This window comes from Homo sapiens, chromosome 14 (assembly GCF_000001405.40).
Source record: "Homo sapiens chromosome 14, GRCh38.p14 Primary Assembly".
NCBI classification, from domain to species: Eukaryota; Metazoa; Chordata; class Mammalia; order Primates; family Hominidae; genus Homo; species Homo sapiens.
Genome location: NC_000014.9, coordinates 95,034,820 through 95,598,448, shown reverse-complemented (window position 1 = coordinate 95,598,448; position 563,629 = coordinate 95,034,820). Strand labels below are relative to the sequence as shown.

At 46.3% G+C, this 563,629-nt stretch overlaps 4 protein-coding genes, 12 long non-coding RNA genes and 2 other non-coding genes across 62 annotated transcripts, besides 71 other annotated features; 11 read left to right on the top strand and 7 right to left on the bottom strand.

Moving 5' to 3' along the window:
- Nucleotides 243-537: a silencer, noted in NCBI's record as "tiled region #452; K562 Repressive non-DNase unmatched - State 24:Quies". NCBI's record gives its function as "represses a minimal TATA promoter and a strong SV40 promoter by Sharpr-MPRA in K562 cells {active_cell/tissue: K562}" and the evidence as "EXISTENCE:reporter gene assay evidence [ECO:0000049][PMID:27701403]".
- Nucleotides 395-444: an enhancer, noted in NCBI's record as "active region_8965". NCBI's record gives its function as "activates an Ori minimal core promoter by ATAC-STARR-seq in GM12878 lymphoblastoid cells {active_cell/tissue: GM12878}" and the evidence as "EXISTENCE:reporter gene assay evidence [ECO:0000049][PMID:35858748]".
- LOC105370643 (uncharacterized) lies at nucleotides 7,459-9,867 on the bottom strand. 2 transcript variants are annotated; one of them, XR_001750938.1, is made up of 3 exons: nucleotides 9,474-9,867; nucleotides 9,147-9,241; nucleotides 7,459-7,700 (listed from the first exon to the last, which is right to left on the bottom strand). It is a non-coding gene; the product is annotated as an uncharacterized LOC105370643 (long non-coding RNA). The 2 variants fall into 2 exon arrangements; XR_001750939.1 differs by having other exon boundaries at nucleotides 7,459-7,653.
- A 6,625-nt stretch (nucleotides 9,868-16,492) lies between these two features.
- Nucleotides 16,493-24,887, bottom strand: LINC02318 (long intergenic non-protein coding RNA 2318). 2 transcript variants are annotated; one of them, NR_146450.1, is made up of 3 exons: nucleotides 24,765-24,887; nucleotides 17,628-17,681; nucleotides 16,493-17,030 (listed from the first exon to the last, which is right to left on the bottom strand). It is a non-coding gene; the product is annotated as a long intergenic non-protein coding RNA 2318 (long non-coding RNA). The 2 variants fall into 2 exon arrangements; NR_146449.1 differs by lacking the exons at nucleotides 16,493-17,030; nucleotides 17,628-17,681 and adding an exon at nucleotides 19,768-21,020 and having other exon boundaries at nucleotides 24,767-24,887.
- Nucleotides 20,786-21,707: an enhancer, noted in NCBI's record as "NANOG-H3K27ac-H3K4me1 hESC enhancer chr14:96043079-96044000 (GRCh37/hg19 assembly coordinates)". NCBI's record gives its function as "activates a minimal SCP1, AML or CMV promoter by ChIP-STARR-seq in naive and primed H9 embryonic stem cells {active_cell/tissue: H9 hESC(naive and primed)}" and the evidence as "EXISTENCE:reporter gene assay evidence [ECO:0000049][PMID:30033119]".
- Nucleotides 21,708-22,630: an enhancer, noted in NCBI's record as "OCT4-NANOG-H3K27ac-H3K4me1 hESC enhancer chr14:96042156-96043078 (GRCh37/hg19 assembly coordinates)". NCBI's record gives its function as "activates a minimal SCP1, AML or CMV promoter by ChIP-STARR-seq in primed H9 embryonic stem cells {active_cell/tissue: H9 hESC(primed)}" and the evidence as "EXISTENCE:reporter gene assay evidence [ECO:0000049][PMID:30033119]".
- Nucleotides 40,278-40,777: an enhancer, noted in NCBI's record as "H3K4me1 hESC enhancer chr14:96024009-96024508 (GRCh37/hg19 assembly coordinates)". NCBI's record gives its function as "activates a minimal SCP1, AML or CMV promoter by ChIP-STARR-seq in primed H9 embryonic stem cells {active_cell/tissue: H9 hESC(primed)}" and the evidence as "EXISTENCE:reporter gene assay evidence [ECO:0000049][PMID:30033119]".
- Nucleotides 49,791-50,666: an enhancer, noted in NCBI's record as "NANOG-H3K27ac hESC enhancer chr14:96014120-96014995 (GRCh37/hg19 assembly coordinates)". NCBI's record gives its function as "activates a minimal SCP1, AML or CMV promoter by ChIP-STARR-seq in naive H9 embryonic stem cells {active_cell/tissue: H9 hESC(naive)}" and the evidence as "EXISTENCE:reporter gene assay evidence [ECO:0000049][PMID:30033119]".
- Nucleotides 52,340-52,630: a transcriptional cis regulatory region, noted in NCBI's record as "candidate enhancer chr14.2077 targeted for multiplex CRISPR interference". NCBI's record gives its function as "positively regulates GLRX5 gene expression with high confidence in K562 cells {active_cell/tissue: K562}" and the evidence as "EXISTENCE:mutant phenotype evidence [ECO:0000015][PMID:30612741]".
- Nucleotides 53,735-63,399, bottom strand: GLRX5 (glutaredoxin 5). Its single transcript, NM_016417.3, has 2 exons — nucleotides 63,065-63,399; nucleotides 53,735-54,502 (listed from the first exon to the last, which is right to left on the bottom strand). The coding sequence occupies exons 1-2, from the start codon at nucleotides 63,357-63,359 to the stop codon at nucleotides 54,324-54,326; spliced, it is 474 nt and encodes a 157-aa protein (NP_057501.2). The 5' UTR covers nucleotides 63,360-63,399; the 3' UTR covers nucleotides 53,735-54,323.
- Nucleotides 62,967-63,026: a silencer, noted in NCBI's record as "silent region_6049". NCBI's record gives its function as "represses an Ori minimal core promoter by ATAC-STARR-seq in GM12878 lymphoblastoid cells {active_cell/tissue: GM12878}" and the evidence as "EXISTENCE:reporter gene assay evidence [ECO:0000049][PMID:35858748]".
- Nucleotides 63,237-63,526: a silencer, noted in NCBI's record as "silent region_6048". NCBI's record gives its function as "represses an Ori minimal core promoter by ATAC-STARR-seq in GM12878 lymphoblastoid cells {active_cell/tissue: GM12878}" and the evidence as "EXISTENCE:reporter gene assay evidence [ECO:0000049][PMID:35858748]".
- Nucleotides 63,237-64,179: a biological region, named in NCBI's record as "H3K27ac hESC enhancer GRCh37_chr14:96000607-96001396".
- Nucleotides 63,390-64,179: an enhancer, noted in NCBI's record as "H3K27ac hESC enhancer chr14:96000607-96001396 (GRCh37/hg19 assembly coordinates)". NCBI's record gives its function as "activates a minimal SCP1, AML or CMV promoter by ChIP-STARR-seq in primed H9 embryonic stem cells {active_cell/tissue: H9 hESC(primed)}" and the evidence as "EXISTENCE:reporter gene assay evidence [ECO:0000049][PMID:30033119]".
- Nucleotides 63,577-65,537, top strand: SNHG10 (small nucleolar RNA host gene 10). Of its 2 annotated transcripts, NR_001459.2 has the most exons (2): nucleotides 63,577-64,756; nucleotides 65,388-65,537. It is a non-coding gene; the product is annotated as a small nucleolar RNA host gene 10 (long non-coding RNA). The 2 variants fall into 2 exon arrangements; NR_003138.3 differs by having other exon boundaries at nucleotides 63,577-65,537.
- Nucleotides 63,667-64,126: an enhancer, noted in NCBI's record as "active region_8964". NCBI's record gives its function as "activates an Ori minimal core promoter by ATAC-STARR-seq in GM12878 lymphoblastoid cells {active_cell/tissue: GM12878}" and the evidence as "EXISTENCE:reporter gene assay evidence [ECO:0000049][PMID:35858748]".
- Nucleotides 64,180-64,969: an enhancer, noted in NCBI's record as "H3K27ac hESC enhancer chr14:95999817-96000606 (GRCh37/hg19 assembly coordinates)". NCBI's record gives its function as "activates a minimal SCP1, AML or CMV promoter by ChIP-STARR-seq in primed H9 embryonic stem cells {active_cell/tissue: H9 hESC(primed)}" and the evidence as "EXISTENCE:reporter gene assay evidence [ECO:0000049][PMID:30033119]".
- On the top strand, nucleotides 64,820-65,094 carry SCARNA13 (small Cajal body-specific RNA 13). Its single transcript, NR_003002.1, has one exon.
- Nucleotides 73,938-74,340: a transcriptional cis regulatory region, noted in NCBI's record as "candidate enhancer chr14.2067 targeted for multiplex CRISPR interference". NCBI's record gives its function as "positively regulates GLRX5 gene expression in K562 cells {active_cell/tissue: K562}" and the evidence as "EXISTENCE:mutant phenotype evidence [ECO:0000015][PMID:30612741]".
- Nucleotides 74,363-74,657: an enhancer, noted in NCBI's record as "tiled region #6741; K562 Activating non-DNase unmatched - State 5:Enh". NCBI's record gives its function as "activates a minimal TATA promoter and a strong SV40 promoter by Sharpr-MPRA in K562 cells {active_cell/tissue: K562}" and the evidence as "EXISTENCE:reporter gene assay evidence [ECO:0000049][PMID:27701403]".
- Nucleotides 79,970-80,119: an enhancer, noted in NCBI's record as "active region_8963". NCBI's record gives its function as "activates an Ori minimal core promoter by ATAC-STARR-seq in GM12878 lymphoblastoid cells {active_cell/tissue: GM12878}" and the evidence as "EXISTENCE:reporter gene assay evidence [ECO:0000049][PMID:35858748]".
- Nucleotides 80,538-82,329, bottom strand: SYNE3-AS1 (SYNE3 antisense RNA 1). The gene is made up of 2 exons (NR_188030.1): nucleotides 82,229-82,329; nucleotides 80,538-81,445 (listed from the first exon to the last, which is right to left on the bottom strand). It is a non-coding gene; the product is annotated as an SYNE3 antisense RNA 1 (long non-coding RNA).
- Nucleotides 81,544-82,353: a silencer, noted in NCBI's record as "silent region_6047". NCBI's record gives its function as "represses an Ori minimal core promoter by ATAC-STARR-seq in GM12878 lymphoblastoid cells {active_cell/tissue: GM12878}" and the evidence as "EXISTENCE:reporter gene assay evidence [ECO:0000049][PMID:35858748]".
- Nucleotides 81,544-82,397: a biological region, named in NCBI's record as "Sharpr-MPRA regulatory region 11978".
- SYNE3 (spectrin repeat containing nuclear envelope family member 3) lies at nucleotides 81,799-191,183 on the top strand. 6 transcript variants are annotated; one of them, NM_001363692.2, is made up of 18 exons: nucleotides 81,799-81,853; nucleotides 122,614-122,771; nucleotides 130,482-130,654; nucleotides 132,209-132,518; nucleotides 141,111-141,272; nucleotides 142,725-143,072; nucleotides 146,066-146,202; nucleotides 148,344-148,518; nucleotides 152,358-152,540; nucleotides 153,821-153,964; nucleotides 155,160-155,294; nucleotides 158,374-158,535; nucleotides 158,665-158,837; nucleotides 159,287-159,416; nucleotides 161,483-161,629; nucleotides 165,040-165,189; nucleotides 166,332-166,370; nucleotides 180,423-191,183. In NM_001363692.2, exons 2-18 carry the CDS (start codon nucleotides 122,628-122,630, stop codon nucleotides 180,621-180,623), a joined length of 2,913 nt encoding a protein of 970 aa, NP_001350621.1. In that variant the 5' UTR covers nucleotides 81,799-81,853; nucleotides 122,614-122,627; the 3' UTR covers nucleotides 180,624-191,183. The 6 variants fall into 6 exon arrangements, with proteins under 6 accessions (NP_001350621.1, NP_689805.3, NP_001371210.1 ...); NM_152592.6 differs by having other exon boundaries at nucleotides 161,468-161,629; NM_001384281.1 differs by lacking the exons at nucleotides 155,160-155,294; nucleotides 158,374-158,535; nucleotides 158,665-158,837; ... (3 more) ...; nucleotides 166,332-166,370; nucleotides 180,423-191,183 and having other exon boundaries at nucleotides 153,821-154,334.
- Nucleotides 82,103-82,397: a silencer, noted in NCBI's record as "tiled region #11978; HepG2 Repressive DNase unmatched - State 1:Tss, and K562 Repressive DNase matched - State 4:PromP". NCBI's record gives its function as "represses a minimal TATA promoter and a strong SV40 promoter by Sharpr-MPRA in HepG2 and K562 cells {active_cell/tissue: HepG2 | K562}" and the evidence as "EXISTENCE:reporter gene assay evidence [ECO:0000049][PMID:27701403]".
- Nucleotides 94,400-94,449: an enhancer, noted in NCBI's record as "active region_8962". NCBI's record gives its function as "activates an Ori minimal core promoter by ATAC-STARR-seq in GM12878 lymphoblastoid cells {active_cell/tissue: GM12878}" and the evidence as "EXISTENCE:reporter gene assay evidence [ECO:0000049][PMID:35858748]".
- Nucleotides 94,900-94,949: a silencer, noted in NCBI's record as "silent region_6046". NCBI's record gives its function as "represses an Ori minimal core promoter by ATAC-STARR-seq in GM12878 lymphoblastoid cells {active_cell/tissue: GM12878}" and the evidence as "EXISTENCE:reporter gene assay evidence [ECO:0000049][PMID:35858748]".
- Nucleotides 97,318-97,897: an enhancer, noted in NCBI's record as "H3K4me1 hESC enhancer chr14:95966889-95967468 (GRCh37/hg19 assembly coordinates)". NCBI's record gives its function as "activates a minimal SCP1, AML or CMV promoter by ChIP-STARR-seq in naive H9 embryonic stem cells {active_cell/tissue: H9 hESC(naive)}" and the evidence as "EXISTENCE:reporter gene assay evidence [ECO:0000049][PMID:30033119]".
- Nucleotides 97,318-98,478: a biological region, named in NCBI's record as "H3K4me1 hESC enhancers GRCh37_chr14:95966308-95966888 and GRCh37_chr14:95966889-95967468".
- Nucleotides 97,763-98,057: a silencer, noted in NCBI's record as "tiled region #2313; K562 Repressive non-DNase unmatched - State 7:EnhWF". NCBI's record gives its function as "represses a minimal TATA promoter and a strong SV40 promoter by Sharpr-MPRA in K562 cells {active_cell/tissue: K562}" and the evidence as "EXISTENCE:reporter gene assay evidence [ECO:0000049][PMID:27701403]".
- Nucleotides 97,898-98,478: an enhancer, noted in NCBI's record as "H3K4me1 hESC enhancer chr14:95966308-95966888 (GRCh37/hg19 assembly coordinates)". NCBI's record gives its function as "activates a minimal SCP1, AML or CMV promoter by ChIP-STARR-seq in naive H9 embryonic stem cells {active_cell/tissue: H9 hESC(naive)}" and the evidence as "EXISTENCE:reporter gene assay evidence [ECO:0000049][PMID:30033119]".
- Nucleotides 102,712-103,213: an enhancer, noted in NCBI's record as "H3K4me1 hESC enhancer chr14:95961573-95962074 (GRCh37/hg19 assembly coordinates)". NCBI's record gives its function as "activates a minimal SCP1, AML or CMV promoter by ChIP-STARR-seq in naive and primed H9 embryonic stem cells {active_cell/tissue: H9 hESC(naive and primed)}" and the evidence as "EXISTENCE:reporter gene assay evidence [ECO:0000049][PMID:30033119]".
- Nucleotides 102,724-102,823: an enhancer, noted in NCBI's record as "active region_8961". NCBI's record gives its function as "activates an Ori minimal core promoter by ATAC-STARR-seq in GM12878 lymphoblastoid cells {active_cell/tissue: GM12878}" and the evidence as "EXISTENCE:reporter gene assay evidence [ECO:0000049][PMID:35858748]".
- Nucleotides 117,820-118,219: an enhancer, noted in NCBI's record as "active region_8960". NCBI's record gives its function as "activates an Ori minimal core promoter by ATAC-STARR-seq in GM12878 lymphoblastoid cells {active_cell/tissue: GM12878}" and the evidence as "EXISTENCE:reporter gene assay evidence [ECO:0000049][PMID:35858748]".
- Nucleotides 121,962-122,847: an enhancer, noted in NCBI's record as "H3K4me1 hESC enhancer chr14:95941939-95942824 (GRCh37/hg19 assembly coordinates)". NCBI's record gives its function as "activates a minimal SCP1, AML or CMV promoter by ChIP-STARR-seq in naive H9 embryonic stem cells {active_cell/tissue: H9 hESC(naive)}" and the evidence as "EXISTENCE:reporter gene assay evidence [ECO:0000049][PMID:30033119]".
- Nucleotides 122,848-123,734: an enhancer, noted in NCBI's record as "H3K4me1 hESC enhancer chr14:95941052-95941938 (GRCh37/hg19 assembly coordinates)". NCBI's record gives its function as "activates a minimal SCP1, AML or CMV promoter by ChIP-STARR-seq in primed H9 embryonic stem cells {active_cell/tissue: H9 hESC(primed)}" and the evidence as "EXISTENCE:reporter gene assay evidence [ECO:0000049][PMID:30033119]".
- Nucleotides 145,898-145,947: an enhancer, noted in NCBI's record as "active region_8959". NCBI's record gives its function as "activates an Ori minimal core promoter by ATAC-STARR-seq in GM12878 lymphoblastoid cells {active_cell/tissue: GM12878}" and the evidence as "EXISTENCE:reporter gene assay evidence [ECO:0000049][PMID:35858748]".
- Nucleotides 146,338-147,130: an enhancer, noted in NCBI's record as "H3K4me1 hESC enhancer chr14:95917656-95918448 (GRCh37/hg19 assembly coordinates)". NCBI's record gives its function as "activates a minimal SCP1, AML or CMV promoter by ChIP-STARR-seq in naive H9 embryonic stem cells {active_cell/tissue: H9 hESC(naive)}" and the evidence as "EXISTENCE:reporter gene assay evidence [ECO:0000049][PMID:30033119]".
- Nucleotides 158,693-159,892: an enhancer, noted in NCBI's record as "BRD4-independent group 4 enhancer chr14:95904894-95906093 (GRCh37/hg19 assembly coordinates)". NCBI's record gives its function as "activates an origin of replication core promoter dependent on BRD2, P300/CBP, MED14 and CDK7 cofactors, and independent of BRD4, by STARR-seq in HCT116 cells {active_cell/tissue: HCT116}" and the evidence as "EXISTENCE:reporter gene assay evidence [ECO:0000049][PMID:35650434]".
- Nucleotides 166,836-166,975: an enhancer, noted in NCBI's record as "active region_8958". NCBI's record gives its function as "activates an Ori minimal core promoter by ATAC-STARR-seq in GM12878 lymphoblastoid cells {active_cell/tissue: GM12878}" and the evidence as "EXISTENCE:reporter gene assay evidence [ECO:0000049][PMID:35858748]".
- Nucleotides 170,974-171,043: an enhancer, noted in NCBI's record as "active region_8957". NCBI's record gives its function as "activates an Ori minimal core promoter by ATAC-STARR-seq in GM12878 lymphoblastoid cells {active_cell/tissue: GM12878}" and the evidence as "EXISTENCE:reporter gene assay evidence [ECO:0000049][PMID:35858748]".
- Nucleotides 191,184-193,342: 2,159 nt separating the features above from the next.
- On the top strand, nucleotides 193,343-202,286 carry LOC105370640 (uncharacterized). Its single transcript, XR_944174.3, has 3 exons — nucleotides 193,343-193,507; nucleotides 199,617-199,851; nucleotides 202,170-202,286. It is a non-coding gene; the product is annotated as an uncharacterized LOC105370640 (long non-coding RNA).
- Nucleotides 202,287-204,570: 2,284 nt separating this feature from the next.
- LOC105370639 (uncharacterized) lies at nucleotides 204,571-208,719 on the top strand. Its single transcript, XR_944173.3, has 3 exons — nucleotides 204,571-204,763; nucleotides 205,847-206,134; nucleotides 208,244-208,719. It is a non-coding gene; the product is annotated as an uncharacterized LOC105370639 (long non-coding RNA).
- Nucleotides 225,305-228,372: an enhancer, noted in NCBI's record as "VISTA enhancer hs1486". NCBI's record gives its function as "enhancer in: limb[5/8]" and the evidence as "EXISTENCE:transgenic organism evidence [ECO:0001131][PMID:17130149]".
- Nucleotides 225,305-228,823: a biological region, named in NCBI's record as "VISTA enhancer hs1486".
- Nucleotides 226,515-227,067: an enhancer, noted in NCBI's record as "H3K4me1 hESC enhancer chr14:95837719-95838271 (GRCh37/hg19 assembly coordinates)". NCBI's record gives its function as "activates a minimal SCP1, AML or CMV promoter by ChIP-STARR-seq in primed H9 embryonic stem cells {active_cell/tissue: H9 hESC(primed)}" and the evidence as "EXISTENCE:reporter gene assay evidence [ECO:0000049][PMID:30033119]".
- Nucleotides 228,324-228,823: an enhancer, noted in NCBI's record as "H3K4me1 hESC enhancer chr14:95835963-95836462 (GRCh37/hg19 assembly coordinates)". NCBI's record gives its function as "activates a minimal SCP1, AML or CMV promoter by ChIP-STARR-seq in naive H9 embryonic stem cells {active_cell/tissue: H9 hESC(naive)}" and the evidence as "EXISTENCE:reporter gene assay evidence [ECO:0000049][PMID:30033119]".
- Nucleotides 228,824-229,325: an enhancer, noted in NCBI's record as "H3K4me1 hESC enhancer chr14:95835461-95835962 (GRCh37/hg19 assembly coordinates)". NCBI's record gives its function as "activates a minimal SCP1, AML or CMV promoter by ChIP-STARR-seq in naive H9 embryonic stem cells {active_cell/tissue: H9 hESC(naive)}" and the evidence as "EXISTENCE:reporter gene assay evidence [ECO:0000049][PMID:30033119]".
- On the bottom strand, nucleotides 229,448-251,862 carry LOC107984710 (uncharacterized). Its single transcript, XR_001750863.1, has 3 exons — nucleotides 251,595-251,862; nucleotides 248,958-249,117; nucleotides 229,448-229,547 (listed from the first exon to the last, which is right to left on the bottom strand). It is a non-coding gene; the product is annotated as an uncharacterized LOC107984710 (long non-coding RNA).
- Nucleotides 236,169-237,103, top strand: LOC105370638 (uncharacterized). The gene is made up of 2 exons (XR_944172.1): nucleotides 236,169-236,376; nucleotides 236,576-237,103. It is a non-coding gene; the product is annotated as an uncharacterized LOC105370638 (long non-coding RNA).
- Nucleotides 237,220-237,839: an enhancer, noted in NCBI's record as "OCT4-NANOG-H3K27ac-H3K4me1 hESC enhancer chr14:95826947-95827566 (GRCh37/hg19 assembly coordinates)". NCBI's record gives its function as "activates a minimal SCP1, AML or CMV promoter by ChIP-STARR-seq in naive H9 embryonic stem cells {active_cell/tissue: H9 hESC(naive)}" and the evidence as "EXISTENCE:reporter gene assay evidence [ECO:0000049][PMID:30033119]".
- Nucleotides 237,840-238,460: an enhancer, noted in NCBI's record as "H3K27ac-H3K4me1 hESC enhancer chr14:95826326-95826946 (GRCh37/hg19 assembly coordinates)". NCBI's record gives its function as "activates a minimal SCP1, AML or CMV promoter by ChIP-STARR-seq in naive H9 embryonic stem cells {active_cell/tissue: H9 hESC(naive)}" and the evidence as "EXISTENCE:reporter gene assay evidence [ECO:0000049][PMID:30033119]".
- A 6,898-nt stretch (nucleotides 251,863-258,760) lies between the features above and the next one.
- LOC124903371 (uncharacterized) lies at nucleotides 258,761-263,969 on the top strand. Its single transcript, XR_007064319.1, has 2 exons — nucleotides 258,761-258,855; nucleotides 259,356-263,969. It is a non-coding gene; the product is annotated as an uncharacterized LOC124903371 (long non-coding RNA).
- LINC02292 (long intergenic non-protein coding RNA 2292) lies at nucleotides 262,945-268,865 on the bottom strand. The gene is made up of 3 exons (NR_110127.1): nucleotides 268,781-268,865; nucleotides 265,665-265,804; nucleotides 262,945-264,420 (listed from the first exon to the last, which is right to left on the bottom strand). It is a non-coding gene; the product is annotated as a long intergenic non-protein coding RNA 2292 (long non-coding RNA).
- A 711-nt stretch (nucleotides 268,866-269,576) lies between these two features.
- LOC105370637 (uncharacterized) lies at nucleotides 269,577-272,280 on the top strand. Its single transcript, XR_944171.3, has 2 exons — nucleotides 269,577-270,613; nucleotides 271,612-272,280. It is a non-coding gene; the product is annotated as an uncharacterized LOC105370637 (long non-coding RNA).
- Nucleotides 270,510-270,579: an enhancer, noted in NCBI's record as "active region_8956". NCBI's record gives its function as "activates an Ori minimal core promoter by ATAC-STARR-seq in GM12878 lymphoblastoid cells {active_cell/tissue: GM12878}" and the evidence as "EXISTENCE:reporter gene assay evidence [ECO:0000049][PMID:35858748]".
- On the top strand, nucleotides 278,541-416,509 carry CLMN (calmin). 5 transcript variants are annotated; one of them, XM_011537158.2, is made up of 14 exons: nucleotides 278,541-278,738; nucleotides 368,316-368,377; nucleotides 374,594-374,689; nucleotides 376,675-376,758; nucleotides 382,716-382,808; nucleotides 385,040-385,230; nucleotides 387,570-387,763; nucleotides 388,972-389,054; nucleotides 393,986-395,611; nucleotides 401,755-401,951; nucleotides 403,853-403,913; nucleotides 404,530-404,600; nucleotides 405,034-405,130; nucleotides 406,721-416,509. In XM_011537158.2, the coding sequence occupies exons 1-14, from the start codon at nucleotides 278,657-278,659 to the stop codon at nucleotides 406,883-406,885; spliced, it is 3,102 nt and encodes a 1,033-aa protein (XP_011535460.1). In that variant the 5' UTR covers nucleotides 278,541-278,656; the 3' UTR covers nucleotides 406,886-416,509. The 5 variants fall into 5 exon arrangements, with proteins under 5 accessions (XP_011535460.1, NP_079010.2, XP_011535461.1 ...); XM_017021646.2 differs by lacking the exon at nucleotides 278,541-278,738 and adding an exon at nucleotides 278,843-279,210; NM_024734.4 differs by lacking the exon at nucleotides 405,034-405,130 and having other exon boundaries at nucleotides 406,717-416,509.
- Nucleotides 278,561-278,820: a silencer, noted in NCBI's record as "silent region_6045". NCBI's record gives its function as "represses an Ori minimal core promoter by ATAC-STARR-seq in GM12878 lymphoblastoid cells {active_cell/tissue: GM12878}" and the evidence as "EXISTENCE:reporter gene assay evidence [ECO:0000049][PMID:35858748]".
- Nucleotides 279,451-279,530: an enhancer, noted in NCBI's record as "active region_8955". NCBI's record gives its function as "activates an Ori minimal core promoter by ATAC-STARR-seq in GM12878 lymphoblastoid cells {active_cell/tissue: GM12878}" and the evidence as "EXISTENCE:reporter gene assay evidence [ECO:0000049][PMID:35858748]".
- Nucleotides 279,551-279,670: an enhancer, noted in NCBI's record as "active region_8954". NCBI's record gives its function as "activates an Ori minimal core promoter by ATAC-STARR-seq in GM12878 lymphoblastoid cells {active_cell/tissue: GM12878}" and the evidence as "EXISTENCE:reporter gene assay evidence [ECO:0000049][PMID:35858748]".
- Nucleotides 283,531-283,590: a silencer, noted in NCBI's record as "silent region_6044". NCBI's record gives its function as "represses an Ori minimal core promoter by ATAC-STARR-seq in GM12878 lymphoblastoid cells {active_cell/tissue: GM12878}" and the evidence as "EXISTENCE:reporter gene assay evidence [ECO:0000049][PMID:35858748]".
- Nucleotides 294,962-295,463: an enhancer, noted in NCBI's record as "H3K4me1 hESC enhancer chr14:95769323-95769824 (GRCh37/hg19 assembly coordinates)". NCBI's record gives its function as "activates a minimal SCP1, AML or CMV promoter by ChIP-STARR-seq in naive H9 embryonic stem cells {active_cell/tissue: H9 hESC(naive)}" and the evidence as "EXISTENCE:reporter gene assay evidence [ECO:0000049][PMID:30033119]".
- Nucleotides 332,073-333,272: an enhancer, noted in NCBI's record as "P300/CBP strongly-dependent group 1 enhancer chr14:95731514-95732713 (GRCh37/hg19 assembly coordinates)". NCBI's record gives its function as "activates an origin of replication core promoter dependent on BRD2, BRD4, P300/CBP, MED14 and CDK7 cofactors, with strong dependence on P300/CBP, by STARR-seq in HCT116 cells {active_cell/tissue: HCT116}" and the evidence as "EXISTENCE:reporter gene assay evidence [ECO:0000049][PMID:35650434]".
- Nucleotides 332,503-332,552: an enhancer, noted in NCBI's record as "active region_8953". NCBI's record gives its function as "activates an Ori minimal core promoter by ATAC-STARR-seq in GM12878 lymphoblastoid cells {active_cell/tissue: GM12878}" and the evidence as "EXISTENCE:reporter gene assay evidence [ECO:0000049][PMID:35858748]".
- Nucleotides 332,793-332,842: an enhancer, noted in NCBI's record as "active region_8952". NCBI's record gives its function as "activates an Ori minimal core promoter by ATAC-STARR-seq in GM12878 lymphoblastoid cells {active_cell/tissue: GM12878}" and the evidence as "EXISTENCE:reporter gene assay evidence [ECO:0000049][PMID:35858748]".
- Nucleotides 332,993-333,052: a silencer, noted in NCBI's record as "silent region_6043". NCBI's record gives its function as "represses an Ori minimal core promoter by ATAC-STARR-seq in GM12878 lymphoblastoid cells {active_cell/tissue: GM12878}" and the evidence as "EXISTENCE:reporter gene assay evidence [ECO:0000049][PMID:35858748]".
- Nucleotides 336,532-337,158: an enhancer, noted in NCBI's record as "H3K4me1 hESC enhancer chr14:95727628-95728254 (GRCh37/hg19 assembly coordinates)". NCBI's record gives its function as "activates a minimal SCP1, AML or CMV promoter by ChIP-STARR-seq in primed H9 embryonic stem cells {active_cell/tissue: H9 hESC(primed)}" and the evidence as "EXISTENCE:reporter gene assay evidence [ECO:0000049][PMID:30033119]".
- Nucleotides 338,360-339,030: an enhancer, noted in NCBI's record as "H3K4me1 hESC enhancer chr14:95725756-95726426 (GRCh37/hg19 assembly coordinates)". NCBI's record gives its function as "activates a minimal SCP1, AML or CMV promoter by ChIP-STARR-seq in naive H9 embryonic stem cells {active_cell/tissue: H9 hESC(naive)}" and the evidence as "EXISTENCE:reporter gene assay evidence [ECO:0000049][PMID:30033119]".
- Nucleotides 338,360-339,049: a biological region, named in NCBI's record as "H3K4me1 hESC enhancer GRCh37_chr14:95725756-95726426".
- Nucleotides 338,980-339,049: an enhancer, noted in NCBI's record as "active region_8951". NCBI's record gives its function as "activates an Ori minimal core promoter by ATAC-STARR-seq in GM12878 lymphoblastoid cells {active_cell/tissue: GM12878}" and the evidence as "EXISTENCE:reporter gene assay evidence [ECO:0000049][PMID:35858748]".
- Nucleotides 339,031-339,702: an enhancer, noted in NCBI's record as "H3K4me1 hESC enhancer chr14:95725084-95725755 (GRCh37/hg19 assembly coordinates)". NCBI's record gives its function as "activates a minimal SCP1, AML or CMV promoter by ChIP-STARR-seq in naive H9 embryonic stem cells {active_cell/tissue: H9 hESC(naive)}" and the evidence as "EXISTENCE:reporter gene assay evidence [ECO:0000049][PMID:30033119]".
- Nucleotides 342,434-343,359: an enhancer, noted in NCBI's record as "OCT4-NANOG-H3K27ac-H3K4me1 hESC enhancer chr14:95721427-95722352 (GRCh37/hg19 assembly coordinates)". NCBI's record gives its function as "activates a minimal SCP1, AML or CMV promoter by ChIP-STARR-seq in naive and primed H9 embryonic stem cells {active_cell/tissue: H9 hESC(naive and primed)}" and the evidence as "EXISTENCE:reporter gene assay evidence [ECO:0000049][PMID:30033119]".
- Nucleotides 343,360-344,285: an enhancer, noted in NCBI's record as "OCT4-NANOG-H3K27ac-H3K4me1 hESC enhancer chr14:95720501-95721426 (GRCh37/hg19 assembly coordinates)". NCBI's record gives its function as "activates a minimal SCP1, AML or CMV promoter by ChIP-STARR-seq in naive and primed H9 embryonic stem cells {active_cell/tissue: H9 hESC(naive and primed)}" and the evidence as "EXISTENCE:reporter gene assay evidence [ECO:0000049][PMID:30033119]".
- Nucleotides 344,286-345,212: an enhancer, noted in NCBI's record as "H3K4me1 hESC enhancer chr14:95719574-95720500 (GRCh37/hg19 assembly coordinates)". NCBI's record gives its function as "activates a minimal SCP1, AML or CMV promoter by ChIP-STARR-seq in primed H9 embryonic stem cells {active_cell/tissue: H9 hESC(primed)}" and the evidence as "EXISTENCE:reporter gene assay evidence [ECO:0000049][PMID:30033119]".
- Nucleotides 364,330-364,649: an enhancer, noted in NCBI's record as "active region_8950". NCBI's record gives its function as "activates an Ori minimal core promoter by ATAC-STARR-seq in GM12878 lymphoblastoid cells {active_cell/tissue: GM12878}" and the evidence as "EXISTENCE:reporter gene assay evidence [ECO:0000049][PMID:35858748]".
- Nucleotides 386,414-386,463: an enhancer, noted in NCBI's record as "active region_8949". NCBI's record gives its function as "activates an Ori minimal core promoter by ATAC-STARR-seq in GM12878 lymphoblastoid cells {active_cell/tissue: GM12878}" and the evidence as "EXISTENCE:reporter gene assay evidence [ECO:0000049][PMID:35858748]".
- Nucleotides 398,663-399,591: an enhancer, noted in NCBI's record as "NANOG-H3K27ac-H3K4me1 hESC enhancer chr14:95665195-95666123 (GRCh37/hg19 assembly coordinates)". NCBI's record gives its function as "activates a minimal SCP1, AML or CMV promoter by ChIP-STARR-seq in naive H9 embryonic stem cells {active_cell/tissue: H9 hESC(naive)}" and the evidence as "EXISTENCE:reporter gene assay evidence [ECO:0000049][PMID:30033119]".
- Nucleotides 401,967-402,133: a silencer, noted in NCBI's record as "fragment chr14:95662653-95662819 (GRCh37/hg19 assembly coordinates)". NCBI's record gives its function as "represses an EF-1alpha promoter that drives an FKBP-Casp9 reporter gene in an ReSE screen in K562 erythroleukemia cells {active_cell/tissue: K562}" and the evidence as "EXISTENCE:reporter gene assay evidence [ECO:0000049][PMID:32094911]".
- Nucleotides 416,510-418,515: 2,006 nt separating the features above from the next.
- On the bottom strand, nucleotides 418,516-440,761 carry DICER1-AS1 (DICER1 antisense RNA 1). The gene is made up of 4 exons (NR_015415.1): nucleotides 440,591-440,761; nucleotides 440,215-440,256; nucleotides 439,414-439,573; nucleotides 418,516-418,945 (listed from the first exon to the last, which is right to left on the bottom strand). It is a non-coding gene; the product is annotated as a DICER1 antisense RNA 1 (long non-coding RNA).
- DICER1 (dicer 1, ribonuclease III) lies at nucleotides 440,439-512,221 on the top strand. 33 transcript variants are annotated; one of them, NR_172717.1, is made up of 31 exons: nucleotides 440,920-441,219; nucleotides 456,701-456,766; nucleotides 457,690-457,790; nucleotides 464,946-465,134; nucleotides 465,772-465,934; nucleotides 466,810-466,940; nucleotides 468,257-468,391; nucleotides 468,817-468,977; nucleotides 471,701-471,869; nucleotides 473,781-474,253; nucleotides 480,695-480,827; nucleotides 481,754-481,996; nucleotides 482,628-482,782; nucleotides 485,225-485,357; nucleotides 486,202-486,277; nucleotides 486,993-487,132; nucleotides 489,946-490,125; nucleotides 490,356-490,569; nucleotides 490,688-490,841; nucleotides 492,226-492,408; nucleotides 492,666-492,771; nucleotides 493,203-493,378; nucleotides 494,323-495,103; nucleotides 498,514-498,669; nucleotides 501,736-502,624; nucleotides 504,293-504,561; nucleotides 507,084-507,246; nucleotides 507,340-507,415; nucleotides 507,786-507,936; nucleotides 509,441-509,600; nucleotides 511,220-512,221. NR_172717.1 is itself a non-coding variant. In NM_001395682.1 (30 exons), the coding sequence occupies exons 5-30, from the start codon at nucleotides 464,991-464,993 to the stop codon at nucleotides 507,949-507,951; spliced, it is 5,769 nt and encodes a 1,922-aa protein (NP_001382611.1). In that variant the 5' UTR covers nucleotides 440,920-441,219; nucleotides 456,701-456,766; nucleotides 457,690-457,790; nucleotides 463,946-464,088; nucleotides 464,946-464,990; the 3' UTR covers nucleotides 507,952-512,221. The 33 variants fall into 33 exon arrangements, 27 of the variants coding, with proteins under 27 accessions (NP_085124.2, NP_001278557.1, NP_001382606.1 ...); NM_001395682.1 differs by adding an exon at nucleotides 463,946-464,088 and having other exon boundaries at nucleotides 507,786-512,221; NM_030621.4 differs by lacking the exon at nucleotides 440,920-441,219 and adding an exon at nucleotides 440,439-440,518 and having other exon boundaries at nucleotides 507,786-512,221.
- Nucleotides 440,450-440,519: an enhancer, noted in NCBI's record as "active region_8948". NCBI's record gives its function as "activates an Ori minimal core promoter by ATAC-STARR-seq in GM12878 lymphoblastoid cells {active_cell/tissue: GM12878}" and the evidence as "EXISTENCE:reporter gene assay evidence [ECO:0000049][PMID:35858748]".
- Nucleotides 440,560-440,659: an enhancer, noted in NCBI's record as "active region_8947". NCBI's record gives its function as "activates an Ori minimal core promoter by ATAC-STARR-seq in GM12878 lymphoblastoid cells {active_cell/tissue: GM12878}" and the evidence as "EXISTENCE:reporter gene assay evidence [ECO:0000049][PMID:35858748]".
- Nucleotides 440,750-441,209: a silencer, noted in NCBI's record as "silent region_6042". NCBI's record gives its function as "represses an Ori minimal core promoter by ATAC-STARR-seq in GM12878 lymphoblastoid cells {active_cell/tissue: GM12878}" and the evidence as "EXISTENCE:reporter gene assay evidence [ECO:0000049][PMID:35858748]".
- Nucleotides 441,270-441,629: a silencer, noted in NCBI's record as "silent region_6041". NCBI's record gives its function as "represses an Ori minimal core promoter by ATAC-STARR-seq in GM12878 lymphoblastoid cells {active_cell/tissue: GM12878}" and the evidence as "EXISTENCE:reporter gene assay evidence [ECO:0000049][PMID:35858748]".
- MIR3173 (microRNA 3173) lies at nucleotides 460,463-460,530 on the top strand. The gene has a single exon (NR_036131.1). It is a non-coding gene; the product is annotated as a microRNA 3173 (primary transcript).
- Nucleotides 541,782-542,282: an enhancer, noted in NCBI's record as "H3K4me1 hESC enhancer chr14:95522504-95523004 (GRCh37/hg19 assembly coordinates)". NCBI's record gives its function as "activates a minimal SCP1, AML or CMV promoter by ChIP-STARR-seq in naive and primed H9 embryonic stem cells {active_cell/tissue: H9 hESC(naive and primed)}" and the evidence as "EXISTENCE:reporter gene assay evidence [ECO:0000049][PMID:30033119]".
- Nucleotides 552,439-552,973: an enhancer, noted in NCBI's record as "H3K4me1 hESC enhancer chr14:95511813-95512347 (GRCh37/hg19 assembly coordinates)". NCBI's record gives its function as "activates a minimal SCP1, AML or CMV promoter by ChIP-STARR-seq in naive and primed H9 embryonic stem cells {active_cell/tissue: H9 hESC(naive and primed)}" and the evidence as "EXISTENCE:reporter gene assay evidence [ECO:0000049][PMID:30033119]".
- Nucleotides 552,974-553,507: an enhancer, noted in NCBI's record as "H3K4me1 hESC enhancer chr14:95511279-95511812 (GRCh37/hg19 assembly coordinates)". NCBI's record gives its function as "activates a minimal SCP1, AML or CMV promoter by ChIP-STARR-seq in naive and primed H9 embryonic stem cells {active_cell/tissue: H9 hESC(naive and primed)}" and the evidence as "EXISTENCE:reporter gene assay evidence [ECO:0000049][PMID:30033119]".

Sequence of the window (563,629 nt, the reverse complement as noted above, 5' to 3'; positions counted from 1 at the left end):
TAAAATACACACTACACATCATTTAAGTTTTTCTAGTACCCGCATTAAAAAAGGAAAGAGAAATAGGTGAGATTTATTTTAATAATATATTGTGTTTCACCCAATATATCTAAAATATTATCTTCTAACATGTAATATTTTTAAAATATGAATAAGATGCCATACACTCTTTTTTTTGTACTAAGATCTTTGAAATTCAGTGTGCATTTTCCACTTACAGCATATCTCACTTCAGATTGGCCACGTTTCTGGTGCTCACTCACCACATGTGGCTCCTGGCAGCTCTGCACCAGACTGTGTCTTTCCCTCCCTGAGCTTTGGTTCCTCCGACCACGCAGTGATGGAGAACCACGTGATCCCCTGACCTCACCAGCTTGCCCTCCAGCTGCAGCCACCTCACCGCTTTGCCGGCTCCTGCCTGATTAGCAGGGAGTCCCCACTGTCGGCAGAGAGAATAACGCACAGCCGTTGCTGGGAATTAATGAAGCAGAGCCGCACCAGGCTATAAAAATGTCGTTAGGCAGCCCTCCAGCCACCGGGTTAACCAGGGAAGCGCTGAGCGCGGGCATTGGGGAGATAATCGGCTGATAATTGCGGCAGAAGTGAAGCGACTGCTTTGAACGCTGACAGCACCAGGAGCAGCCCCTGGAGGCTGCGGCTCCCCTGAGGAGGGCCACAGGAGACAGGGATTACTCCTCTAACTTTGGTTTTAAAAGGGTAAGAAGAAACACCTCACCAATGGCCAATAAACATTGACAGAGCAGGAGCACCTTCATCTCGGACAAACACCACCACGTTAAGTTCCAGCTCCCTTTCTAGCCTCATGCATTTCAAGGAAATCATTTCTCTTCTAACTACAAGCAGCCAGAAAGAGCAGACAGTAAAACACAAATAAAACAGCCAGGGCACGAAGGAAGGTGGGGAGAAAGTCTCCAGGGTAACTACAACACTTCACCCTCATACAATGGGCCCCAGTAAAACAGTGGGCCTTACTTAATAAGCACATTCCTTTCCCTTCAGGTGCATTAAAATAGGGAAGCTAAAAGCAAACTCGGTGGGGTGGGGTATGCCTGAAGCTGCCAAAAAAAAAAAAAATGTATAGAAACAGACACACAACTCTCCCTCCCAAATAAGCACAACCAAAAAACACAGAAGCTGTCCAAGCCTCTAATAAACCCTCCCATCCTAAATCCTTAAAAACTCTTAGTCTGGGTCAGGCGCGGTGGCACACGCCTGTAATCCCAGCACTTTGGGAGGCCGAGGCAGGCAGATCACGAGGTCAGGAGATCGAGACCATCCTGGCTAACATGGTGAAACCCCATCTCTACTAAAAATAAAATAAAAAAAAAATTAGCCGGGCGTGGTGGCATGTGCCTGTAGTCCCAGCCAGTCGGGAGGCTGAGGCAGGAGAAGGGCATGAACCCAGGAGGCAGAGGTTGCAGTGAGTCGAGATCACATCACTGCACTCCAGCCTGGGTGACAGAGTGAGACTCTATCTCAAAAAAAATAAAATAAATAAATCTTAGTCTGTAAAAAAGTGGGCCTCTAACCTAACTTGGCCAAAGGCTCCTCTCAAGTTTGTTTTCTCTAAAATAAAACTTTCTTAACTGGCAAGCCACCTTTCGTGTTTCTTTCCTCCTTAATTCTTACAAATATGAAAACAGGATTCAGCTCTGCAATAGTCAAATAAATGCAAATTGAGCCTCAGCAATGCTTATGTGTTTTCACATAGCAAGCTGGCAAAAATGTTTTAGAATGCTAAAACCCAGTATGGGTGAGGATGTAGTGAAATGAACATTCTCATATATTGCCAGTAGAGATATGTGGATACAGCCTTTCTAAAAAGTGACTGGCAGTATGTATTCAGTGTTTTCTAAATATGCAGAAATCCTTCCCCTCTTTCCTGGAGTCTATCCTTAGGAAATTATCAAAGAGGTTTATCATTTAGCCTGTGCTATGAAATACACCATCCCAGAACTTAAGGGCCTAAGCACTACACTTATCTCACAATTCTCTGAATTGGCTGGGCAGTTCCTCTGGTCTTGGTGGCTTGACTAATCTTTCTTACGCATCTGTAATCAGCTGAAGGCTCGGATGGTGACTGCATGACCGAGAATAGTGAGGCAGCCAGGAGAAAGAGCCTCACAGACCTCTACGACATGGAGTTTAACTCACCAGGGACCCAGCTGCCGTGCCCTGAAATCCACCAACATGTTCCACTGAGGCCTTGTTGCCCGTGGGCCACTCCCTTACCAAGGCCCCCCCACAGCATGGACACTAAGGCAAACCCTCTCCCTGAGAGACACGGGACACCTCTGACAGCCAGCTTCAGCTTGGGGACTCCCCGATGGCTTTGCCAAGCCTTCCTTAGTTTGTGCAGCAGTCTAGAACAATTCTTCCCAACATTCTGTCTCTCCTCCTTAAAGGGCCAGACTTGCATGGCTGTCTGACAGCTCACCCAGCCTTTCCCTGCCTCTGCTCCATTTTCTCTCACACAAGCATTTCCCCTAATACAATCCTTGCACACACTTAATTCTGGTTTTTGGAAGACCCAGACGAACACAGAAAACCCAACTCACGTGTCTGCCTGGCTGTTCACCACGGTTCTCTCCCACTTGGCCTTTCATCCATTCAAGGCTAGCTCAGCGCATTCTTCTGGTGATCTCAAGGAACAACACAGCTACAACTTATCAAGTTGCATTTTCTATGTCCCTTTGGCCATGCCCAGAATCAATGTGGTGGAAACAGACTCAAGGACTGGGCGTAAGATTATGGCTGCATTTGCAGGCAGCACCACAGAGACATCCAGAGATGAGTCTGCGAGGGCATCCAGTGTGCTATTCATTTACTCATCTAACATATGGGTACTGAACACCCACTACAGGCTAGGTGTCATCCAAGATGCTGGGAATTTAGTTGTGACCAAACTGGCAGGCTCTGCATCCCCCTGGAAACTGTATTCTAGTGCAGACAGACAGGTGTACGAACAAGCAAGCAAACAAGCCAGAAAAAATATCAGATAGTGATAATAATTATTCAGAGAATGCAGAGAATCAAAGTGTGGTGACATGATGATAAACCGAGGGGAAGGAGCAGGCCGTGTAGGCAATCCAGGCAAGAGAACAGATTAGCCAAGGCCCAGAGGCAGGAAAGAGCACAACAGGCTGGAGGAAGAAAAGGAAGACTGTCATGAGGCTCAGCCCCAGGAGGTGGGCGAGGAGGAGCGTGTGACAAGGGCACCGAGGTAAGCCAGGCTGGGACGACAAAGGCCTTCATACACCGGGGAACAGGCTGGACAAATGGTGAGAAACCACTGGAAGTGGTGTGTATTAGTTCTTACACTGCTATGAAGAAATACCCAAGACTGAATATAAAGAAAAGAGGTTTAATGGACTCACAGTTCCGCATGGCTGGGGAGGCCTCAGAAACACAATCATGGCAGAAGCGGAAGCAAACATGATCTTCACATGATGGAGGAAGAGAGAAGAGCCGAGTAAAGGGGGGAAAGCCCCTTATAAAACCAGCAGATCTCATGAGAACTCCCTCACTATCCCAAGAACAGCATGGAGGAAACCACCCCTATGATTAACTTAGCTCCCACCTGGTTCCTCCCATGACATGTGAGGATTATGGGAACTATAATTCAAGATGAGATTTGGGTGGGGACACAGCCAAACCATATCAGTGTGTAATGGGGGCAGGGGACATGATCTAAGTTACATTTTTAGAAGATCACTCTAGATGCTAGGTGGAGATGGGAGGATAGAGCAAGCGTGGAGGCAGGCAGAGCAGTGAGGAGGCATCTGCAGCCATTCAGTGAGACCAGATAAAGGCTTGGACACAGAGCTGAGGAAGGAAATGAGAGAAGCTGGTTGCTTGGGGATACATTTTGAAGGCAAGAGTTGATAAGGTCTTGGATGTGAGAGGTGGGTGAGGGAAAGGGAGAAATCAAGGCAAAGTCCTAGGTTTGGGGGCTTCATGGTTCCAGAGGGAAGGATGAAGAAGGAGCTGGTCTCAAGGTGGCAGCTGGAATGGAACGTTCTGTCAGGCACTTGTGGAATTTGAGTATTGTTAGGTTCCCAGGTGCAGCTGTCACTTATTCTGTTGAGTGTACATGTCTACAGTTCCAAAGAGGGGGCAGAGCAAGGGATAGAGACTGAGGGACTCTTGGTGCATGGTGGGGATATAATGCCATGGATGAGATGGACTCAACAGGAGAGTGTCACCAAGGGAACCGGGACCCAGCACCAAGGGACTCCCCCACTGGGAGTCAAGCAGCAAAGGAGAAGCCATCCAAGGTGGGCGAAAGGATCCAACAGTGAGGGGATGAGCCAGGAAAGTGTAGAAGCTGAGGAGAGAAAGAAATTCCAGAATCAAGGGTGTGCACATGTGGGCCCAATGCTGTTAAGGCATGAACATCATGAAGAGAGAGAAATGATGACTGGCTTTGGCAACTCAGGGATCACTGCTGCCCTTGTCTAGTGCAGGCTCAGAGGAATGGTGGTGACTGGAGACAGATGGGAATTGGCTAAGATAGGAACCCTGCAGGTGGACGTGGCAACTATAGGCCACCCAGAAGTGCTATTATGAGGGCAGCAGAGAAGTGAGACCCTGGCTGAAGGGGGAGGAAGTGTCACAGGAATATTTCTTTGTTTTTCTTTTTTTTTTTTTTGTAATACCAGAGTAGGTTTCTAACCTGATGGGATTGACCGGCTGAGATGGAGAAGGTGATTATTCATGAGCTGCAGGAGTGCACGTGAAAGAGGCCCTTGGAAGTGTCTGTGGAGCAGGATGCAGAGCATGAGCCCAGCGCTTGGCCCCTGATGGAGCAGGAAGGGCCGTCGTAGTCATGTGCAGTGAGACGACGGCATGGGCACACTTGCCAGGGGCTACTGCATTTCTCACCCTGCCTGAGAATCCTGTTTCACATGTTCCATCCATGAGACTGGAACTTATAAACTGGTGGGCACGTGTCACCCCATTCCCAGCAGCCAGCCCAGCACAGGGCACACTGCACCTCCTCAAAAGATGTTTGCAGAATAAGCAAATTCCAAATCAATTTCCAATGTCGATGTTCAAAGGTAGGGGAATTTTGCTGTACAAATAAACAATATTGGAGATATAGGTGATTCTATTTTTTGCAGGGCCTTCTTCACCCCCAACATCTGCCTGTAAAAGTGCTCCCAGGCCCTTAGCCAGTGCCACTTCTTCCAGGAGTGTTTTTTATTCTTCCCGCTTCAGGGGCCAGCTCCTGTTCTCACACCTGCACCAGAATGTATTTAAATGTCTCTTCTGGCAACTCTTCCATTTGGCCTGGATTAGACTTGCTGTATTTTTCTCCTGATGGGGTCCTAACCTAATGTTTGTGAATGAATGAACAGCGGGGCCCCTAAGGATGGAGTCGTAGCCTGTTGCTTAGTAGACCTCAATACATCTTCGCTGAATTGAGTTGGATATCTAAGACTTGGCATGGAGTCTTCCTTCTTTCTTCTTCCACAGAGCTTGAAACTATACACATGCTCTGCAAAAAGAGAAGGAGGCTTAATCACCAGCTCTGTGCATACAGCAAAGAGATGGGTTCTCAGTTTTCAGTGTATATGTCTAACGGGGAAGTTAAGTTAAATAGGGCCCTGCTATAAACCCAGCCAACAAAGGCAGGTGTTCCTCTCTCATCATGCCTCAAGGTGCTTCGAGACAGGGTCAACCTGAAAGTCTGCTGTTCCTTCTTGTATCCCCCTCACCTGGCACACAGCCTGGCCCAGGGTAGGTCTTCCAAGTATTTGCAGAAGTGTTGAATCCCAGAGCCTGAATGTGGTATTTCCGCCATTGTACTCCTTGCATATTAAGTAATCGATGTTTACTGAAATATATGCTTGAAAAGGATATTTTAAAGGCCTGACATGAACTCAACTCTACCGAAGTGCAAGGCAAAAAACAGCTTGGTTAGGACGGACAAGCTGACTTGGCTGATTTAAGAGAACTTCATGTGGACAGAGATTAGATCAGTTCCATGTGGTTCCAGAAGGGAGAGGCAGGACCCAAGGACAGGGAGAGAACTTACTCAAAGGCAGATTTTGGCTCAGACCTGGGATCAACTCTTTACCAATCAAAGTTTTCAGGATGGAGCAGGAAGCCTTACAGAGGAGCATCCTCTCTTTGGCCCTCCAGCAGAGCTGGCAAAAAGTGACTCCATGAGTCTTTTTGGCTTTGGAGAGAAAAGGTAGACACCTATGAGGGTCAGCAAGTGCACAGTCCCTGTGCTGAGGGGACCTGAGGCCTCCTCCTGTGTGTATCCTCATTGTTATCAGGCTTTAAGGGAGCATCTATGGCATTACCTCTGAACCTCTGTGACGTCAACACACTTTAATAAACTTCATGATATCCTCAAGCTTTTTTATTTCTTTTTAATTTTCTTATTGAGAGAAGGTCTCCCACTCTGTCACCCAGGCTGGAGTGCAGTGGCATAATCATAGCTCACTGCAGCCTTGAACTCCTGGGCTCAAGCTATCCTCTTGCCTCAGCCTCCCTAGTAGCTAGGACTACAGGCACATGCCACCATGCCTGGCTAGTTATTTTTGTTTTTAGTAGAGATGAGGCCTTACTATATTGCCCATGCTGCTCTTGAAACCCTAAGCTTAAGTGACCCTCCTGCCTTGCCTCGGCCTCCCAAAATGCTGAGATTGAAGGCATGAGCCACTGCACCTGGCCATTTTGCACTTCTTTTATTATTATTATTATACTTTAAGTTCTGGGATACATGTGCAGAACATGCAGGTTTGTTACACAGGTATACACATGCCATGGTGGTTTGCTGCACCCATCAACCTGTCATCTACATTAGGTATTTCTCCTAATGCTATCCCTCCCCTAGCCCCTCACCCCCCGACAGGCCCCGGTGTATGATGTTCCCCTCCCTGTGTCCATGTGTTTTCATTGTTCAGCTCCCACTTCTGAGTGAGAACATGTGGTGTTTGGTTTTCTGTTCCTGTGTTAGTTTGCTGAAACTGATGGTTTCCAGCTTCATCCATGTCCCTGCAAAGGACAAGAACTCATCCTTTTTTATGGCTGCATAGTATTCCATAGTGTATATGTGCCACATTTTCTTTATCCAGTCTATCATTGATGGGCATTTCTCATTAGGCTCAGTTCCAAGTCTTTGCCACTGTGAATAGTGCTGCAATAAACATACGTGTGCATGTGTCTTTATAGTAGAATGATTTACAATCCTTTGGGTATATACCCAGTAATGGGATTACTGGGTCAAATGGTATTTCTGGTTCTAGATCCCTGAGGAATCAACACACTGTCTTCCACAATAATTGAACTAATTTATACAACAGTGTAAAAGTGTTCCTATTTCCCCACATCCTCTCCAGCATCTGTTGTTTCCTGACTTTTTAATGATCACCATTCTAACTGGCATGAGATGGTATCTCATTGTGGTTTTGATTTGCATTTCTCTAATGACCAGTGATGATGTTTTTTGGCCGCATAAATGTCTTCTTTTGAGAAGTGTCCCCTGAAGAAGGAGGTCTGCAGAGCGTGAGTGCTGGGAAGTTCAGTATAGGGATGAAGATGATGCCTGTGTCAGGAATCAAGCTGACAGCTTGATCTCCTTTCGTCTGCCTCTCATTTCCTGTTTCTCTGCTGGGTCTGAAGGCAGGAGAGGAAAGCAGAGTATTATTTCGTAGCCCCTGGCCCTGAAAAATAGAAATCACAGATGTTTCCCTGCTATGTTACAGCTGTTACAGATATCCCAAAATATCATGTACATTGATCTCTAGTTTGAAATTATGCTAGTTATTAGATTAGATCTGGTTGTTTAGTGTGTAAGAAGCACAAAGGGGCCAGACATGGTGGCTTATACCTGCAACCTCAGCTCTTTGGGAGGCTAAGGTGGGAGGATGGCTTGAGGCCAGGAGTTTGAGATTAGCCTGGGAAACATAGCAAGACCTTGTCTCTACAAAAAATTTTTTAAAAATATTAGCTGCGTATGGTGGTACATGCCTGTAGTCTCAGCTACTTGAGAGGCTGAGGTGGAAGGATCACTTAAGTTCAGGAGGTCAAGGCTGCAATGAGTCATGATTGTGCCACTGCACTCCAGCTTGGATGACAGAGTGAGACCCCGTCAAGAAAGAGGAAGGAGAGAAGGAAGGAAGGAAGGGAGGGAGGGAGGGAAGGAAGGAAAAGAAGCATATAGTAGCAACTATGTTACATATTTTTGTATTTTGATAACTTTATTTTGATATAGTTGGTTTCTTTTTTAATTCAATACATTTTGCATTATGCAGGTAAAACCTTGATTCTGAAAAGAGACTATAGGCTTCACCCGATTGCCCTGAGGGCCCATGGGACAAGAACCCCAGGTTTAGATCAGTTTTGTTTACTTAACAGAGAAACCCAGAAAGAGTTTAAGAAAGCAACCATAATGTTTAAAGTCTTGAAAAGGCACAAGGTGCTGCCTATATGCTAATATTTCTTTAAACCTTTTTATTATTTTCATATTTATAAGGAGCAATTAGATACTATCTAATTACTACCAGCAATTAATTAGGTACATCTAATCAATACCAATAAATGTTTCCTTGTTCACATGTTTCTAGAAAGCCTAGGGAGATAGGATTCCAACAAATCCTCATACACAGTGATGCTGGGAAAGGTTTAACTGGCTCTTCTGAGGGAAGAGCCTACATTTGTCATGTTTACCAATTGCTGTGGTGTAAGTGCTCCCACTATAGTGGATTTCAGGCTACCAACCAACATGACAACCACCGCACACACAGTTGGAAAGAGAGGTGTGCAGCAACACAATATTGTACAGTATAGTATTTCCACCATATAGATACAATCGATGTAAATAAATCCAAAAGCACAGGTAATACTGACATAAAATACAATAACTAGGAAGTGAGGTATTTTGAATATATATTACTTTGGAGTGCAGTGGTACCACCACAGCTCACTACAGCCTCAGCTTCCCAGGCTCAAGCAATCCTCCTGCCTTGGCCTCCCAAAGTGCTGGGATTACAGGTGTGAGCCACTATGCCTGGCCTATATAACTTTGCTTTTAAAATAACCTATTTAATTGTAAATTTATGTAATACATTTTTCAAAATGACCATTTTAATAATCAGCTTGCAAAATACCTCATCATGTAACCATCAGCTCTCACGTGCTGGTTGGGGCAGCTCCAACGCACCACTGTTAGAAACCTTTTCTACCGTACTGAGAGCAGCAACACCTGGGAAAAATTCAGAAGGTGAATTCAGCTGTGGGACAAATTCAAACAGATAACATCTGCTTCTGGCATGCGGCTGACTGGGGAGAGCCCAGGGTAAATGGGGAGCAGGAGGCCGATGCCCCTGCTGCTTCCAAGGGTTTGTTACCAGCACCCTCCCATAATTCAGATCATCCCACCCCCATCATGGGTGCTCAGCACTACAGCCAGGGAGGCCTCGAGGGTCTGACTGTACCTGAGTCAATTCTTGTGCAGACATTAGTCGCCCTGGGGACAGGTCTTCTGAACCGACAGCCACTTGGTGGGATGCTCAGAGAGCCTAAAAGTCCGGTTTCCCTGCCCCTCACCCCACCAAAGTTCATCCCTCTCCTGCCCACATGATCATCAAAGTGTTGCTTTCTGTTCACGTCCAGAAACTCCGGGAAGCGAGGACCTTGTGCTCCTTGCCTGACTCCTGAATGTTCAGGGCCCTCTGTGTTCTGCCGCCGGCTGCTTCTCCTGTTATGACCCACAGCTCTCCTCACTCGGTGACTCGGTCGTCCTTTGTGTGATGATGCCAGCCAGATTCCCCCTTCCCGGGCTTTCTGATGCCCACCTCCGCGCCACGCAGTTCCAGTTCAGTGCCCTGCAGGCCCTGCAGGTGTGTCCCAGACGGAGCTCACCACCTGGAGCTCACCGCCCCTCCCCATCCTCCTCCAGCCCCCAGGAAGGGCGCCAGGTGCCCTGAGGCTCAGCCAGAAATCTCACCCTCACCCCACCCTGTCCCCTCTCATCCTCACACCCCCTCCTCATCCTGGTCTCCCCTCATCCTTCCCCCGTCTTCATCCTCATCCCCTCCCCAGCTATACCTTTTTCTCCTTGACCTGCCCTCCGTGCCTCAGCCACTCACTGCACCCAGGCCTGGACCTCCAGGGCACCCTGCGAGGTCATCCCACCCCCTATCACGGGTGTTCAGCACTGCAGCCAGGGAGCTCCTTCATTCCCTTCTCTCACACCCTGGCTCCGTCCCTCCCCACTCCCGCCCTCACCACCCGTAGCCTTTACACTCTGCTCGCTCATTCCACCTTTCAGAGGCTCTTCCCTCCACTCACCACCTCTTGCCTCCAGTCTCCTGGCCATCTCTTGCCTATCCTTTATGGCTTCCACTCCTGCCATCTCCTCCAGGCAGCCTTCTGTGATCCGTCAATCCGGGTTAGGAGCCCTTTCTCCATGTTTCCATATCACCTGACCTGAGCAGCACCCACAGGACTATATATCATAATTGCCCACTTTTTTTCTCTGCACCTTCCCCTAGACCATTAGTTCTGGCAGGCCAGGGACTTTGTCATGTTCATACGGGATCCTCATGCCTTACACAGTGCCTGGCGGCTATTAGGTGCTCATCAAATCCTTGTTGATAGAAGTCGAGTTTTGCTAACGGTAAGAGGCAGAATCTTCACAGTTCTTTATCCTTGGCACCATGTCAGGCACTTCATAAATAAAAGCTCATCAAGGGCCAGGCGCAGTGACTCACGCCTCTAATCCTAGCACTTTGGGAGGCCGGGGCGGGCGGATCACGAGGTCAGGAGATCGAGACCATCCTGGCTAACACAGTGAAACCCTGTCTCTACTAAAAATACAAAAAATTAGCTGGGCATGGTGGCGGGTGCCTGTAGTCCCAGCTACTCGGGAGGCTGAGGCAGGAGAATTGCTTGAACCCGGGAAGGCGGAGGTTGAAGTGAGTGGAGATCGCGCCACTGCACTCCAGCCTGGAAGACAGAGTGAGACTCCATCTCAAAAAAAAAAAAAAAAAAGAAAGAAAAGAAAACTCATCGAGCTCTCACAACAATCCCATGAGAGAGGCACAACTCTTATTCCCACTTTACAGATGAGAAGACAGTGGCATGGAAAAATTAAGTGATTCACACAGGTTCACAGGGCTGTTAGTGGCACAGCTGGGATGTGAGTCGCGGCAGCCTGACTCCACAATCTGTGCTGATCATAACCGCTGTGCTGCCCAGCCACGTGGGGAGTGGGAAGAACATAAAGGCCGGGGTGCTTGTCAACTGAGGGGACAGCCCCCAGGGAGGAGGGAGCAGAGCCTGCATCAAAACGAGGGCAGGCCAGGAGTTCCAGGCTGCAGTGAGCTGTAATCCCGCCACTGCACTCCAGCCTGGGCGACAGAGCAAGACCTTGTCTTTTTTTTTAAAAAAAAAAAAAGGGGGGTGGGGGTGGGAATGATAACAACTGACATGTGACATGTACATGTTCCTTCCACAACACGTGGGGATTATGGAAACTACAATTCAAGATGAGATTTGGATGGGGACACAGCCAAACCATATCATGTAGTTAATAACCATCTTACAGGCAGATATTTGGAGAGTATGTAAATATCTCGTTTCTCATCAAACTTTCACCCCCTCATTTTTATCTGCCATTGGTAAGTCTTACCAGCATCCATTGTAACTACGATGGTTGTCAAATGGTGAGATGCAGTGTAATTAGTTTCCTGTTGTGGCTATAAAAAATTAGCATACGTTTATTGCCCTAAAACAGGAAAAACGTATTATCTTACAGTTCTGGATGTGAGAGTCCCAAAACAAGTCTCACTGAGTTATAATCAAAGTTTCTGCAGGGCTGTGTTCCTTCCGGGGCTCTAGGAAAGAACCCATCTCCTTGTCTTTTCTGGTTCTAGGGTTGGTCCTCCTTCCTCAGCCTGTGACCACATCCCTCATCCCTCTGACCAGTGATTCCATCACTGCACAGCCTCCTCTCACTCTGACCCTCCTATCTCCCTCTTATGTGGACTTTGGTGATTATGCTGCGCCCACCCAGATAATCCAGGATCATCTTTCCCTCTCAAGATTCTTAGTTTAATCACATCTGCAAAGCTCCTTCTGCCATGGAAAGTAACATATTCACAGGTTCCAGATATTAGGAGGTGGACAACTTTGCAGGCTGGGGGTGACATTATTCTGCCTACCACATATAGTAATTTCTTAGAAGAGTGCTTCGCTATTTTCTATGGTTCACCCACACTCTGCAAGCATTGATGTGTTCAAGAAGGAATGACTGCAACCACCCAGTGACTGTAAGATGCATTCCAGTCTCAGAGATGTTGAAATGTGATGATAAGCGCCTCACCCACATAATGAGGACATGATGGGGATCCCTCCCATTGATGTCTTTCGTGCCATGGGTTGCTCACCTTTCAGCAAGGTGTCTGAGCACCTCCTGGGCATCAGCGATTGCACTATATGTTGGGTGTGCAGAGATGAGACACACAGCTCTTACTCTTGAGGGGGTTCTATCTTTCAGTGAGAGAGACAGAAGAAAGTCAAAGAAGTGATTTAGCACAGAGGAGAGAAGTGGGAAGAATGAAAATTTAATTTCCTTATTAATCTGGGGTGAGGGATTGTTCAGCTGGGAGGGGCTCTGCAAATGTCCATCCAGGCAGGTGGGCAGAGTCAGGGTAGCCCCAGAGAGGCCAGGTTTCAACCCAGTAGCCTGGCTGCAGAGCCTCAGGCGTAACCCCTACCAAAGGGTCTTCCTGTTTGGTGAAGCTGATGTGGAGGAGATTCTTGCAAATGTAAAGTGACCTTGCTGGGTTTGGTGGCTCAAACCCATAATCTCAGCACTTTGGGAGGCCAAAGTGGGTGGATCGCCTGAGGTCAGGAGTTTAAGACCAGCCTGGCCAACATGGTGAAACCTTGTCTCTGTTAAAAATACAAAAATTAGGTGGGCATGGTGGCGCATGTCTGTACTCCCAGCTATTTGGGAGGCTTCATTTTAGATCCAGGCCAAGAGGCTCATTGTGTGGGCTGATATGGTTTGGCTGTGTCCCCACACAAATCTCAACTTGAATCCTATCTCCCAGAATTCCTATGTATTGTGGGAGGGACCCAGGGGGAGGTAATTGAAGCATGGGGGCTGGTCTTTCCTATGTTATTCTCATGATAGTGAATAAGTCTCACGAGATCTGATGGGTTTATCAGGGGTTTCTGCTTTTGCTTCTTCCTCATTTTTTTTTCAGCCTCCCACCATGATTCTGAGGCCTCCCCAGCCATGTGGAAACTGTAAGTCCAATTAAACCTCTTTTTCTTCCCAGTCTTGAGTATGTCTCTATCAGCAGCGTGAAAATGAACTAATACAGTAAATTGGTACCAGTAGAGTGGGGCATTGCTGAAAAGATACCTGAAAATGTGGAAGCGATTTTGGAACTGGGTAACAGGCAGAGGTTGGAATCGTTTGGAGGGCTCAGAATAGGACAGGAAAATGTGGGAAAATTTGAAACTTCCTAGAGACTTCGTGAATTGCTTAGACAAAAATGCTGATAGTGATATGAACAATAAGGTCCAGGCTCAGGTGGTCTCAGATGGAGGTGAGGAACTTTTTGGGAACTGGAGCAAAGGTGACTCTTGTTATGTTTTAGCAAACAGACTGGTGGCATTTTGCTCCTGCCCTAGAGATTTGTGGAACTTTGAACTTGAGAGAGATGATTAAGGGTATCTGGCGGAAGACACTTCTAAGCAGCAAAGCATTCAAGAGGTGACTTGGGTGCTGTTAAAGGCATTCAGTTTTATACGGGAAGCAGAGCATAAGAGTTTGGAAAATTTGCAGCCTGACAATGTGATAGAAAAGAAAAACCCATTTTCTAAGAAGAAATTCAAGCCAGCTGCAGAAAGTTGCATAAGTAATACGGAGCTGAATGTTAATCCCCAAGACAATGGGGAAAATGTCTCCAGGGCATGTCAGAGGTCTTTACAGCAGCCCCTACCATCACAGGCCTGGAGGCCCAGGAGGAAAAAGTGGTTTCATGGGCTGGGCCCAGGGTCCCCGTGCTGTTTGCAGCTTAGGGACTTGGTGCCCTGTGTTGCAGCCACTCCAACTGTGGCTGAGAGGGGCCAATGTAGAGCTCAGGCTGTGGCTTCAGAGGGTGGAAGCCCCAAGCCTTGGAAGGTTCCACGTGGCATTGAGCTTGCTGGTGCACAGAAGTCAAGAATTGAGGTTTGGGAACCTCCATGTAGGTTTCAGAAGATGTATGGAAACACCTGGATGCCCAGGCAAAAGTTTGCTGCAGGGGAGGGGCCCTCATGGATAACTTCTGCTAGGGCAGTGCGGAAGGGAAATGTGGGGTCGGAGCCCCCACACAGGGTCCCCACTGGGGCACTGCACAGTGGAGCTGTGAGAAGAAGGCCACTGTCCTCCAGACCCCAGAATGGTAGATCCACCAACAGCTTGCACCGTGCACCTGGAAAAGCCGCAGACACTCAACACCAGCTAGTGAAAGCAGCCAGTACTGAGGCTATACCCTGCAAAGCCACAGGGGTGGAGTTGCTCAAGACCATGGGAACCGACCTCTTGCATCAGCATGACCTATATATGAGACCTGGAGTCAAAGGAGATGATTTTGGAGTTTTAAAATTAGGCTGCCCTGCTGAATTTCAAACTTGCCTGGGCCCTGTAACCCCTTTGTTTTGGCCAATTGCTCCCATTTGGAATGGGTGTATTTACCCAATACCTGTACCCCCCATTGTATCTAGGAAGTAACTAGCTTGCTTTTGATTTTGTAGGCTCACGGGCAGAAGGAACTTGCTTTGTCTCATATGAGACTTTGGACTGTGGGCTTTTGGGTTAATGCTGAAATGAGTTAAGACTTTAGGGGACTTTTGGGAAGGTATGATTGGTTTTGAACGTGAGGAGATGAGATTTGGATGGGCCAGGGACAGGATGATATGGTTGTCTCTGTGTCCCCCCTCCCCAAATCTCAACTTGAATTATATCTCCCAGAATTCCCATATGTTGTGGGAGGGACCCAGTGGGAGGTAATTGAATCACGGGGGCTGGTCTTCCCCTTGTTGTTCTCATGATAGTGAACATGTCTCATGAGATCTGACGGTTTCTCAGTGGTCTCTGCTTTTGCTTCCTCCTCATTTTTCTCTTGCTGCTCCCATGTAAGAAGTGCCTTTGACCTCCTGCCATGATTCTGAGGCCTCTCCAGCCACATGCAACTGTAAGTCCATTTAAACTTCTTTTTGTTCCCAGTTTCAGGTATGTCTTTATCAGCAGCATGAAAAACGAACTAATACAGAGTGTGATGGTCAATACTGAGTGTCCACTTGATTGGACTGAAGGATACAAAGTATTAATCCTGGGTGTGTCTGTGAGAGTCTTGCCAAAAAAGACTAACATTTGAGTCAGTGGGCTGGGGAGGGCAGATCCACCCTTAACCTGGTGGGCACAATGTAATCAGCTGCTGGCAGATATAAAGCAGGCAGAAAAATGTGAAAAGCAGAGACTAGCCTAGCCTCTCATCCTGAATCTTTCTCCCTTGCTGGATGCTTCCTGCCCTGGAATATCGGACTCCAAGTTCTTCCGTTTTGGGACTCAGGCTGGTTCTCCTTGCTCCTCAGCTTGCAGACGGCCTATTGTAGGACCTTGTGATCATGTAAGTTAATACTTAATAAATTCCCATATATATATAAAGTATTTTTATATATAATATGTTATATACATGTTATACATGTTATACATGTTATATATACACACACGTGTGTGTACATATACGTATATGCATACACACACGTGTGTGTACATATACGTATATGCATACACACACGTGTGTGTACATATATACATATATATGTTATATACATATTATATATATTATATACATATATATGTTATATAACATATATGTTATATATATATATATATATGTTCTGTCTCTCTAGAGAACCCTAATACACAAGGCTTCCCTCCTGGAGCAAGGACTCCATTCCAGAATGCAAACACAGCTTTGAACTTTGAAAGGAAAGTATAGCCTGGTATAAAAATTATTCTATAGACCAGTTTCCTCTGGACACCCCATCACACTTGTTGAGTATGTAGTGTGTATCAGGCACTTTCCAGGCAATGCAAAAATGATGATATCAAGAGGTCTGGTTATTCATGTTGGCATGGTACATCGCACGGTGACCTCATTAACCCTCATAGCACCCCTGTGGCTCATGTCATATTCCCACCCCATTTTACAGATGGCTTGGTGGCTGGGCTGTGGGCCCCTTAGCTCAAATTCCAGGCTGTTTTCTCTCCTTTCTCCTCTTGAACATTCTGGGAAGTTTTACAATCCATTCCTACTATGAGGAGCAGTGAGGAAAGTTGAGGTTGGAATATAATATATATACATATTCACTCCCAAATTTCAAGGGCCCACTGTGTGCCAGCTTCCACGCCATGCATTTAGGGTATCGAAGCAGACAAAACATCTATTGCCTTTGCTGAGCTCAAAGTGGGAAGTCAGGCAGTTGAGGGGAGGACCCAGAGTGGGCACGGTTAGGGGTGGGGTGACATGATGGGTTGTGAAGTGACCAGTCTAAATAAAGACACAGAGGCCAAGTGCATACCAGAGGCACCATCCAAGGGCAGAGGGGACCGAGAGCCTTTGTCTCAATCGCCTCTGAAGTTCATCAGCTGAGACTGCACTTGGGTGCTTTTCAATGGACATCTGCTTTCATGAAGATGCCTCAGAGTAGAATGAGGAGGTCACTGTGGGGTGCAGCCTGCTGCTCATAGAGGCCCAAGACCATCTGCGCAAATGATAGTCTCCAATGTTCAGTGAACAAGCTCCAGACTGAGGGTCACTGCGTCCACCACCCAAGTCCTTTAGTAGGCATCAGGCTTTCTCTGAGAGGAGGTGCAGATGTCCTCTTCTCTCCTTCCACGGCTAAGGTCCAGGGACTGGAGGCTGGTCCCATTAGAATTCCACCTGGAGCCTGCTGCAGGGATGCTGAATGCAGGCATTTAAAATCTGTGGGTGTAAGAATTGCTGGCTGTTCTCCCAAGGCAATCTAAATGTCAGTAGATTGAAGTCCTCAAGTGTTCTAGTCTGCTAACAAGGGACTAAATCACCTCTGAGAAACCAATTATGGTTCTGTAATAGCATCCCCAGGACTGAACCCCAAGTCAAATCCACCCACACATAGCCTAACAGGGTTTGACACCTGATCCATTCCCGGCGTCATTGAACAAACATTGGTGGAGTGCCCCTCACAGGTCGAGCAAGGTGTGGGCTCCCAGGCAGGGTGCTGCATAAGACCAAAGGGGGCTGGTACAAACCAGAAATGGCTTTATTTTCCCCAAACACTCTTTTGAATGTCCTTGTTCCTTTCCCAAAGGTCTCTCAGCAAATCCCACAGCTTTCCAATCACTTTCTCTTATTATAAAGTCCAGCTCAGCCCAAAATTTCCCTCTCATGTGTAGTCTACTTCTCATTTACACCCAAGATACTTTGAGTAGGGCAGTGCACGGTCTGCTCCATAAACTCCAGAGGATAAATCCAGGAGCGTCCTGGTTCCTCCAGAACTAGCACCAGTCTTGGAGCAAGAAGCCCAGCCTTGGAACTTACCAGCTGTGTTACTTTGTGGAAGTGACTCAGCCTCTCGGATCTTCAACCCGTCTTCTGTAAAAGAGGGAAAGTATTATTTCCTCTTTCCCCACCCTGGAGCTGTGGGGACACCAAAGTTGATAAATGGAAGGGACCCAGTGGGAGGTAAATGAATCAGGTGGGGCTGTTACCCCCATGCTGCTGTTCTCATGATAGTGAGTGAGTTCTCACAAGACTTGATGGTTTTCTCAAGGGCTTTTCCCCCTTTGGCTCAGCACTTCTCCTTGATGACGACGACATGTGAAGAAGGACGTGTTTGCTTCTCCTTCTGCCATGATTGTAAGTTTCCTGAGGCCTCCCCAGCCATGCTGAACTGTGAGTCAATTAAATATCTTTCCTTTATAATTTACCCAGTCTCGGGTATGTCTTTAGTAGCAGCATGAGAACAGACTAATACACTACAAAAGGAAAAACTGTTACGTGACAGCAGTGAAATCTGGCAGATACCACCTTAGCCAAGTGATCAAAATTAGCCTCCTCTAAATGGGACAAATTGAAATCATGTGTCTCTTGACATACTAAGCTGAGAAGGCCATATATGTACCTTTGTGGTAACTGTGCCCCGCAAAATGCAAAACCTGAATCTACTCATAAATACCAGACAAATCTGAACTGAAAGACTTCATACAAAATGACTGATCTGTACTCTTGAAAAAAATATCAAGATTGTGAAAGATAAAAGAAGTCTGAGGAGCTGTTCCAGATTGAAAGAACAGACACAACAACTAAATGTAATGTATGATCCTGGATTGAATTCTGGACCAGAAAAAAATATACACGCATATTTATTTATTGTATAATAATTAACATATAAATATTATATTTAACGAATATATTTATATTATTTATGTATTGTAATAGACATTATTGATAAAATGGTGAAATCTGAATAAAATCTGTAGGTTATATAATAGTATTGTATCAATGTTAATTTCTTGGTTTTAATCATTGTTCTATGGTTAGATTAGAAAATGTCCTTTTTTTTGGAGACAGAGTCTCACTCTCTCCCCAAGGCTGGAGAGCAGTGGCGTGATCTCGGCTCACTGCAACCTCTGCCTCCCAGGTTTAAGCGATTCTCATGCCTCAGCTTCCCGAGTAGCTGGGATTACAGGCGCCCACCACCACACCTGGCTAATATTTTTATATTTTTAGTAGAGACGGGTTTTGCCATGTTGGCCAGGCTGGTCTTGAACTCCTGACCTCAGGTGATTTGCCCACCTCAGCCTTCCAAAGTGCTGGGATTACAGGCATGAGCCACTGTGCCTGGCCAGAAAATGTCCTTTTTTTTGAAATCATGCTGAAGTATTTAGGAATAAAGGGACGTCATGTCTGCCGCTTACCTGAACTGATTCAGAAAATAATAACGTACATGGACACATACATGCATACATACACACACACAGATAATGATAAGGTGATGTAATCAGATAAAAAATGTGGGAATCTGCTGAAGGGTATAAAGGAAATTTTTGTACTATTCTGGCAATTTTTCTCTAAATTTGAAATTGTTCCAAAATATAAAGTTTTTTTTTTTTTAATATTGCATTGCCAACACCCTTGATCACACAGAGGATATCTGTAACTCTGAGTTGGAAAGTTATTTAAAAGAAGTAGGATTTCTCGGCTGGGCGCGGTGGCTCAAGCCTGTAATCCCAGCACTTCGGAAGGCCGAGGCGGGCGGATCACTGGGTCAGGAGATCAAGACCATCCTGGCTAACACAGTGAAACCCCGTCTCTACTAAAAATACAAAAAATTAGCTGGGCATGGTGGCGGGCGCCTGTAGTCCCAGCTACTCGGGAGGCTGAGGCAGGAGAATAGTGTGAACCCGGGAGGCGGAGCTTGCAGTGAGCCGAGATCGCGCCACTGCAATCCAGCCTGGGCGACAGAGCAAGACTCCTTCTCAAAAAAAAAAAAAAAAAAAAAAAAAGAAGTAGGGTTTCTCTATTGAGATAATCATATGATTAAAAACAATATTTAAAAAAAGAAGAAGGGTTTGAAGGTGAAGATATTTTTAAAATAATTAACCAATTTATTTCACTCATATTTTCTTTTCTATATATGCAAAAGCACAATAAATAAGCAAAGCCTATGTCTAACTGAGTTTAAAAGAGCTCTTTATAATGAGTTTACAACAAAAATTCTAAATGCGAAGGAAATACTGTATTATAGTTTAATAGTTAGCTGTTTTTCTTTCTTCGTGGTACATAAAATAGTGATACATCCTTGAATTATAAAAACAAAAAAAAGTACATAAATATTTTTAACTCTGACTTTGCCACTGATTAAATGTGTGACCTTGGGCAAGTCCTGTGCACATGTTTTCCCCATTAGTAAGACTGGATGACAATATTTACTGTGCAGAGCTGTTAGTGTTATCAAACCCCAAATTTTGGGTTCATGTACCTGATATACAGCAAACCTAACACCGACACATCAGCACTTAGAAGCAGAGGAAGGTTTATTTGACTCGGCTAAAGCAAGAAGGCAGGAGAAGCAGCCTCTCAAATCCAATCTGCCTTTTAACATAACTGGGGGCTTTTATGAGCAAAGCAGGTATGCAGGAGATGGATTCCCCCAATACTCAAAACTGTTTGAGTTCCTCGGCCCAAACAAACTCCTAGATGCTATCAAGGAGGTCTGCATGACCTAAGGATCATTGTTCTTTGAAAGAAAAACAGTTCATCAATCTTGCAGGCAGCCCTGGGGGTTAGGGTAGGAAGTTAATCAATTACTAGTGACTTCCCTCGTGCAAGCAAGCATGCACGGAGGAAGAAAAGGACAAGGAAATAAGTAAAGTGAACATCTTATGATCTTTATAATAAAGGCTTAATTACATTGGGAGGATTAAAACATCATTGTAACAATAATACCAGTAACAATGACATTTAAGCCAGTGTGTCTACTTGTCAGGCACTGCACTATCAAATACCAGCAGCAAGTCTGGCACAAAATAGATGCTCAATAAATGGTAGCTATTGAATCAGGGCCACACATTTAATTGATATTATGATCAAGATGTTCAAGGGAAAAAATACTATTACTTATTTAATGTGGAACAAGTCTAGTCTTTCTCTTGAGCTCCCACCTGCTGGTTAGGAGGCAACAATGTTATTTGGATCCTGTTTAGAGTATTCTCAGAGCTGAGCCCTCAAATTGTATCAGTCTTACTTATGCACCTGTCCTGTTGGCCGTCCTTGTGCTGCCCCTGACACCTGCCTGCTCCCTAAGGCGATGTGGGGAGAGGAGCATATACATTCCAACGTGCTGTAAGGATAGAGATCCTGGCCGGTCCCTGTGAGGCAGGAGAATAGGGCCTGGAGGCCATGAACGTAAGGCTGATCCATGCTGACTTCCTAGAACAAAATCAAATGGAATATAAATGGCTTTGTAACCTCACTTCATCCTCTCCATTTACACCGTTTACACTTTGTAACTTCACATTCATCCTCTCCATTTACATAAACCGCACACACAGTGACATCCTCTCCATTTACATAGACCACACACGCCAAGTGACATCCGCTCCATTTACACTTTGTAACTTCATATTCGTCCTCTGCATTTACATAGACCGCACACACCAAATAACATCCTCTCCATTTACATATTCTGGGCACATTCTGAGTAAATGACTTTGTAACTTATCTTCATTGTCTTCATATACATAGAACATATACCAAGTAACCAGTGGAAAACGTCTAGAGAGTATTGAAACCCCAGAAAATTCTGTAACCAGGGCTCATGAGCCCCTATGCTCCGGCCTGCTCCCACACTGTGGAGTGTACTATCATTTTCAATAAATCTGTGCTTTTGCTTTCCTCACTTTGTGCGTTTTGTCCAATTATTTGTTCAAGACGCCAAGAACCTGGACACCTTCCACCAGTAACACCTGGATGTGCCCCTGGCATGCATGGGTCCCCACAGTCACCTCTGCCCCTGGAGCCCCTGGGGGCCAGGGTAACTCTCAGTCTGATCTTGGGGCTTGTTAGAGGTGCAGGATCCCTCTTGGATTGCCATTGCTGTCACCTCCAGCCAGCCCGTTGGCCTGAGTGCCACCTTCCCTTGCCCAGGCCAGGCCCTTGGGCAGTTCATTCAGCCTCTGTACCACTCAGGAGAAAGCGAAAACTTAAGGTTCCTCAGCTGACCCTCCTGGCACCTTTCTGAAGGTGGGCTCCAGGGCCAGAGGCAACAGCCTCCTCCTTGCCATGAATATCCTCATGGATCCAACACCCTATCTTCCAGACTTGGGCCCAGGAAGAAAAATCAGAAAACAAGCTTCTGCCTCATTGGCCTTCCAACCTCTAGTACCTCCTCCTTTCTCTCCCATGACTCTCTAGGTTCCCATGGGGCTGGCTGCTCTCCCAGAGCCTCCCTGACTCCACTCTCAATGGTGGCCTGGTCTTCCCCAAGCAGACCATGGGGATCCCTAAGAGCCTCTAGGCTTTGTCCTTGATATGCTAATGGAGGAGATAAAGGAATCCCAGCACTTCTTCTCTTCTCAAAGCTTTCAAAACCAGGTCTCACACAGCCTCTCCTGCCTTGGGACAATAAGCCTTCTGGCTCCCCTGGAGGGAGCAGCTGCAAGAAAACCAAATTCAAAGCAAGAAGTGAAAATGCAGTGGTTTAAATTTACAGAAAGATTCTCGTTTGTACATTATTATGATAATTATGGCCCTGGGAATCCGGGTGAGGTCTCCAGAGCTTCAGTACACACTTCAGGCAGAGCATTTGCAAATTCATGGTCTTAAATCCTTAGGACAGAAAGATGTGAAGGAAAGCCAGGGAAGCAGAAGTCCTTAGGAGACCTGGGTCCTGAACTCTCCAGAGCTCATGGATCTTCTTGGATAATGAAATTCAGGGGTTGGAAGAGGCTATTTCTAAGGGAGGGCTTTCAACTCGGAGAGTCTCTGGCCAAAGGTTCTAATTCCAGTACTTCCAATTTTTGATTAACACTGCCAAATACAATCACAATTTTAAAATTCAGGGTACTTAAGGAGTTTAGGATATTAGGTTCTGCCAGAATAGCCTCTGCAGGGATGTGGAATGGCTGCATCCATCTGCCCAGGAGAAAGAGGGATGGGTACTGGGGAGGGTTCATTAGCAGGAAACTTTCCAGGGCAGATGAACACGAGGACAGAGCCCAGCTGAAGGGAACCAACAGGGAGTAGGAAAATCCAGAGCAAGATGGCAGATGTGAGGAACTGAGTGGGGTCAGTCTGGAGAATCTCACCAGCAAGTACAGAACCAGTTTTTGTCCCTTCCCATGCTCAGCAAGCCAGTAGCATGTTGATCTGCTAAAATAGCTGCCTACAGGATTTTCTGCCTCAATTCCTGACCCCTCCAATCACTTCCCCACCCTACAGCCAGAGAACCCACCACCTTTTGGGATCTTCCCATTGATCAGGATAAAGATCATGGCTGACAAGGCCCTGCATGGTCAAGGCCCAGCGGTTCTCAACCCTGACTGCATATAGGAATCATATTGGCCCAATCCCAAGGGATTCTGATTCAGTTAATCTGGGATGAGGTCTGAGCATCAGTATATATATAATATACTAATATATATTTATATATACTGGTGTATATATACATGTATACTGATATATTTTATCAGTATATATTTTTATTGATTTTTCTATATTATATATAATATATATCTATAAAAATATAAAATATATCTATATATTTAAATATTTGTTTCTATATACTGATATATTAAATATATATTTATACTGATATATACTTATATCAGTATAAACATATTAAATATATATTATATATAAATATATACAAACTATATGTTTATATATATTTAATCTCCAGGTGATTCTAACTGGCACTAAGGATTGCCAGCCCCCTGCTTTGGCCCTGCAAACTTCAACCTTATCTCATGACAGTCCCCCTCTCGGTTTCTTTGTGGCACAGCAACATTGCCCACTTTGCCCCAGTCCTTTTTTTTTTTTTTGAGACGGAGTCTCGCTCTGTCGCCCAGGCTGGAGTGCAGTGGTGCAATCTCGGCTCACTGCAAGCTCCGCCTCCCAGGTTCACGCCATTCTCCTGCCTCAGCATCCTGAGTAGCTGGGACTACAGGGGCCCGCCACCACGCCCGGCTAATTTTGTTTTTGTATTTTTAGTAGAGACGGGGTTTCACCGTGTTAGCCAGGATGGACTCCATCTCCTGACCTCTTCATCCGTCCACCTCGGCCTCCCAAAGTGCTGGGATTACAGGAGTGAGCCACCGTGCCCGGCCTGCCCCAGTACTTGTAATATGTCAATCTGCCTTTCCCTCGGGCCATTACACTTCTTTATCTCCTATGCCCGGAAAGCCTAGTCATTTCTGAGACCTTGACTCAAACACCCCTTCTGGAGGGAAACCTTCCTTGGCCTGCTGGACTAGACTATGTTATCCTCTTACACGCTGTATCCTCCAGGGTCAAATTAGGAAAACAGAGGCCACTTTAGGTGTTTCAAGTAGAAAGAATTTAAATCCTAGAAGTCGGTTACACGGGTGAGGAAAATGATGAGAAGCCCAATGGGACGGTGTAGCAATGACAGTGAGCTGCTGCCACCCCTGAGGCTGGAAGGGTAACAGACATTTGCCAGGAGCTAGAAGCTGGGGCAGCCTGGTAGGAGCTAGAATACAATGAGAGCTGCCCCCTGGGGGATGGAACCACAGAGGGAGGGTCTCTCTGAGGAGACATAGATTCAAGGAAGAGATACAGCCATTGCAGGAGATGCCAACAAAAGCAGAGAGAGAGAAAGAAGCAGAAAAGGAAAGAAGGAAGGTTTCTTCCTTCCTCCCACCTTTGAGTCTCCCACTAGTGCTTCCCATTAGCCCAAACTACCAAGAACCCAGATGGCAAAGGAGCCCGGGAAATCTAATACTACATGATACCGAGCAAAGCCGATGTTCCAGCTGGCTGCGTCCATTACAGTAGGTAGTCAGGCAGACATAAGCAGGGCAGGAGAGGGCTCCTCCCGACCAGGAATGTCAGCTGACCGTCAGGTGATGGTCAGGTGGTCATTAACTGTCTCTCTAAAATAATAATTGGTTACAGCTAGCATCAGGGAAGGGCAGTCTCCCAAAAGATAGAAACACCTGAAACTGATGATCAGCAGCTTCCCAGTAAGATCTCAGGAGTTGGATGCGTGGGCTCAAGCTTGAACACTGAGAGGCAAAATGGCGGAGTTTAACTGGTATATGCCCTTCGTCTAGAAACTTTCAGCTGGTAAGGGAAGAACGCCTTAAGTGAGCATGCGCACAACTCCAGTTAAACACACTGCGCATGTTCCTGTCCCAGGTGCTGGCAGACCACTGTGCATGCAGACAGCCCACCTCAGGGAAGAATCAGGGGAGAAGAGACGTAGACCTCACAAGCATGCCAACAGATAAAACCCCAAGTCAAGAGTCAAACCATGCACTTGAATCAAGTCACCCACTTGGCCCTCTTTCAAGTGTATTTTACTGTCTTTCATTCCTGCTCTGAAACTTTCATTTTTTATTATTTTGATTTTATTGATTGATTGAGATGGAGTCTCCCTCTGTCGCCCAGGCTGGAGGGCAGTGGTGCAATCTCTGCTCACTGCAGCCTCCGCCTCCTGGGTTCAAGTGATTCTCCTGCCTCAGCCTCCTGAGTAGCGGGGATTATAGGTGCCTACCACCATGCCCAGCTAATTTTTGTATTTTTAATAGAGACGGGGTTTCACCATGCTGGCCATGGTTGGCCAGGCTGGTCTGGAACTCCTGACCTCAAGTGATCCGCCCACCTCGGCCTCCCCTAGGATTTCAGTTGTGAGCCACCTGGCCCAGTGCCTGGTCTGCTCTAAAACTTTTAAATAAACTTTCACTCCTGCTCTAAAACTTGCCTCAGTCTCTCACTCTGCCTTATGCCCCTCGACTGAATTCTTTCTTCTGAGGAGGCGAGAATTGAGGTTGCTACTGACAAGTATGGATTTACTGCTACTAACACATCAAACCACCCCAAAACGGAGTCGCTTAAAACAATTTATAATTATCACCCATGGTTCTGTGGGTTGATGTGGCTCAGCTAGGGAGTAAGTTCTCACATGGGCCCTCTCACAAGGTTTCAGTCATATGGCGATCTAGGTGCAGTCACCTGAAGGCTCAACTGGGCCTGCTGTCCAAGTTGGTGCAGACACAATGCTGTCAGTTGACACTGGCTGTCAGCTGGAAGCTCAGCTGGAGCTATAGGAACCAAAAGTCCCACACATGGCCTTTGTGTGGGCTTGGGGCTGTCTCACAGCGTGGTGATTGGATTCCCAAAGGGTATATACCAAGAGCAAACTTTTCAGGAGACTCAGCTGGCAGCGATAAAGCTTCTTATGACCTAGCCTTGGATATCATCTCTTGTATCTATTGGTCAAAGCACAAATTGGATTCAAGGAGTTAGAAGAAGAGACTTCACTTCTCGATGGGAAAGTAGCATGTGCATACAGGTAAAATAATTAATAGTGGTTATCTTTGGAGGCAAGCTAGCATCATCCAGCCTCTAGCCACTATGTACATTCTTTTCACATGCAAAATTGACTCGTGGCCTCCTAAGACATCCTGACTTTCAGTCCACCATGGCATCAGGTTCAGGCTTAAGGTCCAGGACCTCATCATAGAGATCAAGTGCAGGTGTGGATGAGGCTCTTCAGGTACAACTTCTCAAGTGCTGTTCCTCTCAATCTAAAAATATGAAAATGAAAGAGACAATTATGTCTCCCCTCATGTACCACTGCTAGTACACAATGGAGAGAGAGTAAAAGGATAAATAAAATAGCATTCCCATCTAAGGGGTATAGTGAGGAATGAGCAGTACATACCTAGGTGTTCCCAGTCCATAACAAGTCTGAAATGCAGCTGGGCACCCATCAACAGTGCCTTGACTAAAGCCCATGGGCCATGCTGGCAGCACCAATGAGAACAGCACGATAGAGGAAGGGATTATAAAACAAAGCAAAGACCAAAAAATGAGACAGGGGCTGTCTCTTGAGGAAGACCTCCCAGAAACTAACATGACATTTTGGCTCAGATCCCACTGGGTGGGACGTAGGCACATGGCCTCACATAGCTACAAGGGAGCTGAGGAATGGAGTCTCTATTCTGGACTGCCCTGTGCCTGGCAAAAACCTATTATACAAAAAGGGAAAGGAAGAATGTTGAGGGACTTCACCACAAAGAGGCTAAATAATTCACCTAAGGCTCCAGAGGCAAAAAGTGCCAGAGCTTGGTTTCGAATCCAAGCAGTCTGGCTGAAGAGTCTCCCCTCTGAGCCATTCCTTTCTGCTAGGGTTGGCAATCTATGGTCTGTGGGCCAAATTCAACACACTGAGTGTTTTTGTAAATGTTTATTTGAACACAGCCATGCCCATTTGTTTACGTATTGGCTATGGCTGTTTTTGCACTATACAAGCAAAGTTGAGGCTGGGCACAGTGGCTCACGCCTGTAATCACAGCACTTTGGGAGGCCAAGGTGGGAATAGCACTTGAGCTCAGGAGTTTGAGACCAGCCTAGACAACATAGCAAAACCCCATCTCTACTAAAAATACAAAAATTAGTCAGACGTGGTGGCACATGCCTGTAATCCCAGCTACTTGGGTGGCTGAGGCAGGAGAGTTGCTTGAACCTGGGAGGCAGAGGCTGCAGTAAGCTGAGATCACGCCACTGCACTCCAGCCTGGGTGAGAGAGTGAGACTCTGTCTCCAAAAAAACAAAGAAAAAAAGAAAAGAAAAAGAATGTTGAATAGTTGCAATAGAGAACGTATGGCCAGCAAAGCTGAAAATATTTATGCTTTTATGCTTTACAGAAAAAGCTTCCAACTCCTGTACCATATTGACTACATTAGAGGAGATAAAATATGTAAAATGATTGGCACAGTTTCTGACCCAGAACAAATACTCAAAAAATACTATTCATGTTGCTGTTATTATATAACTGATAAAATTGGCATTGGCGTTAGAATCAGCACCAGCATCAGATCAGCATCACTATCAGCGTCTCACCAGACTGCCTTTCAAAGGAGAAGCAGAAATCCCACTGCCAGGGTGAGGCTGATGGAGAGATGAGCAAATCCTCCCAGAGTCCTCAGCAAGTTATTTTCCCTTTGCCAGGTGCCAGCAGAGAGGTGAGGCTGGTGACCACTGGCTCTCAGAAGGTGAAAGCGGAAGCATCTCCTGCCAAACGCCGCCCATGTTTTGCAGGGCTGAGGACAGGCTGAAATTGCGGCTATTTTTCAATGCCTTGAATGTGTGTAGGTGAGCATAAATTAAAAAGAAAATCTGTTGACAAAATGATTCTAAAGTTCATCGGGAAGAGGAAGCTGGAAAGATAACCAAGAAAAGTTAGAAAAAAGAAATGAAGCCTGGGTGCGGTGGCTCATGCCTGTAATCCTGGCACTTTGGGAGGCCGAGGCGGGCAGATCACTTGAGGTCAGGAGTGCAAGACCAGCCTGGCCAACATGGTGAAACCCTGTCTCTACTAAAAATACAAAAATTAGTCTGGTGTGGTGGTGCCTACCTATAATCCTAGCCCTTTGGGAGGCCGAGGTGGGTGTATCACTTGAGGTCAGCCTGGCCAACATGGTGATACCCTGTCTCCACTAAAAATACAAAAATTAGCCAGGTGTGATGGCAGATGCCTGTAATCCCGGCTACCAGTTACTTGGGAGGCTGAGGCAGGAGAATGGCTTGAACACGGGAGGTTGCAGTGAGCTGAGATCGCGCCACTTCACTCCAGCCTGGGCAACATAGCAAGACTCCATCTCAAAAACAAACAATCTAACAACAACAACAACAAAAATGAAAAACATGAAAGAGGAAAGATACTCTGCCAGGATTTTTAGATTATGGTATCTCATTTAATCCTTACAGTAACTCCATCAGGGAGAGACTGTTATTAAACCCACTTTAGAGATGAGAAGGCAGAGATTCAGAGATGACAAAGAATCTCCAAGGATTATAGATTTAGGTACATCTATATCTATACATATACCTATACCTATGCCTACACCTAAATCTATGCTCACACCTGTACCTAGATAAATGGTTTGAGAATGCATTTGATTGCAGGTGTTTTTTTCAATCAGATCCTAGATCTCTGCCTTCCGCCTGATGCCTCCGGAAACGCTGGTCCCCTGGGAAATGCCATGAAAGTGGTTAGTGTGATTACCTCAGTTTGCTAAGAAAACCCATCATACTGCCAGCACACTGTGATCTCTGGCTATCAAAAATGGTTGATTTGAAGACACCTGTATTTTTTTGGAAATGTTGATATTTAACAAATAACCCCCAGCCCCCTAAATGTTGATATTTAGAAAATAATTCCCCAAACTTATTTTACACACATACAGTGAGATAGAGAGAGAGAGGAGAGAGAGAGAGAGAGAGAGAGAGAGAGAAGAGAGAGAGAAAAGTTGTTTAATGCCCAGGATCAAGAAGGCCTGCATATATTCAGCAAGAAGCTTTATCATCCCAAACCCGAGGCTGAGCCATGATTATTACATTCTAAGCCTCTTCTTCTCCCTGCTATTTATTACTAGGGCTTAGAGAATCTCAAACTGTTGGGTCAGTTATATGATCCAAATGGCAGGACTGATCAAAGACTCCTACAACCTGTATGCTAATTAAAATCTATTTCACACACCAGTGGTGATTAGAAACTGCAAGGGCTTCCAAGCCCCTCTCACATGACTAGACTTGATGAATAATTCCTGATAGTGGCTAATAGCACTTGGCCCCCACAGTCTGCATACTAGATGGGTTTCAAGTCATCTTAAAAAAAGATGCCGGGGTTTATCTCTTAGAATTTCTCTCCCCACTCCCCACTGTGACCACACAAATGGAAACACCACTCCATTGCACGTGCATTTGTACAGTGTTGATGAACTCTGTCATTAGGCCAAGGAACCCTAGGCAATAGAAAAGTGTGAAACCCACCCATAACTGGCCCAGGGAATGCCAGCTCCGAGGCCACGGTGCAGAAAGTTGGACTTTATACTCAGCTTCTGCTTCTCCCTTATCTCAACATCTCCAATTCTATCTTTTAATTATGTCTCACACCCTTTGTCTTCACCACCACAGTCATCATTACACTCAAATAACTTAAATGCATGGCAGAGTAGGAAAAGTAGAATAAGTAACATCTTAGGTATTCAATTTGCTTGATATCTCCGATGTGCTAAGTACATTATATATAAGCTCTCTTTTTATTCTTTTCACAACTCTATAGGCAGAAAGATATTATTACCACCATATTACAGATGGTGAAACTGAGCCTCAGAGATGTGAAATAACAGTTCCATGGTCCCCAGAGCTAGAATCAAAACTTAAATCTGAGTTTTCTATTCAAAGTCCAATATTTGGACTCAATCCAATAATATTTTTGAGCATCCACTGTGTGCTAAATATTCTCCCAGGTACTGGGAAAACAGCAATGAACAACAACAAAATGGCTTGTCCAACTTTCACCTCTGTATAGAATGCAGTAGGTCACAGCAGCCTGGGTTCCTGCTGTAACAATTAGGAAAAAAATGGAAAAGTTACCAAAATTATACTCTATAGACATTGAAAAGCTGTGGAATCAACAAAGGACAAGATGAGCTAACGTTCATAGAATTGAGGAAATAGAGAAACTTTACATCCAGGAGGGCCATGTTCAAAGACCAGATATAAACCAGAGGTGGGCTGAACCTACGTAAGGTCCACCCCAGCCATGATCCAGCCCAATTGCTGGGGAAAGAGGAAAACTCTCTGGTGGAAAATAGCATCATCTATAGCCTTTATGGATCTCTTACACCAAACAGTCATCACACAATTTTAAAAAAATGTGACCTTCAAAGAAGAAGAAAAAGTAACCAGAAGGAAAAATGGACAATAGAGGCAGACCCAGAGATGCCTCATATTCTGAAGTTAGTCAAGAGGGATGTTGAAGTACTGATTATGAATACATTAAAAATAGAAGAAATTATGCACAAAAGATGAAAATCGAGAATTTAAATCAAGAATTTGCAATTTATGAAAAAAGCAGCCGGGCGCCTGTAATCCCAGCACTTTGGGAGGCTGAGGCGGGCGGATCACCTGAGGTTGGGAGTTCGAGACAGCCTGACCAACATGGAGAAACCCTGTCTCTACTAAAAGTACAAAATTAGCTGGGTGCAGTGGTGCATGCCTGTAATCTTAGCTACTCGGGAGGCTGAGGCAGGAGAATTGCTTGAACCCGGGAGGCAGAGGTTGCAGTGAGCCGAGATCACGCCATTGCACTCCAGCCTGGGCAACAAGAGGGAAACTCCGTCTCAAAAAAAAAAAAAAACAAAAAAAAGAAAGAAAAAGAAAAAGAAAAAAGCAAATAGCATTCTAGACCTGAAAAACATAATATATAAAACTGAGGACTCATTAGATGGGTTTAATAGCAGAATGCACACAGCTAAATACAGAATTAATAAACTTGAAGATAGGTCAATAGAAAATATCCAAACTGAAGCATGCAGAAAACAAGAAGAGTGGAAAGAACAGAACAGAGTAAAAGAGACATGCAGGACATGAGAAAATAGCGTAACATTGTGTAACTAGAGTCCCATAAAACAGGCCAGAGATCGGGGCAGACCTAGTATCTGGAGAGATAATGGCTGAGAATTTTCCAAAACTGATGAAAGAGATCCACCTACAGGTTCACAAAGTTCTATGAGCTCCAGTGGAGCCTTGGGCTCTTGGCCCACAGCTGCCCATGTACCTATTCTTTCTCAGGTGACTGGTTTTCTAGTTGGTTCCTGCCAGCTTTGTCTTTAGATTTTAATCACTTAACAAACACCACCAAGCATTTTTTTTCTTAGACAGAGTCTTGCTCTGTCGCCCAGGCTGGAGTGCAGTGGTGTGATCTCAGCTCATGCAACCTCCACCTCCCGGGTTCAAGCAATTCTCCTACCCCAGCCTCCCTAGCAGCTGGGATTACAGGCATGTGCCACCACACCCAGCTAATTTTTGTATTTTAGTAGAGATGGGGTTTTGCCATGTTGGCCAGCCAGGCTGGTCTCAAACTCTCGACCTTGGGTGATCTGCCCGCCTCGGCCTCACAAAGTACTGGGATTACAGGTGTGAGCCACCCTGCCCGGCCCCACCAAGGCTTTTATAGGCCTGGCACTATGCTGGGTGGGGGACACGGCCAAACAGACTGGCCACTGCCCTTGGAAGCTGCCCAGCTCCTGGTGGATGGCGGTAGGCCATGCAGAGTCAGAGCTGGACTCCCAATTCGCTGGTTTCTAATCCAGTGCCCTTCTAGGGCCCATGAATGTATGTTAAGATGCGTTGGGGAACGCTCACCAAGGCACCAGGTCAGAAGTGAGAAAAACAAGGTCTTCTTTGCTGTGATCCTTATTTCTTGGACTCTCACAGCCTTGAGACAATATGAGCCAGAGTAGTGTTGGACCTGGAGCGCCCCCTCCAGTTTTGTTGCTGAAAATGCAGCCCCCATTCCATGTCCACAAGAGACAGTGTCTCCCATTCTGCTCTGGGGTCAAGGCTGATTTGGCTGCTATTAATGTCCCTGGTGTGAAACAGGTTCCTCTTACAACATGCCCAGAGTCAAAAGAGAGTGCCCTCCTTTATCCCACCCCAGGGGGTTCCAGCTCTTGCAGGGCCCTGCCTTCCTCCTTCCCCTTTCCTCTTGTGTCCAAGTCCTTTCCACTCATCCCATGTGTCCTTCCAGTTTCACCTGAAGCATAACTTCCTCCTGGAAGCTTTACTTGACCACCCCACGCCCAGGTCTCCTTTCATGGAAACAGCCTCCCTGTCCTTCAGTGCCCTTCTATCATCAATGGGATGGTCTGATTAAGGCCTGGCTCCCACTGGCTACCTGTGCACAGCAGCCATGCCCGGTTTAGCTCTCTATTGTGTGCCTGATGTCTTGCACAGTACCTGGCATCAAGTATATATTGTATATAAAAGTGCTTTGATGAATGAATGAATGGAGGGATGGATGGATGAATGAAGACACCTAGACCCATACTAGATAGGCAGGGTTGTTGAGCAAAGGTGCCAGGGAATCCCTCTTCCATATTTCCTGATACAGCAACACCAATTAAAGGCCCCGGGTTAAACAGCAGCAGTTCCTGGCCATTTAACAAACACTCCAGCACTGTGTTAGGAGCTACCATTGAGAAGGGCTTGGGGATAGAGTGGGGGCCAATGTGTTTTCTAGAAAACTTCTTACAAACAATTGATATCAATTTCTCAACAATTGTTCCCACTTAATGATGATGATGATGATGATATAAGATAATATTTATTCAGAGCTTCCAATGCACCAGGTTCTGTTCTGGACATGTTACATGCATTTTTTTTTTCTTTAAAACTCACAAATACTCCCTTAGGTATTACTCTTTTTTTTTTTTTTTTTTTTTTTTTTTTTTTTTTTTTGAGATGGAATCTTGCTCTGTTGCCCAGGCTGGAGTACAGTGGCATGATCTCGGCTCACTGCAACCTCCCCCTCCCGGGTTCAAACGATTCTCCTGCCTCAGCCTCCTAAGTAGCTGGGATTACAGATGCACACCACCACACCTGGCTAATTTTTTTTTTTTTTTTGAGACGGAGTCTCACTCTGTTGCCCAGGCTGGAGTCCAGTGGTGCGATCTTGGCTCACTGCAAGCTCCGCCTCCTGGGTTCTGCCATTCTTCTGCTTCAGCCTCCCAAGTAGCTGGGACTACAGGTGCCCGCCACCACGTCCGGCTGATTTTTTTTGTATTTTTAGTAGAGATAAGGTTTCATCATGTTAGCCAGGACGGTCTCGATCTCCTGACCTCGTGATCCGCTCACCTCGGCCTCCCAAAGTGCTGGGATTACAGGCGTGAGCCACCACACCTGGCCACACCTGGCTAATTTTTAAAAATCTTTAGTTGAGATGGGTTTTCACCATGTTGGCCAGGCTGGTCTCGAACTCCTGACCTCAAGTGATCCACCCACCTCAGCCTCCCAAAGTGCTGGGATTACAGGTGTGAACCACTGTGCTTGGCCTACTCTTTTATTTTATTTATTTATTATTATTAGAGACAAGGTCATATTATGTGGCCCAGGGTGGTCTTGAACTCCTGAGCTCAAGCAATCCACCCTCCTCAGCCTCCCAAAGTGTCAGGATTACAGATGTGAGGCATTGTGCCCAACCAGATGTTACTCTTCTCCCCTCTGACAGGTGAAAAGGCCTGTGGAGTAGAAGGGAGGGGCAGGTTTGCCCAGGGTCTCACAGTAAGAGACAAGCACCATACCAGGTACTGCCTGATCCCAAACCCACAGCGAGGGGAACCCGCGATGCTCGATCACCATGGCGGCACAGCAGTGAGCTTGGACCCTGGGGCTCAGACCGCACCCCCACATGCAGTTTTTTGTGACGCCAATAACACCATCATCACTCTGACCCCACAAACACAGCACAACCCAACAGAAGCTGGTTAGCAAGACTGTTCTCAGCAAGCCACTCCCAGCAGGGACACAGCCGCAGCTGGCTACTTTTCTCCCCAAAGGCCCTGTTCTGGGACATTGACTCATTGACTTTGCAAACTGCCAAGGAGGAAGGCAGCCAGCCAGCATCCTTGTCTTTATTTTCCCTGACACCTGGGCCTCTGAATCCCACACATTAACCAACATCTCTGAGGGTGTCTGGGCCAGGCCTTTGCAGCTGCCAGCAGATTTCCACGGGCATTTGGAAGGACTGGGAGGGTCTACCCCTACCACTCCCTGCCCATGAGATATCCCGGGCACCTTCTCAGCAAAGCTCAGCCTCACGGGTGTCCTTTCTGGGGACATGGCAGCGTGGGGAGAACTAACAGCAAGTGTGCAGCCACCGGCAGGTCTCGGCCCCATTGGGTTGGAACTAGCTCAAGGACCTTAGACAAGGCACTTCTTTTTCTAAGCTTAAGTTTTTAAAATTGGCCTGTTATTAAGAACTGAGTCACCAAATAAAAGTGATGATTTGCTGTGATTTTCTTTTTATTCGTTCACTCACTCATTCAGTATTTACTGCGTACCTTTGCTAGGCTTCACACTCAGTTTGTTACCAATAGGGATTTTTTTTTGTTGTTTGTTTGTTTGTTTTGAGATGGAGTCTTGATCTGTCGCCCAGGCTGGAGTGCAATGGCGCGATCTCAGCTCACAGCAACCTCTGCCTCTGGGTCCAAGCAATTCTTCTACCTCAGCCTCCCGAGTAGCTGGGATTATAGGCATCCACTATCTGGTTAATTTTTGTATTTTTAGTAGAGACGAGGTTTCACCATGTTGGCCAGGGTGGTCTTGAACTCCTGACCTCAGGTGATCCGCCCGCCTCGGCTTCCTAAAGTGCTGGGATTACGGGCGTGAGCCACCGTGCCCGGCCCAGTAAAGGATATTGACTGCAAGTTGTCCAGGTTCTTGGCATTTTGAGCAAAGAATTGGACAAAATGCACAGCAAAGCAGGGAAAGAATGAAGACATGAAAGCAGAGATTTATTGAAAGTGAAAGTACACTCCACAGGGTGGGAGTGACCAGAGCAGCGGCTCAAGGGCCCTGTTACAGAATCTTCTGAGGTCCAAGTACCCACCCACTGGAGGTTTCCCATTGGCCACTTGGTGTTCACCCCATGCAAATGAAGTGGCAGCCCGTGATCAGTCTGATTGTTGCAGAAAGTGCCCACAGGGCTGGGCTTGATGTGTTACGTCCTTGGTCCTCACAACAGGTATTGTGAGTGCGTCTGTACCATGACAAAGCCTGGGGCTCTGAGGCCATGTGTACTTTGCCTATGATCACTCAGCTAATAGGAGGGGTGCAGGACTCGAACCCAGGCTCGCTGCTCCTAAGCCATTCTCCTAACCATTGTGCAATGGTGCTTTCCTAGAGCTCTTACAATCCAGTAGTGTTCACAACACTCATACAGCTAAGCCTGATGTCGGGCTGGTCATACAGAGCGAGTAGGATTTCAGAGGAGAGAGGCAGCAGGTTTTATCTAGATGGACCAGGCAAGACTTGGAGGAAGACGCCACATTGAGCCTGATTTTACAGCAAAGCAAAGCTTCCACCTTCCCCCTCCACTCCTACTGCTTTGGCTATGCCAGGTCCCTCTGGGAATTTTCATTCTAGTGGAGGCGACAAGTGACCTCCCAAGGGCTGAGATAGTGAAGGGATGGGGACCCAGGAGACACACGTCAGGATAGGGAGATGTGACCTATGCTAGGGGGTCAGGCAGGCCTCCCCGGAGACAGGTGTTTTCAGCTGAGCCCCATGGGATGAGTACTTTTATCTGGATGAGAGAAGGTTCAAAGAGAGGGAATGAGCTCCCAAAGAGGACAGCATTTTTTAGACCCAAGGGATGAGAGAGCCTGGAGCCTGCAGGAGAATGAAAGCAGCTGAATGTGAGGGAGCACAGACAGCCAAAGAAGACATCACCAGAGTGGGCCCAGAGCCACAGGGCCTCAGCAGCTACTGCCGGGGTCGTCCTGAGCTTTCTGGCACAAAGGGAACCACTGCATAGTTGAATCCAGGATGAGTTACAGGTGTGTGGTTTCTTAAGCACGGGTAATGGACAGGTGGGGCTAGTTAGGAAATACGGGGTATGGTAAGGGGTTGGTGTGGAGAGAAGAAATGCAATTCAAGAGATATTTGGGGGCAGATACCAACAGGACTTGTTTGGATTGGAAGAAGGAGGCAAATGGGGTTTCCAGGTGTCTGGCTGTGGCAACCAATTTGGCAGCAGCTTTCGACAATGAACTACTTGGAAATTGCAATTTGTGTGCGGCGTGTCACATTTTCCAGCACAATATCATGTGTATTCTTAGAGTCTTCAGTCAGGTGGGAAATGAAGGTGCTATCAAAGGACCCTGACAGACAGCGCAGGGATAGCCTGTCTTGAATATGGCAGAGTCAAACCCACAAGCTCTTGGGGAGTCCTTAAACAATTGAGATTACCTTCTTTGATGACCACCCGCAGCCCAAGGGGAGGATACTTTGAATACCACCTACTCCACATCCCAACTAAGGAAAGGAAAACAAAGTTGGCTACCCCCAACTGTCTGGGATTTTTCAATTTTTGCCTTTTTCCCTCTCTCTTGTGTCTCCTATATAAATCCTACCCATGTAGAAGTCAATCTATCATTTGTTTCCCTCATAGATAAGCAAATTAATTGGCTTATTATATTACCTATGTCTTTTATTTATTCTTTGATAGGAGGCACTATTATTTTCTCCTTTTTACCGATGAGGAAACTGAGGCTCCGAGAGCTTGAGTGGTTTGTCCAAGGTAAATGGGAGCCAGGTTCTGATTCTGGTCTTCAGTGCCCAAATTCCTGCCCCTCTCTCTAGGACAGCTCGAAGCCCTATTCTGGCCTATTAAAGGGAGCATTTCCAGAGAGAAAAAAAAATGGATGTGGACACATTCGACGTTTCTGATATGATTGTGTTGTCTGGAGCCCAAACGCTCTCCCTCGGGCCCTTGAAATGATGGGAAGGATGCAAGGTCAGAAAAAATGTGGAATGTACGGGACTCGGGCTCTACCTGGGGACATAGAGAAATCTCCCTGATTTGTTTTTCACATAGAGAATTTACTTAGGGAAGGTGGAGAGTGCAGAACGCGGCTCCGCGTGGTGGCGAAGCATAAGAAGTGCACCTGCAGGCAGAAGGGAGCCAGATGGAGGCCACCTGCAATAACGGGGCTCATTCCCGGAGAAGCAGCGCCATCTGCTGGTTTCCCATGATATGACTGTGTCAGACCAGAACAAAAGCATTTAGAACAGGCCATCTCAAAGAAATGCTAGCCTGATATTTTACCTTTTGGAGTAAAATTTCAGACTATGCAAGGATTTGATCCACTTAGCATTGAAAACAAAACCAAAAGCAACCTGCTGTGGTCCGAATGTTTGTGTCTGCCCTAAATTCCTATGTTGAAATCCTAACTAACCCCAAGGGTGATGGTACTAGAAGATGGGGCCTATGGGAGGTGATCAGGTCGTAACGGTGCAATCCTCAGCAGAGGGATTAGTGCCCTTATAAAAGGGACCGCAAAGACACCCTAATCCCTGCTACCATGCAAGGACATAGGAAGAAGCCGCTAGCTATGAGGAAGTGGGTCCTCACTAAACACCAAATCAGCCGGGGCCTTGATCTTGGACTTGCCAGCCTCCTGAACTGTGAGAAATATATATATATATTTGAGACAGAGTCTTGCTCTGTTGCCCAGGCTGGAGTGCAGTGGCACAGTCATGGCCCATTGCAACCTCCACCTCCTGGGCTCAAGCAATCCCTTCACCTCAGCCTTCCAAGAAGCTGGGACTACAGGCATGCACCACCACACCCGGATAATTTTTGTATTTTTTGTAGAAACAGGTTTTCGCCATGTTGTCCAGGCTAGTCTTGAACTCCTGGCTTCAAGCAATCTGCCTGCCTCAACCTCCCAAAGTGTTGGGATTACAAGCATGAGCTACCACACCCGGCCAAAATTTCTGTTGTTTTATAGCCACCCAGCTTACAGTATTTTGTTATGGCATCCTAAACAGTCTAAGGAATGAGCTTTTGTTAATTATTCAATAAATAGTGTTAAGCCCTTAGAAAAATAAGACAGACATAGTTTCTGCCCTTTTGGAAGTTGCATTCTGGCAAAAGGTAAACATGCTGTACCATCTCTCACACACACATGTAGTTATATACATACATGCTTGTGTACATACATGCATTTGTATACAAGCTCGTTTTAGGTATTGGTAAATGTCATGAAGAAGGAAGAAGAATAAAAGATGATACTGGGCCAGGCGCGGTGGCTCACACCTGTAATCCCAGCACTTTGGGAGGCTGAGGTGGGCAGATCATGAGGTCAGGAGATCAAGAACATCCTGGCTAACATGGTGAAACCCATCTCTACTAAAAATACAAAAAAAAAAAAAAAATTAGCTGGGCGTGGTGGCAGGCGCCTGTAGTCCCAGCTACTCATGAGGCTGAGGCTGGGGAATGGAGTGAACCCGGGAGGCAGAGCTTGCAGTGAGCCGAGATCATGCCACTGCACTCCAGCCTGGGTGACAGAGTGAGACTCCGTCTCAAAAAAAAACAAAAAAAAGATGATACTGACTGGGGTTCTGGTGGAATAAGCTGGGGTTTGCTCTCCAGCCAGGACAATAGAAAAGACCTCTTTGAATTAAGATCTGAATCATGAGAAGAAGGTAGATGTGTAGGAAAGAAGAATTTCCAAAGAGAAGGAACAAGAGCAGAGGGTGGGTCCAAGCCTGACAGCGTGAGAAAGAAGCCACGGGGGCTGGGGCACAGCCAGTGCATGGCCCAGCTGAGTTCTGTAAGCAAAAGGCCTGCATCAGCAAGATTCACGTTTCCCAAGACTATCTCTTGAAAAGAATAGGTGCTTATTGTTTAATCTTTCCAGATTCTTACATAACTGGGCACTCTTTCAATTACTTTAGTTTAAATAACTACAGTCTTTCTGGGGAAGCCACATTAGCCTGAAATGACCTCAAGGTGAGCTGTTTGGCCAAACACGTTTAAACCAGATACAGCTAGTAATCCCAGCTGGAATGTTGAACGACATTGTAAATAAGCCTTTTAAAAAATATAGAATTTCGGCAGGGCGCGGTGGCTCATGCCTATAATCCCAGCACTTCGGGAGGCCCAGGCGGGCAGATCACGAGGTCAGAAGTTCGAGACCAGCCTGACCAACATGGTGAAACCCTGTCTCTACTAAAAATACAAAAATTAGCCGGGTGTGGTGGTGCATGCCTGTAATCCCAGCTACTCAGGAGGCTGAGGCAAAAGAATCACTGGAACCCAGGAGGTGGAGGTTGCAGTGAGCTGAGATAGCACCATTGCACTCTAGCCTGGGTGACAGAGCGAGACTCCGTCTCAAAAAAAAAAAAATATATATATATATATACACACACACACACGTATATATTTTTATATACACATATGTATATATTTTTATATTTATATATACATATATATTTTTATATTTATATATAATTTCAACTTTTATTTTAGATTGGGAGGGTACATGTGCAGGTTTGTTACACGGATATATTGAATGACACTGAGGTTTGAGGTAGGAATGATTCCATCACTGAGCATAGTACCTAATAGGTAGTTTTTCAGCCCTTTCCCGACTCCCTCTCCCCGCTTCTAGTAGTCTCCAGTGTCTACTGTTTCCTTGTTTACATCCATATGTACCCAATGTTTAGTTTCCATTTGTGAGGACATGTGGTATATGGTTTTCTGTTTCTGCATTAATTCACTTGGTATAATGGCCTCCAGCTGCATCCAGGTTGCTGCAAAGGACATTATCTCATTCTTTTTTATGACTGCATAGTAGTCCATGGTGTATATATACCACATTTTCTTTATCCAATCCACCTTTGATGGGCACCTAGGTTGATTCCATATCTCTGCTATCGTGAATAGTGCTGTGATGAACATACAAGTGCATGTGTCTTTTTGGTGCAATGATTTATTTTCCTTTGGATATATGCCCAGTAATGGGATTGCTAGGTGGAATGGTAGTTCTGTTTTAAATGCTCTGAGAAATCTCCAAACTGTTTTCCACAGTGGCTGAACTAATTTGCATTCCCACCAAACAATGTAAACTAATTTACATCCCCACCAATAAGGGTTTCCTTTTCTCTGCAGCCTGGCCAGTATCTGTTGTTTTTTGACTTTTTAATAATAGCCATTCTGGCTGGTGTGAGATGATACCTCATTGTGGTTTTGGTTTGCATTTCTCTGATGATTAGTGATGTTGAGCATTCTTTCATACGGTAAACAAGCCTTTTAAAGATCACTTTAAAAAGCAAATCGATGGGTAGTTACATCATAGAGACCATGGTTAAACACCTACAGAAAAAAAAATTCAGTGTCCTAATGTGCTTAAGATAAAATGCTCATGGAAGTGGTCATACATGGATTCAAAACTGCTCCAGCTCAGAAAACTTAAATAAAAGTAAAGGTAGTCTGAGTGTAGTGGTTCCTGCCTGTAATCTCAGCACTTTGGGAGGCCAAGGCGGGTGGGTCGCTGGAGCTCGGGAGCAGCCTGGGCAGCCGAGACTAGCCTGGGCAGCATGACAATACCCTGTCTCTACCAAAAATACCAAAAAATTACCCGGGCGTGGTTGTGTGCACCTGTAATCCCAGCTACTCAGGAGGCTGAGGCGGGAGGATCGCTTGAGCCTAGAAGGCGGAAGTTGCAGTGAGCAGAGATCACACCACTGCACCCCAGCCTGGGCAACACAGCAAGACCCTGTCTCAAAAAAGTCAAGGAAAGGCACTCTTGACGTTGATTCTCATGCTGTGGTGTGTGGACCAGCAGCAGTAGCGGAGACACCTGGGAGCTTGTTAGACATGCGCGGTAGGAATCTGCATTTGAATTAGATCCCTAGGTGAGTCACATGCACAATCACGTTTGAGAAGTTTGAGAAGCGCTGCTCTTGGAAACTTGTGGCAGAGCTCAAAAAGTGCTCCAGTCATGAGAGACACTGATGCTGAAAATTCCAGCAGAGCATTTTAGTAGTTGTTTCACAAGCTGAGAAGAAAAGCAACATTTGTAAATAAATGTATTACTTGATGATATATTAAATGTAGCTAAATTAATAGATTGTGGGCTCCAGCGCCAATTGCCTGGCCTTATATTTTCTAGTTCTTCCGCTTTTTCAGCTGTGTGTCCCTGGTCAAGTTACACATCTTCTCTGTTCCTCAATGCTCTCATTGGTAAAATGTTAAGCGTGTGTTAAAACACATTTAACATAGTTGGTGTACCATATATTTAATATAGTTGACTATGTCATCCACATCCATAAAGGTTTTTATATTTAAACTATCAAAACGTTTTCAAAAGTCCTCCCATTGGGAAAAAATGGGAAGCAGTGTTTTCCCTTATACTTAGAAACACAAAAAGCGGTTCCATGAGAGTTGGAGTTCAACTAGCTAGTATAAGTTCATTTCAGCTCTTAGTTCTCAGCTGGGTTCAGCCCAAGCTCCTGCTTTAAATCAGTATCTCTAGTGGCCAACTCTGCTACCATTAGTCAACACTGGGTAAAGTCTTCAAATGTAAATATTAAATAAATAGGCCCAGTGCGCTGGCTCATGCCTGTAATCCTGACACTTTGGGAGGCCGAGATGGGCGGATCACTTGAGGTCAGAAGTTTGAGACCAGCCTGGCCAACATGGGGAAACCACATCTCTACTAAAAATACAAAACTTAGCCAGGCATGGTGGCACCTGCATGTAATCCCAGCTACTCGGGAGGCTTAGGCAGGAGAATCCCTTGCACCTGGGAGACAGAGGTTGCAGTGAGCCAAGATCGCACCACTGCACTCCAGCCTCGGGGACAGAGTGAAACGGTGTCTCAAAAATAAATAAATGAAAATCCAGATGTCTTTGAAAGGCAGAGAAGAGAAGCAATTTGCTCAATGTCCTGCTACAAAACAATCCCTCCGCAGTCTCCCTACTGTGTGTTGATGAGGGTTGGGGTTACCACGTGGCACAGAGGTCAGGCGTCTTTCCGAAGGACACTGGCCAAGGGAGGAGGCTGAAGCCTAGGCAAGAAATCCCTGCTGAGAAACGCTCAGGTAGGTGGAAGAGAGGAGTTAGAAGTGTTTCTCTTAGCTTGGATCCTTAAAGGAGTAGAGATGCAGGTGTGAGCTTCTGGGGGTGGGAGTGAGGGGTCTGAGCTAGGAAATAAGTCTAACAAGTGGGCAGCAAGTCCAAGGTGAGTGAACCGTGTCTTGTAAGCCCATTTCTCTACTCTGTTCGTTTCTCCATGGTCATTCCTGAGTTAGAAAAGACTTTGCCTGCATGTTCCAGTCTTGACCAGCTATGCACCAGGCACAATGGGAAAGTTCATGGGTCCAAGAATCACGAAGTCTGCCTGGTAGTGGTAGAGGTAATTCGTAAGAAGTTACCAAGAAATGATCCCTGGGCCGGGCGCGGTGGCTCACGCCTGTAATCCAAGCACTTTCGGAGGCTGAGGCGGGCGGATCACGAGGTCAGGAGATCGAGACCATCCTGGCTAACATGGTGAAACCCCGTCTCTACTAAAAATACAAAAATTAGCCGGGCGTGGCGGCGGGCGCCTGTAGTCCCAGCTACTCCGGAGGCTGAGGCAGGAGAATGGCGTGAACCTGGGAGGCGGAGATTGCAGTGAGCCGAGATCGCGCCACCGCACTCCAGCCTGGGCGACAGAGCAAGACTCCGTCTCAAAAAAAAAAAAAAAAAAAAAAAAAAGAAATGATCCTTCGGGGGTTCCAAGCCCAGCCACCTGGAGATTCTCCCTCTGTGCTGGGGGTTCCCAAGACCACCTCAGACTTCATGATTCCGTAGAAGGATGCACAGGACTCAGAACAGCTGCTGTCTGGTTTAGTAGAGTGAAAGGATACAGATTTTTTTTTTAAGCAATGGTAAATGGTGCATAGGGTGGAGTCCAGGAGAGACCAGGCACGAGCTTCCAGATATGCTTCCCAATGGAGTCAGACAGCGTGCGTTTCTTCCAGCAGCAATGTATGATGACACACTCAAAGTGTTGACAGCCACGGAAGCTCACCCAAGAGAGAGATGTGAGACCGAGCCGTGGTATCCAAGGGTGTTGCTGGAGCGCCCATATGACTGACTTAGGCCCCAGAGTTCACTTCTGACCCTTATTTTATTTTATTTTTTGAGACAGAGTCTTGCTCCATCGCCCAGGCTGGAGTGCAGGTGTGCGATCTCAGCTCGCTGCAGCCTCTGCCTCTTGGGTTCAAGCGATTCTTGCGCTTCAGCCTCCCAAATAGCTGGGATAACAGGCAGGCTCCACCACACCCGGCTAATTTTTGTATTTTTAGTGAAGATGGGATTTCACCGTGTTGGCCAGGCTGGTCTTGAACTTCTGACCTCAAGTGATCCACCCGCCTTGGTCTCCCAAAGTGCAGGGATTCCTCAGTTTCTAGCCCCTCAGAGGTCAAACTGACCCAATGGGGCCCAGGGCCTTGGGCACACAAAAGCACTCTTTCCTAGGCAGGGTATTCCCAGGTCTGCTGGGTTATCTCCCAGAAGGAGATAAAAAGCCAGTTCTTTCTTTGAAAGGGGCAGGGTTTTGGGAACTCCCAGCTTGTTCAGTTAGCCCTTTACTGCCTACTCCCAAATGCCTCGCTCTGAGGCTCCCACTGTGACTTCATGAAGGAAGGGGGCAGACTCCTTCACAAAAGCCCACACCACTGGTTTGTGGAGGCAGGAGGAGAAAAGAGACTGGTTAGCGTGATTGATACCAAATCCAATGCCCCAGTCCCAGTGTCCCTCTGGCTGCTGAATCCTGCAGATGCTTACATCCAAGTTGAGCCCACCTGCCTGTAGATACAAATAGCCAGTCCTGTGGCTGTCCACTTCTCTTTCCAGAGCTCCCAGGCAGCCATCCTAGTGGTGAAGCTTGTTCTTGGCACAGACCTACCAAAAGAACACATACCCAGAGACAGAACCAAAAGGAAGCCCACGGCTCAGCCCAGAATGCCCCAAGCCAGTGATCTCCCACCCCTCTGTGGGTTCCTCTCAAACAGTCTTAAATCCCATTGAACTGTTCCTCAAATACTCTCCCCTGCAATGGCAAGAGAGACCCCAAGGTAGAAGCATAAACAAGCATGCAAAGTGAGGCAAGAGAGACCCCAAGGTAGAAGCATAAACAAGCATGCAAAGTGAGGCAAGAGACACCCCAGGTCACATCCTTAAGCGGGTATAGGGAGAGCAACCGTGTTTCCATGTGTAACTGGGCAGCTTAACTTCAAAATGCATTTCAAACTTTTTTCCCTTTCTCTTGGGTTTCAAGACACAATCTTGAGGGAAACTGCAAAAGCCTTTTTCCTTAGCCTCAAAATAGACTCCATGCCCCTCCCTTTCCCACCATCCATACTCTCTTTACGTTTGTCTAACTGTATGTTAGTATCTAATTGTGTGCCTTCTTAGAAGTTCCAGGGGCTGATCTTGAAACAGACCAAGTCTGGAGACCCAGTTGCAAAGTTTCAGGGATGACCTCAAGGCGGCTGATGAACAGCCCGGCCATTATGGAGATGATGTCAGCCCGAGGTCCAGGTGGACTGGGACCTGACGCAGCCACCAAAACAAGACACACAGACATTATGCTCAGCCCAAGTCTTCCATGCCTTCCTTATCAAGTTTTTCTTTTTTAAACTCTTGCCTTCCTGCTAAAAATTGAAGTGGTTAATTTGGACAGGAATTCGGCTGCCTCCCCTCTACTAGTTTGGGTAATAAATTCACTTTCTTTCTATCAGATGTCACTCTTGTTAGTTGGGCTCGGCCAGCAGTGAGCGTCCAGACCTGCTTTGTTGGGTCACACGTGCAGCACCCAGAGGGGTCTGAGTGTGAGCAACAGAGCTCTGTGTTCAGGCTCTGTCCACAATACCCCACACCCTTCCCGCAGAGGGGTCCTTACACCCAGGGTGGTGGTGCTGCCTTTCTTCAGGAGCATGGACTGGGTTAGAAGCTCATGGGCCTGGACGCAGATCCTGAACATTGGGGCAGGGAGTTCCTAGACCCTGTTACCTGTATTAGGGTCTGGGGAGGAAGAGAGCAAGGGCTCAGGTGATCACAGCCCTTGGACCCACTGACTCGCTGTCCTGCGGGCAGGGGAGCAACCAGAGAGGGCAAGGGTCCCTGAGTGCATGGGTCGAAGTGTGGTGCTGGTGTGTCTGGGGTCCTGTGGCTACTTGCAACTCAGCAACACACACACCTGCAGTGCGACATGCCTAGGGCCTGCCACACATTCAAGGTCTGGCTCAATGTAAAGGTACAGGTTCTACCAGCATAATCACTGCTGAGCACAACACATGATCTTGTGGGACCCTATCCACTTAAGACAGGGCCACAACTGTCAGCTGCACACCATCTCCTTAGGGTGTGACAGCAAAGATGACCTACTAAGGAACGTTGTCTGCTGCTGCCTGGTGGTCCCAGGCTCATTGTCCTCTAAGACTCATGCTGGCATCGCTTCTCAATAGCCCTCAGCCCCAGGAGACCCCCGCTCTGTGCCTCCCGATGCCCAGGCAGACTCTGCTGTCATGGCAGAGCTTTCTGTGCTCTCAGCCACGCCCCTCACTTGCCTACGAGGAGCCATGTCTGGCTACAGCTGTGGCCCTAACACCCGTCTATCCATTCAATAAGTAAATAGCGAGCTCCTACCTCTGTTGGGCGTGATTCTAAGCACTTGGAGTGCACCAGGGAACAAAACAGGGCCCCCTGGTCCCATGAAGCTTCCAAGGGAAATTCGAGGCACCAGCTAGCTCTAAGAATTAAGTAGGCAACTTGGTGAGCAAGAAGGTAATAGCAGCCTAAGCTAGTAGCCAGGAAGTTAGCCATGAGATATTTGGTTCCCTATAGAAACTGAGATACCATCTTAACATATGTCTGAGTTTTTTAGAAACCCGGACCCCCACCCAACAAATCACTGGCACGTGTATCTCAGATAAGGGAACTGGGGACTGAAGTCTGGACTTCATTCTTTGTTCTAAGTTTTTTCCTGAGGGGCCTGGAGGGAGCCACACCCATGAGCCTGAGATAATATTCTTTTCTACGGACCCCAAAGTTGGAAACAAAGCTTCTCTTCCTTAACCAATTGCAAATCAGAACATCTTTGAACCTACCTGTAAGCCCCACCCCTCCTTCACAATATCCCACCCTTCAAGGCCAAAACCAATGTGTAATCTCTATGTATTGATTCATGATTATGCCTGTAGCTTCCACTTTCCTGAAATGTACCCCACCTCTAAAAACCCTTACCCACAAGCCATCAGGGGAGTCAGGATTTGAGCATTTGCTTCCTGGTCCTCCCTGCATGGTGCCCTGCAAATAAATGGCTTCCTTTCTACTGCTGCGAAGCCTCAGTGTGGATATCTGGTCTTACTGTGCTGAGCAGGCAGACCCAAGTTGTGTAACAGTATGGGAGTAAGGAAACCTTTTCCAACGACCTGGTCTCAAAAAGTGAACCACCCATGCATCTTCTTTAGGAAGCTTTGGCAGGATGTGCTCCAGCAGAGCAAAGGAATAAAGCACAAAGACCAAGATGCGGGACACAGGGAACAGAAAACTCAACACAGGAAGAGCAAGGATGATGATAGACATCAGAGGGCAGCTGGAGGGTGGAGGATTCCAGGAGGGAGCTTGGCAGGGGGCAAGGGCTACTATGAGTTATCTGATGCTTCTGTTGAAAAACTTTATTGACAGGTATTTGGCAGATGCCTGTGCACTGTATAAAAATCCAATACAAAATAATCAAATAGAAAATAAACAACTAAAAAAAGGCAATTTTTAATAAATGGAGATAAAAGTTAAAAAAAGGAATACAGCATTTGCTTATTTATATATATTTATTTCACTAACATATATATTGTCAATAATAATGTAAAGACTGATGATTGCGCTAATTGTATAGGGAACAGTGAGAAGTAGGGTAGATTGATGATTATATGAGAGCATTCTTATCTATCAAAATGGCAAAGAGATTAGATAATATCTGATTTATTAGCAAAGAAATAGCAATATAAGCACATTAAAAAATATTGGCTAGGTGCAGTGGCTCACGCCTGTAATCCCAGCATTTTGGGGTCCACCCAGCAGGTGGGTGGATCTCTTGAGCCTAGGAGTTTGAGGCTAGCCTGGCAACACAGTGAGACCCCATCTCTTCTAAAAATACAAAAAATTAGCTGAGCGTAGTGGCACACACATGTATTCCCAGCTACTTGAGAGGCTGAGGTGGGAGAATCGCCTGAGCCTGGGAAGTCGAGGTTACAGTGAATCGTGATTGCACCACTGCACTCCAGCCTGGGCAACAGAGTGAGACCCTGTCTCAAAAAACAAAACAAAACAAAAAAAGAAAGGAAGAGAAAGGAAAATGAAATATGGAGGGAAACAGAAGAAACTGCTTAAGAAATGGAAATTTGTTTCCTATAGAGAGCAGGACCCATGGATCAAAAGGCAGGAGAGTGCTGTTTTTCATTATTACTGTAGTTTTTAAAGTATCATTTGACTAATTATATGCATGCATTGTTTTATTAAAAACGAGGTTAAAATTTCAAATGAATGGGATACTAAAAGCTTATACCCTATTTGACCATGTTTCTGATAACCGCAGGTAACAAAAGGACAACTGTGACCAAGGAAAAGGCTGGGGGGTGGCGGGCAGACAGAGGAAGGTGGGGGCAGCAGCAAGGGCTAGCAGAGGGACACTGCCAGGAAGTGAGAACTTGGGGCAACAGGTGGCCCTGAGTATGGGTAGAAATATCTGACCCCACCCAGGGCTGTGACCGAGGTCGGACGGAAGTGCAGGGAAAGACCAGCAGACCGCGGGAACTCGCTCGTAAAGCACTTTGTTTACTTCCTGCTGTCTGGAATTTCAGAGTGAAGTCCAGTGGGACCTCTGGCCTGGCCACCTGTCCGCACAACACACGGGGCCCAGGAGGCTTTCCCTGGCATCATTTGCAAGGAGGCATCATTTGCATTCACCTTCCATTTGTCTGACCTCAGAGGTGGGACCCTCTGCTTCCTTCACATACTTGATAGTGGATGGCCAGGGGCAACTTCCAAAATTCCTGGCCTCCCTGGCTCTTTCAACAGGCAACTGAAGCTCAAATTCAGTTCTTCTCAGGGCTGCAGGGCGAACACTCTGGACACCACAGCCAGAGCTGCACTAAGCGGCTGCACTCACTGAGCCGGCCCTCCGAAGGGTGCTACAATATGGATCTGATCACAGCTCAAATTCCACCAGGTAGTGACCTTGGACAAGTAACCTGACCCCCTCCCAGTCTCTGTGTCATCATCTGAAAGGAAGAGAGAATATCCCACATTTGCAGATCTTTGGTGAGAAACAAATTACGGATCTAAATGCTCAATAATTGTTTGACCCTTCCCCCTGTCTGCTTATACCAAGTAAGCATCCACCATAAAATCCAGGCAGCCAGGTGTATTAGTCTCCTTTTGCCGCTGTAACAAATGACAAGCTTAGTGGCTTAACACCAATTTTTAATCTTACAGGGCAGGAGGTCAGAAGTCTAAAATGACTTTCACTGGGCTAAAATCATGGCCTGTGTTCTTTCTGGAGACTCCAGGGGAGAATCCGTTTCCTTGGCTTTTCCAGCTCTAGAGACTGCCTGCGATCTTTGGCCTGTGGCCCCTTCCGCCCTCTTCAGAGTACATCACTCCAACCTCTGCTTCCCTCCTGCCCAGGACACCTGTGATTACATTAAGCCCACCCAGGTGATCCAAGACAATCTCTCTATCTCAAGATCCTGAACTTAAACACAGCTTAAACTTACCCCAGGTAACACAGTCACACATTCCAGGGATTAGGACATGGACATCCCACCACACTTTGTACGAAGTGCACCTGAACTGAAGTAACTTAGTCAGGTGTAACTGACACTGCCCCTTGCCCTCTGCTCTCCCAAGAATCATTTTAAGGAGACTTTACTAAGGAATCATGGAAAAAAGTTAAAAAACAACTTAAAGGCCAGGCGCGGTGGCTCATGCCTGTAATCCCAGGGCTTTGGGAGGCCCAGGCGGGTGGATCACGAGGTCAGGAGTTTGAGACCAGCCTAGCCAACATGGTGAAACCCCGTCTCTACTAAAAATACAAAAAATTAGCTGGGCATGGTGGCAGGTGCCTGTAATCCCAGCTACTCAGGAGGCTGAGGCAGGAGAATAGCTTGAACTCAGGAGGCAGAGGCTGCAGTGAGCCGAGACCGCGCCATTGCACTCCAGCCTGGGTAACAGAGAGAGACTCCATCTCAAAAACAAACAAAAAACAAAAGAATTTAAGAAGCCAGAATAACAGGAAGTGTGCTGCTAGTTTCCCAGGATTACAATTTACTTGTAAATGTACTGAAGAACTCTGAAGTTCTCCTTGAGATTTGAAATATTTTAATACCTATGTCAGACTCTGACAGCACCCTAACGCCCCCAAGATCAGGGCAAGGGGTGAGGGGTATCTGACACCCAGCTGAAGTCTCAGCCTCTGCCCAGCCTGGGTCTGGAGCCAGAAGAGGTCCCCATAGACTCGGGCTCAGCATGGCCTCCCCAGGAAGGTTGCTTCATCGGTGGTGGTGATGATCAAAGCTGATAGCTTGCTCAGGACTAGTGAAGACACATCAATAATCTGGAAATACTTTCCATATTTGCTCACCAAATTTCCTAGGAACCGGCGAACATTTCTACCTCCTTTTTCTGGCAAAACGAATCCCTGTGAAAATGGCTAATGAGGTACAGTAGAACCCAGTGTCACAATCCTTGCTACTGCTAAATTAGAATTAGCTCAAGGTTAAACTGCATTCTTTGAAGCATAACTCAACACAATAACTGTCTAACATATCGGTTCAGAAAAGACTCTCCACTTTGGTATGAAATAGAAGCAGTATTTTTAAAAATAAAACTCGGTGGCAGTAAGTCAAACTATAATCGTAGGAAAGATACTTTACAGGGAATTCTTTCTGGCTGAAGGCCCTGCCGTCCCCTAGGGCTGCTGGGCAGTCCACTGATAGATCATCACAAGGATTAGATCTGTCCTTTGCCTTCAACAATGAGTCTCTATGTTCCAGGGGCAACCAAACATGAACGATGTTGTGTTCATCAGCCTGTCCTTCTCTGCTCCCTTAAACCCTCCGAACGGTGGTGGATACCACAGCGCGGTACCAAGTCCAGGTGTAATCCAACATTAACTGTCAAGGTCAACTTACAGTGAGAGCTCATTATGAGCCATGGTCTCGACAGGGTGCTGTCATCTAAGCTTGTAACACGCCTGAGGTCGGTGGCATCTGCTATTTGCCCACTTAAGCAGGAAGGGAGGTTACTAAGTCGTCTGAGGTCAGTAGCACACCCAGCAAGTGCTGGGATGCAAACCCAGGGAGGGTGACTTGAGTCCCGGCTCTTAGCTACTGCGGTGTTGCGAGGCTGTAACCTGTAATAGCCTAACATTTCTTGTGACTAATCCAAAAGGAATGAAGAAAGGAAATTCTTCACTCTTTTCTAAATGTATTTTTTGGGGCACTCTGTATGCTGGCCAGAGGGGATCTGAATAAAGCCAAGTAACAGGCAGTTAGGTCCTGGAGTGATGAACAAAGAACAGGGCTGTAGAGTGGATTAAAGGGTCTGTTCCGTCTGGGGTCAGGGAAGGCTTTCTGGGATAGGAGAGACTTCACTGTGACACAACCGGGTGCCCCGGGAGGTTCACAAGGAGGAGAATAACATGGCTATTCTGACTGAATCCAGGATAGGGATCTTTGAGGTGAGGTGCACCTTCAGTGGCATCTCTGCCCTAAGGGAGACTCTGCCCTCAGCTCACCTGCACTGGGCTCCCAGGGCAACCGCCAAGAAAACAATGCTCCCCTCACGCAAAATGCCCACATAGCTTTCAGACCTAAAGTGATGCTACTCTCAGGAAATAAGACAGGAATGTGGCTTTACAAGAGTCCACCTGGTCACCCCATGCGTCTCTGTAAGCCCCTGGACCTTAAAATGGCTTTTCTCTTCACCATTCCTCTGCTCTGCTTCATAGTAGCTATTATATGGTTCTTAGGCACAATTTAAAGCTGCTTTTTAGATTTACTAAACAATTCTTAAGTGGAATGTTAAATTTTTAAAACAATCAGTGTTTTGTGTGGCCATCCCCTAATATATATCTTTTCCTGTCGGTGGCTCTCAGGAACCCACATGAAAGCTTTCTCACCTCACATTTAAATTTGTTTCTGCTGGGCGCAGTGGCTCATGCCTGTAATCTTAACACTTTGGGAGGCCAGAGTGGGAGGATCGCTTGAGCCAGGAGTTCAAGACCAGCTTGGGCAACACAGAGACCCTGTCTCTAAAAAATAAAAAAATTAGCCAGGTGTTGTGGTGCACATCTGAAGTCTCAGCTATTCAGGAGGCTGAGTGGGAAGGATTGCTTAAGCCCAGGAGGTCAAGGCTGCAGTGAGCCATAATCAGGCCACTGCACGCCAGCATGGGCAACAGAGCAAGACCCTTTTTCAATCAATCAATCAATCAATCAATCAATCAATCTGCACCAATGAAACCTTGCCGACACAAGTCATTCCTCTACCCTTAGCACAGTCCCTCCTGTCACAAACAAGGGACCTGATTTCTCAAAATATAATTTATGTCAAAATATCTAAGTAAACCTAACAAATGTAACAAGAATTCTCTCTTAAGCTGGCTGCTATGGCTTGAAAAGTTAAAGGAAAGCTTCGGTTCCCAGATTCTACACAAGTGAATTAAACACTGCCAACAAAACGAAACCCAACTTAAAAGTTATCTTCTGTCCTAAGATATCTCTAAAACTCATAGCTTAATGAAGCAGAATGCCATTTATGTAACTACCAATCCATGAAAAAAATAAAAACTACCTGAAATCATAAAATGTTTAATCTTCTAAAATAACTTGATTTCTAAGGGTCTAATCACACAGACCCTGAAGCTATGACAAATATCCAATATAATCACACTAATACAGGCCTAATGTATTTTAAATAGGTGCATTTAAACCCGAGAAGCAGTCCTTGCATTTTAAATAGGTGCGTGATACTGCTGTTTGCACAAGGAACCTCTGTGTCTCTGCTCTAATTCTCACAGTGAATTCTAATTATGCAGACCATCAAAATTATTCAGACTTACACTAGATAGCATCTTCAATTTTCTACTTGGTAGAGATTTGTTAGGCATATAGAAAAAAATTATTAATTAACTCTGAGAAAGAAGACTTACATTCCTCGTAGAGCCCAGTGATTCCTTCAACTTATAAGTTCCCTAGTGACTTTGATATGATCTCACTATGACTCATAAGCATGAGTCAAATTATTCACTTGGCAGCCTTTTCCTAGCTCCAATCATATTCTAGAGAGGTTTCTTACATTGATGCTTCCCATCAATAAGTTTCTCATCATTTCGCTTTTCAGATGAAACCTAAGGGCACACAGGCAGATTCAAGGAAAAGCCAAAAGAAGCAAAATTGTGAAAACGTATCACACTCCTCACTAGATGTGATGGCAAGGGACAATTTTGCAGACCCGGCCTCTGGTCCACGGCCTGTATCCATCCAGAGGCAGTATGAAGTGACTTATTCATGGTGACTCTGTCTACAGGGCAAGGTAGATCCTTCTAGTGCTCCTGCTTCCCTCATTTCTAAACCAAATGGCTCAAATGGATGTGTTTTAACCTCCTCTTAGATCCTAAGGTCCCTTAGCTTACAGAAGACATAAAGGTATCATGGGATGTAGCAGACAATTAATGTAATAACCTTTTTCTGAGAATAATCTATTTTTCTTTTCTCTAACACGGTGAGGTGGGTGACTGCTGAGGAGCAGTGCTCTAATCTGATGGGGCAGTCCCCAGGGTGGGGGCGTGGGGCTACAGCTTTCCTTCCCCTTCCAAAACCTCTGGGGAAGGGGAGCAGGGGCAACTCCATCAGTTCTAGCCTGACCTCATGGAGGAAGTCTGTTTTTAGAGTATTCTCGAGAGGAACTCAAGGAGATTAAATAAGCAACGAAGAACAAGCCTCTAGAATAGCTCTGGGGAAAAGAGCCGTTCTGTCCTTTTTGCCCTTATTATGAGAAAATGCATCCTTCTTCCCACCTCTGCCACCGTAAAGATATGTTTCTAGACAAGCGCTCTCTTTAAGTCCCTGGAGATGAACAAAGCCTCCATGCCACACCAGGCGGGCTTCCTTCCCATGGGCCTCTGCACAGCCCCAGGCTCTACCAGGCCCCAGTCTCGGGATGCAGAACTCATGGAAAGGTCTTATAAAGACACCAGACACTGGGAGAATCTCTGCCACAATTCCAAATTATGTCCTCTTTTAGAAAGTCCCCACTTTTTAAGAAGTAAAATACTCATTAAATCCCCTAGCTCGGTGGACTGTTGACGATGTCTCCCTATCTAACTGTAGCAGTGTGCCAAGCACAGGGCTCCAGAGATAGGCAGGTGGGGCCGCCTCCTCCGGCCTCACCCACCTCTGCTCCCTCCAGCCCACCCACGCCTCCAGCTGCACAGTTGACTCACCATCCAAACAGCTGCTTCCCCCAGAAAGTAGACCAGGGCTCGACGGCAATTCTTGTGGCAAATTTAATAGAAGAATATGAGACTCACCCTTACTTCCCACACATAAAACACTGCAGGCACTCCAAATCCTTACAGACATATGCACTTCGGAATCAACTCAGGCATGCACAGCATCCCTGTGCTGGAGTTTATTTTAAAAAACAACGCCCCAGTTATCACAGTTTCTTTTTTTGTTCACCATTTTCCATAACAAAAGAAGCTACACAAAATTTGGGGGGAGATACTCTCTTTGGAGACTGACACATTTGCAGAGGGGTCATGAATAATGATTCCAAAGCTCCTATTTAACTTCTGAATCAGGCAAAGAATAAGTGACAATATAAGAATGAATTTTGTTTACAGCAATATCATAATACAGCATTGAATCATTACAGTGCAGTGGTTGTAATTAAGTCCACAATAAAATATTCTTAGCCCGAACACCAGACCAACTAAAATCACCAACTGCTCACGAACCAAAATGATCAGTGCAAGCAGTTGCGGTCTCAATAGTGAAAACCAAAATGGGTAAGGCTTTTCTGGCAGTGAGTCTCTGACATGAACGGCTCCCTCTCTGCTCAGCGAGGACTTGGCCGCCCTCACTTGGAGTCTTGGTCTTTCTTTTCATCTAAAAGGGCGGAGTGGATCCCCAGCTTTTTCAGTTCTTCCACCAAGTCCCCATTCTGGTGCATCTGCAGAAGAATGTCACAGCCCCCTACAAACTCGCCATTGAGGTACACTTGCGGGATGGTGGGCCAGTTGGAATAGTCTTTAATGCCTATGGAGAAAGAACATTTATTTGTTATTTAAATGGTAAAAGCTGAACCATTCATGACTAAATATGTAATTTTGACCCACTAGTAGCAGACAACCCACTGTCCCTCCCTGGCTTCCCCCAATCTTGAGAACACTGTGCTTGCCACTAAGAGCATGAGTTTTTGTGTCAAAGAGACCAGTGGTTAGGCCCTGACTCTTCCAATTACAAACCGTCAGCCCTCAGACAAGTCACCTGACCTCTCATCCTGTTTCCACCCTCATCTCCCAAGGTTTTTTTTTTTGTGAGAATTAGGTAAGCAAGATTCTCAGTAAAATACCTGATACATTGCGGACCTTAGATTAATGGCAGAGGACTGGACTGGGTAATGCAAGTCACATAAGATACATAAGGCCAAAATTCTCCATCTACCAGTCAAGCTTCAAGCGAAACAAAACTTGAAGAAATGTCACAACCAACTTCATTTCCAAATGGATCCATCACGGTAATTCATGGCCAACTCGGGCAATCCCACCTGTGCACTTTTCATGACTGTGACTGTCTAAGTTGGTGCAGGCCGTCAGTCACTTCTCCTCGAGATGATGAGTTGTTGAGTTTTTTTTTTTTTTAATTTTTAACAATTACTTTTACCCAGGGAAAAATCCCTGTCCCACAGCTATGGGTTGTCAGTTCCCATCTATCCAGCCACTGTGATGGGCTCTCTGTGGAGTGGATGATGAGGCTCTGTGCAGAACCCGAAGTGACTGGTGAGTCTAATGAAGGCCCAGAGCTCAGCAAGGTCCCTGTCCAGGGCTGAGGGGTGGGGGAGTGAGACCCGCTCTGCTCTTAAGCGCTCACAGCAGCCAAGAAACCAACCAGCATGCATGTGATCAGTCCTGTGTGCAAATGGCTCTGAGGACACACATGAGATGAGGGACACTCTGTGACAGCGCAGCTGTGCAACTACTCTGTTCAATTCTGAGCCACAAGGATGATGACTGTAACAAAATGGTAAGAAAGAAATGTGGCTTCAATCTTAAGACATAAAAGATTACTCTTAACATTCCTCTTCATCAGTCTACTTCCTTTTCTACTTGTATGTTGAGATGACTGTGCTTTCAAAAACATAGTCGGCCATTAAAAAGCCTGTATTGGTCATGTTAAAAACGAAGATGGTCAAAGCATGGCATATAATAACTAACACTTATGTGACACTTTTATATTTACATAGATAGATATTTTTAAATGGCCAAAATGAGCATATGGATAAACAAAACGGAAAAGTCAACAGATTGTTCAAGTCCAGTACAGTTTACACAAATCGATTTTTATGTAAACAAACTAAAAATACAAAAACTTGCTCTTGATACCCTATAATTTATTATCAAACATTTTCCAAATAAAATTACTGATTTCAGTTATATCACAAGTCCCAATATACTATTTATTTTTTTCTTAAAAGTTATTGCCTTATTAAAAAAACTGACTTTGCTCTAAATGACAGCCCTAAAGAAAGCCCCTGAACCAAGGGCTTTATCTTCCTTCTCCAGACTTCACATATTAAGAAAGGGTTACATTGCTCTAGGCCTCCAAAAGGACACCTCTCAGCCACTCTGGGTGCTAGTAAAGAAACAACAGCTAGCTCTTTGGCAGCTGCCAATAAAGGGTAAATTCCATTAATCATCAAAATGTCTTTATAATGCCAAATATCTAGACATAGTAGAATACCCTGATGAATTCAAGTTGTTCATCATGGTGATGTTTGATGCTCCATCAACAAAAACAACTAGCATAATTTGTGTGTTTTTTTACTTTCTTCAAACTCTGTCCTCAAATACAAAGTCTATCAAAACTCACTTTTTACAATGATGCCGATTACAAAACTTTTACCTTTATGATGACTGAGAGCTGGGTGCGAGAATTAAGAAATATTTAAAGTAAACGTGAGCTTCTTTTCATTATCTTCAACTTTCTTAAATACCTTTTATACAAATGAATCATTTATGTGCATGAACGACCTGTTTTGTTTCAATGAATAATATATTGTGTGAAGCTTTCCATGATAATCAATTTTTACTGATTTATTTTGATGGATGTCTATAATTTCTGAAACACACCAAAAATGGAAATGTTTGCTGCCTGAGAACTACCCAAAACTACATGTTTTACCCAAAAAATACATGTTTTTAAAGTAAAATTGCTTTTCATCAATCACTTTTATAGTATCACACTCAATCGAAGCATTGGGCTTGCCTCATTGATTAAACTTTATGTTGCTGTTGATCATATGTCCTGACTACGAGAGAAGGGGAGACCCCCAGAATCCTTACCACCAAAATTATCAAAACAAGCAGGCTTTCAGACATTCTCAACACCCAACACACACAGCCACATGCAAGTGATACTAACTTCTCATGAGCCACCTGCCTGTTCTTGACAGCAGCTGACGGTTTATCAAAATTAAACTTAGCTGCTTCTTTAATTTTTAGATGAATAGGTGTAATAGGCAGCTGGCATCAAGGCCAAACGTTGGCACCCTTCTTAATGACTATGCTCTTTTCCATTTTTAAGAAAGTTGATTACCAGTTTAAATATTTAAGGAAATACCCAATTGCTTCCTATAGAGTGAAGTGAGAAACTCCTAATAATAATAAAAGACTACTCTTCATAAGTTGAATATTAAAATGAATCCTGCGGATCCACAAGTAACTGTTTACACATGGTTAATCTCTCTCACACTTTAGTTTTCAAAAACTGCAATATGCAGTGGTAGTTCTTACAAATATCACTTGAAATTAACTCAGAATCAGAGAGCTACTCCTGAAAATTAGAAAATCACATCCAAGAATGAATTTTAATGATAATCATTATTTCATATGTGATAGACGGTGGTGATTCCATCTGGGGCAGAAAATGCTGACTGCAAAGTTATATGGCAGAGTAACACTAGGAACTGGGAGTTAGGAGGCTATCTTACAAAGTCAGTTTACACGCATCTAATGCTCCACCAAAAAAACCCATACAAACAAATTCATATTCCAAAGTATCAACCCAGAAAGAGTACAGAAATGATACTTTAAAATTCCCTTCCAGAACTTTCAAAAGGTATTTTTCAAAATTCATCACATTCAGAACACTGGGCATTACTCCTGATTTGGACACTAAATTACGAGAGCAGCATAATCATAGTTTTCTTTCTTTTTATTTTTCCTGGTAGAACCTCACTACAGTAGCTTCAGAATCTGATATGAGTTCCAACTCTGTCTCTTACCTACTAGACTCTGTGATCTTGGGCAAGTTACACCACCTCTGAGAGTCACAATTTCTTCATATTCTCTAATTTAGAGAATGGCGTTAAGTCGAGATAAGATGATCTGAGCTGAAAGCACGGAAATCAGTAGACCCTCACTAGAGGAAAAGCAAGGCACGGGGCAGAGTGGGCAAGGCACAGGCTTAAGGATCAGTAGATCTGGTTTGCTAGCCTGTAAATGTAGCCTCAGACAAATCTGTTAATCTTTTAGCCTCAGTTTCCTCATCTGTAAAATGGGAATATACTCTACGCCTCACATATTATGAAGATTCCATGATATCTAAGGAATGAAATGAATTGAGCTCCCAGCATAGTACCAGGTACAGTGTGGACATTCTCTCCATACCAACATGCTCCACCACCCACCCTTCACAGTAATGCTTTTCTGAGAAAGGCAACAGAAAAAGCATAGGAAAATAAAGCAGGAAAAAGTGATTAAGTATACCCTAAAGTAATGAAAACGCCATTCAGGCCAGGTGCGGTGGCTCACACCTGTAATCCCAGCACTTTGGGAGGCCAAGGCTGGTGCATCACCTGAGGTCAGGAGTTCAAGACCAGCCTGGCCAACATGGTGAAACCCTGTCCCTACTAAAAATAAAAAAAATTAGCCAGGCATGGTGCCAGGTGCCTGCAATCCCAGCTCCTTGGGAGGCTGAGGCAGGAGAATCGCTTGAACCCGGGAGGCAGGGGTGGCAGTGAGCCGAGATTGCCCCCTGCACTTCAGCCTAGGCAGCAGAGTAACACTCTCTCAAAAAAAAAAAAATATATATATATATACCATTTATTGAGTTAAGGATTACTGAGTTTCATACTCTTTAAGCGTTTTACAAAAATAATCTTATTTAATCTTTACAAAAATCTGACAAGGCAGGTACAATTATCCCTACTTTACATAAGATGAAGAAACTAAGGCTCAGAAGGGTTAAGTAACTTACCGAAACTCACAGTGACAGCGCAGTGAAACCAGGATTTATATCCAGGCTTCCAGGAGTACAAAAGCCCAGACTCTTAACCACATGCTACCTGAGTCCCTCACCAGAGGTGGCCTCTACCCTCTAGCTGCCATCTCACTCCTGCCCAGGAGCTACAAGTGCACTGCACACATATCTGCAATATATGGGACTGTTTTATGCCTTTAACATTTACATATACAAATGGTATTATGCCATAATTACGTGTTTGCAACTTGCTTTTTGACTAAATATTGTATTTTTGAGATTCAGCCATGTTAAATACATCTAGATCTAGTTCATTTTAACTACAGTTTAGCTTTCCATCATGTGACTAAAGTTTATTTATCTGGTCTGCTGCTAATAGACCAAGATCCCTTCCTGTCAGTTTTTCATTATTGCAAGCCATGCTGCAATGAACGCGCCAACACAGGTATCCTAACACAGAGGTCCCCAACCTTTTTGGCACCAGGGACTGGTTTTGTGGAAGACAATTTTTCCACGGACCAGGGAAGGGTGGGGATAGCTTCGGGATGAAACGGTTCCACCTCACATCATCAGGCATTAGTTACATTCTCGTAAGGAACGCACAACCTAGATTCCTCACATGTGCAGTTCACAATAGAGTTTGTGCTCCTATGAGAACCTAATGTCGTCACTGATGTGGCAGGAGGCGGAGCTCAGGCGGTAAAGCTCACTTACCCACCGCTTACCTCCTGCTGTAAGTCCTCGATCCCTGGCCTGGGGGTTGGGGACCCATGTCCTAACACACACATGCAGAAGTCAGTCTCTAGGCCAGGGACAGATAAACTATGGTCTTCAGGCCAAATCCAGTCTACTTCGTAATTAAAGCTGTATTTTCATAAATAAAGTTTTATTGAAACTCAGCCTGCTCATTCATCTACATATTGCCCATGACTGACTTCAGGCTATATAACAGCAGAGTTGAATAGATGCAACAAAAACCACACAGCCCACAAAGCCTGACGTACTTAGTCTCTGGCCCTTTACTAGGGTAAGTTTGCAGATCCCCCTCTCTAGAATATATACCTAGGAGTCACGCAGCTGGGTCTTAGGCTCTGTTCACCCATAGCTTGACTGGGTACTGATAGTTACTCCTCCAAAGTGTTGGTACCATTTTATACTCCCATCTGCAGCATACATGTGCACCACACAAGCACATACACACAACTTGTTATCCAACTTTTAAGGTTCACCAGCATGACATGTTTCACTACTGTCTTCAATTCCCTGATACTGAAAAGGTGGAGCGTATTTTCAAATGCTTAATAAACATTCAACAACAGGATATGGTTATTTATTCAACAAATCATTTGAGTCCCTATTCTGTCACTGTTCCAGATGCAAGGACTACAATGATGATCTAAATCGGCAGCAAATGTTTATAATGCCTTTAAGGCCGCAGAGTTTGCAATATAATGATAAATAAAAGCAGTATTTATTTATTTATTAAAATGCTCACTGAAAGCTTGCTTTGCATAAGCGGTACACACAGCACCACAGGCAGTGGCATAAGACATATTCCCTCGTCTCTGGAGGGCAAAATACTATGTATAGACAAGCATGGTCTCAATGTGTTAAAAAAAAAAAAACTGTTAGGAACTAGATCTAAATGTTAATACAATAGTTTCCATAAATTACAGGTGATTTTCCTTCTTTAAACTTTTCAGTGTTTTCTACATTGCTTCCATGAGCATAAGTTCCTTTATTAAGACCAGGATTAGGAAATGATGATGTCAGTCTACTGGGACCTGATCCCTTTGTGACTGTCTTCTGTGTGCACTCCAGATAAAAAGAGAAGGACAAGAAGGTCTTGAGAAGGCCAGAACACAATGCTGCCTCATAGTCACCTTTGTTCCTTGGGTCACAGTCTCAAGATGTGTCTGTATCACACTCCTGGGAACCCAGTACTCAAAACTAGGAAAGAATGTTTTCCTCCGGTTTAGGCACTTTGTAAAGTTCAGGTCTCCTTGGCATAAGAACCAACAAAAGGCCAGTTTTGCAAGAGCTCCGTTCCTATTACTAGAAATGACCTTGGATCTGGTGTACAAACATAGTTTCGGCTGGCAAAAGCAAGCATCGGACAGCCCGTTAGTTGCTCTTGGTAAATAAAGCTGTATAGGGAAGAGGGGAAGAGTCTTAATAACCTGGCTGAACTAATCCCCATTTGGGGAACGTGCTTTTACCACCCTGCCCAGTCCAAATGTTAATACTTACTAATCTTTACTTTTCTAATCAATAAAAGAGGTATGTTATATTCAATATATATGCAACGCGTTTATTAACCAAAATAGCAATCTGATGAAACTCAGTGGTCAAGGAATGTAAGGGTTAAATTCCTGTCGCTGCTGTTTGAAAACTTAAGAAAGTAAGCTCAGAAACCAGACACCAGACGTGGATAAAAGACAGAAAAATAAAATGTTATCAGTACATATTCGTATTTTTGCTCCTATTTTCCGTTTACTAGCTATATTCCAGCATATCTCATTTCCAGTTATATTAAACAAGAGAAAATAAATTCACAAACCAAAGACCCTCGAAACATGATACTAAGCGAGATAACAACACCACTTTTTTACTAGTGCCATATTGGCAATTTGCAGGGGACTCCCTGCAAGGTCTCTGTCAAAAGACTGCAAAATAGTTACTCCTCTTTTAAGCAGAGAAGCTGTCTTCGAAGGAAGACTGCAGGTCCCTTGCCTTGCACATGATAAAACTGAGCCCAGTAACTGGTGGCATACTAGTTGACAAGGAAGACAAAAGGGTCATGAGAATAACACATGGTAATATTACATATACGTGGTAATTTGAACCTGCCCTCTCGACTCCTCAACTCAACATGCTTTCTAGGTCCCACCCACCACCACTATCACCTACAGCAAATGGAGGATCAGTTATCCCCAAGAGTCTTTAAGGACTAGATAATCTGGGAAAAAATACATTTGAAAACCATCAAGTGCTAATACGAAGCCAGCTACCATTTACCGGGTGCTTTCTGTGCCAGGTAAAATAATACACACTTTCTATAATTTTTACTTTGGCTTCCTAACACAAACTTTGCCAAATTGTCTCATTATCCTCAAATGCAGGTGAGTGACTTAAGTTTTACACCTGATTAGCCACAGAAGAGGATGTCAACCCAAAGCTTTTCCAAACACCAGCCTGTCTCATCATTGTAAGCAATGACTATGATTAGTAATTTCGAATTTAGAGTAACAGAGAACCTGGCACCTATTTTTAGCACACAACTGGCACCTCTTTTTAGCTAGGGACATGCAGGGACTCAGTCACTGAAAGTCTCTAACTGGGATGCAGGTATCCTAAGTCACTCTCTAGAAGGAAAAGGTACAGCCTTCCCAGTTTTCCACCAACCCTGACCATCCTGGCCAAGGAGCAGGCCCTTGTGCCTGGCCTCTTCCTCCTCCCCTACTCAGATAAGACTGGCGAATGCACGTGGAGTACTTGGAAAAGATGCTTATTAGCTGCAGCCTTCCCTCTCCCGGCCTAATCCATCTGGTCCCTGGTGCCCTGGCCCCCTGGGCTCCAAGGCTGAGCCAGTGAGTTAGCCCAGGGCCCAGGAGCCAGGGCTGCTTCTTTTCCCCACAAACCTCTCCAAGCCCTGGCCCACATAAATTCAGCCCTGTGCTTGAGTATCTAAAGCCAAATGTCATGACTCTTCCCCGACAACATAGATCCCGACTAAGGTCAGCCGACAGCTGTCCCAACCCTTTGCTTGTAGCAACCACAGAGGATGATGCTTGACACCCTGAGCCGTGAGCCAAGCGAGATCAGCCTCCGACCTCACTAGCCTCAAGGGCAACCTCAGCCCTCTCCCCACCATCGACAGCCCTAGACCTTACCCACGAGTAGGCCAATGGCTTCCAACCTCCCCAAAGTGTCCGCGAAAGTACCTATCTCACAGTGGGTCCTTACTATGAGTTTCCTAACCGTGCAGAGCAGTCAGGCAGCGGGCCACCCTCCTCCGAGTCAGTCATTGACAAATCGCCCCGAAACGCCTATATTAGCTCGAAGTGAGGATAAGTGAACCTTTAGGACTTTACCTACTGCTCAAGTTGGCAACAGTACAGAGCCCCAGATCCTCAAGACCCAGTGAAATCAACTACACCCTCAGCCCAGACTCTACTCCAGGGCAGTACTCCTCGCCCTAACCCGGCTCGAACCTTCAGACAGACCCCGGCGGATGGAGCCCCGCTCCCCAGCCCGGCGCGGCGGAACCCCTCGGCCTCGTGCAGCGATGCTCCTGGGCCCGGGGCGGAGGGCGCCTGCCCGGCACACTGGCCTGACCTTGTCGGAGCTCCGGGTCGTCCAGCACGTTGTAGGCCGCGTAATCGCGGACGCCGTGCAGCCGCAGGATCTGCACCACGGCGTTGCTGAAGCCGCACTGGGGCTGCTCCGGCGTCCCCTTGAGGAAGACCACCACCTTGTCCTTCTTCACCAGCGCGTCCAACTGCTCCGCCGAGCCGCCGCCGCCCGCGCCCGAGCCCGCCGCCCGCACGCCCGGACCCCAAAGGCCACCGCCGCCCGCGCCGCGCCCCCAGCGGAGCAGAGCCGCCGCAGCTCGGCCGAGGGACCCGCTCATCTCCGCACGCAAGCCGGAGCCCACGACGGCCCGGGCCCACAGCTGGCCACCCAGAGCGCTCCCCGGCCCGCGGCAGTCCGACCCGCCCCCTGGAGGCCCTCATTGGGCCGGCTCTAAACTGCCCTCCGTGATTGGACAATACTGATCAGTAATTACTCGATTCCACCAATCATGTTGCTCGTCCCGCCCGGCAGGTAGGAGGTGGGCCTTATGCCGGAGCCTCATCCTACTGCCTTACTATTGGTCGTCGGCAACCGCTTTGTTAGTTAATTGGAGAGACTGGATGTCCATCAGGGTCACGCTTGCAGGGCAACGAGAGGCAAAACAAGAGGGAAGACGACTTTCCTCCTGTGAGCCAATGAGGCCAGCTGGACTACGCCGAGACAACTGGGAGAGGCGCGGGACTCGCCCGTTCCGCGGAACGCCGGGAAGGGGTCACCTCCTGATGAAGTTTCCGGTTCCGGTGTCAGCGGCGGTTGAATTGCCATGGCAATGCGGTGGGCGCGCGCTTGTCGTGTTGGTCTCTTGGGAGGTAGCGGGGCTAGGCCGGGCGGGTATCCGCCTCTCCCAGCTTAGGTGAGCGTCCCCGGGCGCCTCCGGAGCGCCGCGGCCGCATGCAGTTCGTCGTGGCGGGGAGCCGGAGCCTGACCGGGGTTCCAGCGCTCGGGCCGTAGCCTTGGCTCCTGGACTTTCCCTGGCTCCGCCGCCACGTGGGAGCTGAGGCTCTGGGGCTTCCGCCTCCGGCGCGCGATTATTTCTCTAGAACAGTTTTCATTTTTAAAATTTGTAAAGCGCTTTTGCCTGTGTGATTTCCTCTGGGTTTTTTTTTTTTTTCTTCCTTTTTGTAGAGACGGAATTGGCGGCGGGGGCGGGGGGTCGATGTCTCACTTTTTTGCCCAGGCTGGTCTCGAACTCCTGGCTTCAAGGGATCCTCCTGCCTCGGCCTCTTAAAGTGCTGGGATTACAGGCGTGAGCCACCGCCCCCGGCCGCCTCTGAGTTTCCAGCCTCGTTGGCCCTCCAGCCTTTTAACCTGTTGGGCCTAGGATCAGGAAAGGTTTGTTGAATGGGGAACTAAGAAGTGAATTCGTTCGTTCGACAAACGTTTCCTGAGCAGCCGCTGGGTGCTAGGCGCAGTGCCAGCGCGGAATGTCCAGGGAGACCTGGTGCCCAAAGCTTGGACCCATCGTGAGAAATGAGAAGCAGATACAAAGCAGTGTGGGAGTGCAGAGGAGACAAAGCAAGCCTCATCAGGCCCATTGCTTGCTCTGCTCTCCCTTGTACTTACCAGTGCTTGACAATATACAGTTATTTACTAGCTTGGTTATTGACTTCCTACCCAGCACTCAGTTTTATTCACTGCTGTATCCTCAGTGCCTAGGACGATGCTTGGAACGTGGTAAGTGCTCCTATTGGCGGGAAGAATAAATCCGGAAGAGCAGGACCAGTGGACTTGCTACATAATCTGTAGTCTTGGAGCCGCACAGGGTTGGTGGTACCCTCGAGCACACCAGACTTGCAGAAAAAGCATACTCCAGAGGAAGCTGAGGCATGCCTGCTCGAGAGCCAGCTGTTCCATGTGCAATTTTCCTCTGATAGTTTCTGGTCACTGTTGCCACGGTGATAATGACTGGGCTATGTCATTATCTATCCGCCAACAGTAAGAGAAGCTTTGCAGTCGAGATATTGTTTAGCAGATGGAGTGTTTTCTGTTGAACACTAAGTACTGCCACAAGTTACTTTTTTTTTTTTAAACTTTGAGTATTTTTTTACAATGTTGCTGGAGGTGATCTGTTTATGCTTTGAGAGTGTTCGAATTTAAAATCAGAAAATCATGTCAGTGAGTGAGTCTTTCAAATAATCCTTCGGCATGAAACCTGAGCCTAGTAAACTATGAAAGTAAACTCGGCACATTACCCGAAAGTCTCAATGTCATATTTTCACCCCCATCAATATTATTGATGATTGCTCATTTTCTAATGTGGGACCTGAAATTTACCAGGTGCTTAAAGAATCTTTTTGTTTTTCAGATTCATTGATTCCAGGTAAATCAGAGGAACAAGCAACATGAACAGAAATATGTAGAAAAAGCTATTATGCAGAAGCATAATTGTTGTTTCAGAAGTCCAGCATCTGGTGCACTTAACAATAGAGAATATATTAAACTCTTTCCAAAATAACCTGTTGTTCCTACCTGTGTTGTAAGTGTTTTGTTTGTTTTTAAGTAAATATTGGTGATTTGTTGCCAAAAACCTAAACTGTTTGTTGCTGTCAACTTAAATAACGAACAGAGAGAGGCTCTCTAAAAGAAAATGGCATTTATTCAGGAATAGAGCACTGCAATGAGAAAATGCATGCGATAGTTAACTGTGTGTATCCTGGGAGATAGAGGAAGACAAAGGTCTTTAAAGGAAAAATGAGGAGGGTTACATAATTGTTTTGAGATAATTATTTTTGACTACAAGGATCAGTAACAAAGGTGACACCAGTCCCAGGTTGGACAGGCAGGTGCTCGGCAGGCATTGCAGAAGTATTTTTTGTGTAAGATTGAGATGGCCTTTGTGCAGGATTGTGGTTTTGGAATCTTCTGTGATCGTTTTTGCTATCAGGCATTTATGCTTGCGAACTCTTTATGGCCTTCCCTGTGTCTATTTTGATTCCACCTTTCTCATTGCCCACTCTAAACTGTAATTCTGCTTTTATGTTGACTGAGATCAGGAGAAGAATTTGCAAACTTATATCCTGAGACAGAACAGTAATGAGGAGTATCGTGTTCCTTACCTAATGTATAATATTGGGCTCAGAAGCAGTTGTCTTTTTTATTTGTTGAACGTTGTATTAAGTTGAGAATGCAGCTGCCATTAAAGATTAAGAGTAATCCTTGAGAAGGAAGAGTACAAAGCCTGTGTTTTGCTAAATCATAGTGAAGTTGCCGTGTTTTTGTAGAATATGATAAGAACATACAGTGTGTGAAATGCTAAGGATATGGAAAAGCATGTTGGTGCTCTTTCAAGGAGCTATTTTGATAGCATGAGCAAGGGCAGGAAACAGATCATGTATCTGAACCAAAGAAATTGAAACAATACATCTAAATTTAAATTTTTAATAAAACAACCCAAAATATAGTGAAATACTTAGCACCAAACATCAGTGATCTTAAGAAGCAAAGAAAACAGTATTCAAAATACTTCGTCCAAAGTATCAGACTTTTGCATAAAGTTTGGCATTTTGGTTTTGAGATTCCTCTTTAGTCCTATGATGAAAACATGACAAAATATACATCTTAAATAAACAGTTGTCATCAGTCTGCATCTATGACCAGATGTTTTGGGTGTTTTGAGTAAATGGCCTGTCTTAGCATGTGATGGCTTCCTGCCTCGTGAACATTAGTGAAGAGGTGAGGGTGGGAAGTACTCAGGAACTTCTGAGAATCCTGGGATTTGAGTCACAGGATTGGTTAAACCCCAAACTAAATAATCATGCCGTGTAAACATGCTGACTCAGGCATCCTAAAAATGTTTTTCTTCCTTGTGTTTATTTATAGATAAGGCTTTACTATATTTGGTAGAACTCCTGTTTTCTATCCACTTCTCCAAAAACAAATTCGCCATTGAATTCATCGTGTAAACCTCCACATATCTGAGATAGCTTCTTCCGTTTATCAGCCCCAAATGAAGAACTAGAGTTCAGATTATTGAACTGAAGGTGATGCTTTATCTGAGCACTCCACATGTCAGTGTTTCTGTACCTTTACTTTTTTAAAAAATTATTTTTTAAAAAGATGAGGTCTCAGTAGGTTGCCCAGACTGGTCTCCAACACCTGGTCTCGAATACTCCTCCCGCCTTGCCCTCCCAAAGTGCTAGGGTTACAGGTGTGAGCCGCCGCACTGGCCCTGTTCATTTTATGCTCAGTGCTGCATTCTTGTTTGTTCTTAGAAAATGAGAGGGTGTGTTTGCATGAGAACGTGTGGTACAGAAGTGTCTATCTGAGCTGGCCAGAACATTCTGCAAATGTCATATTAAGGGCAAAATGGCTGCTTGGATTGTACAAGGGGCCGAACCACCACGCATTCCTAAGCTAAAATAGCAGATTCTATTGACCTGAGCTGGAACCTGAAAGCTTCCTCTGTGATGCACTGAGCTATCATCTAGTAGTTTTAGAGCATCACTGCAACCCTGGAACTACCTGGATTCCCTGATAACACCAAAAATAATGTAATGTATAAGAAACTGAAGCAAAATGCAGCCCTCAGAATTTTTCTAGTCCCTATTGTGGAGATAGAAATGCTTGTTGGATTTCGACTACCTCTATCTGACAAGGCAGCTGGTTTATTAATACTTCTTTGGCCGAGGCTTTGCTCATCCCTGCCGCCCACATCTTGGAGACAGGAAGGCAGGCCAGCCTCCACTGTGTCACACAAGTCCTGCTCCCTTCACCTGCCCTGAGTCACTGGGTCACTGAAGAGAAAGGGCATGCTGTAGATCTGGTTAGTTCAGTCTAGAATAGACCGTGGGAGATAGGTGAGCATTTATGAAAAGCCCAGATGCCATGACAACCCAGTTTTGTCCTGGAATTTGGGTGGAGGTGTAGTCCTGGGTTCTGGTCTTAAACGTCGCTGAGTACTTGAGTTCTTTTTGATTTTCCTCAGATTTTTCCACATCTATTTTCCCCTTTCTGGATTTTGGAAAAATCCAAATTGATGTCTGCCGAAGTTTGTATATAATTGAAGAATTTCTTCATATAAAGGCTGCAGCGTTGTAAGAAATCTGTGTGTACTTTCTCTGCTCATAAATATTTACCCCCAAATGTTATCATCTTGCATAGATTGTACTTTTTTGTTAAATTTTTGTGTGTATACATGAATTCATTCGAAGCATACATTAACCCTAGGATAACAGTTCTCAGACATTTTGGTCTCCAAATTATGTTTTTTTCTAATATAATATGTTGATAGACATTAGCACTTGTGTCTCTAAGTTTTGTTGCCTTCACATGCAATTTCTGTTTTCCTGCTGATTCATAGCATCACCAACAAGTCCTGTAGAAAATCAACTATCCCAGTTATCTTTGCTGGCTCTGCATATATACTAGATACACAGATGATTTTTGGGCTTTGTAAATTAAAATGACAAAAGTTCAATCCAGAGATCTAATAGCTGGACGTGGTGGCTCACATCTGTAATCCCAGCACTTTGGAAGGCCAAGGCGGGCAGATCACCTAAGGTCAGGAGTTCAAGACCAGCCTGGCCAACATGGCGAAACCCCATCTCTACTAAAAATACAAAAAATTAGCCGGACGTGGTAGCGGGCACCTGTAATCCCAGCTGCTTGGAGACTGAGGCAGGAGAATTGCTGTAACCCAGGAGGCGGAGGTTGCAGTGAGCTGAGATCTCGCCACTTCACTGCATACTCCAGCCTGGGCAACAGAGCGAGACTCCAACTCAAAAAAACAGACAAACACACAGAAAACCAAAAATCTAATAAAAAAAAATCTAAGCCTATAGCCTGCTGTTTCTGAAAGCTATGTTCCTCTTGTCCCCACGCTGCTTTCTCGCATTGAGGGCCAAGCTCCTCGGCTGCGTGCCTTGAAAGTCATACACCTGTTGGATTTCATTCTGTTGCAAGCCTTATTTAATAACAAGGACATGGGCCTGAATCATATCTCCCGGAAAGTGGTATTGAGAATTAAGTGGTAATCGTAAAACTTGTTAAGCCTTTTGGTTAAAGGTGATGAAAGAATTGTTTATTTTCCCCAACTGCCTGTTTAATGGCAGTGTTTTGTAGTATTATGTGTTTCTTTTTTTTTTAACCAGCAGATAGTTTCTATAACTCAAATTATTACATTCCAGAGACCTGAAAAGGTCCCTAGATCGCAGAATAGAAAGAGTAAGGAGGCAGTGCTGTTGTGTATCCAACCTGTTAGGAAGATTTATCTGTTAGCAGAAGTTTATGTCTCCCTCTGATAGTCACTGAGTTTGCAGCCAGAAGAACATTTAGGAAATTTAATTGTTTTCTTTTGAATAATTGCTAAGATGTATTGCCAAGGCCATAAATACACTTTATCATGAGTCAGAATTTCACTTTGTACTTCAGTCTTTGAGCTTTAATAATTTCATGCCTTCAAAATGCAGTCTTGCTATTGTGGGAACCCATTGCTCCAGCCTTCTTCAATCGTTCATCTAGGCCTGGCGCAGTGGCTCATGCCTGTAATCCCAGCACTTTGGGAGACCGAGGCGGGTGGATCACCTGAGGTCAGGAGTTCGAGACCAGCCTGGCCAACATGGTGAAACCCCGGCTCTACTAAAAATGCAAAATTAGGCGAGCATGGTGGTGGGTGCCTGTAGTCCTAGCTACTTGGGAGGCTGAGGCAGGAAAATTGCTTGAGCCCAGGAGGTGGAGGTTGCAGTGAGTCAAGATCGCACCACTGCACTCCAGCCTGGGCGACAGAGCAAGACTCTGTCTCAGAAATAAACAAATAAATAGAAAACAGTTCATCTAGCAAAAAAGAAATTCACCCCAGTTTAATTGCAGGGAGGGGAGGGATGATTCAAGTTAGAAATGGGATGAGGCATTAATTATTCATTTTCCTTTGCTGGCAAAAAAAAATGGAGGATTTTAAATTTTTTTGTTCTCCTTTTACAGCCAGAAAAATCCTATTTGCTAATTCTAAACTTAATATTTTTTGAAAGGGTATCCTAGTGAGATATTGTTCATTGATATCAAATTTTAGTGAGCCACAGTTTCAAAGAGTTTTAATAAAAGACTATCAAAAGACTGGGTGTGGTGGCTCATGCCTGTAATCCCAGCACTTTGGGAGGCCGAGGCAGATGGATCACCTGAGGTCAGGAATTTGAGACCAGCCTGGCCAACATGGTGAAACCCCATCTCTACTAAAAATACAAAAAATTAGCCGGGCGTGGTGGCGGGTGCCTGTAATCCAAGCTACTGAGGAGGCTGAGGCCGGAGAATCACTTGAACCCAGGAGGCAGAGGTTGCAGTGAGCCAAGATCACGCCATTGCACTCCAGCCTGGGCAACAAGAGCAAAAGTTCATCTTAAAAAAAAAAAAAAAGACTATCATAAAACAATTACATTTTGTTTAAAAAAAAAGGAGTTTTTTTTGCATAAGCTTTATTACATAGGCAAAATTGGGTGACTTGAGGAGAAGCTGTTATATTGGCAAACCTTCTTCCCTCTCCAGATAGACGGTGATCTGGCATTTTCATATCATAGCTGTATGAGTGCAGCCTTGAGGGGACATGCCAGTCTAGTCGATGTGAAATCAATGGGATATTCCCGTTGGTTCATCTCTTCATACCATGCAGCCACAGATCCGTGATAATCCACACATACTATTGGCTGTCTAATTACAGAGCAAATAATATCCTCTTACTTGAAGGAATTTTTACTTGTGTTCAGAAAAATAACACATCTTTCAAAGTCATTCTGGTTTTGAGAAATACATTTTATAATAGAATGAGTCTCTGTCTTTCCTGGCAAGGCAGGTAGGGGGCACTAGTCTATTTTACTGAGGAAGCTGGGGCAAGAGCCAATAAGGGCTGCCCCTGTAATTATACATTCTCTGGGAATTAATCATTTTGCTCAATTCTAGGAAAAGTCTCTCAGTTCTTACCCAAGTGCTATTCTTATTTTAGGGAATAGCTAACTTACTTAGTTTTCTAATATAACCACAACAGATCAGAAGCAGTAAATTTTAAAAGGCTAACACTAAAAGCAGAAAGAAACAATGACTGAACAGTAAGTGAAAGGTGAAGCACTAAGAGGCAGACATTCTGGGATTCTTCTTAAAAAGCAGCATTCTGGGGCATTCGATGTAAGGAGGGGCGAACAGTCTTCACCCGTGACTGTTCCTTGTGCACTAGTGCCTTGTATTATGCTTCCGAGCAAGAAAAAGAAATTCTTTTCCCCATGCTCTGAATAGGAAGTCAAGGAAACATGCAGTTTATTTTAGCTTGCCAACAAAAACTACACACACACACACACACACACAGCTTAAGGTTATGTTAAAAAAAGGAATACTTTACTCCATTGTGCCAGATAAAGTTATTCTAACTCTGTTACATACTTCATGTTAGTACTTGGAAGACACCTTGGAAATACCTAGTACATTTCATCAGGTGTTGAGGGACTGAATAATACTGGTGTAAAGTTGAATTTTTCTAACTGTGTAAACCAGTGGGCTTGATAAGAGAGCTCAGCCGACGTTACGTCAGAAAGGGCCGTCCATAAAGTGGTTCTGCAAATGCTGATGTCAACCCAGGACACACAATTAGAGGCCTCAAAGAATATAACCACCTCACTTGTGCTACTACCCAGCCCTGTTTCACAGTGGTTGGGGATCAGAACCTCTTCAGGGAGTGTATGCATTGTAATTGTATCTGTTTATTCCTCCCCCCACCCCCACCACGCACACACTAGGCCATCAACTTCTAGTTGGGTAGGATTCATTTTTGTAACCTGGTGCCCTAGTGCCATCCCTGGCACTTACTATATGTTCAATAGATAATTCTTGAATAAAGAATACATAACCTGGTGAACAATACAGAGCAGGATCTCAGCAAATCCCAAATTGTGTGAAACTCATAATATCGAGCACAGGTGCCATAGGAGGTGGAGAAACATTCAGTGAGGCACCCACAGGCTCTGCGCTAAGCAGGATACAGAGTGGAGTAAGAGGCTGCCAAATCCCAAGGACCTCGCAGTCCTGTGATGGGGACAGATGCAAGAATGCCCCCGAGAACTGGAGAAGGGAATGGAGCTCTCGGAAAAAGCTCAGTCAGCGCCTAAGGGATAGGAAAAGCTTAGTAGGGGGTGACACTTGAACTGAGTTTTGAGAGAAGGGTAAAGTGCTTCTATATAAAAAGGAGGGACATTCCAGGAAGAGGGAGCAACCAGGGCAAAGGCACAGAGGCCCCTGGGTCCACTGGGAGAATGCCAGGCCGTTTCTTGAGAAATGCAGGACTGGACATAGCTGAGGGGAGGACAGATGGTAAGGGACTGGGCTCTCCTCCTCTGGATGAGGGAGAGTCCCAGGAGGAGTGTAAGCTGCAGAGTGCTTGAGAGATCACCCTTGCGGGAGTGTTGATGGATTGGAGGTGGCCGAGCTAACGGGGCCACTTAGGAGAGGGTCATCAGATTTAACCTTTGCAGGTATTGGGGTGGGGGCATGGGGGAAGGGCACTGCTGCAAGCTGAGTTCTTTGAAGGTAGGGATGACAGCATTTGGTGACTGGCTGACTGTGGGGAGGGGGCTGGGAGGAAGAGGGGAAGATTCAGGCTTATTCCTAGGGTTTTGCTTAGCCACTGACTGCACTTGATGATGCAGGGAATACAGCGGGAGGGGGAAGGAGGATTGGAAAGGTAAGTTCAGGAATTACTTTTGGACATTTCTGTTTCCAGGTGCCTGAGGAACATCTAAATCATCAGGTTATGTCTGAAATAAAGGGAGAGAGTATGCAGATTATTGCCTCTACGGGTCTGGATCTATTGATAAAGGAGATTTGGGCGGGTGGGGGGGCAAGAAGGAGTGCAGAGAAGAAAACCTGGGGAACGCATATCGCTGGGGAGGGACAGGCCATGAGGAGAACTAGGAGCAAGTGCTTTAGGGAAGAGGAATTTACCAGAAGCCACAGAGGGCCTGAGCATGAGGGCTCACACCTGTAGTCCCAGAGCTTTGGGAGGCCGAGGCAGGAGGATTGCTTGAGGCCACATGCTCTAGACTAGTCTGGGCAACATAGTGAGGCCCCATCTCTAGAAAAAGTTTTAAGTTAGTTGGGAGCAGTGGTGTGTGCCTATAGTCCTAGCTACTTGGGAGGCTGAGGTGGAAAGATAACTTTAGCCAAGGAGTTCTAGCCTGCAGTGAACTATGATAGTACCACTGCACTCCAGCCTGGGCAACAGAGCAAGGCTGTCTCTTAAAAAAAAAAAGGAAGCCACAGAGAGAGGCCAGGTAAGGACCCAGGGTCTCGTGGATTTTGCAATGGAGGTAAACACAGTGTGGGCTGATGCAATCAGTGTTTGCTGCCCTTGGGCGCTTCGCTTCACCTCTAAGGGGCTCTGCAACGTGATAGAGTTGGGCCAGTGAATTTGTCAGGTGTCTTCTGGCTGTTACTTTTGTCTGTGTGTGAACCTTTGTTTTAGGCCATTTCTGTAGTTAGTGAACAGAGCAGATAGAGTCCAGTCATTTTGCAGAAATGTTTCCATTTGGATGATGAAACAAGCTTGATTGCTGAAGCTGGTGCACTCATCCCATTGGCATGGTGCTAGCCGAGACCTTTGAAATACCTGAGGACACCTCTTGCCTGTTTATAGAGGTTGCTTCTGTCTGCTGAATAGGGCTTTGTAATTAACCAGGAGGTGCATTTAGCGACACTGGCCATTTTTCTCTGCATACCAAGTCTACAACATCAAAGAAGAAATTTAGGATGAAAGTTCTTTAAAATCTTAGGCCAGGTGCTGCAGCTATTGCCATTGCAAGGACCTGCGGCAGTCCTGTTGGAAAATGTTTGTTCTGCATGTGTTCCATGCCAGTTGTTGGCAATAAGATTCTAAGGTTTTGGAACTAGACTACTGCAATGAAACAACTTTCTCTGTTAGGGAAGTGTCCTGGGCTGTCAAGAATTATCATCAAGAGCAGCAGGTTTTATAAGATACATGGACCTATTTGGCATTTACCAGCCCATGCCGCTAGGATAGAGGGACAGGGCTGGGCCCCAAGTGTGGGCTTCCCGGAAGAGCCAAGCACCGGCTGCTCATATGGGATGGGTGGGGGTGGTGCAGGTGCCCTGCATGGGTTCCACTGCCCTAAAGAGGGTACAAAGGCCACACCTCCGTGTGTCTGCCAGGGCTGGGTTCAGAGCCTCCCTGGCTTCCTGGGCACTCTGCCTATCACACAGCGATTCCAATATGATCACATGTTCAGAACAGCCACACTTGTCAAAGCAAGGAGAGAACACTTCAGCAACGTTCAAAAACATGTCTCCAGGGATTAAAAAAAAAACACGGAAAGCTTCATTTTCCTCCCTAGTGGGGAAGTCTTCCTTACTCACAGCCTCTTCCTGAGTTGGTGTCTGTCGTGAAGCATTCTTTGGAAGCATAGTAAGCGGAGGGTTTAATTTACCATAGTCGTACACATTTGCACAGAATCTAAAGTTTGCAGTGCGTTTCATCATCTTTATGTGAATCTCATGCAGCTCTTACAGGGAAAACAGGAAGAACTGGCCCCATTTTCTAAATGTGGAGACAGGAGGAGGTGAGATGGCTCGCCTCTGCCCAGCCGACTGGGAAATGCAGAGCTCAGAGAGACAGCAAGTCAGGAGATGTTGATCCAGGGAGCTTTTCACTCTGCCACCCACCCCATCGATGGAAGCACCGACATTATCAAGGCTGCATTTAGATTTCAAAACAAAAGCAAGCAAACATGCCGGGCTCGTGGTATGCTGTTGTTTTAACCGAAATGATACAGCTGAAAGGGTGAGCAGCCATCAGTGCTGTGAGCGAAGCGTGATCACACATCTTGTATGTTTAGCAACTCAGGAGGTAGCTGAGCCTGGAAGTGACTTTCCTGGTATGTAGCAATTCAGAGAATACAAAACCACATTCATTATCTGAAATGGGCTCAGCTGCTTCTGTGTTTTATCATATAGAGCTGGGAACTTTGATGTGTGTGGTGTGTGCGTGTTTTGCTGCATATACAGATAATCACACAACTGGAGGCTTCAGCCTTGCTGTTTACACACACACACACACACACACCCCAGCAGATACATCACACACAGACTTCTCACCTGTTACGTTACTAACAGTGGTGCTGGTTTGTTTGAACAGTGTTTGAACTTATCAATAACCTTCCTCCAGAAGGCTCAGCATAGCTATAGCATATGCTGTGTGTGGAAAATATAACCTAAGAAACAGAATGGAATTGAATCATGACCACTATTGCTATGAGACAGAATCCACAGCGATGGAGTGGGTGCTGGGGTCAGACTGCCTGAGTGTGTACCCTAGGTGAGTCACATAATAGCTGGGTGAATGGCCAAGTTTTCACCTTTTTTCCCTCATTTGGAAAATGGGATGATAATAGGAGCTATCCTGAAGGGTGATGATGAGGGTTAAATTAACAATATAGGTAAAGGCTTAGAACAGTGTGTGGCAGATGGTAGGTAAGCCCTTAATAAATATAAAATATCATTATTTGTGTCCATCATTTGAGATATATCTCACATCTTATCCAGAGGACTCCCCAAACACTCGTGTTGTCACTTCTCTTTCCTGTCTCTGGGTTCCTCTACAAGTCAGTTTTGTACCATGCAGTCTCGCATTTGATGACATGCAGCATTACTTAGTTCTGTGAATGATTCGTGTGTCTTAATGTCACTTCCCCAACAGACTGTAAATTTCTTGATGGCAAGAACCATGTAACTGGTTTTTGTTAGATTTCTGCAACTCAAGACCCAATCCTGGGCAACTGTTGGACACTTAAACATCCTTCATCACTAGCTGCGTTCATCACTAGGAAAAAGTAAGAGAAATCTGATGGTATGGGATTGTAAGTGGGTATTAGATCCAACAGCTGAAACTTAAGATGTGAAGATGTATATTGACACACATGTGCGTACAAAATGTTTATAGCAGCTTTATTGATAATAGCCAAAAACCAGGAACAACCCGGATGTCCTTCAACAAGGGAAGGGTGACCCAGCCCGTGATGCATCCGTCACACTGTGGATTGCTGCTCAGCAACGAGGAGGCACAGACTCGATACGGGAGCCAGCCTGGGTGACGCTCCAGAGAACTACCCTGAGTGGAGAAGGGCAGTCCCACCGTGTGATTCCATTATTATCACATTCTTGAAATGACAGAATTATAGAAAGGAGAACAGAGGAGTGGCTGCCAGAGTTTAAGGAGGGAATGGGGAAAGGGGGAAGAGCAGCATGCGGGATCCTTGTGACGGAAGCGTTTTGTGTCGTGTGGGTGTCTGTCAGTTTCCTAGCTGTGATACTGTACCATTGTCTTGTAAGATGCTGCCATCGGTGGAAACTGGGTAAAGCATATAGGGGACCTCTCTGTATGATTTCTTACAACTGCATGTGAATTTACAGTGGTCTCAAAATAAAGCATTTAATTAAACAAAAAACCCACATGCATTTAAAGTAGTCCCAACAGAAGCAGAAAGAATAGACCAGGCTTCCCACTGTTGGGAGAAACGAGAAACATGGCAGACCTCTTCCAGAAGAATTTTGTATATTTTCTTTGTTTTCTGTTTTTGTTTTTTCTTTTCTTTTCTTTTTTTTTTTTGAGATGGAGTCTCACTTTGTCACCCAGGCTGGAGTGCCGTGGCCTGATCTCAGCTTACTGCAACCTCTGCCTCCTGGGTGCAAGCAATTCGTCTACCTCAGCCTCCTGAGTAGCTGGGATTACAGGCACCCACCACCATGCCCGACTAATTTTTTTTTGTATTTTTAGTAGAGATGGGGTTTCACCATGTTGGCCAGTCTGGTCTTGAACTCCTGACCTCAGGTGATCAACCCTCCTCGGCCTCCCAAAGTGCTGGGATTACAGGCATGAGCCACCGCACCCAGCCAGATTTTATTTTTTAGGAATAAAATTTATCAATTTTCCTTTAACACTTTTGTTTATCTTAGTATTTATTCCTTGGAGTATAATAGTAGTGGTGTTTAGTTATGTTAAATGATGATTGTTTAATACAAACAAGATCTTCTTTTTTCAAAAAGATATATAATGGAGAGAGAGAGAGACAGGGTCTCACTCTGTCACCCAGGCTGGAATGTAGTGGTGCAATCATGGCTCACTGCAGCCTTGACCTCCCAGGCCTAGGCAATCCTCCTGCCTCAGCTCCAAGTAGCTGAAACCAGGCATGCACCACCCTGCCTGGATAATTTTATTTATTTATCTGTAGAGACGGGGTCTCACCATGTTGCCCAGACTTGTCTTGAACTCCTGGGCTCAAGCGACCCTCCCACGCTGGCCTCCCAAAGTGCTGGGATTACAGGAGTGAGCCACTGTACCTGGCCAGCCAATACAATATATATATGTATGCGTGTGTGTGTATATATATATATATATATATATATATATATATACACACATACACACAATATATCATAATGTATTATGTATATTACATTACATATATTACATTGTATATAATACTGTGTGTGTGTATATATATATTTCTTATAGTTACTTAAATTGGGGGAATAATTTAGAGAAAATCTTTTTTAATTCTCTCATTTCACAGATTCAAAAACTTAGAAGTGACCCAAGGTTACACAGCTAGTTAGCAGCCTTAACAAGAGTTAGAACCCCATCATCCGAGAATCCAGTCCTGTATGTTATATATAATTGTATTTTATAAATGCAGTACAATTAAATGTATGTAGAGGAATATTCCAAGTTACTCCAGTTCCCCTGCTTGGTACTGAGATGACTCATTGCCACCCAGAGGGGTACCTCTGCTCAGTTGATGGGTGGCAGCTGCCCATGAGGAAGTGAACAAACCAGGGTGCTGGCTGTGCTCACCCTAGAAGCACATGTAGCACCCAAGTGGGAAAGGACAGGCTAACACTTGGAGAACCGGCAAGGAAAAAACAAAGAAGAAGGAAAAGTTCAGAGCAGAACTGGGTTGAGAACGAGCTCTCCAGGCTCAGACCAAGACCTCTCTGATGGGGCACCCCAGAAGTGGGCACCCTTAATGTGAGCTTTTCATCCGTATTAAGCTGAAAGCACTTATGTACTTCACCACTAAGTGGGAAGCCAGGCTAGAGATGGAGAGATGGGAATGTAAATGTTCTGAACAGCAATTCCTATCCTGGAACCCTGGGCAATGCCCCTCGTCCCTACTCTCTTGCCTCAGTTTACCCATGAGGTGTTTTATTAGCCAGAAAAGCCATTGCAGCTTTTGTTGTAATCTATCTGTGGAGACTGAACACACACACACAAACAACTGAAAAAATCATGCTTACAAAATGAGGATTGTGCAGATTGCCACTGAAGCTGGCTAACCAACAGCAAATGTGAAACAGACCCAGATAATTTCCCCAGGCTTATTAAATTGATTCCTGCTTCCCCATGAGTGGTGGTGGAGATGCTGGCTGCAGGGAAGGGACAGAGGGAAAGAGTGGTAAAAACTTCGCTTTTTGGAGGACATTTGGTACGTTGCACAAACAGCCCGCGCTGCCAAGTGAGTCAGAACTTCCGAACAGCATAATTTTAGTGCCCTTCTTGTGGTTCCCTCTCTGGGCTGCTTCTGAAAGGAAGGTCTCAGGGCGGGGTTTCCTGTGTTCAATTCCAGAGATGACAAAGGGGCTCTTCCCCCAATCCTTTGCCAGATTTTTTTTTCCAGATGGGTTTTCATGTCCACCCCCTTATGTAGCTGCAGGTAATGCTGAAGACGAAGGTATTGTGGACTTCCTAGTTGTAAACTGCCCCATCCCTTCGCATTGCTTACTCAACTTTTGTTTTCCTTCCATGTGGACTACTTTGGAGAGAAAAAGATTGGCATCAAATAAAAAATAGGGTTCTGTTTTTGATGTGATGTTTATGTCAGGCTTAAGAAAAGTAATGGATGGCCGGGCATGGTGGCTCACACCTGTAATTCCAGCACTTTGGGAGGCCAAGCAGGCAGATATCTTGAGGTCAGGAGTTCGAGACCAGCCTGGCCAACATGGTGAAATGCTGTCGCTACTAAAAATACAAAAAATTAGCTGGGTGTGGTGGTGTGTGCCTGTAGACCCAGCTATTCAAGTGGCCGAGGCACAAGAGTTGCTTGAATCTGAGAGGAGGTTGCAGTGAGTCAAGATTGCACCACTGCACTCCAACCTGGGTGACAGAGCGAGACTCTAAGAAAAGCAATGGAATGGGAGAGTATTCTGAAAAGCAGCAAGCCCTGTAAAGCCCAAGATAATAACAATCACATTGATAATAACAAAACTATCTGCACAGTATTTTGTACTTTATAAAATATGTTTATCACATGTGTTTTCACCTATGAAAAATTATTGCTATCCCCATCTAACAGATGAGAAAAACCAATGTTGTAAGAGGTCACATTCAGTGTAAGATTAGACTGTATGTGCACACTGTATGTGTAACAGAATCTTACAGTGTAAGATTCACTCAGCTAAATAAGTAGCAAAGCTGGGCCTGGAAAGTGAATATCTCCACTGCTCTGAACTGGTGCTCTGCACTGCACCGGCAGCAGGAGGGACAGTTCATCTCTGTGCACCATGGTCCCCTGACACAGAATTATTACACCCTGACCTCCTTGGAGGTAGTAGTCTATGCCTCATTCTTCTTCATATTCCCAGAGACTAGCACATAGTAGATACTCAGGAATGTTTGACGAAAGACTGAATAGCTGTATGGCAGAAACTGTAGCAATCATACCATTCCCAGAACCATAACATAACAGCTCGCCTGAGTTGGGTGCTCAAATACCAGGCACAAAACCATACAAGATAAGCTCCTATTATTAGATCTATTCAACAGAAAAGGAAACCAAGTATGAGTAATCAGCTGAAAGTTGCAAATTGGGCACTTTGGCACTAGAGCCTGAGCTCCTAACTGTACCCAACCATCTCTTCCTGCAGGACATTGAGTTACAGTGGCCAGCTCCACCCTTGGAGCAGCCTGGGGGAGCCATCTCTCTCCTTGTGCAAGTCACCTGCCCTCTTTGTGTCTTGGTTTCCCTTGTCAGGCAAAACTCATTAAACTTTTCCTAACTACCTGGAGGATGTTTGCAGAGATTTAATGAGGAGACACATTTGAAAGCATTCTGAAAAGCAAAAAGCGCGATCCAGATGCAGGCATTATAATCATTGTTACTCGCTGCCTGCACCTGCAGTTTGACTGTGGCAACCTCAAGGCCTTCGGCAGCACTTCTAATTGAGCCACAGTGATAATAACACATATAATAGCATACTTGGAACCAGTCAGTCGCAGGGAGATGGGAGGGGCCCTGTGTATATCTTCAGCAACGCTGTGAATAATTACAGCTTAATAAATGGGATCTAACTAAGAGGTGTGGGTCTACCTCAGAGTGAATCCTGGGTTTTGGCTAATTCTTCTACCTCCCTCTCAATTTGGAAAAGACATACACACACACACACACACACACACACACACACACACACCGTTAACTATCTTGTCCTGCTTTACAATTTAATCTCTTAGGATACTGACTTTTACACGGATCTGTTCTACAAACATCTGCCATCCCTGCTAAGAAACAAAAAAGGAAAACAGCATCCCGGAAGCCCTGGATTTGGGCCAGTTACTAACCCCGCATCTGTAAAATCGCTAGCCGCACCTAAACTGTGATGACTGGAGTTCACATAAAACCTAGTTTTACAACTTGTATCCTTCATTAGTAGCGCTCATCTGATCCAGAGGCGGTGAAGCCAATCATGCAACCATGTAATTACTCGGAAAAAGATAAGGGTTGGGGCCCAGGACTGTTCAAAGCTGGGCTGGATGCACAGGAAGGCCAGTGACTGCTGACCTGGGAGGAGAGCGCCAGGGTGCGAAGGCTTCCAGCCATCAAGCAGTAGGAGTTTGGCAGAAGGCTGTGGAGCAAACGCCGGGCCAAGGCAACTTCATGTGCACAGGCACAGAGGCAGATACAGTTTAGACATTCTGGGACAAGGTTAAAGGGTTGGCGTGGCTGGAGCAGGGGTTGGGAGAGTGGGAGGATGTTTCTGCTGGTGGGGAGGGAGAGGTGAGGCGCATTCTGAGGCCTTGGGTTTGTTGGGGGTTCACATTATGCCTGGGGATTCACATCCCTTGTGACTCCTGGACTGTGGGCCCGGACTGTGGGGGTGGGAGAGGACGGGCAGGGTGCCACTACCCCCCACCCCGCCCTTTCTCCCCGCGCGAGGCTGGCTGATGAGTGTCATTTTCTTCTTGGATTTCGCGCCTACGGGCGGTGTGCCCCTTCCAAGGCCCCCACCTCCGCTCTGTGAGGGCAAGATCTGCCGGTGTCCTAATCCCTTTTCCATGTCTGGGCGCACAGATCCAACTTTCCCGGAGAGGCAGCTCCGCGCCATCCCCTAGGATGAGAAGAGGGTGGGTGGCTGTGTGTGTGTCGGGGAGACAGACAGGGGCCAGGGCTCCGGGCTGCTTTCCAGGCAAGCGTGGACAGGACCCCCCCCTTAACCCCCGCCCCGGGTCCGCGACAGGGAGCGGTGAGGCTTTTCTTCGGCCCTGGTCCCCGGGGCCACGCAGGATGTCCGCCGGGCTGGGGTTGCGCACCCGGGGCCTCCGCTGAGCGCGTGCGGAGAGGGGCGCGGCCTCTCCCGCGGGGCCACCGGGCGGGTCCCGGCGGGGGCGGGGGTACTCGCGGTGTCCGGGCCCGCCCCAGCCCTGCCCCGCCCCGGAGCCGCCCGGGACGCAGGGAGGAGGGAAGGAGGCTCGGCCCCAGCTACCCGCGGCGCCGCGCTCCTCCACGCTCCGGGAGGGTAAGTGGCACGGGGCCGGGAGGCCAGGCCTGGGGCCGGGGGCCGGGGGCCGGGGGCCGGGCGGGTGGGGTCCTCAGCCCCTGGCCCAGCTCTGACACAGCCCCGGGAATCGGGGGCGCCGAAAGTCTGGGGGACCTGGGGAGGCGCGCCCGGCGCGGGGGCGGGGGCCCCGGCGTGACAGCTGCGGGCGGGCGGGTATTTTTAGTTTAAATCCAACCGTTCTGTGCTGGCTGCGAAATTCCCGAGCCTTTCCTTTCAACCCCGGGGAGCTTCGGCCGGCCCACAAGAAAAAGCCCTAAAGCCCCGGGCAGCGCGCCCCAGCGGGCCGGGTGCCTCCTCGGGGCTTCCCTCTGCCTCCCCTAGGGGCGGGCTGACCTGTCACCAAGGCTTGCGCGCGGCGGGGGCCCAATCCGCTCCTGGCGACCGCGAGCGCGCTCAGTAGTGCCTGGGAGAGCAGAGCAGGCGGCGAAGAGGGGAAGTCCAACCCCGAATGCTCAGTTTCGTTCAGACGCCTTTTGGCTATGCAAACTTGGCAAGCAGCTCAACCTCTCTGAGCCTCATTCCCACATTTCTAAAGGGGAGGGCAGTGAGGCCAGAGATGGCTTGCAGGGCCTGAGAGAGCCTCAGATGGATGTTGACTTCCCCTGGGGTCTTGGGATCTTGACCCCAAACAGCAGACCCATTGATGTGGCCCATTGGTCAACCCGGGAGCAGTGTCCTACACCGCCCAGCTGACCTCTGCTTCAAAACTGGAAGCCAGGGGCCTCCAGCCTGGGCGGGGTGATAATGAATATTTTCAGTTAACCACTTTGGCCCTGAAGCTCCAACCCTGGGCTTTCCTGGGACTCTCCCAGGTTCCTGGTCACCCCTTTCAACTCTGAAGGGTCACCCTTATCCCTGCACTGGGTGGGGGGGCTTTCTACAGCCAAGGGCTGCTAGTGGGATAGCTTGATGTGTCTTGGGGGCATGCCCCATCCCACATGAATGAGGGCATGAGGAGAATGGACCGTCCTCCCAGAAAGGAGAGCATGTCATAAAATCACTGCCATTCTGAGCTTGGCAGGACAGCGTCCTTCATCCACCAAGAGAAGCAGAAACAGGCCCAGAGAGGGGGAGTGATTTGCCCAGAGCCACACTGCCTGGCTCTCTTGAAGGGCCTGGGCTTGCCGCCTGCACTTCCAGGGCAGCCAACAGCCCATAGGAGTCAGGAGCTGGGAGGTGGGAGGGGCATATCAGTGCCAACGAGCTGTTTTGCTCAGTTTCCTGTCACTGTGCCCCAGCGGGATGCTCCAGCACATGTGGGTCTGCACATTCCTCAGGCCGGACGGTGCTCGGCAGGCTGACAGCCACAGCTGTGCCAAGCCTGCTGGCCCCAGGCGTTGTTTTCAACCAGAGAGGCCCCTCTGGGGGTGGCTGAGCGGGAAGTGGGCTGGGATGTCTTATTTCTGGAACTCGTGTCTTGCTGGGGGTCCTGAGAAGAAGGCCTGAGGATGTGTTGGTGGCACAGAGGGAAGTGGTGAGAATCCAGGCTCAGGTTTCTGCCTCCAGGTACAGTCTGGCACCTGGCTCCCTGCAGGTACACTTCAGAGTGAGTTGGAGTCCTTTCTGTCTGTCTCCATGGGAACAAGGCTCCTGCTCGGGTGCTTTGCATGCTCTCCAGCAGCCATGGACCTGGCCATGCCTGGGCAGCCCCTTTGCCTTGTGATGCAGCCTGGAGCGGGCTGCCGGGGGGCCCTGGCTTGGCGGCCCCGGGAGGCAAGACTGGGCAGGCCCAGCTCAACGTCAAAAGCACCCTGGAGCCTTTGGGAACCCACTGGGCAGCTAGGCTTCCCGCATTGTCCAGCTGTTAGGAATGGGGCAGTCAAGTTGGATTGCCTGAGTCCAGTCCTGCCTTAGCCCGTTCCTGGCTGTGTAGCCTTGGGAAAGTTGCTTCACCTTTCAGAGCTTCAGCGTCCTTCCCCGTGGAAAGGGGCTAACCATAGCACGGCAGGTGTTGCCTCGCAGGGCCTCATGAGCACTAAACGAGCTTTGCCCTGATCAGCATTTTGTATGGTGTCAGACACAGCACATGTGAGAAGGTGTCACAGTTTGAGGCGAAGGGGCCTCGTCGGGATACCTGGGTTCCCCTCTGCTCTGCCTCTGCCCCTCTTCTCCCTGCCTTGATTTCCCCTTGTCTGTCAATGGTGGGTAGTCCTGGCTCACCCCCCTCATGGTCCTCCCAGCACTGAAAGCTGGCCCTTGGCCCCAGGGAGGGCAGGAGGCTCTTGACCCCAAACAGCTGACCCATTGATGTGGCCCATTGGTCAACCCAGGAGCAGTGTCCTACACCGCCTAGCTGACCTCTGCTTCAAAACTGGAAGCCAGGGGACTCCAGCCTGGGCGGGGTGATAATGAATATTTTCAGTTAACCACTTTGGCCCTGAAGCTCCAACCCTGGGCTGCCCTGGGACTCTTTCCCAGGTTCCTGGTCACCCCTTTCAACTCTGAAGGGTTCTAGAGAAGCCTACAGAGGGACTCAAATGTGTTCGTGGGGTCTTCCAAAGCTCTTCCTGCCTCTCACCTCCTAGGATCTGGTAGTAGGCAAGGCTGTCATTGCTTGCCCATTTACAGATGAGAAGGCTGATATCCAGCGGCTGGATGTGGTACAGCCAGGATTAGAACTAAGGGCTTTTGACCTGATGCTCTTCCTGGCACCACATGGCCTATCTTAGACAATCCAAGGACAAAGTTGTACGTTCATCACTGGGAAAACAGTACTGACCGGACAGGATGCTTGTCTTCATTAAGTCATCAGTACTTGCTGGAAAAGAATATGGATTCTGAATATATATATATATATATATATATATATATATATAATCTAAGCAGCCTGACTGGACCACAAAGATAGGAACCCAGGAGCAGCAGTGTTTCCTGACCCTCCCATCCTGAAAGGAACCTTTGCTTTAGGACTTAGGGATGATGTTCTGGGGCTGAGCAGCTAGGAAGCTAGGAAGTGGACGGGGGACAAGTTTGGGAAGCTGATGCCCTAATTTTGACCTCTTGAAATACTTCCCTTTTGGGGTTGCTGCGAAGATAATTGAGGTAACTGGGGATGATGCTTTAGCAGAATGCCCGGCATGGTGCGGGCACACCATAAATAGGACTGATGGTTTTTATTATTACTAACCCTCTACTATCATTGTAACACCAGAGTGCAGCCTGGATCTCTCGCCTGGGTTTCTAGGCTGCAGACGTGGTATAGAGAATCCTAGCATCTCCATGGAGAACTGCTAAGGCAATTATAAAAGCTCAAAACACAACCAAACTAAGCAATGAGTTGTTTAGTGACACATAGCTGAGAAGTAAAATGACGACAAAAAGCAAGAAGGTGATTAGCTTAAATAAAAGCCAAGCATTACCACGCGTGCTGAGGAAAGGTGAGAGAGGATCAGGAGAGTCGGGGGGGCAGTTACAAAGGAGATCACTTTGTAGTTACTGGCTAATTACATGTATGTTTTATACATGCCTTTATACGTAGATTCTATTTCACAAAGTTAAGCTGGTTTAAAAAAGAAAAAGGCAAGGGAATGATAATGCAAAATCAAGGTGATTATCTTTGGGGAGAAGTGGGTAATTGATCAGGGAGATGTCTGTTTCACTCTCAGTGGGATCCATTATGTTCTGTTTCTTCAGTCCAGTGGTAGGCTTGTGAGTGTTATTTTTTATTTATTTTATGTATGTATTTATTTATTTTTTGAGACAGAGTCTTGCTCTGTCACCCAGGCTGGAGTGCAGTGGCCTGATCTCGGATCACTGCAAGCTCCACCTGCCGGGTTTACGCCATTCTCCTGCCTCAGCCTCCCGAGTAGCTGGGACTACAGGCGCCCACCACCACGTCCGGCTAATTTTTTGTATTTTTTTTTTTAGTAGAGACGGGGTTTCATCGTGTTAGCCAGGATGGTCTTGATCTCCTGACCTCGTGATCTGCCCACCTCAGCCTCCCAAAGTGCTAGGATTACAGGCATGAGCCACCGTGCCCAGCCTATTTATTTATTTTTTTGAGACAGAGTCTCACTCTGTTGCCCAGGCTGGAGTGCAGTGGCACAATCTCAGCTCACAGCAACCTCCACCTCCCAGGTTCAAGCCATTGTTCTGCCTCAGCCTCCTGAGTAGCTGGGATTACAGGCATGTGCCACCATGCCTGGCTAAGGGCGTTATTTTTAAATATTTTTATGCTTCATTATTTACAAATAGGAGGCGCATATATTCCATTATATATATATAATCTTACATAATACAAATGAAATTAAAAGATCATGTGGAGCATTTTCAGATGCTTTCTTAGAAAATCTGCCTCTCTCCTCAGATTCCAATGTTAATCTGGCTGGATTTAAAAAATAAAGCAAAAAATTCTGTTGTATGACACATGATTTTATGTGTCATAAATCTTTATGTAGGAGACACGATCTTTAATGTAGGAGACATGATCTCTGTCTTCCCAAATCATACAACAAGTAAGATAATAATAACACTCTATGACCTCAGATGATCAACAGGATTTTTAAAGGTCCTGGCCTAATGATTTATGCTTCTGAATCATAAAATCCTGAAATATTTGAGCTGGAAGGAACCTCAGGTCACCTGGACCAATCTACTGGTTTTATAACAAAACGAAGTGTCCTGGCCGAGGTCACACACGTAGGGAATACACTTCTCTCCAGGCTGCCACAGCTGTGTGACTCTCATGCAGACACCACCCGACAGACAGACCAGTGAGAGTCTTGGGTCACAAGGCTCCTCCTTAGGGCACTCAGGGAGAGAGACGGGAAGTATACCTGAGATTAAACTGATAGGATCATTTTATTTATTTTATTTAATTTATTTATTTATTTATTTTTTGAGAAGGAGTCTTGCTCTGTCTCCCAGGCTGGAGTGCAGTGGTGTGATCTCAGCTCACCGTAACCTCTGCCTCCCGGGTTCAAGCAGTTCTCCTGCCCCAGCCTCCTGAGTAGCTGGGACTACAGTTGCATGCCACCATGCCCAGCTAATTTTATTATTATTATTTTTTTGTATTTTTAGTAGAGACAGGGTTTCACCTTGTTGGCCAGGATGGTCTCAATCTCCTGACCTCGTGATCCACCCACCTCGGTCTCCCAAAATGCTGGGATTACAGGCGTGAGTCACCGCGCCTGGCCCAGGATCATTTTATTTTTAAAAAGTCAGAAGAGAGTTACATTTTACGATGGAACCACACATTTCTAGAACTTACATGAACAGAAACATCCTCAAAGAAAACACAGAAGCAGTGCTTAGAATCTTCTTTCCTACAGGAAGTCCTCTTAGGAAAGAGCTCCTCTCACTCATCCTATTTTTTGCAGGCGTACTTGATTCCCAAAACAATTGAGTGCTGCAGTTATGGTTATTTCCATTTTCCAGTGGGGGAAGCAGGTTCAGAGAGGTTCAGTGCCTTGACCCAAATCACGCAGCAGGTGAAGATGGAGCAGGACTTTCATCCAGAGCGGGAGTGGAAAGGATGAGCCACTTTTGTTTTCAGTGCATTGTGCTATGAGCACATTCTTCACTCCTTAGATGCTGAAATTCCGCAGCCCAGCCCAGCCTGGGCGGGCCATGGGGAAATGCCCTGGTGGAGGACAGTTGGGTGATGGCTTTCCAGCTGTCAGATCACAGAGATGATCTAGAGGCTAAAGCTCTACCTCTGTCTTGCTGCTCTCCTGCAAGGAAGCCCACTGCCTTTGTGGCATGGGCAGTGGTGCATCGGGAGTTGGGAGAATCCATCCCATTTTGGTCCTGCACTTTTTTTTTTTTGAGACGGAGTCTCACTCTGTTGCCCAGGCTGGAGTGCAATGGTGCAATCTCGGCTCACTGCCACCTCCGCCTCCCGGGTTCAAGCAATTCTCCTGCCTCAGCTTCCTGAGTAGCTGGGACTACAGGCACCTGCCACCACGCCCAGCTAGTTTTTGTATTTTTAGTAGAGATGGGGTTTCACCATGCTAGCCAGCTTGGTCTCAACTCCCAACCTCAGGCGATCCACCGGCCTCGGCTAGGATTACAGGCATGAGCCACCAAACCCGACCAAGTGCTGCACATTTTGATTCTTGGCCATCTTCTTCTCTCATCAAAGATATTCTTCCTGCCTTCCCTCTGCAGAAGTGCCTGTCACAGACAACAGGGCTCAAAGAGACCTGTGTTCCAGGACTGCTTGGCTTCAGATGGTGGTTTTCCTAATGCACGGTTGCTGTGTCCCAGTATGGATGCTCCCCTGGGCAGTGGAGACCTGGGCCCAGGTCTCAGCCCTTGCTCTCTACCCTCTGCTCTGTGAATCCATTTCCTGGTCAGTTGCTGCACTGTGAATCCATTTGTTTCCCATCTAACAGGGTTGGTGATACCTCCCCATGGGGCAGGGCTTAGTAAGGACCTAATAAGAGAGAACTTTACATGGGTAAGGCAGCTTTCAGAGACTAGGAAACAAACGCTCATGTACATGCCCAGAGAGATTGTGTGTGGGCGCTGGAGAAGTATTTAGGAGTCACAGCTGCAGTGGAGCCAGCCTGAGCCTCAGAGATGATTTACGCTTATACTTTTACATATGGGGAAACTGAGTCTCCACAGCAGAAATGGCTGGCTCAAGTCTTGCAGGTACTTCAGGGCCAAGATGGTATCTCCTAACTCCCTGACCAGTGCTCTTACCTTACAACCACCTTCCCTAAGAGTTTGTTTCACTGATATTCATGGTGTAACGCAACTCGGGCTGGTTGCTTGATGAAAATGAAATGGCAGGCTTTCAGCGTTCAGCCTGTGTGGTGATCACCAAGGCATGGACAGAACAGGGTGGGCCACCATGGCTGGTTGGATTCTAATTTAAGCCAACAGTTTTATTTGAGATCTGAAAAGGGCTGAGCCCCTCCCAAGTGACATTTGCTGAAATAATGCAGCTGGCTGACGCACTGGGGTAGCCTCGTTCCTTAAGGACGGGAGGAGCCTGCATTTGACCTTCACCTGGGCTAGTCTCTGTTTCCTGCTCTTTAAAGAGGGAGGTTGAGATTAGGAGATTTCTAAGGTACCTTGAAGTTCAGATGTTTTCTCATTCAAGGACCACAGCCTCAAAGTAGGTGTTTGGGGACTTGGGTCTGGCCACTATAGTTCACCCCCTCAGCCCAGGAGGGTCCAGATCACTGGTAGGTGACTCCCTGCTTATCCGCCTTGCTCTGAGGATTAGGTCCCACGTTCCCAGCTGGCCCAGCTTTCTACAACCTGGGCCACCTCCAAGGACCATAAAGCCCCTAGCTCATCGTGGCCTTTCTCACCTGGACACCTGTGCTCAAGCTGCTCCCCCACTCAGCTCTCCTTCTCCCTGCCCCTTCCCACCAACACCTGGGTAGACATCACCTCCTCCTGGAAGTCCTCCTCAGTCACCTCCTACAGGGTTGGTGATCTCTGTTTCCCTGTTCCCGTTGCACTTTGCCATTGATACTAATCAACAGTTTCAAGAGTGATTCCCCACTAGCCTGTGCCCGCCTTGAGGGCTGGAGACAGGATTATCCTCACATCCCTGCTCCCAGCCCAGAGAGAGCACGCTATTATTACTACTATTATTAAATTAAAAGGCTTTAAAATAGGATCTTATTAACTTTAGGGGTGTTTACAGCTCACTTGAATGTAGTATGAAGGACAGATCCTAATATTTCCAGGACACAGGAAAAAAGTGAGCTCTGGAGCCGTAACCTGAGGCTGGGGAGAGAAGGTGCAATATGTGTCATCTCCCTCTGCGGCCCCCTTCAGGGGACTGTCCTCTTGGAGATTCTCCATTCTCCTGGGTTCTCTGGGGGTTGGCCCCGGAACCTTGCAAATATCTCTTGGCGTCCCTGGGACTCACATCTGATGTTCTCTCTCCTGCTCATGCCAAGTTTCTCTCCCTCTAGCTTGGCTTCTTGTTCTTTCCTTTTCCTAAAAAGTGCCTCCCCCGGCCACACCGTCTCTGCATTGAGATCTCAGCTCACAGTCACGGCCTCAGAGGGACCCTCCTGCCCACGCAGTGGCACTTATCCCATCCTGCCAACATGCTCTGTCCTGTCACCCTGAAATTATTTGTGTTAATTATTTGCAGTTGAGTGTATTGTCTGTCTTCTGTACCAGAAGAAGATAAGGCCAGGGATTGTTATCTGTCCAGAGCCCAGCCATCAAAGCTGCTCAATACTGTCCATATTTCTAGAATGAATGAATGAACGAGTGAATGGGCCGATGGAGTCCATTGGGTGCCATCTAAGATTCCTGCATGGTTCATCTTTACAGCTCATACCTGTTCAGTGCTTACTGAATGTCTAAGTGCTCTCTGCCTTTTTTGTCTTTATCCTCACAACAGCCCAATGAAGGATGCTCTGATGTTGTTACCATTTGGCAGAGAGGTTAAGTAACCCACCCTCAGCTACCTCAGTTAGCAGTGGAGTTGGAAATTGAACCCAGGTTACCTGATCCCAGAGTTCTGGCAGGTAACTCCCAGGCTACACTGGCCTTTCCATGCCAGGAGTGCTGTGGGCTGGAAGTGGTGAGTCACTCAGCCTCCTAACCAGACATCTGGCTCTTTCTCCACAGCCCCCAGTGGCTCTCACACTGCCAGGCCATTCCTCAAAGGAAATCCTTTCTGTGGGACCAGTGTCACATGGGCTAGGAACACCAAAGGTTTTCCAGAGCCAGGGCCCACCCCGGAGCACCCTACCCTGTCTTCTCTGACCACATCCTTTTCTCCTAGGGAAACCCCTCCGCCACTTGTTCACTAGCTGTTGAGAACTTGGTGACCACAAGCCAGTGGCTGTAGGGTTGGGTGTGAGCCAGTTGGGGTTGCCAGGTTAATTTCTGTCATTTATCCAGCACCAGGCAGCGAGCAGGCCTGGCTTCTGTGATTTGCCTATGTATCTGTTTGCTGATTTCAAACTCAAGTTTGCTCAGGCATAATTTTAGAAAATTAATTTTTAAAAAAATTTCATCTTGTGGCGTCTCTTGTCCCACCTCCATCTGGGTAAAAACACCCAAATGCCCAGGGAGGGGGATCCAGGCCAGGCTCTCCTGGCCGCAGTCTTCACTTCCTAATGTGCTCCTTTGAGCAGATAAGAGGATAGCCCCGTAAGTTCCTATCTGGGTCTCCTGCAGGAAGCTGCAGGGTTAGTCATGCAGCACTTAGCTGGAGCCAACTTTGGTTTGGGAGCCAAAGAAGCACGTGTTTGCGGCTGGGATCTGGGCTCTTCCGCTTTGTAACCAGTGCCTTGGGCAATGGCATTTCTTCAACGTACTGACATTGGCTGAGGTGGACACGAACTAGGAAGATGCCAGAGACACAGCGCTGCCCAGTGGGAGGAGTCCAGTGGGTGAGGTGTGTGCTTTAAACAGTCCCATCCTAGGGGACTGTGACTCCATGATAGGGAAGCTCAGGGGGCTGGGCGGGGCACCAGGAAGGACCCTTAAATTTTGCCCAGAGGCACAGTCTTTCTGGGCCTCAACTCTCTTTGCTGTAAGGTGGGGGTGCAGGTGCCGCGCTCCTCGCCTCGCTGGATGTGTTGTGAACTGCGGACCACCCCATGGAGGTAAGGGGTCATCACTATTGTTAGTTTAGCCAGCAGAGCAAGGCGTCACTGGTGCCATCTGTGCAATGGAAGTTTGACTTTCGACTTTGATGGAGTTTCTCTGTGCTCCTGGACCTCAGGTGGAATCCTGCAGATCTGAGCTGGGACCCTGATTTTGTCGCCTGTGGCAAGTCACATAACCTCCATGGGCCTGGGTATCACACCTGTAAGATGGGGCTGGCCACACCTTCCCTGCAGAGTCACTGTGAGGCTCATATGAGATAACAGATGTGGGATTCCCAGCAAGCAGAAGGTGCTGGGTCACGCCCGTTCCAATGGATTCCCTTCCCAGCCTCTCCAAGTTCTCCCTCTTTTCCTTGGGTGCTCCTTAGCTGAGGACGTGACTTTGCCATTTATGCAGGTCACTTGGAAGGGAGCTCAGCACTTCTGCCTGCCTCTGTCCCCAGCACGTGCAGTGAGTTGAACAGGGCGCAGCTGCTGGTGGGTCAGCCCTTGGCTCAGGTGTTGCTGGCCGATGCTCATGCCCTGGCAGGTCTAGGAAGGCATGATGGGCCAGAGTCGACCCAGCCAAGCCTGCGCCCGTGTGCACAGACAGTGTCCTCCTTTAGAGGTATACAGGGTGCAGACCACACACCTTGACCATTCATTGCCTGCCCGGAGCACCAGCCATCTGCAACTGGCCAATGTGATTTTTTTCTTTTATGGAATTAACTATGCAGAAAATAGTCAATATCACCACAGCAGGTCCTGCTGTTTCATTCCCAACCCTGAGCCTCAGGATCCTCCTCAATACAGTGGAGGGGCTTAGACTAGATTAGATCTTGGTGAATTTGGATTAGGGGCTACTAGTAATTGCCAGGATAAATTTGGTGGTACAAGCCCAGGGCACTGAATGACAGCCACTCCTTCTTCATCTCTTTATCTCCCCTCCATTTTTTTTAAATTTTTTTAACTTGTTCTTTTAATCCTTCTGATTATATGGCCTTCTCATAACCACCTGGGCTCCACCCTGGACCAATGAGTTAGAGAGATCTCTAGATGTGGGGCTGCTTATCTGTAGCTTTTTAAAGCTCCCCAGGTGATCCTGATGCACAGGGATGGTTGAGAACCTCTGGATCTTGTCTAGGTGAACATCTCAGTGACATGCTAATCTGTTTTTAACAGCTCTCCAACACTAGCCTCTCTCTGTCTCTAACCATGAGCAGGCCCCAGGTGTAAACCAGCACCATTATCCAGATAGAGTTAAACATTGTTTATGTTCATTATCTTATGATATATGGCAATTGATCCTGACCCTGTTTTTTTATTTAAGGTAAAAATATATTTCTTAATCTAGCTATAAGAAAAAAAAGAAAAAGGTAAAAAGAAAAAAAAAACTTCTTTTAAAATAAACAAGTTTAAATGGGTCAAATTAAAGAATATTAATTAGAAAAGATGTAGATGTGTCTGCATGGCAGATATAGTCAAAATCATGACCGTAATGCACAAATGGCCACACTGTGAAGAAGCGGAACTAGATGACCTCTAAGGCCCAATATTCTGACAGATCTGAGGGCTGCCCAATGAGATCGCTAACCCAGGACTGTTGGCACTAGCCACCTGGCCTGGCAGAGAGTGGGGTAAGCAGGCTTGAGAGTGGCTGTATGCATAGCAGGGTTTCCCGGTGTGGCTTTACTCAGAGCTCTCCAGGGACAGTGCAGCTAGATTATCTCTGTTTCAATGCATTTGCCCTCTTGCTCCACCTTCCCCAGACCATAGGGTCAGCCTGAGAAGCAACCTGTCCAGCAATCAGGGCCATTTCCCGGGGTTCAGCGCTGCCGCGTAAACTCAGCGAATGCAACGTTAGGACCCCGGTGCCCACAGGAGCCCGGCTCCTTCACTTGTGCTTGGGCGAACCAAGCCATGGCGGGAAGGGAGTTGCCCGGAGTCCCAAGGCAGGACCCAGCACTGCTGCTTCCCAGGCCTGGACTTCGTAGATCGAATAGGGTCCCTTCCCCCAGGTCTTAAGCTCCCCAGAAGGGAAACAGGAACAGAATGTGATATAAACAGGCCCTGCCTGGCCCTAGCCAGCTTTTTCCACTTGTGTCCATTGGCCCCTACCTGTTATTACTGGAGAGTTGGCCGGTGAGCCTTTCTTTTGTGAGTGATTGTGTGAGGCTCCTATTGTCTTTTTTCTTTTTTCTTTTTTCTTTTTTTTTAGATAGAGGTGGAGTCTTGCTATGTTGTTCAGGCTGATCTCGAACTCCTGGGCTCAAGTGATCCTCCCTCCTTGGCCTCTCAAAGTGCTGGCATTACAGCCATGAACCACTGTGCCCGGCCTCCTATTGTCTTTTAACTGATGTAGTAATTCACACCGTGAGGCCCTGGGAAGGTGGGACCCAGTCCAGCAATGATTCAGATAGTGCTTGGAGGATGTGGGGAGATGGTTTCAGCAGAACAACTGTGACAGTGTGGGGGGAACTCAGCTTAGTGGCAAAGGCCCCCTAAATGACTGTAAGTAGGATAAATGCCAGAGGGAAAGCCTTGATGGAGACACGATTCTTAGCATTTGGAAACCTTTGCCCATCAGTAAAGCTGGCTATCCAGATTGTGTCACAGTTTGCTGAAAGGACTAGTATAGAATTTTCTAGGATAATGGACCAGGAGGAATGCTGTGCTGATAGGCAGAGGGTAGGGTGAGGTAATTCCCTTGGGCTGATAAATAGCACTGGCCTCTGGAGCTTCTAGAACAAACTTTTGTGGTAAAAGGCCAGAAAGGAAATATGTAAATATATTTTGGCTCTCCATCATATCGAGAAAGCAGCCACAGATGCTATGTAAATGAATGGGTGTTGGTTGTGTTCCAATAAAACTTTATAGACACTGGAATGTGAATTTCACATAATTTTCATATGCCATGAAACATTATTATTCTTTTGATTTTTTCCAACAACTTAAAAATGTTAAAAAACATTCTTAGCTCAACAGCTGTACAGAAACAGGCAGTGGGCCATGGTTTGCAGCCTCCTGTTTAGAAGCCGCCTCTGCAGTGGAGGGTGAGTCTTGCAGGTTTGAGCTAGTCACTCTTCTAAGCATTTCAGTTCTTAAAAACGTAGGTCTGGCCGGGCACAGTGGCTCACACCTGGAACCCAGCACTTTGGAAGGCTGAGGCAGGAGGATTGCTTGAGCCCAGGAATTTGAGACCAGCATGGGCAACATGGTGAGACCCATCTCTACAAAAAATATATGAAAATTAGCCCAGCATGGCGGCCCATGCCTGTGGTCTCAGCTACTCGATAGGTGGAGGCAGGAGGATCACTTGAGCCCAGAAGGTCGAGGCTGTAGTGAACTGTGATCACACCACTGTGCTCCAGCCTGGGCAACAAAGAGAGACCTGTCTCAAAAAAAAAAAAAAAAAAAAAAAAAAAGGTAGTTCTGAAACAAGTCTCAATCTCGTGTCTACTGTTTAAAATAGAACCTAGTGTTAATTTGTTTGCTCATTCAGCAAATATTAATGGTCTAGTGGTTAAGAGCAGAGGAAACTTGTCATATACTGGCTGTGGGACTTAGGGCAGGTGACTTAGCCTCTCTGAGCCTCAGTTCTTTCATCTGTAAATAGGCAGGAACAGTAGGACCTACGGCATCAGTGAAAGAATCCTTGTAAGACTGAGCCCAATGCCTGGCAGATAGCATGCCCTTGGTGAAGGTTTACTATTACTCTCTCATGTCTGTAAAGAGTTAGAGACTGGTATACAAAGGGGTGGATGGCAATGCTTACCCTGCATGGTAGGTGAGGCCCAGAGAAGTTAAGGAGCATTTCCAAGGTCTCAGGCTAATAATAAATGGTTGGACTAGAAAACAGTGTGAGCTGCAAAACCCAGCCCTTTCCATGAGATGCCCTTGCAGGGGACTTGAGGGTAGATTACATCCACTTTTCTAGAGGCTTGCTAATGGGATTAATTTAATCATTAGCACCTTTCCCATGAGAGCTAGGGCTCTTGTAACTCTTCATCCCCGTGCCTTAGATTCTTGGGGAGACCAGCATTGTTTGGGGGGCCTCCAAGCTGGGAGTCCGACCTCCAGCAGCTTGGAGTGGCACCACTCTGACTGTTTTCTGTGAATGTCTTTGGTGGAAACTCGCTGCTCGACATGGAGCTCTACTTTAGAAACCTAGAAACAAGCATCTGGGGAAGACTTTAAGTTTTTCTGAGTCCTGTGGTTTCTGAGTCTCTGCGGGGCTAGCGGAAAGGGCTCTAGAAGGTTCTGGATGTCAAGATTGTGAGTAGCTGCTTTGGAATAATGGAATCCTCAGGGCCTTGTGAAACGAATGCCAGAGGTGAGTTCCTGACCGGTTGTACGTGCTGGTTTTCCTTCTGCAAAATGGAGATGGTGGTGTCGTAATTAGTTGCTTGTTGCTTCAGTTTGGCACGTGGGCTTGCGGGGCACCCACAGTGGATCTCCTGAATGCACAAAGACAGGCCCGGGAGGAAGCCTGTCCTTGGATTGTGGAGGCTTCAGGAGATAAAGCTCAGATAAGGAAGACAGTGACTGGATCTGAGAGCCTGTGGCAGCTGTGATTAGGAGCCAGCCGGGGAAGATGGGGCCTCAAAGGCAGGACACACAGGCTGTAGGCGGCTGTCCCGTCCATAACCCAGAGCAAGTCTCCCTCTCCATCCCAGAGGAAAGGCTGCTCGTGACTCTGGCTAGCTCTGAGGACACAGGCTCTGGGAACCCAGCCCCTGTGAGTGGCTGGAAGGTGGGGGTGGGGGTGGGGGGTCAGTAGAGTGGGGGACAGTCTGGGAGTCTTGGAAGGGGATATGAGGGTGAAAGTTGGTGTGACCAACTGTCCCTGGTTTGCCCAAGACTAAGAGGTTTCCTGGGGTTTGGGACTTTCAAGGTTAAAACCTGGATGGTGTGCGTCAAATCAGGATAAATTGGTCATCCTAGGTCAAAGTCATGCTACTTTGACCATGGCACTGGGCGGTCAAGTCATTGGTAGAAGGAGTAAAGGTGGAATCATCTCTCCCCTGAGCCTTAGTGCACCCTCAGACTAGATTGCCCCTTCGCAGTGTTCCCAGAGCCCCTGTGCTATCCTTCAAGGGTCTGTGTGCCCCCGCAAGAGTCTGTGAAGACAGAAAACCTCCTTGTGCTTGGGGCCAACCCCTGCCTGCTCTAGGCCAGAGTGTTTTGTAAATGCTGTTGGATGAATGAATGAGGCTTGAGACTCTCCACCTTCATTTCTTCCCCGCTGGGGACAAACTACTCAGATGCTACTTCATGCTTTGCTGCGCTGCACATCTTGTTGCTTCCCCCCATGCCCTTCCCTCCTGTGGCCACCTCCTCCACTGTCCCTTCAGCTCAGGAGTCTCCTCCTCTGTGACTGCTCCTGACCAGCCCTCCCTTTGAGTGGAGTTTCTCCTGCCCCTGCTGTGTCCCCTCTGAACCAAACCTCACTGAGCTCCCTAATCGGGCCTGTTTGTGGATGCATCTTTCTTCCGCATGCGCTGTGAGCTCCTCGAGGGCAGGTCTCCAGCTTAGTGTTTCCTCTGCTGCACGTGGCACCTGGATGCCCCATGGAGGTGCCTTGAGAGAATGAATAGAGCTGAACACACGGAGCAAAGATCCGTTCATTCCCTCAGTCACCAGCTCCTCTACGAGGCCTCCCGTATGACAGGCACGGTCCTGGGCAGTCAGGTAGGAGTCATGGACAAGATTGGTAAGGACTTTGTGCTGTTGGAACTCACATTCTAGAAGGATCTAGAGTCAACAAGCAAGCAAATAAATAAACAAGAACATATCAGAAGGTTGCGTGTGCTCTGAAGAAAATGCAAAGGAGAAGATGAGTCACCTGAGCCCCTGCCAGCAGCTTGCAGGCTGGGATGGAGTCACCAGCTCCACAGAGTGGACATTGCTGAGGCCCAGCACATGTGGTGCCCATTCTATGGAGGCAGAAGGCATGCATTGTCCCCTGGGTCGTAGCGTAGTCAACTTGGGCACAGTGGCATTTGCCTTTCATGCAAAGCGTGTGGACCATCAGTCCCTTTAGAGAAATTCATTAAAGCCAGTATTGTCTGAGAGGAGAGAGAAAATATTTTAGAAAGTCAGACGGGATTTTGTGCCTGGTGTGGGAAGCAAGCGTGTGTCCCTCCCGCTTCACCGCCCCCGATCCCCCACTGGGAGTACAAAGAATGGGGCTCGTGTGCTGACCGTTTGCTTCTTCCAGTTGGGTGGGTGGCCTTGGAGCTGTAGCTGCAGCAGGAAGGGTCAGTGACTCTGCTATGGGGCTGCTGGGGACAACCCAGGGTCCTGCGAGGGAAAAGATGTTAAAATGGCTGGCCACTGTCCCACGGGTGGTCAGGGAGAGGATCAGCGGGAATCATGAAGGTGGTTGCTCAGCTTCCAAGTGCTGCACACAACAGTGGGGCATTGTTCTCTGGGTCTGATGGGGAGCTCAGCCCCGGACACAGGCCAGCTCCAGGAGGAAGGCAGCCTCCTCCCGCTGAGTCCGGCTGGGCCAAAGCAAAGTCCCAGAGGGCAGCTTCTCCCTGCTGCCTGGCTGTGGGCGGCCGCTGGTGCTGAGGTCTGGGGACTCAAGAGGACACCTACGCGTCTGCAAGGTATCACTCACTCCTGAGGGTAGCCCCTTCAGGTTGGGATCCATAGAGAGCAGCGGGACAAAAGGCAGTTCCTAGGCTGGATGCCCGGCTTCTCACAGGCACGTCGTAAACCTGGCGTCTCAAAGTTCTGGCAGGAACAAGCAGGTACTAATTATAACCTGTACAGCCTGTTAACAGTCGACCTTGGACTCCAAGGAGGTGAAGGTTCTGGGGAGAAGGTCTCAAGGGTCCTCTGGATATCTCAGATATAAGACAGGAGGTAGGCCGGGCGCAGTGGCTCACGCCTTTAATCCCAGCACTTTGGGAGGCCGAGGCGGGTGGATCACCTGAGGTCAAGAGTTCAAGACCAGCCTGACCAACATGGTGAAACTCCGTCTCTACTAAAAATAAAAAAATTAGTCGGGTGTGGTGGCAGGTGCCTGTAGTCCCAGCTATTCTGGAGGCTGAGGCAGGAGAATTGCTTGAACATGGGAGGCGGAGGTTGCAGTGAGCTGAGATGGTGCCACTGCACTCCAGCCTGGGCAACAAGAGCTAAACTCCATCTCAAAAAAAAAAAAAAAAAAAAGACAAGAGTTAGTGATACAGGGGATTCTTCTAGGTAACTCAGTGGACATCATCCTGCAGCCCCAGCAGAATGAGGACAATTTAAAACAGCCTGGGCTCTGCTAAGGGACTGCTGGGGAGAAGAAAGGGGCAGGATTGCTTGCTGTGTGACCTTTGGCAGGTTACTTAGCCACTTTGAATCTAACCTCAACTTCTTTATCTACAAAAAGAAGCCAGTCATTCTGGTTTAACGGTGGGTGGGAGGACTCAATGAGCTGATGTGTACAAATACCTCATGGGTACTTAGTAATGTTAGTTCCCAGTCCTCTACACTATGAAAAATCCTGGAAGGCTTTCTGGAGGTGGTGATGCCAAAGCCAATGGGTGAATGTAGCCAGGCAGAGAAGGGCAGAGGGACCAGCAGGAGCAAAGGGGAGAAATGATGCATACAGGGAGCCACAGGTGGTTCCTACTGCAAGTAGAGGAGGTGGGAAGTAGGGGAGGCTGAGGCTGCAGAGATGGATGGAGAAGGACTTTGAATGTCCTGTTAAACTTCTTGGACTTTCTCAGGTGGAGGCTGTGAGGCACAGGAGGCGTTCATTCAGAAAAGCCTTTGACCCTGAGCCGTTAGATGCTCCTTTCTGCCAAGAGAGGACTCTGGTCCCCCTGCCTCCTGCAAAACTGGCAGGTTTCCCGGGAAATGAATGGAAACATCCTCGTGCCTAAGCCTCTGGATCCAGGAAAGGATTTGGCTCTGCCAGTCAAGGGCCCAGGCACTGCAGGGCCATGGATCTCCTTAAGGGTTCAGTGAGTACAGCTCTGAGATTCACTCCCGCCAAGAACTCCCATTTGAAATGAACCCTGCCGTTTCTCAGGCTGGGGTGCCAGTTATTAAATTAAAAGTGAGATTCGAATGGTTCTGTGTTGTTTTTGTAAACCAAAGCTGAAAACTGTGGAGGGTATTTTTTTTAGCTGGAAAGTAAAGCATGCCAGGCTTTCTAGTCCGCCTTGTCCTGCTGCCATAGACCCAGGGCCAGCCGGATCCAGCCTGGGGGGGACTGAGAGGTGGCTTATTTGTGTTGAGGGCCTATGGTGCACCAGGCTCACTCAGTGCCAGGCTCTTTGCATGCTTATGGGTGCCATTGTCATCCTCATTTTACAAATGAGGAATCTGGGGAACAGACAGGTGAATACACTTGCCTGAGTCACACAGCTAGTAGATGGAGAAGACAGATGCAGTCCTATTCTATACATACTTCAAAGTCTGTACCTTTTCTGTCTCATGTAACTTGAATGCTGGACTTAATACTCTTAACTTTTTCTGAAAGTCTAGTGGAACTATGAAATCTTTGAATTTGTAGGCCCAGAGCGGTGGCTCACGCCTGTAATCCCATCACTTTGGGCGGCTGAGGCAGGCGGATCACCTGAGGTCAGGAGTTCGAGACCAGCCTGGCCAACATGGTGAAACCCTGTCTTTATTAAAAATGCAAAAATTAGCTGGCTATGGTGGTGCATGCCTATAATCCCAGATTTCTGGTGAAATGAATGGAATCCCAGCTACTTGGGAGGCTGAGGCAGGAGAATCGCTTGAACCCGGTAGGTGGAGGTTGTAGTGAGCCAAGATTATGCCACTACACTCCAGCCTGGGTGACAGAGCAAGACTCCATCTCAAAAAAACAAAACAAACAAACAAACAAAAATCTTTTAATTGTGATTAAAATGTAACTTTAAAAGCCTCTAATTTTTTTAAAAAAAATTGTTAATACCACTTTAAGGAAATTGAAATCTTAGAAATGTACACATGATTTCACTGCTCTATGATGCTACTTTTTTCCTTTTTTTTTTTTTTAAGAGTTGGGATCTTGTCCTGTCACCCAGGCTGGAGGGGAGTGCAGTGGCGCTCCTGTCACAGCTCACTGCAGCCTTGGATTCTGGGCTCAAGAGGTCTTTCTGACTAAGGCTCTCTAATTGTGGGGATTACAGGCACGTGGCACTGCATCCGGCTTCATTCTTCATCTTTTTTTGACAGTTTTTGAATGATTTGCACAGGAGGGGTTGACAAACTGTGGCCTGCTGGTCAAATGCCACCTGTTTTTGTAAATAAAGTTTTGTTGGAACGCAGTCATGCTCATTTATTTACATGCTATCTGTGGCTATTTTCATGCTACCATGACAGATTTGAGGAGATGTGACGGAGACCATATGGCTTGTAAAGCCTAAAAGCCTTGCTCTCTGACCGTCTCCAGAAACAGTCTGCCAACCCTCGCTCTAGAGTGCAGCGCTTTGCAGTCTGCTCTTTTTCTCTGCAGACCGTGCATTATTCTAGGGTGTTAATTTCTCGTTGTAAATGGCCAGATTATGCTGTAGAGTGGGTGGATGTCACAAACTTTCCTTGCTGGACTGTTATATTGCATCTTTTTTTTTCTCCCCTCGGGAAAACTGTCACATTTGCAAATTTATTATTTATTTGTTATATAGCACCTACTGTGTGCCAGCATTGTTCTAAGCACTTTACCAATATGAACTCACCTAGTCTTCAGATCTGCAGTGAGAAGTTTATGCTAATACCATCCCCATATTACAGATGAGAAGGCAAAGTCAGAGGAGTTAAATATACTGGGCTAAGACCACATAGCTTATTTGGCAGCAAAGTCAGGTTTGAATCCTTAGCAGCTGTTAGGAAGTGTCCCAGGAAAAGCAGGCCTTTGTGAATCCCTGTGTGGGGGGACAGGGGCTGGGGCAGTGACTCACCAGGAGTGAGCCCTGCCAGGCCCCCTCAGCCCAGCCCTGGAGCCTCACACCATCCAGATTTGAATTGGCCCTAATCTTCCAGCTCGGGCCAAGTGACCACAAATTTTATTTCTTTGTTTAAAATGGCCCTGAAAAGAGGGCCAGCAGCTGATGCTAAAGAGCAAGTGCAGAGCCCTAAGAAAACAATGGCTCCGGATCAGAAAAATACCATTTGGGTGTAAGAGTACGAGAGTGGATAGTTGAGCCCGGCAGGAGTGCTGCTTCATGGCTGGAAGACTCCACAGCTTGCTCACTTGCTACATAAATGATAACTTTGCAAATATTTGAGTTGCCTGGAGAAAACATAAATGCAATATAACTGTCCAAGAAAAAGGAAGTGGTTCAAGAAAGTTTGTGACCTTCACTCCATAGAATATTCTGAGCTGTTTACAATGAGAATGTAATGATGGACACTGTGGATTGCTTGTGGCAAACATATTCTTATCTTCTGTGAGATAGGGGGTCTTAGGGGAGGAGGAGGGAATTCCAGACGTTCTCACCAGGAGAACAAGCTTCCTAAGATTTCATGGAGCCCTCGTGGCCCATCCAGGTCCCACCCCCGATCCCAGGAATGATGTCAGAGGAGGCTGGTTAAAATCCCCAGCTCACAGACACATTTTGGAATGTGAATTTAGCTAGGGCTTCCCACAGGACATTCATAAATGGGTGGATTCCAGAAGGTCCCATGTTAAGAAATGCCATGTTAGAGAGACTGGAGTGGAGGGATCAGGGGAGGGAGTCCACAGTGTTGAGAATCCTCCAAATGCAACACTCACTTTGCAGAAGAAGAAAGAGACATTGAGCTTTGTCAGGGCAGGATGCTCTTATCTGTTTGGTTCATCTCTGTGATCTTCAACACTGACCACAGTGTCTGGCATAGGCTTTGAAGGATTTGTCATTAAGTGAATTAAGCATCTCCCAAGCTTTGGAAAGGAGAGAAATTGGGTCTGGTATAGTTCTTGATCAGAAGACAAGACGACCACAACCTGACTCTCTGCCCATCCACTTAGGGTCCTTTTAGGGCATGGCCTTCATCTTCTCCCGGCCCCTCTGAGTGGAATGAGAGGTGGGAGAGACCTGGGTTTTGGAGCCGCTGCCCTGTCAAGGTGCTCTGCCTGATTCATTTCAAGCCATACTCTTGAGAGGCCCACTGGGGAAGGCTTCGCAGGCCCAGCTGCCATAACCCCAAGCCTCACTGGCCCCTCGGGCTTGTCCCAGGCTTAGGACTGTTCACGGGGGACAGTCCAGCATGAGCCACTGGGGCTCACCCTCCACCCCGTCTGTCTCTCAGTCAGTTGGGTGTGAGATGGGAAATCCTGTTCTGAGTCAAAAAGGAACCCTCCTCCCTTGCCTTCCTGATTCACTTCCTCATTCTGCCGACATTTTACAGCCTGGCACAGGTGCTGGAGCCATGCAGGCCTGGCCTTGCTTCTGACTTGGTGCCTCAGTCACTGTCTGACGTGGGCAGGAGAGCCAGCTTCAGTTTCCCCATCTGTCAGGCAGCACGATGACCCCTGATTTGAAGGTTGATGGGGGCCTTCATGGTGTCTGCCCAGTGCCTGGCACACAGCAGGCCTCACCCATGGGAACTATTGCCATTGTGAGTAGCATTTGATAACATTTTACCCAACCAACAGGAGTCTCCTTTGGCACCCTAAGATCAAGACCCAGTGATAACCTTGACACCTACCAGGACAATCATAGGGTCGCAGATGAACCCAGAGCAGGAGACAGGGTAGCAGCAGGCAGGAGACTCCTTAACTGTCAAACAGCATTGTCCAAGGTGGGCCCGGCTGGGCATTTTGCTGGGAAAAGGACTGTAAGGACAGACTGGGCACAGACACTCTTGGAAGGAATGGAGGCTGCTCTCACAGTTCATTAGACATTGGCAAGCTTAATCAGTTCTTGAGAAAAGACCCTTCTATCTGAACCCATGGCCTTTTTTTTCTTTCTTTTCTTTTCTTTCTTTTTTTTTTTGAGACTGAGTCTCGCTCTGTTGCCCAGGCTGGAGTGCAATGGCATGATCTCGGCTCACTGCAACCTCCGCCTCCCAGGTTCAAGCGATTCTCCTGCCTCAGCTTCCTGAATAGCTGGGATTACAGGTGCCTGCCACCACGCCCAACTGATTTTTGTATTTTTAGTAGAGACGGGGTTTCACCATGCTGGCCAGGCTGGCTCGAACGCCTGACCTCAGGCGATCCACACACCTCAGCCTCCCAAAGTGCTGGGATTACAGGCATGAGCCACGGCGCCCAGCACCCATGGCCTTTTTTTTGAAGAGCAGGTTTACAATAAATAGGATGCCTTAGGGTTAAACGGCACCTTACAAGGCATTTCCTAGCATGTGACTTAAGGTGCCCTGTTGCAAGGGCCCTGCTTGGTCCAGTGTGGTTTTCACACCATTGAGCAGATGCTGCCCTGACTGCTTGTGGGTCCTGTCACTGAGTAGGCTGTGCCACTCTCTTGCTCACAAACCCTCACTGGCTCCCTATTGCCCACAGAGTAAAACCCACACAACCCTTTGGAATCCTGTGCTGTTCAGTCCCCTCAGCCTGCTCTCCAGTATGGCCTCCTCCCGTCTCTCTTTGTTAACAATTGCCAAACCCATCCTGCAGCCTGAACTTGGCCTTGCACTTCCCCATCTCCCAGCTTTTGGTCTCGCCAGTCCATCCACTCGTTATGCCCTTTCCCACTTCTCATCTTATTCAGACCCTGCTCATCCTTCACATCCCAGCCAGGGTATCCCTTCCTCTATGAGCCTCTCCTGGAATCTTCATAAGAATCATTGCTCCTTTCTCTAGGCTCTGTGCCTCTGCATTTAACACCCATAGCACTCTCATTTAGAGCTTGTGATCTGGAGAACCCGAGCTTGAAACCTATAGGCCCTAGTGGCACCGCGCCAGGCACATCTGGATGTGGAAGTCAAATGGTCTTTTTTTTTTCTTTTTTTTAAGAGTCAGGGGTCTCACTTTGTTGCCCAGGCTGGCTTCAAACTCCTTCTACCTCAGCCTCCTGAGTAGCTGGGATTGCAGGCAGGCACCACCACACCTGGCTAAATGGTGTTAGATTTGAATTCTCGCCTCCCAGCTACTATCTCTGGAATCTTGGGCAGGCCATGAAACTGCTCAGCTTCAGTATTCTCATCTATAAAACAGGAATGAATATTAAGACCTACCTTTCAAGTATAAAATTAAAAAAAAATTATCTCAACAAATGCTATTGAATTGGATTGAGTAGCTTTCACAGGGGGAGTTTATTCCTCACCGGAATTCCAAACACCAAATGATGGGCTGTTGGGTTGAGAACCCTGGCGCTCAAGGCTATTTGTATGCCCCTGAGGGCATCACTCAGCTTTATTTTCCTCTAAGGCTGTCCGTGGCGGCTGGCTTCCCACAGCGATGCAGCCACTGGTGGCCACCCCTCTTCTCCCAGGCAGGCATTTTGCCCATCCCATGGGGCTGCATTCAGCATCTCTTTTGGGAGGCAGAGTTTTTTTCTGTTTGTTCTGTTGTTTGATTCAAAAATTTCATGTCATTTATATAAGGTCTATAAGACCCATAGGGATGCTGAAATGGTGTCAGGCTCTCAGAAGCAGTCTGGCTCAGCAGCTGGGACAGCTGCAGCTCCGGAGTTCAATACACCTAGGTTCAAATTCCAGCTCTGCCTCCTGGGCAAAACCAGTTCTGAAATTTTATACTCAAGTTATCTCACCTCTCTGAGCCTCAGTTTCCTTATCTCTGATACGGGGATGATTATACCAACCATTAAAGTTGTCTTAAAAAGCAAGTGCATTAATAAATGCTTGGAGAGGGAGGGGCATATTGACTAGCACCTAATACCTGCTCAGTAAATGGAACGTACTGTTCTCCATTTGGAAAAAAAGGTCTCAAGCAGCTTCTTAGCTTCCTTTACATTGGCACCCCATTTATAAGGTACAGGTTTTAGCTTCCTGGAAGGAAAAACTTCCTTTGAGCCTGAGCTATGTAACAACAGAATAGGCTGCCTGAAGAAGGCAGTGAGCCACCCATCACTGAAGGTGTTCAAGAATCTTGGCAGCCTTTGGTGGGTGTATTTTTAAGGAAATTCAAGCAGAGATGGTTGATTAGATTAGGTCAGTTTTAATGGCCCTCCTAGTTTTGGGATGCTGATGTTTTAAAAAACAGCTTTATTGAGATATAATTCATATAATATACAATTCACCCATTTAAAGTGTACAATTCAGTGCTTTAAAAAAAAATAGAGCCAGGTTCTTACTGTGTTGGCCAGGGTGGTCTCAAACTCCTGGCCTCAAGCAGTCCTCCCACCTCGGCCTCCCAAAGTGTAGGGATTACAGGCATGAGCCACCTCGCCTACCCTCAATGCCTCTTAGTATATTCACAGAGCTGTACAGCCGTCACCACAATCATTTTTAGAATATTCTTACTACCTCCAACAGAACCCCTGCACTCCTTCACAGTCAACTCCCAACCCTCCCACCTCCCTAGCCCTAGGAAACCACTAATCTACTTTCTGCCTCTGTAAATTTGCCTGTTCTACACATTTCACATCAATGAAATCATACAATACATGGGACCTTTGTGACTGGCTTCTTTCATTTAGCACAACGTTTCCAAGGTTTCTCTATATTGTGGCATATGTCAGCACTTCATTCTTTTTCACAGGTGAATAATATTCCATTGTATGGATAGACCACGATTTCCTTATCCATTTATCAGTTGATGGACATTTGGGTTGCTCCCACTTTTTTTGGCTATCATGAACATTTGTGCACAAGTTTTTGTGTGGACATATGTTTTCATTTCTCTTGAGTATATATGTAAGAGTAGAATTGCTGGATCTGATGGAAGCTCTATGTTTAATATTTGAAGAACTACCAGGCTGTTTTCCAAAGTCACTGCACCATTTTCTGTTTCTACCAGCAGCATATAAGGGTTCCAACTTCCCTACATCTTCACCAACACTGGTTATTATCTTCCTTTGATTATAGCTATTCTAATGGGTGTGAATTAGTATCCCATTTTGGTTTTAATTTGCATTTCCCTGATGGCTAGTGATGTTGAGAATCTTTTCTGTGCTTTCTGGGCTTCTCAGTGTGCTCATTGGCCATCTTAGATGTAGGTATGATTTAAAGAAATGTCTATTCAAATCATTTGCCTATTTTATAATTGGGTTGTCTGTTTATTATTGAGTTTTAAGAGTTCTTTGGATTTTCTAGATGTAAGTCCCTTATCGGATATGTGATTTGCAAAAATTTTGTTCCATTCTGTGGGACATCTTTTCACTTTCTTGATGGTGTCACTTTTTTTTTTTTTTTTAACATTTTTGCCTTTGAAGTACAAAAGTTTTAATTTTGATGATGCCTAATTTATCTATTTTTTTATTTTGTTGCTGTGCCTTTGCTATCACATCTAAGAAACCATTGCGTATTCCAAGGTCAGGAAGATTGATGCGTATGTTTTCTTCTTCAGAGTTTTGTAGCTTTGGCTCTTACGTGTAGGTCTTTGATCTATTTGGAGTTAATTTTAGTATACGGTGTGATGTAAGAGTCTAATCTCATTCTTTTTCATGTGGATATCCAGTTGTCCCATCACCACTGTTGAAAAGATTATCCTTTTCCATTGAATTGTCTTGGCACCCTTGTTGAAAATTAACTGTCTGTAAATACAAGGGTTGATTGTTTCTTTCTCTGTGAGTCATTTTGAAGAAATAGAATGATCCTTCTCAGAGGCACAAGATAGGTCTTGGCCATCACTCTACACTGAGCTGCTGCCAGATCTTGGGCGGGTCTACTTCCTTCACTAAGTCTCCTCATCCATAAAACGGCACAGCTAGATAAGAGAATTCCGAAGGACAAGTCCAACTGTCACATGTTACCTGCAGGGAGGTTTCCACAGAATCTTTCATTGGCTCACTGGAATGTCCTGTCATCCCGTGAGGCTTACCCCGCAACCCGAGATCTAGAGCCAGCCTAAAATCTGGGGGCAGTTCCAGCAACTCCCTACCCTGACCTGGCCCCAAGAACAGCCAGTCCTGCCTTTCCAAGAAGTTGATGTTGTGTGTATTTATTGAATAAGCAGCACTGCCCTCCTCCTCTGTGCCAGCTGTGTCCCAGGCCTGAGGATACAGAGGGGATGAGACATAGCCTCTGCCCTTGAGCGGGACATTCTAATGGGAAGGTAGACATATCAACGGATGATGCAGAGCTGAGTGGGGCATGCTGGCTGGTACTGCGTGCCACAGCCTGCAGGTGTGAGAAGGTGGATGGCAATGCATGGCTTTGCCGATAGGGCCACAGGCCTGGCCCATGTGGTGAACACTTGCCCTGGGCCATATCTGAAGAGTGTCAGGTTGAGCTGTGGAGTCAGGCCACCATGGGGAACTCTTCATAGCTCTTTCACCCACCAACCAGCAGCAGCTCTTACTTGACTTACACCTTTGGCTCTGCAGCCAGCCTCAGCATGCTGACCAGGGGCTTGCTGGACACTTGTCTACAAGCTCAGTATAGTTCAGGGTAACAGGAAGCCTCTGCAGCTGGCCTGCCTGAAGTTCAATCTTGGCTCTGCATGCTTTTGGGAAAGTTATTTAATATCTCTGTGCCTTGTTTCCTATCTGTAATAAAGGGCTGGCCATGGCATCTACCTGATAGGATGTTTGCTTCTGAAGCCCTGTATGGTGCTGTAGAAAATAGCTGGGCACAGAGCTAGCTCCTGCCAAGGTCTCCAGCTGTTACAGGTTGGAATTATAGCTTGGAACAATATAGCATTTACTCCAGACTGCTGTGCATGCCATAATCGGTTATAGCCCATGGCTATTATGCGTTATAACATGGAAATATGGTATAATTAGCCTTTAGCTTGCCAGAACAAGAGATGACGGTGATAGTCCTTTACATTGGGATAGGGCAGGGCCTCTCAGCAGCGTGTATTTCCCTTACTAACTGATTCCGTTAGAAAAAGCCCCAAGGTGAATCGGACGTTGCCTTGTCCTTCACAACAACCTTCCAACTTAAAGCTCACTCGTCTCAGAGTGGGTGGAAGTCAGGTGTGAACTATTGCTCCACTCTGACCATTGAGGAAACTGGGGTTTGGGAGCAAGTTGGCGGTGGAGCCCACGCTGGAACCATGACTCCTAACCCCATTCCAGAGCCTGTTCTGCCCCCACTCGTGGCCTGAAGGAAGCCTCTTATTTTGGGGTTACAGAGTCTGTGCTGAGGCCCACTCTTGCCTCTGATTCCTGCCTTTCTCAGTTCCCCTGAGCCAGCAGCATGTGAAATCAAGGACTAATGAGGGCAGAGAGATGTCCATCCTGGCTCCACACTTCTTTCTTTTCAAAAAAAAATAAGCCAGGCATGGTGGCTCGTGACTGTAGTCCCAGCTACTTGGGAGGCTGAGGCAGAAATCTTGGGCCTAGAAAGTTTGAGACCAGCCTGGGCAACATAGCAAGACCCTGTCTCTAAAAATAATCAAATAAAAGAACACTTTCTGAGTACCTACTAAGCACCAACCGAGGTAGGTATTGTAGTTTATATTTTCCAGATGTATCTTTCATTCACAAATGTGTGTGAGCACTTACTGTGTGTCAGTAAGTGCCACGTGTTGTGATCAAAATAGGCAAGGGCTGTGCCCAGAGGCAGTTTATGTTCAAATGAGAACAAAAGGCTCAGAGTTCAGAGGAGTTGGACTGGATTCAGGTCCCTGAACTCAAAAGTTGTTGATTTTCAATCCTTATTCCAGGAGAACCCCTGGCAGCTGCATGAGTTGTTCAGAAATTCCAGGCCCTACACAGGAATCTGTCTGGGACCTGTAGGAGATGGGAGAGAGGCCCCATGGATGTGCTGCTGGGGAGCTCAGAAAGCCCCATGCACCTGTGGGTGACTCCATTTGTCTTCTGCTTTTACTGGCTTTGGCTGTTGCTTCATGGTGCTTGGTTCTGTCCTCAGAGAGTTGCCTGCAGGGAGTTGGCTGGCAGCACCCTGAGAATTGGAGCAGGTCCCTGTTGGCCAAGTGTCTTTGTCACTCAGTCACTCAGCTGCTCACCCCCTTAGCCATCAGCCAGCAGGCCCGGTGCTCAGCACACCAAGGAGCTTTCAAGGAGGAGATCCCTGGGAAGTGCTCAGCACAGAGTCTGGGAGCTCAGTTAGGCCGTCCTACACCACAAATGCCAAAACCAGTGAGAAATGCAAGCCACAGTGAGCCAGCATGACATGCTACCAGAAGGGCTAAGATGAAAAGACTGACCGTACAGTGTTGTCAAGGCCGTGCAGGAATTGGAATTCACACATGGCTGCTGGGTATGTAAAGAGGTGCAGCCACTTTGGAAAACAGTTTTGCAGTCCCTCCTCTCCTCTCCTCTCCTCTCCTCTCCTCTCCTCTCCTCTCCTCTCCTCTCCTCCCTTCCCCTTCCCTCCCCACCCCACCCCTCTTTTATGAAACAGGATCTCCATGTGTTGCCCAGGCTCATCTCAAACTCCTGGGCTCAAGTGATCCTCTCACCTTGGCCTCCCAGAGTGCTGGGATCACAGGTGTGAGCCACCACGCCTGGCCTTGGCAGTTTCTTAAATATACACCTACCATGTGATCCAGCCATTCCACTCCTAGGTATTTACACAAGAGAAATGAAAGCATATGTGCACACACAAGTATTCATCACAGCTTTGTTGGAAACTATCCATCCGTGGGTGCATGAATCCACAATCTGTGGCACAGGAATGCTATGGAATAGTACTCAGTAACAAAAAGGAACAAACCACTGATACAGGCAACGACATGGATGAATCTCAAAATAACCATCCTGAGTGAAAAAATCAGACCCCTCTCTCTAAAAAGAGTACAGTTGACCCTTGCACATTGCAGGGGTTAGGGGTACCAGGCCCTTGCACACTTGAAAATTTAAGTCTAACTTTTGAATCCCCCAAAACTTAACTGCTAATAGCTACTGTTGACTGGAAGCCTTACTGATAACATAAAGTTGATTAATACATACTTTGTATGTTGTATATATTACATACTATATTCTTACAATAAAGTAAGCTAGAGAAAAGAAAATGATATTAAGAAAATCATAAGAAAGAGAAAATGTATTTACTGTTTATGAAGTGGAAGTGGGTCATCATAAAGTTCTTCATCCTTATCGTCCTGATGTTGAGTAGGCTGAGGAGGAGGAGGAGGAGGAAGAGGAGGGGTTGGTCTTGCTGTCTCGAGGGTGGCAGGGGCAGAAGACATCTGTGTATGAGGGGACCCACACAGTTCAAATCTGTGTTGTTCAGGGGTCACCTGTATTTTCTGTGTCATCCCATTCCATTCATGTACAAAACTCTAGGAAATGCAAACAAATCTACAACGACAGTCAGCAGATCAGTGGTGGCTGGGAGAGGGTGTAGGTGGGAGGTGGGAATTACAAAACCAGCCAGGGAGCTTAAAGGGGAGGCGGGTATGTTCATTTTATGGACGGGTGTTGGCTTTATAGGTGTATATCTAAAACTTATCAAACTGTGCAGCTGAAATATGTGAAGTGTCTTATTTACCAATTATACCCCCAAGAAGGTGGTTTAAAATAATGGCAGCTCCAATCTCCAGCCGATCAGTCAGGAAGATGAACATGACAAACCCCTCCTCAGGGAGCTCCTGTGGTTCGTGCCAGCAACACGGACAGTGAAACACGGCATCGCGGTGGAAGTGCCGGCTCCGGGTCTCACTCTATCCCTCACCTTGCCAGGCCTCCCCAATCCTTGGTCTTCTCACTGAGAAATGGGAACAATAACAGGACCTACCTCCAAGGTGTAAGAAATATAAGAAAGAATGTAAGAGAATATAAGAAAATCATGTCAAATGCTTAGTAAACATGTCATAAATGGCAACAGCCACTGGGCCCTGTGGGGACCCAAAGAAAGGAGAAGTCGCTTCTACCAGGAGGAGCAGAGGCTGAAAAGATTTCTCCTCTGCACCTGCAGTGGCTGTGAGCTGAAAGAGACAGGGAAGAGTCAGCTAGAAGCAGGTGCGGAGGGGCGGGTGGGGCAGAGTGGGGGAAGGACTCTCCAGGCAGAACTAACTGGAGCTGTGGCACCCAGACTCTAATATTCTGGAAACACAGGCAGTGTGGTGCAGCTGGCATGCAGCGCAGGGAGCACCCTGGCCAGTTAGGACTGTAGGGCTGGCAGGAGGCACCGTCCTTGAGGGTCCAAGGAACACTGACTTTATCCTTCAGGCTGGGGTCCCTCACCTTGGGGTGTCAGGAGGATTTCTTTGGAGACCATGAGTTTTATGTGAAGTTTAAAAACTTGCGTGTAATAAAAACAAAAAAGTGTAAACCCTATATTTTGGCACAGTCCTTTTCAATGGAAAGACATGTTCATCTAGTAGAAGGCTGTCATTTCTCAAGTCCTTGTTGAAAAGAGTACATTCTGAGGATGTGTTCTTGTGCAGCCATAATTTTGCTTTAAAAGCGTCTGTCCATGGGCCGCTGGGGTTTAGGGCTGAGGAGGACTGTGGTGACGTGTGTGTGGTCATTGAACCATTCTTGCTCCCTTGGGCTGCAGTACAGATGGCCCAGGAAGAGGGAGATGTCAGGGAAGGCAGGGCCAGCCAGCCAGGCAGGTCTGGGGGGTTCAGGGAGGGTCCCTCTGTGGGGAAGACCCCTGCCTGAGAAGGCATGAGGCGCTGGCGGGGAGGGTAAGGCCTGGCACCTCTGACTCCCAGGGCCAATAAGACATTGGGAGAGGGGTGGGGGGTGGCCTGGGGGACAGGTGTCAGTGCCATGTTGTCAAGGGTGCTGGGTGGGTCACTGAGGAAGGTGCAGGCAGATGCAGGGACCAGGGGTCAGACATCCTGGGTGGCACTGCCCCACTGGGCCAGATCTTCTTGGGGGTGATGGGGGCCTGGGGGCTGGCTCAGTACCTGGGATTAGCCTTGCCCCAGAGCAGATGGGAGCTCTCCTCAGGGGCCAGGGCCCTGGAGATTTCATCTATGGGCACTGGGGAGTGTGTTTCCACTGAAATGTGTGGGGTCGGGGAAGGGCCGCTTTCCCAGGGCTTCCAGAGGACACAGCCCTTCTCCCTTCTGCCTGGCATCATGCGGATGGAGCTGATAAGGGGTGGTGGGGGTGCAGTGTACCCCTTGAGTGCAGGCTGCTGTCTGCACCTCTGTCCCTCCCCTGACCCTTGTCCCAAATCAGACTCTGCTGGTCCTCAGGGGTGAGGTGGGAGAAGTTGCATTCATTAATATTGACTCAGAGCAGGTGCTGAGCTCCACGAAGGAGGTGAAGTGAGGAGCAGGAGAGATGAGGGGACAGATATTTATAGTCCAGTGGGATCCAGGCTGAGATGGATGTCTGCATAGGAGTGGCCATGGCTGTGTCAGTCATTCAGGGAAGGCTTTCTGGAAGAGGAGCCATCTGAGCTGAGCCTGTGGGGATGCTGGGTATCCTAGAGGGAGTGGTGTAAGGGGAGAGGGAGAGGAGACAGCCTGGTGAGGGCAGAGGGAAAAAAACGCTGAGCATTTCGGCATTCCTGGGAGGTCTAGGGGCTGTGGGGCAGGGGTGGCCATCAGAAGGTGGGGTTGCAGAGCTCCTAGCACCTGTAGGTTAGGGCGTCCTGTCTTTGGTCGGGGAGCAGCCGACTCTCTCAGTTTACCTTCAGGGCATCTGAGGAATGTGTGCGTTCTCACTCTCAAGTGAATGCCTCAGGTCTATTGATTAAGGTGGCTCCAGGGAAGCTGTGTGAAGTGAAGCCCATTGGAATGTGGGGAGGGGGCCAGCAGCCCCGCCTCACTCTGTCCTTCTCCAAGAGGAGGAAGCCTGCTCTGCTCTTCAGAAACAGAAGTGACTGATGCAGTTGAGGCAAGAAGGGCAGGGGTTCTTTGCAGTTTCATTGCTTTCTGATTTCTAATCTTGGCCTACATTGACTCAAAGCTAATAGGACCCAGCCCCAACCGCCCTCCCACCGTGTGGATGAATTTGCCAAATACACACTCACGCCCATGGTTAGAATCATCTGTTCTCATCTACGGGAGGCTGAGACATCCTCCAAGCCCATGGTTCTCAAAGTGAGGTCCTGGAGCAGCAGTGTCAACGTTACCTAAATACTCATTAGAAATGCAAATTCTTAGCCCCCAGTTTTATAAATTGGGGGTGGGATCCAGCCATCTGTGGTTTAACAAGACCCCCAGGTGTCTCTGAGGCAGGCGCCAGTGTGAGAATCACTGAGCGAATCCACCGTTCCTCAAAGGATTTTGGTTTTGTTTAAATCATAACTCTCAGTGAAATACATTCTACATTTATACATATGCAACACATCCATCAAACAAGCAACAGTCTCATGAAACAGTATTTATCCTTCATCCATGAGAGGCACTGTGATATTTTTCATTCTATTCTATCTTCTTTCCTTACAAAGCACTTTTGATCAAGACCCCTGAGTAGATTTCACAACCCATGCATAAGTCACACTCCCAGTGTGAAAAGCCAGTACCAACCCCGCTGCATTGACTGGCTTGTCCACACACCAGTGGCCCATGGCACTCAATGTTCCAGCCAGGCTGGTACCTGTGCCCTGGTACCCTGCTCAGTGCTCTCTGACCTGCAGCAGATGGCCAGTGCCCTGCCTGCCTGCCCTCTGACCGGCTCCGCCCACACTGCCAGCAGCCCCTGTTACTCCGTGGCCAGGGTTCCCCTCAGGAGCCCCCTTGAACCTCCTGGGAGCCCTCCCCTTCAAAGTGTCCAATTGGAGCCTGAGACGATCACACCTGGTCCCAAGAGCTAAGGCCCCACCCCTTGGAGCCACCCACCCTGCCCTAGGAACATATCTCTGCAGCAGCCTGGCCTTCATCCCTACCACGGCTGGGGACCTCTTTTTACCTTGCATACACTCTGCCCCCTCCACTCTGTCCCATTTCCCTCTTAGCTGCCCTGGTGTCTTCTCTCCCTCTCAAACACCTGTATTTGTGTGTTGCCAAGGCCAGCACTTCCCAGGTGGAAATCCTGGCATCCTCCAGACTATGCCTAGGGAACTTGGGTTTCATTCATTGAAGAGAGACTGGAAATGGGTTTTATGGTTGGCGTATCTGGAGAAGCAGGTGCATCAGAGAGCAGCTGGCTTTCCCTACCAGACACCACCGGTCTGTGACAGTGGGACTGACTTAAAATGGCTTCGGGACCGCTTGCCTCCAAAGCAGTCCCTGGCCAGTGTCCTTTGTGGCTGTAATTGTAGAGTAGACCTCACAACCCTTTCCAAGGTGGGACTTCTTGTGTAACCATGCCTAGCTGGTGGACAGAGGGTGGCGTGGCCCTGCAGCCCGCATGGCTTTGGTGCAGTCCCTTAACCTGCCAAGCCTCTGTCTGCTCACCTCTAAGGCGGAATGAAGCCCAGTAATTGCTCCTCACTTTGGATTAGCTGCCTGGCAGGGTTGTTGTGAGATTAAATGAGATAATGCATGGGCGCTACCGTTGAGTTCCTATCCCTCCTTTCACACACTTTGTTCTGAGAATCACCTTCTGCCAGTGCCACAGAGGAGAAGATTGCCAAGGTCTATCCTCTTGGTGCAACCTCCTCTGTGATAAATAAACAAAATTGTGTTCCCAGAATCCATTGGAAAAAGCTTTGGGATTAAGACCAGCTGTAACTCAGTTCCTGAAATAACATCCAAGCATAAGAGAGCAGTGGGAAAGAGAGGATAAGGGTGGGAATGTGTGTGGCAGGGCAGGAATGAGTCACAGGACAGCCGAGTGAGTCACGGCAAGCGAGCACGCCCATGCCAGAACTCTGGGTCAGCTTGTGGTGGGCGGCCCCGGCCAGCTTGACAGAGCAGGGGCACCAGGCTGTAATCGCTAATGGGGCCTGCCATGGGAGCTGGGGTTTTACCTGGGTTTACCTGGGTCTGAATCCCAACGCCTTCTGAGTTCCAGAGCAGAATGTCAGTGGGCAGCTGGGTTGGCACAGGGCTGGAGTGAGCGGGCACAGTGTGACGGAGGCTGCCTGGCAGCTGGGGGGCTCAGTTGGTTTCCCTGAACTCTAGATTCTTGAGCTGCAGCTCAAGATAGATTCCTGCCCTGGAGTTACCTTCCTGGAACTCGGCAGTTACCAGTGGGGTTCTGGGAGGGACAGAGAGGGCCGTGGAAGCTGTGTGGCACCAGGGGATTTAATAGCAAAGAGTTTAGACTCAAGTCATCCTTGGTTCAAGTCTTGCCTCTGCTACTTAGCATCCCGGTGACTTTGGGCAGCGTTGTTAGTATCATTAAACCTGTTTTCTCAGCTGTAAAGTAGGGATAATGTGAATGTGTCACTGGGCCTATGTAGGATAAGTGAGTTAATACCTACAAACCTTTTGTCATACAGTCAGGCACCTGCAGAACACCGGGTAAATGTCGGCTTTTACTGTCATTGGTGGACCTGGGTCCACCACTTTTCAGCAGACTGTTTGTGTCTCCGAGTCTCAGTTTCCCTCTTTGTAAAATGGGACAAATAATGCCCGCCACATGACAGTCACTCCCTGAAACTGACGTTGCCGCTTTCTTTGCTCGGGAGGGGCTTGCTCTCATGTTTCAGGGGAGTTCGCTAACGAGATTGGGTTAGGACCTGAGCAGGATTCTTGGAGCCTCTGGATCACTGAATGACAAGAATTAGTGTTTTCAAATTCCCAGATAATATTAATTAATTAATTTATTTTGAGATGGTGTCTCGCTGTCACCCAGGCTGGAGTGCAGTGGCGCAATCTCTTCTCAGTGCAACCTCTGCCTCCCGGGTTCAAGCGATTCTCCTGCCTCAGCCTCCCAAGTAGCTGGGATTACAGGCGCACGCTATCACGCCTGGCTAATTTTTGTATTTTTAGTAGAGACAGGGTTTCACCATGTTGGCCAGGCTGATCTCAAACTCCTGACCTCAGGTGATCCGCCTGCCTTGACCTCCCAAAGTGTTGGGATTACAAACGTGAGTCACCACGCCTGGCCCCAGAGAATTTTAAAAACTGCTGTTAGGGTGTTGGAGGGATTGAGACAGAGGTAAGAACCTGGTCCTTATGGGGCATCAGCCCCTCACCAGTGGCATTGCAAAGCCAAGTAGGGGCCCCACCCAGCACCCTGAGCTTTGGAGAGCCGGGGAAGGGGAAGGGAGGGAGAGAGGTCTGGACCCAGCGACCCCAGGACACAGGGCCCTCAGCCTCAGTTGGCAATCCACGTGCTGACCCAGCAGGCGATCTGCCTCGGGCGTTTTTTCAGTGCCAGGTGCCAGTATCCTTTCCTTCCTGCAAGCCTGGTCCCCCAGAGACCAAATTGCATCTCGGCCAATTGCTTTCAGGCCTGGAATCGGGCAAAGGGAGCTGGTGTCCAGATGGACATTCACAGTTACCCGATGGACCACAGGGGCAGCCCTGGCCTGGGGGCCCACACATCTATTTCTCCCCGTCCTCTGCTCTGCCCTGGGTCACAGGAGAGCTGACCCCCTGCGGGCTGCATTGTCCCGGCTCCCCTATACTGGCTTCTGGCAGGACCAGAGGTAAGTAGTCGGCTGGGGGTTTCTCTGACAGCCTCTCCGCCCTGGGTGGTGTCTCCTGCAGCAGATGTATCTCCTTTGGGGCTCTAGTTCCTGCTGCTCAGCGGCCCCCAACATGGGTCTAGGAACATCTAACATTGCCTCCCCGCCTTGTCTCTCTAGCGTAGGGGTTGATCTCTGGGCTTCCTTTTGTCTCCTCGCAGCTTCTCAGCTCCTCCTCCTCATTACACCCTCCTGGTTCATAGCTGGACTCGGAGGGGCTTTACTCTGCTGATTGGACCTTGACTCACACGGGCTTGCTTTCCTCCCAGGGGCAGTTCTATTGGATGCCCCACGGTAGGTGAAGTTCAACTTTATTTTGGAGTCAATATGGTCTAGTGAGAATCTCGGGCTTCAGAATCCAATAGAACAAGGTTTAAATGTCAGCACTACTGCAAGTGCCTCCATGTCCTGGGCCAGTGACTGCAGTCTGCGCATTCTTATCTAGGGTTGTGGAAGGTAACAGCCGCTCCTGTGCCCCACGCACCTATTACTGACCAGGTGCTCCCACACCTGCCCCAGTCAGCCCCGCAGCATTCTAAGAGGTAGATGCCGCTGCTGTGCCTGGGGTCGGGGGTGGGGAGGAGGCTCTGCCCAGGCCGCCAGCTAATGGGCCACAGAGCTCAGCTGAGAGGCAGCCCCGCTACTCCCCTTCTGCTGCTGCTGAGATGGGCTGGGGCTGCCTTTCAGACCGGGATGCCAGGAGGCCCAAACGGGGTGGCTTTTGGACAAGGGCCTCACGTGGTGTGGGCCTGTCCTTATTTCATGAGTGTTAGCACCTTCTCTTCCATGGCTGGCCTTTTTTTTTTCAGTTTGCATCACGTTTTCCAGTATCCCTGAGTCAACCACACTCTTCCTTATGATATTTCAGCTTCTTCAAAGCACTCTGAGCTTTCTTTATGACTCAAATTAAGGTGTCCCATTTTGAGAAGATGGCTAAAGCCTGGAGCTCAGATTCTGGAAGATTCCTGTCCTCTCCCAAAGTGCATCCTTACTGTCCATTCCTGGGGAGGCTGTGTCTCCAGCCATGCCCACAGACCTTATCCACCTCTGGGGGACTGGCTGGTCTTCCAGGCCCATAGCTTTTGACCCAGGTTCTGTGTTCTGAGCATGGGCTCGGTCTCAAGCCTGCCACATCATCTGCCCCAGCTCGGGGGTTTCCATCATGAAAAAAAAATCACTTCTCTTCCGCTGTCATTTGTGATAACCACATGGACGCTGAAACCCAAACCCAAGGCTGTTTCCTTTCTGTCTCCTCCATACACCAGCGCCAGCATGACCCAGAAAGGGTCAGCACTCTCATGGCCAGCCCTCTCACTGACTCAGTGGGGACAGCTCAGAGACACGCCTAGAGCCCTACTCTCCCGCTGCCTGCAGCCACACCCCAGGGATGTCCCCAGACAGGGCTTGGAAACAGAAAATACTTTTTTTTGCTTCTTTTTACCCCTGAGCACATTTCTTTTGCAATACTGTTTGGAAACTGCACAGTTCTTTTTTATTTATTTATTTATTTATTTTTTAATCCTATCTCCATTCAACCAGTCCAGAGACGAAACTTCTCCCGTGCCAGAGAGGCATGCTGGCTCTGCTCACTCCTGCAACCTTTTCTCATTGTCCTTGGCCGTGTGCGTCTGCCATTTCTGCAGTGACCCCAGTCTCAGCCCACCTTTGAGTGCAGAGTGCTTCCCTCCTCCACACACCCTGGCCTGGAGCTGTCTCCTACCCGCCCCTTCCAATGCCTAACCCTTGCCAGCTCTGGTGCCCTCAGCAGGCAGTGCCTCCCAGCCACCTTCCTCAAGCCAGGTGACAACCACTCCTTTGAGGTCCCGTGGCCCCTGTCCTCCTGTCTCAAAACTCATGCTGGCCTCACTGTAGCTGCCTTACTGTGCGTCCATCCCCGCCCTCCACCCCCACTGCACTGGACATGGAGCCTCACCAGGCCAGAGCCACACTTGGTCTGTCTCTACATCCTCAGCACCTGCACTCAGCAGCCACTTAGTGCACTGATTCATTAGTCTATCAGCTGGTAACCCAGTTCCTATGCTCCCCCAACCTTGAGCTGGTGAGACAGCTGCTGTCTGGATGCAGGTTCCCAAGGATGGAAAGCCCTCCACCCAACACCTGTGCGTTTGGTAAAAAGGAACTATTTCCAAGCATGGTGTGTGCTCCAGGTTCTGGGCAATTTTTTTAAATTTTTATTTATTTATTTATTTTAGAGACAGAATCTCTCTCTGTCACCCAGGCTAGGGTGCAGTGGTACCATCATAGCTCAATGCCGCCTGGACCTTCCGGACTCAAGTGATCCTTCCACCTGGCTAATTTTTTTTTTTTTTTTTTTTTTTTTTTTGGTAGAGACGAGGTCTCACTATGCTGCTTGGGCTGGTCCTGAGCTCAAGTGATCCTCCCGTATCAGCCTCCCAAACTGCTGGGATTACAGGCATGAGCCACTGCACCTGGATGGGTTTTTAAATTAATTAAATCTAGGTGTTATCCCCATTTTCCAGATGAGAATATGGACACCCAGAGAGGTTAAGTGACCAGCCAGATGCCACACAGCTAGTGAGTCATGGGGACTTGACCACTGGGACCAATTCTAGGTCCTTCTGGCCTCATGGCTGACTCTTTCCCAGACATGTGCCGGTGGGGTCACTTAGCCAGCTAGCTTTGCTGCCTGCTGGGCTTTCTGCAGTTGCTGGTTGTAGCCTTGGACCACCTGAGATAGGGGATGGCTCACGACAGCCTATAGGCCAAGTGCCCTCGTGGTGTGTTTTTGTCTAGCCAGTGAGCTAAGAAAGGGTCTGACATTTTCAAAGGGTCGTAAAAGCAAGGGAGACTATGCAACAGAGACTGTATGTGGCCCGAGACAGCTAAAAACATTTTCTACCTGACCCTTTACAGGAAGAGTATACCTCTGCCAATAGACAGTGTCCCCCAGACCATTCTTCCTTGCAAGGGGTTCAGGGAGTGACCAGCGCCTGTGCAATGGCTGTGGGAGGCTGGCTTACCTCGTCCTGCCTTACAGGGAGTGGTGACACAGGAAGCAGTGCTCTAGGCTGGCTGAGGAGGGGTCCGACGGGCAGAAAAAGGGAGGACCCAGAGCAGTCTGGTAGTCCCAGGGCAGAAGCTGGTCCCCAGGACCTGGCGTGCAGGGGTCACAGTAACATCGACCCTCTCAACCCACAACCTCAGAGGTCCCTCACAGACTCCCTGTTCAACTGTCCCTGATACCACATTAGGTGGTAAAGAAGCTCCTCTGAGAGCTTCTTTAGAGTAAGATAGTGTCTGCTGTCTGCTTATTGGATGCTACGATCATAGCATCAGGCCTGCCTCTTAAGTCCTGTGTTTCATTGAACTGAAGCAAAATAGGCAGAATTGCAGAGGAGGCTCAGGTCTCCTGAACTCTGCCTGCAGCCTCGCCCAGCCCACAGTTCGGTTGGTCTGAGCATCCCCGCCTGCTCAACCCCACCGGGTCCCTGGGTTTCATCTGCTATACCCTCCAGACACCAACCACTGAGCCTCACAGGTCACGGGCATTGCCAACAAGAAGGGGTGCTCTAAAGCCTCGCTGCCTCTTGATGATTAGAGCCACGCTTCCCCACTGTCCTGTCATCTGAGACTCAGCAGGACTCGTCTCTGTCCCTCCCATTCTTTGCTTAATAAAAATAAAAGCTGAGTTTTTGGAAGCCATTCAAGTCACACACTAGCTGAGAAATTAGAGCCACAACAAATACATTTAAATGCTTGCACATCCAATGCACTTTTCAAGTAAAGCATTCAAAGGCAGGGAGTGGCTACAGGGAACATATTAAGTTGTTACAAAAAAAGTCAAAACAGGTCTGAAAGGAAAGCAACTCACTGGGAGAATCACAGGACGGGTTTCCAGAGCACAGCCCGCTACGTCGCCCACCTCCCCCTGGCCAGCCCACATCCTTTGGCCCAGCACGCGTCTGATGGCCTCTTCCATTTTCTCCTTCTCTCTTGTGGGTTCTCCCCGAAGCTTCTTCTGGCCCCGTGCAGGGCCTGGGGATGGTGCCCAGCTTCCCAGTAGATACTTACTAACTGATGAGTGAAGACAATTTTTATTTTTAATAGTGATGATTTTTACTGTAATGTAATAAAAATTGTAAAGTAAATTCTAAGTGCTTAATAGAGAAAAATAAGGGAAAAAAAAACAAACTTCCAATGGTGGTCCTACCCATCTCAACCAAGTGGCCTTCAAGGTTACTGTGCCTCTCCCCCAATGCCAGGGAGAGAGAGGCCTGAGGTTCCCATGGAATGTGCTTAAAAGCCAGGCCTGGAAGGGGCTAAGGCCACTGCACACAGCCCTGACTTGATCACATAGACCCTTTAATGGCAAGACATCCTGGCCTTTTTCTTGAACTCCTGGGCTCAAGCGATCCTCCTGCCTAAGCCTCCCAAAGTTCTGGAATTATAGGCATGAGCCACCATGCCCGGCCCCAGCCTTTTTCTATGAGTGTAGTTTTTGTTAATGTTTTGTTTTGCTTTTACTAGTTGTTGAGTTGTGACTACCTAATATATAATTTTGTCTCTTTTTTGGTATTGCCATTATATCCTAAAAATTACCATTCACAAATTCATTTTAAGCCTCCTTTTTGCTGGCTGCATAATATTCTAAAGTGCAAGTGTACCATAACTTACTTAAGCAATCCCCTATAATTAGGCATGTGGGTTGTTTCTGGTTTTGTTTTGCCATTTTAAATAATGCCATGTTGAGTTTTTTGATGTGTTAAACTTTATACCCATTCTGGGCTCATTTAACAACATTGGCCTTACTCTGTACAAGGTATTGTGGGAGACTGGAGGATAAACCAGACACAATCCCTTTGAATAAAATGCAAATACAAATAACTTTAGTTCAAAGCAGTCACATGGTTGCTATATGCAGACAACTAGAACTGGAATACAGAAGAGTTTTGCCTGGACTAACTGGGATTTTAAGAAAGTCACAGGAGAAAATCTGAGGCTTTGCAGCCATAGCCCAGGGGAAGTCAAATGGACAGTCCAGCAAAAGGGGTCTCTGGTGGGTGACCTATGCCAGCAGGCAGGTGTTACCTAGGGCCGGCATAGCAAGCGGGTTGCATCTCGAGCATTATGTTCGTTTTCAGTGGTTGCGAGGAGTGCTGCGCAGAGGTCAGAGGGGAGTGGCTCAGTGGGTAACTTTAGCAGGACCTGCCCATGGACCCAGGTTGGTGGAGTGGTGGGGATGGCATGAACCTAACACGACCATCCCCAGCCTGAGAAGTTCATCTCAGGGAGAGCTCAGGGCTGGTGTCAGCTTGGCCCATGCCCAGAACAGTGTTCCTTAGGTTGAGGCCTCTTTGATCCATTCAAATCAAGATCATTATGGGTCCAGACGTTTCGGACTGCAGGTTTTGACGTCCTCTTTTGGAGAGCGTGCAATCTGAATAGACAGACGAGAATTGCCTCCGGGCCTCAAGCTTCGAGAAGAGGAAGCAGGGAACCTGAGAGGCCAAAGACAAAGCAGTTTTGCCAGGCCAGAGCCCTAGGCCAGTTTTCCCAGAGGCCAGACCTGTTTTCATTCCCTGCCTAATTCCATTCCTGACAAACGTGCTCACCTCTGGCCATATTGCCCAACTGGGAGCACCAGGGGAGGGTTGGTGGTGGGAGTGGGCCTGTCCCAGGTGTCCTGCCGGGGGTCTTTTTGCAGCCCCCTACATTCCTGCCTGTTGGCCTTATCTGTGGCCCTTTCTTCAGCCCCTGCAGGTGCCATGACTCAGCAGCCCCAGGACGACTTTGACAGGAGCGTGGAGGATGCCCAGGCATGGATGAAGGCTGTGCAGGACCAGCTGCAGGTCAATGACAACACGCAGGGACCCCGCGCGGCCCTGGAGGCCAGGCTGTGGGAGACCGAGGTATGCAGAGGCGTGGCCTCAGATGGCCCTGTGGTCTTGGCCCCATCCCACCCCGCCCTCAGACCTCAGGTTTCCTATCTGTGAAAGGCAACGGTGGACTAAACCAATGTTTCTCAAACTCTGATGTGCACACAGATCTCCTGGAGATTTTGTTTAAGTGTAGACTCTGATCGGGTCATGGAGGTGAAGTCCGAGACTTTGCTTTTGACAAGTTCCAGGTGATACCATTTTTGCTGGTCCTTGGAACACACTCTGATGACAAGGAACTAGAGCCTGTCCTCTCATCCTCCTGTCCCTGCAGGGGGGACCCGTGCAGCCTGGTGGGTCCCCAGCCCTTGCTGGGGGGCTTCCCACCCCTTCTCTGCTTCTGCCTGGTTGGGGTCCCTGCCAGATCTGGGTTGGCCAAGGTCTTCCTCCAGAGGAGCGGGGAAGGGGCTCTGCCCAGCAAGGAGTGACTTCCTGAGCTTCTCCAGAACCATAGTCTGGCTTTACCCACCCCACCTGGCACAAGACCATGTAGCACTAAGTGCTGGTGCCCAGTGCCTGGCCTGGCATCGTGGTGCCCCTGTCTGAGGGTGGGTCGCCCGTGGCCTGGGGACAAGAGGGAAGAATACTGAGCTAAGAGTCGGAGGCCGGAGTTATAATCTCCTTGCTGATGCTAGATTGCTGTGTGACCTTGGTCAAATCCCTGCCCCACTCTGGGCTTCAGTTTTCCCATCTGCAAATGGAGCAGTTGACTTCCACACCTCTGGGGTCACATCCATTTAGATATCCCATAATTCTAATTTATCACCCAACAATGGTTGCTCTTAGTGTGGGGTGGGGTGCTGCCTTCTCCCGCAGCAAACCAGTCACCCAGCCAGGCTGGAAGCAGTGGTGACCCCACAGCTGGTTCCTTGTGTGTTTCCTTTGTGTGTGCTGTCTTCTCGATTCTGTGCACTGTGCACCATATTGCATATATCTCATGCCCTTTCTGGAAGTGGACCGTGGGAATTAACAATCCTCATCACCTTTCCAAGTCAGTGTTTGATTTCAGTGTCACCGCCTCATCCAGAGGCAGGAGCCATTGTCTGCATTTGCAACTGGGGAAATGGAGTCTCCTCACACCGTTTCCTGTGCCTGCAGAGCCCTGTCACGTTCAAGCTCTCTGCTGTGCTCCCTTCACCTTCTGTCTGGGAAGCTCCCTCACAGATCACCCAAGAGTGGAATACCCCCTGCTTTCTGCCATCCCTATGCCAGGGCTGGGGCTGTGCAGGTGGGTGAGGCCCACCCTGCTCTTGAGGGTTCCCAGCCTCATGGAGACACGTATGCAAACAATCAGGGCAACTGCACAAGCATGTATGAGGCACACCCCTAACGTGGGTCCCATGATGTTATTCTCTTCCTCTAAAACCTTCCGTGGCTCTCACTGTCCACCAAAGGAAAAGCAAACTTCACCTGGCTTCAAAAGTCCCCCACTATCTGCACCACTCTCTTTTCCAGCCTTAGCTCTCCATGCTGTCACACCTCCCAAGATCACACCAGCCTTAGCTCCAGCCACTGTCATACCTCGCAAGCTCATACCAGCCTTAGTTCCAGCCACTGTCACACCTCACAAGCTCACACCAGCCTTAGCTCCAGCCACTGTCACACCTCGCAAGCTCACACCAGCCTTAGTTCCAGCCACTGTCATACCTCCCAAGCTCACACTGGCCTTAGCTCCAGCCACTGTCACACCTCGCAAGCTCACACTGGCCTTAGCTCCAGCCACTGTCACACCTCACAAACTCACACCAGCCTTAGTTCCAGCCACTGTCACACCTCACAAGCTCACACCAGCCTTAGCTCCAGCCACTGTCACACCTCGCAAGCTCACACCAGCCTTAGTTCCAGCCACTGTCATACCTCCCAAGCTCACACTGGCCTGAGCTCCAGCCACTGTCACACCTCGCAAGCTCACAACAGCCTTAGCTCCAGCCACTGTCACACCTCGCAAGCTCACACCAGCCTTAGCTCCAGCCACTGTCACACCTCCCAAGCTTACACCGGCCTTAGCTCCAGCCACTGTCACACCTTGCAAGCTCACGCCCTCCTTTGATTGGCAGAAGACCTCGTAGACCTTCCACCGCCAAGCCTTTGTCCATGTGTTGCCTCTGCTTGGAATGCTTTTTTGTGTGGGTCTGGGTGTGCACAAGAAATGAAACCCTCCTGTCCGTGCATCTCTCCTGACCAGTTTCCGCCTTTCTCAGCCCCAGCTCCTGACCTTACCTGTCTGTGAGCATCACAGCCCTGCCTGTGTGCCCACTGTGTTAGGGTGCTTAGCATTTTAAACTTTCTACCCTTTGCTGGTGGGTCTTTCCCTCCAGGTGGTGGTTCTGGTTTAAGCAAAGTCAAGGGTGGTCCTTAGGAAGACACATTGGCAGGACCAGGGTGGATGGGCCCTGGAAGCCAGAGGCAGCACTTCTGTGAGCCCCGAGGGGGTGGGAGTCCAGGCAGAGGGGAGTCATGGCCTGAGCGTTCTGCCAGTGTCTCCTCCCACGGGGCTCCGGCATGCTTCATTTACTGTGTGTTTTGCCACTTCAAAACCAATTTCACAATAAGAAAGAAAACGTTTTCCTGTTGCCAGCTGGTAAGAGGGGGCAGCTAGTGCCTCTCGACCTACCCATGGGACCTGCCCCCGGGTGCTGGGGTCTCTCTTGTGCTTCCTCCACCAACTCTGTTGGCTTGTCTCCAGTGCCTGTTTGCTGCAGTGACAGGGACGTGGGCTCTGATCCAGTTCTGACTCTTAATAGCCATGCAGCCGGGAGGATGTCCCATGCCTTCCCGGGACCTCATGTTCCCATCTGTAGAGCAGGAATGAACCCCCTCACCCCTTGTGTTCCCGAGGGGTTAAGGGAAACTCCAGAATCCTCGTGGGGTGGGGGCTTTCTGTAAGGTGTGATTGGAGAACCCATCGCTCCTGGGTTGAGAGCTTGGCTACTGGGTCTGCAGGCCCGGGCTCCAAAGTCTGCCATGGCTGTGGCACCTCAGGAGGATTTCCCAGAGCTCTCTGAGCTTCAGCTTGCTTCCGGGGAGAGTGATAGCTGCTGCCTTTCAGGAAGGAGGGAGGATTAAGGAGGATCATTTATAGACATGCTTGTATGCACAGTGCAGGGTATGCTGGCAGAGCTGGCGAAATGGAGGCGATCGTTTCTTGTGGTTTTAGAAGCTGGGATACACAGCATACCAAGTGTCCCTGCCCATCCCCAGAGCCTCCAGCAGTGGGTCTTAGGAGCTTCCAGCCACACTCCCAGGTTCCAGCATATGTATTTATTTGTTTATTGAGAGGGAGTCTTGCTCTGTTGCCCAGGCTGGAGTGCAGTGGCACGATCTCAGGCTCCCTTGTCCTGTATCTGGGTCCTGGCCTGAGCCAGGCAGCTTCCTCACCAGCTTCTGGGCCACCGTCTTGGTCAGGAGCACCCTGGTGTTTCTCAAGGCTTGGATTCCCAATGCATTCATCCTTCAATATATCTTACTTCCCTACCTTTGCTCAAATATCCTTCTCCAGTTGTCTTTAATTAGAGACCTGCAGGCTTCATGCCAATGCCACCTCCTCCACAAAGCCTTCCTGGATTTCTCCCATCCCTCCCTGAGCTCTCATACTACTTTGCGGTCTCTCCTGGCCCTTTTTGCAGTCGTCTGCGCTCTTATCTGCAGCCCTCTTTCCTACCAGCTTGTTCATCCAGGACCCTAGCACTCAGCATAATGCTCAGCTGGGGGTCACCTGGTCTTGGCTGGGTTGAGGGAAAACCCTGATTAACCCCATTCCTCCACTTTCCTGGTCTCCTGATACTTCTCTCCAAGGTGTTTCCTTACATCCGATCCCCACCTTCCCCTTGCCCTCATTGGCTGCGACAAATTGGAATAATTCTGTGGCTGCAGTTCAAGTACTTTCTCCCAGCTGGCCACGCAGACCTTGCCAAGCACTCCTGGACTGTGTCCTTGCTGGTGATGGGCTATAAAAGAATCTCACACCAGCCAAAGAGTGTAATCATCAGCGCAGTGAAAAAGAGTGGAATCTACTTCTCAAAATTCGGCTTTTCCAGCCTAGCCACAGCCTCTGGCCTCCCCTGGCTTCAAGCCTCCAATAAACTTCCTACAGGTTGATCTTTCAGGGCAGACGTTTCTTCTCCAGGTCGGGGAAGGGGGCTTGGTGTCTTGCCTGCCTTTGGACCAGCCAGCTCCTCTGCCTTGGTAAAGAAGCATCAAACTCACTCCCTTGAAAAGGCAGTGGGTCTCGGGTCTTTGTGTCCCCTTCTGTCCAGCCTGTGCCTCTTTCATGAGGATAAGAAGGACGAAGGTCCAGGGGTCTGGGGGGACCACACAGTCAGGACACCAGGCTTTGGAGAAGGGGCCATTGTCCGCATGGGACATTCCAGACCTGGCTGCTCCTTCTGGGTGTGGCCAAGGGAGATGGAATTTCACTTCTTCCCCAGAGTTGTTGGCTCCTGTGATTTTCAGAGCTGGACTCCATCTGAGCTGAAGCTGGGAGCAGGTGTGGAGGAGGCTTCTCTGGCAGCTGTAGAGAATCATTCCTCAAGGCTGGTGGTTTCTGTGGGTCCCCAGCTCCCTTGTTTGTAAATTTGGACTTATTGTGTTGCTAGCTTGGGGAATATGAAGTCTCCTTTCACATTTCTGGGAATCAGAAATATCATCTTACTTTCTTTTTTTTTTTTTCCTGAGACGGCGTGTTGCTCTGTTGCCCAGGCTGGAGTGCAGTGGTGTGATGGCTGGAGTGCAGTGTTGTGATCTCGGCTCACTGCAACATCTGCCTCCCAGGTTCAAGCAAGTCTCCTGCCTCAGCCTCCTGAGTAGCTAGGATCACAGGTGTGCGCCACCATGCCCGGCTAATTTTTGTATTTTCAGTAGAGACGGTGTTTCACCATGTTGGCCAGGATGGCCTCAAACTCCTGACCTCGTGATCTGTCCGCCTCGGCCTCCCAAAGTGTTGGGATTACAGGCGTGAGCCACCACATCCGGCTCTTTTTTTTCTTATTTTTAGTTTTTTAGTGACAGGTTCTTGCCCTGCTGCCCAGGCTTGAGTGCAGTAGTGTGATCATGGCTCACTGCAGCCTCAACCTCCTGGGCTCAAGCAATCTTCCTGCCTCAGCCTCTTGAGTAACTAGGACTACAGGCATATGCCACTGTGCCTGGCTAGTTTTTTTTTTTTTTTAATTAAAAAAAATGCTTTTGGAGAGATGGGGCCTCACTGTCTTGCCCAGAGTGGTTGCATACTCCTGGCCTCAGCGATCCTCCTGCCTTGGTCTCCCAAACTGCTGGGATTACAGGCATGAGTCACCACGCCTGGTCTACTATTATTTTTAATCAAATTAAATCTCTCTCTGAATGGCAACAAATTCATCCTCAGCCATGCTGTGGAACCCTGCCCCTGGGTGGTGTGAAACATCCTGGGTGGATAATCGTATTCAGTCTAGAACATTCCACACTGGCCCTTGGGTCTTCAGGCCACACTGGCCACTATGGTACTTTTGTTTTCCCCATCACTGCTCGCTGCTGAGAGGGACTCGGGGTCCCTGTGTGGGTACTTGCTGTGGCCACCACCCCCTGGGCCCCTGCCACATCCTGCTACTTGGCCAAACAAACCCTCTTTCCCTCTCTTGAGGAATCTCCCCATTCTTCACTCTCCCTGAGCACCTCCCACTCACATGCACACAGAGACAGCCTTTGGAAGGAGCTTGTTTGCCTCACTCTTTGATAACAAAGGTAGGAGGGGAAGTCCTTCTATACTATTATCATCATCGTCATCATCATCGTCATCATCAACGATTATTGTATGGAGTAAAAAAAGGATGGGGACCATTGCCCATTTGCACACATTGGGGAAGGGTCTACATAATTGTTCAACAGTTTACAAAGTACACTAACTTATACCCATGTTTAATTCATAGTGTTTTTATTTTATTTTTATTATTTTTAATATTATTTTTTGAGACATGGTCTCGCTGTGGCACCCAGGCTGGAGCGTAGTGGTTTGATCACGGCTCACTGCAGCCTCGACCTCCCAAGCTCAAGCGATCCTCCCACATCAGCCTCCCAAGTAGCTGGGACTACAGGCATATGCCACTACATCCGGCTAATTTTTAATTTTTTTTTTTTTTTTTTTTTTTGTAGAGACATGGTCTCACTGTGTTGTCCAGGCTGGTCTCAAACTCCTAAGCTCGAGCAATTCTCCTGCCTCAGCCTCCCAGAGTGCTAGGATTATAGGCATGCAGCACTGTACCTGGATAAAAGTGTTTTTAAAATTAATATTATAACCCTGGGAGGTGGACAAGCAGAGACTGTTATCGTTGTCTCAGGATGAAAAAGGGAGACCCAGAGTAGCCTAGTGACCTGCCTGGGGTCACACAGCTGTCAGTGGGGCAGCATTCCACATGGCAGGAGCTCTCCTTCACCCCAGCCATGGGGAAGGGTCAGAGACAAGCAGGCTGCTGGGAAGCCAGTCTAAGGACACTGACCACCAGCCCTCAGGGAGACGGGCTGGGGATCTGAGCTTGAGCTTTAGGCCATGCCTGCTGTTAGTAAAGACAGATCCAAAGATAAGGATAATAATAATAATAGTGAGCAGGTAGTGACTGGGTTGCGGTGTGGGCTGGGCAGCGTGCTCATGGCTCTCCCTACATTACCTAATGCTTATCTTCCCTCATTCTTAGGCCTAGAGAATGTAACTCCTGTGACAAAGGTCACAGCAGCAGTAAGGAGTGGCCCTGGGATTGGAATCCAGTCATATTTGCCTACAGAGACCAAGCCTTAGCTGCCCCTGAACTGCAATAGTAACAGCAATGACAATAGCTAGCATTACTTGGACACTTACTATTTGCTGGACATCATGCATTGGTCTTAGTCCTCCAAGAAGCTGACACCAAGATGAGATGAAATGTGCATGGTATTTATTAGGGGGATCCCGCTGGGAGAATATGGGGAGGAAGGGAGCCAGGAGAGGCTGGTCAGAGGGATGCAGATATGATCCCAAGGCCAGAAGAGCAGGGAGGAAGGAGCAGGGTCAGGAGGGGCCATCTCAGACAGCTGTGGGTTCTAAGGCAGTTTGCAGGAACATGAGCTGTTTGTGAGTTACAGTCACTCACTCAGCATCTCCCAGGAAGGGAGCTGCTTCAGTGTCCCAGCTGCTCTTGGTCTCTGGTGGGAGCAGCCTCAGGAGCAAGGCTCTGGTGCAAACTGCGAAAGACAGAGATGATTCTGGAGGCTCAGCTGGGCCCTGGGTTGGGCCAGCTCCTCGCAGTCCCCCTGAGAGGTAGATGCTCACGCTGCACACTGAAACATGTACCTCACATGCATTTTCTCATCGTTTAATCCTGAAAAAAATCTGAGAGATAGATACGATTAATACTTGCACTTTACAAATGAGAAAACCAAGTCCAAGGAGAGAATGAAACTTGTCTGAGTTCACACTCTAGAAATGGGCCGAGTGGGGAAGGAGAGAGCCATTCATCAGACAGCACCCAGCATGCTAATCGCCTTTGCTCCCGCCTCCTACCCTCAGAGCTAGTAGCAGGTTGCCCAAGACCCCACAAGAAGGGGTGCAGGGGCTGTGATGTGAATCCCAGATCCTCTGGCCTTCGAGTCCTGGCTCTTTGCACCATGCCACTATCTTCCCAAGGTTGTGCCTGTCTGCCTTTTGCCAACCCTGGAAACTGGCTTGTGTGTCCACAACAGAAAATATGCCAGCTGGAGCCCGAGGGGCGTGTGAGGGTGGACCTCGTGCTACGGATGGCTGAAGCCCTCTTGGCATGCTGCCCTGGGGACCAGAAGCCCGGGATCCTGGCCCGGCTGAAGGACATCAAGGCCCAATGGGAGGAGACAGTCACCTACATGACTCACTGTCACAGGTAGGGCATCCAGGGCCTTTGTCCACAGCTGCCATTTACCCTCCTTGCCCACTGTGACACTAGCTTGGGCCCTCTGCCCAAGAGACATTTCTCCAGTCCTGGGATTCTGGGGGACAGGATATTCTCTTGGGATTAGGGCCAGCCCTGCCTGCCTCTTTCTAATTATAATCAGGTTGAATGATGATAATAGACACTGGGAACCCAGCGTGTTTTGTCAACAATTCCTAAGAGACTTACCGTGTGTGCATCCTCCAGAGCATGGCACAATGGCTCTGGAGAAAGAAGGCCTGGGGCCCTGCTAGCACTGTAGCCAGAGTCCCTGCTTGTACCAGGAAGCTGGGTGGTGGTTGGCCGGGACAGGGGGTGGTGGGGAGCAAACACTCGGACAGACCTGGCATTGACTCTTGTCCTGCTGGTTACTTCCTATGTGGTTTGGGAAAGTTACCTGACCTCGCTGAACCTCAAGCACCTCTCTGGACAATGGGAGTAATCAAGTGCTCCTTGAAGGTTGTTAGGAAGTTAGGAGGGGATAGCAAATATCAAGAGCGAGGCACACTGCTTGGTACAAAGTAGGCCCTCAGTAAACAAGAGCTGCCAGGATCATCTCCATTTTTATAAAGCAAGGATGTGCATGGAGATGGGAATGACTTTGCACAGTGCTTCCTGCTTTCTAAATCCTTGCGCTGGAAATTCCTAACACAGTGACTTGATGTTGGCTGGGGAGATAGAGCCACCTCCATGTTAGAGATGGAGAAACTAAGGCATGTGAAGAGGCAGGGTTGCAGAGTGAGTTCACAGCACCCCTGGAACGCACACGCAGGCTCCCAGCCTTCCGTCCCCATTGGGTGCAACGAGCCCACAGATGCAGATGTCACAGATGTCAGTGGGGCAGCATTCCACATGGCAGGAGCTCCTCCTTCACCCCAGCCATGGGGAAGGGTCAGAGACAAGCAGGCTGCTGGGAAGCCAGTCTAAGGACACTGACCACCAGCCCCCAGGGAGACAGGCTGGGGATCTGAGCTTGAGCTTTAGGCCATGCCTGCTGTTAGTAAAGACAGATCCAAAGTGCTCTGCAGGTGACTGGACACATCCCAACCGCAGTCTGCTCCTAAAATTAGTGGGTGTGCGTGTGCCAGCGGCCTGGAGAAACTGTGTTTAGAGCCCCAGTGCCAAAGAGAAATGACTGGGGGTGTCTGTGCATTGACAGTGGGAGTTCAGGGCCAGGATTTAAGGTGCTGGAGGTAAACGGCTCCCCAAGATGCATCCCCAAAACTGGTGGTTCTGGGAGGAAGTTTGGAGTCTGAGCTCCCCTGGCTCCTACCCTCACGCAGGGAGCTTATTTACTGGGCAGAGGGTCTTATCCAGTAGGACTGAGGGAGGGTCTAGAATCTGGAGTGTCAACAAGCTGCCCAGGTGACTCAGAGGCCAGAAAGGGCATCATCATGCCCCCAGACCACAGCCCCCTAGTATTGGGGAGGGGGTGACAGCACAGACCCCCGACCCAGGAGGCAGGTGGCTGGTTCCCTCACAACCTTGAGGTCTCTGTGCCCACAGCCGCATCGAGTGGGTGTGGCTGCACTGGAGCGAGTACCTGCTGGCCCGAGATGAGTTCTACCGCTGGTTCCAGAAGATGATGGTCACACTGGAGCCCCACATCGAGCTCCAGCTGGGCCTGAAGGAGAAGCAGTGGCAGCTGAGCCACGCCCAGGTGCTGCTGCACAACGTGGACAACCAGGCGGTGCTCCTGGACCGGCTGCTGGAGGAGGCAGCCTCCCTGTTCAACAGGATCGGGGACCCCAGCGTGGACGAAGATGCCCAGAAGAGAATGAAGGCTGAGTACGATGCAGTGAAGGCCAAGGCCCAGGTGAGGGTGAGGCTGAGTGGGCTACATCCTCACCCACCCATCCATGTATCCACCCTTATCTACCCATTCCAGCCACTGTTTGCCTACTATCAAGCTATTTACCTACTATCAATCTATCTTTCTACTATCAATCCATCTACTCACCTGTTCACTATCCAACCACCCTCCCATCCATCTGTCTACCTACTCACCCATCTACCTCCCCACTAAATCACCAAATCTCCCCTTCACTATCCACCCACACACCACCCCATTCACCTATCTACCCCACCATTTGTTCATCCATGTATTCTCCCACCCATCTGTTGACTCACTCATCCATCTACTTCCCCACCAGCCTGATCAATCTGCTATTCATCTCTTCAACCACTTAATCGCCCACGCATTCATCTATCTACTCATTCACCTACCCATCAACCCAGCCACCTCTTCCTCACTCACCCATTCACTCATCCATCTCTCCACTGCCTACCCCTTCACCACCTATCTACCCACTATTGACCATCACCCACTCGTTTATCCAGCCATCCACCCACCTAGCTACCCATCCCCCAATCCTCACCTACCAACTCTTCCACCACCCACTCACCATTATCTACCGTCCAGATACCCAGTGTTTCGCAGTGCTTAATATACATATAGGTGTGTTGACCGACTGACTGATGGACTGTGATGTTCACTTTGATCCAAACAGCTTCCCCCTTCTCCTCCTTTCTCTCTCTTCCTCTCTCCCTCCTCCCCTCCCTTCCTCCTCCTGCCCTTTAATCCTTCTCCTTCAGTGTTTCCTCCTTGCTCTCTCTTGCCCTTGCCCCAGTCCCTCTGTCCATTCTCTGTCTGCATTTCCTCACCCCATTCTTGCCTTATTTGGAAACAGTTCATTGAGTTATCAAGTTCAATTACATTTGTTAGAAATTTTATTTGGTTCTGTATTATGTCTCCCTGTTCTTTTTAACAAATTATGTCATTTTCCCCCTGAGATTTTGCATTCCTCCCAGATATAGCTTATATTTGCAATCATTCTAAACATATGTATTTTACAGTCCCCATCAGATTTTTCTAGTGGCTGAGGTTCCAGGTCTAAGGCTGAAGTTCCACGTCAGGCACCTATGTGTCCCCTGACATGGTAGATTGTTTCCTTGGGGGGTGTTGTCCTTTTGAGCTCTAAGCTCAGCCTAAGCAGGATGCATCTGCAGAAGCCTGCAGCTGGGACACCACCTGAGAGTGGCTTTCTGTTGGCTTCAGCTGGGCTCCTCCTGAGGTTTATCTTCACGACTCCTATTTTCATGTCAGTGAATTGGCTTGGGGGTTCCCAGATCAGGCGGATATTCTAAACGTGAACCCCAAGCCAGAATCATACAATAGGCCCCAACTCCATATTCTGAAGGGTGATTGGTTTTTTTTGTTTGTTTGTTTTTAGGCCCAGGCTAAAACATGCACATTTCCTTCTCAGATTGCGTTTGTAACAATATTTTTTTTCTACTTCACCCTTTGGCTAGTGGGGGCGGGCAGCCACTTGAGGCTCTGTCTTTTTGCAGTGGTCTCTGTTGCCTCTGAGCCCAAAGTCTCACTTCTTACTCCAGCCTGAGCATTAAACCCAAGCTTCTAGTAACTAAGACTTCAGGCACCTGTGTGAGCTTAACAGGGTGGTTTCCCGGGCATCTTTACTTCTGGCCCATGGGAATATCCCTTCCCTTGGTGTGACGTGGGTCTGCATTGAAACGGTGTTTGTTATGTTACATTTTATCTGGCATTTCTGGCTCTCTAGTTGGCTATAGCGCTGAAACTGAACATCTCCTGGGTTCTTCATGCTGACAGTTTAAGGGAAATAAGCTCTGTGATAAGCAGAACTAGAAAATCCACCAGGAACAAGGCTCTGGCGCTTGGGAAGGGACTTGGATTCCAGGCCAGGCACTGCTGCTTCCCAGCTGTGTGGCCTCAGGGCAGCTCACCTGACCTGCACCCAGGTTGTGGGGGCTGTATGGTTACATGTGAGCTCTTTGAAAACTGGCAAGCATTTTGCCAATATAAAGAACGACTTCTACTCTCAGTAGCAGTGAGAATAAATAGGAACAACAATGGCTGTTTGCCATGCAGCAGGTGCTCAGAACTATCTGTTGAAATAATGAGAACTCCACCCCTGCAGTTTGAAGGCAAGCAACCCGCAGGGCCCCAGAGAGGAGCCACAGGAGGCTCCAGGAGACTGCGCAAGGCCCAGAATGGATGGGCAAGGCGGGGATTCGACTTGGCTCTTGCAGAGGCAGCCAATTGGCCCTCATCCAGCCCTGCCAAGGCCCGTGTGGCATGGGCAGGCTTCATGGCAATTCTCTCTCCAGGTCTGCCCCTCTGGCCCAGCTGGGACAGGTGCCTGGCTCCACAGCCTCTTTGCTGTGGCTTTACAGGAAACAGGTGCTTGTGCCAATCAGCAGAGAGCGCCTGGTGCAGGGTGTGGAGGAGATGAGATAAAAAGTTGTTGGTGTGTGTGCAGGTTTGCATGTATGTGCATGGGTGTGTGTGCATGTTTGTACGTGAGGGTGGATGCTGGGGTGCTGAGTGAGCATCAATTCTGGCCCAGATGCTGAAAGGATTGCCTCCAAGAGCCTCATTTTCATTCCAGGGAGTTCTCCCCTCACACAATCCAAAACGCTATAGACATCACAGCTCTTATCAGTGAGAGCTGTTTTTTCTAACCTTTTCCTGTCTCTGACCTCATCTGCTCCCCCAGTCTTTTTATGAAGTAGATGGAGAAGTTGTTATTGGACTCTTTTTTTTATTTTGAGACTGAGTTTCACTCTTGTTGCCCAGGCTGGAGTACAATGGCATGATCTCAGCTCACTGCAACCTCTGCCTCCCGGGTTCAAGTGATTCTCCTGCCTCAGCCTCCCGAGTAGCTGGCATTACAGGCATGTGTCACCATGCCCGGCTAATTTTGTATTTTTTAGTAGAGATGGGGTCTCTCCATGTTGGTCAGGCTGGTCTCAAACTCCCGACCTCAGGTGATCCGCCTTGGCCTCCCGAAGTGCTGGGATTACAGAAGTGAGCCACTGTACCTGGCCTTTTGGACTAATTTTTTAGATTAAAAAACATTCTGTGCGTCAGACACCAGCGGCCCAGTAGAAAAAGCCAGAGGTGCTGATGACTTCTAAGGTGGCGCTCCCTGCAGCTGCGACTCAGGTCCTGCGTTAGTGTCTGCACCTGTGACCATCAGGATGAGCTGGGGCCCCGGGTGCTTCTGTGGTCAGGCTGGGACAGTGAAAGGCAGGTTTGAGCTGCTGAAGAGGGAGCCCTTGCATCCAGGGCTCTCAAGAGGCAAAGGCCCGCCTGGCAGTGTCCTGGGGCAGGAGCATGGAAGGCTGTGTCATGTGCGGAGACAGCGGTGATGGGGGAGGTTTGGGGTGCGGTGAGGGGGAGACTCCCTCCATGGTGGAAGCCCTTGGAGTTGCCAGATGGCTGGTCAATGCTGATGCCAATGTGGAAATGGGGCGCTGTTGTTTGTGGGGTGGCTGGACCCTGCATGGAGAAGTGAATTCAGTTTTGGCTTTCTCAGCTGTTGGCTGAAGGCCATGGCCCCTCATGAAGTCTTCCTGCAAGCTTGAGGACTTTGTTCTCACTCACAGGGAGCCCGGTCAGCTCTTAGACAGGAGGGCTGTGGTGTACCCTGGAGGTGTTTCCTGTCTCTCTAGAAGCTGGCCATGGGGAGAACTGAGGGGTAGGTGGGGAGGGGCCACGCGGACCCCTGCAGCCTCTTTGATCTTGTATTCAGAAGGTATGAGTGTGCATTTCTATGGGGCGAGGAGCTATAGCATCCACCAGATTCTATGGATGGAGCTTTCGTGGATCCAGAGGGTGCCATGTTCTTCCGAAGCCTGAGAGGCTCCTGAGCGGGGCAAACTTCTCCATCGCCCTTGGCCAGAGATCCAACCACTCAATCCTAAGCTCCTCATCAGCAAGGTGGGATGCAGCCCCCGGCATTGACCTCCTGGGTGTCCCCAGCCCTCCAGCCCCAGACAAAGGGGGAAGATTCTAGCCTCATCCCAAGGTGGGTGGGCACTCCACATACCCAGCAGCCTGCAGAGATCCTTGGTGGTCCCAGCCTCCCAGTCCCTGCTCTGAAAGCTTGATGAAGACCTCCCCTGCATAAAAGGTCTCTCTTGGGGCAGTCGTCTGACTCCAGCGATGGTTCTGTCCTCGTGCCTTCCTGGGGGTCGAGGCCTGGCCTCGGGGTGGGATTGGTCTCTAGGTTCAGGTTAGTGCCCCTACTTTTACCTATGAGAGCCCATTGCCACTGCTTGCCATGCTAGAACAGGCCACTGCTCCAACGAGGAAAACCCATTTTTGACGTCCATCATGTTAATTAGCACAGCCTCTAGGGTTGATGGGGACGGAACCACAGAAGCACCATGGGGTCCTCCCTGAACTGGAGCCTCTGTGACCACCTGCTAGAGGGAGATTCTTGACTAGGGCCAAGGCTAAGCCCAGAGGGGAGCAATGGCACATTGTCAGCCCGCAGTGTTTGCAAGTGAAATGTAGACAGGGCAGGCTGGCTGCGGGGAGGGGCTTGTTTGTTTGTTTTTAATCCCGATTTAGTCTTCCCAAAGGCAGGCACATGGAAGCATCCTCACCCCCGCTGCTTCCCGTGGCGGCCCTCACAGAAGGCGCGTCTGTCTGGCATCTTGGCCGTGAATCAGAGCTGCTTGTGATGAATCAGAGCTGCTCGTGCAGCCCTTTGCAGAGGCATAAATCCGCACCACCCTTGTTAATTGGTTAGGTTTTGACATTCCTGACAGCTCTGCCCGCCGCAGATGGTGTAATTGCTGGGTCTAACGAGAAGGTTGAGCACCTTCCCGTTTGTCACCCCGTCATTCTCCAGCACGGCTGGATTCTGCCCTGTGACTGTTATGCCTGGCACGGATCTCAGCTGGATCCCTGCCCCTCCTGCCGAGGTCCTCTCTGAGCACCTGCTCCCCATCACACAGACTTTTATTTACCCTGGACTTCTCCGGGTGCCAGCACCTCATCCTTCACACACTAGCAGCCACGGCCGGCACTTCCATGGGAGAGTTCACTCCCGGCTGCATCTATCACCATCAGCGCGGCCAGGGGCCCAGCATCCAGCCTCTGTCTGTTACTCCTGACCCACTTTGTTTCATGAATGAGCCTTTCCTGTTGATGGAGGAGGCTCCAGGAGAGTTTTGACGGATTTAAATAACCCTGCAGGAAGGGGAAGCCAGCAGGGGAGCTTGCCGAAGCCCCGGAGCCATCCTTAGGGCTGCAGGCGGGAAGCATGAAGGGGACTGTCCCCTCGCTTGCTCCACTTTCAGATTCAAGCAGGGCCCATGTTTTGTAAGAATTTTGTCTTTCTTGATTCCAGTTGTAAGCCATTTCAGTTACTATAACTTTAAAATAGGCTTTTGACTGGGCATGGTGGCTCACGCCTGTAATCCCAGCACTTTGAGATGCTGAGGCAGGTGGATCATTTGAGGTCAGGAGTTCGAGACCAACCTAGCCAACATGGTGAAACCCCGTCTCTTCTAAAAATAGCAAAAAAAAAAAAAAAAAAAAAAAACTAGGCATCGTGGTGCACCCCTGTAATGCCAGCTACTTGGGAGGCTGAGGCACGAGAATCGCTTGAACCCAGGAGGCAGAGGTTACAGTGAGCCAAGATCAGGCCATTGTACTCCAGTCTAGGCAACAGAGTGAGACTCTGTTTCAAAAAATAAAAAATAAAACTAGGTTTCTAAATAAGAATGTATGGTGCCTCCAATGTTATTTCTCTTTTTCACAACCCCAGTTGGAGTGCTCAACAATTTTTGTTGTTGTTGTTGCTGTTTTGAGACAGGGTCTTGTTCTGTCAGGTGAGGTAGGCTGGAGTGCAGTGGTGCAGTCACAGCTCACTGCAGCCTCCACCTCCTGGGCTCAAGCGATCCTCCTGCCTCAGCCTCCCAAGTAGCTGGGACTACAAGCGCCCTTCACAAACCCAGCTAATCTTTAAATTTTTTGTAGAGATGCCATCTCACTGTGTTTCTCAGGCTGGTCTCGAACTCCTGGGCTCAAGCAATCCTCCTGCCTCCACCTCCCAAAATGCTAGAATTATAGACACGAGCCACCATGCCCAGCCTTGAGAGAACTTCTCAGATCTCTACTGAAGAGCTTGGTCCTAAGCCTGGGCTTCCCCATTTCTAAAATCGGGATGTTTTCTCCTACTTGCAGTGGTGGTTGCAAGGTTTATATGAATTCATATTTCTAGATTCGGTGAGGAGCTTCCCAAAGAAGAAAAAAGCATATGTGAAAGAGCTAAGGGGTTTTTCAGATGCACTTACCCGTTCACTCTTCCCAGCTGAGAATGTCTGACTTAGATTTGCAGATGGTCAGAACCCTCCTGGACAGGGCCTGGCTCCATGGTGAAGAGCTGAGGTCAGCCAGCTATGGTTCAGACACCACATCCAGCCCATTCCTAGCTTCAGCCTCAGCCTCCCGAGTAGCTGAGACTACAGGTGCACACCACCACACCCTGCTAATGTTTTTATTGATTTTTTGTAAAAATGACGTCTGACCGTGTTGCCTAGGCTCGTCTTGAACTCCTGGGCTCAAGGAATCCTCTTGCCTCAGCCTCCCAAAATGCTGGGATTATAAGCATGAGCTAGAATGGCTTTCACATTTTCAAATGGTTGGGAAAAAATGAAAAGCCAAATATTTCTTGATGTGTGAAAATGATATGAAAAACCTGTCAGTGTTCATAATTAAAGTTTTATTGGAATGCGGCCATTCTTTTCACATTATCTGTGGCTACTCATGGGCTACAACATAAGTTGCATGCTGGCGGTGGAGTAGCTCCATATGGCAGGCCAAGCTAAAAGCATTTCCTGGGTGGCCCTTGACAGAAACAGTCGATGATTTTGGAGTCTGACACTTGCCATTGGAATCTTTTCTGTAAGACCAAAAGAGTTCTGCAATGTCCCAGCTCCAGTCTGGACATTTGCAGAATAGGAGGGTTTTGTGATTGTTTGAGTGTTAAATAAGATAACTCTTTGAAGTTCCATGCACACCTAGCATAGGTGCTTATTAAATGAGTCTCCTTTTTCCCTTTTCTTGGCTCTCTTTGGAAACTTTCCTCTGATGGCAAACACTCCAGATTTGTGCTTCCTGCCATTCAGGAAGCGTTCACAGGGCGTGCCCTGAGCTAGACCCTGGGAGATGAAATAACAGGGGCAGCCTTGTTTCTAGGAACCTCCTGGATCCCCCAGTGGGTGACGATGCCATGGACAACTGCTGTGATGAAGTTGCATCCCAGTGGTTTGGGAACTCAGAAGGAAGGCTGTTAATTCAGCCTGGGGCAGTGGGCATGGCCTCAGAGTGAGAAGGGGGCCTGGGGTTAGTACTGCAGTTGGTTACCCGCTGGAGGTGTGAGAAGAGCTTGGAGAAGGCAGGAGACAATCAGCAATGCCTCAAGGTTGTTAAGCACTTACCAGCTGCCAGGCTCTGTTTTAGGGGTGAGCTCTGGCCCATTTCATCTCACTTTCTCCCAATGAGGCAGGTGTTATTAACCATACCATATGGATGAGGGGACTTGGGCACAGAAGGGTTTAATTAGGTACCCAAGGTGGGGCCAAGGTTCAAGCCACAGGCAGTGGGATCCCAACCCCAGGGTCTTGACTGCTGGACCACAGAGCTACATCATGGACACCTGTCCTTGAAGTGCTAGGCTGTAAGGACTGGACTTGGGCCTGGGGCCAGTGGGGAGCCATGACGGGATATGGGGAGACAGCACTGTGATCAGGGCATGTTTTGAAAAACCTAGTCTCTGGGAGTACAGTGGGGGCTCATAGCAGGACACCACTGTTTTTCCAAATGTCAGCCACCCTCAGGACATCATCTTACCCCTGTGTTGTTAAGACCTTTGGTGGGACTGGCTGAAAATAGAGATGATTCCAACCCATGCAACACACATCACCGTATTCATGGGGAAATGGGGCAGCTTGCCATTGATTTGCATACCCTGTGGACACTGTTGTGTAATGGAGCTAGAAATGCTGGTTTCTAGCATTCAACCCAGCTCGGATTGAATCTTGGCACTTTCCTAGCTGGGTGACCTTGGGCAAGTCACTTTACCTCTCTGTATCTTGGTGTCCTCATCTGTCACACTGGGACTGTAATGGTACCCCCTTATGGAGTGGTCAGGAGACTTCACTGAGCTCATATATGTCAAGCTCTTAGAGCAGTGCCCAGCACCTTGGCGAGTGCTCAGAATGACAGTGTGATGTAGTAGTAGTCGTGCTAATGTTGTTGCTGTTGCCGCACCTCAGTCTTGAATGCCATTCCTAGGATGTGGCAAACAAGAAAGCCAGCTGCATAGTGACAGGGCCCAGTGCCAACATGCTCTGGTCTCCAAAGCCAACTCTCTTGGCATATTGTTTGTAAGGCAGAACAGAGTATCTGAGAGCTCTTTGTGTCTAGAGAAAGGGCTAGAGGTTGGTTGCACCCCCTGCTAACACACACACACACACACACACACACCCAGGCAGGCTACGGGCTTTCTGGCCTTTGGGCTGTCTGGGCTGGGGACCCTCATGGCTGGTGATTCTCCTCCTCCCACAGAAGCGTGTAGATCTGCTGGAGCAGGTGGCCCGGGAGCATGAGGAGTACCAGGCAGGTGTGGACGAGTTCCAACTGTGGCTGAAGGCGGTGGTGGAGAAGGTGAATGGCTGCCTGGGGCGGAACTGCAAGCTGCCCATCACGCAGCGCCTCTCCACACTGCAGGTAATCCCCAGCTGTGTCTCAACCAGAGGGACCCTAGGGACAGTCACAGAGGGTGGGTTCTATGTCATAGTTCCTTTTTTTTTTTTTTTTTTGAGATGGAGTCTTGCTCTGTTGCTCAGGCTGGAGTGCAGTGGCGCGATCTCAGCTCACTGCAAGCTCCACCTCCTGGGTTCACACCATTCTCCTGCCTCAGCCTCCTGAGTAGCTGGGACTACAGGCACCCGCCACCATGCCCAGCTAATTTTTTTGTATTTTTAGTAGAGACAGGGTTTCACCATGTTAGCCAGGATGGTCTCGATCTCCTGACCTTGTGATCTGCCAGCCTCGGGCTCCCAAAGTGCTGCGATTACAGGTGTGAGCCACCACACCCTGACCTATGTCATAGTTTCTTTAATAGGACAGTGCTTGGTGCCACAGAATATATAAGAACCCATGGCCCACAGACCCCCGTGAGGAGAAGTGTGGAATCTAGTCTAAACGCTTGGGTCCTCAGAGGCTTTATGGAAATCCCTGGCCAGCAGAGCATTTGGAAACCCAGGACCACAGAAGCATGGTCTAGGCTGGTGGGTCTCCAATGGGGGGCATTTGGCAGTGTCTAGAGACTCCTCGCCCTGAGGAAAATCTTTGGCAATGTCCTAAGAGGGTAGAGGGGGTGGATGTTGCTACTGCCTCTGGGTGGCGGCCAAGGATGCTGCAAAACCATCCTACAGTGCACAGGACAGCCCCACACAGCACAGAGCGATCCAGCCCACGTGGCAATGGTGCCAAGGGAGAAGAACCGTGGTGCAGGCGCCAGGTCTGCCATCGGGAGACGTGGGCTCCCCACTTTTCACCTGCTGAATGGCTTTCAATGAGCCTCTGACTCCCTCCATAAACTGAGTGGGTAAAATGTCTTTAATAATTCAAGAACCACTTGATACATTTTGCCACAACTGTGCAGTATCTGAACTATTTCTTTAATATTTGTATTTAAATGGACTCATTTTTAAAAAAACTGATGATTATTTATTTAGAAAGAAAACATATCACTGTCATAAATGGAAAAGATGGTGCCAATTCCAAATAGGTAGATAACCACACAAATAAATACAATGAAACCGAACGGAGCCATTTGGTTCTATTTGGCTCCACACTGTTTCCAGCTGAAGGCATGGAAAGGAAGATAAACAAATGTCAGAAAGTGTTCAAGACAGAAGCACCCAACAGAGACTTTCTCCTTGACTTAATCAAATGGCTTGAAAAAGACTTATGGGGAAGGAATAGGGTTCTCAGGTTGTGAGTCCATGCTACTTAAGGCAGACAGTCCAGCCCTTGGGAAGGCCCCTCTCTGGCTCTAACGCAGGACTCCAGGAATCAGTGTTTTGCAGGGCAGTCCCAGGTCTGCTCTGGAAAATGCAGCAACTGTATTCTTTTTCCCTGCCTGTTTTTCCCTCACCCCTCTACCCTCTTCAGGACATTGCCAAAGATTTTCCCAGGGGCGAGGAGTCTCTGGAGACGCTGGAGGAGCAGTCTGCGGGTGTCATTCGGAACACCTCTCCTTTGGGTGCAGAGAAGATCACCGGAGAACTGGAAGAGATGAGGAAAGTTCTGGAGAAGCTGCGCGCCCTCTGGGAGGAGGAGGAGGAGCGGCTGCGGGGCCTGCTCCGGTCCAGGGGAGCCTGGGAGCAGCAGATTAAGCAGCTGGAGGCTGAGCTCAGTGAGTTCAGGATGGTCCTGCAGAGGCTGGCCCAGGAGGGCCTGCAGCCTGCGGCGAAAGCGGGGACCGAGGACGAGCTGGTGGCACACTGGAGACGCTACTCGGTAAGCGTGCTTGGCCGAGTCATGGAGCCCAGGGTGCTGTCTGTGCCCAGGGTCCTGGCACTCAGACCTCCTCTGTGATGGAGAATCGGGCTGAGCCCTGAGCACACTCACTCTGTTTCTCCGGGATTCTTGGTATCTCAGCTCCCTGAGCGGGGAGTAGACAAGTTGGGTGTTTATCCCCATTTTCTAGATGAGGAAGCTGGGGCCTACAGAGACTTTTTTCCCCAACATCCCTAGAGTCACATGGTAGGTCTGTGAATAAATAACAGCAGAGGGGGATTGGGCAGCCAGGTTTGGGCCTCAAAGCTACTCTCCTGCCCAGTGGTGGGATAAGGTGTGGGCTTCCTCTGCGTGGAACAGGGAATATTGGATCAGAAGGGGAAACTCTTAATGTGGAGATCATGGGGAACAAACATGGGCCTTTAGGAGGCCAAGCAGCAGAGGCCCACGGTGGTGGGGGGTGCTTCCCAGACCCCGACATGACATCCCATCAGAGGCTCCCCAGCCCTCCCCCGAGGTATACGAACTGAAGCTTGACTTGTGGATAAAGAGAGTTTTAAAATAAGAAGCAACGGCCCTCCCCACCTCTGTCTTTATTTATTGTTAACTCAGGATCACGACTTCATGAGAGGAGATACCTCCAAGGGAAGCCATCCCAGATCTTACCTGCACTCTGCCACTGTTGTTATATGTTTTCTCTTCCTTCTAATCTCTGCTCATACGCAAAAATATTTTTAGTAGGGAGAAACAAAGGGCTGTCTTCTCATTCGATCTTGTAGCAGAACAGGTTACCCTGCAGTTATCACCTTCCTCCAAAGGGAACTGTCCCCTGCTTTAGGACTGTCTGCCTCAATGCGCCTTGGAGGTGGTGTGGCACAGTGGTGAGGGATGGGGACTTTGGGGCCAGACTAGCTGGGTTTAAGTCCTAGTTTCTCCCCTTGCTAACTGAGTGGCTTTCGGAAAATTACTTTAACCTCTGTTATGTGTGAAATGAAGCACTGAGAGGCTAGGAGACTTGCCTGTGGTTATACATCCAATAGGTGGAGACAGGGATTTTAACTTGAACCCAGGCAATCTGACTCAAGGTCATATGCTTCCAACCACTGGGCCAGCTCAGGCTCCCAGTTCTAGAAAATTAACATAGCAAGAGGAACAGACCAGGAATCCAGACATCAGTGGATCCATCCCCCCTGGGACTGCAACCCTGGGATGCTCCCGAGAGAGCAGAGGGCTGGGTATGACTTGTGTTATCCCTCTGCTGACGGGAACAGGACCCTCATCTGTTTCAGGGAGACTGTTTGCAGCAAAGGTTGAAGTCAGGGTGGATTTGTAGCTTATCCAGCGTCTGGTCAGGAAATGCAACTACCTGGCAGGGTCCACCCTCCTGAGCCTCCCAAGGAATCAGCAAACTAAACCTGACAACATTATAGGTCCCAGCATGGCATGTCAGAGCTGGAAGGGATGTGGTCTTATTTTACAAGGAGGGAACTGAGCCTAGAAAAAGGTCATGCTTAGCCAGGCCACCCAGCCATGGGGCAGCGTCCTTCCCAGGAATGAGGGCCCTGGGTGTTCCAGCACTGCTTCAAGTTGATGATGGGCCTTCCAGTGGCCTGGACAGGCCTCTCTCCAGGGACAGCCCCCAGTCTTGCTCACCCTCTGCACCCTTGCCCTTCCTGCTGAATTCCTGCAGGCCGGCCAGCTTTCCTGACCACTGATGTGCTGGGCTTCTTCATGAATGATTTTCAACCTGCCAGTTCCCACAAACCAACTGTGTCTGGTCTTCCGTGAAAACTTTCATAGACGTCATTATGTTTGCTAACTAATTGAATAGCAATAGGAACATTTTTGAGAATGAACAGGGCTGGCTGGGCAGATTCTGTGTCCTTCTGCCTACATAGTGGCCCCTATTGCCCCAGCTGCTGCCTAAAATCCTTCCCTCTATTTGTGCTTTCTCCCTTGAGCTTAATACTCTAAACCCTGTTCATCCGTGGGTCACCCCAGGCTAAGCCTAATTGGAGCTGCCCCTGGTTCCCTGTGAATGGAGGATCGGTCAGAGGTCGGTATGGTCAAGAAGGACAGAAGCACAAGGCTGCCTCCTGGGATTGAGGGAGCTGGGGATGGGGAGGGACTAATGCATCCCTGCTCTGTACCAAGTGCCTTGTCAATATCACCCGACCCACGTGGTTGGTGAGAGTGGCCCCATTTATCAAAGAGGAAACAGCCCAAAGTGCACAGCTAGGAAAAGACAGAGGTGGGTCTCCAGGCCAGCTCTGTGTTGTGGCAAAGCCCAGCACTTTCTACTACCCCACCCTGCCTCCTACTGAGCAGGGCCAAGCAAGGGGCTGAGAGTCCTGCAGATCAAGGTCAAACGTGGAACTTCCCAGGACAGCAGTGAAAGGCTGTGTCTGGAGTGTTTGCACATGTTGAAGTGAAGCAGCTTAGGAATAGTCCATGCAAATAGCTTCTAGGCCTGCCGAGAATAATAACCGGGTTCACAAAGCACCTTTAGAGGCATGAAGAGGCCCTGCTCTGATGTCCGGTCCACCATCTACAGACTCTGCAACCGTCAGAGAGCTCTTAGCCCAAGTTTCCTTGTAAATAACATTGGGACACGGAGACTAGCCTTTCAGGACTGTTGTGAGGCTTAAACGAATGGGACACCCAGGGCGCTCAGCCTGGCATTGGTGTCCCCTGAGTATTAGTTATTTGTACCATTAGGAGCTAGTGTTTGCCATGGCAATGCTGGGAGGTAGGGGGCAATAAAGAGCAGAACTGTAGCCCAGCACCAGACAGTAAAGGCTGAGTTCCAGGTCATGGAGCTAGAGATGGGAGGGTAGGGGCTGAGCTCAAGAGTGGGGCCCCAGTTCCTGCCCCTGGTGACAGTTTCTTCCTAGCCTAGCCCACCTCCACTGGCCACGCTCACCCTCCTGCACACACACACTTATCCTGTTGAGGAGCCTCACCTCCCGCTGCGGTGTCGTCATGTGCTGCAGGCAACACGGGCGGCGCTGGCCTCGGAGGAGCCCCGGGTGGACCGGCTGCAAGCCCAGCTGAAGGAGCTCATCGTCTTCCCTCACAACCTGAAGCCACTCTCTGATAGTGTCATCGCTACCATCCAGGAGTATCAGAGGTATCTGGGAAGGCCAAGGGTGGTGGGACTCAGGGTGTGCTGGAACCCACATTTCCCCATCTCCAGAAGGCGGGCTTGCTTTCTCCTACAACATAGTAACTTCTAAATCATTCTTTGTACCTCTCAATGACTGGCTTTTAGAGGTTCTCACTTGGCTCAGACACTGTCCCCTTTGACTGTTTTGCATTTGCTCCCAGAAAGAGGCCTGAACTTTGCATTTATCCAGGCTAGTGGCTCAGCCACCCATCCTATCATGACTCTTCATGCAGGTTAGCATTGGGGAGGGGTGATGGCCCAAAGGGAGGGCTTTTCAATAGACAGACTCCATTCCCCTGCCTTCGGATGCTGACTTCAACATCTGAGCCGTCTCCAGACCAGCCTCCACGTGTCCCTCAGCCCCCGGGCTCAGGCACAGCAGGACCTCCAGCTTCCTAGTTTAGCAAATGCAGCAGCCCTGTATCCTCCCTGTGTGGAACCGAGCAAAGTGTTGATTTGAAATCTGTTACCTGTCTTCACTGCATGAGCCTCCGAGGTGTTCTGAACATGGTACAACTGTCCACGCAGCTGTCGTGCATCTCCTACCTCTGCCTGGTACAGGGAGCTCCTTCAGAATGAACAAAGGGAGCTCCTACCTTTGCTGTGTGGCTCTCATCCCACAGCGTGCTCAGGCCTACATCTATAAAACTGGGGCAGTGGCCTGGATCCCCCGTGGGATGCTAAGGTAGGGGTCGGGCTGGGGTTGGGGGGTTGGATTTCCTGTGCACAAAGTAGGCAGGGAGACAGAGTGGCCAAGGGTCTTCCTCTCCCTCTGGTTTCTCTCACTGAGATTTCAGGTATTGGTTTCCTATGACTTGGTGCTGGACATTGTGTTTGAAAAATTATTCGTAGAAATTAAATGGGCCTAGAATGACGGTATCTTACTCAAGAAAGGGTTTTGTTTGCTTCTTCCAGGTGCCTGGGGGCAGGCAGGACTGGTCTAGGGTCTCCATAATTTATCTTCAAGGCTTGTATTCCTTGGTCATGAAGCTGGGCCATCCGTCTGTTGGACTGGCTTGCTTGCAGTGCACTTTTATCCTGAGGGCATGGACCTTTGCGATCCCAGCTTCATGTGAGGTGCTGTTTTCAGAATCTGCCCATTTTTGATAGACCCTTATCCTGAGTGGCTGCCAAAACCCTAACTCAGTTTTGTAGCTATTTCTTCCAGATTGGCAAATGCCCTCAGGGTCAAAGTTGGTTAGACTCACATTTCTATTATTTGTTTTTTAAAACTTTGATCAAGCAATTTTTTCATCTTTTGTTTTTGTACTCAGTGGGAGGGCCAGTCTGAATGAATTATTTTTCCGTTACTGGAAGAATAATGTCTCCATGTGTCATCTCATCTAACACTTAGAATGATTATATGAGAGGAGCACTGTGTTGCCTATTTCATAGGTGAGAAAACTGAGGCTTGTTAATATTGAGCCACTTAAGGTCATATAGCTGGCCTGTCTGGCTCCAAACTCCCAGCTCTTTATACCTACTATAGAATCAGAGAACACTCGTGCCTTTTATTTATTTATGTATTTATTTTGGAGACAGGTGTCGCTCTGTCACCTAGGTTGGAGTGCAGTGGTGCAATCACAGCTCACTGCAACCTCGAACTCCTGGGCTCAAGCAATCCTCCTACCTCAGCCTCCCGAGTAGCTAGGACTACAGGCATGCACTATGATGCCTGGCTAATTTTTAAATTTTTTTGGGGGGGATGGGGTCTTGCTATGTTGCCCAGGCTGGTCTCGTACTCCTGGCCTCAAGTGATCCTCCTGCTTTGGCCTCCCAAAGTGCTGGGACTACAGGTGTGAGCCACCGTATCCTGCCCATGAATGTAAATTATATGAGACTACAGGTCCCAAGGAGCCCCAGTGTCTGTCCTCAGGAAGACCCCAGGCCTGCTGCTGATGCCTTTTCATAGTGATATTAATCAAAGTCCCTTCCAGCTACATCTTCTGTCTACTGCTGCAGACATTCCCAGCAACTGAAACAGGAGAAGGCCCACCCTGGGAGCAGTGCATGCTGGGCCTCTTGAGGGTCTTGGCGGAGGCCTCATCCCTGGACTGAACCCACTCTCTCTCCTCCCTCATTTTCTCCCTCCACGCTCCTTGCAGCCTGAAGGTGAAGAGCGCGAGGCTGCGCAATGCCGCGGCGGTGGAGCTGTGGCAGCATTTCCAGCGGCCTCTGCAGGATCTGCAGCTGTGGAAGGCCCTGGCCCAGCGGCTCTTGGAGGTCACTGCCAGCCTGCCGGACCTGCCTTCCCTTCACACCTTCCTGCCCCAGATCGAGGTAACCGTGGTCCTGCCAACTGGGTGGGGCTGGGGTGGGCCACTGGCGGGGCATGGTGTTTCAGTCTCTCTCCCAGGGGAAGGTCCGTTTCCGGGTCCTCCGGATATCTGGGGAGAGCTCACTGCGCCCGGTCTGCTGAGTCCTGGTGCACAGGGAGCGTCCATGCTTGCTTGTTACACTGACAAAGGTCAGCTCGGCTCCTGGGGGTTAACCCGGGGCTCCGTACGGACGCTCCCCACCCGCAAGCATCTCCCAGGTGGAGGCATTAGCACTCCTGAGAGAGCAGCGTTCTCAGGCCATTGCCTTTACTGCAGCTCCAAGTGGCAAGAAACCTGACCTGACCTGCGGTATCTTAAAACAGCGACATTCAGGCAGTCCAGGGTGCCAGGCCACAGCTCAGTGGTGTCACCAGGACCAAGCCCTTTGTAGTTCTAAGCCAGGTCTCGCCTCATGGCCCCAGCATGGCTGCTCCGGCTCCAAACGTGCATCTCCCATGAACAACAACTGGCTCCGGATGGAGCCGCGGATGCACAGGGCTCTCTCCACCTCTACTTCCGCCTTTCAAATCTTCCCCTGACACCCGCACACTCCCCTCACATCTCATTGGTTGGTCAAGGTCATATGATTGATTATTCCTGGCCCAATCATCGGCAAGGATGATGGGATTACCGTAACTGCTTTGTACCAATTAGACTCAGTGCCTCGGAACTGAGCACTTTGCATCCCAAAATGCTGGTTGTTTGGGAAGAGAGAAGGAGGTATGGCTGTGGGATGAGCAGAAGACAACATCTTTCATGATGCCCGTCACTGTGGTGTCCCCAGTGTGCCTGTACATACTGTCTCTGGCATCATTGAACTCTGAAGTCCATAAAATGATTTTGTGTCTAGAGATTCTTAGACACAAAGAGTGGGAAAAGACTCAAACGTGTGTGAGATGTATAATCATTCTGATTATAAAAGGCACACCTACTTGGAGAGTGTAAAGGTGTGTGAAGAAGAAAACAAAAAGCTCCCATTATCCCACAAGCCACAGGGATGAACATGTTGGGGCAATTTCTCCATCCCCTTTTCTGCCACCTTGGTATGACCGAGGAGAACCAATAACCAGGGTTGGCCCCTGCTCACCCTTGGGTACACTACTTGGCCATGTGCCTGCATTTTGAAACGTCTACCCTTGTGATTTTCCGCTTGGGGCTTACATTGGGACAATAATTTGTTTTCTCTCTTCGTGGCTTTTTGTTTGGAGACGAAGTCTTGCTCTATCACCCAGGCTGGAGTGCAGTGGCGCGATCTCAGCTCACTGCAACCTCCGCCTCCCGGGTTCAAGAGATTCTCCTGCCTCAGCCTCCCAAGTAGCTGGGATTACAGGCATGCACCACCATGCCTGGCTAATTTTTTGTATTTTCAGTAGAGACGGGGTTTCATCATGTTGACCAGGCCGGTCTCGAGCTCCTGACCTCAAGTGAGCTGCCTGCCCCGGCCTCCCAAAGTGCTAGGATTAGACAAGAGCCACTGCACCAGACCTCTCTTAATAGTTTTTAAGCTGCAGGGCATGGCCTTTCTTTCCAAGGGTCCAGTGGGCCCCTTCTCCCAGCCCTATGCTCCAAAGGATGGTGGGCCATCTTTTCTAGGTACTCCTCAGGGCATCCTGGAGTGAATTTCATATGTGTCACAAAACTCAATTTTAGATCAGAAGATCCCAAATCTGTCCTTTATATCTGATTAAATCCATTTAGATATTTCCATGAGATATGGTCACCAAGAGACAGAAGATTTAATTACAATTTTTATGTATTTGGGATCAAGTTCTATAATTGTATATTCTGATATTCTCACTCCACACATTTGAGCTTTTGTTCTCAGCATCATTTAAAATCATTCAAATAAAAGTGATCATTTTCAATGGCTGGATCATATTCTGTTCTGGAGTGTGACATAATTCGGTGTATCCACAATTAAAGGCTTAGGTTGTTTCTGATTTTTTATTGTCATAATTCACATATTTTGAATATCTATGCACAGGTAGTTTTATTTCCATTTCTACTATGATCTTTCTTATTTTGCAGATGAGGGATCAGAGCCAGGGAACCTATTTGACAAAAGAGGAAACTGAGGCTCAGATCTGCCCATAGCTTCCCAACTAGTACATAATCCAGACTCATGATCTCAAGTCCCCAGCCTAAACTCTTAACTCCCATGATATTGTGTCTGAGCTTGGTGAAAAGGGGGTAAAGGTGACTGACTCCCCTACAGTGAGAGGCTTGACCTCTGTGTGACTGAACACAAGCTAGATGCCCTGGTGTGCAGGTCATGCCAGTACAGCTGTATCAGCTGTGGTTACACTGCCTCTTCCAGAAACACCTGCCCTTCAAGGCCTGTCTTCAGTACTGCCTTCTTCAAAGTAGTACTCGATTTCCCCAACCAGGAGTGTCCACCTCTGCCTTGAACTCCCACGGCACTAGCTCCAGCTTTGCTTAAAGAATGACCACTTTCTTGGCTGGGCACGGTGGCTCACGCCTGTAATCCCAGCACTTTGGGAGGCCGAGGTGGGCGGATCACGAGGTCAGGAGATCGAGACCATCCTGGCTAACACAGTGAAACCCCGTCTCTACTAAAAAAATACAAAAAAATTAGCCGGGTGTGGTGGTGGGCGCCTGTAGTCCCAGCTACTCGGGAGGCTGAGGCAGGAGAATGGCGTGAACCCAGGAGGTGAAGCTTGCAGTGAGCTGAGATCGTGCCACTGCACTCCAGCCTGGGCAACAGAGTGAGACTCCAGCTCAAAAAAAAAAAAAAAAGAATGACCACTTTCTGTCTTGTATTGAAGTGACTTACCTGGGTTGGAATCTTTGTTCTTTCTCTCCCAACCCCGTGCCTAGCTCAGTGTTTTAAGTCTGAGAGTGGGTTCTCAGCAACATCATCAGGTATAAAATGAAAGAACTCTGGGCGAAGACAAAACCTGTGGCTTCCAGAACCCCAGACTCTCGATTAGAAATGCAAGAGGTGCTTACCTGAAACAGCTGGAGAGGCAACAGGAGTCGGAGGCTTGGTTCAGGCTCTAAGAGTTGCAGGGCTTTGGGGGCAAGAAGAGTGATTGTAGGCTGGGAATGGGGTCAGGGAAGGCTTCCTGGAGGAGGTAGGGCCTGGGCTGCGCAGAGTTCGGGCTATATGGCAGCCTGCTGCCATTGTAGGAGGCCTCTGAGCCCCCTTAGTTCTCCTCTTTGCCTGGCAAACTCCTGCACATCAGTAGTCTGCTGAGTATCACCTCCTCTGGGAAGCCTTCCTGAATTCTCTCTGAACATGCTCCTACAGGCCTGTAGCTCCCTTCAAAATGTCCAAAACACTGTTGCAGATAGCGCTGGGGGGTGTGTCCACTGTTGTTGGTGACGGGGGATCACTGAGTAGAGGATCAAGCTGGCTGGGTCTAGGTTCTGCAGCAATGTGGTGGGCCAGTGGTGGGGAGCCAACTAACTGGGAGGCAGCAGCCATTCAGGAGCTGTGTGGTCCAGGTGCCCAAGGCTGAGGGTGCACTGCAGTCGGGGCAGAGGCCATGGAGAGGAGACAGACTTTTGAGGCCTGTAGGAGGTGGATATTACTCAGGCTTGAGTATCAAGACAGATGTGGGAGGGGAGAGAGGAATCAAAGTTGACCCCGAAACTCAGGGCCTTGCCAGCGCATTCCTGCCAGCTCATTTTGTTTCTACTTGAGTTTGCTGCTTCCTCAGACACCTGCACAAAGGTGAGCTTCCTAAGCAGTTGCAGCCAGAACAGTTGTGCCCCTGGCTCTGTTTCTGAGCTGTGTCCTGCCCGGTCTGTGGTTCACGGAAGCCTTGTCTCCCACAGGCAGCCCTGATGGAAAGCTCCCGCCTGAAAGAGCTGCTGACGATGCTGCAGCTGAAGAAAGACCTCCTGATTGGCATCTTTGGCCAGGAGAGAGCCACGGCACTCCTGGAGCAGGTGGCAGGTTCCATGAGGGACAGAGACCTGCTGCATAACAGCCTCCTGCAGAGGAAAAGCAAACTGCAGGTGTGCAGCACCAGGCATCTGCTCGGGACTTGGCTTGGCCACGGGGCTGGAGCACCCACTGGGGAGGCAGATGGCCTTATGTTCTAAACTCAGCTCTGCCGCTTGCCACTGTGTGGCCCTGGGTGTATCCCTTTGTCCCTGACCATCTCAGCCTCCTCATGTGTAAACTGGGTAGGATTCTTGCATGGTCCCTCTAACTGGTTTCCTAGCCACCACCTGTCTGCCTCCCAGCCCTGTCCCCAAACCCCCTGCAATCAAATTGAATCCAGTCCAGTCTTCTGCAGAGAGTGACAGGAGGGTCAAATAAGAAAATGGTGATAAAAGTCCTTGTAAAATTTAAACCACCCTGGAGCTGGAAGCTCATATTAGTGACACATTTCAAAATGACTACACTACATCAATGACATGGCATGGCATGTTGTGGACAGCTTATTCTTTTAGGTAACAAATGTTTGCTGAGCATCTAATGATGATGACAATAATAACTATGATCTATGGGGCACTGGCTATGGGCCAGGGCATTGCTAAGAGCTCCAGATCCTTGATCTTATCTAATCCACATAAGAGCACTATGAGGGAGGTACTGTTATTTTTCTCGTTTTACACACGAGGACACTGAAGCAGAATGGTCAAGAAGGTGGCTCATGGTCCATATGGGGTACAGCCAGGACCCAGCCCATGATTTCAGCTCCCGTGCATGTTCCCTCCATCCACAGGGCCTGGTGCAGTTCTAGGAGCTGGGGGGATGAAGAAAGGAAGCCAAGGTCTTCACCCTCAAACACTCACAGCTTTTGCTGGTAGACACAAATAAGTAGGCAATTACTAGAAGACATCAAAGTGCTGTTTTACAGCAAGGGTTGGCAGACTGTTTCTGTGAAGGGCCAGACAGTGAAGGTTTTAGAGTCTGCAGGGCAGGCAGTCGCTGTCGCAGCTCCTCAGCACCACCACTGCAGCTATAAATGTATGGGCATGGCTGGGTTCCTATAAAACTTTATTTACAAAAACAGGCCTCTGGTGGGATTTGGTCGGTGGGTGGAGGGGTGTAGCTTGCCCCAGTTCTGGAGGGATGTGGCCAAAGTGTTCTGTGAGGACGCTGTAGTGACCCTAAGGAGAGGCACCCAACTCCATCAGGGCTCAGGGAAGGCTTCCTGGAGGGGGTGGCGCCTGAATGAGCATGAGCTGGCCGAGACGAAGAGCAGCCTGGCTGAACGGGTCGGGTCTCACAACACGGTGCTCATGAGGAACGCTCTTAATGTGCACACTGTCCTGTGTCTCTGCAGAGCCTGCTCGCTCAGCACAAAGACTTTGGAGCAGCTTTTGAGCCCCTGCAGAGGAAGCTCTTGGACCTCCAGGTCAGGGTCCAAGCCGAGAAGGGGCTTCAGCGGGACCTTCCTGGAAAACAGGCCCAGCTCTCAAGGTTGCAGGTGAGGGGTCTGTGAGGCCTGAATCACTCCTGCCCAGGTGCTCAGCTGCACCTGGAAGCAGCGTCTCCCTCTAGCAGTAACCAGCAAAGCAACAGCTGCCGTGAGCCAGAAATTTAGACCCTTAGTTGAGATCTGACCTTTCACCTCAACAGAACCTCTGCTTATTTATCTGATGGTTCCTGACCTCAAACAACTGAGTCTTGAGCTCAGCAAAATGACAAACTGTCTTTCTGTTTACTCCTCAGTTCCAAAGTCTAACATTGGTATTTGTTTTTAGAATTGCTTTGCTAAGTATTCTTAATGAGTCCAGAGGTGTTCAGTTAAACCAACTTTGGGATTAAGAATAAATGTTCTGAAACGTGGACTGTAAGTAGGCTGACCGTTGATCATTGTTGGCTGGATAAGGAACTTGATGGTTTTTTAAAATGCGCGTGATACAATAGTTCTCTCTTTAAAACCCAAGCACAGCTCATACATAAATTGAGAGTGTTCTCTAGAAGACATTAAAAATAGTGCATTTTAGGCCGGGAGCGGTGGCTCACGCCTGTAATCCCAGCACTTTGGGAGGTGAGCAGATTGCCTGACTTTAGGATTTTGAGATCAGCCTGGGCAACATGGTGAAACCCTGTCTCTACTTAAAATAAAAAATTTTTTTTAAAAAAGCAAAAAATTTAGCCAGGCGTGGTGGCGGGAATCTGTAACCCCAGCTACTTGGGAGGCCGAGGCACCAGAATCACTTGAACCCAGGAGGCAGAGGTTGCAGTGAGCCCACATTGTGCCACTGTGCTCCAGCCTGGGCGACAGAGTGAGACTCTGTCTCCAAAAAAAGAAAAAAAATAGTGCATTTTGGGTTTTAAAACTAAAATTGGGACGTGTTTCCTCATAATGAGAGGTGGTCATCAAGTATGAGTCCCAATGTGAGTTTGTCCCCAGAGATGCCATCTGTCTTGTAGCAGAGTTTATTTTCATGGTGTCCCAGAATATTTTTGTCTGATTTTTAAAATCTCTCCAGCCCTGAGAGTGGGCCCATCAGACCAGCCATGTGGTTGGTACTTCCGCTGGTATGAAAGAGCCCCACCGCCTTGGGGAATTCACCCCTCCCAGGCTCTCCCACTCAGAGGCTCTGCCCTGATCGGCCACCCCAAGGGAGGGAGAGGTGGGAAGATTAGCCTACCTGTTCCCTTCTCTACTGCAGGGGCTGCAGGAAGAGGGGCTGGACTTGGGGGCACAGATGGAGGCTGCAAGGCCTCTGGTCCAGGAGAACCCCAACCACCAGCACAAAATGGACCAGCTTTCCTCCGACTTCCAGGCCCTGCAGAGGTCTCTGGAGGTAAGGGGCTGGCAGAAGGGCCTGTGCTTTGACAGAGAGCCGGCCCCTGTCATCCAACACGCCTGGGGCCTTTCTTCCCCTTTCCTGCCTTCATTCCTTCTAACCTCTCTTTTTTCTTTCTCCCTGTTTTCTTCCCTTCCTCATTCATACAACAGACAATTATTGAGCACCTCCCATATGCCAGGCAGTGTTCTAGGTGGCCCTAAGGATGGAGGTAGCAGAGCATGACAGCCCAGGCCCCTGCTCTCCTGGGAGTTACGCCCCAGTTGGGTAGATGGACAATTAATCATCAAGCAAACAAGCCAATGCACAATTACATATTGAGATTAGGGCCAAGCGGCAAAAGAAGAGAGCAGGCTGCTGAGATCCTTAGGCAGCCCAGAACACAGGCGGCCTCGGGTCCCTTGCAGCCTGCACAAGGCCTGGAGGCCACAGAGCTTCATCGCCAGTGCCCTCTAGTGGCCACCTCAGCTCTTTCTAGGGTTTGTCCAGGATTCAGTCCCCTTCCAGCAGTAGGGATGGAACTCAAAGCTCCTTCAAAACTGGCCTGAGGACAAGTGGAAATGCAGACTCCAGGCCCCACTGTGACACTGATTCAGATGGAGTCCTGGGTCTGCCGTTGTAACAAGCCCTGAGGAGTATAAAGCAGGGTCTCTGGTGCTCACACCTCAAGAAAACCCAGTGAGGCAGTGAGAGCTCTCCCTCCTACCTGACATTGCACGCCCTATTTCATACCAAACATTCCTAACCTCCTCTTTACACTCCTGAAATTCATAGGGAATATACCCACCCAGGAAATAGAAAAGAGAAATCAAAGGAAAGTAATTATAATACAATATTGTCCAATATGTAAGTACTCCCAGATGGCCACACTCAAGACATAAGGAGGTGGTCAGAACGTGCCCTCCCTGTGTGACAGCCGCAAATGCTGTGTCAGGTGGCACAACCATCACGGCCTCTAGTGATGTGGTTTTCTGAAATGGGAACAACGCTTGATAGCACTTTGATCAAACCCAAGAGCAGTCTTCCATCCACTTACACAAAGGGTGCAGCTCTAGAGAAGTCAGTATGTTTGTTAAAACTGCAAAATCTTCCTTGTGTTTGTGTGTTGATTGGAGTGACAGTCTGAGCTCAGGTCATGCCAAGCAGGTTTTTTACTGCTGTAGATATTAGGAGGACATGAGAAAATCGTGTGGGATGTGGGCAAATTCTGCATTTGTGGACTATCCACCCCAGGGTGGAATGCGAGCACCCATCCCTCTCACTCCACCTAGTATCACCCTCACCACCTCTATCGCAGCAACTGCAAACCCTCCCCACCAGTTTCCAGGACATAAGGCATCACCTGTGGAGCCCCATTGGTGTAAGTGACGATTAATGTCTGGTTGAATTCATTTAATTACATTCAATAAACTAGCAGTTAGTAGTTTCAAGGTCGAGGCAGTAGAGAAATAGGACACACTGTCCTCACTCCTCAGGAGCCCATAGAAACCCGTAGAAGCAGCAAAAGTCTCCTAATACCTCCATCCAAATGATGGGCTAGATTAGTCGTTACGAGAAGCAGCGTTAACTGAGCATCACTCGGTGTTGCAAAATGATGATATTCCAATTCTTATTGATTGTTTATATTCTTCTTTAAAGAGAAATTGCCCTTTTATTATTTTGGTACCCAGTGCTTGTTAATCTAATATGTCCTTCCCCACAGCGAGGCAGTCTCTGTGTCCCCCTGGGGGGCAGGTATCTGATGTTGGAGATCACAGCTCTATGTACGGGAAGCCCTTGGAGGCGTCTGGTCTAATGTTGGCACACAGGGACCAGGAGGGGACAGTGGTAGGGACAACTCAGAGAAGTGGAGTTTTAGATAACTTCTCAGGCCCTCATTGATGGCTCACTGAGGACAGAGGCAGCAGTCTCCCCAGCCCCTGGTATGGGCCTGGTATCCAGCGATCTCAGTCAGTGTCTGTGGAATGTAGAAGGCAGGGCCTATGGTAGCCCTGCAGAGAGTCATGATGACCTTATTCAAGGAACACAGCTGGAATGGGAACGGCAGGCCCTGGGGTCTGACTGGTTCATGGCAGGCTATGTAAAGAAAGCTCCAAGGGTCTCAGGCTGGGTGGCCAGAGGCATAGAGAATGGCTGCCCTTCTGGGGACAGTGTCCACCTTTCCTGGTGACAGAGAGCTGAACAATAGATTGGCCCAGGAAACAGTACTCAGGAAAAAGAACAAAGAAAGACTGAACGTGAATATCTGAGTGTGCAGCTCGATTACTTTTTTTAAAAATTAAATGCATCTGTGTTACCAGCACCCAACTAAAACACAGAATATTACCAGCCTCCCAAAGCCTCTGTGCCTGCGGTCATGCCCAGCTCACCATTCCCGACCCTCAAGGGGGGCTCTGACTTCATGCTTCCCGCAACATAGCTTGGGCTTGCCTGATGTTATCCTTCATTTAAATTGAATTGGACAGAATGTTTTCTTTTGTGCCTGGCCTTTAGCTCTCCAGATGATGGTTGTAAATTCATCTGCTGTATTGCATGTGGTTATAGACTGTTCATTCTTGCTGCTGTAAAACATTCCATTGTGTGAATATACCACCGTGTATTTATTCATTCTACTCTTGATGGGCACTTGGATAGTTTCCAACTTGGGGCTGTCACATGTATGACCTTGGGTGAGGATATGTTCCCATTTCTGGGACATACACCGGGAGTGGAATGGCTGGGCCATCAGCTACAGCCACGTTCCATTTGGGTAGATTCTGACCCGTGGTTTCCACAAGTGGTTGAGCCAATTTACACTTGGATCAGTGGTGGACAGGAGATCCAATTTCCCCCACCCTCACCTAGACTTGGTCGTTTTCCTAAAAGTAAGATAGGCTTTAAACCAGATTTGATCTTCCAAGGGTAAATTCCTTGTGCTGTGTGGAGGGAAGGGCCAGCCCAGCCTCTTGTGGTGCTACTTGGTGGGGAGCCCTGGGGTCCCCAGCGGGTGTGAGAGCCCTGCAGGGTGGGGGTGGTGCGGGGGTCTCCCCCTCGGCCAGCACTCAGGATGCCCTGGGCTCCCCGGGCTGTGCTGCAGGACCTTGTGGACAGGTGTCGGCAGAGTGTGCAGGAGCACTGCACCTTCAGCCACCAGCTGCTGGAGCTGCGGCAGTGGATCGTTGTGACCACGCAAAAGCTGGAGGCACACCGGGGAGAGGCGGGCCCGGGGGATGCCGAGTCCCAAGAGGCCGAGTTTGAGGTAAGGCGGTGGTTCCCTCACCCACTTCCCAAAGAAGCAGCCTTGACAGGCCAACGTTCCCACACCAAGGAGCAGAAACCTCCCTCCACCCTCACCGTGTGTGTGTCTGTGTGTCCGTGTGTCCTTTAGAGGCTGGTGGCAGAATTCCCGGAGAAGGAGGCCCAGCTGTCCCTGGTGGAAGCGCAGGGCTGGCTGGTGATGGAGAAGTCTTCTCCGGAGGGTGCTGCCGTGGTGCAGGAGGAGCTCAGGGAGCTGGCAGAGTCGTGGCGGGCCTTGAGGCTGCTGGAAGAAAGTCTGCTGAGGTGAGAGTGCCTCCTAGGCTCTGAGCGTTGTCTGGGACACTGCCCCTTCTCACTCAGGGACACTCAGGTGCTCGTGGAGCAGAGGGCCAGGGTGCTGCCCAGTGTGGAGCCAGGGGCCGTGGGCACCTTCACACTTTGGCCCAGTTGGCTATTCTAGCAGGAGCAGGAGGAGCCAGGAAATGTCCCCGTCTTGGGAGTTAGCCTCCAGTCTATACTGGCTTGAGCCTCAGTTTCCCCATCTGCATCTATGGGCGTACGCACGTTCATGACAGGTTACTCTGAGTTTAAAGTCAGAAACCGGATGTGAGCATGCCTCAGGAACATTCTCACAAACTTCAGTGGGGGGCACTGACTCGTGACCCGTGGTTCCCCAATTCTATTACTTTTCCCATGTCCTGGTGGGTCCCCACCACATCTCTGCATTGACTGGGCTGAGTTTGTCTTCTCAGCCTCATCAGAAACTGGCATCTGCAGAGGATGGAAGTGGATTCGGGGAAGAAAATGGTTTTCACCAACAACATCCCAAAGTCAGGATTTCTCATCAATCCCATGGATCCTATTCCCAGGCATCGTCGACGCGTGAGTCTGTCTAGCAGGGCTGTGGGAGAAGGGGCCAGGCCCCAGGTCAAGAGGTGGGTAGGGGTCTCCAGCACAGGCCCCTCCCTGTCTGGGGCAACATGCTCTGCTCTGAGGACTTGGCCACGTCCTGTCTCATTTGAGCCTGCCCCAGCTGTGGCCAAAGAGCATTTGATCCTACTCCACAGAGGACCTCAGAGATCCCAGAGTCTGCAGAGCCAGGCCACCAGGGCAGTAGGGGTATCCCTTAGCCAGTCAGATACTCACCTCTGTGAGCCACTAGCAGCAGCTCCTGCAGGGAAGAGAGTGTCGGGGCTGAAAGCTTCCTGCTGGCCCCAGATTGGAAACCGAAACCATACAAGATGGGAAAACTTTTCTGCCATGTTTCATCCATCCCTTACTGCCTCTAAACAAACTTGAGCTTTGTGGAAAAGAAAGTTATTCCTTGTTATTCAAATACATCAAATTATTCATTTTCCCATTCATTCTTTCATCCACTCCTCCATTTGCTGAGTGCTACTTTGTTCCAAGAACTGTGCTCAGAGCTAGGATACAGCCGTGAGTAACGCTTCTGACCCTCAGAGAATTTGGAATCCGGCATAGAGCTTTTCAGTGGGCACACAGCCTTGTATTAAAATGCAGGTTCTGGGCTGGGTATGGTGAGCTACACCTACAATCTCAGAACTTTGGGAGGCTGGGAGGCCAAGGCAGGAGGATTGCTTGAGGTCAGGAGTTTGAGACAAGCCTGGGCAAGATAGCAAGACCCCATTTCTATAAAAAATATTTAAAAATTAACTGGACATGGTGGTGTGCTCCTGTAGTTCCAGCTACTCAGGGGCCTGAGGTGGGAGGATCACTTGAGCCCAGGAGTTTGAGGCTGCAGGGAGCTGTGATTGTGCCACTGCACTCCAGCCTGGTGACAAAGCAAGACCCCATTTCAATCAATCAATCAATCAACAAAAAATAATGAAATAAGATAAAATGCAGACTCTGAGTTAGTAGATCTGGCTAGGGCCCACAATTCGATTCTGCATTTCTAACAAGCTCTCGGGATAGGCCCATGCTGCTGGGCCCGGGAGATACTCACCTCTGTGAGCCACTAGCAGTAGCACCTGCAAGGGAGAGAGCATCGGGGCCGAACACTTCCTGCTGGCCCCAGAATGGAAACTAAAATCATACAAGATGGGTCTATTTTTGTGCCATGACTATATTTTATAAAAGAAAAAAAAAAGAACTAACTACATTGTTTTACCCATCACTTTCCCTTACTGCCTTTAAACAAACTGAGCTTTGTTGAAAAGAAAGAAGCAAGGGAGTGGCATCCACAGGCTGTTAAATAAGGATTTACAAAAAACAAAAAACAAACAAACAAAAAAAACATGGTGCACCTTGGCAGACAGGCCAGAGGCTATGGGAGCCTGCAGCAGTTCCTAGGTCCAGGACCGGGAAGCCTCTCCTGGAAGATAAGACATCTCAGCTGAATTTTCACGGCTGAGTGGCAGTGAGGAGAGGAGGGAGAGAGGTGTGTTCCCCACAGAGGAGACAGTATGTGTGAAGAGCAGAGGGAGAAATTCGAGTGCCAGTTTGAGGGGCCAAGACACATCTGCAGGCCCAGGCTCAGAGGACAGGGAAGACAGCATGCGCAGTGGAACCAAGACTCCCGGGTCACACTGGGGAGTAGTGAGAGGCACCAATGTGGATAACCAAGAAGTTAGCTGAATGGGCTTGCATCATAGACAGAGCACTCCGGTCATGGAGCCCCGAGGGGGCAAGCATGGTGGAAGGGTGACTATTTGTATAGCCATCCTGGTAAGAGATGGTGGTGGCTTCCGTCACCTCTCAGGGGACCAGAAAGGGGACAGTGAGGAATGTTCTTGGCCCTTAAATGTGACCATGTTGAGTAGAGATTCATTGTTCATCCCCCAGGCCTCTCCCGTCGCCATTTTGGGCATCTTGTCCTGGTCCCTGCCCCTCTGCCTCAGGTGGAATTCCCAGGACACATGGCCAGGGGGGCTCTTTCACCTCTGACGCTTTGGCCGTGTGTGATCCTACAGGCAAATCTTCTACAGGAAGAAGAAGGGAGCCATGAAGATTTCTCCCAGCTCCTGAGGAACTTTGGGCAGTGGTTGCAGGTGGAAAACTCCAAGCTGGTTAGAATCATCGCAATGAGAACTTCTACAGCTGAGGACTTGAGGACCAGAAAATCGAAGCTGCAGGTCTGTTCCCCAGGAAAGGTCCCTCATCCATAAGGTTTGCACCCACAGAGGCATTTGCCACCAGGGAGTTCTTCAAAAGAAGGAACACACCCACAGTTTGTGAGCTGTTCTCCCTTGTGTATAGATAATCGCTTTTAAACTTTTTTGGTTCAAAGATTTTAGAACTTTTTCTGGCATTCATTCGTGTGTTCAGCATGCTTATGTAGTTCCCTACTTGGAAAATATCACCACTAATCACTTGACTCCTGTCACTTAGCTATTGCTGTGTGACACACCATCCCAACAGTTTGTGGCTGATAACAATAACTATGTATTTAACCCATGGTTCAGAAGCATGGCAGGTTAGGCTGAACTCAACCGGGCAGTGCCTCCAGTCCGTCTGCTGTCAGTTGTAGGTCAGTTGGGTGTCTCTACTTCTAGGGGCTGGTGGGCTATTAGAGATGAGAATGACATGGACTACACATCTCGTATACTCCTGTGGCACAGCTTGGACTTCTCATAGCAGAGGCAGGGCAGAAAAGAGCAATAGCAGCAGGCAAGGACTTTTGAGGTCAAGACTAGGAGCCAGCATAACATTAATTCCCCTGCATTCTGTTTGCCAAAACCAGCCTAGAGTCAAGGAAAGGGAAAGAGACTCCACTACTTGATGGAAGGGATGGCAAAGTCATATTGCAGTGGGTATGGATATGGCTGGGGGGAGGGAGATGGGGAAAGTCACAGCCATTTTTGCAACTGAACTACTACTTCTCTCCTGTCTTCTTCACTCCCACATCTAATCAGTTGCTAAAGCTCCTTGATTCCACCTCCTAGATATTTTGTGTTTCTCTTCCCTCGCACTACCATTGTCTTAATTTAGGCACTTACCATTTTTGGCCTTGACTATGGCTGTAGCCTCCCAGCTGATCCTCCTTTCTTCCTGTTGGGTCCCATCTAGGTCATGGCTCATCCTGCAGCCAGAATAACAAATATGACCCTGTCCTCCCCCTAATGAAAACCTTTCACTATAGAGTTTAACCCCTGAGTTTATTATTCAAGGCCATTCTCAACCAGGCCCTAGCTCACTTCTGTTTCCCTATTTTTATGCAATCTTACCATGATATGTTTAGGTTTGAATTTCTTTTTATTTATCTGGGTTGGGATTCATTTTAACTCCCGAATCTGTGGTCTAGGATCTTTCTGGAAAACTCTCTAACCTTATTTTTTTTTCTCTTAATTCCCAAACTTGTTACTTGTATTTTTTTCTACTAACAATCTTTCTTAAAATATCACCTCTGCCTTGTTCCCTTTCTCCTCTCCTACTGTGATATCATTTAAACATATGTAACTACTTCTCACTGTGTGCTTTATGTCTCTTACTCTCTCCTGTGTATTTTTCATCCTTTTCTCTCTTCGTTTTGCATTCTGGATAGTTTTTCTGATTCATCTTTCAGTTTACTAATTCTCTCTTTAGCTGTGTTTCATCTTCTGTTACACGTGTCTACTGAGTTCTTAACTTTGGTTGTTGCAGTTATCAGTTCTAGAACTTCTATTTGGTGCTTTTAATAATCTACTCTATCATTTTTCTTATCTTTTTTTTTTCTTATTTTATAGCTCCTGTCTTAACTGAAACTCTATCATTTTTCATACCTTCCAGATACTTGCTGAAATTTTTAAACCTATCTTTTAATTATTTGAACATAGTAAACATAGCTTTTTACAGATTGTATCTAATAATTCTAACATCTCAAGGCATTTTATGAATGTTTCTGTTGTATATTATTTCTGCCTGTTCTTACTCTTGGTTTCTTGTGTCTTCATGTGGCTGCTTTGTGTGCTAGACATTGTGTTTGCCAAAATATGTATAAGAGGGATTTAAGATTTAGGATAGGCAGGGCACGGTGGCTCACGCCTGTAATCCCCGCACTTTGGGAGGCTGAGGCGGGTGGATCACCTGAGGTCAGGAGTTCGAGACCAGCCTCAACATGGAGAAACCACGTTTCTACTGAAAATACAAAATTAGCTGGGCATGGTGGTGCATGCCTGTAATCCCAGCTATTCGGGAGGCTAAGGCAGGAGAATTGCTTGAACCTGGGAGGCAGAGGTTGCGGTGAGCCGAGATCGCGCCATTGCACTCCAGCCTGGGCAACAAGAGCGAAACTCTGTCTCAAAAAGAAAAAAAAGATTTAGGATAATCTTTTCCTCCAGAGTTGATTTTATTTGCTACTGCCAGGCGAGTAGGGACCTTTCATTCTGGGACCACTAAATCCAAGTTCAAGGCTTGAGTTTCCCTGGTCTACTAAGATGACTTTGAACTGGGCTGCAAGTCTACACAAGGTCCAGGTTTACTTCTGGTTCATTTTTAATAGGGTGAAGGCTTTAGGAGCTCAGCAAAAGGGTGAATGAACCCTATCAGAATCTCTACCTCTGCAGGCCCCAGACTTTGGCCTTTGTCTCCCCAGCCCAGTGAGGCTGCCAAAAGCAAAGATGTTTTACAGCTATTCCTTCCAAATTGGCAAATGTTCTGTGGGCAAAAGCAGATCTGAACACAGCACTGACTGCCCTGGGTTTTCATTCTTTCCCAAGTTGTGGCCCGGTGTGCCTCACATTCTTTTGTTAATACTTTTATGCCTTTAAAATGCTTTAAATATTTTGTCCTTAGTGGGAGGTTTGGTCCCAATTATCTAGTTGGCCATTACCTGGAAATCTTCCTTGCCTGCCTCTCCTGTCTCATATCTGGCTACTCCTCTCATTCCCCCCACCGCACCACCACCCAACTCCAGCCATATCAGAAATGACTTTCCGTTCCTCAAGTTAAACCCCCTTGCTTTTTGTACAGCATACATTCCTGTGGGCTCTGAGAAGCTAAGCAAGGTGTCCCATATTACATGCTAGTAGAATGGGGCAGAGCCAGGATCCAAAGCCAGGATTTAAAACTGGGCTCCCGGATTTATAGCCCCGCTCCTACTGCCCCATCACACCACCTCTCAGGAGTCCTGAGAATAAAAGTTTCCATCCCAAGGGAACACAGTACTTCTATTTCCTGAGAAAAATCTGCACATTAAAACACCATTCTGCCAGGCTCAAAATGCTAACAGAAAGACATGTTCACAATGACAGCTTTTAGAATGATGCGAACTCTAGTCAAGCCCTCTGGAGGACTTGGTCCTGGAATGTCATATTTGGAAGTGACCACTGGAGGTCTGCAGCCCAGCTGCCCGTTCCATGCAGGAGGCCATCCTGTAGCATTCCTGAGAGCAAGGGCTAGGCCTTGGCTTGAATTGCACAGATGGGAGTCCCACTTTATGGATTCTGTCTGCCTCCTCCCTGCCTACCTGTCTGTCAAGTGAAATTTGATGGACCCATCCTTACCATTCAGGTGGGGCTGTCTGGGCCATTTGGAAGCCGCACCATGACGCTGCTGTTTCCCCCAGGAGCTGGAGGCTCGGGTGCCAGAAGGTCAGCATCTCTTTGAGAACCTCCTTCGTCTCGGGCCAGCAAGGGGGACCTCGGATGAGCTGGAAGATCTGCGCTACCAGTGGATGCTGTACAAGTCCAAGCTGAAGGACTCTGGCCACCTGCTGGTAGGTGCCAAGGATGTGCAGGTCCCAGATTCCAGGGACAGGACTATAGCTGGGCCGTATTTGCCTGGGGATACAGTGCTAAGCCTGCATCCACCCTGCCCTGTGCATTCACACACCAGACAGTGGTGACCACTCAGGCAGAGGACAGGGACACTCATGGGTTCTGGGCACTTAGGTGACGCCATTTGGCCATCCAACCACCTCATGAGGCTGAAGTCCCAGTCAGGACAGCAGTGACCTCATAATTAATGTGTAAGGAGTGCTTCCTATCTCCCAAGCCGAGGGCCCTGTGTGCACCGTCCCATTCAGTCTGTACGGTTCCCCTCTGCTCAAGTCATTGTATCTCCAGACTGCAGAGGGGAGCTGAGACTCCAAGCAGTGAAAAACCTTGCCCGAGGCCGCGTGGGTGGTCAGTGGCAGAGCCAGCCTGCAGACACACCCGTGTGTTGTAGGCGTGACCTGGGGAAGCACTGGAGTGGCATCAGGAGCCCTGGGGTCCAGCCCCATGTCTCTAACTTGCCCTGTGTCTTAGTTGAGCAAGCACCTTCCTTTTCGGGGGCCCCTGTGTCTCCTCACACCAAATAATAATAATAATAATAATAATAATAATAATAATAATAATAATAGCAAAACTAGTAATGATCATAACCTTTGCTCAATGCTATGTCCTTATAACAGCCCTTTAAAGGAGGTGCTGTTATATGCCCTGTGAACCAATGAGGAAACTGAGGCACGGACATTAAGTTTCCTAGGTCCCTAAGTCTGAGGAGGGTGGTGAGCTGGCCCTTAAGGGCCCTTTCAGCCTCAGACCCCAGCCCCAAGCTGGGCGCCCCAGGCTTTCCTGGCCCGGGAGCAGCCGAGACGGCCACTAGGTGTCAGCCCAGCCCAAGCCAGGTTGGCCATGGCCCCCGCCGGCCTTGGCCACGGCCTTTCCAGACAGAATCCCAGCTGGGCCTGAAGTGTGTTAAAAAGCTCATTAAATCGAATCATCTGCTGGCTCAGGCTGTCCAGATGACCAGAAGTTTTAAAGAAACACTCCCCTGACAAAACGAATATTCCATTACAGGCTCTGTTGGGATTTAAGTTTCACTCACTTAACTTATTTTTTTCCCCCCTTTTCCTCTCCTTCCCTAAAATAACAGACACAAAGTTCTCCAGGGGAGCCGACTGGATTCCAAAAGGTACAGTGTCTGCCATCTGCTCCACACGGCTAGCAGGCAGGGTGCCTGGAGGGTTGGTGGGCCCGTGACACTGGGGCAAGACTCGTGGGCTTTCTGGAAGGTTCCAGGAAGACCAAAGAACATTTATGGGGGATCAACTCTGGGCTGCGCTGTGCTGGGCCCCAGGATTCTTGATTTCAAGAAGCCCCAGGCTTGGGGGGAGGCTGGCAGGGTGTGCAGAGTCCTCCGCTGGGACAGGCACATAGCAGAGAGGGGATCTTGGAGTTCACCCTCCTAAATCAGGACACGCTGGGGAGTGGACAAAGATGCTACCAATGATTATGCTGTGACAGCAGGTGTGAACCGGGACTGTCCCAGGAAACCTGGGTTGTTGCGGGCAAACTGGACGGTGTGGCCACCCTGGTGATGGAGAGTCTATGGGGCTCGGTAGGGACAGGAGAGGGAGGGATTGTGCCTTTGAGTTCTACTAGGCAGGTGTTTCCACTTACCCTACTGAGCCGTGCTCAGAGTCACTCCCAGGGTCTTTGCAGGCTGAAGCAATAACAATAACAGCAGTAATAACGACAACAATGAGTAATAGGTATGATTATTACTCGAGATGCTATGTATTGGCCATCCACTGTGTGTGCCAGGAACTGTGCTAAGTTGTGGTTAGGGCCTCTCCTGTAACTCTCCCAGTGACACCTAGGAGGCAGTATAATCTCAACTTTCAGCGCGAGGAAACAGAAGGGGCAAGCCTGAAGTGACTTGTTCAAGGAAGGCCTCAGCCCCTCAGTGGTCTCTGGCCTCTGAATCCAAAACTCATGTTGTTAAACTTCCACGTTGTGACTTGGAGAAGACTTCCCTGGGGCCTGGGGTGTCTCCCCATTTCTGGAAAAGCCAAGTGTAAATCGGTGTCTCCTAGTGCCACTGTTTCCAAGGGAATGAATGCTGTGTTTTCCTGCTAGGCATTGGCCCGTAATGACACGAGCCTCCTCCGGCATGCTCTGATCCAAGGAGCTCTGAGTTCCTTGAGATCTCTCATTCTTTGGAATCTGTGTTTCCTAGAAATCTGTGATTTCTTCTTGGCCTCTGGCTGGTGTCATAAGTAACATCTATAGGAGAGTGGGTAACCAATGGACTGGGCAGGGCAGTCACAAAATCAAGGCTGGGCTCTGGGCCCAATACCAACTGGCTTTGTGGCTTCGAGGGAGTTGTTTGGCCCCTTGGGGTTCACTTTCCCCATCTATAAAATGGAGCTTTTTTTTTTTTTTCCTTTGAGACAGAGTCTCCTGTCACACAGGCTGGAGTGCAATGGCACAATCTCAGCTCACTGCAACCTCTGCCTCCCAGGTTCAAGCAATTTTCCTGCCTCAGCCTCCCAAGTAGCTGGGATTACAGGCATGCGCTACCACACCCGGCTAATTTTTGTATTTTCAGTAGAGACGGGGTTTCACCATGTTGGCCAGGCTAGTCTCAAACTCCTGACCTCAGGTGATCCACCCTCTTCGGCCTCCCAAAGTGCTGGGATTACAGGCATGAGCCACTGCACCCAGCCTAAAATGGAACTATTAATGGCAACCTTATTTACTTCATGAACTTATTTTGAAGATCGTGTGAACTGTTGTATATGAAAGTAGAAATGCTTCTGATCACTTAAGCCCTGCCCCCAACACCCCCCAGTTTAGAATAACAAACACACTTCTCATGAGAAAGGGAAAATCATCAGGAAAGGACAGGTGCTCTACACAGGCCAGCCTGGTGGGTCCTGGTGGGAGACGGGGGACCTAGGACCTTGTGTCCAGACCGACTCTAGCTCCTGCACTTTAAGCCTCTCTCTGGTTGGAAGCCCCCACCTATGCAGCCCCTAGGCCAGGATCCATGTGGGTGTCAAGTCTGGTCCCCCTGGTGTCTAGCCATGGTGCCTAGCACATAGTAAGTGCACACTAAATGTTTTTGAGTAGTGACATTTGCTGGCTAACACCAGCCCTCCAGCACAGCCTCAGGTTCCTACAACCTGTAATTAATGTGTTACTGTGGTATGTTCACAGCCATAGCGTTCATTGCTGTCTCTACCCTCCCTCCCTCCCTCCCTTCTTTCCTTCCTTCCTTCCTTCCTTCCTTCCTTCCTTAGTTCTGACTGTGCCAAGATCAGTGAACAGAAGAGCAGTGACCTGTCCTGTAGACTGTACATCCTGCTTGGGTGGAGAGAGGGGGATGGGACCAGAGCGCACATGTCCAGCTGATGTTGCTCAGTAGCACAGTGGGAATCTCTGGGTCAGAGAGCTCTGAAGGTCACACCACTTGTGATCCATGTAGCCCTGAGGTGTATCTTGTCTATGACCAGAAGACGTTGGGCACAGCTTGGTGGGGTATGCAAAGACGGAAAGCCCTAAATGACTAAAGAATCTGCTTACTTGGGCTATGTTTAAAACAATTGGATGTGTAAAAATCTGACTTTGGTGCTTGCTGCCTTTTGAGCTAACGGATCTCAGCCCACTGTGAAGAAGTAAACAACATGGGGGCCACTACACGGAGACCATCTGTGGCTCATTTATAGGACAGCTTGATAAAACATAGATTGCTGGACCCCACCTCCAGAGTTTTCGATTCATCAGTTTTAGGGTGGCCCATGAACCTGCATTTCTAACACGATCCCAGGTGATGCTGCTGCTGGGGGCCTGGGGACCACACTTTGAGAACCACCACTTTACACTCTGGGTTCAAACCCAGGCTCCACCATTAGCGTGTGTGACCTTCAGTGAGTCATTTAGCCGCAGTCTTCCAAATTTAAATGCGAGTCCACTCAGCTCCTGGTAGCAAAGTTCCTGTTGTAACCATGGCACATAGTAGGTTCTCAAGTGCTGTGTGAATGGGGACCTGGGAGACTTCTGCAGACACCGTCCTGCTTTTCTTTCTGAGAGCGAAGGGAGCAACGACACATCCAAGGGGGAAATCCTCCTTTAGCTTTGGTGTGTGCGTGATTCTTCACGGGTTGGAGTGTGGCGTATGCCTGTGTGGTTATGCGCACGCATGCACGTATGCACATCCACAGGCCTGGCAGGTAGCAAGTAGGTGCTGTCTTCAGAGGCTGTAATCTTGCCAACTTGAAAACATTCCACATATTATTTTTGGTCTAAGGGGAAAGGGGGAAAAATACTTATCCCAAAGCTAATTATTTATGAGCAGTTGGTTCTCCACACTTTTTTTCCTCCCTCCATGCTCCAAGTCATTGAAAGCCCCAGCTACGTCAGTGGCTTCAGCCTGCTTGTTTGTATCAACAGAATAATTAAGATTTATTAAATTTGCAGCTGCCTAGGCACTTGCCAACTCACTGCTGCGGGTGTGTTTGCCTGCAGCATTGAGACACGTGAAATGGCATTGCTTTTTGAGTTGCAGTTGTGCTGTGAGTCAACTATATTGCATTCCTTGCATTGGCCCAGGGAAGCGGCATAGCCCTACCTGAGACAAACTTTTAGTTGGGGATGGATTGGTCAAAGGTTCTGTGAGCCAGGGTGAAATAGGGCAGTGCTAGTTTGCAGAAGCAGAGAGCAGGCATCTCCCATCCATTTCATATGTGGGCTCTTGGAATATAGACCCAGATGTTGTGTGACCTGACAGTAGCATTTTATTTATTTGACTGTGTTTCATAGGTTTTAAGACTCATAATTTTTCACATTTTCACATCTCTGGAATTCGGGTGTCTTATTACAATGTAGTTCTTCCAGTGAAGATTTAGGTTTACTGCCCGTCACCCCCAACCTGAGATTCCTTTAAATTAAAATGTCTGCTTGCGGGTTGTGTTCTATTTGGGTTTCCTTTGGACCACACTGATTGTGTAAACCGAGACCGCCAACCTTGGGGAGCTCCAGCCTGTGTGGTTCAAACTCTTGAGGAAGAGTTTTGATTTCCTATCCTTCACCCACTGCCAACAGAAGACCTGGAATTTCCTTGCCTCCTCTTTCTGTGAGGTGGGTTTATTTCTCATTTCTCCTTACATTGAAGGTGCAGCTCCCTTGGTCCCCCATATTGATGTGGGCTTTCCAATCAGATGCACCATCTTGGTTGCTGTTCTTTTCTTTCTTAGCGGTTTGTAAAATAATGGTGCACTTTATAATCAGCGTCTTAGATTGAATGAGCTACTGTAATACCAAATCTCAGTGAGTATTCCATGTTAGATCATAACTTTCTCTCAAAATTTGTAGGGAACAGCCCCACAGGGTCGGTGAGTTTTTCTCCCCATATGCGGAGACGAGAGATTGTAGAAATAAAGACACAAGACAAAGAGATAAAAGAAAAGACAGCTGGGGCCCTGGGGACCACTACCACCAAGACACAGAGACCGGTAGTGGCCCCGAATGCCAGGCTGTGCTGTTATTTATTGGATACAAGGCAAAAGGGGCAGGGTAAGGAGTGTGAGTCATCTCCAATGATTGACAAGGTCACATGAGTCACATGTCCACTGGACAGGGGGCTCTTCCCTGCCTGGCAGCCAAGGCAGAGAGAGAGAGGGAGAGAGAGGGAGAGAGAGAGGACAGCTTATGCCATTAATTCTGCATATCAGAGACTTTTAGTACTTTCACTAATTTGCTACTGCTATCTAGAAGGCAGAGCCAGGTGTACAGGATGGAACATCAAAGTGGACTAGGAGCGTGACCACTGAAGCACAGCATCACAGGGAGACGGTTAGGCCTCCGGATAACTGCGGGCGGGCCTGACTGATGTCAGGCCCTCCACAAGAGGTGGAGGAGTAGAGTCTTCTCTAAACTCCCCTGGGAAAAGGGAGACTCCGTTTCCCAGTCTGCTAAGTGGCGGGTGTTTCCCCTTGGCACTGAAGCTACCGCTAGACCACGGTCTGCTTGACAATGGGCGTCTTCCCAGACACTGGCGTTACCCCTAGACCAGGGAGCCCTCTGGTGGCCCTGTCCGGGCATAACAGAAGGCTTGCACTCTGTCTTCTGGTCACTTCTCACTATGTCCCCTCAGCTCCTATCTCTGTATGGCCTGGTTTTTCCTAGCTTATGATTATAGAGCGAGGATTATTATAATATTAGAATAAAGAGTAATTGCTACAAACTAATGATTAATGATATTCATATATAATCATATCTAAGATCTATATCTAGTATAACTATTCTTTTTTTTTTTTTTTTTTTGAGATGGAGTCTTGCTTTGTCACCCAGGCTGGAGTGCAGTGGTGCGATCTTGGATCACTGCAAGCTCCGCCTCCTGGGTTCACGCCATTCTCCCGCCTCAGCCTCCCAAGTAGCTGGGACTACAGGCGCCTGCCACCACGCCTGGCTAATTTTTTTTTGTATTTTTAGTAGAGACGTGGTTTCACTGTGTTAGCCAGGATGGTCTCAATCTCCTGATCTCATGATCCACCCACCTCGGTCTCCCAATAGTATAACTATTCTTATTATATATATTTTATTATACTGGAACAGCTCGTGCCCTCGGTCTCTTTCCTCGGCACCTGGGTGGCTTGCCGCCCACAAAAATTATGATTTTTTTTTGCAAAAATCCCTCTTGTGTGTCAGGCACTGTGCTGGGAACACGTGTGCTTGGTCTTTAACACTCACAACTACCTTCTCCTTTTATAGTGGGAGGAAATGGTTTCTGGGCCCCTTGGCCCCTTCTCTCTCACGTGGGATGGGGTCAGATGGGAGTTGGGAGGGGCAACATAGGTTGAGTTTTTACCCCTGTGACTTACTGTGGAACTCCGGGGGCAGGTCAAATCTGCTTCTTCCCTGGTCACAACTAAAGGCCTGGGCTTTGCTAGGGCCATGCAGTCTCTGACCTCTAAAAGGGAGAGCCAGGGACAGGCTTCAAACCATGCTCTGTGTCATCCCACGGCCTCGCCACTCCGTCCGTCTACAGAGCCCAGAAGCAATCAGTCTTTGATGATTTGTGAACAAGTTGGTGCTAAAACTTTGGTCATGAAGTATTTGAAACTAGTCCTTGACTACTGAGATCCAGAGAAGCATTCTCTACACTTGCTCTTTCTATTTCTTCGTCTTTCTGTCACTCACCTTCCACCCCACAACTCCTCTGAAATTCACCCCAGTGAGGTACCCAGTAGCTACTTCTTCACTAAGACCAGTGAACTGCTGTTCTTATCACATTTGGCCCTGGGGCACTGGGGTCGATGACCACGGCCTCCTCTTCCAGCTGCCTCTATCCTGATACTTCTGTCTTTGTTTTATTGTTTGCCAGCTATCTAGGTCAGTGTTGATAACACTCAATGTTGATAAAATACTGTTATTTAATCCACAGTCCATATTTTAAAATTTTAAGCTGTCTCAATAGTCTCTTTTGAATTTATAGACTTTCGTTTTTGAGCAGCTTTCGGTTTATAGAAAAATTGAGCAGAATGTACAAAGTATTCCCATAGACCTCCTCTCATCCCAGCCTCCTCCATCTTCCCCATTAATTAACATCTTACATTAGTGTGCTCCATTTGCTAAGGCTGATGAACCAGTTGATACATTGTTATTAACTCAGTCCACAGCTTGCATGAGCGCCAACTCTTGGTATTGTACAACCTATGGGTGTGGACAAAGGTCTAATGACCAGTAGCCACCACTAAAGTATGTTGCAGAAGAATTTCACTGCCCTGAAAATCCCGTTCTCCACCTACTCATCCCTCCCCACCTCTCCCCAGGCCCTGGCAACCACACATCTTTCTGCTGTCTCCACGGTTTGCCTTTTCTAGGACGTCCTATGGCTGGATTCATACACTATGCAGCCTTTCAGACTGACTTCTTTTACCTGTCAACATGCATTTAAGGTTCCTCAGTGTCTTTGTGGCTTGACAGCTCATTTCTTTTTTCTTTTTCTTTTCTTTTTTTTTTTTGATGGAGTCTCACTCTGTTGCCCAGGCTGGAGTGCAGTGGTGCAATCTCTGCTCACTGCAACCTCCATCTCCCAGGTTCAAGCGATTCTCCTGCCCCAGCCCCCTGAGTAGCTGGAATTACAGGTGCCCACCATCACACCAGGCTAATTTGTTTTTTTGTATTTTTAGTAGAGTTGGGGTTTCACCATGTTGGCCAGGCTGGTCTCAAACTCCTGACCTCAAGTGATCCACCTGCCTTGGCCTTTCAAAGTGCTGGGATTACAGGCATGAGCCACTGTGCCAGGCCAATAGCTCATTTCTTTTGACCACTGAATTATATTCCATTGTCTGGAGATGTACCACTTACAGTCTTACTGGTAGATTTTTTTTCTCAGTCCAGGATCCAATCCAAGATCACACATTGCATTTATTGCCACATCTCTGTTTTCCTCCAGTCTGTCCCAGTTCCTAGGTTTTTCTTAATTCTTCTTGACCTTGACCTTTTTGAGTACAGGCCGGACAGTTTGTGGAATATCCCTTGGTTTGGGTTTCCCTGCTGTTTCCTTGTGATTGGATTTGGTGGCAGGTTCCTGGCAGGAATGTCACAGAGCGGTGCTGTGGTTTACTTGTGCCTCTTATCAGGAGACACATGTCGTCAGCATGTCGCACATGGGCTGTGCTCACTCTGACCATCAGTTAAGAATGGCCGCCCTTAGAGAGGCTTCTCCCTGTGAAGTTGCTACCATTGCTTTTGTAATGGATAAGTGACCTGTAGGGGCTGGGTAGAGGCACTAGAAATACAATGCCTCTTTCTTCATGGGTGGCATCCTCAGGTTCTCCAGGACCTGTCCCTCTCCTGGGTCACTCTCCCTGGCACCTCCTTCCAAGCCTGTGGTTTGCACACTATCTCATGGGTAACTCTCCCTGGCATCTCCTCCCATGCCTGTGGTTCATGCACCATCTGGTGGGTGGCTCTCCCTGGCATCTCCTTCCAGGCCTCTGGTTTATGCACTGTCTCTTGGGTCATTTTCTCCTTGGCATCTCCTCTCACACCTGTGGCTTTCTGCACCGTCTCATAGGTGACTCTCCCTGTCACCTCCTTCCACGCCTGTGGTTATGCACTGTCTTCAGACTGCGTGAGCTCTTGCTTCATCTGTAATGCAGGTCTCTCCTTCTAGCCTCAGTCCTAAAACCTCAACTGCCCATTAGATGTTTCCTTGGGGGTCCCACAGGCACCTCCCACTCATCACATCTAAAGCTGACCTCCCATGCCCATCAAATCCCCATCCCCATCAAATCCCCATCCCCATCAAATCCCCATCCCCATCAAATCCCCATCCCCATCAAATCCTCATCCCCATCAAATCCCCATCCCCATCAAAACCCCATCCCCATCAAATCCCCATCCCCATCAAATCCTCATCCCCATCAAATCCCCATGCCTACCAAATCCTCATCCCCATCAAATCCCCATCCCCATCAAATCCCCATCCCCATCAAAACCCCATCCCCATCAAATCCCCATCCCCATCAAATCCCCATCCCCATCAAATCCCCATCCCCATCAAATCCTCATCCCCATCAAATCCCCATCCCCATCAAATCCCCATCCCCATCAAAACCCCATCCCCATCAAATCCCCATCCCCATCAAATCCCCATCCCCATCAAATCCCCATGCCTACCAAATCCTCATCCCCATCAAATCCCCATGCCCATCAAATCCCCATCCCCATCAAATCCCCATCCCCATCAAATCCCTATGCCCATCAAATCCCCGTGCCCCTATCAGCAAAAAGCATCATGATCACCCAGTTTCCCAAACTAGGTGCCTGTGAGTCAACCTAGACCCTCACTGACCTTGGTCTCCATCCTAGGAGCAGAGCCTGCTCACAGGGGGATGGCAGATAAGGAAAGGTGCAGAAGGGAAGTGGCGGGAGGAGAGGAAGCCTATGGTCATACATCCGCTCCTGGATGAGGCTCCGTCCTTGCTTGAGTAATGACAATATCACTCCATCATTACATCCATGGGCACTTCTCACCTATTAGCTAAACCACAGGCCAGCTCAGATCGTCCCATCCCTCTCCCTCTCCAAAATCAACTGAAAAAATACATCTCTGTGTCCTGACATCCACGCAGAGCCACCCCAGTGAGGAGGCAAGACGAACCCAGCCCCCTGCCCAGCCACTGCCATCGTGTCCACGTGTGGGAAATTCCCAGAGCCTCTGAGTTCTTACGGGGAGCGAACGCAGGGCTGTAATTCAGTGCTTCTGGTGCCCAGAACTTAGCAAAGACAACATCCAAGTCAGAAGTGGCAGGGCCCAGTCCGGGAAACCAGGGCTGCCCTAAGACCTGCTGGCACTGCCAGAGCAAGACAGTGGTCCTGGCCACACCCCCTTCCTGGGAGTCTTGGGGACACCCAGGAGGAGGAAGCCAGCAGGGACTGAGTAGTGCTCAGAGGGGCCTTCAGAGGCCAACACGTGGCTCAGTGAGGGTTTCATGAGAGGCAGTGGGGCGGGCGCACCCTCCATGCCAGAGAGCAGCTGGCTCAGTGGGCCTCCTCCCACCGTCCCACGCTTGGTGCCTGCCTGGAAGCATCTTTGTAGTGGGTACTGAGACCTGGCCAGGTCCCAGTTAAGACCCTTAGCCTCAGTGGTGATGGGATGTGACTTCCTCCCTCCAGGCCCCAGGTCAGAGCACACCCATCCTCCACAGATCCCGGTTGAACAACAGAGGCCCCAGAGACTTTTGTTGTCGTTCTAATTGCTGTTTCTTGTGAGAAATGCCACGTGGGATAGTAGGAAGAGCCTGGGCTCTGGAGTGACACTGGAGAGCTGAGCCTATCTGTGTGACCTTGGACTGGGTACTCTCCCAGACTCAGTTTCTTCCTCTGTAAAATGAGCATAGGAAAGTCGGCCTCACAGAGATGCTCAAGGTGCCTAGGAGGCCCCTGAGTGAGGTGAAGAGTGGAGCTCAGGACCTTTGGTCCTGAGTTAGTGAGTTCACTAACAAGTGGAGCCCAGATATCCTGGTGAACCATGGGCACAGTGAGAACAGCTCGCAGACAGCAGGTGGCCCATGTCTCAGTGGTGGCCTCCGATGTATTGAGGGAGAAGCTGATGGCCAGAGGTGCAGGGAGGGAAGGAGCCTTATATTCATGGTTTCATTCATTCAGCAAATACTTACTGAGCACTGCTGAGGATACGGTAAAGCATAAGACTAATGTGGACCCCGCCTCCGAGGAGTTAAGGGCAGCACAGATCTTAATCAGTGATCCAGAAGAAAGGGTGCCCTGAGGATGTGTAAGGCCAGGGAGGGTCTCCTGGAGGAAGTGACTCAGGGTGAGATTAGAGTGATCAGTCAGCGCTAACCAGGTGGAGTGGAGAAAGAAGGGCAATGAGCATTCCAGACACACGGGACAGCCTGTGCAAAGGCCCTGTGGCGATAGGACGTGAGGGTCTTTAAGGAGCTGAGAGATAGCGTTTAAGGAGGGCAGTGCTTTCTTCCCTGATGGGACTGGAGGTGATGATGGTGCCTAATCCCTGCATCCCTGGCAGAGGGGAAGCTTGTGGGGCTTGCAGGAGCTGCCTCTCTGCCCCACACCCATCAGCCAGAGGAGAAAGGAAGTGAGCCTTTATTGGGTGCCTACTGTGCACTTTATGCATAGCATGCGTGGCCTCATTTATCCTTCCTACATTGGTAGGCAAGTATCACTCTCTCCCAACAGAGAAGAAACTGAGGCTCTGAGAGGCTAAGTGACATGCCCTAGATCACACATCTAGGACGTGGTAGAGTCAGGGTTAGAACCCAAGACTCCAAACCTTATATTTCCCCCACATCCCCTTTCACCAATGGTAGAAGATTAGGTCTCATGGACTGTGATGAACTCTAGCCTGCGATCCCCAGAAATCTGGAGTCTCAGATTCATCATGTAAGACCTTGGAGGACTCTTGGTCAGAGCCTCTGTTGGGTATGTTAACTCCTCTACACAACATATACTCCCTCCCCACCCCCATGGGCTCATCAACCCCTGCTTCCCTACCTTCAGGGATGATGTATTAGTCCGTTTTCATGCTGCTGATAAAGACATACCCGAGACTGGGTAATTTATAAAGAAAAAGAGGTTTAATGAACTCACAGTTCCACGTGGCTGGGGAGGCCTCACAATTATGGCAGAAGAAGAAAGGCACATCTTACATGGCAGCAGACAAGAGAGAATGGGAGCCAAGTGAAAGGGGAAACCCCTTATAAAACCATCAGATCTTGCGAGACTTATTCACTACCATGAGAACAGTATGAGGGAAACTGCCCCCATGATTCAATTATCTCCCACTGGGTCCCTCCCATAACACATGGGAATTATAGGAACTATAATTCAAGATGAGATTTGGGTGGGGACACAACCAAACCATACCAGATAGGGAGCTTATAACTTCCTGAGGAAGCCCCTTCTCTCTTTGGAAGAGCCAAGATTGTCATTTTTCTTGTTGGCTTCTTAGAAGGTTGTGTGTATGTGTGTGTCTGTGTGTGTGTGTATGTGTGTGTGTGTGTGTTTTCCTAAGCATTTGGGAAACATATTGAAAGGTGTCTTATTTTTAAGAGCATTTTGGAATCCAGGGCCCTCTAAGTGAGGACGTGAGGTCTAAGTAAACAGGCACTGGGCAGGCAGCAGGAATCCTTTGAGAAGACCATCCCTTGTCAACACTTGTATGTATAAACACTTTTTGGACCTTCAAAGACATTTTCCCCAGAGGATCATGGCCAAGGCACAGCCCCTCTCTTGAATAAGCAAAGTGTTAACTCTGAGAATGAAGGGGCAAATAAAAAAGGACACTTGTAAGCAGACCCTCCATTTGGGAGAACCTTAATTACAGGTTGTTAGTTGCAGTGGAAACCCAGGCTGGGTGGCCCTCCAGCTCATTGTCTTGCCCCTTTTCTCTCTCCCTGGGTGGGTCTCATGGGTCAGAGATTTGGCCCCACCCAACCCAGCAGCTATGGGAAGAACCACCTTCTCTGTGAACTCACACTCATTCAGCCGCTTAAACAATGTGTCACCCACCCCCACCCTCCACTCCCGAAGTCACTGCTGAAATACATGCAGCCAAGAGTACTTATTCATGGTTATAATCAGCCTGTTTTATAAAATCAGTGTCTAAAGACTTTGGTGAGTGAACACATTTGAGACTGGAGGCACAGGGTTAAGCGTTATCATCTGGAGGGGATACTTGGAGCAGGGGAATACATGAGTTGACTCAGAGAGGAGAGGTAGAGAGACAGAACTGCCCAGGTTAGAACCTCCCAGGAACATTTACATTTAACAGTGCTTCTTCATCACCATCATCACCCTCACCATCACTACCACCACCACCATCACTATCATCATCATCACCATCACCATCACCTCCATCACCATCATCACCATCACCATCATCATCTCTATCACTCACACTTACCATCACCATCACAGTCACCATGATCATCACCATTATCACCATTTCCATGATCATTATCACCATCATCACCACCTTACTCTCACCACCCCACCCCCACCCCACCACCATTAGCGTCATGATCATTATCGCATCACCACCATCATCAAGCATCACTGCCATCATTGCCATCACCTCCATCGCCATGGTCACTATCACTATCATCATCACGGGACTGTGGCTTTTGGTGCCCTGGAGGGTGAACCTTGGTTCTTTAGGGAGCCAGCAGATATATTCTATAATAATAGTACTAGTGCTATGATTACTAATATTAATAGTGATGAATGTCACTAACAGTTACTAATAGTGCTAGCACTATTATTATAAATAAGTATTAATAGTACTAATAGTAAGAACTGGTACATTTATCAATCAAGGTATATATATACCTTTGCTTTGAGCCCTCACCACAGCCCAGCAAATAGGGGTAGGTGTTTGATCCCCATTTTGCAGAGCAGATAACAGAGGATCCAATATTGATTTGCCCAAGGTCACATAGCTGTTGAGTAACAGAGTCTGGGTGGGGACCCAGTCTGCTAGGATCCTAAAAGCTGGGCTCGTCCTGCACTCTGCAGCATCTTGACCATGAGGGCCTCACTCTTCTGAGTGACCAGCTCTTGCCCCTGCACTCCTTGGCAGTCAGACATCCATGAAGCCACAACCTGGCCAGTCCCTCCAGAACTTAGGAAATGTTTTCTTGGCCACTTTCAGGGACATTGTAGCAGAGAAGTCCATTAGGCATTTGGACTTGTGAGACTAACCTTCATGTGATACTGATGGCAATAGTGATGGTGATGAAATTGATGATGAAATAAAAGGAGGAGGAGGAAGAGAGGGAGAAGAGGGAAGGAAAGAGGGAGGAAAAGAAGAGAGGGGCCAGGCGCGGTGGCTCACACCTATAATCCCAGCACTTTGGGAGGCCAAGGAGGGTGGATCACGAGGTCAGGATTCAAGACCAGCATGGCCAACATGGTGAAACCCCATCTCTACTAAAAATACAAAACAATTAGCTGGGCATGGTGGCAGGTGCCTGTAATCCCAGCTACCCGGGAGGCTGAGGGAGATAATTGATTGAACCTGGGAGGTGGAGGGTGCAGTGAGCTGAGATCACACCACTGAACTCCAGCCTGGGCGACAGAGCGAGACTCCATCTCAAAGGAAAAAAAAGAAAGAAAGAAAAGGAAGAGGGGGAGGAAAAAGAGGAAAGGGAAGAAAGACAAGAGGAGGAAGAAAGTGACGATGATAAATTTGATGCTGGTGATGATGGTGATGACGAAGATTTAGATGGTGAAATATTAAGGATGCATACTAATCATGACAGCAGCTGGTACATACTTACTATGTGCCAGGCTCTGCCTCATTGGATCCTCATGACAATTCTGTCATGTAGGTGCCATTATTGCCCCATCTGAAGATGAGAAACTAGAGATTCAGAGAAGTCAAGTGACCTTAGGATTCACAGCCAGCACTCTGCTACACCAGGCAAAGATATATGTCACAATGGCAGAGCCTGCAACTGTGTTTTCTATTCTTCCTTTCATGCCTTGAATGCTTTGGGAAAACTGCAGAAACCCTGTTTCTGTTAAAACTTACATTAGCCCTGTTTCACAGATGAGAACCTGGAGATGTGTACTGTCATACAGTCAGTTCAGTGCTACCACCGCTCCTGGCATCCTCCTCGCCCCCTGAACCTGCCCCCCACCACCAGAGCCCCCCAGCCCACTCACCTGTGCTGTGTTGGTTCCGCAGACTCGGCGGTGGCGAGGACTGGGCTCCCTCTTCCGGAGGGCGTGCTGTGTGGCGCTCCCACTGCAGCTGCTTCTGCTGCTGTTCCTCCTCCTGCTGTTCCTGCTCCCAATCAGGGAAGAGGACCGCAGCTGCACCCTGGCCAACAACTTCGCCCGCTCCTTCACGCTCATGCTGCGCTACAATGGCCCACCACCCACCTAACCCACTGGGGCACACAGGTGACTTTCTCCTCCAACCTCCATCAGTCCCAGGGCCCCTCCTGAGGATGCTCGCCAGGGAAACTGGAAACAGGGGCAGGGCAAAGACTGCAGAGCTGCATCCATATCAGTGCTGTGTCAGCGTTCCCAGAAGACACTTACTTTTTATACAGTGTTGTCTTAGTCTATTTATACTAAATGTGTACTACATGTGACTAGGGAATAATGTCTAGAATTTTTATATGATCTGTATGTAAATGCTCAGTATGTATAATTTCATATACGAGTTCTATTTGGAGTTGGGAAAATTCCTAGCAATGGCTCCCTCCAATGGGATTTTGTGGTATTGTTGACTTGGTCTGCAGTCAACCCTAGAAAGCAAGAACAATAACATGTCACTTTCATGGCAACCTCTTCTCCAAAGCGAATCCCAGAATTCAGATGTAATGAAAGGCCTCTGAGCTGCAACGTGGAAGAGCGCCATAGACCCTCACTTGGTGCCCAGCGACTCTTGCTTTATGCGTAATGAGAACAAGTATGCTTGTCTAGTTTTAACAACCACAAAGAGTAGCTGCCACGTGTCAGAAGTAGAAATGGCAATGACCAGAGGCAGGTTCAATGATAGCAGTGACAAGTGACAGAGTGATATCGAGGGAGAAAAAGAAGAGCTGCAGAGAGCAGATCCCCGAACTAAGAAAGCACAGCTGTGTGGAGGCATTGCATGCCGGAGCCCTAACCCCAGCTCTCAGCGGCTTCTGATCACACAGACCTATGAGGACTGTCCCTGGTGATGACACCGAGCCCCCATGAAACGGTGAGATCCTGCTCTGTGTGTTTCATTCAGGGAGAAAGGGAAGAAGACAAGCTTGATTTTTAAGATTTCCATGCAGAATGGTGAGGCACACTCGGTGGGCAGCACCCACTGGCAGTGCCCAGGAAAGATGTGTTTCCTCTGTTGCTCCTGGACTGAGTTTTCATCGTCGAGAGCTCGAGCTGCAGGTGAGAAGGGAAGCATCTGCCACGCCAGGGGCCAGGGATCGAGGGTCCAGGACAGAGGTGAGAGAATCTGCTTTGGAGTTCAGCCTGTCTCAAGGGCTCTCCTTCCGCTTCCCAGAAAAGACTCTGGAGACAGCAGGTCTATGGGGCCAAGAAGGTCTCATGTGCATCCCCATATGGGACTAGGGCCCAGGCCACCCAAAACCAGGCCCTCTCCAGCCAGGTGTAGGCGAGCTGGGCTCCATGCACCACCTGGGCTGGGGCCGCGGTGACTCCATGTGAGTTCCCGAGGCCAGAAACTCATCCCTTCCTTGCCAGGGAACTCTGGGATGGTTCCTAAGTGCTCTACAACTGGATCATGTTTTTCCTAAATCAACACTAAATTTTCCCCTTTAAAAAAGTACTTAATGCCCACTCTCTACAAATGGATTTTGTCTGTTCAACTACAAATACGAGGGGATTTCCTCGGACCTTCTGTCCGGCTTTGGAATCATAAGGTATTATAGACCCAGAAAGGCCCTTTAAGTAGAGGGGAAACTGAGGACCTAAGAGGGCCTGATACCCAGCACCATTGCTGTCTCACACACACTGACCCTTTGCCTTTCACTGTGAGCTCTGCCCTTGGGGACCCGGGTCCTAGGCAACTAGGACATTTCACCGGCAGGAAACCCGTGCTGCCAAGGAGAGCCCTTGGGGCTGACTCAGAAAGCGTACTTTTTTTTTTCTTTTAACTCGTCTGTATTTGTTACAACTTTAAGCAGAATGTGACTTGGGCACTATATTTCCATCCACAAGCCTGGCTCTGAGTTATTATTATTATTGTTATTATAATTATTTTGAGATGGAGTTTCGCTCTTTTTGCCCAGGCTGGAGTGCAGTGGTGCGATCTCGGCTCACTGCAACCTCCGCCTCCCAGATTCAAGCGATTCTCCTGCTTCAGCCTCCCAAATAGCTGGGATTACAGGCATCTGCCACCATGCCCAGCTAATTTTTGTATTTTTAGTAGAGTTAGGGTTTTACCATGTTGGCCAGGCTGGTCTCGAACTCCTGACCTCAGGTGATCCGCCCACCTCAGCGTCCCAAAGCACTGGGATTACAGGCATGAGCCACCATGCCTGGCCATTTTTTTTTTTTTTTGAATAGCTTTATGATAAGCTGTAGGCTTATAATTATGCTCCTCCAAACAACACTTTTCTTTGGAAAACAAGCCCTGTAGACTCTCCATCCTTCCATCAAGTTCCTTCCCTCAAGCTGCTTCAGTTTAACTTATTTCTACAAGACTAGTACATGCAGAATTGGCAACTACAGGGGATGAAAAGTTCAAAAAGTAGATCCTACAACCCTGTGACTTGGTTTCCAAATATCTAGAGAAATTTGTGATTTCATGGAAGAAGAGAAAGCACACTTTTCTCCAGATATCTGGAAACCAAGCCATAGGGCCGTTCTCTGCAGGCGACCACCTTACTGGAAAATCAGGAGCTGAGTGAGCCCAGGCAGCCAAGCCCAGATGTCCAGTCCTGGAAGTCAGAGCAGTGGCAGGGTGGGTGGGTGGGGGGGCCTTGCCAGGTGTCCACTTTCCTATGTCACAGGTGAGAAAGCTGAGGCCCAGAATGGGGAAGAAACTGATCCATGGCCACACAGTGAGAGGCAGCAAGGCCAGAGCCCAACTGGCCACCATGGCCCTCAGGTGGTACCCTGCTCATTGTGGTATGATCCGCTCATGTCAGCAACTACATGAAAAAAACAGCCACTGGGCATGTATGCAGCCTGTCACATATACCACATGTTGGGGAAGGAGAAGCTGGAACATGCGGGCGGGGGTGGGAATATCTACCTATATTTTTTAAATTTTGATAATGATGCCATCAAGTCTGTTTGTTTGCATAACTGTTTTTTAAAAAAGAATTGATATTTTCAGTATTTTCATATAAATATACTTGTAATATAACGTAACAGCCCAGTTACTGGTGCTTCCAAGCACAAGTGCAATCTCCTTTGCTTAAAGGAGAGCCAGGCAATTATTCTTATGACTTTAGTTTCCAGCCTCTTTAACAGCCATGCAGAGCTTTAAGGTGCTACTTGAGAAAGGTGGCGCTGTGGCGTGTGTGTGTGTGTGTGTGTGTGTGTGTGTGTGTGTGTGTGTGTGTCAGAGAGAGAGAGAGGAGGGAAGGAGAGGAGGGAGAAAGGACCACCAGTGGGTCGGTTGATGAATTAGTTATCCCTGCTTACCTGTCCCTCCCACCCCTTTCTTTCTTAGCCCGTTCTCTGCATGTGGAAAGGCACATGCAGCACCCAGAGGGTGTTTAAAAAGAAAAGCTGGGAGCGGGAGGGATGGGCAGGTACTGACAGCAGACGAGGCGAGGAGACCCTGGGAGGTGCCCAGTGGTGGCGGGACAGAGGGAACACCGACAAGGGAGACAAAGAATGTGCTCGTTTGGTGCTCGTGGGTGCTTGAGCCCCTTGGGCGGCACTTTGCAGCCTTGCTTTATGTAATTCCCACATCGACACCTGCCCCCAGGGTTTGATACTGTTTTACCCCCATGTTTGAGATGGAACCCTGAGGCTTAAAGATATAAAGACCCTTGCTCATGCTGAAGTGGGTCCAAACCCACAACATGGGGCAATGAGGACCCCAAAGCCCAGGCTGGAGGGGGGCTTCAGGCTGGTTCTACCAGGTTGCAGTCTCTGTAGCCTCTGGGAATGGAGTTCCCTGGGCAAGCAGGCAGAACTCTCTGCCCATCAGCTCGCCTGGGACATGGCCAGAGCGGAGCATCCAAATGTTTCCCTGAGGGACTGCCCTCAGCTCTGAGATGAGTCACCACCAGCAGCACATTCCCTTGGGCCATCTATCATTATCTTCACATTGCTCACCTGGAAGATGAGCCCCTCTAATGTCTCATGATGAGGTCCTCGGTCATGAATGACAGAACTCCACACCCCCAATGCCCAGCACAGGATAAGAGCTTCAGCTGTGGTTTGTTGAATTACATTAAAAACCCAAAGGCAAATGTGTTTCCTGACACCCGACTCCCTTCCAGAGGAAATGGGTCAAGGATGACCTGACCCAATTCCATCTCTCAGGCCCCGTTTGCTTCAGGCAGCTGGCTGGAGTTCCCTGCAGGGACCGGGGGTCCAAAGATGCTTGTCTCCGGGCATCTTCAGGGGAAGGAAGCTGGGGACCCTCTGCACCCTGGGGGCCAAGGAGAATGACAGGCAGAGGGCAGGAAAAGGCCTGAAGGCGGGTGGTTTGTGCTGGATGTTCCCTAATGGATTTTACAGCTGGCAAACTGGGACCGGTGGCATCATCCTGCCCTGCCTTGCAGGGGATGGGAGGCTGGGGCTGCCCACAGTTAGGGAGTAAAGAGGGGATCTTATCTCTTCCATTAGACTGGAGCCAGGCCTGACTGGGAAGCTGGGAGGCTTTGCAGAAGCTTTGAGGAACTGCACTTTATGGTGGTCTGGCTGGAGAGGGCGGACGGGGAAGTGGGCCAGAGGGAGTCAAAGGCCAGAGGTGATGTCAGGCTTGATTTACTGAACTGTGTGCTTAAAAGTGGTTAAGATGCTAAATTTTATGTTATGTTTATTTTACCACAATTTGAGGGTGAGAGGAGAGAGTGAGAGCAAAAGAGACAGAGAGAAGAGAGAGAAAAGGAGGAAGGGAGGGAGGGAGGGAGGGATAGAGAGAGAGAAAAAGAGAATGGGAATGGCAGGCTGTGCCTTCATGGTTCCCAACTTTCCTCTGAGGACAAGCGCTAGTGGCAAAGCTTTCACTGACCAAAGGCAAGTGAAACAATACGAGGGAACAACTTGAGTTTTTCTTTCCATAGGATTTATTTTGCCCAAACGCTGGCTCTTCATTCTGGGATTATGTCCCTCCTACTTCAAGGGTGCTCAATGGCCTTTAGGAAATGAGGGATAGGTAAAGGTGGCTCTGTCTTCTTTGATGGTTTCTATTGTGTTTTGGGAGCCCTCATTGGACAAAATAAAAAGTTGCCAACTCTATGTTGGTTTTGCTCCCCATACAGTATTCTTCCTGGAAAAACATGCTGTCTGAAAGTTTGGGAACCCAGGAGATGGTTGGGAGAAGAGAGCAGCTTGAGGATTGCTTAGTGCAGGAGTCCCCGAGGGAGAGAAGGAAAGAGAAATGGGAAGAGGGACATCGTGGAAAGTTGTGGCAACTGGGTTCAGGGGAGGCCAGGAGCCTGCCAGCTGTGGCCTCTAAAAAAATAAAACCCAGGTGCTCACTGGCCCTGCCTTCCCACTGGCCATTCGGATGCTGTCCGGGGTCTGCGGCTTTCTCTCCCCTGGTTGGTGGGCAGAAGTGCCCTGTGCCTCTTTGCATCTTAATCCAATGCAACAAGCATTCTCCAGCCTGTGCCAGGCTTTGTGCTGGGAGATTCGGGGTGAACAAAGCCCAGTCCCTGCCCTCAGGGAGCTTGCAGACGAAGAAAAGGGTTTGTGCCATTGAAGATGCCCAACGGGATTGCAGTCATTGCCCTTGACTTTGCCCATCTGCCTTTCCAGAGGGGGCAGGCCCACTGTCACAGAAACTGGAAGAGCCACACAGGGGAGACAGTGGGAGAGCTCGGAACAGGGCATGAGAGTGTCTTGCTGCCTCTTGGAGGCCACCATTGTGACTATGAACCATACCGGGCAGAGGAAGTGGGTCAAGGAGGCCAGGGCAGCTGGGCCGGGCAGGGAGAGGACCTGGGCATGGCAGAGGAGGGGAAAATAGACTGACCCAGCCTCAGGAGGTCAGAAGTGTGTTGGGCTGTGCTGGGTCACAGAACAACACAGCTTGGGAGGCTCCTGGAGGCTTCAAGGGGAGGCTTAAGGCTAAGGCTGTGGATGTTGATTGTCGTGTCCATTACTAGCCCAATTATTAGTCTGTCTTCCTGGTAAAAATGTGTGGTTGGAAATGCCAAACTGAGAAGCCCACTTTTCCCCACTGGGGATCATCTGGGTTGGCGTGTCCATGCTCAAGGATAATCTCTTGCCCTTTCCTGCCCCCTGCCTAGGATTTCTCCCCAGAGGAGAGGAGCTGAGGGACCCCCCCAGGGAGGCTGTGCCTGTGGCTGTCACCCTATGATGCCAGCGGCTTCCTTTGGATTCTGTAATCAGAGTGTTTTTCACCGGTGTCTGCAGTGATTGCCAGGAAGCCTCTGTGTCCATAGCCCAGCGGGATCCTGCCCTAATTCCCTCTCTCATGGGCACTCAGCTAATTCTCACCCCAATCTCATTGTCACCAGTCTAGGTCAGCATTGGAGGGAGGTGTGGGCAACTACAGCCCTTGCTGCTTCCAAGACAGACATCAAAATAGTTGATCACCAACCTTTCCCACTCCCCACTCTCTGACCCAATGGACCTCACAGTCCTCAAAACTACTCCAAGCTACTGCCAATCAATCATTTTCTTATGTGAGCAAAACCTGTTTGACATCCTTACACCTGTACCAGCCCTCTCAGAAAGCTCTCAATTCTGGTCTCCTTTTCTTTTTTCTTTTTTTTTTTTTGAATTTATGTTAAAATTAGGATGTTCCCAATCAAAAAATCATTTTTCCTTCATCTAGTAATTGGGTGAGACAAACTAGCCCCAGAAAGCAGACAATGGGATGAACTGCCAAGTAGGACTTTTAGGGGAGGCAAAATGGATTAGGAAATGCTAAGTTCTCTGTTGAAGGAGGATACCTGGATTCTTCAGGCTGTCAGAGTTGGAGGGCTTCCATAGACTGTCTTGTTCCAACTTTGTACCCATTTTACAGGTTAGGACTCTGAGACCTCAGCAGTTCTTGTTTGGCCAGTGAGCTCAGGGAGTTAGTTCCAGGAGTGGGGGTCGGTCTCTGCACCCACTGGATGACAGCTTGATACTGCTCAGCACTAGACAGGGTTGAGTTGGAACTCTGCTGCTGATGGGCTGTGTGACATTGGTCCAGTTCCTTACCACCTCCCCCCACCTATTGGTAAGGAGGGAAGTCAGCCCTGGAGCGTTCAGTGCTCCCTGAAATATTAGGTATCCTAGGATTGTGCGCGTGGGCTCGCATCTGGAAGAGAAATCCCTAGATTCAGCCACGAGTAACAGAATCCCTCCTCCCCCGACCAACTTTGGCTTAAACCAGTCAGAGACTTTACTTTTCTCTCCTCCTGAGAAGTCTAGATATAGGCGGTTGCTGGCATCGTCTCCTCAGGTTATGGATGTCAGAGCCAAGGCTTTGCAACTGTCCTTCCTTTATATCACAGTCACTTCATGGCCCAGGATGCTTGCTGTACCTCCAATTTTTCATCTGGGTTCCAGGTAGGAAGAAGGGGAGTGAACTAGACGAATCTGCCCTCCTCATTAGCAGCTTTCCCAGAAGCTCCACCAGCCACTTCCGTTCTCATCTCATTGGCCAGGACTGTGTCACATGTTTTCCCCCACATCTGCAAGGAGTCTGGGAACATGTGCCCCAAAAAGATGGGGGCTCTTCTAGTAAGAATGAAGGGTAGGGTGGCTTGGAGTGGCACTTCGCTGTCTCTGCTACAATTGGAGGAGAAAACCAGAGTTTGTCCTGACCCTCCATGCCTTGGCTGTATGCTCCTTGTGTGGAACTCGAAGGCATCATCCTTGCAGTGTGAGAGTGACCTGCCACCACGGCCTGCCACCTCCTCTCAGGGGACCCTGAGTCCTTCAGGTCTACCCAAAGGCATTGTAGACATTCTTCCTGCAAGGCTTGGGAACCGACAAATAGATCTGCCCAGCTTGCCAGAGTTTTTGTGCAGGAACAGCCCCTCCCGTCTTTGTCCTGGCGGTGAGCACCCAGGGCTAAGCTTTTGAACACTTTCTTTGTGTTTGGATTCAGCCCAGGCAATGCATATTTGCTTTCATTTCTTCTTGAGCTTGAGGAGCTCCTGGGTGCAAATCTTGGAAAATGAGGATCTCTGAGCCTTTCCAGGCCAGCTCTTTGTTTTGTAGCAGACAATTGAGGCTTTGAAAAGGAAAGTGGGTGGGGGCACCCCACAGGTGGCCCTCATCACCCAATTGCCAGTGCCTGCAGGCTGCTTCAGCAGAGGCCCAGAGTCAAAGAGGACTTAAAACCAGCTGTCGTTTCTCCCTTAGCTTCTGTGTATGAGAGAAACGACTTCTGTTTTTCAAAGTAAGAACAAGGAGGAATTTGTTTCTAAAAGAACATTAAAACACAGGCTCGTGGTCTAAAAGCAAATGGTTCAGCAGGATGTTCAGGGCCTTAAAGCACAGTCAGCAGGACTCAGCATCTCCCAGCACCTGCTCTCCGGTTGTCATGGTAACATCATCCCCAACCCAACCACCTTGTCCAGCCGAGAGACAGCAATCATAAGGAGGGACCTCGGTTTCCCCCGAGGATCCTGGGCTTCCTTTCTGAAACGCTTGCTTCTGAGCTCAGCAACCAGGAACACCAGGCCAGCCCATCCCCAGCACCTCTGTGGAGATGAGGGACAAAGTCCTACAGTCCCTCTTCCTGTTCTGATGAGAAAGGGAGGGAAGAAAACATACCCCGAGCGCCTGCAATATGGTCATGACACTTTCAAAAAGCCTGTGCTATGGAGTCATGATCAGAAACCAGAGTGTGGAGAGGGTCAGCAGCCTGCCTCAGAGCAGCCAGCTAGGCGGGGAGTGGTAAATTTGGGACTTGTACCCAGGCATGACTGGCTCCGAGCCCAGTGCTCCACTCTATGGAATGTTCCCTGGGCCTCAGTTGCTTTCCTTTCCTTTGCAGGCCGCGGGCTGCTGCCACTCTGGCAGCTGGTGAGTTAGCTGGAGGGCAACATTCCAAAGCAGGGGCAGCATGCTGCTTTCCTCCTGTGCCCACTCCTGCGGGGAAGTCCGTTGACTCCCACCGCTGAAGGGAGCTGGCAACACCAGGATGAGGTCCCAGGGGACGGGAGCAGGTACCCACTGTCTGTCTACCTTCCCACTGGAAAAGCACGGACAGGCCAGCCCTTGCGGGGGCAGGCAGAGGACAGAGTTGGCTTTGCGCGGTCTCTGCCTGCTGAGCAGTTCCAATTCCTCTCATGGGAGAAACAAGGAGGCAGTCGCTTGTGCATGTTCCAGAAGTTTTACTGGGGAGGAGGAAGCGGACAGAGGAAGCTGTGTGTGCATGTGAAGGGGTGGGCAGGGTGGGAGGGATGCACGCGTATGTGAGCATAGCATGTGTGAGTACTACACACATCTCCATGCAGAAGCACAACTGGGCAGCCCTGGCTTCCAGCTCTGGGCTTCAGCACAACAGACACCAGCCTGTGGTCTCTCAGAAGCCAGGGAGACCACATCGGGCTCAGGACGTTTTACCCAAAGTCCAGAGTTTTTATGCCTCTCCCTGGCATTCTCCATAAAGAAGGGAAGGTCAGATGACCCCTTAGATCTGTGTCATCTGGGAATTTCCTTGGGCTGGTTTAGACACGATGCCCTCTTTTTCTCAGGATAGCAGATAACCTGCTTTGAAAGAGGGCTTAATTCTGTGGGTCCTAAATTTTCTCCTTTCTCTCTCTCTTTCTGTGTGTGTGTGTTGGGAAAATGGCAAGTTTCCAATACCAGCTTTGGAGGAACGATTACGTTTTCCCTCCAATTTCAAGTCCGAAAGACCAGAGCCCTCATTCCAAAGCCCCCCACCCAGATGGATTTTTTCGTTTCATTTGTCATCCGTCCCATGGGAGGGCCCCATGTCTCCTCAGAACCCATCCTGGAGGCAGCAGGTCGGGTAGAGTGAGTTTGGCCTGCTCATGACCTCCACCCCTGAGATTGTGAACAAGGATGTCTGGGGCGATGCTGAGAATGTTTTTGAAGCTGCTCCCAGATGACGCTGATGATCACACCAGATTGAGTGCTGCGATCGCCTTGAGTCCAACCTCTGCATAAACGAGGTTCTCATAAACAAGTTCACTCTACCCTAAGCTAAGTCTATGTGAGCAAACCCACTTCATCCTTTGTACCTGGAGACCTGGTTACACTAACCTGATACTGACCTGTTCATGTAGCTGGAATGGTGTGTTTCATGCAGTGTGGACCAAGCAATGGCATGGGGTGTGTGTGTGTGTGTGTGTGTGTCTGTGTGTGTGTGTTTGTGTATGCGTTCACACTTGTGTGTGTATATGTGCATGTAGATGCTGCATAAATGATTTTTGATGTCAAAGACAAACACATTCCATTGTTTTAAATATTCTATTATGTAAACAATACGCAGAGGGACCATATCTACTCTTGTCATATTATTTGTGATGGTAAAACATGCATTTGCAATAAATTAAGCTTTCTGGGAAGGCAAGCAGTATTGGAGCCAAACGACTGTCTCGGAACATGTGTGTGTTATCTCGGTTCATATCAAGTCCAAAGCTAATGGAGCCTTCCCCGCCATCCAGGGAGGAACACCAGGACCCCGGAGTTTCTTCTTAGTGCTATATTTTAAAGTTGCATTGACGTTTTCCTCCCCTTCCTTTTGTGCAAGTTGGAAGTAGCAGTGTTCTAAAAGATGGTTTGACGTTTTTGCTGTTGTTTTATGTTTTTAAAAATGTATCTGCTTTGTGTTTGGAAATAAAAATCTCTATTTTGGTCTATGAAATACTGTGTGGTTTGGAAATTCGTTTTCTGAAGTAAAGGAGTTTGTCCAAGAGGTTATGAGAAGAAAGATGACATGTGGCTAAGGCTGACATTGTAAAATTCTGACTTCCAGTTCAACCTCTTTCATGCAGAGGTTGAACTCAGGGCGACAGCAACACTCAATCTCATGTGGATATCAGCCTCATCTGGGAGCATCTTCAAACACATTCTCAGCATCTCTCCAGACCTCCTCGTTCACAGTCTCAGGGGTGGGGGTCATGGGCAGGCCAAGTGGATACTGAGAATTCCAAAATGCACTCTGGGTGCATTTGGTAGAGAAACAGCACCCCCAGTAGATCCAGGCACTAGCCCAGATAGAGGTAAAAGGACGCCTTTCCAACCATTTCACTCCCAACCCCAGGGATCAAAGCCCCACCAGGACAGTTTATTTCACAAAGAATTCTTGGGTTTGGCTATCTGGTTTCGTAACTCACAGTGCACTGGAAGCTGCAGAGGAGAAGGGGAGGACACTGCGAGATGCAGGAGAAGCCAGAGACACCATCCTGACTTTTGAGGGCAGGTCTAAGAAACCGGCAAGTAAACCCAGGAGCTGCCACAGGCTAACAAAAGCTCCTAACAAGGACCTTGGTTTGCCAAGAAAAGGAAAATGTATGTCAGAATCTTCTGCTTACCAAGGAACAGAAGTGTACCCTTCAATTCAGAACACTGTCATTAGAAGGATTTAAAATAAAATGGTTTTGCCTCTAGTATAATTTGTTCTCCCAAGTGAGAACTTTTAAAAAATTTGCTATTATTTTAATAATGTGTGTAATACGTTTCCTAAGTTTTTTCCATCTCTGTGATCTTAAACCCTTCTCACCCTTTGGGAGGTGAGGCGGGATAGGGGGTGGGGGGACTTGAGTGAGAAGCATTATATCTGTAGCCCCTCACTCCTTACATGACTGGTAAAGGAAGAGACAAAGTTTTAGTCTCCATATGAATCCAAGTGGAGTCCAGAGCCGTGCATGAGACTTTGAACTGTTGGTGCAAAAGTTGTTACAGGCTGGAAGCGGTGGCTCATGCTTGTAATCCCAGCACTTTGGGAGGTTGAGGTGGGCAAATCATTTGAGGTCAAGAGTTCAAGACTAGCCTGACCAATATGGTGAAACCCTGCCTCTACTAAAAATGCAAAAAAAAAAAAAAATAGTCAGGTGTGGCAGTGCACACCTGTCGTCCCAGCTACTTGAGAAGCTGAGGCAGGAGAATCGCTTGAACCTGGGAGGTGGAGGTTGCAGTGAGCCAAGATCACGCCACTGCACTCCAGCCTGGGCGACAGAGTGAGACTCCATTTCAAAAATAATAATAATAATTATGGTTTTTGCCATCAAAAGTAATAGATTTGGATCTGGTTCAGTGGTGCATGCCCTAGAGTTAAATGTCATTCAAATGAGTCTCTGAGTTTTTGACTTGGTGAAGCAGTTCTGCAGAGAAAGGGCAAAGGGTGGGAAAGTCTGTTCTTTTAGGAAGGAGGAGCGGTCCTTGGTTTTTCCATCTGCCTTGTTTAGGGCAGATGAAGCCAGGTTGCCAGCACTCCTATAGAGGACCCTGCAAATGGAAGAATCACTTTCCACTATCAGGCCGCAGCAAGACCACTGCTGGCTACAAGGAGTTTACAACTGAGGGAGGTGATTTCACCCAGCATATCGGGATCCATTGTCTAAAGTCTTAGAGTGGTGCTAAGTACCCTCACAGAAACACTTGTGAGTCTTGTGGCCCCGAATAACAAGAACCCTTACCTTCTAAGTAGTTGTCCAAAAAATAAAGCAGCATGCTTTTTGAAGAAAGACAGAACTCTGTCCACGGGGATGCTCTGCCTTTTAGGTCTATATGGAATTGATCACGGCATAGCCCTGTTTAGCTGATCTGAAGAAGCCTTAATCCGTATAACATAAAGGTATGCCACGTGTCATTTATGTTAACTAAACGTGGTATACATGTTTATTTCCACAGCAGAAGCATCAAACCTGGGGTCAGGAACTTCAGGGTTAAAACGCTGTTTCAGTGAGAAAACTAGATTTACCCTTCCTTGTTTTAATTTAGCACCTTTTGTGGGAACCCAGCCCACTGTGAGAGTAGCATTAAACACACACGGTTTCTAAATCTTTACTGAGTTCTCTAGTGTTTCTGGCTGGACGACTCATTCATTTTTATGACCGTGTGATTTTTTTCACAACCAGGCGTCCCATGGAAATAATTATCTTACCTCAGTTTTCATCCACGGCTTCCAAGCCCAACCATGACATGGTTAATTGGAGAGATCCATCACCTTCTCGTGGAATCCTCTTGGTGAGAATGTTACTCAGCTACTTGGCCCTGCCAGCCTCCTCTGTCACTGCCTCTGCAGCCCTGGCTCTCCGTCCTGCTACCTTTCATTATGCTGCAAAAGGAGAGACCCCAACTTGCTCAGGGCTTCCGGGCTGGAATTCCGTATTGCAGTTGCATACTGGCGTGCATCCTGGTCCCTGCTCCCCGCTCCAGCTTGGTTTTCACTGTGGCCTGCTGCTGCTAATTTCTAATAGGAGGGCTCCTCTACCAATGGACAGCGAGGGAAATTGCTCTAAATTGTTCTGAGACATGGCCTGTCTCATGCTATCTGTTTCCTCTCTTTGGGCTTGTGCAAATCACTGAGGCCCTTTTCCTTTGGAATGAGGTGATGGGATAACAAAAAGTAAAAAGCAACAAACCACAATGCTGAATGCAATGTGGAATCCTGCATTGCATCCTGGAACAGTGAACAGGCATTAGTGGAAAGGCCAATGATACACAGATCAAGTTAGCAGTTTCATTAACGCTATTGCACTGGTGTTAATTTCTTGGTGTTGACAAATTCCCCATGGACATGTAAGATGTTACCGTTAGAGGAGACTGGGTGTGTTTGTCTATTTTTGTGTAGCTATAAAGAAATACCTGGAGCTGGATATTTATAAAGAAAGGAGGTTTAATTGGTTCACAGTTCTGCAGGCTGAACGGGAAACATGGTGCTGGCATCCACTTCTGGTGAGGTTCTAAGGAAGCCTACAATCATGGCAGAAGGTGACAGGGAGCCAGCATGTCATATGGCCAGAGTAGGATCAAGAGAGAGAGGGAGAAAAGTACCACACTCTGTTAAACAACCCGATCTCTGTGAGCAAGCATTCACTTATCACCAGGGGGATGATGGCGCTAAGCCACTCATGAGCAATCTCCCCCGTGATCCAATACCTCCCACCAGGCCCCACCTCCAGCACTGGGGATTCCATGAAATCTGGAAGGACAAACATCCAGAGTGTATCACTGGGTGAAGGTTATGGGAACTTTGTGCTGTTTTTGCACCTTTTCTAAATGATTCCAAATAAAAATTTTATTTATTTTTTTTTGAGACGGAGTCTCACTCTGTCGCCCAGGCTGGAGTGCAATGGCGCCATCTCAGCTCACTGCAAGCTCCACCTCCCGGGTTCACTCCGTTCTCCTGCCTCAGCCTCCTGAGTAGCTGGGACTACAGGCGCCCGCCACCACACCCAGCTAATTTTTTGTATTTTTAGTAGAGACGGGGTTTTACCATGTTAGCCAGGATGGTCTCGATCTCCTGACCTCGTGATCCACCCGCCTTGGCCTCCCAAAGTGCTGGGATTACAGGCGTAAGCCACTGCGCCTGGCCAAAAATTTTATTTATTGTTTGTTCCATTTTATTTCATTTCTATTTTCATTAGAATGAAATGAATAGAATCTTATCAATAATCTGTTTTGCCAATCTAGTAAATGAAAAGATCTGAATTTTTAAAAGCATTGAACATTTCAAAAACTGATTTTGCAGTTTTTAATGATATCTTTATAATCAAGAAATAGTAAAAAGTTACATGCTAAATAATGGCATGTTCCAAAACAGATTAGTCTTCCCTTCCAAGTGGCAAATTCAGCAGTATTTAGGACAAGCACTGTATGATTTGAACACTAGAAAAATGTCTATTTCCTTCTTTTTTCATCAGCTTACATATTTTCTTTCTTTCCACACTTAAAATTCTTTTCTTTTAATGGACAAATAGTAATGTTATATATTCATGGGGTACACAGTGATGTTTTGATACATATAATGTAAGTGATCAGATCAGGGTAATTAGCATATCCAGCATCTCAAACATTTATCATTTCTTTGTTTTGGGAACATTCAGCATCCTTCTTCTAGCTATTTGAAACTATATACTGTTGTTAACTATAGTCAGCCTACAGTGGTGTAATATTCTAGAACTTATTTATCCTATCTAGCTGTAATTTGTATCATTTAACAAGTCTCTCCCTATGCTTCCTTCCTCCTACTCTCCCTAGCTTCTAGTATCCCATTTTACTTTTTACTTCTATGAGATCAACTTTTTTTAGCTATCACATATGAGTGAGAACATGTGGTGTTTAACTTTCTGTTCCTGGCTTATTTTGCTTAACATAATGTCCTCTAGTTCTATCCGTGTTGCCACGAATGACGAGATTTCTCTTTTTTTAATGGCTGAATGGTATTCCATTGTGTATATATCCCATATTTTTTACATCCATCTGTTGTTGGACACCTACGTTGATCCCATATCGTGGCTATTGTGAACAGTGCTGCAATAAACATGAAGGTGCAGATGTCTCTTCAATATAATGATTTCCTTTCCTTTGGATAAATTCCCAGTAGTAAGATCACTAAAAATTTTATTTTTAAAAATATGATTTTTTATGGCCCTGGAAAAAAAATGTGAAGTTTCTCTTTTGCTCTTAACTTACTCCCTTAAAAGTGACGGTGAAACTGTTCTAGGAACAGGCTTGGAATCATCCTGATCAGTGTTTGGCTCCAAGCAACCAAATCTGCAAGGCATTGGACCTTAACAAAGTTCTCCCATCTTCTGGAATACTTATCTCAAAGGAATGTGGTTGGGCGGATTAAATGGGATAGTATGTGTAAAGGGCTTTCACAGTGCTCAGCCCATAGGACACACTCCATAACTGGAAGCTATTTATACCACCCCATCCCAAATGCCTTCCTGGGTCATGCTAGGCAGGTTCTGAAGAAGTATCTTCTTTTACATTCTCTAGGATGCATACTCTGACCCCAAAGTACTGCCCTGCAACTACTGCCAGGAGTCCGGGATCTCCCTTATGGGCTTACAAGTGTCCTGAAGATGCTTGTTAAGGGGAGAGTCTAGAATCAGTCAGCAGTCAGTTGCAAAAAACAGAATCCACTCTAACTAGCTTAAGGAGAAAGGGATTTATGATGGGGTATAAAATGGCTCACAAAATTGTTGAAGAACAGACTCTAATCTGAGATTTCAGGAGGAGCTCAGCCTCAGGACCATGCTGCCTCTTTCATGGTGGAGAAAGTTGCTGCTGCTGCCCCGCAGGAGGCTGCCAGACAGGGAGAATACTGCAGCTGCGGACTAAAGGCCTCGCCTCCGTTGCACTGCAGCAAAGGGGTGCCCATGTCAAGCTGTCTCCTCATGCACCTCCCTCCCACACTCAGCATCATGAAGGAGAGTTGGAATTGGAAAAACCTGGTTCACATTTAGAACACAGCAGCAAAGGAGGCAGGGATATGCCATGTTATTTATTTTTTTAAAAAAATGATTTTTTTTTTAGAGACAGTCTCCCTATGTTGCCCAGGCTGATCTCGAACTCCTATCTCGGCCTCCCAAAGTGCTAGGATTCCAGATGTGAGCCACCACACTCGGCCAATGCCATTTTAGCTTTACCCTTCTGCATTATGGGAAAACATCTTGCAAGGAGTTTAATGGGCAATTAATAAGCAAATCTACAGTATCCCCCACGGCCCATGCCTCTGGATACTTCATGTCCCGGTGTACCCCAATTTCCATATTTAAACTTCCAAGCAAAAACAGCAGTGGAAACAATAGCTCCCATATTCCACCTAATGCACCTACCCCCGTATGAGCAAGTGAGTGCTTAGCAAAACGTCCCATTTATCAATATATCCATTTCTGTGCTCTGTTAGTTTTCCTCTGGTTCATTCACAATTTTACTTGATGTCCTGAAGTCTGTGAACTAAATTATGAGGTTAGCTGTCGCATCCCTGCCACCAGGCCTGCTTGTTCATGGGCAACTGAACTGACATCCAGTGATGTCTGGACACCTGATTATCAAGAGCCTTCTCTCCACAGATGGACTTTTGATGATCATTCAAACAGTACATACATATCGTTATACCCAAGATCTCGCTGAAAGGGCTACCCATATATATTTTCCTCAAACTTCCATGTTATCAATCCCCATTCTTGTCCTTTTCGAGCCCTTGACCATCCTTAAGGAAAGAATCAAGTAAAGAATATTTAAATAAAAAATATCACTGAGCTCTTTTTTTTTTTTTAATTTTTTTTGAGATGGAGTCTCACTCTGTTGCCCAGGCTGGAGTGCAGTGGCGCGATCTCGGCTCACTGCAACCTCCACCTCCCAGGTTAAAGCGCTTCTTCTGCTTCAGCCTCCCGAGTAGCTGGGAACTACAGGCGGGTGCCACCACACCCAACTAATTTTTGTATTTTTAGTAGAGACACGGTTTCACCATATTGGCCAGGCTGGTCTCGAACTCCTGACCTTGTGATCCACCCCCCACCCCCCCACACCCGGCCTCCCAAAGTGTTGGGATTACAGGTGTGAGCCACCTCACCTGGACTATTAAGCTCTTATTATACATCAAGAATAAATAAAATGGTGAACAAAACAGAAACCCCCAAACCCTGCCTTCCTGGAGCTTACTCTCTGGTGCTGGGTACTGCCCATTCTTCTGTGTAGATCTGTACTCTCAGTCATTTCTCCTTCTAGGCAAAATGAACTACTAAATACACATTTCAAAGACAGTGGGGGACGTTCCTTCCCCATTGTCTTTCATCAGCAGCCTTCACGGGGGCTGTAATCCTATAGCATTATACATCTGACTAGTTGCATTATATCAGGCAAGGTCAACTAGGCTCAAATACTTTTTTTTTTTTTTTTTGGAGACAGAGTCTCACTCTGTCACCCAGGCTGGAGTGCAGTGGTGCGATCTCAGCTCACTGCAACCTCCGCCTCCCAAGTTCAAGCGATTCTCCTGCCTCAGCCTCCAAAGTAGCTGGGACTACGGGCACCTGCCACCACGCCCGGCTAATATTTTGAATTTTTAGTAGAGATGGGGTTTCGCCACGTTGGCCAGGCTGGTCTTGAACTCCTGACCTCAAGTGATCCGCCTGCTTGGCCTCCCAAAGTGCTGGGGTTACAGGTGTGAGTCACCATGCCTGGGCTCAAATTCTTTATTCTGATGCCAAGTGAAGCTGTGAATGCCAAGTGGATGCCAAGTGAAGCTGTGGGGTGGGCTGAGGGTTAGGGGTTTTGCAGCAGAAGTAGTCATCCTGGGGGCTGTGGACCATTGGTAAGGCCTGCATGTTTATTTCCCCCAACTCCCAATTCATACGTTGAAATGCTAACCCGCAAGGTGATGGTATTAGGAGGTGAGGCCTCTGGAGGGTGATTAGGTCATGATGGTGGAGCTGTCATGCATGGGATTATTAAAATGACCCCAGAGGGAGAGCTTGCCCCTTCAACCATGTGAGGACACAGCAAGAAGGCACCATCTATGAACCAGGAAACGTGCCCTCACCAGACACCGAAACTGCTTGTGCCTTGATCTTTGACTTCCCAGCCTCCAGAACATGAGAAATAAATTTCTGTTGTCTATCAGCCACCTAGGCTATGATATTTTGTTATAACAGCCCAAATGGACTAAAACACCCACATACACATGCAGCTCACAAAATGACCAAATAAGACACTGGGCAAAGATTTCAGGCCTGGGCATTCATTCAGCAAGTGGACCATGGCACTGAGGACAGGCAGTGTGAGGTTACCACCCATGAGAAAACTGGACAAGCATCTGCCGAGGTCCCTCCAGCCTACAGGGCTCCTGCTCCCCTGAGCACTGCTCCTGCTATGGAGTTCTTCTCCGTTGCCTCATTTTGGACCATCCTGGAAAATGGACCCTCTCTCTGACCACAGTCTGTGATTGAGCGCCATACACCTGGGATTCCAACCCCCAATCTCTGCAGGCCAGTTTGTGACCTCAGCTCCGCACTTCTCACACAACACCGCCATGGCTCTTTGTTTGCTGCCTGTTCTGTGCTCTCGGCTGCTGGCACTGACCTTCTTGTGTTTGCTCCTGTTTGGGGTTTCGTAAGTTCAGATTTGTCTACTTGTTTGTTTTGATTCTCAGCGCCTCGGACAGGAGTAGACCTGTGGGTCAAATCTAGCTGCCACTAGTTTTCACACAGTTCAAGGAGTAAGAATGGTTTTTAAATTTTTAAGTGGGTTACATTTTACATGGTTATGTAAGTACCAACAAAATAGCTTTAATTTTGCCTCTTGCGCTACAAAGTCCTAAAATATTTACTCTGGTCCTTCACAGAAGCGTTTGTCAACTCATGCTCAAGGACATCGCTCGTGCAGTTTCCCACCTGATTAATCCATGTAGCCAAGCTGTCCATCCCCAAATCCCAGCAAGGTCCTTCCCTATGACCAGCTCCCCAGCAGGCTGGCTGTGACCTCCCTGAAGGGGTCCAGGGAGAAAGCACACTGGCCGGGGAGGCAGGAGAAATCGGTTCCAGCCTCGCACTCATCACCAACTTGCTTTGTGACTTTTGGTAAGTCCCATTCCCTCTCTGTACCTCAGATCCCTCTCTGTCAAACGGGGAGTTTCGATGTGAATCACCTTGGAAATCTCTCACAGCACTGCCAGTCCTCGCCAAACCATTGTTCTCCATAACCATGAGGAACATGGGAGAGAACAAGGCATGGGACTGTCCCAGGGACCCCAGGATCGAGCCCACGATCAATTCTTCATCCTAGGGCATGGGTGACAGGTCACGCGGGCACACAGACACACATGCTATACACTGTAGACACGTGCACGCACCTGAGTGCCTATGCACACACACCCCTTATTCATGCACCACACACACAGAGGCACACATAGACACAGACACACTCCACACACACACACCTACACATACACCACATAACTGTGTGCAAGTACACGCACCACACACAACCATGCACCACACACAGAGGCACACACGGACACGGACACACTCCATACACACACACACACACACGTACACATACACTACACACCTGTGTGCAAGTACATGCACCACAAACAACCATGCACCACACACAACCATGCACCACACAGAGGCACATATAGACCTAGACACACTCCATACATACACACACTTGCACACATACAATCACACACACCATGCATACACACACATGCCACACAGACAAAACACACACCACACACAGATATATGCACACATGCCAAACACACCCACCACACCACATACAGGCATACACACATGGATGCACCACATACAGACACACACATACACATCATAGACACATGCACATGCTTGCACATACCCCCCACCTGCATACATGTGTGTACACACCCCCCCACACACCAAACACACACAGATGCACACATACACTACACATACAGATACACTACATACCACACACAGACACCACAGAGGCACATATGGATACAGATAGAGACAGTCAACATACACAATTGCCAGACATGCAAGCCATATACACAGGTGCGCACCCACACCACACACACAGAGACCTACATAGACACAGGCACATGGTGCTCTGGGCAAAGTGTTGTGACCGTGTCTCACGGCTTGTCAGGTTGGGAGCCGTAGCAGAGCTCTGGGGGTACATCCCTGGGGGATCCCTCCTCGACTCTGGTCTGATTAAGTCAGCTCTGCAGAAACCAGAAAATTAAATTTGGGGCCATGTCTGTCTTCCGGATATGGTGCATAATTTCAGGATTACTCTGGGTAAAGAAAAGAGAAAGGGCTCTTTTCTTTTTTTAGGGTTTGGAAAGGAAAACATGGTTGTGTGGGCTAACGTGTATTGCTGGGCGAGGTCTTCAGGGGTATGGTTCGGAGCCATGAGGGAGGCGTCTGTGCAAGCAGCAAGCCTTCCTTTTTGGGGCCAGGTAGGGGGTCGGTAATGCAGAGGTTATAAAGAAAGAGATTGCATTTGATTAATGAAATATTTTCTTACAATCATGTTTTTGCTGAAATGCATGTTCAACCCTGACCAAAGGCCAGGGAAGCCAAATGCAAAACATACAGTGTGCGGTTGCCAGAATATCTCCCAAGCTACATTTTAATATATGTCAAAATTCAAATTTACCCTGGAGTCAAGGAAGTCAGAGAGGGAGACCTTTGCCTTATGGGTACTGCATACCATGCCTAATAAAATGATAATGCAACCTTCACAGTTTGCTAGGCACTTCCACCCACAGTCTTTCATTTGATTCTTACAATAATGTCAAATGCTTTTTCGTCTCTTCCACTGAAGAGTAAAACAAGGCTGAGAGAGGTAGAAAGGTGACCCCAAGATCATAGCCTGAAAATGGCCTTGCTGCCGTCCAGCCCTGCCCTCCAGTGATCTCTTGTTCCAAACCTGCAACACAGCAACGAAGCAAACCCACTGTTTATGTCTCCTCATTTGCAATCCCAAAACTATCAAGAGCAGATGAGAGCAAGCCCTTAAGGTTAATAGAGCAGAGTTAGGGAACCCTGAGCAAAATCTCTTATCCCTGAGGTACCTGATTGGTTATCTGAATGGCTGCCAACACAGAGCACTGTGTTAAGAGGGATTCTGAGGCTGTGATCAAGGAAAGAACTGCATGATCTCTTGGTGATATCTCCCATGACCGTCGTAGGGAGGGGCTTATTGTCATCTTCACTTTGGCCTCAGTTTCATTATCTATAAAGGGGAAGGAATTGCTCTCAATCTGGGTCTGTGAACTAACATGCCTACAGAACCCAAACAGGAAACATCTGAGCAGACCAGATGTATTAGTTTGTTCTCGCACTGCTATAAAGAACTACCTGAGACTGGGTAATTTATAAAGAAGAGAGGTTTAATTCTCTCACAGGTTCTACAAGCTCTACAGGAAGCGTGGATTGGGAGGCCTCAGGAAACTTACAATCATGGCAGAAGGTGAGGAAGAAGCAGGCACGACTTACGTAGCTGAAGCAGGAGGAAGACAGCGAGCCTCTGCTACACACTTTTAAACAAGCAGCTCTCATGAGAACTCACTATCACAAGAACAGCAAGGGTGAAGTTTGCCCCCATGATCCAGTCACCTCCCACCAGGCCCCTCCTCCAACATTGGGGATTACAATTCGACATGAGATTTGGGCAGGGAAACAAATCCAAACCACATCCCCAGACCAAGTGTAAAAACATCCTGAAAGAGGGAAGGTTGGGATCTTTGTCCAATCATTGCCATGTGGGGATGTGGGCTTTGGATTAGAGTGACAGTTTCTCAATCATTCAAGATTTCACATTATAATGTTAAAAAAATTTTTTAGGTGGCAACTAATTTGAATATTGTTAAAAAATACCTGTGCTAACATGCGTGTGTACGCATGTGCTGTCAGGCTGGGTGTGGCCCACGGACCATTGCTTTTCAAGCTTTGGTTTAAATAGTCCCCAAGATTCCTTTCATTTCAAAAATTCTAAAATTCTGTGTGGGATGCAGGTCCACAGACTAGGTGCATGTGAAATGTTTCTCAATAGATCTAGAGTTCTAAACTCAGTCCCTCACCCACGTGGGCCGAGATTAGTTTGAGCACCTGCTGTGTGCCTATTGGGCTTCTACAGACATTGTCTCACTCAGGCTTCATGACTAGTCCAGCTGGCTCTTCTCCCTTATTTTGCAGCTGAAGACACAGGCTCAGAGAGATGACTAATTTATCCAAGGTTGCCCAGCACATAACCAAACTGAAATTTACTCCTTGGTGATTTCTCAAGATTTTGGTTTCATGATGGAAATCCCATGACATAATCAGCACTCGGTGGAAACTCAATGATAAATGGGTAAAGCTTGGGAGGGCTTCACCCCAATATTGTATCTAGATCCACTGTGGAATTTCCAGCATTCCCAAGGATTGTAACTTGATCGTCTTCAATGAAGAACCCAGCAGGCATTATCAGGCTGGGCCGGTACTGGCAGCCCCTGGGTGAGCAATTTCTGGCAGGCATCCAGCCCATAAAGTGTTCTAAAAGGTCGCTTGGTTTTGGCTGTTGGTAGAAAGTGGGAGAGATGGAGAGGCCCCGAAAGCTGGGGTCTTTCCCATCTGTTCCACATTACAATGCTGTTAAATATGTTATGATGTCCATTGTACCAACAAATACAAGCAGAACTAATCTCTTTGTTTAAGGTTCCTTGACTGACATCATTGGTAATTAGATGACATACTTATTTTCTCATGACAAGAGTGGACTGGTTCAGTGAGAGGTTTGGAAAGAGTACAGGCTCTCACCCACGAAGTTTAGTGGGAAGTATCTTGATGCTGATGGATGTGAAAAACGACAGCTCCAGGGATGGGGATGGAAAAGAGAAATGCTTTGCCATTGTCTCAGCCACAGAGATGAAATCTAGAGGAGACTAAAGACTTTCTGAGTGTCTATTCATTCATTCATCCATCCATCCATCCATCCATCCATCCATCCATCCATCCATCCAATTATCCATCTATCCATCCATCCATCCATCCATCCATCCATCCATCCATCCATCCATCCTTACATATATCCATACATCAAGCCAGCCATCCATTCACCCATCCATCTATCCAACCATCCATCCATCTTTCCATCCATTCATCCATCATCCATCCATATATTCAACCATCTATTCATCCATCCATCCATCCTCTGTTCATCTCTCCAACCATCCATCCATCCATCCATACATACATACATACCTTCAACCCTCCATTCACTCATCCATCCATACATCCACACATCCATACATCCATTCATCCTTCCATTCATCCATCCATCATCCAGCCATCCATTCATCCAACTATCCATCCATCCTTCCATCCATCCATGCATCCATCCATCCTTCCATTTGTCCATCTTTCCATCTACCCTTCCATACATGCATCCATATCCCCATCCATTTTTTTATCCTCATTGCTGGAAGGGAGCCACAAGCTGAGGGATGCACACGGTTTCTCGAGGCTGCATAAGGCAAGGAACAGATTTTCCTCTAGATCGTCCAGAAGGAACATAGGCCTACTGACTTGATTTTTAGTACCATTTTAGGACTTCTGAGCTCTGTAAGTGTAAGAGAATAAATTTGTGCTATTTTCAGACACCAGGTATGTGGTAGTTTGTTACAGCAGCAATAGGAAACTCATACACAAACTCATGGGGTCACCAGAAGCATTAAATTAGCTAATATATAAAAATGCAGTTAGCACCATGCCTGGAGCATAATAAATGCTCAAAAAAGTAGTACTGACTCTTATTTTTGTGGGTGCTCTTATGATATATTTTGGGGATGTGGCCTTGCCCTCTGAGGAGCCCTCAGTCTATTGTGACACAAGAGAAGTAAATTTCTGGGGGTTGGATAAAGGGGAAAGCAAAGAGAAGCCCTCAAAGTGAGGAGGGCTGTGGTTTTGCTGCCTGAAACTCATTCACCATGCGAGCACTGGGGCTCCAGAGGGATAAGGGGTGAGTTAACACCTGATCCTAACGTCAGGGTGATGTCGCAGCAGCATAGCCAGATCCAAAGCAGACTGCAGGCCTGATGGAGAGGGGGCTGTTCACATCTAGCTGGGGGCCTGATTCTTAGCACATCATCCCCCAGGCTTCTGGGCAGCTTGTAATGTTCTTCCTCATGCATTGACATGTTTAAACCTTGTTTACTCCTCATAATAATCCTCTCTTGTTTTCTAAGCACTATTTTTGTTTCAAAGTGATAATAGCTAAATTTGTTTCTGATTGAAAGTGTAATGCACGCTCATCGAAGCAAATTTGGTAGACAAAGACAGTGAACTTTGATATTTTCTACAACAATACTTATGATTAGTCCCAAATCTTCACACTCCCCCTACCAGCTCCCTGTGGCATGTGCTTAATCAGGGGCTACTGCTCCAGGTGGGATGCTCGCCATGTCTTGGCTCTAGGCTCAGCTATGCAATTTGTTTTGACCAATGAGATGGGAGCAAACGTGACAGTAAGCACAGGCCTGAAAGCACTGGCACCTCTGCCACCTCCATGAGAACATGCTGGATTAGCATGTTCTCATGGCACATGGGGCAGAGATCCTCACGCCCATTTTCAGAGACACGTGGCCTATTTGCCCCATCATTTCATTGGACAGCCAGCTGGCATTGAACCTGTTAAGTGAGCCCAGTTACAACCAAAAGAATCACAGCTGAGACCAGCCTGCCTCACTGAACTGCGTATTCCTGGGATAAACAAATGCTTATTGTTTTAAGCCACTGGATTTGGAGAGAGTTTGTCATGTACCACTATTGTTGTAATAATTAGAATAATGATTACAACCGCCACCAATGACATGTACTGAAGACTTACTGTGTGCTGGGTTTGTTACTAAACCCTTTTTAAACATCAGTGTTTCTTACTAACATATCTAGATAAAAGAATCACCTAGAAGTTTGCAGGAAGGCCCCACCTTTACTTAATCAGAAAATCTGAAGAGATGCCTGGGAACCTGCATTCTAACATCTCTCTCTTGACTTTTGGGCACCATACGCCTGGGAACCATTAACACTTGTTATCTTGTTTCAGCTATACAGCATTCCCATGGGGCAGAGATCCTCATGTCTGTTTTACAGACAAGGAAAGTGAGGCTCAGAGGAATTAAGTTTGCTAGCTCGAGGTGGAGCCAGAACTTGAACCCAGGCTTTATGATAGGCAGAGATCAAGCCCTTGGTTCATCATCAAGGCTGCCTGCTGTGGTCAAGGGCTAGCTTGGTATAGCTCCCCTCTTGGCCTGACATTCTAGGGGCTGCCTCTGGTGACCAGCAATAAGTGCTGTTCCGGGCTCAACTGAAGCTGGGGTTGCTCCAGAAAGAGGTGAGAAGTGGCAGGGGATTAAAGTCTGCTTTCTTTGCTAAAATGGAAATTGTTGTTAAATAAGAGCATAAATATTTAATTACCCACAGTGGCTACTCTTTGCATAACAATTTCAAGTCCAGATTCAATATGAAGCAAGCTTAACACAAACACAACACCTGGGTGCGAGTCCCATACCTTCTGGCTAAAGTCAGCTCTTCCTGCTTACTCACTCCAAGGCTAGTTTCCCATGGTCTGCCCTGAAGAGAAGGCTTTTATTTTATGCTCACTTCTGCTCCCAGGTGATGAAAAGTGCCAGCTACCTGTCCACAAGGGCTTCTCACACCACAAATGGCTCCAACATTTAAAATCTCACCTTTTTGCTGCTAAAAGCCCTTAGAGCACAGTTCACTGTCTGAGGTAGAGGTGATGGTGGTGTGGTTTCCCCATGCCATTGGCTGTACCTCATGACTCCCAAAACAGCAAGTTTCAGGGGCTACTTTTCCCTGTTCTCTCCATGACTTATGTCCCTTTGCCTAGATTTTCTCCTCTTCTAAGCTCAAAGCAGAAAAGATGCAGCCATCTTGCATTACGTCTGTCTCTGCGTGCTATACGAAGGCTAATATACAAATCCCTGCCCATGCTGGGATTCTTTCTTCTGACTTAGGCTCCAGCCTGTCCTCTTGCTCTCTGAGCTGTTCTCTTGCCCCTCAGATGGTCTGTGGCAGCAAATCACTTCTCAGGAAAGCCCTGCTGCGTTTAACACTTCATCACCTCCTCTGAGAAATATTTCTGGGATCTGCTACTTCAAAATGGCAGGCTTATTCTCTGTCTAAACACTTTAAAGATAAGAGCAACAGAACCTTGAGACAAATTCCATAGAAATTATTTCAGCTGGGTGAAAATGTGAAATGGCTTAGCATTTGAGAGGCTCACAGATGGCCAAGGATGACTGGAGTGTTGGGGCAAGAGACAGGGTGGTGAGACATGAAGATGGAAAGAAAGACAACAACCAGATCATGAATAGGAAAGTAACAAAACGAAAACAACCACATTAATAGTTATAGTAGCTAATTCTCACACTGTGCTTATCATGTATTGGATACCTATAATAACTCATTTAATCCTCACAATGCCTCTATGAGGCAGGCACTGTTATTACTCCCATTATACAGATGAAGAAATGGAGGCTTCCTTGGTTCCTGCCATTTCTAAGTCAAATCTTCCAGCCTCTTGTTACTAAGGAATGTCCCGGCTACCTCTACCATAGCCTTTCGGTACATCTCCTTTTGGGAATTATCTTAGTTCATTGTTGTGCTGCTATAACAGAATACCTGAGACTGGGTAATTTATAATGAACAGAAATGTATTGGCTTATGGTTCTGGAGGATGGGAAGTCCAAGAACAAGGTGCTGGCATCTGGTGAGCGCCTTCTTGCTGTGGCACCACATGGCAGAAGGCATCACATGGTAAGAGAGAGAGGGAAGTAGGCCAAACTCATTCTTTATAAAGAAACCAGTCCCACAATAATGGTGTTAATTCATTCATGAGGACAGAGCCCTCATGACTTAATCACCTCTTAAAGGTCTCACCTCTCAACACCATTGCATTGAGGACTAAGTTTCTAGCCTGTGAACTTCTGGGGACACATTCAAACCACAGCAGGAATGTTAGCAAAAACTGACATTCGCCGCTTGCCACCCAAGATCCTAACCAATGTGGGGCAAGCCAAGGAGTCACCATTTATTCCACTAACTAGATCTTTGTTTACTCCCTTGCTCCTGAGTCTGCCTCCCAAATCCCAAACGTGTTCATTTTCCAGATCCCTCTCAGCCTCAACAGGAGACAATTTTGCCTCCCTGCTCTATGGACATTTGGTGATGTCTAGAGATATTTTTAGTTGTTACAACTGGGGAGGGGGTGTTACTAGCATCTAGTGTGTGAAGGCCAGGAATGCTGCTAAATGTCCTACAACACATAGGACTGTCTCCGATGACAAAAAACTATCCAGCCCCAAGTGCCAGTTGTACCAAGATTGAGGCATCCTGCTCTAAGCCTGGGGTTTTGCTTTGTTCTTGGAACTGGCCCCTAATATGAGGGTCCTATTTCTAAATTTCCCCCTTTAACTAGAACTACGAGAGCTCATTCCTGCCTCCACTTAATGCCAGCAAACTACCTTTGGGCATCCCATGGCTCTCTGTGGATCCTGACTACTTGCTGGTGTGGTCACCTGTTCCTTGTCAACATTGCCACATGCCACTGGCCATCTGGACATCCTCCACCACCCACAGCAGGTCCACTCCACCAACCTGCCCTCCCACAGTGCCAGCCTTGACACATGGGCACAACTTGCACCCAGCTCTTGACCAAAACCAGCTGCTCTGCCAAGACACAAAAGGGACCCCTGCCGGAGTGAGGTCATCTCGCTCTAGGACACAGTGTCCAGCTCAGACAGAACACCACCCACCAGCTTCCTGCTGAAGCTATTCATTGCCCAGGCTTCCAGAGACCCAATTCCCTGGAGTTCCAGTGCGGGGGCGAACCCGGCAGCAGAAAGAAAAGACTCTGTGACCCGTGCCTAAAAATAAAAATATTATTCAATTTCATGTCTGACAGACTGAATGTCTGACGCAGAAAGCAAACCCATGGCAACCGGAAAACACATTGGAAACCTTTTCACTTGGGTGGATCAGAGTGAAGTAAGGCTGGGCCTTCTGGAGGCAGAGAGTTTCTCAGCTCAACCCTCTGGTTTTTGGGCTGGGATAGGGGGTGTCTGTGGGTATGTGGGAGGGAGAAAGGGAGTGGACCCCACTCGGTGGGTCTCATTTGTTTGGGCTTGCCCTGCCTTCCCAGGATTGCTCCCTCTCTTGAAGGACACGCAGCTTTAGAAGTAAATTTCCGGCCGGGCGCGGTGGCTCACGCCTGTAATCCCAGCACTTTGGGAGGCCGAGGCGGGCGGATCACGAGGTCAGGAGATCGAGACCATCCCGGCTAAAACGGTGAAACCCCGTCTCTACTAAAAATACAAAAAAATTAGCCGGGCGTGGTGGCGGGCGCCTGTAGTCCCAGCTACTTGGGAGGCTGAGGCAGGAGAATGGCGTGAACCCGGGAGGCGGAGCTTGCAGTGAGCCGAGATCCCGCCACTGCACTCCAGCCTGGGCGACAGAGCGAGACTCCGTCTCAAAAAAAAAAAAAAAGAAGTAAATTTCCACTAGAACACAGGGACCTGGAGGGCAAGTCAATACAGATACTTCATTTGGGTCCCCAGTTCAAGTGAGCCTCTTTCCTTTTTCACCCACGTGAAACTGTGGGCTACGGACAAGCCAGACAGAACCACCTTTGTACCCCAAATACTTCCCTGGCTTTACGTCTTGCTTCTACTCTCTGCCTTGTTGGAAACATCCTTCCCTCTCCTCTCTGCCCCACTAAATCTGACTCATCTTCCTGGATCTAGCTAAACTGTCACTTCCTCCACGAAGGATTTCTAAGTTTTTTCTCTCCACCAGCCTTATCCCAACCTTTGCAGGCAGCAGTGGTCTCTGCCCACCCAGGGTTCCCATAGCATTTTGTCAATGTGTATATTGGGCCTTCTAGCTCAGCAAGGCAGGGCCAGGAGCAACTTGGAGGAGAAGTCAGGTGAACCTGCTCAAATCCCAACTCTGCTCCTAAGTGGGGATGTGTTACTTTTAGCATTTCACCTCTGCATGCCCTAATTTCCTCACCTAGAAAATGATGTCCCCAGTGCCTACTTTGTAGGGCTGTTATGAATTTTAAGTAGTAAGTATGTAAGGAATTGCCCATACACCACAGTCCCCTGAAAACACTGGCTGTCATTATCATCAGCTTCAGGCAGAAAGAGCATGGACTCTGGAGTTGGACATGGGTTTGAGGCCTGGCTTCACCGCTTAACGGGTTTTAGGAGTTGAATTGTTTCCTCCAAAAACAACGCAGTGAGCTTTTACTCCCAGTAACTCAGAATATAACCTTATTTGGATATAGGGTCATTGCAGATGTAATCAGTTAAAACGAGGTTGAGCTTTTAATCCGATATGCCTGGTGTTCTCATAAGAAGATGGCCCTGTGACCATGGAGACAGAGGTTGGAGTCAGCAGCTACAGCTGCAAATGCCAGGATCACCAGCAACTACCAGAAGCTCCGAGACAGGCAGGGAGTGGGTTCTCCCTCATGGCCGTCCAAAGAAACCAGCCCTGCTAAGACCTTGATTTTGGACTTCTGGCTTCCTGAACTATACAAGAATAAATGTCTGTTGTTTCAAGCTACCCAGTCTGTGGTCATTTGTTACAGCAGCCTAGGAAACTAAGACAACAGGTGTTCACCTCTTTCAGCCTTGGGCTCCCCAACCATAATCCAGGGCTTAAGGGAGATAATGGATGTGAAAGTACTGGACACCCAGAAGATGCTGAATTAATATTAATAGAATCTGAAACCCAACAACCTTCAGAAAAAGGAATACAAAAGTGGGAAGATACATGCATTCCCAGCCCAGGCTAGAAGGAGGCAGTGTGGACCCCAAACGAGAAATCCAATGAGCAATGCCTGCTTTATGTTTATGCATGTATTTATACTCTGTGACCTTTCACAAAGGCAGACAGTATGCTGGAACACTCGCCAGACAATAAGACAGAAAGGGTACCAGCCGGAGAGAGTGCAGATAGCATAGAAAGATGAGGTGGGGAAGAAATCTCTCTGAACGATCCAGGAGTCCTGCCAACCTACGCCCCCAAACGAAGTGGTGCGGAGGTCATCTGCTGTTTCTATTTGTCCAACATCCCTTCCTACATCTTGAAATAGGATCGTCCTTCCTCCTGCTGACTTATCCTCTGTGCATGTGATTCTAGTACAGCTGCCAATCAGTCCCTGGGCAAAGGAAGGGGCATGTGACCCAGGCCTTGACAGTCAGAACCTCCCACCTTCCTGAACATAGTAATGGCAATAATACAGGAAACACAGGTGACCCAATTGACCAGTCCCAAGCTGGGATTCTACCTATGGAGGTTGGAGAAAGAAGACGTAAGCTTAGCCTGAGACTAAGTTGGGATGACATACACCTGAAGCTCCTGCAGCTGTGGCCCTTTCTCCTACTGCGCGGAGGAACTCATCTACAGTAGGAAAAGCTGGGCCCACATGCAGAGGGGAGCAGAGGGTGTGTGTGTGCAGAGGGGAGCAGAGGGGGTGTGTGTGCAGAGGGGAGCAGAGGGTGTGTGTGTGCAGAGGGGAGCAGAGGGTGTGTGTGTGCAGTGGGGAGCAGGGAGAGAGAGAGAGACAGAGAGAAAGAGAAGAGAGAGAGACAGAGAGAAAGAGAAGAGAGAGAGACAGAGAGAAAGAGAAGAGAGAGAGAGCAAGAAAGAGAAGAGGTCTGATGACATTATTTCCGTCCTAAGCCAGCTCCACTCACGGACTTCTCAGTTACATAAGTCAATAAATTCCCTTTTTCACTTTAACCAGTTTGAGTTAAGATTCTGTCATCCACAGTGAGAAAGTCCTGCTCAGTCCAGGAGGGCTGGTAGACAGGAAGGGGGATCAAAGAGTGAAGCCTCACAGGAGGGAGCAGCCCCAGGGCGCCCAGAACCCTTTGAAGGACGGAGGATTCTGTGCCTAAGAGCAGGCGCAGGGAGGGGCTTGTTTGGGGAGTGTTTGGAGTAGCTCCCAGGGTGGGGGGCTTTTCAGAAATGCTTACCTGGGGCCTAGCATGGTGGCTCAAGCCTGTAATCCCAGTAATCCCAGCACTTCGGGAGGCTAAGACAGGCAGATCACCTGAGGGCAGGAGTTCAAGACCAGCCTGACCAACATGGCAAAACCCTATCTCTACTAAAAAAAAAAGAAAAAAATACAAAAATTAGCCGGACATAGTGACATGTGCCTGTAATCCCAGCTACTTGGGAGGCTGAGGCAGGAGAATCGCTCGAAATCAGGAAGGCAGAGGTTGCAGTGAACCGAGATCGCACCGCTGTGTTCCACCCTGGGTGACAGAGTGAGACTTCATCTCAACAACAACAACAACAAAAGAAATGCTTACCTGGGCATCCTATCTGTGTTCTGGCAAGGAGGCCTCAAATCTGTGTTCTGTGCACCCTGCTCAGAACTGTCACCATCACCTCCCTAGGCCGGCTTTAACCCGCTCATTTTAGTAAGTGTCTAGTGGAAGAGTCCGTTCAGTTGCCTGCCAGGCTCACCTCTGCCTCCTGACTCAGCTGTCCGGGAAGCTTCCATATGGAATCTTCTTCCATAAGCCCTGAAAGGGGCTGAGGGATTCAATACCTATCAGAGCCTTTTGGACTCTTTCTTTCTTGAGAATCTCAGCTAAGTGACATGAAGACAGTGGACAGTAGAGTTGTGTCAGAGCCAGCAGGGAGGGAGGCTGGGACTGTGAGTAGGCTGGGAAAGCCAGTCTGTGGTCAGTTGAGGGGTGCGGGGGGATGGAGCCACCAGGAAGGGGCAGATGAGCATCCAGGTGGCCTCTGGAAAATGCGTCTCGATGTTGTTCTAGTTCCCACAAGGCCGTGCTGTCCTTCCCACGCCTCCTTTCTGGGAGATTCCTTTCCTCCTTCAATAACCTCTCTTGACTTGAGTTAGTTGGATGGGGGTTATATTCCTCGCAGCTGAGACACAATGGCCACGCCTTCTCTGCCTCAGGTAGGCATGCTGGCTGCCAGCAACAGAAACCAACTCTGCCTGACACAAGCAAGAGGGAATTTATTGGAAGCCTGGCAGCTAAACTGTCTGGCTGGGAATAGATAGGTGCTGGCTGTTCTGGAAAGTCTGAGAGCATGAGCTTCTCGACAGTCTCCCTGGGCAGTGGAGGTGGAATAGATGAATTCTAACCCGGTTCCTGTCCCTGGGTCAGAAGAGTGGAGCCAACTGGTCTCCCTGAGACTGTGCATCAACTATTTGCCTGGGCTTGGTGGTGAGGGGAGGATCTGGCCCAAGAAGCTCCTGGGTGCTCTTAGGCTTCTGTAGGGAAAGGGAGGTACATTAACTTACACCCCAGCAATAAAGCCCAGGGTTTGGCAGATGTGAGTTCCCCAAAGGAACTGGGAAGCAAAAACACACACAGATGCAGCTGTCCAGCCTCTATGCGTCGGGGTCATTCTTGCCCCTTCCTCACTCTGGCCCCCAGTTGCCCAGACCTGGGCCAGTGGAGAAGGAAGAGTTCAAGATACACAGCTTATATTCCATACAACTCAGAGACAATGGTGCCATCTTCATCTTCCGGAAGAATGGGCAGGGGTCCATGGAGAGACCTTCCAAGTGGGGAGGAGGGACAGATGAGGAGTGCAGAGGGCAGGATTGGTACCAACTTAGAGGACGGATGCTTTTTTCTGCTGAGACCGGTGGGAGGGGAACAAGTGGCCATGGTTGGACGTGGGCTGCAGGTGTGCGGAGGTCAGGTGTGAGTGACACGCAGGAGCCCTGCAGTTCCTTCTATGAATTGGGTGTCAAGTCTTCTCCTGAGAGTGGAGAGGCTGGAAGAGAAGGAGGTGTTTGTGGTTTAATGGAGGCTTGAACACGCTGATGAAGGATGAAATGCAGAGAATGGCCCAGAATCAGTCCAACACTCACCAAGGCATGGAGGGCCCTGGTGGGTAGAGACCACAAGTTTTTGGTGGCATCAGTTGCCCTTGGCGGCCAGGCAAGAAATAAAGCGGGTAGAGGGCTGGGTGTTTACAGAAATGTAGGAAGAAGGCAAAGGAAAAAGACATTGAGGATGGGGGATAGGAGACTCCAAGGAAGGAGGGTGGGGCTGATGGAAGAAAATGGGGGATCCAGATACTGGCGGTGCAGATGGGCAGGAGGCTGCTCAGGGAGGGGCACTGGTGATCTTCCATATGATGATAGTCTCAGGTGTGCAGGGAGTGGTGGCCAAAGTGGAGTGGTGGGGCCCTGGGAGCCAAGGGCTGGGTCGTGCACATGTCTCCTGAAGTCCTCTGGAGAAAGACAGGCCTGGAGAGGAAGAGAATACCGAACGCCAGGGTGAACTCCTCATTCTTTGGAGTCTCCAGTTATTTATTGGCAAAGTGAGTTGAGAGAGGTGAGACAGGGGAAGGCCCCTCTGAAGCGTTAAGCCTCATGAAGCTCCAGGGTGCTGCCCAGAGGGTGAGTGGCCACACCCAGGTCCGGTGCTGAGAGCCCAGCAGATGTCAGGAAGAACAGAAAACTTGCAGCCTGGGCCCTCTGCCCCAGCTCAGCTGTACCTACACCACCCTGGCTCAGGAATGCCTCCTGTCCCCTTGTCCCAGAGGCCCGCCTGGCTGGCCCTTCTCAGAGAGCACCCAACAATCACATGGCTGGCCGCCCGCCTAGCCTTGTGCATCCCCCACCTTTTGTGTAATTATGCTCTTGAATATGCCTGATGTGAGCGGCAGTACACGCAGTGGTTAAGAGCCGGGAGCCAGACTGCCTGGAATCAGACTGTAGCGCCACAGTCACATGCTGTGTGACCGGTGACAAGTTAATTAACCTTGCTGTGCCTCAGGACCCCATCTACATGATGGGGGTTACATCAAGAGCATCTGCCTCATGGGCTTTTTGTGAGTGAGCATTAAATAAGACAGAATGCAGAAGGCCTTAGCAGAGTTGGAGGACAAGCTGGAGAGGGGGGCTCCTGTAAGCCAAAGTTTTCATGGAGTGACTGTCACAGAGTAAGACAAGGGCCTCGCAGGACAAGGCCTGAGGAGTGGCCACACGATTTGGGGACAAGGAAGCAGCCTGGTACTCCTGGTTGAGTTTTTTTAAAAAACAGGACAGACTTGTGAATGGTCTTAAAAACTTTGAGAAGAAAGGCACCTCCCTCTGCTTTTCTCTGTGTCTGCAGGTGGGCTCCCAGTCTCAGCCTCCCCAGCAGGTCTGCATGGGAGCCTCCAGAGTAACAGACCTCCCAGGCTGGCTCTGCCCGTCACCGGATTCTTTCTTGAGCACTCCTTCTATTGCACACTGGACGGCCTCTGCTTTGCAGGAAACTGAGGAAGGGCCAAGGTGATTCTGATGCAGCCAGACTCACAGTGGAAACAAATCCATGGAGCTGAGGGTGCACCTGCTCCCACCTATGCCCACCCATGAGCTTTCAGAAGCATCCACTGCAAGGATCACTCCCGCAGGAAAAAACTGATAGACCTGGAGATCGTTTGAGCACACTGACCTTGCGCATGGCTCACCCTGGGCCCACCCCATCTTTGAGCCTGGAGGGCTCCCCAAACCAAGGGCTCCTCCAAAGTCACCATCAGGGGCCCTCCTTCTGCAGACCATGCCCTGCCCTTTGCCCTTCACGCCCCACTCCATTCTGTCTCTTGCATAATGACTGGCAATCACATCGCATTTACCCTTCACAAAGCTCTTTCAAGTCCATTATTTCATTGACCTTCTGTCTCCCATCCAAAGACTGTTGGCTTCATGAGGGCTAGCACCAACAAGTAGACAGCTGCTGCAAAGGATGCTGGGCTGTGGCAGAGGTGCTGGGGCCATGCAAGCACCATGCCAGGAGCAGGAGGTCAGCACAGGCTTCTCGGAGGAGGTGACACCTGAGATCCACTGGATGAGTGGCATCTTGACTATAGAAAGTTTTTATGCAATCATGACTTTGCCACATGTTAACGTGCTTCTTTGGGTTATATAATGAATAGAGGAATTGAGACATGTCATAATTACTGGTGGCCTCATTGTTTCTGGACAACTTCACAGAAAATGCCAGAATGTATATAGTAGTGTCAGGAAATACGTGTGTGTGTGTGCGTGCGCATGCATATTTTAATCATATAAAGACTACTGGATTTTTCAGACTCCTCCAAGCCAGAGACAAATTATCTGCTATGAGATTTTCATTTGCCCCCAACATTTTTATGCTGAAACTTAAGAAGAGGCTTGTGCTGCTCCGCGCAACTACCCCCAACCCAGGTTTTTTCTAGGTAGAAGCTATGGATTCAGACAGACCTGGGCCTGACTTCATGTTTGACCTCATGACTTCACGTTTGACCTCCTGACTTCACATTTGACCTCAGTCAACTTCTCTGAACCTCCAGTTCCTCCCTTGTGATTCTTCCTGGGGTTGCGATGAAGCCCTGTGTGTGGAGGCATCTAGCCACATGCCAGGCCCATAGAAAGTGGCCAATAAGTGTTGGTTTTCTCTTTCCCTGCAGCTTGCTTTTAAACGCTGGCACTGTCTCAGCTCGGTAGAATGCAGCATGGTACCTGCACAAAGATGGCGCTGAAAAAATGCTTGGTGAATGAAATAGACTCAGGGGGAGATAAACCACTCAGAGAACACAGGTTGATAAACGAATCCTATTTAGGAGTCTTTTGCTTTACCATTTGATAGAAACCACGATGCTAGGCTTTGAGGACACTCTCATCTTCCCCAGTGGCTGTAAATCCTGCCAACAAGTTATCAGATAGTAAACGTTTTTCTTGTGAAGTTTTAGCATTCTCTTGAACAATAAAGGTGACCCTTTGGCCTCACTTATCACATTTCATGATAAAGTCAGGCCTCAATGATGGGCCAGTTTGGAGATGATAGACACATCTGCTTGAAAGCAGAAGGTAATACCCATTCAAGACAAGGGCTTCAAATGGGAGAGTTCCATGCTATATAAAATCCCAGCTCCGTTTCCACCACAATAAACTGCTTTAGAAACTCAAATCTGATTTGGGCCTCAAAGGAGAAAATTAAAACCAGAAACAGAGATGTGAATGCCATATTCTGTTTGGTTTGTTTTTTTGGGTATGTGTGGCAGCATTTTAAAAGGCAGAAATGCAAACATCCTCCTGTCAGGATTCTACTCCAACAAGGTTAAACTTTTCACTGAGCTATTGTTCTCAACAGCAAATCTGTGACTTCACAGACTTATAAATATTTTGCTGATGTGCGTGAAGTTTCAATTACATGAACAGAGGAATAGGACTGGAATTTCTGTAAGCAGAGACTGCCTTGTCTGCCACTGTATCCTCAGCCCCTTGCACAAGACCTGGCCCATAGCAGATGCTCATCCAATATTTGCCCAACAAATGAATTAAGCCATAGCCTCACACATAATCATAACGCCATAATCAGTTTGGCAAACATTTTAGAGTCACAATGCACTTTCACCCTGTCTCAAGCAGTTCAGCCTACTGTAACACAATACCATCGACGGGGTGGCTTATTAAACAATAGAAATTTATTTCCTACAGTACTGGAGGCTGGGAAGTCCAAAATCAAGGTGCAACAGATTCATGTCTGGTGACTGATTACTTCCTTATAGACAGCTGTTTTTTCACTCTAACCTCATGTGGCAGAAGGGGCAAAGAAGAGGCACCTTCATCAGTGAACCAGTCCTATTCATGAGAGCTCTGTTCCCACAATCTAATCACCTCCCAAAGGCCCCACCTCCTAATACCATCAGTTTAGAAGTAAGGATTCTAACATAGAAATGTGGGGTGACATAAAACATTCAAACCACTGCATACCCCTGTCAACAGAAAACCCAAAACAGTTTAAATCTGATACGTCCAGACTTCAGAACAGACACTCATCCAAAGGCAAATACTTGAACACCTCAATTTCCTATCAGGTCACAAGTCAGACTCTGGCCAGCCCTATATCTAGGCCGAACATGCCTCCCTATGGTGAGTTAGCTGTCTTCTTATCATTTCTCATTTGAGAAGTGTCACATAGAGTGATGCAGTGGCCTTCAATTTATTCTTTGTCAGTCACACGCAGTATCTCACCTGCATAAACAACTCCATGAAACTCTTAAGAAGACCTGAAAGTTAGTGCTCCATCCACCTCCAGCTGTCTAGTGTGGTGTATTAGAAAGAGCGCAGGACTGGGGCCTATACTGAAAAGAAACTGCTGGAAGGAAATAATAAAAGCTGAGTCATAAGGAACAACTGAGACTACAGAACAAGAAAGGCCAGATAAGAGTGGGGAGCTGAACAGAGTCAGGGGACTCAGGCAGCGGCACACTATATTTTAAAATATGACATGAAAACAACAGAAGCAGCAGCTCTGTGAAGTTAGGAGCATTATCTGAACCAAGCTTTCTTGTGCAAGTTCAAGAAAAACTAAATTGGCACAAAAAGGAGCAACAGAAAATAATCATCTTATACCAAATTATTATAAGAAAAAAGAGAATAAGAACCTGAATAATATCCCTACAGACAATGAAAGCACACCAGAGACACTCACAAAATACATCAAACTGAAACCTACTATTAAAAAAAGAAAAGCTAAAAGCCACTGGGGATAAAATACGAGACACAATGGAAAAACATAAATTAGAATTTAAAAAACTAAAAAAAAAATGAGAACTAAGAACTAGAAATAGAAGAAAAATTCATTTTAGAAATGAAGACAAAACCAGAATAACACAATAGCAAACAACACAACTAAACATGCCCTAAGAGAAATCAAAGATAAAAAGCAGTTAAGTTTTTTTAAAAACAACAACAAAAAAATAAAAATGAAAGAAAGAGACAAAGTGTTGAGAGGATGTGACCAGATATTGAAAATAGTCAAAGAAGGTCTAATATATGGATAATGGAAACTGAAAAGTAGAATGAAAGCAAGAGAATGGAAAATACTGAAAACTGTGATTCCAAAACTCTCTTCTAAAAGAAAAACATACAATTTGAAGATATGTATTGAAAGAGCACATTGTATATCTAGGAAAATTTGCCAAGAACAACCAATGCCAAAAGAATCTATTAAAACCACAGACTTTAAGGAATAAGTCCTTTAAAAGCTTAGGAAGAGAAAACGATCAGATTTAATATCAGATTTTTAAAAATAGTAGTTTATGCTAGAAAATGGAATAACTTAATATATGCAAGAGGAAAAAATGCAAAGCAAGGATTTTATACCCAAGGAAACCAGTTTTCAAGAATAGAGGGTGTAAAGATGACACAAACTGTCATCAACATGTAGCAACCAGAAAATTTTGTTAGCTGGGTGTGGTGGCTCACCCCTGTAATCCCAGCACTTTGGGAGGTCGAGGCAGATAGATCACTTGAGCTCAGGAGTTCAAGACCAGCCTGGGCAATGTGGCAAAACCCTGTCTCTCCAAAAAAAAAAAAAAAAAAAAAAGCAAAAATTAGCAGGGCATGGTGGCGTGTGCCTGTAGTTCCAATTACTGAGGAAGCTGAGATGAGAGGATCATCTGAGTCCAGGAGGTCGAGGCTGCAGTGAGCCATGATTGCACCACTGGACTCTAGCCTGGGTGACAGAGCGAAATTTCTCTCAAAAAGAAAAAAGAAAAAAAAAAGAAAAGGAAAAGAAAAGAAAAGAATTGTTCCTGTAGTCCTTCCTAAGGAATCTACCAGAGAATCAGCTGCAGATGACCAAAACGATAGAGAGACATTAACATGAAATATATATACTTACCAGTAGAACTAGGGACAAAAGACAGCTTAAAGAAGCAGGCAGTCCAGGTGCAGTGGCTCATGCCTATAATCCCAGCACTTTGGGAGGCCAAGGCGGGCAGATAACAAGGTCAGGAGATCGAGACCATCCTGGCTAACACGGTGAAACCTTGTCTCTACTAAAAATAAAACAAATTAGCTGGGTGTGGTGGCACGCACCTGTAGTCCCAGCTACTTGGGAGGCTGAGGCAGGAGAATCACTTGAACTCAGGAGACGGAGGGTGCAGTGAGCCAAGATCATGCCACTGCACTCCAGCCTGGGGGAAAAGAGCGAGACTCCATCTGGGGAAAAAAAAAAAAAAAAGGCACGCACTGGCCATATGTCCTGACAGTGGAGACACAGTACAACAACAACAAGTGAGAGGAGAGGGAAGCACATGTACAAAACATTCTTAACAGTTTTCAGTTATCATAATTGGTCATATCAATGTTATGAGACTGTTGTGTGTGAAAGATGAGATAATACAAATGAGTAATTATGGGGTATTTAAATTCCCATCCCTTGTGCCCTTCAAAATCAAGATGCTCAGATATGAAAGAAAGTAGATATAGATGTAATCAAGAGAGGTTAAGTTAAAAAACAAAAACCTATAGTCTTGATTTGAATTAGAAACATCATCATAAACTTATGAGGCATGTTTTGCATAGTCTAGATATCCTAGCTCTGGCCACTGAAAAGACCTAGAAACAATACTGGTCACGACATGCAAACATTAACCCAGAGACTTAAATGTGAGAGCTAAAACTAGGAAACTTCCAGAAGAAAACATAGGCAGCGAAAAATATTTGTGACTTTGGGATAGAGAAAAATGTCTTAGGAAAAAAAGTTTTGATAATCTAAGAAAAAAATGGATCAACTGGACTTCATTAAGTTAAAACTTTCTGCTTTAAAATAACACTGTTAATATCCTCTTAAAATGAGTGAATTTTATAAAATGTAAATTATACTTCAATAAAGCTGTTTAAAATTTAAAAGCAAATAAAAAGATACTAGAAGCAAATAGAGCTTTCTTATTGTTTAAAAAATAACAAAACTCGAAGACACGAAAATGAGCTGTGTGTGGTGGTGCACACCTGTATTCCCAGCTTCTCGGGAGGCTGAGGCAGGAGGATCGCTTGAGTCCAGGAGTTTGAAGCCAGCCTGGGGAACATAGTGAGACCTCCATCTCAAAAAGGAAATAAATAATTTTAAAAAATAAATTTTTTAAATGTACAAAAGAAGGAATTGAAAATGCAAGACAGAGTCTGGGAGTAAATATTCACAACACATGTACCTGATAATGGACTCATATTCAGAACATATAGAGGACTTCTACAACTCAATAATAAAGAAACAAAATGCAATTTTTTTAATTGGCAAAATAACAGATGCTTCACGAAAGAAGGTATGGGAATGGCCGATAGAGATGGATACAACTACACACCCACTAAAACAACTAAAATTTAAAATCCTGAAAATACCTGATATGGTTTGGATTTGTGTCCCCACCAAATCTCATGTCAAACTGTCTCATGTTGAATTCCCAGTGCTGGAGGTGGGGCCTGGTGGAGGTGACTGGATCATGGGGGCAGAGTTCTCATGAATGGTATAGCACCATTCCCTCGGTGTTGTTCCCGTGATAGTGAGTGAGTGAGTGAGTTATCATGGGATCTGGGTGTTTAAAGGTGTGTAGCACCTCCCCACGCTCTCTGGGTTCTGCTCCTGCCATGTGAAGATGCCTGCTTCCGATTCGCCTTCCCCCATAAGTAAAAGCTCCCTGAGGTCCCCCAGAATCTGAAGCCACTATGCTTCCTGTACAGCCTGTGGAACTGTGAACCAATTAAACCTCTTTGCTTTATAAATTACCCAGACCCAGGTATTATTTCTTTTTTTTCTTCTGGTTTTTTTTTTTTTTTGAGTTGGAGTTTCGCCCTATCACCCAGGCTGCAGTGTAGTGGCATGATCTTGGCTCACTGCCACCTCCATGTCCTGGGTTCAAGCGATTCTCCTGCCTCAGACTCCTGAGTAGCTGGGATTACAGGCACATGCCACCATGCCCGGCTGATTTTTATATTTTTAGTAGAGACGGGGTTTCACCATGTTGGTCAGGCTGGTCTCGAACTCCTGACCTCAGGTGATCCACCCGCCTTGGCTTCCCAAAGTGCTGGGATTACGGGAGAGAGCCACCGCAGCTGGCCTTCAGGTATTTCTTTATAGGAATGCGAGAATGAACTGATACAATACCCAAAGCAGACAAGGATGTGGAGCTGGAGTAACTAATTCTCATAGGTTGCTGGTAAGAGTGTATGATGGAACAACTCCTTTGGGAAACAGCTCAGAAATTTCTTTAAAAAAAAAATAAAGTTAAACATGTACCTACCATATATCCCAGCAATTTTACTCCTAGGCATTTACCCAAGAGAAATGAAAACACATAACCTTGCAAAGATTTATACAATGATGAGTATGAGTCAGTAAAGAAAGGAAAGAACTAGAACCCAGAATGAAAGAAGTCAGTCATAGAGGGGATCATTCTATATGTCTGACTCCATGCATAGGAAGTTGTAATATGGATAAATTGATTTCATAGTGATTCAGATCAGATGAGGAGTTGCCTGGTTGGGAAAAAATGTGGATGTTTGACCAGAAAAGGACAGAGAGGACCTGTCTGGGACTTTGGAATGTTCTCTATTTTGATCAAGGTGGTGGTCACTTAGGTATACAATTTGTCACAATTTGTTAACTACACATTTATTGTTTATAAAGTATACCTCAATAAAATTGATTAAAAATAATAGAGTAACAGGCTAGTCAATATACATTTGTATAAATATGGGGGTTTGAGGAAATTCTAAGTCACAGCTCTTCTTTCCTTAAGAAACATTGAGAAGTAGATGCAAGAACCAGGCAGATGGAGATTTTTTAAAACCAGTTTCATTACTGAAGTTGCAAAGGTCACAGTTTTGCCTGGAGACCACAGCTGGGCTCCTTACTTCTTTCCTCTTGCCCCTCAACCCAATGCTGGCAAAGCAGGTGCAGTCAGGCTCATGCCCACACCCGCCAAACCCAGCACTGGGCAGAGACGTGGTCTTAATTTGGGTTCAGATTAAGCACAGCCTGAAGCAAGGACTCAGGTGCCGGCAGTTGATTTGGGAGGTGATTTCAGGAAGCAGGAGTGACAGGCGAGGAGAGCAAGGCAGTGCATGGGGAGGATCCAGCGTAAGAGAGACCCATGGTGGTGGCTGCTGCTGCAGGCAGGGTGGCAATTCCAAGGCACCCTCTGAGAGGCACCCATAAGGACTCACAGAGCTTTTACAAAGGAAGCAAAGCCGTGCCTTCATCCACCACCCCTCTCCCACATGACTAGTGCCTACTGAATTTACCTGGCTTTCGATTCTCAGAAGGCAGGGTGGCTTGGGCTGGGAGGGTCAGTGTTTGCAGAAGGAGCCGACCAAAGCTGGCTGTTGCCATTGATGGTGAACCCCTCAAGGGCAGAAATGCTGAGTTACTCATCTCAGTGGCCCCCAGCACACTGATTGGTACAAAACAGATGGTACACAGTACATACTGCACAGTAAGTAAAGGAGGGAGGGAGGGAGAGAGGAAAGAAGGAAGAGGGGAAGGAGGGAGGGAGGGAGGAAAGAAGGAAGAGGGGAAGGAGGGAGGAAAGGAAGAGGGGAAGGAGAGAGGGAGGAAAGAAGGAAGAGGGGAAGGAGGGAGGGAGAGAGGAAAGAAGGAAGAGGGGAAGGAGGGAGGGAGGAAAGAAGGAAAAGGGAGGAAAGAAGGAAGAGAGGAAGGAGGGAGGGAGGAAAGAAGGAAGAGGGAAAGGAGAAGGGAGAGAGGAAAGAAGGAAGAGGGGAAGGAGGGAGGGAGGGAGAGAGGAAAGAAGGAAGGGGGAAGGAGGGAGGGAGGAAAGAAGGAAGAGGGGAAGGAGAAGGGAGAGAGGAAAGAAGGAAGAGGGGAAGGAGGGAGGGAGGGAGAGAGGAAAGAAGGAAGGGGGAAGGAGGGAGGGAGGAAAGAAGGAAGAGGGGAAGGAGGGAGAGAGAGAGGAAAGAAGGAAGAAAGGAAAGAGGGAGGGAGGGAAAAAAGAGAAGAAAGGAAAGAGGGAGGGAGAGAAGAAGAAAGAAAAGAAGGAGGGAGGGAGGAAAACAGGAAGGAGGGAAAAGGAGAGGGAAAAAGTCTTATCCCTATGAAGGGGCAGGTCCTGGGACAACTTCACAGTATCAAGGAAGATACAGGGGTCACACTGAGCTGGTGAGGGATGGGGATGGGGAGTGTCCAGAAGTGGGAAGGTCTCTAGTGAGAGAGGACTCCTGTTCCAGGGGGAGAGCACAGGATTCAGGCTGGAGAAACAGCATGTCAACAGACCCAAGGGTTAAGTGTGTGCAATGCTGTGATTTAAGAAATACATATTTGGTCCCTGCCCCAGGCCCCTGACACACAGCTCCTGATGCCCTTGGACTCTCTGGAGTGATGAGTGTCTTTTTTATGCTAATGAGATGACTGGTGGCTGGCAGCATAGACCAAGGCAGGATTAGAGGGTTGGGACTTTAAGCCCCACCTCCAAACCTCTGCGGAGGGGACAGGGGCTGAGGGTTGAGTTGATCACCAATGGCCAGTGGTTTAATCCATCATGCCTACCTAATGAAGTCTCCATAAAACCTCAAAGGGACAGAGCTGGGGTGGGTCTCCAGATAGCTGAACACGTGGAGGTTCTTAGAGAGTGGTACAGCTGGACAGGGTGGGAGCTCTGTGCCCCTTTCCCCATGCCTTGCCCTGTGCTGCTCTTCCACCTGGCTGCTTACGGGCATCCTTTGTAATACCCTTTATAATAAATGGATCAATATATGTAAAGTGTTTCTCTGAGTTCTGTGAGCTGCTCTAGCAAATTAATCAAACCTGAAAAGGGGGCTGTGGGAACCCCTATTCATAGCCAATCAGTCAGAAGCTCAGGCCACAGTCTGGGGCTTGTGATTGACATCTGAAGTGAAGTGCAGTTTTGTGGGACTGAGCCCTCAGCCTGTGCGATCCGATGCTACGATCTGATGCTATCTCCAGGCAGACAGGGCCCGAATTGAATTGCAGGACACCCCGCTGGTGTCCGCTGGAGAACTGCGTGGCATGGGGGGAACCTCCCTGCACGTCTGATGTCAGAAGTGCTGTGCTGAGTGCTGTGCTGAGTGCTGTGAGAGATTAGGAAAAATGCCTTGGTTTTTCCCATCCTTGGTTAATGTAGAACCAAGAAAATCAAGCATGACGTTGGTGCAGGAAGGAGCAGAATCAGACCCACTGTGAGGGGCAAGGTGGCTGAGGGCCTCCATCAGCAAGATTAGGGATTGGGTTCTGGCCAGCTCTTGGGTTAGCAAGATTCGTGAGAGAGTGGGCAGAGGCCGTTGGTGCCCCATCCTCAGCTGACCCCAGGGAACACATTCCCACCCCCTCAGGCCATCTCCCGTGTCCTGTGCCTGACGAGCTTCTCCAGCAGCTGGAATGACCTTCACCGGGGCATAGCCTGGGTGGCTGCAAAAACTCCTTGGCTTCCTGCCCTTGGTGGGACGATTCCGAGGGGCACCAGATAGACTCTCAGAGGGTCCCTGGTGCACCGAGCTCCTGAGGCCCACCCACCACAACTGTCTCATGACCCTCCCTGGTTTTGGCTTTCCTCCCATCCCTGTTCCCTCATCTATTTCCTGGAACAACTTCCCAGATAAACTACTGACACCTAAGTCTCAGGACCTGCTTCATGGGCACCTCAAACTGTAAGTGAATAAAGGACAGTGGGCTGAACTGCAGGCTGAGTTGGCTCACATGGAGGTGAAATGAATGGCCCCGAGAGCTGGACGCACTGGTGTCTCTGTGATCACACTCTACTACAAGTGTGCGGCCACCTTCTCCAATCGGCCGAGTATAAAAAACAAAATTAAGACCCGCCCTGATCATTTCCTTCTTGTGGCTACCATATTTGTTTGCTTGGGCCTCGGCAACAAAGTACCACAGACTGGGGGGTGTAAACAACAGAAACTGACTTCCTCACTGTTCTGGAGGCTGGAAGTCTGAGATCAAGGTGTCAGCTGGGCTGGTTTCTGTTGAGGCCTCTCTCCTTGGCTTGCAGACGTCTGTCTTCTCCCTGTGTCCTCACATGGACTTCTCTGCGTGTATCTGTGTCCACATTTCCTCTTTTACGAGGGCATCAGTCCCATTGGATTAGAGCCCACCAGTTTGACCTCATTTTAGTTTAATTATCTTTTTAAAGACCCTATGTCCAGACTGGACACAGCAGCTCATGCCTATAATCCCAGCATTTTGGGAGGCCAAGGCAGGTGGATCACCTGAGGTTAGGTGTTCGAGACCAGCCTGGCCAACATGGCAAAAACCCATCTCTACTAAAAATACAAAAATTAGCTGGGCATGGTGGCGCACACCGTAGTCCCAGCTACTTGGGAGGCTGAGGCAGGAGAATATCTTGAACTTGGGAGGCAGAGGTTGCAGGGAGGTGGGGACAGTCATATTCTGAAGTACCTACATTCACAAGGACTTCATCATATGAATTTGGAGGGGGACATAATTCAGGTCAAACACTAATCCTGAATCTTTTTTTTTTTTTTTTTTTGAGACAGAGTCTTCCTCCATCCCCCAGGCTAAAGCGCAGTGGTGCGATCTTGGCTCACTGCAACTTCTGCCTCCCAGGTTCAAGCAATTCTCCTGCCTCAGCCTCCCGAGTAGCTGGGATTACAGGTGCCCACCACAGTGCCAGGCTAATTTTTGTATTTTCAGTAGAGATGGGGCTTCACCATCTTGGTCAGGCTGGTCTCAAACTCCTGACCTCGTGATCCACCCGCCTCGGCCTCCCAAAGTGCTGGGATTACAGGTGTGAGCCAATGCGCCGGGCCAATCCTGAATCTTTTATTACAAGCCGGCTGGCTAGTCATTTGGTTTGGTGGCCCACATGGGCTGACCTGTGGACAGCAGGGGACCCCCCGGGACAGGCACTCTCTCCCCAGGCATTGCCTTCCCCGCCTCAAACGCCAAGGTCACTCTGGCCATCTGCTGCCCAGAGCTCACTGTGAGCTTAACCCCCACTGGGGTTTTAAAATTTAAATCCCCTCGCAGAATATTATTCCCTGCACCTCTTTCCTATTCCGGGTCCCAAAGAAGGCGGCAGTCATTGAGACCCGGCCATTCAGTCCTCCCACGAGTGAGCTTGGGCTTTCAAGGTGCAGACGATCTGGAGTGGTTTGCACTTGTGTTTTAACGTCCTCCAACTCCAGAGCATTTCCCCGAGCACAGGAGAGGCCTGAGCTCCTTCCCTTCCACCTGCGTCTGCCCCATACAAAGCTCCGTTTGTGTCCCTGCGGCTGAGGAGAAACGGCTACTCCGCGCCACCTCATCCACCGACAGGCCACAAAAGCCCAAGCACGAGGTGAGGCTCAAAACAGGCCAGGCCCAGGCGCTGCCAAGCCAAACACAGAGGAAACGGGTGCGAGCCCAGCAGAGAAACCAGATTCCCCTGGAAATCGCTGCTCCCCGCCGTGTCTGGAAGGCCAGCCCCAATAAAGCGGCTCCGGAAGACCTGAAGGACCCCCATGGCCCTCATCTTGATGGAGATGCCAATAAAAATCTCAGAACATCCAGCCTGCAGGCCCTGTAGGCACTGCCCCGGGGCTGTAAACCCGGATACGAGCAGCTGGGGAGCCGGAGGGAAGAGGCCTGCTCCCAAGAAAGCCCACCAGCCAGCCCGGCCAGGCCCGCAAGTAACCGAGACGCCTTCAGGGAGAGGCAGGCAGGGCAGCCTGGACGGGAGGGAAGCCTGCAGCCGGGGCCCTGCTCCAAACCAGGTCCAAAGCTGTTAAATCCATGGGAACTTCAGGAAAGAGTAATGGCTGCCCAGAACTGCAGGTTCTTAAAGAAACCCGGGAGGAACCCGCCTCAGGAAGCAGCAACAGACCCTGCGGTTGTAAACTCAACTCGGAGGGCACCTTGGGGACACAGCTGTGCTCATGATAGAGGAGGAAGTGTGTGTGTGTGTGTGTGTGTGTGTGTGTGTGTGTCTGAATCCATGGCAAAGGACAGCCAAGTTATGCATACGTGTGCACTATTTGTGTCTCTGTATCGGGGGTGTTGTGGAGGCATATCCACAAATGTGTGTATTTGTGTGTCTGTAGCATTCTCAGATTTATCAAATAAAAATACAGGATGTCCAGTTAAATTTGAATGTAGGCAAAAAGCAAATACTTTTTGAATGTGAGTATTCCCAAATATTGCCTGGGACGTACTTATGCTAAAAAGTGCTCGTTGTTTATCTGAAATTCAAACGTAAGTGGGTGTCTTGTATTTCTCTAGCAACCCTATGTGTGCATGAATGTCTAAATTCAGAGTGACAATGACATTTGAGATCACAGAAGTGGTCTTTAATAAAGAGACAAATATATATACACACTCATATACTTTGCCTCCTTACACACACATATATAAAATGATACTATAATAGTCCTCAAAAGTTCTCCTAACAGGTGATTAGTCATTCTTTGTAAGAAGAAAATTAGGTGCCTTGTATGGTATGGTTGTAACCTAAATGCATTTAACTTGCAAATTCATCTACAGGAGCTTGCACAGACAGAGGCATAACACATGTAAATGGTGTGGTAATAGCTCCTGCTGTTCCACTCAGAGTTGAGGTTGGGAGACTTGCCTCTGCGCTCCCTCCACCATCTCAGCCCCAGACACCGCCCCAAGGGGAGCACTGGCTATCCAGGCTTCTCTAGGGCTTAAAGTCATACATATTTTTCTACCCTGTGACTCTGAAAGGTAAGCCAGTTCCTTCATTTGGGGCATCCCACAGAGACAGAAATCTGTTTGAAGGGGATGGAAAGAACTGGTTTGAACCTTCCGGACGCCAGAGGAACTGAACATTCAACACAAAGACTTTTTTTTTCCCCTTCAAAAATGGTCTGAGCTTGCAAACTCCCAAACACTAAACATCTTTCAAGGATAACTTATTCAATGGTATCACTACATGCCCCACTTGATGTAATAAACATTTCCCAGGCCATTCCTTAGCCTTTTCCTGGGTAAGGATGTGAAGGACAGGAGTTCAGGAGATGGGTAAGGCACAGGTATGGTGGGTAGGAAGAGGGGCTGTCAAACCAGACTGGGCCCTAGAAATCCTCTAGCTGAGGGATCTCAAACTGGCACCCTGCTCGCCAAGTCTGCCTGGTCAGCAGCGCACGGTCATCTTTAAATGTTTGAATTTAGTGCTTACAGGCAGGGCACGCACCCTCCATTTTCACCCCTACCCTTTACCCTCTATGATCTGAGGATCAGCTGTTTATTATACGTGGGCCGCCTGCCTGCTCCTGCGCAAGACAGACTCCATTCGTGAGGACACTGGGTCCCACACAGAGTGGGGCTCATAGCAAGGCAGGGCAGGAACTCAGGTCTCCAACTCCCAAGCCAGGGCAGGACTCTGTTTCCCCTCCATTCTGCAGCCCTCAGGCCATGGAAGAGTGAGTCCTGCTAGTTGAGAACGCAGAAGTGAGACATGATCCCTCAGTCCATGTCACCTTGGGAAGCCTCCTCAGCCGTGGTGACACTACTCTCAAATCTGAATCTGATCAGGCGGAACTCAAAGGGTTACCCTGATCCTGCTCTGTTTACAGACCTCGATCCCAGCTCCTTCATTTAATTTGGTTTTTGTTTTCCTGGTTTGTTTGCTTGTTTGTTTGAAACAGAGTCTCACTCTGTTGCCCAGGCTGGAGTGCAATGGAGCGATCTTGGCTCACTGAAACCTCCACCTCCTGGGTTCAAGCCATTCTCCTGCCTCAGCCTCCCCAGTAGCTGGGATTACAGATGCATGCCACCATGCCCAGCTAATTTTTTTATTTTTAGTAGAGACAGGGTTTTGCCATGTTGGCTAGGCTGGTCTCGAACTCCTGACCTCAGGTGATTTGCCGCCTCAGCCTCCCAAAGTGCTGGGATCACAGACGTGAGCCACCGCACCCAGCCTCAGCTTCTTCATTTAAATCCACTGATTGGAATCCCAAGCATCTGCAGAGAAAAGAGAAAAAGAAGAACCACATTTTTTTCTGTGGGTGTGTTTTTTGATATCCAGGGATCCTGTAAGAACCCATTGTTAAATTTTCAAGATTTTGAAATTGCTAAGCACAATAAATATTAAATTTATATACTTAAATAAATTATATTAAAATGTGGCAATAAATACTTAAAACGTATCCCTTCCTGATTATGTCATGAGATTTTACTGTTACCTATGCTCTCGAGGATATGGATGTTTATTGCATCTGTGTGATGATATTTTTTTTTTTTTTTTTTTTTGAGACAGGATCTTGCTCTGTAGCCCAGGCTGGAGTGCGGTGACACAATCAAGGCTCACTGCACCCTCCACTTCCCAGGCTCAGGTGGTCCTCCTACCTCAGCCTCCCGAGTAGCTGGGACTATAAGCGTGCACCACCACACACGGCTAATTTTTGTATTTTTTGCAGAGACAGGGTTTCGGCATGTTGCCTAGGCCTGTCTCGAACTCCCGGGCTCAAGTCATCCACCTGCCTCGGGTTGGTAATATTATATAATGGCATGCTACTGTGCAGCTCTTTCCAACTCCATGTTCGATAATATCGCACACATTAGTAGCTTGAAATTTGTTGCTGTGGAAGTATATACACCATGGAAATAGGCAAGTGCTACACATGAGACTTGGATTTATTGTTTTATTGATTGTCTAGACTTAAGAAGGTGATGAAGAAAGTGTTAATGATCAAGATTGTGAGAGGAGAGTTTTCACAAAAGGTTAAAATTATGACTCTCAAGCAGGTATAATATGAATACAAGTCAATTATTTTACCTAACCCATTAATTAATGAGGGACCAGTAAGAAGTTACAACTGGGTTAAACGAGGATTTGCCTTGCACAGATTTACATTTTCTACCTGGTAAAATTCATTTGCATAACCTTGGACAGGTATCATTTGCTTAGCCATGGACATAAAAGATTTGCCCACTATCAATTTTTTATAAGTTAACATCTCTGCAAGGTTGTAAAATAAAAAGACAGACAAAGGCACATACCTCTATAGCATGAGATAATCCCTGGAGGCCCCAGAGATTTACTAAAAGAATATCCAGTAATCTTTTATCCACCTCAAAATCTTCCACAATTTTTCCTCAAGAGATTATATTTAAAGTATGTTATACCTGTAGCCATTATATTGTGAAAAGCACTAAAAAAATTAAGAAAATACTCTTAGAATTTGAAAACTATTATCCAACTTAGTAAAGAAGTGACATAATATTGATGAATAAGTGAAGTTCTTTTTTTTTTTTGAGACAGAGTCTCACTCTGTCCTGGAGTGCAGTGGCTTGATCTCAGCTCACCACAACCTCTACCTCCCGGGTTCAAGTGATTTTCCTGCCTCAGCCTCCTGAGTAGCTGGGATTACAGGTGCCCACCTCACAGCTAATTTTTGTATTTTTAGTGGAGACGGGCTTTTCCATGTTGACCAGGCTGGTCTTGAAATCCTAACCTCAGGTGTTCCGCCCACCTTGGCCTCCCAAAGTGCTGGGATTACAGGTGTGAGCACCATGTCCAGCCTGATGAGTGAGTGAAGTTCTGACGTAAATCTTTGTTGTTTTAGTCTTCTCTCACTCATTAGAGTAAATGAAAATACCAACCAACATACATGTTGAAACTATACTCATTCATCAATGATGTGAGTCACTTCTTTGCTGACTTGGACAGTATTCAAACATTTACTTGTAGTTTAATCTTCTCAAATCATGACTGAGATGCAACCATAAGTCAGCTACAGATAAGAATTTAGCAAAAGTTCTCAAAAGCATTCTATGAGAATCAACTGGCTCTGTGGAATTTGCAATAAAGAATATTATATATTTTCTTATTTGTAAGTTGTGTGCTACAATCCTTCATATCAGTAAAATGCACAATAAACATGTACACATATGAATGCCTACTTTTTTTTTCTTAGCCAACTGTTAAAAAATTTAACTACACACCACTGATGGAGATCCTCTGGATTCTTATCTGGATCATAGAATTTCCTTTAAAAATTTCTTTTTAATTTTACTCTATAAGAGTAAGAACATTTTATATCAAGAACCAGCATACACACACAGACACACACACACCTTTAAAACAATCATAAGACAATTATTTTTCCCTTTAACTCTAGACACATTCCAATCTATTCCATTCCAGTCCAGTCCATTTCAGTTAAAATAGTTGCCATTTCAGTATGATCTTACTATAGATCTCAGGAAGATTCCCATCTGCAGTTTGAAAAACTCTTACCTAAACTCAACTTTCAGCCCTCCCTCATCTCCCAATCTTCCTCCTCCTCCTCCTCTTCTTCTTCTTCTCCTCCTTCCTCACCCCTCACCCTCCCAGGCTCAGTCAATCCTCCCACCTCAGCATCCGGAATAGCTGGGACTACAGTTGCGTGCCACCACATCTGGCTAATTTTTGTGTATATATATATACATATATATATATATATATATATGTGTATATATATATATATATGTATATATATATATTTTTTTTTAAATACAGGGTCTCTCTGTGTTGCCCAGGCTGGTCTTGAACTCCTAGGCTCAAGTGATCCTCCTGCCTCAGCCTCCAAAAGTGCTGGGACTACAGGCATGAGCCACTGCACCTGGCCCCCTCCCAATTCTCTCCTTATTCCCACATCACACTTGAATTTGAAGGTCTGTCTCAGATGTCTTCTCCCTGATCAGTGAGTGGGCTAATCTCCAGAATTAGCTCTCTTCCCCAGTATTTTTTCACACTGGTACAATTGTATGTTCCTTTGTGTCTGGCCCTCCTGACTTACTCTACACAAAGGTGGGAACAACTTTGTACGCATCTCTGGAGCTTCAGCACATGACACAGTGCCTGGCACAGACAAGGCTTTTGAAAGTGTGTGGAATGAGTATATGAATGAACAGCTGAATGAATGAAATTCAGAATGCAATGCCTCTTATGAAAAGACAGCCTTCAGTAGAGTGATCACTCATTCAGTCTCATGAAATCTATAGGAATCAGACGAATCATCATGCCCTTTTCACTAGACAGAGAAACTGAGGCATCAAGGAGCAGAGTGACTTGTAGGGAAAAATACACACAGCTTATTCTTTGACCATCCTGTCAGCAGAAAAGGGAGGGGAAAATAGTTATGATGATTCTTGCTCAGAAGAAATCAAAAAAATCTCTCCCACACTGGCTGAAATAGGAAGTAAAGCTGAATGCTGATTTGCAGATGTTGGAAATCAAATTGCATCATGTGTAATGGAATTCTAGAAATTTGTAGGGTCAAAAAACAAACAAAATAACCAAACACACACTTTTCATTTCTTAGGCAATAGTACCAATAAAACGGTGTTAACCCAAATCACATTGCTTTATTTCAGCTTCAGTTACCCTGAAGAAAATTCCAGCCAACAACTTTCCACACTGTTGTTTAAGTAAGCTGACCCGGGTCTGGCTTTTATGTGAATTGTGAATTAGACATGGACACTTGTATTTTATTTATAGCAAAACGCCATTATTTATCGAGGGCTGATGATTGTTATGTCAACTACGTATAGTCTTTGGTAAATCTCCCATCACCCATAGAGGGATGTTACTATTATTATGCCTATTTCGCAGATGAGTAAACTAGATTTAACGCAGCTCTTCAGCCAGCAAGTGGCCAAGCTGGGGTTTGAACCCAGGGCTCCAAAGCCAAGATTTCCTCCAAAACATGTGAAGAGCCTCAGGCAACATGGCGCTGAACTTACCAGGAAGTATCAAAGGAGTCTGCAGGACTGAGCCTGCACTGTGTCTACTCCACCACAGGTGAGTGTACGGAGATAAAGAGGGAGTGCCTGGCAACCTGACCTGTGGCCCCTGGCTGGTGACCTTTGCCTTGACCCTCTGCTGTGTTTTTGCTTAGTGATTACAGATGGTCAGGGTCAAGGGCAGCTTGCCTTTATGGGTGATCTAGTGGAAAAAGTGCAGGTTTTGAAGGCAGACAGAGCTGGGCTTGAATCTGGACTTTATTATTTAACAGTTACGTAGATCTTCGACCTGGGACTGCCTCTCCCCGAACCCCAGGCTCCTCATTAAAAAGTGTGGCTGCATAAGACTTTCTTCACAGGTGTACTCTGAGCATGAAATGAGCTAACATGCATGGAGGCATGCAGTGAGGGTTGAATGACGCTAGCCCCTTTCCTTGCCACTCACAAGTACAGCCCTAACTGCTGAGAGTGCTGGGCCACCCAGAGAGAGAGAGAGAGAGAGAGCAAGGGCCTGCAGAGAAGGTCATCACAAGGACAGCAGCACCTTGCAGGTGTCAGGGGGACAAGGGACCAATGCTTTCACCTGCCCCGTGCTGCTTGATTTTGCTCAAACCCATTTACTCAGGCAGGGAAGAGATTGTCATTCTTTCTATATGAGGAAACTGAGACTCGAGTTGGATGACCAAGTGTGACGCCTCCCCCTCCTCCCCCCACACCCCAGGCATTCTCGAACCCACTTCATGAATTTGCCACTTCCATATACCACCCATAACGCAGTTTACTAAATATGTGTCCTCAAGTCTACTTGGTTGCTTACTTAAATTCATTGTCAAAGGAAACTTGACTTCACCACCATAAATGGGAAGCCAGCAGTGCAACTGTGGCCATAACAAAGAATACGATGGAAGTAAGTCCACTTGATTAAATTCCAGATAAACACACTATTGCCTGTGAACCTGGAGCCTGCCTGCTGTTGATGAAAAGGGAGATAAACAAAAGTCAAAGAAGCGTTCAAGACAAAGTAGCACCAGAGACTCTCTTCTTAACAGAGGCTTGAAAGCAAACTGAAAAGGGAAGAATCATTTCATATGTGGTCTGTGTTACCTAAAGGTACAGTCCCTGCATCATCAAAATCAACTCTGGGCTTCTAAAATCTCTCTAGTCAGGGAAACACTGATAGACCTGGTCCTACTTTTTGGGCTCTGAACTGTTGAGTGGCTTGCCAGCGGCAAGAGGGCTGAGAGGCACTGTCTCAGGCTGGCCTCGACCACTGAGCAGAGCTGTTTCTGCTGCTCCACGGGTCCGGAAATGCTCAGGGAGGGATGTGGGGGCTTTGCTTGCTCGGAACTTCCATTTCCCAGGCTCAGCAGCTATCAACTTTTCTCCCACAGATTGTTCTAGAAATGAGTCTGTCTGGACCCCCCCACACACACGTGGTTTGGCAGCGGCATGTTCACGCCTCTGTGTCTATTGTTGAGACCAGGGTTTGTCAATCTCAGCAGCGTTGGTGTTTGGGGCCAGAAAATCCTTCACTGTGCTGGGGCTGTCCTGGGCACTGCAGGACGTCTGACAGCGTCCCCAGCCTCTGCCCCCTGGGTGATGTTCATCTCCTTCCAGGAGTGACAACCAAAAATGTCTTATGGGGGACAACCCTCCCTCTCCCACCCCACTTGAAAGCACTGCTTTTGATGGAAAAAAACAAATGTGGTTTTTAGTCCCTGGGGAAAAGTCTACTATTAGTGGGATTTAGTTTGTTTGTTTATTTTACCTTCTTAGAGAAAGACTTACCTTTATAGATAAATTTGTAAGTTATAGTTATTATTCTTACCTCCTGACTAAAGACTAATAAAGCAGTTGGAAAAAAAGGGGGCATTTATTGTTTATGTCACTTGAGGCCAACTGAAAGCCAAGATAATGGACCAGAGGGTAGAAGAGGGAGGGAGAGGATAGGAGGAGGGAAGGAGGGAGGAAGGGAATGGCCACTGATTAAGCATCCCCCCGGGGTGCTGGGACCTCAAAACATTGTCTCCTTTCACTCACAGAATCCAACAGGGAAGGTTGGATGAGGACGGGAGACTAGAAAGGTCAAAGGGCAGGCAAGTGACTAGCTGGGTCCTCTCTCTGGCTGGGGAGCCCACACTCCCTTTTCTGGGGAGGAGAGAGGAGGAAAGAGTCAGTTCCAGGATTGGAGGGACTTGGAGCTCAGCTAGTCCTACCTTCCCAAACTCAGAGCTGTGATGTGAATTCCTTGAGGGCATCAGCTAATTGTCACTAGAATCCAAACTGTCACCAAGAAGACAGGGAAGAGGTAGACCTAGTGGATGTTGGTGAAGAGGGGCAAAGCAGGCTTCAACCCACACAGCCTGTCTCTTAGCCCTCTGCACTGCCCACGGCTCAGTCACATAGTCCTTCTCTGCATATGTGCACAGATAGGCTGGCCAAAGGGTGCTAAGAGCAATTAGCAAGGCAGGTAGTCAGCTGTCACGAACGGGGCCCCAGTGGGAGATGCTACAGGCTTGACATGAGGTCTTCTCAGACCCCTGTATCTTTTCTTCTATTTCTCTATCCTTCTAACTTAGCAAACTGCTACCTAACTGCAGCCAAAAGTGGACGTCTCATGGACCAGCCCCTTGCACCTGGAAAACCAGAGATCACACACAGGTCACCCCTCAGGTCAGAAAAGCCCATCGAAGTAATCTTAACCCTGCTTGGGTGATAAAGTCCAGCTCCCAGAGCAAGGGCCACATTCGCTTGTTTCATTAAACAGCATGGAAAGATTCAAGACTCGTCTCAACTGGCCATCCCCAGATCAGAGCAAGCCAATGAGCAGCCCCGTTACTGCCCTCGCCTTCTGCAGAAACGCCAGAGGACTAGAGAGGTTCATCAATTGTGATGGAAATTCTATCTGTGTGGCGTTTGTCTCTCTCCAGGTTTCTCTGCCTGCCGGATACCCAGGCTCACATCTGCTCCATGGCACACTTATTGAATATAATCCGAAAGAAAGTTGCTGGCAATCTGGAGAAAGACGAACCCTTCCCGTTTCTGAGACGGAAGGACTTCTCAGGTGAGAAGCACTTTTACATGCATCGCCCCCTTCCGAGTGCCCCAGTGCCTCCAGGAGGGCAGGTGACTGTCGAGGCTGTGGCTCTGTTTGCGACACAGAGCCGCCATCTACTCTCCTGGGGTCAGAAAGTCCGTTGGCAAGTTTCAGATAATAACTCAGCTAATTTGGGTGGAGCTCTCTCTACTTTTGTTTCCCAAAGGAAAGACGCCAGAGATGGAAAGATGTTAGAGAAACAGAAGAATGAACTCGGCTGAACTAAGAAAGGCAGTCCTTGGCAGGATGTGGGGAGGGTAGTGCCTCCGGCCAACACAATAGGATTCACCTGGGAGAGGGGCCAGCTCCGGAGATTTCTGAGAGGCTCCTCCTCCAGAAGGATCAGCCAGGTCCCGGCAGCTCAACCGGGCCAAGGTGCCGGAGACCCTCGGACTCTGCAGACTGTCCAGTAGGGGGCACTGTTGCCTCCACACTGGCCGACCTCAAACACCTTCTGCTCCTGGTGTGCCCCTCCCCAAGGTCCTCCCCCAGGAGTGGAAGGCCGTCTCCAGCCCTGAAGAGACTCAAGGATCCTACCTGTCTGCAAGCCACCCCAGGCTGGCCTACCTGGCAGAGCCTGGGTGACATCCTGCATCCTCAGGGATGACACAGCAATCACTACAGCTGCTGTTTACTGAGCACCTACTATGTGCCAGATGCTTTCACTGTGTGACCTCATTAAAACTCCACCGGAGCCCTCTGACTGGGGTATTATTAGTCCCACTTTACAAATAAGAAAGGCAGCTTCAGAGGCCACACAGTCCATAAACATCAAAGCATAAGCGTCTCAGGTCTTTCCAGGTGGGAAGTTTGGGCCCCTTCCACTGTCCCCGACAGTGTCAGATCCTGTGGTTCCAGAGGGCTGCCTGTCCCCTGGGATCCAGGGCTGGGCGTGTATTATCTTGTGAGCTAGGTAATATTTTATACAAAAGCACAGAGCGGTCAGACGCCTGCCCAAGATTGCATAGACACCGCAAGTAGAGCCAGGATTTGAGCCTGGACTTCCGGGATCCAAGGCCCATATTCTTTCCATTACCTGGCCCGCCCCCTGTAGAGGGCCCATCAAAAACACCGCGTCCTTGCTTGCCCAAACCAACAGGAGGCCTCTTCCATGATCTCTTTCACTATGGCTTTCATCCCCTATTAATGCATTCTTGTGAATTTGGGGCTTTCTAGGCCTTCTCAGGTTGGCCAGGTCCACACAAGCTCATTGGCCTCTCTGGCCTCAATTTCCCCACCGGAAAATAGAGATTTCAAGGCATGGGCGGGCAGGGCTGCTGGTATGGAATAAGACCCCGATTCTGGTTCTGGTTGGGGGTGGCCGGCAGGCTTTTTCCACCGCCAGGGTCAGGGAGGCTTTGCATACTTGTGTGGGCGGCGGAGCAACTGCCCCCACGTGAGCCCCTGAACAAAGAGGCCTCAGAGCACCTCTCCTCGCACCACTCGCCGCCTCCAGCGCCCGCCGCCAGCCGGCTCAATAGAGCGCTTGTGGCCGCGCTGAGGAGCTGCGGCCCAGGCTCGGCGCATTGTGCATTGTCTGAGTCCCGGCGCCGCGGCCAAGGGTCGCTCCATCAAGGTCGCGCCTGGGAGGACGGGGGCTGGGGGGCGCGCGCGGGAATTGCCGGCCGCTGGGCAGCGACACGGTGCATTTGTCTCAGCGCTAGGGGTCACGGGGACTTTCAAAAGAAAGGCTTCCGGGCGCCCCTCTGCCCCTGATAAAGGCACCCATTGCTGCTCTCAACCCAACCCAGGCAAAACCCCACATTCCTCAACAGAGCCCTGAACTGAAATGACCCAGCAACCCACGGTGGAGTGAACCTCAGCTGAAGCCAAATGTTCGCTTTTCACTGAACTGAAACAACACTTGGGCGTTTTCCAAAATCATTCACTGGGAACATTTGTGCATTTGTTTATTCATTTAATAAACGCTCACTGGTCACTGCCCTGTGGTCCAGGCACAGTTCAAGGCGCCAGGGCTCCTTGTGGGGTAAGCAGTGAGGTCTGCCTGGTGGAGTCACAGATACGGAAACAGGATGGCACAGTCAATAAATGGTTGCCACTCCACATTCTCAGGGCAAGCACAGTGCCTGGCTCAGGTAGGGACTCAGCCTGTTCCCTGGAGGAATGAAGACAGGGAGGGGGCGAGGTGGGGACCCTAATAGAAGCGTGGCTCTGGTCTGTAATACAAGCACTTTAGGAGGCCGGGGCAGGAGGATCATTTGAGCCCAGGAGTTCAAGACCAGCCTAGGCAACATAGCAAGACTCCATCTCTACAAAAAATAAAAAAAACTAATTCGCCAGGTGTCGTGGTGCGTGCCTATAGTCCCAGCTACTCCAGAGGCTGAGGTGAGAGGATCGCTTGAGTCTGGGAGGTCAAGGCTGCAGTGAGCCATGACGGTGCCACTGCACTCCAGCCTGGGCCACAGAGCAAGACTCTCTCTAAAATAAGTAAATAAAAGTGTGGCCAGGTGCTGCGGGATCAGAGAAGTAAGGTCTGCTACTTTTCCGGGCAGTCAACATCTGAAAGAAACCTGAATTTACCCTACCTGAACTACGTGTTTTTAAACTGAAAGAAATCAAGTAATACAAGAATAACGAGAGGTTCAATTGAGTTTTCAAAGGTCCGGAAGGTGTCCTGAGCAAAATGCCAGGTTGGTCGTTAATCATGCATTCATTCATCCATCATTCTTTCATTCAACCAACACTTATGGATGAAGCACCCACTCTAAGCTAGAATCTGTGGGGATTTACCCACACCCAGGTCCTTCTAGTTTCTTTAACAATGAAAAAGCAACTCTTAAAAAGCCCACTCAGGGGCCGGGTGCGGTGGCTTACACCTGTCATCCCAGCACTCTGGGAGACCGAGGTGGGCAGATCACTCGAGGCCAGGAGTTCAAGACCAGTCTGGCCAATATGGCAGAACCCTGTCTCTACTAAAAAAAATTAGCCAGGTATGGTGGCGCATGACTGTAATCCCAGCTACTTGGGAGGCTAAGGCACAAGTATCGCTTGAACCTGGGAGGTGGAGGTTTCAGTGAACCAAGATCATGCTACTGCACTCCAGCATGGGTGACAGAGCGAGACTGTCCCAAAAAAAAAAAAAAAAAAAAAAAAAAAAGGAAAGGAGAAAAAGAAAAAAAGCCCACTCAGGGATTGGGGCCTGCAGAAGATCTGGACTCAAATTTTATAGCAAGTGGCTTAAATAAGAAATGGAATTTGAGCTAATTTCCTCACTTACAAGGCTGCCTGCCTGCCTTACAGGGATTTGGGGAGAGTAATGTATAGAAAGTGCCTTCCTCAATGGAGCCGGCATCACCATAATCTGCTATGTGTGCCCTGGTCTTTACAGTTAACAAATCTCCTTCACTTGCAAAATTTCATTTTGTTTTCACCATAATCCCAGGAGTTCAGCAGGACTGCTATGTTTAATAGTCACCTTTACAGAGCAGGAAATTGAGGGTCAGAGAGATGAAGCAACTTACCAAGTTCACACAGCAACTCAGCGTTAGAACTGAGACGAAAACACAGAGTTTGAATCTAAAGCTTTGAGGGTTGGTCTGATTCTGTTGACAAAGCTTCATGACAATGCCAGAAGACTCTGGGGACTGGTATTTCCAAAGTAATTAGTCACATCTAACATAGGAGAGACTTAGGATCAAGCACCAAAGATCTGCCACCTATTTTGGGCATGTGAGTAGCCCAAGGAATGTTCTAGAAGGAATACCTGGTGAGAGAAATCATGTTTCCCAAAGATGGCCACAACAGTAGCTCCCATCCCACATGCTGTACCTGTAGTAGGACTGTCTCATTCTCTCATTAGGATGTGGGGTCTAATTTGCCTCCCCTGGAATCTGGGCTGGCCTTACAGACTTGCTTGACAAATATAAAGTGGTCATTAGTGGTATTCTGGGACTTCTAGGGCTAGGTCATAAGAAGCCTTGCAGTGTCCACTGGGGTCTCTGGGGTTGATCTTGGAGCACTCTGTGTTGTAAAATTCTTTACACAGAGAGGCCATATATGGATGTTCCCAGGGACAGCCTTAGCCATGCTCCCAGTTGACGACCAGCAGGTCATCATGCTGTGTGAGCCATCTTGGACGTCCTGCAACGTCAAGCCCTCAGATAATTCCAACCCCAGCTGAATCCAACTACAAACAGCATAAGAGAACCTACGCAAGAACTGGCTGAGTCCAGTCAAATCCCAGAACCACAGGAGACAATAATGCATCCATATTTTAAGCCATACAGCTGTGGATGGTATATTATAAAGCAATGAATAACTGGAATACCTGGAGTGGTTTACAGGGCTCTTCATTTAAAGAGAAACTGAGGCTAAGAAATTAATCAAGGCCCTTCCTCTGGGCTCTCAGAACGCTCAGTGTAATTGCTATAAGGGTATCTGAGCCCAAATCATTGGTTTACTTGTCTGTCCTACGAGACTGTGAGCTCTTGGGGGATAGAGAATATATTAGGGCTCTGGAGTTGCTAGTAACGGAAATAAAACTGGCTTACTTAAGCAAAGCAAAATTGATTGGGAGGATTTGGGAGAGCTCAAAGAATTAGAATAAAAACCAGACTGGGTTCAGAGAACAGCAGTGATCCAGGGCAGGGGCACATGGAGAGTCTCTGGGGGTGCCAGGGCTATACATGAAGAGTAATCCTTTGTCCCTGTCATGTTATGCTGCTCAAGATTCCAATTCCAGGGGGAATACTCTTGACTGGCCTGCACTGGGCCACAGAAGGGCAGGCCCCACTTGGATGTGGGCCCCACTCAGGCTCTGTCCATTGGATGGGCTGTCCCCTAAACAAATTCAGGATGTTGATGCCAGAAGAATGGGGAGTGGGTATTGAAGAGGCAAAGTTGGGCCATCACATTTGCCCCAGCAACCCCAGTACCCAGCTCAGTGTCTGGCACATAATAGGTGCTCAAGAAATATTATTTTGATGTGTGAACAAATAAACAATCTAATGAATAAATGTGCATGAATGAATGAAGCAACACATGAACAAGTGCATAGTTAGACAATGCGTGGGCCATGTGCAGGCCTTTGAAGACACCTGCTAGATATTACAGCACTTTAACTCCCCTCCACCAAGCCAGGCATTTTTTTCTCAAGAGAGTTTCTGATACCTGGATTCTAGAATGTATACAATTTTAATCCCCTAATCCTGTCAGTTTAAGAACATTATACACTTTGAACAGGGCCTGTGATAATTCCTGAAAACACCCCAGGAGCGGTGACTCCCTAGCCCTGCTTGATTTTAAATTCAGTTTTCAGGGGAGGGCTGGTGGAGGAGATAGATGTGAGGGAGGCTTGTCTCTGAGGCAAGAGCTGGGAGGTCTGGCATTTCCTTTTATGGGTCCACAGCTGTTCAGCAGAAGGCAGCTGGACGAGGCTTGGTCTGGTGGCCGCCACACTACACCCAAGGCAGGTAGATGCGTCATCTGCACATCTGCCCAAAACCTGCACGTAAAGGACGACAGACCATGTTGTCTCACGCCTTACACAGACTCACTAAGGGTAAAAGGTCAGACTTCACCAACTCCTGAAAACGTCGCCACTTCTATTTTTGGTACACTTTCAAGGCACTCATCCTAGGTGGATAAGCTTTGGGGAGACAGGCCAGAACGAGGTCCCGGGTCAGGAGCCCAGCTGGTTGGGCCCAGTTGCCGGTGTGAGGCCTTCCAATTTGTTCTGAGACCCCCATCCCATGAACCAAATCCAAATAAAGTGACATTCCCAGCCTGCTGGTCCTGTCCTGGTGACTGGGGAGAGAATGGGTTCTCGCTCCGGCCAGGACTATAGAATTTAATGTTAATGATGGCCAATAGTGCCCCCTGGGATGGGCAATGGACTTTATTGGCCCCAGACATAGTCATTCTGGTGGGGGACTCAGGACCAGAGCTGATTCAGCCTAACGGTGGCAGAGGGGGGTGGCCAAGGAACTGGAAAGTAGTGAATAGAATCTTTGATGCCTTTACAATTTGTTAGCACACGCACAAAGAAAACTTAAAAAGCAAATTGGCTCAAATATATATTAATACCTCGACACACCCTGATTTACTCATCTGGAGGTAACTTACCAGTCAACAGATATTCTCCAGGACAGGAGGGAAAGGGTTAAGGAAGGAAAGGTCATTTGTGCTGAGCACCAGGGGGTGCCAGGGGTGATGTTAGGAACTTTCAATATATTATGTCCTTTAGGCCCTACAGCAGTCTGGAGATTCAATGCAACCTCATTTCACAGGTAAGGAAACTGAGTCCACAGAGGTGAGGTACATTGCCCAAGGTCATGATACTCCTAAGTGGCAAACCTAGGATTTGAACCTCGGTCAAGTCAGACTCTGTGGCCCATCTCCATTTCATTACATCATACCATCTCCTGGGAAGTAAACAAAAGAGGTGTTTGAATGGAAACGCACAGACCTCATTCACCAGAGAGTCTGCCAGAGCCACTGATTCTGGCTGTTATACAATTCTCACAAGTATGATTATTCGATCTCCTGGCTCACAGACAATGGGAAACATCAAATAAGTAGGAGAGAAGGCTACAGAAGGAAGCATACAGTGTGACAAGTAGCTATGGAAGCCAGGGTTCCAGGTACAGTAAATGGTGGGGTGGCTTGAATCTGACCAAGCCTCCTGATTGTAACCATTAAAATCTCTGAATAGCAAATTTTTAAAAAACCATTTGAAGGCACTGGAATGCAATTCAGAACTGGTGGGAATACAACTCTTGGGAAAAAAAGAAAGCATATAATTTTATGATTTTCTCAAAGAAAAAGCTTTTGTTTCATTCTCTCCTTTTTAATTTTTTATTTGTATATTTTTGGGGGGTACAAGTGCAGGTTTCTTCCATGCATATATTGCATAGTGGTAAAGTCTGGGCTTTTCCTATACACATCATCTGAAGAGTGAACATTGTATCCAATAGGGAATTTTCTATCCCTCACCCCCATCCCCACCCTCCCATGTTTCATAATCTCCAATGTCTACTATTCCACTCTGCATGCCCCTGTGTACCCATCATTTAGCACCCACTTATAAGTGAGAACATGCAGTATTTGACTTTGTGTTTCTGTCTCCTCTTGGCTTTTCAATGTCACTGATACCTAATTTTACTTTATTATTTCCTTTCTTCTTTTTACTTTGGACTTGATTTGCTCTCTCTTTTCTTGTTTCCTAAGGTAAAAGCCTAGGTCATTGCTTCGTGACCTTTCCTCTTTTTTTTTTTTTTTGAGACGGAGTCTGTCTCTCTCACCCAGGCTGGAGTGCAGTGGTGCCATCTCGGCTCACCGCAAGCTCTGCCTCCCAGGTTCACACCATTCTCCTGCCTCAGTCTCCCAAGTAGCTGGGACTACAGGTGCCCGCCACCACACCTGGCTAATTTTTTTGTATTTTTAGTGGAGACAGGGTTTCACTGTGTTAGCCAGAATGGTCTCAATCTCCTGACCTCGTGATCTGCCCACCTTGGCCTCCCAAATTGCTGGGATTACAGGCATGAGCCACCAAGCCTGGCCCTTTCCTCTTTTTTAATGGCAATTCATGCTATGAATTTTCCTCTGAGCACCACTTTAGCTGCATCTTGCAAGTACTGATAATGTCAGTTTTTATTTTCATTCACTTTGAGTTACTTTTGATTTCTTCTTTTTTTAATTTTTTTTATTATACTTTAAGTTCTAGGGTACATGTGCACAATGTGCAGGTTTGTTACATATGTATATATGTGCCATGTTGGTGTGCTACACCCATTAACTTGTCATTTACATTAGGTATATCTCCTAATGCTATCGCTCCCCTCTCCCCCCACCCCAATTTTTAAATTTTGTGGGTACATAGTAGGTGTATATATTTATGGGGTACATGAGATGTTTTGATATGGGCAACTTTTGATTTTTGCTTTGGCCCATGCATTACTTAGATGTATATTATTTTGTTTCTAATATTATGTCATTTTCCAGATGTCTTTTGGGTATTGATGTCTAATTTGTGAGCACAGAGCAAATTTTGTAAAGTGGGGGTTCATTTACATTTATCAAGACTTGTTCTGTAGCCCAGAATATGGCCTACTTTGGTACATATTCCATGTGCGTTGGAGAGGAGTGTGTATTCTGTTGTCCTTGGGTGAAGTGTTTTATAAATATCAGCTAAGTCACGCTGGTTGATAGCGTGCCATCTGTTGTTTCCTTTTCCTCTTTTTCTGCCGTCTTTTAGGTTGAGCTTTTTTTTTTTTTTTAATGGAGTTTCGCTCTTGTTGCCCGGGCTGGAGTATAGCGGTGTGATCTCAGCTTCGCTGCAACCTCCACCTCCTGGGTCCAAGTGATTCTCCTGCCTCAGCGTCCCAAGTAGCCAGGACTACAGGTGCCTGCCACCACGCCCAGCTAATTTTTGTATTTTTGGTAGAGATGGGGTTTCACCATGTTGGCCAGGCTGGTCTTGAACCCCTAACCTCAGGTGACCCTCTCATCTCAGCCTCCCAAAGTGCTGGGATTACAGGTGTAAGCCACTGTGTCCGGCTGAGAATTCTTTTATGATCCTATTTTATCTCTTGTGGGCTTCTTGGCTACCCCTCTCTGTTTTCTTTTAGTGGTTGCTTTAGGGTTATAGTACACATTTTTCCCTTATTACAATCTACCTTCAAGTGATATTATAACACGACATGTGCTATATGAAAACTTTATAACAGTATACTTCCATTTCTCCTCTCCTGGCCATTGTTCTAATTTGTCATATATTTTTACTTCTATGTATGTTATAAACTCCACCTTACAATATGTTAGTTGATAGTAGTTTTACTTTTAATAATTACCTTTTAAAGGATTTATTTATTTATTTATTTATTTATTTATTTATTTTACAGAGAGGGTCTTGATCTGTCACCCAGGCCATCTTCCCACTTCAGCCTCCCAAATATCTAGAACTAGAGGTGTGCACCACCACACCTGGCTAACTTTTTTTATTTGTGTTTATTTTTGTAGAGACAAGGTCTTGCTATGTTGCCCAGGCTGGTCTCAAACTCCTGGCCTGAAGCAATCCTCCTGCCTCAGCCTCCCAAAGCACTGGGATTACAGGCATGGACAACATTGCCAAGCCGTTAAAGGGATTTTCTAAAAGAAATAATATATTTTATATTTACCAACATACGGTATTTATCACTTCTAAAGCTCTTCACTATTTTAAACAGACAGACCATACCAAGTATTTCTAAGGATGGAGAGCAATGTAGGGTGTCCAGCACTGCTGGTGGGCATGTAAAATGGAACAGCCACGTTGGAAGCACAGTTTGGTGGTTTTTATAAAAGCTAAATACATACCTACATATGATTCAGCCATTCCATCCCTACATATTTACACAAAAGAAATGCAAGCACGGCTGGGCATGGTGGCTCATGCCTGTATTCCCGACACTTTGGGAGGCTGAGGCGGGCAGATCACTTGAGGTCAGGAGTTCAAGACTAGCCTGGCCAACATGGTGAAACCCTGTGTCTACTAAAAATATGAAAACTAGCTGGGCGTGGTGGTGGCACCTGTAGTCCCAGCTACTTGGGAGAGTGAGACAGGAGAGTCGCTTGAACCCAGAAGGCAGAGGTTACACTGAGCCAAAATCCCGCCACTGCCCTCCAGCCTGGGTGAAGGTGAGACTGTGTCTCAAAAAATAAAAAAAGAAGGAAAGAAAGAAAGAAAGAAAGAAATGCCAGCATATTTCCACACAAGGATCATTACATGAATGCTTATAACAGTTTTATTTTTAATAGCTAAAAACGAGAAAAAGCCCAGGGGCCCATCAGCAGATGAGCAGATCAACAAACGGTGGTGCATCTATATAACAATAAAAACAGGCACGTAGTCAAGCAGGGATGCCTGTGGCACCCCGCAACAACATGGATGAAGTGCGTAGCTATCATGCTGGGAGGAAGAGCCAGAAAAAGAAAAGATGCATGAAATTCCAGAAAATGCAAACCAATCAGAAAGCAGAGAGAGAGGAATGGCTTTCAAAGTAGCCCAAGGAAGCTTTTGGGGATGGTGCCCTTTGTATAGTCATAAACCTATGTCAAAACTCCTCCAGGTTTACATTTTAAATATGTGTGATTTATTGTATGGCAATTATACATCAATAAATCTGTAAAATCTATTGAATGGGCTTAAAGCAGATCAGAAGTGGCGGAAGAAATGAGCATGACCTTGAAAAAAACACACGATGTAATGATCTGAACTGAGAAAATAATATTGAAAAAAATAAGGAAGAGCATCTCAGTAATTAGTGGGACAACACCTGACAGGTTAGCATATGTCAACCAGGGTCCCAAAGACGGAGGAAACGAGACAGAAAAAAATATAGGAAGAAATAATGGCCATTTTTTTTTTCAAATTTCCAGCATCTACAGGCTCCCAAAGTTCAACAAACCCAAGAAGGAAAAAATAATAATAATACTAAAATAAAGAAATCCACATCATAATCAAATGCCTGAGAAGCAAAAATAAACAGAAAATCTTAAAGACTCCAGAAGTTAAAAGATATATGAAATCCGGGGATACGATAAGAATGACAGCTGCCTTCTCCATAGAAACAATGGAGGACAGAATGGTGCCATGTTCTTTAAAGTGCTGAAGCAAAATAACCACCAAGCCAGGGTTCTACATTCAGTAAACATTTTCTTCAGAAATACAGGAAAATAAAGATGTTTTGAGAAAAACAAAATCTAAGGAATTCAGTGCCAGCAGAGCCATGCTACAAGAAATGTTTTTAAAAATTCTTTGGGCTAAAGGCAAAGGATATAGTTGGAAATACAGGTCTCAAGGAAGGAAAGAAGATTACTAGGTAATTAAATATATGAACAAATGACCATTTTTTTTCTTAATTTCTTTAAAAGATATGCGTGTATGTTTTATTTTGTTTTTTGAGACGGTGTCTTGCTCTGTTGCCCAGGCTGGAGTTCAGTGGCGCAATCTCGGTTCACTGCAACCTCTGCCTCCTGGGTTCGAGTGATTCTCCTGCCTCAGCCTCCTGAGTAACTGGGACTACAGGTGTGCACCACCATGCCCAGCTAATTTTTGTATTTTTAGTAGAGATGGGGTTTCACCATGTTGGCCAGGCTGGTCTCAAACTCCTGACCTCAAGTGATCCCCCTGCCTTGGCCTCCCAAAGTGCTGGGGTTATAGGCGTGAGCCACCTCACCTGGTCAATATATGCATTTAAAGTGAAAAAATTTAAAACATATTGTAGCATTTATAACTTATATAGAAATAAAAATATGACCATAAAAGCTCAAAGGACAAGAGAATAATAAATGGATTTATGCCATTGTAGTTCTTGTAGTTTACATGAAGCAGTATAGTATTAATTTATGGTAAATCAAAATAAATTAAGGGTGCATATTGTAATACCCAAAGTGTTAGTGGTAAGGTATTACTACTAAAAAAAACCCAACAAACAAACAAACAAACAAAAATAGATACAGCCAAAATGGCAATAACTGAAGAGAGTAAAACTGGAACACAAAACAATACTCAATTTTCCCAAAAGAAAGCCTGAAAGAAAGAATAAAGAATGAAGAAAAGAAGAAAAAGAAAATAAGTAGGAAATGGAGGCTTACATCCAACCACATCAATAATTACTCTAAATATAAAATAAACCCCCCAATTAAAAGACAGCAATTGTCGACTGGATTAAAAAGTTAAAAATCAAAGCAAGACCTAGCTCTATGCTGTTAACAAGAGAGAGCTTTTAATATAAAGAAGAACACAGTTCTGAAATTAAAGTGACAGGAAAAAAATCTAACACGAAAACAGGGAGGATAAGTAAGCGAGTGTGAATATAATAGTGTCAGAGAAAGTAGAGTTCAAGACAAGTGTGTTGCTAGAGACGAGGAAGGTTTTTGATGTTAAAAGGGTAAATTCATTTAAAAAAATCTTTAATGTGTATTTAGGAATAATAGAGCTTCAAACCAGGTAAAGCAAAAATCAACAGAATTAAAGGGAGAAAGAGGCAAGTCTATGATCATAGTTGGAGATTTTAACACATCTCTCTCAGTAACTGATAGAACTTGGGCCAGGTCTAGGGCAAGGCAAGTGAGACACTCGCCTTGGGTGCAAAATTTAAGGGGGCACCAAGAAACTTTGTAGCTAAGTAATATTTTAGAAAATCAACATTACTGCAGAAAAATCCCATATGAACAAAATATCAATGAAATTTTTTTTTTTTTTTTTGAGAAAGGGTCTTACTCTATCACCCAAGTTGGAGTGCAGTGGCACAATTATAGCTCACTGCAGCTTCAAATGCTGGGACTCCAATGATTCTCCCACCTCAGCCTCCCAAGTAGCTGGGACCACAGGTGCACGCCATCACACCGGCTATTTTTTTTAAAGTTTTTGTAGAGATGGGGGTCTCACTATGTTGTGATCCTCCTGCCTCAGCCTCCCAACTCTTGAGATTACTGGCATGAGCCACTATGCCCAGCTCTCAAAATTTTAAATAAAGATAAGTGCTCCATGCCACCATCCATCAGACCTGTCCTGAGTGTAGACAAAGCCACCTTCTCTTTCTTACCTGGCCCCTGGGGAGCAAGAAGCTGCTTTGACAGGACAACTGGCCAGCCACAAGGGTCCCGAGAACACCCCCCTGCTTCTGCTCGGAGTCCACGCCCACGTACAGTGCAGAGTCCATTCACATCCACCAAGCAGCGCCGTAAAATATTGAGGAGAGGGAGCTGTTTGCAGGTTTGGAATACAATATCTGTGTCTTTACCTGTGCATGCATATCACTACTTGTAAAGCCCTATCCTGTATCTCATCAGATCTTCACAGTCACCTTCTGAGACCTCAAAGTAAGAATCACATGCCCATTTTACAGAAACTGTCCATCAAAAGGAAGTAGAGACTTGTCCCAGGGTCCATGGTAATAGGCACAACCGAGACTCAAATCCTGCCCAAATCTTTGTCCTTGACTCCATCAGGCTGTGCAGAATTCACTTATTTCCCTCCAGTTGGAGGGAATTTGCACCCAAGACAAATGTCTCGCTTGTCTTACCCTGGGCCAGGTCTAGGGTGAGGCAAGAGAGATATTCAGTTTGGGTGCATGAAGTACATTCGCTGGGGATGCTGAAGGCTTGGCTGGGGCTTTTTGCCTTATATTGACACTTGTAAATATCTTTGGAGCCAGGTGAGGCCAGTAAAATGTTACACAAATAAGAGCTGTCTCCTAGAATCTACAGGTCATTTCCTGGAGTCAAGACCAAGCGGGCATGGGGGGCTGGGTGCACCTTCTGTTGGAAAGAAGCCCAAAGCACCCTTTGGAGGGCAGTGAGTTTTTAGGGATGGGCCTTTGCTTTCCTCTCCAAACCTGTGTCGCATCTGAAAGGATGTCCAAAGGCTAGATCGGTGTTTCCCAGGGTGGGTGACACAGACAAAGATGGAACTGAAGCGCAACTTGTTCAATGATGACCTGTCTCCCACCCGTGACCAGCGAGGGGTGCTGAGGAGCTGTTCGTGGCCAAGGTTTTCCCATTCTTGTGCTGTCTCCCCTAGCTCCTGCCTCCACGCTCCTTGGGGACTGCTTCTCTGGGCTGTGCAAATGTCAAAGGTGCCCAGTCCTCATTTTCCAGGGCTCATGTTTCTAGATGCCTCATGCCCCCTCCATTTGTTTCTCTGAGGCTGCCTGATGCATGGTTGTTTGGCTTTTTCTCCCCATCTCCATGAAAGTTGCTTCTCTTTGGAAGCAGAAATGTGGGTGTCTTCCTGTAATCCCTTTTTTCCTGAATCCTACTCCAGGGGAAATTTCTGACCTTTCGCTTCTCCTGAATTCCTCCTGGCATCTCCATCCCAAGGGCAGGGTCCAAGTACCCAGACCCACCCCAGGACTGTTGCAGTTGCCTCTAAAGGGGTCTCTCTGCCTTGGGTCTCACCCACTGGGAGCCCCAAAACCAGCTTGGGAGGGTGCCTTAACTACCTCCACCCCTATCTCCATCAGCCTCCTCCCTCCCAAGCCATTCCCATAGACTTCAGTCCAGGAGGAAAATAGCTGGCTTGTTATGGGAATAGCTTCAACACAAATATCGTATCTCCTCCTCCACTTGAAGGGAGATGCATTGTCCTGGCCTATATTGAAATTCTGGAGCTGCCATAAGACCTCTCAATACCTGTGTGCCTCATATTGCTTATCTATATAATAGGAATAATAATAGAATCAACCTTTTAGAATTGCTGGAAGGCCTGTAACTATTGCATCAAATGAGGAGAATTCATAAGGTGCAGGCACTGAACATTCTCCCCTACCCTAACACCCCCATTCCCCTTCCACCCTAGTGCTTGCTCCAGTCTGCTCTTGGGGACTGTTCCCTGCTCCTTGAAGAAATCTTGGGGAATCTTCATGCTCACTCTTTTTTTGTCGTTTTTCTTTTTCTTTTTCTTTTTTTTTTCTGAGACGGAATCTCGCTCTGTCACCCAGGCTGGAGTGCAATGGCATGATCTCAGCTCACTGCCACCTCTGCCTCCCGGGTTCAAACGATTCTCCTGCCTCAGCCTCCCAAGTAGCTGGGATTACAGGCACGCGCCACCACACCCAACTAATTTTTTTGTATTTTTTAGTAGAGACAGCGTTTCACCTTGTTAGCCAGGATGGTCTCGATCTCCTGACCTCGTGATCTTCCCGCCTCAGCCTCCCAGAGTGTTGAGATTACAGGCGTGAGCCACCGCACCCGGCCCATGCTCACTCTTAGATACTGCTATTACTACTAATAATCCTGCTATTACAGTGGTCTCCTGATCTCATTTTAGTAAATATTACATTCATTTGAGATAGTGGCCAACATTCCTAACTTCATTCAGAATTAAAGCTTCTTCAGTCCCTTGGCCAGGGCCTGATGTAGGGACCTAAGGGCCAGACAGCATCTTGGCTCCTGGGGACTCTTCTGCATCATCTGCCCCTTGTCAACAGGAGCACAGCTGTGCTGCCCTGCTCTGTTGCCAAAGCCACTTCATGCAGCCTTGTAAAGGTCTTGGGATTCTTCAAGGGTGAGTCAAACAACAGCCCACTGTGTCTCTGAAGCTGGAGGAAACAGGTATTACACTCTCTGAGGCTTCCTCAAAGCCCCCTAACTAGCTTGGATGAGAGAAAAGCACTACCCATGCATCCCTGATTGGATGTGGGGTTGGAGGTGGGGAGGTGGAGCTGGGAGGGGCCACTCACAGCTCAGCATAGAGACCGCTTCACTTAGGAATCCTCCAATCCCTGGGCCTGTCCTTTGTGTCTGTCCTGCGGTGGATGAGCAGACAAAAGTCACAAAAGCAGTCTTCAGCCACTTCCTTTGCAAGTTCTACCTTCGTGGTCTAGTCTCCACTCCAGAGTTCAGCAGTCCATTCATTTGAGTCATTATCTAAGGGCCTTGATAAAAATGAATAAAATATTCCCAGCTAAACACTACAAGACAGAATATTCTTTCCACTTAAAGGGCCTGACACACAGCAAGCACTCAATAAATGTTATTTTTCATTTGTTTAAAAAAACGTGGTCTCGTTCTGTCACCCATGCTGGAGTACAGTAGCTCGATCTCGGCTCACTGCAGTCTTGGCCTTCCCGGCTCAAGCGATCCTCCCACCTCAGCCTCCCTAGTAGCTGGGACTACAGGCGCATGCCACCATGCCAGGCTAATTTTTCTAGTTTTTTGTAGAGATAAGGTTTCACCATATTACACAGGCTGGTCTTGAACTCCTGAGCTCCAGTGATCTTCCTGCCTTGACCTCCCAAAGTGTTGAGATTACAGGCTTGAGCCACCACGCCTGGCCAATAAATGGTATTATTCAACTAAATAAGTAAGTGTTAGCCAGTGCTATTCTTACTACTAATCATTACTATCCATACCTGTCCAGGCTCAGCCCTTCCAAGTCTTCTCTGCCTTCATGCCCCAAGCTCTCCCAAGGCTTTTGATTTCCTGCCTTTGCCTATATTGTTTTCGCCCTGGATGCCTGCCCATCCCACTCCCAGGCTAGAACACTTAGGCTCTTTCTTCAAGCCCCAGTCAAGCCATGGCCACATTGGCAGGCTGTTCCCACCTCTCCAGATGAAGCTGACCTCTCTCTTATTCTGCGCTCCCTGTAGCGCGTCCTCTGCCCCTATCCTGGGCACTAATCCTACTCACTGCAAGGTCTTCAACCTGCTGCTGTCATACCCCCTCACCCCCCGCCCCACACACACACACACACACACACACACACGACTTCAAACCATGGCTTATGCATTTCCATAGCCCTAGTGTGCCCCTATTCTGCAAGGATAATTGAATGAATGAGTTACTAGTGAATGAATGGATGGATGCATCAAAAAACCGCAAATTAAAAAATAAATCTGTCATCAATATGCTAGGAAAAGAATGAAATCCTCCTCAGTGAATCTTGCGCTAAGTTACCACCTCTGCTGAGCAGTTTTAAGGGGGCCTTGATGGCTAAAATGATGATGGGATTTTCCCTGCATAAAATTTTATCTATATTTTTCTACCCCATTCACCTAGAAATAGAGACTGATGAATAGTAGCAAGAGTGTGGTTCATGTTAGGTCTTTGCAACAAAGTGTCAAGTGCCTTGCAAATCCCAAGGTTCTGAGGCCACTGTGACCATGTTTTGAGTGGCGATGGCTGTTCCTTCACTCTTTGCTGGGCTGCCATTTCTGTGACTCCAGAGGTGCAAAGGACCTATTCTCAGTGGAGCAACAATAACTGTGATTATGAGCCCTCCATCAGACACTGTACATGCCCTGCCTCAGACAGTCTATGAAGGAAATCCATTTACCCAGTCTCACTTGTCTCACTTTTAGTCAATAGTCTTTACACTTTCTTTTTGCGAATTCAGTGGTCGATTCTTACCCTTCATGGTTAATAGTGATTAACCATGTTAAATGCTTCTCGGCGGCATCCATCTTGAAACACTTCCTTCACTTGCTTTCTGGACCACCACATTTCTCTGGCTTTTCTCCTTAGCTGGCTGCTCATTCCAGATGTCTCCTCCTCTCCCCATCATTCTCTTCTCTTCCCCAGTCATTCTCTCCTTTCCTCTCTTGTTCTCTCCTCTCCTCTTCCTACAATCACTCCCTTAGTGACCTTGTCCATTCTTAAGGCATTAAACACCATTTATACACTGGTAACACTAAGGCATTTATCTCCAGCTCTGTCTTCTCTTCTAAGCTTCAGATTGACAATGCCAAATGCCTATTTGACACTTCCCTCCCCTTGGATGTCTTAAATTTTGAACTCATGATTGCTACTGCTTACCTCACCACACTTAGACCTGTACCAGCCCCCTGGCCTCACCCATCTCAGTGATGATGTCACTGATCATCCAGATGGTCAGGCCAAAAACCTTGCATGGTCATTATTGCATTCTTGTTCTCCCTCTCCTACTAGCAATTGCTGTCAATATCTTCAAAATATCTCTGGAATCTGATTACTTCCCTCCTTCCTGTTTCCACCCTGATCCCCATCATGATTACCTTTTTCTTGGATTATTGCAAGAGTCTCCTAACACCTCCTTGCTGCCACAACCTGCCCCATTTGCTCGCCATGCAGCAGCCAGACTGATCTTTAAAAACAACAAGTTATATCATTCCACTCCTTTGCTTAACACTCTCACGTGATGTTCTAGTTCATTGTTGTTTCTCTTTATCCCCTTCAATCTGGAATGGATCCTTATTCTTTTTTTTTTTTTTTTTTTTTTTGAGATGGAGTTTTGCTCTTGTTGCCCAGGCTGGAGTGCAATGGCACAGTCTTGGCTCACTGCAACCTCTGCCTCCTGGGTTCAAGTGATTCTCCTGCCTCAGCCTCCCGAGTAGCTGGGATTACAGGTGCCTGCCACCACACCCAGCCAATTTTTGTATTTTTAGTAAAGACAGGGTCTCGCCATGTTGGCCAGGCTGGTCTTGAACTCCTGACCTCGGGTGATACACCCGCCTCGGCCTCCCAAAGTGCTGGGATTACAGGCATGAGCCACCGCACCCGGCCCTGGATCCTTATTCTTATTCTTTCCCTATCTTTCATGTTCTCAATTATTCTGTAGGATTATCCTCAACCTGGGCCCATCTGATGTGTATACTAATAGGGTCTATGTATGTCCAACTTTAGTAGAAACCACAAGTTTTCCAAAGTGGTTGTATTTAATATGCTGTCCCACCAGCAATTGCTGCACATCCTCATAAACACTTGGTATTTTCTATGTTTTGTTTAATTTTAGTCATTTTGGTGGATGTGAAGTGAAATCTCATATAACTTAAATGTATACTTCTTTGATAACTAATGATGTTGCAGACATTTTTGTGTGCTTATTGGCCATATGAATGTCCCCTTTTGTGAAGATCCTATTCAATAATCTTACTCATTTAAAAAATTGGCTTGTCTTTTTCTTTAAAAATGTTTTATTAATATTATTTTAACTGACAAATATTAATTGTGTATACATATATACACATATATATCCATATATATACACATATATATACTTTTTTTTTTTTTGAGATGGAGTTTTGCTCTTGATGCCGAGGCTGGAGTGCAATGGCATGATTTCAGCTCACCGCAACCTTTGCCTCCTGGGTTCAAGCGATTCTCCTGCCTTAGCCTCCTGAGTAGCTGGGACTACAGGCATGTGCCACCACACCTGGCTAATTTTGTATTTTTAGTAGAGACAGGGTTTCTCCATGTTGGTCAGGCTGGTCTTGAACTCCTGACCTCAGGTGATCTGCCTACCTCGGCCTCCCAAAGTGCTGGGATTATAGGTGTGAGCCACCATGCCTGGCCTAATTGTATATTTTTTTATGGGGTGCAATGTATATGTATACAATGGGGAATACATAAATTAAGTTAATCAGCATATATAACACCTCACTTATTATTTTTTGTGGTGAGACATTGGACATTCACTTTCTAAGTTATTTTAAAATATACATTATTATTGGCTGTAGTCACTGTGCTATACAATAGATCTCAAATCTCATTCTATCTGAAACTTTGTGCCTTTGACCAACAACTCTCCATTCTTTTTCTTTTTGATCTGTATCAGTTCATTAAATATTCTCTATACAAGTCCTTAAATGTTGAAAATAAAACAATAAAGCTTCTAGAGGAAAACATAGGAGATTACATTTGTGATCTTTGTAAAGATAAAGATTCATTTAACTGAATACAAAAGGCATTAGCCATAAAGGAAAAAGTTGAGGAATTGAATTACATTAAAACCAAGAACTTCTGTCCACTAAATGACACTTTTTTTTTTTTTTTTGAGACAGGGTCTCACTCGGGCTACAGTGCAGTGGTGTGATCAGAGCTCAGTGCAGCCTCAAACTCCCAACTTCAAGTGATCCCTCACACCTCAGCTTCCCAAGTAGCTGGGACTATAAGTGCATAGCACCACACCTAGTTAATTTTCAACTTTTTTTGTAGAGACAGGGTCTTGCTATGCTGCCAGGGCTGGTCTCGAACTCCTGGCCTCAAGCAATCCTCCTGCCTCAGCCTCCCAAAGTGCTGGGATTACAGGTGTGAGCCACCACGCCCAGTCTTCACTGAGTGACACTTTTAAGAGTCAAAAGGCAAGCCATACAGTAGGAGAAGACACTTGTTTTATACCTTTATACATCTGTATAACACATAGTAATATATATTGTTATATATTATGTAATATATTAATATACTGTTTTCTATATTAACATATATAATGACATTTATTGGCCATATTTACTAAAGCTGACCATACATATACCCTATTAACAGGTACATACACACTCCTCCGTATATACCAAACAGAAATGTTTATATCTGTGCAGCAGAAAACACAAACAAAATATTCTTAGCAGGATTATTCTTCATAGCCCAAAACTGGCAACTACTCAAATGTCCATCAACAATAGAAAAGATCAATAAATTGAGGTATAGTCATATGATGAATACCATACAGTGATAGGGGAGGATATAACTGCTCCAGGTGAGGACATAGATGAATCTCACAGACATAAAGCTGATCAAAAGAAAACAGGCACAAAGGAATATGTACAGTTTAATTCCATTTATATAAAGCTAAAAAAAGTCAAAACTAACTTTTCACTTTCTAAAAACTTATCATCGAACTGTATATTTAACTAATATTTGTGTGCTTTATAGTATGTGATATATGCCAATTAAAATTAAAGGAAAAAAACCAGCCTCCAGTGGCTTCCCATTACACTTAGAATAAGTCCAACTTCTTATCAAGGACATTTATGAAGTGGCTGCCATCCAGGTCCTGACCTCATCTTTTCCCCTCTCCGCCTCATTCACTCCACATTGGCCATCCCGACCTTGTTGCTGATGCTTCAGCACACAAAGCTAGTTCCCACTTGTGGCAGACAGCACTGATGTTCCCAATTCTTCACCCATCTCCCTGTCCATGCCCTCTGCCATTTGCCATTCCTACTACTAGAGGTACAGTATACTTCTCAGCTCCATGGATGTTAAGCTTGGCGTTGTGCTATGTCTTGGTCAGTAAAATATGAGTAGACTCACGGTGTGTCAGTTCCAAGTGAGGCCCTAAAGTGAATCACTTCTTTCTGTTTGTCCTATCCCTCTGCTGCCACCAACCTGAGAACATGCCCTCCCTAGCCTGCTGATGCAAAGAGGATGAGAGACACAGATATGCAGCTTGAAGTCAAGCCCAGCTGAGCCCATCCTACATCAGCCGCTCACTAGTGGACCTGCAGAAGCATCATCAAGAACAAATAATTATTGTTTTCAGCCACTGAGTCATAGGATGTGTATTATGCAGCATCATTGTAGCAATAGCTGACTAATACACCACCTCAGTGTCTTTACATTTGCTGTTCCTCACATAGGTAACATCCTCATTCAAGTCCTTGTTCAAATGTCACTTCTTCAGAGAGCCCCTTCCTAACCACTCTATCTCAAACAGCACCATCTCTTCCCTTCATTTCTCTCCATCCTCCTGCCCTGCCTTACATGTCTTCATAGCACTTACTGCTACCTGACATTTTATTTGCTTATTCAGCCTCCATAAGAGAATGTAAGCTCCATGAGGGGAGGCACCTGTTCATTTCCACATCCCTGGTGCTAGCACCATGTCTGGCACTTATCAGGAGCTCAATAAATATTTGTTGATTGAACAAACCAATCTCTGCCCTCTCCCTCATCCCCGCTCACAATGTTTCCAGCATATAGAGAAACTGACTCAAAAATCACATCCTGCTGCTGTTTACCAAGGTGGGGCTGGTGAATGACAGGTCACTAGCAAAGTGACCCATCATTAAGTTGGTGGAAGGAAATAAAACCAAAGCAAGGAATCCACAAAATCTACAATCTTTCATACCAGCCCTTGGGAAAACCATTTCATCATGATAATAATTGGGTGTGAGCTAGTGTGGTCCATAAAAGCTCACTTTCTCAGTGTGTCTCTTCCTGGAGTTCTCTCCGGGGCCTTGCTGTGAGAGAACACGCCCCAGGCAGGAAACAGACTGGCCGGATCAGCATGGCATTGTGCCTTTGTCCGGCTCCGCCCACACACCTAATCTTTCGGGAGTCAAGGCACAGCCCACAAAGAGAGTTGGGCACCATCTGTGTGTTGGCCTCTGTGCTGGGACCTTTGTGAGCTTTATGACACCAATCCTCCCAAGATCTTGCCAGGTAAACATCATCAGGGCAGTTTAGGAACATGCCCAAGGACACTGGCAGAGCTGGAATTTGAGTCCCCGTCCTTCTGATGCCAAAGCCCATGTGGTTTCCACCCCCTGCACAGGAGGGGAGGAGGGCGAAGGCTCAGAGCTGATGAGGCTCAGGGCCAGAACTTTGATTCTCCCCACATTTTTCTGCAGCAGGAATTTGACTTTATGGAAGCTTCACATTGAACCTGACCTGCTCTCTGTGAATTATTTTCTAGGTCTTCGATGAATAAACAGGCAATTCTCCGTATCCATATATCTTATGTACCACACAAATATATATACCTACTATGTACCCATAAATATTAAAAAACAAAAAAACTAAAAGACCCAGATAATTCTCACTTTTTGGCTTCAGATCCTGGTCCTCTGTTGAAATGCTTATAAATAAAGGAGAAAGAATAGCACCTACATACACCTATAAATAAAGGAAGACATAGTTATAAAGATATATAGTTATAAAAAAGGAAATGGCCATAGAACTATTTAGAGGGATCTACATAGAAGGAAGAGAGACTAAAAATCAACTTGACTTCTATGAGCAAATAGCAGAGCAGTTTGCAGAGTTATGTATACAGAAGCCTCTGGCAAGAGGACAAGAGAAGTACAAAAAGTTTCTCATTAAATAACTTTTCAAACGGCAGTGCAAAGGTCTCTGGGCGTGTGCCCAGCGCACCTCAACCTGGAAGGCATTGCAGTGGGTGCAAGGCAGGACAAGCCCACGGAGCAAGCACTTCGGGTCGGCACTCACCTGCCCAGGAACTGAGAGGTAGGTCATGGATCAGCCTAGAAAGAAAGATCCACGTGTGACTTCCCCGTGGCTCTGCAAGTCTCCCAGGCTGTAGTGCAGTATAGTGGCTAAGAACATGGCACTTTGGTGACAGACAGACCTGATTCCTGTCTTGGCTCTGCCCTTCACTGGCGGTGGCACTGTGAGCAGGTGGCTTCACCACCCAGCCTGTAAAGTGGTGACAGTAGTACCTACCTTGCAGGACTACATGAAAAAGAAGTGAGATCATCCATGTAGCACGCATGGGACCAGATCCCAGAAAGTGGAGGAGGAGTGAAGCTCAACTCTGCTGGTCTGGACTTTTTGCAGTTGAAACGGGGCCCTTCCTTAGTTCTGGCTAACATTAAAAATGATCTGGCCAGGTGCTGTGGCTCATGCCTATAATCCCAGAACTTTGGGAGGCCAAGGCAGGCAGATCACCTGAGGTCAGGAGTTCGAGACCAGCCTAGCTAACATGGTGAAACCTTTTTCTACTAAAGATACAAAAAATTAGCCGGACGTCCTGGCGTGTGCCTGTAATCCCAGCTACTCAGAAGGCTAAGGCAAGAGAATCGCTTGAACCTGGGAGGCGGAGGTTGCAGTGAGCCAAGATAGCGCCATGGCACTCCAGCTTGGGCAAGAAGAGAAAAACTCCATCTCCAAAAAAAAAAAAAAGAAAAGAAAAGAAAAAAAAAAGATCTGCATCCTTTGAGCTCACACCAATGGATGAGAAAGAAGCAGGTGAAGGAATTTATTGTTATATTATATTAAATAAATAATAATAGTAACAGCCCTTATGCCACTCTCAAGGAGCATTCTCGTGTGCATAGTTGCTTCTGTTGAGCCCGCTGGAATATCTGCTTCTGCAATGAGGATGTTGGGCCCTGGGCAACCTGAGAACCTACCCAGTGCTGGCACACAGGAGCACAGAGAGAGCTGGGACAGACTGTCTGGTGGAATCAGCCCTCGGTGGACACCCTCGCCAGAGTGCAGCGTTACAGGCACTATTATCTGCATGTCTCTAGACAACATAATAGACAGACTCAGGGTTCAAAGCTTAGAACCAATGATGCCTCCTTCTGGAAGCCCTCTCCTTCCAATGGTTGGAATGAGTCCCCTCTGCCCTGTGTTTCCATGACCATGCTATGGCCTTTATCATTCCATTCACCATAGCAGTCCCCTTTCATGAATGACAGGCACTATGTCAGTGGCCTCAGTGAATCTCCCCATGGGAGAGATGAGGGGCCACAAGAGGGCTGGGGCAGAGAAGCATCATCACCTTAGTGGTTAACAGGATGCAGGGGAGCAGGGATGGATGTAGGCAGACAGGTCAGGAAGCCATGGCAGTGATGCCAGTGAGAGCTGATGGTGGCAGTGAAGGCAGGAAGAACTAGTTGGATTATAGATTTTTTTTGAGGTTAAACTGACAAGATGTCCTTGTGGATTGAAGGTAAAATACCTGAGAAATGAAGGAGATGAGAATGACCCCACGGTTTTTAGCCAGAGTAACTGCAAAGTTAGAGAACCCAAATACAAAGATCAGGAAAATTGTGGAAGAGCTGGTTTTGGAGAAAAAATAAGGAGGCCAGTTTGGGACGAGTTGAATTTGAGACACCTGCTAGATATCACACCTGCAGTTGGCTATGGGAAGATGTAAAGGTGGGAGTTATCAGTGTATAGGTGGGGAAATAAAGCTCCGAGCTTAGATGAGATAACCAAGGAGTAAGTGTAACTGATAAAAGAAGAGGACCAAGGAACTGACCCCTGGGCTTGACAAGGGTCGGCTGAGCATTTACACCACACCCAGCTCTGTGCTAGCAGCCCTGGGAGGCGGTGGATCCGAAGGACACCCAGTTTCTGTCCTCAAGGAACTCAAGAGCCTGTAGGGAAGGTGGAGCGTGCGTCTCATTCACAGACCCGGGGAGCTGTGCCACATGGAAAAAGCTCTGAACCTGAGCCCAGCACCCAGGGCTGAACTGCCCCCACCACCCACTGGCCATGCCTGTGACTATCTCTGAGCCTGAGTTTCCTCCTTCGTAAAATGGAGATAATAATATATCCTGGCAAAGGAGTTGCTTAGAGGATCAGAGAAGGCATGTGCCTAGCACAAAGGAGGCGTCTGGCAACCTGTACAGCCTGTGCTTGTTAGTATCTGCCGGCATGCTCTCCACACCCTCAGCTGGGGGGCCCATCTTCACACATAGTAGCAGTGGGGTTTCCAGAAGCACCAACCCCATGAATGGGCCTGGGGACTCCCCTTGTCCACGGCCCAGCCTCCCTCATGGCTGCCACTACCCCATGTGGGCTGGGGACGTTGGTGGCGAGGTCAAGGCCACTCTGTCCCTTGGAGTAATTGAAGATGACAACATTATTTTGTGTCTCACAGAGACTGGTAGAGATCAAAGGCAGCAAGAAGGAGCTGCTGGGACAGGCAGGAATTCCCTGGCAAAGGCCGCCAATTATTGGAAATTGGCTGTAGTTACAGCTATTACCATTAAGGGCTGCCTGGCTGCCCTACGCTGCTGGAGAGGCGCGTTCTGACAGAGGGTGTGAAAGTGGCCACAGCAGGGTTGGGGGCAAAGAGAATTCCATGGGTTTGCACCTACCACGACTCAGACTTCTCTGTGGATTGCTGTCCCAGAGACAGGCAAAGGCGAGTCTTGGAATATTCTCTGGACAAATAGGAAGAGGCGTCCTGGAGAGATATGTGGGGAGAGAAAGGGGGCTGTAGAGCCCAGCAGGGAGAAAAGCCATGGGCTCATGAGGTCCAGGGAAGAAGAGCTCCAGCAGAAGGGAGAAGAGCACAGACCAGCAGGGAGAAGAGCCATGGGCTCATGGGCTCCAGAGACCAGCAGGGAGGAGGGCTGTGGGCTCATGAACTCTAGAGACCAGCAGGGAGAAGAGCCATGGGCTCATGAGCTCCTGGGACCAGAAGGGAGAAGAGCAGAGACCAGCAGGGAGGAGGGCCATGGGCTCATGAGCTCTAGAGACCAGCAGGGCGAAGAGCAGAGACCAGCAGGGAGGAGGACCGTGGGCTCATAGGATCCAGAGACCAGCAGGGAGAAGAGTCATGGGCTCATGGGCTCCAGAGACCAGGAGGGAGGAGGGCTGTGAGCTCATGGGCTCCAGAGACCAGCAGGGAGAAGAACCATAGGCTTATAAGCTCCAGAGTCCAGGGGAGAGAAGAGCCATGGGCTCATGAGCTCTACAGACCAGCAGGGGGAAGAGTCGTGGGCTCATGACCTCTAGAGACCAGAAGGGGCAAGAGCCTTGGGCTCATGGGCTCTGGCTCATGTTAGCTGAAGCTGTGCCATGGTAGGCATGGGCATCAACGCTCTACTCCTCGATCCTGACCAGAGAGGCACAGCTGTAAACAGTGTGCCAAGGTTAGCTCTCACTTTGGGCATGAGAACAAAGCAAGGCACCTTGGCAGGAGGCAAGACCCTGAGCCAAGCTGAAGGGCCTTGCTGGTGTTTGAAGCCCACTTACTGCCCTGTCCTGGCAGCAACCTAGAAGAGTGGGTCCCAAGGAAGAGGGCAGCCAGTGACTCCCAGAGCAACCCAGGGTGCAGATGAGAATTCCAGCAGGTACCAGGGAGGAGGGGAGGGCATGGCAAAGGAGCAAGCTATTCTTTCAATAACTTCAATAACCTCAGGGATCTTATCTCTGTCTCCTTCGCTTACGAGCTGTGTGAACTTAAGCAAGTTACTTAGCCTCTCTGAGCCTCAGATTCCACATCTGAAAAGTGAGGAAATCATACAAACTAGAATCATACAAGATGGCACGGTAAAATAAGTCATGAAATTATGGTTGCCATTAGTGAAAGGTCCAAGGCTAACCACTTGCTCAGTAATCTGAGAGGGGCCCTTTCTTTTCAAAGTGTCAGTAAAAAAAAGTATAGCCATCAATCACTGGGGGTCTAGTGCATCATCCTGAGATGGTGTCACCTCACCCTCATAGAACGTCAATACTGCAGCATTATTAAGCAAAATGAGGGAGGCTGTTTCAGGAAGGCCTCCATTTTTGCTTTAAAAAATACATGATGAACTAAGGGCTTGGGTAGCAAAGAAGCTCACTGACAGGAACAATATAGATGTCTCATTAATTATGTCAGAAGCAGGTGTGTGGCCACACATGGCTTTCAGGCTCCTGTCATCTGCTTCCGTGGATGCCTTCAAAGCTCTCCTCCAGCATGTTGGCCTCCATGCAGGCTCCATGACCATGAGGCCATGCCATGTGTCTTTCCATCACCAGGTCTTTGATGATAATCTGCCCCCTGACCCATCTCAGAAAGCTCTCCCTATGGCAGGACCACCCCAAGGCCAGCCATGTGGCATGATGGAGAGAGCACTGGCTTGAGAGCCTGGTGACGGAGGGCTTCCTCTGACTATGCCACTCATGGGCTGGATGACCTGGAGGAGTCACTTCCTGTGTCAGGCAGAGTTTGAGGGATGCAAGCAACAGAAACCAATCTGGCTGTAACCTACATGGGAAAGGGCAGACCCAAGAGGGTCTCAGAATTTAAAGGAAAGCAAAGGACCAGACTCTGAAGGCAGAATAAGGCTGTCTGGGGGTGGGGTGGGGCTGGGATCCAAGGAGTCCAAGAAGCAGGGTCCCACAAGAGCGTCTCCTCAGGACACGACCCCACCCTCCTCCTGGGGCAAATCAGCTTCAGCCATTTCTAATCTTCTGTCCTTATGCTTGAAACAGAAACTCCAGAGACTGAGAGAGATGGGGAGAGCTAGAGGAGGTGGGCACCTTGACTGATAATCCCACCAGTCAGCCCGTCACAGAGAAGAGGGAGTTCTCCCAAAGAAGTCAGGGCACCATGATCAGAAGGAATGGGAATCAACGTTGGGCAGGGAAAAATTAACTCATCTACACTTTCCTCTTCTGGAGGCTGTTTTCTCATCTGTGGAATGGAGACAGTGACACCTTAAAGGAGTGGTGTAGATTTGGTGCATATCGTGGCATAGATGAACAGCAGTTGTTGCTATTAGTGATAGCACACAGGGCATCGAGCAATATTGAGAGCATTCCTTATGTTGATGACTGTTACGCTAGTTGTATTGTCATGCAGTTAGGACTGAATAAAGACTAGATGTTATTGGCCATTTGTCTGAGTCCCAGAGGTGTCTTCCTTTCATGAAGAAAGGGGTGAGGCATATGGACATTCATCCTCATTTAATACTCAGAGCCAGTCCATTTTCCACATGGAAACTGAGCCTCGGAAAAGTGAAATTGTTGGACAGTTGTGGGCATTGCTGGATCCACCTCAGGTCTGTGCTGCTCTGAAGTCACAGTGGCAGACACAGTTCCGGGTGATGCAAGTTCCAAGTGAGCGTCCCCTAGAGTCCACCTGGGGTGTCACATCCCTCCGCGTGGGCCTCCTGTGGAATTCCTCACTGTGTTTCTTGGTCCCTCAGCCCTGCAGATGGTTCTGCTTTCCCTCTGGAAGAGTATTATGTCGATTCACTTGAAGTCATGTTTGGGGCAAACAAGGCACCAGATGCTGGAATGTGGTCCCCTCCACTTTTCCAGAGAGGTATGAGGATTTAATCTTTGCTTTTCTTAAAAAAAAATAATAATGGTTCTGAGGGCTGGAGGACATGTAAAATCAAAGGGAAATTACAGGCAATGTGCAGAGAATTCTTAGTTTCCAGATGCTTGTCAACCCACCTTGGGAAATGAGCCCCTCTCACAGGTAGGGGCTGCCAGAAGCCCTTTCTGGCTGGAGAACATCACGGAGGAGAACTAGCAAGACCCCTGCCTTCTCCCCTGGGACCTGGCACTGCATTTAGCAGCATTTAAGAAACAATCCCCCCATCACTGCTGATTAGGAGGAACATCAATTTTAATGGAGAGGTGTTACCTAAGTCTGGCCACATGGCCTAGCTGCAAAGGTCACCCTTTCTCAGAAGGTCTGCATTCCCTTCCTCCCCAAATCAGGCACTGGTGTGTGGGAGACAGCCAGCCTTTGCTACTGAGTGGCTGACCTCCATCACTCCACAGGGCCTGGGGTCCTCTCAGCAAAGATATCCCAGGGCAAGCAGAACCTGTCCATTTGTACAGGGCTGTGGCTGTGGGTCAGGTGAAGCGGGGGTTATAGATTTTTCTGGAACTAAAGCCCACCTAAAGCCTCTGGGAAAATGATCATCCCTCCCTTAACCACAAATTCCACTGACATGATATACCCTAATAAGCGATTTCATGACTGTGTGTGATTTCAGCAACCAAGCAAACTTCAGTGCATGCACATTGCAAGTTGTGAAAACAAAGAGAAGCTGGATATTTGTGTGGAGGCCCAACTCTCTCGGCTGCAGAGCTTCTGCCAGTGTTCTTTCCCTAAGATTCACTGATGCTGTCAGGGAGGAAGACATGGACTCATGCCTCTGCATCGGCCGGGCTGGATAATCTAAGATGGCCTCATGTGTGTGCCAGTTAGTATCCTGTTGCTAGGGGCACCTTGGTTCTCCTCCGTGTGACCTCTCAAGTAGGCTAGCTTGGGCTCTTCCCATCAGTGTCTCAGAATTCCAAGTGCCACAAAAGAGGGCAAAAGTCTGAATGCCCAAGCACTTTTTAAGCCTCTGCCTCTGCCATGTTTGCTAATGTCCATTGGCCAGAGCAAGTCATGGCCAAGCTCAGAATCAAGAGGTGAAGAAACAAACTCTACCTTGGCTGGGAAGAGTTACTGAGGCCTTGTCTTTGTAAACAATCTACCACCCTGCCCCACCCACACCCCACACAGAGAACAGTTTCCCTGTTAGATATTCTCACCACTCCCTGAACTTTCTCTCCAGGGCACTTACCCACTGTAGTTGACTATTTGTACACCGAGTTGTTTGTTGTCTTTCTCTCCCATATCCCTGTTCCACCATGCGGGCAGGGGCTGATGTGTGTCCATCCGTGCCCAGCACAGTGGCTGGTACATAGTGGGTGCCAGTAACTACTAGTGAAGGAAGCAGGAAGAAGAGAAGGAAAAAAAGAAAAAGAAGAAAGGGAGGGCGGAGGGAAAAAGAGGCAGGAAGGGAGGAATGAGGGCAGGAGAAAAGGAGGGAAGGAGTCCTGGAACAATGGGGGCACTTCTTAGGCGGAGGACTAACTGGAACCTCTCTGGGCAGCGGGTGCCCTGTGCATCCCCCAAGCCCACTGCGCTGCTTTCAGCCTCCATATCTTGGCTCCTCCTGCCCTCCCACCTGGCTACCCTCCCACCCTCTTTCCTCTGCTGGCTCAGCCCTGGGTTCCTTCCACGTGCATCTCAAGTGTCTCTCCCCACTCCCAGCAGCTTCCCCTCTACCCCTTCCTCCTGAGCATCTGCCCGGCTCAGGCAGCTCCCCACACCCCCACCTATTGCTGCCCACGCTGTCCTGCACATGCACCTCTCAACTGAGCACCACACCGGCCCTTTGAGAAATCTAGGACAGGCATATTGATCTTTCCATCCCATTGATGAGAACTCAGGTTCAGGGAGGGTCGATGTCCACGGTCACCCTCCAGGACCAGAGTCAGTCTGGTTCAATAGTCCCCAGACTGCAACGACTGTGGTGAAGCCTCAAGGCCCTAAGGAAGAGGCTCCATCCTGTCTGTCTTGGTGAGAGTGGATGCCCGTGCCAGAGGACCCAGGATTCTGATCTCTGGACAGTGGCAGACAGAGGGAAACCAATAGGTCAGAGGCGGAGCCTGCCGTCTCCTAGCCCACAAGGGCTTCCTCCAGAATGACTGGGCCCTAGGGCAGGCCTGCAGCCTCCCAGGTGACACTCCCATGGCACCACCTCTCCCATGGAATGTCTTCTTTAGAAAAGAGATGAGCCCATTCTTAAAAGGGGAAGGGGCTTTCAAGGTCACACAGCAAATTAGGGCAGCCCAAACTCCAGACTCAGGCTCCTGCTGTCCCTGAAGTCACATCGTGCCCTCCCTCACTGCCTTCCCAGTCCTGTCTCCTTCCCACCTCCACAGGGCTTGTGACCAACTGAAGGGGATTAGACTAGTTAGCAAGGGGCCAGTTCCCCAACCCAGGCGCAGGTGGGAGGGGAGTGGTAGAGGGAGCAGGCCCATCCAGCAGGTGATGGATCTCACAATAGGTATTTGCCGCGTATTGGTGACTGTCTTCAGAACTGCGCCTCCGCCTACACTGCTTGATGTACATTAGTGTGCTGGTTAACTTTAACCTGCACCCTGGGGATGGGTGCTTGAAGTAACATAATTAGGAAGCAGCTCCACAGGGCAGCGAGCCTCGGATCTGGTCAATCATGGCTTTGCTAAATCGGCACCGGAGGCTGCGGCTAATCTGCATAGGAGATGTTGCCAGTGCCTTTTCATTGGTGAAATGAGCTGTACAAAAAAAAAAAAAATGTGGTTGGCTCCCGAGATTGTGCAGTACCCTCCTCTCTTGGTGAACCAAGCTCAAGAATCCACCCCCGGCTCCATCTGGGCCAGCGGCCGCCCACTGAATGGAAGGCACTGAGTTCACTGGAAAACTCAGGACCTGACTTCACCGGGGATCCTGCCCTCTCCAGGTCCTGCCTTCGCTAGCGATGCTGCCTTCAGTAAACAGTTGCACTTGCCTGGGAGTGACACTGGCCTGTAGGGACTGGTCAGATGCCCCCAAGGATAGCACGTGGTCCCTGCTGCGTGCCTACTCTGTGCCAGAAAAGTTCTCCACATCACGTGTATATTACTTCATTGAAAAATCACTGCTATCTGGGCGTGGTGACTCATGCCTGCAATCCCAGCACTTTGGGAGGCCAAGGCAAGAAGATTGCTTAAGGACAGGAGTTCGAGACCAGCCTAGCCAACATGGCGAAACCCCGTTGCCACTAAAAATACAAACAATTAGCCAGGTGTGGTAGCACATGCCTGTGATCCCAGCTACTCAGGAGGCTGAGTCATGAGAATCACTTGAACTCGGGAGGTGGAGGTTGCAGTGAGCTGAGATCATACCACTGCACTCCAGCCTGAGTGACAGAGTGAAACTCTGTCTAAAAATAAATAAATAAAAAATAAAAGTCACTGCCACCTCCATTTTACAAGAGGTACCGAGTGGATATGTTACTTCCCCAGGGCCTCACAGGGAGGAAGTGGTGGAGCTGGGATTTGAACCCGGGCTGTTGTTTTTGTAAAGGATCGAATAAATGCTGTGAATGTACTGATCTATGATAAGCTAGCTGCATGAGATGGAGACTCAGACACAGATGAAGCCAAAGCTGAGATGCAGAATTTACTGAGAAATCGCATTGTATCTCACAAGAGCAAATTGCTAAGCCCACCACGTATCCAGGCTGTGCCGTCCGATTGAAGAGCCTGTGCTCTGAACTCCATACAGCCTCCTTCCTGCAGCTGAGGAGCTGGAGGCCTACGGGAAAATGGGCTCTAGATGGCTGAGTTTCAACGGGAGCCTACCAGTGTCCCTCCCCAGCCTCGCACCTGCCGTGGCTCCATAACCAAGAACCCACTCTCCCTCTGGATCCGGCCCTCCACCCTTCCCTCCCAGCTCATATGCTTGGCCCAGGCTACACTGAGCTCCTGGACCACACCAGGCAGTTTCACACACAGCAGCTTTGCTCACCGGGCTCCCTTCACTTCCCTTGACCATTGCCCACCAGGAAAACATCCACTTATCTTTCTTGGCTTCATTAGGCCTCATCACCTCTACCAAGAGAACAACACTGGACACCAGATGCCCTTTGGGACACACCAGTGTGAGGCCACCCTCACCCTGCTGTGTGACCTTGGACAAGTGACTCAACTTCTCTCAACATCAGTTTCCCCATCTACAAAGTAGGAAAATGTTGTTTACCTCATGGTTTGTTGTACAAGTTAGAAAAAATGCACATCAAGCCTCTGACATGGCTTCTACTAAAAACATGGTACTTATTTTTAGAACGTTTTCCTGCCATCTGCCCCAGAAGAATTGAACTCTGTATACCTGTATACACCTCAGACTCTCTGGACATACTTGTGTCTTTTTTTGCTAGCACTTCTCACAAGCTGGCATCTTGTGTATTTTCCTCTGTTTATGTTCTGTCTCCTTCATTGCGGGACTTATTAAGGTGCAGCTCCTTGGGGGCAGGAATCTTGTCTGTCATGTTCATCACCGGATTCCAGGGCTCAGAATGCTGCCTGGCACTTGCTAGGTCCTCCATTAAAGTTGGCTGGTGAAATGAATGAACAAATAAAGGAATAAAAAAAGGAACAAATGAACCCATACCCACCTCCTGCATTAATCTTATCCATCAATCTGTCCCCAGCTCCCAGCCCAGTAACTGACATGTGTGTTCAGCGGGGATTATAGAACAAATCTTATCAATTCTGTGTTTATGCATTTATAAAACACAATTTAACGACGCACTAAATCAGATCAGCATGAATGAAGCTTTCCAGATGGGCACTGAACCAGGATTCTCTTTCTTCGTGTCTTGCTTTCTCAAAACTGGTCCACATTATCCTCCCCAGCAGCATAAGAACTGCCCAAATTGCCAGCCTTAGAATCATGAGCTAATTAATGAGACTGCTTTGAGTCACTGTGCTTTGCTTGTAGGTATGATCGCCCCACAGCCAAGACTAACTGATGCAACAGAGGAAGGGCTCCCCGAGGAGGGGAGGGCTGAGCTGGATCTGAATAACCAGAAGAAGACTAAGAGAAAGCAGTAAATTCCCGGTGGAGGAATTTCGAAGGTGTGTGTAGGAAAGTCATTTGGAAGGAGATAGGACAGCACTTTTTTTTTTTTTAACACCTTATTGAACATCCAGCCAGAAAATGTACAATTGGCAAACTACCCCCTAGAGAATAACACGCTTGTACGACCAGACCCATATGAGAAACAAAGCATGACCGGCACCCCAGAGGCACTCCTTACGCTCCTTCCATTTCCCACCTCCCTCCCAGGCTAACCACTATCCTGACTTTTCTCATCACAGATTGTGTTATTTTTGTAGCGTTTTTTCAACTGGACTCTGCATTGTGCATTATTTTGTATCTGGCTGCTTTCACCCCATGTTAGAGTTGTGAGACTCATCCGTGTTGTTCTCTCCTTTTCCTCTTGATAAATCGTATTCCATTATTTACCCATCCTCCTCCTGATGGATCTTTGGGCTGTGTTGGCTATGGAGAATAACACTGCCATGAATACTCCTGAACACATCTTTCAAGGAATATATTTGTACACTTTTTTTTTTCTTTTTTCAAGACGGAGTCACGCTCTGTCACCCAGGCTAGAGTACAGTGGCGTGATCTCGGCTCACTACAACCTCAACCTCCCAGGTTCAAACGATCCTCCTGCCTCAGCCTCCTGCCTCAGGCCTGGGATTACAGGCCTGCATCATGATGCCCAACTAATTTTTGTATTTTTAATAGAAGACAGGTTTTCGCCATGTTGGCCAGGCTGGTCTCAAACTCCTGACCTCAAATGATCCACCCACCTCGGCCTCCCAAAGTGCTGGGGTTAACAGGCATAAGCCACCACGTCCAGCTGATATTTGTACACTTCTGGTGAGTGTAGACCGCCAGTGAAATTCTTGGGTCATAAGGTTTGCACAAAAAGCAGCTCTTTTGAGGAACTGAAAGGAACAGGTGGCTTGAAAGAGGAGCGGGGAGCTAATGAGATGAGGGGTCAAAATTTCTCAAGCCCTGTGAACACGGCAAGGAGGCTGATTTTCAAGAGATGTGCAGGGGGAGGCCAGGGAGTGACATGCTCCAATGACATTTTAAGATCACCCTGGAGAGTGAGGTTGGAGACCACCATGGGGGACAAGGAAACAGGTAGGTGGTGGTGGAGGGCATCTAAGGGAGAGATGACCATGGCCGGGACCAAGATGCTGTGGAGATGGAGAGGAGAGGATCGTGCTCTAGTTAGCTAGTACCGCATGACAGAGCTGAGCAGCTTAAAACTATGCAATGGATTTTCTCCAAGGATTTTGGGGGTTGACTGAGCTCTGCCGGGAAATTCTTGTATGGGATCTCTCATGCTGTTGCAGTCAGGTGATACAGGTGATAGCTGGGGCTGTAGCTCCAGCCAGGCCAAAAGCTCAGCTGGGCTGAAGATGAGCTCTTGTCCGAGGTGGGTTTTTCACTCACCTGCTTGGCTCCTGGGCTGAGATGGCTCAAGCAGTTGGGGGCTGGTGGGACCTATGTCACCCCATATGCAACTGACTGGGCTTCCTCATAGCATGGCACTCTCAGATTGATTAAATGGAAGAAGCCTGTGACCAGAGCAAGTGTTCTAAGAGGCTAGGACAGACGCTGCAAGGCTTCCTATGACCCAGCCTCAGGGGCCCCCAAATATTGCATCCACTACATTCTCTTAGCCAAGCAAGTCATTAAGTCCAGCTGAGGTAGGAAGCAGGACTCAACTCTGAAGGTGGGGCTCAGATACCGGAACAAACTGAGGACTAGCTGAAACAGGTTGGGACAGAAGCACTTCCCCATAAGACACCCCACCAGTTTGCCATGTGAGTTTACCATTGCTGTGGCAACACCTGAAGGTTACCACCCCCTTCCATGGCAATGACCCAGCAATCCAGAGGTTACCATACTTTTCCTAGAAATTTCTGCTCAAACTGTCCCTTAATTTGCAATATAATTAAAAGTGAGTATAAACGCAACTGCAGAACTGCCTCTGAGCCACTATTCTGGGTATGCTGCCCATGGGGTAGCCCTGCTCTGCAAGGAGCAATGCCTTTGTTTCTGCTGTTGTACACTGCTGCTTCAATAAAAGTTTCTGATTAACACCACCAGCTCACCCTTGTATTCTTTCCTAGATGAAGCCAAGAACCCTCCCAAGCTAAGCCCCAATTCTTGGGCTCACCTGTCTTGCATCACAGCCCACTTTCAAGGGAGGAGAAAAGAGATTCTCCTGTTTCATGTGAGGAGCAGCATGCCCCTGTGGGAAGGGAAGAGTTGGTGGGGGTCTTCTTTGGATGACACTGGCTACCAAGGATGGATTTGGACTTATTGCTGGCTTGGATAAAGGCTTTTTGTTTGTTTTTGCTTTGTTTTGGAATCTACATGTTGAAATCAATTTGAACAGCAGGAAACATACATACTTTTCCAGCACAGCCACAGTGTTTGGGATGCTCAGGGGTCAGAGGCAGAAATGTCCCCAGCATTTCACACACACAGAAGAAAGCTTTCTGCAAAGGGCAATGGAGAGACTTTTTGCTCCTGGCCTAATAGGGAAAACTTGCCCCTTGTGATCTTGTTTACCTAAGACCAACAATTGCCTGAAAGTATTTCTTAGTGAATTTCTAACTTGAACTATTCTCCTCAAAGGCTGCTGCTGCAGAGCAGAAAGATCAGACTTGGTTTCCGCAAAACACCTGGACTCCAGTTACTTCTTGGCTAACCTAATGACTTATGTGACCTTGGGGACATTACTGAACTTTTTTGTCCTTTGTTTCCTCATCAATAAAATCAGGATGATAACCGTATCTCCTTGGAAGAGTTGTTGAGAGGATTAAATTAGATAATACATACAAAGCACTTGGCCCAATCCTTGGGAAATAGTGAGTTCTTGGTCAATGTCAGCTGCACAGTAATAGATGCACAACAAATCTGTTGTAATTGAGTTGTCCATGTAAGGATTGTCAGCTCGAAGCACTGGCTCAAGGATTTTATCTGTGCCACACTTTAGTATTTGTTTGTTTGTTTGTTTATTTATTTATTTAGAGACGGAGTCTTGCTCTGTCATCCAGGCTGGAGTGCAGTGGTGCGATCTTGGCTCACTGCAACCTCTGCCTCCTGGGCTCAAGCAATTCTCCTGCCTCAGCCTTCCGAGTAGCTGGGATTACAGGTGCCCACTACCATGCCTGCCTAATTTTTGTATTTTTAGTAGAGATGAGGTTTCACCATGTTGGCCAGGCTGGTCTTGAACTCCTGACTTCAGGTGATCCACCCTCCTTGGCCTCCCAAAGTGCTGGGATTATAGGCGTGAGCTTCCTGGGACTATTAGCCATAAAGTTTGCTTTTGATTCCAAATGTTAAAAAATTATATCTATGTATCTATCTATCTGCAATGCTGTTGCAAATATCTCATACACAGGGCTTTCTCTCCCTCCATAGTACCGTATCTCTCTTCACATCTTTACATTGCCAATATCTCACACTTTGTAGGTGGGAAAGTTTATCATTTGCTTCACTAGGAGATGTACACTCTTTAAATAGTGTTCTAATGTCTGCAAAAAAAAAAAAAATTAGCAGAGCTGTCTCTAGGGAAGCAGCCTTTGTTCAAACCTGGAAGAAATGAAGGGTTTTATTTGTGGAAATTGGGGCATCCGGTGCTGTCTACTTAGGGAAGCAGGATTTTTTTTTAACCACCCACCAACACCTACACACGCCAAAAAAACTAATAAAATCTCAGAGAATATATTAATCTTTTACTTATAGGTAATCTCCCAAGTTCAGGGCAAGTTTTTCTTCTGAATGTTGTTCACTCTGTACGATGGAAATGATCTGACTCTTACCAAAGAGACTCACTGAAAATCTCTTCTCTATATGCACAGCTTTGATCTCACACAATCCTTCCAGGTAGGGACACCGGGCCCCATTTTACAGATGACAGCACAGAGGCCAAAATTAATTAGGAACTTGCCCAAGTTCACACAGCTCATGAGTAGCCACTTCTGTCTGTTGTCTACTGCACCATACCCACCATTCTTTTGCCTGAGCCTGGATTCTTTCTTCTTTTTCCTTTTTTTTGAGACAGAGTCTCGCTCTGTCACCCAGGCTGGAGTGCAGTGGTGTGATCTCGGCTCACTGCAACCTCTGCCTCCCAGGTTCAAGCCATTCTCCTGCCTCAGCCTCCCGAGTAGCTGGGACTACAGGTGTGCACCACCACACCCAGCTAATTTTTGTATTTTTAGTAGAGACAGGGTTTCACCATGTTGGCCAGGATGGTCTCCATCTCTTGACCTCGTGATCTGCCGGCCTCAGCCTCCCAAAGTGCTGGGATTACAGGCATGAGCCACCGCGTCCAGCTGAGCCTGGATTCTTTCTATGTCTCAGCATCTCTCTCTGCTACCAGCCTTTGCGTTATATCCCACAGGATTCCTGGAGGTAGGTAGCAATGGGTAAGAAAAGTTTAGCAGGCAAAACCTCAGCAGACAGGCTGACACCCAGCATTCCCAAGCACAGATGAGACCCTGACTCTCTTGAGGAGCTTGGCACTCAATGAGTATTAGGAGTTACTGCTTGGTGAAGTTTAAATATTTGTTTATTCACGTATGCAACTAACATTTATTGAGCTCCTACTATGTGCTCAGCACGGTGCTGGGCTCTGGCGATGCACAGATGAATTAGACAGCTCTGCTTGCAAGGCATTCTTGAGGAGTTTGCAGTATAGTGGGTGTAACAGACATACAGAAGTCCTAGAAGCAAAAGTGTGTGGACAGGGCGTTGCCAAATTCCTCAGCCAGCTGCCAGGTACTGCTAATTCCACTGCCTGAACAGCTGGAGAATCCATCTCCATGACCACCACTCCGGCGAAGGCCGCCACTGCCTGACACCTGTATCACCGAGGCCAGCAGGGCCGCCTGACAGCCTGCCTCACTCCTCTGATCACTTCTCCACACCACAACTAAAGGGACAATCTGATCCCTGTTTAAGTCCTCCAAAAGCTCCTTGATGTCCTTTCGATAAGGTCTAAAAAGCAGAGGCAGGCTACACTGTAGAGAGTTGGACTCCCTCCTCACAGGTGGATTCTGGGTCTTGTTCACAGTTGGGTGCTAGCACAGGGCCAGACCCTGGGTGACCAATGATTCCAGGGGGTCTTTATGATACAGTGCAGTCTGGTGACATCATAATGCAAGCCCCCTGCCCAGGAGAGGTTTTTGGTCCATTTGAAGGACAATCATTGGTCAATCCAGCTAGGATCCACTATCATCACTTAATCGGACTTAATTTGAAATTTCTAAAGATTTTTATATGAGCACTCTGATTTAAAGGAGTTAAGACTTTTTAAAAAATACAACATAAACATATGACTAATACCAATTACGAAGCGTCAATCTGGCCCATAGCATGAGCCCTTATGCAGTCATATTTGGGAGAGATGTGGGTAGGCGGTAAGAGCTACAGGACAAAGATTGGTTTTGCCTTGCTCTGCGATCTTGGATGGGTTACTTACTAGCTTTAAACCCCGTCTAAAACTGATCCCTGCCTCCTTGGCCTCATGAAGTCACTGCAAAGACCAGATGAACACTGGCTAAGAAAGGGCTGTCCAAACCCTAAAGGGTTGTACACATGTGAGGGCTTGAGGCCGTGACCAGAGAAGGCAGCATCCCCCTTGCCACAGCCCCCAACACACTCCTCTCCCGGAAGTGGCTGGGAGGGTGTGCTGGGCTTATCTTCATTGTCCTATTCTTCCCCAAAGTGGGTCTGGGATGAGGAGATGCAAACCTCTACCTGGGTTTCCTGCCAGAATTCATCAGTTCCCATAAGCAGAGGCAGGAAGACCATTGGGCCATCCATCATGAGACAGGTTGCAGGGAATCTGGACCTGTCTGGACCATGTTTTAGAAGCCCTTACATGGGAAGAGATGTTAGACTTAGCGATCTTTAAGGTTCATTTTGGGGATTCTCTACAATTCTCTGACTCCAAGTCCTTTCCCTCAGCAGAAATCGGTTGTAAACAATGACAAGGATTCTAGCAGAATTGGGCAATTTCTATAAACTCAGTTTCTGGAAACTCCCAGGAAGCCAAGCCTTCAGGCAGAATACTTCTCCTTCCCCCAAAGAAGTGCAAAAGAAAAAGAGTACTGTTGATTCATGCAAGATGCCAAATACCTAATTCCTTCTGAAAGTCACACACCCTTCTCTCCCAGCCAGAACTCCAGATCCAGGAGGCTGCACACACCCAGAGGAAGGGACATATCATAGATTGGTATGTACCTGGTTCCCAAAAGCACGTGCTTTGCCTATCGCACATATGCAAACTTTTTTAAAATCACCTTTCCAGGAGCGTACTGGGGCCTTGGACATGAAGGTCAACTGTTTTTTTCACTTTGGTCCCCTGGTTTCTGGGTTCAGGCCTATAGTGAGAGTCATTCATTCATCCATCCATTTAATTTCGACACCTCTCCCTGTGCCAGACACAGAGCAGCCCTTGTTTTCACGTACTTCACAATTTATTGGGGAAAACTGTCAAGTAAACATAATTGTAGTACGATGCAATCAGGAAACAGAATTGCAGAGTTCATGGAATATTATGTGATTGTACTTAATATTACGGGAATTGTACAAGACAGGCACCCAGCTGAGCCTAGTGGTGTTGGAGAAGTCTCTGAGGTGCACATGATTAAGCAGGAGTAAGCTAGGTAAAGGTGAAGTGCAGGGAGCAGGGGAAGGGCGTTTCAAAGGGGACAAATGAGCAAAGGTCTGGAAGTGACTGGATGTGGCCAGGACCTGAGGCAGCTCAGCACTGCTGGGTCAAAAAGTGTAGAGCCAGGATTGAGGGGCACAGATCAATCACAGATGACTTAGTGTGCCCCACAGAGGAGCCCAGAGACACTCTAGGAAACAGGGGTGATATTGACACATGAGTTCAATGAATATTCAAGTACCTTTTAGAGGCCAGCCTCATGCTCAATACTGGCTTCTATTCCTTTTTGAAAAACACCTAAAATTCTTTCCACCTTACTGAAAAGCAAAGAAGTTCTTTAGGCTGAGAGTCGTCCAACAACTGGTATACAGTTGGTGCTCAATCGATGGTGATCATAGTCCCTCCCTGCCAGGGAGCTGTTGCTGACTGGGTAGTGTTCCCCAAATGATGTGGCTGTCCATTCCCAGGATCAGACATCTTTGCATCATGAAAAATGGCCCAACCCTGTAGCTAACATCCACAGGGCACATTGCTTAAAGACAGATTCCCTGCAACCTCTCTCATGATGGAGAAGAAGGCTGATTCTCTTAGCTCTCTGCTTTGTAAAGAAAATGGTTTTCAGCACAACTTCACCCCACAGCAATTATGGAAAATAAATTGAAGTGTAAGAACAGGGAGATGGCTAGCAGATGGGGCAAAATTAGCCTGGCTGCTACTACCACCCTGGCTCCACAGGACGCAGAAAGAGATCCTGCTCCTTGGAGTGTGAAATGACCACAAGATTAAGAATCAAGGCAGCAGCAAGGAAGCTCCTGCCTCAAGCCCAAGCACCAAGGAGCCCCTAATGGGGCCTCCACTTCTGTCTCCACTGATCCCACCTTTCCCCGCCCAAACTGCTGTCCCTGTGGGGGTTCCTCTCCTCCTTCTGGGCTCAGCTCCAAGGTCAGTCTTTAGAGACCTCTGCTGCCCTCCACCCGCATTCACAGTTCCTTAACCCAAATTGACTTTCTCCTTTCTGGAGTCCACTTTAGAAATCTCCTTTCCTTGTTTAAGGGCCACACGATAGCCCCTGCCCCAATGGATGACTGGAGGGTAGACTCACCCTCCTTCAGGGCCCTGCCTCAAGGGCACAGGTCTGTCCTTCGGGGGACCTCCATAGTTACTGGGTAATTAGTGAGCAGCCGGGTTTCCGGGATTCATTGCTGTGAACAGAGCAGCGATGCACACAGGCCCATGTGTTTAAATGCCCAGTGAGCCCTGTCCATTTTTTTCCCCCTCTTGGAACACTGAATATTTAAAGCCATTTTCTTTGTGGCCTTAGTTGTCACAGAAAGGGCCCAAGCACTGAGCTGGGAGCAGGGGGCTGGGACTTCCTGCTCCTAAGTCATTCCTCAACCTTGGGCAAATTCGGTAACTGTAGGGTCTCACTTTTAAGGAGTGTAAACCACATGGTGGGCACCAAACAGGATAAGATCCTGGAATTCTCTAGAGTTCAACAGTGGAGGTGGGGAGGGAGGGGACCGGAAGGCCTGTCCTGGCATTTTCAGTAGTCTCCACAGGAAGTTCTGTCCTGGCATTTTCACTAATTTCCAGTGACCCCACAGAGGGTCACTTGGAGACTCAGTGGCCAGAGACCCCACAGCGTACCCCAGCTCCTAGGAGTTGGCCTGCTTCTTGTTCCTTCCTAGAAGCTGGAGTCACATTACTGGACCGGAAAAGGCTCCTAGTATCTAAACCAACGAAGAAGGCCCTTCTTTCACAGCCCCCCCGCACTTTGGAGACTCCCACAACTTTACCTCCACACTAGTTTGCCCCCCGACCCAGGCCCTCGACACTCCCCACGCAGGGCTCCCAGGATTCGGGGATGGGCAGGGCTCGGGTCCTGGTCCCTCCAAGTGGGGGCTGCCTCTCCAGAGTGGACAGGGGACCCGCGGAGGGGGTGTCTTATCCCGGACGGGAGGGAGACGCTGCCTCCTGGACCAGGTACTGGGACCCACGGGCCCACCCCCAGTTGCGTCACCCGGCCCACCGCCCCCTGAGACATCACAATCTGGGGGCCGGGACCCGCGCCTCATCACAGCCGGTTTGTAACCAAACAATCCAACCTACAAACACCCCGGAAAGAAAAAAAACACAAGCTGGCCTGACCCAGCCTCCCGCCCCTGCCCCGCCCCGCCCCGCCCCTCGCCCCTCGCCCCTCGCTCCTCAGGGCCCCCGCCCCCGCACGGGGGAGTGAGAGCGAGCCCGCCGCCCCGCACCCGCCGCCCCGCGCTCGCTCGCGCCAGCCCGCGGCGGGGGCGGCCCCGACCGCGCCGCCCGCCCCTCCCCGCCCCGCCCCGCCCCGCCCGCGCCCGCGCCCCGCCCGCGCCCGCCGCGACTCCAGCTCCGCGGCGCCCTCGCCGGGTGCGTGCCGCTCGCGCGCCCGCCAGCCAGGCTCTCCGCGCCCGCCGCCCGCGCCGCGCTGGCCCGGGCTCTCCCGCCCGCGCTTCATGGCTGCACACGAGTGGGACTGGTTCCAACGCGAGGAGCTCATCGGGCAGATTAGCGACATCCGAGTGCAGAACCTGCAAGGTAACGCAGCCCAGGCTCGCCCCGGGATGGCTGGGCGCTCGGGGGGCCCGGGGCGCCGCTCCGACACTTGGCAACTCCCCCGCGCCGCCCCCGCTCGCCGGCCGCTCGTTGTTCCTGTCACTTGCCTCGAGGTGGGAGGCTGGGGTTGGATACCCGCCCCCAAGCCCCAGGGCGGCCAGCCGCGGCCAGGTTTACAGTTGCCCAGGGGGTGGGGCGCCACACGTGTGTGTGTTGTGGGGCGAGGGCTCGCATTTTCATTAGGGGGACGTCACCACCCCCTCCAGTCACCGCTGCGAGTTTGGAGAAGTTTGTACGTGGGCTCTTGGGGGCGGTGGCCCAGGTTAGGGAGGGGAGGAGACAGTGCGACTCTGTGTGTGTGTGTGTGTGTGTGTGTGTGTGTGTGTGTGAGTTCGCGCACTTCCTAAGTACCTTCGAGGCAAGGGGAATTGAATGGTGGGCGGCGCTTCAGGGGGTGAGTTGGGGAAAGCGGGGCCAGGGGTGCGGATCGGATCGGTGGGGTCAGGCAAGCACCCAACTCCAGCGGCCACTTTGCTTAGGGAGCTGCCCCTCCCCTGCAGGATCAGGACTCTAACTGGGGAGAGGGCGAGAGCCCCACCCTTCCCCCACGCTGGCCCCCAACTCCGACCCTGCCTGGGCACAGGACACTGGGACCAAGGCTTCTACCTGGGAGGTAGCTGAGAAGAGGTGAAAGAGAAACTCCAGTGGTGGAGAGCGGCTGGGTATGGCGGTGCCACACATGAAGTGTGTTTCTCTTTCAAAAGAATTTATTCAATGTGGAAACTTAGAAAGCACAAAAATATTTGAAGGAAAAAAGTCACCCATAATTTCCCCTCCACAACCTATCCACCCAACAGACAGGTGTTCTTCATGGAACTGTATCTCCAGCTTCTTTTTTTTCATATATGGGCTTTGCAGAACTAGACAGAACACCACTTCCGGCCCTTCTTCACCCACATTGACCTGTGCAGGTGAAGTTTCTGTAGCTGCTTCCCCTGCTGGCTTGGGTTTCTAGAGGGTTCAAGGTTAGGAGTGGCTAGGAGCGAGCTGGGAGGCCTGGGCAGAGAGGCGATGGGGCTGTGGGTGCCCTCCCCCAGCCAGGGCAGCGACTTTACTGTTATAGGGTAGGGAGCCCCAGCGCTGGGGGATGGCCGAGCAGTCAAGTTTAAACATTACACCTGATTGAATGTTTCCTGGGAGCCCAGGGTCTGCCCCACCCCTAGGTTGGGCAAGGACAGTGCCGGCAGAGGTGACCTCAAAAGGACTGGGGAGCCTCCTGGGGTGGACACTGGAAACTGAGTTTGCTCTGGGCCGCTCTGATCTCTTCTGGCTGTGATTTGTGTTAAAGGAGGAGGCTTGGGCTGGGATGTTGAAAGTGATCTCTTTTGATAATAAGCCAAGTGCCTGGATCCTGTTGCCTGAGAAGAACTGACATCCTGTTTGGGGGTGGGCATTAGTGTCTTCTGCTGGACTGTGAGGGTGTGAGTGTGTGTACCTGTCTGTCTTAGGCAACCATTGAGTGTTTAATAAGCACATACTAACCAATGCTTCGTGCAACAAGTTCCTGCATTCCTCTAGGATTAGCTCCTGGTTTAGAGAAGATTGATTGTTGTGAAGAGATGCCCCGCAATATGAACATTAGGTTACAACCAGAACGGTGGGAGAAGGCTTTACAGAATAGGGACAATTTGAGATGGGTCCTGGAGGTTGGGTAGGAGTTCACTGAGTAGGCTCCTCTCCCTCAGCTCCCAGTGAACTGTCCTCACTTTTAGGCAAACATCAGTTACAATTTAAGCATCAACAGGCTTTGCCATTAAAAAAATAAATTTTTAAATGTATGTATATGTTTAAATGTGCACTTATTAAGTTCAACAAAACTTTATGTATGAGTACATCTATGTAACAACCACCCAGATCAAGATGTAGATTTCCAGTACCCTAGATGGTCGATTCATCTTCTTTCTCAGCCAATAACACTGCCCCCTGACCACCAAGGGAGCAAACTTGATCCATTACTGAAAGTTAGTTTTGCCGCTAGAACCTGATATACAACTGGATCATACAGTATGTACTCTGGCCTTTTTTTTTTTTTTCCCAGCATTGTGCTGGTGTGATTCCTCTGTGCTCTCGCCTGTATCTGGACTTCCTTTCTTGCTGAGTACTATTCCATGGTATGGATGCCCCGCTGTTTGATGATTCATTCACCTGTTGAGGGACCTTTGGGTTGTGTGCAGTTTGGGGCTATTATGAATGAATGAAGCTGTCCGTGTCTTTTGGGGGCATTAGCACTGTAGAGTTACCGTGTCGGGCGTTGTGCTTTGCTTAGCATTGCTGAGAAGAGGCTGGGAGTGGAGATGGGGGCAGGCATCTGTCTTCTCTTGATTTTTCCCTTCTCTTGATTTTTCCTTTGGTCAGTCTCTTGACTGAATGCTTAATAGGCATTTTCTCTCCTTGCTCCTGTGGTACTCAGGAAGTCTCAGCCAAAGGGCCGAGTCCAGAAGGTGCTCCACGCCGAGCTTAGTTAGAGCATCTGCCATAACTGGCTGTCAGATGTCAGATGGCCCGGGATGTGCCTGGATGATCGACTTTGGGGGCCACCAGCAGGGGCCTTGTTCTTCTGAACTCAGTGCAGAGGGTAGTCAAGTTATGGGAGGCAGGAGGAGTCCAGGCAGAGGGGCTGCCATTGAAGCTGTGTGCCTGCTTACAGCACAGATAGCCGCAGTTGTCGTGGCGATGGAAGGAGGGCTACAGTGGGATCTTACAGATCTCTAATCATAGGGATTGAGAGGGATTCCTGGCCTCCATCTGTAGGCAGCAGCTGCTGTCAGGGTCAGGCATTCCTGATTCTTTTCAGAAAGCTTTGACTCTCTTGGGGCCCTGGGATGGGGTGATCCTGGGGTCATTAATGAGGGGTAGCCCTGAGCTTACAACCTCTGGGATATTGCATTTCAGGGAAGAATAGTTTAATAATAGAGCTATATCTTTGTATCTTTCCATATATCCATAAGTTTAAGTTGACTTAGAAGTATCTTGGCCTCTGCTCACTTGCTCATCCAAGGCTTTTATCTCTCACGCTGAACTGTAGGATTCTGAAATCCATGCAATGTGATTGTGATGTCATAGGTCATCCCCCAAAAAACATTGGAATGAAGATTTCTCGACCTGTCTTTGGAGGTCCGGGTGAGCTGGGCAGAGTGATGGCCCCTCCCAAGAGGCCTGCCACTCACCTTCCTGTGTCTGATACTTGAGCAGATGCAGTGTTCATGGATATGTTCACATGCATAGCTCAAAAAGACGTTCGTCAAGGAGGAGCCCTCTGGCAGAGCATGGGCATGTCCCTCTGGGCAGACTGCCTGTGCCACCCTCACAGGGTCCCTTGCAAGGAAACAGGGGTGGTCCAAGCTGTTGACCTTTTTGGAGAAGAGAAGATGGAATTGCAGGATGCTGGCAGCTTCTGCCAGGTGGTCCCTGCTTCCTTGGAGCCATGTGGGAAGGCAGGGACATATTTTCTAGAACTGATGTTAGAGGTGGTGTGTTAATAGGTCTGCGCCTTAGTTCCGTACCTGGCTGGGGGCTCTGGTGTCCTTCGAAAGACAGGCTAGTCTGGCTGCCCCCTCTCCCTCTTTGTCTGAGCCTCAGGGTCCAGCTCAGTGTTCCACCAGTTCTGGGGGTCACTGTACTGTTGGACAAAAAGGGGTGTCAGGCCAGGATTTAAAGAAGGCTCCATTCATGTGGGAAGCCTCCACCACCCAAAAAACCCACAACCCTTCTCTGAGCAGTTTAGCACATGTGTGTCGAGCACGTAGCATCTTGCAGACATTGGAGAATGAAAGCTGGTTCTAGTCTCTGCCTTTCAGGAGCGTGAAACTGTCATGGGCACCCAGCCAGACTGTAGCTTGAATTTTCTGATTCTAGCGGTGCAGAGGTCAGTTCTGCTTTGGGCCATCCCCTGTCATTCTGGTGCTTTTGGCGTTTGATGCTGTAATTCTGGACCTGGACTTTGAAGGCCAAGCAGAAACTTGACTGCGTAGGTTCTGGGTTGCACAGTGCAGAAGGGAGAGAAATGATTGGAATCCCCTCAAGGCAGGCTCAGAGGCAGGGCAGGGCCTGCGTTTTCCGAAGGATCAGCCCCGGCCCATGTGGCCCACTTTCTCCTTTTGTTCCACTGGCTCAGGCCCAGGTGCAGGTGTCCCTCATGCGAACTTGGACTCCGCAGTCACTGACTTCTTTACGGCTTTCCACCCACCACCCAGCCACTCGAGCATGTTGTTGCTAAAGCCACCAGTAGGTTTTGTGACCTACAGCAGAGCTTCCCAACCCATGAGCTAAGGGCAGCAGAGTGGGGGCCTGGGCAGCTCTTTGGCCCATCCCAGGACAAATGGTATCATGGTCCCATGTGACCACGAGAAAAAGGCTGGGTTGCACTGGCTTACAGGATGAAGTCCAAGCCCCTTGACCTGTTGTGCGAGGTCACCTGTGGCCTGGCTCAGGATGCCACACCAACCTTCTCTCCCATAACTCCCCAACAATTCCTGCCCCCACAGCCCACCCCTCCAGTTCCTTATCGCTCCATCTTTACCTCCCTATCTCTAGACCTTCCTTTCACACAGCAGTGGAGCACACAGCAGTGGGATGGGATGCTGCCATGGTCACCGTTATCCAGCAGCCAGAGAAGGGATGGAGCCAAGGAGGGACCGTTCCTGTTCCCACCTCCGCCAGCTCTTAGAGGGCACAGCAAGTGCACTGAAGGTTTCTATATAAAAACCCAAAGAAAACCAAATGCACAGGTTTCATGTCAAGGAACTGCCTGCCAGGGCACTACCCCTGGGGCTGTGTGCCTGGTTCTAAGGGATGAATCATCATGTAGAAAGTTTCTTTCTGACTGTGGCTGGGGTCAGGCCACGGGCTTTGAGTTCACTCCTGATTACAACAGGCAAAAGGCCGTGTTCTAGTGCCAGCTCCATCCCTATCTCATGGTGTGGATTTTTCTTGAGGGGCCTTTCCAGGTGGAGCATTGTGCGGCTGCGGAAGCCACAACCAAGACCCAAAGGCTGAAGGCCTGAGCCAGGGTCCTGGCTTTGTTGCAAACTCGCTGTGAGATTCTGAAAAATCTCTCTCCCTTGTGGTTCCTTAGTTTCCTCATTTGCAAAATGAGAGGGTTGGATTATCTGGGGCTCAAATCCACCCCTGGGAAGGTGGTCAAGGAGTGGTGGGCCTGGGCAGGTGCCCACCTAAAGCCGTCTGCCTTCCAGCCCGGCATGCATGAGTGGATGGCTGGTGTGTGACTCTGGGCTCTACTAAGCACTGCTGGCTGCATCCTAGATTCTTTTCACTGTGGAGTGCTGGAGATTCACTTCCACCAAGTGTCCTGGGTAGAAAATGTTGCATTTCATAAGCTTTGCTATACAAGTACACGTGGTAAATGATGTACATTCTTGGCTTGTCCTTGGCTGTCAAGTTGAAGGTACCTAGGGAGGTATAGTGGCCAGCCCGCCATCAGGGCAAACAAGGGGCTCTGGACTCCACCCAGGCATGTTTGTACCAAGGAACGAGAGTGTTCAGGGGCCAGGTAAAACAGAAGCCCATCTCACAAATGGCTTTGCAGCAGGGAGAGGGAAGCCCTCAGTCCAGTTGGCAGCAGACCTAGGAAGAAGTTTCGCCACAGAATCACGTGTCAGCAGCCACGACTTTGCATCAGAGCAGCCCAGAGCTGCCTGCTGGCCCTATAGCCTCATGAGAGAGGCGGGATGTCTCACCAGATCTGCAGCTCTAGGGAAGCAACCCTTTGCCCAAGAGGCCCAGATTTCATAAACTGCCCTCCCTGACCTGTGGAACACTCTGGCATTTAATTTTTCACTGAAATAGCTGAGGCTCTGGACAAAGTCCCTCTGCCCGACAAGCCATAGATCACATCTGCCCTATGTCTGAGAAGAAGAGAGAAAAATAAAGTAATTGTCTTTTTTGTGATTGAACCATTAAAAGTGAACTCCCTGTTCCCATAGAAACCTTTTTATAAATTTTTTTTCTTTCCCCATGCCTTTTTTTTTTTTTTGTTTAAACAGTGGTAGATTGCGTTAGTCACAGAAGGAATTAGAGGCAGCATCAGAAATCATAAGTGCAGCATCAAAAAATGGACTTTTTCTTCCTTACCAGGTCTTCTTTTCCTACTTTCTTTCTATCGGAGTAGGGATTTGCAAACTACGGCCCACAGGCCAAATCTGGCCTGCTGCCTCTTTTTGTGTATAAAGTTTTATTGGCACATAGACACACCCATTTATTTGCATATTGCCTATAGCTGCTTTTGCAGGACAAGGGCACAGCTGAGTAGTTGAGGCAAAGAAGTACCCACAAAACCAAAAATATGTATCATCCAGCCCAGTGTAGAAAAAGAGGAAGACAGAAATGGAGAAAAGTGTTAGTAAAATGCTCTCAGCAAAAGAAAAGTGGTGTGTGTATGTGTGTTTTTAATTTTTATTTTATTTTTTTGAGACAGAGTTTCATTCTTGTCACCAAGGCTGGAGTGCAATGGTGTGATCTTGACTCACTGCAACCTCTGCCTCCTGGGTTCAAGCAATTCTCCTGCTTTAGCCTCTCGAGTAGCTGGGATTACAGGCATGCGCCACCATGCCCAGCTAATTTTTATATTTTTAGTAGAGACAGGCTTTCACCATGTTGGCCAGGCTGGTCTCGAACTCCTGACCTCAGGTGATCCACCTGCCTTGGCCTCCCAAAGTACTGGGATTACAGGTGTGAGCCACTGCACCTGGCCGTGTATGTGTATTTTTAGTGTGTATCTCTCTGTGTGTGTATGTCTGTCAGTGATGTTTTTGCTAAAGTCAGCTGCTCTGCCTTGGAACAGCAGCCCAGGATGAAAGCCGTCAAGATGCCCCCACATCCCAGAACTAAGGTGTTATCTTGGAACCCCTGCCACGTGCCTCCCACACTTGCCTGGTCATTGTTATCCCACGTCTGATTCTATCCAGAAGAAAGCCCCAACATCTGTGGACAAGGAATCACTCTTCTTTCCAGCAGCAGTATGTGAATATAGGGGCCTGGAAGGCTGGAATCAGGTTCGTGGGGTGAGGCCGGCCAGCCTCCCTACGGAGTAGGAAATGGGTCCTTGTCAGCAAGTATCAGGCTGCTATGCAGAATACAGCAATCTGGAGGACTTCCTGTAGAAAGTTAGGAACTGTATTTTCTGAACCCAGACCCAGGGCACGTGACAAGTAGAAGGTGCTTCTCGTGATGACAGCAGGGAATGCTTGTTGTATGTGTGGCAGCCCAGCCTTCTTCTCCAAAGGGTGCCAGACTGCCTGGGGTACGTTTTAAATCTGCTTTAGAAATGGGCTTACCCACTTGAAGCCTGGTCCTTTGGTCAAATAACAGTTGTCCAGTCCCCCTGAAATTCTGGGAGCTCGGGATGGAGGGGTGGGTGAATGGGACATGCTAGGAGTTCTCAGTACAGAGAGGATAGGGTTATGGTGAGGTTGAGATCAGCGTGTAGGAACTGTGGGTGCTCACCGTGGGTCCTGCAGGAGTGTAGGGTGGGGAGGGAGGCCCAGTCCAGTCTTGAGGGGGACATTTGCACAGCTAGACTGCCCTGTAGGTTTCTCTGTGAGTTTGGTGGAGAACACGGTGGCGGCAACAGGCCTGAGCTGAGAGTGTACAGACCAGGGCTCTGGTCACGGGGCTGGCACCACTTGGCCATAGAAACCCGGGGAGGCTTCCCGACAGAGGGCAGGAGAGTGGGACTCAAGGGGAAGGAAGAGGCCCGCATGAGTCACAGATTGTCTACCCAGGAGGCCAGAGAATGTGGTGATGTCATGTCACAGTGGTCGCCTCTATGTTCTGTATCCCTGGAATGAAGAAGGTGGCAGAGGATGGGGTACAGAGGAAAATCTGTCCCATGAACCCACAGGGTAGGGGAGCATGTGGTGGGGGGCCATGGGGTCAGGGAGAGCCCCAGCAAGCTCCTCAGCAGGACGGAAGCCAGGGTTGGGTCGGGGCATGCAGGATGGTGCGTCCCAGACGGGCCCATGCAGTTGACCTTCACCTTTTATTTCTGTCCCTCTTTTTATTTGGTTCCCTTGTGTTCTAGTGCTTCTTGGAGATTGTGGTCCAGTGTCCCCAAGGCACAGAAAAAGCAAGCAGGATTTGGGGAATTTACAAAGGCCCTGGGGTTGTTAGGATTTGGGGAATTTACAGAAGTCCTGGGGTCATTTTGGTGTTGACCAGAACTACTTTCAGCTCCTGCAGAACTGCAGACCTCCCGGTCTAACTGGAAGGACCCCAGGCTCCGATGGTGGAGGCACGCCCCACCCCTGCTTTCCTCTCCTGGGGGGTTCTCCATGCAGCCAGGAGGCTTTGCGATATTTATAACCCTCTCCTTTTTAAAACTATTTTTAATCCTCTATGGTATGACATACTTAAAAGCAGTGTTCTGAGCCCTTCCAGCTGAGAACTGGGGCGGCGGGTGGGGAGGGGGCTCGGAGGTGACCTGCCAATCTGGTGGTGGAGGAACCTGAACCTTCAGATAGCACTGTTCATGCGCCTCTTCCCTCGCCTCCCGTGTCCCGTCAGTCCTGGCCCTGAATGTCTGTCTCATTTGGGCCTTCCCACGTTTGCCTCCTTTGCACACATTCTCCTTGTTAGTTGCCACAACCACTGTCTATGCTGCCTCCAGTGTGCCCGTCCTGCTCCGGCCCTGCAACCCAAAGACTTTTCTCGCACCCCATCCATCTCTCCACCAGGGCTCTTTGCCCCTGGGAAGAAGTGCTGCTGTGTGCTCTGCCCCCACCTCTCCTGGCCTTCCTTGAAGGAACTGGGCCACAGCTGCACCCAGGTGTCTTCCGGGTTTGCCCACAGGCCACGCCCTTTACCCTTGCTGTGCCTTTGTCCACGAGGTCCCTTCTGCAGAGAATGACTGTGACCATGCCCAGAACAGCCTTTTTGGGCCCTGTGTGTGCCCTCCTGGACAGAACTCACAGCCCTGTGATCTGGACTCCCAGGGGCTTCACAGATGCCCTCTGAGCCCGCCTCTGAGTGGAGCCCTGAGTGAGGTGCACGAATCTTTGTCCTGCCAGCCCCTAACATGGAGCAGGTCTTTAGAAGCGTTGTAGGCTGGACAATGCCTCCCCTGCAAGATGTCCACATCCTAATCCCCCAAACGGGTGAATATGTCCTCTTCCTTGGTAAAAGGGACTTGGCAGATATGATTAAGTGAAGGATCTTGAGATAAGGAGATTATCTTGGATTATCCAAGTGGACCTAACTAATCACAAGCCTCCTTATAAGAAGGAAGCAGGAGGGTCAGAGAGAGAGGGAGACAGGAGATGTGATCATGGAAGCAGAGTTGAGAGCAGTGCTGCTGCAGGATGGGACCAGGAGCCGAGGAATGCAGGGACCTTGTGTTAGGTCGTTTTTGCATTGCTCTAAAGAAATACCTGAGTCTGGGTAATTTATAAAGAAAAGAAGTTTAATTGGCTCATGGTTCTGCAGGCTGTTCAGGAAGTGTGGTGCCAGCATCTGCTTCTGGGGAGGCCTCAGGAAGCTTCCAATCACGGCAGAAGGGAAGGGGAGCCAGCACAGGGCCCACCTCCAGCACTGCGGATCACATTTCAACCTGAGATTTGGAGGGGACACACACCCAAACCATATCAGGCCTCTACAAGCCAGAAAAGGGAAGACCTGGATTCTGGAATCTCGAGAAGGAACCTTGCCTGTAACCTTGGTTTTAGCTGGTAAAACCCATTCAGACTTCTGACCTTCAGAACTAGAAGAGAATTTATTTGTGTTGTTTTCAGCCACTAAGCGTGTGGTAATCTGTCACAGCAGCCACAGGAATCTCATACGCAAGTAAATAACAAATGGCTGTCAAGCCTTCTCTGCTTCCATAGAAGAGACACATTGGGGAGATATTTGCACAGCTGGACTGCCCTGTAGGTTTCTCTGTGAGTTTGGTGGAGACCAGGGTGGGGGCAGCAAGCTTTAGCTGAGAGTGCACAGACCAGGGCTGTGGTCATAGGGCTGCCACCACCTGGCTGGAGAACTCGGGGAGGCTTCCTGACAAAGGGCAGGAGTGGGCTTTAAGAGGAAGGGAGAGTCCGGCTTGAGCCAACAGACTCTTTACCTAGGAGGCCAGAGAAGGTGGTGTCGTTGTGTCATGGTGATCTCATCTATGCCCTGTGGCCCTGGGACAAAGAGGGTGGCATCGTCGTGTCCTCTAGTTGCATACGCTGTTGTGTGGATTTTGGGACTGAACATGTTCTGGCAGCAGTAACATCTCTGTTCTAATCCTTGTGTACTTTTGGAGTGGAGATCCATGAACCCTGGAAATGCCGTTACCCTAGAGCAAGCTGAGTCCTGGTTGTGTTGGGTAAACAATCTTCTACTTGATGTGAAATATCACAGTTTATTTAGAAAACAAGAGAGCATCATTAAAATATGGGTTTATAGACAGTTTCCGACTTTTGGTTTTATTACATCACATATCGAAAGTCCCAGGCTAGACATGCAACTTACAAGGGACTTCAGTTGCCAAAGAATGAAAGAAAAGTCCTAATCCTGCCTCACTGTTTCAGTGCTGTTGAATGATGTCGTCTGTGTTTCCAACCTCCCTAGCCTCCCTCTCCCTCCTTGACTGAACGCGGGATTAGCCCCACAATCTTCATGGCCCCCGTTCCATTGTTGTCTCGTGGTAGGTTTACGAAACCAGTAATGATCATGGATAACCACACTTCCCATTTTTTTTCTTCTGTTTCTACTTATTTTTATAAAACAAGGATGAAATGCAATCAGACATTCCAGTAATATTCCAAATATATGGCCATGCAGCTGAAAAAGGTCCCCCATGCGTGCGCACGGCTTCTTCCTTGTCAGGCTACACTGGGGGAGTTGCAACCTGAGTTACAGAAGACAATCTGCGGTATTGTTGCTGTTACAATATGTATAATATACAGTACATGCTATATAAAAATCAAGTCAGGGACTGCCTTTATTGGTTATAGGGCACTGATGCGATCATGGGGAGTGTGTGCGGGGAGGGGGTTGGTAGGCTGGGGAGAGGTGACCACAGTGCAGGACCCTGTGCCATGTCTTTGGAAGAACCCTGATGGTGGGCATTATTATCAGCCCTGAGAACTAAGGCTGAGTGAGATTGTCACAGGTTCCAAGCCATTGAGCTAATGAGTGGTAGAACCAGGAATCAGAGGTAAGCCTGGGAAGATGAAGTCAGTCAGGGGCTGGGTAGTAAGATGAGATTTGAATGTGGGGACATGGGGAGAGACTTGACCAGCACTAGATCAAGGACCAGGTGGTGCTAGAGAGGACAATTGACTTACTTGGAACCCAGAAAGAAAACTGGATCCCAGCTAAAGGATGTTGGGCAAGATGTCAGCCAGCTTTGCTGCTGAGCCTTATCACAGTCTGTTCAGTGGCCCAGCTGGTTCTGTTTAGAGTCATTTACACACCAGGTTTTCCTTGAACTAACAAAGTAAAGGCTGACTTCTTGACTGAAGATTTCTGCCTGGTGATTCCCCGGGGTGGATCTCAAAAGAGTGGGGATCTGAAGAAATTGAGGAGATGAAATTCTCATAACCTTGAATGATGGCAGAAGTGAGCAGAGGCAGCCATGGGAACCACCCTCTTGTCCCTGTGTTGTGTTATGGTGATGGCAGATGATAAAGCGGAGCCATCCCCATTATGTCATTTAAGGCTGACGTAAACCTCTGGGGCCCCTACTTCACAGATGCAGACTCCGAGGTCAGAGGGGCTCCGTGGCTTTGCCCTGTTCTCAGCGAGTGAGCAGCAGATGTGAGGTTTCACAGCACACTGTGATATCTCCAGGAATTTGCTGCAGCCCCCTAGACTCACCAGGCCTTTCTGGAGGCCGGTCTACAAAGGCTGCTTCCTCTTCTTTCATGTACACAAGCGTGGAGCTCTCTCTTGGAGAGCTGGCTCTCTCCAAGAGAGAGCTGGCCTGGCCTGTGAGTTTAACTCTGATCTAAAACAAACCAAACGTGTTACCTCCCGATTCAAAGCCAAGGGCCTTGGGTGCCGAAAGCAGGAGGTTGCCCCGGGCAATGGCCTGTATTGAGTTCCCAGGAGTACCTTGGGCAAGGGCCATGAAGTGGCACGTGATTGCTGACCCGTAGGGGACAGAGACATCGCAATGCCATGAGGTCAGTGAGGGATTGTGGAGTGGGTGAGGAAAGGAAGAGGAACAGCAGGAATCAGATAAGTGCTGCAGTCCTAGGTTGAGGCTGTGTAGGGTAGGCACTGCTACACTTGGATTTGTTGTTAATGATGGCTTGTTTACTGTGGGTTTGCCCAGGTAGACCAGAAGTCCTACTGGGTCAGGTGCTGGAGTCTGCCCTGGCCACCCCTGTGACCCAGGCTTAGAGAGTGCTCAGTTTATATTGTTGAATGCATGAATGTGGAATCAAAGGGAGAGTGTGGATGCTGGGTTTGGCAGAGTTGGATTTGAGCCTGTTTTTAGTATTGACTGGCTGTGGGTAGCTGTGAGCCCGACCATGTCTTTTTGGTGGAAAGGGATGATAACCCCAACTTCTCCTGGTTGCTAGAACATTCAGTGAGGTCATATGTCTTCATCAATGCCTGTTTCCCCATTCCCTTGCCTTTTCTTTAAGGTTTGTATGGAAAACAGTGAGACCCCAGCCCCTTTCCCTGGAGGATATGGCTTGCATTGTTTTTTAAGCTGATGATTTTAGTATTTTCTTCCATGTCTCTAAATAACATGCATGTATTGTTTCATCTTGATTTTTTGGTTCTAAGCTCTGGTTTCTTACTGTAGAAGGTGAGGATGTAGGACCCCTCTTTACCTCCTTTAACCTCAAATCTGCCTCCTCTCAACTTCCCCATATGTTTTCATCATAATTTTGATAAGATCCGTAACTGGGGTTTACAGTGTCACTAGTAGGTCAGTGCTCTTCAGAGCTTAGCTGTGTAGTAAATGATGGTCACTTTTCCTTACCTGATCTGCTTTTTGTTTTCTTTGGAATTAAATATCGTCTGCTGTTGCTGTTGGTCGTGGGGTATGCGCTTATTAATTCATCTGAAACTCTCTTACTATTCTAGATACCTCCTTAAGTTGTTTGGGTGCATCAGGTAAAGTGTCTCTCTTATCTCTTCTTTTTTTTTTGTTTGAGATGGAGTCTAGCTCTGTCACCCAGGTGTGGTCACTGTCTCTGTGCAGTGGTATGATCTCGGCTCACTGCAACCTCTGCCTTTTGGGTTCAAGCAATTCTCCTGCCTCAGCCGCCGCTTCCCGAGTAGCTGGGATTACAGACGTGCACCACCATGCCCAGCTAATTTTTTTGTGTTTTCAGAGAGATGGGGTTTCACCGTGTAGGCCAGGCTGGTCTCGAACTCCTGACTTTAAGTAATCTGCCCACCTCAGCTTCCCAAAGTGCTGAGATTACAGGCATGAGCCACCATGCCTGGCTAGTTCTCTCTTCTTGAGCAAGTCTGGGGCCTCTGACTTTCTTCAGTCTGAACTTGTGCTGTCCTCCACACCTGGGGCCCAGCTGTCACCTGGACTGCCTGTCACTGTCACCTGTGGTCCCCCTCGCTTCTCTCCTGGGTCAGATCTCCTGCTTCCTGCCTTCCTCTGATGGCTTCACTCGTTGCATACAGGAGCACATCCTTCCTGAGAGAGAGTGCCTGGGTGGTAGATTTACTGAGAATTTGCACATGGGAAAATGAACTTATACTCTAATTCTTGATTGCTACATTACCTGGGCATCAAATTCCAGGTTGGAAATGATTTTCCTTCAGCGTATTGAAGTGTTCCTTGCTCCACTGTCTGCCTGCTTCTAGGGTAGCTACAGAGAAGGGTGAAGTCATCTCTAATCCTCTGTTTGCATCCTGCTTCATGCTGTCTGGATGCTCACAGGAGCCTTGGTTTGTCCCCAGCAGCCTGAGACTTCAAGGTGACCTGCGTTGGTGCTGGTCTCTTTTCATCCATTATGCTGTGCCCTTAATGAGACCTTTCTGGAAACTATACTTCAGTTCTGGGAAATTTTCTAGGACAATCCATTATGATTTCTGTTCCTTGGTTTTCTGACCTTCTAGAACTCCTTTTACTTGGATATCATTCCTCATGGGCTGATCCTCCAATTCTCTTACCTTTTCTATTTTTTGATCCCTTTTGCTCTTTGTTCTGCTTTCTTTGAGATTCCATCAATTTTACATTCCATATTTTAACCTATCACATTTTTAATTTGCGAGAACTCTCTCTTATTCTTCAAAGAAGCCTCTTGTTCACGACTGCATCATCTTCTCATACGTGCTGAGGATGGTCATGATGGACAGGGTTGGGGCGGAGCTTTGAGTGGTGGCTCACACAGTGCTCAATGGCGTGGAGCCAAATGGCTAGTTGGGAATCCTGGCTCTGCCGCTTACTAGCTTTATGATTTTGGACAAGTTATTTAACCTCTCTCTTTTTCAAAGGCCTCATCGGTACAATGGGAAGAATAATACTGATGTCTGCTTTGGGAGCTGCACTAATTGCATGAGTTACTGGAGGTGAAGGGCTTAGAGAGGGCCTGGCGCACACTGGGTGTGATGGACCTGTGCACCCTTTCTCTTGGCTTCGCTTGATCTGAAGCTTTCGTGTTAGAGGCCTTCTTTCTTAGCTGCCTTATAGTCCTTGGTTGCTTTCCCCTCTTTAAAAGTTGGGGACTAATAAGCATTCTGCAGGTTCCGAGTACATGGGTGTCCTTCCTGACTGGAAGCTTCTCCCATAGGTCCCTACTGGACTGTTTCATGGGGACCCCCATGCCAGTATCTTTAGGTCTTTCCTCCCAGGCTGCTTGGGCTCCCCATGGAAGGGTCTTACAGTCTCCTGTCTGGAGGGTCAGACCAGGCTGCTGGGGGTGAGGAGTGGGGGGTTTCGGAGCTGCAGAAGGAAGTGGGCTTGGGAGGCATTGGTCCTCTGCATGTAGTATGTATAAAATCACTTAATCTGGCTGTTGTACAGATTGTACAACAATCTGTACAATCAGTACAATTGTACTATATAGATTGTACAGTACAATTTGCATTGAGATCTTCTCAGTATTTTTAACCTCTTCAGAGAATAAACTTCCAGTTCTGTGCCTGATGGGGGAGGGACAGTCACCCAGCTGGGAGATGTGGGGGAGGGGATGCACGGATCCGGCTGGTTCTTTCCTCTCATCCTCTTAGTGCATCCCTGCACTTTAACCCCATTTCCAGAGATACCTGCCACCACTAATTCCCGACCCTTTGGGACTTCTGGGTTGTAAATTGGCTTGGTTTTCATCCTTCCTTGCTGTCACTGAGGATGCAGATTCCTTTTTTTTTTTTCTTTTAAGACAGAATTTCTCTCTGTCGCCCAGGCTGCAGGCTGGAATGCAGTGGCACCATCATGGCAAACTGCAGCCTTGAACTCCTAGGCTCAATCAAACCTCCTGCCTCAGTCTCCCAAGTAGCTGGGACCACAGGCATGCACCACCATGCCTAATTTTGTTTATTTTTTTGTAGAGACAAAGTCTCACTATGTTGCCCAGGTTGGCATCAAACTCCTGGGCTCAAGTGATCTTCTCACCTTGGACCCCCAATGTGCTGGGATTACAGGTGTGAGCCACCACGTCTGGCTGAAGATGTAGATTTCTTTGAGTTTGCCAAATCCGTGACCACTGGTCCTTCTTGCTACCACCTAGAATTGTATTGCTGTCTCCCCTTCTTCTGTTCTTGCCATCGTTGAGGGTTTATTATCTAAATATGTAATGCATACATAAAACAAAATCCCTTTCCTCTAGGTTTCAATAAAGTTGGGAGATGGACTAAAATTAGAAGCCCAGTTGGGTCCGTCCTCATCTCTGAGAAATCTCTCCCTTCCTTTCCAGGCATCTCAGAACAGCCAGATGGGAGGCTGGCAAACAGCCAGATGGGAGGCTGGTAAATGGGTGCTGCCATCATCCTAGCTTTGGAGATTCCAAGTCTGCAGATGCCTGCTGGCTATGTTCATTCCATTTTGACCATTTCCCAGGCTGCTGCTGAATACTGGTTACCAGGAGAAATCGGGGGCATTGCAGAGGAGGCATTGGTCACACCTAATGGCTATTTTCTCAGCCGCACACTTTGGTTCATCCGTGGTTGAGGTCCCAAGGCGTGAGGGTTGGGGGCCCATATGGGGTGCAGCTGCAGAGGCAGAGGACGTTCTCTAATGAACTCCCCGCCAAGGTCCTCCCCGGCCCCTAATTGCCCATCAGTGGACTGAAAGCTCTTCTGAGCTTGGCGTGGCAGGGGTGGGCGTGGGGTTAATTTGACACCCCGCTCACCATCGTGCACTTGTTGTGATTACTGCTGTTTTAAAGCTGCAGCCTCTGCTGCACATAGGGTGCTTTGGCCCCTTGGGAGAGAAAAGCCACACCGCTGAGGGAATGAGTTATTTGGTAGAACATGCATTGTTTGGTGTTGGAGTCCTGCTTGCTTTTATAAAACCTCCTCAAGCCCAAAGCCACAGGCTCCCTGAGGGGAGAACTGGCTGGTGCCAAGTTTTTAAAGTTAAGCTTTTCTTCATGGCAGGATTAAAAGTTATCCTGCTTGAGCCTCTATCAGATACTGACTTTACTTGATCTTCTACATTTTTGCATGGTTTGGATTACCTGGAACTAGGAGCACTGTGGAAACACTCTTTGGAGACTCCAGTAAAGAACAAATCACTACCTGACCCTCCAGCACCGCTGAAATGATGCCTGCTTATCCTGCAGCCCTTATCTAGTAAACATAGTTGATCAATAAGAACAAAGCCAGAGAAAGGACAGGCTGCCTGGCCTGTGGTGAAAAGAGGAGGTGTTTGAAGCCAGGCCCAGATTTGAATTTTAGCTTCTTCACTTTGCAGCTGCAGCGCTTTAGCCAAATTATGGGTCCTTGTGGTGTGTTGGTCTCTTCTATCTGTAATGTCACTTGAACAAATAGTCAAGCCCTCCCAGGGTTGTTTGGGAGACTCAGTGAAGTCATGAGTGTTAAAAATGCCCAATACTAGTAAAGGGTTTTTATGAATCAACTTTTGTTTTTTTCCTTTATTTAAAGTAAAAGAGGAATGTGTTTGCTTTGGTGGTCAATCTCATTAATACCATTAATCGTTTTAAAATATTACCTAAATGTTGAAATGATAATACTTTGGATATAGTAGATTAAAAATATATATATTGTTAAAATCAATTTCCCCTGTTTCTTTTGACTTTATATATAACAGGGCTACTGGAAAATGTAACATTTTGTGTGTGGCTCATGTTATATTTCAGTTCATCAGGACTAGGTCTAGGCTAACCTTTTCCTTCCTCCCTCCTTCCCTCCTTCCTTCTTTCCTTCCTTCCTCTTTTTTTGTTTTAATTTTTTTAATTTTTGAGACAAAGTCTCACTCTGTTGCCCAGGCTGGAGTGTAGTGGCGCGATCTTGGCTCACTGCAACCTCTGCCTCCCGGGTTCAAGCGATTCTCCTGCCTCAGCCTCCTGAGTAGCTGGGATTACAGGTGCACACCACCATGCCCCACTAATTTTTTTGTATTTTTAGTAGAAATGGGGTTTCACTGTGTTGGCCAGGCTGGTCTCAAACTCCTAACTCAAGTGATCCACCTGCTTCCTTTCTTTTTTCGAGATGGGGTCTTGCCCTGTTGTCCAGGCTGGAGTTCATGGCACGACCATAGCTCAGTGTTGTGGTGGCCCAACTGAATGAGGTGAATGAATCGGTCACTTAGTCAGTCTGTTGGGGTGATGCTGGGGCATGTCAGACTTGGTGTCTGCACTCAGGGACCATGTTGTGGAGAGTACACAGCAGTAGTTGACACGTACTAAGTGAATTGTCTGGTTGGAGGTCTGGAATTTTTTGGAGATGGGAGAGATTATTGGGGTTGAGTGATCCAGGAAAGTTTCCTATAGAAGGACTTTGCGTTGGGTGGAGGCTCAAGTAGGTGGGGCTTGGTGGGGATGGCCTCCAGGTGACCTAGTAGGTTGGTATGAGCCAGCATGCAAGGGCAGGAATGTGCTGGTTGTTCAGGAAGGTGACCGGTCCATCCTGGGTGGGCAGCAGACCTGGGGATGAGGGAGTAGGGGGTCCTCATTAATAATGAAGTGACCTTTTGGATTCATTTTCCCTTGCAGCCATTTCACCCTGTGGACATGGCCTAGGCTGGCTGGAGGCCAGCATCCCTCAATGTGTGAGTGTGGGGTGGCCACTCCTGGCTTTTGGAGCAGGATGGTCCTCTATGAGTGGGATGTTCCACACACGGCAGGAGGTTTTAACATCCTTGAGTGAGTCCACAAAATGCCAGTCATGTGGCAGTCAAAAATTCCCCCCGCATTTCCACCTGGGAGTGGTACTGCCCATTTGAGAGCTGGTAGGGTAATAGGCAAATGAAGGGGGAGCTGTGTTTCTCCAAAGAGCTGTCCCCACTCTCGGACACACAAGAATTATGGGAACTACATGTGCCTTCACTCAAAAGACTCTTTGATGTGCAGCTTCAGCTTTGGGGCCCTTGGAAAATCAATAGTTGATGTAATAGCTGTTCTGTGAATTGTGTCCATTATAACCCGATACTCTCCAGTTGTGGGAAGAATCCAACAAAGTGACACAATAGTGCATGACCCTTTTGGAAAGTTACTTCATGGAAAATTACTTAGTGCATCAGGTGCAGAATCTGCAACTTTTATTTCTATTTTCTAAAATATTGCCTATTTTCAAGTCAAACCAACCAGAGCCCTTCTGATTCCTGAGTTAACTTCATGCAACAGCAGCTTCCTACAAATATTTATTGAGCGTCTGCTCGGTTCCAGGCTCTTTCCCAGGCACTGGGGATACAGAAGTGAGGAGAACAGACCTAGTCTCTGCTCCATGGCAGGGAGTCAGTCCCCCCGGTCTCATCGGGATATAATGATGGCTGTGATGGCAGACTACAGGGAGAGTATCTAACAAGGGGACCCTGCATTATGTTTTATGGAAGGCTGTTCAGAGAAGGTAGTGTTTTTAAGTGGAAATGAGAAGAATAAATGGGAGTTAGCCAGATGGGAGGGGGAGGAACGTTCCTTGCAGAGGGAACAACTCACCCAGAAGCCGATGTAGGCAGCAGCGTGGCTCATGGACATGCTCTATTGCCCTGAGCTAACAAAGTTTCCATTAGAGGTCTCCTTTGATCTGGAGTACCGAATACACAGAGCCCTGTGCCCTGCCAGGTGAAGATGGTCACATCTTTGCTGTTGGAGGCAGGTTCTGGATTTCTTCCATTCAGTGAAGCAATGGACTGGGGCGTTATCAGAGAGTCCAAAAGGTCTGTGATTTGCTTCTTTTAAAACAGGCTCAGCTCCAAAGAGGCTCCACAGGTTGGCTCTGACACCAGCCCACAGAGTTGGGGTGACTTTTGTTTTACTCATCTATGTGCTTTGGGGTGCCACTTCATTGTCACACTGTGGTGACTCCCGCACTGGGTGTGAGCCCTTTGGGGGCAGGATGTGGTCTCAGCCACCTCTGGGAGCCTGGCCCAGAGCTAACCCAGTGGTGCCCATGGAGTGGCCACACCGTGCCCCACTGAGCATCTGGGCCACCTCCATAGTGGGAGACGGGAGGCTGCTTTCCAATCAGAGCTTCCTGATTGAGCGTCTCGCTCTGTAGAGGCGTCTCTATGTTGGGGTGAAATTTCCGCAGGATAGGTTCCTAGAAAAACAATGATGAGGTCAAACATTTTATTGCCCTTGGTCAACATTTATGCTTGACTGCCATTCTGTTTCTTTCAGGGTATAGGTTTCTGGGTCCCCCCAAACTCCTGTCACTTGGCACTTAACACAGAAAAATGAAAGAACTATTGAGCTAGTTCTAATGGAAGGCGAGAATGAAAATGAGGAGGAAAGGTAACCAAAGGTTGGGCAGGGAAGGGAGAGGGCCAGCACAGGTCAGGTCTGCGACACTGGATTTAAATGCAGAAAAAATCCAAGTGGGAGGTGGTGGCATAGGGTGATGATCACACAGCTTAGAGCCCACAGCCTGGACTCGAATCTTGGCTCTGCCTCTTTGTAGCAGGGTCTCTTCCAACCTCAGAAGCCCTGTTTGCATCCCATCATTTACCTTCTACTTCCTAGTGGGCGTGGACAGGTTGCTGTCTCCCCACTGCATTGTGAGTCCTTGTGGACAGCAGCCCTGCTCTCATCCTCCTGTGTCTCCAGCACCTGGTGCTGCACCTGGTGCAGCATAGGCACTTAGCAAACAGTGGCATGAATGAATGAATGCCGGAAGCCCTGGTGCGTGTCCCGTGGGGCTGGAGGAGAGACCTGGCTCTTGGACAGTGTTCTTGCTCCTTCACAGTGTCTCCCATTCAGTCATGGACCCAGTGGGGCCTGGGCACTGAAGAGCCCAGAATGGTCCTCTGGATCCTGGGTTTTTGCATCTGCTCTCTCCTGACTTGGATGAGCCTTTTTGTTAGGGAAAGGGCCTGCGGCAGTGGTGGTGGGGTTGGGGGGAGCACAGCAAGGACCCTGGGCAGCCCGAGTCCCTTTTCTCTACCCGCTGGCTCTCATTCCCATTAGACCATGTGCTAACAGGGCAGGATTTTTGTCTGGTTCAATCACTGAGGCTTCCCTAATGTCAGACACATAGAGGGCACTCAATAAATGTGTAAATGAATAAACATATGAATGAATAAACATATAAATAAATGAATGAGTGCTGGAAGTACTGGAAGTGGCTTTCTGTGGGGTACCAAAGTAACTGGAACCTGGTGGTAACACAGACGCTTGTAAAATATTGCTTGCAAAGATGCCTTAGAGTCGGGAGAACCTGGATCGGACAACCTGGCCTGTGACCTGAGCAGGTTATGGCGCATCTCTAAACTCCCTTTCTTCCTCTGTAATATAGGAATGGTAGATGGTACCCTGGATGTTAGGTTAAATATGCTTATTTATGTGCACCTGTCTCCATTTCACGGTCACTTCTGTCTCTCCTGCTGTCTTCCTTTGCAGGTATAGATGTACCTCTTTTTGCAAAGACATGAATGTACTCCTGTTACAGGTCTCCTGGTTTATACTTGGGCCAACGTTCTGACCCAAGATTAACTTAGCCTGGTGGAAAGCATCTTTCTTCATTACAAAAATTGTGTGTTTGGTGGGGCAGTTGCTGGCAAGTGAGGGGTCACATTCCTGCGACTGAGGTTACTATCTCTTTGTATGACTGACCCTCTCCACTTTGGGGTGCTGGATTAGTGGCCGTGTGGCGCCTTGAACAGTTTCTGGTTCCTTGCACCAGTTTGGTCTCCAGGGTGCAGGCAAGACAAGAGAGAAGCTTCTGGCTAAAGAGGATGCCCTTCTGATGCAGCGGCAGGCTACCCTGGAGAAGCTGAGCAGAACCCACCACTCACCTTCTGGCAGATCTGAGTCAGGACAAGGGAGAGAACAGGCTCTTCTTTGTGTTTTGTGATTCACTGGGGTATAAAATCTATTGGGGGGGAAGGGGAAGGGAAGGGAGAGGACTGCAGGCAGGAGCCCAGCTAGAATTGGGTGCCATGGTGGCAGCCGGGTGGGGTGGGGTTGATCGATGACGCCATGGGAGCTGGGAGAGTCGAGAATTCTGTGACTTTAGAGCAGGCCCATCCCAGTGCGGGCAAGGCCCTGGAGCATCTGGAGCTCTCGTGTGCTGCTGGGGGAAATGCAAAGTGGTACAGCTGCTCCGGAAAGTGTGGCTAGCAGTTTCTTGTCAAGTGAGACATACTCTACCATACAGCCTCAGATTTCCTCTAAGGTATTTGCCAAGGGAAATGGAAGCATATCCACACACAAAACTATATGCGTGGGTGAGCATACATATGCATGCACTCTGTGTGTGTGTGTGTGTGTGTGTGTGTGTGTGTGTGTGTGCCTGCCATATTCATAATAGCCAAAAACTGGGCACAGTCCAAACGTCCCTGTACTGGCAAAGGGATCAACAGATTGTGGCACATCCATGCAGTGGAATACTGCTCAGGAGGAAGAAGGGAAGAACTGCTAATGCACACAGCACAGACGAATCTCAAAACCCTTCTACTACGTGGAAGAAGCTAGATTCTAAATGCTCTACAGACTGCATGATTCCATGTATATGACAGCTTGGAGAAGGCAAAATTATCAGGACAAAAAATGGATGTGTGGTTGTCAGGGGCTGGGAGTCGGGGAAGAGGATTGAGTACAATAGGACACAAAGGAATTTTGGGAGTGATGGAATATTCTATCTCTTCCGTATGGTGGTGGTTATATGGCTTTATTTGTTTGCCAGAACTCACAGAACTGTACACAGGAAAGGCTGAAATGTATGTAAATTAGACTTCAATAAATCTGATTTTAAAGAGAGACCACTAGCGAGCTGGGAATCTCCTTATCACAGTTTTTTAATGACACTGGTATGTCTGTTTAAGCAGGACTGCACAAAAGTGGCCATTTTGGTTCTGTGACCAGTGATGTGCATAAGCGCCTTCTAAGTGATTTTTGAAATCCCTTCCTCCTAAAAACCACAGGAACTCCACTGAGCCCCAGGCATAGGCTTACTTTGTAAATGAGACTTTACAGGCTTCTTTCAAGCCTAGTAAAGTGATATCTGCAGGGAAAGCCACAGATAGGAGTCCAATGGCTGCCCTTTCGCTCCCACCCCTGGCAAGCACCGAGCCCAGAACCCTTCCTGGGAACACACTAGCTGGCATTCGTTTGCTTCCTCCACCTCCAACAGAAGGTGTTCTCTTATCCCGTCTGATGGGAAGATGAAATTCAAGTGCACAGCCCTGGAGTCAGACAAACCTAGGGGTGACTTTGGATCAGTCTCGATTAGGTTTGGCTATGAATTACAGGAAACCTGAAACAACATTGTTGTAAAGCAAAACACATTCCTGTTCAAGCTGGTGTGGCCCGCTGTGCATCAGATTATCTGCAGGTTCTCAGGTTCCTCTTAGCTCATTGCACTGCCATCCCACCATGTAGCTCTTGACCTGAAGACCCAAGATGGCTGCTAGAGCTCCAGCCGTTACATTAACATTTCAGGCAGCGTGACAGAAGGAAGGATGATGAAGAAGGATCAAAGGGCGGATGCTAGCTCTCTGTTAATGGAAGTTTCAAGAAACTGCCTGATAGCATTTCTGCTGACATCTTATTGGTCAGCACTTAGTCACTGGGTTGTGATTAATTGCACAGGAAACTGGGAAATAAAGCCCATGGTGCCCACCTAAGAACAAGAGGTTCTGATTCTGTGGAGGAAAGAGAGAATGGTTATTTGGGGTGGGGAAGGCAACCAACAGTCTGTACTACAACTTCCAGTTTTGTTGTGTTTTTACAGCAGGGCTTTTGATCAGTCTTTATAATTATGTTGTAAGGGCTCTGCCCTGGTGAATGGATTAGTGTCATTATTGAGGGAGTGGGTTAGTTATCACAGGAGGTGGTCTCTGATAAAATGATAAGTCCAGCCCCCTTCCTCTCTGTCTTGTGTGGTCTCTTGCCCTTTTGCCTTCCACTATGGGATGATGCACCAGCAGATTCCAGTGCTGTGTTCTTGGACTGCCCAGCCTCTAGAAATGTGAGCCAAAATTCTGTCCAGCATAAATTACCCAGTCTGTGGCATTCTGTTATAACAGCATAAAACAGACTAAGACAACGCATTTTCCCCCTGGAACCTCCAGAGGGAATAGTGCCTTGATTTTCGCCCAGTGAGACTCTTTTGGGCTCTGACCTCCCAACCTATAAGATAAGTTTGGGTTGTTTTCAGCAACCACATTTGTGGCAATTTGTTACAACAAGGGAAACCAAGGAAGCTACTTGTGATCGGGGGAGCCTCTCTGAGGAGATGAACAATGAAGAGTAGATGACGCCATGCAAACAGTTGGGTGCACATTACTTTGGACAGAGAAAACAGCAAGTGCAAAGGTCCTGAGGTAGGACCGAACTTGACTTGTTTGTGGGTCATTCATCTGTCATTGGCCACCTGTCACTTTAAGTGGCCTGGTCCTTTGGTCAACATGAGAACACTGACCTTTGTCCCAACGGGCCTCTCCCACCCCTTTGTTTTTGTGTATGTTTTCCCTTTTGCTCTAAGTGCTCTTTTAGCCCAGAAAACTGTGCATTCAAAGAGGGCTAGTCCAGTGTCCCTTCTTCTGAGTCCTCTCCTGACACCACCCCCGGGCAGACTGACAGAGTTTCTTCTTGCCATTCTCAGCTCTTACCGTACGTATCCCCTGTGCAGCAGCCACCTGTTCATACAGTATATCTACTGCCTCTGCTGGGCTATCCCCCCAGGGAGAGCCTGCGTCTTACTCACCTCTCTGTTCTTACCAGCTGGCACAATGCCTGGCATGCAGGAAGCACAGTGCTTGTTGAGTGAAGGATAGCTCTGCCTTCACAACCAATGGCTCTGAAGTCTCCTGCTTACCCTTTCCAGTGGCTACCCTCTTCGATTAGACTGAACTAACCAGCTTGTGTGCATTGCAGCCTGAACACATTTTCCCCAGGAGCAGTGGCCTCCACCCTGTAATCATGACTAAAATTGCATCGAGCTTATTATAGGGTCGTATGAGGCAGGAGCCCAGTAGGAAACTCCAAGGAGTGAGTCCAGAGGGTTTGATGCAGAGGCTGTTTACAGAGATGGGGCAGGAAAAGGCCACCAGCAAGGGCTGGTGCAGCACCCAGTGGCTCCCAGCAGCAGGGAGCTGTTACCATTGCCAGGCCTGATGGGCAAGAAGAGGGGGCTGAATTATAGGAGCCCCACAAAGCTATCGCCTGGTGAGGGGCACTCTGGCTGGAGCTGGGGGCCCAGGTGGAAGAATGCAGCCCTGGCCAAAACCACAGCTAAGGAGCGGGAGCAAGAGTAGGAGGCAGCAGAGGAATAAGTGATGTGGCCCCTCCACCCCACGTTGTCCTGCCAGCGCCTCCCATTGGCCAAACCCAGTGAGTAGCCAGAAGACCAGGTGCCCAGTGACACAACCTGTGGAGGACCTGCCCCCAGGACACAGGGCAGGGAGAGAAAGGAAGATGAAGTAGGAGGAGGGGTGTGCAAAGGAGACTAGCACAGGGATTTATCCTAATCCTCACCATCACACCTGAAAATAAGTGCCCTTTTCTACAAGGTAGAGACCAGGAGGTAACTTCCCAAGATCATGTGACTCGGAAGGGACAGGTGAGGGAGGGGGAGCCGGAATGTGGATGCAGGTCTGTCTCCAGGGCCTTTCTGTTGGACAGGATCCTTCCCCGCGGATGCCTCTTGGCCCAGACTGGGTGCAAGGCCTGCCCCGTGCATGCCAGACAAGCACACGTTCTGCCCCCAGCCCTTCTCCTTCCAGAGGTGCCCTAAGAGATTGTGTCCTGAAACCCAGCTTTTTCCTGCTTCATTGCAGCGATCTTAACTGTAATTCTGCTGTTCTGTTTTCTTGGTTAAATTTTGTCTTCCCCGTGCAAGCAGGGGCCATGCCTTTTCCTCATCTTTGTAGTCTGTCCAGTCCCTGGCACATAGTAGGTGCTTAGCAAATATTTCTGGAAATATAAGTGAATCCAGCCCACTCCCCCACCCATTCTTTGGCAGGCAGGCTGACTGCACGCACTCTCCTGGCTGTTTAGGGTGAGGTAGGTAGGAAGAGGTTCGCCTGGGGAGTGGGGAAGCCCTCCAGCCAGACTTCTGGCCTCCTCCTCCTCCTCCTCCTCTTTGGTGTCACCCTCCAGCCAGGCAGTGGGGCTGGCACCTTCCCTGCTGGCGTTTGGTAAGTTTTAGCTAAAACGCTAAGTGAGAGACTGAGGAGGGAGTGGGAGGGAGTTTTTCCTTGTTTTCTACTTCATGTTGCCTCATTCCGTACCACGTAGAACAACACCAGACTTGGTTTCTAGAGACTGCAGGTTTGTGTGATGGTCCCGAGACCCTTGGGAAAGGAAGGAGCCTGGACCCCATTCTCAGCCTCACAGGACAGCTCAGCCAGGGGATGTGTTGTTGCCTCAGATTTATTTTTCCATTTCACAAGCCAGAGAGGGCTGCGGGGCGGGGGTGGGTGGGAGACAGGGGGCGCAGTACACCCACATGTCTCTGCCCTTCTTATCCAGTGCTGGGGTCTGTGCAGCTCGTTCCTGCCTGCTGGGAGCAGGTGCACAGAGCCCATTCTCCTGGTCTTGAATCCATAGAGAATGACAGTGAAGATCAGAGGCTGACAGACTGCCTAGGGAGGCCTCAAGATATGTATGGTTATTTGATTTGATTTAAAAACAAGTCAGAGAAAACTTGAAAATAGGGAGGAAGGGAGGAAGGAGGTATTGAGAGAAGGAAGGAAGGAAGGAGGGAGGGAAGGAAGGAGGGAGGGAAGGAAGGAGGGAGGGAGGAAAAGAAGGAGGGAGGGAGGGAAGGAAGGAAGGAGGGAGGGAGGGAAGGAGGGAGGGAAGGAAGGAGGGAGGGAGGAAAAGAAGGAGGGAGGGAGGGAAGGAGGGAGGGAAGGAAGGAGGGAGGGAGGAAAAGAAGGAAGGAGGGAGGGAAGGAAGGGGGGGAAAGAAGGAGGGAGGGAGGGAAGGAAGGAGAGAGGGAAGGAGGGAAGAAGGGAGGGAAGGAGGGAGGGAAGGAGGGAAGGGAGGGGAGGGCAGGGATTTTCCATCTCATTTACCCTGACATAGTTATTGTCATTTTAATTTTTTTATTTCTAACCATCTCCCAAATACATTCCTAGTGGTTCTCATGGCCATGGACGGCTATGTGCAAAATTGCATTCTGCTCTGTGTCACTTACCCACTTCTTTCTCCTGCTCCGTGGTTACCCCTGGATGATCATGTTTGTGGCCGGTTGGATGTGCTGGGGTGCAATTAGCCATGTCCCTGGAGGAGCAGACCCACACCGGGCACCCGTGCTCTCACAGGCCTGCGCTTTTGGAGCTTCATCTCGCCCTCCCTGAGCTGGTTCATGTTAATTTAATCAGGCTATGCTGATTTCTCTCCAGCTCCCAGCAAATCCTAGCTCGTGGGAAAGCTGGTGTTTTTAGTGGGGGCACAAGCATAATGGTCCCCACCCTCCCCTACCACCAGCCTGGGAATCTGCAGAGCAGGTGAAGTCAGAGGGTACCGTCGGTCCCCGTGAGTGTGCAGGGCAGAGCTTGCTTAGGCTTTTGACCTGAAGTTATTTAAATTCAAGGACATTTCTTAGAGGAAGGACAAAAATCAATAAGGGAGACAGTAAGGCTTTTACTTACACCTCCTGGAGGGCCATGGAGCCTGTGACCCAAGATGCAGGGGGTGGAGGTGGGGGTGGGGGTGGGGGTGGGGGACCCTTGGGGGGCAGATCTCATTACTGGTGTTTGTTTGTGTTGTTATTTTAAACCATCCTAGGGGAGCTTATGAAATCTCTGGAGACTTTTAAAAATAGCATAGTTTCTGGTTTTAAAAGTAGTACATGTCCACTGTATAAAATATGGAAAAATACAAAATGTTCCAAATGATGCCACCCAGAAATGACTACCATTTACCTTTTGATGCATTTTCTTTTTGGGCTTTTTCCCTGTGAATGTGTCGAGTTTTAACATAAATGGTGTAGAGGGTGTTAAGGACGTGTAGTTGTGTGGAGTGAGCCGCTGAATTCTCTCCATGCCTCAGTCCCCCTATCTGTGAAATAGGCCCAAAAGTCAGACCTTCCTCTCGGGCTTGCAGTGAGGCCAGATGAGGACGTGGGAACACGTCAACCCTTGGCACAGTGCCAGGAACACAGTCAGTTCTCAATAAATGCTTGTCATTGCCATTAGCAATTTCAGTCCACCATGTATATAATTTTGGATCCTATTTTTTTTCACTTTGTGTTCTGACCTCAGAATTTTCCCATGTTTTAAATGTTGGGTAACCAGCATTTTTGGGGCTGCATGCGCATTCTTTCTGTGGCTGACTTAACTGCTGTTGGCCATCCACGGCTTCTCCAGCTTTGCATGCTTTTTGGTACCTCCTGCTGAACCTCCTTGCACGTTCATTCTTGTCCCCATTTCTGGTGATCTTAGAGGACAGATACCTAGATGTGGAAATATTGGGTCACAGGCTATGGGAATTTATCTATGGGGCTCTGAATAACGTACGCTCAGCTCACTTTTAAGGAGGAGGACAGGGCTCCCCATTCCCCAGCGAGGTTTGCTGGGGCCAGTCTGACTCCGTCTCTCCTGGAGCTTTCACCTGGGCTTGGTGTTTATTTGCAGAAGTGATAATCCCCAGCCGCACCTGCAACCTGGAGCTCTGGGGATGAGAAACAGCTCCTGTGGCCAATGATATTTCCAGGAGGATGTGTGTCTGGGTTTTTTTGGCACAGGCAGCATGCGGTCCCAGGTATTAGCCAGCCCCGAGACGCAGGAGCTGCAGGGATGCGGCTCCATGTGGGCGGGATAAATCTGTTTACAGGCCATCGCCATGGCTAGGCTGCCTGGCTCCCATTTCACAGGCGCCTGCAACAGGTGGTTTCCTGGATGGCGAGCCAAGCCCCAGGCAGACAGGAAGGCTCACGCCCAGGCTCAGCTGGGTGGGTGAATGTTGTCATCAGTAACCAGGGACGCTGTCACAGCCCGGGTTCCACTCTGGCCAGCTAAAGCTTTTTCCAAGGTGGTTTCTTTTTAAATTGTTCTTGCCCTTTGGGAGAGGAAGAAATTAAGAATTTGACAGAAGAGCGTGGTCAGCTCGGAGCCCAGCAGGTGCCTAGAAGGATATTAATAATCATAGCAGCATCAGCAGCTGCGTTCCTGGCAAGCACGTGTTTGTGTCATCTCTGCTGCAAGCACAGGAGCTCCATGTCCTTGGTATTATTAGTTATTCTGCGTCGGTATCCCTAGGCTACCACCCTTCATAGAACCAGCATTCATTGAGCACCTACTGCATACCACAGCACTAGGGTGGGGATAGGAATACTGAGAAGCTGTTCTGACGCTCGGGAGCTGAAAGCACCATAAGGAGGTCCGTGGGTTTCCTAGGGCTGCTGTAACAAACTTACACAAAGTGAGCACTTACAAGCAATGCAGATGTGGCATCTCACAGTTCTGGAGGTCAGAAACCTGAGGCAGTCTCACTGGGCTAAATTCAAGGCACTGGTAATACTGCGTTCCTTCTGAAGGCCCCAGGAGAGAATCTGTTGCCTTGCCTGTTTTAGTTTCTAGAGGGCCCTCATATTTGTTGGCTTGTGGCCTGTTCCTCCATCTTCAAAGCCAGCAGCGTCTCAACTCTCTCTGACTCTGTTTCCATCAACTGTCTCTTCTCTTCTGTCTTCTGGATCACATCTCCCTCTGTCTTCCTCTTATAAAGACCCTTGTGATTACATTTAAGGCCCTCCCTGAGACTACGGGAAAACTTCTCCATCTCAAGATCCTTAACACATCTGCAAAGTCTGTTTTTGCCACATAAAGGCAACACACAGACTCCAGGGATTGGGATCTGGACATCTTTGGGGGAGCGTCAAAGTGTGACAGAGTCACAAAGCACCACCACCCAAGAAAGAAGAGTGGGCGGGGCGGACCCAGGGCATCATGGTAAGGGTTTAGCACTAGGACCCATTGCACCTGAGTGGCTTTGCACACTGTGAAGGGCTCTGCAGGTGTCAACGAGAAACAGCCTTGGATTGGAGGCAATTTGTCTTTCATGTGAGGATTAAGGAGCTTTTCTTTTTTAAAGGTTATATTATTTTGAAGATAGAATTCCCAAAAGACATCCCCCAAAGAATGGACACTTTGCCTTGAAATGTTATAGGCTTCAGCTATTGTGTTTGATTCTTGCATGTCTTTAAACCTGTCTTAGGTGGCGATTACACACAAGGAGGCCAACCCCCTGGTGGGGGAGGTGACAAGCTGGCCCCTGAGCAAAAGGACCATGGGAGACCTGGCACAGTAGGCTAAGGCAGCCAGTGGGGATTTTGGCCTGATGGGGTCATAATATGAATGGCCAGCTCCTAAGAGGATGGGGATTGGGCATAAAAGGGAACAGAGAGGACAACAGCCGAGAGGACTAGGCTGTGGAGAAAGTGGGCAGCCCAGGAATGGGGCTGGGGGATTGGGGTGGGAGGAGCCTGATTGCTTCTTTTCCCTGGTTTGAAGCCTTCAATGCCCACGCCCTCCAACACCCAGGTCTTTGTTATCAACCCTTTTCTCCTTTTAGCATTTAAAAAAATTGAAGTATAGTATACATATGATAAGGATGTAGAACAACGGTTTTTTTGTTTGTTTGTTTGTTTATTTATTTATTTATTTATTTATTTATTTATTTATTTATTTTTTGAGACAGAGTCTTGCTCTGTCAACCAGGTTGCAACCTCTGCCTCCCAGGTTCAAGCAATTCCCATGCCTCAGCCTCCCACGTAGCTGGGACTACAGGCACGCCCCACCACACCTGGCTAATTTTTTGTATTTTTTAGCAGAGATGGAGTTTCACCATGTTGCCCAGGCTGGTCTTGCACTCCTGAACTCAGGCAATCTGCCTGTATTGGCCTCTCAAAGTGCTGGGATTACAGGTATGAACCACCATGCCCAGCCTGACCAATGGGATTTATATGAAGTGTCATATAACAGTAAAGTGTACAGAGTGCCCTAACCTTAGGTGTATGTGATGTGTGCACACACCCATGGCACCGCCACTCAGATGCAGGCAGAGGCCACATCTGGAACACAAGCAGCTCTCTCTGTGCCCCTCCCAGTGATACCTACCTCCAGCGGTAACCCCTATTGTGATTCCCAGCACCATGCTGAATGTTGATTGTTTGGGAACTTTTGCATAAATGGATCCTGCAGTGGATTCTTTGTGTGTTGGCTTCTTTTGCTTGATAGTTGGCGAGATCCAGAGATCCATGCAAGTTGTGAGTTAATTCTTTTTCATTGCTGTGTAGTATTCCTTTGTGCGACTGTACCATGTCTGTTCTCCTGTTGATGGACAAGTGGATTGATCCCAGTTTTTGGCTATTATGAATGTGCTGTGAAGAACACTCTTGGGCATGTCTTTTGGTGGACACAAGCGCTTGTTTCTTCTGGCTTATACACAGGGGTGGAATTGTGGAATCAAAGGGTCAGCATGTTTTATTTTTTGTGGATGCTGCCAAACAGTTTTTGAAAGTGGCACCAATTTACAGCCTGCCAGCCAGCAATGCATTGATGTGAGCTGAAACTTCTTGATGTGTTTTGTGAGGTGTTTAAGCATAGGATCTGCCAATCTCTTCAGCCTTGTGCTTCATCACCTAGCAGAACCCTGTGCTCCAGCTGCTGTAGTTTCCATTGTTCAGATGTGCCTGATCTGTCTTACCTCTCGGCCTTTGCATCTGCTATTCCCTCTGCCTAGCGCACTGTTCCTTCCCCAGCCCTGCCTTCTCACTGGCTCACTCCTCTTTAAGGCTTCTCTTAGGCTTATCTCTTTCAAAAGCCTACTGTGATCCCAAAACCTCATTAGGTGCCCTCCCAGGGCACCTTAGTCCTCTGGATCAGCCACATCATGGCTGTTGCAACTCTGGTTTGCAGCTGTTCACGTAAGTCCTCTAAGAGTAGGACTTTGTGATAAGGCCCCTGCCTTAGGATACAGGTCTTCTGTGGGGGATACCACTGTGGCAGTATAGAAATTGTACGTGGGTTTAGAAGTAGAAAGCCCATGTGCTCTTCCAGGCCCCACTATGCTGTGGTTGTGAGATCTTAGACAGGTTACTTGACTGTTATGATTCTGTTTTCTCTGCTGCAAAATGGGCATAAAACCTGTCCAAGTCACAGACTAATGAACTAATGAACCATGAACTAATGAACAGGAAATCTTTGTACTCTGGTAGGTGATGCCTTGGTGTGCACTGAGAATCTTGATAGCCAGTAATTACGGTGGGTTGGTTGAGAGCACAGGGAGGGAAATGCAGATAGCTGGCTAGGAGCCTCTCTGCCCTCCAGAAACAGGGCTGTATGGAGAGAGGCTGATGACCTTGGACTGGAGGCTGCAGGATCCCAAGAAAGACCCAGAATCCCAGGGCATCTCCTCCCTGCAAGCCAGTGTTGTCTGAGCTTTATGGACATCTTCCAATGCTAAACCATTGAAGCTGTCATTCTCAAAGTGAGGTTCCTGGCCAGCAGCATCAGCATCACCCAGGACCTTGTTGCAACTGCAGATTCTCAGGCTCCACCTCAGCCTACTGCATCAGGAACTCTGGATGTGGGGCCTGGTGCTTCTGATGGGTGCTCAAGTTTAACAACCATGGCACTGCAGGAAGGGTGCTGCTCTCAGACCCTCCTCTCTCCCTCTCCAAGTAAGTGACAAACAGGGATCCAGCTGCTGCCTGCTACAGCATCCAGCATCCCAGAGATGCCTGAACATCGCGCCATGCTGAGAAGGGCGGGCAGGTTGAGGCAGGCCCAGCATACTTGGCTCTGTAGTTTGCATGTTGCATGTGGCCTCCATGGAGCCTGGCCACGGAGCTGGGCTAGAAAGTGACGGGGACAGTTCCCATCAGACAGAGGGTTTGTGCACAGAGAGGGCTGGCAGAAGCGGGGAGGTTTTTATTTATTTGTATAGATGTAAGCTTTGTTGCTCAAATCACAGGATTTCCCTGGTTTGCAAAGTCAGACCATTAGAATTGCCCCTCCTCTGTGCAAATTCACAGGAGGGAAGATAGGAGGCAAGGCACAAGGGGCCCTTCAGGCAAGGCTGGGATTCTAGTGAAGGTGACAGAAGCAAAATGTGGTAGCCTTGCGGGGATGACAAGACCTGGGAGGCAGCTCACGTGTGGCATCTGGCCTTTTTGTGTTAGTTGTTGGTTCTCCCTCCCAAATCATAGATGCCACCTTTCACAGCCTGGGTCTGCCTGTCTGCAAAGTTGCATGCAAACTTTCTGTGGGGTCACGTGGTGAGCAGAGGCTGGCACACACAGGTGTTGAGTGAGACCCTGATGATCCCTGACTGATCTACCGTGAGACACGTGCTCTCTCTTCAGGGCCTTTGAACTCACTGTTCTCTCTGCCTCATGGAAGGGCAGTCCCCTCCCTGCAGACTCTTGGTCTTTATGTCTTCAACTCCCATTAATTTTATAATTTTTTGGGGGTAAAATGACATTTTTATTTTGGGTGAAAACATTTTGTAACTGAGCCGAAAATCACACAACATAAAATTAACCATTTTAAAATGTGTAATTCAGTAAGATTTAGTACATTCAGAGTGTACAACCATTACCACTATCTTATTCCAAAAGTTTCATCACCCCCAAAGAAGACCCAACACATTAAGGAGTCACTCCCCATTTACCATCCCTCTATCTCCTGGAAACCACTAAACTGCTTTCTGTCTCTATGGATTTACTTATTCTAGATACTTCATTTAAATGGAAGCAGATAATATGTAACCTGTGCCTGGCTTCTTAGCATAATGTTTTTGAGGTTCATCCATGTTGTAGCATGCATCAATGCTTTATTCCTCTTTATGGCTAAATAATATTCCATTGTATGGCTATTACCTCTTGCCTCTCCATCTTCCCACCTCATTGTCTAGGACTTACTAGTGAAGTAAATTTCAGATGTTGTTCCATTTCATTCATAAATACTTTAGTATTTTTCTTTAAAAGATAAGGACTTTTTAAAAAGCATAACCACATTACCATGATCACACCTGAAATAATTAATAATATCCTTAATATCAAATAGCCAGAGGAAGAAGTTTTTCAGCCTGACATTTGATGCCCAAGCTTGCTTCGTCTCCACTCTTCTCCCCTTCCTCCTCCTCCTCCACTTCCCATAGGTCAGAGATGATCTTGCATGCACTTTACCATGTGGTCCTATATGAATCAATTGTTGGTGGCTACCTGGAGTGCTGAGTGCAGAAGGATTTTGAAGTGAAGTCTGGGATGGGTGGGAAAGAGTGCCGTGGTTGATTAACAATGCCTGCTGTGGACATGAGTGGAGGGTGTGGCCGTACCATGGAGCTTATACCTTATCCACATATCCCAGTGATCTCGCCTGTTACATACCCAGCTCAAAAGTCCACCTCATCCTGGAGCATATATCTTAGCCACATATCCCAGTGATCTCACCTGTAATATACCCAGTGCAAATGTCCACTCTTCTAAAAGATTTTCTCAGATCCTCCAGTTATGATTAGTCTTTTCCTTTATGGGACTCTGTGGGGCCTGTCATACGTGTCTAGGGGAGGAAGGCATGTTCTACAATTTACCCAGTGTTTCCCTAGCTTGTGTGTCAACAGCACAGAAGACAGCACTGCTTCTCCAGAGGCCCAGACAGCGTTCACATGCAGGCCCTACCTTGCTGGGCCCAGATTCTCTCTCCCACACACATTTAAATTTCATACTCTCCTTTCCTGGAAGAGAATTTGATGACTTAAAAGATTGATTCTAATGGATATATTTCCAGGTACTAGTTGGGGATGGGTGGTTTCAGGTTTAATTTTTCTTCCTGTTCAAAATCAAGCCTGGAAAGCCACATGTATTAGTCCGTTTTTCACACTGCTGATAAAGGCATACCCACGACTGGGAAGAAAAAGAAGTTTAATTGGACTTACAGTTCCACATGGCTAAGGAGGCCTCAGAATCATGGTGAGAGGCGAAAGGCACTTCTTATATGGTGGTGGCGAGAGAAAATGAGAAAGAAACAAAAGTGTAAACCTTTGATAAACCCATCAAATCTCATGAGACTTAATCATTACCATGAGAATAGCATGAGAAAGACTGGCCCCCATGATTCAATTACCTCCCCCTGGGTCCCTCCCACAACACGTGGAAATTCTCGGAGATACAATTCAAGTAGAGATTTGGGTGGGGACACAGCCAAACCATATCATTCCACCCATGGCCCCTCCCAGATCTCATATTCTCACACTTCAAAACCTGTCATGCCTTCCCAACAGTCCCCCAAAGCCTTAACTAATTTCAGCATTAACCCACAAATCCACAGTCCAAAGTCTTATCTGAGACAAGGCAAATCCCTTCTGCCTATGAGTCTGCAAAATCAAAAGCAAGCTAGTTGCTTCCTAGATACAGTGGGGTACAGGTATTGGGTAAATACAGCCATTCAAAATGGGAGAAATTGGCCAAAAAAAGGGGTTACAGGGCCTGTGCAAGTCTGAAATTTGGGGGTGGGGGGCACCAAAATTTAAAGCTCCAAAATGATCTTTGACTCCAGATCATGCTGATGCAAGAGGTGGGTTCCCATGGTCTTGGGCAGCTCCCCACCTGTGGCTTTGCAGGGTACAGCCTCCCTCCTGGCTGTTTTCACATGCTGGTGTTGAGTGTCTGTGTTTTTTCCAGGCACATGGTGTAAGCTGTCAGTGGATCTACCATTCTGGGTTCTGGAAGATGGTGGCCCTCTTTTTATAGCTCCACTAGGCAGTGCCCCAGTAGGGACTCTGTATGGGGGCTCTGACCCCACATTTCCCTTCTGCACTGCCCTAGTGGAGGTTTTCCATGAGGGCCCTGCCCCTGCAGCAAACTTTTGCCTGCGCATCCAGGCATTTCCATATATATATCTGAAATCTAGGCGGAGGTTCCCAAACCTCAATTCTTGACTTCTGTGCACCTGCAGACTCAACACCACATGGAAGCTCCCAAGGCTTGGGGCTTTCACCCTCTGAAGCCACAGCCTGAGCTGTACATTGGCCCCTTTCCACCACAACTGGAGCGGCTGGGACACAGGGCACCAAGTCCCTAGGCTGCACACAGCACAGGCACCCTGGGTCTGGCCCACAAAACCATTTTTTCCACCTGGGCCTCTGGGGCTGTGATGGGAGGGGCTGCCATGAAGGTCTCTGACGTGGCCTGGAGACACTTTCTCTATGGCCTTGGGGATTAACATTAGGTTCCTTGCTACTTATGCAAATTTCAGCAGCCAGCTTGAATTTCTTCCCCCAAAATGGGTTTTTCTTTTCTATCGCATAGTCAGACTGCAAATTTTCCAAACTTTTATGCTCTGCTTCCCTTATAAAACTGAATGCCTTTAACAGTGCCCAAGTCACCTCTTGAATGCTTTGCTGCTTAGAAATTTCTTCCACCAGATACCTAAATCATCTTTCTCAAGTTCAAAGTTCCACACATCTCTAGGGCAGGGGAAAAATGCCCCCAGTATCTTTGCTAAAACATAACAAGAGTCACCTTTGCTGTGGTTCCCAACAAGTTCCTCACCTTATTGTCCATGTTGCTATCAGCATTTTGGGCAAAACCATTCAACAAGTCTCTAGGAAGTTCCAAACTTTCCTACATTGTCTTGTCTTCTTTGGAGCCCTCCAAACTGTTCCAACCTCTGCCTGTTACCCAGTTCCAAAGTCGCTTCCACGTTTTTGGGTATCTTTTCAGCAATGCTGCACTCTACTGGTACCAATTTACTGTATTAGTTCATTTTTCACACTGCTGATAAAGACATACCCGAGACTGGGAAGAAAAAGAGGTTTAATTGGACTTACAGTTCCACATGGCTGGGGAGGCCTCAGCATCGTGGCGGAAGGTGAAAGGCATTTCTTACATGGCAGCAGCAAGAGAAAATGAGAAAGAAGCAAAAGCAAAAACCCCTGATAAACCCATCAGATCGCATGAGACTTATTCACTATTACAAGAATAGCATGGGAAATACAGGCCCCTGTGACTCAATTACCTCCCACTGGGTCCCTCTCACAACATGTGGGAATTCTGGGAGATAAAATTCAAGTTGAGATTTGGATGGGGACACAAACCATATCACCACAGCATCATGCCATGGAGCACAGGGCTGGGGCTGAAGCCCTGAGATCTGCTCCAGCCCGACTGCCCTGTGACCTTAGGTGAGTCCCTCCCCCTCCCCAGTCCTCTGTGTCCTTCTGTGTATAAAAAGAGTGTGGGCTTCTTGATTGTGGTCATTTTTCCTGCTCCTGCATCTGACAGGCTCCAGTTCTGCTCCTGCAAAGAATGTGCTGGTCCTGCTGACTTGAGGCTGTAAGCCAGTGGGAGCAGGGAGGCTTTAGAACTCTCCACTGCTTTCCCCTTCCGGCCCTGATTCTGACCTTCTCTCTGAGTGGCTGCTCCTTGTCCAGGGGTAATATAAAGGCTTCCTGGGCTGAGGTGGCAAGTGCCTTGGAGATCTGTCCTTGACTCTTTGTCCTTGTGGTTTTTGCCTGCCCTCTGCATAGGTGGGGTCCCCAGGGGCCATATCAGTGCTTGTTTGGCCTCTGCATACTGGATTCAGCTGCCCCTTTCTGGCCACTCAGTTCTCATTTGGGCCTGAACCAGCTCAGCCTGCATTGCCTCATGGTCTGTCTGAACAAATTGGCAGGTCCTTTCTCTCCTGATATTGCTCTGATCTGACCCTTCCTATGTCGCCCCCCAGCTCCTACTCCTGTCCAAGCCTCCATCACACATGCCTAGACTACAAAAGCTTCCTAACTGGCTTCTTGGCCTATACTTGCTTCTCTTTCCAATATCCTTTCCATATGCTGCCAGAGAGATGTTCTTAAAAATGAAGTCTGGTTTGGCCACTCTCCATGGTTCCCTAGAAGTGCAAATCTTAGTGCAAGAAGAATTGTTCAAGATCTGGCATTTGCCTTCTGCCCCATCCTCTGCTCCTGCAAAATCAAACTGCTCATTCTTTTTGTACATGGTGTTCCCTGGACATTCTCTTCTCCAGCAACTGTGACTGATGAATTCCTACTCATCCTTCAGAACCCAATTGACATGTTCTCACTTACTTGTTAAGCTGATGCTCTGAGGAAAGTTACCATCCATAACCAGAGACACACAGCCAAATCCAACAAGTGTGGCCCACAGTAGAGGAAAATAGGGCAGCTCTTTCGTGAATTGAAGGGTGGTGGAGCCCGCCCCTAGCCTCTACTCTCTTTCTGCCTTCATCTGCCTGCATGGTACAGCCCTTCTTGGTACCAGAAAACAGAAAGAACTGTGACTTCTGACAATAGGTGACACTATCTGGAAGATTTAATAAGTGTTTAAGAAAACGTTGAGTAAGCTTATCTTGCATTTCTACACGAGGAGTACAACAGCAATATATTCCACAACAGTAAAGCAAAATAAGTAATATTACCCCAAGTGACTAAACAAGAAGGCTTTCCTTGAACTGGGCTATTGTTGGAACCAAGCTGATATGGAGTTGTTAGCCTATTCCAATATGTGCCCAGAATTAGAAAATCAATCTAGATTTTTTACATTACCTATCCCTGTTTCTCCTGAGCAGTAGCCAGTGATCACTGGTTGGCTCACAGGAATAAGCAGGGTCAGTCTAAATTGCAGAAAAAACTCAAAAACAATGAATGTGACTAGAATCTAATAACAGGTGTACCATAGTTTTTGAAACATAATTTTTCTTTCTCTAGTTCCCATTTTTATTAAAAAGAAGTAACAGTAGGACTGATTTGTTTGCAAAATGACTTTTAGTTTTATTATACTTGGCCTGATGATCTGTATAATGTGCAGCAAGAATAATTATTTGCCATATAGCCTTCTTTTTAAAAATTGGCTTTGCTGGAACCATAAGCGGTGACAGCTTAGACTTTTTAAAGCCTTGAACCCAGCCATGGATTTATTTAACTGTGTCCGTAAATACTTGTATGAGTTGGATAAATGTTTCTCATCTCAAGGTCTCAAGATAATTTGGGGCTCCTGGGCCTGTCAGAACTTTTATTAGTTCTGTCTATGCAGTTAATTCCTGTTTTGCCTGGTATTTATGAATATATTAGTTATCCAAAAGAGACTTGGAAGTTTATTTTTCCTCTCTGCATTTAAAAGTGCTTGTCAGAGTTCCGTAGCTGATTATAAACGACCTTTTAAAGAGGATTGAAACAAGATAACAATTGTCTGTGGATGACAAAAAGTCTTAGGGCAGCCACAGTCAAAGACAAAATTTACAAGGAAATTTGGTTACTTTCGTGGCATGTAACAATTTTAGATAACCATTGTAATTATTACTGATAACATACCACTAAGTCATATCAAAATTATAGGAGTTTCCCCTAATTTTGGAACACATACCAATAACATATTTATAAAAATATAGCCCAACAAAAGCCAAACACCATTTCATACTTGACAATGCTTCCTATATGATTTTAATATACCAAATAAGCCAAATACTTTTGGACTTTAGGGAATCTAATATCTAAAAGGATTAATCAGGTCAGAAAAAGACTTAATTTAGAATTAGATTTTGGAAAGTTTGTCAAATATCAAAGTTTTAAAACACTGTAAGAGAAAATCCCAGGTCACCGTAAGTCATTTATTTAGCCAAATAACTCAAAGATTTTAAACAAGCAAAAACCTCTATTCATTAGCAGAGGGAAGACTTAGCTTTCTAAACAGTCTCTTTTATTTCCCTTCTTTTTCCTGTATTTAAAAGGCAAATAAAAATCTTTTATTATCTTTTAATGTTACATGAAAATCTTGCTCAAGAGAGAATCTAGCCAAATTTTACCTTTGCATTAGTGTCCTATTAATATCAAACCCAATTCTTAATGAAACCCTGTAGACAAATTTATCCAACTTTAATCAGTTTGACCATAAGGTAATATTTTCAAAACTGTTTATAACCCTTTAGAATTTTTTTGTTAAAGCACAGACCAATGGTCTAAGAAAATCCTGTTGTGCTTTATTCCAATGTTCAATTTATGGAAAAACCAAATAATACCTCTTTAACTTCAGCCAATATGTTCACACACAATTTCTTTTACAAGATTAATCTTTCACAAACCTTCCACAACTTGCTCAAATCTTCAGCTTTAGCCTATCTAACTTAATATAATCCTTTAACCCTTTATACTAGGCAAAAAAAAAAAACAACAACATATTCTGATGCCTTATAATCTTTTACCAAAAATACATTCTACATTTCTTATACACCTTGCATGTAAAACTGTTTCTTTAGTCGTCTCAATATACATGTTACAGTGTTAACTCTTAGCAACTTTTATTTTTGGTGAAAAAGCCAGTAAGTAAGTGATTTTTGTTTTGTTTTGTTTTGTTTTTTGAGACGGAGTCTCGCTCTGTCGCCCAGGCTGGAGTGCAGTGGCATGATCTTGGCTCACTGCAAGCTCCGCCTCCTGGGTTCACGCCATTCTCCTGCCTCATCCTCCCGAGGAGCTGGGACCACAGGTGCCCGCCACCACGTCTGGCTAATTTTTTGTATTTTTAGTAGAGACAGGGTTTCACCGTGTTAGCCAGGATGGTCTCGATCTCCTGACCTCATGATCCGCCCACCTGGGCCTCCCAAAGTGCTGGGATTACAGGCGTGAGCCACCGCCCTGGCCAGTAAGTGATTTTAATTATGTACCAGGTGTGGAGCCTAGGACACCAGACAGAAGTGCAGATAAGGTTTAACTCTTTCCAGCATAGCCAGGGGCATGGCTAACTCCATATGTCCCAGGCCTTATCTAGAATCTAATGTCTCCAAAGTAGGTAAGCTGAGCAATTATCAAGTCATAGAAGCAGTTTAGAGCTTAAAGCATTTAACAAACCTAATATCTGACCTGCATAATTTAGACCAAATATCTACATTTTGAAGATATTTTTATTTTACCAATAACCTTTAAAACTATCTTTAGTTCCCAAAGATTACTCAAGTGACACGAACTAAAAGGTATTAAAGTTTTTATTTTTCTGACAAAATATTTGATTTAAGCACTTAATTTTCTTTAAGCCAATTAAGTAGAGCTCTTTTATATAAACATCACACACAGAACACATATAAATACATGCAGACAGAAGAAGATCCAGTAGTCGTAAGATTTTTCATTTGCCAGTTTTTAAGTTTAATTAAAATTTAATTAGATTACTGGCTTCAGGGTGCAGTCCTTCAAGGAACAGGGCCAGGAAAGCATGCAGTTTTTAGGGCCTAATAAGCGGGCACAGCTGGAAGACAAAAACAGAACAGATCCCCATTTTTATACTGGATCCTGGATCTCAAAAGGGAATCAGCACATCCCCCATAGGAGTCCTGTTTGTTAGTGGGGGTGGGGATGTTTCCATAACTTCTAGGCAGCCAAGAACATGCTTCTCTGATCCAAATATGCAAAGAGAGTATCTTCCCATTACTGCCATTAGCCATCCCTAAAAGTTTATTTCCCACCTATATCAAGGCTATATCTCTCATAATGCATACTAATTTCTGATACCCTAAAAAATTAAAAAAGGTCAGGTAACACAGTGTAAAACAGAACAAAGCCTTAGAATTTGAGAGGGATTGATCTACTTTCAATTTCTGGGGTTCCATGAGGAAAACAGAGTTTTCCCAAAACGGGATCGGTGGCACCTTCTCCCTTTTTTGCCAGGAGTCTCGGGCTGTTAGAAATTATCTTATGTCCTCTCATGTGGGCATCAAGAGTGGCAAGAAGATAAGATGGAGAAAAACGACTCAGTTCACCAAGAAGAAAAAACTTTTTCAGAAAAATAAGATCCAAGAAGAGAAAAAACTTAAAGGTCTTTTAAATATATGTATAGCTTGGATATCCGTTTTTAATTAAGCTGAGTTTTAATGAAATCTCTTATTCCCAAACTCTAGCCAGGACAAGCACCCGATATTGCTGGCTTTTGAACTTTTGCAAAGGTAACCTCCCAGGTGAAACCAATATTCCTTAACTAAGGTTATGACTTAACTATGGGTGTATGAGGTACTTTCAAAAAGGTGTAAGCACTTTTTTTTAAAATGAGATTTAGAATCTCCAAAGGTAGCTCAGAGAAAGGAACTTCAAGATGGCAAGTCAGAAGTTGTTCACGGAGAGGGAAAGAATCAGTAAATGGCAAAGGTCACGCAAATATCAAACCAGAAAATTCTTATTCCCTAGGCTGAGAATGAACCCAGGCTGCCATCATGAATAGACAAAGCCTGGCCTGGCACAGTGGCTCACGCCTGTAATCCCAACACTTTGGGAGGCCAAGGCAGGTGGATGACCTGAAGTTAGGAGTTCGAGACCAGCCTGACCAATATGGTGAAACTCCATCTCTACTAAAAATCAAAAATTAGCCAGGTGTGGTGGTGGGCACCTGTAGTCCCAGCTACTCTGGAGGCTGAGACAGGAGAATTGCTTGAACCTGGGAGGCAGAGGTTGCAGTGAGCCAAGATCGTGCCACTGCACTCTGGCCTGGGTGACAGAGGGAGACTCTATCTCCAAAAAAAGAGAAAGAAAGAAAAAGAAAAGAAAAGACAAAGGCTTAGCTACTAAGCTACAGCATTGGGCAGTCTCCATTGACCTCCCCAGAAGGAGCCTAGAGCAATCAACTTTGAGCTTGCAAAGCCTTTTAACTGCTCAAGATAATTTTTAGAGCTAACTATGACATGAATTCACAAAATTCCCACCTTCCAAATGGCGGAGACCAAGAGACAGAACTGCCACGTGGTTAGAAAGTCAAGCTCCCAAGGACATAAAACAAGATGAGAGGGAAACCTCATCCAGTTTTTGTTTCAGGGACCTGCAGCAGCAAAGTTTATAGTTGATCAGTGCTGGGTCAGCTCAAATAGCAGACTTACAGGGGTCCTAGGCCTGCATTATATCTATGACACACCTTTTATGACAGAGTGACACACAAAGACAAGTTTGTAGCACAAAGTTCACCAAATTCGCTACAGCCTAAGACTAGCCTCACCAGTCCTTTTTCCCATTAATCAAAACTTTGCGAAGAGACAATGATTTTTACCATTCATTCAACCAGTTTGCACAGAGAGAGGCTGAAGCCTGACTTGTAAGAAACTCTTGTCCTTTTGCCAGTGTGCCAGGTTTCTGGGTTCCCCTTCTCTGAATGGCTTTGATGACCCTGCTTGCTGTGCCATAGCTATGGGGGGGCCAAGCCATGTTACCCAAAAAAAAAAATCATCTTTTTCACTTTTATGGAACCATAGGCAAAAACCTCTCAATTTTGCAAGATGCCACACCAGGGGTTGCGTGGAGGAACTGAATTAACATTTTCCATTTTGGCCAGAGAAAAATATGCGTGACAAAACACAGACATTATCCACCCAGCTCAGTGTCCAGTATCCACCTGGCAAGGCTCAAATTCACCTCCATTGTCCCCTGTTGTCTTTAATCCATTCAAAGTGGGGTGCAGTGACCTCCAACCAGGAGTTTCAACATGTGGTCTCTGGGAAAGATGGAGAAGTGGACAGTTGCCCTGAGTGACAGAAAAAGATGGGAAAGGGAAAGGAAAGAAAGAAAGAGAAAAGTATTGCCTGCGGTGGGGTGAGGAAGGCAAGGAACTCAGGGAGGCCAGAGAAAGACCCACCCATCATATCAACAGTTCAGCCAGCCACTCGTCAGTCCCTAAAGGATCTTTTCCAGCAATCCCATCAGCTCCCAAGTTCCCCCTTTGGGGAGAAAAAAGCTCCTCATATCCCATGATCCTATGCATACCTAATCCTATCACCCACAGATGACAGCAAAGAGCGCAAAGGCAGATTAATCCAAAGAGAATAGCGGCTAACATCCTGTGGCACGAAATCCACTTTTCCTTACTGAGGGACTTCACCAAGAGGACCTCTCATCCCCTATGGTCTTAGGAGTCCCAGCCCAATTCCATCCTTTCCTCAGGATAAAATACCTCTAACTCAATTCCGCCCTTTCCCCAGGGTAAAATACCCAAACACTTACCCAAAGTTGGCTAATTGGGACTGCAGTTGATTTCCTTTGAGTCAGGGGTCTCCTCAATATCACCCCTTCGTGGTTTGCCAGGAAGGTGTTACTGGAAAGGGGTCCCAGTTCAGACCCCAAGAGAGAGTTCTTGGATCTCACGCAAGAAAGACTTCAGGGTGAGTTCACTGAGTAAAGCGAAGCAAGTTTATTAAGAAAGTAAAGGAAAAAGGCCAGGCATGGTGGCTCATGCCTGTAATCCCAGCACTTTGGGAGGCTGAGGTGGGCGGATCACTTGAGCTCAGGTGCTCGAGACCAACCTAGGCAACATGGCAAATCCCCATCTCTACAAAAAATACAAAAATTAGCCAGGCATGGTGGCATGCGCCTGTAATCCCAGCTACTCAGGAGGCTGAGGCAGGAGAATCACTTGAGCATGGGAGGCAGAGGTTCCAGTGAGCCGACGTCACGCCATTGCACTGCAGTCTAGGTGATGAAAGTGAAACTGTTTCAGAAAGAAAGTAAAGGAATAAACAAATGGCTACTCCAATAGGCAGTGTGGTCCAGAGGACTGTGGGTTGGCGATTTTTATGGTTATTTCTTGATTATATGCTAAAGAAGGCGTGGATTATTTATGAGTTTTCAGGAAAGGGTGGGCAGTTTCTGGAACTGAGTTTTCCTCCCCTTTTTAGACCATATGGGGTAACTTCCAGACGTTGTCATGGCATTTGTAAACTGTCATGGTGCTGGTGGGAGTGTCTTGTAGCATACTAATGCATTATAATTAGCATCTAATGAGCAGTCAGGATGGCCAAAGGTCACTTTCATTGTCATTTTAGTTTGGGGAGGTTTTGGCCAACCTCCTTACAGCATCCTGTTTTATCAGTGGGGTCTTTGTGACAGGTGTCTTGCACCGGCCTCCTGTCTTATCCGGTGGCTAAGAATGCCTAACCTCAGGGCAATGCAGCCCTGTAGGTCTCAGCCTAATTTTACCCAGCCCCTATTCAAGATGGAGTTACTCTGGTTTGAATGCCTCTGACATCTGTCTTCATACGAGACCGCAAGTGCCCTGAGTCTGGGATTTTTAATCTGCGTCATCTGTGAGATGCCTTTCTTGGGTATATGTACCTCCAGGGCTAGACCACTATCTGGCCTACAGTAAGGGTCAGTAAATATTTGTTGAAGGAATGAGTGACTTTTTTTTTTTTTTTTTTTGAGACAGAGTGTTGCCCTGTCGTCAGGCTGGAGTGCAGTGGTGCTATCTCATCTCACTGCAACCTCTGCCCCCCTGGGTTCAAGCGATTCTCCTGCTTCAGTCTCCTGAGTAGCTAGGACTACAGGCGCCTGCCACCAAGCCCAGCTAATTTTTGTATTTTTAGTAGAGACAGGGTTTCACCTTGTTGGCCAAGATGGTCTTGATCTCTTGACCTGGTGATCCGCCCGCTTTGGCCTCCCAAAGTGCTGGGATTACAGGCGTGAGCCACCGCGCCCGGCTGTGACTATCATATAATAATACTGCAAGACACACACAAGAATGAGAAGGCAGTCAGGGTCTTCCCTTCAAGGAGCCACACAGGGTTTAGAGATGTTCTTACGAGGCAGCGTGCTGGGTGTGAGCTTTGGGGACGCTTCCCTTCTATCCAGCGACCAGGGCCAGGTGCCAGGAACCTGATGGGGAGTGATACCTGCAGCTGTGCTGGGCAGAGGGACCACAGCTCTCCAGGGCTGTTTGCTACTTGACCACAATTAACATGATGACAGCTGACACACGACACAGCCTGTGGCTGCTGTGCATGGGCAGGGGTGGTAATAAGAATACCTCCTGACTTCGTGTGCTAGGTGCCACGTAGCCCTGGGAAGTTCATAAGGTGTGGTTAGACCATATGTGGTCTGATGGGGAAAGAGAAAAGACAGGCATTTCCAAGCAGAACGATGGAAACCAAAACCAGAGGAGACGGGGGAATCTGGGTGCGCAGAGAGCTCACGGCTAAACACGTTCAGGAGAAACCAAGCGGGAGCAAAGAAAGTAACAGGGGAAGGTCTGGATGGCAAATTAGGGAAAGTAAAATGGTAATAGCTGAGAAATATAGAAATCACAATAAAACATGGGAAACCTATTGATAAGCCAGAACCCGGGTAATGACACTGAGAACTACATCGGTAAAGGACCCGTTCTTTGTTTAATAACCGAAGGGGATGCCAGGTTCAGAATCAGACAGCTGAGTTGAGCGTGACCCAGCGTTGTGAGTTTCCAAGTGCAGGCTGGACTGGCTGGGAGGAGCGTGTCGTAGGTCTGAATGAGGTTCATGAGGTTCATGTACGATCGGTTTATCTATAGGATTGGCTTTGGGAAGCAGGGAGGCCTTAAGAGTGTGTGGCTTTTATTGTTGACCTAAAGTGTGTCAACAAAGTGGAGACACTCAGGCACGGAAGGGCAGAGGGCAGGCTTTGCAGAGCTATATGTCAAAAACACACTCACGTTCACCCACCTTCTTTCTTCACCTCCCCTAATGGCGGGGGTAAGATACCCAAGGTTATTAAATTCCCTGGACATTGCTGCAGGGGCCGGGTGCAGAATAAGTCTGTGGTTATTACGGCACCATCACAAGCACTGATGAGCCTTTCAGGGCCTTTCCTGAGCATGGCTTACTGCACTGGGAGTAGTGTTTATTTAGGGGTGAACCAGCCACAGATTGGAGTGTTAGGCCCTATCAGATGACGGAAGTTGGCTGTGCAGCATCATAAGTGAACTATAGCCTCATAAACTCCTTCTCCTTCTTCTCCCTGTGAGGAATCCTCCAGGGTAGGAGTGAATAGGGAGGAGCCCTTCTTGACGTGTGGCCTCTGGAGTGGGGCGGGTAGTGGATCCATTGACTCACCCCAGGCCTGGCCTCTGTGGAGCAGGAATCTCCCCAGAGCGGTCCTGGGCCAGACAGCCCAACTCTCCACACTGTCGCCTCTAAGCCTTCTGAACATCCTCTGGGGCTTCTCACCTGCTGGTGTCTCTTTCTGGAATGTCCTTTCCATCACAATTTGCAGGGCTGCTTTCCATCATAATTTGCAGGGCTGACTCATCCTCACTGTCCGTGGATCAGCCCTTTAGAGCATGCTAAATAGTGTGTAGGGGAGGGTGTAGGCATGCATATGCATTTTCTTCATAGAAGTGTAAAATATTTCATTAAGGACTCACACAACCACTACTGCATTGTTTGCTTTGGGGAAGGGAAAGCGGCTGGCTGCAGAGAGGGATGGAAGGGAGACATCACTGCATTCCCTTTTATTACATTTTTGGAATTTTGAACCATGCAAGTGTTTGTCTATTCAAAAATAATAAATGAACAAGGGAGGTTTTCAATATCTTGGCCCCAACGTTTTCCCTTGGGAGCGCATAGAAACAACTTACAATTATTTTATTAATCAGCTTGAGTTTGGTCTTTCTTCTGTCCCACTACACCATGAACTCCGTGCAGGCAGGAGCCAGGGCCACCTTGCTTCTTAGCATCTAGTCAAGAGCTTGGCACACAGCTGGACTCAACTGTTGGTTAAATTAAGGAAGAATGAAGCACTCACAACATATGGCTGGTGTATTGTCGTACTAAATGTGAATCTATATCCAAACTTCAAACTTTGAATGTTACTCCAGATGTCACAATTGTCCAGTGAGTTCACTGCCTGAATGCTTGAGATTCCGGGCCCCTGGCATAGGGCCTTGTGCATAGTAGGTGTGCAGGAGAAGCCTGTTGAGCATGTGGATGAATGGCTGACTTCATCTCTGGGTGTTCTGGAACTTCTCTCCCACCCCATTCTGTTCCTGGGTCCCAGTGAGGTTTGGGGCTTATGTGTTACAGCAGCCAGGATCCCTCTAATACCCTCCTCCTCCTCTTCCTGGAGTGCCCTCCTCCCCTCTCCCCTTCCAGCTCCTCAGCCCACACCCTCCTGGCAGGCTCCTCCTCCGGCTCAGTGTCTGCCTTTCTCCAGAGCCTGCTCCAGCCTTCTACTTGTCCTTCCTCGGTTTTGCCACCAGTAGGCTGAGGGCCTCGCCCTACCCACAAACGAAACGTCTTGTACACTTTGGCATTTTTCTTTTCACACTTTTCTCCATTCAAATGTTTATATTTTCTCTGGGACAAGATGCATGCCCATCAACAGAGAAGGGATAGATTAATTGCATAATAGTCACACTGTGGAATAATTCATAGCAGTAAAAGGACCAGCCTGTTAATACAGTAACACAGATGAGTCTCAAAATTGTTAATGGAACAAAACCGACAGGCACAAACTGTGTGATTCCATGTAGATGAAGTTCAGGAACAGGTACATTTAATCTATGATGATAGAAGTCAAGATAGTGCATACCTTTGGTAGGCACGGAGTGGAGACAGACTGGAAAGAGGCAAAGAGAACATTCTGGGGTGATGCAAATGTTCTGTATTCTTGATCTGAGTGGTAGTTATGCAGATAGATATACAGGCTAAAATTCATTGAGCAAGACACTTAACTTTCACACATTTTACAGCACTGAATCGTGCCTCAACTCAGGGAAATGAAAAAGACAGGCCTTATACCCTACATACTACTCTGTTCTCTTGTCCTTTTACTTTATTTAAACCTGCTGCCAGTTGGTAGATCTGCATGATAATTTTAGTGACTGCATAGTATTTCATTCTGTGATCATCATTTGTATCTTCAGACCAACTTTGTTCCCTGGTAGAAAACCCTTCTGAAATGAGGTAAAAGGAGAGGGGACCCCAGGGCCTTTGGTGCTGTCTTCGTGGCTCTCAGGAATGTGGCCTCTCTAGACAGGTCGGGAGAACACGGCTGCTGTTCTGGGACTGAATCGTTCAGAATAATTTGGCTTATCAGGAATAGTTGAATCAGGTTTCATCAAAATTAAAAACTCTTGTGCTTTAAAGGATACCATCACGAAAGTAAAATGATAACCCACAGACTGAGAGAAAATATTTGCAAATTGTATATCTGATAAGGGACTGTATCCACAATGAATAAAGAACTCTTGCATCTCCGTAATAGATAAACAACCCAGTTTAAAAATGGGCAAAGGATTTGAGTAGATATTTCTTCATAGAAGATACACGAATTACCAATAAGCACATGAAAAATGTTGAACATCATTAGTCATCGTGGAAATGAAGTACCACTTAATAATGATATGCCACTTCACATCCACAAACAATGGCTAAAATAAAAGAGACCATTACAAGTGTTCTCAAGGATGTGGAAAAATTAGAACCCCAATGCACTGCTAGAGGAAATATAAAACAGTTGCTTTTAGAAAACAGTCTGTCCGTTTCTCAAAATGTCACACATACCATTACCATAGAATCCAGAAATTCTACTCCTAGGTGTATACCCAGGAGAAATGAAAACAGACCTCCATGTAAAAAAAATGAATGCAAATGTTTATAGCAGCATGGCAGAATTATTCATGGTAGGCAGAATGTGGATGCAACCCAACATCTATCAACTGGTGAATGAAGAAAGAAAATGTGGTATAGTCATACTTGGAATATTAATCTGCAATAAAAAGAAAGGAAGTACTGATGCATGCTGTTCCATGGATAAACCTTGAAAACGTCCTATAATATGGATGAACCTTGAAAACATTATGCTAAAAGAAGCCAGTCCAAAAGGCCACATATTATATGATTCCATTTATATGAAATGTTCCAGATCAATGGAGCTAGAAGGTCTATTAGTGTTTGCCTGAAGCTGCTGAGGGGAAGGTGGAGAATGGAGAATGACAGCTAATGGGTAATCGAATGTATTTTTGGTGAGTGTGTTCTAAAATTAGATTGTGGTATGGTTATACAACTCTGTGCATAGACTAGATACCACTGAGCTATGGGCTTTAAATAGGTGTATTATATTGCATGTGAATTATATCTTAAAAAAAAATGAGTGAGGCACTTGGCTTGGGAAATAAGTTATTTTTAATAGAATTTCCTTTAAAAATTGAATGAGGTGATGGATGGGGAGATGGTCAACAAAGACAGCATGAACTGGACCATAGCTTGGCAGGCAGACATGGCACATCGTGGGAGGAGATTCCCTGCTAAGTGCCCGAGTCCTGGCCCTGGCTCTTCCCCTCCCTGGCTGTCTGACCCTGGCCAAGCCATTTTACCTTCTTAGGTTCTGTTTTCTTATTCCTAAAATGGAAGTGTGTTGTTAAGGGAACGCTAGCTGAGTCTCCGAATCGCGGTGGTTTAACATAGTAGAAGTTAATTTTCTCTCTCATGAAGTCCACTGCAGGGGCATGCAGGGACAGGCACCAACCTCCAGCCTGTGGATTGGGGTGGGGGAGGAGCTCATGTGAGGTGCAGGGGCCAGGCCGGAGAGGACACACACCCCTTACCTCCCATTCCAGTGTCCAGAATTCATCATGTGACCCACCTAGAGTCAGGACCCTGGAGATATGGTTACCTCCCAGCAGTATCTCCATGCTGTGGGGGCCAGTGGGAGCCTTTGGTGCCAGGCAGCTGGGGTCAGCCAGGCTGATGCTGGGGCTTGGGCATCCAGGAAGGAGCCTGGTGGGGTTCAGGTTGGCAGAGCCTATGGGCCGCAACCAAGGTGTCAATTACTGTCAAGCAGGAGTCCATTGAGACTCAAAAGGCCAAATATGAACATAAAGCACAATGACCTTGTCACAGCTCATGAGCTGGGGAAAGCCCTTTTAGCTGTGACTTGGGTCTGGCCATCTGACCACCTTTCCGTAGATGTACCACTCAGAGGTGAAGCATATTATTTTCCCATTTGAAGAACAATGATATTATACTCATATTGAATATCATATAAAAATAAATGAGGTAAAGATAGAAATGTGAAAATACATAAAGATATTTTACATGTAATTGTTTAATACATTCATATATAACACAGTAGAAATCATAAGATTTTTTATTGTAATGCTCATAAAACATTAAGAATACAAAAAGGATGTTATGTCTGACAATAATTAAAACTAAATATAAGCACAGGCATATATTTGATTAACGTCTTGGTGGATGAAGAGTTTTTATTATTTTTAACCTTTCATTTTGAGATTATTGTTGATTTACATATGGTTGTAAGACATAGCCAAGTGCGGTGGCTCACGCCTGTAATCCCAGCACTTTGGGAGGCTGAGGCGGCGGATCACGAGATCAGGAGTTCAAGACCAGCCTGGCTAATATGGTGAAACCCTGTCTCTGCTAAAAATACAAAAATTAGCTCGGTATGGTGGCACGTGCCTGTAGTCCCAGCTACTCGGGAGGCTGAGGCAGGAAAATCACTTGAACCTGGGAGGTGGAGGTTGCAGTGAGCCAAGATTGTGCCACTGCACTCCAGCCTGGGCGACAGAGTGAGACTCTGTCTAAAAAAAAAAAAAAAAAAAAAAAAAAAAGAGAGAGAGAGAGAGAGGTCCCAGTATACCCTCACTAGTTTCTGCAGTGGTAACCTCTTTCATAGCTACAGTGCAGTATCACAGCCAGGAGGAAGAACTGGACACAATCCCTCCAGCTGGTTCAGATGTCACCAGCTGCTTATGGACTCATCTATGTGCTTGTGTGTTTAGTTCTAGGAAATCTTAGCACCTATGTAGATTTGTGTGACCACCATGGCAGTCAAGATGAAGAAAGTTCCATCAAAAGGATTAGTTGTGGTTCCCTTTTATAGTCATGCCCCCACCCTTCCTTCTCAGTCACTACCCCCAGCAACTTCAAATCCAGTTTCCAACTCTAGAATTCTGTCATTTCAAGAATGTTGTATCAGTAAGAATCATGGTGGTGTAATCATTTGAGATTGGCTTTTTTTTTTTTTTTTACATAGCATAATTCCCTTCAGATACATCCAAGGTATTGCACATACAGATAGTTCATTTATTATTTTTACAAAATTGTTACATAAACGATACACATATTTTCAGGGTATGTGCAATATTTTGATATATTCATATAATGTATAATGATCAAACCGGGGCAATTGGGGTATCCATCACCTCAAACATTTATCTTCTCTTTGTGCTTCAAATTTTTCTCTTCTAGCTATTTTGAAATATATAAGAGATTATTATCAACCATAGTCACTGTACTGAACTATTGAACACTAGGTCTTATTCCTTTTATCCAACGGAATTTTTATACCCATTAATCAACTTCTCTTCATCCCCTCTCCCCTCTCTCCTTCCTGGCCTCTGATAACCATAAATTCATTTTCTATTTTCATGAGATCCTTTCTTAGCTCCCACACATGAGTGAGAACATGTGATATTTGTCTTTTTATGCCTGGTTGTTTAACTTAACATAATGATCTCCAGTTTCATCCATATTGCTGCAACCGACAGGATTTCTTTTTTATGGCCGAATAATATTCCATTGTGTGTATATATAGCACATTTTCTTTATTCATTTATCTGTGGATGGGCACGTAGGTTGATTCCATATTTTGGCTATTGTGAATAGTGCTGAAATAAATATGAGAGTGTAGATATTTCTTTGATGTATTGACTTCCTTTGTTTTGGATATTTACCCAGTTGTGGGATTGCTGGATCATAAGGTACTTCTATTTTTAGTTTTTTGACGAATCTTCATAGTGGCTGTGTTAATTTACATTCTAGCAACAGTGTATGAGGGCTCCCCTTTCTCCACATTCTCACCAGCATCCGTTATTTCCTGTCTTTTGGTTAAGAGCCATTTTAACTGGGGTGAGATGATATCTCACTGTGGTTTCAATTTGCGTTTCCCTGATGATTAGTGATGTTGAGCACTTTATTCATATGCCTGTTGGCCGTTTGTATGTATTCTCTTAAGAAATGTCTACTTGTGTCCTTTGCCCATTTTATAATTGGATTACTTGGGGGTTTCTTTTTCTGTTGGGGTGTTTGAGTTCTTTGCATATTCTTGTTATTAATCCCTTATCAGATGGATGGTTTGCAAATATTTTCTCCCATTCTGTATGTTGTCTCTTCACTTTGTTGATTGTTTCCTTTGCTGTGAAGAAGCTTTTTAGCTTGATGTGATCCCAATTGTCTATTTTTTCTTTTGTTCCCTGTTCTTTTAAGGTCTTTTTCAAAAAATCTTTGCCCAAACCAATGTCCTGGAGCATTTCCTCAATGTTTTCTTTTAGTGGGTTCATAGTTTTAGGTCTTAAAGTCTTTAGTTCATTTTGATTTGATTTTTGTATGCTCAGAAATAGGAGTCTAGCTTTATTCTTTGGCATATGGTTATGCAATTTTCCCAGCACCACTTATTAAAGAGACTGCCCTTTCCCCATTTTGGCCCCTTTGTCAAAAATAAGTTGGCTGTAAATTCATGATTTATTTCTGGGTTCTCTATTCTGTTTCATTGGTCTTTGTGTCTTTTTTTATGCCAGTTACCATGCTGTTTTGGTTACTTGGCTTTGTACTGTATTTTGAAGTCAGATAGTGTGATGCCTCCAACTGTGTTCTTTTTGCTTAAGAGTGCGTTGGCTATTCAGGGTCTTTTGTGAATTTTTAGAAATTTTAGAATTTTTTTATATTTCCATGAAGAAAGTCATTGGTATTTTGATAGGGATTGCACTGAGTCTGTAAATCACTTTGGGTGATCTTGACATTTTAATATATTAATTCTTCCAATCCATGAACATGGAATATCTTTCCATTGTTTTGTCTTCTTCAGTTTCTTTCATCAGTGTTTTATAGTTTTCCTTGTAGCCATCTTTCACTTGGCAAAATCTATACCTAGGTATTTTATATTTTTATAGCTATTGTAAATGGGATTGCTTTCTTGATTTCTTTTTCAGATTGTTTGCTTTCGTCATATAAATGCTACTGATTTTTGTATGTTGGTTTTGTATTCTACAACTTTACTGAATTTATCAGTTCTAACATTTTTTGGTGGAGTCTTTAGGTTTTTCTAAATGCAAGATTATGTTGTTTTATATTTAAAGACAAGGATAACTTGACTTCGTTTTCCATTTGGATGCCCTTCGTTTCTTTCTTTTGCCTAATTGCTCTAGCTAGGACTTCCAGTACTATGCTGAATAAAAGTAATGACAGTGGACATCCTTGTCTCGTTCCAGATCTTAGAGGAAAGACTTTCAATTCAGGGGAAGCATACTTTTAGATACGCATTTGTAAATTCCCAAATCAAAGGACTGTGGCACTACCTGCTTACTCCCACTCAAATCTAAAGCTGATGACCAGGTGGGGTGGTCCCATCCTCTGGCATCTTGTGCCTCGACGGTGGCTTCTCCAGTGGCCCGTGTGTGAGATGTCTGGTTTCATCAGGAGATGGCTGGTTGTTGCAGCTGCCAAGAGGATTGTGTTGTGGAGCTGTTGCTATAGAGAAAATCTGATTACATTCAAACTCAAGCTCATTAAATCAGAATTTTCTTCTTCCTCAAGGCTGGAGAATGTCACTAGGAGGCCCTTCCTCTTTCTGCCTTCTTCAGGAAGGTAAACGTTCAACAGGGCTCTGTCTGAGCATGAAAAGAATGCCTTGTTTCTTCTGATCCTAGCCAGCTGCTCGGAATATGACTCACCAGGAAGTGAAAGTGAGAAATTGATATGGTTGGGCAATTGCAAATACTCACAGATGGTCTGATTCACAGGTAGTGCCTTCTCCTCTTTGTAGCACGCACTGTGCCAGGAGTCATACCTATGCATATTAGTCAGGGGTCTCCAGAGAAACAGCCAAGAGGATGAGTCTACATACAGAGAAAGACACTTATTTTAGGGAATTGGTTTATGCAATTGTGGAGTTTGGCGAGATCAAAGTCAGTAAGGTAGGTCAGCAGGCTGGAGACGCAAGGAAAAGTTGCAGTTTAAGTCTGAAGGCACCTGCTGGCAGAATTCCTTCTTGCTCAGAGGAGGTCACGCTTTGTGTTAAGGCTTTAACTGATTAGATGGAGCCCACCCACATTTGATGGAGGGCCGTCTGCTTTTCTCAAAGTCAGCTGGGGATTTTTTTTTTTTTGATTCAGAGTCTCACTCTTTCACCCAGGCTGCAGTGCTGTGGCACAGTCTCGGCTCACTGCAACCTCTGCCTCCCAGGCTGAGACCCTCTCAGCCTCACCCTCCCAGAGCAGCTGGGACTACAGGCATGCACCACCATGCCTGGCTAATTTTTGTATTTTTTTTGTAGAGACAGGGTTTTGGCATGTGGTGGTCTCAAACTCATGGGCTCAAACAGTCCTCCTGCCTTGGCCTCTCAAAGTGCTAGGATTATAGACATGAGCCACTGCAACCACACCTGGCTAATTTTTTTTTTTTTTTTTGGTAGAGATGGAGAGTTATCATGAGATCTGACGGTGTTTTGGTAGATCCATGTTGCCCAGGCTGGTCTCAAACTCCTGGATTCAAGTGATCCTCCTGCCTTGCCCTCCCAAAGAGCTGGGATTATAGGTGTGAGCCACTGCGCCCAGCCTTCAAAGTGTGATTTAGATGTTAATCTTACCTAAAAAACGACTTCACAGAAACATCTAGAATAATGTTTGACCACATCTCTGGGTGCCATTGCCTGGTCACGTTGACACATAAAAGTAACCATCACACTGTGTTTATTCTAAACATGCTCATAGAAGTGGGGGCTTTCCTGTGAAGGGCATGGACCCTGGGAGGCCTGGATGTGAGTCTTTCCTCCTTCATTTTCTAGTAGTGTAACCTTAGCTTCTGCGCGCCTCTGTGGTCTTGTAAACACACTAGCCATTTATTGAGCCCTCTGTACTGAGCATGGTGGATTTGTGATTCTCCCTGAGCTTAAAGACTGAATGTTTTACGGGACTAACCCAGGGTTGTACAGCTGCTAAGTGGGGCCTCGAATCCAGTTCTGGCACTCCGAGGTCACAAGGCTGGCTGAGGATTTATTAAAATAAGATGCAGGGGTCCGGCACAGTGGCTCATGCCTATAATCTCAGCACTTTGGGAGGCCAAGGCAGGCAGATTGCTTGAGCCCAGGAGTTCCAGCCTGGGCAACATAGTGAAATCCTAGCTGTACAAAAATTACAAAAATTAGCCAGGCATATTGATGCATGCCTGTAGTTCCAGCTACTCAGGAGGCTAAGGTGGGAGGATCGCTGGAACCCAGGAGGTCAGGGCTGCAGTGTGAGCTGAGATGGTGCCACTGCAGTCCAGCCTGGGTGACAGAGTGAGACCCTGTCTCAAATAAATAAATAAATAAATAAATAAATAAATAAATAAATAAATAAAGTAATAAGGTGCAAAGTAATAAGGTAGGTGTGTTGAATACCAAGTTGGGAATGGTGGTCATGAATCCGGACTCAGAGGGTCTGAGGTCATGATGATACTAGTGACAATGACCATAACCGACACTCACTGGGCATTTGCTGTGCCAGTCACTTGTGTGAGTTCTTCACAGGCACTAACTCATTTAATCCTCACAACAACCCCCCAAGGTGGGCACTGCCATTATCCCCATTTTCCAGAAAATTGAGGCACAACTTACAAAATGTATCCGAGGTTTCCTTTCTTCTCCCAGCCACCCCCACCTCATCTCTTTGGCTGCTCTAGGCTCTGCAAAGCCTGTCTCATGCCCTTCCAGCTGGAACATCCAGTTATGCTACCTGTGAATTCATATTCCAAGTAACGTTTAGGGCTCCATTGCCAAACTCCTGCATTGAGGTGAAGTGGGCAGATGCCTCCCGCTCCTTTTCCTGGGTCACACCGGAACCCTTTTGCTAGGTGGATGTGGCTACTTCATTCCCTCATCAGTGTCTGGATCTTTCAGGCTTGTAGGTGCCAGACCCCAGTGGGTAATAGGGTTTGGCTGTGTCCCCACCCAGATCTCATCTTGAATTGTAGTTCCCATAATCCCCACGTGCCATGGGACCAACCTGGCGGGAGGTAATTGAATCATGGGAGCAGTTACCCCCATGCTGTTCTCCTGATAGTGAGAGAGTTATCATGAGATCTGATGGTTTTATAAGGGGTCTTTTCCCCTTTGTTTGGCACTTCTCCTTGCTGCTGCCACGTGAAGAGGACGTATTTGCTTCTCCTTCACCTTCCACCATGATTGTAAGTTTCCTGAGGCCTCCTCCGCCATACTGAACTGTGAGTCAATTAAACTTATTTCCTTTATAAATTAGCCAGTCTCGGGTATGTCTTTATTAGCAGCATGAGAACAGACTAATACAGGGAGCCACATATGCGCTGGGCAGTTGGTTTGGGTGGCACAGGCTGAGCCTGGGAGCCACTGTCACTGCAGGGTGGTTAAGAGCTGTGCTCTGAGACCATGGCCTAGTTTTGCTCCTACCTCCCAGAAGAACAAGCTGCGTGGCCTTGGACACATGACTTGACTCTCTGAGGCCAACTTTCTCATCCAGAAAATGGGGAGGCTGGGCACAGTAGCTCATGCCTGAAACCCCAGTACTTTGGAGGTCAAGGCAGGAGGATTGCTTGAATCCAGGAGTTTGAGACCAGACTGGGCAACATAGGGAGACCCTGTTTCTAGAAAAAATACAAAAATTAGCCGGGCATGGTGGCACATACCTGTAGTCCCAGCTACTCGGAAGGCTGAGGTGGAAGGATCACTTGAGCCTGGAGAGGATGAGGCTGCAGTGAGCCATGATCACACCACTATACTCCAGCCTGGACAATAGAGTAAGATCCTGTCTCAAAAATAAATAAATAAATGAAATGGGAAAAAGAGTAGGCCCTACCTTGAACTTACCAAGATTGGATACGATACTGTCTCTAAAGCCCTAAGCACAGTGCCTGCCTGACACATAACAAGTGCTGCAGAAGTGGTAGCTATTTTTATTAGGCATTTCATAAATGTCACGTGGATATCTTTTGGTTGACTCTTTGCTTGTTCTAGATTATTTTTCAGGTCGCTGCTTGCTGAGTTGTCCTCTGGTCACTGGGAATGTATTTATTTTGTTGTTCTTCTGTTGAACAGAACAGCTGGCAGAGTGGTTTTCAGTAGCCAGGCCAAAAACTCAGTGAACCCCAGCGCAGGTACAGGGCTCTGAGAAAACATCAGCTCAGTGAGAGTCCCCTGGAGCCCAGCTCTGAGAATAGCTTTAATGCTTTTGAACAGGTGATGACATCGGGTTGCTGGCTGTCCAAACGATGTGGGGAGACACGTGGAGAGTTCAGATTGATTTGCCAGGATGTTTGGGAGCATTTGGGAATACAGGCGTGGACGCTGGCCCAGCCCCAGCGCCTGTCAGCCAGGCACAGCCAGGCCTTTGATGCGGGCCCTCCTGAGCCCAGAGCCAAGCTGCCGCTTGGAGGAAAAATTTCCAGGACAGGCATCTGGGGGACAAAGCTGCTCGCAGGTTGTCAGGACTCATTCCCTCTGAGTGAGGCTGATGGATACTCATAGAGGCCAGGGACGCAGAAGCCAGTGATGACTTCCAGGTTCTTGCTGCAGGGGGGCATGGGCTGTGGGGATCCCCATGTCATCTGGGGCATAACTGCCCAATGGGCAGATGAGAGGAGCGGGTGGACCTGTGGGCATCTTGGGAAGGCCAGGCTTGGAAGAGCCATCCTTCCCGACAGCAGTTGTGTGGTCTCCAGGTCGCAATGCAGAGGCACAGGTCCTCTAAAACTGGTGACTCTCACTGCTGAGAGTGACTGCTCATTCCATTCCATTCCCTGATAAGTGTATTTTCTCTGCAGGGAATATTGCAGCCTTTCTGCACTTCAGCACTATACCTGAGGGCCGTTTTAGATAGCAAGATGCCCAGGAGAAACTACAAAAATGCAAAAACCATGGCAGTAACATGACATTTGTAGCTACAAATCCATTTTAGAGAGTAGACCAGTTTACAAAGACAGAATCCGGGAATTCACCCACTCTCTGAAATGTATTTGTGTCTCCACAATCAGTGCTCGTCTTTCACGGAGGTGCGCAAAGCGGCATAAAGTCTGAGCAGCCAGACGCGCACGTTCCCAGCGGAGGTGAAACGAGGCAATGGGCCTCGGCCTTCTGCTTCAGCTCTCAAACTATAAATAAGTGTCCTTTCCACAGCTTACTTAGTGCCACTTTTTTTTTTTTTTTTGCATTTGTGTGCTTTCTCTCGGTGATCTTGCCGTTTAAAACAGCCCCCAGTCAGAGTCCGGAAGTGCAGAAAGGCTCTGACGTTCCTTGCGGAGAAAATACATGTGTTCAGTAAGCTTCGTTCAGGGATGAGTTACAGCGCTGTTGGCCATGAGTTCAGTGTTAGTGAGTCATCAATGCATATTCAATAAAGTCTCCTTAGACAGAAACACACATGAAACAAGAGTCAAGGGTATGTATTGGTTGGTTGGAAAAAATTTGTAACCAGAGGTTTGCAGGAACCTAATACTGTATTTCCACAAAAACAATGATTCAGTATTCACAAGTCAGGGTTGACCACAACTTCATAGAATATCATACTGTGAATGATGAGAATCAACTGTATTTCATTTGGACAATGGAGATAAACTGGGTTGTGTAGTCACTCAATACCTGAGTCAAAGACACTTCCACCAGGAAGCCTCCCATGGTCACACCAGCCTCCAAGGATCGTTTCCCACCCACACCAACTCACCCCACAATATGTATTGTGTTTACCATTGATTTCACATTTGACATGGACTGTAAGATATTAGTCACACTTCCCACAAGCCTTCTGTTATTGTGTGTCAAAATCACAAGCTCCCTGAAGACTAAGGATGTGTCTAAGATAACGTCTCCACTCATAGCAGGCAATATTGTAAGTGCTTGATTCTTTCAACAAACATTTTATTCAGTAATTTGTTTGTTGGATCCATTCTTTTTTTTTTTTTTAGACAGAGTCTGGCTCTGTTGCCCAGGCTGGAGTGCAGTGGCGCCATCTCGGCTCACTGAAAGCTCCGCTTTCTGGGTTCACACCATTCTCCTGCCTCAGCCTCCCGAGTAGCTGCGACTACAGGCGCCCGCCACCTCGCCCAGCTAATTTTTTTGTATTTTTAGTAGAGATGGGGTTTCACCGTGTTAGCCAGGATGGTCTCGATCTCCTGACCTCGTGATCTGCCTGCCTCGGCCTCCCAAAGTGCTGGGATTACAGGCGTGAGCCACTGCGCCTGGCTTTTTGATCCATTCTTCTAGTGAACCAATATGCAGGACAGAATGAATGAATGAATGATATGCTTACTGAACACCTGCCATGTGCCAGATGCCCACAGGAGGATGCAGAGTCGTGGGTGCTGCAATAGCAGGGAGTGGAAAGGAAGTGCCACCCCTATCTTAGGGAGGGCAGCCAGAGGAATTTGACGAGCAGGTGGAGAAGTGCAGGGAGAGAGTGCCAGACAGCAGGAACAGCGTGTGCAAAGGCCTGGAGCCCCAGGCAAGCAGGCATATTCAGGAGCCACCAAGCGCAAGGGAATAGCCGTCCAGGTGGGTGTGGGGAGAGGAAACGCAGGTGCAGCTGGCCATGCATTTTAATGCTGAAGAGTCCTGAGTGAAGAAGAACCTTTGAGGGGTTATGCATGCCATGGTTTTGAGTTTGCATGTCATTACTTTTGTGCTCAGTGAACTCAACAGCAGATGCCCATAGTTCAGAACAGGTATCTGCCCTGTGCTGGTCCCACCTGGGGGTGGGGGTGGGCCCTGTGCAAGTGATCTCCTCTCCTAGCCCCCAACCAGGCACAAAAACAGGATTCCCAAACAGATCAAGATCTCGTTTCCCTGGCCTGCTCCCAGCAGCTCTGTGGGAACTACAGCCTGTCTCGTTTCCTCCCAGATGTTTCTTGAAACTCCAGGAGGGGCCCAGGAAGAGGTGGGTGGGGGTTTCCTCCGTGTCCTCATAAAGTGCACATTCTGGTAACCCGGAGGTTTGTCCACGCACATTTCCTTCTCCGTTCTGGTGCCCAAGGTCAGGCCTGGTGAGTGGGGAGCCAGTGGACGGCCAGGGTCCAGCCTGCTGTCAGCTCTGTCGCATCTCCCAACCAAACATATGTGTTTACCCCTCCATTCCCACTGACATTGGGGAAGAGCAGTGGTTGTCTATACCTCTGACACTAGGAGGCCGGCCCACTGCTTTCCTAGCCCTGCTGGCCGGCACAGCTCTCCGCTCCAGCCTGCCATGCAGCACCAACTCCCTGAGTGCACACCCCACTTCACACACACAGATGCACATAGCACACCACAGCACACATAAACACACAACACATATCACACATACATACAAACACATTCTCCACACACCACACCACACAAACACACACAACACATATCACACATACATACAAACACACTCTCCACGCACACACACCACACACCATACACACAAACACATACTCCATTCACTCACAAACCACACATATACACATATCCTCCACATACACACACACCCTCCACACACACACCACAGATACATACACATACCACACACACACCACAGATACATACACATACCACACACAAACACACCTTCCACATACAACCACACCACACATACACACCCTCCACACACACACCACAGATACATACACATACCACACACACACCACAGATACATACACATACCACACACAAACACACCCTCCACACACAACCACACACCACACATATACACATATCTCCACATACACACACCCTCCACACACACACCACACACCACACATACACACCTTCCGCACATATACCACAGATACATACACACCACATACACATACCCTTCACACACAACCACACCACACATACAAACACATCCTCCGCACACATCACACACCACACATACACACCCTCAACACACACACCACAGATGCATATACCACACACAAACACACCCTCCACACACAACCACACCACACATACAAACACATCCTCTACACACACCACACAGATCACACACACACCACACATACACATATACACACCCCCACACAAACATACCATACACCACACACCACACATACACATACACACACCCCACACACACACATACACCACACACACACCACACACACGCCCCCACATGTCACAGATACATACATATACATCATACATATGTACACACCATGCACACCACACACACCACATCATATGCACTATGCATACATATACACACACCCCACATATACACAACACTACACGCATATCATATCCCCACACAAACACACATAAACACTGCACATGTGCTGAATACACATTCCCCACACCCCACACAAGCACACACACCTCACGCATACCACCTATTCTGCACACTCGCACCACACTCATGCCCACAGCCCCCACATGTACACACACCACACACTTCACACACACCATAGCTGACTCTTGTACTTTTGCCTCTGCCCCTCTCTACAGTCTGTCCAGTTCTCTCTTATTGTCTGGACCGACTTTCTCTACCAAGCGGGAAATGAGGCCTCCTTTAACCCCCAAGTTCTGGTCTCATGGCTTCAGTCCTGAGTCCAAATCTCTCAGGGAAGAGGCTCAGCATAGGTCCTGCGTCCTCTAAGTCAGTCCAACTGGGACTGGGAGGACCAGGGTGCTGAGATGCGGCAGAGACAAGGCCTAGGACTTGGAAGTCTTACTAGAACATGGTAGCTCCGCACCCCGCATAGCCACGTGGCTGGGGTGTGAGAGCAAAGAGGCAGGCTGCAAGACAAGGGAGTTTGAACACGTTGTCGTTGAAAGAATTAAACCAGGTGTGTGCCTGAGCACCTTTAGCCCACTGCCTGGCTTCAGAAATGCAAGCTTGCGTGCCGTCCCACCCAGGCCCTTAAATAATACAAGTTAATTGAAAGAGTTTAATTTGAATTAATGAGATTCTGTTAAAATATTGTTAACAGTTAAGTAGATAATTATTCTATGAACAAAACAAATGGCTCCTGCAGGGTCTATGTCAATGAATAGACACCTTCATTTACAGTTGGGATCCTTCAACTCCAACAGAATGATGTAAATCTGTTATTTGCAGAGGATTAATTAAGAGGGAAATGAATAAAAACAGTAACAAACAGGTCCCCGTCTAGATGCAGCGGGCGGTTGACAGCAGGCTCTCGACCGTTGTTTCGATGCAAAGTGTAAATAATGCATTTTGCCCTTACCTTTGCCTTCTCCGACTTAACTCGTGCAAACGTCAACCCAGGATGAAAGATCACGCATTCTAATTTAACGAAGCTTTATGGATAATGGGCCTCGTCGTATTAAATATTTTTGGTCTGAAGAAACCCCTGGGTGGCATTTAAGGCTGTCTCATCAAAGCGCCTCTCCCTCCTCTGTGTCCCCCTCCTGTCTGTCAAGGAGCGTGGGCTTAACCAGTCTCAGAACACATCATTCATCATTAGATGCCACCCAGCCTTTGCCCTTGCTGTTCCCAACATGGAGAATGCCCTCTCCTTTTCCCTATCTGCTAACACCGCATGGGGCCTTCAAGCTCCTGCTCCAATTCTGCCCCTGACCCAGGAGGCTTAGTGGCCCTGTCCACTGACAGCTCTTCTCCTGCCATCCCCAGTTTCCCCATGTCTGTTTTCCCGGTGCAATGTGGACCAGGGCCCTACATTTGGCAATTTCTCTCCCATCCCAGCCTAGACACACGCCATGTTCAGTTTCGTTTTGAAATGAACAAATGAAGGACTCTAGCCAGGAGTCACCTGGTCTTCTTTCTGGTCATGTAAGTGTCTTGCACAGTTCCACGTGGGATGGGTATTGACGAGGCGGTTGTGCAGAGCCACACTCAGCAAGCTGGTGGCAGTTACCCTGCCGTGGGCCCAGCAGCAGGTGGGAGGTACTCCAGGAGGCCAGCTCCTTCACAGGGAGCAAACTGTGTCAAAACGTGTTCACAAAGAAGGAGTTAGAGTGCTTCTCAGTGTCAAGCACTGCAATTATCTGTTGAGTCACAGTGTCGTTGGTAGCAATTTCCTCAGCCAAGATTCATTGTTGCTGACAAAACAAGGAGGGTTCCATCCCATTAAACATTCATGAAGCCTGATCAGTCTGTGCTCTTTTGTGAATAGAACTGGGTTTTAAAGGAGGCAGGGAGTGCTGTGAAGTCCTTCCCAACTGGGTGCCGAGGAGTGGGTGGCGGGCCTCGGTTGGGTGTGCCCGTGGCGAGGACAGTGTGGGGGCATTGTACCCCATATGCCCACCCATGTAACTACCCTGTAGCCCAGTGGTTCAGAACTTGGGCTCAAATTACCATTCTGCCCACTTCTAGCTGTATGACTGCAGGCAAGTTCGTTAAGCTTTCTGTGCCTCAGTTTCCTCATTTGTAAAATGGGGATAAGGATAGTAGCTGCCTCATAGGGTTAAAAGAATACGGATTAAAGGAATTAATTTAGGCAAAGAGCTTATACTAGTACTGTCAGTTCTGCTATAACATGGTACATGTGCTCCTAAACATCGCCACACTCATGCACAAAAATAAGGGAAAATAACACTGGAGTGCAGCACTCAAAAACTTCATGAGGGATGCATTAAAAAAACATGGGAACCTAGTAAAAACAATAGAACTGTTGAGTGGTTAAGAAATGCGTCAGTGCTACACTAAATACGGCACTGACTTGAGGAAGGCCTGAAGCTTGCTCCTGAAGTGGGCGTGGGAGGGGTGTGGCTTGTGAATTGTGAAAGGGTGGAAGGAAGGTGACCCGATGGAAATCAGACAGAAAGCTGTGTATTCATTTGCTAAGGCTGCTGGAACAAGTACCCTACTGCCTCCTTCTCTGCAGGGGATGCGTTCCAAGAGCCCCCAGGGATGCTTGAAACTGCAGATAGTGCCGAACCCTATATGTACTATGCTTTTTCCTGCACATACATATGTATGATAAAGTTCAATTTATAAATTAGGCACAGTGAGAGATTAACAACAATGACTAATAAAATCAATGATAACAAGACCCTGTAATGAAAGTCAGGTGAATGTTCTCACCCTCTCTCTCAGAACATCTTCTTGCACCATACTCACCTATTTTCAGACCCCAGATGACTGCTAGCAACTGAAGTCACAGAAACTGAAACTGCAGATGGGGGGAACTACTGTACCCCAGGTTGGGTGGCTTAACCAACAGAAATGTATTTTCCTATAGTGCTGGAGGCTGGAAGTCCAGGATCAAGGTGCCGGCAGGGGGCTTCCTCTGAAGCGCTCTCCTTGGCTTGCAGATGGCCGTCCCCTGCCCCTCCTCTCATGGTCATCCCTCTCTGTGCATGCACCCCTGGTGTTTCCTGGAGTGTTCAATTGTCCTCTTCTTATAAGAACACTGTCAGGTTGGATTAGAGCAAATGCGAAAGGCCTCGTTTTAACTTAATCACCTCTTTAAAGATCCTAGCTCCAGGCCAGGTGGGGTGGCTCAATCCCAGCAAGGTGGGAGGATCACTTGAACCCAGGAGTTCAAAACCAGCCTAGTCAACATAGCGAGACCCTGTCTCTACAAAAGAAACTATTTTAAATTAGCCAGGCATAGTGGCACACACCTGGCTACTGGGGAGGCTGAGTCCAGCGGATCACTTAAGCCCTGGGAAGTTGAGGCTGCAGTGAGCCGTAATTGCACCACTGCACTCCAGCCTGGGTGACAGAGCAAGACTCCATCTCAAAAAAATTTTAAAAAGATCCTATCTTGAATAGTATTGTCACATTCTGGCTCCTTGGGTTAGGACTTGAACATCTGGATTGTGGGAGGGTGGGGGAGAACACCGTTCAGCCCATAACACGTCACAGGATTTGATATGGATGGGGTGCCTCATAACGCACGCAGGGAGCCAAGGGGGCTGGTGGACGTCCAAGTGTGTGTGCACGAGGCTTCGGTATGTTGGGAGCAGGGTATATTCTACACAGCTCCACTCTGCTCGTCAGCTGGGTGCAGAGCTTTATGAATTCTATGCCCATCTAGTGTTTCTCAGGAATGAAATTGTACATCAGCAAATGCCAAGTTTATGTCATGCTTAAATTTTTCCCTACTATGTCAAATGCTTTGGAACCAATTTGCATTTTCTAACCGCCGTCCTAGCAGAACTGGCTGCACCCGCTGTCTAGTGAGTGCTATACACTGCTGACCTTGGGGGGTGGCCTTGGCTCCTGGGTCATGGGTGGGGCTGGGTCTGCCCCAAGCACATCATCCTCACAACTGCACGATGGGTGAGAAAGGACAGCTGGGATCATCACCCCCGTTACATAGATGGGGACAAAGGTCCAGACCTGAGACTCTGAGACTCACACAACAGTGGTGCTGCTAGGAGGGGACCCCAGGCCCTTTCCATCTTGACAGGGGTTCTCGGATCTGCCCATGGGTAGAATTGGCCCACAGTGAGCTATTAAACATACAGATTCCCAGGCTTCTCCAGTTGGCATTTGGATCTTTTCAGTCAGGTCCTGGGCCTAAAAAACTGTGTTAATGGGCCTTGTGCAGTGGCTCACGCCTGTAATCCCAGCACTTTGAGAGGCCGAGGCGGGCGGATCAGGAGGTCAGGAGATCGAGACCATCCTGGCTAACATGGTGAAACCCCGTTTCTACTAAAAATACAAAAAAAATTAGCCAGGAGTGGTGGCGGGCACCTGTAGTCCCAGCTACTGGGGAGGCTGAGGCAGGAGAATGGCGTGAACCCGGGAGGCGGAGCTTGCAGTGAGCCGAGATCGCGCCACTGCACTCCAGCCTGGGCAACAGAGAGAGACTCTGTCTCAAAAAAAAAAAAACAAAAAAACAAAAAAACACTGTGTTAATGAGCCTCCCAGGTCATTCTTATGACATGACTGGGCCATATTAGGTGACACTGTCCTCCATCTCCCTGCATTCCCTGCATGCGAGACTTGATCCATATTTGTAATTGTGATGCTAAAGATGTCATTTCCTGTGTGAATGAGCCGTCCTTCCTGAGGGGAACTGTCTCACCACCAAGCTGGCCTTAACCCTTAGGAGGTTATGTGGACTGGGCACAGTACTCAGGCCATGGAGCGGAACCCTGTGCTCTTGCTCCCTGACTGTGAGATCTTGGGCAAGTTACAACCTGGAGGGGTAAGCGCTGTGAGTCCCATTTTACAGATGTATAAACCGAGGCATCCATGAGCTAATTTATAGAAAGAACTCCACTTCGTGCAGGCAGAAGCTTCCTTCCTCAGTTCCTTTGTCCTTTCCAATGTGGGTGGTCAGGGGCCACAGTGGGCATGGAGCTCAGGAGGGTTTTTGGAGGGGAAGATGCCTGGAGTTTGCCAAATTGCCAAGGTCCACACAAGACCACTCTTGTTTCTGGCACCAACTGCAAGTTCAGGGGGGTTCCTAAAATCACCCTCAGTTTCTATCATTCCATCAGAAGTACTCAGTGAACTCACTGAACACTGTTATACTTCACAGTTACGGCTTATTCCAGGGCATGGCTTCAGATTAAAATCAATGCAAGCAAGAGATGCGTAGGGCAAGACTGGAAGGGTTCCCGATGCAAAGCTCCCCATGTGTCCTCCCCATGGGGGCAGGATGCTTTACCCTCCCGGCATCACACGTGACAGCACTCACTGAATATTGCCAACTGGGGAGACTCACTTGGGTTTCCACTGGGGCTTCATTACAGAGGCATGGCTGATGATTGATTGATTGCTTGGGTGGTTGAACTCAGTCTCCAGGACTCCTGAGACTGTGTGACCTTAAAACCTCCACTCTAAATCACAGGGCAGGTCTTTCTGGATTGGCGGCCAGTCCCCACCCTAAGCCTGTTGGGTGTAGCCATTCCCACACTAAGGTCCTTCGTAGTCAGAACTCTTCTCAAATGTGACATAAATTACCCACCAGAAGCCAAGGGCGCAGACCAGATGTCTCTCAGCTACTCGTAAGCAATGAGTCTTGCTTGGACTGATGGGTGAACATTCAAGGTGCTCATTCAGATGCAGGGCTGGCACTGTCCAATCTTTGTTCACTGCCACGTGTCAGATTCCAAGCACTTTGTAAATACCAGCTCTCATTTTATCTTCAAGGCAACCCTGCAATGCTGTGGGCTCTCATTATCCCCACTTTCCGTATGGGGACAGTGAGGGGGAGCAGCTTTCCCACCCTCTCAGAGCTGGTAAATGGTCGAGGCCAGGCAGCCTGGTTCTGAGGGCCTGCACTTGACCCCTGGTTGCTTTGGTTTTTAAATTTTTAAAACATTAATTAGTTGCTGCCCGACTTCAGCTGGCACACTCAGCACCCCCTGTTGCTCCTTTGGTAATTTCCGGCCCCTTGGAGAAGGAAGGACCACCCCGAGTCCACGGTCTTGGGCCCAGACCCAGCAGGACTGGAAGGAAGAGGCGCAGAGCCATAAAGTGGTCTGCAGGGAAGTTATTTTTCAATCAAGTTGGGCTTTGCCTCGCTAATCCTTCTCCTCCATGGGGGCTGAGTGCAGAAAACTCATCTCTGCATAAAGAGACCCCAGGCCTGGCTCGGGTCCTTGGACCCAAGTTTAGAACCTGTGCCTGGAGCTATGAGAATAAGTAAAAGGAAGGGAATGTGTCTCAGAAAACCACTAGGCTCTGAGGAGCTCCAGCACTCCAACAAAAGAGACAGTTGAACAATGGGAAGAGGTGCTGTTCACCAGCAAAGGCCCCACAATTCTCCCTGTGACACTGCATGTTCCCAGAATTACAGCCAATCTTTCTAAGACATTGAGAATATCATTTTTATGTGTGTGACCCTGAGCATAAAATTCCTTTACCTTTCTGAGCCTCAGTTTCCTCCTCTACAAAACAGAGATAATAATACCTATCTCTCAAGTGCCCAGAGCCATGCACAGAACTTAATAAATACAGGTTCCTAGTTTTCACACTCAAGGGTATACAATGACCTTTTTGATTCAGATGCTAGGTCGTCCTCGTTCTGTAACAAAAGAATTGTATTTATACAATCGAAGACATTCAGAATCGGACAAGTAGGGAACAAATGTGTTTTAAAGAGTGCAAAGACCACTTGACTAGGAGACGAGTCCCTTTTACTACATCTCTGATTTTATAGGGTTGGCCGGTGAGAATATGGGATTCGATTCACAGCCAGAATGATTGGATCCCATCCACAAAATGAATATCACATGCAGAGGCACAAAGCTTTCTTAGAATGCAGGATGGTGGGTGGTGGTTTTATCATCATTGTCTAAGAACCAAGAAGATGGACGTTGCCTTTGGCCCTGCGACACCCACCCCCCATTACACACACACATGAGATCATTGAGTGCAGACGCCAAATGCGTATTCCATACCACATGGGAAATAAAAAGTGCACTCAGGAAATCCAGAGGTTAGAGGAGGTGATGTTTGGCTCCAGGTGGTCCCTGGAGCAGATTTCCTGTACTGTCGTTAAGAACCAGCCCTCTCCTAATACCTTTGCAAGATCTCCTAGTCCTTGCCACCTTTTCTAGTGCTTGTCCTTTCCATTCTCCTCCCCTCCCAGCTCCCACATGCAAACATGTAGCTCATCATCTTGAGGCTTTGGGCCAGTCCCCCTATGTTTTTCAGAGGCCCCAAGCAATATACAGTATTCATGAGCCCTTGTTTATGCCTTAGTCCCCTGCATTCGTTCATTCTTTGTACCTGAAGTAAGAGACAGGCTTCCTGACTTAACGGGGTGACCTCCAATAGAGTTAATCTGCAGGGTTTTAGAACCTGGATGACATGCTCTGTAGCTCTTCAGGATGTGTAATTGTTTTGCATTTCTTGCTTTTGGCTCAGCCGCCAATATTTATGAACACTGCATGGCTTTTTGTGAAGAAGTTACATGTGGGGCAACATAACAGAGGGAAGAACACATCCCAGAGAGCCTGTTGCCTGTTATTTGTCTGCCGAGCCATCTTATCTTGAATTATTTTTCTCTGGCTTCATGAGAGAATGGAGTTGGAAGAGTTTTGCAGATTGTAAAGTGCTATAGAATTGCAAGTACCCACAGGCATTTATGCATAAAATGCTTATTACTGAAGTATGTATAGCAGCAGGAAAAAAACATTGGAACTAGCTGAAATATCCAACAATTGGGATATGGTTGAGTAAGCATTCTGTTTACCGTCACACATGATGGGTTTGTAATAACACAAGGATGTCTATTTTATCGTTCACCTGCAAGTAACAAAAACTTGACTTACAATGGCTTCATCAAAGAGGATTTCTTGATCATATACAAATAAGCCCAGAGAGAGACAGCCTGGCCCAGTTCTGGGGCCCAGTAGGGCCATTCAGGAACCAGCTACCTCTGTTCACTGCTCAGTCATTCTTAGCAGTGGCGGTTGTGTAATCCAGCTTCGCACCTTTGTTTTGGGAAGGCAGATTAAAGGAATGGGAACGGGGGCACACACCAGCATTGTCTGCCCCCTTTTAAAAAGCATTCCTGGAACCCCTACTCCCTGAGTTCCACTCCCAGCTCCTTGGCCAAACTTTGTTACATGGCTACCTCTGAGTGCAAGAAGGCTGGGAAATGGTTGTTTTTAAACCAGGAAGATTGCTAACTTGAAATTGGGTTCTGAGTGGGCAGATCATGAAGTCAGGAGATCAAGACCACCCTGGCTAACACAGTGAAACCCCGTCTGTACTGAAAATACAAAAAAAATTAGCTGGGTGTGATGGTGCACGCCTGTAGTCCCAGCTACTTGGGAGGCTGAGGCAGGAGAATTGCTTGAATCCGGAAGGCGGAGGTTGCAGTGAGCTGAGATCGCACCACTGCACTCCAGCCTGGGCGACAGAGGGAGACTCCATCTCAAAAAAAAAAGAAAAAGAAAAGGAAAGAAATTGGGATTCTGTTTGTTAGAAAGAAGGGGAAAATGGATATTGGGGAGGCAACCAGCAGCATCTGTCTCGGTCCACCCCATTAGCTTCCCAAGATATTTGTACATACCCTTTTCCAATACACAGACATGACTCACCTTCTTCCCAAGGGAGAGGGCTACAAAGTTTCATTATGTTATTGCAGCTAGGGTGCAAAGTCCAGGATCGGGCAGGACTGTGCCAGTTTCCCACCAGGTTTGAATGTGTCTGGTTCCTTGTGCTAATCAACTAAAAGACAAGTTATCTGCTCAACATGCAGTGATGAAGAGGAAGCAAGATAAATAGCAGTGACAACGGCTACCATTCAGGAAAGGCGAGAAAAGATATTGGGCAGGCAGCCAGCTGTGTCCACTATGCAGCATACCTTACTGGTGCACACACAATGTGGTCAAAATAGTGTTAAGCCATCAAAAATGCAACAAACGTAGAAGGAAGAATGAAAGGAAATCATTTGTCATAGAATAATTTAATCCATGTGCCTTTTTTTCTGTTGTAATTTTCAATTTTGTTCTACTGTAGATACCCACTCATTTTGTACAAAGAAAATTTTCTTGTCAAATATAACATTTGTAAATATTTCCCCCGATTGGTGTTGAAGACAGAAGATCAGAAATGCTGCACTATGTACAGGGTACATAGTAATTTTTTGTAAATAAAACATAAAACTTTTATCAAATATATACTTATGGTAGAAAAAATATACAGGCAAGCTTATGATAAAAACGTTGTTTCCTATTCCAGTTCCCCCCACTGCAGGCTTGTTTATGCAGGGAAGCCCTTTTATGGCATTTAGACTTTGAAGACAGGATTCTTCCCTTGCAGAAGGGAAGAACTGACTAAAATATTTGAAATTGCAAATAACCACCAAAAGCACGCATCCATCTGCAGAGGGACCCTCCAAGGTGGCAGGCAGCATTGCAGGGGGTGGTGACCTAATTTGGAAGGACTTGGAATACTTCTGCTAATGATTTCCTTGTGGTTTACTGGGACATGCTATGAGTGACATCTGGTGTCCTGGTCAGGGACGAGGTCAACGGACAGTACTGTGTAATGGTTAGGGATGTGAGCTTTAGGGCCAGGCCTGGGGTTCAAACCTCGCTCTCATTTCTTCGATGGGTAACCTAACGTCTCTGTGCCTTGGTTAGCACAGCTGCAAGATGGGGATCAGAAATATTTGAGTCAAGGTCTCTATGTTGCTGTTTTTAACATTCATTGGTTTATTTAAAATTTCCCAATTCTTCTTGCCCTAATTTTGGCATTTTATATTTTCTTAAGAATTTTAGTTATGTTTTCAAACTTTCAGAATACAATGATTTTTTAAAATATTTTAAAAAATTGTCTGAATCAAAGCCCATACATTGCAACGAGCTGGTGTGTCTCTTAAGCCTCTCTTGACAAGTTTCTTTTCCCCTCTTTCCTCTTTTTTTTTTTTCATTTGCAGTTTGCTTATTGAAGAAATTAGTTGAGCTGCTTTTAATTGTAACCAACAGAAACCCATGAGAGCACCATTAAAAAGTTGGATTTACTTTAAGAGTAGCAGAGTTGCATAAACCCAAGGGTTAGGGTGTAGTGGGGCCTCAGGAACTGGCCAGAACAGGTCTCTCTTTTGCATGCTTTCTCTCTCTCTCCTTCTCTCTCTTTTTCTCTCTCTCCTCTTCTCTCATCTCTATGTCTCTCTCTTTCTTCCTTCCTCACTAGTCTTTGCTCTCCAGTCCACGTAGCAGCTAATGGCCTGCACACCATCCCTTTGATTCGAAGGACCAGTCAGTTGGAGTCCAGAATCATAGTCCCATTCTGAATTTCCAAGGAATGGATTCAGGTGCAACCCTGATCCATTGACCACATTGTTGGCTGCCAGGGTCCCAGTGCTCTTACCACGTGGATCAGTGGTAAGGGAGGAGACATCCTTATACAAAAGTGGGTCTGCAGACCCTTCTGGTGTGCACACCATAATGATAGTGCCTGTCTCCTGGGTTGGCTGGGTCAGAGTAAAGGATGAAGTGTGCACAGTGCAGAGCAAAGAGGAAGCCCAAAAGACATGGAGCTGTGCAGCAGAGATCCGACAACCAGCAGCCTCTCGACTCAGGGAGGTTCCTTCATGCCTGATGGCACCATGCGGCACAGCACCTCTTTTCTTCCCAGGGGCCAATCAGATGCAGCACCTTAATTGACCATTTAAATGCCAAGATGGCTGAGCCTTGGCCAAGCATGTGTACATCTGCTGCTCATTATGTAGCCAGGGAAGTTCCCTGGATACCTGAACCTAGGCATAGAAAATGCTGGCCTGGGTGAAATCCCTTCACAGTGGCTCAGTGCCAGAAAAGCACCATGTAGGGACTTCATTCCAGGTCAGAATTCCACCAATATAGCCATAGTGACCCATCCAATCAGGGATGGATGTTCAGAAGGCCCCTTGGGCTGGCACACTGCTGGGTCCCACACTGATTCCTGAGTACCTTCACCCAGGCTGTCATGGTTCTGGCCTGTGAATTCTGTCTGGTGATGTCACTGACATTAACAGCCTGATCAGTACTGTGAACAGCAACTCTGGGAGTCCAGGGGGCAGGTGCAAAGAGGGAGAAGACCTAGATTTTGTTCCTAGAATTGATGAGGTTAGATTCACAGAGTAGCAGTTAAGGTTGCAGCTGGGAAATGAGTGATCTAAACTCTATAAGAATTTGGGGGCAGGGATATTTTAAAATGTGGGTTTTATTATAATTCAGCTATGGTGAGGCCCACAGATCAGGAGACAACTTCCATTTTAAAAAACAGTTTGTGGCCAGGTGCCGTGGCTCACGCCTGTAGTTCCTGCACTTTGGGTGGCTGAGGCAGGAGGATCACGAGGTCAGGAGATTGAAACCATCCTGGCTAACACAGTGAAACCCCACCTCTACCAAAAATACAAAAAATTAGCTGGCGTGGTGGTGGGCGCCTCTACTCCCAGCTACTTGGGAGGCTGAGGCAAGAGAATGGCATGAACCCGGGAGGTGGAGCTTGCAGTGAGCCAAGATGGCGCCACTGCACTCCAGCCTGGGCGACAGAGCGAGACTCCATCTCAAAAAAATAGTTTGTTACTCACAGTTCCCAAGAGGAGGGGGGTGCCACACCATGCAGGGCCCCATGGGAAGCCCCACGGCCCATTAAGTGGCAAAAGGAGAGAGAAGAAAGATGGACAAGAACCTTTCTTGTGGTTTTCACAGGAAGGAATGGGAGAGGCAGGTTCAGCAGGTTTAGGATTGGTAGTTTGAGTGATTTCAGCAGGCTCTGAGCATAGGGGCTGTCCCTAGTTTCCTGGCCTGGCCCTGAGGTAATTAGGGCAGGAAACATTGTCTCAAAGTATAATAGCCTGATAGAGGAAGGGAAAGGTGTGGGCTCTGGATTGTTCGGTTTTCATATGAAAAGCATGTTTCTTGTGAGTTGTGTGCTATTGCTAGGAATCAGTCAGCTCTGGGAGCAGCAGCTTATTTAGTATTAGCAGAGTCCCAGATGTCACAACATCAGAATATGCAAAAAATAAAAAGTCATGATTAATACGAGGGAATATCATAATGGGCATGGTGCGTTTGGAGGCCAAATGCAAAGAGTAGAAAAGGGAGTGGGCTTTCCATCCATCCATCCATCCATCCATCCATCCATCCATTCATCCGTGTGTCCATCCATCCATCCATCCATCCATGCATCCATCCATCCAGCAATCCACCCACCCACCCACCTATCCATCCATCCGTCCATCCATCCATCCATCCAATAATCCAACCACCCACCCACCTATCCATTCATTCATTCATCCATCCATCCACCCATCCATTTATCCATCCACCTATCCATCCATCCATCCATCCATCCATCCACCCACCCACCCACCCATCCATCTATCCATCTACCTATCCATTCATCCATCCATCCATCCACCCACTCACCCATCCACCTATCCATTCATTCATCCATCCATCCACCCACCCATCCATTCATCCATCCATCTCTCCATCCACCTATCCATTCATCCATCTACCTATCCATCCATCCATCTACCCACCCATCCACCTATCCATCCATCCATCCATCCATCCGTCCATCCATCACGCATCTGTACTTACACACCAGGCACTGGGAGGGGGCAAGATACAAAGATTTATAAGACATTCTGCCTACTTATGCATTCACTCATTCATGTGTTCACTTGTTCATTATTATACTCTACATTCTTGGACATTTGAGGTAGCTTACCTGACCCATAAAATAAAATAAAACAAAACAAAACTATATATATATAATATATATATATATATTATATATATATATATAATATATATATATAATATATATATATATATAATATATATATATATTATATATATATATATATATAATATAACCAGTTACAGTTCCTTTTTCACTTTGCGGTCAGGAAATTCATCCTTGAACTTGAAGTCCACCTTTAGCAAATGAGTGAGAATGTGGCCCAAATATTTAGATATTAACCTTCCTTGAACCTAAATTTTCATGAAAATATTCATTGATTTAGATCCTTATGTGTGTGTGTGTGTGTGTGTGTATACACATATATGTGTATATATGCTAAAGGTGGACTTCAAGTTCAAGGATGAATTTCCTGACAGCAAAGTGAAAAAGGAACTGTAGGTGGTTATGAGATTCCTGTTGCCCCAAAGGGGAAATCCTGAATATTTGCAGCAGCCCCCATTGGAAGGGGATCTGTTAGTGATCCCCATTGGAAGGGGATCTGTTAGTGATATGATATGTCCTTCTTTTAGCGCACTAGTGTGTTCTCATCTCCTGCATAGATGCACGGGTTCATCTTCACGTAAAAATTGACCCCTAACAAACCTGTGTCAAAGAACAGTTTTCATAGCATATATAGAGGGAAGAATTATAGTAGTCTTTCAACAAAAGTAACAAAACCTTCCATTGTACTGGATTTTTTAGCAGCCTGAAAAACATTTCTCAAGACTTCCCTGTCAGAATCATCTGATGTAGAGTGTTTCTGTGCGTTCTTAGTTTTTCTATGCGATGTTAAGTTTTGGAGGAACTAGAAATGTTTGACCAGAGGCACCCACAATCAGGTTTCCAGTATCTCAAAGCTTGTCTTGTGGATAAGGAGAAAACTCAACGGGCACAACTAGGACCAATAATTGGGAGTGTGAGGGTGACAGGTTTCAGTTCAGTATCTGAAAATTAGGCTACTAGAGCTGCCCAACTGTGGAACAGGCTACCTGAATAGGTACTGAGCACCTCATCCCGGGAGGCATTCAAGTAGACTCTGGCTGACTGCCTTGATGACAGTGTTGGATGAGAAGCTGTATTAGTCTGTTCTCGCACTACTGTAAAGAAATACCTGAGATTGGGTAATTTATAAAGAAAAGAGGTTTAATTGGCTCATGGTTCTGCAGGCTGTATAGGAAGCATGGCTGGGGAGGCCACAGGAATCTTACAATCATGGTAGAAGGCGAAGGGGAAGCAAGTACCTCTTACATGGCTGGTGCAAGAGGAAAAGAGAGAGGGGGAAGGTGCTACACGCCTTTAAACAACCAGATCTCGTGAGAACTCTATTGAGAGAACAGCACCAAAGGAATGGTGCTAAACTATTCAAAAGAAATCACCCCTGTGGTGCAATCACCTCCCACCAGGCCCCACCTCCAACATTAGGGATCACAATTTGACATGAGATTTGGGTGGGGACACAAATCCAAACCATATCAGAAGCTGCTTTTACTGAAAGGCCTCTCCAGTCAGAAAACTGGATTGTCGAGTGCTCCAATAAGCAGAGTAATTCTGGGTTCTTTGGTGCTAAAAAAAAAAAAAAAAATAGAGGAGATTACTCTCCTTGAACAAAATTTGATCTATTGAAAAATTTTACCTTGGATTTTTTTTCACCTATTTCTATTTAAACTTTACCGAAAAAAAAATCAAGGAATCATTTTTCTTCTCCATGCTCCCCTGGATTCTTCAAACAAAGGAAAAATTTTAGTAGGGGTTAGGTGAGGGAGGAGTGAGTGCTAGGACTGGATTTGAAAAGGTCAGTTGTTGAAGAAGGAAAACAGAGGCAATAATTATTTAAAAGCATGGTTGCCCAAATGTGATTTTCAGTACTGGTTTTGGTGATGGCGGGAGAAAATTCAAGTAGGGCTCCCTGACTTGCAAGTAACAAACACTTCTGCCTTTTCTAGTTCCCACAGACCTACCCCCAACACACACACCTATCACCCCATCAATCCACCACTGCTCTTTGATTTTCTCATAACAGTAAAGAGAATGCAAACAAATCTTTCCTTCTGAAGCCCAAAACTGGATCTTAAAATCTTAAAAGTTGGGCCATGAGCGGTAAGGACACCAGAAGAATCTAAAATGCCTGCTTAAATCAGGCAGTGAATCTTATGGAGTCTACAGCAGGGTTTGGCAAAGTAGGCCCACCACTTGATCATACAAAGAAAGTTTTGTTATAACACAGCCATACCCATTTATGCAGTGTTTTGGCAGCTTTCACACCATGATGATGACTTGACTCTATATGACAAAGACCATAGGGCCTTCAAAGTCTGCAACATTTACTATGTGGCCCTTAACAGAAAAAAAATTGCCAACCTCTAGCTTAGGGCAGTGGTTCTCAGCCCTGGCTCAGTGTCAGAATCACCTGGGGTACATTAAAAATAGAGATGCCAGGCTGGGCGTGGTGGCTCATGCCTGTAATCCCAGCACTTTGGGAGGCCAAGGTGGGCGGATCACGAGGTCTGGAGTTCGAGACCATCTTGGCCTATATAGTGAAACCCTGTCTCTACTAAAAATACAAAAAATGAGCCGGACATGGTGGCATGCGCCTGTAGTCCCAGCTACTTGGGAGGCTGAGGCAGGAGAATCACTTGAACTGTGGAGGTGGATGTTGTTGCAGTGAGCCGAGATCATGTCACTGCACTCCAGCCTGGCGACAGAGCGAGACTCCGTCTCAAAAAAAAAGAAAAAGAGATGCCAGGCTGGGCATGGTGGCTCATGCCTGTAATCCCAGCACTTTGGGAGGCCAAGGCAGGTGGATCACTTGAGGTCAGGAGCTCGAGACCAGCCTGGCCAACATGGTGAAACCCCATCTCTACTAGAAATACAAAAAATTAGCCAGGCATGGCGGTGCATGCCTGTAATCCCAGATGCTCGGGAGGCTGAGGCAGGAGAATCGCTTGAACCTGGAAGGTGGAGGTTGCAGTGAGCTGAGACTGCGCCACTGCACTCCAGCCTGGGCAACAGAGCCTGACTCCATCTCAAAAAAAAAAAAAAAAAAAAAAAAAAGAAAAAGAAAAAAGAAAAGAAATGCCTGAGTCCCCACCCCTAGGATTCAAATTCACTTAGTCTAGAATGGGACCCAGGCACCTCAATTTTTTTTTTTCAAATTTCCCCAGATGACCATCATGTGCACCCAGGACTGAGAATCACAGGTGTAATCCAAGTGGGTTTTTTAAGATTGCAGAACTGGCGTTTGTAACCTACAGGGTTTCTGCCCAGGAACAATGATCCAACTTCGACCTCAATGTCACAGTCTGGTTCTTGAGGTCTGAGCTATTGGGTCTGTGGCATTAGGGAGACCTTGTAATAACAAAAATCCCTTCGGGTACTCTGGTGACCAGACTTCCTTGAAAAGGTTGAAGGTGGTTGACATTACGGCGAGAGTGTGCGTGCGTGTGTGTTCCATATACACACACGCACACACACAGGCGTGCATGAGTGTATACATTTAGACAGTTTGTATATATAGATAACTTTTGTTTGTTTTCAAATGAATGCATTTCAGAAGGATCAGTTGGTGTCTGCAGCATTGGTATTGTCACATTGTCATAGCTCAGTCTCCTGGCTCCAGCTTACGCAGCCTCTGGTCTCTCTTGTGCTAATTAACACAAAATGTTGGTGACACTTCCAGCTCCAGGAGAACTTGACACCTCTTGCCTTTCTTCATCATAGTTTCCAGTCTTTACCTCTCCTGCTCAGGGTAGAAACTTCAGTTCATGCTGTTGTCACTTTTTGTTGGCAGGTAGAAGTTGCAAATGGGAATTTCTGGGTTTGTTTTGCCCCTTGCATTGAAAGCAAATATTAACCGCCTTGCCTTTCTCTTTGTTTTTCATGTGAATCCAGTTCTGCCTGTCCCAGCTGCTTTCCCCCTGGGGCATGCTCTCCTGGACATAGTAGCTGACTCCTAGCCAGAGTGGCCCACTTGTCCTGGTTTACCTAGGACTTTCCCAGTTTGAGCCCCAAATGTCCCATGCCCCAGGAGGCCCTTCAGTCCCAGGCAAATCCGGACAGTTGGTCACCATAATACTAGATCATCTCCCAGCTGATTGGCCTTTCCATGCACTTAAAAACACGGATGTTTACAGGGTGAGTGTGGGGTTTTATTAAAGACAGATGGGCTTAAAAATGCAAATCAGGGTCATTTGTATGAGGTTGTGTGTTTTTCACTTTTTTTTTTTAAATAACTGAACACAAGAGGTCAAGCTAATTCTTCTTGCTAGGCCTGTCAAGCTCTGTTCCTAAGGGACAACACAACAGATCACACCTTTCTTCCGCACTTGAGCCAATCCAGGCATGAAACAGATACTTCACAAAGGGCCTTCTCCAAGATGTTTGCTTTGAAGGGGTTCAAGCAGCCCGGCAAGGTGCCATGGAGGGGCTTGGCTCACAGTGACTAGAATAGACTCCTCTCCTGGCTGTACCACCAGCTACTGAGGCCAATCACTTCCCCTCTCTGAGACTCAGTTTCCTCATCTACATAGGAAACATGGCCACTCACCTGTTGAAGTGGTTGGGAGAATTACGAGGCTTTATAAAGGTTGATTTCCTCCCTTCCTTCCTTGCGCTTTGCCTAGTTCTTAGTCAAGGCGGGCTTTAGCCAGGGTGGGCAGCTGCTGTAATTACCACCCCACGTGACTGTGGCTTAACTCAGTGAATATTTATTTCTCACTCAACAGTCCAGCAAGGGTATTCCTCCTTGGATGGCTTTACTGGGTGATCCTTGTCCATGGGGAGACATGGGACCCCAGACTCCTTTCCTTTTATGGTTCTGTCTCCCCTCCAGGTCCATGGAGTCCTTCCATGCAGTGGTCACGAGGCATGGAGGGTTGTGTGGGATTTTGTTTGGGGCCATGTCTGGAAGTGGTATACCTGGAACCCACCCATGTTCTACTAGCTGGAACTTGGTCATGCCACACCATTCCCTGCATAGGAGGCTGGGAGATGTAGCACCGCTGTGTGCCAGAAAGGAGAAGGAAGTAGGGTTTGGTAAGCACATGGCTGGCTGTGAGCACCAGTGGGTCATCTTCCCCTGATTTATGAACATTTCTCTGTGCAGTCCTACATCGCTTCACAACAGGAATACATCCTGAGAATTGCACTGTTAGGCGATTTTGTTGTACAAACATTGTCGAGTGTGCTTACACAAAACTGGATGGTACAGCCTACTACACACCTCAGATCTATGGTGCAGCCTATTGCTCCTAGACTCCTGTATAGCTTGTTACTGTACTGAATACTGCAGGTAATTGTAACACAACAGTGTTTTCACATCTAAACAATATCTAAACATAGAAGAGGCACAGTAAAAAATAGATATAAAAGATAATGAATGGTATACCTGTATAAGACAGCTCCATTATAATCCCATGGGAACACCATTGTGTATGTGGTCCATCGTTGAAATGTCATTATATGGCACATGACTATTTCCAAAGCAGGATTCTGTAAGAACGTTGCGATTCATTTTACACAGAAATGGGGTCTGGGTTCAAATGCACTTAGTTTAAACAAAGTTAAACCAATTTCTTCATTGCAGGGCTTATCAGAGCCTCTCATTTACTGATCATAAATGATGCAAGGGGGCAGACTGTGTAATATGTTCCAAACTTAGCAAGCTCTTCCTTTTTGGAGGGGCATTTTAGAACTCATACTCTGTAGAATATGGCTTGGAAAACACTGCTTTAGATGTTGCTCGAGTTTATATTCAGAAACCGGAACACTTTCACAAAAACATTGGGATTAAAAGAAACCGCCAAAATCTGTGGTTCTCAACAGAGAGTTTAGTCCTCCAGGGATCATGGTCAGGGGCCCAGAAGCTGAATCCTTATAGAATGTAAAAAGCGAATACTTTTCTATCTCCATTCCATCTTTCCTTCCTTCCCTCCCTCTCTTCCTTCCTTCTTCATTTTCTTACCCATCTCCTTCCTTCCCTGCGTTCATTCCTTCTTCTCAAACCTGCCAAAGGAAGCCCATGAGGTCTATGTCTTAGTATTTATGCCTGAGTATAGTCATCAATGTCTGCTAACTGGGTGTGTGAGTGATGTGTTCAGTACTATTTCAATCCTTGTCTCAATTTCAGCCGGGCGCTTCAGGGCAGTCTGCCTGGATTGGTCCTGTCACCCTGGCCTGCCCATCTGGGTGAATGTTAAAATCCCTTTCTAAGCTTGTGTTTTTAATGGCTGGCTGGCGTCACCTGTCATAAATCAAGGTGGGCTGAGGTTTAGCACTGAGGTTAGACAGAATAACTCACAGCAAAACTAGAGCGGTTTTATTTTTCTATTTTAGTTATAGGCACCAGCCCTATATATATATAGCTTAAACTTAATTTGGTGTGTAATTGGGACTAGCTCTTTGGAGCCCTGGGTTATGTGTTTTGGAGCAGCTGAGAAGCGGGGCATGGTGGGGCAGGACATGGTATGTTAATTGGTGGCCTCTGGGACCTGTGAGAGAATTGGATTTAAGTCCCTAGTTAGAGTGAGCTTGGCAGTTTTATTTGAGTCTCTGCGGGCATGTATTGGGGAGACCACCGGTTTGTGCCGGCTGGAGCAGGTTACTCACTCTGTGCCCTGATGCCCGTCTGTGCCTCCCTGGTCAGCATGGTGGCAGGGGGTGGTGGAGGAGCCCAAGAATTTGGGTGGGGGAGGGCCTCTACAAGACTTGGCCTGCCACTTACCTGTAGTAGTTGCATGCTGCTTGGCGCATGGTCCCAAAGAGGGTTTTGCATTTTATTACCAAAGTCTTGATAAAAGGGACTTGGGTCAGAGCAAACATGAGGGGAGGAAAAACAAAGGAAATTAAATGCAAAATCACTGCTGGTGAAAAACCACATGGAGGCCTTGACTTTAATACCGCCAGAGCCGATGGGGGAAGTGGCCCCAAAGAGTCGGAACCGAAGGACGTTGGCCTGGTATTCCTGAAGCCTGGCCCCTCTCCTGTTTAAAAAGAAATTGCCATTTAATTTGTTTCTGAGTTTTATTTCTCAAGTGAACCAGCATGAGGCCATGTAATGAGGTTGTGTTTCTGGGAGGTGTTGAAAGATGGGGAAAGGAGCGAAACCACCAAGCGGGGCTGGGCCACGCCAGGAGTAAGGAGTGGCAGTGGGCCGTGGGAGTCGGCAGCGTTGGGGCTGGAGGGGCAGGCAGGGGCCGTCTGAGGGCTGGCTCCTCTACACACCGTCAGTGGGGCAGGGCTTGCCATTGTGTGGTCGGAGGGTGGGCCAGTTGGCTGGGCCGCCTCACTTGGCTCAAGAGAGGAAAGATGTTTTTTCATCTGGTTTAAAGATCCACAGGGGCTCGCTCAAGCTGATGGAGTGAGATTGCGTGGCTGATGTGAGCCAAGGACGCTTGCAGTTAGAAAGAATCTGAGCCATGGAGAAAAGGAATCCTTGGGCAAGGAGGAGAAGGGGTTTCCCAGAGAGCAGAGGTCAGCTCAGACCAAGAATGAGCAAGTGCATGTAAAGCATCTCGGGAGGTCACTTATATAAAAGGTTGGGCAAGAGATTTCTAGACCAGGGAGCATCAGAGAAGCCTCCAGAGCCTGCCACCCATGGGGCTGCGGCTGTCCTCTGGTGCCGAGACGGCTGTGAGACGCTGGGCTTCTTGGGAAATGACACCTGGGGCATGGGAGCAGATGGGTGCCAAGGTCTTCTTCCCTCTGCACAAAACTGGAGCAAAGTTGCAAAGTGTGAGGCCTCCTGCCACCCTCCCTCTCCTGGCCTCCCGGACAGTGGATGGGGACCTTTGCTCTCAAATGATCCTCCCAGTGGTAACAGAGAGAACCCAGGGTAGCCAGTCCCTCTCTGCCACGTGACCATGCTGTCCCAGCGCTTAGTGTGTGACCCCATGGCACACACACACATAACCCCTGGGGTTCAGGTGGGATCCACCTTCTCTGCTGCCCCAAGCTCTGACTCCGGCTGCCTCCTCCCAGCCTCTGCAGGTGCCGGGTCTACTTGTCTAAAGGCGCTTGGCTTTGTGAGGATTGCGAAAGGCACTCCGCCCATCTGCAGGGCCTCTGTGCATGGCCGTGATGTGCTGTAAATTGGAAGAACAGATTAGTCTGTTTACTACACAACTTTTTTGCACCTGGCGTGCACAGGCTTCATTGTCTCTTCAACAGCCCCAGGAGGGAGTTATTATCTCCATTTTACAGGGTAGTCCAGTAACTTGTCCAAAATGAGCAATCATAGCCACGGCTGCATCTATTGAGCACTTACGATGTGCCAAGGTCTTTGGCCCGTGCCAAGGTGTTTGGATGCTTTATCCCATAGAGGCCTCGTCATAGCTGTTCTTCCTTCTTGCTGTCACCTGCTTGCATGCTCTCCCTGGCTGCCTAGTGCCTGACGAATAACTACAGCAGCCCCTCCCCACACCATTCCCACAACCCCACATGGTATGGCAAGGACAGCGCTAATAAACTTGGTCCTCACAACCTCATGAAGTGGGTACCATGATCCCTGTTGTACAGATAGGCAAACTGAGGCCCCAAGTACAGAACTGACATTGTCCAAGGTCACTCAGAGGGGCTTGTTGGCAGAGCCCTCCTGTTGCTGAAACTCTTCTCTGTCTTCTGTGGGAGAAAGGTCAAGATAGGATCAGTGTGGGGTAGTCACACAGGCCCCCCAATGGCCTCTGCCCCTGGCAGTGTTGCCACTCTGAGCCGGGTCATTGTGTGATCTGGGGCTGTCCCGTGCATGGCAGGATGTGGAGCAGTGCCCCTGGCCTCTGCCCGCTGGGTGCCAGCAGCCCCTCCCCCTCAGTCGTGGCAATCAAAAACATCTCCAGGCATTGCGGGATGTCCCCTGGGAGCCATCACCCCGGGCTGAGAACCACTGGTTGAGAGCCAGGCCTTGAGGGATTCCAAGCTGCGCGAGATGTTCTGGGTGGGGGCATGGGGTGAGGAAAGCTGGGAGGCCAGAGTAGTTCCTGGAGGGGGGTTTGGAGCATTGAGACCCCCCGCCTGGCTGAAGAGCACATGCCCCCAGGACGCTGCAGAACAGTGGGAGGTGCACCACACAGCACCTCAGCCGTCACGTGTTCAAATCCTGGCGTTTCACTGAGCGGCCATGTTCCTAAGCTCTCTGTGCCTCAGACTCCTTACCTGTAAAACGGGGACCACATGAGAGCAGCTGCGCAGGAATGTTTGAGGCTTACAGAAGAGACAAGTTATTGCATGGGAAGTGGCGGCTGCTGTCAAGCAGCTCCCTTGAGGACCTTCACTGCCCCGGTTGGCAGGGCAGGCTCACCCATTCAAATGTCTCCTTCTCTACAGCAGCTTGGTGGCAGAGGGAAGGTGGGCTTTTTGCCCCCCATGCTGTGCTGCAGCTCACCCATCCTGGTGGCAGGTTCAGGGAGCCTGGTACCCCTCCGCCTCCTGCATGCCCGAACGTCTGGGCGAGCGCGTGTAGAGATGAAGCCACGTCTCACCCCCTTTGTCTCCCTCCCCTCTCCCAAGCAGCGTCTCGGAAGCTGGAAACACTGGCCCCGGTGGACCTGTCTGGATGGACGTCAAAGAATACGGCTCCCATGCGGAAATTCTGATCTGCTGTCCACCTAGGCAAAACACCTCTCATGAGAATCAGATTCTGTCCAACTGTATGAATTCAGTGACTAAAGCCATTTGCCGATGGCCATTGTCAGGAAGAGCCCTTTAGACAAAGAAGGACAGAAAATGACCATTTTTTGGCCCAGTGCCCACGAGTCATTCCCTTTGCAATATCTCACTTAATTGTTTCAAGTGACTGTTAAGCCTGGGGTCTGTGGTGGAGCCTGTGTGTCTGGCTCTAGACTGCCTGGTCTTTGTCCTATGCCAGGCTGAGGTGCTCATTGTCATTCTCTACCCCACCCAAAGATGACCAAAAAATGATGCTAATCATCTCCTCTGGCTAAGATTTAAGTTTCCAAACTGTGCATCCTCATCAACTGGAGAGCTGGCTAAATGCAGATTCCCAGGCCCCGGCCCCAGTGTGAGGCAGTAGGTCTGGAGTCCAGGAATTGGCATCTTAATTGTCATCCCAGAGGCTCATGACGTTAGTGACCCATGTGGGCCACACGTTGAGAAACTCTGAGCCATTTACTGATCACGTTTAAATTGTATACATGAGTACATGTGCTTGCTCTGTGTGTGTGTGTGTGTGAGAGAGAGAGAAAGAGAGAGAGTTTTCTCTGGGCATAATGAAATGTCAAGCAATTTTAGATATTTTTCTCTATGCTTTTCTGTATTTTAATTTTTTACAATGAGCTTATAATTTTTTATGAGCAGATAAAGCCATGAAGACTTTCTCCTGGGCAACAAAGAGCAGAAATATTATCAATATGTAGAAAGTAGATTTGGGGCAAATGTGGACATAGAGACAAAAAGCCACAACTGTAAATAAACATTTTAACTCCTAATGCGTGCATCCCTTTCTCTGTGACTCTGAACTCCTGAGCCAGCCACGGACAGCCTGGAGAAGAGAGGAATGTCCCACCTCCCATTTTCAAGTGATCTGTTCTTGGCAAAGCAGAGCTAAAGACACACCTAGGAATTTGGGCTGGTGCGGCTGAGCCAGGGCCAGGCCTCCCTCCCTTCTGTCTCGGCCCCTGGAGTCCAGGCCTGGCCAGTTTCTGCTCCTCCACCCGGCCCGGCACTTGGGCATCCTGGCCAGCCAGGCAGAGCCAGGGATGGCGATTTTACAGCACTTTTATGACTCTATCCTTGCCCATTAAACCCACACCGGGCCCCACAAACACTCTGTGAGAAGGCCAGGCCCTTCCAGAGAAATGGTTTCCTACACCTTTACAATGTGATAGGAAAAAAGGGGCCGTTGGATTTATGGAAACTGTATAAAGTTTATGGAGTCTTGGCAGGCCAGAAGTAGCAAGAGTCTGCAGGATGGGGGGTGGGCGTCTCAAAGCGGAGAAGGCCATGAAAGAGCCGCAGACCTTCGTGTCGAGACACCAGTCAAAACGCCGGTGACCAGAGCAATGCTGGGGGACCCTGGGGACGGAGGAAACTGGCCTTGCTTGCGGCAGCAGCTGTGGGGGTGCTTTCTGGGCTGATATCATTTAATCTCCGTAGCATTCCTGTGAGGGAGGCATGGCCAACCTCATTCTGTGGAGGGGAGACCAAGGCAAAGGTGTTTTGAAAATTGCAAGTGTGCCCAAGGTCGCCCAGCCAGTGGTGCGTGGCGCTGAAGTGGATGTTCTGGGGCGGGCTTGAGTTCTCGCAGTCTCTCCTGTGTATTGAGCAATGCGTCCCAGTTTTAGGTCCAGATAACATGGTGTCCACACTCTGCTTCAGTTTGGGACTTGTCTGCTATTTGTGGTTTTCTCAGGGTCCCCTGGGGTCCTTCTGTCAGCCCCATCTGCCTCTGTGGGTCAGCTTTGCTGTTGAAGCTGATTTGTGCTCAGGCCAGCCTGCTGGCCTTGGCTAGAGCAGAAGTGAAACCACCCAGAGGGGTTGGCTCTGAATCAGGACAGGGTTAGAACAGAGTCTTTGCCTGTGGCCACCCCCCGCCTTGTTCCAATTCTGCCAGCAGAGCCTCTTAGGGCCCTGCAGGAGTACCTCACGGGGTCTGAAGTCACCTTTTCCAGTTCCTGTCAGCCTTCAGCATTCTAATCCATTTCTCCTTGCATATACACCTTGTGGCAGCCATGTTTTCTCTCTTTTACTTATTTGGCTGTGAATTCTTGGAGTGCAGATTCCATGAATGCTTAATTCTTCATCTCTGGTTTTGCCCAGAGAGCCTATCATAATTTCCAGAATATGGTAATTACTGCATAAATATCTGCTGGGAGGATGAACAGATGATTGGATGGATGGATGGATGGATGGACAGATGGATGAATGGATGGATGGACAGATGGATGAATGGATGGATAAATGGATGGTTGGATAGATGGATGGCTGGATGGATGGATGGGTAGGTGGATGGATGGATGGGTGGATGGAGGGATGATGGATGGATGGATAGATGAGTTATGTGTAGACTGTCAGATACCCACCTCCTCATTTACACCCTTGAGTGTAGTTAAACTAGCAGCCTAACCCAGGTTCTCTGAGGCTTTTACTAAATGCACTTCTGTTTCAGGGGATATACTTTGCTCTCTCTGAAGCCATATGGAGAAACCAGCCTGAGTGTTTGAATGTGTGTGTAAATACTTTACAGTCCCCATAAACTTGTTTAAAGACAGGTGGGGGTAAAAGCATAAACCGGGACAGCCTTGTGGGAGGGCAATTTGGAAGTAGCTATTAAAATTTTTAATGTGCCTACCACTAAGACCCAGCAGTTCCACTTTTAGTTGTCACGGGTAAGAAATATATTCATATGTTTGTGCACAAAGAACCAGGATGCTCATACAATGCTTGTTTCTGCATTGCTCGAAACAGTGAAAAATGGGCAGCAGTCTTGATGTCCATCCACAGGGGGAACAACCAGACTATGGAAAACACTGTAGCCATCAGAGAGAATAAAGTGGATCCATATTGCAAAGTGGAAGGATCTCCGATAGAGCTTGGGACAGACACTCTCTGAGCTTCCGGGAGTCTCCAAGACTCTGGTACTCACTGGTCTCAGCACATGTCTCCTCCCAACCTCATTTCTATTAACTTCTTTTCCTTCTCCCTTCCCTCTCACCCGTGAAACACAGTTTACTGGAATTCGTTCTTTAATTCTTATGCCTATTAGCCAGTGACCCTCCCTTACAGAAAAGGAGGAAACTGAGAGAAAAGCAGTGATGTACGTAATTACTGTCTGCTGGTTCTTCAGTTAAAAATATTGTAAGGCATAATATTGAAACGTGATTTATGGGTGCCACATTCTGCCAAATAATGAGGCCAAGAGGAAAAAAGTCCCGTTGTTACAGAAATCCATAAGCTTTGCTCTCCTGCAGGAGATCAATTGGCTCTCATTTTCTTATTGCTAAAGAAATTTGGAATCGTTTTAGGCATATGTGATATGGTCTTTCAATATGTTGAAATCCAGTAGCTGAGGAGCCGTCTGGCTCAGATATTGAAGGAAGTTTCCTGGAGGCGTGGCAGCTCACAGCCGAGGAGGCTGCAGCCTCAGGCCACCACGCACCCTCACCCAGACACTGGCACTGGGGCCCATCTCAGAAACACCCTCCGGGTGCTCGAGGGCCCAAGACAGCTAAGGCCACAGAACTCAGGAGAGAGCAGAAAAAGCACAGAATGGAGTTCCACCTGGGCTGTTTTATTAACTATTTGCCCCTCCGTTTCTTCATCTGTAAAACAGAAATGATAACCTTACTATTAATTGTGTGACCTTGGACAAGTTACAACATCTCCCTGGGCGCGATTGTCCCATCTGAAGGTCATAATAGCACCTGCCACAGAGGATGGTAGTAAGGATTAAATTAGTTAATCCATGTAAATTACCTAGGTAAGTGCCTGCCATATAGCAAGTGCTTGGTACTTTTTTTTAAAAATCACTGTTATGACTATTGCAGACACCTTTGCCATGATTGGAATAGCTGGAATCCAAACTCAAGCCTTCCATTTCCAGGGTTCTGGCTGGTGTGGGGCTGACAGACCTGGATGGGGATTCCCAGCTCTGCCTCTCTTCAGCTGAGCAAGTCACTGGAACCTCTCTGAGCTGCATTCTGTTCAGCTGTAAAATAATAGTTTGTACTTTGCAGGGGTGTTGTAAGGCAGTGGTCTCCAGCCTTTTTGGCACCAGGGACCAGTTTTGTGGAAGAAAATTTTTCCATGGACAGGGTGCTGAGGGGGATGTTTTCAAGCTCCTATGAGGATTTAATGCGGCTGGGCGCGGTGGCTCACGCCTGTAATCCCAGTACTTTGGGAGGCCGAGGTGGGCGGATCCCGAGGTCAGGAGATCGAGACCATCCTGGCTAACATGGTGAAACTCTGTCTCTACTAAAAATACAACAAAAATTAGCCAGGCATGGTGGTGCGCGCCTGTAGTCCCAGCTACTCTGGAGGCTGAGGCAGGAGAATGGCATGAACCCGGGAGGCGGAGCTTGTAGTGAGCCGAGATTGCGTCACTGCACTCCAGCCTGGGTGACAGAGCTAGACTCTGTATCAAAAAAAAAAAAAAAAAAAAAGTTAGAGGATTTAATGCCTCTGTTGATCTGACAGGAGGCGGAGCTCAGGCCGTGATGCTCGCTTCTCACCACCTGCTGTGCAGGCCAGTTCCTAACAGGCGCGGACCAGTACTGGTCCATGGCCTGGGGGTTGGGGACCCCTGTTGTAAGGTTTAAAGATGAATGGAAACAAAGTGTCCGGGACGCAGTGAGTGCTTGGCGGATGGCAGTCGCCCTTGGCAGTGAAAGATCTTTGCTAAGAAGCCTCTTTGGGTAATGCTCTCCCCTGGGAGAAGGGGTCCATTCCTGGTTTATGTCCTTCGGTTCACATTGGCTCAGCAGCAAGCGCCTGCAGAACTCTTTATTCCTGGAGGGTGCAAAGTCTGCCCTGGCTCTAGAAATAATAGCTACAAAGAAAAACCACTGGCAGCCCCTGTGCCAGGGACTGTGTGGAGTTGGCTCTGCAGGAGCCTGGGTATCCTTAGAGCAGCTTGGAGAGTGAGCTCCTCATCCTCCATGTGCAGATCAGACATGCGGGTGGGGGTCTGGCCCGGGCACACAAAGCTGGGAGATGACAGGGCTCAGAGTCTGATCTTGGGCTGTCCAATCCCTTTCACCACACTGTGGCACATTCCAGAGCCCCTATCCAATTCCTAATTATCGGCTCCACTCCACCCCGACCCTGACTGCCCTCTCCCATCTCCTCATGCCCATCACTGCCACTGGGTGACCATGCAGTCCCATTACAGCCTCTTGTGGGGTTGATTTGTAGTTTTGTCTCCAGTGCTTCTTAGCCTGAACTGTCAGATGTCTAAATGTTTGAATTGGGTTGTAGAGAACATTTTGTTCCATGTGTCTGAATCTGTGGGTTTACATAGATGCTCAGGGGTTGGGCTGGGGAGCATGGGTTGTGGGTGCCAGGTAAGGCGTTGCCAACCCCTTCCAGAAAGGCCTCTGTTCTTACATGGGACACCCTGGGGTTCTGTCTGCCCTCCACCTAGAATCTCCCCTTGGGAAGGGGAAGGTGTGATTTTGCACATACTTCTTATTCTCCCAGCTGATGGTATGTCTTTGTTTTCAGTTGAGAGGGAAAATGTGCAGAAGAGGACCTTTACACGATGGATAAATCTACATCTAGAAAAGGTAATGGCGCACTTGGGTGTTTGCTAAGTGATAGATTCATCTGTAACTGAATTTACAGTTCCAGAGAGTGGAGGGGGAGCTGGTGACCTGTGCTCTTTCTGTTGTTCATTCATTTAAACATTTATAAGTGCCTCCCCCTGCCGGTTACCAAGCTCAGGATTGGGAAGAGATGACTGAGACACGGCTCTGCCCTCCTGGGGTCATCATTCTTATCAGGGGAAGGAAAGAGAGGGTCTGTCTTTAAGTAGGAATCTGAGCAGATGGTGGAAGACGTTCATTATTGAACACACCAACACCTGAAACTCAGGTGCGCATCTTGATTGCCAGACCCGGGATCTGTGAAGAGCCAAGAGCCATTTGTAGGTATTGGGCAAAGCTAGATTTCCTTCTAAAGTCACATAATGTTGCTATTTAATAATAATAATAGTAATAATATTATTACCTGCCCCTTCACTCTGCATCAGGCATCCTGCATAGTGCCACACACACATGCCATGTCTCCTGTCATCCTCATGACGACTTGAATTACCCCCCTCCTATCAGAAGGAGGAAACAGAGGCACGGAGACATAATGTGGCTTTCCTGAACTTTCCATGGCTTCTCCTCTGTATTCAACTTAGTGGCCCTTCTATTCCTCTGTTTCTTTCTCTTCTTGCATTCTTTGGCCCGGCTGTTTTGAGTTGCATTTTGTTTGCAAGCATCTCATGCACACACCATAAAACAAAAGCAGCTGAATCAGCTCCCCACTTGAAACAGACTAAAGGAAGAGCCACAGAGGAGAGGCAGTGATGGGAAGGGATGAACAGCTCTGGGTGAGAAGGGGGATGGGAGCAGGCAGAAATCTCAGCCCTCCTGGTGCATGAGGTTGGATGGACCTCAAGACTGTGGGCCTGGGGCTGGGAGAGGAGAGATTATTTTTCTCTTTTTTAGAAAGTTGATTTTTTATCTACTCACTTCACCTCTTTCTCCTTAAGCACCACTATCTGGTTCTCCATCTATATCCAGCAAGTAGTCTCAATTCTGTTTGAAGCTAGTAGCACCCCACTTTCATGTTTGTAGGTAATCGTCTCTCTTCTCCTCTTAAAAGGTTCAAGAGAGGCCGGGCACAGTGGCTTATGCCTGTAACCCCAGTGCTTTGGGAGGCTGAGGCAGGTAGATCACTTGAGGTCAGGAGTTTGAGACCAGCCTGGCCAGCATGGTGAAACCTTGTCTCTACTAAAAATACAAAAATTAGCTGGGCGTGGTGGCTCATGCCCGTAGTCCCAGCTACTGGGGAGGCTGAGACTGGAGAATCGCTTGAACCCAGGAGGTGGAGTTTGCAGTGAGCTGAGATCGCACCACTGCACTCCAGCCTGGGCGGCAGAGCGAGACCCTGTCTCAAAAAACAAAACAAAAGGTTCAAGAGTAACTATTGACTGCCTTTATGGTTAACACAAAAGAAAGGTTCTTAGAAGAAATCACTGAAATGATTAGAAAGCAGAGAAAATAAATGTGGCTTTTAGGAAGTGGAGCTCTTGACCTCAATTCTAATTCACATAGTTTATCTTTAGGTCTAGGATATTGCCCGAGCAGGCATTCGGCCACCCACACCTCCACTCCTGACGTGTAGAACATGTGACGCAGTGCCACCACTTCACCCAGGAGCATCCTGAACTCTACGGGTGAAAGATTGTATCGCAGATGAAGCTTATAAATCATCAACCAGTTGTTTTGATTATTGGCACATTTTCGGCAATGCTCCTAAAGTGAAGTGTTATTTTGGGGAAAAAAGCAAAAGGAAAACTTGTCCCCAAACCTGAGATCACTGAACTCTTAAATTAATGCCTGATGTGTGTCAGGGTAGCTGGAAATTCCTGCTGGGGGACACACTAGAGCCATGGAGTATTTCTTTCTTTCTTTTTTAAAAAATTAAAATAAATAAATACAGAAAAGTACAGAGGGTCACGTGGTGAATATACCCGCACCCACTCACCACCCCAAATGAACCTCTGTTCGCATTTATCATATCAAGGATTTTCTCCCTGGTCAAATTCCTGCCCCTTTCTCAGGGCAGGTGGGTAGCGCCGACTCTGAAAATAAATCAGATAGCACCTGAAACTGATGTCTAATAAACAGGGCAAAATTAACAGCCACGTTTCCAACCTTGAGACTTTCAAGAACAACCTTGCATGTAAAGGAAACCCAGGAACTCCTTGGTGAATTGGGCTTAACTGCAATTTGAAGGCTGTCAGAAATATTTACTGAGTCTCTGGCTTCTGGAAAAATTCCTTAATTTACCGAAGGAGTTAGATCATGAAGAAAGCCCTGGGGGTGCTGTTTATTCGGCCATACCAATCTCATGAAGCCCACAGAGCGTTTGGGGCCCAAGGAGTGTTTTCCCTGGCGCAGGTTCAATTTCTCCCCCTGCCATCTCGCAGGATGGACTCCGGCCAAGGCCCTGTTTGCTGCTGCTGCTGAGGCTCTTATAGGAACTGTCAATGGAAATTATTCTTCAGGTTTAACTCAGAAGTAAGGCTTGGCCACGGCCGGGGCTGGTAACTGGAAATGTTGTTAGTCCATTTATCAGGGGGTATTCCGTTCGGGTCTCGCGTTTTCTGCCTCGCATTAACAGGAATAACATTTCCGTAAGAGCCTCAGTAACCTGATCCCGTCATGCTCAGGGTGGAAGGTGCCCAAGGAGCTGCGGCAGTTTGCAAAGAAAATAATTTGCCTTTTGGTTCAAAGTCGCTGTTGCCCTTGAAGCGAAGCCCTTTTCTGTGCACCTGCGGGTGGAATTGCCCTGTATTTTGACTAACTGGGGGTAAAGGGACTCGTATAAAGGGTAAGGAAATGCCACCTTCCTCCATAAAAAATGAAACACAGGCCCTCCACGGCTGCCACGGGAAGGAGGCTTTCCCACAGGGAAAGGGTGGCTGGGCCACAGTTCCACTGTTTCCTGCCCCTGGGTCTCTGGCTGGTTATGGCTGCCACCCTCCCGTTGGCCTCAGGAGCTCCATGCCCCATTAATCCTGTCTCCCATCAGGAGCTCCATGCCCCATTAATCCTATCTCCCATGTGAATGCCCAGCCTTCCCCTGTACCCAGGAGCAGAGACAGCACCCAGACCAGCTGCTCTAACCTTGCCAAAGCCCCCAGTACAAAAAGGTAAACAGGAAATTCATGCCGGGGTGGAAGCTTATTAAGAATCGGGTTTCGGCCGGTCATGGTGGCTCACGCCTGTAATCCCAGCCCTTTGGGAGGCCAAGGCAGGAGGATATCGCATGAGCCCAGGAATTTGAGACCAGCCTGGGCAACACAGAGAGACTCCATCTCTACAAAAAGTTTAAAAAATTAACCAGACGTGATGGCACGTGCCTGTAGTTCCAACTATTTAAGAGGCTGGGATGGGAGGATCACTTGAGCTAAGGGTTTGAGACTGCAGTGAACCGTGGTCATGCCACTGCACTCCAGCCTGGGCCACAGAGCAAGATCTCATCTCAAAAAAAAAAGAAGAAGAAGAAAAATGCAAGTTTCTGGACCCTGCTCCCAGAGATTCTGTTGCGATTAAAAGGAGTTATTATCAAGCTTGTTTAGACAGTAGAAACCTTTCTTCAAGCAAAGCATTACCTAGAACCGTAAATGTAGTCATCCCTCCTTCTCTGTGGGTTCCACATCTGTGGCTTCAACCAACAGCAGATAAAAAATATTCAGAAAAAAAAAACTGCATCTGTACTAAACAAGTACAGAGTTGCTTCTTGTCATTACTCCCTGAACGATAGAGTATAACAACTATTTACTTTGCATTTACACTGAATTAGGTATTATAAGTAATCTAGAGGTGATTTTAAGTATATGGGAGGATGTGCATAGATTATATACAAATACTGTGCCATTATATATCAGGGACTTGAGCATCTGCAGATGTTGGTACCTGAGGGAAGTCCTGGAACCGATCCCATATAGATACTGAGGGGTGACTGTACAGGCCAGTAAGAGCTGAGCCTCTCTGATTAAAGCGGGTGCAGTGGGATCAGCTGCCTCCACCATCCCCCTCTCCCCTATAGGGTGTCCTAAAGCTGCTCTGCTGAAGCCTAAGGTTCCGGGGAACAGAGTTTGCAAATCCTCACACTGGAGCATCTAACCCACAAGTTCCAGCCAGTTCTTCAGACTCCCGGCCACGTCCAGCCAAGCTCCTAGCAGATACCGTGTGGAACCAAACAGTGTCAGTTCACTTGGACAGCAGACCCCTCCCAGGTCTAGGCCCAGAGAGGAAAGCCCAGGGGGCTTCTGGCTCTTTTCCTTCCCAGGCCCCCCTCCACACTCTAGATCCTGTTTAGGGAATTGCGTTTCCCCTCAGGGAGAAGGAAGTAGTCTACGGGAACTGAGGCTGGGGCTTCTGTTACTGACCCAGGGAACCCAGAAAGTGAGTGAGTGGGGCAGAGAGAAGGTGTTTCAAGAGCCGTTCACTACAAAGGGGCCGCCAGCTGAGGACATCTCCCTTCCACTGATGGCCACAAGGCATACACCCTCTGAATGAAATGTCTTCCTGAGGAGGGCATCCCAAGGCTCTGCAGGCAGGATGCCACTTAGCAGTCAGCAGGTGGGAATGGGCCGGGTAGGTGGGGGCTGTGCCAGGCTCCCTACCTGCATGATCTCATTGCATTCCAGCCCAGTCCTCTGACGAGGGTCAGATTCCTCACCTGACATTGCAGACAAGTACACTATCTTTGTGCAAGTGTGCAAGGTCAGGTTAGGCCCAGGGAGGTTAAAGAACATTCCCAAGGCCAAGTTGCTATCAAGGTAGAGCCTGGCTTTGAACTCAGGTGTGTCTAACGGCCTTGCTTCTCGTTGGCTCATGTGAGGTGCAATGTTGATTTATCTCAGGAAGCTGGATTTTGTGGAGGAATAGAGGAGTAACATGCAGCTTTTTTTTTTTTTTGGTACAACTTTAATGAGTTAGATTTGTAATAATGAGCTTGTATTGCTTTTGTACCTAAACATATAAATACACATACACATATACATGGACATGTAAATCGACCTCTGAACCTTTGAGTTCCTAGTAAGTCTACACACGTGGGGTGAGGAAAGCCTTCTTCCCTTCACCCAACCATTGAGCCATTCAGCAGGCCAGCTGTGTCCTGCCAGCCACCTGCTCTCCTAGCCAAGTCTCACACACCAGCCCCCTTTCCTGGCTTCCTCTGCTAAGGGTCCCACCACCTCCAGACTTGGTCTAAATATTGGTGAAGCAATGACGGGCACCTCAGGAGGGCACACTTGAAGACTAAAGCAGTCTTGGAGATGGGGGAGCCCTACTGATGCCGTATTGAATCCTGGAGAGTAACTGGCCCAGGGTCTTGTCATTGCTGTGTGGATCTAGGGTACACTTGCGTTCAGCCCTTGTGGCCGGATACAGGAAACAGGACAATACCAAACAGCTAGCTTGACCAAATGCTGCGACTATCACTCATCCTCTTTGAGCCTCAGTTTCCCCAATCTAAAGTGAAGGGTGGCCGGGCGCAGTGGCTCATGCCTGTAATTCCAGCACTTTGGGAGGCCGAGGCGGGCGGATCACCTGAGGTCAGGAGTTCGAGACCAGACTGGCCAACATGGTGAAACCCCATCTCTACTAAAACCACAAAAATTAGCCGGTCATGCTGGCAGCTGCCTGTAATCCCAGCTCCTCGAGAGGCGGAGGCAGGAGAATCACTTGAACCCGGGAGGCGGAGGTTGCAGTGAGCCAAAATTGTGCCACTGCACTCCTAAGCCTGGGCGACAGAGCGTGACTCTTGTCTCAAAATAAATAAATAAATAAATAAATAAATAAAATGAAGGGCTTGCACTAGGTAATTTCACATTAAGCCCTGATAGAATTGTTTTATTCTACAGAAGGATGTAGTCAAGATATGCCATTTCTTTCTGCCCTTAAGCATGTGGATGTGATCTAAACGTGGGGTCTGAGATCTTCGGTTTGAAGGGCCCCCAAGGGCCACTTGTCGATCAGCCCCCTCTTGGTGAATCTTCTCTGCAGCCTTCCTGCCAAGTTGTGGCTGTGCACCGCTGCCTGGGTATCACTTCCAGGGGGATGGGCCTGCTACCTCCTTGGATGGGCTTTTCTACCTGTAAACAGAGCTGGATGTTTGGAAGTTTTCTCTTGAGCAGAAAGCTGCATCTCTGACATAGCTTTGTGGATCACACAGGTTGCTAATTGGCTACTTTCTTCCCTTCTCTTTCAAAGTGCAACCCACCTCTAGAAGTTAAAGATTTATTCGTCGATATACAAGATGGCAAAATCCTAATGGCTTTGTTAGAAGTCCTGTCTGGGCGGAATCTGGTACGTATGTTACAGAAGGGTCAGAAAGAAAGAAAATGCAAAGGAAAACGCTGCTGAGGTTTTCTTTTCAACACAAATACCTGGACATATCCTATAATAAGAAACTCTGAAGCGGTGACTTTTTTTATTAGTGCCTACAAGCCATATAGTCATGTGGAATGAACTAGTACTTTTTTTTTTAAGCCAATGTATTTTAGAAAATAAATGAATAAATGCCCAGTGTTTTCTTTGAGTCTGTTAAGGCTTAAGATTAGAACTAAACAGTTAAAATTTAGCCAGCCAGCCATTATATAAACTAGAATCATCGCTGAGAAGTGGAAAAATTGGAAGAGAAAGGCCTTTTATCAACCACCCTAAGGCTAAGCACCCTAGAACTGCTGGCTTCTAGAACATTCTTTTAAGTATGACTGAAGTTGAGCCAGCTGGTCTTGACGTTCATTCCACTTTGGACATTAGCCAGACTTCTCCATGTTGCATCCCTCTGCTGTGTGCAGATTGGCCCTTGTTCTCTTCACAGACAGCAGAGTTTCTCAGCCTTGGCACTGTTGACATTTGGGTCACATAGTTTCTTGCTATGGGAAGATGTCCTGTGCATTGCAGGACATTTAGTATCTAACTGCTAAACAACAGTATCACCTCCAGGTGTGACAGCTAACAATCTCCCAGACATGATGAAATGTTCCATGAGGGGGCAAACTGATCCAGCCCAGAATGGTAGAAGTGTCAAGATTGAGAAAGCCTGTTCCAGAGTCCACTGTTTGATTTGGCCTTGGCAACCCATTGTGCCTAACTAAAACAGAGGTGCAGCAACGGGGTCACAACTCTACCAAACCATAGCTCAGCCAGCACAGAGCGTCCTGGGTCTGTCCTTAACTGTAGGTCTAAAGTCAAGAGTCCCTGCTTCTCTTCTCAGATATAATGTAGCTGGTATCTTATCAGACCTCTTAACCATCCCACCTTTGCTTTCCCAATGGCAAAACACAAGATACCTATTAGCGGCACCCGCAGAGGGCTACGCAGTATTCAGTGATGAACTCTCAACAGTATTTGGTTTCTTAGAGGCCTCGCCATGAGCACGGTCCCCAAAAGACTTCCTGAAAAAGTACCTTCTAGTCCCTTGTTTATGCTCCCAGCACAGAGGCTCCCCACTTTATTGCCAGAGCCCTGGTCACCAGCTGCTGTGTCCTTGGTGGGCCTCCACGGGGAGTCTTTGATTCTGGAGCCCAGCCAAGAACAGGCCTCCACTTCCCCATGAGCGTGGCCTGGCACTTCACACCTGGTGGAGCTGACCCACTGGTTTGCCTTGTAATGCCATCTTCCCCCAACCTGGAGGAGCGTCAGTGTGCTTCAGTTCAGGGTGAGTTGGCTGTGATGGTATTCCTGGTATGTAGAGCTAACCTTGTCAGAGTTTTAGCTTCTGCAGACGTCTCTTTCTTTCTCTTTCTCTCTCTTTCTCTCTTTCGACCTGGGATAACTGTCCACAAAACTCTTGGCTAGAAAACAGAAACATCTGCCGCCACTGGGGAGGACCTCGGCTGGATGATTTAGCAGCTGAGCCGTGATGCTGACAGCTAGTGCTCCCTGTCCTAACAAAAGCAGCCGCTTAGCGAAGGGAACACGTAATGGAGGGTCTCAGGAGAAGGGAGGAATCTAACAAGCCAGGAGCTGGGTCCCAGAGAAAAAAATTGACAAATTTGTCCCTTGCTGACCCACTTCAGTTCCCCCCAACTCACCAACTTCAGCGAGTTAAATCCCAAGTACTGTAAATAAGGCCGACCTTTGAGAGCCCTCTGATGTCACATTTGTATGTCCTGAGAGGCACCTGTGTGGGTTTGGATGCATTCCAGGTGGGTTTTAGCTGTGAGCCCCTAACTTTTTCTTGAAATTCATGTGAAAAAAGTAAAGCACACCCAGCAGCACCGCTGGGTGTTGGGAAGTGCCTGTGCGGGTTTAATGTGCTTGTTTTGTTCTGTTCTGTTTTATAGCTGCACGAATACAAATCCTCGTCGCATCGTATTTTTCGGTTGAACAACATAGCGAAAGCACTTAAGTTTTTGGAAGATAGCAATGTAAGTGTTTGAAGCTCATCCTGCTAACACAAGCTTGTCCTGTTAGGAAAAGGACGTCATTTGAAGTTCAGTGCTGGTCGCAAGAGAAGCGTGAGACGGGGACTGAGCTAAAATGGTCAAATTAAACTAAGCTTAAATTTCACAGAAATCACTCAGATGACCCCTCCGTTGGGAACATAGTCCCTGACTCCGTGCCCACCCACTTTGCAGCCATCAGGATTAAAACTCTGATGTACGTTCAGTCGTAGAAAGGCAGAGCAGCTAACTGGCTCTCAGATATTTAGAATTCAGTTCACGTTTTCTCCTTCATTCCCTTGAATAAGAGTATGGCGAGCATGTCCGAGTGTAGAACTTTCTCTTGGAACTTAGAATATGGGAGAAGAAGGGGAAGAGGGGGGCCAAATGAGCCAGGGGAAAAAAGTTACAAAATTCTCCCATTCTTGATGTAACTTTCTAGACTCCGATGATCTTTTTCTGTGCCTGGAACCCTGCTCCACATTCTTCACAGAGGGGAGGGGGTGGCTCAGCAGGGAGGACGTTTCATCACGCCTCTCATTAGGTTTCACCAATCAATCCGGGTTAAAACAAAACCCAGCTTGCCTGACACATTGGCACATACAGTGAGATTTTATCATAAAGTAGGATTCATCTGGGGTTCTTCATAGTAACAGAAGCTGAACTCAGCTGATTTAAGCAGTAAAGGAATTTGTTGAAATATGCCGAGTAGCCACAGAATGACTTGAAAGACCAGCGAATCAGGGACAGAACCCATGCCAGGCACCAGGACTACCGCAGAGCCCCCTGAAGAGACGGCAGGACATGCCCTCACCGCCCTGCCCCTGCAACCTCTGGGCAGCCCCACCACAGCCTGCAGAAGGAGCTCTCTCTGCTTTGTGGTCGTCTCAGCATCACAGGTCCAGATTCAAAGGCCCGGACAGGATGTGTGGCTGCACAGCCTGGGCCTCAGCCCACATTCCAGGGGCAAAGGAGGATGGGAAAGCACTTTCACTGTCTGAACAGGGGTAGGCTCTGCTTCCCAATAGTCCCCTCCCAGTAGTTCTAGGAGAAAGTCCCAGGCACAGAGGGGAGGTTCAGATGGTGGCGGCCAGCAAGCGCATTACAGTTCATGGCAGCACAATTCACAACAGCCAAAAGGTGGGAACAACCCGCCTGTCCACCCACGGACAAGTGGATTCTCAAAATGTGACTTAGATGGCTGGGCGCGGTGGCTCACGCCTGTAATCCCAGCACTTTGGGAGGCCGAGGCGGGTGGATCACCTGAGGTCAGGAGTTCAAGACTAGCCTGGCCAACATGATGAAACGCCATCTCTACTAAAAATGCAAAAATTAGCTGGGCACGGTCGTGGGGAGCTATAATCCTAGCTACGAGGGAGGCTGAGGCAGGAGAATTGCTTGAGCCCTGGAGGCGGACGTTTCAGTGAGCTAAGATCTCGCCACTGCACTCCAGCCTGAGCAACAGAGCGAGACTTTGTCTCAAAAAAAAAAAAAAAAAAAAAAAAAGGGACCTATCCATACAGTGGAATATTATTCAGCCTTAAAAAAAATGAAGCACTGATAATGGATGAACCTTGACAACATGCTAAGTGAGAGAAGCCAGACGCAAAGGACCACTTATTATATGATTCTATTCATATGAAATGTCCAGGACAGGGAAGTTTTTGGAAATGGAAAGTAGACTAGTTGTTGTTTTGGGCTGTGGGAAGACAGGGGGATGAGGGGTGGTAGCTCGAGGGTACAGGGTTTCTTTTAGAGAGGATGAAAATGTTCTAAAATTGATTGTAGTGATTCTTGCATACATCTTTCAATACACTACAAAACATCGAATTTTATACTTTGAGTGCGTGAATAGGATGGGATGTGAGTTATAGCTCATTAAAACTTTTTATAAAGAAAGCCTACCCCCTGTTCATTAAAAGCCTCCCTTTCTGTTGAGTCAATGACACTGCTGGCCTCTGGCCAAACGTGGGCCAGCACAGGTCCTGGAGTACGGAGGACTGTTTCCAGTTCTGGCTTCCCCACTCCCAGGAACTGTAGGCAAATGGCATCTTCCCTGAGCCTCCGTTTCTACATCTGTGAAATGGAGGAGAGAAAAACAAAACCTACCTGGGAGAGTTTTTGGGGCTAAATGACTTGTCCAGGTACAGGTTAGCCATGCACCAGCCAGACCGAAAGCTGCGTGGGCTCCAGCTCTCACTGCGTCACCCCCCTTGATTGATTACGTCTGATGCCCACCTGCTCCCTGGAGCAGGCATTGCGTATGGCTGTTCTTAGCAGTGTCTACTCCTGAATTGCAAAGGGCATGGTTTTTGTGATAATGTGGGGCCTTCAAACAGCCTCCTCAGATTCGTGCTGCTCTTCCTTCCACCGTATTGACCTCTAAATACTCTCCTGCTCTGTCAGCTGCCCACGTTTATGAGTCTGCTGTAATGCAGGCAAAACCCTCCTGCTGCATTTATCAGAATTACCTAGTAGGTCCTAGGTTTGCTTCCAGCAGCCATTTGGGTCACATTTACCAAGTGTCTTTTGTGGGCCTGAGAGACTTCTCAGCATTGGAGACAGACAGCTACATTAGAGACTCATCTGTGCCTTCAAGATGCTTAGGATCAGCTGGAAGAGACCTCACATGGACAGCGTGCTGTATGTCACCCCAGGGGCATGAAGATGGGGGATGATCCTGCAGAGGCAAAAACAAACAGCTGAGTCGGGGAAGGACTAGCCTAGGAACAGGTGTGGCAATGAGGGAGTGCAGTGCAGAGGCTTGGGAAGGCCTGGCCTTCTGTCATCCATCTGTGTAGTATTTTCCAAACTGCCTGCAGTAGCTGCCTTAAAGTCAAGGAACATTAAAGCCTCCATCCCCTCTATTTTTTCAAACAACTGTAAATATTCCAAATGCGAGCATACTATGTCAGCTTGGTGCCCCACTGGGCCCCATTTACCAGGCAGGTAGGACAAGTGAATGGCCCGGTGGGAAGGCAAGCCCAGGGGAGTGAGCCAGGTGGAAACGAGCGTTTCAGATGCAGACTCTGTCCCATTCCCAGAATCCACAAAATACTCAGTGGGCCCTCGCTGGTCACTTCTTGTCCCATTATTTCAGCCCACTGTCCCCAACAGGCTATAACAGCTCTGCTGAGCTAAAGCGGTGCCCAGAACTGGGTGGTGGATGCCAGGCAGCAGCCAGGTCCTCTTTGCTCAGGGATTCAGATGCCGTTAGGTGCTGTGGCTGGCCCCTGTCCTCTCCTCTCTCCCCTGCAACCACACGTCACAGAGCACAGTGTTTATGCCCGTGTCAGAGATGGGCTGCCCCACAGGACCAGCTCTATGACTTGCAAGTTATTCAACTTCTCTGAGCCTGAACTTCCTCATCTCTAAAATGGGTATATTGTAAACACTAAAGGAACTGACCTGTGAAAAGCACTCTCCATTCTCGGGATGGCTGTCATCACTTACCAGGCCCCTGAGTTATCACCCTACATGTGATAACTAGGTGTGATACCACCTTCTCCCAGCCGCAGAGGGAGACGGAATATTTCCACAAACCAATTGGTCCACTTGTTTTCAATCTGGCAAAACTAGCTGAGTTAGGAGGAACAAGAGGAGGAAAGCATTGTCCCTGAAGCTCTGAACTGAAGTCTGGCTGTTAACCTTTTTGTTCACCACCAAAAACAAAATGGTAGCTGGGCACACAAGCCACAGTTTTTGGAAATATCTGCCCCTTGGGGCCTCGGACCACCTGCAGTCACCACCTTCCCTCATCCCAGTTCTCTGAGGGAACTGGGCACCTCAGGAGGGTGCTTTATTCCCTGCTCAGCCCTGCCCTTCCCCTCTTGGGATGGTGCACCATGGTGTTTACGGCACCCCTACAAGGCAGCTCTGTCTTCTCACTTTGAAACCTCAGCTTACAGGGCCACAGCTGTCACTTGCCATTTGGGCTTCCCCCAGGTGAAAGGGAAGGCCAGGGTGATCAAGTTGACTAGCGGCTTTGATTCCCCTGGACTGGAATGTGCTCAGTAAGCCACAGAAACAGGAGCTGTCAGAGCAGAGGCTTAGGAGACGAGCAGGCGAGTTCTCGTGGGTGATCCATCATGCAGGACTTGCGCTCGTGATGAATGCGGAGATAGTACTGAACCTGAATCCGATCAACTGTGTTATTCACAGTATTGACAACTTCCTTCCTGGCCTCTGACCTGCCAGTGATGAGCCTGTGTTGTCTGACTTATATTCTTGGCATCTGTCCTCAAAACAGACTGCAGCTTGGGAACCCAGAACTCTCCCTCGATTAGGCAAGCCCAGGCCTAAATGATTGGTGTTGTCGGAAACCCATGATGAACTGATAGGATCAGAGACCCATGTCAGACAGTTTAAAAAGCCATGAAGGGAAGAGAGAGAGGAAAGAAATAGAGGAAAAAGAAAAAGGTTTTGTATGAGATGCTCTCTTCAGGTTCTCTTTCCCCAGTCTACCAGGCAGAATTTTGCAGTGTGGACCTGATAGTGTATCTTGACTTTCTCTTTCTCCTGAAGAATGACTTAGACTTTTGCTTTATTAAGCGTTGTTAAGAAAGAAGAAAAATGTGTGGCAGACACCAGTGTGGCCTGCAAAGCCTTAAATATTTACTCTCTGGCCCTTTTCAGAGAGGTCTGCAGAGACCCGATCTGTGTCCAGTGCTTAGATTTTGTTTGTGGAATGAACTGATGACTTAGGGCAGTGATCCTCAAACCCGAGCATGCACTGGAATCACCTGGCGCACTTACTAAAATACAGATTTCTGGGCCCACCCACAGAGTTCTTGATTCTGTAGACATAGGGGAGAATGAGCATTTCTAACATGGGGGTCCCACGTGATACAGATGCTGCTGGTCCAGATGTCAGGTTGGCCTTAGGGATTTACCAGGAGCATCATTCTGTGGTCAGAACATAGTTAAATACATAGATAAGACCCTGAGGGTTTCTACAAGAGGCACATTTTAACTAATCAGTGGGATCTTTTCTAATGGTGCAGAAACCCTGGGTATAAACCTTATCCCAGTACACTATTTCTAATTAGCAGTCAACTCACCCACCACAGTCCGTGACTGCTCATGTCGGTGCTCTGTGTTTGTCCCAAGGACATGCTAAATCCAGGCGTGGTGGTGTTTATGTAGCAGACAGATGTACTGGGCATTTTCCATCTCTCTTGGAAAAGAATGACTGAAGCCTTACCAGCTATGTGACACTGGGCATGTTGTATTTAACCTCTCTGAAATTCCCTTACTTGAACTGGAGGGACAATAGAAGTACCTACTGATATGGTTTGGCTGTGTCCCCACCCAAATCTCACCTTGAATTGTAGCTCCCATAATTCCCACGTGTCGTGGGAGGGACCTGGTGGGAGGTCATTGAATCGGGGGAGCAGGTCTTTCATGTGCTGTTCTCATGATAGTGAATAAGTCTCCTGAGAGCTGATGGTTTTATAAAAGGGAATTCCCCTGCACACGTTCTCTTGCCTGTCGCCATGTGAGACGTGTCTTGCTTCCCCTTCGCCCTCCACCATGATTGTGAGGCCTCTCCAACCATGTGGAACTGTGTGTCCATTAATCCCCTTTCCTTTTATAAATTACTCAGTCTCAGGTAGTATCTTTGCAGCAACATGAGAACGGACTAATACACCTACATCATAGGTTTATTGTGAGAATAAACTGAGTTAATATTTGTAAGAAGTTTAGAATAGAGGCTGCATATGGTAAGTGCTGTGTATGTGTTAATTAAATACACTTTTGCATGCTGAGTGTCCCTGAGAATGGCAGGGTAAGTAAGAAAAACAGGCTCATGCAAACACACACACACACACACACACACACACACACACACACACACACAGAGAGAGAGAGAGAACCAGAAAATAACATATGTTATCCTCCCTGGACACCTCGCTTTAAGTTCATAAATTGCTTCCCTCCAGGTAAAACTGGTTAGCATTGATGCAGCAGAAATAGCAGATGGCAACCCTTCTTTGGTTCTTGGGCTGATATGGAACATAATCCTCTTCTTCCAGGTAAGATCATTTCTTTTCCAAAACACACAATCATGATCTTGTGTCTGCTGAGCAGCCACAGAAGAGAGTGGGGCCAGATTAAGGGAGGCAGTGAGGCTTAGTTTATGGCAGATTTTATCTTTTCTACTCACTGAAAAAGCACTAGAAGAATCTGGTTGCTAAAGTGTTTGAGTCTCTGTGATTTTAAAAGCGGTGCAAGTTCTCTAGAAGAGAATATCTATCCTCTTGGGTCTGGAAGAGTTAAATATTTACTTCAAAAAATAACTTTGTTCTAAAGTGTCACAAGAACCGGGGAATACTCCTGACCAAAACTGGAACTTGGTAGAGTTACTTTCCTGAAATCACTCAGTGTTCCTTAGAGGTGATTAAAGAGCTTGCACTAAAGATGCCTGAGGAAGAAGAATAACAGGCGAGACCTTATTGTTCTGTTCTTTGCAACTTCAGCCTCTAACTGGAAATGCAGATTTGATAGAGGGAGAACTGGATCTGTGATTGGAATAAGAAGATGACATTTTATTTTTATTTTATTTTTTATTGTTATACTTTAAGTTCTGGGGCACATGTGCAGAATGTGCAGGTTTGTTACATAGGTATACACGTGCCATGGTGGTTTGCCGCACCCATCAACCCATCAGAAGATGACATTTTAAATTGTGCTCAAGTTCATTTCCCTGTCAGAAGGAGAGAGCTGGTATCTCATTTTCTAGAGCCCACCCGCTTTTGGAATAGAAACTTGTGGTTCACTGTTCGATTACCCTCCCAAGAGTGAAAGTGATCCACACGGGCATGATTTGCTTGGATTTTGGCGCAATGCCTGCATTTCAGAGAAGCATGAGCACAAACAAGGTCTGGAGACAATAGTTCCTGTTCTGAGTGAACCATGAACTTAAAAAAAAAAAAATACTGTCTCTCTCAGAGCCTCAGTTTCCATGTCTGTGAAATGGGAGCAGTGGTCATAATAGGTGGTGAGCATCAAAAGAAGCCATGTGGGCTGGGCACAGTGGCTCACGCATATAATCCCAGAACTTTGGGAGGCCATGGCGGCAGGGTCGCTTGAGCCCAGGAGTTCCAACATCAGCCCTGGAAACAGAGCAAGACCCCATCTCTACAAAAAACAAACAAAATTAGCCAGGCATGGTGGTGTGTGCCTGTAATCCCAGCAACTTGGAAGGCTGAGTTTGGAGGATTACTTGAACCTGAGAGTTCAAGGCTATAGTGAGACATGATCATGCCACTGCACTCCAGCCTGGGCAACAGAATGAGATCCTGTCTCAAAAAAAAAAAAAAAAAAAAAAAGCAGCAGCAGCCACCATGTGTTATACATATGCTTCAATTACTGCTACCTGTTATTAAACTTCCTCAGAGATTCTGGAAACATCCCGAAGATGTGGTAAAAGTCAAGACCTTAAATCCACCACCGTAGGGCTTCATTTATTTATTTAACAAATGTCTATTGAGTTTCTCCAAGATGCCAGGTGCTGAAAGTAAAAGGCCCTGCCCTCATGACCCTTTAGGATCACAGACAAGTCAATCCTATATGGTAGAAGGTGATGCAAGAGCTCCAAGCAGGGGCAGCTAGCTCAGATGGGGGAGTGCAGTAAGGAAAACTTCCTGGAAGAAGTGACACCAGAGCTGGGTTTTGAAGGATGAGTAGGAGTGCGCTAGACCTCCTACTCATCTTTCAAACTAAGTTAGACGTAACCTACTGTGTGTGTGAATTGCCTGAGGGTGGTATTGAAACAGATTCTGATTCCAGTAGCTCTGGGGTAGAGCCTAGGGTTCTGCATATCTTACAGAAGTCCTCATGAGAGGAGTTCACTGATGGAGGGAAGGGACATCGAGGCAGCAAGGGCAGGATGAGCAGAAGCAATGGGGCTTGAAAGAGCTCAGTGAAGTCTGGGAGTGATGGGCGGTGAGAGGAAAGGGGCGGCAGAGTTGGGTCAGGAAGACCTGGTGTGAAGTGCTGGCTGGAGCTGGAGAGACTCCAGGAAAAGACGGTCCTCCCTATAGAGTGTAATTACGTGTACCACAAGCCACAAGAAACGGACAGGCCATCACAAGTACTGCCTGTCCCCTGCCACAGCCATCAGAAAGGGTTTCTCTGCATTCAGAGAAGCAATCCTGCCTGAGCCGGTCCCTCCAGCCATGGTCCATATGGCCACCCGCCAGACAAGGGGCTTGCTGAGAGGGTGGGTCTGTTGCTGGGGTCTGAAATGCCATTTTCCTTCCAGATTAAGGAGCTCACAGGCAACCTCAGCAGAAACTCTCCATCTTCCAGCTTGTCCCCTGGCTCAGGGGGCACAGACTCAGACTCATCCTTCCCACCCACACCCACTGCAGAGAGGAGCGTGGCAATATCGGTGAAAGACCAGAGGAAGGCTATCAAGGCCCTGTTGGCGTGGGTGCAGAGGAAAACGAGAAAGTAAGCCGCAGCCCCTCTCCCCACACTACTTCATTTAACTAGCTGCTTTCAGGCAGAGGAAAGGAGAATTAGTATTTATTAAGGTGCCAGTTATGTATGTGCCCATTGCTTCATATAGAATATCAGAACAGGGGGCAGGCGCGGTGGCTCATGCCTGTAATCCCAGCACTTTGGGAGGCCGAGGCGAGTGGATCACCAGGTCAGGGATCAAGACCATCCTGGCTAACACGGTGAAACCCTGTCTCTACTAAACAATACAAACAAAATTAGCCGGGCGTGGTGGCGGGCACCTGTAGTCCCAGCTACTCGGGAGGCTGAGGCAGGAGAATGGCGTGAACCTGGGAGGCGGAGCTTGCAGTGAGCCGAGTTCACTCCACTGCATTCCAGCCTGGGCAACAGAGCGAGACAACATCTCAAAAAAAAAAAAAAAAAGAATGTCAGAACAGGAAACCCTGCATTTTTCTGGTTTTGCAGTACACACAAAATGCAGTTTGCAGAATGTTTGGTTTGCACAAAGCTGATAAGATTTGAATACAGATCAGAGGAGCCTTCATCATGTTGCCTCTCAACATGGGCATGTCTCTTGGATTCTAATGACTTGTGTGCATTTAAGCTTCAGGGTATCTTCCAGAGTCTGTACCTACTTTAAAAATAGTAATAATAAAGGCTGTAACATACTCAAAGTTAGGTCGGACCTTCCAAAATCGAGACGGGAACTGGAGCCAAGTTCCGGCCCTGTTTCACCCCACACCGGCAGCAGAGTGATTTTAGCAGTTTTGTATCAGGCCTTTTTACCAGCAGCAGGCCCACAGCCCCTGGACCATGGGCACAAATGCCAGACCAGTGTGGTGGAAACCAAACCAACTCGGGGCCGCCCCAGCTCCTCAGCGTACAGACTGGTTGAGATCCTGGTGAATCATTTACCTTTCCAAGCCCCAACTGCAAATAGTATCCTATCACACACTGCCTTCCAGGACAATTAGGTGAAATTAAATAAAATCCATGAAAGAGCACCTTGCACAGTGCCAGCCCATATTAAGCACTTCACAAATATTGATTCCTTTATCCCCTGTGTGTGGAAATAAAAGAGGGAAGAGAGGTTGGATCTTCAGAGTTTTGATTGAGAGATCAAGCGTGGTAGATTGAAATTGACAAATGTGAACCACCATTAAATGTTGTTTACATAAATATCAACCAAAAAAAAGTTCATTGTCAGGGGTTAGGGTAGAAGGGGGGTGTGATGTATGGGAGAGGAAGTGTCTTGGGGTGATAGGACAGTTCTGTTTCTCTATTGTGGTGGTTACATTAATCTGTACACCACCGCCATGAAAAGTAACACCTGTGAAAATGTGAAATTCAAATGCAGTCTATAGCTTGATTAATAATTGTCTTGGACCAGTATTGGTGTTCTGGTTTGGATAACGCACCCTGGTAGCATAAGATGCTGTCACTGGAGGAAGCTGGGGAAAGAGTAGAGACTCTCTGTACTGTGTTTCAACTTCTTTTGGGTCTTAAATGATTTCCAAATAAAAAGGTACTTGGTTGTTTTTGGTTTTTTTTTTTTTTTTTAAGAGCGTTTATTGACCACGGTTGAGAGATTGGTGGAGTCTCAGGATAGATTCTACAGGAAATTAGTGCCTGGCAAGATTCTCTCCTCTTTTGTCCTTCACTTTTACTTTTAAAAAGTTGAGGTAGCCTCCATTCTACAAAATAGAGTGAAAGCTCTCTGCCCCTCACTTTTACAATGGTGCTTTTATTTCTATTACTGATAATAGTAGCTGTCATTAGTGAGTGGCTTTCTTGGGCTCCCAACGTTGTATATTAGGTTGACCCTATGACTTGGCCGTTCTTCTGGGGCCAGGCTCGACTTTCCCCACAAAAGCCCCAGCAAGTTCACTGTGTGGAGTTTGAGGCTCAGAGAGGTAGGTGACTTGCCCAAGGCCATGGCACTAGAAGCATAGAGGGGACAGCTGAGGTACAAACTTGTGTCTTTCTGGTTCCATTTTTATGGCACAGCACATTCCATGTTATGTTTTCAATGTCACTGATACAAGGAATGGTCTATACAGTTGGTCCTTTATGTGTCTGGGAATTGGGGAACCCAGGGTCCTATTTTGCCTCTTTGTTCAGTGTATACCCTCCTATTCCATTTGGCTGGAAATGGAAATGTGAGTGGTTCAGGGCAGCTCTCCCATGCTCAGGGATGAAGGCGTCTTCACCTGGCGAGGTCGGCAGCTCTGCCCCACTCAAAAACTCACGCGGCTGCTGCATGCTGACCTTGCACCTTTGAGTCTGTTTACTAACCAGCATCCTGGCCGCCGCTGCTGTTTTTCCTTCAGGTATGGCGTGGCGGTGCAGGACTTTGCGGGCAGTTGGAGGAGTGGGCTGGCTTTCCTGGCGGTGATCAAGGCCATTGACCCCAGCCTGGTGGACATGAAACAGGCCCTGGAAAATTCCACACGAGAAAATCTAGAGAAGGCTTTCAGCATCGCACAGGATGCCCTGCACATCCCCAGGCTCCTGGAGCCAGAAGGTAGCAGTGGTTCTCTCTTTCTTTCTAATAATTTTTTTTTACAAATGTACCACTTGCTGTCCCATGTGGAAAATCTGGAAAATACAGAAAAATCTAATGAAGAAGATTTTTTCTCCTATATTTCTACCACTCAGATCATATGGATATTTTTCCGATATTTTATATGCCTCTAATTATATTTTTACATAATTGTTATCATTTACTGTATATATATAATTTTGTACTTTTTATTTAACATTATATCATAAGTATTTTACATACTTCTATAATGTATTATATATTTTTATTGGCTGCATAATAATTCATCTAGTGGGCATACTAAAATGTACTTAGTGGCTGGGCGTGGTGGCTCACGCCTATAATCCCAGCACTTTGGGAGGCCGAGGCAGGTGGATCACCTGAGGTCAGGAGTTCGAGACCAGCCTGGCCAACATGGTGAAACCCCATCTCCACTAATAATACAAAAATTAGCTGGGCGTGGTGGCGCAGTCTGTAATCCCAGCTACTCGGGAGACTGAGGCAGGAGAATCACTTGAGTCCGGGAGGTGGAAGTTGCAGTGAGCTGAGATCGTGCCACTGCACTCCAGCCTGGGCGACAGAGCCAGACTCTGTCTCCAAAAAAAAAAAATGTACTTAGCTCTTCCACTACTGGTAGACATTGAGGTTGTTTCTGAAATATTTCCTTTTAGATATAACAACACCGCAGTGAACATCTTAGTAAATAAAGCTCAACGTGCATCCCAGATTATTTCCTTAAGGACCAGGTTTCATTAGCAGAATGACAGAGGGGGAGAGCCCATACCTGTTTAAAGGGTTTGGCTATCTCTGTGAAGTTGCCTTCCACGTGGGTTAGGCTAACGTAGGACTCCGTATACCATATGTAGGCTGCCTGGTTCACCGTCCTTGCCCATGGAGCCAGCAGCGAGCTGGCTGCTTACTGTGGAAGGGACTAAAACAGCAAGGAAGAAGGGACAGAATTTTGGGAATAAGAAGCCCTAAATTCTATATCCTTGCTTCTCTGTTCATCAGCCAGCTGTGAGATTTCAGTTAAATGATTCACCACCTTTGAGCCTAAAGTTCCTCAAGTGGAAAATAAAGAGAAAAAACCTTCAATAATCTGTGGGATTCTTCACCATCAGGCATCCGGGAATACTATTGAAAGCGTGTGTGTTTGTATCTCCTGCTAATTCCTGTGTCTCTCTCGACAGACATCATGGTTGACACACCAGACGAGCAGTCTATCATGACTTACGTGGCACAGTTTCTAGAACGTTTTCCGGAGTTGGAAGCCGTATGTTTGCTTTTCTTACCTTTAATTCCGACACCATACATTTCCATCCGCTGGCCATCAGACGAAGCAGGGACGTGGGCAGCGTTGCTCTGTGTAACTAGCAGTCAAAATCGCCAGTTGCTCCCAAGTCCCTTGAGCACGGCCTTACCATGTTTTAATTTCAGAATGATAGTTGTCCCCCTCATATGCGGGGGATACAGTTCAAGACCCCCAGTCGATGCTTGAAACTTCGGATAGTACCGAACCCTATATATACCACTTTTTTCCTATACATATGTATCTATGATAAAGTTTAATTAATAAATTAGGCACAGAAAGAGATTAACAACAACTAATAGTTACATAGAACAATTATAACCATGGGCCGACATCATTACTTTTGCAGTTTGGGGCCATTCTTAAGTAAAATAAGGGCTATGTGAACACAAGCACTTTGATATCGTGGTGGCTGATCTCTGATCATCCAGACAGCTACTGAGTGAGTGACAGATGGGTGGCAGAGATGGCATGGATGTGCTAGACAAAGGAACGAGTCACGTCCCAGGCAGGACAGAGCAGGATGGTGAGAGATTTCATCCCACTACTCAGAACAGCACTCCATTTGAAACTTAGGAATTGTTTATTTCTGGAATTTTCCATTTAATCTTTTCAGACCACAGTTGACCATGGGTGACTGAAACCTCAGAAAGAAAAACCGCAAATAAGGGGGGAACTATTTACATGTAACGTGCATTAAGTTTCAAAGCAGGATGGAAACTGACGCCTGTCACAGACCTCTTCCCATGACAAACTTTATTAAGATTATGAAAGACGCTTTCTTATAAAACGGATCTGCTTCTTGATTTTTTACATGTCAGATGGAATATGTTAGCATCTACCAGATTTTTATCAATGTTACAAATCATAAAAGACAATGATCATTGAAAAGTTTGCCTTTTTATTTTCAGAATTCCAGATTATACTTGGTGAGAGTTTTTTTGGGCACAGAATCAGACCTTTTAGAAGTTGTCCTGGCCCCGTTGAACTCCCACCCAACCCATGCACAACCCCGAGCTGATAATAATGACAGCAATGACAGCCTTTTCTTGAATCCGTTAGTAATTGACTGAACCCTTGCCCCTGGCTTAGGGGACTCAGAAATAAACTAGATGGCTGAGGTCCCTGGCCTTGTGGAGCGTTGTTCTAGTAACGGAAACAGTTATAAGTGAGCAAAAACGTAACTTGGGGTAGTTATAAGTACCAGACAGAAAAAAAGGAAAGCATAAAGAGTTAAAGGATGCTTGCAGGAGAGGGGAGCTGCTTTTCTAGCTGGCTGCCTTGCCCCTGTGTCTCTGGGCTGCCTGCCATTCCTGCAATCCAGCATGGCTCAGTATCATAATCCTCTTTTATAAACGAAAATAAGGATCTCAAAGAGGCTTAAAGACCTCTCCATAGTCACTCAGCTATGAAGCACAGAGCTGGGGTTTGGACCCTCTGTGTTTCCAAAGTTCAGGCTCTTGTTTCCCTTACAACATGCAGCTGAAACTGGGGCTCTGTTTTGTACAGAAGAACTTCCCAGGATCCTCCATGCCGTGACTTTCATCCTGGCCCCCACCTGTGTGTGTGTTTCCTGCCTGTCCCTGCACCACATACGGACCCCTTACAGGGCGCTGTGGAAGCAGGAATTCCTGGGCTGGAATGCCAGTTCTCCACTTGGAGCTGTGTGACCTCAGGCTGGTGACTTGACCTCTCTGATACACATCTATATTGAATGTGTATCTATTGAATGTGTGTCACCTGTAAAATGGAAATCTGACCCACATTTCAGGGCTATGTGAAGGATAAACAGTTATGTGAAGTACCTAGTACTGTGCCTGGAACAACAGTGGATGTTTAGTGAATAATGGTGACTTGGTCAATGGGTATAAAGTTACAGTTACATAGGAGGAATCAGTTCTGGTATTGTATTGCAGAGCAAGATGGCTATAGTTAATAATAATGTAACCAGTGGCTCACATTTATAATCCCAACACTTTGGGAGGCTGAAGCAGGAGGATTGCTTGAGCCCAGGAGTTAAAGACCAGCCTGGGCAACAAAGCGAGACCCCATTTTCTTTTCTACAAAAAAGAAAGAAAGAATAATATACTGTGTATTTCAAAATGTCTAAAAGAGAAGATTTTAACTGTTTTCATTACAAAGAAATGATAAATATTTGAGGTGACGAATATATTGATTTCTCAGATTTGATCATTTTACAATGTATACACGTTTTAAGATATCACATTATACTCCATAAATATATACAATTATTATTTGTCAATTAAAAATTTAAACAGAATCAAAAGAAAGGGATCCAGCCCTGCCAATATCTTGATTTTAGTCCATTGAGGCCTGTTTTGGATTTCTGATGTCCAGAAGTGTAACATAACAAATTTTTGTTGTTTTAAGCAAAAAAAAAAAAGTAGTGATTATTATTTTGCAATTCAATTTTCCTGGCCTGTTACTGTATTTTGAAATACTAGGCATTGGGGCTTTCATTAGCCCTGAGCTCTTAATCTGTAGGCAGAGTTTGAAATCAACTAAAACATACGGTATTTGTGTGAGTCAAAGCCACAGCTAAAATTGAGCAAATCTGACACAGATCTCCCCAATGCTGAGGTCAGAAACTGCAGATGGGAAAAGATTGAGCCAGAAATAATACCTGGAGAAAGTCATTCTGGTTCACAGAACATGCTGCATCACTGCAGAACAGTCTATTTACATCTACAAGGGAATACAGATGAGAATTTACAGCTTATCCAGACACGCAGTGAACTGTTCTTAACAATTCTGCTGAGTTATTTCATTTCAGTAAACATTTGTTGGGCCCTGACCATGTACCACACATTGTTGCTAGCTTTGTGGCCCAGCACATGGTTTCTTTTGGTAAATGTGCCATATGCATTTGAAAAGAACGGGTCTTATACAGTTAAAGAATACTGGTATTCTTTAATATGCTGTTAATATGTTAATATGCTATTCTAGTATTCTATATTTATACTGATTTTTCCTGCTTTCCTGATCCATTAATGCAGGAGAGAAATGTTGAAAAAAAAATCTCCAACTGTGATTGTGAATTTATTTCTCCTCTTAGTTCTGCCAGTTTTTGTTTAATATATGTTGATGCTATGCTGTTAAGTGCACAGACACAATTTATTATATTTTCCTGATGACTTGATTGCTTTATTTTTATAAAATTTCCCCCATCTTGAAGTGTGCTTTGTCTGATATGAACATAGCCATAGCAGCTTTCTTATGATTAGTGCTTGTGTCATAACTTTTTCCATTTTTTTCCTTTCAGTGTATGTACACTTATATTTAAAGTATGTCTCTTGTAAACAGTATACAGTTGGGTCTTGTATTTATTCTGACAAACTCTGTCATTTAATCAGTACATTTTTCATACGTTTATACGGGTTTCATCTACCATCTTGGTTATTGTTTTCCATTGGTCTGATATGTTCTATGCTCCATTGTCCTTCCTTCTTAACTTTTTGGGGATTATTCAAGGATTTCTTTTGTGTGCATTTATCCCCTTTATTGGTTTTTTAACCACATCACCTTGTTTTATCTTTTTAGTAGCTGTTCTAGTGATTATAATACTCATCTTTAACATACATCAGCTTACCTTAAATTAATATACTACTTCAAGTACAATGCATATTTTACATATTTGTATATATTTTATATATATCACATATATAATTTTACTTCATCTCCATTACTTTTGCTACTATATTGTCATTTACTTTACTTCTGCATATGTTTTAATCCTCAATACCTTGTTATTTTTGCTTTAAATAGCTAGTAGGCTTTTTAAGAAAACTTTGAAGTAGTCTTTTCTATTGACCATATATTTACCATTTCCAGTACTGTTCATTCCCTCCTTTAGGCTTTATATCTGAGATTGTGTTCTTTGAGCCTGAAGAACTATTTCTTTTGTATTGCTTGTAGCACAGATTAGTTATTCTAGAGCCTTTGCTTGTGAATTCTAACTCCGGGTCCTATATGGGTCTATATCTAGTGATTATTTCTTCTCTTGATTGTGGATTTCGTTTTCCTGCCTCTTCATGTCTTGTAATTATTTTATGTCAAACTTGGTATATAAAAGAACAATAGAGGTTGAAGCAGATGTCATTTTTTTCCCTCAGGAAATACAGCCCTTTCCCAAACAAGTGTGTAAGATGAGGAGCTGTCGTTTTGATCATATCAGCGTCAATAGGAGCTATGTTGCAGTTTTATTTAATTTCTTCTCTCTGGTTTTAAATGATTTGAGGCTGAAGTCAATTCACACTATCGGTGCATTGGGAGTCAAGCACTGCAGTACCACAGAGTCATTTTCTGCTTTTCAGCCCTGCCCCCAGCTGGCTCTTACACAGCAAAATTCCCTGTGTGGGCTAATTAGTATATGAAGAAAATTGCTTTTGTGTTTGGAGGGCTTCCAGATTCACTCTCTCATACCAGCCCACACAATCAATAAAGATTTGGCTGATCTTTCCTTATCTCAGGTGGATTAGCTCTTCTCCAAGTCCATACCCAGACTAGGCAACATGGTCCTCAAGCATGAAGGGGCTGACAATCTCTGCTCACTTTAGAAGGGATTGTCCTTCTTTAGAGCTTGGTTTCATTGAGATTCGTTAATCCATAGCTTTTTAAAAAACATGGTATTTTATATTTTTATTTATCTGATGTTTTCATATTTCAGCAGGAACAAGAGTCTTCTCTAACCATTTACATCTTAGAACACTTTGCATTGGTTTGAAGTGGCTTTTTCCATTTTTGTTTGTTTGTGTTTTGGGAAAGGTGGATATGGGTTGTACTTAAATATTCTTCTTACTCATGTTGCTCTGTGCTTTTTTTTGTTGTTGTTCTTTTGTTTTTTTTTGTTTGTTTGTTTTTGTTTTTTTTTGCAGGAAGATATTTTCGATTCAGATAAAGAAGTTCCTATCGAATCCACTTTTGTTCGCATCAAAGAAACTCCTTCTGAACAGGAGAGCAAAGTCTTCGTTCTGACTGAAAATGGGGAGCGTACCTACACTGTTAACCATGAAACCAGCCACCCACCACCCTCCAAAGTCTTTGTCTGTGACAAGCCCGAGAGCATGAAGGAATTCCGCCTGGATGGTGTTTCCAGCCATGCGCTGTCAGACAGCTCCACCGAGTTCATGCACCAGATTATTGACCAGGTCCTGCAAGGGGGCCCAGGTAAGACCAGCGACATCAGTGAGCCATCTCCAGAATCCTCCATTTTATCATCCAGAAAGGAGAACGGGAGGTCCAACTCTTTGCCGATCAAGAAAACAGTTCACTTTGAGGCTGACACCTACAAGGATCCTTTCTGCAGTAAGAACCTGTCCCTTTGCTTTGAAGGGAGCCCAAGAGTGGCAAAGGAATCATTGAGGCAGGATGGACATGTCTTGGCAGTTGAGGTTGCTGAGGAAAAGGAACAGAAACAGGAATCCTCGAAGATTCCAGAATCCTCCTCTGACAAGGTCGCTGGTGACATTTTTTTGGTGGAGGGCACAAACAATAATTCTCAGTCTTCTTCCTGTAATGGTGCTTTAGAGAGTACAGCCCGCCACGATGAAGAAAGTCACTCTCTTTCACCCCCAGGAGAAAATACTGTGATGGCCGATTCCTTCCAGATCAAGGTTAACCTGATGACTGTAGAAGCTTTAGAGGAGGGAGACTATTTTGAAGCCATCCCATTAAAAGCCTCAAAATTTAACAGCGACCTAATAGATTTTGCTTCTACCAGCCAGGCTTTCAACAAAGTTCCTTCACCTCATGAGACAAAACCTGACGAGGATGCTGAGGCTTTTGAGAATCATGCTGAAAAACTAGGTAAAAGGAGTATTAAATCTGCTCACAAAAAGAAGGATTCGCCAGAGCCTCAAGTTAAGATGGACAAACATGAACCTCATCAGGACTCCGGAGAAGAAGCTGAAGGCTGTCCTTCAGCCCCAGAAGAGACACCAGTGGATAAAAAGCCAGAGGTGCATGAAAAGGCCAAGAGAAAGTCCACCCGTCCTCATTATGAGGAAGAGGGAGAAGACGATGACCTCCAGGGTGTGGGCGAGGAATTATCTTCCAGCCCCCCAAGCAGCTGTGTCAGCTTGGAGACCCTTGGGAGTCACAGCGAAGAAGGCCTGGATTTCAAGCCCTCCCCACCCCTCTCAAAGGTTTCCGTCATTCCCCACGACCTCTTCTATTTCCCACACTATGAGGTTCCCCTGGCTGCAGTTTTGGAGGCTTATGTAGAAGACCCGGAGGATCTAAAAAATGAAGAAATGGATCTCGAAGAGCCAGAGGGCTATATGCCAGACCTGGACTCCAGGGAGGAGGAGGCCGATGGCTCTCAGAGCAGCTCCAGTTCCTCGGTGCCAGGAGAGAGCCTCCCCAGTGCCAGCGACCAGGTGCTGTATCTCAGCAGGGGTGGTGTGGGTACCACACCAGCCTCAGAACCCGCTCCACTGGCCCCCCATGAGGACCACCAGCAAAGGGAGACCAAAGAGAATGACCCCATGGACAGCCATCAGGTACTCAACCGTGGGATTTGGGAACCCTGGGTCCTGCCTGGGAAACTTGATAGTTCTTTGTCTGAAGCTCAGCTTCTTGCTCCATAAAATAGCGATGAGGGGGCTTCCCTTGGGACTACTATGGTGCAAAATTCAAAGAGGCACCTACTGTGAGGCTCGGGCAAATGCAGGGTTGGCACCTGAGAGTGAGCACCTCCTGAAATCCTGCACACGGGCACCTCACTGGCTTTCCCCCAGTCCTGGCCCTACTCACAGGTATGCTCTGAGGATCAAGTGAGGTCACCTTTGAGGGTCCAGCAGAGGAGGGGCAGAAATGATTTCAAAAGCAGTCATTGTCACAGGGCAAGGGTTGAAAAACTAACCGTTGCATACTATTCTCAGTACCTGGGCAGTGGGATCAGGAAAGCACATCTCCCTTATCCTGTTACACACACATTTCTAACACAGAAACCAAATATTAGTGCCCAACAGGAATAAGTCCTTTAAAAATCAAAAAAGCTCACCATCACTGATCATTAGAGAAATGCAAATCAAAACCACAATGAGATTCCATCTCACACCAGTAAGAATGGCGATTATGTCAGGAAACAATAGATGCTGGCGAGGCTGTGGAGAAGTAGGAATGCTTTTACACCATTGGTGGGATTGTAAATTAGTCCAACCATTGTGGAAGACAGTGTGGTGATTCCTCCATCTGATTTCAGAACCAGAAATACCATTTGACCCACCAATCCCATTACGAGGTATATGCCCAAAGGAATATAAATCATTCTGCTATAAAGACATACATGCACACATATGTTTATTGCAACACTATTTACAATAGCAAAGACATGGAACCAACCCAAATGCCCCCCAGTGATAGACTGGATAAAGAAAATGTGGTACATATATACCATGGAATACTATGCAGCCATAAAAAAGAATGAGTTCATGCCCTTTGCAGGGACATGGATGAAGCTGGAAGCCATCATTCTCAGCAAACTAAAAGAGGAACAGAAAACCAAACACCGCTTGTCCTCACTTATAAATGGGAGTTGAACAATGAGAACACATGGACACAGGGAGGGGAACAACACACATTGTTGGGGGGTGGGAGGCGAGGGGAGGGAGATCATTAGGACAAATATCTAATGCATGCGGGCCTTAAAACCTAGATGATGGGTTGATAGGTGCAGCAAACTACCATGACACTTGTATTTCTATGTAACAAACCTGCACACTCTGTACGTGTATCCCAGAACTTAAAGTAAAATAAAAAAAAAAAAAAAGGAAAAAAAAGCCAATAAAGGAAGAAACAAACAAACTAATAAAAAGTCCTTTAAAACTCAAGGCTGGAGTCAGCCTTCATGACCCCATCACCCAGGTACTGAGAATAGTGTACTAACCGTTGGGTATTGCAGCCAGGGGAACCTCATAGTGTGGGAAATAGAAGGGGTCGTGGGGAATGATGGAAGGCCTTTGAGAGGGGTGGGGAGGGCTGGAAATCCAGGCCTTCTTCGCTGTGACTCCCAAGGGTCTCCAAGCTGACACGGCTGCTTGGGGGGTTGGAAGATAATTACCCCAAGCTTCAGCATCATGCAATATACCTACATAACAAACTTGCACATGAACCCCCCAAATCTAAAATAAAAGTTGAAAAACAAAAAATATATATATATATATTTTTAAATTTTTTTATTATACTTTAAGTTCTGGGGTACATGTGCAGAACGTGCAGGTTTGTTACATAGGTATACATGTGCCATGGTGGTTTGCTGCACCCATCAACCCATCATCTACATTAGGTATTTTTCCTAATGCTATCCCTCCCCTAGCCCCCGACCCCCACAGGCCCCGGTATGTGATGTTCTCTCATAACTTACCACTAACATAGGCATTAGAAAGTTAAAGAAAAAAACAGTCATCGTAGCTAACATCTAGCATGCACTTAGTGAACACTAGCCTGTTCTGCAGTAACTTAGGAGAAACAGAAGAAGCCCTCATGTTTGACTCCAGTTTTGATTTTTTTAAAGGACTTTTGCCTGTTGGGCACTAATCTTTGGTTTCTGTGGTTTGAAATTGGTGTGTAAATAGCATAAGGGGACATGCGCTCTTCTGAGCTTGAGCAGCTGGTCACATTCTTATCTGCCACTTGTGTTCCCACTTCATCTGGCCCAGTAGCTCACAAAGGGCCACTGGAGTGATCAGTGAAGGGGGGTGCCTGGGCGGCTGGCCTGATGGGGAGGCTCCTCCTGCAGATGCCACGTTAATAAGTGCTGCGTCCTGCTACGGCACTGGGGATCCAGGAGGTGAGTCCGAAACCACATTGGCCATGCCCTGCTGGATATAGTGCACACAGGGCATCCAGGGCAAGACAGCCAGGGAGGAGAAGGGCCTGGGCTCGGCCTCTCCAGCCCCTCCATGAGCTCACCTGCTTACTCATCCAACCCCATGGAAAGCGATGCATCTGGCACTGCCAGGAAGATAAAAAAAGAAGGAAAATCCTGCCTTCGGTGTCTAATGCGGGAGACAGAGTCCCCAGTAACTGTACTGTGAGAGAATGTGGCCTCAGCCATTAGAGATGGGCCCAGCGAAGGGATTCAGGAGTTCAACAGAAGGAGGCTCCCACCCAGATCCAGAAAGGCTGCATGGGGGTTTTGGGGAGCCTAGAACTGGGGAGGAAGTTCTGGGTAGAGGGACTAAGGGTAGAGGTCCCCTAAGTGCAGGAGCCAGGTGGGAAAGTGACCAGCTATTTCAGATTGCATTGGCTCTGCCTCTATCTCAGACCCTTCCCCAGTCTGTCACTGTCCCTCCTCCCCAGCTCAGCTTGCAGAGGGATGACCCTAAAGCACAAGTCTCACCTTATCACTTCCTGACTGCTGCATCCAGGACAAAGTCTAAATGTCTTAGCATGAACTCCAAGACTCTTCCCGCTCTAACCTGGCCACCCACCCCTCTTTGTCTCCCTCCCCTCTAGCCAAGCCAGCATCCTCCCACACCCCCAGACATCCAGGCTCTCCTCTGCCTCCAGGTGTGACTGGGCTGGTCCCACCATCTGGGCAAGCAGTTATTCAACCTTCAAAGTCAATGCAAATGGCACCTCCTCCCAGAAGCCCTCCGACCTCCTCCCCAGGCAGAGCCATTGCTCCCTCCCTATAGCTGATCACATTTTTGACAATCTCTCCTTGAGTGCTTACCTGATTTCCATGGGCTTTGTTTTTCTCTCCCGAGAGAGTGTGGACATTTGTGTATTGATCTTTGGATGCTAGAGACCAGCACGGTGCCTGACAGGGCCTGCCAGTGTAGGGGACAAAGGTTTATTACACGATGGTTTCGGGGGCATACAGCAAATGGAAGGTAAATGAAACACTGAGATACATGACAAAGCCCTGGCTCATCAGAGCCCAGTGAGGGGCCCAAAGGACTGGAGCTGATTGGAGGATTGAGAGAGGCTTGCACCCTGCGGGAGCTACAGAAAAAGTCTGGTTCGAGTAGTCTTTTTTAAGTTTAAGTTTATTGACAGTTGAGTAGTTGGTGTGAATGAGTGGGGTAGAAGACCTAGAAGATTAGTTGAGCCAATAAAGAGAATAAGGGAAATTAATATAAGGGATCAGGTTCGTCCTAAAAGACACTGCAGATTTTAGCTAGGCCAGAAGTGGGGGGCTGGTTTTATTCAGTTTGCCAAATCTGAGCAATGAGGAGTGGCTACCTAAGCCCTAGGAGGAGCAGCATCCTCAGGCCGAGGGCCACATGGGCAGGGCTGCACACTCCGTGTTTGCCAACCGTGGAATGGATGGGAAGAGGGCTGGATGGCTCTGCAGGTGCCAGGGACCACGGCTGCCATCTTCCCCCTCTTCCCCCAGGGAGAGGAACCCAGTCCTCCACTTGCTTCCATGGCCTGCTGTGTGCTGACTTCTCTGAAGTCTCAAAATAAATAAATAAATAAATAATAAATAAAATAAAATGATGAATTAGTGGTTTGCATCCTCCCTCCTGGCCTATTGGATGTGGCCTGTGAAAATACAAATGTGGCAGTTTGTTCTCGAATGCTTTCCTTCCAGCAATTGCCAAAAGCAGAGAGTGCATGTGTCCAGCACTTGGACAGGTGATTTGCGGTGTGGCTGAAAGAGCCCTGGGTTGCAGTGGTAGAATCGGGAGATCTAGATTTGAACTCCATCTTACATGGATCTCACTCTTGGTGAGAGCGTGGGCAGATGAGCTCCCTTGGGTGCAGTGTGGGAATGAAATCAACACCGTCTGCCTCACTTGGCTCCGGTCCGCTGCCTCACCTGCCCAGCAAGCACTGCCCACTGATCCCCAGCCCACCTTGCAATTTGCTCCCAAGTGCAGCCCTTGCCTCAATCCGTGTGGGTGAGCGTAGGGGGAGGGTACAGCCCGTTTGATGAGGAGCCCAAGGTGAGGTCTGGGAGTCTTGGGTCCTGGCAGACAAGGAGATGGGATGAGGCATTTCTCTGATACCTTGCCTTCCTTTAAAAAAAAAAAAGAGGCCAGGAGCAGTGGCTCACGCCTGTAATCCCTGCCCTTTGGGAGGCTGAAGTGGGTGGACCACCTGAGGTCAAGAGTTCGAGACCAGCCTGGCCAACATGGAGAAACCCTGTCTCTACTAAAAATACAAAAATTAGCCAGGCGTGGTGGCAGGTGCCTGTAATCCCAGCTACTCCGGAGGCTGAGGCAGAAAAATCACTTAAACCTGGGAGGTAGAGGTTGCAGTGAGCCAAGATCAAGCCACTGCACTCCAGCCTAGGAGACAAAAGCAAGACTCCATCTCAAAAAAAAAAAAAAAAAAAAAAAAGAAAGAAAAAAAGATATTTTCCCAGCCAAAGGGACTAGAAAATGGCAAGTTTTTCTTCTGATCTTGAAAAAATAAATAAGCCCTCTGCTTGTTTCATCTTTCAAAAACAGTAGCATTTGACCATTGATGAGGGCAGCCTGTGAGACTATCATTTCAGATTGCTGAGCGCAGCTTTTCATTCCTGCATGGAGCTTTGTTCTCCCGGGGCACAATGGCCTGGCCGCTCTAATGCTCTTATTCTGACACCTGTTGAACAGGTTCTTCCAGCCCCTAAAAGAATTCTTGAGACGTGGCTCCAACAATGACCGTGCTCCTGCATTTCACTCGGGAGCCTTGCTGACGGGTTTCAGAGTGCCTGGTGCAGACAGAGGTCAAAGAATCTTCATTACCAATGCATGCTAGACATGTTGCACTACCATCCACCTTTGGCCAAAGGCACAGTGAAGATGGCATCCTGAAAACTCTACACCTGCCTGTGCGTGTGCCTCTCCAAACCTATAGGCCACCTTTGCACCCTTTGGCCCACCTAGCTTCCAGGATTTATTCTTTTGTTTAATTGGATGATGGTTGTGAAGGATTCAACCACTGCTCACTGTAAGAGCCCTTCTCTTCCTCCTCTTTCTTTCTTTCTTTCTTTTTTTCTTTTTTCTTTCTCTCTCTATCTTCCTTCCTTCCTTCTCTCCTTCTTTTTTCTTCTTTACTTTTCTTCTTTCTTCTTCTTGTCCTTTCTTCTTTCTTCTTCTTCCTCCTCCTTCTCCTTCTTCCTCCTCCTCTTTTCTTCTTCTTCCTTCTTCTTCACAGGGTCTCACTGTGTCATCCAGGTTGGAGTGCAGTGGCATGATCTTGGCTCACTGCAACCTCTGCCTCCCAGGCCCAAGCAATCCTCCCACCTCCACCTCCCGAGTAGTTGGGACCACAGGCACTACCACACACAGCTAATTAGAGACATTATTTATAGGAAATCCTGTGGAATAGTGGGATGTGGTTAATAATTATTGTACCCATTTCACCAACAAATAAACTGAGGCTCAAAAAGATAACATCAGTCACTCAAGGTCACAGAGCTGACTCAGCCAGGATTTGAAATCAGATCTTGCCAACTCTAGAACCTATATTGTTTTAACTCCATCAATTTGTAGCATTTGAAGTCTGTACCAGGGGCCGGAGTTGGGGTGGACTTGTCTCTCATGCAGGCTGTGCTGCAGGGGATTCATGAAGAGGATCAGGGAACAGGCAGAATTGGAAGGGACGCCCTGGCTGGGCCTGGGCAGAGCACTGCTGGGTGATGTCACCTACTTTACACTGCAGCGTGACATACTGACTTGGATTTGGTTGTTCTGTCTTTCAGTCCCAGGAATCCCCAAACCTGGAAAACATAGCAAACCCCCTAGAAGAAAATGTAACGAAAGAATCAATCAGTAGTAAAAAAAAGGAAAAAAGGAAACATGTGGACCACGTAGAAAGTTCACTATTTGTAGCACCAGGAAGTGTTCAATCCTCAGATGACCTAGAAGAAGACAGTAGCGACTACAGCATTCCTTCCAGGTATTTTATTCATCTCTTTTCACCCGTAAGGTGGAGCCAGAGAGTTAGAGAGTTATTTGCAGTTTCTGATTTGATGGGGTGGGAGGTGCAGGCATGGGATTGGACAGCAAGGGAAATACAGCTTCATACACAATCCTCATTCTCTACACCTGGGTTCCCCGACCCACCCTCATCATTACCAGACCTCATAAGGAGCAAAAAGGGAAGGATGGGAAGCTTGCCTTCTCTCCTCAGTCTTCAAACCTTTGGGTGGAAGCTGGCAGTGAGCAGCAGATGGCTGAACCATAGGTAGGCGTGGGGGTGAACGCGGTAGACTTGGAGCCTCTGCTGGCTGCCTTCTGGCCCCCAGACAACTACAGGTTGACCAGACTTCACTTTATAAGCATCTTAATGACTTCAAGCATATCCACCTTTCCACCAAGGAGACCATTAATGTCTGGCACGTGGAAGCTGGACATCTCATTAATATTATGGCTTCTTCCACAATTCCCATTCCAAGGAAGTAGGGATGCTTGATTTAGCTTGGGAGAAGGAGGGAGCAGGGAGGATAATGAGATTTAACTGATCTACAGGAATCTCATAGCACACCTCTGCTCTGTCACTCCAAGGCCACCAGATGAGCCAGATTTGTCCCAGGGAAAATGTGTAACTGCTGAAAATCAGAAGACCCTGGTCTCTCCCCTCTCTCATCGTCACAATAGTCAGTCAGTGTTGATCAAGCCCTTACTGTGCCCAGGAACTTCACATTCATTTTCTCATTCATTCTCACGTCACCTATAGACACATTGGTGGGACTGTGCCTCATATGGCAGACAAAGAAGGTCAGGGGGCCAGGTAACTTCCCCAGCTTAGGGAGTCTTGGACTCAGATGTGTCCCACTCCACATTCCACATTCTTTTTGTGCCCCCTTGTTGCCTGTGATGATGTAATACAAGCTGCAACAGAAAACTATTGAGGTATGCATTTGGGGAGGGGTAGGGAGAAGCCCATACAGACAGAGCCAGAGGAGTTGCTGGCAGGTGCCTGGCTTTCCACCTCCCTCTGCCTTGCTTCTGTGCCTGGACTTTGGGGAAACAGAGGCAGGGGGAGGAGGGCCAAGGCACAACAGAAGGCTGCTGCCCACTTGGCCTTTGACTCCCAGCGTGCCTGTCCCTGCCCCTGGGTGTGACTGTCTAGCAGTCATCTATGATCTTCTCATGTCGCTGGGCTCTGCTGTCAGTGCAGGTGAGCACTTTGGACAAACAGTGCAGGGGATTTGCCCAACTGCTCAGCTTCTCCCTAAGCAGATTAATTCTCAAAGAGTCCTTGAGCAGCCACTATGCAATGGAGTCTGCTAGGCCTGGGGACTTCAGGAGAGGGAGAAAGAGGTCAGCCACAGGGGTGATTCAGGCGGGGCTCCATCCTTCAAGGAAATAGGACGTTACCCTCCATTCCGCTAGGACTGGGTGGAATGTGAAAAGTGCGAGGCAAGCATTCCCACTTGTACATTTTGGACCTCAGACGCAGGTAGAGAGAGTCAGGGCAGCCTGGTCTAGGCCCAGGTCTGACTAATTGCAGAGAACCTCTGGTGAGTCCCAGCACATCAGGATGCTTGGGTTACTTCCTGCTCCAAATGCTTTGATTTTTAAGAATATGTGCCTTGCTTTCTATTTAAAATCCTGACTTTGATTTTTCTTGTAGATGAGGGCCCAATGTGTGTATCACTAATATCCATCCTATTTGTAAGCACTGTCCAACCAAAGTAGGCATGTTAGATATAAAATCTGTCATTTCTGTCCCTGGCTGTGAAGTTGTCGCTTGCCTAAACCCATACGTGGAAACCCCAGGATGGGGGTGACCGTACAACTGAGCCATGAAGAGCTCCAGGTGGTACCAATTCAAAACATGTGTTTGTTTTTCAGGACTAGTCACAGTGACTCCAGCATTTACCTTCGACGACATACTCATAGGTCTTCGGAATCGGTTAGTATGTGAATTTCTTCTCTTTCCGCACGGCCCCTGCTAATCAATTCCTTTCCATCCTTCCTCCTCCCCAGCCCAGAGCTTTGAAATTACTGGCATGCAACAGCTATACTTTTGGATAGAAGACAAGCAGATTGGAACCTTATCATTAAGCACAGTCCGATCGGATATCCGGTTTGGGCAATAAGAGATGTAAATAAAGTGAGGATTTTAAAGCCCAAAGGCCTCCTTGCTATAAAAACGCACCCAAAACGCCTCACCTGGACCCCGCGCGCACCCAGAAGGATCACGTTCAGAGACAGAGGTGCAACATGAGTCAAGGTCCGATGGACAGTGGCACGTGCTCAGTAGCAGATGTGTTAGAACCCGGAGCAGCACACCCCAATCCGGGTTCCGGGTGGTGGGGTCTCTCGCACTCACAAGGGAGGGGCTTAGGGGAGGAGGTAGAGGAATGTATATTGTTTAGCACTTTGATTTTGGATCTAGACGCTGGCGGTATTGAGAAATGCCCGGCATGCTCGGCTTTGTGTGTTTAAAATCGTTTTATCTTCTGTTTCAGAGATTTCATCTTTACTAATTGGGTTGCGGGGGCTTTTGTTTATAAATTTCACTGTAGGATCATTTTAGCTATGTTCAGTTGAGGAACGCAGCAGATCTGGATGACAGAAGAAACCGAATATTAACCAGGTTGGTGGCTTTACTTCAGGTTTTGTGGGGGTAGTAATAAAATGTTTTTACATTCTGCAGCCTGCCTTACAGGGGTGGTTATTCTCCCACTGCTTTGTTGATAACAGTATTAATAATTTGGGATAATGCAAGAAAATAACTATTCCAGAGAAAATGATGTAAATTGAATATGAGTAGAAAGGAAAAGTAGATATTAATTAACACTGATGGTTAGGGCCCGGTTCCGAAAATGAGTCAGTTTAAAGACGGGTCTGGGTTCTGAGCCTGCAGCTGTGTTTAAATGAGTGGTATAGAGTATAGGGTGGTTTAGTGGTATAGGGTAGTTAGCAAAGGGACGGCCAGGCAGGAGAAGAGGTGGTGGTCTTGTGAGGCTGTGTGGCCCCTGTGAATGCTGTAGCCCCTGACGCCTGTCCATTCTCTGTTGCCACTGCAGGTACAGTACTCAGAAGCTTACTGAGCTGATTTTACAGTTTTATGGCATCAGAGCAGACATGAAGAGGGAAAGCAAACATGCCAGGATGTCTATGAAAGTATTTCTTGCTGTCGGAGAACTGTTGGCCTGGCCTAATGTTGCTGAATTGCTGGAAACCTGCCCATTTAAAACATAGGAAACCAGAAAAACGTCTCAAATTCTTACAATTCTGAGACGTCCCCATTCCTGTTGAAGTCATAGAGTTGCTTTATTATGTTTTTATTTTTAAAAAATTTTATTTACTCGCCACAGATTTGAATTGGCTTGGAAGGATTTAGATTACTGGAATCGGAAGCCTCTGTCTGAATATTACCCAACACCCAAGAGTGTGGTCATTAGAACCCCATCCCTCTGGCTGCTAAAAAAGAAGCAAGACAGCTCCTTTCCCCTGCCATGAAATGGAAATACTAATTCAAGTTTTCCACCAGGCTGGATATGCTCATAGGAAAATAATCCTTTTTGCTCTTATGAGATAGAGGCGTTGAAAATAGAACCTGTAAAGTTGAGAAATGCAGTCGTGTTTTCAGTTGTCTACATTGAGCATTTATTACCTTTATAATAAAAAATATGGTTTAGGCTGCGCATGGTGGCTCACGCCTGTAATCCCAGCACTTTGGGAGGCCAAGGAGGGAGGACTGCTTGAGGCCAGGAGTTTGAGACTAGCCTGGGCAACACAGAGAGACCGTGTCTCTATAAAAAGTATATAGTTTAACTTGTTTCTGTGGACAGCTTTTTAAAGAAGACCATCATGTGGGTATTTATCATTCAGTATGTAGACTGTGGCAGATGTTTAATCCCACCCTGCCCCTCGCTCCTGCTATCAGGAGATAGTTCTGGGACAAGTGGTTTTAGCCTCTCGTAATCTCCATTACACCGCACGAAACCACCCTAAGAGGCTTACACTGCAGGCTTCTCTACATGCAGCTCCAAGCAGAGGCCCCAGCCCCAGGCAAAACCTTCTGGGCTTCCCTATGATCCGCCAGGCAAAACTGAAATGACATTTTAACACTACCACCTATAAAATAAAAGCAGGAAGGTAAATCTGACTGAAATCAAATCTAGTAATTATTTTAAAGGTAATATTCCAAAGCCAAAACAAAACTGTGGGGAATGGGAGAGGTCTTTGTTTCTTTCTGATAGATGATTTAAAATGATCTGCTATTAGGGACACTTCATCCCTTAGATGACCTATGGGGTCCCCTGCGTTACTAACAAACAGCAGCAAGCGATCAGTATCTAACTCCGTGTCACTCTCTGAGAGCACTGTGGCATCAAGAAAGGTGTCCCAGGAGACCTGGCCTAGGCGCCCTCTCTGTCGCCAAGTTAATTGCATGGCCTTGGGCAAGTCACTCCACCCCGAAAGCCTCAGTGTGTCCATCTGCAGAATGGGGCTGCCACCTCCTCTCACCTGATGTTATGGAGATGAACGGAGTACGTGCAAAAGCTCGAGGGGCTGCCTGGATGGCCCGACGCACTGCCTTGGGCCAGTACACACAGTGTGGGGCCTACCTGGACATGGTGCTGGGGAGCCTTCGGGTCTTCAGGCGGGGAGTGGGGGCCGGGGAGAGACGGGTAGCACTGGGTGGGGTCCACTTTCCTGGGAACCTGCTTGGTAACTGCGTTTCCTCTGTGTTTCTTCTGTAGGAAGGCCAACAGCTCAGGAGAAGCCATGTCACTGGGGAGCCACAGCCCGCAGAGTGACTCCCTGACACAGCTTGTCCAGCAGCCGGATATGATGTATTTTATTCTCTTCCTGTGGCTCCTGGTGTACTGCTTGCTGCTCTTCCCACAACTGGATGTTAGCAGGCTCTGATACGTGTGTCTGGATAATAAAAAAGACAGGACCCTGACCAGGGGCGGGGTTACTTCATTTTATTTTGGGTTCTGGGTGGGGCACTTCTACAGACAGTTGAGGACCTCCGAGGAAACTTAGACCCCCTTTCTCGCTATTGTGGTTTTTTTTTTTTTTTCAGGTTTCCTTTTTTTTCTGGACAACCTGAGCATGCTTTTTTCTTTGGCTGTGTACTCAAAACTCAGGCATGCAGCTGGATCCGTAGGTGGGGTTTTGTCCTTGTGTGCCTTGCTGGGTTGGATAGGGAGCATTGTTAGTGATCATTAGCCCGCCTGGATCTTAGCACACCCCACATTGCAGGTTCACACGCTGGATGAACTTGAGTTTCTTACCTCTCAGATGAAGGGCTGCTTAATGAGAAAGAGGGTGGGCACCCCAGGCCAAGCCCCAGCTGGGGAGAGAGCTGCCACGTTTTCCTCCAAGCGTGGGTGTTTGAGAGAAGGTGCTGGGGTCCATGCACCTGTCGCAGTCCGGTAACTGGTTGCATTCACTAGGGGAAATCCGAGCAGCCAGCTCTGTGTAAGCACATCCAGGAATGGCAGAATCCAGGGAGGAAGGTGAAAGCTGTGTTGAGAGCCACTGTGTGCTCTTTTTCACCCTGTTTTTTTTGTTGTTTTTTTGTTTTGTTTTTTGTTTGAGGGGAGATAACACTTGAAATTCAGTTTTCCATTGATTGGATTGAGATAGAACCATGATTTTCAAACCAGATCGCCAGGGCCCAGCAGGGCCATATAAAAGCCATGAGGAGTGGCTGGGCTGGAATCAGCTCCCAGCAGTGCTGGAGCTGGGTGGTGGGGTAGCTTCCTGCCCACTAAAGCTTTGGTGCACACCTCCCTCAGAATGCATGTCTTGGAACGGGCATTCTTTGTGGTCACTTGTAATGGGTTTCTTGAAGAGGCTTTCTGGACAGCACTCCGGGAGCAGGCCAGCACAGGAGGTTTGTGAAAGAAGAGAGGCATCTCTAGCACCCCTGCCCCCAGTCTTCCTCAGCCCCAGGCTCCCTCTGCTCTCTCCTCCCTGCCAAGACTCAGGTCCGTGGTGAGTCTCTGCATTGGTTCCTCCTCCCCTTGCTCTCCCCTTCAGAAAGCATGTACCAGGCAACCCTTATAAAATCACAAATGAGTCAGGAGGGGACTCAGTGAGCATCTTGTCTAGCTGGACCCAGAGAGACAGAGCAGCTTGACCAAGATCATATAGCCGACCAGGGGCAGACTTGCAGTGAGCACACAGGCACCTGATGCCCTGTCCAGAGCTGTCACCCCTTGTAGGAAACTTCCACTGGGCACACCAATGTCCTGAGAAAAAGATAAAATGACTAGATTAAAATGTCCACATTCAAGCAAAACCAAAAAGTTTAGACCAACTATCGACATTTGTTTTGTTCTTGTATTTTTCCCATGAGGAATTCTTACTCACCTTCAAGCTCATCCCCAATTCCTTCTGAAATACCCTTGACAGCTGCAACAGCTTGTCATTTGACATACCAGCGTCGCTCTTACTCCAGGAATCACGTTTCTTTCTTTGCTAGCCAAGGACTTGCTCATTTCAAGCAGTGGGTTTCAAGTTTACAGAATTCCAGCATGGCCAGAAGAATTTACATAGCACATCTGAGTCGATGACAGCCAAAATCTGGCCTCTAAACCAGTCTGATTATAGTCTGTCTCCCCTCCTGAAAGAATTTCAGCCTTCCAACCAGAAAGCTGCTGGGAGCTTGGAGTGATTCCATCTGGAAGGCCAAGAGCCCCATGGAAAATGAGCTAATTAATGAGCTCCCTGGCATCAATGAAAGCTCAAAGGTACAGATAATAAAGATTATGTGATAGTTTATAACTCTGGGCACCATGCAGTCCTTGCCTAAATTAGATGCTCGAAGAGCCTGGGAAGAGCCAACCCAAATGTGAATCATTTCATTTTATGGGTCTAGACCTTGTTCAGAAAAACCTCTGCAAGATACTTCTCTCACCTATTACAACTTGTAATATTGTTTAAAACATCTACTGGCAAGATGCCTGAAAGTCATTTGGTTCAGGTTGGCAGTCAACTGATATTTTGCAAAGGAAAAAAAAATCTCATTTGAGTATAGGCTTCTATGGAAGAAGCTGGATATAGAAAATGGATGTGGAAGTCTGCAGGACAAACCACCCCATTGCTTGTAAATTTTTTTTAAATTAAAAGAAATACAATAAGGCTTTTAACAAGAACTAGCAGTCCCCTAAGTCTCGCTGCTTAGAAGTAACCACTTTCAACTCTCTTATGTTTGCATTTCTACATAACGTGCTTACACTTTATTTTTTAATTTAGAAACATCTACTGGCTTGCTGTCACAGTAGAGGAGGATTTCACTCTTACCATACCGTGCTTTGGTTTTCCAGTATAGCTAGATCACATCATTTAGTACATTTCTATTAGGTGTTGACATTACCTGGAGCACTTAAGGATTGTTGACTCCCAAGCCCAGCAGTGTGTTATGGTTACATGTCCTTTCTCCTCCAAATGTCCCCATTAATTTGCTATTCTCTCTCTTTACTTTTTTTTTTTTTTTGGTGTGGCACATTCTTTAATAACTTCCTGAGGAAGAGAACATGGGAAGTAAATATGGTTGTAAATATTTTGAGATTTTTGCATGACTTAAGATGTCTGTATTCTGCCCTTAACAGAAATGTGGCTGAGCATAGAATGACAGGTGGAAAATAATACCCTCCCCTAGCCCCTCCCAAGCGTGCTGGTTGAGATTTCTGATGCCATTCTGATTCCCGTACCTTTATATGTGACTTAGGTTTTTTTATCCACCCTTCCTGGAAACATTTAAGATCTCTTTATTCTTGGTGTTCTGAACTGTCATGATGGTGTTGTATCCCGGGTGTTAAACCTTGTGCTGGGCCTTCATGGGAAATTTCTTAAATTTTCTTGTGATTATTTACATTCTTTCTTTCTGGACCACCTATTATTTCAATGTTGGACCCTCCCCTACACCCAGGCTGATGCTCTAATATTTTTTATCTTTTCTATTTTTCGTCTATGTTTCTGATCTGCTTTCAGGAAGAATTATTCATTTTTATCTTCCCAATCTGAATGTTTTATTGAATTTTTATTTTCCAAGTTAATAAAACCTTTGGTTATTATCCTGTCTTTGTTTTACAGTGTCCTGCTCTTGATGCGTGGATGCAGATTTTGTCTCTCTGTGGACGTTAATGATTGTGGTCTGAGGGGAAGTCTTTTCTGCTCCCTGTGTTGCCCTCATTTTCTCTGAGTTCTCTTTATTTTGGTGGTCTCAGTCTCTATCTTTCACGTTGTGAATTTTTCTCAAATATATGGTGATCCTATGGATCTGTTCATGTTTTAAGAGTGAGGCATCCAAAAGCTGATTGGAAGTTGTGTGTGCCAACTGGTGAGCTTTTCCACTAGGGTCACCAGGTGGGCACCTGGACTCATCATTGGAGAACACTGCCTGTCAGTATTTGCACGTGTTTTCTCTGGGGCTCATTCTGTTTCTTGAGAGATATTCCCACTACTCTCCTTCCTGGGAAACGGGCATACACAGGGCTTTTAGCCTATGCTGAGTACTCATGTGGTTTCAAAAATGGTGTCCCATCTGGGCAGAAGTCCCCATGAGCACTTGGCTTGACTGGCAAAGGACACCTTTTGCCCCTTCCTCCAGACATACCCAGCTCTGAGCTTGGACAATGCTCGAGGAACAATGAAAAGGCTAGATTTTAACTCCTAATTGCCCTCTTTAGCCAAGTGCCTCTGTGCAATGCACAACTGTAGGACCATATCCAGAGACCCTGGTCTATACTCAGTGTGCCCGAGTCCTGACCGCTGAGCAGGCAGCCTCATCACCCGTGAGTATTTAGACTTTCATTAAGTTGCTTCAACCTTTGCTGTGCCTGGTGTCCCTGAGTTGGAGCTGCTCTGATTTCTCCATGGAGTAGGAGCACAGTGGTCATCTGGCTGCATGGGAAGGACAGGGGACCTCAGAGCCAATAAATGCCCTGGTCTTCAGCCCCATGTCTCACCCCATCCCTCCTATTCCAATCCCCAAGCCTCTCCTGGAGGCCACAGGGCATCTCTGCTGACCACTCTGTGGCCTCCCCTCTGCAGGCATGTGGTTTTAGGATCCCCCTCCCTGCTCACTTTTCCATCAGTTCCATTCCTGCATAAATAGGTTGCTAGCTCTTGCTTACTGTTCTCTTCTGTATTCTGTGTTCATGGTTGTATTAATATAACTTTCATTCCTCTGCTCCTATTTTCATGGGGTTTCATGAGGGAAGAAACAGGCTCATGTGTTCAGTATACCATCTTGATCCATAAACCCCATTTGAGTTATCTCACAGGTTGCTTAGGGGGCTTGCTGCTCTGACTGGTTTGTGAACGTGCCCTGAGTCCAGCTGGGACTGCAGCAACATCCATCCTGTTGAGCTGTGGTCTGCTAAGTGATTTTGTGTAATGCTGTGCCAAGTGCAGGAGAGGGATACATAGCATGGCTAAGCTCTGCTTGAATGCCATGATTAGTTATTACCTTCCTTCCTTCCCCCTGGTTTTGCTGCCTATTGTCAGTAAATGATCTTAGATCTCCTGCCTCCCCAAAGATATAGTCTATGTGGTGGTCTGGGTTCTAGGTTTTCTTTACCACCCTTGCTTCACTTAAGAAACAGAAAACTGGCTAGGCACAGTAGTGGCTCACACCTATAATCCCAGCCCTTTGGGAGGCCAAGGCAGGAGGATCGCTTGAGGCCAGGAATTCAAGACCAGCCTGCACAACATAGCAAGACTCCATCTCTACAAAAAGTTAAATTTAAATTAGTGGTGGCATACACTTATAGTCCCAGCTACTCAGGAGGATGAGGCAGGAGAATTGTTTGAGCCCATGACTTTGAGGTTACTGTGAGCTATGATCCTGCTATTTTACTCCACCTGAGTGACAGAGCGAGACGCTGTCTCAAAAATAAAGAAACAAGTAGTCCACACAGGTGTTTGCCAGCAAACAAACAGCGCGGATTCTCTGTTGAACGTGGCCAACATTGCCTCGTCGAAGTTTGTATCTTGCCATAGTTGATGATCAGGTGGTCGGGGCTTCCTGGTCAGACCTGACCTTTGTGGGGAGATGTTCTCCCACCAAGGCTCAGAAGCAGGACACTCTTGCTGCCCCTCGGGCAGCCACCCAGAACATGGGCGTCTCCATTTCTGAGGTTCAGCATAGTTCCCCCCACCCTCTTCCCATGCAGTGCATGCCTGCTCTTTATCAGGATGGAACAGAGGGAAGGCAGAGGCACTGGGGGCAGCCTGTGTTGTTGATCTCTGTAAGTCACAGACTGTTCGAAAACCTCAGGAATTATGTAAGCGTTCAGTGCCTCATTTAAGAGATGAAAAACTGAAGATTAGAAAGAGGAAACGACTAGTCGCCCTGCTAGTTGATGACCTCCAGATAGCCATCTTCATTCCCAGTTAAGTTTACTACAAAACCACAGCCTCAGCTGCTGAAGCTAACCTCCCTACCCACCATCGCTAGGGACTCAGAACACCATGGAGCTCATCTCTCCAACAAAAGTCAGAATTAGCAAGTACAGATGTGTCTTACGAAAATGTCAGAATCCATCATGGCTGCTTTGGTGAGGAGCTGTTCTCCTTCCGTGGTCATGCCATTGGAAGGCAGTTGTATGACAAGAATGCTTTCACATGAGCTCCGATTTTCTTAACTCTCCAGAAGGACTTCAGAAGCCTCTGGAGTTTTGAGACACGGCCTCTCTCTCCCTTCTGCTTGGAGACACCTTCCTGGGGGTCTCCACTGCATTCCCCGCCGGTATTCCTCTGTGGAGCCTTGCGCCCTCAGGTCCCAGAAATGGGCTGTGTGGGAGCTTCCAGTCAGCCTGGTATCTCGGGACCTTCTCAGCCAGGAAATGAGACTGCACAAAGCCCTGTGAGGCCCAGCTGTGTTATTTCTCCTTCCCCGACATTGCATAATCACTGCTGACACAGCATTTGGGGAAGATTTAACGTCTTGGGCCAGCAGCTGCCATCTGGAACCATCACCACATAGCAGGTTGTTCTGTCCCATCCAACTGATGAGGGGGCTGCCCTAATGACAAGGTCCAGGACCTGGGTTGGGTGGTGGAAGGCTGGGAGCTGGAGTGGGCATTATTGTGCTTCTGTGCTGAAAATTGCTATGGCTCTTTTCCCCTAACAGCCAGCGTGGGAGAACCAAACATGAGACACAAGCATCCCCTTGAGCTCCACAGATCTTGCGCCTTGCTCTCATCAGGCATTTCCTTGGAAAACAGCAGTCAGCAGCTCATGGAAGTGAGCCCGGTGCACAGACTTTGCATGGACTTTGCACAGGTTCCATTTCCATCGTGTGCAGACACCTGTATCTTTGGGCTCCACGTGAGCACCTGCCCTCTTCACTCTGATTTTTTTTTTAAGAGACAGCATCTTACTCTGTCACCGAGGCTGGAGTACAGTGGTGTGATCACAGCTCACTGCAGCCTGAAACTCCTGGGCTCAGGCAATCCTCCTGCCTCAGCCTCCCAAGTAGCTGGTAGTACAGGTGCATGCCACCACGCCCACCTAATTTTTTTATCTTTTATAGATACAGGTCTCACTGTTGCTCAGGCTGGTCTCGAACTCCTGGCCTCAAGTGATCCTCCTGCCTTGGCCTACCAAAATGCTGGGATTATAGGCATGAACCACTGTGCCTGGCCTTCACTCTGATTTTTCTTAAGAGTCCTACAGGACCTTCAGGTCTTGTCACTTCTCTACCATTGTGTGTGAGACAGGGCATGGGGTGAGCTTGGTCAGGTGTGGGTCAAAAGCCTGGAGACTCAGAGCTGCTGGTTCCCCAAGAGCCCACAAAAGTTATCAGAGTTTCTGAGCTGAGTGTTCTGCAGTTGCCAGACCCCACAATGCTGGGAATACTGGCTTCTTTGTGTTTAGAACTTGTTCTGAGAACCTTGATGAGAACACATCAAGCAAGCAGTTCCTCCCAGCCAGGGCTGGAGCAACATGCCAAAAAACATTCTTGTCTATGGGAAAAAGACAACCAGTATTTTGTACTGTTTGACCAAGTTGTTTTTAAATATACACATGCCTCAACAATCCACGGCCTCAATCGCACTGCTAATTTGTTTAAATCCCTGACACTCAGATGTCAAGAATAGCTTCATCTAGCAGTGTTCTCTTTAAAGGAACCCTTTTTTTTGTTTTCATTTTAATCACTGCCTTCTTCTCTGGGAGGTATTGTGGGCTAGAGAAAGAAGTCAGGTTTGGGAGTCAGCCAGATTTAGATTGGAGTCCCAGCTCTGTCACCAGATCTCTGGGTGATCTTGGCAAACTAACTTCTGAGCTTCTGTGCATTATAGGCATTCAGCACATATTTGTTGGATGAAAAATACTTTTCTTGAAAGTTTATGAAGTTGTAGGATGCCCAGCAGCCCCCTTTTCTCTATTTCCTTCCTCTTGAAGCAAGCGTTGACTATACCTCTTTCCCTAACCCTTAGTGTACCATAGCTTCTTCCAACCTCTCTCCAATCCATTACTTTTTTCTGAGCTACCCTGTCTCAAATCTAACTCAGGCCTTTTTGCAAGAGGAAGTTTAAGCCATTGTTTACTCATTAACTCACTTGACCCTTAGAACAATCGTGGGAGGTGTTTATTTCGGAAAGGAAGCTAAAGCACAGGACAGAAAAATAAGGTCATAGCGTGAACTAGTAAGTAGCAGAACTGGGAACATAGGACTGTTATTTTCAAACACTCTAAACTTCACTGCAGTTGCAAATTTGCAACCAAAATGGCCGCCTTGAAAGGGTCTTTTGCAGTAAAATCTCAGTGTCCAACATCAAAGACAGTTCTTCAGGGCCTCCAATTAACTATACATCCTGCCCCCAGCTGCTCATCTCTGCACCTCTAACACGTACTTCACAGAGTAGGAAATTGGGCTTTCTCCTTCAAAAAGAAAAGTAGAGAAGGCCTGAGGGCAGTGTAATTAAAATGGAGAAGTAGAGACCACGAATTACTTGGATGAATTCATAACTGGTTGGTCTCTGAGGCAGGGATTATTATTTTTCCTGTATTTTAAGCTTAAAAGTAGTGATTTTTGCATTGTTACAAAAAACAAAATAGCAAAATATCATTTGATACTTGTATTCTGTTTGCAATAGCTACCACTTCCTTTAGCCCCAGCAAAAATCAATAGGTGTGTATTCTCTACAAGCCCATGCTGTGCCAGAATGCCAGTATTGCTAAATGTCATGCAAGGATTTAGACACTTTTTTAAAGGAAACTCTGGGAGTGCCTGTTGTCTGGAGAGTTGACATTGTCCAAAGCAGGCCAACACTGGTATGGGTATGGAGAACCCACGTCCTAGCTGTGGCTCACCTGCAGATGCCTTGAATTTACCTCTCTGGGTTGGAAGTGGGAAGACTTCTTTTAAAAGTCCTTTCTAAGTTTAAAAATCCAAAGGTTACGAAGGTAGTTTTTATTTATCTCAATAAGTGGCCTATTTGCTTAAAGCAAGTGTACCTCTGTATATCAGCCCAAAGCTTAGGGCAGTGCTTCTTGGCTTTAGTATCTGAGAAAGGTGCCTTTGGGAAGAGTTTGGTCAGACAGAAGGTAGTCTGAATCTTAAAGGTTTCAGATGAATGTTTGAAGTAGAACCTGGGAAATCTGCTTCCTAGGGCTGTTAGAAGGAAATTGGTCTCCTTAAATTACGTCAGCATCTGAGGCAGTTTCCTAAGGGAATTTCTTTTAAATTCAAAAGTTCAACTGCAGGAATAAATAGCTGTACAGGACTAGATCTTCCCATCCCTCATCTTTTCCCCTTCCCCGAGTAACGACTCAAAAAGGCTTCTGAAATTCTACTCAGAATCGGAGCCGTTTGCATTCCAACAAGGATCCCTTAAGCCAAATGCTGGTGTGTTTGTGTAGAATGTCCCTGGGGTAGGGGCGGTAGCTGTGGGGAGGGAATGTGGTGCAGGGGACACCTGCCCTCTGCCCTTGAAATTGCACCATAAGATGCTGCCTATGTCACTCACAGTGGTGCTGATACTATCCGCCAAAGACAAATTGTGAACACGGAAAAATGGTCGTTCCCTACTGTACATCCTCAGGACAGACTTAACTAAACTTGGAGACAGGAGATTGTTCAGACCATATTGTAGTGGGTGGTGATCATTGTTTTATTTTGGGGGAGTCTGGTCTATTGAGCAGATTGAATGTTTCCTTATTGTGCAGGGCTTAATTGACTATGTCTGAAAGTTTTTACTGAGAGCTCTAAGAAAACTATTGAGGAAAATGAAATGTTATTTTGTAGTACAAGGATTATTTTTGTCTATTTAGGATATACATAGCTGTAGCTTTGTAAAAAAAAAGATCTTTATAAACAATATATGAATGTGCCGTCTTATTTATTGATTACTGTAAATTAAGATATAAATGGCTATTTGAATAATTTATACCTGTGGGAATTAACTGGAGTATTTGTTATTTGACTGTTTTCTATTAAGGAATATTAGGCTTGGTGCTATGATGAATGATCTTGTAAAATCATGTGTATTCTTAAGAAAATTTTTGAATATAAATTTCTTGAACTGACGATTTCGTTGATGATACTTATTTTCATGTGTGTTTGTGGTTTTGACAACCAGAAATTACACTATCTTTCCAACAAATAGTCCCAACAAATAATACTTTTGCCAGGGCCGAAGCGAAGCCAATTGGCTTTAGAGTGGTAGAGATTGTAGAGAATATGCCCTTTTTTAAACTGCATTAACTTGCCTAGAGCCTTTGTAATGCTCCAAGTAGTAGTAATAATAGTAGTAGTAGCTATGCAGCTCTGGAGTGGGACTGCCTAGGTCTGAATCCTAGATCTGTCTTTTACTAGCTGTGTGACCTCCAGGAAGTTACTGTAGTTGCCAGGGGTCCTCAGAAGACAGAGCCTGAGCCAAAGCTGACGTGATGATTGCATCATTTGAGGGCAGAGGGGATGCAACCAAGGGCAGCAGGAGTAAGATGGGGACAGAGGGAGAGCAAATAAAAGGTGGTGCAACAAATATTTATTACACACCTACTTGGCATCAGCACTGTTCTGGTTGCTGCGAATATAATAGGAAACCAAAACAAGGTTTTTATCCTCCCAGAGCTGACCGTCTAGTGAGAAGAGGCAGACAGAAACAAAATAATGGTAAGATGCACAGTATGTCGTCAGTGCTATAAGAAAACGCAGGGAAGGAAGGTAGATTGGGGGTGGACAGCGAGGTGCCACCAGGTTCATACAGCAGCCAGGAAAGACCTCTTTGAGCAAGAGACATTTGACTAAAGACCTAAAAGAGCCGCAGGGACAGATCCTTTGAATGCCTGGGGAAAGAGTTTTCTAAGCAAAGGGAGCAGCCAGTGCAAAGGCACTGAGGCAGGATCATGGCTGGGGTTTTTACGGAACAGCAAAGAGCCTGGTTTGGTGAATGCATGGTGAGTGAGAGGAGAGAGGCCAGGTAGGGCCTTGTAGGATGTGTTAAGGGCTTTGGCCTTTACCCAGAGTGAACTGGGATCCACTGGAGAATTTTGAGCACACGTCAGCTTACATTTTAGCAGGCTAAACCCAGCTGCCATAATGAGAATAAACTCCAGGGAACGAGGGCAGAATGCAGAGGCCAGCCAGAAGTCTATTTCAACAGTCCGGGAGAGATGACAATGGCACAGGTGGGTGCAGCGGAAGTGGGCCACAGTGGTTTTATTCTGGATGTATTTTGAAAGTAGACCCTCTGGATTTGCAAATGGATTGGGTGTACAGTGTAAGAGAAAAAGGATTGAAAAATGCTCCAAGGTTTTGGCCTGAGGATCTGGAAGAATAAAGATGCCATTGGCTGATGGGGAAATGGGGCTGAAGCAGATGGTGGGGAAGACCCGGAGTTCCTGAATCTGAGCATGTTAAGTTTGAGACGCCCGTTGCTCATCTCCTTTTCCTCTCCCTGTCCAAGGGTACTCGGGCTGTGGCACTGAAGTGCCCTGAGGTGACTGTGCCTCTGTCTGCACTGGTAGGGCGCAGCCCCCATGGCCCCTTAGCTGCTCTGCTGCTGTGCCGTGATTGACTGGGCTTGGGCATCTCTGACCAGTTTTGGAATCTCAGGTCCCCAGTGTACCATGAGGCCATTCCCATGGCATCTGCGGAGCCCCCAGACTGATCTCTCCCCCACCAATCCCATTCTGACACGCCACCCCGAAGTGGGTCTTCCGACCACTCTCCCTGCTGTATTTGAATTTTAAATCTTTTGAATACAGATACCAGGAGGCCCTTCACAAACCTTCCTGGATGCACAGAGCCTTCTCCCTGCTTGAATGGAGACAAAGAGAAAACACATCAAACGATCTGGCCACATTAAAAGGGGAATGGCAGGCTGTATGACAGGAAGATAAACCCTGTACTGAAATTTCCAAAGCCTGTAAACAGCTGAGCATAATCATGTTTCAACTTGGTGGTATATTACTTTGGACAGAGTGGTTATGCCATAAAAAGCTCAAAGCGTGAAGATGGGGTTCTATTTTTTCCATTAATTGCTGCAGCGTTTCAGATTAATTCCAGTGACGTGACAGCCCAAAAAAGCAATGGTTTAAACACCAATAAATTTTATTTTTCTCTTAAGAGAGACAGTCCTGCTTGGCACAGCAGCTCCCCTGTCCTTCTCGCCACTCTCAGTGCTCTGGCTGTGTCATCCTTAGACAATCGTCCTTGTCTTTATGGTCCAAAATGGTGTCTGTACATCCAGACCACACATCCATATTCCATGCTGCAGAATGGAAGAGAGGCAGTGAAGGGCGGGGGCGGCTCCTGCCTTCTCAGAGTTCCCAGAAGAACCCTCACAACACATGGGCTCTCATCTCCTTGTCCGAGCTAAGCCACTGACCACAGCTGCTATGGAGTAAGGAAATGTGTCCTTGGTCCAAACACAGAAGATCTTGCTTCTCTCCCATCTTCACCTTCTCCCGAGCACGTCCTTCCTCCATCCGCAGCCTGGGCACTCCTTCAGCTCCAACCTGTGCTAAATGAATTACAAGTTAGAAGGGCTGTTGGTTGGCAGCAGGCATCTAGCAGCCTTGGTGACATTTGTCTAAGTCCTGGTTGTCAGGGGTGATGTGGGCAGCTTGTTCCTTATACATACCTGTATGGAAGGCCTGCAGGGTGTCTGGGGCTTAGAGATGGTAATGAAATCAAATCCATCCTCTGAAGGAGTTCACCCAGAGCAACTACCATTTCTTTCTTTTTTTTTTTTTTTTTTTTTTTTGAGACAGTGTCTCACCCTGTTGCTCACGCTGGAGTGTAATGGCACGATCATAGCTCACTGCAGCTTTGAACTCCTTAGCTCAAGGGAGCCTCCTGCCTCAGCCTCCTGAGTAGCTGGGACTACAGGTGTGCACTACCTGCCAGGCTCACAGCTACCCATTCTTGAGCACTCTCCCAGGCGCTAGGCTATGAACATACTATACTATCACAAGACTCTCACAGTGAGTTTTGTGGTGGGTGGTTGCGTCCTTCCCATGAGAAGGTTGAGGCTGGAAGGAATGATTGAATGAAGATAGTGCAGGCAGAGTTGGAATAGGAACCCGGGGCCACTGGAATGTTTCTGGCACATCAGTCTTCCTTGTGTGTCCCCAGAAGTGGCCCCCAAGAGAATGTGACCTGGGCCATGGGATCTGCAGCTGCTTCTGGTGGGCAGGGCTCAGAGAGACCCACAGGGCAAAAATGACTGCCAGGGTTCCAGTCTGAGGCCTACGTCCTGCCATGTGGAAGAAAGCTGGACAGGGAGCTTCGTGTGCCATTGACTCAGGGGTCCATTCTTTTAGGACCTCTGAAAAGTCTCAACATTCCCAGCCCTCAGTTCCCTCAACTGTGAATGCAAATCATAACAGTCCCCATAGGAAAAAGAACTCAATAGACATTTCTGAAAAAAAAAAAAAAAAAATAGCAAACAGGCATATGAAAAGGGGCTCAACATCAGTGATCATCAGAGAAATGCAAATTAAAACCACAATGAGATATCATCTCACTCCAGTTAAAATGGCTTCTATCCAAAAGACAGGCAATAAGGAATGGGGGCGAGGATGTGGAGAAAAGGGAACCCTTGTATGCTGTTGTTGGGAATGTAAATTAGTACAACCACTATGGAGAATGGTTTGGAGGTTCCTCAAAAAACTAACAATAGGACCGGGCATGGTGGCTCACGCCTGTAATCCCAGCACTTTGGGAAGCTGAGGCGGGTGGATCACTTGAGATCAGGAGTTTGAGACCAGCCTGGCCAACATGGTGAAACCCTGTACTAAAAATACGAAAGTTAGCCAAGTGTGGTGGCACACACCTGTAATCCCAGGCACTCAGGAGGCTGAGGTAGGAGAATCACTTGAACCTGGGAGGCAGAGGTTACAGTGAGCCAAGATTGCGCCATTGCACTCCAGCCTAGGCAACAGAGTGAGACTGTCTCAAAAAAATGTTTTTTTAAATAAAAAATAAACCTAACAATAGAGCTACCATATGATCCAGCAATCCTACTACCAAGTATATACCTAAAAGAATGGAAATCAGTATATTGAAGACATCTCTGCACTCCCATGTTTATTACAGCACTGTTCACAACAGCCAAGATTTGGAGGCAACCTAAGTGTCCATCAACAAATGAATGGATAAAGGAAATGTGGTACATATACACAATGAAAAACCATTCTGCCATAAAAAAGAATGAGATCCTATCATTTGCAACAACATGGATGGAACTGAAGGATATTATGTGAAATAATCCAGGCACAGAAAAACTTCTCATGTTCTCACTTATTTGTGGGGGCTAAAAATCAAAACAATTGAACTCATGGAGACAGAGAGTAGAAGGATGGCTACCCAAGGCTGGGAAGGGTAGTAGTGGAGGGGTGGGGGATGGTTAATGGGTACAAACATATAGTTAGATAGAATGAATAGGATCTAGTATTTGATAGCACAACAGGATGACTACAATAATTTATTGTATATTTAAAAATAACTGAAAGTATAATTGGAAAGTTCATAACATAAAAAAAAAATGCTTGAGGGGATGAATACCCCATTTACCCTGATGTGATTATTATACATTGTATGCCTATATCAAAATATCTCATGTACCCCATAAATATATACACCTACTAGTAACCATAAAAATTTTAAAAATTTAAGTAACCAAATTAAACCTCTAGAGATTAAAGCTTAAAAGAAATAGTCCCCCTGCGAGAACTGAAATGAGCTACCGTCTGTAAAAATACCCAATAAATAAAGCAAGCACTAATGTTCATGGAATTGCAGCAGCATCATCCTTTCTTTCTACAAACCACTGCTCAGGAAAATAAAAGAGGACACAAACAAATGGAAGAACATTCCATGCCCATGGATAGGCAGAATCAATATCATGAAAATGGCCATACTGCCCAAGGTAATTTATAGATTCAATGCCATCCCCATTAAGCTACCAATGACTTTCTTCACAGAATTGGAAAAAACTCCTTTAAAGTTCATATGGAACCAAAAAAGAGCCCGCATTGCCAAGACAATCCTGAGCCAAAAGAACAAAGCTGGAGGCATCATGCTACCTGACTTCAAACTATACTACAAGGCTGCAGTAACCAAAACAGCATTGTACTGGTACCAAAACAGAGATATAGACCAATGGAACAGAACAGAGCCCTCAGAAATAATAGCACACATCTACAACCATATGATCTTTGACAAACCTGACAAAAACAAGAAATGGGGAAAGGATTCCCTATTTAATAAATGGTGCTGGGAAAACTGGCTAGCCATATGTAGAAAGCTGAAACTGGATCCCTTCCTTACACCTTATACAAAAATCAATTCAAGATGGATTAAAGACTTAAATCTTAGACCTACAACCATAAAAACCCTACTAGAAGAAAACCTAGGCAATACCTTTCAGGACATAGGCATGGGCAAGGACTTCATGTCTAAAACACCAAAAGCAATGGCAACAAAAGCCAAAATTGACAAATGGGATCTAATTAAACTAAAGAGCTTCTGCACAGCAAGAGAAACTACCATCAGAGTGAATAGGCAACCTACAGAATGGGAGAAAATTTTTGCAATCTACTCATCTGACAAAGGGCTAATATCCAGAATCTACAAAGAACTCAAACAAATTTACAAGAAAAAAACAAACAACCCCATCAAAAAGTGGGCAAAGGATATGAACAGACAACTTCTCAAAAGAAGACATTTATGCAGCCAACAGACACATGAAAAAATGCTCATCATCACTGGCCATCAGAGATATGCAAATCAAACCACAATGTGATACCATATCACACCATTTAGAATGGCAATCACTAAAAAGTCAGGAAACAACAGGTGCTGGAGAGGATGTGGAGAAATAGGAACACTTTTACACTGTTGGTGGGACTGTAAACTAGTTCAACCATTGTGGAAGACAGTGTGGCGATTCCTCAAGGATCTGGAACTAGAAATACCATTTGACCCAGCCATCCCATTACTGGGTATATACCCAAAGGATTATAAATCATACAGCTATAAAGACACATGCACACGTATGTTTATTGCAGCACTATTCACAATAGCAAAGACTTGGAACCAACCCAAATGTCCATCAATGATAGACTGGATTAAGAAAATGTGGCACATATACACCATGGAATACTATGCAGCCATAAAAAAGGATGCGTTCATGTCCTTTGTAGGGACATGGATGAAACTAGAAATCATCATTCTCAGCAAACTATCGCAAGGACAGAAAACCAAACACCACATGTTTTCACTCATAGGTGGGAATTGAACAATGAGAACACTTGGACACAGGGTGGGGAACATCACACACTGGGGCCTGTTGTGGGGTTGGGGGAGTGGGGAGGGATAGCATTAGGAGAAATACCTAATGTAAATGACGAGTTAATGGGTGCATCACACCAACATGGCACATGTATACACATGTAACAAACCCGCACGTTGTGCACATGTACCCTAAAACTTAAAGTATAATAAAAAAAAATTTCACTAGTAATCACTTAACATATATATACAATTTTAATTTTTCCATTTAATTCAATCCTTGTTTTATCTATGTATAATTTTTAGAAAGCCTAACAGAGAATACATACAAGATTATATTCTGAGTTTGGTCCAGCCCCCCCTCACTCATGAGCATTTTTCCCTACCTCTAAATTGATTGCATACATATTCTAATGGCTACAGGATGACAAATAATTCTAATATCATATTTTACTTAGTCACTTAATATTTTATTATTTCGGTTGTTTGAATATTTTACGATAAAAAATGCTGTAACAAATGACCTCATGAATTTGACTTTTTCCTTTTAGATTATTTCTTAACAAAAGCACAGCAGTTCAAAAGAAGGATTATTTTTATTTTTCCTACCAAGTTGATTTCCAAAAGACTAGCAATTATCATTACTACGAATGTAACAGTTTCAACAGAACTTTATCAGATTTGGGCACTTACACTTTTGGTCAACTTAGAAAACATATCTTAGAAATATATTTGTAAAAGAATAATTTTCTTGCCTTTTTAAAGATGACAAGTGGGAGGGTTGAACTCTCCATGTATAAGTTGGCTGCCCTTACAGGAAATGTAAATGTCCTTTGCACATTTCATCTATTGAAGTCTTGAAGATTTCATTGTATCTCTGGCTTCTAATGTCTTCAATTACTTATATCAATTGCTTTTAATAACAATACAATATTTAGGGAAACTAATATTTTCTAGCAACTTATAGCTTACAAGAATAAACAGGGCAAGTCTCATGGTTTTTAATATGCTTCTTCAAAAAGTATGAACTGATTAATTGCCAGAATGTTAATAATTTCACATGATACATGAAATACAGAGTGGACCACAGTGAAATAGATAGCTCCATCTACTGTAAATACTTTGAATTGGATATCTCCAGCTTTTGTCTTTACGGACTTACTTTCATAATGAATTTAGGAGTTTTGTAAGTGATGTCATGCTCAGAGCCTTTTGCTAGACTCTGAGGGATATAAATATAATTAACATGAGGATGCTGCCCTCAAGGAGCTCCTAGGTGAGCAGTATGAGGGCAGCCCCTAGTCCAGGCTGACATTTGGTGATCTGCTGACTTTATGCTGACTCAGAAAAGCCAAGGTTTTAGAGTGTAAAAGAGTTACTCTGCTTTACCTAAAATCATAATCACTGGAGTGGGATAAAATTAAGTGATGAGTTGGGGAAGGACGTTTGGAAAGTGTTAAGAGAGATGGGCAGGAAAAAGGAAATGCAGGGGAAAGGGTAAGGAGAGGCCAGTGGTGCTCCCATTTATCCCAGGCTGACCACCATCGGAGGGCAAGGAAAGGGTCTTCCCTTTCCTTGAAGGACCAGGTCATTTGTTTACAGCAGTTGTGCCTAGCACAGGCCAGATTTCATTTTCTGAACTAAGAGAACTTTCAAGGAACTATTGTCTGGTAGATGAAATGGATACTCAAGAAAAACCATACCCTGTGATAAGTGTTAGAATAAAAGTATATGTAGTGTGCCTTGGAAGTAGAGAGAAGGAAGAAATTCTTTCTGCTGCAGGGAGTAGGGTCTGGAGCAAGTACGGTATCAGGTCACAGAATGGGACAACCTCCCAAAGGAGGAGACCAGTTGAGATAAGCACTGAAGAATGGCAGGATTTCTAGGGCACAGAAAGAGGAAGGGCATTGTGGGCAAGAGGAAAAGCATGAACAATTGCATGGAGGTGCAAAGTTTCATCATGTGTGTAGGAAACAGTGCAGCCTGATGTGGCTAAAGCTTAGTAAGGTGTTAGAAGACTAACTTCTTAGCAATGCAAGAAGTTACATAAGCAGGAACCAGCATCTGAAGACTTTGAACTCTAGATTAAAAAGTCTGCAGACACTGGGGAGACATTGAGAGTTTTGATGCAGGGCAGGGACAGGACAGCAGGCAATAGGCTTTGCTTGCAACAAAGGAGAGTGTGGATGGTAGCAGATTAGGACTGCAGGTTAGAGAGACAGAAAATAGAGAAATAGAGAACCAGAACCAGGCAATAACAGTACAAAGAGGAGGAAACAGAATTTTCTCTGTCACAAGAGAGAGTTCAAATTTACCAGTGGGATGCACCGTACTGGGCCACGAACTGGACTTGGGCAGCACTTTTAACCAAGATAAGATTCGGGAGAAGAAATGATCAGGTGATTACGATCCATCTGTTGATACAAGATATGGCACATAAAAAGTGCTCTGTCTGCTGGGTGTGGTGGCATGTGCCTATAGTCCCAGCTACTCAGGAGGCTGAAGCAGGAGGATTGTTTGAGCCCAGGAGTTCGAGGCTGTAGTACACGATCATCATGCCTGTAAATAAGCACTGCACTCTATCCTGGGCCACACAGGGAGACCCCATCTCTAAGGGAAAAAATGCTCTATCCATGTTATTTATCATTACTGTATCACTACTATTATTATTTATCTCAAAAACTAAGTCATCTTTTGCTGACTTTTTAAACAGATAACCTTTAGGAAAGTTATATAATTAGATTTCTTTATATTAAGCAAACTACCAGAGATCACTAAAAAAACTGGTTTACTGATTTTAAGATCATTAACCCTTAGAAAAGCGCCTTTGTAACTTGTGCCTATGACTCTCTGAGAGACTGGAGTCACAATGGAGAATAAGTCTGTGTGACTCTGGGAAGCTCATAGTCCAGTGGGAGGGCAGGGGACAGAGGTAAACTAGGGGTCGTAACATCCTACCCTCCCACTGGACACACTAGGGCTTACGCTCCATTATGTCCCCAGTCCCCAGGGCAGTCTTAGAGCATGACCAGTGCTCCAAAGATGTTTGTTGAAGAATGAAGGAATGAATGAATGGAACAAGAAGAATAATTAAATATTTGAAAAGAATCTTTCTTTTGAATTAAACATAATGTGTCTCAGACTCAGAAAGTGGCCAAATGATCCAGCCATGGGATGACAGAACGACTTTGACAGACACTTAGATACTAGAATCTACAATGAACAAGGGTGAGTCTGCATCCTATCCAGAGGCAGCTGAAGTGAAGCCACCGCACTTTCCCTCTCCTGAGCAGTTTTCTCAACTCTAGACTCATCAAAGAGATTTTGGCTGAAGGACAGCTTGGCTGAGTAGATGCTATAGGAAGTGTCAAAATTGAAGTTGACCTTAAAATGGTAAACATAGGTTCAAATGTTCATTCTGAAAGGTGAGCGGGAAAAGATTATATAGGGACTGTGGGTTGAGTTTCATATTTTGCAAACCAAGAAGGTAGGTAGCCTTTCAGAAAGGGTATGGGACAATGCAAAGTCCAGGTTAGCCCTTGACCAGGTAAGGTGGAAGCTTGGTAATTACCTGCTTGTCTTGGCCAATCTTGAAAGATTAATGATAATTTACAAAGATAAAATATATCTTATAATGAACTCTTTTTCCTTATGGTTAATAGAAATAACAGGGTATCTCCTAATGTTTTGGGTCATTTTGTACCTGTAGATAATCAAAGAGCAACCAAACTGATGATAAAATGTGTCCTTTACTGCATACATACAAGTTTCAAACTTTTGTGAACAACCCTCTAGTAAAAGATGTGTAAGGCAGAGATGGGCAGGAAAGTTAAGTTGCAGGTAAGGTAGCACAAAAAACAAGCACCCTCTAAGCTCATGAAAGAACAACAAACTATTTAAGCTTTGCAAGGCTTTAATTACATGCCAGGCACCATGGCCAGAACCTCAGAAAACAAAGTTGACTATGAAAGATCTGATTCTGGTCTTCAAGGAGCAAACAGTAGGGGGAGAAAAGGGTGAGCACAGATCTGGGAGGGCCAGGATTGTGAGCAGTACTTGCCACAGTGGCCCCAGTACCTAGTAAACACAGTGCTCACAAATAGTAGGGATTCAGGGTGTCTGCTTGGATGAAATATGGCCCAAGGCAGCAATGGCTGTGGGACCCCAGATGTGGTTCACAGTGATGCTTGTCCATCCTGAGTCCTTGGGGGTTCAGAAGTGCTCTAGGAGCAGGACAGAGAGGGGCTTCCACTACTGGGGTCCATGGGAGGCCACCTGAATCAGCGTTACCTGCAGAGTCCCAGGCCTCACCCCAGACCTATTTGGTAAGACTCTCTGGGACTTGTCCTAAGAATCTGGCTTTTTAACATATTCTGGAATCAAAACATCTTTTTTTGAAACTCAGTTTTCCTACACTTACTGATTGTGTAAACTTGAGCAAATTAAAAATCTTCCTAGATTTCAAATAGCTCATCTGTAAAATGCAGATAGTAAAATAGTTCTTATCACCCAGGGTTCGTGTTGACACAGTGGAAAAAGGCAACGAAAGCATAAAGCATAAGAAAGCACTCAGCAGCTTAGACAATGATGAGGCAGGTGAGGAGACACAACCATCCATGTGCATTTGCTATTATGGCAATCATCAAACTTTATCGATACTATATGTCATTTTTCTCCATTTTATTTCTAACTGAAAATGCTATTTGAATAGCTTAAGGTTTATGTTTTGCTGTTTTAATTATTTTATTAAAAACAAAACTAAATAACAACAACAAAAGAAGTTTACCCCTTTGGCAAAGACTGTTAATCTTTTTTTTTTTTTTGGAGACAGAGTCGTACTCTGTCACCCAGGCTGTCACCAAGTGCAATCTTGGCTCACTGCAACCTCTGCCTCCCGGGCTCAAGGGGTTCTCCTGCCTCAGCCTCCCAAGTAGCTGGGATTACAGATGTCTGCCACCACACCTGGCTAATTTTTGTATTTTTAGTAGAGACAGGGTTTCACCATGTTGGCCAGGCTGGTCTCGAACTCCTGACCTCAAGTGATCTGCCCACTTCAGCCTCCCAAAGTGCTGGGATTGCAGGCATGAGCCACAGCACCTGGGCAAGACTGTTTATCTTAATTATGATGAAGAAGGCCCTTGGTCAGATTTCCAAGCTCTTAATGCCTGGCAATGTTGTACCCTAATTGCATCTTCTACTTTCTAGAAGATAAAGAGTCTTGGGGGCCTTGAAACCACAACTATGAAAAAGGAGAGTAGGTTGGGCGCGGTGGCTCACGCCTGTAATCCCACCACTTTGGGAGGCCGAGGCGGGTGGATCACGAGGTAAGGAGATCGAGACCATCCTGGCTAACATTGTGAAACCCCATCTCTACTAAAAATACAAAAAATTAGCCAGGCATGGTGGCGGGCACCTGTAGTCCCAGCTACTCGGGAGGCTGAGGAAGGAGAATGGCGTGAACCCGGGAGGTGGAGCTTGCAGTGAGCTGAGATTGCGCCACTGCACTCCAGCCTGGGCGACAGAGTGAGACTCCATCTCGGAAAAAAAAAAAAAAAAAAAAAAAGGAGAGTAAACCATTCACACGTTTACTGCTCAAATGTCTCTGATTCAGATATTTCTCTCTCCCATTAAGACTATCCTCAAAGCCGCTACTACATCTTTTGCACCAGGAGTCCCCATCTAGGCCATTGACTGGTACCAGTCCATGGCCTGTTCAAAACTGAGTACAGCAGGAGATGAGTGGCAGATGAGCAAGCATTACTACCTGTATTAATCAGGGTTCTCTAGAGGGACAGAAGTAATAGGATATACATATATATATATATATATGAGTTTAAGAAGTATTAACACACGATCACAAGGTCCCACAATAGGCTGTCTGCAAGCTGAGAAGCAAGGAAGCCAGTCTGAGTCCCAAAGCTCAAGAACTTGGAGTCCGATGTTTGGGGGCAGGAAGCATCCATCATGGGAGAAAGATATAAGCTGGGAGGCTAAGCCAGTCTAGCCTTTTCATGTTTTTCTGCCTGCTTTTATATTCTGGCCATGCTGGCAGCTGAATAGATGGTGCCTACCCAGATTAAGGGTGGGTCTGCCTTTCCCGGCCCACTGACTCAAATGTTAATCTCATTTGGCAACACCCTCACAGACACACCCAGGATCAATACTTTGCATCCTTCGACACAATCAAGTTGACATTCAGCATTAACCATCACACTACCTGAGCTCCACCTCCTGTCAGATCAGCAGGGGCATTAGATTCTCATAGGAGCGTGAACCCTATTGTGAACTGCGCATGCGAGGGATCTGGGTTGCACGCCCCTTATGAGACTCTAATACTTGATGATCTGAGGTGGAACAGTTTCGTCTAGAAACCATACTCCCCTTCCCTGTGAAAAAACTGTCTTCCACAAAACTGGTCCCTGGTGCCAAAAAGGTTGGGGATTGCTGTTTTACACTATTGCAAACACACACTTCAATTTTGTTCTCCTCTATTTTCTACAGTGGCTGGAATTAACTTGTAAAAATGTAAATCTGATCATATCACCTTTTGCTTGAACACCTTTCACTGAAACACCTTTCAATGGCTTTTCTCTTTTAGATGAAACAACAAAACCTTAACATGATACATGAGTTCCTTTGTGTTTTGGTGCCGTTTTCCTGTCTCTTATCTCTTGCACTACATTGGGTAAATACTGGACTTCTTTGAATAAGTCAGACCTCCTTGCTTTTGGACTTTGGGCATGCTGTTCCTTCTACCTGGAACACTCTGTGCCCTTTACCTGGCTACTAGTACTTCAGGTCTCAGTGTTACAGGTAGATTCTTTACTTAGGAAGACCTTCTTTGACCCCATGGACTATGTTAGAGTCCCCTAATTATGTGGCCCCATATCCATCCATGTGCATTTGCTATCATAGCAATCATCAAACTTTACTGATATTATTTGTTATTTTGCTCCTGCTGTACTGTAAATTCTATGAACATAGGGAACACATCTTATTTTTTCAACTTTGTAGCTCTAGCCCCTGAGATAATTTCTCACACAAAGGAAGTGCTCAATGAATACTTACTGAACAAACGAGAAAAAATATTTTAACAGGTGGCACTCAGAATTCCCCCAGGAAAGGAACTCTCTTGGGGGAAATATCCCCTTAAATCTGATCAGGGTGGGTGTGTCCTTGCTAGTTTGGGATGTTAGCAGGCACTGAGAACTGTCCAAGGAAGAGGGCACCCCTTAGTATTTGAATAAAAAGGCTGAATTTATTGTTTGCTTAAGAAGATCTGTACTTATAAGGCACAGTATGTTAGCCCATTTTGCACCATTATAAAGAAATACCCGAGGCCGGGCAATTTATAAAGAAAAGAGGTTTAACTGGCTCACAGATCTGGAGGCTATACAAGCATGGCATCAGCATCTGCTTGGCTCTGGTGAGGCCTCAGGGAGCTTTCAGTCATGGTGGAAGATGAAGACGGAGTCAGTGTATCACATGGTGAGAGCAGAATAAACAGAGGGAGAAGGGGGCCTTAAACTCTTTTACACAACCAGGTCTCATGTGAACTAAGGACTCAGTCACCACAAAAGGGATGGTGCTAAACCATCTGTGAAGGATCTACCTCCATGATCCAATCACCTCCTACCAGGCCCCACCTCCAACATGCGGACTACATTTCAGCATGAGATTTGGAGAGGACACACATCCAAACTATATCATTCCACCCCTGGACCCGAGTCTTACGTCTTTCTTACATTTAAAAATATCATGCATTTGCAATAACTCCCCAAAGTCTTACTTTGCCAGCGTTAACTCAAAAATCCCTAGGCCCAAGTCTCATCTGGAGAGCCATTCTTTCCACCTGAGTCTGTGAAATAAAAACCAAGTTATTTACTTCCAAGATACAGTGGTGGTACCCAGATGCTGGGTAAATACTCCCATTCCAAAAAAGAGAAATCAGCTAACATAAAGGGGCTACAGGCCCCCTGCAAGTCTAAAACCCAGCAGGGAAGTCATTATATCTTAAAGCTCCAAAATAATCTTTGACTCTGTGTCCCACATTCAGGGCACACTGGTGCAAGGAGTGGGCTCCCAAGGCTTTGGGCCGTTCTACCCTGTGGCTTTGCAGGGTGCAGCACCCATGGCTGCTCTCATGGCTTTGAGTTGAGTACCTACAGCTTTTCCACACTGAGTTTGCAAGCTGCTGGTGGCTCTACCATTCTGGGGTCTGGAGGGCAACAGCCTCTTTCCCACAGTTTCACTAGGCAGTGCCCCGGGAGGGACTCTATGTTTGGGCTCCAATCCCATATTTCCCTTTGGTGTTTCCTTATTAGAGGCTCTCCATGAGGACTCTGGCCCTGCAGCAGGCTTCTGCCTGGGCACACCCAGGCTTTCTCATACATCCTCTGGCATCTAGGTGGAAGTTGCAAAGCCTCCTTCACTCTTGCATTCTGTCCACCTGCTGGCTTAACACCACATCGAAGCCATCAAGGCTTATGGTGGCTTCCACTCTCCAAAGCAATAGCCCAAGCTGTACCTGGAGTCCCTTGAGCTACAGCTGTAGCTGGAGTGGCCAGGATGCCAGGACTAGCGTCCTGAGGCTGTGCTGGGCAGAAGTGTCTTGGGCCTGGCCCCTGAAACCATTCCTTCCTCCTAGGCCTCTGGGCATTTGAAAGGGCTGCCTCGAAGATTTTTGAAAGGCCTCTGAGGCCTTTTCCCCATTGCCTTGGATATTAGCACTTGGCTCCCTTTTATTCATGCAAATCTCTCTAGCAAGTGGTCAGATTCATCTGCTGAAAAACACTTTTTCCTTCTTTACCACATGGCCAGGCTGCACATTTTCCAAACTTTTACACTCTGGTTTCCTTTTAAATATGAGTTCCAACTTAAGTCATTTCTTTGCTCCCATATCTGATAGTAGGTTAGAAGCAGTCATACCACTTCTTGAATGCTTTGCTGCTTAGAAATTTCTTCTGCCAAATAACCTAAGTCATCACTCTTAATTTCAACCTTCCACAGATTCCTAGGACACAATGCAGCCAAGCTCTTTGCTAGGATGTAACACAGGTCACCTTCGCTCCAGTTCCCAGTAATTTCCTCATTTCTATCTGAGACCTCCTCAGCCTGGCCTTCACTGTCCATATCTCTATCAGCATTTTGGTCATAACCACTTTACAAGTCTCTACGAAGTTCCAAACTTTCCCTCATCTTTCTCTCTTCTTCTCAGCCTTCCAACCTCTTCCAACCTCTGCCTGTTACCCAGCTCCAAAGGTACTTCTATATTTTCAACTGTCTTTACAGTAATGCCCCACTCCTTATACTGATCTTCTGTATTAGTCCATTTTTGCATTGCTATAAAAAATGCTTGAGGTTGGGTAATTTATAAAGAAAAAGGTTTAACTGGATCACAGTTCTGCAGGCTGCACAAGCATGATGCCAGCATCTACTGGGCTTCTGGTGAGGCCTCAGGTAGCTTTCAATCAGTGTGGAAGGTGAAGGGAAGCCAGTGTGTCACATGGTGAGAATGGGAACAAGAGAGGGAGAAGGGGAAGGTCCCAAACTCTTTTAAACAACCAGATCTCACATGAACCAAGTGAGAACTCACTCATCACCCAGGGAATGGGTAAACCATTCATGAAGAACCACCCCCGCCCCATGATCCAATCACCTCCCACCAGGCCCCACCTCCAACACTGGGAATCACATTTCAACATGAGATTTGGAGGGGACAAACATCCAAACTATATCATACAGTCTTTCTAATTAAAGCACATTGCATATCCTAAATACGTATTTAGGAATTTTAGAGTTCAGGGATTGCTGGATTTTCAGAAACAGGAATATCTATGGATTGACTGATCATTAGCTATGGAAGCATGGTTATTGGGCTGAGACTTGTTAACTGGCTGTCTCAGAAAGTTGGCGTTGTCAATGACTGGCCAGTTTTCAAAAACCTGTGTAATAGTTAGAGTTGATCAATCCGGCTGTTTCTGGGGGGTTTTTTGTTACAGCAGCAGAACAAAACAAATACTCATTGTTCTGGGAGGGCAGAGGTACAAACTTTTATTCTCAGCCTCCAGGAGATGAAAAAACAATAAATGAATAAACAAGTAATTACCAAAGAGGAGAGCGGAAGAAAGAGAAGAAAGGTGAAGTCACAGAGGAACTCTACCATGATGGGGTCCAGAAGACACTTTGAGAACAATACCTTCTATTTTACTTAAGTTGTGTTCATTGATACAAGGCAAACTCTCCTTCTTCCTATCCCACCTTCCTGCTAATATCCTCTTGCATTTTTAGTAAGTGTTACCTTAGAGAGCATGAATGAGCATATTGGACAATGGAGGGAAGATGGGTTTCATGTCCAAGTCAATGAGATGTGAGGCAAAGGTGGTTGGTGCCTTACTTGCCCAGAGCCTAGGGTGACCCTGAAAATATAAGTGAGCTACACTGGAGAGTCATAGATTTTGGTTTGAAATCAGGATTAGTGAAGTCTAATTTGAATTATATAAAATGTAGTGTATAGTTCAATGAGTTTTGACAAATGTTTGCAGTGTGTAACAACCAGGCACGATCAGGATATAGGACATTTTTATCACCCCAAAAAGATTCTCCCCATTATAACCCCTAAAGCTACACATCTGATTTCTTTCCCTATAGCTCTGCTTTTTTTCAGAAAGTCACAGAAATGGAATCCTACATTATATAACCCTTTGTGTCTGGTTTCTTTCACTTTGCTTATAAGATTCAACAGTGTTGTTCCATATACCAGTATTTCATCCCTTTTTTATTGCTGCATAGTGTCCCATTATATGGATGTGCCACAAGTTGTTTTCCATTTGCCAACTGATAGATACTGGAGTTGTTTCTAGATTTTGGCTTCATTTCTTTTAGGTAAATGTCTAGGAGTAGGAATGCTAGGTGTGATGGTTAATATTAGTCGTCAACTTGACTGGATTGGGAATGCCTAGGTCACTGGTGACACACTGTTGCTGGGTGTGTCCACAACTCATGGTGTGTCCATGAGTTGTTTCCAGAGGAGACTGGCATGTGAGTCAGTGGACTGAAAAAGAAAGACCAGCCCTCAATGTGGGTGGGCACCATCCAATCACATTGGGATGTGGCTAGAATAAAGCAGGTGGAAGAAAAGGGACATTCAGCTTGCTTGGCTTTCCTTTTTTGCTCTCTCACACTTCTGGAGCAAGAAGACTTTTCTGCCTCTCACCCTTGGACATCAGACTCCAGGTTCTTCAACCTCTGGGCTCTGGGACTTACACTAGCAGCCTCCCAGGGACTCTCAGACCTTCAGCCTCAGAATGGGGGCTGTAGTGTTGGCTTCCCTGGTTTTGAGGCTTTCACACTTGGACTGAGTTACACTATTGGCTTCTTTCATTTTCCAGCTTGCCTAATTGTGGGACTTCACCTTTGTGAACATGGGAACCAATTCTCCCTAACAAATTAACTTCCATACACATACACACAAACACACATATATCTACATACACATATACATACATATACATGTATATACACATAATTGTATATCTATGTAGACATGTATATATGTATATCCACACACATGTGCGTGTATATACACACATACACATGTGTATATATGTATATCCACACACGTGTCTATGTGTACATCCACACATGTGTATATGTGTATATCTACATATACATATATGTATATATATGTGTATTAGGGTTCTCTAGAGAGACAATATACTAGGTTTTATGGAAAATATATCTTAACTTGATAAGAAACTGCCAAACTGTTTTCCACAGTGGTTACAGCATCTGCATTCCCATCAGCAATGTATGCGAGTTCCAGTTGTACTATACCCTTGTCAGCACTTGATAAGGTTGTAACCATAATTGGTCCAGTGCCCAATGCATTCAGCAAGTCAACATGTGGAGACACCAGGCTGCAGCAGAGAGGTTTAGTCGTAGTGTCACAGAACAGGGAGACAGGAGGGAACCTCAAATCCATCTCCTTAAGGAGTTTGGGGTAGGGTTTTTTAGGGTTTTGGAGTGGGCCGAAGGGCAGAGATCATTCATTGGTTGAACAGTGCAGGTTGAAGTCATAGGGCAGGAGATGAGGAAGCTGTCTTCTCATGCTGATTCTGCGCTTCAAAATGCTTATGGAATTCAGGGTCTGTAAACATCTTAACTGATCCTTAAGCAAAAACCTTATGGTTTTAATGTCAGAGATTCTATCTATAGGAACAATAGAGATGAAAATCAACTGTTAAATAGTCATGATCCTAAAGTTGGAAATTCTATTGATAGGAACAACTGCGGATGCAACTGGTCAGTATCTAGAGTGCTGTGTGACTTTCAGCAACTGATAAATGGGTCAAAGTGCAGCCTGATTAATGCTGATTTTTTTTTTTGTCATGAGTAAGACGATATCTACTAGATTCCTCTTTTGTAAAGTTCCTGTTTTTTTAAATAAGAATTTCATGGGGAGATGCTTTGAACCTATGTAAGTAACTCATTCCTTATTCAACTTTTCCCCACTAGATTTAGCAAACATTGATATTTCTTGTCTGATGATTGCCAAATGGTGATTTTCTAATTCTGTTTACTGAGTACCCCCATTTTTCTAAGAGAAAGATAACTGTGTTTTAAAACATTTTTTTTTTCTTTTCTCCTTTTCTCCTTTCTCCCACTTCCCACTTAGTTCCTTAGAAATGCAATTATAATCTTTACCTTCCCTTCACCAGACACTCCTTACAGGGCAAGCTTATTTAACCATGTGCTTTTAGAAGGTTCTAAGCCAGAAATCTCTCCCACCAGGAGACTGCCTGGAGAGACAACAGTCAATTTACAATCTAAACTATGCCTGCTAGGAAACTCTGTCCCACTTGGAGAGCATCTCAGACAATGGCCACTTTACAATCTAGTCCTGCCTGCCATGGTGCCAGCTCAAACACCCGGTAGATAAAAGCGCTAAGGAGAGTCATGTAGATCCTCACCTGCTTGCTCCCTCCCCTGCATGCCATTCATGCCAAGTCCCACTTTAAAAGCCCCTGCTTTCTGCCCCAAAAGCAAATCAGTACCTTAAGGCAGGAACCTGCACTTTTCCCCCTACGTTAAGCTTTGGAATAAAAAGTCACTTTCTTTACGGCAGACCTCACTCTTGTTAATTGTGCTCTGTAAGCAGTGGGCTGCTGAACCTATGACTGGGTTACAATTCCATTCTTTTTTCTAAATATATTATTGAATTCTATTCTAAAGAGCTCTTTATTGCCATTTATTTTTTTTTTTTGAAAGTGTGGACTCATAGATTCCATTTTAACCCATGGGATATAATCTCCTGCTACTGTGATTTATTTTGATGTTCAAATTGTCCCAGATTTGGCCAACAGGAGCCCTTTCAAGCTGATTGCTTTGTCCTTTTGAACTGTCTCCACCATTTCTTGAGCATTTCCACACTTTCTAGCACAAGATGTTCCAGTCTCATACTATACTTTCTCTGGCCCAACCCTAAAATCAGCCATTTCTCTAAAGCGCCCTGGTTCCTTTTCATGGAGAAAGGTGTTTAGAGCTAGGTGTTAGGTGTTCTCTTGGCTAATGTGGTGTTGCTGCACCAAGACCTTCTCACTGGTTAGGCCTAGGAAATATATGTAAATACATTTATAGACATGTGTGTGTATATAACTGACTGTGGAAAAATTACACACCCTATTCCCTCACCCTCAACAATTAACAAAGAAGACTTCAGTGACCAAATGTCGGGGGGCGTTTCCCCACACACCAAGCAAGCAATCGATTCTGCAGCAGACACCAACTGGGTGTCCTCCAATTCCCTTCTAACCTGGAGATAGCATCAGATCCCACAGGTTGAGGCTCACTCCCCAACACATCCCAACAACTGCCCCACTCTGTCCCTGGCCACTGACCAGTCCCAAGTCTGGGCCTCCAGAACTTCCGACAGGCTTCAAGTTGTGGTTGCCATGACCCCCTCTTGGGTTAGATTAATTTGCTAGAGCAGCTCACTGAACTCAAGCAAACACTTATGTTTACAAAAGATATTACAAACAATACAGATGAAAAGATAAATAGGATGAGGTGTGGGAGAAGGGGCTCAGACCTTTCATGCCTTCCCTGGGTGCACCACCCTCCCAGGAACCTCCTGGTGTTCAGCTATCTAGAAGCTCTCCAACCCTGTCCTCATGGGTTTTTATGCAGGCTTCATTACATAAGGGATGACTGATTAAACTATTGGCCACTGGTGATAACCTGACCTTCAACCCTTCTCTTCTCCAAGAAGTTGGTGATAGGCTGAAGGTCCAACCCTCTGATCCTGCCTTGGTCTTTCTGATGACCAACCCCATCCTAAAGCTACCTAGGGGCTCCCAGCCACGAGCCAACTCATTAGCATACAAAAGACATCACTTCGGTGTTTGTAAGAAATTTAGGAGTTGTACACCAGAAAATGAGGTCAAAGACCAAATATATATTTCAGAATCTCACAAAATATATAGATACACACTTTTACATTTATATTTATTTTTATATCTACATGTATTAAGAACCATGACTTTACATGAATATCTCCAATTCCAATCCAATCACACAAACTTCTTGCTTTTCTTATTTCTGTACTTGTAACTCCCTTCTCCAACAGGGAAAAATCTGGCTCCCATTAGCCTCAATATAGTTTTTCTTTGTGTAGTTCTCCTGTATGTAATCAGCTGTCTGGCCTTGCAGGGCTGCTGCCCCACCTTCCTTCTTTGGGCTCAGACTCCTCACTGAACTGACAGCCCAGTCCAATATGGGAGTGACTATATTCTCCCATGTAGATGGAAAAGCAGAGAGAACAAGTTAGCAGAGATACATAGAAAACAATCACAAGGGGCACAGAGAGTACCTTTTGGGTTCCTGGAAGCTTTTCAATGACTGGTTCTAGTTTTTGCTAAGATGTGGCTGTATTCCTGTTCTGGGCTTTTGTGAGAAGCACCTATATCATTATGGTAAATTCTCCCTTTTTGGTTGCGCTAGTTCAGCTTGGTTTCTGTTACTTGCAAACAGAGAGTCTTAAAGGTATATTTAAATCCTGGCTTGTTCTACAAAAAATAAACCAAATTGTGGAAATAATAGGGGCTAAGGGAAAATAAAAATTAGCCCATAGAAAATGCATGCCACATGGTACTATACCGTTGCTTAACACGGGCTGAAATATAGGCTTTAAGATTTCTAGTGATCCAAACAAAGTGTGAAACAATATCCCTTACAAGATTTTATGTCTCTGGATTTAAAACAAACCAGCAAGTGGAGCATGAATAGATAGACCATTAGAACGGATACAGAGTCCAGAAGTGAACTGCTCAATAAATGACTGTGTAGCCACCTGGACAAAAAAATTAATTTGGATCTATACCTCACCCTATATATTAAATCGATTCCAAATGGATCAACTTTTAATTCCAAAAGACTTAAAGTCTAAATGTCCATCAATAGAGAATTGGTAAATTATGGTATGGATATACCTGCAATAATATGTTAAGGGGGTTGAAAAAACAGCAAGGAGCTCTCTATGTGTTACTATAAACATGCCCCCCGGATACATTAAGTAAAAAACACAAGGTGGAGTAAATATGTATGGCATGCCGGCATTTTTCTAAACAAGGAACACAAAGGGCATATCTTGGCTCATATATACATAAACATTTTGAAGAATGAGCAGGAAACAGTGGTCACCTATTTGTGACACTAGGACAGGTGTGAGGGACATCTTTTTCCACTGTGTATCTTTTATAGGCTTTCTGATAAATGAATAATATGGATATACTATTTATTTTAAAAATAAAAACTGAAATTGATAAAAATCAGACAAACCGGCCAGGCGCAGTGGCTCATGCCTGTAATCCCACCACTTTGGGAAGCCGAGGCAGGTCAGGAGTTCGAGACCAGCCTGGCCAACATGGTGAAACCCCGTCTCTACTGAAAATACAAAAATTAGCCGGGCGTGGTGGCACATGCCTGTAACCCAGCTACTTGGGAGGCTGAGGCAGAAGAATCGCTTGAACCTAGGAGGCAGAGGTTGCAGTGAGACGAGATTGCGCCATTGCACTCCAGCCTGGGCGACAAGAGTGAAACTCTGCCTCAAAAAAGAAAAAAACAAATACATAAAATTAAAAAAATAAAAAAATCAGGTATACCTGCTGATGGAACAAGCAGCCTGGCTAGTCTTGACAGATTGCAAGAGGGCAACCAGAGGGGCTGAAGTTGTACCAGCCCACAAATTTCCACTGCCAATAGAGTCCAGTGCCTACCCCCATACTGAGATGCTGTCCTTCTCATAAAGGCTTATCAGGGAGTCCACCGAAGAGATATCTACATTTGGGGATAAGTTAAGACGATGTTCTTTAAGCCAGACACTTATTTAACGCCCACCGATATTTTAATTCCTAGCTACAAAGAAAACCTTATATGTATGACTGGGGTCTTAAAGGTATGACATGCTCACCGTGCTTGACATATAAGAAACTACTTTTTTAAATACATGGGTCTGCCAGGAGCATCCTACTTCCTAATTTTGCCCATAAATATGCTACTTTCAAGTGAAACCTTAAGCCAATTCATAGTAAATATATTATCAAAATTTTAGCACAGTAATGACTGAGCACACCAGCCTCAAAGCCAGACTACGTGGGTTCAAATCTCAGTTGTTCACTTACTGGCTACTTACTTGTTGGAAGTTATTCCATTTCTTCGTCTGTTAAAACAGGAAGCAGGCTGGGTACGGTGGCTCACGCCCGTAATCCCAGCACTTTGGGAGGCCAAGGCGGACGGATGACAAGGTCAGAAATCGAGACCATCATGGCCAACATGGTGAAACCCCGTCTCTTCTAAAAATACAAAAATTAGCTGGGTGTGGTGGCGTGCCCCTGTAATCCCAGCTACTCGGGAGGCTGAGGCAGGAGAATCACTTGAACCTGGGAGGCGGAGATTGCAGTAAGCCCAGGTCGCACCACTGCACTCCAGCCTGGAGACAGAGTGAGACTCCGTCTCAAAAGAAAAAAAAAAAAAAAACAGGAAGCAGTTTCAGCACCTACCTCACAATGTGCACACAGTTAAAGCACCTACCTCACAGGGTGCACACAGTTAAAGCACCTACCTCACAGGGTGCACCTAAGGATCACAGGCATGCAAGCCCTAGATCAGCCTGCCCAATGGCAATATAATGCAGGCCACAGGTGACATTTAAAATTCTGTAGAACCCACACTAAAAAATAAACAAATAAAACTTTTATCCCAATATATGGAAAAAGTTTATCACTTCAACATGTAACAATTTTTTGAACATTATTTGGTAAAGAATGCATATATCTCGATTCCGACTAGCCATACTTTAAGTGCTCAGGAGCCATGTGGGGCTGGTGGCCCCAAACTGAACAGCACAGCCCAGGCAGCAGGGGCGCATAGTAGGTTCTGCTCACGCCCATGGTCTGAAAGAAACACGGTTGCAGTTGCTGTGAGCACACCTCACCTGGAGCAAACCGGCCTATCAGGGGGTCCACTGAAGAGATGTCTACATTTGGGGATAAATTAAGAAGATGTTCTTTAAGCCAGCCACTTATTTAATTCCCACCGATATTTTAATTCCTAGCTTCAAGCTGTGGTGCGCGGTTCCGACCTATGCAAATGAACAGCTTACAAACAGAGGGCCACCATCTATTTCTCATTATCTGGGGATCCCGGTTGGGGTGGGGGGCGGAAGTGGGTGTTTGTTATTTCCCCAAATGCGGAGGCCCCTGCACCACTAACGCGAGGAAACGCAGGCGAGTGGGAAGGTACTTTAAAAAGGGGAGGGAGGTGCTCAGAGGGAAGCTAAGCTCTCCGGGAAACAATTACGGCCACGTTACGGTCTGTGGGTGCCAGAAGGAGCAACAATGGAGGCAGTCGAATTCCGAGAGCTCAGAGAGTCTGCCAAACTTAGCCGGCCTCGGCGCGCGGGTTCCCGGGGGCCCCAAAAACTCCGGGCAACTGCGGCCCAACGCCAAGGTCCAGTCCAGGCGCTGGGCCGCAAACGCCTCTCCGGCCTCCGCGCGCGCGCCCGCTGTCTCCCTGCTCCTGAGTGGCTGGGGGGCCGGGATTAACCTTTCACCGCCAGGCCCTGTCCAATCACAGGCTCGCTCTCATGCCGCCACGGGGCGAGCGGAGCGTGGGGGCGCGGAGGGGCGGTGCGGGAGCCAGTGGGATTCTCCAAGCGGCTGTGCGCCGTTGCCGCGGGCCGTGCGCTGGCTGCCGGCCAGCCGGGCGCTGCGCAGTCTCCGCAGGCGCCGGCGGGAGGGGTCGAGGCGGAGGCGCGGCGCAGGCTGCTGCAGGCCCAGGTGAATGGAGTAACCTGACAGCGGGGACGAGGCGACGGCGAGCGCGAGGAAATGGCGGCGGGGGCGGCGGCGCCGGGCGGCTCCGGGAGGCCTGGGCTGTGACGCGCGCGCCGGAGCGGGGTCCGATGGTTCTCGAAGGCCCGCGGCGCCCCGTGCTGCAGGTGAGGCGGGCTCCCGCGGAGCAGCTTTGTGTCCGGGGCGGGGAGCGGGTCGCCTGGCCGCGCTCCCGCCTCCGCGCGGAGGCCCGCGTGCCGGCCATGGCCCCGAGCCGCGCGTCCGGGCCTGGCGGGCGCTGACGAAGGGCGCGGCCTCGCCTGCCTCGTCGTCCCGCACAGCGCGGCCTGTGGACCCGGCGTCTGCCCGCCTCGGCTCTGCTCCTGGGCCCGGACCCCGGCGCCTCCCCGCGAGGCAGCCCTGGGAGACTTTCCGGGCCGCCGTGGCGTGGTGGGGGATGCCGGCGCCTGTCCACTCCCCGGCCTGGCGAGGCCTGGGGCTCTTGACAGGTCCCGTCACGCGCGCTAAGGTGGCGCGGGAGCAGCGGAGGTGGAGACGCGCGCCTGACCTGCCGGAGCACCCTGGGGCCCTCCTCTGATGGGGCCGCTGTGCCGCGCCCGGAGGGGACGAAGCTGGGCTCTCGGTCCCTCCCGGGAGGGTCCTGTGTGATTACTGTCAGGGGACCAGATTGGGGCCCTGGGGGGCGGGCAGGGGCCGAGGCCATTCTTTTGCCTCTCCCCTCAGATGTTTTTGTGCCAAAATGCCTAGACCCTGCGGAGGACCCTTTCTTCAGGGTTTTTGATTTTGGGGAAATCAGTGTATGTTTTAAGTTAGCACATCAGATTTCTGTAGATTGTCCAGAAAAGCTGAGTTGCCCTGATGGCTCTGCCTGGAGGTCAGAGCCAGCAAACCACTGAGTGTGTCCTTAGGAACCTGAAGATCCGCGGAAACGTGGAGATGAGTTGGAGGGTCCTATTTGTGTAGTGTTAACTCCGTGCTTTTGTGGAGAGAGTTGTGGTTAAAGGGACACGTTACTGGTCTACACGATAAGTAAGTGTTCTTAGGACTTTCAGGTTTTAAAAACATTCATCTGATGAAAGAGGATCACTTGGACGCCTATGCTTCTGTCTTCGAATATTCTGAATCTTTACAATCCTGATTGTCAGGTGTCTTCGTGGTGCTTGTTTTCAAACAGTGGAAAAGGACTCAGGTTAGGATTTAAGCAACTCGGAAAATATTGTTAAAAATGTGCTGTTAAAACAGGTTAGCTATATTGAATATGTATTGGTGTAAACGTTAAGTTTTCTAAATAAAAATATACATCCTCACCAAAAAACTCAGTTTATTAAAAGATGGGTTCGGGATAAGCCAGGTCCTAGAGAATAGTAATTTTCAATATTATTGATATCTTTGGAAATTAGGTTCTGGAATAGCCAGTTTATTTTGCAAAGTCTACTTTAAAGCTACCTGTGGCACGTGTGTATTATATGTAATATGTGCTGTGTACATGCACATACATACACAATTATTTCAAAACTTCATTTTAGGGCATATTCCATAAAACTCAATAGATAAAAAAACAAAAAACTAAAGATTGCTTTTAACATGGTCACTATAAACATTGATCATGGTAACATAGGTTTATAGATTTACTCACGGCACCAAAATGCTGTTTTAAGAAGAGAACAGTTAGTCCATTTTAATTTGGGGAGAAAAGACATTTTCCTACAATCCTTTTTAGTAAGGGCCTGCTTTACTTTTTATGCTTCCATCTCATGTTTGAAGGGTAAGCCCTGACTGCTCTGCTGTATTTTGCCCGTGGCTCAATGTGTGAGTTGGGTAGCTAGGTTGTTTTGCTATTATTGAGCTTTATTGTCTTGGTTTTAGAAGACATTGTCTTTTGATGTGGCTCATGATTCTTATTTGACAGTGATTTTGTCATATAGTGGGTTGTACAGTACTTGTAGTGCTATCTTCTAGAGAGGGTGACTTTTATGGCGTTGGGATGTTTTATTCTCTACCACTATCTGACATGTGAGGTGCTTGTTTCATTTGAGAAAGTAGATATTTCGTAGACAGTCTCTCACTTGCGACCCTACCATGTCATGGTCACGTTTCCACTTGCTCATGGCAAAGGAGATAAGGGAAACGTGTTATTGAGTGCCTCCTTGTTATGCGCCAAGATGTTTCAGGTTCTACGTACATTCTCTTCTAATCCTCACTGTGACCCTGCGATCAACTCGATATTGTCCTTGTTTTATAGGCAAGGAAACTAAGAGTCAGTGATTATTACCCCAAGTTAGGAATCTCGAAGTGGCAGAGCCGAGATCGAATTGTGGTTTGGTTTCAGAATCTTTGGAGGCATGCTTTTTGTATTGCATTACTGTTCCAAATGGATTTCAGGGCTGCATCACGTGTAGTGACTCCTCAGTTAAGACTTGTGGAATGAATGAAGCTGTGTCTAACCTTAAATGTTCAGGTGAATGAATGGTTATTTGAATATTTCAGATAGTTGTTTTTTTTTTTTTTTGGCATGGTAAAATATACATAACACAACGTTGAACCATTTTAAGTGTACAACTAGCTGGCATACAGTACATTTACATTGTTTTTAGTCATTACCAGCATCCATCTCCATACTTTTTCATCTTTCCCAACTCAAACTGTCCTCATTAACACTAACTCCTGATTCCATCCTACCTTCAATGCCAGAGAACCACCATTCTACTTCCTGTCACTGACTACTGGAGAAACCTCAAAATAAGTAGAGTCATACAGTATTTGTTCTTTTGTGTCTGGCTTATTTTACCCAGCATAGTGTCTCCACGGCTCATCTGTGATGATTTAGATGTCAGAATTCCCTTCCTTGGAAAAGCTGAATGGTATTTCATTGTATGAATATACTGCATTTTGTTTATCCATTCATCTGTCCATGGCCACTTGGGTAGCTTCTATCTTTTGGCTACTGTGAATAATGGTGCTGTGAACGTAGGTATACAAATAATTCATTGGAGTCCATGCTTTCCCTTCTTTTAGACATATACCTCAAAGTGGTCACATTGTTTCTTGATCTTCAAAACACTAGACTAGACTCAGAATTTATTGCAGTATGAGTTTTCTCAGGGTTCCTCCAAGCAGTGATAATTTCCTACAAACAACTCCTCTGTCAGTAAAATCTGTAATCTCTCTGAAGCCCAGGGTCGACTCCTTTTTACGATCTTGGTTCCAATCATAGTGTCTGGCAGGTATTCAAAAAACTGATCAAACATGGAGTGATGTGCTTTATTGAATGCCAGAGGAAGATATTGGTGAGGTCTTTAATTTGTATAAAGAGAAAGTTGGAGCCAAGTGACTTATTTTGTTTACCTTTTGCTGTGCTTTTTGGACATTCAAGAGCTTAGTTCATCCTGAAAGCCCAGTGTATGTATTATACTCGCTCTTATTCACAGGTTTCTTTGCAATTTACGACTTGCCAAATGACTAGTCTTCTGAGGCAGCATTATTTTCTTGGTATTCCACCTCCTTAGCCTGTGGGGCTTGGACCTTTTGATTTTTTGATGGCTAGTTTTCACTTCTTCCAAATTTCTGCTAAGACTCTAGTATTAGTACATTTATTTAATAGTTTATGATGTCTATTTTGAGAAAGGATTTGAAATGGTCTTATAATAGGAAAGTATTAGAGTACTATGAAAATGGTAAAGGTTGGTAGTATAGAATGTGGAGGCAGAGAATTAGATGAATGATTGGGGCAAGGAAAGGTGAGTGCTGCATGTAACTCACGTTGATTAATGAAAGGAAGCATACCAATTTGAAGCAGATTTTTCTCTTGTATGAAGAATAATCAATCTTTTGGATTATTACATTAAATAACATTAGCAATATATGGAGAAAATGTTTTACATTTTACAAACGATAGAGAAACATTTTTTCACATGCCATTTTAGAGAAACTGGATAAAAGCCTCAGGCATAATAGAAAAGCTTTAGTAATACAGGTGTTCACTGTTCCAGTGGTTTGATTCATTAATTTCTTTTGGGTGGTGTCCCTCGAATATCAGTTGTCTCATTCAGGCTGTTGACAGATGCTAAATAACAATCCATTCAGGAATAAGCTCTGTGGACAACATGGGCAGTGAGGATTTTCCAAATAGGAATTCTCACCCAGTCTTTTTTTTTTTTTTGAGACGGAGTCTCACTACGTTGCCCAGGCTGGAGTGCAGTGGTGCGATCTCAGCTCACGGCAAGCTCCGCCTCCTGGGCTCATGCCATTCTCCTGCCTCAGCCTCCCGAGTAGCTGGGACTACAGGTGCCCGCCACCACACCCTGCTAATTTTTTGTATTTTTAGTAGAGATGAGGTTTCACCGTGTTTAGCCAGGATGGTCTTGATCTCCTGACCTCGTGATCCTCCCGTCTCGGCCTCCCAAAGTGCTGGGATTACAGGTGTGAGCCACCGTGCCCAGCCCTCTCACCCAGTCTTTAGGAACGTGTGTTGGTCTAAAAAGTAAGACTGGTTGTATCGTGGTGTATACTTGATGAATTAATACAGAAAGAAAAAGATTATTTTTGAGATGTAGCTGGTGAAATTGACATTTTCAGTTATGTAATAAAGCCTTTGTTAAAATAATTCTGAGTGCAAAATGGCTTCCTCATCTAAAATTGTCAATGAATTGTTGGTACTCCTTTAACATGCAGTTACCTCAATATGCATTTTAAATAAGTGACTAAGAAGATGCTACAAAACATTCTCTGAGGATGTCAGTAAGACTGTTACTAGAAGTAAGACATGACAGGCTTAAGTTTGGCCTTAGAGTTTTTTCTTTTTGTTTTTTAGGCTTATAACAGCATTACATGTTCTTGGTTGTGTTAAGGTTTATGGAATAGTAAGGATTAGATTCTTCATGCATGTTCATTACCAGACATGGTGCTTGACATATAGGAGACACTCCGATTTGTTGAGTGAGTAAGTTAATTTATAATACTTTTTGAAGTATTTAGAAGCTAACACAGTTTTGTGGGGAAGAATATTGCTTGCATATTAAGGCTTTTAAAAAGATTATTACTATTCTGCTTTTGGACAAATCATGCTACTTGGTCCTTTTTGCTTTGTGAGGTACGTATGATTATGTGCACAGAAACATTGCAGACTGAGGGAAGTGTTAAGAATCGTGGGAGAAAATCGCCGTCAAAATTGGAGTTTAACTGTATTGCAGACTTTCTCCTTGTTGGCACAGACTAACTCTGTTGTGCTTGTTCGTTCTTTGACAGCTCAATGTATGCCATAAAGCAGGGGTTTTAACAACACATTTGAACAATTCTTGAGGATTAGAAAATGAGGTCTGTTAACCAGTTCAGAATTTTAAGAAAACAAACCGGTTGTACTTAGAGAACTTGAATAATGAGAGAAGACTCTTAGTTTAAAAACTGATCTTTGACATGATGTAGGAAGGTTCTTTGATTAAGAAGTTAAATGACCCTGTTTGAAGGGAAAAAGAAAGGTAGTAGTCGTATTTAGTCGTATTTAGTCCTCTGAGATGTTTCGAGATTGCAGGATTTCTGTCTTTCCTCTTTTGGTAACATCCTGGGAGGTGAGATTAACATGATGAACTCACAGCCTGTCCGCCTCTTATGCATCCTGCTGCCCAGCCATCACTGTCAGTTGCTCTGATTCATGGTATTTTAAGTTCTTTCCACTTTGCAGAGTTAAATATTAATGTTTTATCATAGCTTTGTAGGGATGCTTAAGAGCAAGTGTTTGGCGTCAGAGAGACCAGGGTTCAAATCCTGATTCTTCGACTTTATAGCCGATGAGCACTGGGCATATGGCAACGTCTCTTGAGTCTCAGCTTCCTTGTCTATAAACTGTCGTAGTGGTGTTTGCCTCTTGAGGTTTTGAGAAAAAAAAGGAGTTTCTTAAACTCTCATGGTACATAACTAGCATTTGATAAAATTAATGTAATATTTTTCTTTTAAATACGTGTATTAGAGAAAATTTTAACATGCAATAGTCTTAATGTGATTAGATTATATTGTGAGCCCCCAAATTATCAATATTGAAATGTATGGTCTAGTAATATAATGGAGGATGAAGGAAAAGAGGGCTTGAGAACAATATTTTACAGACAAGTTTTCGAGGAGGATTATCTATACTGGTTCAGCTATCTTAGTTGGTCTCTGTAGTAGTGATACCAAATGTAACAGTGCCTTAAACGTCTCTTAACTTTCCCTAAATAACACATTCTTCATCTGCTATGCATGAATTAACACATCATCCTTGAAATCATACTTCAATTCAGTGTATAAAGCCAAGTGTTTTGTAAAATAAACCTCAAGTTAGGTTTTATGTTTCCTTATGATTAGATTCAGGTTTCAGCTGGGCACAGTGGCTCACTCCTGTAATCTCAGCACTTTAGGAGGCCAAGGCAGGAGGATCTCTAGAACCTAAGAGTTTGAGGTAGCAGTGAGCTATAATTGTGCCACTGCACTCCAGTCTGGGCAACAGAGCGAGACTCTGTTCCCCTCTTTCCCCCGGCAAAAATAGATTCAAGTTTTGTACTTTCAGTAGGAAAACTACATTAGGTATGTGTTGTCAGTTTGTCCTAATACTGGTGATCTTAGCTTTGTCACTTGGATTAAAGGGGTATCTATCTGGTTTTTCCACTGAATAAAAATACTAGTTTTCATTTGTAATTAGTAGGTAATCTGCAGAAAAGCTTTCAGGCTATGTAAATATTCTTTAGTAACCTTCACCCAATGGTTTTAGCATCCATTAATGATCCTTGCTTCAATCACTAATGTGATGGTTAAAAATGGTGACTTTTCTGTCATTCCTTCTACATTTATTAGTTGACATTCAGTAGAGTTTCGCCTGAATTTTAAACCTAACAAAATACGATTTCTTTTTTGTTGTTGTTAATGCTGAGTCTTGCTCTGTCTCTCAGGCTGGGGTGCAGTGGCGTGATCTTAGCTTACTGCAACCTCTGGCTCCTGGGTTCAAGCGATTCTCCTGTGTCAGCCTCCTGAGTAGCTGGGACTACAGGTGCAAGCCACTATATTGAGCTAATTTTTGTATTTTTTAAGTGGAGACGGGGTTTCACCATGTTAGCCAAGCTGGTCTCGAACTCCTGACCTCAAGTGATTCACCTGTCTCTGCCTCCCAAAGTGCTGGGATTGCAGGCATGAGCCACCGTGCCCGGCCTACAAAATACAGTTTGTAAAATGAGAAACTAAGTTGAGAAATAAGACTGTCTTGAGTTGGGTTTTCCCAGTTGCACCTGTAACTTTAAGAACTTTAAAATTGTTTCTGAAACATCTTCAAGGTTGGAGTCAGATTAGTTTGCATTAATATGGAAGAGAATTTTGTAGTGGTTGGAAGTTAACTGAGAAAACTAGGATGGGTATAGTCAGATGATACCAAAATTATCATTGCACTAACTGATACCTCTCTAGCTTTGACAGTTTCTAGTTAGCCTCGAATTATTCTTTTGGACTTGGGTGCCAAGATCGAGGATGTTAAGCTTGTTGAAATAATTTGGGTTGTTTAAAGTCTTTTAATTTAAAAGTGTCTAATTTGAGTTTTATATTTGACCTATAAAAAGCTGCTTTAATTCAATAGTTAAGATCAATAAAGCTTATTCTCAACATCGAATTAATTAATAAAAAATTATTCATGGATATTTACTTTCCTACATTCCAAACTACCTAGTCATTACAAATTTACAGTAACGTGAAAATCAAACAAATCATGAACTATGTAATATGAATGTGAGTATAGTATGAGATTATCTTTCAAAGATCTTAATACTCTTGAGGGAGATGGCAATAACAGCTAATATATGGGGCAGTAATATAATGAAGCCCGTGATGATTTGGGTGTTGTAGCTAGCCCATGTGTGCTAAATGAGAGGGGAGGGGACTAAAGTGATAGAGGTTTTTAGGGAAAGTTGTGGGGTGGGGTTCGTGAGAGGTGGCGAACTCTGTTGGTACACACTTGTTTTGGTGTTACGGGAAAGGCAGATAACATGAGATGTTGCGCAGAAGCTATGATGATGTAGTGCGTCACACTCTTGCCTGGACCTTTTAATATATTTGCTTTCCTGTCTCAATAAACATCCATCTTAACTCAGTAGTCTCTTATGTTCATTTTGTCTCTGGATTGACCTCCCTTTAGTATTTAAGTATTCATGTTATATATCTTAAAACAGCTTGACAAAGAGAAAATTGTGGCTCCTTTTTCCCAATGGATGCTCTTTCTTGGTGTAAAGGTAGAGGGTAGTCGTGAATTGAATAAAATTCTAGCACTCGTTGCACAGTGTTAAGAGTAAAGTATGTGCCTGTAGTCTCAGCTGCTCAGGAGGCTGAGATGGCAGGATCACTTGAGCCCAGGAGTTCAAGGCTGTAATGTGCTCTGATGGTGCCTGTAAATAGACAGAGTGAGACCCTGTCTCCAAATAAAAAATAAAAAAAAAGAGTAAAGTACAGAAACTTGGAATCAAATATGAACCTTAAAACTCACCTTGAAAGCTAGTGATGTGTTAAGTATTTATGTCTCTTGAAACAAAACTGTAGGACAAATGTCATTATAGGTAACTTGAAGGGGAGGGGTGGGTATCTGTGCTGTTTTGATGTGTTGAAATGTCATCTTTCTGAGAAGTACTCCAAGAAGTAAGCGGACCTTTGGCTTGCAGCCTGGAGACACTTCTTATATGGAGATCTTTGATGGGTGGAATTTGTTAAGATGGTATTTGACCTGTGTTCCACTTCAATTTTGGACCAATCTAATTTTAGGCATGATTATATTGAAATCTAAACATAACATATTTATGTTAGAGATTTAGAGAAACCCAGAAATTTATTTGGTTCAGATACAGTAATGCATGAAAAGAAGGCTAATGAATTTGTGGTTTAAATTGTAGGTACTATGATACTGTAAAATATATATTTGGTCTGTCCTCTACCCTATTCTTAGGCATACAAGGCTTGAAATCCTTAGAATCTCCAAAGTGATGTGTTTTTGTATGCTAATGATCGACTGGTGGCCGGTAGCTCCTGGTAGCTTCAAAATGGGGGCTGGTTACTGGGAAGACTAAGGCATGATTAGAGGTTTGGACTCAGACCCACCCTCCAACCTCTGGGGAGGGAAGAGGGGCTGAAGGTTAATCATGCCCAGGTAATGAGTCTTCATAAAAACCCTGAAGGACAGAGTTTGGAAAGCTTCTGGATAGTTGAACACATGGAGGTTCCTGGAGGGCAGTTTGCTCTGGGAGGGCTTGGAAGCTCTATACCCCTTCTCCATACCTAACCCTGTGCATGTCTTCATCTGGATCTTTGTAATATCCTTTACCTAATTAATTTACTTATTTTTATTGAGATGGACTCTCGCTGTGTTGACCAGGCCGGTCTCGAACTGCTGGCCTCAAGCGATCCTCCCATCTTGGCCTTCCAAAGTGCTAGGATTACAGGCGTGTGCCACTGCACCCAGCCTGTAATATCCTTTATAATAAACTGGTAAACATAAGTAAGTTTTTCCCCAAGGACTGTGAGCTGGTCTAGCAAGTTAAATCCCAGGAGGGCGTTGTGGGAACCCCAGTTAACTGATTGGTCGGGAGCACGGGCAAAAAATAACCTGAGGTTTGCAATTGACACGGAAGGGTGGGGGAGGTCTTGAGGACTGGAGCCCTCAACCTGTGGGATCTGATGCTATCTCCAGGTAGATAATGTTGGAATTCAGTCATTAATAGAAGACACCCAGCTGGTGTCCGCTGCAGAATTGATGGCTTGCTTGTTGTTGGGGAGAAACCCCACACATTTGGTCACAGAAATTTTATGTGGTGTGTGAGAACAAAGGAAAAACAGTTTGTGTGTGTTTTTTCCCACTCAGATATTCAGGTAAATGTTACCACATTTTGTGCCTTAACGGGGGAGGTTTTTACTCATTAATTCATTCATTCTAGAGACAGGGTCTTACTCTGGAGTGCAGTGGTGTGATCATGGCTCACTGCAGCCCCCCAGGCTCAGGTGATTCTTCCGCCTCAGCCTCCTGAGGAGTTGGGACTACAGGCACATGCCACCACACCTGGCTAATTTTTATATTTTTAGTAGAGATGGGGTTTTGCCATGTTTCCCAGGTTGGTCTCAGAATTCCTGGGCTCACGTGATCTGCCCACCTTGGCCTCCCAAATTGCTGGGATTATGGGTGTGAACCACTGCACACGGCTGGGAGGATGTTTTCAATACCTAAAACAGAATTGTATGTCTCTAGCTTATCGTCACACAAATCATCCACAGTTTGAAAGTTTGTTTTCCAATTCCCAATTCTGTGTGTTCAAGTTGTAGGAAATTTAAAATGCTGAAAAGTTTAAAGGAAAAATACTCATCCAAGTAATTCATCATTAATTTTTGGGTAAACTAATTTTCTCTCACCTCCTTCCTCTCTTCCTTTTCCTTCTTATCCTTTCTCACTTCCTTTTCCTTCTTAGCCTTCCTCACTCCCTCCCTTTTTCCTTTCCTTTAGTTTTTAACTAAGACATAATTATAGTCTCACTGTAAATAAAAGTGTTCTACTTTTTCATTTAAAGCCATTTACACAGGATTTTTCTCAGTCACTTTACCAGCTGGGGACCTTTGGCTGGTGACCCCCGTGTCCGGGCCTTGCTTGGCTATGCTACCCTCCCACTTGGCCTGCCTGTGCCACACCTGGCTTGTGCTCTGGCTCAGCTAGTGGCTGGGCCAGTCATGCCCCAGCCTACCTGTGTTACGGCTCATACCCACGTTTGGCGGTTCCTGAGTTCTTGTTCTGCATCCAAGAAGAATGAGGATATGCTGACAACTGAAGGGTGAGGAAGGCAGACGTAAATTTTATTGAGCAATGAAACAGTTCTCAGCAGAAAGGGGATGCGGGGGTGGTTCCCCACCCGAAGTTGTGTGGTTTTTCCCCCAGTGTGGCTGGGTCCTGGGCTTTTACAGGCTCAGAATAGGGGAGTGTGTGCTGATTGGTTTGTGAGTATGCAAAAAAAAGTTAAAAGCACCACTCAAAGGTGGGCTTGACAGTGTAAGAAACCAATTAGGGAAGTGTAGGTATATGTAAGATAGGTGAAGGGTGAGGATCAATCAGAGGAAAGTGTGCCAAATGGCAAGACAGGTTCTCAATCCGGTCCCTGGATTTATCTGGGACTTGTAGTTCTCTTGAAAAACAAACAAAAAATACTGTGTATCTCGACCTTCAGGCTTTAAACTGTCTTTGATTTGAAGGTGGGGTTTCACTGGGGACCTACCCCTGTCTGCCTAGGCATTTGTCTGCCTGCTGCTGCTCTCAACATAAGCATTTTTGTTCATTATAAACTTACCATTTTAAATGGCTGAATTGAACTTCACCATGTAAAATGAACCAGGGTTTACCAAACCATTTCCTCAATCATTGTTAGACATGTAAATTGGTGGCGGGGAGTGTTTCTTTGCTCTTATAAATGGTAATGATGAAGGGAGCGTTTCTATATGAAGTTTTTTTTGTGTGTGTGGTAATGACTAGGTTAATGTGCAGCGAATTTTAATTAAGAATGACAGAAATGTAAAGTTCATACCCATAGTGTTAGGGTAAACTAAAAAAAAAACTTTTTAAAAAGACAAATGACAATTAAAAGTAAAAATATAAATAGTTCTTGTGTTTTGTATTTAAATATGCAAAGATACCAGTGTTTAAATTCTTGAAATTATTGTTTTTTTTTTCTCTTTAGTCTCTTAATCCTTGGTTTGACCTTAATCTTTTCATAGTCTATATTCACTAAATAATAGTTGATAAATCCTTGAAATACTTGTTTTATATACTGTGGATATGTTGGATATTTTCTTTTGATTTCTTTTTTATATTTTTGAAATATCCATGATTATTACTATTTCTTGTTTCTCTGTGAAACATTTTATTGCCTAAGAAACAGTTCAGTGAAATAATGTTTTCAGTGATGTCTGTCCAGCCAGTAAGTAGTACACAGTATTTTTTGTTTGTTTTTCAAGAGAACTAGTGAATACAAAACTGTTTAAATTTACTTTACGTTAGGTACCATATTTTGTGATTTAATTGCATTGATTTTCATCTTAATGTAAATGCATAATGGCTAGCTTGTTTGGAATGTAGGGGAGGAAAACTTTTCCTCCACCCACTTAGGCTCTATTGCTGGGATCTGTGAATTAAACTAACAAAAGACATTAACAGGGGAAGAGGTCTACAGCTTGTATTGATGTTAATATTTTTGCACGCACAGGGGCATCAAAGAAAAAGATGTAAAATCCCAAAGAAACACTTAGATTTAGAGGCTCATATACCATCTTAACAAAGAGTGATAAATTGTGGAAGGACAAAGGAGGGGATGTTTGGATTTCTAGGGTTGATAAACTGTGGGAAGGTGATTAGACGGTGTATGGAGGAAACCATTGGTAGAAAAGGTTTATTTATTAAGGTTTGTTTATGCAGATTCATCTTGGTGCCATCTCTCTGTGCTGTGATAAGGATTGTTCTTTTCTTCCTGGTGTAGAAGAAGGGGGAGTTTATGCCTTACTCTTAAGTAGAAAAAGGGAAGGCATAGAACTTTTCCTGAATCTGTTGATTCTTAATTGCTTTCAGCTCAAAATAATATACCAAAGTGGCATAGTTGGGGGTGGCATCTCCTGATCCCCATTCAGGAGTTTGTGGTTTTTCAGGTTAATCTGGCTATAAATTCTGTATAAAATCTTCTATGCATTATATGAGAATGCATTTTCTATGCCGAATCTTACGGTTAATGAAACATTTTAGGTTTTCTTTAAGGGTTTCATAAAATTTTAAGAGTTTAAGAATTATGCTAAAAAAAATGGTTCTAGGTAGAGATATTTTGTATGATATGGATTTTGTATGTTCCAAGCATTTTATTTTCTCTCTACTAAGTTTAAGATCTTGTGTAATCCTCGTAATAGTCAGGTGTTTCTGTTTTACAGGCAAGTAAACAATGTTAGCGAGGTAGTGGAGTCTGGATTTAAACCTTGGTATTCTGACACTGAACTGCTTGCTGGCATTAAGATAATTTTTAAAAGAAAGATAGGTACAAAGGAAAAAAAAAAGAGGCTGCTTCCTATATCCCCAGTTGCCTTACTCAGTGCCTCCTGCATAGGCGGGTATACATGAGAAGGGAGTGACAGTGTATAGATGTCACTGAAAACTCAGAATCAGTGTTTTGAGGCAAATACGTCCATTAAATACATGTTTATATGTATATATAAGTATATGTATAAATATAAATGTGTATATTAAGAGGCAAGAGCATCAATTTGCTTATTAAGTTAGCTAAAAACATCTGAGACTTTTTCTGCTCTACAACTTAGAAAAGGGAAGTAGGTAGGAGTTGTTTTCAAACAACTTGGATTCTATGTGTGGATTCATTTTCAGTGTGGCTGTTTGCCCACTTTCATTTTCATTTTTAAAAATTCCTCCATGTAGTTGGCCAGCATATTTTAGGGCTTCTCCAGTATTTAAGTTCTAAGAAATGGAATTTTATTATTTGGTATGAATACTGTTTGAGATTTGGGCTATATTTAAAAAATAAAAAAGCTAATGTTAGGGAAATACAATTAAAACCAAAATCTCCCAACCCAGAAAATTGCTCCACAAAGGTAGAAAAGAAAGAAAACAATGTTATTATTGAATGAACATTAAATCAGACTGCTGTGCCCATCACAGGCAGTCACTAAAGGGATGGCAAAGACAGAAAGAAATCTTACTGTTTTATGTAACTAAATGGTTACAATCCATTACATCCATATTTTCAAGATAAAATTGCTAATTTTTTTTCACATTTTTATGACTAGAGGTAGGTTTTACATTTTGGAGTCAGGTGACAGATTAGGCCCATCTCCTCCTAGGAAACCAGGCGATTGAGTGTTATTTCCCATTTCAGAGATGGCTTTCAGGTCCTTAGGAAACATAGCCAAGTTATAAGACTAGAGACTTAAATTTATATACATTGAAAGGGAGGGAGAAATAAAATCTGGAAAAGAAAAGGGGAAAGGGACCTCTTCCCTTTTATTTTCAGCAGGGAGAACTATGCCTCTTATTTTTAATTTGTATTTGTCCTTACGTCAACAGTCAGTATTTTGTATCTATACCATGGCTGTCCTAAGTGATGTAGGCGTGATTGCAGTTAAAATAATGCCTTGTATCTCACATAGCACTTTTGTTACTAGGAACTTAAAGTGCTTCATACATTTTTTTAGTTTTCTCTGTTAGCTTACCATGAGTATTGCTTATACTGTTTTAATGTCACTATATTGTGGTTTTTTTCCATTTGTTTATCCTGGAACTTTATAGAAGTCATGCATTTTGGGCTTTGTGAGAGTAGGAATGAAATCTGGATGGTAATATTTGCAAAGTTAATAATGTCAGAATCTGTGATGCATAATAACATGGATGAGTTGAAATTATTTTGTCACCAATTTTGAAAATTCACAGCAGAAAGTTCTAGGTGCCTTTAGGCTTCAGATCTGAATGGTTAGCTCTTTCTTGCTACTAGCCTGTGAAAGGATACAGCCTCGTTACTGCATTTAGTTGCTAATGTGGATTAAGTTTGCTAGTTTGTACTAAAACTTGACTGTCTGATATGTGGCGTGCCTGTTTCAGAGTTATCTTAAAGGGGCCTATGAAACAGGATTTTGCAGGTTTGTACTTTACTTCACAGTGATCAATTAAAATGAGAAAATGACCTATTAGCTTTGAATTACCAGTATAAAATAAGTTGCTATTATACTTGACATATTACCTTTCTAATGTATGTATGGAATTATCAATGGAAATAATGTGGATAACTTAGCAATAATTTTGTAATAGTTGGGTGACATTGAATTTTAAAGGATTATCAACTTAGTAATTTGATTATGGCATTTCTAGGAATGAGGTGAGTCTGAATTGGAAATCATCTCTAGAGGGTGACACAGCAGGACATGTTGGTGTGCGTGGTCTTTGCATCCTACTAGGTGGCGGTATAGAATGAAATTAAAAATTAAATGAAGTCTGAGGTAGCCTTAGAAAACACAAATTTGGCTGGTTGCAGTGGCTCACACCTGTAATCTGCAGTATTCAATACAGCATGTTACTGTACTGAGTACTGTAGGCAGTTGTAATGCAGTGGTATTTGGGTAATCTTTTGGGACTACAGCACTTTGGGAGGCCACGGTGGGAGGATCACTTGAGCCCAGGAGTTCGAGACCAGCCTGGGAAACATGGGGTGGCCCCAGCTCTACAAAATAGAAAAAAAAAATAAAAAACAAAAAGAAAAATGAAAACATAAGCACTGACATATTGGGAGATAGGAAGATATGCTCATATACAGCATGGTACTGATTTATCATAGTGTTTAAGTATTTTTAAAGCCAAGTTTTACTGAGGGAAAAGGTAATTTAATGCCAAGAGTTATCCCTTCTATCTAATTGGATTGTACTAACAAGTTGTTTTTCCTGGCTGTATTAGAACATAATATCCCAATTTTAAAGGGCAGTTCTTTTAGACATGCATTGTCTTGTTGCCCAACAGATAAAGAATTTTATGAGGGATCTTAAAAAGTAGAACATCTCTTAAAGTTCGTTTTAAAAAATGAGTTGTCTCTTCTAAAATTTCTCTCTGATTGCTTTTAGGTTACCTAGGGTATGAATTAATACAGACTTGGAAACTCTGAAAGAACTTAGAATCAGCATTTTGAGGTAAATATGTATATGCCAAAGTAGTGATAAGGTTGCCCCAGTCTGCTTTGTTGACTTCTTAGCAAAACAAATTTGTGTATGAAATGAGAACTTTAACCTCCATGAGAATGTCTTTTAAAGGACTGGAAGTAGTAAAAAGAGGCCACTGCCAATTTGTTTTTCCTGAGCTTATGGTAGTGGAGGCATTGCAGAAGGCTCAGACCTGAGCGCAAACCAAGTCTGATGTCAGATCTAACAAAATCAGTATTTGTTGATCAAATTAAACTTTTTATATCTACATTTTATGCTTTCTTAGTTTTTGATTTATAATCTCTTTTAGAGAGCCACCCCAAATTTAAATTTATGCCCGACATTAACATTAACAGTGTTCTTGAATTATTTTATTTATAAACTAATTCTATAAAAATGTATAGTGTAGATGTAACTGTCCTTTTGTGTTTTTAATTTCATTTTGGGAAATTGGAATTGCTGATGGATTTCATACCTGTGTTAAAGAGTTACTACTGGGTTATTTGGATTTCTCAGCCAAGTACGTCTTCTGGTGACCTTCTTTATTTCTTTCGTTTATGTGAATTTAGGAAATAATAGCTATTTTTTTCATTTTTCTATAAAATACCATCTTTAGACTTTATTTACTTTGATTTCCTTATATTAGCTTTGAAATCTTTTTTTGAACTTTGCTCTAGCTCTTTATTTCTCCCAGATCTCTGGGAATTAGGCATGCTATTGTAGCTTATTCTCTTGTTCTTTGTTTTAGGGTAAGCCTTGGTATCCTAAAATAATCTAAATGCCTTTTGTTTAAAATTTAATTCAAAATAATGGCCTTTTATTCAACTCTTCATATCAGTAGGGCTCTCTTGTAGATGTGTTTCTGTTCAGTTTACAGGAATCTTAAACTTGGCTATTTTTGCATTTATTTTTAGAGCAGAAGCTTGGGCATGCTGTGATTTTCCAATAAACTGCTATCACAATGTCAAAATGCAGTTCAGACAAGAGCAACACAGAGATCTCAAACATTAAAACGGTAAATCTGTGATTCATCATGTGGAAAGAGGAAGAGAGTTTATTCTTGTCTTTCTTGTCTTTTGCTAAATTACAGTCATGCATTGCTTAATGACTGGATATCTTCTGAGAAATGCATTGTTAGGCGATTTTGTCATTGTGTGAACATCATAGAGTGTACTTAATTAACATAAACCTACATGGTATAGCCTATTATACACCTAGGCTATATGGTATGACCTTTTGTTCCTAGGCTACTAACCTGTACACCATGTTACTATATTGAATACTGTAGGCCGTTGTGACACAGTGGTATTTGTATATCTAAATATACCTAAGCATAGAAAAGGTACAGTAAAAATACAGTATCATAATCTTACGAGACCATAGTCTTATACGGGGTCAGTCTCTAAAACATTGTTATTGGGTGCATGACTGTATTTCTAAGTGCATAATATGTGGAAACTATGAAACAACCTCACTAGTTTCATGAGGGTAAGTTGTTTGACCAGAAATTTAAAATCTATAGTTGAAAAACAGTCATGTGGAGTTATTTTGGCTCTGCAAAAGCAGTTAATGGTAGCCAGTTTATCTGTGAAACTAGAACCTTTACCTGCCAGCAGAGATTCAGATCTTTTCATTAAGGCCAAGTTTAAAAAATCTGTTTAAACATGCCAAGAAAGTAAAAATTGGCAAAATTATAGGTTTTCCTGTTTTTATATTACAGATTACCTGTTGGAATTTTAAGTCTTGGATTTGTTTTCCCTAAATAGAAAGTGCATTACTGGGGCCAGTTATTGTCCACTAAATGAATGAAAATTAATTTAAACATTGTAACCTTATGGAAAATATAATTGGAAGGGTTAAATTGTTGTTCTTTATGTCCTTGTACATCCTCTCTCCTGCACTCATCTCTCAGGGCTGGTAGGAGTGGGATAGATGTGTGTTTCCAAACCGAATAGAAATATATCTTGATCCATCCATGATTCTGTTCTGTATATTATTGTGTGGACATTCATGAGTCTCTAATTCAGTTTGTCAAATATTTACTTAAATGTATATACAGAACATTGTAGCAGGAAATTTAAGAGGTGCAAAGAATGAGACTCATGTCTTGTTCTTATGGAGCTGTGCTCCAGTAAAAGAATAACATGTATGTTGTGTATGTGTGTCTATGAATAGCTCTAAAAATCTGTGATAGAAATTATGAAAGGCAAATAGAAGCTGTTTGAGGTTTTAATGTCACTCAGGTGGACATTGTTTTCATTCTAACAACCTGCAGTTTTTGTTTACCATGTCCTGGATGTGGTTCTGTACAGTGGGTAATACAGGTAAGGGTAAGATATGCAGCTCCTATATCCAAGGAAATTCTAGTCTAATTGGTCATATTTTAGTGAGAACAGAGTTTTAAGAGAAATTTTCTAAATAAGAATTCATATAAAATTACAGAAGTACATTTTATGGATTAAGACTATACCCCAAGCCTCTGTAGTATAACTGCTAGGATCACTTGGATTGAGCACATAGGATTGAAATACAGGATTAAACACTTTCAGTTGGTCAGTCAGGGAGGATGCATAATATGCTATAGGCTTTCAGCCAACAGGGATTACTCTTCTGTTGTGGAAATTGCTGGTGAATGGTGATGAGGCAGCAATAGGATAGCATTCTTTTTTTTTTTTTTTTATTTTTTTATTTATTTTTATTTTTTTTATTATACTCTAAGTTTTAGGGTACATGTGCACATTGTGCAGGTTAGTTACATATGTATACATGTGCCATGCTGGTGCGCTGCACCCACTAATGTGTCATCTAGCATTAGGTATATCTCCCAATGCTATCCCTCCCCCCTCCCCCGACCCCACCACAGTCCCCAGAGTGTGATATTCCCCTTCCTGTGTCCATGTGATCTCATTGTTCAATTCCCACCTATGAGTGAGAATATGCGGTGTTTGGTTTTTTGTTCTTGCGATAGTTTACTGAGAAGCTGGGTGAATAATCTGAACGTAAGGTTACAGGTCGGCAGAAGTCAGGCAGTCATGAGTGGGGGCAGTACTTTTCAGAGTACATTTGGGACTAGATATCACAGAGTGTAGTGCTTTGCTTAATTTCCTTTTTAAATATCAACTTTTTAATGAATTCCATTCCAGTAGTTTGTATTATTTTCTTACACATGGTTTTTTGTGAGAGCTGATAGAAACCTTAATCTTTTCAGGTATTTTTGGTTAGAGATGTTATTTCTGTATTTCTTTATTGTTTGATATTTATTTTTACTATATAATGTATCTATTTTCTCTTTATTTAGAGCCTAAATGTTGATAAATGTAACCTTTCATTTCTCTGTTTTTTTTTTCCACTTTTTTTCTCAGATTGATTCTTAGAAACCAGCTACCTATCATTTTTTTCTAAACCCTGTGAAAGTTTTAGGGTGGGGTAGGGCATTTATGAGAAATGTTGTGTTTGCTAAGAAAAAAAAAAAATCTCTGTCCTTTGAAATGCCAGGAACAGAACCTGGACACTGAGTGAATTTGCAACTCCTCCTTTTCCAAGCTCTTTACCTGCTGGTTTGTAGGAATAGGATCCACATACTTGAGTGAGGTTGGTGTCTTGAGGTGAAACCGGGCCTGAGAAACATTGGAGGTCTAGGGCTTATTTTCCAGATAGAATTGAGTCTTTGTTGGTCTTGGGCCAGCTTCCCTGCCCTGCCTGTTTTCTCCTTTGTGATTTTATGAGAACAAAGGAGGAAATAGGCAGGCCAGGGAAACGATCTCTCTCCCTCTCTTGTGCCGAGGAAGAACTGTCCAGATTTTTCCTCAATTTGTTTCCGAAACAAGCGGCTTTGCAGTTTCAAAAAGAATTTACTGATAGCAGAAAGTGAAAAAAAGTATTCCTAAGGACAAATAAGGAGAACATTTTCAAAGTCTTAGAAGCTTCTTGGTAGAGCTCATCCCTGGTTTTTTGGAGTCTAAGACCCTTGACTTTTCCCTTACAAACAAAGCTTTTCACCTTGCTTGGGGTCTGGCTGCAGTACTTGTTCATTATCTCAATATTTGTGGCCTGATGGCTTTCTGCTTTGATCCCTGACTTTTTTCCTTTCCCCTTCCCCTTTCCCTTCCCCTTCTCCATTCCCTTCCCCTTTTTCTTTCCCTTTCCCCTTTCCCTTTTCCTTCCCCTTCCCCTTTCCCTTCCCCTTCCCTATCCCCATTCCTGTCCCCTTTTTCTTTCCCTTTCCTCTTCCCCTTTTCCTTCCTCTTATTCCCTTCCCCTTTTTCTTTCCCTTTCCCCTTTACCTTTTCCTTCCCCTTCCCCCTTCCCTTTTCCTTCCTCTTTCCCTTCCCCTTCCCCTTTCCCTTTCCTCTTCCCCTTTCCCTTTTCCTTTTTCTTTTGCCTTTCCCTTCCCCTTCCCCTTTCCATTTTCCTTTTTATTTCCCCTTTCTCTTCCTCTTCCCCTTTCCTTTCCCCTTCCCTTTTTCCTTTCCCCTTCCCCTTTTCCTTCTCCTTCCCCTTTTCCTTCCCCTTCCTCTTCCTTTCCCTTTTCTTTCCTTTTCCCCTTTCCCTTGCTTTCCCTTTTTCCTCCTTTCCTTCTTTCCCTTCTTTCCTTTTTTTCCTTTCCTTTCTGTTCATATCTGTTCTTTGCTTTCCTCTTTTCTACTTATACCTTTTACAGGAAGTGATAATAGTGATTTAGAGAGTGTCATTTGGTTTGCTTTTATCCCAGAATATTCAACTCAAGCTAGCTTGGATAGTTAAGGAATTTGTTGGCTCAGTTAATTGGAAAGTCCATTGTTAGGCTGGGCTTTGAGTTTGGTTGATCCAGCAGTTTATTGATGTCATCAATGACCCAGGTTCTTTATTTTTGCCATCTGCGGTGCTGGTTTCATCCTAAGGCTGGATCTTTTCATGGGTCTGTGTAGTGTAATTGCAGCAGCAAATGGGACTAATAATTTCATGAGTCATCTTTAGAGGGAAAGAAAGACAACTGCTTCTCTTCAACCATCAAATGAAAGTCCTAAATTTTTTGCTGTTGGATGAGCATGAACCAATTCCTCTGGCCAGGGGTAAGTTGTATGCCCATCAGCTTAGGTTTGGGTGACTGGCAGATGGCAGAAAATAAGAAACTAGAGCCTAGGCAGCATAGTGAGACCCTGTCTCTACAAAAAATTAAAAAATTAGCCAGTCGTGGTGATGCACACCTGTGGTCCCAGCTACTTGTGAGGTTGAGGCTGCAGTGAGCCATCATTGCACCACTGCACTCAGCCTGAGTGATCGAGTGATTCTCAGTCTTGGTGAAAAAAAAGAAAAAAAGAAACTGGATCCTTGATCAGTGAGCCACTGTTTGACTGAGACCACGCTGAGTTGAGCATGGCTATTACCTGTGGAGGAAATGGAGTATTTGAGAGCTAGCCAGAATCACCTGTCCTTGTGCTTTTGAATACATAAAGGAATGAGGTATTTATTTATATTTGAGCAGAAAATGAAGAAAAAGATTTATGTTGCAAGAATAATAGGACAAAAATATGTGCTGTACCCATTTTGCCCCACTTGCTTTATCAGCTGTGTGTGTGTGTGTGTGTGTGTGTGTGTGTGTGTGTGTATCTACATGTAGATTCTTTTTCTGTACCATTTGAGAATAAGTTACATGTATCATAGCTCTTTACCCCTAAATACTTCAGTGTATATTTTCTAACAATAAGAGTATTGTCTTACATAGCCACAGTCAGTTATATCAACTTCAGGGAATTTTAACATTGCTGTTATCTCGTTTTAAAAATGAATTCAATAATGTCCTTTATGAATGAGATCACTATTTATGTTCTTTGCAACATTATTCATAATAGCCAAAATATTGAAACAATCTAAGTGTCCATCAACAGATGAATGGGTAAAGAAATTGTGATACACAAACACACATGGAGGAATATTATTCAGCGCTAAAAAGAAGGAAATCCTGCCATTTGCAAAAACGCAGATGAACCTGGAGGACGTAATACTAAGGATAATAAGCCTGTCTGTTATTTCCATCTTTATGTCCATTTGTATCCATATAGTCTTTGTTAATCTGGAACATTTTCATAGTTTTTCTTTGTATTTTATGGCATTGACATTTTTGAAGAATACCCTCCCCAGCTTTAAAAAATAAAACATTCCTAATTTATTTTTAGACTATTTTTCTAAAGTTATTTATTGTTATTACTAATGTTATCTATATGAGAAGAAATGGTGACAGTTGTAGGGAGGAGGGGGTGCTGCTGGTTCCTGGACATACCTGGTTTCTGGAAGTAGGAGAAGATGTGTTGGGTATTTACATCACGGCCCTCTTTTCTCCTTTGTTTTATATTTTCATCCATCATCAGAACTTAGACTTGTTTCTTGGTACCTTCTACCATGTCTTCAATAAGTCTAGGATTAGCATTTGGGTTGGGTGAAAGTGAAGGGTCAGGCTTAAGGGTGAATAGTGCTAGACAGTATGCAGTCTGTAGTCATGAAGGAGAATTGTGGAGGTATCACGAGAGTGGATTCCAGGTGAGAAGGTCAGTGATGGGACCCGCAGATCTTAGCCTTGGGCCTTCAGAGTGGCCTCCTGATCTCAGACATTTTGGTAAAATAGACTTCCACATAGGGTTCTTGGCAGTTGTATTAAGAAAAAAGTTTAACTGATGAGCCTGCAAGTCCTGAGGGCTTGCTGAATTTGGGAAAGTGGGTACTAGGCTTGGGTACTAGGGTAAAAGGAATGGCTGTTGGGGCTTTGATTCAGAGAGAATTAGCACATTATTTTTCGTGAAGAACATAGTTCTCTTTGATCCAGGGAAATTATGGGTTAATATTATCTCATAAAGTACTCTGTGGTACTTCGCTTGTTCCCTTCTGGAAAGATGATGAGCGTGATTGTGCTGTCAGGCCCGCAGACGTGCTGTCTTACCGGGCTCTCAGCTCCGGCAGTGGGGTGCCCCTGCACTGCTTACTTGAGATAGTACTTTATGGTAGCTGAATGTTGAATTCTTGTCAACAGAATTAATTTCTCAAATCAGAATTCAGTATTGTGTTGTATAAGAGACCCTACACTTGAGACTTCTTGTTGAAATAGTTGCAACAACTTAAGTCATGTGTTGTACTTAACATGTCAGGAGATTCAAAAGTTTTGGTTGTTAAGTAACAGAGTTGAATTATCTCTTCCAGTTTCATAGAGTAATAGCAATGAACACTCCAAAGCAGTGCAAGAGAGGAAATTCCCTTCTGTGGGGCGAGGAAATCCTGCTGACAGTAAAGCCAGTGGTAGGCTTTCACACAGATATTTGAATCCCTGACCCTCTGTTTGAAGGGTAGGAATTTTAAAGTTTCAGTTTTTATCATTTTACATAATCAAATTTATCTGTGGGAAAAACTATATGAAATATAGAAAGTGCTTAGATACCATGAAAAAATTTTTATTTCACAGAGTGGTGTCATTTGTTTTAATTTATCTAGGATATGTATAATTTTAAAGATACATATTTAAATAGTTGTGCATTTATAATAGGTTGTCAATTGAGAAAAAGGCCTGTGTTCGTGAGCTGTTGATAAAGTGACAATTTTAGCAGGTGTCTAAATCTTTCGTGGTGCAGGCACAGTGCTAAGTGCCTTCCATACATTATCATTTTATCAGTAACGTCATAGAATATACAAAGAATGTTCAAAATTTATTTATGTGTATATTTACATATTTTATATATGTACATATATTTAACAAGGCATCATGCTGTACATATTTTCTTTTAAAGGTTTATTATGGACATTGTTCTGTGTCAGGAACTACAGATATGTGCTATAATCTTAATGGATTCAAAGTATTCCATTATATAGTCATAGCATAATTTATGTAGCTTATTTTTTACCAGTAGATTTTAAAGTTATTTCTTATTTTTAAGTAATAATGCAACAACAAATATTCATGTACATCTCTTTGTGAAGTTGCTTGATTCATTCTTTAAGACAAATTTCTAGGCATAGAATCACTGGGTAAGGTACAGAATGCTTGACTCCTAAAATGATCCTCTTAGATCAAGAAAAAGCTAAAACAATTATAGGAAGAGTTTGAATGGCTCATAGGAATGATATTCTGATGTTTCTCTTGTTTCTGTGCTTTCTTTGTTTTTAACCCTGCATGATTGTGTAATGGTATTCTTTTTCCCTTTTGTAGTAAGCTGTGCTAGAACAAAAATGCAATGAAAGAAACACTGGATGAATGAAAAGCCCTGCTTTGCAACCCCTCAGCATGGCAGGCCTGCAGCTCATGACCCCTGCTTCCTCACCAATGGGTCCTTTCTTTGGACTGCCATGGCAACAAGAAGCAATTCATGATAACATTTATACGCCAAGAAAATATCAGGTACTAATGCGAACACTAATACTGGAGCATTCTACACTAAAATGGAATACATTAGCATATAGTTGACACAACTTATATAAAACTCATTTACCCTTTCAGGCCTCCCACTTCTGATTAATTTTCTCATTTAAAATACTTTTATTCTTAATAGTCCTTTTCTTTTCTAACATCTGCTGGGTAATTGGATTTGATAGTTGTATTTGTGAAGTTTCTTTTTTCCCCCTCTGAAAACCTCACTGTTCCTTAATATTCACTTGGATGTGTCTGTCCTAGTGAGCTGGGTAGGAACCTAGATTAGTTTGAAAATGTTCAGCCATGAACTGGCAGAACCACGATTACTCTAAGTTTAGTCATTCATGTTATTCTAAAGAAGTATTCTGTGTATACAAAAATAATGCTTAAAGAAAGGGTAAATGCCATTTCAACACGTATTTACACAATACAGCTGTATATAGCAGGCATTTTATTCCTCTGAGTTATTCTCGTATAAAGACGTAGACTGTGGGGTTTTTTTTGTAAATTTATTGGAGGACGATTTTAGAGAATAGTGAAATTTCCTGATTTAAAATAAAATCCAATTTTATAAATTTTGTACTTAGGTAAGAAGTGCATAACTTTTTTTTCACCATGTTTCTAGGTTGAACTGCTTGAAGCAGCTCTGGATCATAATACCATCGTCTGTTTAAACACTGGCTCAGGGAAGACATTTATTGCAGTACTACTCACTAAAGAGCTGTCCTATCAGATCAGGGGAGACTTCAGCAGAAATGGAAAAAGGACGGTGTTCTTGGTCAACTCTGGTAATAAAAAATTATTTTATCAAGTTGTGCAGGGGAAATTGGATGGGATTTTATGTTTAAACAGATTTTCTGTGTTTCTTAAGTTAAATTATTGAAGAAAGTTTGACAGATAATGTACTCATTTAATCTCTTCTGGCAGAAATTGTTTTGTCCTATTTCTTTTTGCTGTTTCTCTTAAATGTTCTGCTTCTGTATTTCTTTTGAATGGATTGCTTTTGGAACATAAGTATTGGAACATATGTACATTAGAACATAATCTAAGTTGTTACATTTATTTTTTTCTTGATGTTTTAGCTTCACCAAGTATGTCAAAAGGTGCTTAATTATGGATAATTAACGTTTGTACTTATGATTTTGCTAATCAGTTGTATTAATAAAGTTACATGCTGCTTAGAAATTAGATATTCAGTTAAGAGTTTAAAATACTGATTTTTATATGCTTGGATTATATATAAAAATAAAAAATATAAAATGTGAACCTAAGCTGGTAGGGCACTAATATATTCATGTCACTGCTCTTTTTTTAGGTTGTCTCAGTATAACTATCTGCTTTAAATACATGTTAGACTGTCTTGTTTCCATCTGATTTTATTGAAGAAAACAGGAGGGTGGCTTAGAGGAAATCAGCTATGAAGAAGAAAGGTGGTGTAGGGTTCTCTGAAGCGAGTGACAAAAAGTGAGGTGGCAAGTCTAGTAGGTGCCATTTTTTTGGAGGATAACCTTGGAACTGTGGTTTTAAAGAGGCTATCAAAAACATTGTTGGTTAGGTCTAATATAATAATAAGGATTTCTGTAGACTGTTAATCATTAGTAGTCCAGAGAGCCAACTAGGCAAGATTTCTCATATTTACATGGAGTATTATATTTGTAATTAGCAAACCAGGTTGCTCAACAAGTGTCAGCTGTCAGAACTCATTCAGATCTCAAGGTTGGGGAATACTCAAACCTAGAAGTAAATGCATCTTGGACAAAAGAGAGATGGAACCAAGAGTTTACTAAGCACCAGGTAAGACTTGTAGAGAAATTTCACTTTATAAATCCCTACAAGTTCTTGACTTGGTTTGTAAGATGATCTGTAGCCTTGGTTGTCTGATTTAGGTTTGAAAACTAATTTCCTATACTTAATCAGCCTAGAAGCTAGTCCTGATGTACTATATCTTACTGTAAGTCTTACCTTAAAACCAAATAAAGGCCGGATGCAGTGGCTGACGTCTGTAATCCCAGCACTTTGGGAGGCTGAGGTGGGTGGATCACCTGAGGTCAGGAGTTCAAGACCAGCCTGACCAATATGGTGAAACCCTGTCTCTACTAACAATAAAAAAATTAGCCGGGCGTGGTGGCGTAGTAGTCCTAGGTACTCGGGAGGCTGAGACAGGAGAATTGCTTGAATCCAGAAGGTGGAGTTTGCAGTGAGCTGAGATCGCGCCACTGCACTCCAGCCCGGGTGACAGCGAGACTCCATCTCAGAAAAAAACCCAAAAAACAAATAAATTACTAATTTTTATTGCTCTTAACTTTGTAGAAAAGAAATAGGTTTCAGTATGATCTGCTTGCTTGAAAAACACAAATTCCTATGACCTATTTCCAACTTGCTGATAATGCGCTTTCAAAAAATTTAGTCTTGAGTTAAATGTCTTGAAACTGGAAAAATTTCTTGCTTGAGCTGTTTAGGTCTTTGACGGAGACTTCCTCTAACTGAATGTTTCCATGCAGCCAGCATGTGCTGGAGGCTCCTCTAACTTACATGTTTCCATGTAGCCAGCATGTACTGGGGCTTTTGGTGTGTTGGTCATTGGGGGATACACAGTGATTAAGAGGCGCTTCCTCACTGAACTGAAACAGCCCAGCCTACTAGTGTGCTTCACATACTGGGATAAGTCCTCATTAATAAAGCACTTAAATATCCACATAATGATAGGCTACAAAAATAACATTTAGTCTGAGTTTTCTTCCAGAAAACCATGTCAGTTCAACAGAAAAAAATAAAAAGTGTGAATTGTTTTGTGATTTGCCTAAATTGACAGATCTCATCAGTCATAATATGGCTGTGGGGATCTAAGAACCTGAAGTAAATTTAGATTTGTCGTCAAGACATGCTTTCCATTATCAAGATATTTTTTCTCTACTCTTTTCCCATGCTTTCCTGATTTCCTTCTTAGTTCTGATGTATAAAATTATATGTATTTAGTATTTTAGTTTTAATTTTGACTAATGAATTCCTTAATCCTCACTTATGATACAATGGCTCTATGATCTGATTTTATGTAAGTATATCCAGGCAGTGAATGCTATGTTTGTTTACTGATGTTGATTTTATTTTAGGTTCTCATTATGACTTGCTATGTCGCCTTGAATGTTTTGAAAAATGGTTACTTATCACTGTCAGACATTAACCTTTTGGTGTTTGATGAGTGTCATCTTGCAATCCTAGACCACCCCTATCGAGAAATTATGAAGGTAAGTTTTAGACCTAAGTCTTAGTAATTCTTGGTAAACTATTGAGTAAATGCAGATTTTTGTTTTTAGATTTCAAAAGCAATAATATTAGTTATCAATATTGGGAGTTTGGCTGCAGTGTATGAATGAATGAATATTAAATTAATGTTCATTTAAATCTATAATAAACTTTTAAACATCATAATAAATTCTATATAATTTTCATAGTGTATCTAATTGAGCCTTTTTGAAAAACAGATCTTTTAAACAAACTACAGTAATTCTATGAGTAATTTTATGTTGTCCTTGGTATAGTGGCATTTCCACCAAACAAATTCTTTTTTACTATTTGTTAGTGATTTTGATATGTTTTAATATGGCGATGTCTCTCTTGTTATAGCCTTGCAAAATGAAGTCTTTACTGTCAGTATCTTTTATTATGTTAGCTCTGTGAAAATTGTCCATCATGTCCTCGCATTTTGGGACTAACTGCTTCCATTTTAAATGGGAAATGTGATCCAGAGGAATTGGAAGAAAAGATTCAGAAACTAGAGAAAATTCTTAAGAGTAATGCTGAAACTGCAACTGACCTGGTGGTCTTAGACAGGTATGCACTTCTGATTGACTCAGCTTTAATGAGATTAGTTGAAAACAATATTAAGTCTTTGGTGTTTTTGTAGTACCTTGCAGAGAGTACCTATTTAAGTGAACAAATGGCAGTAAAAAGGAATGGGCAAGAGTAAGAATTCTCTATAAGTACCATTACCTGTGAGTTCAAGAATCTAACGTTGTTTCCACAGAGAGTAGCAGACAGGCATTTCTGCCTTAAGAGATTATGTGTCAGCTCTTCCTATTTGCTGTTGTTGCCAAGGACTGGGAACTTTGACAGTAAATTTGTATTTTTTTTCTGTCAATATGTGTGCTTTGTTGTTCTGACCTGAATGTCTTACATGATGCTTTCAAAGAACATTAAGTTATTTAGAGAATTCAGCAGTATACTTTAAAATGTTTGGAAATACCCCTTTGTTTTGAAAATGGGTTGTGGATTTCAGAGAAAGTTGCTGTTTGTGATTTCTAGGTTTGACTCTTTTTGAGAGGGTTACTATTTTGAGTTTCATTGAAAAGCGCACACACACACAAAACCTTCATAACTTAGGTTGGTGGAAGGGAGCCTTTACAAATTAGGAAAATGGCTTTTCAAATGCAATGAATTCGATTTATGTCAAAATAGCCTTCCATTCTTACTAGATGTAGTCTTAAATAAGGCTAAAGATTACCTAGTGGTGGTTCTTAGGACAGTTACAATAAGTAGCGGAGACTGATTTCTCAAGTTGTGGAGTTAAGTCAGACATGGGTTTGAATACTAGCTCCACTAATTGTAAGCTGTGTGACCTTGAGTGAGTCACTTATTTCCTTGAACTTGTAAAATGGCATTGACAGTGGTTTCATGGGATTCTTTGATGATCAATTACATTGACACATAGAAAAATCTGCAGTGTGCCTGGCATTTAGTAAGAATTTGAGGAAAATTTTCTTTGGAGAGTGAGAAGGAAAGGTAATATTTGGGATCTATCAAACTTAGGTATCCAAATGCCATGTGAAATATAAATCTTACGACCTCTAGAACGTGCTGTGTCTGACTTCTTGAGCCAACACTGTGGTGGTGAAGTAGAAGGCCGTGCTTGTGCTTTTGTCTGACCTGAGTTAGAGTGCTTCACTTGTATTGCCCAAAGGTTTTCTGAGAAGTAGAAGTAGTAGAGCGTTTAAGTAAAACTGATAAGCAATCTGTTGAATAAGCATTACCTAATTCTGCAAATAAGGACTCTTTGGTTGAGTATAAATTCTGTTTTGGGTTAAGAAAAAAAGAACTATAGTATATATGTTTTTGCTAGATTTCTTTTATTAAAATTATCATATGTACTTTTAGGATATTATGTGCCATTCTGGTGGTCATTTTTTATGAAAGGCATAAAAGACCCAAGGAATGATATTAGAAATGAATGAAAGTTGGGGGAGTTTTCCTTATGAGGATTTAAAAATACATTAAAAATAAAAGTGATATTTGCAAATATTAAAAATTCACACAGATATGGAAATGGATAAATTGAATGATAAAACTCCCAGTGATCAGTCTTCCCATTCTTCTTTCCGCTTCTGCGAAGTGATTGAGTTTCATGAGTATTTTGAACACCCTTGTTCCTCATTCTGACAAATGCCTAAGGGGGCAAAAGATGGAAGTCTAAACCTAAAAAACAAAAGAAAACAAACTAATAATAATGAAATCTATTGGCAAAATTATTTGAATATCAGCCCCTGTGGTCATTTCTTGAGACCTAACAGGCAAGCGTAGTACAGATTGAGCAACCCTAATCTGAAAACGCGAAATTCAAAATGCTCCAAAATCTGAAACCTTTTGAGTGCTGGTGTGCTGCCACAAGTGGAACATTTCATATCTGACCTTGTGATGAACTGAAGCCAAAATGCGACCAAAACCTGTTTCATTCACAACATTATTTAAAAATATTGTGTAAAATTACCTTCAAGCTGTAAGGTGTATATGAAACATAAATGAATTTCATGTTTAGACTTGGGTCCCATCCTCAAGATACTTCATTTTTTATATGCAAATATTCCAAAATCTGAAAAATATTGGAAATCCAAAACAGTTCAGGTCCCAAGCCTTTCAGATAAGGGCACTCAACCTGTGCAGATAAACATGAGTACCACTTTAGGAAGGCATGTTGTAAGCCTGCCTTTTATATTGATTAGATATACAAACTGAAACTAGGAAGCTTCTTTTTGGAGTTAGACCTATAAATGGATCATAATGCTGTAGTGAGTTTTTTAGAAATGAAACAAAAGGTGTTCAGGGAGGCAGTAGGGTTTGGCTGAAAGAGCCCTCAGAGGAAGGCAGTCCTGAGTTTTGTTTAGACAGAGTCATGTAATGTCTTTGAACCTTCATTTCCTTCGTCATCCTCCCTGTGTGTGGATTCAGTTAGAAGGTATGTAAATTCCCAGCATCATGCTTGGGGATGCAGTGGATGCTCATTTGTATTCTTTTCTTTCCCCTCTTCTCCCCTTGCCTTTTGAAAACATCTTTTAAACAACACTTTACTGGTTTATAAAATACATTATTTACTGTTGAGAAATATGGTAATATAGAAAAATAATAATTAAACACCTAAAATCTCACCCCACTGCTAACATTCTGGCATTTTTTTTTTTTTTTAGTATCTATTCCCTTTTTTTTTTTTTTGCTTTTTGAAAAACTTTTTTTAAATTGCATTCTCACTACTGCAGTATTGATACCTTTTGTTTCTTATGTTAAAGGTATACTTCTCAGCCATGTGAGATTGTGGTGGATTGTGGACCATTTACTGACAGAAGTGGGCTTTATGAAAGACTGCTGATGGAATTAGAAGAAGCACTTAATTTTATCAATGATTGTAATATATCTGTACATTCAAAAGAAAGAGATTCTACTTTAATTTCGAAACAGGTAAGCATATACCAAGTAGGTATAGTGATTATATTTTGAAAGCTTTGTTAATTTTTAATATTGAAATGAAAATATGCTTAATGCGGCTCTTTTCTTTGCATTTTAGTTTAAGGTCTTAATCTTTTTAGACATTTTTCATTGAACATACCATATTAGGTTGAGTTCATTGTTATCCAGTGCACATTTATATTAAGTGTAGACTTCCCCTATTTAAGGAGCTGAGCTAGGATTCATGTCATGGTTATTTAAGTATAAGGAGTGAGTCCAATTTTTGTTTCTTTTTGGTCAGAAGAGTTAGTTCCTGTTCAAACCCTTGAATTAAACAAATTCTTCCGCAGTTTCCTAGTGTGTGTAACTGGATATGAGCCTATTGTCTCTCAGTGGTACTGCTTTGAGAAGAGATCCCTTAGGACAGTGATCCTTCCATTGTGGGCCCCACATCATCATCAGCAGCATCTGGGTGGGGTCCTCAGGACTGAATTTTACTGTTTGCAGTCTTCAGTTTTGAATTTCGATAAGCCCTCCAGTAATCTGATTCATTAAAGCTCGAGAACCACTGCCCTAGAACTTTGCAACCATTTGTGAATGTTAACACTGTATTAAATGTGGGTCTTAGTTTCTCTCCTGATGATTTTTTTCTTCTCGAGCAGCAGTGCCCACATTTTTCTCAATCTTTGCATTCTTTCTTCCTTTCCTTTTCCCTTCCCTTTCCTTTCCTCTTTCCTTTTCTTTCTTTTCTTTCCTGTCTTTTTTTCCTCTCTCTCTCTCTTTCTCTCCTCTCCTCTTTCTGTACCTCCCCTCCCTCCCCCTCCCCTCCCCCTCCTCCCCTCCCTGTCTTCCTCCCCTCCCCCTCTTCCTCCCCTCCTCCTCCCTCTCCCCTCCCTCCTCCCCCTCCCTGTCCCCTCCCTCCTCCCCCCATCTCTGCCTCCTCTCCTCCTCCCCCTCCTCCCCCTCCTCCTCTCCCCTTCTCCCTCTCTTCCTCTCCCCTCCTCCTCCCCTTCCCCCACCTTTCCCCTCTCCCTCCCCCGACCTTCTCCCTCTCCCTCTCTCCCTCTCTGCCTCTCTGCCTCTCTCCCTCTCCCTCAATTCCTCAGTTACACCCTGGCCATGGATTGACTTTCGGCTCTCAATTAGAGTTGTAAGATGCAGCACTCTGGGAGGGTCCAGGATCAGAGTCTGAATTTAGCTGAGATGTTAATGTTGAGGAGCCCTGACCTTGTGGTGGTGTTTTCATTGAAATCGGATAACAGGGGCTTTTGGAGAACTGTGACAGAGTGTGTGGAGGCTGCCCCAGTGCAGCTGTCCTAGCTCCTTTTCCACTTCCAACCAATAAAGGCCTTTCCTACTGTTTAGAAAGAAAGAAAGAAAAAAGAAATGATGATAGAGACAGCTGTGCAGTGTTTTTACAACAGTCTCACCGTGGCATCCAGAGGTGCTGACTGTAGATCGACCAAAATTCATCCACAGTTTCTAGTCAGTATAGTGGAAAACATATAATGCTGGAGAATATTGTACATAAAGTTCAAGGAAAACTGTATTGCTCTTCCTTGATGCCTAAAGTTAAATTACTGTGCTACATAAATTTTATGTAATTTGGCAGGAAGTAAATGACTCAGGTATAGTTTTAACTAATTACAGATCTAAAAATAAGCTTCATTAACCTCATACAATTGCATCTTTTAATTTCTGTTTGATTATTTTATTGAAAAAAGGAGATGGTTCTAGGCATATACATACGAAATGAGCTTGAAAAGGCTAATGGCCTCTCCCCCCACCTTCAGGGACTTAACCTAAGGCTGGGTTACATTTAAGGAGCCATTTGAGAACAACTGAAATCCCAGTTAAACCCCACATGAAAATGCTACATTATTATTATTTGGCATTAGGTTTTTTCTTTTCTTTTTTTTGTAGATACTATCAGACTGTCGTGCCGTATTGGTAGTTCTGGGACCCTGGTGTGCAGATAAAGTAGCTGGAATGATGGTAAGAGAACTACAGAAATACATCAAACATGAGCAAGAGGAGCTGCACAGGAAATTTTTATTGTTTACAGACACTTTCCTAAGGAAAATACATGCACTATGTGAAGAGCACTTCTCACCTGCCTCACTTGACCTGAAATTTGTAACTCCTAAAGTAATCAAACTGCTCGAAATCTTACGCAAATATAAACCATATGAGCGACAGCAGTTTGAAAGCGTTGAGTGGTATAATAATAGAAATCAGGATAATTATGTGTCATGGAGTGATTCTGAGGATGATGATGAGGATGAAGAAATTGAAGAAAAAGAGAAGCCAGAGACAAATTTTCCTTCTCCTTTTACCAACATTTTGTGCGGAATTATTTTTGTGGAAAGAAGATACACAGCAGTTGTCTTAAACAGGTAAATCTGTAAGTTGACTCCTTTCACATGAGAACAGGGAGGCGTCCTGTGTTGTGATGTGATGCGCTGCAGCAGCTGTAAGAGCTAGCATGAGGGTTATGTAAGTGTCCTTGACTTGGCGCCATCATTGCTGATACGTCATGCTGTCCTGGGATTGACAGAGAGGATGTTTTCCAGAAGGCTGCTTTTCATATGGCTGATATTTTTTTCTTAAAGGATGCTAATCTATTCTAATCTACCTAAAATGGAGGACAAGTATGGTTTTTAAAAAAATCAGTATACATTTAAGTAAAGCATTGTTTTATATTCAATTTTAGATTCAATTCAGATATTTATTAATCCTTAACTATGTGTTAGACATTGTGTTAAGCATTTCACACCAAGTGTTCCCCTCAGGTAGTCTTAGGAGAAATTTTATCTGGGTATTGTGACTAATTTTTTAATGTTGATTTTTTTCTCTTAAAAATATGGATTCAACTTTTCAAGGCTAGGTTGGGCATGATGGGTTGTGCCTGTAATTCCAGCACTTTGGGAGCCAGAGGCAGGTAGATTGTTTGAGTTCACAAGGGGCAACACAACGAAACCCTGTCTCTAGAAAAAATACAAAAATTAGCCGGTGGTGGTGTATGCCTGTAGTCCCAGCTACTTGGGAGGCTGTGGTGGGAAGATGAGTTGAGCCTGGGAGGCAGAGGTTGCAGTGAGCTGAGATGGCACCACTGCACTCCAGCCTGGGCAGTAGAGCCAGACTTTGTCTCCAAAAATAAAGTTTTCAAGGCCACAGTGCAAAAAGTTTAGAACAATTGAATTTATTTTGGGTTGGTTCATAGACTGCATATTAAAATTTTGTGAATCAGAAGAGAATAAGAATGTTGGGGAAAGTTCTAAGACTATTAGCAAAGGTGATATTGAATCCAAATTTTAGGCCGTGGATTCCTACTCTTTCTCCCTTCAATGAAAGATTTTTTTTCTAATTTAGAACCAGCCAGGGAGCTATACTTCAGATTTCTGTCAGATGGTCACTTAATGTATGGTCCTTTTGGTTTGTAGATAGATACTCTTATTTTTTTCTGCCAAAAAAGGTCCTTATTTTGTACTTAAATCAATTTACTTTTCTATGAGATCCATTAATTGGCCACAGTTGATCCCTAACTTTTCTGCAAGTAGTGATCTCTTAGGAAAAACTAAGCTTTGCTTCCTAAGGTAATTTGGGATTTTTTTTTTTCTTTTTCTTTCTTTGTGTGTGTGTGCGCGCGCGCGCGCGTACACGCACGCGCACACGCGCTTAACTGCTTCTGAATGTTTAGGGGTTTTAAAAACTTTTTTGAGTAACGAGAAATTGGACTCGAGGGTCATCATCTGGCAGTTTTTAGTCTGGTAATTTTCATAGTCATTGAGCCTGATCCTTCTGATGAATACAAAGGAAAATAACTTTAGGGACCAAATTACATTTAAATTAGAAGTTGAAGATTGGAAGGGGACCTCACTGACTATCTAATCCAACCCACTTATTTTTGTAAAAATGAGAAAGAGCCTCAGGAGAGAGAGTGATTTGCTGTAAGTTAAATTGCTAGTCAATGGCAGAGACAATTCTAGAATCCTAATATCCTGACTCCTAGTTTCCAGTTCTTTCTATCATAGTAATGCCCCTGGGCATCACAGAACACTAAAAACCAGTGCTTTACAGCAGGAAGATTGCCAGGAGACGGACCTGGGAGAGCGTGACTAAGGAGGGATTATTTCTTAGGGCAGGGAAAAAGCATTTTGGGAGTCAAAAAAGTTTAATGCTGGCGCAGTTGTAAGCCTAGTTATGGACATACTCCCCGTCTCCATTTAGGATTATATAAGGATTAAATAAATTTTCTGGGGCTTGGAGAGAAGAAATGGGGGTGTATTTTCCGCCTTCCTCCTGTTTTCTGCATGTATTTTTAGGTAAAGATGTGCCAGTTTTTATTGCAGGAATATTAGCCTGAAAAGGTTTATCCAGAATCAGTCGGTTACTTCCTATTGACTTTAAGGATCAGATGAATTGTGATCAACTTTCATAAAATGTGACTGGAATTTAGTGCTGTATGATGAATCAAGAGTGCTCTGAGGGTTGACTTTATGAGCAGCTAATTAAATATACAATAGAGGTCTTGTTCCAGTAAGCTTTTTAATAAGCTTAGAAAAACTTCCTGAAATTCAGATTCTTTCCTTCCATCAGTTTAATGGGAGGAAAAACCCTTCTATAGTGAATAGTTTCATGGGCATATAAGCTATTGTAATATACATGCAGTTTTCTACTCTCCTAATTAAAAAAAATAAATCACAGCCACTTCTATATGTAGTGTAGGTATGTGCACAGTCTTATGTTTATGGGTTTCTTTGTACCTTATATTTACATAGGGGTTTCTAAGTTATATATATTTAAGACATATTCACAACACTCCATAGGGGAGGAAAGTAGATGTTCTTTCCATATTACAGAGGAAGAAAACAAGCATCAGTGTGTGACCTTCCCCCAAATTACACACATATCAAGTGGCAGAAAATGGCTTCCAGTCTCAAGTCCAGTGTTCTTTTCACCGTGTAATATACTAGTATTGTGTGATACTGGCATTGGACAAACCTGGGTTCACATCCTGTCTCTACCCCTCCCCCTTTTTTTCCTAATAACTTTTTATTTTGGAATAATTTGAGATTTACAGAAAAGTTGGAAAAATGGTACGGAGTTCTCATATGCCCCTCACTTAGTTTCCCCCATTGATATTATCTCATGTCAGTGTTTGTCACAACTAAGAAAACTAACATTGGCCCATTACTATTAACTCCAGACTTTATTTGGATTTTGACAGCTTTTCTACTAATGTCCTCTTTTTCAAAAAATTTATTTTTATTTTTTTCTAACCACTAGACAGTAAGGGATAATGTCTTTAATCCAAGGTGTCATATCACATTTAGTTGTCAGTATCTACCCAGTTTCCTCTGGTCTGTCACAGTTTTTCAGTTTCCGTCTTGTTTTTGATGACCTTGACAGTCTTCAGGAGTACAGGTCAGGTATTTGGTGAATGCCCCTCCATTTGGGTTTTTCTTATGTTCTTGGGGTTGTACTGGGGTGATCGGATATGGAAGAATACCATGGAGGTGACCTGCTCTTCTAGTCACATTATATCAGGGGGCTCTCATGGTATCAACCACAAAACGTCACTCGTCATGTTCATCTTCATCAATGGATTGTGATAGTGTTTGTCTGCTTTCTCTACTGTAAAGTTACACTGTTTCCCTTTTCTTACTCTATTTGGAAGGAAGTCTCCAAGTCTAGCCCACCCTGGTAGGGAGGGATTAATCTCCACTTGCTGGAGAGGGATATATCTATATGTATTTGGAATTCTTCTGTAAGGAAAACTTGTCTGGTTTATCCTTTTTATGTAACTGTCTACTTATATTTATTAATTGAATCATGTATTTCAGTTGGTGGTTTCATGTTTATTTTATACTTTGGGCCATAATCCAATACTGTGTTATTTATTTGTTGCTCAAATTGTTGCAGCGGTGGCCACTGGGAGCTCTTCGAGTTTAGCACCCGTGTCCCTTTGACATACCCTCATCCTTTTGTTTTTGAGCACTTTCTTTGTGATACCACAGGGTGCTCTGGGCTCTTGTATTTCTCCCTGCCTGGCCCTAGAATCAGCCATTTTGCCGAGGAGACTTGGTTTCTTTTCTGCCCACTTTGTGGATGTATATTTTGTGAAAGTTATTTAACTTTTAAAAGTTTCAGTATGTTCATTCGTAAAATGGAAATAATACCTCCCTCTCTTACTGGCTTGTTGGTAAGAGACTTTGTATTAAAAATGGCAGTTTTATCAACCAGCACACAGTAGATGCTAATTCTTCAGCCGCTTATGCACCCATCTAGGGAGTGCAACATCCGTATGCTATTATGTAACTGTCAGTGATCTTTTTTTAGTGAAATCATAGAGGAATTATATCTGGTTTTCTCCACATTGACAAGAAAATGTAAGGAGTAAGGGATACTGTTAAAGGAGTTGTTGATAATGTATTTCAATAACCTGGCAGGAATTTCAAATAATGTGTTTATATCTTTGAATTTCTTTTCCTCTTATGGTTGTCTGCATTAGTTAGCATGTTTATTCAGATCACAATTTTTTGTAATACATCTATTAGTTTTCTGAACCTACCATACATATTTCCTATTTTTGGTTATGTTATTTTCATTCTAATTGGGGAGAATTAGATGTACATATACACACAAAGTATAGGCTATGAATTGGTGCCAGAATTTACCTATGTCATGAGTTAAGTACAAAGATTGAGAAGAAGCATTTAGAAACTCTTAGAGCAGTTTGACAGTAATTTTATATCTGCTGAATACAATAAAATTGATGCTTGAATTTTAATACTTTTTAAATTTCATTTTCTTAGTCATTCACTTTTATGAAATTCTACAAAACTGCCTCTGATGGATTGGAAATTTAAAAAGAAAAGCTGGTTCTTCACTGCAGATCGTTTCAGAAACACTGTGCATTAGGGAACAGTATACTTTGCTGGTGAACAGCTTGCTGGTGAACAGCTTGTATAAACTGAGTGTAAAAACCAAAAGAAACAAATAATACATTGTCTTATTTTTTCTGTGGTGTTACAAACTCTTTAAGCAGTTTGCACTGTCCATTATCCTCTGGGAGTTCACATGATGTGACTGCCTGGCTTTGTTTTCCCTGAAGCCTGTAGCTTTGTCCTGGGTACTGGTTAGGCATGGCCAAGATTCACCAAGTAGATAAATACATTTTTCTCTCTAAGCATTATTAGCATAGGTATATCCCATGTAATTATTGCTTACAAGAGATTTTATTTATTGTGCCTGTTGTCTCTTCTGTTCTCTGTGGTTTTGATGTGGGTTTCATTAAGGAAAAATGAATTGACTGTTGTTGCCTCTATTTCTTAGCTAATTGAAGTCTGCCAGATGGATAATTTATAATTTTAGCAAAGTAAAATACATTCTTTGCCTAATTAACAGTAAGTTAAAACACATTCTAAATCTCTATTATATTCAAATTGATGCTTATTTATATAAAATTTGGAAGTATGTATTATTTCTAAGGTGATTTATTTTGTATTTTAGACTTTTGGACATGTTATTTGTTTGCATGTAACACTGCTTTCTGTTACATCTTAAATTTATTAAAATAATTAAACACATCTTGGAACATAATAAGGGAGCTCTGATTCTGAATATTTAAGTACGTGAACTGTAGAGCTTGAACTACAAGCTGTAGTTTGTAGACTCCCAAACTAACCTAGACACGCAAGTGTTGTGCCGGTTGGGATCAAGAGAGATTCTAGATGGCCACTTCCAGCTCTTTATTATTAGTCTGTTTCATGTATTTTTTTTTTTTTTAAAAGAATGATTCAACTTAAAAATGCAATTTTCTATTTGGAATTTATACTATGTAATATGACTTCAGAGAAACCATGTGGAATCGCTTATATCAGGTGTGGAACCATTTATCCCGTGTGCTGAGTTTTTGAATGTGGATATTTCCAAAATAGCTGTAATGGCAGCACTAACTGTTAACCTTCTGCACCCGTGTAATGTGATCCCGTCCCGTAGCTCTTTGCCATTTCTTAGCTAGAAGGCCAGCTTTCAGTTACAGGCACTGTGGGTTAATACAGAGGAGCAGGCAGGAAGAGAGACAGAGCTCAGGAATCTCCTCTTTCATGACAGGGAAGGGTGGGGTTGCCTTGCCATTTCTGTGCCCTGTACTATGCTGTGCAGAATTTTGGTCAGTGGCCTGGGGACAAGAAAGCATCAGGGATTGAGAGGATACAACATTTCTTTCCCATGGGCTCTGCTTCTAATGATATCAGGTGATAGGATAAGAGGAAAAGAAATCGCAGCTGGAACTCTTGTTACATTTGTTGGGGGTGAAGGTTTCCTTTGGTGTTGGGCTCACTGGTCCTTTCTGTATAAGCACAGTAGGGCCTGCAGCTCAAGCTGTGCATGGTCTAGAGAAGGGTGTTGAGTTGAGAGATGAGCTAGTAGAACTGGTAGAGGGATGAGTCGAGCTTTTTTCATTGGACGTCCTGTCCCGAGGCCAAGATCTATGAGGATCCGTGTTTCTCTCTGACTAGCTCAGTCTCATCCTGGGCCACATTTCTATTAAATCACCGTCGCCAAATCAGCTGTTGGAGGTAACGTGACCATTTCATTTGTCAGTACAAACCAATCTTGTATTTGGCGTTATAAGTACTTGGTCCACAGATCTATGTGGTGAAGAGTGACAGTGATTTCTGTTTAAGCAAGTTGGGAAAAAAGGACCAAGACCGTTTTGTTAGGTATGTTTGCAAAAAATGCATGTACTTCCATTTTAAAGGAGGCTTTAAAAACAAAAGTTTATTTTCTTTCAGCAACGTTTAACTTCCAAATGTGTATAATTTTCTTAGATTGATAAAGGAAGCTGGCAAACAAGATCCAGAGCTGGCTTATATCAGTAGCAATTTCATAACTGGACATGGCATTGGGAAGAATCAGCCTCGCAACAAACAGATGGAAGCAGAATTCAGAAAACAGGAAGAGGTAACTTAAATCAAAATAAGTGTACAATAACAGTTTTCGGGACATATACAGACAAAGTGCCCATAGGGTCTCCCTTTTTTCATAGTTTCCCAGAATTACTATTATTTTTTGTATTATAGAATACTTCTTCATATATTAGACCAGCTGTCCCCATGAGGTAGCTGTAGAGTGATTTGTATGCTCAGAATTAGAATAGCTATCTGGCAAACCAATTTTGTGTCTTAATTGCCATCAACCAACTTATTTTCTGTGATTGGATTGATGTTACACAACTGCATTTCATGGAAAGACAAAGCATGTATGACCTTAACTCTTGTACATTCCATATGACTATGAATTAACAAACTGAAATCTTTTCCTAGAAAGTGTTTTCTTTTTTTCATTTAAAGGCCTATTTTGTTTCAATTCTTAAAAAAAAAAACAGCACTATATTTTATAGATTTTAGCTTAAATATTTTTGTGCCTTGTAAGGTCTTAATACAGGAAACAGCATTGTAAAGATGCTAAAAACTAATACCATGGTCTGGCTTGTACACAAAAACCTATTTAAAGTTTATTATTTAACTTAAAATTAGCAGAATAATTCCTGTTGAAGGCCTTTTCTACATTGTAGCTTTTTGATAATTTCCAAATTTGGAGAGTCCAGGAGCCAGTCTGATAGATATAACTGTCTGAACACTAGCTTATGTTACCATTTAATTTATCCTGAATTGGAGAGTCTCATTAAATCAGTTTCTTTGTCCATGTTTCCATGCATGCTGAGTTTTCTGTGATACTGTCATCTTCTTTAGCCTGGCCTTAAGGATTTAGAATGCCCAAGAGCATGTGTGTCAGAAATGACAGTTGTCATTTACTTTTACTAATTTTTTTTGTTCATTTTAGAAATTTTCTTAGAAGTGCTTTTCTTGGTGGATTTTTTTTTTCAGGTACTTAGGAAATTTCGAGCACATGAGACCAACCTGCTTATTGCAACAAGTATTGTAGAAGAGGGTGTTGATATACCAAAATGCAACTTGGTGGTTCGTTTTGATTTGCCCACAGAATATCGATCCTATGTTCAATCTAAAGGAAGAGCAAGGGCACCCATCTCTAATTATATAATGTTAGCGGATACAGACAAAATAAAAAGTTTTGAAGAAGACCTTAAAACCTACAAAGCTATTGAAAAGGTAAGATCAACATATTAACATGTGCCGGCAGATTGGGAAAAAAAATTAATGTGGCTTCTTTGTTATTCTTTGTATCCATAGGAACAGATAATGAGTTTTATCTACAGGCAATAATCTCAAAAGAGGTGTACTCTGTGTACATTGTAAGGAAGTTGAGAATGATCACAAAGACCCGGCAGTGTTATACAAAGTGTTTGAAAGGGCACAATAAGATAACAGTGAAAATGATCATCACATATGTTATTTGGGATGAACGTCTGGGAAATTGCATTGCAAATATGGACAGTAACTGTTGACTGCTTAAGTTATTGAGTGATTGGAAAATGATGACATGGTAGTTACATTCAGAAAGACTAACAGTCGTGTGTGTGTGTGTGTGTGTGTGTGTGTGTGTCTGTGTAGGCACGGTACAGTATAGACTTTGTACCATATGGTAAGGGTCTCCATACGATTGGAACTGGGAGGGATTCATTGGAAGAAGGTGTCTGCAGCAGGTTACTTTGGAGTACTGAAGTATGTTTAGGAGAGAGAGAGATATTTTCAGGAGAGTTTTTTCTGTAGGTACAGAGGCAGACAGCATACAGCAGAGAGGATGTGTTTTCATCATAAGTTCTGTTTTTTAAATGTTCAGATCTTGAGAAACAAGTGTTCCAAGTCGGTTGATACTGGTGAGACTGACATTGATCCTGTCATGGATGATGATGACGTTTTCCCACCATATGTGTTGAGGCCTGACGATGGTGGTCCACGAGTCACAATCAACACGGCCATTGGACACATCAATAGGTATGGCATCATATCATTTGTGTGGAAAACCTGGGAATGTTGCACAGTTTAAGTCTAAACCTGTACATTTTGTATTGTTGACATTTTGCGGTTACCAGTCTTTACTTAGACTTGCCATATTTTCGATAAAGAAAAGTTACTTCTTTTTTCATTTTTTTTTAAATCAAAAGGCAAAAACAGTATCGTGCAGCAATAAAAGTTCAGTATTCCTTGGCAAGGCTAACATAATGAAGGCATTTTAAATTAGGTTTAATTTAATTTTATAATTCTCACCAATTTTTTTCTAAATCCTGAAATTTTTTGTTTTGTGCCATAACCATTGGGTAATGTTGAATTTTCCCCTAGCAATAAAGTAAGATTGTGATAAACTAATTTATGTTTTTGGGTACATTGTAATTTACTTTGTCCAGAGCTGATAATAAAATTTCTAAGAGCTAAGAACAGCAAATGCATTCCTGGATTATATACCAGGATAATTTCTATTCAGAGACAAAAGAGCAAGTATAAGATTTTCTTTGTAACCTTTTATTTTGAAACAATTTCAAACTTTAAAGTGTTGTAAGAATACTAGAATTCCGCATATGCCTTTCACCCAGACACCAAGAGAGACTCATTCAGTTTCATGAGAATGTTCTTTGTAGCCAAAGTATCTACCTTAGAGTCAGGAGTTGTCCTCAACTCCTGTTGTCACATCTTCCTAGTCTCCTTCAATCTGGAACCATTCTTTAGTCTCTCCTTGACTTTAATGACCTTGAAACTTTGGAAGATAGATAGGCTGTCATTTTGTAGTCTTACTGTCAGTCTGGGTTTGTCTGCTATTTTCTTATGATGAGACCCAGGTTACAAATTTTTGGGCAGCACATCACTGAGACGATGGTGTCCTCTCCTCATCCTAGCTTACCAAGTCGCACACCATGTTGATTTGTGCCCTTACCGGTGGTAACTTAGATCACTTGAGTGAAGTCTGCCAGTTTTCTCTACTGTAAAGTTCCCTTTCACCCCTTTTATAATTAGTAGATATTTCATGGGGAGATACTTTGAGACGGTATAAAATTTGTTCCTTTTCCCAGTTTGACTCATTAGTGTAAGCATTCTTTGATATTTCTGGCCCAAATTGATTATTACTATGATGGCTACTAAATGATTTTCTAACTCCATTATTTCTGTATTTATTAGTTGGCATTCTACCATCCATTTCTTCTCTCCGTTTATTCATTCTTATATTATCATTTTTTAATGTCAGTGTGAACTTATGGACTCCTGTTTTATTTAATGGGTTATAATCTATCATTATCATTTACTGTTTGTTTTGATGTTAAAATTGTTTCATATTTGGCCAGTGGGAACCCCTTAAAGCTGGTTTCTTTGTCTTTTTAACATCTCACTATTATTCCTTGAATACTTCCTTGTTTTATGGCGCAAGACATTCTAGACTGCCCCAGCCTTGATGTTGGCAATTTCCTCGAATTTAGTGGAGAAAAAGTTGTAGTTAGAAACCAAGAACTGGATACTAGGTTTATTCATTGCTACCGGTGTGTTGCTGCTGCCAGGCGTTTTAGTGGACAGAGCTAGAATGTTTGTTTGTTCATGTTTACATCTGTATTTGTTTCAGTGTCTATCTGTTGATATCTCTATTTTCAGTGTGACACTAGAGGTTTCATTCTAGATTTCCTCCTTTCTGTCTTTGTACCTCCTTTCTCTAATAATCAGAAATTTGGCTCCCATTGTCCTCAAAATAATTAGTGTTCAGTCTTCCTGTATGTAGCCAGTCTCCCTGCTCTGTAGGGCTGCAACTGTGGTCAGGTGCCCTTGCTGCACAGGTCGCAACCTCACAGGGCTGCTGCCCATTCCAGCACCCTCCTGATGTGGGTCCTGTCCCAGCATCCCTTTCTGGGCTAGCTTTCTGCCCTGTTCCAACCTTCCCTGGTGCTGTTGCTCAGTGAGTTGCTAGTTCTACTGTCCTTTTTGTGTCAGCACTGGGCTGTCCCGCCCTCTGCTGATGCCTTCCTTATATGTGTGCTGGTAGTTGGTGGGAAATGTAAGATGATTAAGGAAAAAACATTGGCAGTATGTTTTCTTACTGGATTCTGAACAATACTTTGTGCTCTATTATGGTAACACTCGACACATGTTACTATTTAAATTCAAAATTCAATTTAAAATAAAATAAAAAATGGAGTTTCGTAGTTGTACTTCTCACATTTCAAGTGCTCACCAGCCACTGCCCTGTTGGGCATCGAAGATATAGAACATCTTTGCAGAAGTTCTGTTAGACAACACTATTCTGTCTTATTCGAAGTTTGAAGCAGTAAAGTTTAAATGCCACATATAAATACAAATTCAGTAGAGGGGAAGAGGCACATGACAAATCAAACTCGAGGTTATAAATATCAATATTTTCTCAGTTGTAGATTCAGCCTCAGAATTTCTTTTTCTTCACAGATACTGTGCTAGATTACCAAGTGATCCGTTTACTCATCTAGCTCCTAAATGCAGAACCCGAGAGTTGCCTGATGGTACATTTTATTCAACTCTTTATCTGCCAATTAACTCACCTCTTCGAGCCTCCATTGTTGTAAGTTTAGAAGAAGAAATGATTGTTATCTTTTAAAATGTGTCATTAGTGGATTTTTTCAGCTTTTCTAAGACTTGCAAGTTATAGGTAAATTTGATTTTAAAATCTACTTTCATGAGCAGGAGCCTTGTGTTGACAGACCAAAAATAAAAATAAAAACCAAATTTACTTTCAAAAGTAGATTTATAGATTGCTTTTGTAGTCATCTACATGTTCATATTTGTAATAGACTGTCTAATTTACAGATACTTAGAACTGGACTAGGTGATCTCTGAAGTTTCTTCTAAGGTGTTACTAACATGCACATTTTTGACAGAATCATTCAACTGTGGCTTAGACACTTAGAGTAATATAAAACTTATTATAGATCGTTGCGTTGTCCTAGTTATTTTGTTGGTGACTCAAAAATCTGCTTTTTGTAAATACTGTTCTTGGTCTCAGTACTGATTTCCAAGTGTTCCAAGGTGACTAATTTCTATTGCACATAAAAAGCTGCTCAATACTGTTAATGTTATAGCTATGTTTTGATAAATCTTTCTTTTTGTTACATATTTATTGATTAGTAAAAATAAGATACTTTAAAATCTTACTGAAATTTAAATTCATCAAAATTGTAAAATCTTAATTATGACTTAGTTTTTACTAGGCAGGACTTTTAAAGATGAATATTTCAAATATGGAGATTAGAATTTTTAAAAACTTGCTGGAATTTTTCAAAATAAAGAATTTTGTTTTGGTAAATTGAACTTTAAAAATGTTGGGGCAGTGGTTTCATAGGTGTTTCATGTGCTAGAGGTAATACAGCGATGTGCATATATAATGGAAAGGTTTTTGTTATTTTCAGGGTCCACCAATGAGCTGTGTACGATTGGCTGAAAGAGTTGTAGCTCTCATTTGCTGTGAGAAACTGCACAAAATTGGTAAGGATGTTTGAAAAGCATATACGAATGAAAATAAATTGCAACCATTGTAAAAAAAAAGCATATAGAGGACTTTATAGATCTGTAAGGATTTTGTAGAGCTATTCACTTGCTGATCTTAATGTGCTTTGGTGAATATAAACATAAGTGTTAGTAACTTGAAGATCCTACATTGTTGTGGGAGCTCTTTGTTTTCCATAGCTTGACTGCAAACAACTGTCATTTATTTGCTCTCTTTAATGACTCCTTTTAAGTACATAAAGGTCTTTTCGTAATTGTTGAATCATGCACCATGAACACTTGTGTTTTAATATGTCAGTCTCTCAAATTAGTCTATACTAGTATAGAAATTAATCCTTTTTTAAAAAATGAACTCAGTTTCTTTTTTTTTTTTTTCTCAATCCTGCTCCTGTATAAGTGGACCCATTTTCTATGGCCATTTTATTTAGCATTGATATGTGGTGATGTCATGTTTAGATGTTTTTGTTTCTGAACCTTAGAACAGAATTTGCAGTCCAGCTCATATTGGAATATATGGATGCCAAAATAGACTTTGCCTGAAGTGTGAATCTGATTACTTTTAAATTGTAAAAGGCAAAGGTGCTTTAGTTTCCATTACTTTTCCAGGTCCTTCTAACATAGTTCTGTTCTAAATTCTTTACTAATTAATCAGGCAAAATCTGGATTGTGTTAATTCTCTCTTTAAATTTGTTAGGCGAACTGGATGACCATTTGATGCCAGTTGGGAAAGAGACTGTTAAATATGAAGAGGAGCTTGATTTGCATGATGAAGAAGAGACCAGTGTTCCAGGAAGACCAGGTTCCACGAAACGAAGGCAGTGCTACCCAAAAGCAGTTAGTATTGGTTAGAACAGAGTAAAAACCTAGCATTTCTGACTTTGTTTTCCGCTACATCAAATCTCAGTTCCTCTGCTTGGCTGGCTTCCCACACCCTTACAGTTTGGCCCACTCTGGATCTCAGCTCCTTTCTCCGATTCACAGCTTCTCTCAGATCAGCCTCTTTCCTTCCTAATGTAGAATGTGTGCTCTTCCACTTCAGAGGTTGCTTTTGTTTTTCTTCTCAAAAGGATTCTTGGACCCATCTGTCATATTCTATCCAGAATGAGATTATTTCATTTAAATAGACATTCTTTGTTTCATTCAGTTTAGTGGTGTGATTCTTGTTTTACTTATGATTTGGGGCTAAGACAGAAGAGGATTTGTGTGATAAAATAAGCAAGTGAAAAGATGCCCTCTCAAGATGACAGGTACACTGGAAGGTAGAAGCACAAATATCTGTCAGGAGTTATGTCAGATTCCCAGTGTGGGCCATTGGGAATCGAAATAAGTTATTTCCATGGAGTGTTTCCAGCTCAATCTGTGGGCATCCTAGCAGAGTTCACACATGAAAGCATCTCTAAATCTAACTTCTAGTAATAGACAAACTTGGCTGAAGTATTTATTTTTAAAATATTTGTTAATATTTTTACCTCATAAGAACCCCAAGCAAAAGCAGAATTTTGCTGTGTGTAGTAGTCCCGCTTACCCTTGGAGGGTATGTTCCAAGACCCACAGTGGAAACTGCAGATAGTACCGATCCTCCAGCAGCTCAACGTTGTTTCATTAGAACGTTGACAAGGAAAAAAAAAATCGTTCCCAGCCAGGGCCACTGTCTCTATGTGGGGTTGGCACATTCTCCTCATGTCTGCTTACTCCGGTTTCCTACTACATCCCAAAACTGTGCACATCAGGTGAACTGGCGTGTCTGCACTGCCCCACTGTGAGTGAGCATGGGGATGCATGTGCGTGTGCCCTGCCACAGAGTGGTGTCCTGTCCGGGATGGGTTCCTGCATGGGGCCCTGAGCTGCCAGGATAGACTCTGGCACCCTTGGCCCTGAACTGGAATAAGTGGGTGAATAATCATCTTCCTTGTTTTTATTCATCTTTCTTAAGTGTATCTATAGCTCACATTTATTTTAATGCTTAATATTAAAAGTGTTTTTTTTTAATTTAGAAATTTGGTGATGTTTTTGTGATCAGAAATGTGCTGGAGGAATTTAACTGATTTATGTCAATTAGCCTGTGGGAAAATTGGTTTCTTTCTACCAATTGGTTGTTTCCCTTAGCCAGTTTCTAAGAACCTGCCGAAGACATTAAGTGAGGACTTACAGCATATATTATGCTTTTTAAAATACGTTTGTACATATTTATGATAGTTTAAGATATAAATTAGGCACAGTAATAACAAAATAGAACAATTGTAACCATATACTGTAATAAAAGTTATGTGAATGTGGTCTCTCTCAAAATACTGTACTGTACACACCTGTTATTGGACCGTGACTGACCTCAGGTTACTGAAACCATGGAGGCTGCAGATAAGCGGGGACTGCTGTGCCTGTATGTTAGCCTAAATATGTGTTTCTTTGGTTTTGCTTATGCAGTTTTACCAAGTTTTTACTTTATAAAATTTTGCACCCAGCTTAGCATTTTCAAGATTCAGAATCATGTTTTTAAAAAATCATGAATGTTACCCATTTTCCCAAAATGCATGTTTTCCTCATACCAAATTTTCACGTGAGACTAGTTTCATGTGATAAAGTCGTTAATGATAAGTGTTTCTAAAAGCATAGTATTGGCTGGGTGTGGTGGTTCACACCTGTGATCCCAGCATTTTAGGAGGCTGAGGCAGGAGGATCACTTGAGGCCAGGAATCCGAGACCAGCCTGGTCAACATAGTGAGACCTTGTCTCTACAAAAAAAGAAAAGCATAGTACTGCCTGGCATCCTGTTTAATTAATAGATACATTCTTTATTTTCTGATTCTCTATTAAATATAACTGTCTCTTTTACCAGCATTTTTGTACCTTTTAACTACAGATGCAGTTCTTTTTCATTGAACCTCAGGAACTGCAAGACCATAATCTGAAGGATTGTGTTAATATTGAAAGCCTAGCAGCAATGTCCATTTAATTATGGTTCACTCACATAATGAGGTAGCCATTACAAATGATGATATTGGCTCATATTGACTCGGACAGATATTCTCTTTACAGTAACGGGATAAAAATCAGGCTATCTCACAAACACAGATACACACATACCCTAATATACACCAGTGTTGTGTGATTTTATTTGTATTGAAAAATATAAATGTATATATGTTTCTATGTATTTATGCATAGAAAAAGAGTCTAGGAATTATACAGTGTATCAAAATGTTAATAAAGGCTGTCTTTGAGTGATAGGATTATATGTGATTTTTTAAAAATTTGCCTAACTTCATTTTCTGATACTCTACAGTTAATACATAAAAAGCCCAAGGAAGAGATGAGTTTTCTTGTCAGAAGAAATAGATCAAATGAATAGTATTTTTAAAAAGGCCCTACAGTGTTGGATTGTTTTATGTATAATTTTGGTATTAGCTATGTAGTCAGCACTGCATTATAATGTATGTGAACTTGGGCCACCGTCAGCAGCCCTGTCCTGAGATCCGCTGACTTACCCAGCAGGGTTAAGTAATTAAGAAGTGTCATGCCTCGGGTATTTTCTTAGCTTATTCTCATCAGCTTTTAGTAAAGCCAGAATTAATTTGTTTTCTTGCTGACATCTGGAAAAGAGGCTAATATGCTTGAGCATGACGCTTAATTTTCCTTTCCAACTCTAGATTCCAGAGTGTTTGAGGGATAGTTATCCCAGACCTGATCAGCCCTGTTACCTGTATGTGATAGGAATGGTTTTAACTACACCTTTACCTGATGAACTCAACTTTAGAAGGCGGAAGCTCTATCCTCCTGAAGATACCACAAGATGCTTTGGAATACTGACGGCCAAACCCATACCTCAGGTAGGTATTTCATAATGAGTACTTATGTCAAAAACGTCTTGCTTAGGAAAAGGAAAAAAAAAAAAACTAGTAGTAAGTACCTTTTGTTACCTCAGTATGTTTAATATTTAAAGATCGAGGTGCCTCTTCTATTTCTCCACTAGAAAGCATCATTTCTGTTCTGAAGTTAACTGTAATGGAATAAAATACCTGTTAATTTTGAGGGGTGCTTTACATTTCCTTTTGCTAAGATTCCACACTTTCCTGTGTACACACGCTCTGGAGAGGTTACCATATCCATTGAGTTGAAGAAGTCTGGTTTCATGTTGTCTCTACAAATGCTTGAGTTGATTACAAGACTTCACCAGTATATATTCTCACATATTCTTCGGCTTGAAAAACCTGCACTAGAATTTAAACCTACAGACGCTGATTCAGCATACTGTGTTCTACCTCTTAATGTTGGTAAGAAAAAAATCTCTTACTTTGATAACTCTAGACACATATACAAACATACAGCTTTGGTATGAAACTTATCTGTATCATGTTTTAACAAGCTAAAGAGTCGTTTTTCTCTTCTAAGTTAATGACTCCAGCACTTTGGATATTGACTTTAAATTCATGGAAGATATTGAGAAGTCTGAAGCTCGCATAGGCATTCCCAGTACAAAGTATACAAAAGAAACACCCTTTGTTTTTAAATTAGAAGATTACCAAGATGCCGTTATCATTCCAAGGTAGGTATTTAAATGGAAAGGAAAATGGTGGTGATACTTTGTTTTAAAAGATGCACTAGGTCGGGCACGGTGGCTCACGCCTGCAGTCCCAGCACTTTGGGAGGCCAAGGCGGGCAGATCATGAGGTCAGGAGATTGAGACCATCCTGGCCAGCATGGTGAAACCTCGTCTCTACTAAAAATACAAAAAATTAGCCAGGCGTGGTGGTGCACGCCTGTAGTCCCAGTTACTCGGGAGGCTGAGGCAGGGCAATCACTTCAAGCTAGGAGGCGGAGATTGCAGTGAGCTGAGATCGCTCCACTGCACTCCAGCCTGGAGACACACCAAGACTCTGTCTCAAAAAAAAAAAAAAAATTCACTTATTCACATGGGAATATAAGTGGGCTGTGATTTTAGCATTGTAATTACTAATAGGAAATATATTAGTCAGTCAGGCATGGTGATGCGTGCTGTAATCACAGCTACTCAGGGCTGAGGTGGGAAGATTGCTTCAGCCCAGGATTTCTAGGCTGTGCAGTAAGCTGTGATCACACCACTACACTCCAGCCTGGGCAACAGATCGGGGAAAAGAAAGAAACTCTTAAGGTCGACCCGTTCTCTCCAGTATACTTGCTTAAAAAATAATACCTAAAACGTTATAGATAAGGAATTTTCCTTTGTAAAGGGTCAGATAATCTAATGTTGATAGGCTTTCTTCTTAAAATCTCCATCCTTTTAGTCTCCAGAGTCTTATAGAATTTGATTATAAATAATGATTTCATTTCTTAAAATTTTTATAAGGAATATTAAGCTCTGTGAAAATAGTAAATCCAGAATGATTTTTTTCCTTATTTTATAAAAATTTAGGGAATGGAGTTTTGGGGCAATACAATACAGGCAGTTTTCAAATAATTATAATACTAGTTGTAATTCAATCTTTGATTTTTTTTTTCTTTTTGCACCTCAAAACCATATTTTAAATGTTAGTTATCAGGACCATCACTATCATAGATGATGCAGTAATACGTTTTATATGACAAGTGTCTTTAATGTTTAGCATTAGTAATATACAAAGTATTTACTCTTTGGATAGTGTAAATTTTTTATACTATTTATATAGATGAAATAGATATGTAAAGGTGCCATTTAGCTTCATGTGTTATCAAAATGTAGATATTTAGAACAAGAATAATAATAAAATGGGACAATAATGTGTCCATTTTTACTTGATAAAAATACAGTTCTTACATACTTGAAATATATTTGGAATACAGATGTTTATTGTTACTTATTTTTAATCTTTTGAATTCTTAATCATCATTTCCATACTACAAACAGTTGTATTTTGAGAATAGTTGATTTAAATCAAAAAGCAACTGATTGTTTTTTTGTTTTTCTTTTTTAGATATCGCAATTTTGATCAGCCTCATCGATTTTATGTAGCTGATGTGTACACTGATCTTACCCCACTCAGTAAATTTCCTTCCCCTGAGTATGAAACTTTTGCAGAATATTATAAAACAAAGTACAACCTTGACCTAACCAATCTCAACCAGCCACTGCTGGATGTGGACCACACATCTTCAAGGTAAGGGGCTTCAGAGATGACACTTGGATTGCACTTGAGGGATTCTTACCAGACATCACTAGACATGCAGAGGTTCACTGTCCCCCTGCCCACCCGTGGACTATCTGAAATCAGGAGATGCTTTGCACACAAACTTGCCCAAGGGGTAGCCCAAGAGGCTGTAGTTGAAATGAGCTCTTCAGGTGGTTTTTGGAGAACCACTGTGAATATGTACTCATTTTTGTGTGTTTGATAAAATTGTTTTGGAATTCTTACAGACTTAATCTTTTGACACCTCGACATTTGAATCAGAAGGGGAAAGCGCTTCCTTTAAGCAGTGCTGAGAAGAGGAAAGCCAAATGGGAAAGTCTGCAGAATAAACAGGTAATGAGTTAATTGTACTAGCATAACTTAGTATTTGTTTGAGTATTAAAGATTATTAAAGATAAGTTTGAATTTTATCTTACCAAGTTAAATGCATGATTCGTTAATTTTTTAGAAGTTACCTAATCCTCAAATTTTGTTTTGTTTTGTTTTAATTAGTATTATGTGTTGAATGTTATTTGAATGTTCTTTTTGGTAAGTATTGAGAGTTTTGTTTTTATACTTGGCCCATTAATATATCACAAAATCATTCTCATAAATCCTTTGATAAATCCCATTTGGCCTTAGAGGATTATTTTTACAAATATTTTTTAAAATTAAGTTTTACTAGCATTTATGATTTTCTTTATCCATTAGTGAAATTGGTCTTTTTTTTTTTCTTTTGTGTGTGCGCTTTGTATTTATCTGTCCATTTTTCCCCTTACTTGAAGATACTGGTTCCAGAACTCTGTGCTATACATCCAATTCCAGCATCACTGTGGAGAAAAGCTGTTTGTCTCCCCAGCATACTTTATCGCCTTCACTGCCTTTTGACTGCAGAGGAGCTAAGAGCCCAGACTGCCAGCGATGCTGGCGTGGGAGTCAGATCACTTCCTGCGGATTTTAGGTATGCCTGTGCAGTCAGCCAGAAAGAACACAGATCATGAGATCCTGTTTGCAAAAGAACAGAATTAAGTTAAAATTGTATATAAAATAATTCTTAAAAGAGTAAAAAGAAAATAATGGATATCTTATGTCTTGTCAAGTCTCAGAGGGAGATGAGAATCTGAGGTCAGAAATAACCATTACTGCTTAAGCCATAACAGTTGGAGTGAGAATGAAATTGTTCTTTGTTACTGCATCAGCATTTTCAGTCTGTTTTTTCTTTTAAAAATCCAAATATATGTTAAAAAGCAATAGCCTTAGCATGTTCTTTGTCTTCATTATTTTCTTCCCATTAGTAAAATCTCTGCATTCTAAAGAAACTGTTGGCTTAAACACTCACATTAGTTCTGGTTATCCAATTGGCAATATCAAGACTGTTCTAGGGATTGAAGGAATTTTAAAATATAATAGGAATAACCACAATATTTATTGGTTAGTTGCTATAGTGCCAAACACTAGCTTAAATGCTGTACCCTGTGTTAGTTAGCTCATTTAATCATTAAGACAGTGCTATGAGATAGGAATTGTTAGCCCTTTTCTCAGGTGCAGAAGCTGAGGCACAGAGAGTTTATGTAAGTTGCCCAGAGTTACTCAGCGGGTTAACCAGAGTGCCTGGGATTCCAACCCGTGAAGCTAGGCCCCAGGTCCTGCAGGATGCCTGCAAGCTTCGTGACCTTCTTAACTACCACACCTAGAGTCTAGGGCCAGGGATTAAAGCAGTAGATAAAACCATGTCCCACTTTATAATTTACACTGTAAATTAAAAATTTGGAAACTTGCTTCTATTCTAAAGTTTAGGAGTACATTTTTGGGATCTTTGTTTTTGTTTTTAAATTCAAATTGCTGTTGCTCTCAGCCTAGCTGTTTTGAAGAATCTGATGTAAAGTTATAAAAATGTCTTTGCAGATACCCTAACTTAGACTTCGGGTGGAAAAAATCTATTGACAGCAAATCTTTCATCTCAATTTCTAACTCCTCTTCAGCTGAAAATGATAATTACTGTAAGCACAGCACAATTGTCCCTGAAAATGCTGCACATCAAGGTGCTAATAGAACCTCCTCTCTAGAAAATCATGACCAAATGTCTGTGAACTGCAGAACGTTGCTCAGCGAGTCCCCTGGTAAGCTCCACGTTGAAGTTTCAGCAGATCTTACAGCAATTAATGGTCTTTCTTACAATCAAAATCTCGCCAATGGCAGTTATGATTTAGCTAACAGAGACTTTTGCCAAGGAAATCAGCTAAATTACTACAAGCAGGAAATACCCGTGCAACCAACTACCTCATATTCCATTCAGAATTTATACAGTTACGAGAACCAGCCCCAGCCCAGCGATGAATGTACTCTCCTGAGTAATAAATACCTTGATGGAAATGCTAACAAATCTACCTCAGATGGAAGTCCTGTGATGGCCGTAATGCCTGGTACGACAGACACTATTCAAGTGCTCAAGGGCAGGATGGATTCTGAGCAGAGCCCTTCTATTGGGTACTCCTCAAGGACTCTTGGCCCCAATCCTGGACTTATTCTTCAGGCTTTGACTCTGTCAAACGCTAGTGATGGATTTAACCTGGAGCGGCTTGAAATGCTTGGCGACTCCTTTTTAAAGCATGCCATCACCACATATCTATTTTGCACTTACCCTGATGCGCATGAGGGCCGCCTTTCATATATGAGAAGCAAAAAGGTAAGAGATGATTTTTTTATTTTGAGCAGTTAATTATTCAGTGTGCCTGAAAGTGGTTTGCAGTGTTGGATAATCTCAGAGGATGAGAACGTATCATGCTCAGAAATTGCTACACCGGCCAAGCACAGCTGCTCCCTTGTTCTACCAGGGCCAGCGAAAGCCTGTGGCAGAACTACCTGGCAGTTGATGAGTATTGCTTTACACCAATCCCACACTCAGGTTTTGGGGCTTAGCTGATCTCCACGTGCCTTACTTTTTGATTGAAAGTCAGTTCAAAGGAAGCTATGCAAGTGTGTACACCCCTTGATCCTGAGGGGGATATGAAGAAATGTGCATTGTAGTCAGTCAAGGAGCTTCTGCTTTGTTGAGTTAAACATTTATTTGAGAGGGTACGTCTTGGCTTACAAGGCATACAGACATGAGTAAGACACAAGTCTTGTGGAGGAGCTCATCTCCAAAGTTTTGGAGAGTGGAGCGGAGAAGAGTAACAAGCTTCACAGAGCTTGGCTGCTCTCCAGTGTGAAGAGGGTGACACCAGAGTTCTGAGTAATTAACGCTCGATAGCTCAGAGAAAGGGCGGGCTCTTAAACTCAGCATGGACTAAGACTTAAGAAAAGGAATGAAGGTAAGATATTCAAGTTATGGGGGAAAAATGGAAAAAAGTCTCACAAGGCAACATGAGCCTCCTGGACAAATACCTTAGAAAGCTGCTGATCACTTGCAGCACTCAGAAGGAAGGAGCATCACTGTTGAATCAAGGATGGCATTAATGGAGGAGGCAAGTTGACAGTGCATAAGCAAAGTGAACAGATGGCAGAGCATGTCAGCGTCAGGGAAGCAGCCGTGGCAGCAGTCAGAAGTGTGGAAATACCTGAGAAAAGGCTTGAAAAGGCAGCTGGGGTGAAGCTGTATCGTGGAAGGCCTTGAATGCTGGGCTAAGGAGTTTGCACGTGTTTTGAATGTTGTAGGCACTGTTGAAGGAATTTAGAGCAAGGAACTATTAATGTTAATAAAGTGGTAGTTTAAAATGATTAATCTGGTAGCAGAATGTAGTGTGAGTTGAAAAGCATATCCAAACCAACAGCAGAAGCAGAGAATGGGATAGAACTAGAGTTCTGGTAGAGAGGAAGGGGCTGAGGTGAGTGAGAATTTCAGAAGAAATAATTTTAGCTAACAATTTAAAAGTGCTTACTCTGCACTACTCTAAAAGATAACCGTATACGCACACACACGTACACACACCCACATATATACACATATATGCATATAAACCTAATTTAATTTTTATAATTCTGAGAGGTAGAAACTTTTATTTTCCCCATTTTATAGGTGAGAATAGGCTGGAGAAGTTAGCTTGCCCAAGGTCACTTGGCAAGTAAGTGGCAGAGCTTGGGTCGAATCCAGACAGCCTGGCTTTGGAGACCTTCCCCTTCCCCATCACACTAACTGCTCCGGATAGAACCATCACACCAGGCAGCACACCAAGCATTTCCCAAGTGCTCACTCATTCACTCTTCTCTAAGCCTCTGGGAAAGAGACAACACATCCCTGTTTTGCAGATGAGGGGACTCACACTTAGAGAGTCGAATGGGCTCCTGTCAGGTCACCTAACTGTTCATCTGGGAGAGTCAGGAGTGTGTCCAAGGCCTCCCAGGATGATCTTGAGGTGGACTGGAGGCGCAGTCATAACAACCACGTAAACTGGCAACTTGGGGGCAGTGGCAGTAGCAGGGAGGTAGGGAGAAATGTGGGAAGTCCATGTTAGAGTTGAGATTTTAGACCTCATGGAATATGAAGTGGAAATGTTCAGATAATTGAGGCTGTAGGATTCAGATACGGTTTTGTAGAGTAGTCGCCATACGGAAGCTCTGAGAATGGATGAGATTTCCAAGAGGTGGTTGCAGGAAGAAAGTATCAGAGGCTTGGACAAGTGTGGCATAGGCAATAGGATAGGATACTCTGTTAGACAAGACAGAGGTGACTTTCTATTACAAAACTCGTCCATTTGTCTGCTCAGAAACCTTCTACTCCTTATTTCTGCAGAAAGAATGATCACTCCCTCAGCCTGCTGTTCAGGCCCTTTCAGCCCTGATGCGTTTTGGATCCTAAGCAGGTGGAAGCCCCTTGCAGCTCATTGGACAGACTCCACGCTCAGACCCCCAGCCTTGGGGCCCTTGCTCTGTCCTTCCTTCTGCAGAGGGCTTGCCTCCATCTCTACCTGTCCAGAATTTTGCCCCATATTTGAGACCTTACGTAGCTCTTTCTTCATCCTGCCCACCATTTCTGTCAACTTGGAATGTGATTTCCCTCCCATGAGTCCACGTTGTACTTTATCCTCTTCTTGGCGCTTGTGATGCTTTGTTCTCTTAGCTTGGAAAGGGAAGCTAGCATTTATTTCAGCCTGCTACGTTTCAGGCAGAGAGGGAGAGTACTTTTGGCTATAGTGGTCACACGTACCCTCCTTTTCCCTGCTAGCCTGTGTGTCACGAGGACTGCCCCTCTGTCCTGCTGCCATCGTTCCCTCAGGGTTGCCCAATCGAGTGCCTCTCATATGGGGGGTGTCTATTAAACAATAGTTGAGTTACATGGGAAGAGGGCTAATGAAGTACTTAATAATAAGGAACCGAGCTTTATGAAAATGAAAATGGGATTGACAATTCTAGACCCTAGTTTCCAAGTACTAACTTGACAGAAATGCAATGATGTGAGAAATTAAGAAGGAGATAGAGGCATTAGGAAAAACAGACCGGAGTAGAGGGTAAGATAGTAAAGCTGTTCCATTAATGTGAATAAACAGAAACCTTTTGGTTCATTTTTTTTAAGTTGAATAAAAGTGTCTTGAAATGGCTGTAAAACAAAGGAATAATATTTGAGAGAGCATTACAGTTGAAATCCCGTTTGTGGCTTCGATTCTAGGAATATAACATTGTTTCAGTTTTGTTCGGTGCCAGTTTTCACTTTGCAGCTAGAGCTGATGGCATCCTCCCCCCATTTCATTGAAAATATTGTGACATCTTGACTTTTTCTATGGGTTCTTTTCTACTTTGGTAATTCCAGTTAGCAGTTTGCATTTTATATCATCAGGTTGTATTTTCAAGGCTTTGATATTGTCTGAAGTGTTTCTTCTCAGTCATTCATAAGGAGTATGCATAGTTATATACATTATTTTTTCTGCTCTGCATCTTATATTCAGAAATATTTACACCAAAAAAGCATAGAATATGTGGGAATTTAATATTCTTTTTATAACATGAATGGGTAGAAAAACTGTAGAGCCCTTATAATTAATTGATGACATATAATTAATTGATTAATTTTAAGAACATTTAACTGAGGATATGTTAATATGCCTTGAATGAATTCCAGCAGTGATCATTTATGGATAAGTATCCTAATATTTTCTGCTAAAGGTCAGCAACTGTAATCTGTATCGCCTTGGAAAAAAGAAGGGACTACCCAGCCGCATGGTGGTGTCAATATTTGATCCCCCTGTGAATTGGCTTCCTCCTGGTTATGTAGTAAATCAAGACAAAAGCAACACAGATAAATGGGAAAAAGATGAAATGGTAAGTTTGTGTGTGTGTGTGTGTGTGTGTGTGTGTGTGTGTGTGTGTAACTGGAGGGATTTACTTTTCGGTGAGCCAAATAATTTGTTTTATTAATTTTTTGTTTCATTTTCTTGGTATGTTTATAATAGAGTAGATATTTGATATATTTAATTAATTCCTTTAATTACACTGTCTTTTCACTGAATTCAGAAATAGTATTATAATTTTGATGGAGGCAAATTTCTATTTTTATTATTTCTTTTCCAAAGGCATAAGAGTATGTGATGTTTTGACTTTGAGTTTTGCTCTTCTTTAAAAAAATTTCACTTTGCTGTTATTACAATTTATCCTAGATCCTTAGCTCTGTTCAGTGAAATGACTTTTCAGTGACCTGTGATCTCCAGTCTGTCTGTGAAATAATTAATTTCAGTAAAATCTTGCTTTTGTAGCTCAGGGTTTTCCCAGTCAGGACTCCTGTGAACTTAAAAAAAAAAAATCATCCATAAAGATTGTTATTTTCTGGAAATAATTTAAATCTTGCCAGTGACTTAAGAAGACTCCAAATATCAGCAACAGCCACTTCATTTTGTCTTGTCTTGAAGGCCACCAGAGGGCACTTGGGAGGGCCTCCAAACTGCAGGAACCAGCGCAGTGGTGGTTGACTGGGAGAGTTCTAGTGCCTCTTCCGAAGTTAAAGGCAATGCTTCAGACAGTTTCATTTCTTGGAGATTTATTTTGCATTAAAAATAAATTGGCTCATTGTTACTTCATTTTTACCTCAGGCCAACAATGATAATACCGTTTTTTTCTTTCAAAGGTTATATTTTTAAATATCCATTTTCTCCATGTCTTCTTTGTGATGCATGTATCCTATATATCTGCCTTTAAGTATTTCCAGGTAGCATGTTCAGTGACACTATTTGGATTTTTACCTATTTATTGAGGATGTTTTTAACTCATGTAGTATTTGTCTTATTACAGAATTAGAACTTATTTGGAAAAGCATTAAGGGAATATTTTAATGCAAGTTAGGTCCGAACAATTATTTGTTATTAATTTAGAAATATGTAGAACCTTAGAGGAAAATGTATAGATTTTCAACTTTAGAAATGGTATGGTATTTCTATGAATAACATTCCAGTAACAGTCATCCTCCTTTGTTAATACCGTTTCATAATGTTTTTGGCTCTTTTTAAAAACTTGTAGCATGAAGGTGACATTGGCATGTCATTGATTTTTTTTTTAAGATACAACACAAAGTTCAATTTATTTTTCTTAATGTTTCTGATGGCACTTTGGTTATTGGAATTCATTAGAAATACTGTTCAGATTTTTATTTAGTAAGTTACTTTTATTGAAATATAGGCCCTTGCATTATATTGAAAAGATACACTGTGGTTTTGGCTGGTTGCATTGCCATTCTCCCTACCTTGCTCTGGCCCTTCAGCAAATGGGCTTAAGTGGAAACCTTTGCATGCTAAAACGCCTCTTAATAGACGAGAGTATCAAAGTTGACTTGAATGATATAGAAAAGGATTTCATGTGGCTGTTTTTTCTTAAAAGGCTTGAAGTGCTCTTGAAAAACATTTTATGAGACAGAACCCCACTCTTTTGTAGATGAAGCATCTGAAACCCAGAGGCACTAAAAGGCTTTGCCCAGGATCACACAGTTTGTGATAAAAGTCAGCCCTTTGTGATTTTTGTGCTCTGCCACTTTTGGCTTATGGTGGCACCTTTCTAAAGATACAGAAGGTTTTTTTCAATAAAAAAAAAATATTGTCTGATTTTTTAAAAATCGCAGTTTGGCCCTCTTTTTCTTAAGGACCAATCAAAAACATCTTCATGTTGCCTTGGAAAGTCTAAGATTGTTAGCAGGAAATGTTCCTTGAGGTCTGCCGCTACAGTTGCTTTTGGTGTTCCTTATTCTTGAAAAGGTGTTTCTTTCTTAATTAAAAAAATGAAAAGATAAATAGTTAGAGATATGGCTTGGCTTACTGCTATTTCTTTTCAGACAAATGTAGTGTTTATATCTTGAGTCTAGTTTAAAATATTTGTAGTATTTAAAAAATGCTTGAAGGTTGCAACTTTTTTTTGTCAGAACACTGGAAAGTTGTTACAATCAACATTGATGCACACCCTTCGTCTTCCCCCTTCACAAGTTTTTTGGTTTTTTAAAAACTTGCATAACAGAAATTTGGCATCTTTCTAGGATTGCAAAGAAGTTACATCATTACTGAAATCTAGCCCATTATTAAGGTTGTCACTCACAAATAAGCTTTTGCCAAAGAAATTGGAATTAGCAAAGATCTTTTGACAGAAATTGGATTGTTGTGTTTCATGTTAGTCTAAATTTTCTTCCATTTTTGTCAGTTATGCTATAATCTGTTCCCCTGATTACCGTAGTTCAGAGTGGAGGGAAAAAACGTAACTTCTCAAATTCATAGCTTAGTGCAGTGATCACTTTTATTTTTTAAGGAAAGCAGTGTAGTTTTTTTGTGGCAAGTATACTTTGAAGTGGAAATAGGGACAAAAAGCTTTATTATAAAATCCTATTGTACATTTTAAAAAATGATTTTATCTGTTTTTATATTATATTCTTAATTGCAAAGGTAATGCTTTTCTACATCTGGAATTTCGTTTTATTAGTTTGAAAATCTTTTTGAAAATCAAATTACCACATTTTCAAATTTTGTCAGCAAAATTGAAGATCTGTGTGATCAGCATATGAGTGCTTTCATTGTGTGTCCTACCAGAGTTAGACGACTTAGTTGAAGTTTTGCATTGTGGACATTAATTTTAACTTTATATCCATGTTCAAAGTCCTTAACTTAAAGCTTCATACTGGATAAAGGTCATTTTATAACTTAGAAAACGAACATTCAAAGAACATGTTTTACTTTGTTTATATGATTAAATAACTTATTTTATGTTAATTGAAAACAAATGGCCATGATTTTAAAGTTGCCTTTTAGTATTTGTGGTTGTCATTTGAAATTATCCATAACCCTTGCTTTTATTGAGTTTCAAACCCTTTTAAAAACAGCAGCTATGTTTCCCCTCCTTCCCCATTCCCCCTCGTTTCAGACAAAAGACTGCATGCTGGCGAATGGCAAACTGGATGAGGATTACGAGGAGGAGGATGAGGAGGAGGAGAGCCTGATGTGGAGGGCTCCGAAGGAAGAGGCTGACTATGAAGATGATTTCCTGGAGTATGATCAGGAACATATCAGATTTATAGATAATATGTTAATGGGGTCAGGAGCTTTTGTAAAGAAAATCTCTCTTTCTCCTTTTTCAACCACTGATTCTGCATATGAATGGAAAATGCCCAAAAAATCCTCCTTAGGTAGTATGCCATTTTCATCAGATTTTGAGGATTTTGACTACAGCTCTTGGGATGCAATGTGCTATCTGGATCCTAGCAAAGCTGTTGAAGAAGATGACTTTGTGGTGGGGTTCTGGAATCCATCAGAAGAAAACTGTGGTGTTGACACGGGAAAGCAGTCCATTTCTTACGACTTGCACACTGAGCAGTGTATTGCTGACAAAAGCATAGCGGACTGTGTGGAAGCCCTGCTGGGCTGCTATTTAACCAGCTGTGGGGAGAGGGCTGCTCAGCTTTTCCTCTGTTCACTGGGGCTGAAGGTGCTCCCGGTAATTAAAAGGACTGATCGGGAAAAGGCCCTGTGCCCTACTCGGGAGAATTTCAACAGCCAACAAAAGAACCTTTCAGTGAGCTGTGCTGCTGCTTCTGTGGCCAGTTCACGCTCTTCTGTATTGAAAGACTCGGAATATGGTTGTTTGAAGATTCCACCAAGATGTATGTTTGATCATCCAGATGCAGATAAAACACTGAATCACCTTATATCGGGGTTTGAAAATTTTGAAAAGAAAATCAACTACAGATTCAAGAATAAGGCTTACCTTCTCCAGGCTTTTACACATGCCTCCTACCACTACAATACTATCACTGGTAAGGAGCCCACGACCAGACTTCATTTCTGGGAAAATGAGACTTTGTGTTGATCTCATCGTGTTGGCCTTGTAAAAGTGATCTATGCATGTACAGTGTTCATGCTTAATATTCAAGGGATGGGGCGGGGAACAAAAGGAATAGAAAGAATTCTTTTCCTTGTTATTTGGGGAGCACGTATTGCTTTATAACTTTGGTTGTTGGGAGTATGGCTATCATATACCCTCATCAGTGTCATTTTATATCTGCCTAATTAGAGAAATTTTAACCTTAGTATTTTGATGTGTTTTCCCCATTTTATCCTCCGCAAATATCTTTCTCTTGCCCATTCAGTGCTGCTTTTGGTTTTTGATTTAGTTGTATATTCTGGATGTATTTCCACAGCCTTTTATTGTTCTTCCTGGACAAAAAGACCCCTCCTTTAGGGTCTTTTTAAAGATGGATAGATTAAAAGATTAAAAGCAATGATTTCACAAGAAGGTTGCGTGGCCCTTGCTGTGACTCTGCTGTCATCTTCTACTTCTCACTGTGCTCTGTATTTGCCCCTCTTTTAATAGACTGTCAACCCATTAGATTAGAAGGGAGAACAAGCCCCTCACACCCAAATCAGCTTCAGGCTGTGAAACACAGCTGAAGTTTACATTTCAATTTCTGTATCAGAAAAATAAGTGCCTGAATTCAGAACACCAAAGCAAAGTATAAAGTTTGTAGTTTATATAATAAAAGCAGCGTAGGTTAAGGTGATCAGCAAAATGTAAAAACCAAAAAGTGAAAAACTATCTGACTCTGGACTGGAAAGACTGATGAAACTAAAGCCTAATTTTCGTTATGGAGGAAAAATGATACGTGGCTTTCGACTACATTCTGCTGGAAGTTCCGAGACCTGGGTTCTCGCCTAGCAGTCCCTGCTTCTTAATTCCTTGCTTATTCTGGGACAAGTCACCATCGGTCCCTGCCTCAGTTTCCTCAGCTGGATATATTATTTTAATCACTGTGAGAAAATAGAGGTGTTGATTTAACATTGATCATTTTCACATTTTGACAACCAGTTTACCTGCCTTTGCTCCCTTTCACAACTCTTCTTTCTCAATCTCTTGGTTTGTGGTAAATTCATTTCTATAATAGCTCAAGTTAAGAAGAGGGTCTTCTTTTCCTGTCATCCTGTGTAACAAAAATAGCCCAGGAATAGTGAGGAATGGTATCACTTATGCACAGATTCCAGAGTGTGAATGAGACTTTAGCGATGGCAGCACAGTGTAGCCACATGGAGAGGTGTGTGCGGCCCTGGTTTCACTTAAGTGATGATGTGTGAGGGAGACTCGAGAGGAAGGCCCCAGCACCTGCCCAGACAGCACAGTGCCAGAGAAAAGCATTCAGTGATCATGATAGCACCTGTGAGGTTTTGTTTTTCCTTCTTAACAAGCGTTAGTCTTTTGACCACTTGAAGATTTTATGACCCCAGTTTATATAAGAAATGTACTTAATTTGTCATTAAAATTTAGTTTCCAGAGGCTTTTTAGTATGATATGTCAGATATCCTTTTTGAAGAATATATGTATGAAAATGATTGTAAATACAAATCTTCTTCGGATTTGGGGATCAGTTGCTATGTGGGGATAGTGTAAATGCTTCTGCACAAGCTTACGGTTCCACTTCGGATCCCCTCAGATTGTTACCAGCGCTTAGAATTCCTGGGAGATGCGATTTTGGACTACCTCATAACCAAGCACCTTTATGAAGACCCGCGGCAGCACTCCCCGGGGGTCCTGACAGACCTGCGGTCTGCCCTGGTCAACAACACCATCTTTGCATCGCTGGCTGTAAAGTACGACTACCACAAGTACTTCAAAGCTGTCTCTCCTGAGCTCTTCCATGTCATTGATGACTTTGTGCAGTTTCAGCTTGAGAAGAATGAAATGCAAGGAATGGATTCTGAGGTTAGTGCTGTTCAAAACGATGTTGAAAAAAGTGGTCTAACTAGGAGTCTCTGTAGTTTCAGAGTTCTGACGGCATAGTGGTCTAAAGGGACAGCAGGAGGTCAGGGGTGTGGGACCCAGTGTGCTGTGTTCTGTGGGAGCACGAGTGAACTGCAGTTTGCAGGTAGGCCTCTTGAACTTGTCTGCCCCCACTGTGGGCTGTGTGGTCATTCAGGTGAAGAGAAGGAACCAGGCCTTTCAGTTAGGTACCCTTCCCACGCCTTCATGAGGGCTTCCAGCATTGAGGCATGCCAAAGAAGTGGCCTCCACTGCCGGACCCCAAGGCAGGTTTAGCTTTAGTAAAAGCCCAGTGTAGCTTATCCTTCCTTTTTTAAATGGATCAGAAATATTTGCTAATATCTCAGGGAAGCATCATAAATATACATTCTGCTTCTACTTGAAGTGGGAAAATCTAATTTAAAAAACAAACTTCTAAATTTTTGACCATTGGAATTTGGGAGGCTTCTATTGTAAGTTCAGCCAAAGGCTGTCTGGTGACAGAGCTAATTCTAATGTGTTTGTGAGCTATTTCGAATTTTTGTAGGAAAGGATATTGCTTAGATCTTTCCAGTCTCTTAACATTCATCTGCATACCTGTGTCCCCCAGAGAGACTCTCATTTCCTCCTCTTCCCATTTCATTTCCTTTGATTTTCTTATTTTTGTAGATTTTCTTATAAGGAGTCAGGAAATACAACCTTAATACTAGTAGCTGTTTTAGTTGTCATTGCTTTAATTTGTACCTTCCCCTTTTTAATTGCACCAAACCTTTGTTGGGGAGTAGTGACTTTCTATGACAAAAATTAAGAGTAGGTTTGAAGTCTAGCCGCAGAGCCGAGTTCACGCCCTGCCAGCTGCCCAGATGTGCACTGGAGGAGTCAGTAGGCCCTGCTCTTACTTTAACGCGCCTCTGTGCTCTTGTCCAAGATGAACAGCCTGAGCTGGAGCGTGGCAGGCTGTGAGGCGAGAAGGCGGGACCAGCTCGTAGACTTCCAAGTGTTACCTAGTCTCATTCTTTAGAAATAGCTAAGCTTGAAATTTGAGGAATTAGTTAAAATTAGATTTAAGCTCTCTTTGGATGCCAGTGGGGCATATTGGTTTTGTTAGTTTTTGTTCATTCTTTTCCTTCCCTTTGTTTATATAAACATATGTATAGAAGTTACAAGAACTGATTGGAAATGTCATGGTCTGGCATTTCTAACTTACTATTTGATCTTAAGAAAGTCTCTTTACCTCTCTGGGCCTCCGTTTCCTCAGCTGTAAAAAGAGAGAATTAAACTTGGTAAGTTTTAAAATTCCTTTCTATCTCAAAACCATAAATATGAACAATAAGTCTGTTTTTTTAAGTAATCAGCAGTATAAATGTATTATATGTAACTTTGTATGGCTAAACAACCTATTAGAAATTAGTATTTTCCCACTTTCTCTTTATTTTTTTCACAAATGATTTGTGTTGATTTTAGAAAAGTTAGTACAAGTAAATAAGAAGAAAATTAGTTAAATTTGCCTGATTATGCTACCTCGGAAATAACCAATATTAACATTTTGGGAGGAATTGTGGATGTGTATAGATATAAACATATCTAAAATGTAAAATGGAATTCTGTTATGTATAGGATACTGTCACCTGTTCTTTTCACGTATAATATATTGTGGCTGACTTTCCGTGTATTGATGGGTATCGTGATGCTCAGGGGCCACACGCTAGTCAACACGTGGCTGATTGATTTAAACGCTTCTTTATGGCCGAGTAATTAAGTAGTTTTTGGTTAGGATGTTTAATAACCATGGAGGTGATAAATACGCTTATGTATCTAGTTACCTCCTTAAAATAAGTTCTTAGAGATGCAATTGCTGCATCAAAGAATTGTGAACTTTTCAAAGGCTTTTGATGCATGATTTTCTTTTATTAATTTGCATACATGCTATGTCAGATACTCGGTTATAGTGAACACATATCTAGTGGCTTAATGAAGAGGGAACTTGGAGGAAAAAATCTTTCAAATATAATTTCCCTATTTCCCTACAACAGCGATTTCTGCTCCCCAAAGCAGCATACACCCGTGCCAGCACCAGACCAATTAGTACTATTGAATGCTTGCCAAGCAGCTAGGGAGTAGAACTGTTTTAAAGTATAGTTCTTTGATTACGAGTGAATTTGAATTTTTTTCATACTTTTATTGACTATTTCTAATTCTTTGTTAAGGTTGTTTAAAGTTAGAAGTAATCTTTTTTCTTTGCTGGGTATATAGAATAATAAATGGGGTGGGGATATTTTTTCTTTTTTTCTTGAGAAGTTTGAAAAACTTTTTTAAAAATATAACATTTGTTTTACTATTACAATATAGTAGGCATACCATAAATGGTATTTCCCCCCTTACTAAAGAAGTAACAAAAGTCATATATCCAAGAAAAGAAACTACATCTGTGGACTGCCTGTAAAAGTGGCCTTTTTGCTTACAAGTCACTTTTCCCTCTGTAATAGCTTAGGAGATCTGAGGAGGATGAAGAGAAAGAAGAGGATATTGAAGTTCCAAAGGCCATGGGGGATATTTTTGAGTCGCTTGCTGGTGCCATTTACATGGATAGTGGGATGTCACTGGAGACAGTCTGGCAGGTGTACTATCCCATGATGCGGCCACTAATAGGTATTGTTGGCTCCCTTTAGAAAGAAAAAAACCCACAAAATTAAAAACAACTTCAGAGATATTATTCATATTATTCTTTCATTTTGATTGCAGAAAAGTTTTCTGCAAATGTACCCCGTTCCCCTGTGCGAGAATTGCTTGAAATGGAACCAGAAACTGCCAAATTTAGGTAAGCAAAAAATGTACATGGAAAAAACATTAACTTAAAAACATCAAAGGGGAAAAGTTCACAAAGATATTGTAAACTAATGATTCTGAAAAATATTTACACTGTGGTGTGCTGTTGTCAGATTTCTGTTTGTAATCTGATTGACTTCTCTTTTTTCCTTCTGTTTTTATGAAATAATGCTGTAATAAAGACTAGACGGCAGCCCTGTCTGTCGGGGGTATGCAATTGCAGTAAGTCGTAACGCGTGTTTCCTTTGTGTGGTGTCAGCTTATACATGGGACTCCTGGCCTGAGAGTGCACACTAAATGCTGATTGACAATGATAATAAATACTTCTGACTTCTAATTCAAGCTGTTTGGATTTTTTACAGCCCGGCTGAGAGAACTTACGACGGGAAGGTCAGAGTCACTGTGGAAGTAGTAGGAAAGGGGAAATTTAAAGGTGTTGGTCGAAGTTACAGGATTGCCAAATCTGCAGCAGCAAGAAGAGCCCTCCGAAGCCTCAAAGCTAATCAACCTCAGGTTCCCAATAGCTGAAACCGCTTTTTAAAATTCAAAACAAGAAACAAAACAAAAAAAATTAAGGGGAAAATTATTTAAATCGGAAAGGAAGACTTAAAGTTGTTAGTGAGTGGAATGAATTGAAGGCAGAATTTAAAGTTTGGTTGATAACAGGATAGATAACAGAATAAAACATTTAACATATGTATAAAATTTTGGAACTAATTGTAGTTTTAGTTTTTTGCGCAAACACAATCTTATCTTCTTTCCTCACTTCTGCTTTGTTTAAATCACAAGAGTGCTTTAATGATGACATTTAGCAAGTGCTCAAAATAATTGACAGGTTTTGTTTTTTTTTTTTTGAGTTTATGTCAGCTTTGCTTAGTGTTAGAAGGCCATGGAGCTTAAACCTCCAGCAGTCCCTAGGATGATGTAGATTCTTCTCCATCTCTCCGTGTGTGCAGTAGTGCCAGTCCTGCAGTAGTTGATAAGCTGAATAGAAAGATAAGGTTTTCGAGAGGAGAAGTGCGCCAATGTTGTCTTTTCTTTCCACGTTATACTGTGTAAGGTGATGTTCCCGGTCGCTGTTGCACCTGATAGTAAGGGACAGATTTTTAATGAACATTGGCTGGCATGTTGGTGAATCACATTTTAGTTTTCTGATGCCACATAGTCTTGCATAAAAAAGGGTTCTTGCCTTAAAAGTGAAACCTTCATGGATAGTCTTTAATCTCTGATCTTTTTGGAACAAACTGTTTTACATTCCTTTCATTTTATTATGCATTAGACGTTGAGACAGCGTGATACTTACAACTCACTAGTATAGTTGTAACTTATTACAGGATCATACTAAAATTTCTGTCATATGTATACTGAAGACATTTTAAAAACCAGAATATGTAGTCTACGGATATTTTTTATCATAAAAATGATCTTTGGCTAAACACCCCATTTTACTAAAGTCCTCCTGCCAGGTAGTTCCCACTGATGGAAATGTTTATGGCAAATAATTTTGCCTTCTAGGCTGTTGCTCTAACAAAATAAACCTTAGACATATCACACCTAAAATATGCTGCAGATTTTATAATTGATTGGTTACTTATTTAAGAAGCAAAACACAGCACCTTTACCCTTAGTCTCCTCACATAAATTTCTTACTATACTTTTCATAATGTTGCATGCATATTTCACCTACCAAAGCTGTGCTGTTAATGCCGTGAAAGTTTAACGTTTGCGATAAACTGCCGTAATTTTGATACATCTGTGATTTAGGTCATTAATTTAGATAAACTAGCTCATTATTTCCATCTTTGGAAAAGGAAAAAAAAAAAAACTTCTTTAGGCATTTGCCTAAGTTTCTTTAATTAGACTTGTAGGCACTCTTCACTTAAATACCTCAGTTCTTCTTTTCTTTTGCATGCATTTTTCCCCTGTTTGGTGCTATGTTTATGTATTATGCTTGAAATTTTAATTTTTTTTTTTTTGCACTGTAACTATAATACCTCTTAATTTACCTTTTTAAAAGCTGTGGGTCAGTCTTGCACTCCCATCAACATACCAGTAGAGGTTTGCTGCAATTTGCCCCGTTAATTATGCTTGAAGTTTAAGAAAGCTGAGCAGAGGTGTCTCATATTTCCCAGCACATGATTCTGAACTTGATGCTTCGTGGAATGCTGCATTTATATGTAAGTGACATTTGAATACTGTCCTTCCTGCTTTATCTGCATCATCCACCCACAGAGAAATGCCTCTGTGCGAGTGCACCGACAGAAAACTGTCAGCTCTGCTTTCTAAGGAACCCTGAGTGAGGGGGGTATTAAGCTTCTCCAGTGTTTTTTGTTGTCTCCAATCTTAAACTTAAATTGAGATCTAAATTATTAAACGAGTTTTTGAGCAAATTAGGTGACTTGTTTTAAAAATATTTAATTCCGATTTGGAACCTTAGATGTCTATTTGATTTTTTAAAAAACCTTAATGTAAGATATGACCAGTTAAAACAAAGCAATTCTTGAATTATATAACTGTAAAAGTGTGCAGTTAACAAGGCTGGATGTGAATTTTATTCTGAGGGTGATTTGTGATCAAGTTTAATCACAAATCTCTTAATATTTATAAACTACCTGATGCCAGGAGCTTAGGGCTTTGCATTGTGTCTAATACATTGATCCCAGTGTTACGGGATTCTCTTGATTCCTGGCACCAAAATCAGATTGTTTTCACAGTTATGATTCCCAGTGGGAGAAAAATGCCTCAATATATTTGTAACCTTAAGAAGAGTATTTTTTTGTTAATACTAAGATGTTCAAACTTAGACATGATTAGGTCATACATTCTCAGGGGTTCAAATTTCCTTCTACCATTCAAATGTTTTATCAACAGCAAACTTCAGCCGTTTCACTTTTTGTTGGAGAAAAATAGTAGATTTTAATTTGACTCACAGTTTGAAGCATTCTGTGATCCCCTGGTTACTGAGTTAAAAAATAAAAAAGTACGAGTTAGACATATGAAATGGTTATGAACGCTTTTGTGCTGCTGATTTTTAATGCTGTAAAGTTTTCCTGTGTTTAGCTTGTTGAAATGTTTTGCATCTGTCAATTAAGGAAAAAAAAAATCACTCTATGTTGCCCCACTTTAGAGCCCTGTGTGCCACCCTGTGTTCCTGTGATTGCAATGTGAGACCGAATGTAATATGGAAAACCTACCAGTGGGGTGTGGTTGTGCCCTGAGCACGTGTGTAAAGGACTGGGGAGGCGTGTCTTGAAAAAGCAACTGCAGAAATTCCTTATGATGATTGTGTGCAAGTTAGTTAACATGAACCTTCATTTGTAAATTTTTTAAAATTTCTTTTATAATATGCTTTCCGCAGTCCTAACTATGCTGCGTTTTATAATAGCTTTTTCCCTTCTGTTCTGTTCATGTAGCACAGATAAGCATTGCACTTGGTACCATGCTTTACCTCATTTCAAGAAAATATGCTTAACAGAGAGGAAAAAAATGTGGTTTGGCCTTGCTGCTGTTTTGATTTATGGAATTTGAAAAAGATAATTATAATGCCTGCAATGTGTCATATACTCGCACAACTTAAATAGGTCATTTTTGTCTGTGGCATTTTTACTGTTTGTGAAAGTATGAAACAGATTTGTTAACTGAACTCTTAATTATGTTTTTAAAATGTTTGTTATATTTCTTTTCTTTTTTCTTTTATATTACGTGAAGTGATGAAATTTAGAATGACCTCTAACACTCCTGTAATTGTCTTTTAAAATACTGATATTTTTATTTGTTAATAATACTTTGCCCTCAGAAAGATTCTGATACCCTGCCTTGACAACATGAAACTTGAGGCTGCTTTGGTTCATGAATCCAGGTGTTCCCCCGGCAGTCGGCTTCTTCAGTCGCTCCCTGGAGGCAGGTGGGCACTGCAGAGGATCACTGGAATCCAGATCGAGCGCAGTTCATGCACAAGGCCCCGTTGATTTAAAATATTGGATCTTGCTCTGTTAGGGTGTCTAATCCCTTTACACAAGATTGAAGCCACCAAACTGAGACCTTGATACCTTTTTTTAACTGCATCTGAAATTATGTTAAGAGTCTTTAACCCATTTGCATTATCTGCAGAAGAGAAACTCATGTCATGTTTATTACCTATATGGTTGTTTTAATTACATTTGAATAATTATATTTTTCCAACCACTGATTACTTTTCAGGAATTTAATTATTTCCAGATAAATTTCTTTATTTTATATTGTACATGAAAAGTTTTAAAGATATGTTTAAGACCAAGACTATTAAAATGATTTTTAAAGTTGTTGGAGACGCCAATAGCAATATCTAGGAAATTTGCATTGAGACCATTGTATTTTCCACTAGCAGTGAAAATGATTTTTCACAACTAACTTGTAAATATATTTTAATCATTACTTCTTTTTTTCTAGTCCATTTTTATTTGGACATCAACCACAGACAATTTAAATTTTATAGATGCACTAAGAATTCACTGCAGCAGCAGGTTACATAGCAAAAATGCAAAGGTGAACAGGAAGTAAATTTCTGGCTTTTCTGCTGTAAATAGTGAAGGAAAATTACTAAAATCAAGTAAAACTAATGCATATTATTTGATTGACAATAAAATATTTACCATCACATGCTGCAGCTGTTTTTTAAGGAACATGATGTCATTCATTCATACAGTAATCATGCTGCAGAAATTTGCAGTCTGCACCTTATGGATCACAATTACCTTTAGTTGTTTTTTTTGTAATAATTGTAGCCAAGTAAATCTCCAATAAAGTTATCGTCTGTTCACTTTGTGTCCTTTCATCTTTTTTCAATTCAAGTGGGTAATAACGTTTAAATAGTGGTAGCAGAAATGATCTTTATAATGTTTCAATTCCATGGTGAATCATATGAAAATGCATATTTTAATATAAAATTTTGTTTACCAAGTTCTGCTTCATGTCCACCTGTAGAATTATATAGTAACAACTGTCTTTTTTGAAGACTTAATTCCAATCTGCTTTTTGGAAATTCTGTCACATTGATTGATGCATTCTAGGTCTTGGATTATTTAGATGATGTGTTTGACACATTCTTGAGGTGAACTTGGCTTTTCTAAAAGCAGGTGGACAGAATGTTCAGCTTCCAGGTTTTTAGGACACATTTCCAATATTGTTGATTAAGAAATAATTCTATCATTTTAGCCTTTTGACCCAACTTTTTTTGTAACTCAGTAAACCAAGCACTAATATGAATCATTTGGTTGTAGAAACAAGATGGTAAGAAGTTTTTTAGAATGAGAAAAAAGTTTAGTTTTCCTTTGTAGGTTTAAATTAGTCCCTTCCTTTCCTCTCTCTCTGACTGCCCTAAACTAGATGAGAAAAAAGTATATTTTAATCCTAAGGAATTTGGGTAAGTGCTGCATGCTTGTGTGTGTTGATGTTACTGCCCTGAATTCTCTAGATAGTTCAGGCCAAGCCTCAGGGCCACAGGTCCTTCCTGCCACCATTGACCCTACCCTCCAAGACAAGCAACTGCTCACGTCTGCAGCTGTCACGGCTAGCAAGAAAGAACACAGCCAGGCTGAATGTATCATTTTGCAGATTGCGATGTGCGTGAAAAGAATCCAGATGGGATTGAATTTTTGTGTGTGTGCAGATCCGTGAGCACAATGTATGTTTTAGATGGAATGGTAAATGCTGGGTCCCAGCCAGCTCAGGTCTGTGCCCCTTGGAAAGATGCAAGGAGCAGAGAGATGTGCAGGCCAGGAGAAGTGCTTTATAACTGGTCTGCAAGGCAGTTTATGAACAACCCTTAGAAGGTTTTTTGGTGTGTATGTGGTAAAATACACATAAAGTTTACCATCTTAACCATTTTTAAGTGTACAGTTTAATGGCATAAAGTACCTTCACAGTGTTTTGCAATTCTCACCACCCTTCATCTCCAGAAGTTTTTCTTTTTCTTTTTTTGAGACAGAGTTTCGCTCTGTCACCCAGGCTGGAATGTAGTGGCGCAATCTCAGCTCACTGCAACCTCTGCCTCCCGGGTTCAAGGGATTCACCAGCCTCAGCCTCCCGAGTAGCTGGGACTACAGGCGCCCGCCACCACGCCAGGCTAATTTTTTGTATTTTTAGTAGAGAAGGGGTTTCACCATGTTACCCAGGATGGTCTTGATCTCCTGACCTCGTGATCTTCCTGCCTGCCTCAGCCTCCCAAAGTGCTGGAATTATAGGCGTGAGCCACCGCGCCTGGCCCATCTCCAGAACATTTTCTTTATCCCAAATTAAAACTCTACCCATTAAACACTAATATTCCTTTCCCTCCAAATCCCTGGCAACCTCATTCTACTTTGTGTCTCTGAATTTAATTTTTCTAAGTACCTCATATAAGGGGAATCTGACAATGTTTGCCCTTTTGTGTCTGACTTCACTTAGCATAACGTCTTCATGGTTCATCCATACCATGGCACATGTCAGAATTTGCTTTTTAAGGTGAATAATATCCCATTATATGCATAGACCACATTTTGTTTATTCATCTGCCAATGGACATTGGGGTTGCTTCCACCTTTTGGCTGTTGTGAACAGTGCTGCTGTAAACATTAGTGTAGACATACCTGTTTGGGTCACTGCTTTCAGTTCTTTAGAGTATATACCCAGAAGTAGAATTGCTGGATTGTATGGTAATTCTGCTTAATTTTTTGGGAAGTCACCATATTGTTTTCTATAGTGACTACACTATTTTACTTTCCCACCAGTAATGCACCAAGTTCCAGTTTCTTCACATCCTCACCAATACTTGTTTTATGTGTTTTTGCTAAGAGCCATCCTAACGGATGTAAAGTGGTATCTTATTGTGGTTTTGATTTACATTTTCCTAATGATTAGAGATGTTGAGCATCTTTTAATGGCTTATTGACCATTTGTCTCTTTGGAAAATTATCTATTCAAGTCCCTTTTACCCATTCTTGAATTGGGTTTTTTTGTTGTTGAGTTTTAGAAGTTCTGTATATATTCTGGATGAGAGTTTTATAGTTTTAGCTCTTACACTGGGTCTTTGGTCCATTATGAGTTAGCTTTCGTACAGAAGCTTCTCTAGTCATGATGGAGTTATGTCCCAGTAAACCCATCGTAAGTTGAAAATATCTTAAGTCAAAAATGCATTTGCCCCAGCGCAGTGGCTCACACCTATAATCTCAGCACTTTGGGAGGCCAAGGTGGGCAGATTGCTGGAGCTCCAGAGTTCGGACCAGTCTGGGCAGCATGTCAAAAGCTCATCTCTATAAAAATACAATTCGCTGGGTGTGGTGGCACATGCCTTTAGTCCCAGCTACTCAGGAAGCTGAGGTCGAAGATCATCTGAGCCTGGGGAGGTCAAGGCTGGGCTGAGCCATGATCATGCCACTGTACTCTAACCTGGGCAGCAGAGTGAGACCTTGTTTCAAAAAAAAATTATTCAATCCACCCAACCTACTGAACATCATAGTTTTGCCTAGCCTAATGTAAATGTGCTCAGAACACACATTAGCCTACACTTGGGCAAAATTATCTAACACAAAGCCTGTTTTATTATTTTTATTTTTTTGAGATGGAGTCTTGCCCTGTTGTCAGGCTGGAGTGCAGTGGTGCAATCTTGGCTCACTGCAACCTCCGCCTCCTGGGTTAGAGCGATTCTCCTGCCTCAGCCTCCCAAGTAGCTGGGACTACAGACGTGTGCCACCACGCCCAGCTAAGTTTTGTATTTTTGGTAGAGATGGGGTTTCACCATGTTGGCCAGGATGAGCATTGATCTCTTGACCTCGTGATCCCCCTGCCTCGACCTCCCAAAGTGTTGGTATTACAGGCGTGAGCCGCTGTGGGCTGTGTGGGGGGAACCGGCTAGGTCCTCAAAGTATGGTTTCTACTGGATGCATATCAGTTTTGCACCATCAGAAAGTCAAAAAGTCATTAAGTTGAGCCATCATACGTTGGGGACTCTCTGTGGTATAAGGTAATGGTCCAGCCTCATTCTTTTGCATGTGAATATCCAGTTTCTCCAGCACCATTTGTTGAACCCTCACATTTTTCTAGTGCTCTTCTGTTGAAATGGTGCTCTGCAAACAGTCCCTCCACCCATCTCAGCTGCCCAAACGAAAAGCTTACCAAGGGTCATCCTTGGTTCCTGTCCTTCCCTCGTAGTCTTGCATCCTGTCAGTCGTCCGTCAGCAAATTCTGTTGATTTGGCCTCCTAGATAAAGTGTAATCCCCTTTCCACTGCCAGCACCCTGATCGAACAACCATTGCTTTTACCTGGACTGTGTCACAGCCTCCTAACGGGTCTTCCTGCTTCCACCCTTTTCCCCTCTCTGATCTGTTTTCCACATTGTAGCCAGAATAGTTAAAATAGAAATCAAAATAGAACTAAACTCCTCCCATGGCCTACAAAGCCTGTGTGATCCGGCCCCTCCACGGCTGAGTCGTCTCAGTGTGCTTTAGTCACGAGGGTCTTGCTGGTTTCACTGAGCACTAAGCTCATCCTAGTACAGAGTTCAGGGGAGGCTCTGGGGTCGGACTTCGTGTGTGTGAAGCCTTCTCTGTCACTTGACTGTGTGACCTTGGACAAAATGCTTTGTTTCTGTGCACTCTACAAGTGATGATAGTAATAACTGGAACCCAGAGGGTGGTCATGAGGATTAAGTGAAAGGATACAGGGAAGGTGTTTGGTGCAGAGCTGGCATCCAGAAAACACGCATCTTTAATGGAAATGTGTTGGCATGGTTGGCTCCTATCATTCAGGGTCCCATTCAACTACTGCTCAGAGGACATCCCGTATTAATATAAGGTAGCCCCCCATAACTATCATGGATTTAACATTGCACTCTATCACCTTGTCTCTAGCTGTCCCCCACATGATACTAGAAGGGATGCTCCATGAGGGTAGGACCTCGTCCTGCTTCCTGCTGTAGATCAGTACCCAGCACACAGCCTAAATTTGACAAAATGAATATATGGTCAGTTATCTAACCCATGTGGCTAAACCAAACTTAAAGAACATTGTATCACCACAGGACCAAAAATGATTTGTTTTTATATTTTGCCTCTCTGACCCTAAAGCCAACCATTTTCAGAAGTTAGCATTGGAGGTCGGCAATCATCTTCAGGGTGCTGAGTGGAGAGGAGCCAGGAGCAACATACACACACGTGTGTGCACATTATCCCTTTACACATTTACTCAAAACCTATGCTGAGCTCTGTGCCCCTGCCTGATTCATACCTCCCTGACCTTGCTCGTAGGGCCCCACAGTTTGGATTGGGCGTTCACACTTACTCATCCCGATCTTTGGGCCTGAGATCTCAAAGCTCCAGTTTATCTGCACATTCTCCCCTAACTTTGGAAATTATCACAACCCTAGTGCCACTGTAGTCAGTCACCTTGCCCTTCCCTGGATCAGGGAGAGAGGGTTTGGAGAACTTGATAGCTGAATCTCAATAGTATAGGTAGTAAGCTTTTCATTGTTTTTTAATTTTAATTATTTTTTAAGGCAGGGTCTCACTTTGTCACCCAGGCTGGAGTGCAGTGGTGCGAACACGGCTCACTGCAACCTCAACGTCCTGGCTCAAGTGATCTAGCTCAGCCCTCCAAGTAGCTGGGACTACAGGCGTGCACCACCACACACAGCTAATTTTTGTTTTATTTGTAGAGATGGGGTTTTACTATGTTGTCCAGGCTGGTCTCGAACTCCTGGAGTCAAGCCATCCGCCCACCTCGGCCTCCCAAAGTGCTAGGACTTCAGGAGTAAGCTTTTTTTTAAGAATATTTTTCCTATAGGAACTACAACCACATGGTTAAAATAAAAACACCTAAAAATGTACAAAAAGCTCTACCATGAAAAGTATTTCTCTTTGTGTAGTACTTTTCCTCAAAGGCAACCAATGTTACCTAGTTTCTTTGAGTATTTTTTTCAGAAGTTTTACACAAATAAGTGACTGGCTATGTCCTTACTGCTTTTACATGGTAGCACACTCAGCACACTTCTACCTATTGCTTTTTTAGCTAACTTATTTGAGAATATTCCATATGAAATTTTCGGATTTTTTCTTTATAATTGAAGTTAAAACATACAGTAATATGCATAAAGTGCACTAATCTTAATACATGTAGCTCAGTGACTTTTTACGTATGTATATGTGTCTGTGGACACACACTTGTAAAGCCAACTGTTTTCTCTGTAACATTCACATACTATTTCATTGTATGGAGGTTCCCTCACTGGTTTAGCTTATTCTCTGTTAGATATTTGTAACGTTCTCACATTAATTTGTCAGGAGCAAAGGTGTAGCTAGTACCCTCACACATACTTCCTTGTGCATATGGAGGAAGACCATGTATCTTGGGCACTAATACAGGCTCATAATTCTGAAGTCCAAAACACACTGAAAATCAGGTTTCCAGAACTTACTTAGCAGCAACACCTGACCTCTACTGAGTTGAGCCTATATATAGTCTCTATCCCATTTAGCGTGGCTAATCCTAGGTTTGGCAACAGCAATATTAACATGCCTCATTACTGGTCCTGCTGCAGATGCTGCTGGGGCCATCACCTAATAGATGGCTTACACACTGAATTTTCTAAAATTCAGAAAACTCTGAATTGCCAAACACATTGGTCTCAAGGCAAGGATTTTATATAGGGACTTGCGGCCCACCTAGCTAAGATTTGTCAAACATGTAATAAGTGCCATGTCTGTGCTCAACGTTTTATCTGTTTTATGCCATTCACTTCTCAAGGCAATTATGAAAATGGTGGTTTTTGGAGGAACGTGGCTCGTAGAGATTCTGATTGAGGACTAGAGTCAGGACGCCTGGTTTCCAGCACTGTGGAATTTGGGCAAGTTACTTAACCTATTTTAGTCTCATAACCTTGCCTTTACTATGAGGAGCCAAGAATCATTCAGATTAAATGAGAGTTCACGTAAAACGCTGGGTGCAGTGCCCTGACAGTTGTCCATAACAAGTGCTAATTGTCGCTACAATCCTCACTTTAGAGATGGGCAAAACGAGGTATGGAGAAGTGAAGTAATTTGCCTGAGATCCCAGTAAGAGGGTTGAACCCATGTCCATCCAAAACAAAAGCATTTGAACCGTCATCCAAGAATTTCCCGGTTTATGTGGGTCTTTTGAAAGAAAGGTGGTAGAATTAAAATACGTGTGCACGTAGATCTTTCATGTTGAGAAGAAAACCAGATGGTGACTCCTCTAGCCAACATAGGCAGCAGTTGCAGGCCTCTTTGTTTTATATGTGACCCTAGTATCATTTCTGTGTTTCAGAGGAGGAAAAGATCCATCACACTCTTCCTCATTGGAGGAGAACTGAAGGTGGGACCTACGCTTACTCTGTTCCCTACATCCCCTTAGCCTGAACAGTTAGCGACTCACCCAATGGCCATTTCAGGGCTGTGTGCCCCAGTCCTGGTAAGATAAGCCATGGGCATGTCACTTTAAATAATGCTCTGCCAAACCCCACTTGCCAAAGCAAGTGTTGGCTTTAACCTCTTTGCTTTTTTCCGTCCTGTTTTTGCAGTCACTTTTTTTGAAGAAAAAGAAGCACTCCTTTACCTCGGTAAAACCACTCCTGTTATGCTATAGGGCATCATGGTAGCAGGATGGAAAAAGCAGGGAGGTTTATCCAGTCGTGCCGTCAGGGGACAAAGTGACTTTAGGAAGGTAGTGGTCTCTTCCACTGAGTAAGAGAGTGATGCTGAGGCTTCACATCCAAAGTGTGTGTTCTGTACTAGTTTTGTGTGTCCAGGTGTTGACCCCTGACAGTTGCAGAGAAGAATGTAATTCACAAAGTTCTCCTCTGGAGAGGAGTTACACCCCACCCTCTCAGGGTAATGGGCATTGTCTTCCTAATGACCCCACATCTGCACCTCTCTATGTGCTGTGGACTCCGCCTGAGACACTCCCTTCCCTCCCCCTCCCACCACCTTTCCTCATCCAGTCCTGCCTATCCTCCCACACCCAGCCCCACCCTCAGCCTGAGCCTGTCCTCTGGTCCCTGCTACAGTCCCTGGCCCTTCTCACAACACATCTCGCCCTGTTGACGCCATCTCTTCACATGTCTGGGAGCCACTGGAATACAAGGGTCATGCCAGTCACCAGTGCACCCAAACACTGCTCCACTGCAGAAGAACCTCAGTCAGTGTGGATCTCCAAGCGCTGGCTTGTGCATTATCTGTGGTCCACTGACATGATGGGGGGCAGAGGGCAACCAGCAGAGTAGAGAGGATGGGGAAATTTTCTGTTTTTTTTTTTTGTTTTTTGGTTTCTTTTAATAATGTTTGAACCAAGGGGTGTGGGACCTGGGGCCCTTCTGAATGTTGGTGTGTGGCAGTCCCTGGTGCCGGGCAGTGTGGCAGCGGGGTGGGGGGGATCTCCTGGTTAGTCTGACACAGTAAACTGGGACATGTAAAATCAAGAGGGTCTGGTGGAGAAATGTCCAGAAAAGCCTGTGCTTCTCCTAAAGATTTGGTTTGAATGGACACTATGAATCCCGTAGCTGACCTTTTCTTTTTATGCTTTGACTACTAGGTAACTCAGTTCACCTATTCACTTAAATATTTATTAACCACCTTCTACGTGCAGACATTCTTCTGGAACAATGAGTAATGTGGCGTTCCTGCCCTTGTTATAGACATTTACATCCTACTGGGGAAGATGGGCCACAGCCAAGTCCACCCATAATTATCAATATGATTTGGCTCTGTGTCCCCACCCAAATCTCATCTGGAATTGTAATCCCCATAATCCCCACATGTCGAGGGAGGGGCCAGGTAGGAGGTGATTGGATCATGAGGGTGTTTTCCCCCATGCTGTTCTCATGATGGTGAATGAGTTCTTACGAGATCTGATGGTTTTGTAAGGCAGTTTTGCCTGCTCTTGCTCACACTTCTCTCTCCTGCTGTCATGTGAAGAAGGTCCTTGCTTCCCCTTCGACTTCTGCCATGATGGTAAATTTCCTGAGGTCTCCCCAGCCATGTGGAACTGTGAGTCAATTAAACCTCTTTCCTTTATATGCAGTCTTGGGTATTTCTTTATAGTAGTGTGAAAACAGACTAATACAGTTATCCTATGGGAATACAATCCAGTGTTTTTATTAGTGGTACTCTCTCATTTTCCCCTTGCCCCATTCCCCTAACTGTCCGTGCTCTCCTGTTATGGCATCAGTGATGTTATGGTGGTTGTGTTGTTGCCATCCCATTCTTCTTGGGAATGAGGTGTGCTATGACCAAACACACTGATATTCATTGGTTCAGTTTATTTATGAGGCAGTGACTAAGTATTGGGCATGAAGTGGACCTAGGGGAGCCAGGTAGTTCGTAAGGAGGCAGAAAGCACTCTATGATCACAGCTTTGAACTCTGCACCTCCCTGTGCTGCCAGATCCCAGTGGGCCGACCTGTTAGAGGGGAACAGCCCCAGTTTACACACTGTTCTGTGAAGACAAGCAAGATGACAGCCCGCCAGCTCTCACGCAACAGGCAGCATTGCGCTCTTAGATTTTTCCCATTGAGAGCCCAGGCTCAAGTGTGGGCAGACGGTGGGACGTAAGTGGCTTTTATGGGAAAGTGTGTTTGAGCTTTAAGTTTTTTTAAGAGCTGGAAGGCCCACTTTGGGTTTTGTTTGGTGGTTGGTTTTTTTTTAAACTTCTGTTTACCTTTTTGGAATAAAGGGCTGAATCAGTCCTCCCAACAAGCCAGAATTCCAACTTGAGGTTATGTTTATAAATAGAAAATCTAGGTTTTCCAGAACTGAAGCTTGCTAAAGCCAATTTTGTTGACAAAAGGGAGGCACTGGCAACTCATGGTCTGAGCATTTCTAGGCATCTGGAACTCCTGCATCCCAGGACACTCTGACTTAACCCTCCTGTACCAAGGACACTGAAAGGAGCATCAGCTGGTGCCTGGGACCCTGCACCTGGGGTAGCCCTGGAACTGCCACTCCCCAGCCAAGTCATTCGCCTCTTGTGGCCTCCATCTCCTTCCTCATCTATAAAATGGAGTTGGCCCCTAAGATCCACTAACAGAGTGTAATACTCAAAGCCACAAAAATTCAATTTGTGAGTGCAGAAGTATGGGAGATTTGGGCCAGGCATGGTGGCTCACACTTGTCATCCCAGCACTTTGGGAGGCTGAGGTGGGAGGATCGCTTGAGCTCAGGAGTTTGAGACCATCCTGGCCAATATGGTGAAACCCTGTCTCTACAAAAATTAGCCGAGCGTGATGGTGAGCGCCTATAGTCCCAGCTATTCAGGAAGCCGAGGTGGGAGGATCGCTTGAGACCAGGAGGCAGAGGTTTCCGTGAGCCGAGATCGCGCCACTGCACTCCAGCCTGGGTGACAGAGACAGACACTGTCTCAAGAAAAAAACAAGTAAGGGAGATTTGAATAATGTCTGGTCAAGACTATGTTCCTATAAGCTGGGGTTATGATCTTGCTGTTTTGCTGAACATATTTCTTTGTTCATTCACAAATAGCAACTCAGCATCCTCGACGGTCAGACACTGCAGAGTCAATGGGATTTAGTGCAATAGACATGTCTGTCACATGCATAGAAGCTTACATCCTGGGGATGGGGTCAGGGAGTGAAGTGGGAAGACAGATCTTGAGGAAACCTGCTAGTTTTGGAGAATATTTGCCTTAAAGACAATAAGATAGGATGATATGATTGAGTGACAGGCACAGCCAGTGTAAATAATAATGATAAATAACAATGATTGAGTGCTCAGTGTTCTAAATACTTTTCTCTGTTTTGTGTAAGAGTAGGTACTGCTATTATTCCCATTCTTCAGATGAGTAAAGACATATAAGGATGTTAAAGATATCGCTGAAAATGAATCATGGACCTCATCATATTCAGGGCTCAAATTATGATGGGGATCATTGTGTATAACCATATAATTTTAATCCAGTGTCCCTTCTAATAATGACTGATCAGGGTACACAGAAGAAGGCCAGAAGGTGAAGGGAACATTCACCGCTGGGGTGATACTTGAGCTGGGTTTTGAGGGATGGGTAGGAGTTCTCCTTATGGTGTCTCACCATAGTGGTTGTTGGTTCATGCTGCCATGGAAATTTGTGGTCTCTTCAATAGACCAAATTATTCTTTAAATGATGGGTGCAGAGACCCTCCTAAGATGTTGATCATGTAATTTGCCTATATCATAAAGACCTGAATACTTTTGAGGAATTATTTAAGGTATGTGATCACTACAAATCTTCAAAACTTACAGATTTCAACCCAAAGTTACAATCTCAACATGCATAATGACATCCTGCGAACATTCTGAGGACTGGCTCGATGATTCAGGCTCTATGTTCCTGGGTTGTAGTTTTAAACCTGTACTCCCTTTAGCAAATCTTTTTTCTCTCTTGGAATCTCAGGCTCCTCAAACATCACATGGGGCTCAACCAGACTGGTGAATGCCAAAGAAATCAGAGGCTCTGGGGTGAAACCTGGGCATCTACCTTTTAAAAAATATGTAGTCAAAGTGGGGAACCACTAAGTAGAAACAGGGTCTCCAACAATGGGCTGCAGAATGCCAAGGGGGCCAGAAGGGAGGTACTGTGGGGACTGGGTCTTCCTCTCTTCTCCCTAACTCAGCCAGAGCTGTTTCTTCCAATTGTATCTGTTCCATTGGTTGAGACTTGTTGTAACATTGTATGGGGAGAACGCGTTCTGCCACCAAAAACTAATGTTTGAAACCACTGGGACCAGAAGCCTGTCAGGATGGCCCAACTCCACCCCCGTGGTTCTGTGTGGTTTTTGCTCCCTGTGATCTAGATCTTGGTACCATTTCTGCACTCAGTAAAGCAGCGGCTGCCTTCTGTCCCAGCCCTGCCTACCCTTCCTTGATAGGTGAGTTAATCCTCTCATGTGGCGGTGGCTGCCTTACAGTGAAGTATTTGATTACCTCGTTATGAATTATGGTGAAGTGCCCTGGTGAAGGGTCGAAGGTATTTGAGATCCTTTGGGATCGAATGTGAGATATTACTAAAACGAGACTCCATTTTATAGGTGATAAATCTTGATATTGTAAGTTTAATACAGTTTGATGGTTGTAAATCCAGTGACTCTACTGCAGGAATTTGCTGTGTGTTGCACTGATGAAATATTTAGTCAGGTGTTTCTAAAGGTATGGCTTTTCTCATAAGGTACTAACGTTTATGGGCTTAACAAGAAAGTCTCATACTGGTGTCAAGTATGCTGCTGTTCAAGGCCCTTGGAAAAGAAAAACTATCATAGTTTCTTTTTCTGTATGTTATAAGAAAGCTCTTTGATAACACTGAGAGTCATAGCCAAATCAAGAAGTAGATTTTTGTATTTATGAGAATATATTTTAGGATAAGAAAATAGTAGGATAGAAGCAAATTTAAAGTGAGCTTTATTGCATGTGTAGACTGTAAATACCAGAAAGGAGTTCACAAAGGGGGTCGGAATGGCCACAGCGTGGATGTTAAGGCAAGTCTACTTGATTGGTGATCACACGTGTATTTGCTTTCTCTTGCTATGTAACAAATTACCGCAAATTTAAAGGCTCAAAACACATTCATTATGTCACACTGTCTGTGGGGCATGAGTCTGGGCACAGCTGAGCTGGAGTCTTCTGCTCAGGATCTCACAAGGTTGCAACCGAGGTATTGCTGGGGCTGAGGTCTCCTCTGGGCTCGAGATCCTTCCAAGCTCATGTGGTTCTTGGTAGAAATCATTTCCTTGTAGATGCAGAACTCCTGGAATCTTGCTTCTTCAAGACCAGCAGGAGAGCTGCTCTCTCACTTTAAATTTCCCTTTTCAAGGAAGGCCTAGATTCTCTTTTAAAAGACTCACCTGATTAGGCCAGGCCCACTTAGGGGAATCTCCATTTTGATTAACTCAAACTCAACTGATTAGGGATCTTAATTACATCTGCAAAATTCTACCACCTTTGCCTTATAAGGTAACCTTACAATAGCGGGAACATCTCATCATATTCCCAAGTCCCGCCTGCCCTCAAAGGGTGGACATGCAATGCATGCTTATTAGGGAGCAGGAATCTAGGGCCAGTTTAGATTCTGCCTGCCATGCCATGAATGTGATCTCAAACTCTTTGAGCTTTATTTTTGATGGCTGTCCAATGGGCATGGTAATTCTTACCTGTCTTGGAGGGATGTCATCAGCTGCAATGAGATGACATATTAGAAATCTGGGAGTAAGCTGAGAAGCCCCTGGTGCAGGCAGGAAGTACCTGGATAAAAGAATAAGATGTAGGATTGTTGCTAAGACTACACTTCTGCTTCGGCCCGAAGATACAACTGCATACACTGGGTGGATATAAAAAGGAAGGCACCACAGACAAATATTCAATTATCTTTCCTGTGAGCAAAGAGTGGAATGAGCGGGCACTGAACCTGCTTCTAGTTCACTCTTCATGAGAGTTGACTTTCCAAATTCCCATATTCTCAACGGACATCTTTTTTTGGATTAGAAATGGAAGCACTGCTCCATCATTGACTCCTTAGTTTCGTTCCCAAGCATTTCTCAAGATCAGAAAGATGATAAAACTTTGATAATACTCAGAGTCATAGCCAAATGAAGAAGTAGATTTTTGTATATGTAAGAATATATTTTAGGATAAGAAACTAGTAGGATAGAGGCAAATTTAAAGTGAGCTCATGTTGGATGTGTAGACTGTAAATATCAGAAAGGAGCTTGCATAAGGAGTCAACAATCCCATGCCTTGCCACGTGAGTGCCCTTCAGTAGACCCATGTTTTCCCCTGCTTCCTACCTACCCTGTGCTTCCCTGTACCTGCCTCCTCCAAATATTCCCCCACGGATCACTTTCCATTTCACAATTAATGTAGAACCCAATTGGAGGCAGGTAAGCAAAGACAATTTTTTAAACAGATGCTGTGGGTCGCTGGGAAGTTATTGGTCAAATAGTATTTGGAGGACAGATAACTGCTTTTGCCATTGTAACCTAAGGTGCACGCAGCACAGCCATAATTACAAATGCAGGGAAATGGAGGGAAAATCCATCTTATTTAAAAGTGTCTTAGTGTCAGCAAACACGTTGAGATGCCATTAAGAAAGTTTTTGTTAAGGACGTGTTCGACTTGAGGTTTTTAATTTGAAGTATTTTGCTAAAACAGAATTATATTGGAGTTTACATAAAAGTAGAGAATGACATGAAAAGTTTTAACTTAAGCAGCAAAATATAAAGGCTAATCTTATTTAAAAGTAATATGTATGTCTTGATTGAGTGCCCAGATACGTTCAACTGGGACTTTTTAGTGGAATCGGGTCTAAGCTGTTACACTGAGTTATACCGGGAAGGTTTTCCTGAGCTTATATAGCCAGACCTGAAATACTCTTGTGGCTGCATTTAATAAAGAAACGAAAGTCTTGAGTAAGGGGATATGATTTTTTATGACAGAAGGAATGCAAATAACTTTTAGTCTCATTGCCTTGACCGGGTTTGGTTTGATTTGATGGAGTTTAATAATGACTTATAACCTGTGCTGACAATATGCAGGCCCGCACAACGTCATTTAACTCATTTATTCTGCTTGCTGTAAAAACAAAGAGATGGCAAATAAATATATGGAACGTTCATTGTTTGTCAGAGGGCCCAAGCCAAGAGTTTTCAGTGACCTTTTAAAATATGGTCCCAGGCTAGTACTAAAATGTCTGTCACTCAGCACACACACTTGCATGCTCTGGCCTTTTAACCCATGCATCTTGTGTTTTTCTCTTTCAAATGGGTGTATGAATTTCCAATCAGCTGCAGCGATTTAGGCTTTTGCATCGGAGGATTACTGTAAATTGCAGCCTGACAATTACAATACGCAGGGCACTGGCGAGTTATTAATGGGTTCGCCTACTGATGGCTTTTCAGCGCAACCTCAGACCCGCTGAGCCGCGGTCTAATTGGATCCAGGGGTGGAGGCCCCTGCGGATGAGGATGGGGAGCGGGGCTCCCCGGGGCCCCGCCTCCAGCAGAGGAAGATATCAATTGATTATGGATGGCTCCTGTCCCCCATGTCGGATCTCTAATTCACCTCCTCCTTAATGACTTGTATTGGCTTAAGGGGCTCCGCATTATTTGACAGCGTCAAGCTCTGCTGACAAAGACCAGCAGGTGACTTTAATTGAGGACTTCTATTGCTAGAGATTTTATGCAAGACAGAGCAACAGTTCAACAGACACAAAAGAGGCCTGTTAAAAAAAAAAATTCCGCAGCAGTGCTGGGAGCAGACCTGGAGCGAGCTACTTTACTTTCGTTTAGTTCATAATATATATTTTTTTTACCCCTTCAGTGATGGCATCAGGAGGGAGACCCCCTCTCCAACTCCCCTACCCCTGGAAATTCTGCAGCCGTCTCTCCTCTCTTGGGTTTCAATATTTATCTTTAGGGATGAATTATGTCCAGGCATAAATTATGTTTGACACATCTTGATGCTGGGGGAAGAAATTAAATTTTTCACTGCTCTGAAAAACATTCCGCAGAACATATCACGCTCAGAGTGCATCCTGAAAAAACCAAGCGTGCTGTTTAGTTTTACAAAATTAAACGGACGGCCTGTCTGAAGCATCGGAAGGGTTGGAGGATAATGATCAGTGAGTGAATGAAAGGAAAAAAAAAATGAAGGCTGATAGAATCACAGACTTGGAGCCCCCACATGAAGGAGGACTGAGCTGGGCCCGGCGAGAAAGACCCCCTCTGTGAGGGGAGGTTAGAAAACTCTGCAGAGGCGCCGTTGTCGTTTGGTGGGTGGCTGAGCCAGCTGAGGTATGTGCCGTCCAGAAGGCTGGGGAGCCAACGGGTGTCTAGGGCCGGGCAGGACTGGATCCACCTCCTTGGCACTAGATGGGCAGTCCACCTTGATTTAAGGCCTGGGACTCTATGTCCTCTTTAACCTGAACCCCACACTTTTACCTCACCCAACTTCTTACCATTACCCAAATATGCTAAGTGTTTTCGTGCCTGCAATATTTGCTCATGCTACTTTCTGTACCTGAATTTTCCTTCTCTCTCCCTCCTTTGTCTTGCAAACTCCTATTTGCCCCTCAAGACACAGTCTGGTCACCTCCTCCAGGAAGCTTTCCAGTTTTTCCCTCCCCCTTCCCCGGACATTATGACCACTGCCCACACTCTCATCCACTGAGCTGTACTGCCTGCCCCAAAGGGGTGAGGAAGCACTTGAATACCCAGAATGGCCAACCAGAACACAGTTTGCACCCCATAGAAGGTACTAAAGGTGTCCCAAAGTTTGAGAGGAGGGAGTGATGGTTTCTGGAGGAGGTGGTGGGGAAGAATCAGGAGGGCACCTTGGAAGGCAAGGTGGTCCCTCAGGCTGGGTAGGACTTTGGGGCCTTGGTGGGGGCAGGGTGCTCTCCAGGCAGAGTTCAGACTGAGGAAGTCGACTGGGTGCCAGTGCCAGTGCCAGATGGTTTAAGGCTGGGAATGTTGCCCAGAAGGACTGCTGATTTGAACTAATGACGCAAGTGGGAAACCTGGGGTCTGATCAACTCAATAGCCTAGCTTAGTGTATATGTTATGAACAGGTTGGCAGATGTCCCCAAATGAGCTAATCCATACACTGTCACAGCTTCAACCCTCTCTGCCTCTGGTCTGCAGAAATGCCTTCTCCTCCACCTGGCTAACCCTGTCCAGCTTGCAAGACAGTGCCTCCTCTGGGAAGCCTTCCTGGATTCCTCACATTGGTTGAAGACCAGGTCATTCCTCAGTGCACCTGTCATGTTATCAGCCTTATTCTTTACATCCCTGGCGCTCCATGCAAACCACTTGGGGGCAGATTCTGTGTCTCTGGGTTCTCTATTGCCCAGGATGGCCATAGTCTGCTGCAGAATGAGTAAGAAAGCAAAATGGAGGTGCTGGTTCCAAAGAACTCTCTTCGTCTTCAACTTTGGGAAGCTGGGTTGCTTTGATTTGTTTTTTAAAAAATTACCACTTGGCATGGTATACAGGTATCGAAATATCACAGGTACCCTCAAAATATATACAACTATTATATGTCAGTAAAAACTTAAAAGTTGGAGCCGTTTCGTGACTGTCTGTCGGGATCTGGTGTAAGGTGCCTGGGCATGCTAGGGAAGATGATCTTTGACTTTGGGGCACCTTCGGTGCACTGGGCCCTGTGTGGGGGTTGGTGGTTCCTGCCGCAGAGGGGACCCAGTTCGGCCAAGGACGTGGTGTACCCAGGCACACAGAGAGTGATGCAATGGGAGAAACCCGCACCCAGGGCAGAGGTGAGGGCTTTCCGAAGGGTTTGGTCCAAGCAAAAGAGATGTGGGGCTCATATCAGAGAAGCCAGAGCAGCCCCCAGATCTGAAGGGAACGGTTGGGGATGGGAGAGTGGGCTGGATAGACAGGGGGCTCCTGGGTCCCTTCTGAGAGGAAGAAAAAGGCGAGGACTCTGTTCTGTCTCCCACGGGACTGGGACAATCTGAACTCCTGCTGTGCAAGGACCATTCTCAAGACACCGCCTCCCTCAGCATCTAGTCCAGAGCCTGAAACAGGAGATTTTCCACACGTGATTTATGGAATGAATAAACAAATGAGTGCGGAATGTGTCGCGTGGATTCTGAAGCCACATCTCCAGCCTGGCCTTTAAGCCTGGTCTTCCCAAGGCCTATCCAGCTCTTCCCTGAGCCCAGCGCCTGCGAGGGGCTCCCATTGTTTCCACCGCTTTTCCTGCTTGGCTGGTAGTCCCGCTTTTCTGCATCTCTAGAAACCTCAGGCCACCTTCCCTGTCTCCCTTAGCCATGGCTCCCCCCATGTCCCTCCACCACCATGGCCTGGGTTCTGCCCTGCCTCTGACGACCTGGACCTCTGTCGTAGCTCCCAACAGGTCACCCCGTCCTCAGCTCTCCTCTCCTCCCAACCCTGTCCCATGCAGCTGCCAGAAGTTTTGCACACAAAACATGGCTCAGATCATGCCAAGTCCCCCATCATTTGATGACATCTCTCCTTCCTCTGTGCCCCTCACCCCTCTGCCTGCCTCTTTGCCCAGCTTTTCAGCTGGTCCCCACAGCTGTCACCCTGCTCCATCCTTCCTCCTTCAGCCATCTCTTCCCCAGGCTCTACCCACATTCCACATGGACCGCACAGCACTGGGCACCTCCATTTGCTGTAGGACGTGGGCGAGCTACTTACCCAGGGACTCTTAGTTCTTGTGTTGCTATAATGAGCGGGCTGGTTGGAGTGAATGGTCCGAGCTCTGCATAACGGAGACATGCAGAGCTTTGCAGTCAGACAGGGCTGGCTGGAGTCCCCACTGTGCCACTTCTCACCTCCAAGGTGGCCACAGCCACGGCAGCACTGGCCTGAGCTCTCAGCAGTGAGCCTGGCAGGCAGGGCAGGTGCAATAGACAAATCTGTCATTCTCTCACATTCTGGGTCTCACAGGTGATTATCTACCCCCCCTGCCAGCTGTCCCCCAGTCCCCAAGTGAGGGAAAGGGGCGCTGCTCTTGGCTGTGCCCTCATTTATTTTAGGGCTTCCTTGGATTCATTTTTCCCAAATGTCTTAGCCCTCGGGAGCCATGAACACCAAACAGAGCTGCCCAGAACCGCCAGGCCGGACTGGGAGATGACTGCTTGGCCGGGGCACAGCCAGGTCAGTTATTCCATGACTGAGCAGGCCCCTGGATGTCATCCTGGCTTTGGCCTGTTCTCAAGAAGGGCTTCATTAGGGGAAGGCGGTCTGGCCAGGTTGTCAGATTTGCTTGCTCTGCCGGGCATAACTCAGGCCTCGGCTGAGTCACCGCCCTAGACTCACAGGGGACCTCACAGGGGCCCTTGGGCATCTTGAAGTCATCTGTGTCCCTTTGTTCATTACGCTGGGGAGGGAATGGGACAGAAGGGGAGGGGAGGGAAGCCAGCCTTCCTTGCTGCTGGGAAGCTCGTGGAGGAGGGTTTTTGAACTTGAAACTCCTTTCAAAGACACAGCTGTGATGGAGGGACATTTTCTGGCCAAACGCAGCAGAAGTTGATCCTGCGTTTCCAAGTGTCAGGCTGCACAGAGGCTGGAAGGATGGAGAGTGGGGATGTAGTGGGGAAATTGGGTGGGAGGAGGAGAGGCTGGGGATTTAGTGGGGCAGAAGCTCACCCAGGAGGGTATGTGCCTGGAGGGTGGCACTGTCAGCCTGCCTGTCCCCTACTGATGTCAGGCACAGGTGCCTCCCATGCGTAAGCCGGGCTGGCCCCACCCAACAAGGCTCCAGTGAGAGGTGCCCAAGAAAAGAAATGACCTGGCAGGAGAGCTGGCAGCTGAAGCCGCAATCTCTCAGAGGGGTGTGGAGATGCAGCCCAGCCCCAGGCTGAGCATGTATTGGGACCTGAGGACTGCGATGAGTGTTTCTTCTGCCCTCCTTAGGGGATGCCTGACTTGGGGCCTCCACCCTCCCCCTCATGCTGCTGGAATTGTGGAATGTCAGAGCTGTACAGGGCCTTCAGATCCTCCAGCATCAACCTTCCCACCCTTCTCCAGACCATTCTCTAAATGAGGAGACTGAGGGAAGTGAGCAGAGAGGGCAAGTGGCTCAGCTCCTGTGCCCCGCCTGCCTGACAGTGGAGACGAAGGAGCAGTTTGCCTGGGAGTCTTATACTTCATTCCACACACCACTTTCATCCTGTCTGCTGTTTTCCCCTCATCTTCTGTGCTTTACATTTTTCTCCTCTGGAATCCTCCTGTTTCAGTCCCACTCTAAGCAAAAGGAAGAAGTGAGGACAGAGGGGAGTTTCAAAAGCAGTGCGTATGCAAGAGAAGTAAGTGGGAAATGGGTGGGAGAATTGCAGGGAAGACCCTAGATGGTAGAGCCAGCTCCTGTGTGGAGAGGGGGAGAAGGAAGAAGAGGTGGTGTGAGGGTGGGGATCTACAATGGGTGCAGGAGCTGAGATGGGGAGGAGGAGCCTAAGGAAGGAGTCTGGAGACCGAAGATCTTGTGGTGGCTATGACACTCTAAATTTTGGGGGAATAATGTTGGATATAAACAAACAAATGATGATAATAATGATGGTAATAAAGAAATGATGATGGGGTGGTAATGATGGTGATGATGATGATGGTGATGATGTTGATGGTGATGGTGATAAGGGTGTTGATGATAATGGTGATGGTGATGATGATGATGATAATTATGGTGATCATAATGGTGGTTGGTTGTGATGATGGTGATTGTGATGGTGATGATGGTGATGACAATTGTGGTGATGATGATAGTAGTGATAGTGATGATGGTGATGATGATGGTGGTGGTGGTGATGGTAGTGGTGATGGTGATTGTGATGGTGGTGATGGTGATTGTGATGGTGGTGGTGATGGTGGTGATGGTGGTGATGGTGATGGTAGTGGTGATGATGATTGTGATGGTGATGATGGTGATGACGATGGTGGTGATGGTGATGGTAGTGGTGATAGTGATGATGGTGATGGTGATGACGATGGTGGTGATGGTGATGGTGACGGTAGTGGTGATAGTGATGATGGTGGTAATGGTGATGACGATGGTGGTGATGGTGATGGTAGTGGTGATGGTGATTGTGATGGTGATGATGTGAGTGATAGTGATAATGGTCATTGTGGTGGTGATTATGCTGGGGGTGATGGTGATGGTGATGGTGGTGGTGGTAATGGTGATTATGATGGTAATGATGGTGATGGTGGTGATGATGGTGATGATAGGGTGGTGGTGGTGATGATGGTGAAAATAATGAGTATGATGGTGGTGACGGTAATGATACGATGATGATGGTAACAATAATGATAGTTATAATGATGATGGTGGAGATGATAATGATCATATTAACTAACTGTAACATTGGATAAGTTCTTTATCTTCATGGACCTTGGTTTCTGCATTTATAAGACAAAGAGGTAGAACTTTAGCCTCCTTCTCCTTTTGAGATTCTGTGATTCTAAGAAAGGATCAAAAGGATGTAGAAAAAATCTTTTAGAAAAGAAAGAAAAAGGGTTGAGGGAAAACAGGCAAGTTGGGACCAAACAGGAGCAGAGGGGAAAATTTGTCCAGTCCCAAGACAAGAGAGCCCTCTCCTAAAGCCTCTCTCTTATCCCTAGGCTGGGAAGCCTACCCCTACATTGCCGGGAAATGAGAGGAAGAGGCATTTGAAGTGGGTTAACGGCAAGGGCCATGCCTGTGCTGACAGCACCTGATTTCCCAGCCCATGGAATCCTCACCTGCTAATTACATCTACCAGGCCTACCTCCACTGGGAATTCAGCTCCACAAAAATCACCTCCCCACCTCCTAAAGGGTCTGGAGCAAATCATTAAAATATCAGGTTTCCAGCCCCTGGGGGATGAGTAGGTGCTAAAAAGAGGCCAAGCTGGATTTGTCAAAAACCAATCAGTTCTCACACGCAAATATCCCACTTGGTCCATGCAACTAGCCTGGTGTTTAGGAGTGTGAGGGGTGGTGGGAGGGGGTGCAGAGCTGGGCTCTGGGAAAGTGCTTAACCCCAGAGCACCAATTAGTTGCCCTATTTGGCCCCCAGGGCCAGACAGAGCCGCAGGGAGCCCAGGAAGGGCCCAACAGTTATGCAGGATTAAGGCCAGAGAAATTACTTAGTGAAGCACCTACAAACTCAGCTCTCCACCCAGCCACTGCAGTTGATGCTGGCTTGGGTTTTCAGTTTGTAGTGTGGAATCAGTGTTGCTTGCCTCTTCTAACAGTCAAATGGGCCTGTGGTTATGGTAGAACTTGGAAGCTGCAAAACGCTATGAAAATGCAATTCAACCATGTATTTCTTCAACCAAGAAAGTTTTATTTTTATTTTATTTTATTTATTTATTTTTGAGACAGGGTCTGGCTCTGTTGCCCAAGCTGAAGTGCAGTGCTGCGATCACAGCTCACTGCAACCTTTCTCTCCTGGGATCAAGCGATCCTCCCACCTCAGCCTCCTGAGTAGCTGGGGCCACAGACACATGCCAACATGACTGGCTAAAATCTTTTTAGAGCAACCACTGTATGCTGGCCCCAGGGAGACTCCAGGAGCCTAACACTCTGCTCTTGGCGGCCACATCCTCCTTCCTTTGGGTTCTCCCTGGGCCTCTGGACCCCAGCATAGGCTCCCACATGGAGACATCCTTTGCCTGGCCCTGGTTGAGGAGGCTCCCCAGGCTCTGTCCTGGGCATTCCTCTCCTCCCCTCCCCTCCCTTCTTCTCTCTGGTGACATCTTCTACTCCTATGGCCTTAATTACTCAGTGGATCCTCAGATACAAGTTTCCAGGATGGAGACATTTCTCTCATTTCCAGACCCCTATGTCTGTCCTGAACATCTCCCCGTGGAGTCCTCCAACATCAATTCATTGAGAACTGATCGTCTTGCAGCCCCTCCACAGCCACGCCTCCTCCTCCTCTTGCTTCCTGGATTAAAGGGCCCCACCATCTTCCCAGTTGCCCAAGCTGGAAACTGGGAGTCATGCCTGTCACCTTCCTAATCATTTCCTTACTCCTTACCCAAGGATCCCCAGGCCTGGCCAATTCCTCCTCCATCACAGGCCTTGGTCTGGCCCTCCTCCTCCTCAGCCCAGCCAGAACTCGCGCCCAGACAGCCGCCTGTCTCCCTGGATTATGAAGCTGAGTCCTGCCGCTCTCCTGTGCCTGCTCAGTCTGTTTGGATCCCTTCCCTGTGCAGGGAAGACCCCAGAGGGGTCTTTCTAAGACCTAAGTCAGCTTTCACTACTCCTCCCTCCCAGGAGACCCTTGATCTCACGGGGCTATTTCCCTGAACAGGATTCTAGGGGATCCACTGAACAGCCTGGGCTCCATGGGGTCTTTGCTGCTAAAGGGCCATTGTCTGGTGGGTTTCACCTCCTTACTAGTGTGAACAAATTACTGAACACCCTAGGCCTCAGTTTTCTTACCTGTGAAATGGGGATAATGCATGCCAAGTGCACAAGAGTGACAGGGGGTTCAAATGAGATAAGGTACACCCCGTTTTTCCACACTGGGTCATGGCTTTCTCAGGTGTGTTTGTGTCCAGCAAGCATGCCAGGGAGTATAGGAGATGCAGGGCAAGCATAGCCATTTCTATAATACCAGCTTTCCTCCATTCTTGGTGGGGAGGGGGAGACCAATATATTTTTATATTACACCCAGCATGGGGATATGATGGAATCGAATGCAAATTTTGCATCCATGTAAAAGACAAGCATGAGTCTAGCAGGCGTTCTTGGTACCCTGTCCAGATCTCCGCACCCTGAACACTTCAGGACTCACCACCCAGCTTCCAAACTTGGAAGCATCCTTTCTGCGTTTGAGGGCTTTCTCTGCTGCAGAAGAGAAAGCCCCAGGAGATGAACAACTTCTGGCAGCAGCCTTCACCCACTGAGCGCTGGGAGTGGGCGTATCAATACCACAGCTCCCTTGCTAGTAGGCTGGGGTGCATGGAGAACTCTGACTTGTGACTGCTTTGTTGGCTGGAGCTCTCCAGCACAATTGGATGTGAGTTGTCACAGAGGTAATGACAACACAGTGGCTGTGACTTCCCGGCTGCTTTGCCTTCTTTGTCTCACTTTCCCACTCCTCTACTGGTATTTCCTGGAATCCTGCCTCCTCCACACATAAAATATCTGCACTGAATTCTGGTCTCAGAGTCTGCATGTGGGAGAATACCACTGAGACATAAGCCATCTAGCAACAGCAGCAATAGAAAAACAACCGTAACAACACAAATAGCTGCCAATCAGCATGGGAATCGTTTTTCATTCGTTGTCTTCACTTCACTCTCTCATTCTCCTATGCATAGGTGCTGTTTATAGATGAGGAAGCTGAGGCTTAGGAAGGTTAAGCAACTTGCCCGAGGCCTCACAGTGAGAGAGTGCAGTCTGGGGTTCCCACTCCTAGAGGAGCCTGGAGCCTGTGCTTGAATCTCTAGCAAATGGCCACTTTGATCGGTGCACTTTGGTGGAAGCTTCCAGAAGCATGACACTGGGGAAAGCAGTGGGTGGACTGTAACCTAGGAGGTCTCCATACTGATGCTAGGCTGGCTGGGTGGCTGATGAGAAGTCTTATGTGTCCATAAAATATCTAGGCCATTCTTCCCGTCTCACCAGTCTTTTAGAAACTCTCTGCTTTTTGGCCGAGTGTGGTGGCTCACACCTGTAATCCCAGCATTTTGGGATGCTGAGGCGGATGGATCACCTGAGGTCAGGAGTTTGAGACCAGCCTGGCCAACATGGCAAAACCCCATCTCTACTAAAAATACAAAAAAATAAGCCAGGCATGGTGGCGGGTGCCTGTAATCCCAGCTACTCAGGAGGCTGAGGCAGGATAATCGCTCAAACCCAGGAGGCGGAGGTTGCAGTGAGCTGAGATCGTGCCATTGCACTGCAGCCTGGGCCACGAGAGTGAAACTCCATCTCAAAAAAACAAAACAAACAAACAAACAAAAAAAAAATAGAAAAGAAAAGAAACTCTCTGCTTTTTAAACTGAGCTCTTGCTTTCCTACTTGATAAAGATCCACATCAGTGTCTGGTGATAAAGAAACAGCAGCAGAGGGGCAAAGTTGAGCAGGGCTGGTTTTCGGGCCCAAGGAACCTGGGGAAGGGGGCCTGGCACGTGCCCACCGAGAAGCAGGTGCCAAACCCAGCCCAGAAGGCTATGTCGGCCCCATGCTGCCAGATGCGATTTTTCTTGGAAAGCTTGAGATCCAGATTTTTCATATGCAATTTCCCCATTTTAAAATACAGGCTACTATTTTTGAAGCATTTAAAACCCACCCTTTGGTAGCCCAACTAACCCCATCTGGGGTCTTAATTTTTCGCACAGGTGGCCACCTTATGACCTGGGCTGTAAAGGAATATCGGCCAGATGTGACACGGGATAAATCAGCCATCTGTCTTTTTGATAGGGAAACTGAGGTCCCATGACTTCCATCATGGCAAACAGAAGGGCTCGTCTCCAGGCCCAGCCCACCTGAGGGGATGAAAATCTTCTCACTGAACCATCCCATTACAGGCCTGAACTGGACCTCTTTGAACAACATGGGAAACTGAGGCTGGCAAGGGAAGGATGCTGAGTTCCCACCCTCCAGGTAGCGTCTCAGCCAGAAGAGGAACGTGCCCCTCCCCACCTTCCTCAGTTGCATCCCCACATCCCCACAGCTGGTTTGGCCCTGGCAGGGTGCTAGGAGGGACCTTGGTTTGGGCTGTCGCCATGGGAACCCTCCTCGCAGGCCTCTGTGGGTGGCTCTGCCCTTTGGTTTGTTTTCGGGGTCTGAGGCTGTGGAGTTTGCTGACAATTGCCAAAGCCCCGAGTGAGTGTTGAGTCACCAGACTTCAGAAGGGCTGTAAGTGTTTATTTAAAACCTTACAAACAGTTTATAGCCAATGGGCCAGAATTTACAGGCAAGGGGTTCACTTCTGGATGGCCCTGAGAGGTGGAGCAGAGGGCAGTCCTCTAGCTAGTCCGCAGATGTCGAGGGCCGGCAGGTGATGTGCTTGTGAGTGGGCCGCCTGTCTGAGCAGTGTGGGAGGCTCCCGGCCCCTCCTTGCTTTGGGTTCCTCCACTGTTGTGGCTTGGTGGTGTCTCCTTGAAAGATATGCTGAAGTCCTGGCCCCGGGCACCTGTGAATGTGGCCACATTTGGAAATAGGGCCATTGCAGATGTAGTCAAACTAAGACGAGGTCATAGTGGGTTAAGGTGGGCCCTAAACCCAGTGTCTGGGGTCGCCATAAGAGGCTGTGTGAAGACAGAGAGGCACACAGAGAGGAGAGGCTATGGGGAGACAGAGACAGAGACTGGAGCGAGGCTGCCATTGGCCAATAATTGCCATGGATTGCCAGCAACTGGAAGAAGCAAGGAAAGATTCTTTCTCTAGCCTCCAGAGACAGCATGCCCTGCTGACGCCCTGATTCTGGACTTCTAGCCTCTGGAATTGTGAGAGAGTAGATTTCTATTATTTTAAGCCACTCATTTTGTGTTTCGTTTGTTTGTTTGTTTACATAGCAGCTCTAGGAAACAAATGTCCTCCACCTCCAGGGCCTCTGCTAGGATCTGTTCATGGAGCGCCTCCCGCCCAGGGCTCTCCTGGTCCAGACCCTCATGTGCCTCATGTCACTTGGGTCTGTCTGCCTGGATGCCCCTCAGAGCCCACCAGCTGAGCTTCACTGTAGCAGGGCCCAGGAACTCCTTTAGGGTGGCCTTGAAGGCCTCAGGAGTCTTAATGTCTTCAAACCCTGGGGCCCTGGAGCAGGTGGGCAGGAGACATGGTCACAAGCATGCCAATGACAACCTCACAGGACTCCTGGGGACAGCTGAGGACAGGATTGAGAGAGAGAAGCAGAACTTCTGCCTTTGAGGGTGGGATGGGCTGGGGGAAAACTGGCGATACTGACTACACTCCTGGTTCTACCATGGGTTGGAAACTTGGGGTGGTCTCTGACTTGGTACAGGGGAAGCATTTGCATAACCCCTTGCTACTCAAAGTGTGGTCTAGGATTAATAGCATCAGCTGTTAGACTGCAGCTTTTAGGGCCCACCCCAGACCTACATAATGACAGCCTACATTTTACCAAGATGCCCAGGTGACTTGCATTCACGTTCCGTCGGAGAAGCGCTGGCTGGGTGGGGAAGGGAGCAAGGGATCTGGACTCCCTTCTCCAACACTCCTGGGTTTAGCCCGGATTTCAACAGCGGCTAGGGTGACCACACCAAACAGGTTCTGCAAATGCTAGTGTTCTGTGTTGATAACAGAAGAGGACATTTTGCACTTGAGAGGCCCCCAAACATCCTCACTCAGATGTTTCATGTGGAAGTTTGGGCATCATCCTGAATCTCTCTCTGGACCCTCCACCTCTGCCTGGGAAACAAGTCCCAGGGGATTACACCTGCTAGTGAGAAGGGAATAGCATGGGGTGGTGGCAGGAGGATGGAAAAACCCAAACAACAGCTAAAACAATACCTTGGGAAAGAAACCACAGGATATCAGAAAACCCAAAATAAAGGAGAGAAAACAGCCCAAATCCCGGTAAAAGTGACACGTCTGTGACTCTCCCGGGCAAACCCAAATAAGGGAGAAAGGCGGCAGTAACCGGGAACTGGGGGTCCCTGAAATCCCCTCCTTATCCACAATACTTAACGATAATCTAATGATGATTATCCACCTTTTTTTTTCTTTTTTTTGAGATGGAGTTTCACTCTTGTCACCCAGGCTGGAGTGCAATGGCACGATCTCAGCTCACTGCAACCTCTGCCTCCTGGGTTCAACCAATTCTCCTGCTTCAGCCTACCGAGTAACTGGGATTACAGGTGCCCACCACCACACTTGGCCATTTTTTGTGTTTTTAGTAGAGACAGGGTTTCGCCATGTTGGCCAGGCTGGTCTCGAACTCCTGACCTCAGGTGATCTGCCTCCCAAAGTTCTGGAATTACAGGCAGGAGCCACTGCACCCGGCCCATTACCCACCCTTTAACCAAAGAATCAACCACAAAATAGGAATCAACACTGGATGGTCTCAGGAGAAGTGTGAAAATATCAGGCAGCAATTTCACAGAACAGAAAGAAAGGAGCTACAAGGACGGGGAGGAATCTGGGCTGATAAGACCCTAACAAACAGGAGCGTGCTGAGCTGGGTGAGACCGGCTGAGTCTCAACCGAGCCCCACCCCAAACCAAATGACATGCTCATTACCATACACCTGCCTCCCTCAGCACCCTGACAGATCCCCAGCATGCCCATATTTAGTATAAAAATGGATGGCACCACGATTCTAAGAAACCTCTGTTTTTTTTTTTCCTAGAAAACCTCATGATGATTCTACCCCCTAATAAGAAAAGCCCATAAAATTAGAAACCCCAACTCCTTCGTGCCTGATGAGTTCTCATGAGTACGTTAACATTTCTGTCTTATGTGTGTACTTTCGCTTTGCAAGAAAAGCTTCTTGCCTGTCCCTTCATTCTGATTCATCCCTGAATTCTTTCTTGTGACAATGTCAAGAACATGGACACCAGCTGAGATTGGAGTGTCTCACCAGTGTCTGGAGACCCGCTTAAGCCCTCTGGCAACAGTAGGATGGCTGAAACCCAGTCTCTGTCCAGCCCATGCTTACACCCTCCTCCCTCTTGCCTGGATGACTCTTACTGGTTCTGGAATTCTCCTGCCTGCTTCCTCGAAGCCACTCTCTACCTGGAGGCCAGAATGAGGTGGTAAGACCTCTAATTCTCACCAAACCGGGCTCCTGCTTAACCCTCAGAGCCCTCTGAGCCTGTCCCCACTGCTCACACAAGGACCCAGATCCTTGCTGAGGCCTCGGGGCCTGGCCTGAGTGGGTCTGGCCTCATCTCGAGTTTCTCTGCACCAGCCCCGCGCCCCGGACCACAGCCTCATCTTGTTCATCCGTGCCTCTGCTCAGCACCTTTGACATGCAGCTTCCTCTGCTTATGCACTTTCCCCAACCCCCTCCTGCCATCTGGTTGATGCTGCCTCATCCTTGAAATGCCTGCTCCTCTTGGAGGTCTCCCTGCACTGGCAGACGAGGCCAGGCCTCCCTGACACCTACATCCGTGCATGATTTTTCCTCTTGGCGCTGCTCACAGCAGTGACCGTGAGTTTGGCACTGTGCAGTTATCGGGAACTCCCTGCCCACCTCCCAACATCACAGGCCATGAAGGCAGGGGCCAGTCGTGTCTTCCTCACCAGGTCCCAGCACTTAGCACACTTGCTGCTACATCGTTCTGTTAATGAGAAAGAAAAGTAGCAGGACTGACGTTTTGTACAAAAGGGGAACTCTTGCCTGTTTTTTGTTTGCTCATTTGTGTTTTAATTCTGGGTCTATCCACGTGGATCCAGCCCAGTGGGCTGCACGAGTGGCCTTGGGCCAGGCCCAGCTTTCTCTCCACGATGACCTTCTGGGTCCCTCCAAATGTCCACACCTGGAGGCACATGAGAGACACCTGTGGCTGGGAAGAAGTGAGGGCCGTGGTTTCCATGGCTGCCTCTGCCATGAGCAGACCTCGCTGAGCATCTCAGGTGGTCAAATAGTGAGCAGGAGAGCTTCTGGTAGGACTCTTGCGGTGAATGATCTAATCGGAGGGACTTGCCAGGAACCAGCTGAAGACCCAAGACCTTGCCTTCTAATCTCTTCCCGGCTGGACTGGCCTCCTCTCCTGTCCCCTCCCTCCCCCTCCACCATCCCCGCCAGGGCCAGGAAGGTTTTGCTGCAATGCCTGCCAGATCGTGTCAGTGCCTGCACTGAGTTCCGTCTTTGGAGCCCCACAGGTGTGCTGAGTGAATAAATAAATGAATACATGACTGAGCTACGAATGAATCTACCTAGTCATTCAGTCAGTCTGGAAGTGAAGGGGCAGAATGTGTGACTTCAAAATGCTGATCAAGACAACAACAAAAGAAGTGTTGCGCTGCCTTCTTACCACGGCGTAATTCACCTCTGTGAAGCAGGCACTTTTGTCATGATTGTTTTATTTTATTGTCATTATTTGTGTGGAGGCCTGGTTTACAATTATTAAACAGCATGGATCTCTGGGGGTGCAGCCGGGTGAATTTTTGCCTGTGTAGACCCCAGATTACCACCCCCGACACCACGAGGTGGGCTGTTTCTCGTGCATCCTTTCAGCCCCTAGCCCGCCCCAGACGCAATCCCTGTTCTGGCCTTCATCACCCCAGGAGTTTTGTCTGCTCTTGAACTTCACATAAATGGATGTGCCCGGAGAGTGCTTCTCTGCCTGGCATCCTTCCCTCCATGTGATGTGTGTGAGAGTCAGCCAGGTTGCAGTGTGTGTGCTCATAGTTGGTTCCTGTTTGTTGCTGCGTAGTATTCCACCACATGGACCTGTCACTTTAGAGGATGACTGTGGATTTCAGAGACCCTTCCTGGGCTGTCCATGGCTGCACACTTACTAAATGATGATGCTGGGAACCCTGTTTTTTTTTGTCAAGACTTCTGCTTGTTCTTTAATTTCCTACCATCTCTCTGGACAAAGTCAGCTGATTGGAAAACAGGGCACAGGCTTCCCAGCTGCAGAGGGAAGGAAGGAAGCTGGAGGCCCCAGCCCCTGTGTACCATGACCTGGGGCATGCCAGGTGACCTCCCCAAACCACATTTTTCTCTGGTAAAAAGGGATGGCACTGGCTTCCTCAGACAATTAGCATGTGCTCAGTAAATTATATTAGACACATCTAAACAAACTAACAAATATGCCCACAGAGTCTTGCCGTGTGATTTGAGTAGGTTGCCTTTCCACCCTGGCTTTTGTCACCTGCTCTGAGAAATGAAAGGTGGATGAGTGCCCTGGGGCGCTGGCGGCTCTCCAGGCTGTGAGGCTCTGCGCTCAGTGGCCTCCCAGGCGACGCCAGGAGGTTATTTAGTCTGCTGGGTCAGGTGACCTGGTCTGAGGTTCTGCTGCCCTGATGGGTGGGGCGGAGGGGGGTACGCTGGGGTCTGACGAGTGGCACATTGTTTGATTTGAGTCCATCCCCTAGTGTCCACAAATTCACCTTTGTTTATTTTCCTGAGACGCTAAACAAGCCAGTGAGACTGAGCAGTTCCAAGCCAGACATGCATTTCCACCGTAAAAATATTTTTGCGGGTCAGAAAATTGCACCAAAATGTTTTCACAGGCAAAATGCTGCTGTGTGCCGCTCAGGCCTGCGGCTGGCCGATTGCTAGAGATGGGTGCTGCACACACGCACCCTGGGAACACGTTTCAACAACACCAATAAAATAAGCAATGTAGGAAGCACTTATTATGTGCCAGGCAGTTGCCAGTATGTTCTTTTCTTTTCTCTTTTCTTTTCTTTGAGAGGGAGTCTCGCTTTGTTGCCCAGGCTGGAGTGCAATGGTGTGATCTTGGCTCACTGCAACTTCTGCCTCTTGGGTTCAAGCAATTATCCTGCTTCAGCCTCCTGAGTAGCTGGGATTACAGGTGCCTGCCACTATGCCATACTAATTTTTGTATTTTTAGTAGAGACAGGGTTTCACCATGTTGGCCAGGCTGGTCTCAAACTCCTGACCTCATGTGATTTGCCTGCCTTGGCCTCCCAAAGTGCCGGGATTACAGGCATGAGCCACTGCACCAGGCCACCAGTAAGTCCTTTACTTGTGTGATTAGTTTTCACCCTCACCCCTCCCTGTGTGGTCACTGTGATTGTCATCTGTTCTGCTTTGCAGATGAAAGTAATGAGGCCCAGAGAGGGTAACTGATTCTTCCAAGCTCAAACAGCCTGTAAGGAGCAGAGCCAGGATTAGAAACCAGGTCTGTCTGATGTCAGCGCCTGGGCTCGTACCTATCATGGTGCATCTCTGAGGCCCTAACTAAAGGCTGGGATCAGCCATGGGCTCTGCCATGAAGCCTTCCTGTGCCATTTCATGTATACAGGAGTGATAGCGCTGGGATGGGCCGTGGAGGTGGCCTCCCATCACCTGCTCCTTGTACAGACTCTGAGGAGATTAGTGTCATGGCCATCCTCACACTCAGTGGGCAGTGGCCTCCATGGCTGTCCTTGTCACCTTGTTCTGTGCGGTTAGATATTTTGTATAATGCAGCCCTCATGGCGTAGCTGCACGGCTGAAGCCCTTGGCGTGCACATTCATACACAAAACATCACAGAATAGATGGTAGACCCATATAGACCCATACGGAACTGCAGCCCACATCACAGAACACAGCCCTCTGAACAGGGATTTGGGGACTTACAGTGTCATTGCACTCTCTGGTCATTATTTTACACTCACATTCAGCTATGTACGATCAGCGAAAAATGAGATTAAAAGCCAATTTAAATACTGTAGGGGATTCCTCTCTCCCTCTCTGCAGGTGCCAGGGGCGATGCCTAGGGCTGAGTGGGAAACAGCAGCCGAGAGGCCACTGTCGCTCTCACAGACCTCGGTCTCAGGAACTTCCTGAAGTGACAGCCCCATGCACTCCTGGGATTATACACATCTTTTTGCTAAAGGCAGCTCCAAATGCCAGCTGGTCCTCGGCCTGGTGCTCCGGTGGAGAAGAGTGATTGGTTGGGAGGTAAGAGCTGGGCTTGCTGGGAGGCATCTGTGAGCCTCAGTCTTGGAGGAGACACCCCACAGGGTGTGGAGGTGGAGGGTGAGTACATTTGATCCAATGCACTGACGCAGTCTCTAGCCTGGGAGGGTAGATCTGCTGGGTGGGTTTGTTTCTCATCCTTCTCCCTGAGGGCAGGGCCATGGTGACACCTCTTAGTGTCCCTGGGCCTGGCACAGAGGAGCCCTCACATGTGCTTGGTGACAGATGACATGGAGTTAGGGTCCTGCTGCGTTCAGAGGGAGGGAGCCACTCCTCTGTCCGTGGAGAAGCATTCCCAGGGTCACTGACCAACCATGCCTGAAGCTGGGGCTCTAGCAAAGTTGGGATAGGGCAGGACAGTCCTCGGGCCTGTCCAAGGGGCAGCTCATGGCCAGGACAATGACCGCCAAGCCCCCTATACACTCAGGGGCTCAGTGTGAGCCCTCAGGAATGAAGGAGCGAGCCCCGCCTGTCCAGGCCCTGGCCTGGGATGACCCGGGTCTGTGTCAGGCATCCATGTAGCCCCTCAGCCGGCGCAGTCTCTGCAAGTATCATCAGGAGGCCACGAAGAAAACGCCGCATCTTTCTCTTTTTGTCTCTGTATGGTTAGAATGCACGCGGTGTCTGGCTCAGGGGAGGTGTCTGTAAACAATTTTTGAACAAACTTATATAATTTTTAGAACTACATTCAGGCATCCAATAATTACATTTTGGTAACAACGTACTGAATATATGACAGCAATCTCCTGAGGTTATCGTGGAGCTGAAAACTTCCTATGGCCTAGTGACATTGTAACACGAAGCATTACTCACATGTCTGCGGCAATGCTGGTGTCAGGCGACCTCCTGGGCTCCCAGTGGTATAAAAGTCTAGCAAGTGTGATTAGAGACTGTATATAATACTCGATAATGATAATAAATGACTATGCTACTGGTTTATATGTTTACTACACTATACTTTTTATTCTTATTTTAGAGTATACTCTTTTTTATTTTTATTTTTATTTTTTTTTGAGAGGGAGTTTTGCTCTTGTCACCCAGGCTGGAGTGCAGTGGCGGGATCTTGGCTCACTGCAACCTCTGCCTCCCGGGTTCAGGTGATTCTCCTGCCTCAGCCTCCAGAGTAGCTGGGATTACAGGTGCCCACCACCACAGCCAGCTAATTTTTTTAATTTTTAGTAGAGATGGGGTTTCACCATGTCTCGAACTCCTGACTTCAGGTGATCCACCCGCCTTGGCCTCCCAAAGTGCTGGGATTACAGGCATAAGCCACCACGCCTGGCCTTGGAGTGTACTCCTTCTACTTATTAAAAAAGTTAACTGTAAATCAGCCTCAGGCAGGTCTTCAGGAAGTACCCAGAAGAAGGCACTGTTGTCAGAGGAGAAGACAACTCTTTGCATGTTACTGTCCCTGAAGACCTTCCAGTGGAACAAGATGTGGAGGTGGAAGGCGGTGATACTGATGATCCTGACCCTGTGTAGGCCTAGGCTAATATGTGTGTTTGTGTCTTAGTTTTTAACACAAAAGTTTAAAAAGCAAAAAAAAAATATTAGAAATTTTAAAAATAGAAAAAACTTATGGAATAAGGATATAAAGAAAGAAAATAGTTTTTACAGCTGTACAATGTGTTTGTCTTTTCAGCTAAGTATTGTTACAAAAGAGTAAAAAAGTTTTTAAAAAGTAAAAGTTTATAAAGTAAAAATGTTACAGTACACTAAGATTAATAGAGTATTGAAGAAAGGAAAATATTTTTGATATAGTTAGCGTATCATAAGTGTCCAGTGCTGATAAAGGCTACAGCAGTGAGCAGTAAGTCCTAGGCCTTCCCAGTCACTCACCACTCATTCACTCACGGACTCAGCGAGAGCAACGTCCAGTCCCGCAAGCTCCGTTCCTGGTAAGTGCCTTAGGTGGACCATTTTCTATCTTTTAGACTATATTTTTACTGTACCTTTTCTGTGTTTTGAGATAGATACATAAATACTCACCATTGCATTACTATCACCTACGGTATTTAGTATGGTAGCATGTTGCCCAATGCAATAGGCTAGACCGTATAGCCGAGGCATATAGTCAGCTACGTAGAGTGTAAGTCTTCTTTATGATGTTCACACAATGGAATTGCCTAATAATGAATTTCTCAGGATGTAGCCCCATCGTTAAGTGATGCGTGACTGCTTTTGGTCCAGGAGGGAGGTCCTCCAAGAGGTGCAGCCCTTTTGTCACCATGGAGACAAAAAGGGGTTTTACACACCCCACATGTTCTTTACACATCGGGAGAGCTGCTGATCCTGGCCTGTGTGCTTGTGTGTATGTGTGGGTGTGCATATGTGTGTCTCTGTGCCTGTGTGGTGAGGGGTAGGGGAAAGCAGCCCCCAGGGGGCTGTGCTGGTGGCCATGTGGACCATGTGGGCAGGTGCCAGGAAGGGGTGTCTTCAACACAAGGGGTAGCTTAACACAAACACTTCCCCAGGGCTGAGCTGAATCAGAAGCCAGTGGTGGGAGTATTGGAGAGTGAGTAGAGAGGGTAGGCTGCAGCCAGCCTGCTTCCGACGAGGAGGAGGGCGGGGGATGGAGCTCAAGAATCAGCCACAGGTGACAGACGCAGAGAGGACCACCAGCAGCTGAAAGGCGGGGCCTGGGGGGTGGCAGGCAGGCCCTCTGCGTGGCAGCCTAAGGGGCACGATGCTGTTGAGTCTCATCTCCTGGTCACCGCCGCATGCCAGCAACTCTGCTGAGTAATAAAGGGCACCGTCCTGTTTGATCCTTGGCCCAGCCTCAAGGTGGGGGACTCTTAGTCCCATCGTCAGTGGAGGGCACAGTGAAGACACATGAGGTGACTTGTCCAAGGTTCCCTAGGGCTGGCGAGGGGTGGAGCCCTGTGTTTGTGAGGATCCCAGGAGCTCCTTGTGGGATGGGTGTTTTACCTTCTGTGACGGTTAATCTCACGTGTCAGCTTAAATGGGCCGCAGTGCCCAGATAGGGATATGGTCAAATATTATTCTAAAGGTTTCTGTGGGGGTGTTTTTGAATGGCACTGACATTTAAATGGGTGGACCTTAAATAAAGCGGTCTGTACTCCATCCCATGCGTGGGCCTCATCCAATTGGTTGCTGGCCCGCATAGGACAAAAAACCAACCTTAGAGCAAGAAGGGATTCTGCGGCCCATGGCCTTGAACTGGGCCTTGAACACCAGCTCTTCCTGGGTCTCCAGGATGCCAGTCTACACTGCAGATTTTGGATTTGCCAGTCTCCATAATCATGTGAGCCAATTTCTTAGAATAAATCTCTTTACACACACACACACACACACACACACACACACACACACACTCACACACACCTCCTATTGGTTCTGTTCTCTGCTCTCTGGAGACCCCTGACTAATCCGGCTTCCCAGGAGTGAATGTCAGTAGGAAGCACCCAGGATTGTGCAGCTTGAGGCTGACTCAAATCAACCCCTCTGGGCACACAGTGTAGCCTAGGAGGGGCTCAGCCAGGGAGCTGGGAGGGGTGAAATGGGCTCCAGTGAAGGTAGGAGCAGAACAGCAAAACAGGGCGACGTCAAGGGGACAGGACACCTACAAGCAGGCCACTTCTGCCACATTCTTATTTGTGACCATGGCCAAGCCGTTTCTCTGCTATGCGCCTTAGTTCCCCTCTGTGCAGGACCCTCCATGTGCCAGGTAGTCGTCGGAGCCCTCCCTGCCTTGTCTATTCAGTGACTTCCAGAGGAATGAAGGGGAAATGAGAGCCTGGTAATGGCCCACGTTGTCCTGCTATCAGCCCCTTCTGCACATAACTGCTGGCGGCTCACCTCTCATTCCTTCAGCTGTGGAGGTGCAGAGACAGAGCCAGGCAGGAGACCTGGGTTCAAGTCTTGCTCCACCATGAACTAGTTATGTGGCTGTGGGCAAACCAGTTTCAACTTAGCTTCCATTTCCCCTATCCACAGAATGGGGGTGGTGATGCTGGTTTGTTCTGGGAGTTAAATGGTTGAAAATATGAGCCGGGTACTTAATACATTGTGGTTTTTTAATACACACCAGTGCTGTCTTTCTTGATGAACTCTTGCAATGGGCAGACGTGAAGTATATGACTTTGCCTTCATTTTAAGGGGCTCACAAGCTCCAGCTCCTCATGGCCACCCCATGAGAGGCCCCTTTTGAAATGGAGTCACTACCGAGTGAATGCAGTACAGCAGGTGTGGGGACCCTGCTGTGGGCTGGGATATTGCTGTCCTTTATGACCTCAGCCTTCCATCACCAGATGTTTCCTGGTGTCCTGAGCTTTGTGCTGGAAATTGAGAGCCTGTGGTATTAGGGGGAAAATGCACCCAACAGGCTACAGCCCAGTAGGTGAATGCTCTACCAGAGGTATCAGCGGGGAGCATAGAACAGAGGAGGAAGAAAAAACTTTGTCACTCTTTTCTCCTGCCTGCAAACCTATGGAAAAAGAAAAGAAGGAAGTTCTTGGGCAAACTAATTCTGTAATACAGGGAAATGCATATCAGTGCAGCTCCAAGAAGGGCTTTTTGTCTGCCAGTTCCCTCCAGTGACCACAGGCTGCCTTGGAATGGGATGAGCTCCATGTCACTGATTTTCATCCATCCATCTGCCCCCATCTACATTTTCTTTCTTCCCTCCCTCCTTCCCTCTCTCTTTCCTTCCTTCCTTCCTTCTTCTTTCCTTCCTTCCTTCCTTCTTCTTTCCTTCCTTCCTTCCCTTCCTTCTTCCTTCCATCCATTTTCCTTCCACCCATTTATCTGTTTTCACTCATCCATCTGTCCATCATCTTTTCTTCCTTCCTTTATTCCATCCTCCCTTCCATCTATCCTTCCATCCATCCATCCATTTTTCTTCCTTCCTTCCCTTTTCTTTCCTTCCTTCCCTTTTCCTTCCATTTTTCCACCTATCTATTCATTTTCTATCCACCTATCCATCTATTCATCATCTTTTCTTTCTTCCTTCCATCCATACACTCATTTTTCTTTCATCTATTCATCCATTTACCCATCCATTTTTCCATCCATCCATCCATCCATCCATCCATCCATTTTATTTTACTTTCACCAATATATCCTTCTACATCCTCATCCATCCATCTATGCAACCCAATCTATATCAGACTCTTCACTGGAATCCAAGAACTCAAAAGATGAGATGCCTTCTAGGGCATCCTAGAGCAGTGGGGGAAGCTCAGCTCTTGAACCTGGGGGCAGATGGACCCTCTGCTGGGCGGAACCCCAAGGGAGCTCCTGTATGGATTATGTGGGACAAGGCAATCCTGAAGTGCCTTCTAACTCAAACATTTTCTGGTTCAAGAACCACAGGAATGACTTTTTTCAGGTCTCAACCTCAACCACTGATCAATCAAAATGCACATCTGCCTATTCAACCACATCTATGTGTATATGTCCCCCTGTGCCAGCCAGAGCTGGGGACGCAGTGGGAAAAAGATGGACCACATCTTGTTCCCACAGAGCTTACATCCTTGTGGGGAAGACAGAATATCAGCAAATAAGTATACATCAGACAATGATAAATGCCATGCAGAAAAATGCAGCAATGGAAGAGGATGGAGAGATGGAGGGAGCTGCAGATGGAGGATTGGGTTGTAATTTAGGTGGTGTGGTCAGGGAGGAACTCTCTGACTAAGGGGCTTTTCGGCAGACTCCTGCAGGGAACTAGTTTCTGGGGAAAGTGTGCAGAGGGACAGTAAGGGAAAGGCCCTCGGGGTGGAGCATGTTTGGCATGTTCCAGAAAGAACTGGAAGGCCAGTGTGAGGAGAAGTGGGTTTTTGAGGAGTGAATGGCAGGAGAGGTGACAGCTCTCAGGGGTTAGAGCACCAGGGGTCTTTAGGCCACCAGGAGGCTCTCTCCATTGGGACCAGACCTGATTTGCATTTTAAAAGGAGCATGCAGGCAGGTGAGTGGTGAAGACATTGCAGAGGGGCCCGGAGTGGAAGCAGAGTCCATGGAAAGGATTTGACAACCCAGGAGGAGGGTGCACGCAGTAGGCTTTGCCGGTGGAAGAAGGGGCCAGGAGCCACAAGTGTGGGCAGCCTCTAGAAGCTGGAGGAAGCAAGGGAATGGATTTCCCTCGGAGCCTCCAGAAGGAACCAGCCCTACCGACACCCTACATACAGACCCGGGAGACCCATGCTGGACTGCTGACCGCCAGAGCCGTAAGAGAATACATGTGTGCTGTTCTAAGCCACCAAGTTTGTGCTAACTTGTTATAGCAGCAACAGGAAAGCATCACAGTCCAGTGAGGGGTTAGGAGGTGGCAGATGATGATGGCTGTATGAGGATGGTGCCTTGGAGGGGGCAGAAAGTGGCTGGATTCTGGACATGTGGTGAAGGGGAGCTGACGGGATGGTGGTGCCAATGAACTGGGAGTGGTTGTGGTGGAAAGAGAGGAGTGTGGGAGAACTTCCAGGTATTTGGCCCAAGCAATGAAATGTGCCATTTCTGAAATGGTGACAGCCACTAAAGGGAGGAGGTTTGCAGGGTGCTCGGGATTGGGGTTTTGGCCACCCTGGGTGGGAAGGACTTGTAGGCACGCAGGAAGGCCTGTGAAGCAAGCAGTGGGATGTTTGCTCTGAGGCTGGGGGAGAGGGCTGGGCTGGGGTAAAACATTTCGGGGTCCTCAGTGGGTGTGGGATGGAATGAGATCATCAAGGGAGGGAAGACAGCAGGGTCAAAGGTTTCACCCTCAAGGGGAGTGAAAGCCTCTTGTACTGGCAGTCTCCTTCAGTAGTCTGGGCAGGAAAGGCACCTTCCCGCAGACAGCGCTGCTTCTAATGACAAAAACATAGTCAAACAAGGCTGAGCAGTGTCCATGGATCCTGGAACCGCCCAAGACCCTTTAGTGTTAGTTATCCAGGGCTGTCAGCACCAAGCATCCTAGACTAGGGCACTTAAACAACAGAAATGTGTTTCTCACAATACAGGAGCTAGAAGTCCAAGACCAAGGTGTCAGCAGGGCTGGTTTCCTCTGAGGCCTCTCTCTTTGACTTGCAGACAGCTGTCTTCCCCCATCTTCACGTGGTCTTCCCTCTGCGCGTGTCTGTGTCTTAATCTCCTCTTAGAAGGACACCAGTCAGATTGGATTATGACCCGACCGTATGAGCTCATTTTACTTTAATCACCTCTTTGAAGGCCCCATCCCCAAACACAGTCACATTTGGAGGTGCCGAGGTTAGGACCCTAACATAGACTTTTTGGAGAAGGTGGGGGCTGGGGCGGGGGTGGCGGACACAGTTCAGCCCGGAACACCTCCTGAGGCACCAGGCTGGCTCTCCACTTATTAATTGGGAACTAAATCTTCAAGCAGCAAATGAACTCTCACGCCCGTCACCGAGCGCATGGCTGGGCCAAGTCCTATTCATCTCTCGCCAGAGCTCTTCCTGCCACCAGCCCAGGCTGCCTGGAAAACAGAGCGTCTCATTTCCCCGCCGCTGAGTCCCATCCCTGCAGACGCACCTCATCAGGACAGGGGCCTGGCTGCAGCCCCGCTCCCCGGTCTCACACTACATCATGTGTCACCCTGTTGGTGGTGGCCTCCATGTAATCAAACACCCCTGAGTCAGACATCGCAGAATTAACAATCCTCCACGTGGTATAAACAGAGCCTAAATCAAATGCCAGCAAAAGGATATTGCCTTTTAAATGGGTCCTGACAGCTGTGGAAAATATTATAGAATAGAATCCTTACATATGACAGACATGAATTCTTAAGGAACCCCTAAACGGGTCCTCTGGATCGTTTGTGAGATTGTATTTTATTATGGATTGGATGTATTGAAGTAAGACTATAATCTTACTGTGCTCTGACCTCTGTTTTTATAGCTCTGTATAAACAGCAGTTACCGTATTAGATGGAGAGATGTTTACAGATGGAGAAATAAAAACACGCTGATTTACTGTGTTGTAGAAACCCGAAACCAGTCCAAGGCAGGGCCTGGGTTTTGTACGTCAGAGGCCCCGTCCTGATGGGAGCGGACAGCTTCGGGGGTGGAACCCAGGCCGGGGGTGTGGAACCCAGGCAGGGCATGGGCCTTTGGCTCCTGTCGGTGGGGGACACAGGCCCCGCAGCCTCAGAGTATCAGGTCCCTGCTCTCCAGAGCTCTGAGATCTGGACCTTTGGGACCACTGGGTGGGACACGGATGAGAAGAAGGCTCACACCCTGGGATAGTTTGGCTTCTGTTCTGCGCTTTTGCTGCTTCCTAGATGTGGAGGCTGGGTCTGAGAGACGGCAGGACTTCAGAGTGGGGCGCACCTGAGGTTGCCCTGGCTCTGCGTTAAGGAGCCGGGGACCTTGAGCTTAAGCTCTCCAGGGCTTGGTTTTTCACCTCTCTGGTGTGGGAGTGAAAACACCTGTCTCATAGGTTCTTGTGAAAAATGGCTGAAATAGTAGAAAATTCCAGCACTCAGGAAAGCTCCCTTCCTGCGTCTTTCCCCTTGCCTTTTAAAATCCTGTTACATTTTCCTTACGGTGGACTTAAGAGTTCTTGGAGAACAGCGTTCTCCTGGGGGCCGGGGGCACTCCACGGAGTCCCTTTGGGGTCCCCAAAGGAGTCTCCCGGCCTGCGTTCTTCACTCACTCACTCAGTCTGTGGGATGCAGCTGGAATAAGCACTAAGGAGAAGATAGGGCCGAGGAGAGGGATGGGGTGTCCGCAGTGGAGGTGCTAAGGTTTTAGAAAGGGTGGCCAGGGAAGGTTGAACAGACCTGCGCAGAAAACCCAGAAAAGCTGGGGGCCCCATTCACGTAAACACTCGAGGAAAGAGGACTCCAGGCAGAAAGAAGGGCCGAGGCAGAGGCCGGGAGGCAGCATAGGCAGGGGGGCTGGGGCTGGAGTGTGGGGCAGCAGTAGGGATGGGGTCAGGGGTATGAGGGGAGTCAGACGGCCTCGCACGTGTGTCCAGGTGGGCAGGAGCAGTGCTGCCATCCACCTGCTGGCCACAGCACAGGGGTGGGGCCCAGGTCCTTGTGGCTCTCACAGGGCAGGCCGCTGGAAGAGTTGGGGATTCCTGTCAAATCATGGCTCAGAGAGGAGCATCAGTTAGGAACAGCCATGTCGAAGGATCACCCAACAATTGCTGAAAACAGCCCTCCACTGGGTAATTGCTAAAAGGGTTTCCTGAGCCATTTCCACTACAGTTAATATCACCTAGTTTCTATACCACACACATTAGAACAAACTAAATATCTTTCGAATTCGTATTTCTGTATTGACTAACATTAATTTACGTGGTCATAGCAGTTGATAAATACATCAGCACGTCTCAGGAAGAGAGGCTGGGTGCCCCCAGGTTCACTGCTGCCATTAGCATTGATCCGTCTCCTCCTCCTGCCCCCTGATGATGTGTGGCGAGCCCACATCATCAGGACTCCGAATGGCTGCTCTGTTTGACCCCGATCCTCAGGACACAGCCCACTGGGCTTCTCCAAGCCACACACCATGGGGCCTTTGTTCTAACTTTGTTGCTTCCCCTGGACCACTCCCCGTGGTGAAAGGCGGATTCCTTGTTTGCCACAAGGAGTTCTGTTTTGTGTACTCTTGTCACAAAAGGGTACTACACGTCTCTCAGGGGACATGTTGTCAGGGTGCTGGGGAGACAGTGTGAACAAGGCAAGGAGCTTGCCTCATGGGACTAGCACTGACCTGACGGGGAAGACGGAGAATCACCGAGATGAAAGGACACAGTGGATGCTCCCTGCCGGATGACAGTGAATGCCAGGCATGGGCAGGGACAGGGCCTTGGGCTCACGAAGGACCCCTCTGATATGGGCTGCTTCCTGCAGATAAAGGACTTCCTGGGTTGCCTACTTCTTATTCTGGATCAGGGGATTTTAGGTGCAATCCAAAGCCCGGGGAGAAGAACCGCCCTGAAGGGATCGGACTGTTTGTACAGTGTTTTCGGCTTCTTATTTCTGGGGCCTCACAGCATGTGTGGAGGGCGGGGCAGGCAACCGGCAGGTGAGGACGCTGAGCCCACCGGCATGAACTCAGCAGGAGGCAGCAGAACCTGCCGCAAGGCAGGGAGTTGTGGGGAGGCCTCCCCTTCCCAGAGCCTGTGGGTGCCCTGCTTCCCCGATCCCGCCCTCCTCCCAGTGGCATGCACCTGCCCTCCCCCAGGGGCGCAGTGGAGAAGATAAGGGTTGTCTTCAGAGAGCCAGTGGCCTGGGACACAGGGAGAGCCTAGGCTGGTTCTAGATGGTTTCAAACAGTGAAGAACGCTGCAGCTCAATCCAAAGGGAACTTGAGAGATTTGGAATAAAGAGTGCTGTCCTGGAGGGGGCCCCTGTCGTAGGAGGGGCCAGAGCAGAGCTGGGAGCCAGAGAAGAGCTGGGGGCCAGAGTCTCGGGGGAAGGTGTATGGCTTCCTCCGGCAGGCAGGAGTCCTCAGGGCCTCCTCCCTCCTCCTTGGCTGGAGGGTCCGTGAGTCTAGGGCAGGGCAATTTTACCCCCCAGGGGACATTTGGCTGTATCTGGAGATCTTTTTTGGTAATCACACTGTGGGATGGGGAGAGACACTGCTCATCCACCAGTGGGTAGAGGTCAGGGATGCTGCTAGTTGTCTCACAGTGCCCGGGGCGGCCCCCATCAGAGATTCCCCAGGCGCAAAGTGCCCACAGTGCCCACAGGGCTGTGGCTGAAGAATCCTGGTTGGGTAAACATTTACATCGGACGAATACCTCAGAAGTCAGTGCACTTTGAAAACGGGGAAACTGAGACCCAGAGAAGGAAAGGGTCTCGCTCAGGGCATACGGTGAATCAGGGGGCAGAGCCAAGACTAGTATCCCATGGTCTCTCATCCAGGGCACATTCCTCTATACCAGGCCAATCCAGTTACCCAGTTCACCTGAGACACTCGCTGGTCTCTGCCAGCCTTTTGCCTGTGCGGACAGTCAAGGCACAGGGTCTAGCCAAGGGTTAAGACAACACTGCGCTTGCAGTCTCGTCTTGGAGTAAACGCAGTTGCTGCTTGCTGTGTGGCCGCAAGTTGGAAATTGTTTTCTTTTTCTTGCTTTTTCCTACCAGAGTCTGGACTGAGCTCAAACCAGACTTGCCATCTCATCCTCAAGCCACAAACCCCAGCAGGCTTCCTCGTGCATCTATCTTAGGTCTAATACAGCGATCATTGGCACAGTTTCTACTCTTAACTAAAACCAGCATCTTTTCTGCCTGTGGCCAACGGCACAGTTGATAGATGAAAGGTTTGGCCTCTTTGGTTCAATTAAAGATTGCCCATCTCTGGGTTTATGAGGATGAGTGTACAGAAGATTTCCAGCGTGGGCTTCTCATCTGGCCATCTCTGCCAATGCCTCCTTTAAGATGTAGAGAGAGGGCCCCAGCCTGGGTGTAACAACTGGTTAGAGGCTGATACATGAAAACGTACTGGACCCTCCCTCAGAATCTGGTGCAAAATGAGGCACCAGGCGTGGGTGCCTAACTTGTACGTGTGCATTACCCAACCACACCACAGAGGTGTGGCCGTGGGTACCCGTCTCTTCTGTCCATGGGAACAGTGGGACTGGTCCATGGCTCTGTGTCATTTGTAGGTGTCCTGGCTGAGAAGTAGCCATCTGGGGCAGGTACTGAGGGGCACTGCAGTGGGAGGAGCAGAAATTGCCTGGGAACTCATGGGAACTCATGAAGTAGGGCAGATGGGGACAGAGAGTCTGACCCTGAGGTGGCACATGGATTCCATCTTCCTTTTCTTTTTCTGTCTCTTTTGAAATAATTATAGACTCACAAGAAATTGCAAAAACAGTACAAAGTGTCATGTGCACCCTTCACACATCTTATATAACTCTAGTGCTTCATCAAAACCAGACATCATTCTTCACAATGTAATTAACCAGACTACACACTGTACTTGGATTTCACCAGTTATTATGCACATTCATGTGGTTTTATTTTTCTGTATGTCTTTGTGTATGGCTCTATGGCATTTTATCCCACCTATAGAGTCATGTAACCAGCATCACAATCAAGATACAGAATGTTCTGTCATGAGAAGAACACTCCCTACTGTGTTCCTTTTACAGTCACACCTGCCCCCACAGGCCTAATTATCTCCTCTCCATCTCTGTGATCTGGTCATTTTGACTATGTTATATAAACGGAGTCATGCGGTATGTAACCTTTTGAGAGTGGCTTTTTTCACTTAGCATAATTCCCTTGACATTCGTCCAAACTGTTGGATGCATCAATAGTTTGTTCCTTCTTATTGAGTAGTAGTCCACGGTATAGATATACCAGTTTGTTTGACCTGAATTACATCAAACTTGTCAGCTCCATTGATTTGGGAGTGGCTGCCTGAGACACAGGGATAAGGAACGACTCCTAGCTAGTTAGCAGAGGAAACACCACGGTGAGTAGCAATGCTGTTCCTATTCATTAATTCATGCATTCACTCAAGATATTTATTTTGCATCAATGCTGCACCATGAACAACACAACGGTGAGCAAAACAGATCCAGTTCTAGATGTCTTTGAGCTTATGTCTTAGTGGAGGGGACAGATATTTAATAAATAAACAGGAAAACATATATAACTTTAAGGAAAAAGAGCAGGGTTCTGGGAGAGAATGAAACTTTGGATGGGATGATTGCTGCAGCCTTGTCCAAGGAAGGGAAGAAGATGAAGTGTCATTGACTCGTGGAGGGGAATGGTATTCCAGGAACAGCATGTGTGAGGGCTCTGAGGTTGGACAAAGGCGCACGGATTGAAAGAATGAACAGAAGGCAGAAATGTCGAGGCTATTCAGTGGTCCAAGGCGAGGACAGCCAGAGAGGTGAGCAGATCATTCGGGTCCTAGGAGGAACATTTTTTCTCCAGGGCAAGAAGAATCCATTAGAGCATTTTTAACAGAGGGGCGGCATTTTCAGGTTTGGGTTTTACAAAGACTGAACTGACTGTTGTGTGGAGACGTGACCTTCGTGGGTGAGAATGGAAGCTCAGAGCTATTTGGAGGTCATGGTGGTCTCCTATGACCATGACCATGGGGGCCTGTCTAAGATCTCATCAGTGGAAATTAAGAGAAGTGGACAGATTGGACATGTTGGAGGGGTTGGCGTCCAGGAGGTGGAAGTGTGTGGGCAGTATGTGGTGGGAGTGCTGAGGGCTGGGGTGTGTGTGAGAGTGGAGTACTTGTCCAGTGCCTGCTGATGTCTCTCTGGGTTGTGGGGAAAGGGGTGCCTGGGGTGGCAGAAGTAGCATGGACGGGCCCTGGAGAGAGGGCAGAGTTCATATTCTGGCTCCACCATTTATTGGCTGCCCGTGCTTGGAGCAGTAACTTAGTTTCACCCAGCCTTTATTTCCCCATTTGTAGAATGGGGATAATCATTATTCAGTGCAGCTGATGCCAGGATCAAATGGGACATCACATACATGACACCCAGCTCAGTGGCTGGTACAAAGGCACTCAGCAAGTTACAATCGTCTTTTCATCTCCTCTCACTGAGGGCAGGGATTGGGTCTCATTCAGTCTTGTCATGACACCGTCTGGCAAAGTGCTGACACGGGGCCTGTGCTCCCTGTAGGCTTGTTAATTTCCTGCCTTTCCTTGAGAGTCCTCTCATCCAGGGACATGTGGACAGTGCTGGATGGCTATGGGGATGCTCTGTGAGGTGGGTGGCAGTGCAGGGGGCTCAGAGGACAGACTGGATTGTGTCTAGCCCGGAGCACTGTGGTTCGTGCTGAGCTAGCTGTCCAGGGCCCTTAGATTTGTTGGAACTGGAGTATTCTTTCTTTTTTAGAGTGGGTGATTCATACTACATGTTGATCTTTGGAGCTTTAAAAAGCATGACCCCAGAGAGAGGGCTGGAAATGATGACTTTGCAGGTCTCAAGGGGCAGGAATCTGCCATATTTTCTTCATACAAATGGGTGTTCTTTCTCTTCCCTCCACTTTTTACCATTTTGCTGGTGCAGATACGTCTTCCATCTTCGTGTATGTTTGGCATTGTGGAGTTTTTTTGCTCGCCCCCTCCCCCTTCCAAACACTGTTGTTAAATCTTTCAGTTGATGGGATTTTACATGGAGGAAATCTGGCTGTGCCTGGCTTCCCTGCCCTGCCAACCCCTTCTGTGATGTATGGAGTCACTGTGAATAAGGCTGGACAAGCCAGACAGAATCTGTCTGAAGGTTTTCCGAGTCCTGGCGGTCTCTCTTTGCTGTCCAAAGCTTCTGAAAGTAGATGGGGATATTTTATTATTTGGTAGCATATAACTTCCTCAGCATGGTCTCTTGAGGGGTTATTACTGGTGAACTCAGAGACATTTGCTACACATCAGATTTTACCCTCTGACAACGCAAACCACTAAATGAGAAAGAATTCACGTCAATAACTCGTAGAGTATGGAAAGGATATAAAAGAAAGATGTCCACTGTAAGGCAAGTAAGTAGTCAAAGGAAACTGATTCCCTCCCACCCTTTCCCCTTATAGTGAATAGTCATTGCTGTGTTTTAATGAATGGTGCCGGGTCTAGGTGTTGTCAGAGATTGGCTGGTGGCTGACAAAACATGACTCCACACTCAGTTCAACACTAGCGCAGAGCACAGGAGTGGGCAGGCGGGAGTGGGAGTTCTCTGGGCTGTGAAAGCACGGGTTTCAGGGTAGGTGGGAGCCATCTGGCCTTCTGGCCTCCCCTTCCCTGTGCTGCTCCAGGTCAGGAGTGTTGGACACCCTGGGTGACAAGCAACTCACCACCTGCCAAGGACACCGGTGCATCTGTGGGTGGGTCCAATGTGTGAGCATAGCTGCCTGTAATGCTGGCCCTCCAGGTCTCCGATCTAGGGTTGGGGATACACTGGACCTGTCCCTCCCTTTGCCCAAGGGCAGCCCTTCGGAGAGGTGAGAGATGATATGATAGGATGGTAGTGCCAGGTGTGGGTCTGAGTCTTGGGCTGTCACTGTTTGTGTCCTTCTCTGGGACGTGGGAATGACCACAGGGCTCATCTCATGGGATGAAGAGAATTAAAGGAGGCAGCACGTGCCCGATGTCCAGTGCAGGGGGTCTCACAGGACAGGGAAGTGACCCTGGACGTGGTTCTTGGGATGGTATAAGGACGCTGGTTGGTGCCTGGCCGTATGTCCTGTGAGTACCCAAGCAGTGGGACTCTTGCCAAGCAGCCATGGGGGAGGGGAGCCAGGGCCGGAGCAGCCCATTCCCATCTGTTTTCCATGCTGTGGTTCTTAGGGGAGTGACTTTTGAGACACGTTGGCTGCTTGACTATTCCAAGCCTGATCCCCCAGGACCAGGGTTTTGGGGGCCTTGCCTCATGATTGTTGGCGTGCTTCAACTTGTTCCTCCTGCCCTTGTTTCCCCTGGTTTCGTCCTGTCATTTTCATATTGCATTTTATGTGTCTTTTCATGCTGCCCCAAGTCCTTTTGGGTTTTGAGCCAGGCAGGATGATCAGACCAACTGACAGCACAATGTCTGCACATTCTCTCCGTCACTCCCACCTGGAGGGTGCAGGCCCGGGGCTATGAGAAGCAGTTCAACGTGGATGCCGGGTGGGGTGGTCTCTGGACACCATTCCCCCGCCACCAGCATCCCTCTACCCTCTCGATGCCCTGCCACATATCCTGACCCCCACGTCCCTCATGGGCAATGTCCCCCTGGCCCTACTCCATGCGTACTCCTTGTTCCTAAAGCATCTGGAGGCCACAGGCTTCTAGAACCCTGGCCCAGGTGGACCAAACCCCTTTCCTAGAATGGTTGCTTGATTTTTTTCCCCCTCCTGTAAACGAGGAGCCCAGGAGCATGGTAGGTGCTGCTTAAAGAGAAGCAAAAGATGAGTCTGCAGTTCGGGGGTTAGGGGGTGGGATTTAGGGGATTTAGGCTGGAGCTGGTCTTTTGGGCAGAGGCTGAAACCCCCAGTGGAAAAGGGGGGGATTTCGGCTTAGGAAAGTGGTAGTGGAAATTGGCACGGGGATCCTGGGGCCATAACCCGAGAGATGCTCTTCCCCCAGGCTTCCTCTTTGGGATGAGTGAGGACCCATTTCCCATTCTGGGACGCTGACCAGTCCCAGGGGACAAGGCAGGGGCAGGCAGGCACTTCCCTAAATCAGGTCACAGCTCTGTCCTTGAGCCCCTTAGCCCTAGCGTAACCTTGGGTGGCATGGCTGGTCTTGCATGTTTAACAAGGGGGCATTTTGTGGAACTTGTTGATCCCCACGGTAGCTCCACTTGCTGGCACCTGGCTTGTGTGTGTCCTCCTGGCTAGCCAGACCCCACTCACTCTGTGTGCACCCATAATCACTCCAGGCTACCCTCCCAAGTGCACCCTTCTTTCCAGACACTTACATACCCACACTTACCCCACACCCAGCCGTTCAAACACACCTACACACCCACAGGCACACAAGCTCACATTCAGTGCCATGTATTACCAAGTCCCCATATGAATTTCCACAAACACTCAGACCCACACACTCACACACACCCCCCTCCACTCACTCTCACATTCTTTTCTTCTGCAGGGAAGAGTGACGATGGGCGTCTATGGTGTTTAATCTGGGCAGTCCCCTCCTGGGCTCTGCACTTAAGTTGAACTTGGTGTGGAGTTGTACTTTGTCAGCCGCTAGCTGATCTCTGCGAACACCTAGACCCTGCAGCATTCACTAAAACACAACAATGAGTATTCACTGCATGTTACTGGGATAAGGGGTGCCCAGAGGGCTGGTGAAACATTGTTTTGGGTGAGCCTATGCGTTTTTGGAAGAGGTTAGTATTTGAATCCTTAGAATAAGGAAGATCTGCCCTCGCCAATGTGGTGGGCATCCCTGATCCATTGAGGGCCAGATAGAACAAAAAGATGGAGGAAGAGCCAATCCTTTCTCTCTCTCTCTCTCTCTCTCTCTCTCTCTCTCATCTTCAGCTGTGATATCTATCTTCTCCCGCCCTCAGACAACTCCTGGCTCTTTGGCCTTCGGACTTCGGGACTTACCTCAGTGCTCCCCACCCTCAGTTCTCAGGCCTTTGGCCTTGGACTCCATGGACATCACCACTTTCCTGGGTCTCCACCTTGCCAACTACAGATGGTGAGACTTCTCTGCCTCCATAATTGCATAAGCCAATTCGCATAACAAATGCCCTCTTACATATCTCTCTATCTATCTATATCCTATTGGTTCTGTTTCTCTGGAGAACTCTGACTCACAGTCCTACAGTGTCCTTCCCTGAAAACACCACCATTTTACATGTGGAGCGGCAGCTTCCTCCTTCTAACCCAGCTCTCACTTGTCCTCCTCCTGGTATCAGTAGCCCGAATTTCTTCTGGGGAGCTGCCCTTTCCCTGGGCTCAGTTCACAGGGTTCATCCAAGGCTGACCCCACCCTGGGCCCTGGGAAGTGATTCAGACCAGGCCAAACAAAGGCCGGCTTCCTCTGGCCATGACCACAGTGTGGAGATGGCATGTGAGCCAGCTTGGCCAATGGGAATGCTGTTTTGCCTGTGGCTGGAACTTTCCAGAAGGAGACCATTCCCTTGGCTGTACTGGGGGATGGTGAGTCCAGAGCTGTTGGGGCCCTGTGTGAGGTGGGATACACTTCTTTGACACTGGTGCTCCTAAGTCAGCTGTGCCTAGAGGGTGGCCATTCTTGGACTCCCCTGTGCGCACCAATAGCCCTCCTTTTGCCCAGATTAACTGGTGTTCAGCCTCTATTCCTTGCACCTAAAGGCACCTGGAGCAATACCATGGGGAGTTGGGGCAGGGGTGCCAGGCCTTGAAGTCATCTGGGGTGGAGTGGGAGCTCAGGAGTGGTCAGGCTTGATGAGAAGAAAGTTTCGTCACTAGAGAAATGGTGAAGCCAGGATTAGAACTCAAGGCCCCCCCTTTCCAAATCCCCACTCTTTCTTCCTGCAGGCTCTGGAGTGAGCCTTCTTCACAACTATCAGTGGCATTGTAGGGGGAGCCAAGGGGCCTCCCCTTTCCACAAGTGAGGCTGGGAGGCCAACCCTCTTTACCCCTCCCTGACTCAAGGCAGAGCTTGTGCCAGCTTCCCTTAATGATGCCCGTCAGGCTGCAAGTGTCCCTCTGAGAGTAACCCGTGCTTAGAAGTATGGCAGCTGGGGCCGGGTGCGGTGGCTCACGCCTGTAATCCCAGCACTTTGGGAGGCTGAGGCAGGTGGATCATGAGGTCAGGAGATCGAGACCATCCTGGCTAACACAGTGAAACCACGTCTCTACTAAAAATACAAAAAAAATTAGCTGGACATGGTGGCGGGCACCTGTAGTCCCAGCTACTTGGGAGGCTGAGGCAGGAGAATGGCGTGAACCCGGGAGGTGGAGCTTGTAGTGAGCCAAGATCGCACCACTGCACTCCAGCCTGGGCAACAGTGCGAAACTCTGTCAAAATAAATAAATAAATAAATAAATAAATAAATAGATAGATAAATAAATAAAGGATGTATGGCAGTTGGACTCCACATTGGGAAGGGGCCCAGCATGGCGTGTGGAGAGCTGGGCTTCTCTGTGGTCTGATGGCTAATAGGTTTACCATGGCTCAGGACAGGGAGGTTGCAGGAAGGTCCACAGGGTTCATGGGCAAGTCAGGTGGTACCTGGTGTGGTGCCAGCTTAATTTTACTTATACAGATTGTTCTCATTTCTTCCTAACAAATAGGACCACTTTACATGTAAATAAAATAAAGCAAAAGCCACCCTCCCAAAACAGATGTCACCTCTTCCAGGAAGCTTTTCCTGGTCCTCTGGGCTGGGTTAGAAGGCCCTTTCCCCTACCTTAACTTCTGTGCTTATTTCTAGATGACATTTGTCACTCAGGACTAGTGGTTTGTGTTTGACATCCTGCATGCATAATGTCCCTGGGGACAAGGACTATGTCTTATTCATATCTGCCCCCCTGTGTCAGACACAGCGCAGATGGTGAGGAAATATTTGTTGAGGTTCTTGGTACATTTCCTAGCTGGACAAACTTGGACAACATCTGGCCATTTTTCTAAGCCTCAGTTTCTTCTACTGCAAATAGAGTTCATAAAAATACTTATGCAAAAATTGTTGTGGAAATTTCTATTGATGTCTGGCCCCATATCTCCTTAGCCTGTCTCCGAGTTTACCTGTGGCCACAGTGGGCCATTCCAGCTGAGGACAGTTTTCTTTCTCAGGGTCCTGGGCCATCTACTGCTCTGACAGAGGGTGTTCGCTGGCTCACAGGTCACCATAGGGGTTTGTCCCCAGCCTGCAATTGCAATTCAGGACTGCAGGGGAATTACTATCACTAGTGGTAACCCCCTAATCAATGGGGATGGAACCCAATGAGGAAAAGCACCAGCCTCCTCCTCCTTCCTTGGATGGAACAATTCTGAGTTGCCTTACATAGTTTCCCAAAGGGTCCCCCTCAAGATAGAGCTGCAATTGCCTACAGAGGTGACCAGCTCATTAGCATACCATTCACTGGCCCAGCTCCTCTCTGTTCCCCAATCCATTATTCCTCTTTCTGGGACACTCTTGACTGCACCTAGTCCTTCTCTTTGAGTCTGCTTTAGGAAAATGCAAATAGAGACAGTTTAGAGAGCAAAACAAAACAGTTCAGAAAACAGTTCACCTGCAGAACTTAGCACTGTGCCTGACATATGGTAAGTGCCTCATCACTGTGGGCCATTGTAGCTATTATCATTACTCTAATTACACCGTCAACATTGTCACTGCCACCATCATCATGATCATGAAGATCATGCCTTCTCTTTCTTTAGGACTGAAACTGCCTAACTTAATGAGGATAGATTCCACTCATATCATCCCCATCTCCCCACCTCAGAACCTGGGTCAGGCATTTGGTCCACCTGAGTTGCAGATCAGATGCCCATCAGATGTCCCGGGAACTCGTCCCTGGTTTGGCACCTGCTGAAGGCCCTGCTGCAGCTGCCTTTTCTGCCTTTGAACTGTAAGATAGGGGCTCAAGTGTCCCCCTTGGAGTATAGCCAGGGGAGTCCACCCCTCCTTGTGGGCCTGGAAATCCCCTGCAGCCGGGTTCCAGCAGGAAGATCCAGTGATTTGCATAAGGCAGTCATTTTCTGGGCCCAGATGGCTGAACCCCCAGCCCTCCCCCATCAAGATGCACATCCCTCCTGCTCTATGGTCCAGTGATTAAAGCAAACATATTCAAAGCAACGA

Coding starts and splice junctions, on each gene's coding strand:
- GLRX5 (NM_016417.3), bottom strand. CDS start 63,359: ATGAGCGGGTCCCTCGGCCGAGCTGCGGCGGCTCTGCTCCGCTGGGGG. Junction 54,503..63,064: donor CGACCCGGAGCTCCGACAAG/GTCAGGCCAGTG, acceptor CTTTCTCCATAG/GCATTAAAGACTATTCCAAC.
- SYNE3 (NM_152592.6), top strand. CDS start 122,628: ATGACTCAGCAGCCCCAGGACGACTTTGACAGGAGCGTGGAGGATGCC. Junction 141,273..142,724: donor AGCGCCTCTCCACACTGCAG/GTAATCCCCAGC, acceptor TACCCTCTTCAG/GACATTGCCAAAGATTTTCC. Junction 159,417..161,467: donor TTCCCAGGCATCGTCGACGC/GTGAGTCTGTCT, acceptor GTGATCCTACAG/GCAAATCTTCTACAGGAAGA.
- CLMN (XM_011537158.2), top strand. CDS start 278,657: ATGGCTGCACACGAGTGGGACTGGTTCCAACGCGAGGAGCTCATCGGG. Junction 382,809..385,039: donor ACATAATCCTCTTCTTCCAG/GTAAGATCATTT, acceptor TTTTCCTTCCAG/ATTAAGGAGCTCACAGGCAA. Junction 401,952..403,852: donor GACTACAGCATTCCTTCCAG/GTATTTTATTCA, acceptor TTTGTTTTTCAG/GACTAGTCACAGTGACTCCA.
- DICER1 (NM_001291628.2), top strand. CDS start 464,991: ATGAAAAGCCCTGCTTTGCAACCCCTCAGCATGGCAGGCCTGCAGCTC. Junction 498,670..501,735: donor AATGGGAAAAAGATGAAATG/GTAAGTTTGTGT, acceptor CCCTCGTTTCAG/ACAAAAGACTGCATGCTGGC. Junction 502,625..504,292: donor CCACTACAATACTATCACTG/GTAAGGAGCCCA, acceptor GGATCCCCTCAG/ATTGTTACCAGCGCTTAGAA.